This window comes from Balaenoptera physalus, assembly GCF_965194825.1.
Source record: "Balaenoptera physalus genome assembly, chromosome: 2".
Taxonomy (NCBI): domain Eukaryota; kingdom Metazoa; phylum Chordata; class Mammalia; order Artiodactyla; family Balaenopteridae; genus Balaenoptera; species Balaenoptera physalus.
Window position 1 is genome coordinate 8,471,101 of NC_138883.1, and position 536,960 is coordinate 9,008,060.

Genomic DNA, 536,960 nt, shown 5'->3' on the forward strand with positions numbered 1-536,960 from the left:
CTGTGGGTGGGTCAGTCTCCCCCACCAGGGGGGGGGGGTTCCTGGAGGGCGGAGCCCTAGCTCACTCATCCCTGGGTCCCCACGGCCTGGCACATGGCAGGCACTCAGGAGACGAGTGTAGGTGGACTCTCGTGGGGTTAAAGGAATATGAGGGCTCCCTGGGAAGGCGGCGCCAAGGGAAGGTGACACTCCGCCGGTTGCATGGCCAAGCATTCGCCTCTCCGTTTCCTGGTCCATAAAGGGGCGTCGTGGGAAACCTCACAGAGCTGTTGGAGGGTCTGCATGCCTGACAACTAACACTCAGTGCGTAGGGCTGTTACCACGGCAGCCACCAAACCCACCAGCGCCACTGCTGCTGTTACGACCTCTTCCATCAGCACCACTATTACTGCGGGTACCATTACTACCGCTGCTGCTGAGTACTGTTACTACTGCTGCTGCTGCTGCTGAGTACTGTTACTACCGCTGCTGCTGTCACTGCAACTGCTGCTACCAATGGTCCCACCACAAGTACCATGAGCAGGACCCTACTACCACTGCCGTCACTGTTACTGTAACTACTGCTGTTACCACTATCACTGCTGCTACAACCATTACGCCACGACCAGCGCTACTACCCTCTCTCTGACTACCTCTAGTCATCGCGGGTTGTGTTGCTGCTACTGCCACTACTATTACTACGGCTGCCACCCCTGCCTCTACCAACACCGCTGTTCCCACTGTGGCTTCTGCTGCTGCAGCCACTACTGTTACCAACCAGGGTTCTTGGCCTCCTTAATCAATAAAAATTGATGAGAGGCCAGACAAGAAATTCAGTCAAGGCTTTATTGGGGCCCCTGCTGCAGCACATGGGAGTGAAAACAAGTAACAGGTGCCCTTGTTTATTTGCTGAACGAGTGGTGAGCTGATTCCTTAAATGGGGTGAGGGTAGGGGTGTGTCCAGGGGCAGCCAGAGGGGTGGCTTGGGTGGTCTGCCCACCCCCTTGGTGGTGCCGTGTGCAGGGATCACGTGCAGGACCCTGATTTTGCTCCCAGCTCCTCAGAAGTGGCAGTTGGGTCTTTGGTCTTTTTGTATCTTGTTGTTCATAAATTTGCCCCAGCTGTGCATGCACACAGTTATTTCTAGTCCCTTAGAGTTTCTTTGTATTCTGTTGCTCAAGGAGGAGACGTCTGTCCAGGTGCAAGCACTGCAGCAAAGTGTCCCAGGTCTCAGGTCCCAGCCTGTCTCACTACCACCCCCAGTACCGCCACAGCTATGACCATAAACGCTCCCAGCTGCTACTGCCGCTATCACTGCTGCTACGATCGCAAGCAGCACCACCACTAAGAACACCCCTGCTGCTGCTGCTGCTACAACCGCCACTGCTCCGCCACCACCACCACGATGACCTCTGCTGCCGTTATTGTCACTGGCTGCAGATTCCTCCCCTGCCAGGACCGCGGCTACTGCTAGCAGAGGAAGAACAAAGAATATGTATAAAATCACCAAAGAAGGTGTACAAAGGGCAAACCCAGAAAAAAACAGTCATTCTGGCTAACGATCAGATCACTCTAAAGGACCCTTGAGATATCACGTTATGGCAATTAATTAGGGGAAAATATGTTAAACGGTCCTATGCAAGGCAAGTGAGATTGAGCTGAAAGCCTGCTTCCGTAGTACAGGTTTATGATGGACTGCTTTAGAATGGCAAATGGCGATAACTATCAAAAGCCTGAAAAATGCCTTTGAATCCTAATCCCCACTTCTGGGACTAATTCAAGAGATGAGGAGGAGAGAGGGAGAATCTATTACCTGAAACTTGATCAGTATCAATGACAACGGAGGGGAGAAAACCCAAGGGTTTGACTCTCGGGGAACAATGACCTCAATTGGTATATTTCCACTTGTGGAATATTACACAGCTTTGAACCATGATGGTAATAAATGGTTTGTTCCACCAGGAAAGATGTTTACGATGTATTGTTAAGAGGAAAAGATTAACACATAAAATAGTATGTACACTGTGTTTAGAGTATTGTAAAAAAAATATGTATGCTCTTAGACAAGTATTAGAATAAAACATAAAAAACAAAAATAATTATTGGAAGATTTGGATATTCAGACTTAAGGGATTTTTCACAATTTTCCTTACTATTGCTGTCATATTGTTTTTTCAATACAAATGAAAATAAAAAGAACTGTACAAACAATCTAGTGATAGGGGTATTTTTTTCCCTTCGAGTATAACATAGATGTGTCTACTTAAAAGACTTCTCTTTTAAAACCTCATTTCATACCACAACAAAGAGTGCCCAACTTTTAGTTCATTTCAAATCAGTTTCTAGTAATAAATTTACTCCCATTCACCACGTGTATAATTTGTACACTTTAGGAGATTTGGTGATTATACAGGAATTCAGAATTTTTAATAATTTCCTGAAGGGTTTTTGAAGCAGACAATGAGCTTTCCCTATTTCCTAAACAATCTGAATGATGGAAAATATCCAAAATAGCTACGCCTGAGTCTTTATTTCTTCCGTCTATTTTTCACGTACATTTTTGCTGTCGTGGTTGTCCCTGCACTTCTGCAAAGAGGAATTCTCCTTTTGAAGACAAGAAATTATAGTCATCTTATCCCTAATGCACTGCTAGATAAGAAAAGAACTTATTATCCTCCAAGAATCTGTACACAAAGCCTTCATCCCAGCAGGCAGACTCAATCTCCTTGGGACGGGTAAGCATAAAATCTGACCCAGAGATTTCAGAGCTATGGGAAATGGGTATTTATGTCAGCACTAGCACTAACAACTGTTTTGATTCATTCGATAGAGACCTGGAAAAAAGAAGATAGGGCTGGAAAGAGCCTTTCAGATCATCCCATTCAGCCACGTCATTTCACAGATGGGGAAATTGAGGTCCACCAGGATGCTGCAACTTCCCAAGTCCACGCTGCCACTTAGTGGCTGAGCAGGGACCCCAGCTGCTCCGCAAACCTATTTTGAACCTCTTTAAGATGATCACATTTTCCTACCCCCGAAATGAGACAAGTCTCCTGATGAAGGGGCCTCCCTAGTTTCTGAGTTTGTTTGTAAAATAGAGACCTGACCACAGAACCATTCTGTGTGAAAAACTTTGGGAAGCAAAAGACAGCATAGCTGTCTAATTGTGCCAGATTGCTTTTAGAGAAAAAAAAAATCTCATTTAGTTATACATTTAGCCAATGATGATAAAACAGAATGACATAAAACAAAAACAAAATTCATCTTTCCCTCCCTACCCCGAAAAAGAATCTCTTGTGTTTGTTTATATCCTGCGCTTTTGGAAGTTGATTTAAAACAGTTAACAATGAAAGACATAGTCACCAAGTTGGAGAGTAGAAATTCATAATTTAAAATCAGCCCAAGGTTGATGGTAAGCCGCATTCCCCCAGCCCTCCTCTCCCTCTAGCTCCAAAGCAGAAGAGATTGGGAACAGGCTCTCGGGCTACATACGCTCGGATAGAAGCTTTGTGAATGGCCGGCCACAGGGTGGGGACCATGCTGGACCTGTGTCCTGCTTTTGCTCCATGGTGACACGGTGAACAGTGCCACCCAGAGATGGACGGTTGTTCATGAGCCACTGCTGGGCAGAGGGAGCGGCATTCCCGTCCTGTTAACCCCACCCAGGTGAGACCCAGCCCAGGACCAGTCAGCTCTCTCTCTCCCTGGAGGAGGAAGGAGATGCTTTCAAGGAAGGGGCACTCCCACATCAATCCTCCCCCAAAGGGCTGAGGTGTGGGATGGGGCTTCCCAGATCTTCCCTGGCAAAGTGGAAGGATGGCATCGCTTCCTGTCTCATGGACCAGATTGGGAACTTGGGAGCCCTCTTGCAAGAGAGAAAAAAATGCAAAGAATCAGTGAATCCATGATTTAACTGTTTGAGGTCCTGGAAATCTGGGATGTGGGAGCCCCAAGGCTACTAGGCTACCTTTGCCCCAACACCCAGCTCACCACCACCCCCCCACACACACTCTCACACTCGGGATTTTGAGTTCTCACTGAGGATACCATTGCCATGGACCATGCACTGCCCATCAATGGGCTTTGCTATCTGATTGTTGCAATGAGACTACAGCAAGCTGTGATGGGGATGGTCACTCCCATTTCACAAAAGAGGAAAGTACAGCTCAGAGAGGCCCTGGAGCCCTGCCAGGGTCTCATGGCTGGATGCTTGCAAAGGTGATATTTCTTGAAAGGCTGGTAGTGAGATTTGGTCGCTTTCTAACACTCATGATCTTTCCTGACCCTGTTTCTTCATGAACCTCGAGCTATTGACCAGGAACTTGGACAAGAACTCAGACCATCCAGAGACCAGGGAGGGCCGACAGCCCTGGAATACAGAGCACGCTGAGGTGGGAGGAAAATGCACTCAGAGACTGTCTATACCAGGTCTCCCATGAGGCTCAGGGCGGGGAGAGACCCAGAGTCACCTAACATCACTTTCTGCTCTCCTGGCAGGATTTGTAAACTGGTGGAAGCCTGTGGGTTGAACACACGGATGTGGATTGAATGCCTCTGCCCTCATCTTAGTTTGGGCTTCTCTAAAGCAGAGCCTGAGACAAGGATTTGGGTACTAGTAGTTTATCTGGGAGGTGATCCCAGGAAGCACATGTGGGAAAAAGGAATGGAGGCTGGACAAGAAGAGAGCCTACAAAGTGTGGCTCCGGGGGGCCCTGGGAGAGCCTGTATAGATCACACCCCAGTACGGTGCCCCCAGAACTGAGGGAGCCAGGGCATTTATCCACCATTTATGCCCTTCCTCCTTGGCTAAGAATTAATCTCAGGCCATTAGCTCCCTGATTGTTCTGCTACCCTGTGGGCCAGAGAATCACTTCAGGAGGAAGGAGACAGAGCAAGCCTTCAGCGTGGCAGTGGACGTGGGCCTCCAACACCTCCCCGTGCCATCCCAACCCACAACACAAGCCTAGCAGCTCTGCCTGCTCTGGCGAAGCCTTCCTGCCCCTGGCCTCATGGGCACCATTAGCAGGGGTGAGGAGAGGGCCCCAGGAAGTCTGCCAGCTCCTGGCAAGACCCCCAGCCCCCTACACTACCACCACCACCACTCAGAGCCTCACCATTATCATGTGCCTTGAGGTCCTGGGGACAAATAATGCAATGCCTCTTCCTTGGGTCACATCAGCCCACCCCAAGGCAGCCGAGGTCCCCACGTCACCTCTTATCCCCTTGTGGTCCAGGGCAGCAACCCACAGGCCCTATTCCTCCCCCCCAACACTTCCCATTTCCCTTCCCTGGCTCTGTCTACCCCCCAACTCTCTGTCCCCCATCTCTGCTTTGTCTTCACAGCATGTAGTACCATCTGACATACAATGTAGTTTCCTTGTTTGTCTCTACCCGTCAAGAGCAGAAGTTTCAGGAGGGCAGATCTTCTTGTCTGCTTCTTCACTGCCCTAACCCTGGCACTTGGGACGATGCTGGGCATGAAGTCAGCAATCAAGAAATGTTTAATCTGGAGAGTGACCACTAATGAGCACAGGGTTTCTTCTGGGATGATGAAAATGTTTTAAAACTGTGGTGATGTTTGCACATGTCTGTTAATATACCAGAAGCCATGGAATTGTATACTTTAAATGGGTGAATTGTATGGTATGTGGAGTCTATCTCAACAAAGCTGACATTAAAAAAGAAAAAAAGGACCATTAGGGAATCCAGAAAAAGAAGTATTTAATCCATGTTGAATGACCACAGCGACCAGCTTAGGAATCAAAACTACTTTCTCAGAGGTTGAGAGGGCCAGAAATATAGAAATGCCACAATGGCCACAACGTGTGTGATACATATCAAATGTGTACGTTCACTAAACGAACACTTTCAACACCACAAAACGTAGCACAATTCACTGTGCTAATCGCAAGACAATAACCACATTCATTTTAATGAATTCTTACTGCCCAGCCTGCACCCCTGGAATGGGACCTCCTTAGGACACGCAGGTGAAAGTTGTACAACAAGAGTCTTGTCTGGCCCTTCAGTGCATCCCTGCAACTGAGTCTGCAACCTCATCGGGGGAGCCACCCAAAGGCCAAATTCAAGGCCTGTTGTTAATAAGAGCACCCCACCTCCTTCCTCCATATGTCCTGCTTTCCGCGGAGGCTCCACCAGGCCACCACCCCCCTTGGCCGCCCATCCCTCGTGGGCAGGAGGCCACAGCCCTCCCCACCCCCTGCCGGCAGCAGCACGCCATCCATCCCTCCTTTCCTGCTCCTGCTTGATTTTCCCCAGTAGCACGTGCTACCATCTACCTCACTCTATATTTGGTTTTCTTAGTTGCTTATTTCTGTAACAAACTACAAGCTAAACAAGGGCAGGGATTTCTGCCCACTTTTCCCACTGCTAGTTCCCTAGCACTTAGCACTGTACCTGGCACGTAGTAAGCACTCCATAAATTGCTCCTCCTGTGAGGCACCAAACAACCTACCCGGGAGCTGGGGGTAGTTGGCCCAACATGGGCCATTTCTCAGCTGGCTCCAGGGACTGGCTCCCAGGCCCCTGCCCTCTGCTGGGTCAGTGGCCCAGAGCTCGGTCTCCCACCCTCTCTGCCTAGGCTGACAGAAGCAGTGAGCATTTCCACAGACATCGCCCTCAGACCAGTCCTGACAGGCAGATTCCGTTAATTAGGGCACCCTAGCCAATGACCTATGGCATGAATATATTAGGCGAATGTCCTGGGGGGGTGATGTTTTCTGGATTTTAAACAGGTCCCTCATTAACGCCCTGCCAGGTCTCCTGCTGAAACAGCACCAGGCTCGTCTCAGGGGAAGGCAGGTGCTCACCAGGGAAAGAGACAATGCTCTGAGCCATCTGGGCTGAAAACTAACCTCTGCTGTATTCTCGTAGGGGACCTTGACTCCAGCCAGGTCATCAGGACACACCTCAGTTTCCTCGCCCAAACATAGAGAAGGCCATTTCCCAATTCCAGGAAATATGAGAAGGATATAACACATGACACTCTGCAAAGGGATCCGCCTGCCTGAGTGACCTGGAAGGGACGGATCACCTGGGGCTACTTCTTGGATGATGATGATGATGAAAAGTTTTAATGAGCATCTATTTATTTACTCTGTGCTACTTTGCTGGGTGTTTTCACAAAACTCGTCTCATTTAAACATCTCTGTCAATCAGGAAACAGGCATTATGATCCCATTTCACAGATGAAGAGCCATGTCCTCAGGAAGATCGAGTGAGTGGTCCTGGAGAAGTCAAGCTGGGGAACTGGAGGTGAATCTTTGGAGCGGACCCTGAGTCAGAGCCTGGTGTCTGAGGCTGTCTCAGGCTGTCTCAGGCTCCAGGAGGGTAAAGTTTCTCTCTTGGGAATGGTCAGGGCTTGGTCCTTCCATGGCATAGCATGACCCCAAGGTCACATGGCCTCACTGGCCTGCTCCATGACACACAAGAGGTCTTCCCAGCCTTGCCCACCCTTCTGGTCCCCAAGCCCAAGCAGCCTCGGAGCACTCTGTAAGCCCCGCTGACTGAGAGGCAGGCTGGAAGAGTCCAGGTCAACACAATGGGGACCTCAGACTGAATCAAGAAGAGCATCTCGGGTGTGACAGCTGAGCCTCAGAAAAAGGGTCAGGTTCTGGGTCCTCACATGATAACAGGCTCAGATATTTCCCAAATGGGTTCCTTAGAAAGCTGACCACACCAGACGCTCTTTGGTGATTGGAGAGGAGTGTCTCAGCCAGGCTCACAGCACACACGGACAGATGCAAGAGACCTCCTATAGGACCCAAGCATCACCCGAAGTTGTCAGCCATGGGACACTTTTCACCTGCTTCCCACCTTCCAGAAATGCTGACCTACATCAGTTTCCCACCTCAAACAAAGCACGAAGGAAACCCTGTTGCCCTTGGTTAGTCCACTGGGATTTTGAGTCTGCACTAAGGTATTCACGGAGTAGGAAAAGGAAAAGAGACTTGTGTTTGCTGAAGTCCCATCACTGTCAGGTACCAGGCGAGGCTCCTTTGTCTATGATACCATTTAATCTTTATAAATGATTAAAAAGCCGTGTAAAAGTGGTCATTGACTGTGCTTGCCCAGCATCTATTCCCCAGCCTTCTGGAAATGGCACCTCAATGTTCTTTTCTCGGCACCCGCCCCCTCCAACTCTTTTTCTGATAACAGTTTTGTTGAAACAGGATCACATACGGCACAACTGACCCTTTTAAGCTGTACAATTCAGCAGTTTTTAGTGTATTCTCAGATGTGTGCAATCATCATCACAGTCAATTTTAAACATTTTCATTACCTCAAAAATAAACCCTGTAGACTTTAGGGTCACCCCTCATTCCCCTATCCCCCTAAATCTAAGCAACTGCTAATCTACTTCCTGCCTCTATAGATCTGTCTATTGTGTGCAGTTTATATAAATGGTGTCATACAATATAGGGTCTTACATGGCTGGCTTCTGTCATTCAACATAATGTTTTCAAGACCCATCCACACAATAGCACGTATCAGTGCTTCATTCCTGTTTATGGATGAGTAATATTCCTTCACACAGGTATACCACATTCTGTTTATCCGTTCGCCTATTGATGAGCATTTGGGTTGTTTCCCCCTTTTGGTTATTATGAATAACGCTGCTGTGAAGATTTGTGTACAAGTTTTTACGTGGACGTGTTTTTGTTTCTCTTGGGTGTGTATCCCTAGGAGTGGAATTGTTGGATCATATCATAACTCTTTGTTTAACCATTTGAGAAACTGCCAGACTGTTTTCCAAAGTGGCTGCACTATCTTACATCCCCACCAGCTAGGTATGAAACTTCTGATCTGTCCCTACCATCACTGACACTTGTCATTGCCTGGCCCTCTCTAACTGGTAACCCACATGGGGCTTCACAGCTGTGCAGAGACCTTGGCGTGGGCACCTCCCACCCTACATGTACCCATGTGTCGCTTAGGCATTTCGTGCCATGGAAAGTAGTGGCATTTACGCTGATGAGCAATCCAGTGTAACAACAGGTTATTGTTGATTCTTTTCAGGTTGTGTAAGTGTTATGGGGGAGAAATTCTGAGTTGGTAGACACTGAGGGACATATACTGTGCAGGAAGAGAAAGCCCTCTTCTGAGTTTGAGCTCCTCTTGCCCTGTAGGCTGGGTGACATACTCCCAGCTCGGAGCCACAGCTTCCGCACCTGTGAAACCAGGTCACATTCTCACAGGGCTTTAGTGGGCAGAGCCTGAGAGACGACACTTGTAACATCAGTTGTTCAGACTGACCTCAAACAAACCCCGCCCAACATTTGGGTCTTTCCAGCTGGGCTTCTGGGTGCTTCCCAGTTCTGCCTCCTGGCACCCAACACACGGAGTTCCATCTCTTTTCAGGCTGCATCAACAATGCTTCTGTCTTTTTGCTCAGATGGGTGGGCTTGGTTATAACAACTAACGTGTTACTCAACACTCCTTATCTGCCCAGCTCTGCCCTGGAGTTTCGCACATGCAACCCCTAATCCTCCCAGCAGCCCTGAGACAGTGGATTTAGCATCTCTAGGTTACGGATGCAGATGTGAAACTCAGACGGTTGAAGGCTGGTACGGGGCTCACAGCCAGGAAGGGGCAGACGGGACTAGGAAACCAAGTCTGGCTGTACCACACGGCTGTCCTCATGGCCACACCCAACCTGCCTCCTCTCTCCTCCTTTCCTCACCTCCTCTCCAGCCCTCCCTCTTCATGGCTGGGCAAAGGATGGTCCAAGGACTAATAAGTCTGTCCCAGGCACCTTGCACAGAGGAGGAGATGGCTTTACTGAGCAGATTCTTCCCAAGGAATCAGGCAGGGAGCACCTTTTCTTTCCCGGCTCCTGGTGAGCCACCATCACCACCACCCCTCAAAGCCCACCTGGCCCGGATGTTAACAGTATCCCTGGTATCATGACAACAAGAGGATGTCAGTTTTCAGCTGCAATGGACTCCTTTTCGGCTCTGCACTAAGAGTCCATTAAGGATGCCCTCGCCTCTAAACTGTGGGGTCCCCAGGTTAAATTCTTTGTAAGCAGATGTTTATTTTTAGAGAGCCGCTGTATGGGCTATTATTGAATGCTTAAGCAGTTCCTGAAGACGAGGGTCACCAAAGGCTTCTGCTGTAGAAAAACCTCCACATAATACCGCCTGCTGAACAACACTGCTAAGGGAGAAAGAGGGGGAGAAAAAGGAGTCTTTTATTTAAAGAAGGAGGAATTTGATGAGGGGGAAAAACCTCTGAAAGCATTTCTGTTGAAAGAGGCAGACTTGTATGTTTCCATTCAGCGTGGAAATGGATTCAATAAAGTTTATTTTTCAGGGTATTTTGAATGACAATGACAACACCCGTCAGGGCGCAGAAGATGGGCTGTGACCAAGAGACACCTGCAGGCCTTGAACACAGAGCCTCGTACAAGGCTGGAGGTTAATGTGAGCTCCCCTTGCTATATTTTGTTTCTATCTCATGCATTTAGCCTGGGAAAGATGAAAGACCTTGGCTCTCAGACAGCTTGTGAGAGCTGAAAGGGAAGCTGTGGGGTTTCCTCCTGGTCTAGAGAGGGGAGGGTCTATGAGATGCTGTTAAGGGCAATAATGGCTTTCGGTCCCTACACAATGGTGCTGAGTCCAGTCTTGAGAACAACAATTTAAGAAGGATGATGATAAAGCCAGCATTTCCCCAGCTGCCAGTTCCCGTGAAAAGCGTGTTCTATGTCTTAGTACAATCAATCCTCAGAACGACAGAGGAAGTGGGTATTATTACTCCCCATTTATAACAGAAACTAACTCAGAGTGGTTAAGTTACTTGCCTGAGGTAGAGACTGTTGTGTGTTCATCAAAACTCATTTCTTTTTCTTCAGGGACATGCAGGTAGACCAGATATTCCCACTTCCCAGATCCGAGTGACAGAGTGATTTGAGTTCTGGCCAAGGGAATGCAGGCAGAAGGGTGGGCCCCACTTCCAAGCCTGGCCCGTGCCACCCTCCCATGAGCTCCTGCAAGCTCTTTCGCCACCCACTGGCTGAACGGAGAGAGCCCTACGAGGATGTAGAGACAAAGACGGAAGGGCACCATTGAGCACAGGTCAGGCTACCCAGCCAGGAACACCTGCACTAGACTGTGGTGTGAGTGAGGGATGAACATGCTAGGGTTGGACCCCTGATGACTCTGAGTTCATCTACAATGGCAGCTACTTTGGGAGAGGCAGCATGCAATTCTACTGTCACATGACCCTAAGGAAACCTGGAGACGTGTCGTCACACTCCCTTAATCAGCCCACACTGCGATGGGCAATCAATCAGTGTTTCATTACTCCCCACTCCGTGCCAGGCTCTGCCAGCCACTGGGGTCACAGACAAGTGACAGGGTCCATGTCCTCACTCCAGCCCTTAGCAAGATGCCATTTTCGTCTTTCCCTTGACCAGTATTTTGGAGCACACCTGTGAACCAAGAAGTGTGGTGCTAAGCACAAGGGACAGGAAATGGAAATGTAGCCCCAACTCTCAAGGGGCTCATGGACCAGTGGGAACATCCCAGGGGGTATCCCAGGGCCACTGAGAATGAAGTCATTAGTCGCCTGGCTATGGGAATTTAGAGAAAGGCTGTCACAGGAGGTGGAGGTTGAGCTGGGGCTTGAAGGGTGAGGGAGAGCCAAGTGGTCAAGCAGGGTGAGGGGAGTCGGGAAGAGGGGCCAGCATGAGCAAAGACACAGCATCATGAGAAAGAAAGTCGTGACGGAGGGGATCCGAGGTCTTTGATGTGACCGGAGCCTGAAGTGCAAGGCAAGAGTCCCCTCCATACCAGCATCTCCTTGTTTCAGGCTCTCATCACCATGGCAATGGCCTCCTGCCTCCAGCCGTCATCCTGCCTGAACTCCACATGGGCTCTCCAGGGTGATGGCTGAACTTAGAGTGGTCCACGAGGGCCCTCTGATTCCGGCCCCTGCTGACTCCTCTAGTCGTATCTCCTGCCACTCCCTGCCCTGAACTTGCTGTTTCAGCAACTCTGAGCCACTCCTTGCTGCTTGATGCTTCCGTGTCTTTGTTCACACTGTCCCCTCTGCCTGGAATGGCCTCCCTGACCCAGACTCGTCCACCTCCGCCATGGTACTCACCTCCTACAGGAATGTCCTTACCTGACCACCCCGCGCCTACAGCAGTGGGGTCCAGTGTTCCTCTGTGTCCCCAGCACACCCTCTATCATCACCCTTGACCACACGAAATGGATTTACCTGTTCATTGGCTGTGTCCCGCTCTTTGCCTCCGCACTGTGCTGTGCCTGGCACACAGCTGATGCTCCGTACGTTTGTTGAGCTGATCAGACGGAGGACAACCTGGTCCGTCAGACTAAAGCCCAATCACACCAATGGCTTTCGGTCACCTGGATTCAGTGATGGTCAACCCAGACGTAAATAAAACGGGAGTTGGCTCTGCTTGGTGTAAGACCGATAGTTTTTTCTCCTTTAGACCACTCTGCCTTTGTGACTTGGGTTAGGTTCCCCGGAAGCAGACTTTGCAATGCAGATTCTTCTGAAATAATCCATTAAGAGGTGTTCCCAGAAGAAACATGTAAGGGAGCAGGCAAGTCGGGCAGGGAGGGAAGAGAGCCACCCAAGGGACTGGTATTCAGCAAAGTCCCACAGATGGCAACTTTGGGAAATCCGTGGGTAAGGACACACCTCAGAGTGGTCCAATCAGGGGCCAGGACGTAGAGGTACTCTTACCTGGATTCCCAACACTTCTGGCCCTCCGTGTACATGAGCTAAGTGAATTTCAACTGCCTGAAGGCGGTGCTCCAGCAGAAGGTCCATTGCTGGCTCTTGGAAGGTAGAAGCAGTGGGTGTGAAGTGGGTCCAGGTGGGGTACTGGCAGCTGCTGCTACACTCTCCTGTCTCGCTTTTCCCATTTGGACAAGATAATCCCCTGGGTCTCTTCTAACTAACTTCTTCTGGCTCTGTGACCTCAAGACAATATTCCAGTCCCCAGCAAACTGTCACCAGAGGCTCAGAAAGACACTGCAGCCAGCCAGAAGCGATGATGAGCCTCTCGTCAGCATTCAGGAGTCTGACGAGGGGTGCAGAGCGCAGGTGGTGCCCTCACAGGAGTCCTCTCAATGGAGCTTCACCAATATGGCACCATGAGCAGCCAAGAAACCCTGCCATCTGTTCTGGCTCTCCTGGCACAGTCCTGCCAACTCTAGCCATCAAATTCCCATGGAATTTGTCATGGGACAAATTCCAGCTTGCAACTCTCAGCTCAGGCTTCCTTGGGCTTTCACCAAGGCTCATAGATGGAGGAGACATGATGGGAGTTTCATAGCAGGAAATGCTCAAGAGTTATGGCTGTATATGCCCATCCGGTGCAACAAGCCCAAGGAGAGTGGATGGCATGGTACCTGAAAACAAGAGGGCTTTGGGCATCAGAAGGACTGGATTTGTATTCTGGCTTTACCTTTATCAGCTGTATGACCTTGGGTAAGGGACAGACCTTTCTGAGTCTTGTTTTCCCCATGCCAAACCATACAGAATCTTCAGGCTGTTGTGAGAGTTACACTGGATGTCATATGTAAAGTGCTCTGCACATAGTAGGTGCTTCAAAAACATGGCTGTCTTTTTGCTCCTTCACTTTATCCACTTATCCTCATGCCCATTGTCTTTCTTAGGACAAGCGTTCAAGAAATATTGGTTGAAAGAATATGTGAATGGATGTTTGGATGAATGGGTGGGTGGATAGATGGATGTTTGGATGGATGCATGGGTGGATGTTTCAGTGCATGAATGACAGATGAATGGATGAACTGGTAGGTGGAAGAGTCTGGTTTTTGAAGTTGTGTAGACCTAGGTTCTAATCCCATTCTGCTGTGTAAAAGTCTTCAGGTTACTTTACCTTGCCAAACCTCATCTTGAAGATGAGGGGGGGTGGTCATAATTCCTATTTTCCAGAATTGCTGAGAAGAAAAAACCCAGGAATCTGTATACAATACACCAGCCTAAGTAAATGGCACATGGGGTTGCTCAACAGATATTATTTCACGTGGGGATGGATGACTGGCCCCAGTTCTTCACCCCTCCCTGCATTCACATCCTTGCTATGGCCTTGTCATGGACAGAGTGTTTCCTCCACCCATTGACTTTGGGCTGGGCCGTGTGACTTTTTCTTGGCCTGTGGCATGTGGGCAGGAGTGAGTTAGCCAGTTCCAAACCTAAGCCTTAAGAGACCATGCTGTCTTGTGCTTCTGCCATTGCCATAAGAAGGCCTTCCCCTGGGTAGCTGCTGCCCCTTCTGCCAAAGCCCCAAAATTAACACATATGGAGCAGAACCACCCCACCAACCATGGCCAGACCCACAGTGAAACACAGCTGCCCGGCTGAGCCCAACCAACTTGCAGATTTGTGAGAATAAGAGATGTTTAAAACCATTGAGTTTAGGGGTGGTTTGTTATGTGGCATTTGGTAGCAACAGCTGACCAGTACATGTTCCAATCTGTGGGGCTCCCTAGGTTCCCTTCCACTAACTTATACACCCAGAACTAGACCCCTTCTCTCCCAAAAAGGATCCAGCTTGCTTCCCCTATCCCACCACCATCTGTAACTCACCTCCTCCATTGACAAGTTTTTCTCCAAACGTCTACATCCTGCAAACATCAGTGGAGTCCCCCTCTCTTGAAGCAGCACATTAACAGAAAGGCTTTCACAGGCAAGAGAAAGAAACAGAGGCCAAGGTCTGCTTCCCAGCCTCTAAAAAGAATCTTTTGTTGGTGATAATGCCTTCAGCAAGGGCGCTCACATTCTTTGACCAACCACTCAGCATAAGTTAGGGAAAGAGGTATACGTTTCACTGAAGCTGCCCACTTCAGTTTCCTCTTTGTCAAAAAAAAAAAAAAAAAAAAATTAAAAGCACTTCACGTGTACATTTAAGTACATCATTACTTTCTGGGTGCTTTATCATCATTACGGAGTAATGTTGTTACCCACAGAATCACAGGAAGACCTTGACTCCCAGTGAATCACACTGCCTTCTGCTTTGGGGCTACTCCACCCAGCACATCGCACGCTTTGTTCTGCCTGTGCTACTGATGCCTCCTGTGAATGAGTAGAAGAAGCTCTCCAAGTAAATAGACACACTTTCTGTTTCCATTCAAGGCTTTGAGCCATTCTTTAACCTCAGATGATGCCGGATAAATGGTCTTTGCTTAGGAGGTCTGCAACGGCTCAAAGGGCAGAATTTTCCTTGGGGACCTCCATTTATCTCAGTAGATAGTGGGGACAATACAAAGAGAAGGGAGCTGGTGCTGGACAGACCTGAGGTGCTTCAGGGTTCTGCTGGGTTGGGTGTGTGGAAATTGGATGGTGAGTGTGAAGTTATCGGAACTTAATTGAAGTCTCTAATCCCTAAGGCACTTATGGCTCACAAAGTTACCCAGTCCCTCCCGGGTGAGAATAAGTGGAAAGTGCCTGAGAGCCCTGCTCTTGTTCTGGAATGTAGTCTCACTCAGTGCTCCCATGGATTCCATCTTGTCCTCCCATCGCTCAAGCCTCTCACTGATGAACGAACCACAGGTCCTTTATGCTTTATCACTTGCAGAGCAGCCCTCCCCCCTATCGTATCTTCACTTAACCTCAGTGCCAAGGAGGAGGGCAGCAGAGCATGGAAGGAAACTGAGGCCCAAAAGCTTCATCCTCTAAAGGCGCACAGAGCTGGTACCTGCAGAGCCGGGCTGGGGCCCTAACCCAGGACACTTTCTGTTACAAGCCAGAAATCCCCCAAAATGGATTTGTCGGCTCCTTGAACAAAATGGAGAATGCACCCAGGAATCATTCATTCATTCACCAAATATTTATTGAGTGCCTACTATGTGTCAGGAACTACTGACACTAGGTGCTAAACAATGGCCCTTCCAAGGCTTGCAAATTATAGGTCTGAAAATCAGAAAGGAAATTTTCGACTTGGTTGTGTGATCTTGTCTCAAATCATACTGATGTGAGAGAGGCATTCTAGAGCCTCCCAAAATGCGTGGAGTTGGGGAGCAGAGGTGGGTCTCACATCCTATGAGCCACTGGGGGGCAGAGGCGAGGCTTATTTGTGTCCAGATGTCCAGTGCCCAACATGTGCCTGCCCACAGGAGGCCTCAGAAGGTGTTAGGAATGATCCAGACGCCTTTGCTTTATCCACCATTGTCCCCTGGCCCACCTCCACCTGGGGGGCCTCCCAGATGGCTCCTGACCGTCCTTCCCCCTCGGGGCTCTCCCCCTCCCGTCTCTCCCCCATGCTCCTGCCGGCCCGACCACACATCACTTCGTCTGCATCAACCTGCCAAAGGCTCCCAGGGCCCCTCAGGACAAAGTCAAAACCATTCAACAGGACCTGTACGGCCATCCTTGGTGACACGACCCTTGTCTGTTTCTCCAGCCTTCTCTCTCACCACCATGTGCCTGTGACAACATCACACACACAGAGAGATAGAAACACACAGAGATATACACACACCACACACACACACCCCACAGAGACAATACACATACAAACCCACACACACACACACCACACATCACACATACACACACACATGCACATACCCACAGACACACAAACACATCACACAAACAGCATGCACACACCACACACACAACCCTGCTATTTCTCGCCCTCACACTCTGCTGTCATTCCCCTTCCCCAGGGCACCTTTCCTGAGCAAACCTCCCCTAAGCTCCCTCCTACGTGTGCCCGGAACGCTCCCCAGGAGTCGGGCTCCTGCTCTGAGCATCCTACAGGCATCGTCTCCCCTGACTCTCACTCCAGCCCTGTGAGGAGGAGATTCTGGCTCTTCCCATTTTGCAGAGAGGGAAACTGAGACTCTGTGCAGCTGTGCGATGCGACCAAGGCCACAGTGACAGAGTGGGGCACCAGGAGCCCCCAGGCCTGCGTAGCTCCCCAGCTCAGCCACGGGAAGGTGCAATTCGCCCCATTTTGCAGACGTCAAACCCGTGGCTGTGGAAGTTCAGTTCTTGCCTGAGGTGGCCCAGCCCCCAGGGATCTGTGAGAACGCTCCTGGCTCCTGGCTCCCTGGGGTCTCCAGGGCTCCCTTCCAGCACCCGTCCCTCCCCTAGACTGGGCGCTGTGGGAGGACAGCCATGGTGTCTTACTTGTTTTTTCGCCCCAGCACCTGGTACAGGACCAGCCCGGAGCAGGTGCCCCAGCAAATGGGAAATGAATAAACACCCGAGCCAGTCCAATGTCAAGAGACGGTCACGCTGTCGTGGTTGGCAGGCTGCATCCACGCGTCTGAGGGGCAGAGGAAGAGAGATTAGGGGTCCCCTGCCCTTGGGAACCAGCCCTCTCCCTCCTGGAAAAGCATAGGACTTAAAAGGCTCCGGCTTCTGTCCCGGCTCTGTCCTGATGAGACACGCGATGCTGCAGAGAAACTCTCCCTGCTTCCCCAGCCCCGATGACCCAGACGGTAACTCTGCCGGCCTTCGCCCGGAGCCTCCCCTCTCCTGCCCCGCCAGGACCCCCGAAGGCTGTGCAAGTGCAGAGGACAATACCAAGGACCTGGACTTGCATCCCCGAGGCGAGGGCGGTGTGCTTGGGGCAGGGGCCTGTCTCACGTGAGTTTGCATCAGCGAGAGTCTTTTGGGGCCGAGAAGGACAGGGGTTGCCGGGGAGGCTGCTGCAGGGGTCCGTGCGGGGGCCGATGAAGCCCTGCTGGGCACAGCCTGTGGGCTCTTTGGATGCAGACGTGACAGCCCTGCTAACCTGATGACCACAGAGCCGCGGAAGAGACGATTCAAAGCTGCCTCCCAGGTTTCTGCTCCCAGTGGACGGCGACACAGCTCACCACGTTGATGGGACCAGAACAGTGTGAGGTTATAGTGGTGACTTCTGCCTGGCACCCATTACGTCAGACAGTTGCAGGGGCACAGAGTTTGTTTAGGGGCAGCCGTGGGCTGGAAATACACTTTGGGGTCGTTGATGTACAGTGATACAGAGAGACTTCACAGAGAGCATGGGGCCAGGGTGGAGTCTGGGACCCAGGAAATGCCATCTCTCAGGACATTGGGAAGACGTAGAGAAGGAGCAGTCAGAGGGGAAACCCTGAAGAGATCACTGTCATTAAAGCCAAAGAAGGGAAGAATTCAGAAGGAGGTGGATTCAGGGCCCCAGGGCCCGGGGGGGCCAAGACGAGAACTGGCTTCAGCAACTGCAGGTGTAACGAGGACAGGGCGGGCTCCTCGCGCAAGCGCACCGTGGCTCTGCTGCTGTCGTCACCTCCTCGTTACATGCTACCCGCCAGGGATGCTTGGCCTGAACCTGACACATTCCCGGGGCTTTCCTGCTCCTTCCTGGGCAGCACTCTGTCCTAAGATCGCTCGGAAGTCACAAAGACAGTCTCGGTGGTCACAACGTCCAGAACAGGAAGGTGATGAGACCCCTTGCTCGATTTCAGCTCTGCCCGCCTCCCTCTCTGAGTGCGGGTACCCACGCTGGTGCCCTACGGTGGGAGGGGCACGGCAGACGCCCTGCTCCCCCGTGCCTCCCCTCTTCCACACAGCCCAACCTCCGAAGGCATAGCCTCTGCCCAAAGCCTTCCCTGTTCCACATCCTGACTCTTCTTTTCATGTTCTTGACCTGCCTGAGGAGCCTCGAAACCATAGAACTGCACTTCACTTTGAGCTCACGTAGGTGACAGTGCTGGCCCCTCGTGGGAAACTGAGGCAGGAAAGCAGACAGGCTGGGTTTGCTCAAGGTGACGGGGGAACAGAAGCAGTGTTCCCCCCCATGCTGGGAAGCTGCTAAGGTACACGTGCGAGGGAGGGCCAGCTTCTGCAGAGTCGCGTGGGGTGACACCACTGCAGACCTTCAGGCTTCTCTGCGCTCCGACGTGCTATTTACAAAGATGTCCTCAAGACTCAAGGAGACGACAGATCCATGGATAAAGAAGGTGTGGTACATATATACAATGGAATATTGCTCAGCCATAAAAAAAGAATGAAATATTGCCATTTGCAGCAACACGGATGGACCCAGAGATTATCATATTGTTCTAAGTGAAGTAAGTCAGACAAGAAAGACAAACATATGATATCATTTGTATGTGGACTCTAAAAAAAATGATACAAAGGAACTTATTTACAAAGCAGAAACAGACTCACAGACATAGAAAACAAACTTATGGTTACCAAAGGGGAAAGGAGAGGGAGGGATAAATTAGGAATTTAGCACCCAAATATAGACACTACCATATATAAAATAGATAAATAAAAAAGACCTACTGTATAGCATAAGACCTACTGTATAGCATAAGAAACTATATTCAGTATTTTGTACTAACCTATAAGGGAAAAGAATCTGAAAAAGAATACATATATATATATATATCTGAATCACTCCTGTACACCTGAAACTACACAACATTGTAAATCAAATATACTTCAATTAAATAAATAAATAAGATTCAAGGAGAAAGAAACTTGGTTGTTTCTAAGAATGGGAAACCAAAGGCAATTAAAAAAGAGAGGGGGGGAAAACACATCCAATGTCATTAGACTTCCTCAGAAGCATTTCTCACACTGACAAAAGAGAAAGAGTGGGCTCTCGCTATTTTCCAGAGGGACCATCTATGTGCCCGTGAAGATAGAAGTCATAAAAGAGACCAGGGAGACGCAATAACTGGATATTTCAGTGCACGGGAGACTTGTTCTTTGGGGGAAGGGAAAACCACAGTGGAACACTTTAGACGGCCCACTTAATTTTGAAAGAAAAGGAAAATTATTTTGTGATTTCAATGGCAGCCCGCTCACAGGGCTCTACCACCGCCTCGGCAAGGAAATCAGTTGCCATGGCAACTTCAGGTTGCATCATTAAGAATTTTTTAAATGTTGAGAGTTGGGAGGCAGGGCTTTAAACCTTGGAGGAAGAAGAAGAGAAGGCGAGAGAGAGAGAAGTAAGGCTTGAGAAGTGAAAGAAGTAACGCAGGGGTGAGCAAAGTCTTGGCAAAAGGGAAGAAATTCAGGAGCTCCCTTCTCTTCAAGAAGGTGTTTTTATTGTCTCTCCCAGAATCATGAAAGGAAGCAGCATCTTGCCCCCTCTTGGTTTCTCTTTCCTTCATGTCTTAATTTGATAATTTTTTCTCTTGTCCATTAAAAGGGAAAAATGTAGGAAAATGAAGATGATTTCAAGAAACAACCTTCATTCGTTTTATATTGTTTTGTTTAAGGACTGAATGGATCATTCTATTTCAAGTTCTTTTCCCACTGTTCTTAAGTGGTTTGGTCCTGAACTTGCCCAGCTGACAAAATATAAAAATAAAACTTTGTACTCTGTGTACAACTTCTTAAATTTATCCTCCAGCTCTTCATTTGTATGGAAAACAATAATGGGATGTTATTAGATACAATTGTATTTATGTCCGAAGTAACATTTTTATTCAAAGAACCATGGATGAGAAACGATATCATTGCTCCATCACTGTGATCTGATTTCTTCTTTAGAAATATGGGTTTTGTTTTCTTTTTACCTGTGTCTTCATACGGAAGGAAGAGAGGGAAATTCAGGTGATCACCCAGGTCACTGGTTATCTGGGAAAGATCTGGAAATAGTCCACTTTCAGCTTTGAAATATCTTGATGGCTACCTGGGTCATCAGTTCCGTTTTGCACCCCTCCTTGTATTGGTCACCAGCCGTCTATTTTTCTTTATGATGTGGGGCTCCCTTGAAATCCTCACCTGCACCTGACACAGGGTCTCCTCTTTGAAAGAGGGCTCACCCCACACACTGAGGTTCCGAAGGGTGAGGGTTTCTGCTTATCCCGTGGAAAGGCAAGTGTGCCAGTGAACGCGGCTGTGTGTTGTGATGGCAAAGGGACTTGGGAACTGAGTTTCTGCAAAGGAATGGCTCCGCCTTGGGACAGCAGTTCTCAAGTTTGAGAAGCCCCAGGCTGGAGGGGGGCTGACTGGGTCCTGGCTTCAGCTCTACTTCCACTGGAGGAGAGAACACAGTGCCACCTTTTGTGGCCTTGAACAAATCCTCCAAACATTCTCCAAGCCTGTTTCTTCATGTGGAAATTGAGAACAGTAATAATAGCCGCCGCTTACCTTGAACAGTTGGCGGGAGCATACTGTGAGGTGAGATGCAGGGAAACCCCTGCGTAGACAACAAGGGGTTACATGGGCATCAGGCACCATCCTAAGGGAGAGTAGCTCCAGGCTCCTTCCTTGCCCAAGATTATGCTGGTCATTCTCAGGACCCACCTCCTGCCTGGCCCTCAGGACCTTTGAGGCCACTCTCTCAACTCAGGGTTGACTAAAGACAGACAAGAAGGAAACAGCCTAATACTATGGTAGCCACGCTGCCCAAAGCGGGATCTACTCTGTGGAAGCAGCAACCCCAAGATGCCAGCTTCCTCACTCAGACGGGTGACAGACGAGTGAGCCAGTGGGACCGGGGTCCTGGGCAGGGTGTATGAGTCTCCCACTGCTCCCATCACTGACCCTCAAGGCTGGCCTTGCTCTGCCTCCAACTCGCCTCTTCTACTGCCCAGCCCAGGGCCCCCCAGCTCCTCTCAGGGACCACTCCCCTCCAACGTGAGAATGCCTCCGGGCCCAGGCAACGCTTTTTTCCCTATTGTGCAAGTGACGATGCGATAACAGGGCTCTGGCCCTGGCCCTGTGTGCTTGGGTAGACCCAATTCTCTAATATTCATATGTTTTTCTTTCTTTCATGCATCCACCCATTAGTCAACAATCATTTCTGTAACACCTTTGCTAGTCATTTGGCTGAACCAGGGGATCAGCACGTTATAGCCACGGACCATATCCAGCTTGAGACTTATTTTTGTAAGTAAAGTTTTATTAGAACACAGTCATGCCCATTTGTTAACACATCGGCCATGGCTACTCTCACAATACGAAGGCAGAATTGGCAGTTGTAACAGAGATCATACAGTCCATAAAGCCTAAAACGTTGATGATTTGGCCCTTTACAGAAAAGGTTTTGCCGATCTTGGGCTGGACGCTTCGTAGGGTGGGGAGGGCCCCCATAGCAGAAGCAGGAGGGTCAAGTTGAGGTCCTACCCACCAGAGGAGCTTACAGCCCAGTGGAGGAAATAAGTTGTGTGAGCTGTTATTCTATTACAGGGCAGGTTGTCCTGAGAGACGGTCAGAGGAAGTAGTCAGGGCACCCAAAGGCAAGAGGTCCCTGCCTGCAGGAGGACTCAGGAAGGTGTCTGAGGCTGGGCCCTTCAAGGTGGGTTGGGCTTGGCCATGTGCATATGAGGAGATGCAGAAAGAACAGCCACAGGGTGAAGGATGCAGGGGCAGAGGACCAGGGCAATGCACCCGGGAAACAGGAAGCGCCGAGGCCAGGTATGAAGGCAACATGGGTGGTTAAGACCATCAGGAGACATGGCTGAGCTTCCCTGGTGGCGCAGTGGTTGAGAATCTGCCTGCCAATGCAGGGGACACGGGTTCGAGCCCTGGTCTGGGAAGATCCCACATGCCGCGGAGCAACTAGGCCCGTGAGCCACAACTACTGCGCCTGCGCGTCTGGAGCCTGTGCTCCGCAACAAGAGAGGCCGCGATAGTGAGAGGCCCGCACACCGCGATGAAGAGTGACCCCCGCTTGCCGCAACTAGATAAAGCCCTCGCACAGAAACGAAGACCCAACACAGCCATAAATAAATAAATAAATAAAATAAATAAAATTAAAAATTAATTTTAAAAGTTAATGGAACATTAGTTTAAAAAAAAAAAAAAAAAGAGACATGGCTGGAAAGAGAGGTTTGGGCAGGATCCTGGAGGATCTGGAATACCAGGATGAGGAGTTTGGAGTTTCTCCTCTAGACACAGAAAAGTTTTTGAGCTGAGTAATGAATAGGGAAGCCGTGCTTTGGGACCATTAAAAAGGCAGCCAGGTGTAGTATAGACTAAAGATTGATATTTCCAAGAGAAATTAAGCCTGCAGATTTATTCTCCCTAACCTAGTCAAATGAAGTAATGTATAAGAAAGATTTTGTAAGCTCTGAAATGTATGGGATTATTATGATTATTTATTATAACAATAATGCTAACCCAGGTAAGATTTAGACCTTTCTGCTCAGATTCATTTCCACGTTTCAATCACTTGAATTCCCCATCCTGGGTTGTATTTTGACTTCCCCAGACTGTAAGCATAGCCCACATAATATTGGGTGTGATACGATTAAGTAGTAATGGCTGAGCGTTCGTATCCAGGGGAGTTATTTCTGGTGTGACACAGAACATGGCATGGCATTGGAATGTCACACAACAGGACATGGAACTGAACCCAGGATGGAACACTTCCCACCAATGGGACCTGGACACATTCTTCCCATGATCTTGGCCCGGACCAGTGCTGGCTCTGCCATAATAAGATAATCTCCAAAGGGCTAAATCACAGAGATAAAGAGCCCAGCATCACGCAGCTCCAGCCGGCATGAGGAGGAAAGGAACTGATGAAGGCTGGGAATGCAAGGTCTCATCACCTGGGAATGGGAGGTCTCATCACCTGAGGGGGAGCAAGGGGCCAAGAGGAATGAATCCACTGAAATCAAGAACCAACATTTCATGTCACTGCTAAAAAGATGTGGCTGGAACTTTGTCTTAAAAATGGAAACTAAAAATCATAAAATCAAGTTTATTTTTCCTAATAGTTAAAAAAAATTTAGGTTCTAATGGCAGCTATTCATCAATCTTTAGAATAAATAAGCAGTACGTTGGTGAGGGGCATGATTTTTCCAACGAAATTGTAAGACAACAGGTTACAATGTCCTTCGCTTTAGGTTGGACTTCCCAATGAAATAATAAACAAGTCCTTTTTTTTTTTTTAATTCAAGGGTTTCATCAATTTTCCCAAAGGCTTTTCTTTATTCGTTGATGTGAAATCATCCAGAGCATCTCTCCCATCATCAGCCACGATGATAATCCAGCGCTCACGCTTCTAAAACTGCCAGGTCTTCTTTGCCGGTGGCTTTTGCAAATCCTTCAAGCAATTCTCCAATTCACTTGCAGTGACTTCAAGAAATCCCAACCCTCTTGCAAGATTAACAACTTCACTTTGCAATTGGTTTGCCACCGTGTTCATCCCCAAATCAACAGACAGAAAAGACGTGGATGTGGTGGGCAGAAGAGAGGGCAGCGTTGAGACAGAATGGTGACACCCTCTGGGGTGGTGACCACAAAGTCTGGGGCCTCTACAAACTCAATTGGGCAGCAGAATTATTCACCATCTTTGTTCATGGCCCTGGTCAGCTCATTGTAAGTTCCCAGGGCTGGTTGCACTCAGAACCTTCTCTATAGTCTTCAGACACCTGGCTCCCGCTGCCCAGTCTCTGAGAATGACTCACCCACTACTCTTCAGGAAAAATGGAGGCCTTGGGGAGGAACATCCTTCACTTCTCAACCCCACACCTACAGGCTCAGGTGTGTCAGCCATAGCTCTCACCCATTTTCCCTTAGCCCATAGACAAAGACTCCTTCTGCATGAACTTGACCTCTCCACGTCTTCTGCATTCAACCCCCTTCCCACTGGTGTCTGGAAGTGACACGTCATTTGCTCACAGACCTTCCTTCCCTCCCTGCACTTGCCCTGGCTTCCTTGTGAGTGGAACCGACTCTCCATCCCACCGGCTGTGGGCTTGACCACGTGACTAACTATAACCAAGGACAGAGTTGACAGTTCCCAGTGGAGACTTCAAGGGGCATTGCAGATCCTGATGCCCTTGTGCTGCCACCACTTGCAATGAAAAAGCAATGTCCCAGGTGGTCATTGCATCCTCAGTCTGGGTCCTGGGATGAGAAACCCATGGAGCAGGTCTGGATGGAAGCCCAGGCAAGCCCACTTGAGCCATAGACCCACAAGGGGTAAGGAAATATTTATTTAGGAAACCACTAAGATTTGGGGGTTGTTTGCTGCATCATTATTGCTACGAAACCTAATACAGTCTCATCTTCCCCACAACCTAGGAGCATAGATAAACATGTATAACTTTGTCTGAACAAAATTCTATGGTAGGGCTTCGCTGGTGGCACAGTGGTTGAGAATCTGCCTGCTAAGGCAGGGGACACGGGTTCGAGCCCTGGTCTGGGAAGATCCCACATGCCACGGAGCAACTGGGCCCGTGAGCCACAACTGCTGAGCCTGCGCGTCTGGAGCCTGTGCCCCACAACAAGAGGGGCCGTGACAGTGAGAGGCCCGTGCACCGCGATGAAGAGTGGACCCCGCACCACGATGAAGAGTGGCCCCTGCTTGCCGCAACTAGAGAAAGCCCTCACATAAAACAAAGACCCAACACAGCTAAGAAAATAAATAAATAAATAAAGTAGTTTTTAATTTAAAAAAAAAAAATTCTATGGTATACAAGTGGAGGGATGGGGGTGCAGTTGATTCTGCCAGAGAACAGGAAGGGAGATCAAGGTGAGTTTGGGGTGTTTTGGAGGAAGGTTGTTTGCTTTTTATTCTCTGCACCAAGAAGCTTGATGGTGGTGAGTGTGGATCCTGTAGCTCATTTGCCCACCCTGGGATCCCAGCTCTGTTACCTTGGGCACATTGTTCAAACTTTCTGCAGATCCATGAAACTGACATGAAACTGTCTATGAGATTGAAATGCTGATCATAATGGCACCTCCTCCCAAGCTCATGGGAAGACTGAACTGAGTGAATACATGACACGTAGAGTTGGGCCTGGCACAGAGTCAATCGAGGTGATCTCTGTTCTTGTGTGACTCTCTTTTCCCACCGGCTATGAGCTCAAGGCTGTATCACAACCACCTCTGTGGCCCCGTGGCCTAAACACACAGCCTGCTGTGTGGTAGGTGCTTCCTGATGGCTCTTGAGGTACATGCAGCCCATGTACCATTTCCAGATTCCCGAAAGCCTAACACAAGCAAAAATCCTGTGCCACTTGGAGAGGCCTGCAGGGACTCACAACTCACAGACTTCCCCAGCTTCGTTCTCTGGAAGTAACCCCTCCATCTCCTCCCGTCTCTGCCATGTCCTTGTCATCTCAGCAGGCAACTCTAGCCTGGATGTCAGCTCTGCATCCCCTCAGGCCCTCAAAGCCAGTGGGGTATGAAGTGGGGCAGTATATGTGAAACCCACGTCCAGCCCCCATCACCATTTGGATGCCAGGGGGGCTGGAAAATGCCATCCTGGCTGGACAGCCACACCCAGGCATTACCAAAGGGCAGCATGAGCTTTTGGTGAGTAGCTGGCTATTTATGCCTCAGCCGGTGATGAGAAAGGAGAGTGGCATTTCTTATACATCTGAGCTAATGGCCTGAGCTTCATGCCAGCTACACAATTGTAACAAATGTATTTCCCTGGCCACACCTTCCTGGGCTACGTGGAAGCCCTAAACCGAAGATAATTTGTGTTCTGCTTGTGGCCGAACGCAGGTTTCCGGGAGCACTGCATCCCCATTGGTACACTGTCCCTCCTCAAAGTGGGAAGGTGTGTCTCAACTCTCTATATTTCCAGCTCAGGACCCCACTTTTCAGGTCCCTGTGGGTTTGCCTTGGCCACGCCCAACCCACCCAGGGGCATTGCACCACCTCAGCCACCCAGAGAATCCACGGCCCCTGTCTGGGCCCCTGGGGTGACCTAGAGGGTCAGCCCTTATGGCAGAATGGTCTTCCTTACCTGCTACACACCTGGACCATTTTCACTGCTGCAGGTGTCCACACGGGGGCTCAGCTCATTCTCTCTGGGCCTCTTCTCCCAGCTGGAGCCCAGGTGAGGTGTAAGGATCTCCTCCCTGGAGTCTGTCCAGGGGCTGGGTGTCTGCATCTCACACAGGGTCAGCCCCTCTTTATTCCCCTCCTCCATCCAGATCTTCCCAGTTCTGACAGCATTTCATCCTCTCACAGGAGCTGCACATCCTGTGAGATGTGGGAAGAGGGGTTTGCTACCCGAAAATGCCATTGAGGAAATATGGCCACCGTTGCATGTTTTCGAAAACCGTCAGCCACGCGGCAGGAATATGTGAAAATTATGGGCAGACATGGGTTTTTAATTTTGTGGGGGAAAAAAAAGATCAGGAAGGAGGGTGTCCGCGAGGGAAATGGGGGAAGAAATGATCAATAGTGTCACATTCATGGCACTGTTCCTCTTTTAGAGCATTGGTGACATCCTTGGTAGACCCCGAAAGGAAAATGAAATACACACGGTATGATTCTAAACCAGGGTTTCTCAACCTCAGCGTTATTAACATTTGGGGCTGTGTAATGCTTTGTGGTGGGGGCCCTCCTGTGCCCTGTAGGGTCCTGAACAGCGTCCTGGCCTCCACCCACTGGAGGCAGGACACGCCCTCCCCCCACAAGTTACGACATTCAAAATGGATTCAGACATTGCCAAATGTCTCCTGGAGCACAGAATCACCCCCAGCTGAGAAGCCCTACTCTCAAACAGCCAGACAAACTTTCTGAAGGAACAGACACAAACTCACAACTTAAGACAGCACCGTCCAATCAAAATATAATGTGAGCCACAAATACAAGGCACAGATGTAATTTTATATTCTCTGGTAGTGACATTTTAAAAAGTAAAAAGCAACAGGTGATATTAGTTTCAATCATATATTTTATTAAACCCGTTATATCCAAAATATTATTTCCACATGAAATCAATATTTAAAAATTACTAATGTGATATTTCACACTCTTTTTATTTTTATACTATGTCTTGGAGAGCCAGTGTGTATTTAACACTTTACAGAGCATCTCATTTTGGACTAGCCACATTTCAAGTGCTCTGTAGCCACACAAGGCTGGGAGCCACTGTTTGGCCAGTGCAGGTTGGGGGGTCATGCATGGCTTTATGATGAAACCATAGACATCGGAATCAAGCAAGCAGTTAGCCTCACGTTCCAGCCCACTGGCTAGGTGACTCTGAGCAAATGATTCTTTCTGAGCCTTGATTTGCGTATCTGTAAAATGGGGCAGTGATGCCTCTTTGGGTGTTAGTCCCCTGCCTCTGAGGTGCAGTTCCCTCCAGAGGAGTGGGTGGGCACGCCCCAAGGTGGCCATCACAGGACATCCGTAGTGGTCCCACTGACCTGCTTCCCTCTCCATCCCTGGAACCAGCACATCCCTAAAGGTCTCAGCCCCACCTGATCTCCTCTGCCAGGCAGCAAGTTTCATCGATGGCATGCCTTTCCCCCCTTTATTTGTTAATAAGAGTGCTTTTTCTAGAATGCGACCCAATGTGGGGAGTGGGGAGTAATAACATGTGTTTGGCGTCTCCAATATTAATAGCACCGAGTGTCACATGCCATGACAGTGATGAAAGTGGGTATGGATGTGGGGCCCCCTCTTTTCTGGGAGGCAGTGCTCCCCCTTGCAAACAGAAAATAAACACAGCCCTGCTGGAGCACAAATGCCAATAACTGTGAAATTTTGATTAAATAATAGATATGTGTTCAGAAGCACTCCTCTATAGTGTGTGATTAAGAAAGATAACCAGACATTCTTACAGCCCTAATGATAATAATTACCGCAACACATAAAGTGCAGAATATGACACCAGAAAGGCCATTATTAACCTTTCCCAGGGTTATTTTTTGGGGTGTATTTTTGACACCGTGGACACCGGCATTCAGAAACTAAATAAAACTATAGCTGAGGCAATTACCCTCAGCTACTGCCCTGATCTATCATGGGATCGGTGGGGGGGGGGGGGTGAGAAGGCGAGAGAAAGAAAGAGACAGTGTGCAGGGGGGCATAAAAAGTCTTTTATACAAAACAGATGCTTGTTTAATATCTAACATCTGGCCAGTCTTATAAAGATTTGTATTAACATTTCTGCAACTGTCAGTAATTCAGAAAACTGACAGAGCTTCCCTGTTTAAATTTTTGCTATAAATAACAACCTTAGACCCAGGCTTTTTTTTTTTTTTTTCTGCTTGCATGCAATTTTTGGTTCCTGACATATGATACCCAACTGCTCAGCACTCCCTGTCCTGCCCTGAGGAGGCAGAGGGGGTGGTGCCTGCTCTGGAACCTGACTTCTTTGCACATCCTCAAGAGCTGCCCCAAAGCTGCCCACCCCTGGGATGACTGACCTCAATGCCACTCAGCTTCCTTCTCCTCTATCCCAAGTGCATCAGTTAGCATTTGCTGCATAACAAACATCCCCAAATGGAGTGGAGTCAAATAGTGACCGTTTCTTTTACTTGTGATTCCATAGGTAGGCAATTTTGGCTGGGCTCCCCAGGGTGGTTCTTCTGGCCCCAGTTGGACTCACTTGTGCATTTGTAGAGTTGACTGAAAAAAATGCACAATCTAAAAGCTGAGAATTATGTTTCATTCAGCAGACTTTTTAAGCAATTAAGCCCAGAAGACAACCTCTCAGATAGCTCTGAGGGACTGCTCCAAAGACGTAAGGAAGGAGCCAGGGTATATAGGAGTTTTTGCAACAAAAACCAGGTAGTCGGGACATCAAAATATTAAGAAGCCATTGACTGAAACCGACCCCCTTGGCCAGTCACAATAATAACCACTTGCATGAGTTGTCTCACAACAAGAGGTCCTGATAAGGAACATGGTGCTGTCACCAAAAACTAAGGAACATGGTGCTGTCACCAAAAACTAACTGGGAGAATTCGGGAGGGGCCAAAAGGAAGGAGGAGATGCCAACCCATAATATGTCCTGCCAACCTCCCAGAAACCCTCACACTGGAATCCATCTTGGCTGAAAGATGCAAGTGCCACCAGAAAGGACCCTGAGTCAGACCAAATATGGGCACAAGCAAGATGATTGGCCAGAGACAACCTGGAAAGCTAACCTCATTACCATAAAGCCTGAGACTGTAGGCCATGTGGCAGAGCAGTTCTTCTGGGTTCCCTTACCCTGCTGCTCTCTGCTGGGGTGCCCCTTCCCAATAAAGTCTTTTGCTCTGTCAGTACATGTGTCTCCTTGGACAATTCATTTCCAAGTGTTAGACAAGAGCCCACTCTCAGACCCTGGAAGGGATTCCCCTTCCAGTAACAAAAAGTTTACATTAATTAAAGAAAATAACACTTTCTGTGTATGGGAAGATGCAAGAGTCTGGGTTCACTGAAATCATTCCTTTGATATGCACCGTAGCTATCTAGAGCCAGTATCCGGCTTTTTTCCATCTTGAATCCTCTCAGGGTGTGCAGTCTGGGCAGCTGCACTGGCTGAGGGCTTGATGGCCGCAACATCCTTTGTTTACTCGTGTGGCAGGCGACATTCTTTGTCCACAGCAGTCAGCCTCCAGGTTGGCTAGGGGCTGACGGGCCTGAGCTGGTCTCTGCTGGGATGGCTCATTTCTGCCCCCTGTGCTCTCCCATCCTCGAGCAGACCAGCCAGGGAGCACTCACCCAACAGAGGCAGGGACCCGAGAGAGCACGTGGCAGCATGCAACATCTCTGGAGGCATAGGTTCAGACACAATCTCATCATTTCTGCTCGATTCTGTTGCTCAAAGCAAGTCACAAGACCACATTCATGGGGTCAAGAAATGGGCTCCACTAAATGAAAAGATTGCAAAGTCAGATAGCAAGGATGAGGGTTGAGGAACGTTGTGGCCCTTTTTGCAAATAAGATTCCACCCCAGGCACAGCTTCTCAGCTATTAACCGATGATAATAGTCAGAGATGGAAGGTGTTATCGTTTTAATGTATACACTTTACAGTTAAGGAACTGAAGGAGGCTAAGTGATTTGCCCCTGGCTGCTTAGCTACTAAAAGATGCCAGGAATCAACAGCAAAGGATAAGATGCTGGAGAAGGTAATCAGCAGGAAAACCTTTCCAAGTGGGCCGTATAAAAACTCTGGACAATGAAGTTCACCACCAGCTGTAGCTGCTGGCCATGTCCGGGGCGGGCTTTCTGGCTGATGAAGTAGGCAGCCTCATGTGAGAGCGATTTGAACAGCATCAGAAGATGGACTTACTGTTTCACTAATTTTCTTCTTCTGCCATCTCATTCAATAGAGGAGTGAGGCAGCTTCCAAAAATATACACAAATGTTAAAGGACAAAGAATAAATAAGAGAGTGTGAGGCACTCATCCCTGAAGGACCAAGCTGAAGAGTAAATGCTTTGGGAGGAAGGAGAACCCACTAACATCTCAGCTGGACTAAGTTTAGTACAGTAGTTCTCACCCAAGGACCAAAGAGTCCCCTACAGCAGGCATTTGAAAATGGTGTGAGGTCACTGTTGGTGGTTGCAATTATGGAGGTGGGAGAAAACTACTGGCACTTAGCAGGTGGGCTTTGATACCAAACGTGATGCAGTCCCACCTGATGAAGAATAGTTCCAACAAAAACTTCCATAGCAACCTCGTTTATCTGGGCCTGGCCTGCGAGAGTCTCTAAAAAAATGAGACATAAGACCAGCAAACTCTGATGGAACAGTGGTGCATATATTTGTACACCACTGCGTGGTGTACAAAGTTACACGTGTATTTTGTCATTTAATCCTCACAATAACCTTGTGAGTTACAGTAGATCTAATAACATCTCCCCGTTTTACTGACAAGGAAACTGAGACTCAGGGGTGTTCACTGACTTGCTGAGATTTGTCAGTTCAGGTCCTTCAAGAAGCAGATGTCTGGAAAGATGAAGGGGATGGGGAGGAGGAGTGGGGGGAGAGAGCTCTCAGACTGATATGCAGGTCTGACATCTGGGAAAGGAGAGAGGGAAGGAAGGGAGGAGGAGGAGAGGCGGAGCCTAGACCACAGGGCGGCTCTGAGCCTCAGCCAGGCTGATAGGGAGCCCCAGAGCACAGACTGCCTCTAAGAGGTGTGCTGGTCAGTCGGGCAGCAGTGGTCCAGCTCCACTGCCCCAATGAGCTCAATCACTGGCTGGGAACAGCCAGGGCAGGACATGCCTGAAGGTGCAGCAGCCAAGGGCTGTCTGCCAACTACCCTGCCTGCTGCGGGTTCTCTGGAAAGGAGCCCTGGGCAGGACACCACATCACAATAAGAAGTAGTGGAGTCAGGACTCAAGTCCCACCAGGCATCTGACTCAAATGCAGATAAGGAAGAACAAAGGGGAAGATGAGGGGCATGAGGGACTGGAGGGGGGCGGGGGGCAGCCCAGGTGGGGTCTGATGAAATCCTTTAGTGGACAAAACGAAAAGCCAAAGGCGATGGGGACTCTGGAATCAAATACCAACTGCTAGGACCTCTCCGTTGGCTCAGACTCATCTTAATAAACCAACCAAAGCTGGAGCACACTGAAAAGTTTGGACAAGTTGCTGGACTCTGTGTTCATGTGATAGCCTGATGAGAAGGTCCAATTAGCCAAAGGTTTTGCAAATGCAAAAGCCACAGGAGGAAAGGAGGAGATGAGGAAACAAACAAACAAAAGAAGAGCTTGGGGGTTCAGAGTGTCTGTCTGCCTTCCATCGTGGCATTTTCTGGTGACTTTCTCTGTGAAGAGCCTCCAGCTGGAGTCTTGCAGCTGAGGGCCACGTCCCACAGGCACCCTGGTGTCTGAGATGCTATAACCAGGTGCTGGGGTCACAGGGGCAGGAAGTCAGTGATGCAGAACCCCTGAGTCACCCCTGAACCAGAGACACGATTAAATCAGAAGCTTTAGGGGACCTCGGGCATCACCAGTGCAGCTCCTCCACCTCCATTTTCACAGGAGGAAGCTGAGGGCCAGTGAGGAGGAGGGACTTCCTCTAGGGACTTTCTCAACCTGGGCATCACTGATATCTGGGTCCGGATAAGTCTTTGGCAAGACGGGATTAGGGGTGGGGGCGGCGGTCTGTCCTGTGCATTGTAGGACGTTTAGCAGCACCCCTGACCTCCACCTACCAGATGCCAGGAACATCACCCCAGTCATGACAACCGAAAGTGTCTCCTGACGTTGTCAATTGTCCCCTGGGGGCCAAAATTGTCCCTGTTCAAGAATCTCTAATCTAGGTCAAACATCCAACTAGTGACAGAGAGGGACCAGGTCTCCTGCCTCACAAGCCACAGCCCATGATCTCCAGCATGACAGCAGTCCCGGATGGGACAGGGCAGCTTTTGCCCTTTGACATCAGGGATTTGAGAAGGAAAATAGGGACAACGTTGAACTTCACTGAAATGCCCTGGCCACAGCAGACTGGCAGATGGAAATCTAATGCTTGACCAGTGTACAATCGGAAAGAACTGCCCTTTTTCCTTTTTCAGTAGATTGATTCTTTTCATTATGAATCATATCCACAGCACCAAAGAAATTGGAAACAGAAAATGAATCAGATGACAGGACTCCACTGTCTACATTTCCAAATCTCTTTGATTTGAGAGCTACTCAGGATGCCTCCAGGTCATCGGGTTACAGGGAAGTGAGTTGGGGAAATAACCCTGTGGAAATGGGTTCACTCCCTCCAGGTTCACTGAGCTGTTCGAAGCGTGCTCTCTGGCCTGCAAACATATAGACTTTTGAGGTAGAATACTGCAGGGCTCGACTATTCTGGCCTGATGGGGCTCCCCTGTGCTGGCATCAATTGACAGTGCCTCCTATTTGCATATCACGGATTCCCTTTCAAAGTGCCTTCTCTACTGTTTTCCTTTTTCTTATCACTGTAACCTGTAAAGTTGCCTTGAGGCCTGTTATTTCCCCTGTTCTTTAGGTGCCGAAATGGAAGCTCAGACACTTAGAGATCAAACAGGATGAACCCTCAGGCCTTCTGGATGCTAGGCGGTGAGGCCAGTTGGGAGGGATACTTACTGGCCAAGTTCCCTTTCTGAATCTCAGTTTACTTGTCAATAAAGTGGGGAGGATAAGGGTGTAACCCTAATCCTAACCCTAACCCTAGAGATATTTAGAGGATGAATAGCTGCAGAACTTGCTGGAGTGCTAGATGTGAGGGTGGCGGATCAGGGAGCTAAGTGGGACTCCGAGTGTCAGGCTTGGGCTCCTGGGGGATGAGAAGGTGGAGAACGGGGCAGAGTTTGGGAGTGACGGTTGGTGCAGAATGAGTACGGGTGAGTTTATGGACCTTCTGGGAGAAATGTTTAGCAGGTCGCTGGCTGCACGGGTTTGAAGCTCAGGAAAGGAGCCTGAATGAGAGGCATGTATTGAAGAATCCTGGGGCACATCCCAGGTGAGCCCATTGGATCTGCGCTCATGACTCCAACTGCCGTCGAAGAAGGAAGCTGTGTGAGAACAAGATGGACAGGACCCAGAGGCCACTCGGGCTCCAGCGCTTTAAAAGGCATGGCTCTGGCTGGGACTTCATGGCCCAAATGTGCAGAGAAAGGGCTCTTGGACCTCACTGGAGGTGGAAAATGGTCACTGAGACTGAGCTGGGCCACGTCTGTCTCCCAGGCAGCCAGCCTTCTGGGGAATGAAATCACAGGGATTTGGGTCAAGCTCTGAAAAACATTTCCGTCTGGGACAATTTCTCTGACCTGGGCCTATTTTTAGAAATTCTTTTTAATGAACAGCATGCAAAACTATAGATTCAGCAGAGTCTATTCCCCTCGGGCTTCCTCTGCAACACATTTTAAATGGACTTACTGATAGAAAGCAGCTATATAATCTCACCAGGGCCATTTGAAACACTCTCATGCTGTGCTTTCAGTGACCACTAGTTGCTCCTGAATAATAGTCGTAATAATAACGGCCCCTCACATGCCTAGAGCACTTTACAGTTTGCAGAATGCCTTTGCCCCGTTGACTCACTTGATCCTCACAACAGCACAGCGAGGTAGGATTATTTTCCCATTGTATAGACAAGCAAACGGAGGCTAAGCAAGACAGATCAGTGCACCCAAGACCACACGTAGGAAGACACAGAAATGAAGGGAAAGCTGGACTAGACACACACAGACAGAACCAGGGTGGCTCTGGGAATGCAGGTAGCAAGGGTGGTCCAGCGTCCTTCAGAAGGTAATTTCTGGGATGAACCAGCACCACCCTTTTTTTTTATACTTGCCTGTCTTGCACAAGAATTTCAGGAGAGAATCTGATTGGTTGAGCCCGGGTCACATGTCCATTGGCACTTTGACTGACAGGACCTCCCAGAATGCACACAAAGCAGAAGAGGTAGCACCCCATAAGGCAGTGGGGTGCATTAGTAGAAGAAGGAGGAATAGCCCCAGGAAGCAAAATAAGCATCCAATACTCACTTCATTTTTGAGTTATATGTGAGTCAGATTTCTAATGAATGGAATCCTGCGTCTTCCTTCCTCTGATTTCCATTCTCTTTCTAGCACTACTTTCACTTCATCTCTGAAGGCCTCTGTAATGCCACCAAACATTCTGGCTGCAAATGGCTGTGACTTTGGACCAGTCCTGCCTTCCTCTGGGAGCCAATTTCCTCATCTATCCCACGAGGGCATACCCTGTGTCTGCAAATGCCAGGAAGCCCGGAGTCCTGGGGACCAAAGGCAGGGACCCAAGTTCAAAAGGATAGTAACAAATAGATTTCAGGAATCGTGGCAGTGCCCCTCACGCCGAAATGACAACAAGCCCAGCACCTGGTTCCCCAGTAGCATCAGGGCAACTGACTGGCCGGGCTGAAGAGTGTTCTCCCCCCGTCTTGAAGGCTCGCAATCCTTCAGGCCCTTCTGCTGTCTGCTTCTCTCTGGCTTCCTCCTGCCGGGTCTAAGCTCTCTGCTCTTCCCTTCTTTCTTCACTTGACACATTCCCATCCACCCTTCCAGCTCCAGCTCCAATGCCACCCTCTTCCCTGACCATCCGCCCCAGCCAGAATGAAATCTCCTTCCTCTGGGCTCCCTCTGACTTGGTGCCTCCTTTCAGCCTTCACCCTGTTGTATTCATGCTTTTACCAGACTGTGCGCATCACACTGGCAGGGCGTGCATCTTACTGTGTCTCTATTCTCAGCAGCCAGCATCGCACCCAGCTCGAGGCAGGTGATGAGTGATGGCTTTTGGGATAACGAGTGAATGACTGATTGGATGGATGGATGGATGGATGGATGGATGGATGGATGGATGGATGAAATGGATGGAATATTTTCCAAAAGTTATGTGGATAGTTGACAAGGGAACTGGCTCTAAATCCATCTTCCCATTCTGAAACAAGGCATTCCCAAATAAATTATTTCATTTCCCCCCAATCCATAGATGTGGCGACACTGCCTTTGCTCATTTGGATTAAACTCCGGTTCCACTGGACCTGCACCTCCCAGAGCTACTGCTTCATCAGTTCAGTCACTCGGCAACCACACTCTGTCCAGGCACTGTGCCGAAAGCAGACAGTCTGGTAGCCATCCTCTGCACATGCACCCCAGCAGCTTCTGTTCACCCCACCAGTGGGAGGCATGGCCATCCTCAGAGAGAGAAAGCAGGTGAGGACAGTGGAGAGAGTTTGGAAGAGGCTCTGTGGGAAATGGGAGAGGGTACTGGCCAGGAATCTTGGAGGGCTCCTGAGCAGCTTGGGGGACCCGTGAGTCTGCAAAGCAGCAGCTGAAAGGGAGAAGTAGATTCCTGGGAAGATCAGCCCAGAGTGGAAGCCGCCAAATGGAACCATGGTCCTCTGGATGACATGAAGTGCGGACAAACCCAACAGGAAGAGGCTATCACCACAGGCCTCAGGTTTGAAGTGGGTAGCAATTCCAAGCTTCAGGTATCATCAGACATCAGCAATAACCAGCAGGGACATAATTTTTAAAACATTTTTTTATGTAGTAGAGAGGGTTTGAAGCAGGGAGGAAATATCCCACAAATGACCCACCATTTCACTGAAGAAAGATCTGTTTGCCGTAACTTGTCCTTGGAGCAGAAATGGGGGGTGTATATTCAATGAAAATTTCTTCTCTCTTGTCTATCTCAAATAGATGTCAAACATGTCCAGATGTTCATTTATCTGTGTTTATGTGTGCTTTTATAAAGAGTTAGCTAGCTGCCTTCCTAACTTTGAGCAAAGATGTAAAAGACTGTCGAGATACACACTGGTATGACTTTCTTTATGCTTTTTAACACATTCCTTACATTTGTAGGACAATGGAATTTCTTCCAGGTGAATTGTGGCTCTGTCACCAACCCATGTAATTTCCCCAGACCTCAGTTTCCATTTCTGTAAAACAAGAGGCTTAGAGCCAACACCTAAGTGTCTCTGAACCCTAATGCACCACAAGACTTTGACACCAATGGGAAAGACAAGTCCTCCCAGGGGTATAATGCTCCCAAATCAAATCAAAATATAAATCACCCACCCTGTTATGGGTCTCATACACAGTTTCTTTTAATAAAACATGCAAATATTTTGCAGTAAACTGATTTCCCAGTTTCATTCTCTTATCTCCATATTTATTATTCATGATTCTTCCATCCCTTACTTGAAACATAAGGGGAAATAAGTCTGGAATGTAGCTTTCACTGCTTTTTTACAGTTATTACTAGCACAATGTTATACTCCCAGGAATCAAAAGTATACATGTCAATATTACTTCCAGTCTCAACCCAAGCTAGGAACAAAATGCAAGAAGGTTTTCCTTGATCTAAATCCATGCACCTGAACTTCCTGGCAAACTTTAATAAAAGTATGACTTTGTTGAGGAAAATGGGGATCGTTTAAGCCATGACTGCCCAGATGCAGTTGTCTCACTTGTTCAAAGTGAAAACATTGTGTCTCGGTCAAGAATTTGGTGAAAGAGAAACATCTAGAAAAATTATTTCTCGACTAGAGAGTTTTTTAAAAAAGAGTGTTTGAAGGATATTCACTGTGTGCCAGATACAAAGCCTAAAGGGTCCAGTGCCAGGACAATATCCCATTGACAGAGTGAAGTCCAAAGCAGGAACCTCAACCGTGAGTCACACCCCTTGAGGAGCACAATCTCTAGCAACTCTTGAGAAAACCAATGATCCTTCCTCTCCTTTTCTCTGACACTCTGAGACGCCAGGAGCCTTCCTTCTCCCACCCAAGCCAGTTCCATCTCAGCCACCACGACTCCCAGGGTGAACAATGCCCACCCACCACCGTTCTTCTTGTGGGCTTCAGCCCTGGTGTGGTCAGTCTGTCCTGATGCCCCCACTGCAGCGAGTTCCAGGGACTCCAGGGATGATTGGGGGGCGGGGGGTGGGGTGGGGAATGGGGCCACAAGTTGGCAGTAGCACGCAAAGAGCTTTATTTGGGTGTCACTTTGACAGGTTTGCAGGCAAGAAGTCCCCTATAGCACGACCCTGTCCAGAAGCAACGGCAGAAGGGGAGGAATGCAAAGGAACTCCTGGATACAGGGGGATTGGAGAGGGGGCTTACATGTACTGCTGGGTCAGGAGCTTCCAAGGGCAGCATGGGCTTGGGGTCTTTATAGCCATAGGATTTCTATTCTCTATGGCTAACAGATTTGGGCACAGTTTCTCAGGGTATGTAGAGCAAGCAGGTCCTAATTGGCTAAAAATCTGCTCGTTTGGACTGTATTTAAAACAATAGGATGTGTAAACATTTGAATTTGGGGCAGGTGGGCTGTTGAGCTAACAGGTCCTGGCCTGTGGCCTCACCCACAATGAGCAGTTGGTGCTGGCTGTTGGCTGGGGTGTCTCAGTTTTCCTCAACGTGGCATCTCATCTTCCAGGAGGCTGGACTGGGCTTCCTTGTATGTTAACAGAAATATTAGCTCAAATGTGCGAGCCCATATTGCCTCTGCTTGCATCATGTTAGTTGATGTTTCACTGGCCAAAGGGCGTCCTATAGCCTAGACCAGAGTCCATGTCAGAGGGGACCACACAAAGACATGGATCCTTGGAGATGCAACTCATTTGGGACAATTACTGTCACAATCTATCAAAACTCCAAAGCTGCAGCCCCAAGGAAGGTTTTTTTTTTTATATGGTGTCCACCTTCTTGTCTATTGGAAGAAACCATTTCCAGTCCAGACTCCAATCAGGAAGTTGCTCTTTCTGATAAACAAAGTTTCCCCCAAAGCAAATCCTGATAAAAGAACTCTGGTGCAGATAGTTTACTACTTGGGAAGTTATCTGAGAAGCACAATAAGGGAGTAGGGAAGGGGGAAACCCAGTGCTAGGGAGTGGCTAGTAGGGGCTTAATCCTGCTGGGGACCTCGGAGAAACCAGCTGGGCAGGCATCAAAGATGGGGAACCCAGAGCATCTTATCACCTCTGGTTGAGGAGGCGTGGCAACTTCTGAGATGATGGAAAAACCAGAGGCAGAGAAAAGGAGAGACTCAGGCACTTGAGGTAGAAAGCTGTCAGCGAAAAGCATTGTACCCACCACCAAAATGCAGGTACAATGCACCCAGCACCCACAGACAGACCCTAGAAGCCAAGAGAAGGAGGGAAGAGGACCAAGGTACAGAAAATCCACATCTCGTAATGCATAACCATCATCATGCTTTCTCCTGAGCAGAGTGGAGAGGACAAACCGCCTCCAGGATCACCAGTGAGAAAGGATTAGTACTGAGAGTAAAATGACAGGAATCCCATGTGTAGAGACACAGGTATGTTTACAAATAGAAATAAGGATCTAACTCCAAAAAGTGGTCTCCTTTCTGGTATTTTTATTTTGGAACAAAAACTGCTTGGAATCCAGAAAGGTCTCACCTACTTCTTTGCAAGAACGGAAGTTGTTATCAGAATTCCATGGAGTAGCTCTGGTTGGTTGTGGATAATTATGCTTAAGTTAACTGTATAGTTAACTACATGTACCTTATTTCATTGATTCTAAAAGCACGTTTTTCACATTTCCAGAATCGGGATACAATCTATAATTATAACTTGCAGAATTTTTTTCTTCCATGGTGGTATCTAAAATAATAGTGCACCTTATATTGGATAATGTCTTAGATGTGGTGAACTGTGGAAGTTCTCATTTCAGAGCATAAGTTCAACCAGGTTGGAATAATCCTTTCATTGACTAAAGTCCCAAATGAAAGAACTCCTCCGAACCACAGTTACAGAGAGATGGCTAAACCCCCCTGCCTTTTCCAGTCAAGAGTCTGAGGCTCCAAGGAGACACATAGAGCAGGTCTGCAGCCCTCCTGACAGAACACTGCTTTCAAAGCACCTACTCCTGCTACACGGGCTGTGTTTTATTATTCAAGACTTTAACTTTTGAAAGAATTTTCACATCTATCAGGAAGAGCAAATGCTAAGAAATCTACAAAGAACGCAGAAACTATGACAGGTTTCTGAGCAGGGGAACTAGATTAAGATTTGGTTGAGCACCACACAACAGGAGGCCCGGAACAGTCCAGATTAAACAAGTCAGAGGTTCATTTCTCTCACGTGAAAGAAGAGAGGAGGGAGGCAACTCGGCTGGTATAGTAGTGCCATGGTTACCAGGGATCCAGGCTCCTTCTATTTTTCCTACTCTACCTCCAAGCACATTATTTCCATCCTCAGGGTTACCTCATGGCGCAAGATGGCTGCTGGCTCTTCAACCATCTCATCAACGTAGGCTGGAGGAGAGGAGCAAGGCAGAAGGGCAAACAGGACTCTGTCGCCACCGCATTTTTTTTCTTTTAATACATTTATTTATTTATTTACTTTTGGCTGCGTTGGGTCTTCGTTGCTGCGTGCAGGCTTTCTCTCTAGTTGCGGCGAGCGGGGGCTACTCTTCATTGCGGTACGCAGGCTTCTCATTGTGGTGGCTTCTCTTGTTGTGGAGCACGGGCTCTAGGTGTGTGGACTTCAGTAGTTGTGGCTTGCAGGCTCTAGAGCGCAGGCTCAGTAGTTGTGGTGCACGGGCTTCACTGCTCCGCGGCATGTGGGATCTTCCCGAACCAGGGCTCGAACCTGTGTTCCCTGCATTAGCAGGTGGATTCTTAACCACTGCACCACCAGGGAAGTCTGCCACCTCCTTTTAGGAACACTCCGCCTAGCAACTTCCCCATGCGTCATCTCACTGGCCAGAACCTAGTCCCATGACCACCTCTAGCTGCAAGGGAGGTAGGGAAGGGTTGCCTCCAGGATGCAGAGGTCATATTTGTAAGGAAGAACTGGGGAGCAGCTGGGAGGTAGGCAGCCAGCAATCCCTGCTGCAGGAAGATTTCCACAGGCTGCATGAGGAAGTGGGGTAAGGAGTTATACCCTCATGGAAGACGTCAGAAAACTGCAGAAGGAAACTTAGTACAGTATCCCTTGTCGTGAAGCCCATCAAGAGCTGTGTTTGGGAGAACTGGATGAGGAGGGCTAGAGGGCAGGGCTCCAGCCTTGACTCTGACACAGACTCACACTTGGGAGCCATGCAAGCTGCTCAGCACCTGTTGTGGATCGGATAGGTTCTTCCAAGGCTGCAGAGGGAGGGAACATGGTCCCCGTGGGAAAGTACAAGGCTGTCGGACAGCCTCTTTGCTTTCGTTCCCACCTGACTCCAGACCTGTCGCTCCCATTAGCACACTCCAGGCTGCAGGGGACCAGTGGGCCTGGTTATTAATGTACTTTCCAGGCGGGAGGTCCAGAGTGGGCCTTTGTCATGGTCGCTAGTAGTCTCTGCATCCCACCAGCTCCGCAGGAATCCGGGCCAGGGTGAAGTGTTCCTAAAAGAGGAAAATTACCCAGAAAGCGTCTCCCAAAGAAAAGTCAGCTCTGAAAAAGTTTGTCCGTGTTGCAAAGCGTTATCTTTAAGTCCTCCAGCTAAGCTAAAAGCCTATCCCACCCCTCCCTGGGATTTCTGGTGAATTAATAATGCCACTGATGAATATTCAAAAGTAGGCAGCTATTGTGCCTCCAAGCACATAATTAATTATTCATTACACATTTTTATTCACTGAATTAAAAAACACAGGGTGCTCTGGGAAATGAAGTGTACTTCACTGCAGGGGCATGAAATTCCACACTGCCCCTTTAAGGACTGTTACTCTCTATTTGTGGTTGCCAAGCAACATAAATGCTGGGCAATTAGATCATGGGTTGTCCCTGAAGACTGATGGGATAATAAGCAGTAGTTAAGTATTAAGCTGACCCAGTGAAGGTCCCATATGAATAAACCTGGGTAGGACCACAGCTGGTGTCTTTTAAATGAAACTTTTACATTAACACCGTACAAAAGGTGATTCTGTTCTAGGAGCACGCGTCGGCAAAACTTGCTCATCTGCAAACCCTCACAGGTTCGATATGTCATGCCTCTGACATCGCTGCACTTGCCAAGTTGTACAGGGAGTGCGCTGTCCGCTCCCAAACCGCAGCGGCTTACCTCCGTCAGGATTCAGCCTCAGCCTCCCAAAGAAAGAAAATGAACCAGCTGGGGAACTTCCAAGTAGGAGAGCTGAGTTTCTCTACTAGACTGAAGTTGGAGCAAAGGCCACCCTGGCAGGAAGGCCCAGTGATGGAGAGCGAAAACTCCTCCCTTGTTCACGGCCACTCACTCCTTCCTGGATTCCAGCCCCAGGTGGACCTTCCTGCCCTCGACTCCAAGGGCCAAGTCCTGATTAGTCCAGGGCTGGTCTCTGCATCTATGCACTGTCTCTCTCTTAGATGCCACATCCCTCAGGGATCAAATTCAGGTCCTGGTCATGTCTGTTTCTTCAGAGGCGCTTACAAATGATTATTAAATAAATATTAAGGGTTTGGGGCACCTTCTTTATAAGTCATGCTGTTTGGTTGTAAGGTAAACTTGGACTAATGATCACAGTTAGTTGTTAGTTTATAAATCTACTGACACTCTTCTTCAATGCCCCTGAGTGCAGCCAGCAGGGATGCCATATACAGTTGTATAAGATGTGCACTGCACAAAGGGCACGTAGCCAAAGGGGTGAGTGGAGCCTGAAATGTGGCCTGTGGTCCAATTGCTAAGTCATACACCTGTCCAGAATTTTTCTAATTCTCACAAAGGCACTGAATGAGCTGACAGCAGCCCTGGCTGTAGTCGGAATGTGGTTAGCCGGAGGGGAGAGCTGGCTCTGAGGAAGCAGAGCCAGTGGTCCTTAGAAGGAGGAAGCAGCCAACCAATCTGGGCAGGCAGAGGCTGGAGCCCAGAAGGTTACAGGTATCACCAGTGAGGTTCAAGAGAGAAAGCCCTCGGGCAGAGCTTGCTTTCTGTCCTTGCACAGCCCCCATGTATGGCTTTAGACATAGGCAGAGGCCCACAGGTTATCTTCACTGTTGACTCAGGGACAAGGAAAGGAAGTATGGGGTGTGAGCAGTGAGAACTGGCAAGATAGAAACCAGGACGTTTTTATTTGTGTGCATCTCAAAGCAACTTTATGGGGTGTGTATTTATGCCCATTTGCAGATGGGAAGACTGAGGTTTAAAGGGTTTAAACAACCTGCCACTGTCACAGAACCAGAAACAAAAGAGGGTCTTGACCCAAACAGGCCAACTCTAGAGCCTGTGCTCTTAACCAGGGCTTATATGCAAACTAGCTAACAACCAGTAGGATATCAGAGCAGATACCAGCCTTACGGATAGAGCTGGGTCCTAGGGGCCCCTGCCAGCCACAGCCTCTCAGCTGCTGGATTACTGGGTGCTCAGGGCAGTGGAGCGGGGAGGAGGGGGGGAGGTGGGAGGGATGGCAGCAGAGATCAAGCAGCAGCTGTTTACCACTGGAATGCAAACTTCCAGTGTTCTAACAACTCGTGCAGCCGTGCAGATACCTACCTGCCAAGTGTCAGCCTGCTTTGAACAATTTCATTTTACTGCCTCAAAGCTTCCCATGAGTCTAAAGAGAGGCATAGGGGTTAGCCTGAAGCTGAGTCCTGAGCCGGGATCAGAGTCTGTGCTCAGGAAGTAAAGATGAGACACCAGGAGACACAGGGCTGGAACCCTTCCAGCAGCCAGCTTTTCAAGCCCTGGGCTGGGGCCTTCCTGCTCAGACAGAGAACTGAGAAACTCACTGCTAAAGAACAGAAAACAAGACTGACGGTGGAGATTCTAAGTCCTGGATCTGGCAGAGCCACTGACCAAGCATCCCTGAACACATGTCCCATCTCCCCGCTGGTAAAATAAAGGCTTTGGGCTAGAAACTCTTGTAGGAGCATTCCAACAATAGCGTTTTATGATTCCATGTTTCTAACAAACATACACACTATTGAAGGAAAAGGAAAAATAAAAACATCCGCACTTTTTGCCATTGAGGTTTTGTGTTGTTATTTTTTTCCAAGCTCAGAATGTCCTATGATCCCCACTGGTGACAGGAGATGACGGTTTTATTGTAGTTGTAGATCATTAATTTTGTAGACAAAAATGTGAAAACACAGCTTATCTCTGTCTGCAGACACTTTGCTATGCCAGAGCATGAAACCGTTCTCAGTTGAAGATAAAGAACTGCTGTCTAGAGTTTTGTGATATGAAGCAGAGAAGACAGTTCCCCCCAAAGCTAAGTGGGCTCCATGTTAGACATGAGAGATAGGCTGCAGCAGTCTTCGGGAAAGAACTGAAGTTTATCGGGGAAGGAACAGAGGGTGGGGGCTGGAGAAGCTGGGAAAGGCCAGAAGAACAACCCATTCAGCTACGCTTTCACCATAACCCACCCCTCCTGCCCTGCTTCTGTGTAGACTCTCTCAGAGCCACTGTTGGGGCACTAATTATCACCAAGACTTTCTTCTTTCCTATGTGCTTTTCTTGAGAGCAAGAACTTTATCTTAGTTGTTTTTGTTCTCTGAGAAGTTAACACAGTGCCTTGGACAGAATGAACACTTAATAAACGTTTGATAAATAAAAGGATGGATGGATGGATGGGTGGATGGATGGATGGATGGATGGGTGAGTAACCCAGGGATTCTCAGTGTCTTCTCTCTCCATTCTCAAAGGGGCAGAATTTGCAAATTTAAGAACTTACTAGGTTTGTTCTTGCAAATGTCCTCCAGGTCTTCCCATGACTGCATCTTTAACTCTGAGCCCTTAAAAGTCAGTGCTAGGGGCTTCCCTGGTGGCGCAGTGGTTGAGAATCTGCCTGCCAATGCAGGGGACACGGGTTCGAGCCCTGGTCTGGGAGGATCCCACATGCCGCGGAGCAGCTAGGCCCGTGAGCCACAACTACTGAGCCTGAGCGTCTGGAGCCTGTGCTCCACAACAAGAGAGGCCGCGATAGTGAGAGGCCCGCGCATCGCGATGAAGAGTGGCCCCCACTTGCCGCAACTAGAGAAAGCCCTCGCACAGAAACGAAGACCCAACACGGCCAAAAATAAATATAAAAAATAAATTAACTATTAAAAAAAAAAAAAAGTCAGTGCTAGCAGGACATTCTGGTATAGCAGAGCAAAGAGCAATGATAAAACTGAACAAAATTTCCAAAAAAAAAAAACATTTTAGAGATCTAGAAATCAACCAAAGCTACACATCAAACTGAGAAGTGGTTATTCATGAAAAACTACAGTAAGTCCCCTACATACGAACCTTCAAGTTGCAAACTTTCCAAGATGCGAACCTGGTCTTCAGCAACTTAGTGACACTCAGCGAGAAGCTGGAGCTAGATCTGCAAGAGGACGACTTCATTGAACACCTTGCTGTGCAACACGAAGAGCTTACTAATGAAGACCTGATGGAATTGGAGGCCCAGAGAAAGGCCGAAGAGAGACAAGAGGAAGAAGAAGTAACTGAAGAACCAAAGAGACGCAGGAAATGGCAAGGGGGTTATCTTTATTTGAGGAGACACTGTTTTTGAGGCACAGGACCCGAACATAGAACAGTACACGAAGGTTGCAGCAGCCGTTCAGAATGCAATCCAGTGCTACCAAGTCATCTGTGACAAGAAAAAAGAACTACTACCCAGACATCACTGGATCATTTTTTCAAGGGAGTAGATAGAACTGAATCCAGCAAGGAACCAGAACCTGTGCCGTCAACATCAGGCATGAGTGAAATTGCAGCTTGCCTTCCTTCTCCTATTGCTGAAGATCCTTCAACTCTACCATCTCTCACCTCCTCTCCCTCTTCCAGTCAGTAACTCTTCTTGCCTGTTCACTCGATGCCAGCCCCCTTATGCCAGCTGTTGTGCTGTACTACTGTACTTTTCAAGGTACTGTACTGTAAGATTAAAAATGTTTAGTTTTTCTGTTTGCTTGTTTTTATGTATTATTTGTGTGAAAAGTGTTATAAACTTATTACAGTACAGTACTGTATAGCCGATTGTGTTAGTTGGGTACCTTTGTTGGACTAACTTTGTAGGACTTATGAACAAATTGGATTTACGAACGCACTCTTGGAATGGAACTCATTCATATGTAAGGGACTTACTGTACTGCACGTCAGATAAGAACAATGGAAGTATCTAGCATCCTTGCCTGGGGCTGCTCCTTTCCCTCATTCCAGATCCTTCTCCCAAAGTGGGGTAAGCCATGAAAGCCAGTAGCTTTGATGGCAGAAGGAGTAGCTTGATTTGGAGTGGAGCACTGGAAACCCCAACCCAGGGGCACAGTCAGTAAGAGTAGCAATTTCAGTGGCAAGTGAGCAGAGAAGACCAACAATTCAGCTAGATTGAGGTTGTGGTTCTCACTGGGGCAAGTACAGTACAGACCAGCAGACTGGCCAGAAATTTAACAGGGAGATGTGGGAAAAGATACAAGGATAGGAAGCCTTGACAAGCTCTTGACATATCGATGTAGGAGAGACTGGAGAGGACCCAAGCTACGCAGATATCCCAGGCAGATTATAAGCCGGTGCACATGTTCTGAGAAGATACGAAAGGAAAAGGGAGCAGACTAAAAAGTACTTGAACTTTGAAGGTACTCCTTTTCTTATATAAACCAATCCATCAGGGGAGGGTTGAAGCCTTACCTGCTCAGAATGTTTGAGCACAACTTCTAACAAATCATTGATTAACTAGTAGGCTATACAGATACAGGGATAAGTTTCTAGGCATCCAGGCTTTAAAAGAAGGGGGTGGGAGAGGGAATATTTTTTTGAAAAAACTAAGCAGAGACATCTGCAGCTGCACTCTGAGGGAAAATAGATTCCAGAGGTTTAGTTCAGGCAAGTTATTAAACAACCATCAAACAGCCATAACAACCACCATTGGAGGGTGAGGGAGGATCAGAATCCAGAGTGGCTACACTATGTAATCTTAAATTATTCAGTTTTCAACAAGAAGTTATAAGATCTGTAAAGAAACAGGAAAGTGTGAGTGAACCACGCTAAGGAAAGGGGGTAAAAAAGCAGTCAGTAGAAATTTTGTCTAAGGGATCCCTGATGTTGAAGTTAGCAGACAAAAATATCGAAGCAGATGTTATAAACGTGTTCAAAAAACTAAAGAGAACCATCTTTTAAAAATTAAAGAGAAAAACAAATATTGTATATTAATGCATATATGTGGAATCTAGAAAAACGGTACAGATGAACTGGTTTGCAAGGCAGAAATAGAGACACAGATGTAGAGAACAAACATATGGACACCAAGGGGGAAAAGGGGGGGGGGGTGGGATGAATAGGGAGATTGGGATTGACATATATGCACTAATATGTATAAAATAGATAACTAATGAGAACCTGCTGTATAGCACAGGGAACTCCACTTTGCTGTATAGTAGAAACTAATACAACATTTTACAACAACTATACTCCAATAAAAAAGATTTAAATTAAAAGAAAGTATAAAAAATTAAAGAAAATATAACAATGACTCAACAAATAGAGAATATCAACAAAGATAGAAATTATTTTTTAAAACAACAAATGAAACCTTTGGAGGTGAACTCTCCAACTAACCAAAATGAAAAATTCATAAGAAGGACTCAGCACCAGATTTGATATGGGGATAAGAAAGAATCAACAAACTTGAAGATAGACCAATAGAAATCATCTAATCTGAAGAAAAAGGGGGGAAAAAAGAATGAATAATAATGATATTATCTTGGAGACATGTGGAACAACATAAAAAATATCAATATATGTATAATGGGAATCCCAGAAGGAGAAGAAAGAGAGATGGGGGCTGGGGATGGTAATAAAAAAAATAATGCCCCAAATGTTTCAATTCTGATGAAAAATGACATATTCTAGAAGCTCAATGAATCACAAGTAGAATAAACACAAAGAGATCCACCCTAAGCACATCATAGTCAAATTGTTGAGTAAAAAAGAGAAAATCTTGAAAGTAGCAAGAGAAAAATGACTCATCACAAGTAGAGAAACAGCAATATAATTAATGGTAGGCTTTTCATCAGAAACAATGGAAACCAGAAGGCAGTGGAGTGACATATTCAATATCCTGAAGGAAAAAAATATCAATGGAGAATTCTATATCCACTAAAACTATACTTCAAAACCCAAAAGTAATATGGAGACATTTTCAAACAAACAATGACTCAGATAATTTGTTGCTAGCAGACCTGCCTTAAAAGAAACACAAAAGGGAATTATTTATGCTGAAAGGAAATAACATCAGACAGTTACTTGAATCAAAGAAATGAAAAGCACCAGAAAAGGTAAATATATGGATAATATAACATGTTGCATTTTTAAAATCTTTTCCTAAATTCTTTAAAAGACATAAGATTGCAGAAAACAGTAATTATAACACTGTGATGTTGGGCTTATAACATGCAAAGACAACACACACACTTAAGTTCTAGACAGCTGTTGCACAACAATGTGAATCTACTTAACACCACTGAACTATACACTTAAAAATGATTAAGATGATAAATTTTATATTATTTTTTACCACAATTAAATATTTTAAACATTTATTGAAAGGATAGATAATTCAATAATAGTTGTAGACTTTAATACCCCACTCTCAATAGCATAACTAGACAAATCACCAAGAATACAGAAAATAACACTGTCAACCAATATGACCTAACCAGTATCTATAGACTACTCACCCAATGACAGCAGAATATGCATTCATCTCAAGAACACATGGAATATTTTCAAGAATAGATCATGTTCTATGTCATAAAGCAAGTCTCAATAAATTTAAGAGAATTGAAATCATACAAAGTATGCTCTGCAACCACAATGGAATTAAATTAAAATCAAAAACAGAAAGAAATTTAGGAAATCCCTGAATATTTGGAAATTAAACAGCATAATTCTAATTAACCCATAGGTCAAAGAAAAGAAATCAGAGGACAAATTAGGAAACATTTTAACTGGAGGAAAATAAAACATCAAAATTTATAGGATGCAACTAAAGCAGTGGTTAGAGGGAAGATATAGCTTTACATATTTATCTTAAAAAAGAAGAAAAGTCTCAAATTAATAACTTAAGCTGGGGGCTTCCCTGGTGGCGCAGTGGTTAGGAATCTGCCTGCCAATGCAGGGGACACGGGTTCGTGCCCCGGTCCGGGAAGATCCCACATGCCACGGAGTGGCTAGGCCCGTGAGCCACAACTACTGAGCCTGCGTGTCTGGAGCCTGTGCTCCGCAATGGGAGAGGCTGCGGCAGTGGGAGGCCCACGCACCATGATGAAGAGTGGCCCCCACTCGCCACAACTGGAGAAAGCCCTTGCACAGAAACGAAGACCCAACACAGCCAAAAATAAATAAATAAAATAAAATAATAAAAAAATAATAATAATAACTTAAGCTGGGACTTCCCTGGTGGCACAGTGGTTAAGAATCCACCTGCCAATGCAGGGGACGGGAGTCTGAGCCCTGGTCCAGGAAGATCCCACATGCTGCGGAGCAACTAAGCCCGTGCGCCACAACTACTGAGCCTGTGCTCTAGAGTCCACAAGCCACAACTACTGAGCCTGCATGCCACAACTAGTGAAGCCCACGTGCCTAGAGCCCGTGCTCCGCAACAAGAGAAGCCACTGCAATGAGAGGCCTACACACCTCAACGAAGAGCAGCCCCTCCTCACCACAACTAGAAAAAGCCTGCGTGCAGCAACGAAGACCTAATGCAGCCAAATATAAATAAATACATAAATTTATTTTTTTTAATTATTTTAAAAAATAACTTGTTTCCTCTTTAAGAAACTAAAAAACAAAGAGAAAACCAAACCCAAAGCAAATGAAAGGAAGTAAATAATAAAGATAGAATGGAAGCCAATGAAATATAAAACAAAAACAATAGAAAAAACTCAATGAAACCAAAAGTTCATTCTTTCAGAAGATCAACAAAGTTGACAAACCTTTAGCTAGGCTAATCAAGAAGAAAAAAGACACAAATGATCAAGAACAAGAATAAAAAAGGGAAAATCACTACCAACCAGAAGTTAAAAAGGGATACTATGAACAATTTTATGTCAATAAAATAGACAAGTGAAACAAATAAATTCCTAGAAAGGCACAAATTACCTGAACTGACTCAAAAAGACAGAAAATTTGAATAAACCTATAATTCGTTTTAAATTTTTAATTAATAATTTTTAAATCTTCCCGCAAAGAAAAATCCACTCTTCAGCGATGAATTCTATCAAATATTTAAAGAAGAAATAAAACCATCCCTTTACCAACTTCCAGAAAACTAATTCGATTAAACAGTATTACCTTGATACCAAAGTCAGACAAGACATCACAAGAAAAGTAGATCAACATACTTCATGAACATAGATGTTAAAATTTTAACAAAATATTAGCAAACAAAATTCAACAATATATTGGGTTGGCCAAAAAGTTCCTTCCATTTTTAAGTAAAAATAAAAGACACATTTTTCATTTTCACCAAGAACTTTATTGAACAACGTATTCACCCTTTTGTTTCACTACTTTCTGCCATTTTCCAGGCAACTTCATAATTCCATCTTCCCAAAACTTTTTATCTTTTTGAGCAAAGAACCATTCCAGATGTCATTTACAGTCTTCCAGGGAACTGAAATTTTTCCCATTAAGAGAATTTTGTAAAGGTCTAAATAAATGGAAATCCAAAGGTACAATGTCTGGTGAATATGGCAGATGAATCAGAACTTCCCACCCAAGGTGTAACAGTTTTTGCCTGGTCATCAAAGAAACGTATAGTCTTGCATTATCCTGATGGAAGGTTATGCGTTTTCTGTTGACTAATTCTGGACGCTTTTTGTTGAGTGCTGCTTTCAGCTGGTCTAATTGGGAGCAGTACTTGGAATTAATCGTTTGGTTTTCTGGAAGGAGCTCATAATAGAGGACTCCCTTCCAATACCACCATATACACATCACCTGCTTTGGATGAAGACCAGACTTTGGTGTGGTTGGTGGTGGTTCATTTCACTTGCCCCACGATCCCTTCCATTCCACATTATTGTACAGTATCCACTTTTCATCACCCATCACAATTTGTTTTAAAAACGGAATGTTTTCATTATGCTTAAGTAAGGAATCTTATGTCGAAGTACAATCAAGAAGGTTTTTTTCACTTAACTTATGTGGAACCCAAACACCAAAGTGATTAACATAACCAAGCTGGTGCAAATGATTTTCAATGCTTGATTTGGATATTTTGAGTATGTCAGCTATCTCCCGCATGGTATAATGTGATTGTTCTCAATTAATGTCTCGATTTGATTGCTATCAACTTCAACTGGTCTACTCAACTGTGGAACATCATTCAGCATGAAACTCCGCAAACCACTTGTGACACATTCCCTCAGTCACAGCGCCTTCTCCACACACTGCACAAATCTCTTTTTTGCATTTCAGTTGCCTGTTTACCTTTCTTGAAACAATAAAGCATGATATGCTGAAAATGTTCCTTTTTTCTTCCATCTTCAATATTAAAATGGCTACACAAAAATTCACCAATTTTGATGTTTTTTTTAAAATGCACGCTGATATGACAGCTGTCACAATACAGTCTAACAAAATTGTTTTGAATGAAGTTAAAAACAACTAAGCGTTACTAGAGGCATCTTACAGAAAAGACCGAATGAATTTTTTGGCCAACCCAATATAAAAATGGATTATTCATCATGACCAAGTAGGACTTGTCCCAGAAGTGCAAGGTTGGTTTAACCTCTGAAAAATCAATCAATGTAATACACTATATTAATAGAACAAAGAACAAAACCCATCTGAAGATACAGAAAACAATATGTGACAAAATATAACAAGCATGATAAAAACTCTCTACATAGTAGGAATAGAAGGGAAATTCCTCAACCTGATAAACAGCATCTACAGAAAACCTATTTCTAGTATCCTATATAATGGTGAAAGAATGCACACTTGCCCCCTAAAATTGGGAACAAGGTAGGATGTCCATTCTCACCTCTTCTGTTCAATATTCTACTGGCAGTTCTAGCCAGTACAATCATGCAAGGAAAATAAATAAAAGGCATCCACACTGGAAGGGAAATAAAACTGTCTTTATTCACTAATAGCATAATTCTTTGTAGAAAAGCTTAAGGAACACACACACACGCAAACACACACACACACACACACACAGCTGCTAGAACTAATAAGTGGGCCCAGCAAGGTCACAAGATATAAGATTAATATAAAAAAACAAATTGTACTTCTATATTCTAACCACATACAATCTGAAAATGAAAAAGAAATCCCATTCACAATAATATCTGAACGAATAAAATATTTAGGACTAAATTTAACAAAAGAAATTCAAGTTTTGGACACTGAAACTATAAAACACTTGTTAGATAACTTGAAGAAAATTTAAATCAATGGAGAGACAGTCCATGCCCATAGATTGGAGACTCAATATCATTAGGATAATAATTCTACCCTAATTGATCTATACATTTAACAAAATCCCTATCAAAAACACAGTAGGCTTTTTTTGTCAAAGCTGATTGGCTGATCCTAAAATTCATATGGAGATGCAAATGACCCAGAATAGCCAAAACAATTTTTAAAAAGAAAAAAGTGGAAGAACTTACACTACTTGACTTTAAAACTTACTACAAAGCTATTCTAATCAAGATAATGTGCTCCTGCAATGTTCATTGCAGCACTATTTACAATAGCCAGGACATGGAAGCAACTTAAGTGTCCATCGACAGATGAATGGATAAAGAAGATGTGGCACATATATACAATGGAATATTACTCAGTCATAAAAAGAAACGAAACTGAATTATTTGTAGTGAGGTGGATGGACCTAGAGTCTGTCATACAGAATGAAGTAAGTCAGAAAGAGAAAAACAGATACCGCATGCTAACACATATATATGGAATCTAAAAAAAAAAGGTTCTGAAGAACCTAGGGGCAGGACAGGAATAAAGATGCAGACGTAGAGAATGGACTTGAGGACACGGGGAGGGGGAAGGGTAAGCTGGGACGAAGTGAGAGAGTAGCATGGACATATATACACTGCCAAATGTAAAATAGATAGCTAGTGGGAAGCAGCCGCATAGCACAGGGAGACCAGCTCGGTGTTTTGTGACCACATAGAGGGGTGGGATAGGGAGGGTGGGAGGGAGACACAAGAGGGAGGGGATATGGGGATATATGTGTACATATAGCTGATTCACTTCGTTATACAGCAGAAACTAACACAACAATGCAAAGCAATTATACTCCAATAAAGATGTTAAAAAATAAAAAATGATAATGTGGTCCTGGCGTAAGGATAGGATCAATAAAACAGAACTGAGAGTTCAGATTATAAAACTATTACATTTATAATCAACTGATTTTCAACAAAGGTGCCAAAGCAGGTTAATGGGGAAAGAATCATGTTTTCAACAAGTAGTACTGTGACAATCAAATACCCATATGCAAAAGGCTGAATTTAGACCCTTATCTCACACCATACACAAAAAATCAAAGGTAACTAAAACTGTAAAACTTTTACCAGAAAACTTAGCAAAACACTTTGAATCTTGGGTTAGGCAAAGAGTTCTTAGATAATGACACCAAAAGCACACACCATATAAGAAAAAAGTGATAAATTGAGCTGCATCAAAATGAAAAGCTTTTGTGCTTCAAAAGACACCCTTAAGAAACTGAAAAGAGAAGACATATACTGGGAGAAAATATTTGCCAATCATATATTTGATAAGAGATCTGTATCCAGAGTACGTAAAGAACTCTTACAACTCAATAATTAGAAGACAAAAACCCCAGTTTAAAAATAGACAAAATTGACTAGACATCACCAAAGAAAATATACAAATGGCTAATAAGCGCAGGAAAAATGTCAACATCAAAAAAAAAAATGTCAACATCATTAGTCATTAGGGAAATGCAAATCAAAACCACAATGAGATACCATTATACACCCACTAGAATGGCTATAATCAAAAAGACAATGACAAGTTTGGCAAGAATGTGACACACTGGAACCCTCATACATTGCTGGTGGGCATGTAAAATGGGGAAGCCATCTTGAAAAGCAGTGTGGCAGTTTCTTCAAAAGCTAAACATAAACTTACCATACAACCCAGCAATCTCATTCTTAGGTACCTATTCAAGAGAAGTGAAAACATTTGTCCACACAAAGACGTGTATGTGAATGCTCACAGCAACATCGTTCATAATAGCCCCCAAACGCGAAACAACCCGAATGTCCATCAATTGGTGAATGGATGAACCAAGTGTATATCCTTACGATGGAATTGTATTCGGCAATGGAAAGGAAGGAACTACTCAGACACCTTGGAAGAACCTCCAAAACACCACACAAAGTGACAGAAGCCAGAAGCAAAAGACTACATATTTTACAATTTCATTTACATGAAAAGTCCCAAAAAGGCAAATTTATAGAAACAGAAAGCAGATCGGTGGTTATCATGGGCTGGGGGTGGGAACAGAGACTGGCCAAAGATGGTGGAATTACCAGGGTGATGAAATGGTTCTAAAACTGGATTAAGGTGATGATTGTACAACTCTCTATATTTAGTAAACATCATTGAATTGTAGACTTAAATAAGCAAGTTTTATGGTATTTAAAGCTGTAAAAAAAAAAAAAAAAAAATGTCAATGTCCTGGCAGAGGGTTGGATTGGATACAGCTCACCTTCAGCCCAACCCCTTGTCAACTTGATTCCTCAGCTTCTACAAGACCAACATACTAGACCGTGCAGGCAAGTGCCCAATTTCTTTACTGAAAGGTTAGGGTAAGGGCAGTTTCGGAAGGGGAATTACAAGGCTAAAGGAGAAAGGTTAAGGTTTAAAGATTTTGAAACTTCCTTCGATCTCACAAGAGATCACAGCCACATCTTCTGGGCAACCCCCTGCTCCCAAGCGCTGTTCCTCCCTGAGCCCTCCCTGCGTCCTTCAGCAGCTGCCAGGCCTCATCCTAAGGGGGTTATTCCAGCTCTGGGTGGGACCAAGTCTCTGGGCTCATAGGTGAGGCTCATGCACCTTCCAACTCTTGGTGCCTTTAATCTCTCATGAGAGCTGGGGCTTGCAACTTTCTTTACCAGCTGACCATTTTAGGAACCCCAGTTCCCGGAGGGGATTTCTCTCGGAGACAGGCAGAGATACCACAGGTATCCAGTCCTTCTGTTTGAGGCACCAACTGGCTCCCAGAGTCTTTGGACCACCCCCCAACCCCCACACAGACTGAGAAGACGTTTATTTCTTTCCCACTCTTCCTGGGGACCTGCGGGTCTCACCACCTTGATTACAACCAGCCAGCATACACCAGCAGGAGGTTGACAGAAGCGCATGCATCCGGGGCTGGAGTCCAAGGGTGCTCGATCGAGGAGGCCAGAGAATAAGGCTGGAAAGGGGAGATTGTCATGTTGGGTGCATTTTCGCAGAATACAGGATTTAACCTCCTTACCAGAACACCACATGATGGTACAAACTTGCTACTGCAGATGGCTCCAGAAGTGTGGGAAAAAACCAATGCCCACACTGAAGTTGAAATGCCAGGATTGCCACAGCAGGCAGTACAAGAAGGGATTGAAAGGCTCAGAGATGTCTGTTGGATTGGATGCACTATGTAAGGTCAGAAGACACACAGGTGATTAGGTTACATAGGAAGCCCTGGAAGATAAGTCATTTATCAAGGCCATGGGCTAGTGAGAGGAGCGCCAGCATCATTATGAAGTTCCTTGGGCATCCCCCCGCCTGTAGGCCAGGGCTGATGCTAGAAGATGCGTTTACAGCACTTGTTTCCCTGCTGGCAATGGCGACGCGAGCCATCAGAAGCCAGGGTGATGCAGCTGTGATAAACAACAGGGTGGGAGTGGCAGCCAAGGGGCTCAGAAGGGGTTGGGGTGCAAGCTGAAACGGGTGCGTCGTCATGACAGCCCCACTCAGCGGTGGCCTCAAATATCAGTGATGAGGGAAAACCCTCCCAACGGGCAGGACTCGAGTGGTGCCTCTGGTCACTCACTTTTGCGACCTAAGGTTAGGATATATAGTCTCAGGTCAATGGCAAAGACCTTGGCAGGCTGTTGAGGGACTTGTAAAGAGGAAGACTGGAAGATCTGGGACAAGGAAGTCTGCGAAAGAAACATGTAGATGAGTAGATGGGAGTGGACACAGGAGGTGAAGCTCTTTTTATCACATGGCCCACCACCAAAGAAGCACTAAACGACCCAATGGCTTGGTCAGCTGACATCAGCAAGACTCCTCATCAGCTCCCTCAGTGCCGACATGAGGGACACACGAGCCGACAGGCCATGGGGGCCATGCATGGTCCCAAAAGCATGGATCTCCACTCACCAAGGCTGATCTAGCTACTGCCACCACTGCCCAGGCCTGGGAAGGGCATGGTGACTAAGAGTCTAACCCCTCAGGGATGAGGGTCCTACAGCCAGATAAGTCCTTGAGACCAACAAAGGGGCTGGCTGGAGGGGCAGGGAATCTAAAGTAGACAGTAGAGGAAGGAGATGCGATTATGCGTATGAGCTGGTGGCCCTGAGACCAGCTGTAGGATCAGGTTCAGTAGCTCCACGAAACTTTCTCTTCCAAGTTTCCAGCAGGAAGAAAGTGCCCCCTGGGTCCTAGAGGAACAGCTCCCAGAACATCTATGAAGACGTAGATGCAGAGGTGCCAGGGGTGGACAGAGGTGGACACTGTGGTGCACCACCCACGTTCCTCAACAAGGGGGCTTCTGTCCCGGCTTCCGGGAGCCCTGGTGGCAGTCAACCTGCAGCTCTCGCTGTGGGAGTCCCCTAAGCCAAGGTCACATGCTTTCCCGGGCGCCCCTCGTGCCATGACCGCTCCCTGCAGGAGTCCAAAAGGCTAGCTGTCTCAGCCCAGCTCAGGTCGACATCGAAGGCCACTCTAGTTCCAAAGCTCACCGTGGAGCCCACCCAGGCCGTCCTCGCACCCACACCTTGGCTCCTCCCTCTGCCCAGTCCTGCTTCCATCCCCTTCCATAGGTTTCCATTCCTTTATACATAAAGGTATTTCAATGCAGTCGTTAATCACATGCCCAAACATTGTTTTATAACTACATATAATAATATAATTCTCCTTCCACTTCAAAACCCACATTTCCGTCCAAAGGTCACAGCTTTACCCATCTCCATGCCCACACCAACCAGTTCCCCCGGCAAAACTTTCTAGGTCGGGACTTCCCTGGTGGCGCAGTGGTTAAGAATCTGCCTGCCAGTGCAGGGAACATGGGTTCAAGCCCTGGTCCGGGAAGATCCCACATGCTGAGGAGCAATGAAGCCCGTGCATCACAACTACTGAGCCTCTGCTCTAGAGCCTGCGAGCCACAACTACTGAGCCCGCATGCCACAATTACTGAAGACTACGCCCCTGCTCCGCAACAAGAGAAGCCACCACAATGAGAAGCCCGTGCACCGCAACGAAGAGTAGCCCCTGCTCACCGCAACTAGAGAAAGCCCACGCACAGCAACAAAGACCCAATGCAACCAAAAATAAATTTTAAAAATAAATAAATTTATTTTTTAAAAAAACCTTTCTACGTCTTGGCAATTTACAACAAGATGGCTGCCATTTTTGTGAGCAACGCTTTGTACCAGGCATTTCTCACGCATCCTCTCATTTGATCCTTAGCGCGGCTATGAGGTCATTTCTATGTCTTTTCCATTTCTGATGAGGGAACCGGAGCTCAGAAGGTTCCGTTGCTCACTCAAGGTCACATCTCTAGTGAGCGGTAGGACCAGTCTGATTCCCGAGCCACTGCATGCCCACACCACTTTTCCAGTTACCACACAAAAGGAGAAGACTTGCTCGGTGCTCCCAGAGGACAGGAGGAGGACCAGTGGGTGGACATTTTGCAGGAAGGCATATCTCAGGTAAGGAAAATGAGGAATGCTAGCAAGGGAATATTCAAAAGAGGGATGGGCTTTTTTGAGACGTAGTGAGAGCCCTATCTCTGGGGATATCCAAGCTTCTACCAGGACTAAGAGAAATGTTAATTTGGGCAATCAGAAAGGCCCCAGCCAACTCTCAGAAGAACGGATTCTCTGATTCCATAAATGACACGCATCTCCCAGCACTGAGCTGACTCGAAGTTACCAACTGACAGTGATTTGAGGATCAGCACAGTCTTGACCAGCACAGAAGTCCTTCAGCTGGAGTGAGGCCTGCCCTGGCCTGTGGAGCACTGCCAACCGCTGGGGGTGACTCTCACTGCCCCAAAAGGACGCTCAACTGAATGACGGCTGGAGGTCCCTCCATGATCCCGGTACCCTTGACTGCATCCCACCAGGTGTTTAATGGATGCTCTAGATATGCGTGGTGATGAATGCCAATCAGCCTCAGAGGGCAAACCTTATGAAGATGCAGATGGAGATACACAAACTACAGCTCCTACACTCTCGTGATCTCTTCCCATTCCTAAAACGTGTGTCTTGAAGCCTTGTGTGTGTGTTACCTGCATTTGCATCAGCCTCAGATTCTGAGCGTGACTCCTTCCTCCGATATCCTCCTTGGTAACCCCTTGGCTTTGGGATTCCCAGACTGGAGGGTAGCATTCTTCCTCTGATGCAGTGACCTCTTTATCAGCACCCACCCCAGCCAGCAAGTCTGGACGTCAGAGAAATTCATAGTAGTTCATCATCGAGAAAAGTGCAACCCTCACCTCAGTTCACCTATCCTTCAGTCACCGCTTTAGATCCAATTGAAGCTGAAGGAATATCAGCTATCCAACAACAAACGGGATTCTTTGAGGTTTAATATTCTTACCTGGAACTCATTCATTCATTTAACAGATATGTATTGAGCCAGGGCCTATAATAGGCTTGTGTTAGTCCATTCAGGCTGCTATAACAAAATACCAGAGACTGGGGGGCTTAGAAACAACAAAGATTTATTTCTCCCAGTTCTGGATGCAGGAAGTCCAGGATCATGGCACCAGCATGGTCAGGTTTTGCTGAAGAGACCCAGTGCCTTCTCCCCATATTCTCACATAGGGGAAGGGACTAGTGATCTCTCTGGGCCTTCTTTTATAAGGGCACTAATCCCATGATGGGGCTCCACCCTCATGAACTAAGCACCTTCTAAAAGCCCCACCTCCCAATACCATACCATCCAGGGTTAGAATTTCAACAAGTGAATCTGGGAGGGACAAAAACATTCAGATCAGAGCAAGGCTCTAAGGCAGGCAAGTGTTTTCTGTTAAAGACCAGACAGTAAATATTTTAGGCTCTGCAAGCTAGCCAGTCTCTGTCACAACTACTCGACTCTGGTGGTGTAGTGCAAAAGCGGCCACAGACAATGTGGAAACAGACCGGCATGGCTACAGCCCAATAAAACTTTATTTACAAAAACACACAGCAGGCCAGCTTGGCCCACAGGCCTTAGTTTGCCAACCCCTGCTCTAAGAATACAAAGAAGAATAGATGTTTCTACATGTGTGTAGGAGGAGGTGGGGTTTCTTCAAGTCTTCTGAAATTTTGTGAAACTAGAAAAACAAACCTTGATCTCAACTCACTTTGACATGCCACAGCAAACCAAGGCAAGCAGTGAAGGACTTCTGACCCCCAGCTCTTGACAGCACCAAAGAGCCCTGGGACAGGACACCTGGGTTTGCGTCTCACCAGTGCATACACCACTTCCAGGATCCTTGGTTTCCTCTTCAATAAGTTGAGAATATTGATGCTTATATGAATCAAGGGATTATGATGAGGATCAGATGAGATAATAAATGGGAAAGTGCTCCAAAAATTATGAAAAGCTATGGAAATAGAAGATATTTTCAATATTATCTCCCAACCTGATGCAAAGGTTGAGATTTGGTCCCAGTCCTGCCACTGATTAGCGGTGACTCTCCAGGAAGGTCACCTCTCCTCTCTCCACCTTGGTTTCCTCATCACTGAGATGCTCAAAGGGTATGACTGAAGTGTTTTGTTGAAAATGTGTGTTTTTATCTTGTCTTAATGTCATTATTAAATAATAATTATTATTATCGTCATTTATACCATTATCATCATCTTTGTTTTTATCTGGGAGCTCGTTAGATATTTTTGTTGCCATGGCGTATATTTGGCTGCCAAAGCCACTTTCCCCCTTTCACTTTGAAATAGGCCCTCGTTATTGCTCCAGCCCAGAACGAGGACCCTCCCCTAGGCCCCCAATAGGTCATTTGCTCACCTCTGTCACAGTTCTGAAAACTATGTGCAGTAATTGTCTGTCTGTCCCTCTGTCTGTCTATCTCTTCACTGGACCGTGAGCAACTTGCTAGGAGGCAGGGAACCACGTCTAATTCATCTCGCATCCCAGCACCTGCCACAGTGTCTTGTGCCTGGTAAGCTCTGCTGGGTTCATCTTACAAGAATCTTTGGATCTGCCCAGCCATGATTTTTGGCTCAATGTTGCTGCTGACCCTCCAGGAAGATGGTCTGGCACCAACTGCCTGCTTGAGGGCCACAGAGAGGAAATGCCCACCTTCCTTGCCAGTCTCATGGCAGGACCAGGTTGCCAAGGTGTGTCTCCTGCTTGCCTACCTAGCCCCTGTGTGGCCTGACCCAGTTCTCCACATCACCCTCAAGAGCAACAGTGCCTCACCTCCATCCTCCTGCAGCATCCCCTCACCTCTCTCTCCTGAGCTCCTCTGTTCCTGCTGATGCACCTGGAGGCTCCCTCAGGGCCCACAGGTCCGCAGGCTTCAGGCTCATGCTGTGACGGCTGCTGCTGCCCTCATGACGTGGCTCTTCCCCAGCGGCTGCTGGAGGCACCGGGCAGTGCTTCCTGTAAGAGAGGAAGGTGGATCATCTGGGAGGCAAAACAGCACCATTGGGAAAGCAGAGTCAGCGACAAGGTCCTCTCCTTCCCCGGGACAAACGTTCAAGGTTGCAGTAGTTCACAGGCCTCGAGAAGTCATCCTGCAAAGACAAGCCACCAGCTGTACGTGGTTGAAGCTCAGTGCCTTCGTCCCTTCGGGTGGCTATAAGAGGGCACCACAGACCAGTGGCTTATAAACAACAGAAATTTATTTCTTATAGTTCCGGAGGCTGGAGGTCTGAGATCAGGGTGCCAGCGTGGTCAGGTTCTGCCCTCTTCTGGGTGGCTGTTTTCTCTTTGTATTCTCGTATGGAAGAGAGGGTGAGGGAGCGCTGTGGGGGGGTCTCTTTTATAAGGGCACTAATCCCACTCATGTGGGCTCCACCTTCATGACCTAATCATCTCCCAAAGGCCCCACCTCCTAATAACCATCACACTGGGGACTAGGATTTCAACATATGAATTTTGGAGAGACACATTCTGACCATAATACTTGGGAACACACTCTCATATTTTCTCTCCCCAGTCCTTCCCTCTTGCTCCCCTGGCTTTTCACTCCCCAGTAAAGTGTGAGCATCCAAGCTTTTGCCTCCACTTGATTTTCTAGGCAACCTGGGCTGAGACATGAGCGCCCAGGAAATGCACACTTTGGTCATCACCATCTGCTCTCCCAGTCCTGGCATCTTTACCCTTCCTGAGCCAGCCGAGACCCCATGGTGCCCACCTGAGCTACATTTATCCTCGGACTGCAGAACTGCAGCCCTGGATTCATTCCTTTCTTCTCCCAGAAGAGGCTGGCTGTGCAGATTTCTACCCCTCTGCTTCTCCATTTATAGTGGAACTGGAACCATAAACCAATGGTTATGAATATTTGTTTTTTTTTAATTAATTAATTAATTTATTTATTTTTGCCTGTGTTGGGTCTTCGTTTCTGTGCGAGGGCTTTCTCTAGTTGCGGCAAGTGGGGGCCACTCTTCATCGTGGTGCGCGGGCCTCTCACTATCGCGGCCTCTCTTGTTGCGGAGCACAGGCTCCAGACGCGCAGGCTCAGTAGTTGTGGCTCACGGGCCCAGTTGCTCCGTGGCATGTGGGATCTTCCCAGACCAGGGCTCGAACCCGTGTCCCCTGCATTAGCAGACAGATTCTCAACCACTGCGCCACCAGGGAAGCCCATGAACATTGGTTTTAAAATATGTCCACACATTCTTTGACAAGCCTCCCCTCAAAACATAAAGCCGAATTCTCTCTCCCCTTGAATGTGTGCTAGACTTAGTAACCTGCTTTAATACATAAATGTGATAGAAGTAACAGTATACTGACTTCCAAAACTAGGTCTTCAAAGGCACTGCAGCTTTCTCCTCTCTGTCTCACCTGCTCTGGGAGAAGCCAGCTGCCACATCATGAGGATGCTCAAGCAGTCCTCTGGAGAGGCCCACATGTCAGAGAACTGAGCCTCCAGCCTCCAGTCATGTGAATGAGCTGTCTCAGAAGCAGATTCTCCAGCCCCAGTCAGGCCTTAAGATGAATGCAGCCCCCCACCCAACATCTTGACTGCAATCTTATGAGATGTCCTGAGCCAGAACCTCCCAGCTAAGCCACCCATGGATTCCTGACCCTCAGAAACCATGCAAGATAATAAACGATTATTATTTTAAGCCTGTAAGTTTCAGAGTAGTTTGTTACACCAAAATAGATAATGAATATGACTTGCAACCCCACCCTATCCTTTTACTGTCTTAGGGGCTCCCTTCCCATCCCCCTCAGCCAAGCCTCTACCTCCTCAAGCACGCACCCACATCCACCCTTCCATTCTCAGTGAAGAAACTTGTCTCCCACTTTATGGGGTGGGGGAGGGGATGAGGCAGTCAGATGGGACCTTGGCCAAGTGGCCCCACACCCTCCCTCATGGTGCTGACCTTTGCCCATCTCAACTGCCTCCCTTCCAGTGAGGTTTTCCCACACACCTTCTCAAGACCAGCCCCTTCTCTGGGCTCCTGATTCCCAATAATTCTTTCTCATTCCTGGGACTTCCACCATGCCTTCTCCACAGAATGAAACCAAGTCTCTCCTTCTGTAAGACCCTTGACCGCAGGCCACATCCTACCCCCATTCTCTCTCCTTTCATCCCTAAGCACCTTGGAAGGGTGGGCACGCTTGCCGTGCTCTCATCCATTCCTCAACCACAGAGGGGTGGCCTCTGAACCCCTGCTTCTCCCAAGCTCCTCTCGCCCCGATCACCAGTTACCCTCCAGCTGACAAACCCAGGGACACCTCCCAATCATGCTCTTGTGGGCTGCTCTGGAGCACTTGACTCTGTTGGCCACTCCCTCCACCCCCACTTCCTTGTCTCCAGGACGTGCTCCCTCCCAACTCCCCTGGCCAGCCCCCCTCTACCTCTTCTCTAGATCCACTTCCTCTGCCCCAGCTCAGAACAGGTGTTCTCCAGAGCCCCACCTTCAGCCCACTGCCCCGCTTACTCTTCCCAGTCACCTGAAGGGGTGTCCTGTCTCGTTCCCATGGTGACAAACCCCATCCTTTGCTGATGACTCTCAAATCTATGCCTGTCCTCCAAGTGTCAATCTGTATCCAGCTGTCTGCCGAGCGTCCCAAAAGTCCCTCAACATCACCATGTCTAGAAAACATGATGCTGCATGCTGCCCTTTTTTCCTCTCTATCCCAGTTGATGGCACTTCCACTGCTCAGCCCAAACCCAAGACCTGGGAGTCACCTGGAAGTCCCTCCCCCACTTCCAAACACTCAGCGGTCCTACCGACTCTTCTCTCCACAAAATTCTTAAACCTGCCCCCTTTGTTCTACATGATGACTCACTGCCCTGGGGTGGAACCTGTCATCTCTGACCTGGATCCTTGCTGCAGGCTCCTCACTGGTATCTCCTAGATCTGCAGCTCTACGGGGCAGAGACCAACGGCTCCACACTGCAGCCACGGGGAACTTCCCTTGTCAACCCAATCATCTTCCACTCTTATCAGTCCCAGACTCAGACTAGCTAGCTCCAAGCATCTTCTATTTTCCCACACACACCCCACACAGTTTGACCTCCAGGCCTTTGCCTGTGCTGGTCCTCCTTCCTCTTATGGCTTTTCTACCATCCTTCACCTAACTCTTTGTCATCTTCCAAAACTCAGACATCGTCTCCTCTAGAAAGCCTTCTCCAAGCACCTGTTGGCTATGTCCTACACCGCCTTGACTTGAGACCCTGGGCAAATGGGGGAGACACCCATCTCACAGGACTGACTGAGTAACACCAGGGTACTTGTCACAGGGCTGGCCTGAAGTCAACCTCCACAGCCGGAATCCTCCCCTGCCCTGTCCCAGCCCTCATGGCCCTGGGCTGCTTCCTTGTCAAACCAGGAGCTCCCATTGTCCAGCGCCGGAGCCTGCGCAGTGCCTGACACAGAGGACGGGCTGAGAAAACGTCTGCTGAACTGAGGGAAGAGTTGAGGAATGAAAGAAAAGGCAGGAAGCACCCGTCGGCTGACGGGGGGCTGTGGGGTGACCGTCCATGCGCTGGGCCCCGCCTGCTCTGTCACCAGTTACCTGGTGGCCTTGGTCAGATGACTCCAACTCTCTTAAGGTTCTCTTGTCTTTAAAACGGGGGTATTAATAATAGTGCCACCTCCACGGGTAGGCTGTGCCCAGTGGGGCGCCAGGGCCCGGGGTCAGTCAGCGTGAACCCGGGGCAGGTGGGCCACAGACCACCCTGTCCGTCCCCTGGCCCACTTCCTCCCGATGCTACAGGAGCCCGGGGGCACACATATGTGCTGCACACTTGTTTCCTTGGAAAGCAGGCATCGTTTTGTCCTGGCTGTTGCCCGTGGGTCCTTGTGGACACCCTGCCAGGCTGGGGGAGGCATGTTGGCGGGAGCTGGTGCGGGGTCCTCGCCACCCACCTGCCTGCACCAGGGGTGTCTGGCCCGCGCCCACCCGGCTGCCTCCCCTCTCCCCTCCCCTCCATTCCTCTTTCTTTTACCCTTCTCTCTTTCCTCTTTCCTCTTCTTTCTCCTCTCCCCCCTGCCCCTTTCTGCATCCTCTCCTCTCTGACATGTCTCTTGGTCTCTCCTCTGCCTTGTTTCTGTTTTTCTTTTCTCTCTCCTTCTCTCTTGTTTCTTTTCTCTTCTTTCTCTCTCCTCTGTGGCCGTCTCTTATTCATCAGACACCCACCTTTCTTGACTCTCTGTCATGCGCAAAGAATTTTTCCCCTGCTGCCTCCAGGCAAAGTCGATGCAGAAGAATGAATTTTTCATTTGTTTTCCCCTTATTCTGCTCCTGTACCTAAGAAAGTGGAACTCAGGTCCCTCTGTTTGTGACTAGAGATATGGGACACCTTGATCTCTGAGTTTTGTTTTGTCATTTCCCATAAAAGCAAACCCCACTCAGAAAGCCAGGCGCCAGGCCCAAGGCATCAGAGTGGCAAGCCTGTCAGCACACCAGGTGGCCTCTGCCCTGTTGGTGGTCAGGGATATTGGGGGGCCCCTTTGGCTTCAGTCCCTAGCAGGAGGGTGGGAACCTGTTAGAAAGCTTTCTCCAAGTTTCCAAGGATGCAGGTGATGGAAGTTATGTTTCTAGCCAAGGGCGTGCACACGCACACACACACACACACACACACACACACACACACACACACACACACACACACTGAAGGGAGATCTGTGCAGGATTCACCTGCCTCCCTGAAAAATTTATTGAATATTTACTTGATCAGGGTCTTGAGTCATTGGAGCCAATGTGATGAGAAGGACCAGGGAAAACAGACTTCCCCCAATGAGTTTTCCTTCCTCGCTCTAGTTTCAAAAGAGAAACTGAGTCAGGATCGGCTCACTTGGATTTGTTTTCTGTTTGCCGTGAAGATGTCGTGTCCCTCCCTGCTCCTCACTTCCCGTAATGCGACCGGCTTCAGTGAGACTGGATCAACCATCCAAGGGTCAGATGGGAGCACCACGGGGATACTCAGTGCCACCCTGAAAAAAAGCGAGGATTGTCTTTCTCACACCCCAACTCCACTTCATCCTCCAGGTCTCAGCTGCTGTGGCATCTCCAATAAGAAGTCGTGCTTACCGCTCTACCCAAACAATCCAGAGTTTTCCGTGTTAGTCTCTAGCACAGTCTCCGATTTGTTTCTTTCTTACACCTCCATCGACTGGACTTGTTTGGCTTGTGTATTATTTACTGATGGCCAGTCTCCCCCCATACAATGCAAGCTCCATTAGGACATAGAACTTGCTGCTGGCTCAGCGCCTGGCACATGGTAGGTGGTCGGTTAGTATCTGTTGAATGAATGAATGGATGGATGGATGAATGAATGAATGAATGGGATCATCTTATCCATGCTCCTGATGTCATCAATGATGAAACTGAGGCCCCAGGGGAAAAAGCAATTTGCCCAAGAATGCACAGCCAGTGGGGCTCCAACCACTCCCAGCGCCCTCCCCCGACCCCAGTCTCCCTTTCTAGGTTGGTCTCCCCTTAACCAAGGTCCTTCCACAGGAACTTCATACCCACCCACCTGCCATCCTCTTAAGCCAGGCCCATATTTCCTTTGGAGTAATAATTAAAATAACATATTCACCAGCTGGTTTTTTTTCCCCTAGATTTAATCTGCTCAGGCTCTGATTTGCATATTAAAAGCACTAATTAGCCCCTCCGAGTGCTTGAGCACGGAGAGTGCGGGAACTGGTCACGTCGTCCCTGAAGACTCATCCCCGGTGCTGTGGGCTGGGATTCTGACGCGGCCGAGCCCTGGGCAGGGAGGAGCCTTTGTGTCCCCGCGTTTGGGGACTGGAGTGCTGCCCGGCTTCATCCTGTGCCTCTTCTTCCCTTTGAAGTGTCGTGTTTGGTCTGTTAGCTAGTCTGTGAGTTTCTGCTGTAGCACCTTTGGAATGTGCGTTCGGGCCGCTCCCGGCCACACCAGGTGAGGCTCAGGGCCCCCGGAAGGCGGGCGGCCTTGGAGCAGTGGTCCCCCAGGGTGAGCCCCAAGTCCATCACGGCGGGCTGTCCTCCTTCCAAGCTTTCTGCCACTGCCTCCCAGTGAGGGTAAGAAGGGGCAATTCCAGCACACCGGGACCTTTAAATTATTCCTTTATTGGAACATACAAAGGAATGGCTAACTGCTGTTGTTATTATTTCCTTAAAAATAAAATCGGGGCGATGTGTGTGAGGGGAGCACGAAGGGGGCTGTCCACAAAAGCTGTCAGCCCATGAAGTGGGATTCTGAGTGTACCTCCAGCAGACTGCAGGCCCAGAGGTAGCATTCAGTGGCCCCCCAAAGACGGCTCCGAGTCTGCCCCGCTCCCCCTGGGCTGAGATGTTAGATGAGGACCCGCCTGCTCCGCGCACGGTTCAGGGAAGGAAACCGAGGCCTCAGGAGCCGACAGAGGCCAGCCAGGGACCTGGCTGGGGAGCCGGTCCCTGAATCTCAGAAATCCCAGCCTGGCACGCCACATGCTGCGCCCCCAGACCCTGGGTTTTCACAGCAAACAGCCCCTCCCGGGAAGGCCCGGGAGCCTGCGTGAGCTGGGCCGCCGCAGAGAGAGCCAGATGGCGGCTGTGTGAGCACCAGGGGGCAGGCCAAAAACCGTAAAAGGGAAGAACTCGTTGGCAAGAGAGTTTCTTTCGTTCCCTCCCCCAGCTCGGCTCGGGGTGGGTTCCAGCTCCGAGGGATTCAGGGGAGAGTGGGTGGCCGGGCCCAGCTCTGATCAGAGCACACGGCCCGCAGGAGGCAGGCCCAGAGCCAGGCCGACCTCCCAGGCTGCCTCAAGGCCACTGTCTGCGGGTCCCCCCCTCCCCTCCCTTCCCCGTTGCACCCAGAGCCAGAACACCGGCACCTCTTCCGGGCCATCTTGAGACACACAGCCCTCCCCGGTCCATTCCTGTACTTGCTCCAGATTTGCTGGTTGGGCATCTCGCCTGCACCAGACAGCAGGATGGATGGAAGATTGAGAAGGCGTCTGGGAGGGTGAGACATGTGGCCTTGACTCTCTCTGCAGCCAGATCAGTTGCCCGGAGGAAGCAGCCTAACTAGAGACACTGGCTTGGCTTTGAAAGGAAAGCGTCAGAAGCACGGGGAGGAAGCTTCAAAGTCAAGAGTGTATCTTACAGTCAACACAAAGACCCTGTGGAAGGGAAAGGGAGGAGACAGCATTCGCAATGCTCTGTGGACAGAAGACTATCCCTTAAGAATCCCTCTTGACTTTGGTGGGAGGAATCACCAGAAACTTAAGGAAACTTGGAGTCAACTGAAAAGTTTTGTATCTTTCAATCCAGACAAGAATTACGGGGATGAGAAAGGGCCAGCAAACCACGGCAGCCTGAGGTTTATGGGGCAGAAAAACAGGGGAGCTGGAGTCATCCGAACCAGCCGGGCCTGCATGGAGGCCACAGAGGGCTGGACCCTGGGGAGACGGGGCCAGGGTCGGATGGCCTGAAAGAGAGGTGACCATGCTGGGCCACTGGGGCCACCAAGGTGGTGGAGAAGTTCCCCGAGGTCTCAGGATGGAAGGCTGCAGGGAGGAGTAGGGGGTGTAAAAGGAAGGGGAAAGGATGCCCAGCAGGTGAAAGAATTTGGGGTTCTCTTTGGGCCTCATAGAGCACAGGCTTGGCTCGGGAAAGTTGTCAGATATTTCCAGCCTTCAATAACGAGGTACACAGGGCAGTGGGAGGAACTGTCACCCCTGCAGGCAGGAGCACAAGTCCATCTAGAATGCCAAGTAGAAGGCAGAGTGGAGGAGGGGCTTTGCAGGACCCCCTCAGGGGCTGGAGAGCTGGTCCCGGAGACCACACACAGCCCACCGGGACAACAGGCAGGGGGCCGGCGACCTGATTTAGCCCGGCCGAGTGGTCCGCGGGCATCCTGTTCCCAAGGAGAAGTGGAAACCCCTCCCTCCATCCAGGATCTGTGTGTCAGGAAAACAGAAGGCACAGGAGAAAGTGCCCCTCAGAAAAGGTGATGGAGTGAGTGAAGACTAACATTGAATGAAGAGGACATTCAATGCTGGTCCAAGTCTGGAAACTCTGGGATCACAACTTAGAAAGTCCTAAATTCCACCACGTGTTCTGGAGGCTATTTTCCAGGAATGGTGGGCTTTCCCTCAGGGAATAGAATCTTTCCAATGGGGGAGCAGGGAACCCAAGTCAACTGGTTGCTGAGAAATTCCCCCCAGTCGCATTGCAGGCCCACAGACGGGCAATCCCGGCGACTGGCATAGAAGCTGATGGCACAGAGCTTGCTCACGTCTGTGTCCTCTGAGCATGGTTGTCTCCTCCCAGGTGCACCAGCTGGGAAAAGCTACTCTCTGTGACCGAAGATCTAGACTGCCACCCAAAAGAGGGTCACTATGGGGCTCTGAGGGCACTGCTTTGACTTGAGGAACGTGGTCAGCAGGGGCCGTCAGAGGTGGTCAGCTGCTTCTGCTGCGGGCTCCTCTGGGCTCTCGGATCTGGTTGTTAATTAATCAGTGCACAGCTGGAGGGTGCCCTGAAGAGGCCTGAAGGCCCAGGAACTGTACAGAGGTGGAGTGTCAGGTATTGTCTTCCCCTTGGACTTGCAGTTGGAGAAAGCTGAGTTGAGGAAGGAGATTCACCCCTCATTTGACCCTGGGGAGGTGGATGGGGTGATGGTGGGGTTTCATCAGTTGGGATAGAAACAAGGGGACCCAGGCTCAAACAGATGCCCAGACGAGCACATTTTAGCAAGAACTGGGTAAAACATGAAGACAGTGTGGACAGGAGAGAGACTTTGTATGTGTATCATGATTTTAATTTCTCCAAAATGATCTTAAAAAACAAGAGACTACTAAACTTGTCTAACTTTTAAACAGAAGAGAGTTTTAAATACACACTACTATGTGTAAAATAGATAACCAACAAGGTCCTCCTGTATAGCACAGGGAACTATATTCACTATTATGTAATAACCTATAAGGGAAAAGAATCTGAAAAAGAATATATATATATATATATATATATATATATATATATATATATATATGTATAACTGAATCGCTGTGCTGCACACTTGAAACTTATGTGATAATGTAAATCAACTATACTTCAATTAAAATTTTTTTAAATAAATAAATTAAAATTAAAGATTTTTAAAAAGAGGGTTTCAAGTGCCATATTTGCAAGTCGGGCTGCTATCTTGGTGTTCCGTGCTGTGAATTGTGCTTTGTTTGGACCCTCCTATTGGAGCGGTGATGACATCATTGCCTGCTGTAGGTGATGTGACCGTGTCTGGTGGGGTTGTCTGGAGATGACACTGGACAGAGCTGAGGTGGGAGGCAGACTTGGGGGGTGGTCTGAGCTGGTGTCTCGCGTGGCCATGGATCAATGTGTGATGGACACAGCCGGGTGTGTTTCAGGAGCTTCTGGGGCAGCTCATGAAAGTCCCTGAGAGGCTGAATTTCACATCTAACTTGGAGCCAGGAGGGTTTTAAGGGGCTACAGGAAAGTTAGAAATTGACCTTCCAAGACGCATCTTCTCTGAGATTCCCCTAATTTCTCCCCCACGAGGTGCCTAGTCGCACTCCTGGCTGACCGTGTGCCCAGCACATGCAGGGAGCATTGGTCCTTCCAGGGGAGTGCTATCAGGCCTCATAGGCTCATTCTCAGAAGGGCTAAAGAACTCTCTGGAGAAGAAAGACTTAGAAATACATGGAACAGAGCCACACTCATGACAACCCTCCCCCATCAGGCCTCTCCTCGCCTCGGTGGGTTGGGAGGGATGATGGGCTATAAAAACTGCTCTGCCTTTTTCATCCTCTTCCCTGTTGGATGGTTGGTCTGTGGAGAGGCTGTCGGGCTGACAGCTGTTCTCACTAAGAAGGGACCTTGGCCCTAAGGGGAAGCTGGGACAGTAAAGAGAGGAGGAATCAAGTTGCTGGTGGCTTGGGGGGTGGGGGGCCAAGCAGGTGACTTGCTCAAGGTCACACGAGTTGATGCAGCCCCGCTTCCATCAAAAGGTAGTCTGTTGGTCAAAGCAAGTCACAAGGCCAACCAAGATACAAGAGGCGGGGGGACTGCAAACTAGCGCGGCTGTGTTTTCGCACCCACCACATACACACTCCACAGCACAGCGATTCCATTTCTCAGTGTACACCCTCAAGAGACTCTTAGGCAAACTGATAGGTACAAGAATGTTCATTACAGCATCGTTTGTTATGGCTAAATTGAAAATGAAAACGCTAATCACTGGGAGAATCTAGAGAAGAAAAAATGGCATGTTCATGCATTGGGAAACTATACAGCAATTTACAAGATGAACTAAGTCTCTATTTACAACCGGGATGAATCAAAGGGTATGTGGATTGGGAAAAAAACAACTTGCAGAACTGAATGTATAGTATAATACAATTTTAAGGAAATATTTTAAATACAAAAACAATACCATATAATATTTATATACAATGCATACGTTTATGTAGATATAGCATGAAAGGATGTGCATTAATTAGAGGAGATTTGGCGGCTACGGGGAGTAGAATGGGTGTGGAGGCGGGACCCTGACTGGGCCCGTGACGTTGCTGCATCTCTAACTGAGGAGGAGAAGGAGTAAGTAGACGGGTCCAGTTTATACACTTGGCATCCAGCACTGAGCAATTTCAGACTAAAACTATACTCTTGGCAAGAGGGAGCCATGAAGGAGGAAGATAAAGGGGGAAGCGGGCTAAGGGGGATCTGTAGAAAGTTGAAGAAAGGTTAGCATCATGCATTGAGGTAGGACCGCCTTGCATGGGAACACCCCTGCACACAGAACATGAAGACTCAGCTCTTTGCTTTATCTTTCACTTGTTATCCTTTTCTGTTCATTCTTGCAATGTACACTCTTTGTCAGAAAGGCCACAGGCCATTGCTATGGTCTAGATAAAGTTGGCATTGGTCATCCGTTATGGGCAAAGCAGCTAATACTGTTATCCACATGGGTGGCTATGGTTCAGTGGATCAACATGTGTTCATTGACTCCTCCAGTGAACATTTCTTGAGTACCTTTTATGTGTCTGGTGCTATACAAGGCACTAGGGACACACCAGCGACCCAACAACCATGGCTCCTGCCACCACGGATCTTACAATGGAACATTCTCACTCAGTGAGAAGTTGCTCTTGACATTCCTGATTGTCCCCTGAATTATCCACTCTGCTGTGGTCTTATGGCTTCTTCCATCTTCCCCTCCTGAATAGAATAAATACCCCCAGGCCCTGGACTCCCCACTGCCAGCCGTCCTCACCTCCCCCAAGGCGGGCTCTGGAGTGCTCAGTGCTTCGGTCTTGGCTCCAGACACAGCTGTGATCGGTGGTCCTAAGTGGCAGTGCATTGGTAACCAGAGGTGCCCTGCAGCCCCACCCACAGCGCTCACAGCCAGGTCTCCAGGGACCGCTTACAGCAACCCAAGGCTGCGGTTCAGGGCCCGCCCATCCCCGTCCCCCACCTGACACTCTGCTCATCTGTCCTGAGTCACCGTCACTCACACCTGCTCTTCTCGCAGCTCTCTGGCTACACCTCCTCGGGTCTGTGCAGGTTCCTCTTCCCACTTCTCAGCTGCTTCCTTCCCCCGTCACTGACTTCCCATCTCAATTCTCAGCCAGTCGCTGGGCGTTCTTGCCCGCGCTCCTCCACGGCCGCAGCTGATGACCCACATAATTCCAACCAGGTACCCCTGCAGGTCCAGACCCGTGCAGCCGATGGCAATTTTCCACCTGGATGTCCCACAGGCACCCCTGCAGCCTCTGCATGCCCATAGGTGAACTCTTCTCTCTCCCAAATGCCTGCTCCGCCCTTGCCTGTGTGCCTACCATCCACCACCCAAAACGGAAGAGTGGAGTCATCCTGGACTCCCTCCTTCTGGTGCCTCACATGGAAAGAGCGGCCGGATCCTGATCATTCAACTTCTTAAACAACTTTCTCATACGTCACCTCCTCTCCGCCTCTTCTTCTCAAGCTCAAGCCTCCTCATCTCTTATCTGGACCATTGGGGTTTTATCCATGTGGTTTCCTGGGCCCAGGTGCCCACACTGTGGCTGATGACCTATTGTATTTCTCCCATCAAGCGCGGACCATTCCACCGACATCGACTCAGGGTCTGACGCATCTGCCCTGTGCTGGGTGCTGGGGAACTGTTATGAACAAACACGATTCTTCTTTCAAGAAGCTCAATGCCTGGGGTTTCCCTGGTGGCGCAGTGGTTGAGAGTCTGCCTGCCAATGCAGGGGACACGGGTTCCTGCTCTGGTCTGGGAAGATCCCACATGCCACGGAGCAACTGGGCCCGTGAGCCACAACTACTGAGCCTGCGTGTCTGGAGCCTGTGCTCCGCAACAAGAGAGGCCGCGATAGTGAGAGGCCCGCGCACCACGATGAAGAGTGGCCCCCACTTGCCGCAACTAGAGAAAGCCCTCGCACAGAAACGAAGATCCAACACAGCCATAAATTAATTAATTAATTAATTAATTAAAAACAAAAAAGCTCAATGTCTCATGGTAACAGCAGGGAAAGGATGAAGTACCATATAAATTACAAACTATGGGAGACAGCAAATGACACAGTGGGAGCGCCTGGGGCCCCTTGACGGGGTCTTGGGGACCTTGTGAGACTTTTTGGAGGGACTGATAGCTGAGATGAGTGAGGCCCTTCTCCTTGTCACAGGCTGAAGTCCAAACTCTGCCGTAGGTCTGTAAGACCCTTTGTGAGCTGGTCCCTGGCTCCCACAGCCTCATTCTCACCACCCCCCCCCACACACACACGCACACACACACACACACGCACACACACGCACGCACACGCGCACACACACACACACACACACACGCGTCAAACATGCCCAGCCACCACGTGGCAGCGGGTGGGGTCCGTCTCCCTGTCATCTGGCCCCAGTACAACATCTTGCATCAAGGATCGTGTCAATTTGTGAGCTTGCAAATCGGCACTTAGCTCACATGCCAAAGTCCACAGTCCTAAGTTTCGGTGGCAGAAAGACATTGCTGAAAATAATTGTGCCTGGCAGCACTGGGCCGGTTCCAGGAGCCGGCCGGGGCTCCAGCGCACTCGGAATCTTTGGTTGCTCTATGCAATAGCCAGATGCCTCCATATCCTGCCCAATTAATCTGGGATGAGTTGGACCGTGATAACGGACACTCACAACAAACTGCTTCTGAAAGAAGGACCCCGAAGCCGTTTCCCGGCCCCTGCCCCTCTTCCCGCCTCTCCCCCTTCCATCGCTCACCCGAGGGCCCTGCTGCTGCCAGCCCCCCACAGGTAGATGGGACCAGGCTGTGGCAGAAAGCGACAGCCGCACTGGCGAGCTGGCAGCAGAGACCCCTGCACTGCCAGCCATTAGCCACTGACTCCGCTCCCGCTGGCTCCAGCAGGCGGTGATTACAATTCCTGCTCGCTGCCTCTCCCGGGAAGGAGTCCATGCGCTGATTCCTTTCCTGGAAGTGGCTCTGGCCCATTTCATGTGGTTGAAACTCCGAAGGCATTTCTGAGGCCTGGCTTCTGCTGGCAGGGACCTGTTTCCCCATCTTGGCGCTCCCCAAAGAACCAGAAAGATGAGGCCAAAAAGGGAAAAAATCCACACCTGAGTACCTGTCTGGTGCTCTCCCTAGAGTTCCCTCCAGGCAACCTTCTGAGAAGGGCTCTGTCCTTCTTCACTCCTGTTAACATGCAAAACGGAAGCTCAGAGAGGGTGAGGACAGTGTGGAAGGCAGCCCAGCTGGCGGGTGAGCTCAGGCGAGGGCTCCTGACTCCATCATCCCTCTGCCCACCCCCTTCTACCATGGGTGGGGCAGGGCCCCGCAGACCAGACATCTCTGGCCATCTAGGTCTACACCGACAGCAGTGTTCAGAGGCCCATTCCTCCTTCCTCTCCTTCCCCCTTTTCTTGCCCCATTCCTCCCAAGATCTCAAGGGTCCCCTTCCACACCATCCCAGTTCCCACCTCCCTCTCCCCCTCCATTTCTGGCTATTCGTGGAGCTCAGAGAGCTCCTGACTCCAGAAAGGGCATCCAGGCCTGGGTGTTGGCTGGAAACATCCCAGAGCTTGCCACAGAGTCATCCTTAAGAAATAAATAGGGCTTCCCTGGTAGCGCAGCGGTTGAGAATCTGCCTGCCAATGCAGGGGACACAGGTTCGAGCCCTGGTCTGGGAAGATCCCACATGCCGCGGAGCAGCTAGGTCCGTGAGCCACAACTACTGAGCCTGCGCGTCTGGAGCCTGTGCTCCGCAACAAGAGAGGCCGCGATAGTGAGAGGCCTGCGCACCGTTATGAAGAGTGGCCCCCGCTCGCCGCAACTGGAGAAAGCCCTCGCACAGAAACGAAGACCCAACACAGCCATAAATAAATAAATAAATAAACAAACAAACAAACAAACAGAAATAAATGACCCACGAGACCGTTCACGTTGTGTTCCTCCCGGGAACTCGGAAACTTCCGTGAGCTCTCAGCCTGGCGAGCTGGCTTGAGGTGGGCTTTGGGGGAGCAGGTTGTTCTTTTTCTTCTTTATTTTTTCTTTTCCCTCCACCCTCTACACGCAGAGTAAGCCGCCAAGTGTCTGCACCCGGCGTCGCCTCCTCTACGCCTGCCGGACGCTTGAAGTTGCAACCTCGGTCCCCACTTCCTCTTTCCAGCACCTTCTCCCATCGCTATGTCACCCCACCCTGCACCCATCCCATGCACCCACCCCCGCCTCCATCACTTCCGAGAGACAGAACCTGTCTTCTGGGTCCCACCTTGACCAAGAGAGATACCCAATTTTCTTCTCCCACCAGCACCCAAAGTTCTGTTATTTTCCAGACTGTGCATGGAGCTGGGAACAGGAGATGTGCAGGAAAGGAGGTAGAGGAGGAAGGGAATCGGATACTGACTCGTCCCTCAAGACAACCAGCGTCAAAGTCAAGCACGGTTTCAAAGTGGGGATTGACTCTATCAGCTGGGCTTCTGGCGGCCCCGTCAGCCATCCAGGACCTGGAGGGGCTGGCCCGTTTCAGGCCGTTCTGGCACGAGGTCTCTCCACTCACGCAGAAAGTCACTCCGACAATTAAGCTCGGGTCCCTTTGTTCCCTCCCCTTCCTCTCTCTCTCTCTCCCTCCCTCTCTCTCCTTCCCGCGAATGCCATGTCCCACTGTGCGGGGCACCGCAGGCACCCTCCCCGTCAGGCCGTTTCGCAGTGGTACTGCGGAGCCGTGGAGAGGAGCTAATTGGATTTGTTGTCACCTCCTGAAGCTGCCAGGAGCTCACGTCTGCTCTGGTTACAGATGAAGACATCACGGTGACAGGCTCAGAGACGGCTCAGCTGGTATCCCAAGGCCACTAATAGAGCCATGTTGATTTAATGTCCGAGTGGAGAGGTGCAGACAAGCTGTTCAAGTTTTCCCTTCCAAACAAAGCAGGGATATACCATCCGTCATCTGTGGCTCAGTAAATAAGCATCCATGTGCCTCCAGGAGCTCTTAACCATCGCCACAAAAGAATGGCAAACTATTTTAAACGGGGCGACGGGACTTTGAAACCAAGCAGCCCTCTGGTTTATGCTGCCCTCAGGGAGCCCGGCTGATTCCACCAAACATAAATTTTACTTAACTATGTGATTATGAATGAATCCTATTAGCCTTAAAATCGCCCGCTCGGTAAAGGCGTGCCCCGGTGTCTGTGGTCTCCGGTGTGTGCGGGGGCAGGTGGAGAGGCGCCGGTGAAGATGAGGAGACCTATTTGTTTTCAGTGAAGTCATCTGTCTGTTCAGTAGAGTAAGCATCTACTATGTGCTGGGCACTGGGGTGGGTGGGTGGGGGAATGGGATACAGTACCCGCACTGGGAGGGGTAGATGGACACATCGACAGGCACCCACAGCCCAGAGCAGTAGGTGTGTGGAGACAATAAAAGCAGGGGGGCAAGGAGAGGACTGAAGGGGAAACGCCGTTCCCTCTGAGTGTCTGGAATCAGCTCCCAGGAGAAGAGGCGTTGAAGCCCAGGGTCCACTTTCAGAGGAGGTGGTGGGCAGGGAGATTCACCACAACTCTCTTCATTCTGGGCAGCTGGGGTCTATAACAGGGATACCTGGGGTAACCATTCCCCTCTGTCGTCAGGCTGGTCCAGGGGACCAGGGATGGGCAGTCATTTTCTCCAGCCCTCTGGTCACCCATGGTCCCCCTGGGCCTGCAGGTGGATGGGGCCCACAGAGTGAGGAATGAGGGGTGATGTGGCACCCGAGGTCTGAGAATTGTGGGAGGTGGGGGGTCTGTGAGTGGGCGGTTCTTGGAGCTCAGACAGTCCACCCAGCACATCAGCCCCGATCATGGGCTGGGGCCGGTCCCCTGCCTTCCCGTAGCTTCTGAGCAGCCTCATGACACCCCTCCAAGGAGTTCTCCCAGGCCGGGCACATGCCAGGCTACTGACCACCCATGGACCATTCTCAGTTATGGGGCCCAAGCAGGAGGGTCTTGAAAATGTTTAAGTCAGAGTGAATGATGGCCAGCTGGACATCACCCTCGGGCCCAGGCATCCGAATGTCCAGCCCCGAGCCACTCTCCCTGTCTCTGCCCCACGCTCTCTAGGCCTTCACTCCAGGGACCCACCTGCCACTCCCTTCTTCAGCCCTGATCCCTAATGGCCCAACGGAGACAGGGTTAGAAGGGGTCCCACAACTCAACAGAAGGGAGCCCTCAGGGCCACTCCAAACTGGAGAACCATCCAAAGCCCATCATGGGAAGGGATCTACCCCAAACCAAGGAAGCAAACCCTGGCAGAGGACCTTTACATAATCGTAGACCATGGAGCACAGCGCCCCCGTCTTGACAAAGACCTCCCACTCCCTCAGCTGAATCGTCCCCCACTCCCAACCATCCCGAAGTTATAGAAAAGTGGACAGAAATCCACACACCCTCAGACTGCAGCTTGAAAGAGAAACTGATCTCAAATATGCTGGGAAAGGAGCCAGGGCGTCGTCACCCACGCACCCACAGGTGTTTCCCCAAGGGCATTCCAACGCAGCACACGAGGTCTGGGCAGAGCTGCCCCAGTGGAGGAAATCTGACAATATTAACATGGCACCCATGCAGCAATCCTCAGGGGAAAGTGATCGAAAAGGAGAGAGAGACAGAAAAACAAAGATCCTGGCCTACAAGGAAACATAATTCTGGGAAGAGAAGGAGGTTCCTCATTATTGAACAACTAATGAGCATGATAACTCAATAAAACAAAAAGCACAGGAGAAAGAAGCACGGTGGAAGCATCAGTGGCAGGGAGTGAATTCATTTAAATATAGAACTAAAATTCAACAGCTGTGGTTTTAGAAGAGACTTAGTATCATGAAATAGCAGAACTAGGGACTAGGGATGGAGGAGGTGTGGTGGGCAGCCTCAGAGCTGAGAGGCCAGTGGATGGTGGCTGAAACGGAAGCATAGAGGGCCTTGCCATTAAGCAAGAGAAGTGAAACACGTGCATTTATTCTGGTTTCAGGAACCTCACCTAAATGATGGTAGCAGAACAAAACAGCTAAAAACACATAAGAACAAAGAAAGCAGGGATGACTCCCCAGCCGATGAGAGAGGCCAACAAAATTTTGGAAGATGGACAGTTGACGGATCCGTGGCAATTGACTTAGCACACTAGAGAACTAAAATTTAATTGATTTCAAGGGGTGGGGAGGAGGGTGGGCAACAAGAAGTAAGCAAGGTCCCTCAAAGAAGCCCAGCCAGACCCAGGAGCCAGAAGGACCAAGGACGAACTGAAGGCTGGAGGCTAAGATGGGTCTAAAGACAGAGGACGGGTGGAAAGTCAGAGTGAGGACAGCAAGCCCACCAGCCGTCCCCGTCACCTGGGCCTGAGGGGTTTCCCGGGATGTAGGACTTAGGGTGTCAAAACCAAGATGGTCCCAGGCAAGCCAGCTGTCCTTCCCCACCCCCATCCTGTGCCCCTATGAAATTGCCCCTCCTACCGCCAGGAGAAGACTGGAATGAAGTTTACTTTGTGGTAAAAATGAACAAGGTTGTGGCTCAGCAACCTCAGGCACAGTGAACACCCTACTGAAAACAGGGGGTTAAGAGAAGGCTTGCCTGGAGAATATGACGGGACACTTGGCGCCCTGTCCTCACTCGGTTCAGACCCTTGGCAGCCGGGTTTGTGTCCCAGCCTGTCCTCCACACACAGCCCCAGCCCCAGCAGGAGATTTGGAGATTCCCCTTTGAGGACAGCGTCCAAGAGGGAAAATCTACAGATACTGACAGTTGGGAACCTGCCAAAAAAATGACCAGATCGTCACCCGGTCATCTTCTATGAGAAACGTCAGCCCACAGGCCCTGCCCCTGCACCCAGAGCTTCCGCTCAGCTTTTTAGCGCCTCACTCTTAACTACGGACGGACAGCCAAGGATCACCACACACGATCACCAGAACTGGAGAAAAGCCTTTAATACAAAAGTCAGAAAAAGAAAAAAAATTATAAGGAAACAGCAACAGAAATCATAAAAAATACCACATCTGATAAATAAGACTGGATGCGAACGAAACAATAACAAAAGGAACAACCAGAGGGAAAGAAAAGGACCTCAGAAATTAAAAACATGGCTGAAAAGCAGAAACTAACACACCATTGTAAAGCAATTATACTCCAATAAAGATGTTTAAAATTTTTTTAAATTAAAAAATAATAATAATAAATAAAAATTTGAAAAAAGAAAATCAACTATACTTTAAGATGAAATAAAAATTAAATTAAAAAAATAAATAAATAAAAACATGGCTGAAGAAATTTTAACTTCGATAGACAGTTCAGAGGGCAAAGTTGAGAAAACCTCCTCAAAAACAGAAGCAAGACAGGGAACAATATTCAATATCCTGTGATAAACCCATAATGGAAAAGAATATGAAAAAGAATATATATGTATAACTGAGTCACTTTGCTATCAGCAGAAATTAATCACAACATTGTGAATCAACTATCCTTCAATAAAATAAAATAAAATAAACATAAGCAAGAAAAGCAAAGAGATGCAGTCACAGCACAAATTCAACATGCCAAAATGGTAACAGTAGCTATCTGTTACTCTCTTCTTTGTCATTTTGTGTGTTTTCCAAATTTCCCACAATAGACACTTACCAGTTTTAAAGTCAGAAAAAAATATATATAAAAAGACATAGTCAAAACCCTGTGACCGTACAATAGGCAGCATGCCGGGGGCTTGGGGCAGGGGTGCTGGGCTGGGCTGGGAAGGGAGGCTCCCCTCATTCTTCACGGGCACCCAGATCCCTGGGCAGCCGGGGAGGGGTTCCAGAGCCCTCCCAGCCAGGCGCCCAGCGGCTCAGGGCCTGGCAGGACTGGGCCTGCAGGAGGCTGGGGAGGGGGGCGGCCGGTTGGACAGGCACGGAAAGGAGAGAAGGAGCTGGGATTTAGATGAGATGGGTCATTTAGCTCCACGTCCGCAAAGGACCAAACAAGGGGAGTGCCAAAGAAACACCCGGGAGCCGCCGAAGTGGGGAAAACTAGGTAGCGGTCCCTCCGTGTAAACGAGGAGGGCTGTAGCATCTCTCCCCTTCGCTCACCAAGACCTCAGCCCGTGCTTTCACTCAGCAAAGCTGAAGCAAGCACCTTCTCTGGGCCAGGCCCTAGCTAACACCAGACATACACTCATGGACAAGGCTGGGCCCCCAAAGCAGACACATGGGTCAGAACTCGTTCTAAGGTCCCTGGTGGTCTGACTCCACAGGGACAGCGGGGTGGGGGAGGTCCACGGTGGGGGTGGGGCAGGCCCACGGTGGGAGAGGAGGGGCCTCCAGGTCCTCGAATAATCCCTTTAGGTGAGAAAGTATTTTGGAAAAGAGCACAAAGGTAGAGGACAGCGATGGCGGTGGTGATTGCGAGTCACGGTGCCTGTGAGGAGGAGGATGCAGTGACCTTCCCCCGCACCCACACCGGTCACACGTCATCGCCTCCACGCTCCCCAGGGGGAAACTGAGGCTCAGAGAATCAGGCAAGTCGCCCTGGGCCGCCCAGCTGCAGAATGCAGACTCCGCCCCCCACCCCACCCTGGGCGGCCTCATTCCACCTGCCAGGCTTCACGCCTCCCCGACATGCTGCCCAGAGAACCTTACAAGTTACCGACAGAGGCAACGTGGCGGGGACAGCAGAGGTCAGTCTAGGGACACATGCCCCTCTCGGCCTCTGCTCTGCACATCCCCCTCCAAGAAAGGCTGTGGACACGACATTTCAGGCTGGCCCTGGAAGGGCACGAGGCAGTTGGGTCATTGTATCCAATGTGGCTTCTGAAGTAGGACTGAGCGAGGGGCGGGGGAGGAGAAAGAGGGATCTCATTTTTAGTTCAGAGGAGGCTTTGCCCAGCACGGGGACGGGTATGTGGGCCACCTTCTGGGGGCCCTCCCAGGATCATTGGCACCTGTGGAGGCACTGACCCCACCATTGCTGGTTTCAAGGCCTCAATAAGGGAGTGGAAACATCCATCCGTCCGTCCACCCTGCACAGGGGCATCGACCACCTCTCAGAGTCACCTGCGCCAGGTGTGAGGACAGAGGTGGACACCACGGCACTGGCCCCTGCCCCACGGAGATGACCTACGAGGGGGACAGGGCCTGAAATGAATCGTTGCTCCTGTGATAAGGGCTTTAAAGGACAAACACAAAAGAATTCTGGTCTGCCGGTGTTAGGGAAGGATGCCCAGAGGAAGTGATGATGACAGCGAACTCACAGAATAGGCAGTGTAAGAACAGCCAGGAGGGGTGGGCAAAGAGGGGAGGCTGTTCCAGGCAGAGGGAAGGGGACATGCTAAGGTCCTGGGGTGGAGAGAGGAGCTGGGGAAGAAGGAAAGGAGCTGAGCAGGCGTGTGGATCACACCCGAATCGGGCCGTAACTTCCTCCAAAGCTTAACTAACCACTGAGGGAGGACAGCAGGGAACGAACACAGAAGCCGAGAGGCAGGAATCGGGTCCACCTGACACAGCGCAGGGTCCTGACCCCGGGAGAGCCAGCTACCCTGCCCCCTGCCCCCCAGCAGCCTCGCCTGGGTGGTATTCCAGAGTCCTAACTGGCCTCACACCCGGGCTGCAAGGCTCCGTGTCCCCAGGGAGCTGACAGCCTGTGGGAGGTGGGAGCCACCGCCGGGGGCCTCACTGTCAGAGGGCAGTGCTGTGACAGCCGGGCACGGAGAGCCGCTGGGGAGCAGACAGCACCTGGCCCAGCCCGGAGGGTCGAGGCTCCCTGGAGGAGGGCATGCTGAGCAGAGTCTTTGGAAAGGGCTGATCATGAGCAATAAAGAAGAAGGTTCGGAGCAGCCTTATGGAAACAGAGCAGCCTGGACCTCAGAGGCTGCTTACAGCAGAACTGTCCGTTCATCCGACAAATATTTATCGTGTTGCTACTACGTGCCAAACGCCAATTTAAATGTTGGGGAATGCATGTCCATAGGCAGTTGAATGGATAAAGAAGATGTGGTATATGTATATATACAATGGAATACTACTCAGCCATAAAAAGGAATGAAATAATGCCATTTGCAGCAACATGGAGGGACCTAGAGATGATCATACTAAGTGAAGCAAGTCAGGCAGAGAAAGACAAATATCATAAGATATCGCTTACATGTGGAATCTAAAAAAATGGTACAAATGAACTTGTTTACGAAAGAGACATAGACTCACAGACATAGAAAACAAACTTACAGTTACCAAAGGGGAAGGGGGGGTGATAAATTAGGAGTTTGGGATTAACAGACACACATTACTATATATAAAATAGGTAACCAACAAGGACCTACTATATAGCACAAGGAACTATACTCAATATTTTGTAATAACCTATAAGGGAAAAGAATCTGAAAAGGAATATATATATATAATATATATATATAGCTGAATCACTTTACTGTACACTTGAAACTAACACAACATTGCAAATCAACTATACTTCAATTAAAAAAATGTTGGGGAGACATGGTATGTTACGGTTCTCCAGAGAAGTAGAACCAATAGGAGTTAGAAAGATATAGCTATAGATACAGGTATAGATATATAAGATATAAGGAATTGGCTCATGTGATTATGAAGGCTAACGAGTCCCATGATCTGTCATCTGCAGCAGGAAACCCAGGAAAGCCAGTGGTGTAATTCCTAGAACCAGGGGGCGGATGGTATAAGTCCCAGTTGACGGAAGGAGAAGACAGATGTCCCAGCTTCTCAGGCAGAGAGAGTGAATTCCCCCTTCCTGCATGGTATCTATGTAGTAGATACAAGCACTATGGAGAACAGTGTGGAATTCTTTAGTCAAAAGTCTAAAAATAGAACTACCATGTACGACCCAGCAATCCCACTCCTGGGCATAAACCCAGAGAAAACCATAATTCAAAAAGGTACATGCACCCCAATGTTCATTGCAGCACTATTTACAAGAGCCAGGACATGGAAACAACCTAAACATCCATCAACAGAGGAATGGATAAAGAAGATGTGGTACATATATACAATGGAATATTACTCAGCCGTAAAAAGGAACGAAATTGTGCCATTTGCAGAGACATGGATGGACCTGGAGACTGTCATACAGAGTGAAGTAAGTCAGAAAGAGAACAACAAATATCATGTAATATCACTTATATGTGGAATCTTGAAAAATGGTACAGATGAACTTATCTGCAAAGCAGAAACGGAGACACAGATGTAGAGAACAAACATATGGATACCAAGGTGGGGAAGGGGGTTGGGATGAATTGGGAGATTGGGATTGACATATATACACTACTATGTATAAAATAGATAACTAATGAGAACAGACTGTATAGCACAGGGAACTCTATTCAGTGCTGTGTTGACCTAAATGGGAAGGAAATCTAAAAAAGAGGGGATATATGTATACGTGTAACTGATTCACTTTGCTGTACAGCAGAAACTAACACTGCATTATAAAGCAACTATACTCCAATAAAAATTAATTTTAAAAAAAACAGCCATGGTCATTTCTTTTTCTCATGAATATGCAATTTCATGAGAAAAAGGCTTGTCCTTGCCCCACGTGGTGTCAGCTGGGGCAGCTGGACAGGGGCGCTAAAGAGTTCCCTTCCAAGATGTCTCACTCACGTGTTGGCTACAGTTCTGGGCCACAGGTCTGAGTTCCTTTCCACGTGGGCCTTTCCAGAGGCTGCTCAGGCTTTCTCCCAGCGTGGTGGCTGGGCTCCAAGGATGAATGTCCCACGAAAATCGGGCTGCATCACCTGTGACACGATCTGCCCTCAGAAAGAGTGTCTTTTCCACCATAGTCCAAAGTTCTCCCAAATTTAAGAAGAGGGGAAAAAGACCCCACCTCTCAATGAGAGGAGTGTCAGGGCAGCACCATAAGAAGAACATGGGGGATGGGATTCGGGGTCGTGGTCAGCTTGGGAAAATCCTCACCATGGCGAGGAGTTTGGGTTTCACCGAACACGTGACAGCACAGTGTGGGTGGGCGACGTGACGTGATTACAGCTGGAGAGGATCACGTGGGCGGCTGAGTGGAGAGTGGGCTGGAGGGGCTGAGCGGAAGCAGTTCAGGGGTTATAGCCGTAGTCCAGCTGGGGCCCGATGGCGGATTTGTCCCCAGGCAAGCAAAGGAAGGGGGTTTGGTGTACAGGCACACACAGTGACTGCGCTCCGTGACAGGTCACCGTGGGCCACGTGTGGCCTGCTTGGGGTCTAGACTGCGGCAGTGGGGACCTGCTGAGGGATTTTAAGCAAGGAAGTAATACGACCGGGACTGTGGGCTTTTTTTTTTTTAATAAACTTATTTATTTATTTATTTATTTATTATTTATTATTTATTTTGGCTGCATTGGGTCTTCATTGCTGCGCACGGGCTTTCTCTAGTTGTGGCAAGTGAGGGCTACTCTTCATTGCAGTGCACGGGCTTCTCACTGCAGTGGCTTCTCTTGTTGCGGAGCACGGGCTCTAGGTGCGCGGGCTTCAGTAGTTGCGGCACGTGGGCTCAGTAGTTGTGGCTCGCGGGCTCTAGAGCACAGGCTCAGTAGTAGTGGTGCACAGGCTTAGTTGCTCTGCGGCTTGAGGGATCTTCCCGGACCAGGGCTCGAACCCATGTCCCCTGCACTGGCAGGCAGATTCTTAACCACTGCGCCACCAGGGAAGTCCCCAGAACTGTGTTTTAAAGGGAGCCCTTGGAGAATACTGGATCTGGGCCAACACTCAGTCTGGCTTGTGTAGAAATGGCCTAGAGAACCAGGTTCTGAGCCGCCTCATTCAGCAGCCTCAGTAAACTCACCAAATGCCGATGGGCCACCTCTGTTTCAAGTCCTAAGTCCGTCCTGGGGACTTTCTCTATGAATTCACAGAGCTTTTAGATTTTATCACCTTCTTGCCTCTCTGGGACACGTCTGCTGCTTCTGCCTGCCCAGCATCCATTCCCTCTTTGTATCAGTCAGCCTTTACCGAGAGGTGCTGTAGTAACAAATGATCCCCAGATCTCAGGGACTTACAATGGCAAACGTTTATTTCTCCCCTGCATTTCACGTAGGCTTCAGGTTGACGGCAGCTCTGTTCTGGCGTCTTCTTTAGTTTTGGATCCAGCCTCTGTGTGTGACAGCACCTCCTAGAGGCAGAGGGAGAAGATGAAGGGGGCTGGTGGAAACCTTAATGTTAAATCTCTTAAAGCTTCCACTCAGACATGGCACACATCACATCTGCTTGCATGCCATTGAGCAGAGCAAGTCCCTCGCCAAGCTCAAGGTCAGTGGGGAGGCGAGGTACAGTGCCAGCCAGGTGGCTTGGGAGGGAGCGGGTGTATAATCCTCTGATAGGAAAGGAGAATGAAGACAATCTACCACCCACCCCATCTGGTAGCCCCTTTGCCATAGATGTTGGTTCAAAGATGGGCACATGGCCCAAGCCAGGCTGAGTCAACAGGATTCATTTCCAAGCCTTTCACTGAGGCTGAAGGGAAAGGGAAGCATTTATTCCCACTGGCACTTCTGAGAAGGCAGATGTGAGCCTGGAGCTTCCCACAGCCAGCCTGGTGCTACGTGGGGACAGCCTGCCTGAGGATGGAGCCCTCCAGGAGACAGCAGGGGCAAGGCCAAGTCCCAGAAACATCACTTGGGCCCCTGAAGACAGTTGTGGAGGAGGCTACCCTTGGTCGGTTTGGTCACAAGAATCTGCCCAAGCCGTTTGAGCTGGGTTTCTGTCGCTTGCCACCACGAGTCCTGACAAATATGACAACCGAATCAGACCCTCTCTGACCATCACAGCTGAACTTCCTTGAAGGTGTGCTTTGCTTTTTTAACTAGACATAAAGTCCTTAAGGAGAGAAACCCATAGCACATATTTTCAATCACCCTGAGTATCTAATACACCTCTAAATACACACTTGGGGGAGAAGCATTTATGGAGCATTTACTCTGTGCCAGGCATTGTGCTAGGTGCTTTTACATGTCATATATCATCCGAACTTTTGAGGAACCCCATCAGGTAAATATTACTGTCAAGATTCAAAATGATTAAACTCTCTGTCCAAGTTGCAACCAAGTCAGTAACAGAGCCGGAGCTGGAGCCCACATTTGCCCCTGCTGTTGGCAGGTTTGTCTCCCAGAGCTTCCAGACCACCTCCCAGGGCTCCAACTCCGGGTTCTGACAGCCATTAAAGTGGATGTGTCACTCCTTTCAAGCCAACCTGCTTGTGACCAGATGCAGTGAGATGGCCAGCCAGGGCCAGGTCTGGACTCTATGGACAGCAGGGGAGCCTCTTTGCCTTGGCTCAAAACCCCAGGGCTCCCACGCTGATGTCCAGCCCGGCCTTGCCCCTGACCACAGCCCAGTGGACCTGAAAACAGGCACCGAAGGCCATATCCACTCAATTCAACCACCTCCAAAACCAGCCTATCTCTGGGCCAGCCTTTCGCATCTCCTCCCGTAGGCCTTGCAGGCCAAACACCACCTGCCAAAATTCCAAGCATGTGCCATGACCCCAGCTGAGCCCAAGCTGCCCCAAGCCCTCTGCCTTCCTCGAATTCCTTGTCCCCAGCACCCAGGCCTCCTACCCTGAGATTATTAAATATAACCCCCATTTGCAGGAAATATGCAAAAACTGTTTATCTTTGGAAACTAAAATATATGAAACTGAGTCATCAGGCAAATTATATGCATCAGTAAGTGATAAATGTTCAGGGCCAGCAATCCTGAAATAGCGCATGAAAGCCTTTTTCTACTCCTCTTTCTGCCTACGGAGCACTTTCGAGCAAAGTTCATCGCTGGCGGTACAAAGTCAAGCCCCATGGAGCCTCTCCCGTCGGTCCTGCCCGCTCAGAGGGTGCTGGGGGCCCCCAGGGCAGGGAAACACCACGGGCCACTGTCACGGCCCCTCTCTCCGCTCCAGGGCAAGAATGTTGCGACATCTCTTCACTCCAGATACAACCCCAAGACCCCCAGGGTTTGGCAGCTTGGAGCTAAAAGGAAGTCCAGTAAACGTTCCTTTCCCGAACATTCTCTCAATACGACAGCCACCAATGGCAACTCCTCAGCCAGGACAGCCAGAGAAGGGCCCTGGCAAAGCGGGAAGTCACAGCACCCCAGTGCTCCTCTTCACGAGGCCCTCAGAGGGACCACAGCTCCTGGCAGCTCCCCCCTCTCGTATGAGGTCCCTGGTCTTCCTCATCCCCTCCCCCAGCGACACGCACACCCACTGCCTCCGTCCCCTCCCCCCAACACCTCCTGACCACGTGGGGCCCCTGCAGGTAGAACATGAAGCTCTGGGCCGCAATGGACTGGACGGCAGGAGATCCAAATTCTAGTCCTGCTCTCCCCCAACTCACCGCGTGATCTTAGACCTTCTCTGGGCCTGTTTCTACATCTGTAATCCAAGAGTCTCTGGTCTAAAGCCCCTGTTGGCCCATCATTGATTTTCTCATTCTAAGCAACTGCTTGGCATAATCCAGCCACTACAGGCGCTCATGCATTCACTCAACAAACACCAGTGGAGCACCACCTGTTTGCCAGGCACTGTGCTAGGCCTTGGGGCGCTGGAGCAATGGAGACAAGGTCCCTCCCAGGAGCTGCTGGCAGTCTGGGTCTTGAAGTGCTCCCTGGGTAAGATGCCTGCTGAACCCGGAATCAACACGCTGCCCTTTGTCCCGTGCTGGGTCTCAGCTCCATCCCATAACCTTTATGTGCCGGCCTTCTGTGTGGAGAGGTAGTAATTTCAGTTGAGCACCGTGGTTAAAAGCTCCAGCAGGGAGTTCCCTGTTAGTCTAGTGGCTAGGATTCTGGGCTTTCAGTGCAGTGGCCCGGATTCAATCCCTGGTCTGGGAACTGAGATCCCAAAAGCTGCGCAGCCAAGAAAAAAAAAAGCTCCAGCAGAAATGAGTTCCAATTCAGATGCTCCCACTTACGTTTTTTCACTTCGGTTTTTTAGCCTAAAATGTGAATGATATGGAACAATCTTACGGGGCACCTCGGGGATTCCAGGAGATTGAGAGCAGTAGTTGGCACAGAGTAAGCAGCTGTCATTACTAAACGGAGTCCCCCTGCGCACACCAGCGCCGGCCACGCTGAACTCCTGAAGCCGCACGATGCATGGCTTCCTCCAGCTCAGGTGTGGCTTCAATTTCACTCTCTGCTGTCAGGGCCCAGGATGACCTCTGCTGTCCTCTGCTGTCCTCCATCCCTCTCTCCTGGTTTGGGTTCTGGCTGTACCACCATGGAGCGGTCTGTCCTTGGCTTGTCATCCTCAGCTGAAATGTGGAGCTGATGCCACACCTCCCCTGCTCAGGGCCGCCGTGGGGACCAAATGTGACAGCATCCATGGAACCTGTCATTCCTGTGAAGGTTTCGTGTCTCAGAGTTAGTCTCCCATAAAAGCAGAAAGTCACTCTTCCTGTGCAGGATCCACTGGGAGGCTTTGGGCTGCAAGTAATGGAAACACGGACTCAAAGAAGTTTAAACAATAAAGAGGTTCATTGCGCCACATACAAAGGGCCCTGAGGTGGCACCAACTTCAGATGTGGAAAGTCAGTTGCCCAGCTTCATTGTCAAGGGGAGTGGGAACCTCATACCAATCACAACTCACAAAGCCAAGGCCAGGTGGAGGAGGATGGGCCCTGAAGAAATCAGACCCCAGCCACAGGGACGGAGGAATGGATTCAGAGCAAGCACAAGAGTGTCTGCCACACCTGCTCACACGGGAGCTTTGAGTGTGAATGCTTTCGTCTACGTGCAAAGCATTCTTAGCATTTCCTAATGAAATTGAGAAAATGAGTATCAAGAATTGGTAAAGCCTTGATTGGGAAAGATGCACAATCCTGTCCTTGGTGATTTCCTCCCGAGAGCCACGGGCTCACACAACTCAGGATGAAGCAGCCTTGGGTGGGTTTACTGGCCGCTACGCCACGTCTCCAGTAGAACTCTTGGTCGGCAGGTTGTTGTTCTGGCAAATATGCCTCAGCTTTATGAATCTTCCTCCTCCAGCCCGGGCATTACAACTCACCGGGAAAGGGCAGGGAGCCGAGGAGGGAGGGCACCGGGGAAGGCAAGTTCTGGTCCCGCCAGGCCGTTCAGGACCCTCCCCACCCTCCTCACTCCTGACCTGCTTCTGCTCTGATCTATCCCCAGCAACCCACTCTTGGCCCCTTGCCCTGACTGCGGTCCACGCTCTGGTCCCTCTAAGAATGGCACTTGCACAGGCCTCACTGGAATTACAGCCTCCGCTAGAGGGACTGGTTCCGCGTGGCCGGGCTCCCAGGACCGCACTGCCTAGGCAGGTACAGGTCCTGCCTTGGCCTCAGGAAACCCAACCAGCCCCCGCCCCTGCCTCGCCCCCATTAACCAGGGCAGTCCTGGTGCCACTGCCACGGGCCCCAGCAACCTCCAGCGAAGACCCCAGTTCTGCAACCAGCACCCAGCAAACACTCTGGGAGGCTCTAGGGCTAGCACCCAGCAAGGGCCTGGTGCGTGTTGGTTGTCATGGTGACAGAAGCAGCAGTACCCCCCGAGGGCAAATGGGGACCACAGTCCAGGTGTGCTCCTAAAAGGACCAGCTCAGGCATCAGTCCCGGAGGTGAACGAGAGGCTGGAAGTGAGGCCGAGTCAGGAGCGAGGGGTGAGGCTGGTGCGGGGAGGCCGGGTCCCCGGGCTGTCTTGGCCTCAGACCGTCAGATGACATAAGAGCCCTATACGTGACTGCACATTCCAGCGCTGCAGTAGCCACATTGCGGCCGGCTGGCACTCTGTGGTCCCCTCTCCTCCAGAAGTAGCCCCCGAAGCAGGGGCTAACCCCGCGTGGCCACGTCTCTGGTGCCCACCCCACCCCCAAGCGGCTGGGCCAGAGTCTGCGCCCCAGGATTTGGAAACTGAGCCATGACTGTGTGAAGACGTGGGGCGGGGGCACTGTAGTGAGCCCAGTAAGGGCCAGCTCAGGTGATGGCCACCACCTCCTGCTGGCCAGGTCCCCGGGCCGCCCAGCTTCCCGTCCTTCCTGAGCCAGCGCCTCCTGCGATTCCGCAGAGCTCCCCCTTCCCGCAGTAAATTGTTTTCTTGGATAAGACAGTGAGAGCACGTGGCTGTTGGTTTTGCCCCTGAAGAATCTGAACGAATACAGTGGCCTCACCCACATCCTCCCTCTACAGGCGTGGAAACTGAGGCCCCGGAGGTCACGTGACTTGCCGAGGTGGCCCGGGGAGTGAACGGTGGGGCTGGGAGAAGCCAGGCTGCTTGGCATCACCCCTCACTCCAGAACATTCCGTAACACATGGGACTTGGCACCTTACCTCAGCCCCCTTGGCCCTGGCTTCAGATGGGCCCTCACTCCAGGCCCACTGACGCTGCTGAAGGAAGGTCCTGGTCTGGCTCAGAGCCAAGCCGTGAGAGGAGACGGAAGAAGAAACTCCCCATCACCCCCCCGGCCCCTCCCCACAAGCCTGCCCAAGAGCGCTGGCTTTCAGAGCTGTTGCGGAAAGGCCCTCCACCTGCCAACACACCTCCAGCTCTGACAACTTCCTGAGGATGAGAAAAGTTGCAACACTCCCCAGAGAAAGAATCTGTGCAGAGGCAAAGGGGGGAATAAATGGTTGTGGTGTGTTTACTGCTCCCTTAGCTGGAAGGAGTGATTCCGCTCTCGGTAGTGCATAAACTCTTGGCAAAGTTGGGTTTTCCATGGTTTGCTGAACTCCTGAACACAGATGTCCCATTTGTGTTTCATTAGTACATCCGCCGCTCTGCGGCTTTCGACCTCTGCACCAGGCAATAATTACCTGGCTCAGGCCCATCCCTTCACCAGCTGGCTGGGGACTTGCTCTGCCCGACCAGGGCTGTGTCTGCTGTCAGCCCTTTCCAGGCAACTGGACAGCGCCGTCAAGGGGATGTCTCAGCTGAGCCCGCGCTAGCATGGGGTGGGGGAGGTCCGTAGACTTGAGCAGACACCTCCAGAGGGAAAAGAGCCTTCCAGAGTCCAGCCACCCTTGGGGAGGCTGGAGGAGGGAGGCAGGGAGGGCGAGAAGGGGAAGGAGGAAGGGAGGAGGGGGGGGAAGAAGGCTAGATGGGGAGGAGAAAGGAGAGGGAGGGGAGGTGGGTGGGGACCAGGCCCTGGCGTGGGAAGCCTCATCCCTGAGCTGCGCGCACTCGGGCGGATCTGGCAGGGCCCAGCCTGGATCCCAGCTTCACATCGTCTGGCTCCAGCCAATGGGCTCGGGCGGTCTCTCAGTCCCAGGGCAGTGGACACGCAGGGGAGCTCCTGGCAGGGTGTCAGCTGGATTTCAAGAGCAGCCCTGGCAAAATGCAGGGCTTTCACCCAGAGCTGACAAACCTGAGTGTGGGTGAAAGGGATCAGGGCGGCCCACCCCCTCCCCACACGCGTCCCTGCCCAGGCTGCACTCCTGGGGCTTACAGACAGCCAGTGGGGAGGAGTCCCAGAAGGAAGGAGTCGGGTCTGGACCCTGAGGCACAAGCATGCAGTGGTCCCCAGGCCCCAGCTTGCTGCCTGTGAAATTCTGAAATTCAGCCCCCCTCCCTTGTCTAGAACCCTTCCATGGCCCTGAGCCCAAACTGGAGTTTCCAACTTTGTGAGAAGCCCCCCAAAACCTCCATCTGCCCCTGGTATAAATTTTCAACTTCACCTTTTCATTTATCCGCACCGAGGTTTGGGATCTGGACATTCAAATCAAGAGTAAGTCTAACATAGAGAACAGACCTGTGGTTGCCAAGGGGGGGGGGAGGGGAGGGATGGAGTGGGAGTTTGGGATTAGCAGATGCAAACTATTATACAGAGAATGGATAAACAACAAGGTCCTACTGTATAGAACAGAGAACTATATTCAGTATCCTGTGATAAAACCATGATGGAAAAGAAATGAAATGAAAAAAAAGTGTCTATATGTATAACTGAATCATTTTGCTGTGCAGCACAAATTAACACAACAACATAAGTTAACTATACTTCAATAAAATAACTTTTTCTTTTAAGAAACAAAGAGTAAGTCTAAGATGGGACCGGAGGGACTCAGTCAGAAAGCTATCACCTTTTGGATGGAGGACCCTGCAGGGAAGGGTGGGAAGTGAAACCAGAAGGGAGGGCCAGCATTCATTAAGTGCCTACTGCATGCACCATGCCAGGCACTACGAATCATGAACTCATTTAATCTTCCCAACAACCTGAGAGAAAGCTGTTCTCCCACCTGGTCGATGAGAAGACCGTGCCTCAGAGAAGAAAGTTGTCCCCATAGTGGAGGTGGAATTCAAACTCAGGTACGGGGCAGCGTGGGCTCAAAGTGGCACCGGACCTGGGGGAAGGCAGAGTGAATGTTTACCATTTTGTGAAACTGCTGTTGTCAGTGATCCTGAAACATTTCTCAAGTGACTAGCGCTTGCAGAAATCAACTGCACAGTACCTTTCCTTACAAACTTACAACCTATAAAATGTGTCTTCAGTTAGACTGCTGGGGTTTGTTTGGGTTTGTTTTAGTGAATGTATAGAAGTGTATTTATAACCACAAATTCATGGTTGCACTTGTCATCTTGCTGGCCTTAATACAAATTTCCCCGTAAGTTCTTATCCACAAACCTTCCCTCCAGGAGACTTTCAAGCACAAAAAGCATCACCACCAAGGATAGGAGAGAAAAGCACTGACACAGCTAAAGATGACAAAGTTCATCTTTTGGCGCCAATCCCCGTGTAAGTTAGCCTGGACATCCTGAGTTAGGAGGGGGTTAGAGGGGCCTCTGGGCTTGGCAGCTGGGGTCCGTTAGCAATGCCTACCCGGGACATGGGAAGAGAGAGAGGCAGCTTTCCTGGCAGGTATTAATCCCTGGAAAAGCAGAGACGAACCGAAATGATGGCCCTCCAGCTGCAAAACTGAGCACTAGTTTGGGGGCTACGACAGACTCAAACGCCCTCAGCTGTAGAGAAGCTGGGCTCCTCCCACCCCAAAGAGCCCCTGCGATCGGAGGTGCCCTGTTAGCTGGGGAGGCCCCGGCCATAGACGAGCAATGACCAGGGCAGGTTAAGGCAAAGGGGTCAGCCTTGGACAGCCAGGGAGCTGGCATCACCTCTGTGACTGGAGGTCAGCCAGCCCAGCTGCCCTAGGCGAGCGAGCTCAGCCCCAAGCCCTGGCTGAGGAAGACCCACGTCCACCTCTGTCTCCAGCTGCCCAGTCTGAGGGTCATCTCACACGGGCCGCCTTTGCTCGTCTGGCGTCCATCAGTGCTTCCCCTGAATCTCCACGAGAAAACGCTCACGAGAGGCCTCTGTGTGTGCGAGAGATTCACCCGGAGTCAGGGGGCTGCAGGGCGTCCCATAGCAGCAAGGAAACAGCTAGAGGTCCTTTGGTGGCCCCACCGTGTGCTCACCGCCCCACCGTCCTCCCAGGGCTGGATCAGCGTGAGGCAAGCCAGGCACTCACCTTGGGTGCAGAGTTTAAGAGGGCGCCAGAAATCAAGATAAATAATATTTTAATGCAAAGAGTAATGGGAAAGAGTCCGTGATGAATAAAACATCAACATTTTAAACAGAGACAGGATCTTTCTTAATGATTTTTCCTTTTGCCTCTGTCTCTAACACGACTCTTCACAGTTGAAGCTGTATTTAAAATGTTGATATTTTGTTCATTGTGGGTTTTTTTTTTTTTTCCAGTAATTTTGAGTTTTTTAATGTGGCATTAAGACACTATTTTTCTCGATTACTGAGGTTTGGGGCGCCCCCTTCCTTCTGCCCCCCCGGGGCCAGGGCCTCTCCTGCCCTGGTCCCCCAGCTCCCTGCAAGTTTCTCCTTCCCAGCTTATTTGCCCCTCTGCCTCTGCTCCCCGCCTCGAAGGAACACTGACAATTTCTTCCTTTCATTTTGTTAGGGCCACTCAATTCTTTCCACCTCTATCCCCAAACTCAGCCCTCCATCTCCCAAGACCTGAAACTTTGAAATTACTCTTAGCAAAGGACCGCCGATTCAGACAGAGGGGCAGAGAGCAATATGCAAGGATGGGGATAAATACAAGAGAGGATTTTCTGCAGACGTGAGGGCCCCTCACTCACACAGAGGGCTGTTCCCCCTAGTTATTCTAATGGCGGGAGAGCCCCGCGGAAGCCAGGAGGAGGCTGCAAAGGCAGGTGATTTGGGTAAGCTGTCCTAAGAATTGTGAGGATAAAAATCAGTGGCCACACAACATTGTTAATCAACTATACTCCATTATAAAATAAAAATCAAAAAAAGAAAATATCAGTGGCCACTAGGGTAGAAAAGATGTGGAGTCCGGTTTGCATGACTATTGTGTGCGCTGGGAAGGGGAGGTCTTTTTTTTTTTTTAACATCTTTATTGGAGTATAATTGCTCTACAATGCTGGGTTAGTTTCTGCTGTACAACAAAGTGAATCAGCTCTATGTATACATACATCCCCATATCCCCTCCCTCTTGAGCCTCCCTCCCACCCTCCCCATCCCAGCCCTCTAGATCGTCACAAAGCATCGAGCTGATCGGGGAGGCCCGTCCTCTCTCAAGCACCCGACATTCAGCAGCTCTCTTTGGCATCTGAGGGGGTGCACATACCCTCTGGGCAGGACACTGCAGAGTCCAAGGCTGGTTTGGAGGAGAAGGGGGATGATTAACCCATTCTTACCTCTCCCTCTGATGCTCGGAGAGTCCCCCATGGCTCCCACAGCCCCTCTGTTCTTCCTGCTCCATCCTCAGTGTCTGGGGCAGCCGAGAACACTAAGGAAGGGTCCCCGTGCCCACACTTCTGCAACTTGGGCTGCAGAGACCAAGGGAAATCAGGAGGCCCCATCTGGAACGGGGAGGGTGCAAGCTGGGCCAGGAATGGTACAAAGGCCTGCTTGGGCCTGAAGAAGAACCACTGGGACCAAAGCCTCAACAGAGTCAGGCCAGTGTCCTGGCAGGCATCGCGCACCAGTGCACCTGGCAAGCAGAAGTAGAGACGGTGAACACACCGCATGTACTAGGCACACAGATGTCTCAGCCTGGGGCATCACCAGTCCTAGTTTGTAGCGGAGGGAGCTGAATGCAATGTGGCCAGAGGAACCCAGGCTCAAGAAGCACCCTGGGGACTTCCCTGGTGGCGCAGTGGTTAAGAATCTGTCTGCCAATGCAGGGGACACAAGTTAGAGCCCTAGTCCGGGAAGATCCCACATGCCGCAGAGCAACTAAGCCTGTGCGCCACAACTACTGAGCCTGCGCTCTAGAGCCCGCGAGCCACAACTAATGAGCCCACGTGCCACAACTACTGAAGCCCGTGCGCCTAGAGCCAGTGCTCTGCAAAAAGTGAAACCACTGCAACGAGAAGCCCGTGCACCACAACAAAGAGTAGCCCCCAGCTCACCGCAACTGGAGAAAGCCCACACACAGCAACAAAGACCCAACGCAGCCAAAAATAAATAAATAAATAATAAAATAAATTTATTAAAAAAAAAAAAAGAAGCACCCCGGCCAGCTACCCAGGGAGCGGGACAAGAAGCTGGGACGGGGGCGGGGGGGGGGGGTCCAAGTGTGCTGCGCATGCGCAGACCGTACTCCAGCGAGGTGGGCGAGCAGGAGGTCAGAAGAGCCCCGAGGAGAGAGGGAGGAGGGAGGAGGGAGGAGGGAGGCCATGCTCTGGGAAGAAAGGAGGGGGGCTTCTCTAGTGCTTGGGAAAGGGCTTCACAGACTGCAGGGCTGGGGTGGTGTCTCGTCCCTGCTACTTACTAGCTGTGTGACCTTGGCCAAGTCACTCTACCTGCTTGCCCCTGTTTCCTCATCTGCAAAATGAAGACTGTGGTGCTGCCCACCTCAGGTTGTGGTGACCATTCATGGCTCAAACTGTAAAGTGCTTAGGACAGTGGCTGGCACACTGTGAGGGCTCTATGTGCTGACTGTATTTAGTAGCATTATGGACACATACCAAAGGCTATTTTTATTATATTTAATTCATATTATGCATTGTTGTTTAAGCCACCCAGTCTGTGGTACTTTGTTATAGCAGCTCAAAGTAACTAAGACACACGTCTTCCAAGTCCATGCCTGATTTTTATATTCCAGTAGTCAAAGAACCACTCCTGAAGAAGAGCTAATGGAGAGACAGAAGAGCAAGTGCCAAGCAACATTTTCTAGGAACATGTGAGTTCCTAGATCCGCTTCTGATCCAAATTAGTTAATATGCCTCAACAAAGGGGCTTCCCCAGCGGTCCAGTGGTTAAGACTCCACCTTCCAATGCAGGGGGCACGGGTTCGATCCCTGGTCAGGGAGCTAAGTTCCCATATGCCGCTGGGAGTGGCCAAAAATTAAAAAAAAAAAAAATTCCCCAACAAAGACAAGCAGGGGCAGGGTTGAGTGGCCAGGAGGATGTCACATAGACCCTAAGATGGAAAATGTAGGCCAAGTGAGTTTTATCTGTTGCTTTGCTGTGTGGGTTTCCTGAGCCAGATATTTTTAAGCACACTTGGCCTCTGTTTTCCCATCTGTAAAATAGGATAATACAGATAGCTTGCCCTTGTCTGTATGAAAGCTCAAAGCTTCTGCAAATTGTGGTGATGTCCTCAGAGTGTGTGGCAAGGGGACACTCCAGTGTGTCACTTTATCACTATTAAGCACCACTGATGAAACAAGAAGCCAGTGCTAAGAGCTCACAGGTCTAAATGCCTGAGCTTTTTAATCTCCCTCTTTCCAGAAACCCTTATCTTGGGCAAAGGAAAGAGTATTGAAGATTGGAAAGCAATGAAGACCAGGTCCCCTTAGTCCTAGGGGCAGAGACCAGCTCAGAGGGGTGGGGGGCAGGACGTGTTCATATGCAGTATTCCTCTGGGAAGTTTTCTGACTTAGAGAACGATGTCACTAACCCAGGACCAAGAGTCTTGGAAACATCACCCAGAAACAGGAACACAGCAAGAAAATGGGGTTACCGAAGTAAAAGATGCTGAGCACAGAGAGGGGTGGGGAGAGGGGCAAATATCAAGTCCAGAGGAAGAAAGGCCACCTCTCACCTTGGAGGGTCCTGTATTCTGCAACCAGCCTGAGCCTCTGTCTTCATGACAGACACACTGGAGTGTGAGATGGCTGGTGGCCCAGACAGCCCAGCACTGAGGACAGAGGCTCTGCCCCTTCCCAGCTGGGCCCTTTGGCGGCTCCCCCTCCCTGAGCTGGGTCTTCTCTTCATTATTCAGAATGGGATTAATGCAGCCCATCTTCTAGCACTGTTGGAAGGGTTAAGGAAATGTACATGAACTGCTAGGAATTTTCAGAAACCAAATAATGTGCCCCAGGTTACACGGTGTAACCTGGGGTAGGACCAAAACCCCGGCTTCCCTGTTCCCAGCCCCGTGTCTGTCCACTAGGCCACACTGCTCTTTGTGGTCTGACACCCTGTCACTTCTTTAATCCACTAGGGCAGAAGTCACAGACTGGTGGTCCAAGAGACAGTTCGTCGTTATAGCAGTTAAATTCTTTTTATTTTGTTACTGGCTTTAAGATTTATTTTTATTAATTTATTTTTCTGGCCGCATCGCACGGCATGTGGCATATTAGTTCCCTGACCAGGGATTGAACCCACGTCCCTTGCAGTGGAAGCGCAGAATCTTGACCACTGCACCGCTAAGGAAGTCCCCGTTTTTTTAAAAAATAGGAAATTTCACATAAAAACATGGATTTCCACTTTCCCTTGAGAAATCATTAGCTGTACAAATGCTGGGCCTGGTTCCTGCATGGTGACAATGGACCAGCCCTGAGAGGTAGCTGTCCCCCCAGGGCAGGTTATGGGCCCTGTTTTGCCACGCCCCACCTCCCAACAAATACCAGACTGCTTCTTCCATTTCCTCTCCCTTCTGGTCCCTTGAGCATCAGGGCACAGGAACACGTAGGCTTTTGGAGGGAAAGCCCCTTGCTGCCTAGAGGAAGACCTCGCAACACCACAGCCGATGAAAATTGAAAAGCATCCCTTAAAACACGTCCGCAGTGATTAGCAGGCTGGAGACATGATTTATGAAGAAGGATGAACACAGGAAATGTGCCGAGCTTGGCCAAACAGTGACGTGGGCAGAGATGCTCCGATCACGGGCCTCAGGAAGGAGCTGAGTCGTTAGGGGAGACTGAGGGGGCAACTCAGGGAAGCAGAAACTGAGCCATGGAAATTTTCAGCTGAATTATCAGGAAACTACCCCTAGAATCGTGAAAGCCTGGGCAGAGGGAGGAGTCGATGTGGAGAGGGAAGGGAAATGCCTTTCCTGTCTCTGGCTTCAAAGGAAGACACCAGATAATTCAACGGCCACAGAGGAAGCAGCTCTCCTGCAGAGAAGCTCTGTGGACTGCAGGAAGTGGCCCCAGGAAGGGTGATCAGCCTTCAGTCTTAGCACCCAAAGAAAGTGGCACTGCAGCCTGGCCTGCCTCAGCATCAGGGATCGCTATCAAAGTCTGGCCATGGGATCCTGGTTTTGGAAGACTAGTCTGTAGGAGCTTTAGTCAAGACTCTTCAGGTGCAACAAAGACCCAATTCAAACTGGTTTATGTGCAAAGGAAAAGTGTCGCCTTCTGTAAATGATAATTTCAGAGGTAGCACTGCTTCAGGAATGGCTGAATCCAGGGCTTCAACTGATATCATCAGGACCTGGTCTCTCTCCATCTTCTAACTCTGCTTTCTTCTACGTTGGCTTCATTCTCAGGCAGATTCTCCCCCATGGCGGTGAGTTGGGGACCACCAGCTCCTGGCTCACACCCTGGAGACCTCAGGGAAAAGAAAGCACACCTCTTTCCCATGAATTCCAGCAGACATCCCCAGATCAACTCTTATGGAACCAATTTTGGATCACGTGCCCATCCCCATTGTCACCAACCAGATTGATCTAGGGGTGTGAGGCGGTGATTGGCCATCCAGCACTCTGGGCCCACCCATGGCACTGGGGTTGGAGTGGGGTTGACACTCTGGGATCTGGAGAGACCAGCACTGAGTCTGGCCCAGGTCTCACAGTGGACCCTGCGTGCCCCGCCAGCCAATGAGGCTGGGACAGTCAACATCCTGGTCACTTGGTAAGAGCTGCCTTGGGGTCTGGGTGAAGCTGCAGCTCGAAAAACTCAGTGCCCACAGCCTACAGTGGTCTGGAGAAGGTGGGGTGCAGGGGCCCCAGGAGATCTACGTCCAGAAGGGCGAGAGGGCACATCCAGGCACCTAGAGTGCCCCCTGCCCCACCCCAGAGAGCTCTCAGTCTCAGCCTCAGAAAGGATGAGCCCCCTTCCCCTGCCCAAGGACTGGCTTGGGCACTGGCATGCGGTTCTAGCCAGGAAGGTGAGGGCAGCTGGATGGGGGAACCGGCCTGGGCTTCCGGAAAAGGTTGTCCTTGCTGATTTAAAAAAAAAAAAGATTTGATACAATGGTCCCTTTTCCACCTTTGGACTTCATCACTCTTCATCATGTCTGGATGGCACGGCTGGACCTGGGCAGCCGACGTGCCCCATGAGGGGAGGCAGCCTGAGGTTGAGCTGTGGTGCTGAGGGTGCCCGGGGAGGGGAGTCGTTGAATTAGCAAACCTGGAGCTGCCGCCTCCAGAAGTCCTGCCACGTGACACAGAGAGCGTCCTCGCTTTTGAAACTCACTGAGCTGGGCTTTCTGATACCTGCAGCTGCAAGCAGCCCACCTAGACAAGGACTAAAGGATGGCAGCCCTACTCAGAGCAGGCAGGGACGCGGCATGCTGAGTGCCCGGGGCCTGGCAGTAGCTGGGGGCCCAGGCCTCGCCGTGCACCCCTCAGTTTCAGCTGCAACAAACTACTTTTTCCATCACTTCTAGGCCCCAAAGGGAAAATTTTTTTCCTAAGTAACGTTCTTACTCTGGTTTAAATAAGCCTCCCTCGAAAAGGGAACCCTTCCACACTGTTGCTGGGAATGCAAATTGGTGCGGCTACTATGGAGAACAGTACGGAGGTTCCTTAAAAATCTAAAAATAGAGTTACCATCTGATCCAGCAATCCCACTCCTGGGTATATATCTGGAGAAAAACATGGTTCAAAAGGATGCATGCACCCCAATGTTCACTGCAGCACTATTTACAATAGCCAAGAAGCTATCTGTTGATGGGCATTTAGGAAGCAACCTAAATGCCCATCGACAGATGAATGGATAAAGAAGATGTGGTACATATATACAATGGACAATCACTCAGTCATTAAAAAGAATGAAATAATGCCATATGCAGCAACATGGATGGACCTGGAGATTATCATACTAAGTGAAGTAAGTCAGACAGAAAAAGACGAATACCACACGATATCACTTATATGTGGAATCTTAAAAAAAAATGATACAAATGAACTTATTTACAAAATAGAAACAGACTCACAGCCTTCGAAAACAAACTTCTGGTTACCAAAGGGGAAAGGTGGGGGGAAGGATAAATTGGGGGTTTGGGATTAACAGATACACACTACTGTATTTAAAATAGATAACCAACAAGGACCTACTGCATAGCACAGGGAACTCTGCTCAGTATTCTGTAATAACCTAAATGGGAAAAGAATTTGAAAAACAATAGATATATGTATAACTGAATCACTTTGCTGTACACCTGAAACTAACACAACATTGTAAATCAACTCTACTCCAATATAAAATAAAAAGTTAAAAAAAAAAAAAGCTACCCTTAAACAAGCCAGGGCCGTGTTCTTTGTACACGGTCAAAATAGAAAACCCCCCACCTCATTGTCCATCAGTGAGGGTAATTAAATTCACTGAACTACAGCCATGTGATGGCTGTGTGTGCAGCCGCTAGATTGATGCAGACACAAGAGATGCTTTGTATATACCATTAAAAGGGAGAAAAAATACACAAAACCATAGGTACGGTATGCTCCCAATGTCATATGTATATATTGATTCACAGTTTTTTAATATATACACACAGAGGAAAAAAAGACTGGAAGAAATACAACAATGTTTAGCCCTGGGTGGTGGAATTTGGGGGAATACTTATTTTCAACTTTATATTTCTACATAGCTTCAAATTTTCTACAATGAGCCTATATTAGGATGGTAACCTGAAAACTACAGTGAATATTAAAATAAAGCACTTGACAGCACTAGAGAACGTGCCGGAAGGAGAGACAAGAAGTCTTTGCATGTTTTCTGCAACAAGGTCCAGGGCTCCAAGCACGCACAGAGGCCACGTCAGGCCAGAGCTGACCGATCGTGCATCCCGGCAAGCACAAGGCTCACCCTGCCGATTATAAGGAAGAAAAAAGTCACAGGCTGAGATTCCTGGGCCCAGGAAGCCCCCCGAAGTGTGCAGAAGTAGCCTTCCCTCCCTCTGCGTCCAGTCACCTCCATCAAATCCACCTCCCACCAGATCTTGGGAGTTTCCTCCCCAAGACAAAGAGGCAGCCAAGCCCCCCGGAAGAGCGCTGTTATTGAAGCCAACCCCACACAGGCGACTCCCTGAGAGCCCCTCAGACTCAGGGAGTTTGGCACGTGGGAGGTTAATTCTCTTATCAAAACTGTACAAAATCCTAATTTTGCAGAGTGGCAATTTGGGGGGAAAAAAAACCCAGCAATGGGAAAATGTTGGTTATGCAGCACTAGACATTCAGTTCTCAGGGGATCAATTATAAAAACACTCATTCAGCTATTTCTATTCAAATGAACACCTGAAGAGGAGGCCTCAATGGTTTTAAAAGTGTGTGGATATTACTGGATAAATGTTAGTCCAATAAAAGAGATCATCATCCGCTATTTGTGTACATTTAAGTTGACACCAAAAAGATCTTTGTGGAGGATCGCTGCGGCTGCTTCTTTTCCTGCATGCATCTTTTAATCTCCTACTCCCTTAACACTTTAGGGACTGAAGAAAACAGACCAAATGCGGCTGGGTCATGGGTTTGGGTTTTTTTTTTTCCTCCTTCTTCTTCCCCCAAGATTAAAGGGACCAGGGTGCTGGGACGGCCATACCTGAAGTGGGGAGCCGAGGTCCGTCACACTGATGAATATGTAATGTCCTGCTCGGAGGCACAGTCACCATCTCTAATAAGAATTCACGAGTCTGTGTTTGAAAACAGACATTTGCATTTGCCCTGCGGTCACAGTACACGGACCATTCTTACTCAAAAATTTATTTTTCTTCTTTTTTTAAGGCCTGGAAATATTCCTTGCCCTCACTCCCCACCGACACACGCGTCCTTCGTTCTGGGTTCCCTTTAAACAGAAATTAAGAGAAGGGAGCCCAGAGACCCCGCAGCCCCTTCCCCTGAAGCTGCCGGACCTGGGGAGGACCCCAGCTTCCAGGGAGGGACTGCCTAGAGCCTGATTCCAGCAGATATACATACATTTTTCACGTCCAGCAGGTTTCTCAGGCCGGAATGAAATGCAGAATTAAAAGGAAGGGGAGCAAAACAAATGGGGAGGGATTTGGGGGTTCAACCACACCCCGTATGAGAAGTCAGGGTGGGATTCTCTGGCCGCGCCTGGGTACCCGACCGTGGCCGGTGGTGGCTGGTATTTCTCAGCCAGTGCAGCACAGGATTACCAGGGCGCCGTGGTTTCTGAGTTAAAAGTCCCTGGAAAAACAGGACCCAGCGGGTTGTTTCTGAAAACCGGACTTTTAAAAGGGGGTCTTTTTCATCCTGATCCATTAACTTGTTGGCAGTATCTGACAGGGGGCGGATGCCACCGCTTGGGGACAAGGAGCCAAGTCTGAACACCCCGTCGCTACCTGGGTCTCCCCTCCCTTGCTGCTTCCTCGGCGAAAGGAAAGGCGCTTGGCCTCCAAGGCGACCCCGGCCCCGTCCGCGCCGGTCGCGTGGCTGCGACCCCCGAGGCGACCCCGACCATCCGCTCTGACCGCATGGACGCGGCAGCGTGCGGCCTCCCGCAGACCCAGCGCTGGTCCCGCCCGAGACCCCCTGTCGAATCAGCGTCCCGGCCGGTGCTCGGCGGACCCCCACCGCGCCCCACTCTTTCCTGCGATGTCGGCCGAGGTCAAGGGCTGGGCCCACGAACACCGAGTTTTGCGCCTTCCTCCTCACTGCGGGCGCTCGGAGCCGTGGGCTCGCCGTGTGAGCGCGGCGCCTCCGCGGGGCCCGGCCTGTGCGGGATCGGTCCTGTCTCCGCTTCACCCGGGGCGCGGCCGGGGACAGGGCGGCGGGGGAGGATGGGCGCCGCGCGGTTCTGGGCCGAGCCCGCTGGCCGGAGAGGGCAGGTTCCTTTGTGGGCCGGCCTGGGGCCCGCGAGCCGAGCCCCCATTTCAGGGCTAACAGTGACACCTGCAGTTTAACCCGCCACATGTCACGCCGCGGGACAGCCGCCGGGGAGGGACTGGGCCTCCGGGCTCCACCCCACCGCCCACCTGGGGCCAAAGGGGCCAGGGTGGCCAGGGGTCCCCAGGGAGGGGGCCAGGCAACTCAGCCCTCTGGGCCTGATGAAGGATCCAGAGAGGCGGGGGACCCACCTGCTGCCCCCGGTCTGCAGCTGGGAGCCTCCAGAACCAAGGACCTGGGTGGGCTGCTCTCCCCCTGACCAGGGCTCCATGGAGCAGCCCTCCGGCCACCAACTTGGGCCAGACAAGTCCAGGGTCCTTGCTGGGAGGAGGTGGGGCTGTGCAGCACTTCCTCACCCGCTCCCTGGTCCTCTCTGACCCCACTCAGCGAGGGAGACGACCAAGTCCAATGCCCTCGTTTTACAGATGAGACAGGACCACAGAGCGGCAGCAGCTTGATCACGGTCACCCAGGACTGCCACGGGCCCCTTTCTGGCATGGCCATCATGGGAAAATGCAACTCAACTTTTCCATAGACGGTCCCCTCTCCGCCACAATCCACCCTCTGCGCTCACACCCGCGCGCGCGCGCGCACGCGCACACACACACACACACACACACACACACACACACACACACACACACACACACACACACACACACACACACACACACGGTGTGAGGGCAGCAGGTCAAAGCTGAGCTCTTCTCTGAATTCAGTGCCGGGTCCTGAGGCTGGTTTCAACAGCACTCGGCCTGCTTCCTCCCATTAGCTAGTTCACAAAAGTCTGAGAGCCAGGACTCAGGGAGGTGGGAATGAAAATGAACCGACAAGAAGATTTCTTTATAACTTTTCTCAATATTCTGCTGATTGCTAGCTCAGTAGCAGATGTGGTACGCCTAATGATGCATAGACAAGAAGCAGCCCCTAATCCCTAAATGAACTTCTCTCTAAATATATACAGGGGAAGCTATATAAACTCCACTGAGCCCCTCTGCTGTCCCTTCCGGCTACCCGAATTGAGTGACAGGAGGGAGTGGGCGCCTAGGAGAGAGCTGGCAGGGGCACAAGGAGGGCAGGGAGGAGAGGGTGGCCACCCACCACGCACACCGCCTCCGTCACGTGACCAAGCTGGCCTGGGCAGACAGGCAGCCCGACTTCCTCTCCACTCCCGCAGCGGGACCTGAGGGGCTTCCTCTCCAGGAGCCTACAGTGCAAACCCTGCACCAGCCAGCACTCTCTCCATGTAGGTGCTTCCCATTAAAGGTACCGAAACAATCCCCTCAGGTTGGCTTTTCTTCCCAGTCTTGGTCTCTGCAAAATACTTCTGTGGCAAAAATCAGCAAGGTTTTCAAACTGCATTTTTGATAAAGGAGGTTAAAAGGGCATCCGCCCTGGGCCTTCTGTGCTGTGTGCAGGCTCTGGGCCGGGGCCAAGGAGGGCCCAGGGGCCAGTGGGGACAGATATGAGTCCCAAGTGCAGGTGTGCGCCAGAGGCAGACCACTGGGCTCTAGGAACACAGACCGGATGGGCTCTGCATCCTCCTCTCTGCCCCGGGCCCTGCAGTAGTGCCAGGGAGAGGGCAGAAGAAACAGCCAGTGCAAAGGCTCCAAGGCAAGAGAAGGCCTGGCCTGGTTCAGAGCTGGCAGGTAAGTCTGGAGGCTGGAGGGCGGGGGTGACAGGGACCCTGGGAGCAGCCGGGGTAGGGCCTCCAATGCCAGGAAAGGAGCTTGATCTTTATCCTGCAGGAGGTGAAGGGGACCCTCGGTTCCCTCAGGTTGCTGCTGACAAATAAAGGCTCTTGCTGCCATGCTGAGTGGGTGGGCAGGAGGGTGGGTTCCAGTTCAAGACTCAAGTCCCAGAGATCTCAAGAGCCCAGTCAAGCCACTTCAAATAGCTGTTTAGCCCAGATGGCCTGCTCATCTGGAAGGAAACCCAAAGAAGCACAAAGACACACAGTGGAACAGAGAGTGAAATCACCCTCCGCCCAGCCCCTAGCCAAAGGAGAGCTTATGCATATGCAATGTGGGCCCACTCGGAAAGCTTTCCATTAGCCGCGTGGAGAAGCCGAGGCCGGGCCAGGGAATCTATATTTCACCTTACGTTGCACACAGCTGGGTTCAGACTGGCACCAGTGCTAATATGCAAAAAAGGCAGTATCTGTATTCATCAGGACTCTCCCTGAGAAGCCAGGAGGGGCTGGGCTTCTCTTGCAGAGCCAGCAAACAAAGAGAGGTGGGTGGGGCATGCCAGGGGGTGTCAGGCTGGCAGGCTAGAGCCAGAAGGGTCAGAGGCCACTGGAACGGCAGGAGAGACCAAGTCTTTGTCAAATCACAGATTTCCGGGGGGAAAAACATTCTTGATCAGACTGGAGACTTAGAACCCAAAGGAGCTTGGAGCTGGAAGCACCTCCAGGAACCCCCTATCAATTGGCCTCATTTTATTGATGGAAAAATTGAGGCCCAGAGAGAAGAAATAATTTTCTCAGAGACACACAGCCAGTTGTGATTTTTCTTTTTTTGGTTAATATGCAAATACAGTTGTGTTTAATTTTTGTTCATATAGATAAAGAAGATCCAGGAGATCCTTCGAAGGTCAGTCCTATCCGGGCCATGCTAATATTCTGCTAAGCACAGTGCGGAGAAAGAAAAAGCTGAAGGCATGATCCTTGCCTTCAAGATGCGTACATACTGTTGAGAATAAAAAGCCAAGCTCTGCTTCCCTGGTGGCGCAGGGGTTGAGAATCTGCCTGCCAATGCAGGGGACACGGGTTCGAGCCCTGGTCTGGGAAGATCCCACATGCCGCGGAGCAGCTGGGCCCGTGAGCCACAACTACTGAGCCTGCGCTCTAGAGCCTGTGCTCCGCAACAAGAGAGGCCGCGATAGTGAGAGGCCCGCGCACAGCGATGAAGAGTGGCCCCCGCTCGCCGCAACTGGAGAAAGCCCTCACACAGAAACGAAGACCCAACACAGCCATAAATTAAAATAAAGAAAGAAAGAAAAATTAAAAAAAAAAAAAAAAAGCCCAGCTCCTATGCAGAACACTTAGCAAACAAGAGAAAGCAAGCTGTAGTAAGAACTTAACGTATGGGGCTGTCTGCGGCCTCGGAAAAAGTCGTACGAGGTACACGTAGGTACACGTGAGGACGGTCTATGGACCACCAGCCTGCTCGCAGGAGTCCCCTGGGTCGGCATCACATCAGAGGGTGCGGTTCGAACGTATCCTCCAACTTGTACGTTTTTTTCACTTCACTCTGAGCCCAGTCACTCTGACTCCCCTTCCCAAAACCCCTTCTTTAGGGTTTTCTGGGAGAAATGTAAAAACCTCACCAGTCTCTGTAGAGGGAGGGAGAGAATGCGTCTCAGTTTGGATTTCTTGATAAAATATTAATTCTCTGTGGTGTTAATCTTCAAAGTCAGATTCAAATTGCACACCTTCCAGGAATCCTTCCTTAACTCCACACCTCTCAGCATTTATATATGTATTTACAAGAAAGATTAAGTCAGGCACAGTCTCGTGACTTGACATTTTTCAGTGTATATCGGGTTGATCCAGTAGAACTGAAATGTCTTCCAAGAGTAAAACCTTGTCTTTCATTGTCATACCTTCTTGATCTCAAGGAGTTGAATGGGAGAGGAATAAGGTAAGATAAAGGTATGTCCCTCAAAACACTAAGAAAAGATGCAGCCCCAATGGTTCAAAGTGTGCATTTCTTAAAAAGTCAACTGAGGCTAAAAGGCAGCCTTCCTTCCCTCCCCCGGCACAATTAGCAAATCGATTAGCAAAACAGCTGTCTATGCCAGACTTAGGCATCTTACAAGCTGGACACCTCTTATCTGAACTAGTTTCCTAATCTGTAAAATGCAGTTAACAGGGCCTACTTCACCAGCTCTTTGTGAGGAGTACAGGGGATCAGGTAGGTGACATTTAACCAGGGATACATGAAGCCTGCTGAACTTAAAGGCATCTAGGATAATCTGGTTCGAGCTGTGAAAACAGATATACAAGCATATCCACGAATTCGCACCCACGAATGATCCGTGAGGTAGCCACGAAGAGCCTTGCTAGGCCCCTGAAGAGGCAGGGCGCAGCCTCGGTGATGGGTGTGTGACCTTCTTCCCAGAGCTCGGAAGCCTTTTCTGCTCACTGCTTGGTTCAGAGATTCAGGGCTGAGTTCCAGAGGAACAGAGTGTCAGCTAGCCAGACGACCAGATAAATAGGCTTTCACTTGTAGCCTAGATCGCCTGCCCTCCTTCCTGAGTCTTCCCTTTTTCATGCCAACTCTTTTTGTGATGATGGCAGGAATTCCTCTAAAATCAGCCCGTGCTCCTCGGAAGGACAGACAGTTAAGGCTGAATGTGAATCCGGCCTTGCTCTCTCTTGAATGCTCTTAGCATCCATTTAAAGCAATGGGAATTAGGGCAGTGATATCATATTCATTTTTTTATTACAATGACTCATAAGCCTAGATTGGGGTTTTTGGAAATCACTTAAGTTACAGCTTGGGTTCCTTTACCAGCACTGGTCCAAGCTATGCTACATTTTCTCTGGCCATCCTCAGGAATCTGCTTAGCCCCTGTCATTTTACTCTGCAAAATCCACCCTAGCCAGGGAGGTGATGACCTGGAAGACTATGGGTAACCAGCAATTAGTCCTAATCCAAGGAAAGGGTTTGACAGTGACCCCTGAGATCTATAAGGACCTTCTAGTTCCAACCACATCCCCATTAGCTGGGCTCCCTGTCATGGTTTACTCAGTAAATGACAACAAGATTTGTCATGTCAGAGTCTCTTCCCAGTAAGGGGGAGAGACCCCAGGCAGAAACAGCTCCTGCCTTGAGGAACCCCCTTGGCCATCAGGGTCCTCTCTTCAGGGTCTGTCTGCTCAGGGCTGGACAGAGGGTTTGAATTCCCACGTGACTGCTTTCTGGCTGGTGCCCTTGAACAAGTCACTGAACTTCTCTGAATTCTTAGGTTCCAGGCAACAACACTACTCCCACAGGGCTGTTTTGAGAACTGAGTGAGAGATGCCGAGAGCGCCAGACGGGACCTGGTACACAGTCAGGGGCCCCTGTCCTCCAATCCATCGCCCTAAACGCTCCTGTCATAGCGATTGGCTCCATCATCTAGAAGCTGTGGGACCCTGGACAAGTAGGTAACTGCTCTGGGCCTCAGTTTCATCATCTATAAAATGGGAACCATAACATTTCTCTGCTTAAAGGATCGTTGATTCAATGAGATAATCCATGTAGGGCATTTAGCATAGCATCTAGTACATCAAGTCTTAATAAATGTTAGCTGGTGTACGCTCCCTCACCCCACCCCCGGGACATCGGAGCTCCTCGGAGCAGGAATTGGTCAGTCCTTCATTCCCTGAACTTATACTGGCAAGCATCTACCACACGTCGTGGGCTGTGGCTCTAGGCGTGTATCAAGACACGGCCCCAGCTTTCAAAGAGCTTGGTTCCCAGGTCGGGTGAAAAGGCAATAAGGCAGATGCTAAGAGATGCAGCCACAGAGTGCTTCAGGAGTGGAGGGGTCTAACCCAGCCTGAGGGATCCAAAGACTTCTCAGAGAAGATGGTATCTAAGCCACAACCTGCAGGAGTGAAAGCCAGCCAAGCCCAAAGGGGATGGAGAGTGGCCGGTCAGGAGGGGGCCTGCTCTACCGCCCTCATCTGACCCACCCAGAGCTCGCGCCAGCACCTGGGGCTTGGGAAGTGCTGACGGAGGGATGCCCCAGCCTGCTGCACAGGCGATGCCCTCCTCTCATGTGGCTCACGGCCTCTCTCCCCGAGGAGGTGCTGCTCCAGGTCTCCAGGGAAGGGACGTCGCTCCCTCCCATGTGGGAGCCAGCTGCAGAGCACCACCGGCGTGAGGGAACGGCAGGGCGGCGCGAGGAGCAAGTGGGTAGCTGTGGACCTGCAACACTGGGTGTGCCAGGCCGGGCTGCTCCAGAAAAGCCCCCCAGACCCCTGGGGAGCTGCTCACACACCCAGGTCCTCAGGTCCCCAGTCAGACATGCGGGTCGGGGCCTCAAGCTGTGCTGCAGAGTGGCTTGGGTTTTGGAACCAAGGTTCAGGGCGAGGCTGTCCAGGGGTCAAGGAGCAGGGGCCGTGAGGTGTGGGTCACGCCTCGGGCCACACGCCCCTGGCCTCTTTCTAGCAAAGGTTCCCAAGATCTGTCCTCATTTCTCCTCTCCCTGCCTCCCCCTCAGCGCCCCCCACCCTCAGATCTCCCCTCCCAGCTGAGAGATGTTTATTGCTGGCTACGTACCCTCCCCTGCAGCCTTCAGTGGAGGCTGTAATTAGTAGCAGCAGACAACCAGCCACGTCAGGAGGACGGCACTGCCCCAAATCCTGTTGGGCTGTCTTCTCCAGTGTCTCCCACTTGGGTCACAAGGTGCCTTGGGACTGGGGTGCCCTTTGGTCAAACTGTAGCATCTCCCGTCCGTGGTGAGAGCAATGCCTCCCACCTCCCCTCCACGACTTGGGGGCACTGACAGCGATCCAGCCTTGCCCTCTGACTGCTGGGCGGATGGGCGCTGGAGCCCTGAGGTCAGCCGGCAGCGCAGCAGGAAGGAGGGAGCAGCGAGCCCGGGCCGCATGCCGCCGTGGGCTGTGGCCGGGAGGTGGCAGTGAGGCAAGTAGGGGTGGCTGCGTTATCAACGAACATACGCAGAGCTGTTTCTAGCCTTAATGAAGACTCACAGATATTCGGCTTAGCAAAGCTGAGCTCCCCCCGTGACGGATGTCAGGGACTACAAGGCCTTCTGGGGGAGGACCCTGCAGAGACGTGGGCCCCTGTCTTACTAGGTCCCGTCACGGCACCCACACAAGTGTCGGAAGGGAAAGGGCACACCGCTCACGGCCTCGGCTGGCCTCGGTGACGCACCTCAAGCCCCGTGAACTTGTTTCAGGGACCACAGCAGCCATGAGAGACGTGCTGGGTCACAGCACGACACAGACCTGGGTGTCGTAGCCAAGTGGCCAAGGCAAGGGGCAGGGTGGCCGCGCTGGAGGGGGTGACCCAGCGCACGGAACCAATCAGTGTCCAGCTGCAGGTGCCGTGCCTCCGTGCTGAGCCCCAGCGCATGGAACAAACCACGCTCTCAGTCAGGACCACGGGATTTGGAAGATCTCCTTCATGGGGTTGGGAGGATCGTTATGAGGTGAGGTCCACATAGCACCTACTGCAAGCCTGGCACTCAGAAAGGTTGGTGTCATTCCATCTTACAGGGCAGGGTGGTCTGTCCCCAAACCCCTAGATCAGGGAGGAAGAGAGGGCAGGGGAAACCTGAGAGTACTAAGTAGCTGTCACAGACTATGGGTGAACAAGAGCAAGATGAAGGGCTCCCACCTGGATCTGGAATGAAACGAGGAGCAAGGGCAAGGGCATGGCAGTGAGAGGGTCCGAGACGACCCAGTGCGGGCTGGGCACTGGCACAGGACGGCTTCTCCTGGCCTCCCGCTGACCCTAAGCACAACGCGAGCACAGAGCGAGTGGTCTGGAAGCAGGGTCTGGGGCAAGGCTGAGGGGGGCTGAACCCCCCGCCTTTTTCACTCGGTTTGTGCTCCACGCATCCCCCGCCCCACCCATCCCCACTGTAACCCACGAAGAGCTTGGACCACGTCATGGTCACGTTCACAATAGAGGTGCGACATCTCTTTCTGGTTACCCTACCACGACTGCTTCCCAGCCACGCCACACACTAACCCTGCCGTGCCTTCCCGTCTGTGCCTCCGCCTGGAATGCTGTCCCCTGCCCCTGCCAACTCCTTCGGGTCCTGTTATCACACCGTGACACATCTGGGCACTTCTCTCTCTCCGCCCCAGCTCCTGTGCATCCAACTTCACAAACTCTGGCACCTTCCTGTTCCACTGACGTCACCAAACTCCTTGCTGCTTCAGGAAAGTGCTGCCCCCTCTCACTGTGCACCTGGCTGCTGCCGCCTCGCTGGAAGCTTGTCTGCTATGGAAGAGAGCTCCTGCCCTTTTGGAGGCACGGGGTTCTTTTTCTTCAGAGCCTTCTAGTGATCTGCAATTCATTTGTTTTGTGGGCCATCCTTACTCCCTGTGAACTATAAGCTTTCCTAAGGACAGCGGCTATTGCCAGTTGCATTGACCGTGGACACCCAGGGCCTCTACACAACTGCTGAAGGAATGAGCCAGTGTCTCAAAACAGAAAGGGACTGGGCTTTAGAAACAGACAGGTTCAACCCATTACTGACTCCACTGCTTGTTAACTACCACACAGAGTTGTCACTGCGGCTGAGGGTGGTGACACCGAGTGCCCAGCACAATGCTAACACTCACTCTCAGCTCCCGTGCCCTGCTTGCCTGATTCGCTCTCACTGCGACAGCACCTGGCCGGCAGGATCAGAGACCATTTGCGAAGTGAATGAACACTCTGAGGCAGAACTGTAACCGTGAGAATTACACTACTGCGCCATAAAAGCAAGAGCGGGGTGGGATCGGGGGAAAAGACCCGGCTAAATTAAGACTTTCTGAACTTGTTTGTTCTAACCATCTGATGGTGTGTTCATTTCAACATAAAGCCAATCATCACAGCAAACCACCAGAATTCTACCCTCTCCCTAAGAATTCCAGGGAGGACTTCCCTGGTGGCGCAGTGGTTAAGAATCCGCCTGCCAATGCAGGGGACATGGGTTCGAGCCCTGGTCTGCGAAGACCCCACATGCCGTGGAGCAACTAAGCCCGTGCGCCACAACTACCGAGCCTGCGCTCTAGAGCCGGCGAGCCACAACTACTGAGCCCACGTGCCACAACTACTGAGCCCGTGTGCCTACAGCCTGTGCTCCACAAGAGAAGCCACCGCAATGAGAAGCCCGCACACCGCAACAAAGAGTAGCCCCCACTCGCTGCGACTAGAGAAAGCCTGCACGCAGCAACGAAGACCCAACGCAGCCAAACATACATACATACATAAATTTATTTTAAAAAAAAGAATTTCAGGAAGTCTTTGACCACCACACAGCCTGTTCCCCTCTCATCTACCCCTCCTGGGTCCAGACACCACCACGTTTCTCCAAGGCCACACTCCAAAGGGTGGTTCATTAGGACACAAGATATTCTTGGGTTCTTCACTACACCTACTCAACAGCCACGACAATTTGTAGGGAAAATGCTTACGATATAAAATTGCTTAGCTAGTATCATGTTAAAAAAAAAAAAAAAGGGCATGAGAGACAAAGAACATACATGAAGAGATCTTAAAAACTAACTTTAAGAGGCAGGATTATGGATAATTTTTATTTTCTTCTTTATAGTTTTGTGCATTTTTCAAGTATTACAGTGAATATGTATTCCTATTATAACCAGAAAAAAAATCAACAAATTCTAGATAGCATCAAATGTGCCTAAAATCAATTCACCTAATAACGAATTTGCCAAATGACATATTCACCCACAATCCACACTGTAAATAATACGTATGACAGTCATGGCATTTTATATACAATATAACGGACAAAGCCCTCCCTACAAAATATGTTTTCAGATACCAATTTGTATTTTTACCTCTTTTTTTTAACATTAAGTATGGTTTTTATTTAATTCCTCTAAGGGCACGTCTGCCTTATTTTTATGTTTTTAATAACAACTTATCAAATGAGTATCTTCAGACATGATACAGTAGTTACAGTACCTCCTGAGCAAGCTCTAAGGTCACTATTGATGTTTTTATTCTACTCTGGAGCAGTTTAAACATTTTTAGCACTTCTTCTAGGTACTATTCTCTCTTAATTGGCTAAAAAAGAAAAATATTTATAAGAAATCATCTTAATATGGAAAATTAACATTTTTTTAAAAAAAATCCTAATTTTAGACAAACCAATTGTTAAGAGAATTGGGTGTGAATGGATTAGTTCACCCAAACTAGCCAGAGCCTGAACCTCCCCAGCACTAATAAACACACATTCATTTCCTCTAGAGTCTTTGAAGTTCATCCCCCACTGCAGCCTGTCTTTACATCGCCTGTCTTTGCAGACTTCCATCCCTCTCACCTTCAGTAGGCCAGCTGTAAGGGCATCCAAATAGCAGAAATGCATTTGAGCTGTTCTGAAACTAGAAGCCCATGCAAAAAAAGAGCTAATAACCCTGGCCTTCCCCAATGATATCCAAAGAAATACACTAAAAAGCAACATTGTCGAGTGGGAAAACACGAGGTCATGTTTAATTCTAAGGATTTAATTAAGGATGACACGAGGTCATCCTTAATTCTAAGGATTAAGTCCTTAGAATAAAGCAGGTTCGAATCCCAACTGACTGACCGCAGGCAAGGTGTTTCACAAACTAAGCCCGTTCTCCTCATCTGTAAGTGGTGGCGCCATTTGCTATGTCAGGAACAACCTCATAGGTCTAACAATTAGACCTACTGCTTGACAGCATTTACTGTCAGAAATTTTTCCCAGGTCCATTCGCTGTGTTTGAACCCTCAGCCAGGAGCAGGCAGGCATGCTCTGTGTCCTCTGAAGCTGTGCACTGCATTTCTCTTGGCACTAAGGCAGAGGAAAGTTTTCCGATGAAGAGGCCAATCTGCCCCCACCCCACATAAATCTAAAAAAAGAAAAAGGGCTTTACCTGACTCAACTTTTTTCTCCCTACTTTGGTCCTGCCCAAATTTCACATCAGGAAAACAGCTTTGGGAATTAGGAGGGGTGGTTTTCCAGATATTCCTTTGTCTACAATTGGCCTTTGTGCCTGCCCTCTAACAAATTCAAATTAGGTTTAACAAAGCACTTAAAAATCTGTGATTCTCTAAACATGTTATTTACTTGTTAATCCACATTGAATTCCAAAAAGAAATAAAAGACATAAAGAGTTATGTTTTACTCAGAAACTGAAAGGAAAGCTTTAAACAACTTGCACAGGGTCACCAGGCTCTGGTGGACAGGATAGGATTAGTACTTCCTGAAGGCCTGGGTTTTTTGTTAACTGGTGACAGTATTTGGCTGAAATAATTATTTACAAACAAAATCCAGCATCACGTTGATCTGACACAAAGTTTAAACTTTAATAGAATCTCAAATATTCAACCTCTTTCCAATGTTAGATTCCCTAAATCCTACCTTGGATCAAAGCTCAAATTGCCAGAGACCATTTTGGCTAACCCAACGAAGAACTAAAATTGTCAAAACTTTAAGGCCAGTGAGTGTTCCAGGGTGAAAGTCTCATATTAAAGAAAGTACAGATTGGTCAGAATCTGCTTCTAAAGGTAACGGTAAGATTACTGAAGATCAAGGAAATGACTATGAGCCCAATCTAAAATTTTAAATACTGCCCAGCAATGGAAATGATGAAATATGGCCTCCTCCATCAACAGAAATGGATAAGCCTGTCACAGATACAATGAACTAGAAGTCTCATTAGGTTCCTTCTAATTTTGAGATTTTATGAACATGTTTTTTAAAAATTTTAAGCCTTATGATAGATACACATACACATACTTCCAATCCAACCATGTTTGCAGAGGCAAAGACCATACTTGCAAAATTAACTTTTTCAAAAATTTTCATTGTCAAGAAACTAAAGTGTCCACATTTGGGTCATTTATTTAACAAGACAAAGGCCACACTAATACAGTAGTTTCCTTAAAAGAGAAAGCTGTCCAAGATAGTCTCATATTCAAGAAAAATAAAGTAGAAAACATGTAACCTAGAATGGTTTAAAAATATCATAGGCAGAATCTCTATCTTTAAAGCAGTGTTTATTAGAGAGTGCCAAAAATTCTTGTGGACTATCAGGGAGACCACACAAAACAGAGAACAGCTTAAACGAATGCCAGTCACCCAAGCTTACTAGCAGTGATAGATGTAAAATATATACAATGATAATCATTATGACCAAGATACGTAACACCCCATAACCAATACTTATTGCAGCCAATGCTTATTTTCGAGGCCGTCAGACTTGACTCCCCTAAAACTCTAAGGAGACTGCTCAACTCAGGCTTTCTAAAAGAACTGTAATATTTTCTAAATAAAACTTAACTTTACTAAACCAAATCGGAATGAATTATGAGTGCTTTTAAGAATCTGCAAAAATAATTATTTTACAGTTGGGAAATGTGTCATACTCGCAAATGTATTTGTCCTGAGCATTCCACAAACCAGATAGAAATGGAAATGGGAGACCAAGCTTAAACTACAGAGCCGCAGCAGCCTAGCAGTGCACTAGCGCTCCTCCTAACAGTCCTGGCACAGGGTCCAGGCATGGCCGGCTCTCTGCTGGGGGCAGCTTTCTCGGCTGTGAAGGCAGATCGTGCCCTCTGTCACTCACGGGGAGCAGTTCTGCCCAACTGTCTCCTTTCCACAACTTTATCATCAATCTCTTTATTAACAGCTCTGCTGCAGTCAGAAAACGCAAACAAGGAGCAATTTTCATGCCAGACTTCTGGAAAGCGCACAGCGCCAGGTCCCACACAGTGTGAAAGCGTGTAGGGGTTGTTCTGCCGAGGGAGAGACAGCCTCCACGAGGAACAAGCACAAGGCTGGGACATTTTACATTCTTATACTAAAACGCATCTACCCACTTTCTTACGCCTAAAATCTGAAAAGAACCCAAATATTCACACGTGTGTGGGCGTGGCGATTGAAGAGGGGCACAGCAGTGGCACAAGATCATTTTACTCTCCAGAGATGACTGTATTATTTTGCATTTCCATAAAATGTATCATATCCCCTGAAAATATCTTTAAGGACTATATGACATTAGAAAACATACAAGGCTGAGATAAATGTCTGCAATGACCTGAAACCCATAAAACTGAAATTTTTGAATTATTCAAAATACATATTTTCGGATTGATATCTGTTGGTCAAAAAATAGCATCTTACAAATTAACGAAAGGAAATGCTTCTAAAAAGCTTGCAAAGAATTTGTAAGAGGGCTTAAATATTTTTTTAATTGGGTCATAATCACATGACTAATATGAAATTTAAAACATCCAAGTGAAGTAAAAACTGAGTATACTGTCTAGATAGTTCCAAATACTGAGATGCATGGTACTTAGAGTGATACTTTATCATTGTAACTGTTAATTACATTACACTCAGCCCAAGACTTAAACCCACCATAGGGCAGAATTTACCTTTAATGGGTTTCCCTTTAATCTGTTTTGTATTTCAATCTATTGATGCGATTGTTTCAAAATTATTCCGTATCTATAAGTAAAACAAATTTTTATGTTTTTAAAGATTCTGATACTACACAACTGAATTTACACTGTTCTGAATAATGCATTTTGCTGTAGTGTGTCTTAGGTAAGCTGTCTTAGAGCTGCGATGTCTGTGCTCAGACGGAAAAGGACCTGCTAAGACCGCAGTGGTACTGTTAAGTTGAAGGCCAGGGTGAATCAGCTCTGGGGCTTCTAGACCTCAGTTTATTCTACAATGTGAAACAAAACCAACACACCCTTAGGCTTTCCCTGGTCAATGCTGGGACCCATAAGATGGACTGTGGAGGGGTTAGCATAAATCCATTCTCCCCACTAAAAAACAAAAACAACACAAAAACAAAAACTCTAAGCTGGGTGGCAAGGAGGAGACTATTTTTGATTAAAGGCATTATCCTGTACCTTAGAAATATCATAGCAAAAAATATAAAGCTTTGATTGGAGCACACACACAGACTGTTCTGTTCTTCATTTCACCTACTAGTGAAATTTAAAGATACCCAAAACAGGAAAAAAGTGTCTTATTTACATTATGTTAAAGTATGAATATTTTCAGCATTAACATTTTAAATATTAGGTGGTTAAACTCTATAAATTCTAAACAATACTGTGCCCTTTGTAGATATGATTTTTAGCAATCTGAAAACGTGAAGTATTTGAAAAGATGGTAACTGGAGAATAAAGTACAATTACAGTCACAACCCTTCACGAAACGAATGTGAGCTTTCTGAAATGTGAACTTTAGCACAGCCTCAAGTCTACCCTTTCAAGGAAAGTCCTGTGAATTGTAGGGGGGGGGGGGGGATGAGGAAAGGAACAATGCACTTAAAGTTCCATACCTTTCAACAAATACGTGTATGGTTTGATCAGCTGCAATGATGTTCCCAGAACATTAAGACAAAAGCATGTCTCTAAGGAGAAAAAGCAGAAGTTTAAATGACTTCCCAAGTATATGAAATCACTTCTAGAATTAAGTACATACAATCACTACCAAAATACATGGCTCAGAAATATTGATGCCATCTTTCTTGGTGCCAATAAAGCTATATAAAATGTCACAAGAATTTTTAAACTGATGAGTACGGAGAAAGGATGAATAAACTGATTCTACAAATGAGAAACGGATATCACACAGAATTAAACAGACCACTTCTCTCTATATGACTGAAGGTCGTGTTTATTATAGAACACGTTTAATATTTCACTTGCCAAGTTGAGGTCTGCATTGAGACAGCATCCATTTGTGATTTTGGTTTGAAGAAAAGCTAACAGAAGAGAAACAGAGTGGAGAATTTTAAAAAAAAAGCAAAACATACAATACAGGCTAAAAGGCAACTAATTTTCCTTGTACTATTCTTTTATTAGAATTAAAATAGGCAAAAGTATAACCAAAGGATTGTTCAATGCCTTTTTAGGTAAACAGTTTATCTTTTTGTTTAAATGCACTGAAGTGCACTAACAGTTAATATTTCCAGGGCTTGGTCTACAAGTTTGTGTGTATTAATGATTTATCTTTTCGTTTATCAATTACTACTTGGAGCTGCTGATCATTTATTGCCACCTTGAGTGCAGCCAGAATTAATACTACGCAGAGCTCTAGAACACTTTTCTGTGTGGAGAAAAAAAGAGGTGTTAATTAGAAAAATACAAACTTTATTCCAGAATATACCCAAAGCCACAAAACACAACTTTCAATTATCATTTTACTAATTCAGCAAGATCCATGAAATGCCAAAAGTCTATGTGGGTGATAAAACTCAGAAAGTTGTGATATTCATTCCCATGTTTAGGTGTCTGTCAAAGTAGAGGAAGTATGGCAAGCTCTATTCTGTAGGTGTTAACAATGGCGTCAAGGGTAATTTTTACAATATTTTCCCTTTTACTGAATAGTCCCAAAAGTTAAATGTTATTTTAATAAAAGGTTATTCTACATTGCAGTCATATATTTTTACATATAGTAAAGGTATTAGAATTTGGAATTTCAGGAATGAAAATATGCAGAATTGCACATCCCTTGAAATAACCTAACATAAGGAGGTCCATCCCTCCATTCAAAGCATTTAAGATAACCATACTCAAAAGCTGGCCATCACATGCATACAGAGCAGTTCATTCCTAACCCATAGTTAAGTATGTTGACCATTTAAGGGTTTAAGAAATGTAGAATCTGATTTGAGTTTAGTAAAATGAGAAACATAGGATCCTAAATTCACTGAAAAACAACACTGCCACCTGCTGACATTGGAGATACAGCACCAACTGCTTTGAAAACCACCAGCTCTGTAAAGGAAGCACATCAACAGTACACTGTCTACATGCGTGGAATAAATACAAAGAAAAGATACACTGTCTATATAAACAGAATAAATATTTTGGAGGGTGGGTCAGTTAAAAGTTAATTATTAAGTACTACATTCATGTTTTCCTCCCTAATGATCAATTATATGAAAAACAAATACCTGATTATGTGAGATATCAATTAACACTAGGCTGTTGCTAACAGCACAATTAACCAGATATAGATCTCTTCTAAATGTAACCAAAGTAAACTCTTTCGCAAATCTTCACTTAGAGCTATAACTTACAAGTAGAAATAATATCACTGAAAAAAACAAAAACAGTCAAAAGAAACCAGCCAACTGTGGGATTGTGCTGTTTTTTTTTTTTTATTGTGTTTTCAATGGAGAAATACATCATCTGTTTACAAAATAGCTCTTGAAAAATACAAGGAGTACAGATACTATAAAACAAAGCAAACTCCAGTCATGAGACACTACGTACATCATGCGAAAGCAACAGTCTGATCTCCAAGTTATGAAAACTAGAATTAAAAAGTCACTACACAGAAAAGGTCCAAGTTCCCAGCTTGGCAAAACTTGGGTGCAGTTACATGAAACATTTAATAAACTGAATTCTTTTTCCCCAATGTGTAAACAAAATGACAAGACTAAATCTGTGCCTGGCAATTTCAATCTAACTCTGAAGCTACACAGAACACACAGACACCTTGTAGACTTCACCTGTTAGTCTGACCATCTTTTCTTCTTAGGTGGTAGGAGGAAGGGCAAGGTGACTGTGCAGAGCAAAGATGTGGGAAGTAGAAATACTGTATACTAGACATTACAAAGGATGGTGAAAAGAAAGCCTCAATTAATGCATAGCCTAAGCGGGAAAAGACTACACTCCAACTTCGGAAAATTAATTTAGAAGGATAGGGGAAGAGTTTAAGTAATTGCAGTTTAACATGAAAAATGCACGTGTGATAGAATGGAGCACAATGGAGGATTCATAAAACATGCTTATCAGAAAAATCTGTTAGGTTTGCTTTGTCCAGATTAAGAAAGAATAACTAAGCTTATCAACATCTGGCATCCCTCATATTCTGTAAAGATGAATGCTCTGCTGCTTAATTATGTGGAATTATTTATTGATAGGATAAAACAAAACGAAAAAAGGAGTAGAGAGCTGACTAGATGTCAAGTGCTTGCTAGAAATGATTTTTAAATGTTTCTACATGTAAAATTTACTGACAAATTTTGGTCAACCATTTAAAAATAAAAATTCGTTTAAAATTCTTGGAGAAAATGCCTTTTTGCCCACATGTTTAAAATTGAAAATCAACTTTACTATAGACAGGAGTTCTGTGGAGTGTACAAAATTCCTCATATTTAGAGATCGAATGGCCGTCCAAGATAGATATCATGTTTCACAGGCATTATTTTTAGTCACCCTAAAATTTCAGCCATGGGACCAAAATTTAGTGTTCTGTGCCATGTGGCCACAGGGTCACTGGTTTCACACCATGGCTTAAGAAAATACTGGCATTTTGTTTTTTATGAAAGAAGTCCTACCTTATGCATACAAGCAAAAAGGGGAAAAGAAAAAGAACGGGGAGGGAGCGAAACCTTTGTTTCAAAGACAAGATATTGAAGGCAAAAGAATATGGAGCTTTAACAAGCTCAAAGAAAAATATTCGTTGGCTGATCACTGATTTGTATGCACTCTAAACAATTCTATAAATAAAACCAATATAGCATTTCTTAATCATGACCCCATCAAAATGAAGTATCTCCTAATTATTCTTTCAATGTCAAATATATACCCTAGAGTTGACATTTCATTTTTAAAGGTTACAGCTACCTCATAAGGACTGAACTAGATGTACTCTTATCCTTTCTCTGAAGTATAACAGTACACCACTGCACAATGGCATCCAATTTGAAGACTAATGGTAAAGGAAATTCTTCAGGAAAAAATGAAAATCCATCAAGCTGAAAATCTAAAATTAGTTCTACTTTCTAATTAAAAAAAAAATACATAAAAGTGCATCATCAGAATAAGGAATTCTTATGCCAGTTTGTATTGCAAATTTTCCAAACAATGCAGCAAACATAAACCCAGTCCAGATGTCAATTATGAATACAAATATAGCTTGAGGTTTTTTTTTTTTTTTTTAAAGGCAGTAATTTTTTGAAATAGTTAATGCAACTGTTGCTAACACAATAATAATAGTACTCCTGGCTTCACATACTAACCTGGACTTCCGATCAAGTGCTGATTAGCCCAGTAAGGGAGGTCACAAAAAAAACCTAAATCCATTTTCAGTCATGTCTAGTCTTGTACCCTCCATTCTCCTTTCTTAGCATTTGAAGACAACAGGTTGAGTTGGCAGATATTGTTTATGGACCCCTGAGGTTGTTTTTACCGATTCAATCTCAGTTTTATTGAATTCTTGATAACAGGAATAGGATTTGCAGGGAGAGCAGGGATATCAGAAAGGTCTGTACTGGATGTTTTCTGAGAATAAAAGCAAAGAACACAACATTGTTCAAAGTACTATAACTTGACAATGAGATTTACTTGCCACTGCTTTACTTCCTAAGAAATGGATAAGACCTTATCATACTATTAAAAATTTAAAGAAAAACACTCTAAAATGTTTTCAAAATGGAGTGTAAATAAACATGCCTATTACTATGAAACTGTTTGTTCTAACACTCATAGAAATTTTCAAATAAGTAGCAATACTTTAGTAATATTTTAGCAAATATACAAGAACGAATTTCAAATACAGCTTTAATAAACACACTCCCCCAACAACCACCTATAACAGACTTATTAAGTTCATGCTAAGTTATGTTCACTTGTAATAACACTAACAGCTGCAATATTAACTGGCACTGGAGCACCCCCATGTGGGAGAATACTTAAAGTTCACCTTACACCCAGGAGCAGCAGTAGCAGTTAACAGTAGTGAATGTATTATTTTCTGACCCTGTCAATTAAAAATTAAATCTACACAACTGAGCAATAATTTGATTATTCAAAGTTTAGGGAGGTTTTATTATGTTAAAAACAATTAAATCACAAAGCTTTCTTTAACATCCAAAACCATAGAGATGGCATTTTTTAAGTGTTTTATTATGGAAAATTCCAAACATACACAAAAATAGAGCATTATATAACAAATGCCTATGTATTCGTTATCCAACTTCATCAACTGTCAAATCAAAGCCAATCCACAGTCCTCCCACCTTCATTCCCAGATTATTCTGAAGCAAATCCCAGAGATCCTATCATTTCATCTGTAAATATTTCAAGTTTATCTCAAAACAAGGATTCATTGTTAGACACAGTCACAATATTATAATCACCTCCCCAGAAATAAATATGCCCCTTATATCACCAAATATAGGGATGTATTTTTTTAAAACTTTTTAAATCAATATAATCATTCCTTTTATATTATATAACTGGGTGATTTTTGTCTCAATGGCTCTAGGGATCTTTTCATTAGAAAGAAAATTCTAATTCCTTATAAAAATATCTAAAAGGCAAACACCCACGGGTACAAATCATGATAGCGATGAAGTCAATAAGACAAACTATGAAAATAGTTCCCTAGAGATTAATGTGGCAAACCAAAAGGCATGCAATTACAACCCCAGAACTCCAGTTTGACAAACAAGTTTGTCCATGTATCAGTATCAAGCACAACACTTCCTAATGTTGTTGGGAGTTACTCCGCCCCACAAAATTTTTATTAGATAAAGGCTATGAAAATAAAAGACATTTCAGAAAGTAGTCATAATATTTATATCACTAGGGACTATGAATGTTAACAGCCAGCAAAAACACGTTGTAAAACGATCACATTAAAATGACTCTGAACCACAAAGCAGCACAGTACCACTGTATCATCAGTTCAGCAGCATCGCTGGGCAGCAGCTGTCATCTCAGTTATTTTGTAGAGGTCAACCAGTTTAATGTCTACTTAAAGAAAATATTTACTTTATGTCAGAGTTTGACCAGACTCTGGAGTATATTCAATTTGAAAGGATTCAAGAAGAAAACAATCATTTCACAAACAAAATGAAGGTTCACAGATCAATGAAAAGAGTCCAGGTGCCTACTGTATGCAAGGGACTGTCACAAGTAGAATTTCTAGGACGAATGAAAAAATAATTTTAAAGAACTATGGATTACACTAAATTAATAATTGAAAATCGGACATGAAAAGTGAGGCAGAAGAAGCACATTTTGAAAATTAAAAGGTATTTTTTAAAAAATCCATGAAGAATGGTTTTAAGTTCTAATTTAAATTTCACTCTCTGACCTATAAACAAAACCTCTACGTGAAGACTACACATTGTGCAGTGAGGATTTAAGTGATTTGCGATATCAAATAATATGTAAGGGGATGAGTTAGCATCTTGACAGTGCAAAAGAATGGCTCCATCATATCCAGTGCTCCGCCTTTGAATACAATAAACACATTTGCAGGCTAGCAATTAACTTTCACAAAGATAACTTTATTAAACTTCGTATATGCTCATTTTCATTCATTATACAACACTAATCTTAACAACATTTATAAAATTCTCCTTGCTTTTTGCACTTAGTACCTGAGAGGCCAACAGAGAAGCCGCTGTCTGAATGGTTTCTGATTGAGTTGTACTTGTCTCTGTATCAAGTTGTTCCTGTGAGACAAAGAGGACGGGGGAGGAAAGAGACTTAAAAAAGGATAAAAGAACATAACTGGGTTTGGTGGCTAATAAAAAAGACAAATTGGAAGACAGGAGGGATCAAGAGAAAGACGTGACTACATTACAAAATCATCTATCATCATCAAAGGGTTAATCATCAAAAAAAGCCTCGTAGGTTACTTAACCATTTCAGATACACATAAATTTCTATTTGCCTGCTTAAACCTTATAAGGCATGGTCAAAATATCTCATGACTTTCCAACCAACTCCAACTTGGACGTTGTAAACAAGCACTAATTAAAGACACGTACATGCATATTATAAAACGTTGCCCAGACAATAATTAGCAGAATATAAACCCAAGCTCAGCTTTAGCTATGTGAAAAAAATAAAACCCATTCAGTATTATTAAACAAAATTACCCAGAAGCACAAAAACTGCTCCCAGGCCTTTAATTAAAAGTAGAAAATGTCTCTAAAACATTTCTCCTTCCTTTTGGTTTCTCTTCCCCTTCTCAATAACCAGTGCACTGATTCTACTCTAAGAATCATCAGAAAATACAGGGTAAACTGTTGTCATTCCACTGCTCTAACCTTTTTTAAAGCAGTGCCCAAAAATAATACAGATACACACACACAAATGAAAATAAACATACAAAAATTTGAATTTCTATAAAACTATATAATAATAAAACAATGAAATACCAAATTTCTCCTATGAAATTGAAAAGGGTAAACAGTGTACTAGAAATGGAAGACTGCAGTCTCTCTGAAGCACAACTTAGCAATACATATTAAGTTTTAAAAGCATCTATTTGTACCAGTAATTCCTCTTTCATTAATTTATCCTAATAAAATAAACATAAACGGATGGCAGGTATTTAGCTACAGCCAACATTACAGTAGAAAAGGGCAACTTCCTTTTTTAACAGAAACAATTGCTAACAATAGGGAACTGGTTGAATAAAATATGGTAACAGCCTTAAGACAGCATTCTATGCAGCTATTAGTAATATTGGTCGATTATGCAATGGCATGAACAGTTTTTCTTGGTTTACAGAGTGAATAAAGATTTGAAAGCAAAACGCACTGGTATATGCACACACAAAATCTATAAAGACACCAGAAGAATACTTGCTAAAATATCTATCATGGAAATCAGGATAATTTGGGGAAAGGAGGAAGATTTCCAATTTTTCTACAACAAGGAGAAAAAAGTTAAAAGTCTTCAGTACATTTCAGTTTCTGAAAAAATGATATTCAAAGTCTAATACTTTGGCTAAACCAATCTTTCCCATCCCATTTACCTTGATTCAAGCCCCTTGCGCCACAGCTTCTAGCCAGAACTGTGTGCCAAAAACTGGTTCTCTAAACATACCACACTCTCACCCCAATAGTGAGATAAACTTCTCATCTTGTCCTACCCCAAATCCTATGTCTTCCTTCTATGAAGCCTTTGCTAATTCTGCAGTCTTGCCTCTCGCCACCCCCACCATCTTCAATTACTTCTTCTCTGATAACGTAACTAGCCACGTCCACCTCTTCTCTTCTCTACTTAAATGTAAGTTCCATTAAAAACAGGAGCATCTCACTCATCACTCTACTCCATTTAGTATCCACCAGATAACCCCGCATCTAGTAGGACCTCATACACTTGAGGAATTAAATTTCAGTGCTATAAATTAACATTAAAAAGGGACAAACACTTCTCTAAAAAGAGTACTGAAAACCTAAAACCTATAAGAACGAAATACAGTGCAACATTATAAAGACATTTCTATCACATCTTCTGTACTCTTAATTGCGTACGTATTCCGAGGCTAAATTAGTATACCTTTGTTTCTGTTTTATCATGTCCACTCAAAGCAAGACAGTTAGCATCTTCACTTGTTTCATCCTGTTTTTAAAAAAAAAAGCTTTATTCTCTAAAATGAAAATTTAGATTATTTGCCAATCAATGCTTTAATTTATAAAAATTTTTTAAGTATAAAAATAATTAACCTGTAAGATCGATCAAGTATGTCCTTAAAATAGGTTACTGGTTCACTTAAAATTTTTTTTTCATGTTAACCAATTTGGCTTCAGTTTCTACCAAAATTTTAAAAAAGAACACGAGGAAAACTGTTATTGTTGATCATCACCACCTGAAGTATATTCCCCAAACCACTAAGTTCATAAAATATTTTTTGTAAGGAAGAGAAAAAAAAGAGTTCCTTGATCAAACAGCTTAGGAACTTGGAATAGTATCACCCCCTTTCTGGGAGATGCACACACATCAGCACATAAAAGGTTCTGAGAAGTTTTAGAAAGAATCTTCTCTGTAACTTTCCTGAACTTGACCACAGAATCCCCCTGGCTTAGTAAGTCTTATTAACATCCTGAAGGAGGTCTGAAAAATGTTCTCCTCAGGTCTTATTTTTTTGATTTATTATAATGCTATTTAAAACAAACAACATATTTTTTTGGTAAAGAGGGGAAATGGGAAACCAAAAATGGTTATACTTTCCCATTCCTGCAGTGACTTGCAATAAACATCACTTTCTTAAGAAAAACAATTTTGGCACTAACTTCTCTGCTCTCTTTACTAGGCAGAACTAAAATTTAATTTTAAATGTGGCTTTAAAACAAGACATAGAAACCACGGCTAACCTACAGAGTAGAAAAGATTTAACACCAATATCAACCAATTCCCATAAGAACTTTATTTGTATCCTGCAAACATACAAACTTAAAAAATAGTAACGTAAGTTACAACTGGGCAAATTTCAATACCAACTGGATATGTGACACTATGGAATCATTATTAATATCGGTGCATATACTGATCGGTGTATATATACACCGATCAGTATATGTACCGATATATATACCACACACAAATATATATGGTGATAATATACTGTAGATGTGTTTTTGAAATATTTATGGTTGAAATGACATGCCTGGGATTTGCTTCATAACAATGGGAAAGGGAGTAGATTTATAGATGAAAGAAGACTGGCCTTGAGTTGTTAACCATTAAAGCTAAGTGATGTAAATGTAACTTGTTCATTACAATTTTGTACATGTTTGAAATATGCCATAATTTTAAATATATATATACATATAGCATCATTTAGCCATATAATTCAGGTGACAAGGCAAACTTTTTTTCTATTTTTATTTTACATTTCTACCATCTATATGTATTTGAAAAGCTTTAGTATGTGATAAAAATTAAGTAGAACTAAAGTACCTGACAATACCTGAAACTCTCCTATCTATATACATGTTAGTATATTATTAATTGAGTAGGACCAGTGTTTCTTTCTGGTTTACTAACATTTCTAATACCAAGTACTCATTAACAGAGAATGAATGACCCAGTAGGAGACCTTCAAAATCAGAATATTTGTAATAATCTTCAACTTTAGCACCATGAGATTTAGGCCTGGGTTCTAATCCTGGCTCTGACTTTAATTAGCTTTATAAACAGGAAAGCTATTGAACCTCAAGTTCTTCTGGGAAAGGAGGAGATTAGTCTATGAGATAACCTAAAATCCTAAGATCCCTTCCATATCTTAAAATTCTATTTTTGTTAGTCAACTCCATGGAGCTGCCATAAGCAGGACTCAAACTGTGAGAAAATACATAGCACAGAAAATTACTGGGGGCAGGGGGCGGGGAGTGATGAACCTATATTTTTAAAGATACTTAAGAAACATGAATCAAGGATCTTAATTTACTTACAGATCTGAACAAATAAAAACTATTTAAAAAAAAATATCAATGACATAATCAGGGACATTTGAGCCCTGACTAGATATTTGATATTAATGAATTGTTCATTTTTTTAGGTGGGTTTACTTTGTTTATACTTTTCTCTTTGTAATTATTATCTTTTAGATACATGATTTTAAAAATACTAAGGAAATGATGTGACTGAAGTCTCGATTTTGCATCTAAATAATGCAAGTACAGGGGAAATGGAAAGGAAAAATAATTAAGGGTATAGTGGCTGAATTCACTATACCTGAAATTGCATGATGGGTACATGGGTACATGAAATGATTCTCTTGTGCATATTTAAATTTTTCTGTACTAAGTTAAAAAATCCTATATTCCTATTGCCTCTCTAAACTAGACATGAAAAATGAGTGTTTTCTACCAAGGTAAGTGCAAACGAAATTACAAGCATTGTACTGATATACATTTTGGAACTCTCACAGGGTAAGGAATGAAGCCATTAACATTAAGGAAACAGAATGACAGGTAGCTAGAGTTATGCTTACATATACCTTACTAAGGCAAAAAGAAATGTGAATTCTGAAATGCTCTGACAACTCCCAAAAAATATCAATAAACAGAAAGTGGCATTAGACCAAAACTACATTCTTAGGTTGCTGTACAACACAATCATGCAGAACGGGGGCTTTTAATAAAAGATTACTAGGCCTGGAGAGTCTGATTCAGTGTATCTGGAGGAGGCCCTAAAATCTGTATTTAAAAAAAACAAAACAAAACAACAAACCCTGAAAAACTAATTCTGATGTACAATTGAGGTTGAAAATCACTGCCTTAAGAGATAATTACAGAGACAAATGTATTTCAGAATACATGGTGTAAGATATGATATACTATGCCCATTTTTCATTCTCACTTAGCAACATCAGAGTGACAAAATTCATTAAATTATTCATGTTTAGTTAACAGTGACTGTTTCCAAAAAAATCTAAAACAAAAGGATTCAGAATAAGCTAGGAGTAATACTTATAAAGACAATAATCTTTCACTATTAAAAATCAAAACACTGCATAAGATACCTAGTTTTTTCCACCATTCTAAAGAAACTTTCATGTAATGTATAAGTTCCTAAATAAAAAATTATCAACCAAAAATCACAACAAAATTGGTGTTTTTTGGGCTAACATCTCTTGGACAATGGTGAAAGTTTAATTAATAGAAAAACACAATGAGAGTGACTCCAGGGAACAATGAAAGTGTGTTATAAGGCTACTTCTATTTTAAGACAAACATCAAAATCAGTGTACACTTTTAATGGTTTTCCTAAAACTATCTGAAACTTAGACAAGGTAAACCAGCCACTATAAAAAGTGGAAGTATTGTTAGAAAATTTCCTGAAGGGTTGGAGGATATAATCATTCAAGGTACCAAAACTAATCTGACTTCGCAGCTTATGGTCAGTCATTCAATAAGAATTCCCTGAGAACCTCTCATATTCAGTGACCCCGTAATACCAAGTACAGTGTAGAAGCTCCAAAACTCCACCTGGATCAAAGAAGCAAAAAACTCTGTCCAAAGGCGCCACCAAAGAATTGGTACACATGAAAGATACAGTTATGAGAGAATAATAAATTAAGATGAGATGTAAATCCATGCTAAGTTGTGTTACAGCCTAGACATGCTATAGAAATTTAAACAAGAAACACAGCTTTATGAAAGAGTTAGACACTGAAAAGAGTAGGAAAGGGTGAAAAGAACTATGGTACTAAAGCACTACCTAAAAATAATCTAAAAGCTTTCCTCCATGCTGCCTCTCAACTTGGGCTCACAAAGGTTTTCTTCCACTGGATTTTAAATCAGGTAAGGTGGTATTCCCATGGCTAACTAATATATAGATACCTCTTCTGTTTTGGTTTTCTTGGGACTCTCCTCTTTATGAGGTGAGGATGTCCTCTTGACTCCTACTATAGGATTAGGTGTCTTTGTTGCTGCATTTCCTGAAGGTCTTGGTGGTGGGTTTACCAGACGTGTTGAAGAAACAACTCTGGAGACCGTAGGCTTTGGTGGTGATGAAATGGCTGGTTGTGTGGCAGTTTGAGGAATGCTTTCACTCGATGTACCTAAGTAGTAAGTACATAAATACATAAAAGTTAAATCATATCAACATCAAGTTACAAGTAAAGCTTTTTTATTTTATTCATAAGTTTACAGGTAAATCATAACATGGTATTAAAAAACTGAATTCAAGCTACTTAACAAAGCCATCTTTCAAAATGAAGGCTACAACCAAACATAATGCAAGTATTTTCAAATCTGTCAATCTCCTTACCCCCTGAGCTTTCACTGGAATTTACTTGTGGCACAGAAACTTCAGTAGCCTGTATGTTGGTCACAGATGCTGCTGTTACAGCTGGAGCAGGACTGTTTCTGCTAAAAATGGGGAAAAAATTAAAAAGTGAAAAAAGCAAAGAGAGATGTATAAAATTCAATAATAAAATGTAGTATGTGCAGAAGTTATTCTCTAAAGTAAAAGATTCTTTAGTTTTACTTCTCATACGTATATATACATCAGTAACTAACTTTATTTCATAAAATATAATCAACAATCAAAAGCACAGAAACATTCTAAAGCAGTGCTAGTCAACAGAACTTCCTATAACTAAGACCTATATCTACGCTACCCAATATGGTGGCCACTATACAGATGTAGCTACTCTACACTTGAAACAGAACTAGTGGGAAATGGAATGTTTAATTTCATTTAATATTAATTAAGTTTAAACTGCCGCATGTGGCTAATGACTAACATATTTGACAGAACAGCTAAAAAAATCTGTTCTTATTTGACTTGGGGTAACTGACTTAAATGATTTGGGATATAAGAAAATATGATCAAAAGCTGTAAAGAAGAAAATGGTCTGAGAATCAGAAATAAGTTTCTGCATACAAAACGTAAAGGTTCATGAAACCCTAAAAGCCCATCCAGTGGCCCAGATAAACAACAAAGGATCTCAAAACCCAAGCCCTCCTTCAATGTTCTGGATCCCACTCACTCCTGCCATCTCAGGAAACTCAAATCACCCCTCCTTCACTGTCCTATCTATTCAACTTTTCTGTCGCAAATAAATCCTATACATTAGCGTTGAAATAATCTCATTTTTATTATCTCCTGAAAGAAAACAGCGAAAAGTCCTCTGTGGTTATTCAGTCTCCTTCAACTACAGCTTATTCAACTCCAACTGTTGAATGATGATGCCATGAAAAGGTGGGCAAAACTAGAGGACTTAGATTTTTGGTGCATACATGACATTCACAAAGCTCCACAGAGCTTTGGAGCTCACTGGTATATGGAAGTAAATGAGGTCATGAGAGTGGGTGATACCACACCCCCAAGAATACAAAGAAGGCATAAAGGACTGACGAGAGAGCCCTGAAAGGCACAAACATCTAACAATTAAACAGAAAAGATGAACTGGTCAGAGAACAACCACAGATTCAGGAGAAAACCTGAAATAGCAAAGCAGCTAGTACATAATAAATACTCAGTATTTGTTGAGCAAATACACATCTATTTTACATTCATGTGCACAAACTCAAAAGTACAGAAAGGCTTTTATACAACTCCCAAAATTCTTATTAAAATTTTTGCTTCTTCACTCAAAAAAAGATGATGAAACCATTAAAAATAAAAATCTGGAAGTTAATGCTGTACAAATGAAGAATTGTTTTAAAATTACAAGATTTAGGGGCCACGTTGATGCCTAAAGTCTTCAGGTTATGTATGACTGGTCTAAAAACACATCACACATTCAAAGCCCAAGAGAAGAAAACTAAATCCATCATCTACTGCACCTCGGCACGTTCTATTTCATACGAATCCAAAGATTCATCCCAACCTTCATCTTTGCCATTGGTTACACTTTAACAATCTAATTTTTAAAACTGCTTTTTTCAAAACATTAAAATATAACATGCATTCATAAAAGTGTTCATGGTTTAAGTATCAACTCATTGAACAAAGGGATGGGCATAACCCTCACAATTTAAAATAATAGCAGTACCCCCAGAATCTATAATAAACAGCTCCCTTTGAAAATACAGTAGTATATCCATTAAAAAATAAATCTACAATGATAACACTATAAAGATTTATGGAAGTTAAAGATAAACATGGCTTTTTGTGTTTTAATTTTTGCCAACATAGCCATGTTTTTCTTTCGAAATAAAAATGTTTAGCTGCTTTAAATGTTCCTAAAAAGACACTTAATTCTTCAAAAGAAATTTCCCCTAAAACCAGCACACATAAATCTCACCTTCTTTAGAAGATCCCTACTATTTTTCATAGATATTTTTCCCCTGCTACACAGGTAATAAGCATCTCCAGGACAGAAAGGTGATCTTGTCCCTCTTGTCTGGTTCTCCTTAGCACACCCTACAGCTCACCACAGGCAGTAGGTATTTGAGCATAGGGAACTGGAGGGGTTACTGACACAGCCACTCGGCTTCCGTCCCCTTGCTCCTTACCCCTGAGAGCTGCCGGAACTGTGCAGCGGGCTGGTCTTCGCAGCACCGGTCGGCGAAGGCACAGACATGCTGTTATCACTGTCCATAGACAGGTCGAGGCTGCTGTCATTCAGAGGGGTCAACCGGACACCTTCTGTTGAATGCTGCAAGTAATAACATGTTTAATCAAATATACCTTTATTTTATCTAGACCTTTTAAACATAAACATCTTTTACCTAACTGATAAATGATTTCTACTAAAAAGCACAAATCAATATGTTTATGATAATCAGAAGTGTCATGCTGACTATAACAGGTAAAGAGTTGGGACACACATACTTCCTGCCTTCTAAGGATGCTCAACTTAACTACAGTTCTTCAGCGGGAGAAAAAGCGAGAAAAAAATGCTATAATAAACCTACACACTGAATGTAAGATACACTGCAAATTAAAAAGCACTTTAATATGAAAACACATGTATCTTAAATCAGAGGACTATTAATACATACACACACTCACATATATATTAGAAAAAAAGTCAATGGTAAAACACGATAGTAACAATGGTATCATGGTATCTCTGGCCAGTCGGATTAGAAGTAATTTTTTGTTTATAGATTTCAAATTGTTTTACAATGAAGATAAAAATGTATAATTTCTAAAAAAAATTATCATGTAGGTACGATTTAGTGCCACTCCTAGCTATTTGTATGAGTCTCTCAAAAGCAAGCGATTTCCAGTGCTCTATCTGCAACTTAGGATTTTAACATGGTACATTTAATAGTGTTAACTATCCTGTTAGAATAAAAGCAAAAATAATTTCCTGAAAACTAAACTTAATGACCAAATATAAATCCTAATGTTGGTCCTGCTTCTTAAAAACCAAAGCACTCAAAAACAGCTATACAGTGCAGGAAAAACCAAAAGCTAAAAAACTATAAATGGTGCTATGGGATAAAAGTTGATTTCTAAATTGACCAAAGTTTCCGTTTTTGCAATCAATGCTATTATAACATCAAATTGATTTCTTCACCTTTTTTTTTTCAGAACACTTTTAGTTTCAAGTGTTTGCTTACCTACAAAACATTTTAATGGAAATAATTTGCATTATTAATAAAATCCCATACCCCGTATGTGTGTGTGTGTGCATGTGTACACCCACACTCCAATTCCCCAAATGACAAGATAATCTAAATCTCTGAGTTAGCACTACAGAGGCACCACCTGTGTACATAAATCAATATTAATCAAATGGGGAAGATGAGATTTGGGAGAAGGGAGAGGAGAGAAAGGAATGCCTTTTGCCTATGAAGTCAGCTGTAAAACCAGTTTTCTTAATATTGTAAAATAAGCATCTTTCCTATGCAAAAATGCTACCAATCTCACTCTCCACCAGACAAAAATTTGTTCAGTAAGTAAATTATACTCCATTTCACACAGTTACCTGCCTGACCAGGTGATCAAAACATAACCTGTGAAGTAACAGGCCACTGTTGGGGATGATCAGTGAACATGAAGGTTTTAACTGGTTGGTCTGAACACATAACCATCAAGCTGCTTTGCTTTGCCTCTGTGTCTATATCAAGTTTGGCACAAGAGACTTCAATGCCACAAAATCATAAATATTCTATCAAAACTTTCTAATAAAAGACAAATAAAGACAGAACATACTACAGAGAAATAAACACACATTCTTTGCATGCAGACTTAGGTCCAATTCACATCTCATAGTACATGACCCTGGGCAAGTGTTTGAATCACACTGTTTCTTCTATAACAGAGACAATACCTACAGGTTGCTGTATCATTAAATATAGAATACACATCTTCTATACTGGTACAGTGCTTTGCAAATAGCAGTTAATAAAAGGAAACTATAAATAAGAGTGCAAAGAAAAGATCCATGGATCTAGATTCCTAGACACTTGTTTTCTTGTAAAAACAAGAAAGTGCTACTTTACTAGGGGAAACTTGGAAATAATCTAAATGACAGCAAATAGAGGACAGATGTAATCATACTGTAGCCATACAAAGAAATACTAAGCAGCCATTTAGTATCTGTAATATAATATAACTTGGATAAATGGTCACAATATCGAAAGCACCCAAAAAAGCAGGTCACAAAATGGTAGGTATCATTAAAAACCTCTTAAAAATACACATCTGTGGTTACATCTATGCACTGAAAAGTCTGTATAGAAGTAAACTAAAATGTTAAGAGTAGCAATTACTGGGTAGTGAGATTATAGTTAAACTCTATTTGATACATACAATTTTCGGACTAATCAATAATTTCTGATCACTAATGATACTTTTTATAATCTAGAAGATTATATCTAGATAGATACTACCTTAAGTAATAGAATAAAAATTAAATTTACTTGAACTATACACTAGTTGTTCCAAATATCAATACTGCCATGTAAACAGGAGTTTTAAAAGGTAATCTGAATCAAAGGTTCAGGAAAACCTAATTACTTCATTTATAAATATTTCTATTTCACTAAAATGGCTAAGTTAAAGAACATAATCTAATTATGCACATTCACTTCTAAAAACACATAAAATGTTTACGTATTTTTGTATGTAGTAAATATATATGTAAGTACAGTTGTTTAAACCCATTAATAATGCAACACCAAGGGACAATCAGAAGACAAATATTTGACCTGACATTTTATTTTAAAAATAAAATTACTGGGACTTCCCTGGTGGCGCAGTGGTTAAGAATCCACCTGCCAATGCGGGAGACACAGGTTCAAGCCCTGGTCCGGGAAGATCCCACATGCCGTGAAGCAACTAAGCCCGTGCGCCACAACTACTGAGCCTGCGTTCTAGAGTCCGCGAGTCACAAGTTCTGAGCCCACGTGCCACAACTACTGAAGCCCACGAGCCTAGAGCCCATGCTCCACAACAAAGAGAAGCCACCACAATAAGAAGCCTGCGCACTGCAATGAAAAGTAGTCGCTGCTTGCCGCAACTAGAGAAAGCCCGTGCGCAGCAACGAAGACCCAGAACAGCCAATAAATAAATAAATAAATAGATAGATAGATTTATTTATTTAAAAAATAAAATAAAAAATAAAAACTTTAAAAAAAATAAATAAAATTACTTAACAAAAGTTTATGTTAAGTTTATGACAAAAAATAGATTGCTCAATAGAAGTGTCACATTTTTGTCACTTTCTAGATTATGTGATAACTCATGAAACCATTAGGTTGAGAAGAGAATAACAAGTTAATCTGTATAAAGGCTTTAATGTAATATGTTACTTTAAAAAATGAAATATGCTTTTAAAAATTGGATTTTACACATTAAAAACAAGTACCTCTACCCCCATGTTATGAATAATGATGATGGTGATAATAACAAAAACAAATCTGAGCATTTAGTTTGTGCCAGGCACCCGTCTAAACTACCTCTTACTGGCACTGGCTCACTTTATCCTCACAAAATACATAACGAGGTAGGTAAAATTAGAGTTGTGATTTTAAGGCAAATCAAGAACATGATATTTGTAATACAACTCGCCCAAGTCTCACAGCTAGGATGCGATGGAACCTGAACCTGAACCAGGTAGTCTACTGCAAAATCCTTGCCCTTGATTTAGCTACTTTTGTATCATAATATATTTTATGTTTTAAGAAACAAAACATTATGAAGTTATATTAACTTCATTCCTATCTTTCCAATCCCAGCCCCAGATAATGAACCATCATCACAGAATGCAGCAGTTCTCATGCTCTCATGCATACTTGTATTTCATATTCTATCTTAAAAAATATATTGTAAACTTTATATAAAAGTATCAAATGATATATATTTATCTGTACTTTTTAACCCAATACATTCATATATGTATCTCTAACTCATGCATTTTCACTGCTCTAAGTATTCCATTTTAAGAATAAGCCACTTTTTTGGGTTCAAGCCCTGGTCCGGGAAGATCCCACATGCCACGGAGCGACTAAGCCCATGTGCCACAACTACCGAGCCTGCACTCTAGAGCCCGTGAGCCACAACTCCTGAAGCCCGGGCACCTAGAGCCCGTGCTCTGCAACAAGAGAAGCCACAGCAATGAGAAGCCCGTGCACCGCAACAAAGAGTAGGCCCTGCTCACCACAACTAGAGAAAGCCCGCGCAGAGCAACAAAGACCCAATGCAGCCAAAAATAAATAAATAAAATAAATAATTTTTTTAAAGTTATAAAAAATAAAGAATAAGCCACTTTTGAAACCACTTAAAGTAAAAATATAATGGTTATTTCTGTACTAAAATTTCAATAAAATTTCAAATTTACAAGTCCAAATAAGAAAATCATGGCTAATAAGTTATACAACAGGAAGCAACAACACCAGAACAACATACTTCAGGTTACCACTGTCAGTGATCTTATATCCAATAACTTTTAATTTTTAAATAATATACGTGTATAATCCTTATGAAAATAAAATGATTTTCATTTAAAAAGTCACACAACTTACTTGATCCACATATTACCTAATTTAAATTTCTTTACCTTTAAAAGGAAAGGGAATTACATACTGATGTGGGCTATTAAATGGATACCAATAAGAAATATTGAAGAGAATATAAATAGATATAAAATAAGGATATGAAGCATCGCCACTAATCTGAAGTCTGAAGGAAGTGTGTGCAAGAAACCTGATTAGGAGCAAGGTTTCACATAATGGAATTTCTCCATGTAATAGGTTTTCAAAATGCTGTGATCTATTTCAAATATGACTTATTAACTGAGCCTAAATTCTGAAATATTGATAGGTTGGATACATAAAACATTATGTTAGTAATGCTTTTTTAAGTACTTTCTAAATTTACCTTTTTCTTTTTCTGAAGCACATGATTAGGCAGTAGTTGATGGAGTTGCTTTCTTCTTACATGCATTGCAGCAATTTTCATGTCCACCTCAAACATCTTGCTGTTTATTGCTTGCCTATAAACTATACAATTAGGAAATTGTTACAAGAAATAGAAACATTTTCATAAAGGCAGTTAAACTCACCCAGGAGAAGCTATTCTAAAATAGGGATCCGTTTTCCATCAGTATTGCCTATCTATAAAATTATCAGGTCAAAACCTATCTCACAAGTGCCTTTTACCACACGGTGTACATAACGAATAAAAACACATAGTATATTAATTCTTCCAGTGTAAAAGCTCTTAAAGTAATAAAAGAGTTAACTCCTTAAGAAATGACAGAACTGGAGAAAAGGGGTTTCTTAATTCATACTTATTTATGCTACCAGTATAATTTAAAATTCTAGCCCAGGTATGTAACAACCACAGCAAAACAACAAAGTGGAAAATTTCATTCACTCAGTCATACAACTATTTACTGGGCACCTATACTGTATATCACATGTTCTAGACATGGGGGATATAGTGGGAACTATATATAACCAAGAACTTCAGAGTCCACATTCTAGTGGAGAAACACGACAGAAAAAAAGGTAAAATCTATTTCATACCAGATCAGGGATAAGAGCTATGGAGAAAAACTTGAGTAGGGAAGATGACAGGAAGCTCAGCCTGGAAACTGAGATTACGTTTGAGTGAAGACTCAAATGGACGTGAGTAAATAAACTGCGAGTACCTGGTGGAATCTGCTCTAGGAAGAGCAAACATCAAGGACAAAAGGCCCTGAGCATGCCTGGGATGTTTGAGGAGTAACAAAAAGGCCATGGGGAGAAGGGAAAGTAGAGGATCCATAATCCCTTATCTGCAACTGTAAAATCCCAAAAGCTCCCCAAAATAGAAGTTTTTCCTAAGACTGGCACCAAACCTCAACTGGCAACAAACCCTGATTTGAACTATTTGTAGCTATTTAATCTCTCTACCTATACCTTATAGAAATATCTTACAGAAATGTTACTGCCTTTGACTACCAAATGTCGCTCCAGACCCTACTGGGAATATTATTTACTAACTTTGTTACCTTACTGGTCTCAAGACATATGAATAAAGGATTCCGAACTTATTAGTTTTATATATGTCTACATATTTCTTATTATCAATATAAGAAATGAGGTCAGAGACATAATAAGAAGACTAGATCACATAAAGGCTTGCAAACCACAGTAAAGATCTGGACTGATTCAGGGTGAGATGGGTAGCCATTATAGGTTTTAAGCAGGTGAGACATGATTTGGCTTAATGTCGTTTTGGATGCTGACTAAGAACAGCTGAAGGCAGAACAAGAAAACTACAGAAATGGCAGTAATCCAAAAGACCAGTGATAAGTGGCTTGGACTACGGGTAATAGCAGTATAAACAGCAATTAGTAGCAGAAATCTCAACATACTCTGAAAGTAGGGACAGGAGGATTTTTTAATAGATTAATACCAAGTATGGGGATTCAAGGAAGATTGCAAGATTTCTAGCTTCAGCAACTACAAGGACACAGCTGCCACTGCCTGAGATCAAAAAGATTTGAAGAGAAGCTAGAGGAGACTGGGAGTAAGAATTTTGAGTTTTCAACATGTTAAATATGTTTTATTAGAAAATCCCACAAAGTATTCCATTAAAATGTTTCAAGATACAGGACAACTAAATATTTCCTTCCCAAAATACCTGAAAGTTGCTTTAAAATCTTGATGGTTCATTAGTACAATCTTTGATAAGCAGTTCAATTAGGTATAATGTCCAAAACAAATTTTCTAGTCCAAGTATCTCTACATCATTTGTTAGTTCATAAATAGTTTAAGTTGACATCAGAATTTTTACTTTGGAAAAAACCACTACTCTGGTGTTCAGCAAGTGGAGTTTCCACACTCCAAATCACATCCTAAAACATCTGTTTAAGTGCTTTTGTTGTCGTAATGATTAAAGGCTACGACTTGATAGGGACACTAAATACCCTTCAACGTGGACAGTTCTTCACAAAGCACTGTACCACGTCCTCCTTACATTCCTAAAGATGAAAAACCTACTTTATCAATTATTTGAATAAGAACTCAACTCAATTTTACATAAAAACAAAGTATTTTTAAGCTGAATTTTCTAGGAAAATTCATGTCACCAATGGCAATGCTGCTGATGGTCTCTGAATCACAACAGGTAACACCTGTATCACAGGAATGCAGATACCACACTGCTAATGATTCTACATATAGCTGCAATTACCTACTTAGGTATGTCTTCTAGTCACTGTACCTAAGCATTTACATACTGAAATACATATTCTTTTCCTTTTATTTCTCCTTTACATTTAGTGTATGATACTGACATTTTAAAAAAAATGTACCGATTTTTGTCTCTCCTTCTCCAAGGAGGTAAAAAACTTTTACTGTTACATCTGAACGTCCTTAGGTGAAGAATCCTTATTGTGGACAGGTGAGGAAGACACACACTAAAATTTTTTTAAATGGAAAGGAGAGACGTATGAAAGAAAAAAGAATCAGTCCCTAAAGAAGATGCACATTCATCATTGTCACTAAGTACACTCACCATTCCCTTGAAACTCTGCGTATCTACATAGAGTCTTAGCTTCTGTCAACTATATCCACCATCTGGTCTTTAGTTAAACCATACTACCTTGTATCTCAGGGTACAGGTCAATCCAAAATGAAGCTCTCATCATTGTATTTCCCACCCATGAATTAACATTTGAGTCTATAAATGACATAGAGGAAAAATTTCCTCATGTCACCAAAAGTTTAGCTTCATAAATTTCTAAAGTTCAAGATTATTAAGGCAATCAGACACAGATTCAGTCTTTTAAGACAATCAAATATTCAGGTGGTTTCTAATTTCATAAGTAATCGTGGGCAAATTAAATTTAAAGTGGTTCAATCATTTAACTTTAGGTCTACCATAAGAGAAAAAAAATCATTTATATATTAGACATGACTGAAACTAATAACTAATCCAAAAATATTAAGGTTATTTTGATGATCATTGTAAAATATTCCCAAGTAATTTTAACAGTTATTGCAAATTCCACTATGGTACACATGAAGACAAATTCAAATATGCAAGTACATGTTTTGATTATCTAAGTTGAGATATACCTGTATCTGTGAAAGACTGAATATCGTAGGTGAGATCAACACTGAGATTTTCAGAGTTTTCTGTTTTTTTAAACACTAACCCAATCACCCACATCGTGCGAAATTCTTCCCTGTAAAATAAGAAGCGTATTACTATAGTTTATCAGGATTTCATGAAAACAGTTATCAATGTGGTTGACAACCTGAGATACATGGAAATACTCAGAATACAAATATATAAGCAAACTAAGTAAAGTTCTAAACCAAACTGCATCAAAACTCAAATTCCTCCTCCATACCTGTCCTCTATATTCTTATTGCTATATAAAAAACCGGAGTCCTAGGACAAATATACTCTTCATTATCTATGTACTGACAGCCAATGTTCTTAATGATAATCCTAAGTACCAAAGGCACTGCAAACAAAGAAAAATTATGTTCATACTTATGAATGATGTGTTTTAGAAAAATTTGAAACAAAGAAAAATAGTGTAGATATAAAAATTTAACTAGACCTTAACATACATTCCTTAAACTTTTAAACTCAAATGAAAAGGCCACATGAACAGAAATATGACCGCAGCATAATAATAATGGGTGATTCAGCTGCTTTTCAACATTTAATGATATACCTACTGAATGGATCAGTCTTTAAATAATTAAGATCGCAGCAACAAAAAAATTTATAAAAAGCTCAAATGCCAACTCTTTTACATGAATGCAAAAGGAAATAATCTGTAGAATTAGAGTAACAGCTATTCTATTACAGCACAATCGTAAATGATCCATTCACTAATATTTTTCAATCTTTAATGCTACTGCATTTTTTGAAAAAGCTCACTATTAAAACTCCCCTCACCCTCTAAATACAACAAAGTGGTTACAGGCAAAGTAGAATTTCATATAGGTAATAACACAGCAACAATCAAACCAGAAATTGACCTACAAAAAGATCCTTAAAAGAATAAGGCAAGGCAGCTTTTAATAACATATCTTCTCAATGTTCCAGAACCTATCACAAATCAAATTTTTGCAAGGTCATATCAAAGCATGTTTTCTTTTTCAGAAAATTAAGATAAAAAGCAAAGATCAATGTTTGATACAGCATCCTGAAAACCACTCTACAAAAAAGGGGAGGTGTGTTAAGAAATGCTGAAGTGCAGACCTACAGAATCTGAACTCATATTAGTTAATAGGCACCTCATCATTACAACTTATTTCAGGGGTGACTTTTTGCAAAAAAAACAGTGCTCCTCTTCAGTGTTTCTGATCAGGAAACCCTAAACCATAAATTTCAAATTGGTCTGACCCATATGTAATCAACAGAATAGTAACTTGAGTTATTAAAAATTGCCTATAAAACTTCCATGAGCAAAAGTTGAAAAGGGGATGGGGAAACTGGATTAAATTAGAGGACTGCTTACTTGTCAGGATTTTCTTTGGGTGCTGGAAATGACTGGGGATTCACATGAGCCAGTGTAATAAATTCATTCTTCTCCAAACTTCCAACCAGGATTCGGATTTTTGATTCCACCAAGCCCACCCTGAACAAATGTCACTCATTATTAATGAAAATTCTGGTTAATTTTAAAAATAAAATAAAATGCACAAAATCAAGTATGTTTGTGTAAAGCTGTAATATGAAGATCATAAAACACACATATGAGGGCAGTTCAACTGTCTAAACTCCCATAGATAAAACTAAAGCCTTATGTTCTACCCCAAAAATGAAGTGAAAACTGCAGGAAGAAGAGAATCAAGCCACATTTCAAACCAGGAAGGTTACAAAAGACAGCCCCCACAAATATTTAAAGAAAAAAAATCAGTAAACTAAAACAAAGCACTTTAAATATACAGTTAAGAAATAATACATGAATCTCTATCAGGCAAATTAAAAAAATTGTACATATGGATCTCCAAATTCCTATACTTCCATTACAAGTAGTAAAGCTCCATTTATGAACAAAACCAAACTTGATGTTTTAAGGACTTCCACCTCCTACTGTGTTCTGTGGCTATCTGATTCATTTTGAAGTTTTGTTTTTGTTGTTGTTTTTTGTTTTGTAAAATCTAATCTTATACTCACCATTCTAGGCGTTGTTTTTCAGTTGGTGCACTTGCTAGAAGTACAATATAATGCCTTTGAAGATAAAGACAACATGCTATTTATTTCATTTAAGTGCTTTGTGCTGGATATTAACACCATAATGTAATAAGCTTTTTGACAGTTACAGATCAATTTAGCAAGAGAGAAATGCAATCTCAGTTTGCACATAAAATCATAAATGCTAAATTCCACAAGTTTCTAACTACTGGCAAGTTTAATTCTTCTGAAAAAGATAGTTATTTTATGAATAATTACCCAAAAAGCAGCTTAATTCAAAAACGATGACTAAATATCAACTGATAATTTGGTTCAATGATTCTGGTGGAGTGCTTTTTCTATGAAGAGCTACCTCACTAAAATATAACCTATTAAAGCAAAATTGCTTTGATGGAAATAAAGCGCCAAGGCTTTAGCCACAAAAACAGGATCACTAAATATACATACATCAATAACTTCAAAAATAGTATCAATAAAAAAAAAAATAGTATCAAATACATCATGCTTTTTAATTCAAAGGTAGCAAAAATTAAACTGAATACTTAAGTTAGGCCTCATGATTTTTTTCAAGCAACAGTATGAATTTCTATAACAAAGATGCAGACTTCATTAATGTGAGAGCAACGAAGAGATGTGATTTCTATACGGAATCCAATTCCATTCAAATTAGAGCAAAAGCAAGTTTTCATTTCAGAAAAACACCATCATGACCGACTATCTATTTTAAATCTTTTTAAAACAAACTATTTACAACTAAAGAATAATTTCGTAAGACTAAAAAAAGTCCAATCCAACATACTTTTATACAAAATCCATTTTAGAGGTAACAGAAATCAAACTTCTCACCAGAAACTTTACCTCAAAAAGCAAACTGATAGTAGGTGGAAAAGTCAGAATTATGACTAAGAATTTTAAATTAACTTCAAGTATTTATAAACTTAAGATAACAGAGGTAATATACATAAATATGAAAACACGTAGACAGAAAAGTAAATGTGCAGTCCAAATCCATACAGACCAATACTTCGTTTCCTTTACATTTAATTTGTTCAGCAATTATTTAGAGCAAACCAAATATACAGAACAAACACAGCCCAAATAAATAAAAGTTAATAAAAGCACTAAAAGCTCATGCATTTTACATATACAGAAAACCATCCTGGGGCCCTAAACTCTCTTATAAATCAAACAAAATCCTAATAAGCTCAGTAACCTGATTTCCAATTCCCTGGGAGTTTGAAAATGGACAACAGATTTTAAAAAAGGGGGGGCCGGAGAGGGGATGGAGAAAAAACTCTGACTAAAGTATAACAACTTATAACAGGATAAGACAAAGTATAAAAAGCAGGCATGCACACAAAAACTCAAAACAGCAAAGCTGTCTGGGTTCACCTAATATAAGGACAAAACTCAAGTCTCTAAATCACTCTTTTACCACACTACTGAAATGGATACTCTTAACGACCACCTGAGTCTTGAACAAAAACTTAAATGATATATAATGTTCTCTATTTATGCAAAATATAAAATCCATTTGAACATAATCTTGTTGGTAATTCAAAGTTTAAAGTTTTAAAGCTTAGAGAGTTCAACTTTGGTTCTTACTGAAATCCAGTGGAAAGGGGGGGTCTACTCTGCACATCATTTATGATAAAGGCGCCTGTTTAAATAAAGCTCAAAGTTTTAAACAGCTTAGCAAGTATGTATGCGAAGTCAAATGTCCTTCACTCAGCCAAATTTAAGCAAATGTGAAATGAGAGAGACAAAATACAGTCATCATGCTTAATAGGAATAACCTGTCATTAATTCTTAAGTTACCTATCAGAGCACAGAGACCAAGCAGAAATAGGTCTAAATTTAGACTATTTTGTTGCTGCTCCAAAAAACACCATCCCCTACTTTACAGTGCCACTATCATGCTTCAGGTACTCAAATGCCTTCATGAAACACTGAAGCCAATGCAATAATGATTAACTTTACCCCAAATTTAAAGATTATCAGTTTCCAATAAAAAAAATTTAACTATAAAAATGTACCACAGTTGAATTAAAACCTCTTTAAAAGCTTCCAAAAACACTTAATTTAGTTGCTATTATTACCTCACAACTGTTTACTCCAAAAAAGTATTTTGTCAGTAGGTTTCCTGGCCATTTCATCACATTAATATTTTTCCCTGTGTAGGTAACAGCTCAGATATGTGCACCGAAAATCTAATTATCTCTTAGACAAAAATCCTTGCAATTCCATCTTCAAGTAACTCAGGTCCAAGAATTACAGTTCACTATTTTTAAAGTCTTTAAAACATTGAGGCTAAATTATTCTATACATACATACTCCTTGAAATTATAAATTATTAATCCTATTCCTGAGAACATTTGGCTTTTTTCCTCGTTTCCTAAGGAAATGGAACATCTGAAATAAGTATTCACATTTCCTATGTCAATAATGGTTTATTTTACTGCTGGTTACTTATGTGAGCTTGAATATATTAAAGGTAAAACATGAAAAATATTTTCTTAGAACTATAAAATTTCACCAGGCAGTGTTCTCCCTTTTTCACAAGAACACTGATATCTTCTGAAACATGGTCTGCTTTCTAAGACAACTGAAATTTCCTTCATGGTTTCTTCCCTTCCAAGAAAGGCAGGCAGGTATACTATATGACTTAAAATTTTTCACATAACAAACACAATACTTTCAGGATATACTTGAAATAAGCTTAACCAACTTTGACTTAAGGCAAAACTAAGGATTTCAGTTCAGTTGTACAGCTAATCTTTGGGGTAATTCATACAATATGTTAAAAGAAAAATTCAAATCTGGGAATACCTCAGAGTCTAATGATAGCAATTACTAATTCTTTAACAGGAAAAATTTCTGAAAAAAGTTAAAAACATAAGTAGAATTTGGTATAGGTAAAATTAGCTCACTGTTGTCATGTTTTCAAATCTTTTTTCGCAGGAGTCACAGCCGAAATTTAAATTTTCCTGATATAATTTCCTCTATTTGTTGCTACATCCTCATATCTAATTATGTTTAAAGTTGTTTTTAATAACCTAAAATAATTTGATTGTTTCAAGAGAATTCAGTAAAGACAGTAATCTATAAATCTTTTAATCAGTCAACTGAAGACCTTATATGTACTATTTGGCATAGACTGAAGGACAGCCTAAAAGTTTTAAAAGAAAGAGTTAAGCAAGCTTTAAAAAAAAAAAAAAAAAACCTTCAAAGTTCTAGTAATACAAATTTATTCAAATAGATGACATTATCAAGGTTTCTTCAATTTCAACACTAATCTTTCTTAAAGTGAAAGAAACCACTTAAGTGGGTACTTAGAAGAACTTCATTCTACCCACCTCTTACTCCTACAAGAAAGTGAGACAGGAAAAATTATCTAGCTTCATCTTGGATTCTCAGGGATTTAGAGATGCTGGCACTTTTCTACGAGACCAATTTCTTTATTCTCCTTACAAGTAATCATGTACTCTTTCATGATGTAGTTTTTAAAGCATCAGAATATATATTTATTAGTTTAAATGTTCAAAGGTACTTCCTCAACAGTGGTTAAAATAAAAAACAATGGAAAATTATCTGCCAAATGGAAAAGCACAACTTATGGGGAATAAGTAATAAACAAGAACATTCAATGTTATGCTATTTAAATTTTTACTGACAATGCAGTGCTCCCAGAACACAACAATTAAGCTGGCTCCATTATTGCTTTTTCATGCAAAAGATACAGAAACAAAACACAGAGACATCATGAAGGTCATCATTCTTGTTTTTAATTGGGGAAATAGCATAGAGCAATCTTGCTTAGATTATTACAAAACACAATCCAACACAAGATCAAATGGTCAGGAAAATTTCAAGCATTAAAGAAAAAAAATTTTTTTAAGTGGGACTTTGGCAAGTTTTCAGCTCAGGGCAAATAAAAGTGCAAGTCCATTTTTTTTAAAGTAAGATTTATTATAACTTACAGTTTTCATCAAAACCAACACAATCAGGCTATTAACCTGTACTACGGTATTAAACCATTATATTAAAACCGTTAGTAAAAAATATTACACCCACTGAGATTCCATGAAAATTATCTGTAGAAATATTTGAAGGGGCTTTATTAACATTAGGGGGAAATGGTAGGCCAATCATGTGCTATAACTACTGAAAACATTTTACTGACTACATACACTGACATTTTATTAGCTTTGCCTATGTTATAGAGAATCTTAATGATAAATAAGTTTCCAGAACTGGCTGAAAATAGTTACTTAATAGAGACTATTAACTACAGATTTTAACAGTTCACTCCTTTGCCAAGGTATACAGATTTAGAGTTTTGGTGATGACTAACAAGCCTTCAGAACTGATGTTGCTACAAGTGTAGAAATTCGGTTACATTAGGCAGCAAAACTGTATGGACTACACTTTACCTTGATAAAGAAATAATAAAGGGTTTACTAAAAACAGTACGCCCTTTGTGACAGGAAGAAAACTTGTATAGAAGATGTTTAAAGGAAAATTCAAGACTACATTAGTCTAGCAAAAAGAGATGTCACGTATGCTACCATTAAACCATTACTTAAGAGAGCAACATGTCCGACATGCCTTAAAATACATACTTGTACTTTTGAAAGAAGTTTGGAGCTTCAAAAAGTTTGGACCACTCTGCCTTACTCAGCAAAATTTCATCTGTGATAGCAAGACCTAAATTAAAAACATATTAAAATGTTTGCATGCTTCAGTCTAAGAATCTAGAATTTTAAAGATCTTAAATATACCACATGCATTCACTATAATCCTAAAATCATAATTTTAACATAGCAAGTTTAGTCTATGACTCTAGAGCATACAGATTCTTACATACACTCTTTTCAAAAAAGCTGGAGGGTTCCTTTCAGATCCAGGTTTCTGGCAAATTGCCATTACTCTAAAATGCCATGCTCATAGAATGACTCTCTCCTAAAACTGAAGCACTGAAGTTACCCGAGAAAGAAAAATTTCCCATAAGCTTTGCTTCCTGCCTTTCTAAAAAACAAGTTTCCCATAAAAGGATAGCAACATCTTCCCATGAAGAGCCCCTTTAGACTACAGAAAAGAACTTTACACTTCTGAGTTTGACGCTGGCAGTCATACAGCTGATTCTATTTCCTTGACTTGTGTCAAATTAAACAATCCAGTTCTAGCTACTTCCCCTAAAGACCATTTAGCAATAGCTACTCCTTCAAATTAGCAGTACTACTGGGATTCAGAAGTTTAGAGGTTATTCCAAAACAGTGGGCAGTTTGGCCAAACTCCTGCTCAAAGCTCTTTCCAAGTATACTGCCTGCTAAAAGCCTCTCATATCACCCAGTAGAGAGAAACTATGATATCATTTAAAATTTCACATGGCAATAGTATGGAACTAAACCATAAAGGCCCAGCTAAAGATACAATTTTAAATTTTGGTTAATCTTCCAATATATAATCAAAAATAAATTGCTTAAAAGAAATTAAACTGAGTTTTTCAAGTTAATTCTCAAATATAATCTGTAATCAATAAATAAACACCAAAATCCACTTCGGTGAATGCTTTCTCCAATTTAATTGAATACCCGACTACGGGGTGTACAATGGTATGTAAATCCTTCGTGTATAAAGGAGAGCATAAGGATGAACACTTACCTTGTTTAAACTCCTCAACCATGACCATCCGTGTTGAAACGGACACATTGTACGTGGAGTTCTGTTGTGGGTATGCTGGTGTAATTATAGGCATAAGATGGTACCTATCACTGGGGTTTACCTACATACAACAACAGCCAATCAGTTTCTTCAAGTACATATGCAACAGATACTTGGACTTTTTACCCCTTGTTAAACTGAACCAATGATTAAATTTTATTTCATTTCATAGCTGGAGTTGAGAAAGAAAAACCATGTAAAGAGACACTGTTTTAAAGGAATTCTTTACAGAATCTGCGATTTGGTCTAATGTTTTGTTTCAATCATTTGGGCATGACTGTTTTGGCGATCTTACTAGAAATGGTGTGCCTGTCAAGCAAAAAAAGTTCTAGTTGGGCATCTACTGATGTTTAGTTTTTCTTTTTTCTACAACAAAAATAGGGATGTACACACAATTACACTTTTGAGAAATGTCATAGCATGTTCTATGTAAAACGAATTTTAAACTTAGTTTTTAATATACCCTTAATTTATCAGGAGTAGAAGCTTATTAACACATGGTAAAACTACTTTATCCATGTTGGTATCATTTTAAGAGATAATGAAATGATTTAATAACTATTAATTTTAATCTGTATACTAATGATAAAAGTGGCATATTTCCACAGAAGAAATTGTAAATTCACATTCCTCCAAAATTAAATGTCTTGAGGTTCGGAAAACTTAAAAATTCACAGCTTGATGTCATTAACAAAGCTTAAAACTGACAATATTTTTGATGTTGTAATAAAATAGCAAATTAATGTAGAAAAATAGAATTTTATAAACCTAGAAAGCCTTATTCAAACCTAAATTTCTTTTATCAGTTAATAAAGTGCATGTTAAACATTTAAACTGAGTAAGCAGTAAAGGTCGTAACTTCCAAAGAAGCAGAATGGAAGCTCCTCTTCAGCCCAACCATGCTTTTGTAATCTGAATTATCCAAACCAATTTTTACAATTACATCATAGTAATTAAAGTGATATTGCTCAGAAGTTATCTGCCACGGTTAAACATTAAGCAACAGTTTTCCTACAATAACCCAATTTTAACAGAATATTTAGATCAAACAAAAAAAAATACAGGGATTTTTAGTATCCTTTTATTTTTTCTTTTAAGCACAAATGCCCACACAACTTTGACTTACAAGGTAGTTCTATATAGAATAAATTAAAATGTTAGTGTTCTTGATATTATAAACTATGTACAATTAAATGTAGTTTACAGGGTACATAATTATGCTTCTCACATCAGAGGAAAATTATAGTTGAGATTAAAAAGAAAGTGTAATACGAACATGTCCACTCATACGTAACAGGATGGGAAGTCTCCCTGAAGTTTATGCAGATGATTTTTACTTGTTATTGCACAGTGTGAATTTGTAGGGGAAAAAATAATACACTAACCCTTGGGTCCCATACAGGCAAATTAAGATTGCATTCTTCAGGCTGTTTCAATAGGACTGGATTTGGCCATTCCCTGTTTAAAAAGATTGTAGCACTTGATAAGACTATTGGATATTACCATCTACACGTATTTTGTTAAACATACAGCATTTGTGAATGTGATCCTTCTTCATTCATTTTGCACTCTTGGTATATATAATCTTTTATTCCTTTATTCCTTTCTGTCGACGTTAGACTACTTGAATTACATTTCCTCTATGAAAGTAACTTAAACCATTTGGTAGCTTTCTCAGACTGAAGTCATATATCTTCTCTGCCTTGCAGAGAAGAACTGATATATCGCACTATTCAAATTTAAAAGTACTATTCCGAGACATCTGATGTGTTCACCTCAAACTTGAACAGGATAAAATCTCCCTTGAAAAGACAAAGATCCTGTCTTTAATTCATTATAGGCAAATGAGTATGAATAATTATAAAAATTGATTAGGAAAATTTTTCTCTATCTCATGACAAAGGTTATTAACGTGAATATGTGTAATGATGTGAACACACTGTTTTCAAGATATGTTTTGTGAGTTAGCTACTTCAGTCCTTTATAGAAGAGATTAAAAACTGGAAAACATTTGCCATCTTTGGTATCAAGGTTAGCTTCTTAAAAATATTATTTGCCATGTATGTGTAGCATTAAGAGAAATTCTGACATTTTTCTCATCAAACCTGGTTATATATAATTAAGTGCTATCAAATCCATAATTACAGAATGTGTATTGAAAAGTGTGGCACAGTTCTAAATTATAAATTGTCTCCAAGAACTCTAATTTTTATAAAATAACTAAAACTCTTTTTTCAGAGGGAGGAGGTACAGAGGTTGGCACACATAGGGAAGACAAATCTTTCCGATCAAGCTGATTAAAAACCAAGAACTCTAACCTTTTGGGCCAAAGCAACTAATGTGAAATAGCAATCGTTTATCTTACTTAAAAGAAATAATGGTTGACAAATGTGACCAGGCTGAAATGAAGGAGAGCATTAAAAAAAAATCTCTCCTGGGTTAATGACTAATCTCAAAGGGATGCTCAATTGCTTTTCAAGCACTTACAGTTATCCTTAAAAGCTTTATATACATTTACATCCGTAACATTCTACCAAAGATAAATGGGCAGCTGAAAGCAAAAAACAACCACAGGAAACTAATGGCCTATAGATCTAGAAGAATTCAAAGAGTAAATTAAAAGAGGTGGTATATATAAGTTTTATCCAAAGTAACTGATATCCACACCTATCAACTCATTGGATTTTAGCAGACATTATAGCTAAAATTCAGTTTATTTAGAGAGTAAGTTTACGCATGGAAGTACAAACAGCACCTGCCTTGCTATCCTGGGAAAGCTAGGGAAAAGGAATGGAATTTAGGTTTGCCATTTTATACACAACATGATCTCCCCAAGGCTACCTATACTGCTACATCATGAACTAAAATTTGAATCTGAGACCAGCTGCAGAAATGTCATAGAAATAAGACTAAACTTCAGTGTCTACAATCAATTTTATTTTAATATAATCTAAACACATACCATTTAGAAAATACCAAGAAAAATTTATGTACAAGAGTTGATGCTATTGCATTTGGATAAAGCTGGCAAGTTCTTGCTACTAGCATAGCCCAGGAAACACCACCGAGGAAACCTAATATATTGGAATAGATGTTGTGGCCTGTTGATAAGGGAAAAGCAAAAAGAAAAGTTAGTGTTGAACAAAAGCTTAAACATTTTTAATAAGCTAGCCAACAAATTCTGAACTCACGTTTGGCCCACAGTTTGATAGCTCTCAGGGTTAACCTGAAGTTGTCAATGTTTGGTACTAGATGTAAAATTTCATCGGTCACCCTGCAACCTGATTAACAGGAGTAAAAAAAAAAAAAAAAAAAAAACAGAACATTAAATCATCAAAAGTTTAATGATAATATTTCTTTTAAATTTTGAGACTAACATCAAATTAAATAAAAATTTACTTTGTAAAATCAGTAATGTTAATAAACAGGCAAATAAAAAATATAAAACTTTTATCTCCTATCACAAACACTACCCTAAAACCAAATAATCTGAACTGTAATCTGCTTTATTTCCAACTTTCAACCCATAATTAAAATGTCTTCCAGTTCAGAGATAGTGAATAGGGCTTGATCCATTTAAGTTTCCAAGAATTGTTCTTCAAGAGCATATTAACAAAACAATGCTAAAATAAGTACTCAAATGTAACCCTTTTAAAAGCACAACAGTTGAAAATGTTACAAAGGTTATCAGGATCAAAATTAATAAGAGTGACCAGGTGAAACCTGAACCACAAGCAATAGAGTACAAACATCAGACAGTATTTAAACATCCCAGGAAGAAATAATAATGCAAGATGCCAATGATGTAACAAATTACTAAATGCTCCACTGCAGTCTAACTATTAAGTAAAAAGTTCATTTTATTTGACTCACTATGGATAAACAATACGGCCATTAAAAGCTTCATTATGAAGCTTGAGTTAAAAACTATTTCAAATTTGACCAAAACTGCTACTATGCAAAAGGAAGTAAGTTTTTACATACCGTTAAGACTTCTTATGCATCTTATATCTAAATTTTTAAGCAGACTGTCATCTCTTAAGTCCAAGTCTTCTGGAATAGTCTGCAGTGCTAATCTTGCAAACAAAATATCAATCTAAAACAAAAACAAAACAAAACATTCCATGTCTGCCTATTTTTAAGGCATTTCTTTAAAAAAGAAAGCACTTAATACTCCTTAAAACCAGGATCTTCTCATCAACTGTTAACATGACAACCCCTCCAAAAGTTCAAACAAAATTCTTACCACAGGTATTTTAACCAGATGTTAAAACATGGTAATACTAAACAGAACTTGTATAAATAGCTACTTGTCATTTTAATCATACTAAGTTTAATTTACTAAGTTTGCTAAATGCAGATATACTGGATTACTTAAAACTGTTTAGTTCTCCACCTATATGAACTGTGAATTAATTATATCCTAAAAGGTGCCCAAATATAAGGCCAATATGGCTATATGTAGCCCAAATACACCTGTCAGTAAAAAGGGAACTTCTTATATTTAAGAACTTATGTATCTATAATATTCCAGTCTGTTTCTCCAACTTAGCTTTGACTAAATAAAAACAAAACAAAAACTGGCTAATTTTGAAGACTCATAGAATGCAACTGACAAAATTGTTTTCTTCCTTTTTTTCAAGCAAAGGTTGGGGGCAAAAGAAATTTGGCACAGATTTGGTAATTATTCCTCAGGGTATGATTTCATGGTTCCAAACTTTGAATGCTGCTAGAGAAACAAGCCTTTTATAAGATCACTTTAAAAATCAGTATTTTATATTTGCAAACGAAGCAACTGACAAAGGATTAATAAAATATAAATAAAATATACAAGCTGCTCATGCAGCTCAATACCAAAAAAACTGTACAGCTACATGTAAAAGAATGAAATTAGAACACTCCCTAACACCATACACAAAAATAAACTCAAAGTGGATTAAAGACCTAAATGTAAGGCCAGAAACTATCAAACTCTTAGAGGAAAACATAGGCAGAACACTCTATGACATAAATCACAGCAAGATCCTTTTTGACGCACCTCCTAGAGAAATGGAAATAAAAACAAAAATAAACAAATGGGACCTAATGAGACATAAAAGCTTTTGCACAGCAAAGGAAACCATAAACAAGACGAAAAGACAACCCTCAGAATGGGAGAAAATATTTGCAAATGAAGCAACTGACAAAGGATTAATCTCCAGAATATACAAAGCAGCTCATGCAGCTCAATATCAAAAAAACAAACAACCCAATCCAAAAATGGGCAGAAGACCTAAACAGACATTTCTCCAAAGAAGATATACAGATCACTAATCATTAGAGAAATGCAAATCAAAACTACAATGAGAAATCACCTCACACTGGTCAGAATAGCCATCATCAAAAAATCTACAAACAATAAATGCTGGAGAGGGTGTGGAGAAAAGGGAACCCTCTTGCACTGTTGGTGGCAATGTAAATTGATACAGCCACAATGGAGAACAGTATGCAGGTTCCTTAAAAAACTAAAAATAGAACTACCAGACGACCCAGCAATCCCATTACTGGGCATATACCCTGAGAAAACCATAATTCAAAAAGAGTCATGTACCACAATGTTCCCTGCAGCACTATTTACAATAGCCAGGACATGGAAGCAACCTAAGTGTCCATCAACGGATGAATGGATAAAGAAGATATGGCACATATGTACAATGGAATATTACTCAGCCATAAAAAGAAATGAAATTGAGTTATTTGTAGCAAGGTGGATGGACCTAGAGTCTGTCATACAGAGTGAAGTAAGTCAGAAAAACACCATATGCTAACACATATATATGGAAAAAAACAAAAAGGTTCTGAAGAACCTAGGGGCAGGACAGGAACAAAGACACAGACGTAGAGAATGGACTTGAGGACACCTGGAGGGAGAAGGGTAAGCTGAGACGAAGTGAGAGAGTGTCATGGACATATGTACACTACCAAATGTAAAACAGGTATCTAGTGGGAAGGAGCCGCATAGCACAGGGAGATCAGCTGGGTGCTTTGTGACCACCTAGAGGGGTGGGGTAGGGAGGGTGGGAGGGAGACACAAGAGGGAGGAGATACCGGGATATATGTATATGTATAGCTGATTCACTGTGTTATACAGCAGAAACTAACACACCATTGTAAAGCAATTATACTCCAATAAAGATGTTAAAAAAAAGATCAGTATTTTAAGAGCTTGCTGTGAAAAATCATTTAAACATGCACCTACGAGATAGGAAAAAACTATACATTTACTCAAATAAGTACCTGTGGTATAGCCTAAATTTTCCAATGATACACATTCCAAAATCCAGTATCTCCCCTAATTTAGACAGAAATAAAGACTATATGCTCACAGTAAAAAAAAAAAAAAAAAAAAGGTAACTCAAAAAGCAACTCAGTAATAACAAGCACATTAAATATTTCTAGTAACCATTTGACTTTTATCTCCATCTTGAAAAGTTTACACAATTGAGTTGGTTCTCCACCCCAAAAAATCTCCCCTTTGTTGGTAATGTTCTTTTTGGGAAAACAAGGCATCACCTACATTATGGTTGTTTTATATTTATTTAAACACTGAGTAAATCAAAGCTGACTGAACTTGATAATCCTTTACTAAATCTAACATCTTATGTCTACTTATTAAGATTAGTCATATTTCATAGAAGATAGAGTTGGGCACCTTATGCAGCAATTATAGAAACCACTTTTTTTTACAGAACAATGAAGTATTATTCTTCCATTTCTGAAATTTTATAACCGCCATTATTACTATGAGTGACTTTCCAGTACCAGTATGTATGGCAGAAGTAACATAAATAACTAAAGTTGCTTCAGGGTCAGCTTTGTTGCAACTACTTTCATTACACACATTGAAAACATCAAAGAGAACTGCACATCATCTCAAGAATCTGAGCTCAGAGCTTCCCTGGTGGCACAGTGGTTAAGAATCTGCCTGCCAATGCAGGGGACACGGGTTCAAGCCCTCGTCCGGGAAGATCCCACACGCCGTGGAGCAACTAAGCCCATGCGCCACAACTACTGAGCCCGTGTGCTGCAACTACTGAGCCCATATGCCACAACTACTGAAGCCTGCATGCCTGGAGCCCGTGCTCTGCAACAAAAGAAGCCACCGCACCGCAACGAAGAGTAGCCCCTGCTCGCCACAACGAGAGAAAGACCGCACGCAGCAACAAAGACCCAATGCAGCCAAAAATAAAAACAAACAAATAAATAAATAAATTTATTAAAAAAAAGAATCTGAGCTCATATATCCTTCCCTATCAGAAAATATTTCAGCATACATGATATCAGGTCACAATTTTCTCTCAACTCTTAAATATTTAATTTAAATGAAGCCAAAGTTCTACTTGCAAAAATATAGTTATATTACCTTAATGAGACTAAAAGCATATAAAACCTGCATATGGAAAAACTATCAATTAAACTGTTCTGTAGCAGCCATTTCACAGTCAGTACATTTCTGTCTATATTTTAACTCCTGGTTTCACTAGGCTCTTTTTTAAAAGAGACTACAAAGAGTAGGCTGTCACTTCCATTTCAAAAGAAACTTAATTCGTATTAATATCATACCAACTCACCAATTATAAACCTTTGAAATAAATCAAGTTTTTAACCTACACCTATCAAAATAACACACAGTAAGAACTGTTTATTTGAACCTTACCTCTATCCCATCAAAACACAGTTTGATAACTGGTACAAATGCCTCTTCAACAGCCTGTGGGAAAATTTAAAAATCAGTGTCTCTGAAACTATACATTAGGGCTACACTAGCTTTAGTGCTCTTAAATGAATGCGGTACTGACATTGTTTAAACATAATTTACCACAACACCTGACAGAGACTAGGTTCTCAGTAAACAGCTTTAAGACTCGAGAATCCTAAGTCACACAAGCCTAGGTTCAAATTCTTGATCTCTGCCACTCGGATATGTGATGGTGGCCAAGTTGCTTAATATTTATTTTGTTTGCCTCATTTCCTACTCTGTACATGAGATTACAGATTTATGATTTTAGACTACTGTAAAGAATAAAACGCAAGCATACACATTAAGCTTAAAAGGGTCTGGCAAATTGCAAGAGTTCAATAAATTAATGGCTATACCATAAAACTCACTCAATTGACTAAACTGATTTTTATAACTCCTCCCCTTTCACTCTGAACATTTACGCACTCTTAAGTCTTTTACTTCTTCCTGTAATTTCAACTTATCATAGAACGAGGTGAAAAAGTCACTTCGATCAACATGTCTTGGTGCAACACACAACGCATCAATATCGGCACCTAAAAAAAAAATTAAGCCCATCAACCACTGGTTACTATTACAAGAAAATTATTTTGCATCGTATCATGGCAGTATTTGATGTTGAAAACCTGTTAACGTTACACTGATGAGCCTCTAAAAATGCACCCCTCTCCTTAAAAAAAAAATTACCAGTCAGTATAAGAAAAACATGACCCTAATTGATGGGAAATATTTTTTCCTGCAGCATTTTCTATTTGTAGTGGCCCAGGTGAACTGGGAGTCAAAGAAAGGTGACTCAGATAGGAACTCTTATGGTAAGAGAGGCAATTATGCAAGAGTACACCCAACATCTTGGTGTCGTTAGTCATAGCCACGTTCATTAGTGAAACAAAAAAATACAGTTATCATCTATACATTGTGACTGGTGTTTCCAGGCTCCTACCTGCACCTAAATGGGACCTATGCACTTCAAGAAGGACCAATGGCAAGGATCCAGAGGCAGACCATGGTAAGAACAGTTGTTATTAATTTAGTGCTTGATAGGAGGCCAGCACTGAGTACATAGGGAGAGCACAAAAAAGATGATTAAAATCAATAACTGGGATCATAAAAGGAAGAGATCAATATGGAATCTGGTCAACATAATCATTTTCTTAAAAGACTCAATACCTGAGGCACTAACTCTGAAGGCTATTTATCTGGCATATTCATGAAGGGGGAGAAGGGCATACAGTTCACAGGACACATCAAAAGCAAATGTACTACTTCCGGCACAGAGTAGTGGGAGATGGGGACAAGGAATAATGCCACAACAGAGAGAACCCGAGACCGGCAGATACTTTTAACAGAGGCTAGTGGCTAATGGTTGAAGAGTACAGCCTCGGACTGCCAGAGTTAGAATCCTAGCTCTGCCAGGAGACGGCTGGGAGCAACTGTTCAAGCTGTATTGCCTTTTTAAGTCTCAGACTCCTATTTGTTACATAAGAATAAATAAGATTATGAAGACCAAAAGCTTACTAACTATGCTCAGTAAAAAAGAAAGAGTTCAATAATGTTCTCTGCCATGATAACATTCTTACTGTATATTTATTTACACAAGGGAAAAGAACTACAAATGTAACTAAGAAAGTATTATTAGTGATTGTTACTGTGTTGCAGATACACGTTTTTTGGTTTGTTTTTTCCTTAACTATATTTCACGACTATAATACAGATTTTTTTCAAGCTTTAATTCATTTTTCTTCTGATTTCCAGAAGAAGATATCATTATTTTAATATTATTTTCTTATGATATTCTTCAGGTAGAGGAAATGATATACAGAGCAGCACTGTCCAAAGTAACTCCCCCATGGGAAAAGTGTACTTCATGCGCACTTTCCAGTATGGTAGCCACTAACCATATGTGATTATTTAACAATGAAAATGTGGCTACTACTACTGAGAAACTGAATTTTTTATTTTCCTTAATACTGCATTGGAGGGTACAGGTATGAAAGGTATCATTTTACATCTTTCTTCTTACCAAATTTAGGCTCCCTGAAGTACTCTCTTCCATGCAAACCTAAGCTGTATAATACACTGCAAGTAACTGAGATGGATGTGTCATTATAATTTTTTAAAAATTAAAAAGTATTCCTTCTCAAGATAATTAAAACAATATTTACCTTTTGTATGTACTCCTAATCTATAAGATCCAAATGTAAATATTTTTCCACCAACATTTTCAATTACAGATTGTGGAAGATTCTGTTGAAGCAAACAAAAAATAGTTATTTTGCCAGTGGAGCACAAAGGTAACTATTTCAAATAACACTGTACATTTAAACAAAAAAAAACCAAACCCAGGTAAGATTTCTATGCAAATTTATATAGAGGGTAAACAAACTATAAGCTCTACAAAATACCAGGTCTTCACAGATCAACCTAACTTGAAATTTAAGCAATTTTCAACTTTCAATTAGTGTTAGAATTTTGCCACATTTTTGGAAACTGCTATAAAGACTGTGGTAGAGGAGATCATGTGATTCCACAGAAGCAATGTTAGAATCAGGAATTTTATTCATGATAAGGTGCTGCATAAATCATGAATGTTAGAATATAACAAAAACACATTCTGATTGCTTAAAAGATCGTATTCAATGATTATACCAAGTATGCCACAGTACATTAGACTATAATTTTACTGCATCAAAAGTGACTTTAAGGCCAATAAGGCTACGTTTAATAGTTTAATAGGCTTTAGTGGGATGATTTTGAGCAGAACTAAACTTATTTATGATTTCTTAGAGTAGAAACACCAGGAATGAGGAGAAAGGAAAGCACTTAAAAATCATCTTCCTGGGGGCTTCCCTGGTGGCGCAGTGGTTGAGAATCTGCCTGCCAATGCAGGGGACACGGGTTCGAGCCCTGGTCTGGGAAGATCCCACATGCCGCGGAGCAGCTGGGCCCGTGAGCCACAACTACTGAGCCTGCGCGTCCGGAGCCTGTGCCCCGCAACAAGAGAGGCCGTGATAGTGAGAGGCCCGCGCACCGCAATGAAGAGTGGCCCCCGCTCGCCGCAACTGGAGAAAGCCCTCCAACAGAAACGGAGACCCAACACAGCCAAAAATAAACAAATAAGTAAATAAAATTTTAAAAAAAAATCATCTTCCTGACCCTGGTACGACTATAAAGTACTATGGAGAATACTTAACCGCCCTTGGTGTTAAGGATAATGCCTGTCCACAAAAAAAAAAAAAAAAACAACCAAATCTTAATGTGTGCTAGATCAATGTTTCTCTTTACTTTCTAATTCCTCAGTAAAGTCTTACTCAGTAGGAGAACATAAAAGAGACCACTCTTCCCCACCACCCTCCCAAAGTGACATAAATTGTTACTTCATACTCCAACAACCCTAAAAATAAATTGTAAAAGGCTCAGGGGATTCCCTTGTTTTTTAAGGGCACACTTAATCATTACTTATAGAAAACAGGCAATCTAAATGTGTAGTATTACATTTTTTAAAAGTAGACACCACCATCTCTTCCTATGTTTAGATATTTTAAAAACCACTTGTACAGTTGGCTTGGTTATTTAAATTAAGCCAGCAAGATGTGTGCAGAAATATGCCTACAAAGGAAGGTAGAAAGAAACTACCTGAGAACAACGTCCTGTGGACACCTCTAGTAAAACACAAACCTCTCGGATAGGCACCCTCCAGGAGAAGTGTCCAATGCAGTAGGCACTAGCTATGTTTCACTTTCACCTGAAATGCAGCTAGGGTGGCTGAGGAGTAGAATGTTTAATTCTAGTTAATTTAAACTGAAATAGCCAAGTGTGGCTGGTGGCTACTGTATTAGACATTAGTATGTTTATAGCTATTACAGTTGTAACCCAGAAATTAAGATTTCTTAATTAACATCACAGAAGAACTTTTCAATTGCAAATCTTTTTTAAGTCTCAGGATATTAGATGGCAAACAAATCAAACAACTTAAGTAAAATTCATATTTTATATAAATGTTCCCCAAAATATTAAAAATTAATTGTAACTATACATCAAAAACCAGTGGTTCTCGGGACTTCCCTGGTGGTCCAGTGGTTAAGATTCCATGCTTCCACTGTAGTGGGCGCAGGTTCAATCCCTGGTCAGGGAACTTAAGATCCCACAAGCCGCACGGCGTGGCCAGAAATTAAAGAACTACGTGGTCCCAAAATATCAACAGTGCCACCAAAAAAAAAATCAGTGGTTTGCTACTGACTTAACTGGAGATATTTTTGGTTGTCACAATCTGGGGAGAGCAGACAGGCAGCATCTAGTTGGAAAGGTGCTGCTTAACATCTTCCAGGACAGTCCCTAAAAAAGAAATATGTGAGGAATTCCCTGGTGGTCCAGTGGTTAGGACTCCACACTTTCACTGCCGAGGACGTGGGTTCAATTCCCTGGTCGGGGAACTTAAGATCCCACAAGCCGCGCGCCGTGGCCAGAAATGAAAGAACTACGTGGTCCCAAAATATCAATAGTGTCAACATCAAGACATCCTGTATCAGGTCTTAAAACCAAGCAGCTGAGGAAGAAATTCTCCCTAGAAAAACATATACAAAAGATCAAACTTGTAAAGCCTAACCCCTAAAGTCCCATTCTCTAACCAATTTACTACCTACTGAGTTAGGCTACAGAGAAAAGGACACAGGCAAATTTGATTAGGAATGAGCATTAATTTCATTAATCCAAACAATTTTTCTTACCCTCAAGAAAACCAGCAGGAAGAAGTGTATCAAGAGTTACCAGTTAGGGCTTCCCTGGTGGCACAGAGGTTAAGAATCCTCTTGACAATGCAGGGGACACGGGTTCGAGCCCTGGTCCGGGAAGATTCCACATGCCGCGGAGCAACTAAGCCCGTGCGCCACAACTACTGAGCCTGCGCTCTAGAGTCCGCAAGCCACAACTGCTGAAGCCTGCACGTCTAGAGCCCGTGCTCCACAACGAGAGAAGCCGCCGCAATGAGAAGCCCACGCACCGCAACGAAGAGCAGCCCCCGCTCGCCACAACTACAGAAAACCCACACACAGCAACGAAGACCCAACACAGCCAATTAATTAATTAATTAATTTTTAAAAATAGAATTACCGGTTAAAGAAACTAACTAGGCACTCAATTACTGAAACAAAACTATCAATGAGATAGTACTCTTGTTTCACATTAAATAAATCTAAGTTCTGGCCTTACAACAGTTTTCAACTTAAATGTCTAAGAAAAAGCCATTAAAAACAAAGCTGTGTTTCCTATACAAGATTAAAGAATCACTAAGTTCAATAAATGAGTAAAAATACTTAAACCTGGACATCCTTTGCTCAGCTCAAAAAGAAATTCTTTTCAAAATATCATTTTTATCAAAACTCTATCAATGACAAACATGTAGTATACATGGAGTCCCCAGTTTAGAATATTCTGGTTGCTAAAGTTTTAATCAGTTGCTTTGAAATATATATATACACTGCTTTAAGAAAACAATATTATAAATTTGACTAAAGCCAGAAGACTTTAACTTACTTTTCTTCTACCTTGATATCTTCTCTCAGGTTTTCTTCTACCTTTGGTTCTCTTACCATCAATTTTTCAGCTGTACTACAGACTAAATACGCATTTTGTACTACCCTGGAAAAATGACCACTAGTTACAGAGTTTTTTAAAACTGGCTTCTAAACACAACTTTACGAATACATTTCCAGAGAACAAACATATGGACACCAAGGGGAGAAAGTGGCTGGGGCGGGGGGGTGGTGGGGGGGAGCGGTGAATTGGGAAATTGGGATTGACATACATACACTAATAAGTATAAAATACATAACTAATAAGAACCTCCTATATAAAAAAATAAATAAAATAAAATTTAAAAAAAACACAAAAAACTACATTTCCTTTACCAGAAGCCTATTCATGGATTCAACAGTTGTATGATTTTCTTTTAAAAAGTTATTAGAGGGCTTCCCTGGTGGTGCAGCGGTTGAGAATCCGCCTGCCAATGTAGGGGACATGGGTTCGAGCCCTGGTCTGGGAAGATCCCACGTGCCGCGGAGCAACTGGGCCCGTGAGCCACAACTACTGAGCCTGCGCATCTGGAGGTTGTGCTCCACAACAAGAGAGGCCGCGATAGTGAGAGGCCCGCGCACCGCGATGAAGAGTGGCCCCCGCTCGCCGCAACTAGAGAAAGCCCTCGCACAAAAACGAAGACCCAACACAGCCAAAAATAAATTAATTAATTAAAAAAAAAAAGTTATTAGAAACTCAAAGAACGTTATTATAAAAAACTAAATAGATAATTCAGTTTGAGTCTAACATCTGAAGGCCTAAAAAATGCTCATTGTTGCAGAATTCCTTAAAAGGTAATGAGATTCTCAAATACTTAATAAACATGTTTAATACATTTTTTTTCCCTAAGTGAAGCAAATGTTTTACTGAAATCAGTTGTCAAACCACAATTTATCCAAATGACAATGTTACATTGTTCTTAAAAGAGTGGGCACAAATATGGCACAGACACAATCCAGCATCTATCAAAACACCATCTGTAAAGAACCTGACTTATTTCGTGCTGTGTGTGAATGTGGTCCAGAATATAAGGTAGACTCAAAACCAGTCAACTTTTTTCTTGATAACATGAAAAACATTTCACTACTTTGCCTCAAAATTAAGCACACTCATCTGTCTGTAACAACCGTGTTTAATACATTTTTAAAGCACCTTTTGAGGGAAACATTATTTCTGTGAAGCGTGTAAGTAATTACTGAGCTTTGAAGTGTTACAACCAAAAGTATTTATAAAATCACTGAATTCAGTTCAGTTTTTCCTGCTTTCAAAATAGCTAGGTACCGGGACTTTCCTGGTGGTCCAGTGGTTAAGACTCTGCCCAATGCAGAGGACTCGAGTTTGATCCCTGGCTGGGGGACTAAGATCCCACATGCTGCGCAGCGTGGCCAAAAAACCCCCAAAAAAACCCCCAAAAAAGCTAGATACCAAATACAAATTCTGCTGTCAACAGTCTAAAACACATTCCACATTCAAGACTCTAAATAGCTATATAAAACAATTGCTGCGTTCAGCTGGCAAATTACTTCCTATACAATTAAGTCACCTTACCTTGATTTCACTGATTTCTCGTATCCACTCTTTTACCAGGTTATTTAATTTTCCCAAAATTAAAATCCTGTTGATAGAGCAAATATCAATCAAGTATCAAGTTGTTTGTTATTCTAGATCACTACTAATTAAAATGAAAAAGCTTTCAATAGATGGCTTCCTAAATTTTAACCAGTTTTTAAGTTATCAGAAAGAAAGTTTATAGTAGTTAGCTATATGTAGGCACTGTTACACTGGGTGAGGCAGTCCTCTAGCTGAGCAAGGCATTCCCCTTTCTCCTGACAATGCTATAGTACTATACTAATCAAAAGTATCACAAATCAAAATTAAGGGAACAGAACTTTATATAGACAAAAAGTTTTTTCTACGTATCACTTGTTTGAAACAGACATATATTGGGGAGAATAATTCTAACTTGCTGAGTTCCTCAAAATTAGTTTATTATGTTAATAAAAAATGACAACTTAAAAAAAGATATACATATACACTAATATGTATAAAATGAATAACTAATAACCTGCTGTATAAAAAAATAAATAAAATTCAAAAAAAAAAAAGATATATACACACACACACACCCCACACACACTGACCTGCGCTGCAGTTCCTCTTCCTCTTCAAAAACGCCAAAAGGCTTCAGAGTCTCAATTAGTTTCTGGGTAAGCAGGCAGTCAGTCTCCTTGGGGGCTGCTAAGCTGATGGGAGAGGTAATGCCATAGTGCTTCTGTGGCGGCTGTGTTTGCTGTGATCCCTGCGTTGTAACTGGACTGCAAACAGAACTGGATAAAATTACTGTCAAAAAATTTCTACAAATTAAAACTAATCAGCATGACTAGAAAAAAATGCTTTAGTAAAATGCATTTCTAAACATAGTTGGTTCCCTGCCATACCCCAAAAAACTTTCAATACATTTTGTTTGCTTTAAAACAAAAACTAACACAAAAACTAAGTGATGAAAACATTAGTTCTCCTCCCACTCCAAGGATTTTAACTGTGTCACTATCTAAATATCTAAATAAACTATAAATAAGAATCCAGATCAGGGACTTCCCTGGTGGTGAGGTGGTTAAGAATCCGCCTACCAATGCAGGGGACACAGGCTCGAGCCCTGGTCCGGAAAGATTCCACATGCTGAGAAGCAATTAAGGCCGTGCGCCACAACTACTGAAGCCCACGTGCCTAGAGCCTGTGCTCTGCAACAAGGGAAGCCACGGCAATGAGAAGCCCATGCACTGCAACGAAGAGTAGCCCCCGCTCGCCACAACGAGAGAAAACCCACGTGCAGCAACAAAGACCCAATGCAGACCAAAAAAAAAAAATCCAGATGAAAAAAGAATCCAGATAAAATAAATTGCTAGAGAAAATGCAATCTAGGACATAGTGGACTTCTGAGAAATTTTACTTACTCCTTATTTCTTGAAAAGGAGCCAAAATCTATCAAATTGTTACTTCTAAAGAGATGAGGATAGATATAAAAACACTATTCTACCAATACAACAGACTCCCCAAATGGAATTTCACATCTGACTTGCAATGAATAAAACTCATAGATAACGAGGCAAATAACATAAACATAACTTGGAGGGGAAGAACTATATTCACACTAAGCTTGTTACAGAATTTTTGGTAAGAGATTTACACTTCAACAATGACTAGTCAAAAGTTTTTCCGTTTTAAGAGCAATTCCAGATTTTTACAACCAATAGGGTTTTAATATAACTGGTGAAAAGGTATGGCACGCTCTAAAGAAAGGCTTTAGGAAATTAATCGGACTCAATTATTTTTTGGTGAAACCAATTCTTGTTTTTTTCCCTCCCTTTTTAAATCGATGGACAGGGACTCTAAAGATAAGCAGCACAATCATTAACTAGAAACTAGCTGGTCAAATAACATGCAGAACCAGGTAAGGACTAAGGAAGACGCTAACATCTGAATCAGTTATCTGCCCCAAATTCTGTTCCTTAAGAAATAATTTATACACACACACACCTACTTTTTTTCAAGTTCTAAATATATATATATACTTTTAATTAAAGTACAATAATCTACTAAAGCAATAAGATGCCAGAATCCTATGGCAGGTAAGTCCCATTATGAATTTACTACCTATCCCTGGGTTCTGGTTTATCCTATGACTGCAGGACTATGTTTTATATTTTGTCTTCTGATATCAACAGAAAACCTAAGAATGCCAGGAAGCCCACAGTGTTTGTTACTAATTAGTCACTAGGCTGTATAGCATTTAATCAATGCTTCCTAAACTAGTTATACATTGTCTCAATTTTAATTCAGATTTTATAGTAACATTTGCTGAATAAATACGAGTCAGATTTATTATCTGACAGCAATTAACTTACGTCTCATCACTTCCTCCTACTACTTTAAATTGCACAGCTATACACGGCTATGATGTTAATTCAGAGCTGCGGATCCACGTGAGCACCAAGCAACCTCAAAAGACTAAATATCTTAATGTTCTATTTTTCAAATTTATGTAGCATCTCCCATGATGAGAATATACAAATTAACATTAAGTGTAAATGCATTCATAACATCTTGGTTAATACATATTTTCGTCAATCAGCAAATAGTTATCATCAGGTTCCACAAAGCTGACACCAAAAAGGTTGCCCTCAAAACTGCCTAACCATTTCTTCACATCATGCTCTAATAGACTCCAGATTCCAGATAAATTATGTATTAAGTTTAAAAAAATACACTTAACACATATCTTAGTATAATTATATTTTCTTGCATTGTTCATTGCTTCTTATGAGTTTCTCCAAGTAAACTATAGCCCTTCATGACCACCCCAGGATTATGAATACTTTTTATAAATGATTTTAACATAAGTAGAGCCAGATATGAAAACAAGTGTAAAATCCTTTCTAGCTAGACTTGGTTCATGCAAGGAGAGCTTTCAAGTGTAAACTGAATTCATATTTTCCTACCTTAAAATAATAAACCTCTATTGGATTGTTTCGTTTTGAGCAAACATCTGCATTCTTTTCCTTTCTGAAGGGGCTAAATTCATTACCAGTTGAGTTTGGATGATCACCAAAATGAGTGCCCATTCTCTGTGGGGTTAAGCTTTCTTGCAGATTCCCATTTTTTCTTTCTCAAATATTCAGGTTCTACATTGTCATACAAAAATCAATGCTTGGAAAGACCCTTGTCTACTTCAACTGTATTACCAGAATACTGGATATAGACTCAGATTTTTCTTTTTCTTTTTTAAATCAATTTATTTATTTATTTTTGGCTGCACTGGGTCTTTGTTGCTGTGCGTGGGCTTTCTCTAGCTGCGGTAAGCAGGGTCTACTCTTCGTTGTGGTGCACGGGTTTCTCATTGTGGTGGTTTCTCTTGTTGCAGAGCACGGGCTCTAGGCGCACGGGCTTCAGTAGTTGTGGCACAAGGGCTCAGTAGTTGTGGCTCACGGGCTCTAGAGCACAGGCTCAGTAGTGGTGGCGCACGGGCTTAGTTGTTCCACGGCATGTGGGATCTTCCCAGACCAGGGCTCGAACCTGCGTCCCCTGCCCTGGCAAGCGGATTCTTAACCACTGTGCCACCAGGGAAGTCCTAGACTCAGATTTCTAAATTCACACCAAGTTTGTCTACTTTAATTTGAAAAAAAAAAAAAAAAATTTGATGTCTACGTTAGTTTCCACATGAACATTTTGATGGGGAAACAAATCATACTCCGGTTGTAAATGTTTATTTATTCAAAATGTAGTCACATCATATAAAACCACATTTACTTGTCCCATCTAATTCAAAAAAGAACATTATAGGGGGACATTCCTGGTGGTCCAGTGGTTGAGAATCTGTCTTGCAATGCAGGGGACGCCAGTTCGATCCCTGGTGGGGGAACTAAAATCCCACATGCCTCAGGGCAACTAAGCCTGCACACCGCAACTACTGAGCCCACGTGCCACAACTAATAAGCCCACATGCCACAACTACAGAGAAGCCCATGAGCTGCAAGGAAAGATCCCGCCTGCCGCAACTAAAAAAAAAAAAAGAGAGAGAGAGAGAACATATGTATCACATATCTCTGTATGTATACATATCTAAAACAAGTTACATATAGAACATATACTAATTCAAAAACACATATGAAAAGAAATATAAGTAAATCACAATCAAATAAAAGAAACAAATACATGTTTTGAAAGGTACAAGATACCTGTGTCTCCAATAGAAATGGCTTAATCTTACGCTAAGTGGCTAGAATAGGAATTCTAGGCTGCCAGATGCTCTGAATGTCCAAAATGTAGAAATATTAGCTATGATTGAGCTTTAAATGGAAGAAGTCAAAATTTTCCATTTAATTTTTAATATTAGAAATTAAGTAGAGTGATAAAACAAGTTAAGGATCTTTTTGCTGCTGTTCTGTTTCTAACAAAACAAATATACACACTCCAATATTGGGTAATGTGAAGGATTCTGCTTTACAGACTTCCTCCTGGAACTATACACCAGACAGCTAGCTATCAATCCCAAGAATGCAAAGCTCTCCCTCAAATTCTTGAACACATGAGACACCTGCCCATGCCCGTCACTTTCTAGAGACATTTTTACCAGTATTTAGTTTTCTTCAGACATTATTTTAAAAATAACTTCTACAATTATATAAAACAATGAGAAAAAAAAAAACTAGATACAGAGCCACAGTATTTGTGATCCACTGAAATTTCTTTCTGGTTTTCAATTTAAATATCAAGAACAGTTGTGCTTTTCCTGAGTAACTGGCTCATTTTCATCTCATGAACATAGCTGTACTTACCTTTAGGCTACTGCCTGAATTCTTAGAGCAAAACTGGTGGCCATCCAGCAAGTTCTCTACAAAAATCCAAAAATCACTGTACTTCTGTAAGAACTGTTTTAGTACCCTAATTTCTTGCTGTTTTATATCTCTATCCTTATTCTCCCTTGTCATCCACCTTTAATGCAAATACCGTGCTACTTTTAAAATGTGACTAAAGCATTCTTAAAAGTCTCAATCCTTTCTGGGTCAGAGCAAGATATAAATACCTATACATACAGTACATATACGAATCTTGCCCCCCTCCAAAATTATAAAAGACAGCCAAACACTCCTCCCCCCACCCCACTTTTTTGGGAGTCAGGAGGGAGAAACAAAGAGGGCACAATATTAAATATTTTCAGAATTCTTCTCTCTCTTAGAACATAGGGCATTTTCTTTATAATATTTAAAATAATTTTCATCAAGGCAAAGCTTACCCAGGACATATACCCACCTTCCCTTTTTTATTATTATTATTTTTAATTTCAACAACATTCTATATAACAATTCCATTCCAACTACACTTGTTCTGCCTCTTGGCATCTTGGTCCCACTCTTTCTACTCCCCTGCTATGCCAGACTACCATTCACAGTGCTACCGAGTGTTACCTTCCTAACACACAGCTTCCTTAAAAACCCACATGACTTCTGGTAATGGCATTCAAAACTCTGTCCACAAAAACTGCTCTCAACCCGGAAGCAATCTGAAAAGAGACAAAGCAGGTCTGATTTCATTTCTACTAGTTATACCACTCTGGTTTCACTTCTGCCACTAGTTATGTGATTCTTGTTAAGTTGTAACTCTATGGATTTACCTTAGAATTTATTATATCTCTTCTCTACTTTGGATGGCAAACTAGAAATTTAAATACTATAACATGTTTATGACATGAAAGTCCAGTTTCCAAACACGGAAAGTTTTTAAACCAATACTCAAAAGAAAGGTCGGTCCATCCTTTCCTCATGCTAGGCTGTCTAAGACCTAACTCTACTTAGGATAAATATTTAGGTACTTAGAAATGGCAACATTTTTGTGAAATTGGCATATGACTGTAGGCTGCTTATTTCGGCCAGATACTTGTTTCAAAAGTTTAGGCATCCAGTTTAACCAATACATGTGCTCTGAAATATCAAGAACCACTTTGATTACAGTAACTATAAAGCTAACTCAAATAGTGCAAGTTCCTATGATTTGTAAACTATAGTTTAGTAGCCATACATTCAAATAGTCAAAGTATGATCAATCTTTGGGTATATCATATTGACGACCACTTCAAGTCAGTGAGGAAAGTTAAGGAATACTCAAATGAAAGACCTATATTAGTACCTGTTTTCACTAAGTGAATGAAATCCAAAGAGGATTTTCACTTTTACAAAAAAAAGGCAAAAAGCAAAAACACTCTTCGTTTGTTTTGCAAGCGGTTTCAGAGGCAGCGTGCGCCCCGAGTAGCAAGAGCGACGCTAACAAGCTTCCTCCCCAGGACATACGTATACTCAGCATCAAGCTACCATAGCCTGGAACTGTGTCTGTGAGCAGCAATGCTTTATCTCAATTTATTCTATGCATCTGTTAGCAAGATGTGCATAAGGTAGTTGCTTCTTCATTTCACGCCATTTTGGCTTACAAAAGCTTTCACAGGACCTCTCTACTTTTGGATAGGGAGGGAAACCTGTATTCTTAATATGTTCTTAAATCAACTTTTAAAAGTTTCACTGCAAATCAAGGAAGCACATTAAGACGATCACTTTTTCTGTCAGACTGGAGAAAAACAAAGCTGATGTACATCTGGTAAAGAATGAAAGACTTACTATAAACCTCCAACGCTGGCAATGGTGTAAGAAAATGAGCACTCTTATCCATCACAAAGGGTGTGAACATGGTATGTCATTTTAAAAAGCAATCTGGCAATATTCATCAAATTTTTTTTAAAGCTTATGTCTAGCAACTTCACCTCTAGCAATCTATCTTACAGAAATACTAGGACACAAGGACTCAAACTGAAGGCCCTGATGTTGGAAGACATATCCTCTTTAATTTTTAGACACATTTTTAGTATATTAAATGTGTACATTAAAGCACAAATTTCTACTGCTCCTGGGGTACGAATACAATGGCTTAGAAGACAGGCCAAATACGGGCCCAAAATCCTGTACAGCAACAATAAGCTTGAAATGAGCAATGTCTACCCCAGCATTATCCTTTATAGAGGGAGCATGCTTGGTATTTGTAAATAAATACCTCTCTTGACCCTACAGATTCTGGAAATTTGACCCTTCTTATAGGAATAATACAAAAGATACCCAAGGTTGTTCACTGGAGCACTGTATACAATGCACCAACAAACCGGAAACCACCTAAATATCCATTAATATAATATAGGACTGGCGAATTACAGTACATTCTTACAACTTAATACTATGCTATATAAAAAGAATGAGGTGGTTATCACATGTAGTAGCATGGAAACATGCCCACAATATGTCAGGTGAAAAAAGTTGTAGAATATAATTATGATAATAGCTAGTATTTATTGAAACCGCAACATATTCCAGTTAGTGTGGCAAGCACTTTACATTATTCCCGACTATTCCAACGACTCTATTCACTGGGTCAGGATATGATCTCAGGCATCTGACTATAATCATAAGCCTCTATACATCTTTCACAACATACAGTCTTGTACCTTTAAAAATTATTTGTGTATTATGTCTATACATGCATAGAAACACACCAAGCAGAATTGATTGGTGGAAGAATTTCATCTTCTAGGATTTTGTTTCCATTAAAGTACTTTTGCTAAAGTACTTTTAAAGATAAATATTAATGAAGTCATACAAAAGTTGAAAATCATCTAATTCTACTATTCACCATTAAGTTTGTGATAGTAAAGAGGCTAAAACCACCCCCTAAAACCATTCTCCAACAGCAAGGGGCAGCAAACAAATGTTCAATTTAAATCAATAATTACCTTTTTGATTATTAGCTTTGTAGTTTATGCTAATCAAAATGTTATTTTAAAGAACTGAAATAAAAACCTTAAAATGGATTTTTCAGTGTAACACTTTGTGATTAGAAAATTAAATACAAAGCAAATCATGATTTACAGCTCTAGAAAACTAGTAAAGCACCAAAGCTATCTATCAAACTTCATCAATCCAATTTTCCTAAAAGCATCTTTTCCTCATTTAAGTTATTTTTCCCAGAAAGTATATTATTAGGCTGAAATTTACTGAACTAGGATCCTAAATATGTATGAAAGACAATGTTAAAATCAGGACTACAAAGATAGTCTCTATCCTCAGTGACAATCTCAAATTTGGTCTGGGATTCAAATCTTTAAACAACAGATGAGTGCAAAGTAAAAGCTTAAAATAAACATTACAGAAACAAAGAATCAAGGATATACCAAAGGAAAAGGTTAAGGAGGTATGCACTCATATATGACTTGGAGAAGGGGAAAAGAGCAGTCTCGGCAGATGACTAACACACAAAGGAAAGGACAACAAATCACCAATGGTGTTTTCTGAAATAGTTAATATTTAACGACTTTCATCCCAATTTAAACAAAGCTCATGCTACTGATGAATCTCTGACTCCTCACATTGGGCATATGGAATTGGTGGCACGTAGTACTAAAAGGGTCAATTGCCTCAAAATGTATAGATCCTAGCCAACAGAAAACACTGTCATTTCTTGCTAGTTTTAGTCAGTGAAGTTAAAAACTGAAAGCTTAACTTACTTGATATTCTTCTTTAGAAGTAATCAGATAAATCACAGTTACACTTAATGGGTACATCCCAGGTGGTCCAGTAGTTAAGAATCCGTCTTGCAACGCAGGGGATGCCGGTTCAATCCCTGGTCGGGGAACTAAGAACCCACATGCCACAGAGCAGCTAAGCCCGCGTGCCGCAACTACTGAGCCTGCGCACCGCAACTACTGAGCCCGCATGCCACAACTACAGAGCCCACGTGCCACAACTAGAGAGGAGCCTGTGCACCGCAACAAAGAGACGGCGCACAGCAACAAAAGATCCCACATGCCACAACTAAGACCCAACATAGCCAAAAAATAAATAAATAAATATTTTTTTAAAAACCACTTAACGTATAACCACAGTATGCAATTTGATGTTTAAAGGCCTTGACCTTAAACGTAATGTGCCCATTCAAATTAAGCAGGAAAAAAGGACATTGAACAGAATAGGAATATGGGATCTCTCTGAAGTATCTGAATACGCATTAAATATTAATTCTTAGCAGAAATAATACAATCTCCTCTTTCACAAGAAGTTTAACACATATTTAAATTTTACCTGTAGCTTAAAAGTCAAGCATATAGTCAAGACAACGTATTTGCTCACTAAGACATTATTCTAAGGATGGCTAATTCACCCGCCACCCTATGTACTAAACATAGTTAGAACCTAACTATAGTCTTAAAATATGTATTCCAGGTGGATCATCCAGCTAATATTCAGCAAGCAGCAGCAGAGGCTAAAATATAGATGAAGCAATAGTCTACGCTCAAGGGGAATAAATTATGATGAATCCCAACGCCAAACTTTGGAAATAAAAGGTTGATTATACAGAGAAAGGGTACTTGTTACTGAATTGTAACAATGGCCAGGTTATTTTTCCTTCTTTCCTAAGGGCACTTCCAACTGTCCCTCTGCCCTCTCTCCAAGAGGGGCTAGAAGTAAAAAAACAAAAAAAACCACAAAAAACAGCCAAACCACAGCATTCCTGCATCAGTATTTGTCAAGCACAATTTGAAAATGAAAGAAATGTAACTAGAGAATCTAAAAAGTATAAAAATGTATCAGAAAATAGTCAAAAATATATTAAATCATAGTATTATACACAGGAAATGCAATTTAGATGTTTCTGATAACCAAAATGACAGGAACACTATTCTTAAATAAAAACTTATTTAAAACTATAAAGACTACTGTAAAATGCAAGAAGCTGGTTTCTGAACGAAATATAGAGGGAACAGAAATGTGAGAAAATTCTGTGACAGAAGAGAAATTAAAATATCAAATTTAAACTCCTACATTTTTTTCTTCTGCAAATCCTTAAATTTTCAAATGAGAATGCTATAAAATTCTGCAGACCTGCAATCCAACGACTAAAAAACAACTATCTTCCACACAACTTGATCTTGAAAATTAAGTATACTTAAGACATACAGACTCCCATCGAGCTGATGAAACATAGTTCCCAGCAAGATACACAGAAAATGGTACAGTACTAGAATGAGAATGAAACATGGAACCAGAGTTGAATTTGGCTGCAATCTACAACTTAGCACCCTTAAGACCCTAGAGGAGTGACGACTTTGAGCCTCACTTTACAAGAACTAATATCTCCTGCAATGGTGCTGTTTTATAAATCATAAACTCAGATTGTACAATTATTTAAAAGCTGCTGAATAATCAGAACGATGAACATACCAAGTAAAAGACATGCCTCTTCCACCAACCAAAAATGAAAAATAGCTGGGACTCCAACTGGCCTCATTTTGCCTTAGAGTAGCTTTCATAAACCTGCCTAGATGCAACTCAAGGAGAAATTTAATTGTAATGTTAACTTGAAGTAGCTTAGTTACCAAGGAATGGAATATTCTGATGAATCAAAACATTTTAAAAGTTGTATGTTTTCAAGCCAGAAGGCTTTGGGGGGTTGAGGGAGGGGGTGTCAGGGAGTGGGAACTGACTTACAAATTTACTCACATCCAATTATCTTCCCTCCCAACTTCTCCATCAAAAAGCATGAACCGACAACATGCTTAAAGTAAAATACCACATTTCACAACCATAACTAACATTTATTAAGCAGCAAGCAATTCATTACAAAATCTCTACATCTTAAAATCTGAGACTCAAAATCTCTCAGAAGTTACCTTTCAAAGGTTATCTAATACACTGTTTTTCATTGACAGCAAAAACTGTCTTTAAATCATGTGCGTGTCCATTCCTCCAGACCATTCAAAAACCACCAGAGATGCCGCACAGACACCACCACTGGAAACAGCGCAGCTTGGGACAGCTGTCAGCTGTTTCTATACATCAGTTTCTCGAACTTTTGGGTCTTAGGACCCTTTCACAACTCTTAAAATTTATTGAGGACTCCAATTACCTTTTGTTTATATGGATTATGTCTGGCATTATTTACTACATTAGAAATTACAACAGGGAATTTTTGTATAGTAACAAGAAATCTATTACATGTTAACATAAATGACTTTTTAAAAAATAACTGTTTTCCAAAACAAAAAACTTAGTGAGAAGAACAGCACTATTTTACATTTTTGCAAATCTCTAACTCTGGCTTAATCAAAAATAGCTGGTTCCCATATCTGCTTCTGCATGCAATCCCTTTTGATAAGTTGTTTTGGTAGATGCACAGGAATAAAACCTGGCATTACACCATTATAACTAGAAAAGAGTATTTTAATAGCCTTTTCAAATAACTGTGGATATTCTTCTTTGATATTACACCAAAATGCCACAAGTGGTAATTTCTTAGAGATTAGTTACAGTATGAAAGCAGAAACCACAGCAATAAACCCTTTGTACTCTTGCATTAAAATCGACTGGTCCACCTTGCACTTTAAATGTACCTTTACCCATGCATGATTTTATTACATCATGATTGGTGGTTTGGAAGATGTGGGTTCACTTAAGATATGCATATCTTCCAAATGTTGGCACATTATTATACAATATCAAAAAAAAGTTCACTAATATCACCATCAATCACATCAGAAACATTTTTAATTACTGGGAGGCTGTCAAGCTCACAATGACAGAAACAAGCATTCTAAAATTCTAATTTTTGCTTGAAAGCTCAAATTTTATCACTGGCCACAAACACTGTCAGTTGTTCTCCTTAAAGAGACAGGCTCCATTTTTCAAGTAAATGCTAAGTAGTCAAGTATGAACATCATAATTCATCAATTGTTCTTTCAGGTAAAAACAGAGCTCAATGAGAAAAGCACTAGCTTAGCTCACAAATCAATCATACATGTGCTCTTCGCAAAACAACCATCCTACTTTTTAGCATACAGCTTTATGTGTACTTCCCATTTTATCACAACATATTCAAAAAACTCAAGGGTGAAGACTTAATAAAATTAACATTTTTTTACTGCTTCATCAAGGACTTTTTTTTCAAACTGTGTGTGTTTGTGTGCATGTGTGTAGTGAAGTAATACAATGATAACTAGTAGAATACAGTGCCTCTGCCTTGATTCTTCCTAAAGCATCATTACCCACCACTGCTTTTGCACCACTGGTGCAAATGTCAAGACTAAAAAAGACATAACACCTCAATATTATGAAAAGTTTGGATTTTATGTACTCCCTAAAAGGTTCTCAAGGACCCCCAACATCGAGGCTTCTACAAATCACTCTGAGAACCACTGCTACACGATATTACTACCCACCAAAAGGTCCCAGTTCTACCTCTTATCACTCACTACATTAAACTACTCCAATTCCCTCTTTTTTTGTGACAACCCCAAAAATATGGAAGAAAAGCTATTGTCTCCCCCAAGTCTTGCTAAATACCTCTTCCAATAACATTCACCAAATGTGGCATGAATGCTAAGTCACTGATAATGTCTACTCCCCTTGAAGTCTTTTTATTACCAGTGTGATAGCTAGAACTGAGCTGATGCAAATAATGATCTGACCAGCACAGAGAAAGGCAGAAATTGGAATATAGTTCTCATACAGGTATTATACGCCGTATTAATGCAGTGGTTCTCAACAAGATTTTGGCCCCCAAGGTACATCTGGCAATATCTGGACACATTTTTGGTTGTCATTACCAGGACATGGGGGGTGGGACTCCCGCAATCTAGTAGATAGAAGTCAGGCATGCTGTTAAACACCCTGCAATACACAGGACAGAATTATCAGCCTAAAATGTGAATAGTACCACCATGAGAAATCTGGTATTAATGGATCCTAAGACTATCAAAAATTTTGGAAGCTTAATCACCATGGCTCTTAAACCATACCAGCTTTTCAAAATTATATATGCAATTACATATGCTTTTGGACAATATATGGAGACCTGCTCACAATGTTTTCTAACGACGTAACTTCAGTAATCTGTTTTGATTTCATCCATTCTGACAATTTACCTATACCTTAACCCCCCCACCCACACACAAAGACTTAACAGACACACCAAACAGGAAAGTGGAAGTCAAACACAATACAGTCTGGAAATCACAATTCAAAACATCAAAGAAATAAAATTAATGACACCAGAACATGAAAAACAAAGAAAGCAAACTAATGAGAAAAAAGGCCTACCTACTTAACTAGGCAGTCTATGGTCTTTTAGTTTACTTTAAAAGTACTATAGTACACATAGGGTTAACAATAAGAGAAAAGCTAATGAAAAACTGGCCATACTGTTCACATTTCAAGAAACACACTAGAAAGACAATATCCATGTGTGAGAATCTGCTGCCTTCACTTTGTCTTCCATTTTAAACATTTGCACTAACTTCCAAAGAATTTGAAGCACTTAGGTCTTTAAAGGAAAGGTATACCTCCTTTCCTCAAAGCATGTCGGGAAAAAGTAGGTATAAAAGAACTTTTAATTTCTAAAAAGACACAAATTAAGTTATTTCTTAATTAAAGCCCTTTAAGGCATACATTTCCTATTACTGATCAATTTTTAATACTGACATGATTATCAGAAAGAGAAGTCCTTTTTCCAAAACAGCAATAAAATGCGAGCTAACACAAAGAAGTCACATGGCATTACTGCAAACATTTAGGTTTACTTTAATTGCTGCTGAATTGAAAAATGCCACAAAAATCTTGCTTAGACTCGGTTCTCCTAGTAACCCTTTTTATTGTTCCATAAAAGGATGATTCAATTAACAGGGACCTTGCACCTTATAAGATTTTAGGTCTGCTATATTTAATTAAAATTAACAAATATCCTCATTACAGAAATAGTATGTTGACAGGCCTCTTAACAAAATGACTAGAGTGGATGAGAAGGAAGGAGCATGAAATTCCTTTTTAACATATCGTGTGAAATGGGACAGATATCTTTAAAGCCTGTTTCAAAGTTAGAGCCTCACCTGTAAAGAGAGACATACACACACATATACACATACATAAATAAAACTGTAAAACTGTAATCAGTGATATTTGCAGAAAAGAAGTTGTTTTTACTTAAAAAAAATAAAATAAGCGTGAGGTGCTACGTTAGGTGTCTAGAAACCCCAACATCTTTATTCTGCGTTTAAGTAAAACTTCAAGGGTCAATTACATGCTTCGGGGCTACAAAGAGAACTCGGCCCCCCATCTCTTACCCTTGAATCTTCAAAAAATGGAAGAAATGCAGTCTCACGATTTAGGCCTCTACTCTGCTGTATACACGCAGAAAAAAAGGCTGTAATCTTTCGATCAACAATGAGTTCTCAAATTACATCCCATTCTTTGAGAGACAGAGAAAAGAAGAAGAAAACTTCTTTTAAAATCCCAACATGGGAAAGAAAGTATAAGATGTAGGCCTAGTGAGATTAGTAGGCATAGATGGACTGCAGTAAAAAAAGTCTACCATCAGAAGAACAGAAAGTATCACTGCAGATGGAGAGACGGAAGCAAGGTGAAATCCGGCGACCCTATCGAAACAAAACCGGGAGAGCGACACGTAACGCAACGCCTTTCGACGGGGGGCACCCGGGAAAGTGCCCCTCTCCTGGCAGCCGAAAGGCTGGAGGGAACGGAGGCGGGGGGAGGGGATGTTCAAACAGCTGGGCTCGACGCTCAAAACTGGGCTTTTAACTCGTGCTCAGGCAAGCTGAGACGCGGAAGTGGGTTAACACTGGCGCACGAAGTGGGCATCTCGGAAACGGGAGGGAGAGCTAGGCCGGGAACACAAGCAGCGAAACGAGCCCGAGAGGCACCGGGGGGCGAGCCCGAACCCCGTGTGCAGACCCCGCGAGAAGCAGGGCCTTCCTCCCCGGCAGCTGAGCACCGGGGTTCCCCCTCCCCTTTCTCTTATCGGACGAGGCGGAGGAGCGGGAGCAGTAGAGTTAGAGGATCCTCCGGCCATTCCGGAAGGGAAAGGCCCCCGGCCCGCCAGCGGCCGAAGCCAGGAAGGGGTGGGAGGAAGCGGGAACCGAACACAAGGGGAAGTGCGGCGGCGAGTGGGAGAGGAAACAGGAAGAGCCCCAGTCCCGCCCGCCTCCCCCTCGGGGCGAGGGCCCGGCTCGCGCGCCCCCCTCCCCCCTCCCCCGACGCCCCCAAAGCCCCGCCGGCGTGCGAGAGAAAACAGAATACAAATCACTTACAACGGCATCGTCTCCTGCGCCGGCACCGCCCAGTCACTTCCCCCCCGCAACCGCCGCCGCTGCCGCCCTGGGCATGATCCACTGAGGCGGGAGGGAGGGGGGGGGCCTGCCTCAGCCCTGGGTCCAACCCCACTCCCGCACCCGCTCCCGCCGCTTTAAGCGCTTCTCCTCCTTCTCCTTCGTCCTAACATGGCGCCCGAGCGCTACCACAGCAACGTTCTAGAACCGCTGACGCCGCTACACACGCTGTGCGTGCGCCTGCGCAGCAGCCGCCCGGCCCGCCGCGAAGCCTCACGGGAAGGGTAGTTCGTGCTTCGGCTTGCGCTCCGGCGGCTTCCGCCCTAGTTGTGTCCAGCTTCCGCGGCACGTGTCGGGCGTATGGGTGGGAGCCGTTTGGGAGGCTCTGGGCTCGGGGGTGTCCCTCCTGCCGGGCAGCTCTCGTCGCCGATGGGGGCGATGCAGCCTGGACGGCGCGAGGAAGGCCCCGGAGAGGCGCCGCTTCCGGTGCATTTTGAGGTCCCGCCGTTCTCTCCGCCCGAGGTCGCGGCGGCTGCGCTTCCCCTCGGACCGCGTCGGTGGAGGCGCTTGGAGGGGACCGAGGCGCCCACGCGTGCCCCGGGTGCCAGCCGAGCGCTGGGCTCAGCATGGGCACACTGGGTTGTAACAGGTTACTCAACCTCTTATTTTTTGCAAAGTGAGAGTAATGCCTGCTTCCTAGGGTAGTGGCGCCTATTTAATGTGATAATACAAGAAGGGTGCTTGGCACCGCCGGGGACAGAGGGCGCAGAGACGTCGCTAGGACTCCCGCCTTACCCTCTAGACTCGGTCCCCGCGGCGCCGAGCTTTGGAGTTGTTCTGTCCACTAAGGTGGACGCAGGCGCTCAGGAAATATCTGTTGAATGAATAAATTTGCTGGATAGGACTGTGATGACAGCAGATTCGGGAACAGGAGCTAAATTTATTTCTAACAGCTGGTGCACTGGAACTCACTATAAAGCTGTCATTCAGTAGAAACGTAGGTGGCAGTAAGCCTTGGGATGTTAGCAAAGGCCGTTTCGCCCATAGTTTCCCTGAGGCTGTGTTTTGCAACCCCTTCACTCCCTGGGGTGGGACTTGGGAGTTACCTGCACACCTCCAGCAAAAGTTTAGTAAAGAATGCCTGAGACTGACTTGACTCTCATATTCTTTCCCTCTTCGAATTTAGAACGTGTTCCAAAGTGTCACACAGAAGATTAATGGAGGGGAAGGGGGGCATCAAATATGGGAAAGTTAAAGTTCTAAATTATTTAAATATGCACTTGTAAATCCTCAGGAAATTTGACAAAAGATTTCCATTTTTTCACAGAACGTCTAGTGGGACTAGCGTTCTAGGACTAATGAGCGGCTCAGTGGGAAAAGCACAGGATCCAAACCCCATTTGTCACATGCGGCTTGCCGCCACTTGAAATGAGGCTAGTTCATTTAAGATGTAAGTACAAATCACACGCAGATCTTACTATGAACAAAAGAAAGAAATACCTCACTGACAATTTTTTTATATTGTGTTTTGGATATAGTGCATTAAAGAAACTATGAAAATTTCAACTGTTTCTTTTTACTTTTTAAAATGTGGCTGCTAGAAGAATTTAAATTATGTATGTGGCCATCATTTCTGTGGAACAGCAATGATCTGGAGACAGACTTGTATTTGATTTTCTTTTTTTATTTATTTACTTATTTATTTATTTTGACTGTGTTGGGTCTTCGTTTCTGTGCGAGGGCTTTCTCCAGTTGCGGAGAGCGGGGGCCCCTCTTCATCGCGGTGCGCGGGCCTCTCACTGTCGCGGCCTCTCCCGTTGCGAAGCACAGGCTACAGATGCGCAGGCTCAGTAGTTGTGGCTCACGGGCCTAGCCGCTCCACAGCATGTGGGATCTTCCCAGACCAGGGCTCGAACCCGTGTCCCCTGCATTTGGCAGGCGGATTCTTAACCACTGCGCCACCAGGGAAGCCCTTGATTTTCAATTCTACTTATTCCCTTACCCTCTTGTGGCTTTAGTTGGGGACCCAGTAATAGGCCTGTCAAAATTTTTGAAAATCTGAGATCCAGTGGAATCAATAAAATATTAAAGCTATGGTCTTAAAAATTGCTCATAAAGATAGGCACTGATGATTGTCAAATACTAACACTGTCCCACTTACCTTCTGGGGGATGGGAGCAGATAAACACTTGAAGAGGTAAGGGAATTATAGATTGTGATAAGAACCATGAATAAAATAAATCGGATTATAAAATTATGGGGCAGTTCAACTTTAGATAGGGTGGTCAAACTAGGCCTCTCAGAGGAGCTGATCTTTGACCTGAGACCTGAAGCCTTTCTGAGAGATTTGGATTTTATCTTTTTGTGAATGGGGAAGACATTGGAAGTTTTAAAAGAGGAAGGAGATTACATTGATATTTGTGGGAAGATAAAAGGGTAGGGAATCAATTTGAACTTCCCAGATGGGAACTTCCCTGGTGGCGCAGTGGTTAAGATCCACCTGCCAATGCAGGGGACACAGGTTCGAGCCCTGGTGCAGGAAGATCCCACATGCCGTGGAGCAACTATAACTGCACGCCACAACTACTGAAGCCGGCGCGCTCTAGAGCCCGTGCTCCGCAACAAGAGAAGCCACTGCACTGAGAAGCCCACGCGCCGCAACGAAGAGTAGCCCCCGCTCGCCACAACTAGAGAAACCCCACATGCAGCAACGAAGACCCAACGCAGCCAAAAATAAATAAAATAAAAGATAAAAACATTTTTTTTAAAAATGCTGCAAACTGCCAGACGTTTTGAAGTTGGAGGAAAGATGAGGTGGCTCTTGCCATATTCAGGTAAGAGATGATGAAGCTTGGGGGCTTCCCTGGTGGCACAGTGGTTGAGAATCTGCCTGCCAATGCAGGGGACACGGGTTCGAACCCTGGTCTGGGAAGATCCCACATGCCACGGAGCAGCTGGGCCCGTGAGCCACAATTACTGAGCCTGCGCGTCTGGAGCCTGTGCTCCGCGACAAGAGAGGCCGCGATAGTGAGAGGCCCGCGCACCGCGATGAAGAGTGGTCCCCGCTTGCCACAACTAGAGAAAGCCCTCGCACAGAAACGAAGACCCAACACAGCCATAAACAAATAAAATAAAAATAAATAAAAATTAAAGAAATAAAAAAATTTAAAAAAAAATTTAGTCCATAACAGTGATCATCTCAGATTGTTAATGCCTGGAAGGTAAGGATGCCTATTCAATCATATCAGTTATCTCTTGTTGTGTTAACAATTTGCCACAAGCTTTAAACCAGTTAAACAGCGCACGTTTATTATCCAACAGTTTCTGTGAATCAGGAATTTGGTCATGGCTTAGCTGGGTCCCCTGCTTCAGGGTCTGTCAACAAGGCCACATTCATGGTCAGACAGGACTAGGGTGTCATCTGAAGGCTCAAGTGGGAAGGATCCACTTCCACACTCGTGTTGGTTGGCAGCATTCAGTCCTTTGAAGCTACTGGATTGAAAGCATCAGTGTCTTGCTGGCTGTTTGCTGAGGCCCCTCTCAGTCCCTGTCCGTGTGGACCTCTCCCACAGGGCAGCTTGCTCTGTTAAAGAATGTAAGCCCAGTAGGAAATACAGTTGGCTGGCGTGATCTCATTCACAATCCTGTCTAAGCTAAGCTTCGCTGTATTCCATTGGATGGACGCAAATCACAGGGTCCACCTACACTCAGAGGGAAGGGATTACACACAGGCATGAACACCAGCAGGCAGAGAGCACTGGGGGATGTCTTGCCTGCCACATCAACTAAACTGACTTTGTGCCACTCCCAGATACACTCTAAATAAAGAATTTGAATGGCGTTTTGATTAACTTCCTTTTTTTTTTTTTTAATATAAAGGACTCCAAAAAAATTTTTATGGGTATTCAGATGGTATTTTTCTTTCCTGAACTGGATCTAAGGAACTCTATGAACAAATCCATATTTTAAGGAAGAGTTTCTGGGTTTGTTTTTTTTTAACTTTAAGGAAACATAGTATACTTTAGTATTTTTTAAGGTAGAGTACCAACTCCTTTCTAAAAGGTTATTAAAGTACGACTTTTACAGTAAAGTGTACAAATACTAAGGCATCTGTGCTTGTTCCCCATCTCTGTAGCACTCCCTACTGAGTGGAATGAAATTTTATCCACGTACACGCCAATGTAATTATCACTTAAATCAAGATGTAGAAAATGTCCAGTCTCCCAGCAGGCTTCCTCCCAGCGGATAACCCTCTATTGCCACCAACACCACCATTACCTGGTAATCACTGTTCTGACTAGTCCACTATGGACTAGTTATATCTGTTTTTCAACTTCAAATACAGTATTTACCCTTGTATCTAACTTCTTTCACTCAACATTTCATCTGTAAGATTCTCTATGTTGTCGGAGGTAAGAGTCACTCTTTTTCATTTCAATGTGGTACTCTATACTACGACGATATATCTTTCTCCTATTGTAGATACCACAGCATATCTTTCTCCTATTCATGGACATTTTGGTTGTTTCTAGTTTGGGGCTTTTGTGAGTAATGTTGCTCTGAACGTTCTTGTGCATGTCTTTTTGAAGATATAAGCAGTCTTGGGTATATACCCAGGAATGGAATTGCTGGGTCATGTGTATACCTATATTTGACTTTATTAAGTCCTCCCAAATGGTTTTCAAAGTGAGAGCACCAATCTATATTCCACTCGATAGGTGGGTTCCAGTTGCTCCACATCCTCATCAACACTTGGTATTATCAGTTCATTTAATTTTGGCCCAAGGGTAGTATCATAACGGAATCTTGTTGTAGTTTTCATTTGTATTTCTCTGATGATTAATGACTTTCAGCCTTTTTCAATATGCTGATTGGTCATTTAGATATCCCCTTTTATGGAGTGGTTACTCAAGTCTTCTGCCTACCTTTAAACTGAGTTTTCAGTCTAATTGACTTGTAGGAGTTTTTAACATATTCTGAGTACAAGACCTCTGTCATTTGTATGTATTGCAAATATCTTCCCCATTCTGAGGCTTGTCTTTTCCCTCTTAATGTTGTCTTGAGAAATCTTTGCCCACTCCAGGGTTACGGAGAATTCCTCTTATGTTTTGTTCTATTCTAGAAGCTTTATTATTCTGACTTTCACATTTTGGTCTAAGATCCATCTCAAAGTAATTTTGTATATACTGTGAGGTAGAGGTCAAGGTGTTTTTTTGGGGGGAGGGGTTGTTTGTTTATTTGTTTTTAATATATAGATCTCCTAATGACCTGCAGAATTTATTGAAAAGACCATACTTTCCCCATTGAATTGCAATAGGGCCTTTGTTGTAAATCAAGTGACTGTAAATATGTGGATCTGTTTCTGGACTCCTTATTCTGTTCCATTGATTTATGTGTCTGTCTTAATTACTGTAGCTTTATAATAAATCTTAATATTTAGAGTGAAGTCTTCCAGGTTTGCTGTTCCTCAAAACTGTCTAGACTATTCTATATTCTAGGTCCTTTGCATTACCATATATATTTCAGAAACTGATGATCAATTTCTACCAAAAAGAGAGAGAGAGGGAGGGAGGGAGGGAGGAAGGAAGGAAGGAAGAAACACACTGGGATTTTGATTGGGACTGCATTGACTCTACAGATCATTTTGGAGAAAAATTGAAGTATTAAAAATATTGAGCTTTACAAGCCATTAACAGTATATCTCGGGACTTCCCTGATGGTCCAGTGGTTAAGAATCCGCCTTCCAATGCAGGGGACGCAGGTTCGATCCCTGGTCAGGGAACTAAGATCCCACATGCTGTGGGGCAACTAAGGCCCAGCACCACAACTACTGAGCCCGTGCATTCTGGAGCCCATGCACCACAACTAGAGAGAAGCCCATGTACTGCAACAAAAGACACCGCATGCCACAACGAAGATCCCGCGTGCTGCAATTAAGACCTGACGCAGCCACGTAAATAAATAAATAGTTAAAAAAACAGTGTATCACTCCATTTATTTCATTTTTAATTACTATCAGTGGTGTTTTTAAATTTTCAATGTAGAGGACTTATACATCTTTCTTAGCTTGTCCCTAGCTATGTTATTGTAAATTATACCAGCTCTTTATAAGTAATATAGGAATATGCTTATCCAAAATGTAGGTGTATATAATAATGTCTATCAAAATTACAGGTATATAGGACCTACTGTACAGCACAGGGAATTATACTCAGTATTCTGTAATAACCTATAGGGAAAAGAATATGAAAAAAAATAGATATATATGTATGTATAACTGAATCACTTTACACCCGAAACTAACACAACATTGTAAATAAACTATACTTCAATTAAAAAAAAATTACAGGTATATACAGAGGAGGCTTAGCAGTGACAGGCTGGCCTACTCAGATTTGGGGGGGGCGGGATTTGACTTCAGAGAGCCTAATTATAAAATGACACAATGGATCAAACCAGAAATACGAAAAGTCACCTTAAAGAAAGTAAACGCCTCCTAACCTACAAAGACCTGGGAGAGTGAATATATTAATATATCTGAAACAAGAACGTGTCAAGGGGAGTCACAGGGGTAAAAATCATCGCTGCCCGTCCAAACGATGTCTGGGAAAGCGCATCTTGTCGGCAGGGACTAGAGCAGCTTGGCCGGCACGGCAGGGATGGCTCTATCAAGCCAGCCAGCACTCATGCCTTGTCTTGGTTTTGCATCCACCAAGCACTTCTGATCATTTGGCTTCTCCTATAACCGCTTCCAAGAAGAGAATGTACTGCTAAAGTGGGTGCCAGTCTCAGCTCACTCAACTATATTTCTCATTGTAAATAAATTGGTACTCTGTCTTCTCTGCTGGTCTCTCAGGAGATTTGTTAAGACATGTCAGCATCTCAGGGTCCTATCTATCCTTAAACGCTACTGAGATCACTCTTCTAAACTTGCATGGCTGAGGGCCAGACTCCATAGCGAATTCACCAAAATTGATGCCACTTAGTGAAGCATCTTGGTGACCCTCAGAGTTACTTAAGTGTTCTGTCACAGCCATATAGAAATGTAAATAGACTACGGACTTTGTTGAATAACTAGAGATTTGATTTAGTTATAAAAAACATAGCTGTGTAGCAAAATTTCAGCTAAACAGCTTCATACACTGATATTTATTGTACCTCTACCATGTGCTATGCAATTTTTTAGTCTGTAGAGAGACAGAAAAACAAAACAAAATCCCTGCCTCCATGGAGGTTACATTTTAGTGAGGTATAGAGACAATAAGTACATGGGCATATAAAATGATGTCAAGTGTCAGCAGAGAAAAGGAACAGCGTGGAATGTCATTGGGAGGACAATCTAGGGGGCCTCTCTGAGGAGGTGATATTTGAGCTGAGCTGCGGATGAAGTGAGGGTGAGCCACGTGGATATGTGGGAGCCAAGTTTTCCAGGCCAAGGCCCCAACACAGAGTACACTTGGCAATGAGGGTTTTAGTGAGAGGGCAGTGAGGTCACGAGGGGTCAGACTGTATCAGGCCTCGAAGGCCCAGGTCAGGAGTTTGCCTCCCCGTCCGTGTGAGATCGGAACGCACTGGGGGGCTTTAAGCAGATCTGACTTGTGTTTTAACAAGATTCCCCTGTTGGGATGTTGACAGAAGTCACGGAAAGGAGCAGGCCAGGACAGTAATGTTGGAGGGGTAGGAAGCAGACAGACTTCGGATATGTTTTGAAAGTTGGGCCAATATGATGCACTGATGCATGGAATATGGGGTAAGAGAATAAGAAAAGAACGAGGCATGCCTCCACAGTTTAGGGCCTGAGCGGCTGGAAGGATGGAGTTGCCGATACCTGAGATTGGAAACCGGGGGAGCAGCAGGTGAGGGGAAGGGCGTCACTGGTAACCGGGCTGTAAAGAGGACCGCAATTTTGGGCCCGTGGTTGGAGGAGGATGTGGAGGTCTAGGCGGGTTTTTTCATTCGAATTGGGTTTTTGTCTTGTCTTGTTTTGATGTATGGGAGTTAGGAGAATAAGTTTGAAGCTGAGGGTGATGATCCAGAGGAGAGGGAAAAATCAAGCTGTGAGAGAGAAGGGATGATTATAGGAGCAGAATCGGATTACGTGAGAAGAGATGGGATTCAGGGCACAGGTTGATCTTAGGTGGGAGCACAGACAGTTCTCAGCAGCAGAAGGGAAGGCAGAGGTAGGTTTGCAGTGGGAGGATGTAGAAGTTCTCTTTTGATTGCATGGGTTTTCTCAGTGAACTAAGAAGCCAGGTCACGAGATGTAACCATCCTGAAGGCATGAAAATGTAACTATCATAAAGACCAGTGATTTCAAACTGTCGAAAACGTATTCTCTTTAGTTACTTAGTGTTTTCGATTAAAATAAGGATCAAAAATAGTGCAGTGAAGTAAAAGAAAAATAGGTAAATTGGACTTCATCAAAATTAAAAGTTTTTGTGCATTAAAGGGCATTATCAAGGGAGTGAAAAGACAAGCCACAGAATGGGGGAAAATATTTGCCAATCACATATCTGATAAGGGTCTTCTATCCAGAATATATAAAGAACTTTTACAATTCAGTAACAAAAAGACAACCCAAATAAAAAGTGAACAAAGGACTCGGATATAGATTTCTCCAAAGAAGATATACAAATGGCCAGCAAGCACATGAAAAGATGCTTAGTTACAATGTGATACTACTACACACCCACGAGTCTGGTAGTTCCCCATACAGAATTACCGTATGACAATATTTCCACTCCTGGGTTTCTACCGAAAATTGACAACAGGTGTTCAAACAGGAAGTTGTACTCAAATGTTCATAGCCGCTCTATTCACAAGAGCCAAAAGGTGGAAAGAACTTAACTGTCCATCAACACATGAATGATTAAACAAAATATGGTCTATCTATACAGTGGAATATTTTTCAGCCATAAAAAGGAATGAAGTATTGATACATGCTACAACATGAATGAATTTTGAAAACATGGTAAGTGAAAGAAGCTAGACACAAAAGGCCACATATTGCATGATTCCATTTATATAAAATATCCAGAATAGACAAATCCATAGAGACAGGAAGCAGATTAGTGTTTGCTAGGAGCTTGAGGGGAGGGGATAATGGGGAGTGACTGATGAATGGGTACAGGGCTTCCAAGTGGGGTGATGGAAAAGTTCTGGAGCTAGATTGTGGTGATGAGTGGACAGTATCATGAATGTACTTAGTGCCACAAATTGTACACTTTAACATGGTTGCAATGGTAAATTTGTGTTTTATGTATTTTGCCACACAAAAAAGTAGTGCAGTTATATTCAGATTTCATTATTTAAAGAAATGAAATATATATGCCATTAAGATAAACCTAAACTGATTTCTCATCCATTGTAATTCTGGGAATTATAGGATTTTTAGAGCTGAAAAGGCCATAGGGATTGATTGTTTATGCCTATATGGTAAAGTTAGTTTGTTAAAAATATTTAGCAACTTTCTAATTATCAAAGATATTAAAATTTATTCATCTTGTTACATGAATTTTTCTACCAAGAGGTTTAGAATTCTCTCTGACTCATAGGTTGGGTGCTGACCTTGAACTCAAAAAGCAACCTTGCAGAAACCAAACATGTCTGACTTACTGTGACTCAAAAAGCATAAACTGTTCTAATTTATTTCCATTTCTAACACCAATGGTACTGGGGACATAACAAATCACATAAATTCATTAGCTTACATGTTAGAATAATATATAGTCTGATTTTCTTCATGCTATAAATTAAATTACTATAAACATTAGTGTACAGAATACTCAGACTAAGAATGAAATATTAAATCAATATTTATCCCATGAGCTATGCACAGATACTTTAACAATTTACCTCTCAAAATATGGTTTTAATGAAGTAGTGACCCATTGCCATAGAGCTTTTTATAATAAATCTACTTAATTAAATATTTGTTTGCAGGGAGAAAAAAAGAATTTCCCCAAAACTAGAAAAGCATTTTTTAAAGCAATTTTTCAAATTACAATGTTAAAGTCATCTCCAGCTCTGTAAAAGTATATGACATGAGATCTTTAAAATTTCACTGCATTTCAGGATTGTTCTTGAAAAGATACTCTGCCTGTAATTGAGAAAAAAGAAGAAAAAGTCAACAATTTAGAATGTACTATTAATTTAGAATTTAGAATTAATAGTACATTAATTTGTACTGTTAATGTTTACAATTTAAAAATGAAAGTGCAGAAATTTTTTGCTTTCAAATGAGTAACAAAAATCTTATTATAAACTGTGATGAAGGTATTAGAGGCTATTTCCCAAATAACCAGACACACAATTTCTCTGTCTCAACTGGCTTTTCATTTAGATTTGGGCATATTTTATTTTCAAATTGATATTTTTAAAAAGCCTTAAATCTCTTACCAGAAAATCAACAGGATCATCGGGTCTGATCTTACAACACTCATTCAGACCTTGCATAAGGGTTGGCATAACGTGGGTCATTAAATAGTTTCTCAAGGGAAGAGACTGGGCCTCCAGTAATTCTTTTTCTTCTCTTTTAACTTCCTCTAGTCGTTTACTCTACAAATAGAAAATTCGGGGATGCAGTAAATAGACGGAAAAAGAAGAATGGTTTCATACGACTCACCCCAGAGTGCACTAGAAGTAGATACTGCTATAAATGTTCATCATGTTATGATAAAGATGGCATTTCCAGTTGACAGGGAAAAGATGTAAATGGTGTTTTAACAACTGCCTAGTCATATAGAAAATAATAAACTGGACCCCTACCTCACTTCTTTTTTTTTTTTCCAGCATGATTTATCTTTATTAATCACCCCTTTTGTTCACTTTCTTAATTACTCAGGCAATCCAAATCCCTCTAGGACAGGCAAAAAGATGATGATGATGATAATGATGATGATGATGGTGATGATGGTGATAATGATGATGATGATTCTACCTCACTTCTTAAACCGAAATAATTTCTAGCTGCCCAGATGAAGCAAAGTGAGAGAAAGAGAGAAAGAAAGAAAGGGAGGAAGGAAGAAAGAAAGAAGAAAGGAAAGAAGGAAGGGAGAAAGAAAGAAAGAAGGAAAGAAAGAGGAAGGAAGGATCACAGAATCATAGAAGTGCTAATAGGGACTTCCCTGGTGGTCCAGTGGTTAAGAATCCACCTGCCAATGCAGGGGACATGGGTTCGAGCCCTGGTCGGGGAAGATCCGACATGCCGCGGGGCAACTAAGCCTGCACGCCACAACTACTGAAGCCCGCACGCTCTAGAGCCTGTGCTCTGCAACAAGAGAGAAGCCACCGCAATGAGAGGCCCGCGCACCGCAGTGAGGAGTAGCCCCCACTCACTGCAACTAGAGAAAGCCTGCACGCAGCAACGAAGACTCAATGCAGCCAAAAAAAAGAAAAAAAAGTGCTAATAGAAAGTCTCGAAGGTATTGATCTGGTGGGCTTGTGTTATGCTCAGCATACAGCCCCCCTCTCTCAGGACTAATAATTCCAGATTTCCTTTGAGAAATCTCCCTTCTCAGTCTAGTGGATTGGGTGGGACTTAAGCCCATCAGTCCAGCCCACTCCTGGCCATGGACATTAGTTAAATGTGCAGCCAAAAGACAATAAACAAGATAAAGATATAAAATACATACTGCCTTAGGTAGAATAAATGCAAAGAGGGAAATTTATTGTTTTTGTTTTTGTTTTTTTTTGGCATGCAGGATCTTAGTTCCCCCACTAGGGACTGAACCTGTGTCCCCTGCAGGGGGAAGCGAGGAGCCTTAACCACTGGGCCTCCAGGGAAGTCCCAAGAGGGAAATTTAAAAGTATAGAAAGGGATAGGACGTGCTATGCAGTGGGGCAGGTGTTGAAATTTTAAATATGGTGTCCAGGAAAGGCCTCATTAGAAAGATGACTTTTAGCAATGACTTGAAGCAAGGGAAGAAGTTAATCGCACAGATGGCACGTTGTTTAAATGCACGGAGATATTAGAGACAGCCAGGTCACAGAGGACCTTGGGGACCACAATAAGGAGTTTGGACTTTCATCTAACAGTGATGAACCGCCTGTGAAGAGTTTAAACAGAGAATGGACGTGGTGAATCGGTATTTTTTTTTTTTTTTTTGGCCCTGCCAAGCAGCACGTGGGATCTTCCCTGCCAGGGATGGAACCTGTGCCCCCTGCATTGGGAGCACGGAGTCTTTTTTTTTTTTTTTTTTTTTGGCTGTGTTGGGTCTTCGTTTCTGTGCGAGGGCTTTTTCTAGTTGCGGCGAGTGGGGGCCACTCTTCATCGCGGTGCGCGGGCCTCTCACTATCGCGGCCTCTCTTGTTGCGGAGCACAGGCTCCAGACGCGCAGGCTCAGTAGTTGTGGCTCACGGGCCTAGTTGCTCCGTGGCATGTGAGATCTTCCCAGACCAGGGCTCGAACCCGTGTCCCCTGCATTGGCAGGCAGATTCTCAACCACTGTGCCACCAGGGAAGCCCGGGAGCACGGAGTCTTAACCACTGGACTGCCAGGGAAGTCTGGATCTGTATTTTATTTTTTGTTTTTTTAAATAAATTTATTTATTTATTTATTTTTGGCTGCGTTCGGTCTTTGTTGCTGCGCCGGGCTTTCTCTAGCTGCGGCGAGCGGGGGCTACTCTTTGTTGCAGTGTGCCATTTTCTCATTGCAGTGGCTTCTCTTGTTGTGGAGCATGGGCTCTAGGCCACGGGTTTCAGTAGTTGTGGCACGCAGGCTCAGTAGTTGTGGTGCACGGGCTTAGTTGCTCCGCGGCATGTGGGATCTTCCCGGACCAGGGCTCAAATCCGTGTCCCCTGCATTGGCAGGTGGATTCTTGACCACCGCGCCACCAGGGAAGCTTGGATCTGTATTTTAGAAGGATCACCTGGCAGCAGCAGGGGAACAGATTGGAGATGGAGCAGGTTGAGCTGGGGAGACCAGCCAGAAGGCACCACATAATTCTGGCACCCTGGTCAGGAGAAGGGAGCCCTGCAGGTGGATGTGAGTGCTGTTTTAGGAGACAGAATAGATAAGACTCAGTGATTTGGAGAAGAAGGGTAGAATGAGGCTGACCACCCAAGTTGGATGGGTAAATGGAGGAAAACCAAATGAAATCACCAGGTTGACAGGCAGCAAAATGGCACACTTTTACAGCGATGTGTATTGTTAATGCTGTGTCAATGTCTAGTTGTTATTATCGTTATTATTTACACTAAGCAAAAGACCGGGGCATCTTTTAAAAAATGGTACATATGAAAGAAATTTAAAAAAAAAAAGAAAAAAGAAAAAAATGGTACATATGACTAAACAAACAAAAACAAAAACAACAAAAAATTGTTTGGGGTTTTTCCATGACATTTCTCTGTTAGCCGGATGGGAAGTGCGAGAGGCCTGAATGGTTTTGCCAGTCCCCATCCCCCATCCCCCATCCTCCATTCCCCATCCCCATCCCCCATCCCCCACCCACTCCCCCGCCCCTACGCATGCGCACACACTCACCCACTCCTCCCAGCGAGCGATCTTCTCTGCGGTCTCCGCAGCCTCCTTGTGCTGTCGCTCTGCCTCCTCCATGGCCTCCTTGGCCAGCTGTTCCTCGGCAGCCCTCCGCTCCTCTTCTGCCTTTTCTTCATCCGTTAAACCATAATTGCGAGGCTCCCCAATCTCTCTGATGAGCTGTCTGATAGCAAGTCTGTTCTGAGCGTCTTCGAGTCTTCCTACATCTTTAAAAACCACAAGAGAGGGAGAGAGCAATACAGACTTTTATAATCTGGTCCTGGGGCTTCCCTGGGGGCGCAGCGGTTAAGAATCCACCTGCCAGTGCAGGGGACACGGGTTCGAGCCCTGATCCGGAAAGATCCCACATGCCGCGGAGCAACTAAGCCCGTGCGCCACAACTACTTAGCCCACGTGCTGCAACCACTGAAGCCCACGTGCCTAGAGCCTGTGCTCTGCAACAAGAGAAGCCACCAATGAGAAGCCCACGCACCGCAACTAGAGAAAGCCTGCGTGCAGCAAGGAAGACCCAATGCAGCCAAAAATAAATTTAAAAAAAATATATGATCTGGTCCTGGCTGCAATCTATTCTGAGTCCATTTTTGGGAAAATTCTATTACTGTAATCTTGTGATGGTAGATTGTGTAAATTACCATATGAGGGTTTCCTTTTCTAGTTACCAGCACAGTTTAGAATTTCTGGTCTCACTGGCAAATATCAGACTGGTCTCTGGGAGTCACGGGGAGCAAGACTGTGGCTCAGGTCTGAGCTGTGACAGTCGCCGCTGATTTGAGTGGATGGAGGGGGGTGTGGACCTCCTCAAAAGGAATGAGTTCTCCACCCTGGGAAGCATTCAAGCAGAAACTGGGGCACTTCACTTGGGGGTTTCCACAGAAGGAAGTCCTGTACTTGGAGGCTGGGCTGGGTGACTTCCAGGTTTCTTTTGTTTTCTGTTTCTGAGAATCAATGATTCTGGGATACTTTTTTTTTTTTAATTTATTTTGGCCACGTTGGGTCTTCATTGCTGCACACGGGCTTTCTCTAGTTGCAGCGAGCTGGGGCTACTCTTCGTTGCGGTGCGTGGGCTTCTCATTGCGGTAGCTTCTCTTGTTGCAGAGCACGGGCTCTAGGTGCGAGGGCTTCAGTAGTTGTGGCCCGTGGGCTCAGTAGTTGTGGTGCACGGGCTTAGTTGCTCCGCGGCATGTGGGATCTTCCTGGACCAAGGATCGAACACGTGTTCCCTGCATTGGCAGGCGGATTCTTAACCACTGCACCGCCAGGGAAGTCCTGATTCTGGGATTATTATTTTATTTTATCATTTTATTTTATTTTATTTTAATTTTTTGGCCGCACCACACGGCATGCGGGATCTTAGTTCCCGGACCAGACCAGGGATCGAACCCGTGCCCCCTGCAGTGGAAGCACGGAGTCTTAACCACTGGATCGCCAGGCAAATCCCTAGGATACATTTCCAGTTCATAAAAAATTAACTGTTTCAGTTAGCCTACTTGAATAGAAAAGAGTCCAAACTCCAGAATACGTGGCTAATGTTAATATCAAGACCAAAAGAAGGAGAAGGAAGAGGAGGGGGAGGAGGGAGAGAAGGAGGAGGAGGAGGAGAGAGAGGAGGAGGGGGAAAAGGAGGGGGAGGGCAGGGGAGGAGAGGAGGAGCTCTAAGCCTCCCAGTACTCCAGGAGCCAGATGCTGTCTCAGCTGGTTCTGGGGGATGAAGAGAGGCCTCGGGAGGTCCCAAAGGTCAGCCTGGCTGCTAAGCTTCCACCAGGCTAGCGGTTTCTCACCAAACCCAGAGGAAGAAGAGGTGTCAAGACCCAGAAAATCAGAAAGGAAGTTCAGGGGTTCATCAAGCCAAGGGGAGGAGAAACAGCTACAACAGATCAGATTTGGAGGCAGGGACAGTGATGATGGCGGTGAGGCTGATGGGAGATCGTACTCACTGGGTGCTTGCTGGATGCTCAGCTCTGAGTGTTTACAGGAAACAGGAGGAATGCGATGAAGAGCTATTTGATTTCTGAGTAGCTAAGGGGCAAGCTGGCTGGTCTGAAGGCCAGGAGGGGCTCTGTGAAGAGCACCAGTGCCCTGCAATGCCATGGGGACAGAACGCTGCCCCCAAGGACACTGGGGAAATGGACCAAAGCAGCTGGCAGCAAACCACATATCTTTGAAGTGCCCTTTAAAAAATGCCAATTTGGTAAAAAATTAAAATTAAAATTAAAAATTAAAAAATAAAAATAGGGCTTCCCTGGTGGCGCAGTGGTCGAGAATCTGCCTGCCGATGCAGGGGACACGGGTTCGAGCCCTGGTCTGGGAAGATCCCACATGCCGCGGAGCAACTAGGCGCGTGCGCCACAGCTACTGAGCCTGGCGCGTCTGGAGCCTGTGCTCCGCAACAAGAGAGGCCGCGACAGTGAGTGGCCCCCACTTGCTGCAACTAGAGAAAGCCCTCGCACATAAATGAAGACCCAACACAGCCAAAAATAAATAAATAAATAAATAAATTTTTAAAAAATAAAAATAAAATTAAATAAAAAATGCCAATTTGGTATTCAACTTCATAATATATCCGCATGTTTTCATATGACAATAACACCCGCCACACCACCAAATCCTCAAGTAGACAACTCCTCTGTCTTATCCTGTGACTTCCCAGGCCCCGGGCGCACGGTTATACTGACCCACCCTCCCCCAGCCCTCTGAAAGCGTGCACCCAGTTGGCCAGGGGTCCTGACCCCGGGCAGCGTTGCTCCACTTGCAGGTTATCCTTGAGTTTATTTCGTACCAATGTGTATCGGATGGATTTCAAGTTCGTCAAAGTAGTTGAGGACAGTCTCATCTTCAGTGTTGACGTCCCGGTAGTTGCTCAGAGCCCGGAGGAACTGGCCCTGGCTGTAGTGGGTCCCCGCCACGATGCTCTCAGGGAGATTCATCACCCGCTCCTTGAGGAACTCATCTGAGGCATCCAGCGAACAAACGAATTCTGGAGAGAAGAAGCTCGTGAGTTAACACAGTGACTGCGGAGCTTGCAAGCAGGTGCTGGTGGACGGGCCACTGCTAGACCGAATGTCTGGTTACCAGGGGGGATCTCCTGTCACGGCAAAGGGCCTGACAAGTTGGCCTTCTTGCTGCCTCTCACGGAGGACAGATGCATGCCAATCACCCATGCTTCCAGAGACCACACTATGAAGCCCAATCAGTGGGCATTTTGTGAGATCTATTATTTTTCTTTCCCTTCCTTCCTCCCTTCCTTTCTGCTTTCCTTCCTTCATTCTTTTTTTTTTAATAAAAACAGCAGAAATCGTAAATGCAAATCTCTAATAACCCTATGATACCTGTCATCACCTTGCCACTTTTCCAGTACAATATCACAGGCTCTCAAAGAGACTCAAGGCTATGAGGGAAATGCTTTCATGGCTGATTCGCCAACTTAATAAAAATAGAGACTCCCCTGGGATTTTAATTTTCCATGAGTTGAACTCTTCCCTCACTTCATGCCATGGGCTATGAAACATCAATGTTCAGTAAAACATGGCCAATGCTTATCGAATATTTGATACACGGATCATATTAATGACAGTGATCATTTCACCCACCTGCGATTTTCTTTTAAACTGTAAAAGCAGCTGTTTCTCCAGCGCCTAGTACAAATTCAGTGGATATTTGTGGAGTGAATGAATGAATGAGTGAATAATTAAAGTGTAGATCTGTGTAATAAGCATTCTAGGCGAGTTACTGTTCTCAGCTGTTCTCAAGAAGACCAGAGTACCCTGGTGCCCAGATCAGTAGCCAGATGTATCGAAAATAACTTGCTGCCTATAAGAGCCTGGCAAAGATTGGGACTGATTTAATTTTTATTCTAAAATTGTATTGGTTTGCCACATAAAAATGCCATTCTCACTTAACTGCATTCTAATAAGCTTTCTTGAGTGGGTGAGAAAAATAAGTGTATCAGGTAGAGTCCATAGTGGGGTGCTGACCAGGGGGCGTGGAACACGTGTGAACTTCATCTGCTTCGTGTGAAAGCAAATAGTGAAAACAAAGGCTGAGGACAGAGCTTACGGAATAAGATCCTATAAACTCATAATCATTGTCTGATATTACCACTCTTCTGACCTTAGTTTCAATGCTCATCTTTCACCATTTGATTTGCACGAGTAGCTATATTTTTCAAAAGGAAGGAGACACCTGGAGCCCCACATGCTGGTACAGTACTTAAATTGAAATTATGTCAATAAATTCACCAGAAATTGAATCTATTTAAGCTCTATGATCTCAGACATGTAGATCAAAACTTAATAATTCTGTTCATAATCTAAGAATTTCATGATGTAATACTGTATCTTTTTTTCCAGTGATTGGGGGATGGAAGATTCTAGTTAATAAAATATTGCAAATAGTAAGTGATATACTTGGCTTCTAATTTTCAGAGTTTTAATATGATGAAATATATTTCCCACTAGATGATATATTTTTTATAAATTTATTTATTTATTTATTTTTGGCTGTGTTGGGTCTTCGTTTCTGTGCGAGGGCTTTCTCCAGTTGCGGCAAGCGGGGGCCACTCTTCATCGCGGTGCGCGGGCCTCTCACTATCGCGGCCTCTCTTGTTGCAGAGCACAGGCTCCAGACACGCAGGCTCAGTAGTCGTGGCTCACGGGCCCAGCTGCTCCGCGGCATGTGGGATCTTCCCAGACCAGGGCTCGAGCCCGTGTCCCCTGCATTAGCAGGCAGACTCTCAACCACTGCGCCACCAGGGAAGCCCTAGATGATATATTTTTTTAAAGTCCTTTCTCTGTTGTGATTCAGAGAGAACTTCAAGATTTTGCAGTATCTTAAGATAATTATTCAGGACATCTACTGTCCTTGAACTGGCTGACTGTAGGTAATAAGGAATAGATTTCTGCTTGATGAGATTGTATACAACAAAGAGGTCTATCTGGAGCCATGTGAAAAATCTATGTCTTAACAAATTTTTCCATATTCATCACGTAGGTATAGCTTTAAACTTGTCTCCTTCAACTAACAGATCTGAAAAGAATCAAAATGGATATACGCTAACCGTGATAAAATGCAATGATTTATCAATGAGAGATAATACCACCTAGGACTGAATTACTGTACAATCAAATGTTTCATCATTCAAATCAAGCACTGATGCTGATATTAAGCATGCTTATTATTTTCTGTATCTTATGATGTTTTTGCTTACAGACCTAGGGAGAGAATGCCCCTCCCAGGGCTACTTCTGAAGATAGTAAACAATTCACTTGGAGTGAGAGCACGCCTCACATATGCAAGCCAACCACGCCCTTTATATAACTCAGATAACAAGCCAATATCTCTCCTGCCTTAAATCATCCCAGGGCCAGGACCAGGCAACTAGAGACCAAAGCCCACTGCAACTACCCACACTAGTCAATCCTCTAAAAAAGCTGTTTACTCTGCCCTGCTTTGCCTTTCCCATGGAAACCCCAAGAAAGGCTGTGTCCTAGACTTTCCCCTGCCTCCTGACCAAGCCTGGTGCTTCCCCATGTGGCCCTGCATGGTTGCCACACTTCCTTTTCTGGGGAAATGTGAGTAATAAATTCTTCTTTCAATGGCATTAGCCTCACGTGTCTCAGTCACTGCCACAAACTAAAATCCCGCAGCACAAATGAGACAATGATCTGATTTCTTTCAGGAAGATAGAAAATAATGACAATTTCTAGAAAGAGGCTAATTGAAAAGAACAGACTAAACATTCCGAAGAGATAACATCTTAGACATGTTTGGTATCCGACAAAGAGAGGGCAGCCCAGTAGATCAGGACTAAGAATAATGCATTATTTTACCTCTTGTGTTTCCATTTTCTTATCTTAGGGAGAGGTTTCATTAATTCTGGTTTTTGGAGGCAGTGGCATGAGATTACCTGAGTTTGAATCCAAGCCCTGCCATTTACCAGCGAAGTGGACTTTGATTAGTCTCTGGGCTTCAGGCTCTGGATCAAGTAAACATGGGAGGAATTCCTACCTCACAGGCTCGTGGAAAGGCTCAATAAGCTCCCATCTTGTGTGGTGCCTGGTGCGTGACAGATGTTGGGTTGGGGTGAATTTTATCCAGCTGCCTCAGGGGCAACAGGAGGATTTACCATGGGGTTTGCAATGAATGACTATCGCCCAGAAGTGATCAACTCTCATAAACTGGACAGACCTGGTTATTTAGACTAATCAACTTTACTTTTTAACTTTTTCTCTGAGGCAAATACATAAATTAATAGGAAATCTAAGACAGCCCATTCCTCTGACATTTCATGTTCCTGCCTCAGGCAAACAGTAAATATCCATCCTTGAGGATGACTGCTCTCTGATGGTCTCTGCTTCCAGAAGCTTCATCACAAGCTGTGCCTGGACCAGGAGCAGGAGAGGATTACAGCTGCGAACCGACTCTCCCGGGGACTTTGACACAGTGAGCAAGCAGGCCCTTCCGAGTCACAACCCTGGGCTAAGTTCCTGAAAATAGCTGTTCTTGTATTTACCATATGACCAAAACTTGATTAAACCTCATGCAAACTGATAAAAAAAGAAAAAATACCTTTAAAGTTCATGGCAAAGTCACAAGAAATGCCTGCTAAGTACTCAGCAAATCCTTTTTTGTGGAATAAGTTGTTTATATTTCTCTTTCAAGGGTATGTTTTGAAAGCTCTGTGTAAATATGTAATAGGATAAACTTGCTGTGGAGTTAGGGAACCGAGCAGCTTTTTCCTGCCCAGTCTCAATTCTGGATTCTGAATGTCCTCCGGAAAAGATTATGGCATGGCTAGCACCTGAAGCAGAACAGAAAGGAGGGGCAGTGATCTAGTCCCTGGGGGTCTTGCCAACTGACTCAGAAGCCAGGACACTGTACAGCACAGGGAATAGAGCCAATATTTTATAATAACTACAAATGGAGTATAATCTTTAAAAATTGTGAATTACTATGTTGTACACCTGAAACTTACATAATATTGTAAATTAACTATACCTTAATTTTTTAAAAATACAGAAAAAAAAAAAGAAGTCAGGGCACCAACAGATTAGCACCAACAGCTAATCTTTTGCTCTCTTACAGGAAGGAACAGCAGAAATGAATGCTCTCAAAGGGACTTCTGTCCATTTCAGAATTTTAATATCCCTGATATTTACCCCCAGTGAATTCTTTAGTTTGGAAGTTTGATTTTAAGTGTATCATTTTACTTTTTCCCTAAAACAAACAAACAAAGCTACTTTATTCACATCAAAAAGATTGTTCTGGTACAAAAGAGATATCAAATGGCATTCCTTTAAATATGACCTTGGAGAAGTATTTTAAACTTACCAGGTATGATTAATTTATCAAAGGGAAACATTTTGCCTCTGGCTTCTTCCTCTTCCTCTTCCTCTTCTTCTGGTAAAACAAAATATACATCGTCAAGTTTATTACATATTATTACTAAGGATAGTGCAAAAAAATTTAAATATTTTGGGACTTCCCTGGTGGTCTAGTGGGTAAGACTCCGCACTCCCAATGCAGGGGGCCTGGGTCAATCTCTGGTTGGAGAATTAGATCCTGCATGCATGCCGCAACTAAAAAGTCCGCATGCTGCAACTAAGAACCGGCCCAGCCAATAAATAAATAAATAAATAAATAAATAAATAAATAAATAAAATTATTTTAAAAATAATTAAATATTTTAACTAGTAGTCACTAATGAAAACTAGCCATAACTAGGAAAGCCTGCATTTTAGATATAGTCGCTCCGATTTTTTTTTAATTGTGACTATTATTACTCTGAACAATAAAGCTGCAACGTATTTGAATGTAAACATTCAAAATAAAGGTAACACCCACACTTACGGTTGAACAGGTCTTTGGCTTGATCATAGGTCTTTGGGAATCCATCCAAAATGTAACCTTGATTCTTGCAAGGCATGGATTTTAGCTTTTCTTTTATAAATCTAATTATATATTCATCTCCTAGTCGACCTAATAAAAAGAAAAAAAAAATTACTGTGCAGTCACATTCTACATAACGAAATTGAGTGATTTGTAGTGAAGTGGATGGCCCTAGAGTCTGTCATACAAAGTGAAGTAAGTCAGAAAGAGAAAAACAAATACCGTATGCTAACACAAATATATGGAATCTAAAAAAAAAAAAAAATGGTCATGAAGAACCTAGGGGCAAGACGGGAATAAAGATGCAGACCTACTAGAGAATGGACTTGAGGATACGGGGAGGGGGAAGGGTAAGCAGGGACAAAATGAGAGAGTGGCATGGACATATATACACTACCAAACGTGAAACAGATAGCTAGTGGGAAGCAGCTGCATAGCACAGGGAGATCAGCTCGGTGCTTTGTGACCACCTAGAGGGGTGGGATAGGGAGGGTGGGAGGGAGGGAGATGCAAGAGGGAAGGGCTATGGGGATATATGTATATGTATAGCTGATTCACTTTGTTATAAAGCAGAAACTAACACACCATTGTAAAGCAATTATACTCCAATAAAGATGTTAAAAAAAATTTAAAAAGTAAAGTGATCTCAAAAATTCTTGTGTAATCAAAATTACTATTGAAAATCTCTTATTTTTGCATTAAAGTGAAAAATATGTGGTTTTGTATTTTGAACACAACACATGAACTCTCATGACCAATAAAGTAGGAGAACCCAGTGAGCTTGTCTGCAAGAAAGAACAGAATCGGATGTTTATGTCTGCACTTCCAGAATGTCCTTCCGTGGTCACAACTTTTGGTTGAAGTTGAATGAGGAGTAATTGGAGGAATCCAGAGTGTTCTCACTTGCCAGCAGGATTTACTCAATTCTGTTTTGATATATGCTTCTATAACCTTAATACGTGATAATAAATGCTTCTGTTGTGAGAATTCAGTGGGATAGTATTCATGCATGCTGATGCCACACGATCTTTTTTTTTTTTTTATTTTACCTTTCTTTTTTTTTTTTTGGCTGTACCGCACGGCTTGTGGGATCTTAGTTCCCCGACCAGGGATCAAACCATGGCCCTCGGGTAGTGAAACCCCAGAGTCCTAATCACTGGACCGTCAGGGAATTCCCTACACACACTTTATTAATAGTAGGTGCCCAATAAATATTTGCGGCATTTGAATAAGAATCAACCTTGATCTTGACCCTTAAAGGCACTGTTCTCTTTAAGGCTGCAGAAAGGAGCGTGGCCCCCTCTTCCCTGTCTTTTCCAGTGGGCATTTCAGACCTTCGTCCCACTGGACAGTTCCCTCTCCAGCCATGAACACAGGGTTCCTGCAGTTGCTTGGGCCGGGGCTGAGGATTTAGGAGTTTGTTCTAAAACTATCACAGTGTTTCCAAGACAATATGATGTAACTCCTCCAAAATATTCATCTATCATGTAACTGTTGAACAGCTATCATTTCTAAGGCACAGCCCTGCCCTTACATGGCTTAATGTATACATTACAGTAATGCAAGCTTGATGAATTTGAGAAATTGATCTCCAAAGCTCTTTCTAGGGTAGCACTATACTTTCAGTTTATCAGTGGGTCTACAATATAAAATAATTTGGGGTCTCTTTTTATTACTCTCTTAATGACAGTAAAATGATCTAATTAAAACACCTCTCCTTCTACCTTTCATTGCCACACGAATCATTAGGCAGTAACTGATTCAGAAAATAATTGTGTCTTTCAGAAATTTAAACATTATGGCAGAGACAAAAAAAATAATCAAAGGTGTTATTTAACATAATGAAATTCCTCAAAATGATTTGACGTTACTTCTCAATAAGGTTCAAGATGCTGTAAAGAAATAAAGTCACATTCTTTTTTTTTTTTTTTTTTTTCCGCCACGCAGTGCATGCGAGATCTTAGTTCCCCGACCAGGAATCAAACCCATGCCCCCTGCAGTGGAAGCACGGAGTCCTAACCACTGGACCTCCAGGGAAGTCCCTAAAGCCACATTTTAAAAATGTCAAGGGGGGACTTCCCTGGTGGTCCAGTGGTTAAGAATCTGGCTTCCAATGCAGGGGATGCAGGTTCAATCCCTGGTCTGGGAACTAAGCTCCCACATACCATGGGGCAACTGAGCCCGTGCCCCACAACTAGAGAGCCTGTGTGCTGCAACTACCGAGCCCATGTGCCACAACTACTGAGCCCTACTGAGGGACCCACTGATATCCAAAGACAATTTTTATTTAAACATTCTATTTTCAATTGTCAAAGGCTTCGTTGGTAAGGAAAGGCACATACTCGGAAATCTAGCTTCAGCCCCCTCCAAGGCATCATTTGGTTTATTTCAGACAGTGAGCTTTGCCATTCATTTCCGTTTGTTTTAGAAATAAGTGTTCATTATGCCAGAAGGGAGCTTGAGCAGCAGTTTATGATAATTATGGAATGTGAGTACACAAAGGGCCCAGCCCAGGTGCCTTTTTCTAGAGAACCATGACCTCCTGGAGATACACTCATGGTCTTGGACAGCGTTGAGCATCTTGGAAGGGGATGGTCAATTCTGTTTTAAAGTGAATGAGCACAGCCCTGGATGTGGATGTGGATGGCCTTTAAAACACCACACTGCTTCTTCCTCTTTTTTTTAAATTTTAAGTCTGCCTTTCAAATAACAGTAATATTTAAAATGCTAATATTAACGCATATTCATAATTACTAAAACTCGGTTTAAAAACAGATAGCTGGGGCTTCCCTGGTGGCGCAGTGGTTAAGAGTCTGCCTGCCAATGCAGGGGACATGGGTTCGAGCCCTGGTCTGGGAAGATCCCACATGCCGCGGAGCAACTGGGCCTGTGAGCCACAACTACTGAGGCTGCGCGTCTGGAGCCTGTGCTCCGCAACGAGAGGCCGCGACAGTGAGAGGCCCGCGCACTGCGATGAAGAGTGGCCCCGCTTGCCGCAACTGGAGAAAGCCCTCGCACAGAAACGAAGACCCAACACAGCCAAAAATAAATAAATAAATAAATTTATTAAAAAAAAAAATTAAGACCTTCTCATCAAAAGATAAAAACAGCAAAACGAAAAAGCAAGACAAAAAGTAGAAGATTCTTATAATACATATATCCAACAAAGGATTTATATTCAGAACATACAAAGGATTTCTTCAAATCAATAATAAAAAGGCAGATAACCTCTTAAAACAAACAAACAAACAAACAAAAACAGATAGCTGCAACCAAGGTTTTTAAAATAACCCATACACTGTAGAGATACTACACTATCAACAGAAAAGTTGATACGTTTACATACATACCCCTCCCCAACTTTTTATTTTCAAACTCACAGAAAAGTTGAAAGACTAGTTCAATGATCACCTGGAATCCCACCTACCAGTGGGATTCTGTGCATTCTAGTGCATTCGCCGAGTCCCTATTTTGGCTGAACGGTCAGGGGCCGACGGGAGTGGAATCATGAATAGAAAAGGATACGGAGGTGCCTCACTGTGGGATCGTGAGATCTGTCTTGCTGGAATCCTTAGAATCACATGATAACACATTGGTTCACGTGAGGGAGAAGTGCGCTAACCTCTGCATCCCCATTCTGTGAAATTTCTACATAGGTTAATGCCACGGGTTCACAGGTGTTATTTTGTTTAAACATGACCTGGGTCCGTGTTCTAGTTTCAGGTAAATATGAATAGGAAGGAGTTTTGGACAAACTTGGAGAAGAAAGTACTTTCCTAAGGTTAAAGGGGCCTGACTGCAGTATCGCCGTCTTGTAGGAAGTGGGTGGGAGGGCGTACTGACAGCGGGCAGGCTTGCCTCCCTCCCCGTTTGCCTCTGAAGACACAGGCTGCTGACCCAGTTTGGCCTCTCTTGCATCTGTGGGAAGAACAGAATCTGCTGCCAAGGACAGGCCCTTCTTGAACTTGGGTGATGCAGTGGCTGCTCTCGGCCATAAATCTTGTTCTGTGTGGTCACCTCCCTGGACGTGAAAAGAGCCCAGTCAGTACTTCACGTCATCCTGTTACACCAAGTCCTTGGATAAGACTTTTGGGTCCTTGCAGAGACCAGTTATATGTTCCTGTCAGTAAATGTTTCTGGCCCTACACCTGTGTTTGTTTCTGGCCCTACACCCCAGGCTTACAGCGTATGTACACATGGCCGTGTTCACCTGTGGATTCCTAAAACTCCCACTCCCCTGCCCTTTCATGTGGCCTTGCCAGACTTCCTTCCACAGGCGTCCTCACAATGGAATGTCTTATTTTGTTTTTTTCCCCTCTCCCAAAAGCTAGGAGCCAGGACGCTATTAAACTCTAAAACCAATATAGTGATTCCCCAATGTCACAGGCGAGGCAGGGGCAGTGTCATATCTCAAAGTGTTGATCTGCGTTTTCTGCATACCTTTTCCTCTGGGCAATTGCTCTGGGATTCCAAATTCCATCTCCACCTAGCCCAGCCCACACCAGAGCAGAAACCCAGACTCAGAAGATGAGCTGATTTAAGTGGATGCTCAGTGTATGCAGACAAAGACATTTTCTCCACCCCATAAACTAGACTGGAGTGGCCTGGGGGAAGGAGAGGAAGAGGGGTAAACAGGACTTCAGTGGAGGGTGTGAAGGGATTACTCCTGACAAAGAGCAGCTGGGAAGACCACCGCCTGGAGGGACAAAGGGTGGGGTGCCAGAAGACCTGAGACGGGGAGGGTGGTCCAGAGCGGGGCCCCAGGGGAATGCAGTGGGCGGTCCTCAGGGGGGAGGGCCAGTTTATACCTCTGTCCTTCTTCCCTGACCCCGACTGGCCCCAGCCCAACCCTGGAGGATCAGACAGCCCCAGCAAGATGGGAGAAGTAAGTAAGAGTCAGGAAACCAAACGTGCTTGATAGGATGGGGGGGGAAATTCTCCATTGAGTAAGAGTCTAAACTTGCTTGTACGTTGGACTGGTTTATAGCCAATGCCAGTATTACCAGTTTGATGGAGGTTCTCAACTATCTAGGTGTAAAAATGAAGTGGTCTTATTTTTCTCATAACTGCTGCTGACTGCTTTCCTGCTGGGTGGCAAGCTCCCTTAAAGACATCTCAGTTCAAAACTTAGTTTGTGATTATTTGATTGGAATGGACTTCTGAAAGCATGAATAAACAGAGAGCCCACTTACTTATTATCTAAGAGCTGCAGTGGGACCAGCCTGAAATTCCATCCAAGGGTGGGGAAAGAATGAGTCCAGAGTTTGAGTTTAAAGGGACACCTTACTGGGATGCATGTGTTCAACAAACTGGTTAAAATTACCCTGTGGGCAAGAATATTTTTCTATTTATTTGTATTTCTTCCTGAATGAATGAATTACTGGTCCAAGTTATTCATCCATTTTTTTTTTCTCTTCAGGATTTAATGATTTTCTAATTAGTTTGCCTGAGCGTTTTATGCATGAAGGCTATTAACTCTTTGTCATATTGGTGGCAAATACTTTTTCCTGATTTGCCCTTTGCCTTTTATTTTTTTATTTTTTATTTATTTTTATTTTTATTTTTTAAATTTATTTATTTATTTTTGGCTGCGTTGGGTCTTCGTTGCTGTGCACGGGCTTTCTCTAGTGGCAGCAAGCGGGGCTACTCTTTGTTGCGGTGCGCGGGCTTCTCATTGCAGTGGCTTCTCTTGTTGCGGAGCACAGGCTCTAGGCGCGCCGGCTTCAGCAGTTGTGGCACTAGGGCTCAGCAGTTGTGGCTCACGGGCTCTAGAGCGCAGGCTCAGTAGTTGTGGCACACGGGCTTAGTTGCTCCGCGGCATGTGGGATCTTCCCGGGCCAGGGCTCGAACCCGTGTCCCCTGCATTGTCAGGCAGATTCTTAACCACTGCACCACCAGGGAAGCCCTGCCCTTTACCTTTTAATTAATGTTTTTTGATGCTTTATAAATATTTATGACTACACATTTGATTTTTTTAAAACGTAGGTAATTCTTTCCCATCTTATAACCAATAGTCAACAAAATGTTAATGGGGATGTTTTTCCCCCGGGGTTGAGATAGTGAATGACTTTGTGTGTGTGGTTGTTATAATTTCTGTACTTTACTTTTTTTTTTTTAATTAATTAATTAATTTATTTATTTATGGCTGTGTTGGGTCTTCGTTTCTGTGCGAGGGCTTTCTCCAGTTGCGGCGAGCGGGGGCCACTCTTCATCGTGGTGCGTGGGCCTCTCACTATCGCGGCCTCTCGTTGAGGAGCACAGGCTCCAGACGCGCAGGCTCAGTAGTTGTGGCTCACGGGCTTAGTTGCTCCGTGACATGTGGGATCTTCCCGGACCAGGGCTCGAACCCGTGTCCCCTGCATTGGCAGGCAGACTCCCAACCACTGCGCCACCAGGGAAGCCCTGTACTTTACTTTTAATAGCAAACAAGTAGTTTTTTATAACAAGGAGATAAATCCCACCGTTACAGAAGCAGCGCGGCCGTGTGCTGCGCGGTTACCTGCATCCTGCTCCGCGCTTTCCTTGATGCCATCCAAGAGTTCCTGAGCATCCTCTACGTTCTCCTCCTCTTCCTCCTCTTCACCTTCTTCTTCTCCTCCTTCCCCTACATCCTTAGGTGTAATGATCGCCTCCTACACACCACAGGGATATTCAAATCAGATGATGCCCTGCATTGATTGGCTGCTCATAAATCATCTGGCGAGTGATCCTGGAAAAGGCTGGTACCCAAACAGGGGAGATGCTCAAGGACAGCTGTGCAAAAGTGGTCAGGATGCGTCTATCTACGAAGACAGATAAGAGCCTCGTGGGTTTTCTTACTCTGTTTTAGGAGAATAATCTATTCCTGTGCTAATGCCAGAACTACTTAAGAATCAACACTTTTCTAGGAATTCCCTGGCGGTCCAGTGGTTAGGACTCCAAGCTTCCACTGCAGGGGGCCCAGGTTGGATCCCTGGTTGGGGAACTAATCCTAATCCTGCAAGCTGCGTGACGCAGCCAAAAAACAAACAAACAAACCAAAAAGAATCAACACTTCTCCAGGTATCAGGTTGGATCTTACTTGGGGGACACACATTTTGTAGCAATCAAGACTTTTAATAATCACTTTTGGAAATGTACCTCAGTACCTACCATTCCCAATAAAATGATGAAAAGCAGCTATTTGGGGAGAAGGAGGGACAGCAGAGCACAGAGGATTTTCAGGGCAGTGAAAACTACTCTGTATGATCCTGTAATTGTGGACACATTTCACGATACATTTGTCCAAACCCATAGAATGTACAACGGCAAGAGGGAGCCGTAATGTCAACTACGGACTTTAGGTGATATGATATGTGAATATAAGTTCATCGATGTAACACATGTGCCACTCTGGTGGGGTTTAATGATAATGGGGGAGGCTGCCCGTGCAAGGGGTAGGGGATGTAGGGGAAATCTCTGTACCTTCCTCTCAACTTTGCTGTGAACCTAAGACTGCACTAAGAAAATAGTCTTTTTTTTTTTAAGCTATTGATAAACGGTCTGATAATACCCTGAGAAACATACATCAAGAGTAAAAAAACCTGGGTATATATCCGAAAAAAACAAAAACACTAATTCAAAAAGATATGTGCACCCCAAATTTCATAGCAGCATTATTTACAGTAGCCAAAATATGGAAGCAGACTGTCCATCAACAGATAAATGGATAAACAAGATATGGTGTGTGTATATATATATATATATATACACACACATACACATACATACAATGGAATACTACTCAGCCATAAAAAAGAATGAAATGTTGCCATTTGCAGCAACATGGATGGACATGGAGGGCATTATGCTAAGTGAAATAAGTCAGACAGAGAAAGACAAATACTGTATGACATCACTTATATGTGGAATCTAAAAACTACAGCTAGTGTATATAACAAAAAGGAAGAAGACTCACAGATGTAGAGAACAAACTAGTGGTTACTGGTGAGGAGAGGGAAGGGGCAATGGGCTAGGTAGGGGGCAGGGGATTAAGAGGTACAAACTATTAGGTATAAAATAAACTACAATAAGGATATATTGTACAACATGGGGAATGTAGACAATGCGTTTTAATAACTATAAACGGAGCATAAGCTTTAAAAATTGTGAATCACTACACTGTACACCTGTAAGTTATATAATATTGTACATTAACTATACTTCAGTTTAAAAAAAAAAGAATTAAAAAAAAAATGAAAATGTTCCAGTCAATAGAGAGAATGCAAGATATATTTTGAGCAACAGCTGGAGAAAGGCTAAATTTTAAGGGCGACCCATGAAAGACGCTTCCAGAGGAAAAGCCATGTGGGTTTCTGTGTTTTCATAATGGAGTCAACAACAAAATCCAATTAAAATAACAAATCTCTTTGTAGGATGCCATGGAAAATTAGTGATTTCTTAATTATGACTAAGACAAAGCATTTTTAAAATATAAAAATTCCCAGTAAAGTAGTTAAAAGTGTTACCAGTTTTGCTATGGCTTCGGAAATGACATCCTTCAATTTAATGTGATGCAGTTTGTAGTATTTGGACAACACTTCAGCGATGCTGGATTTTCCCACAGCAGGAGGACCAAGAATGCAAATTTTGATGGGCTAAAAGAGGAGAATAAGCATCATACAGGGAGCTCTGAACCATCTGTAGCTAGACAGTGTTCTTTATTTCAAGGGTCGGCCCTTTTAAGTCTCGGGATCCTGCAGGCTGACTCTCACTCCTCCATCAAGACCCCAGAGTCACTTCCTCCTGGTGTTTAATGAGCATCCACTACGTGCCCTGAGCTGGGCACGGGGCACACGACACTCAGCAGGATGTGAACCAAGTACTCAAGCATCACATGCTACCAGTTTCACCTTTGTGGAGCTACTCCTGTAAAGGCAGCAGAGAAATAGAATTTCTGGTCCACTATGCAGGGTGCTTAATTTATTGCCTGATGAACATTGTTTCTGGACTAAACCTGGTCTTTAATTAAACTTTTCTTTTTAAAAACAGTTAATTAAAAAAAATAATAAAAATAAATGAAAACAGTTAATTTATCCTAGTTTTTAAAAATACACCCATTTTTTTAAATTTTATTTTTTATTAGTTATTTATCTTATACATATTAGTGTATATATGTCAATTCCAATCTCCCAATGCATCCCACCACCACCACCCCACCCCACCCCTGAACCCCCCGCTTTCCTGCCCTTGGTGTCCATACGTCTGTTCTCTACATCTGAAAAATACACTCATTTTTTAAAAAAGTTTCTAGAAGCTCATCACATTCATAACTGGTGAGCAAATGTTTATTTCTAATAGAAATAAAAACATCGGTGACAAATAGTCATTTCTTTCAAAATGGTCCAAACTGTTGTGAAACTAAAGCCTGGTATTTTGCAAGGCAAATTTTTAAAATTTTAAATTAAAAAAAATGTTTTTTTAAATCATGCCATTGAAAAGCATTTCCATGGGCAGAGTGTCCATGTGCTTAAAGACTACATAATTTCATGCACAGAGTTGGTTGTCGTTATTATTACTACTATCATTATTATTACTACTACTACTATTGTTATTACTACTATTTGTCAGATGAGGAAGCCGAGGCTGTGAAGGGAGTGAGCAGGGCTACTGCAGTGGTGCTGGGTAGGGCGTGGTGGACGTGAATGACCCTGTCTGCTTAGGGACAGGCTCTCTCAGGGTGATGGCAATGACCAAGATGGCGGGCAGTGGAGGGTGCCAGCGGTCAGGAGAGCATCTCTGGAGCTGAGTCTTGATGGACAGGGCTGGGCTCCGAGGTAGGCATGGTGCAGTCACCAAGGCCTGAGGTCCGGCTGTCAACTGGGCAGGTTCATGTGCCTTGTTTCATCCACACACCAAGGGCGGATCTGTCTCCAGGGGTAAGCTCACCTCATCCGGGTACAAAACCAGAATGGTAGTTTATTCAGTTATAATGAGAAGTAGGGTTGCCACTGAACTCAGAACGCTCCAAGTGCACGTGTTTGGCACATTTACCCCTCAAGGCAGACACGTTTAGAAAGTAGCTTGATGAGCTTTGATCAGACCAAGGAGAGTTGGATGACTGGACTTTTGAATGGTATTAGGTCAAGGTGATTGGATGCACCTGTCTGCACGGGGATGACTTTGGCTTGCTAAAGGAACTGGAGTTGTGGAGGCCCTTGGCTTGAGGCTCCATCTTGCTGGATGTCGCTGGTGTGGCACTGTCTACATTGTCCTTGGTCGTGTTTCCTGTTCTATGCTGCCAAGCTGACCAATGTCCCCAGGGATGGATAGACTCAGTTTAATTTTTAGATATGCTTACTCCTTCTATCATGTCCTGTCCAGTTTTGCTAATCAGGAACCTTATGGTCTCTTTAAGGTGTCTTGTCCCGTCTCTGCTCTGACTGGGTGTTGTTTTACGTTGACCCACAAATGACAGTACTAGTCTAACCTCTCAGGTTGCTCTGTGCCTCGGGACAGTCTCCAAGTAGAGCCATCGTGGGTGTCTCAGATGCTTAAAAGGATCATTGTTTTTTTTTTTTTAATTTTTAAAAAAACTTTTTGGCCGTGCCACACAGCATATGGGATCTTAGTTCTCCAGCCAGGGATCAAACCGGCGCCCCCTGCAGTGGAAGCACTGGAAGTGCAGAGTCTTAACCACTGAACCACCAGGGAAGTCTCGGATCATTGTTTCTTTTGCAAAGTGGTACATCCTTTTTTTTTTTTTTAATTACTTACTTAAAAAATTTTTTTAATTTTTTTCTTTCTAGTTTTTAAAGCGGCACATCTTTTACTGATTCTCAACAAGGCATGCTTTTCAGGAGAATATGGTTCTTAGGATACAATGGCAACTCTACTTGCTTTTATGCAGTATTTCCATGCACGATGGCAATTCAACTCTGATGGCACCTGTTACTCATAGACTATAGTTTTCAAAATGCCTTCTCATGTCATATTTACTCTCATCTTTGGAATGCCTCCCTGGGATAAATCCAAAGATCTGGGCAAGCGCTGCATTTACCTGATTTCAGAGAGGGGTGTGTGGAGGCTGCATAGTAAGGCCATTCTAGCTAAGTTGGCATCTTAGCTAATCTGAATCCCTGACTAGCTGTGTGACCTTGAAGAAATTGCTCCATCTTCTGAGCCTTGGTTTCCTCGTCTATAATATGTAGATACGAATATCTGTGAAAAGTTGTGGTGATTAAAATGACTGGCAAATCCCCTGGCCAACAAGAAAAGATCAAAGTAATCATCAGACGTCCCCAACCTCTTACCTACCCTTTCCCAGATGTATACCCGGGGTGAAACAGGCAGACCAGTAAGGTACCAGACATTTTCCCTTATAGGGACAACTCCGTGACAATCAGTCTGGGGCTTACTGTCATGTTCAATTTGTGTCAAGCATAACAATCATCTCTGTCTACTTAAAAATTTTTAATATTCAGTTGGCAAGTATCAATAGAGTATAGAGGTAGATTTTTTTGGCCTGGGCAATAGGTTAAATTTGAAAAAGAACTTGAGGGAATTCCCTGGTGGTCCAGTGGTTAGGACTCCACGCTTTCACTGCAGGGGACACGGGTTTGATCCCTGGTTGGGGAACTAGGATCCCGCAAGCTGCGTGGTGTGGCCAAAAAAAAAAAGATTGAAAAAGAACTTGAATTTAGAAATTCAGACATTTGAAAAAGTACTTTCATTGGTGTAATTACACCAGAAGTTTCATTTACTTTGCTTAAATCAGAAGCTTAAACAGGAAGTGGTTATAGTTACCAATAATCTTCTGCTTTGCTTGTACTCTTTGAGGATACTGTTGATATTTTCCACAAATCCTGCTTGGGCGAACCATCGAATGTTAAAATTTTCCTTCACAAAGAGTGTTTCCATTCTCAAATTGACCAGTAAATGGTCAATATCCTCTTGCTAAGAGATAAAGGAACATTAGAGATTTGTCCTTTTTTTTTTCCCACTTGAAAGTTATAACAAACCCAAATCACTGAAGTTACTCAAGAAAAAAATATGAACACGTTCACTAAACATGGCCGTCCACTAAGGCAGCTCTAAGTTTTGACAGAGCACCTGCCATGAGACTCTGTGACCCTAAACTTCCCCCACATCTGCTCTCTTGTGACGGGCAGCATCCTGGCTTGTACAGTGACACAAGCAACTCAAAGAGTAGGGAGATACTAGAAGCCCAAGTGGAAGGTTTCCTTCTTCCTTTTTTTAAATTTTTTTTTTACAAATTTTAATACTACCTATTTTTTGAGTAGTGCAAACACACGGTTCAAAATCCAAAAGAACAAAAAGTATAGGGGAAACTTATACACACTGCCATATATAAAATAGATAACCAACAAGGACCTACTGTATAGCACAGGGAACTCTACTCAGTATTTTGTAATAACCTATAAGGGAAAAGAATCTGGAAAAAATATATATATATGTATAACTGAATCACTTTGCTGTACACCTGAAACTAGCACAACATTGGAAATCAACTATATTTCAATTAAAAAAAAAGTAGAGGGGAAAGCACTCCCTTTGTTCCCCATCACCACCCACCCAGCTCTGCTCCGCAGAGGCAACCAATGATATCAGTTCTTTCAGAAACATGTTCCAATGCACTGTTTTGTTGCAATTTATTCCTAAAAATATTATATTCTAAAACAAGCTGGAAGAATGCACTGCATGACTAAAACTGTACTTTCGTTGCTGCTGTGATGGAATCAGAAATTCAGCCTCCTGTTTGAATTTTTGAAAGAGGCCAAAGAGAGCAACACGCAGGGTTTGTATAGCATTTTACACATCAGACAGCTTTCAAATACATTTTCTGACCACAACCTCTGAGGGTTTTTCAAAAAAAGAAAAAACAAAAAACAACAGGCTCACAGAGGTGAAGAGGAAGTTGCGATAGCTAAGACTCTCAGCGGTGCAGGAGCAGCTGAAATGAACTTGGAAGCCAGGTCTTCTGACTCCAAATCCCTCAAGAACCAACACCTTCAGGACAAGAGTAGAAAAAAGGAATCTCTTATATACTAACTGTTAAGTCCTTGGTTAGGAAAGCATTTTCTTTGGGTACTTTCTGGATTTTCCCAGGGCCAGTACTTTTACTGATGCACTGTTAGAGAAAAATAGAAATATTATTTGGTTGACCTGTAAGATTTCAATATAAAATTTCTCAAATGAATATAAACATAACTGAATACAAAAAAAAAAAAATTTGCAAAGCAACGGGGGAGATCCCTGAGGATATTCACTGGTTTATTTGTTCCACACGTAGTTAACGAGCACAGAGATGAATAAGGCCCGATCTCTGCCCTCAGGGAGCCCCCAGTCTGAAAAGGGAGAGACAGATGCTTGTGTGTATTGTCTGATGCTAGGTGTCTGGAAGAGAGGTGCTTGCCCATGGGGGAGGTGGGATGGAGCCAGGAGGGTGCAGAGGAAGATGTCTGAGCTGAATCTTAAAAATTAGTAGGGGTGGCCAAGGAAAGGGCGAGAGAAGGCCGCACTGGCTGGGCCAGCTGGGCCATAAGGTGACAGGTGGCTTTAGCCAGAGCAGCCCAGATAGGAAAGGGGGCCCTCAGAGACGCAGAGCTCCTGGAAGCCGCCAGTAGGTTTGGTGAACTTGACCATATGAGTACTTTGGGGAACAAGTCACGGATAGATTTTAGTATCGCGGTGTGTAATTTGTGTGTGTGTGTGAGCCCTACAGTGGACTTTTTTTGCTCCCCTCCATGCATATACTGGAGAAAAAAACATTGTGGTTGTAATTTCCCAATACATATACTGCAGATACAAATAGCAAGCTTGGGTTTAAGGATATTGTATTTTAGGAGTCCCCGGTCTTGTTAGCACTCCTGATTCCATAATTATAATACTTTGGCGGGGGTGGGGGGGAGGGTAAAATGATTTAAGAGATGCCATCCAATCTGGGAGGACATGGCTATACCTTGACAAAGTCTTCCAGCGTATGAACTGCCTCGTCCACAGCCACGAGGTAACGGAACTTTGGCAAGTGGTCTATGACGTTCTGTATCACTCTGCAGACCGCCAGGGGACATCAGCCCCAGAGGGAATAAAAAAAGGAGATGTAGTAAAGAGAATTCACTGGATGCCACCCCCATGGGCCAGATGCCAGGTTTGGTGATTTAGCAATTATCTTATTTTCCAACAAGGTCAGGGTTGGGATGATGGTCCCCACTCTACAGTGAAGGAAGCTGGTAAAGAGTTAAGTGACATTTCTCGGGCTGAAGAGCTAAGGGGAAGGTAGAAGGGCCGGGATTGGAAGTCAGGTCCACCTGGCTCCAGATTCGCCCCAAGTACAAGAGTAGCTGAGCCCCGACAGGACTTGCGTTGATGAAGTCCGCTTACCCAGAGGCTCATTAAAGTCCCAAAGCAATGCTTTGGGGAAGGTGTTTCACAAAGTAAAACACAGATTCACGGAAGCTGTGGCTCCTTAAGTCACATAGCACGGAGTGGCTTACATTTCCTACCCTGGATTATGAATGATGGACAACATGTCTGAGGGCTGAACTCCGTCAGGCCTGTGCTGTGGGCTTTCCAGGTGTTACCCCGTGGAATTCTCAGAACAACCCTATCAGGTAAGGCTATTATCATCCGCATCTCACAAATGAGAAAATCAGACCCAAAGGGATTAAGCAACTTTCCCAAATTCACACAGCTAGTGAGAGGCAGAACAGGGATTTGAATACAGATGAAAAAAATTCCAGAGAAACAATAGTGAATGGAAAACTGTCACCAGACTGTAGATTCTACCTCCATCTCAGCTTCCTTTTCAGTCAAACGAAAATAAAACAAACACCTGTCTAAATATCCATTGCATATTTGTTTTATATTAATCTCACAGAACATTTCCTCTTGTAGCTTCTTTCTTTGTTAAATATTTGACAATCTTCAAGAAACTTGTTGGGAAAAAATGCTACCGCAAGGGCCCCCGAGTCCTTGTGTAATGGGAATAATTTAATTAATTTAATAATGTAAGATTCTTTCACAACTTTAAAACCTGATAATGTAATCATGTAAAACCTCTGCAGGAAAAAAGGGTCCATGTCAGCCCTGCCGTGTCCAGTGTCAGTGTTGGCTGGAGCAGATCTAGGTTTTGTGTGGAGTCCGAAGCTTAGACAACTTAGGGAATCCCTCTTTGAGAACAATAATAAAAATGAAGTTTAGGGGCGTAGAAGGGACCCATGCAGGGGAGGGTCCTGAAGTTTAAGCTTCATTGTTTCCCAGTAAATCTGTAAATCCGCCTGGGATTGAGACTAATTTAATAGTGGCTGGTGGATGAGAGAAAGAGGTGGGGGGATCTAGAAACCAGAAAGAATCCCAGAGAGGTGCTGCTCCCTCCTGTGGGGTGAGCCGAGGAGTTGACAGAATAAAGCCCCTGGAACTCGAAATGTAGAAGCGATGAACTGCAAATAAAGCGAACCCTATCCTTGACTTAGTGTTTAAGTCAGTGTCTGCAAAGAAGGAGAAGGGGACCTGGGGATACTCTGTGAGTCTGAAAAACACGTGTTAACATCACTTAACAATTGCCAAAAAGAAAAAAGAAAAAAAGCTTCTGGTTTATAGTTCACAAATTTCTGGAATTTCAGTTGGTGGGCTGGACATATCAGTCTCATCTGGGACAAAGGGCCGGGTCCCCAGAATGCATATAAAGAGTTCTTTTCCCAAATTGGAAGACATGCTATTCTGCTGGTAAGGTTTCTAAAAGGTGAACTTGAACTTGCTCTCAGAAGTGTGGAGCTTTTAGCTGATGAACACTATTTCATCAGATGCAAAGTGGAGATGATAAAAGTACCTTCTGCTTGGGGTTGCTGGGACGAAGAAATACAATAATACACGTGGGGGTCTTAGCACTTGGTAAGAAACACACATGGTAGTCAACTAATTCTCGGGAAGTCATATATCTGGTAGAATACTTACCCTGCTAGATCAAGAACATGAATTGCTGGAATTACATTTGTTCCATCTCCAAAAACTGGTAATGCAGGGACCTCACCCGACCAAGCTAGCTAAAAGAAAGAAAAGCAAAAGCATATCTTCCCCAGTTATGTGAGCCTGACTATTACAGCTCACAGACAGAGCCATAGTCAGAGGCATCCAAAAAGATCTATCTATCCGATGAAATAATAGCCTCAAGATGTTTTGTAAATCAGTTCTGATGAGATTTAGTTGCTGATCAAATCCTATTAAGAGAAATAAAGTGCAACCTCAGGGCTGAAATACTTTTCAAGAAATCATAATCTCATCAGCTGTCTTTAGCGGTCATCTACATAGAAAGAAAATACTTTAGTATGCATGGTGTCTTTAATTCTCATAAAAGTGAGAATTAAAATTTAAAATTACCCCCACTGGCTGGGGGTAATTATCATCAGTTTGTAGATGAAATGCTTAGTGGATAAAGTATCCTCCAGGACATTACACTTCTGATGAGTCCCTTAGACTGGATTTGAACCCTGATCTTCAGAGTCCAAATCCTTGCCTTTTCCCTTCATTAAATATTTCAGTAAATAAATAGATAGTCTGGGTACTGTTTAACTGTCATGTACTAGATGATTTTATATTGCTTTTCAAGCGTGAAAGAGGTAGGGGTTGGGGCCACAGCAGACCACTGGATCTTGTAAGATATTTTGGACTTGGGGAAACCATTGAAGGGTTTTAAGCAGGGAAGTGACATCATTGGATTTGCTTTGGTTGCCTTGTGAAGGGATGATGGGAAGTAAGAGTTTAAATGAAGAGACGGAGGTCATGACAGGTGAGGACAAGAGAGGGTTTCTCCTAGCCTTTGGGTGGGGAGTTGGAGGTGTTGGGTTGGAGAGAAGGGAGATATTGGGGAGGTTGTCTCTAGCGGACTTGGGGATCTTGTGATGGATGAGAAAGAGGAAGGAGTTGGGTTCTGATTGGTGCAGCTGGGTGGAAGGTGGTCCAATTTTCTGAGGTGGGGCCCTGGAGGACCTGCAGGTATGGGGGTGATTGTCGATGTAGTTTGGATTTGTGAAACATCCAAGTTGAGGTGATGGATCTGCAGAGTGAGAACTAAGGAGAGAGAGTCCCGCTGGAGACTGACGTTTGAGAGTCATTGGCACCAGTCATGGACTTGAACAGCCCAACCCAGGGAAAGAGTGTAGATGGAGAAGACAAGAGGGTCCCCGGCAGAGGCCTGGAAGGCCAGCACCCGGTGGTCAGGTAGGTAAAAGCTAGCTGAGCATGGGCAGAGAGAAAGAGCTTTCTTTAGCTCATCCTCTTCAGCTGTCATATCTCTTGTATTAAAAAACCAACCAGTCAACACTTTCCTGACACTTCTTTTTCTAGCTCCTGCTTTCTTTTTCTGCCCCATTTTACAGTAAAATCTCTCAGAATGCTTCTCTATTCTCACCATCTCCACTTCCTCTCTTCGTGCTCCCTCTTGAACCTACTCATATCAGGCTTTTGTTCTACCCAATTCCAAAAATATCCAGGTCAATCCTCCAGTCTCATCTTACCTGATTATCTGCAGTGTGTGACATGGTTGGTCATTATTTCGTTTTAGAAACACTTCTTTCACGTGTCTTTTTCTACACTCCCCTCTTGGTTCACTGGGAACTCCTCCTCAGCTGCCTTTCCCGACTCCCTCCCATATCCTTGTAAATCTCCAAATATAGGAGTGTCCCAAGACTCAGCCCTGAGACCTCTTCTCTTCTCCATACTCATTCTCTAGGTGATGTCATCCAGTCTTATGGTTTTAAATTCCACCCATATGCTGATGGCTTCCAAGGTTATAACTCTAGTCCTGACTACCTCCATAATCTCCAAACACAACTCCCACCTTCCAGTGCAATGTCCAACTCCCTCCCTGCTGAGTATCGACACTTGGATGTCAGCCATCTCAAACTCAACGTGTCTAAGCTGAGCTCCTGAACTTCCCATTGATTGCATACCTCGCCCTAATCTGTCCCTTCCCGGTTTTCCCCATCTCAGTAAACAGCAACTCCCTACTTCCGGTTACTTGCACCAAAATCCTTAAAGTCATCTTTTACTTTCTTTCTGTCACCCTTACATCCAAGCTTTGAACCAATCCCATTGGCTTCATCTTCAAAACAACCCAAATCCCAACAATCTTCAGTATCTCCACCATTTCCACCCAGGTCTTAGGCACTACCCTGCTCTTGCCCCCCTACAGTACATTCTCAACTCACCAGAAGAACAGCGTTATCCTTGAAAACTTAAGACAGATTAGGCCACTTCTATGCTCAAAATAGTCTGTTTCCCAACCCACTCAGAATAAAAGCCCAAACCCTCACAATGGGCTACAAAGCTGGGATCCACCTGGCTCCTCCATCACCTCTTTGACTCCATCACCCACCATCCTCCAGCACTTTTAGCCACATTGGTCTTCTTGCTGCTCCTTAACCCAGCCAGCACGTTTCTGCCTTGGTTCTTTGCACTTGCAATGCCCACTGCCTTTCCCTAGGAAGCCACTTAGCTGGCTCCCCATTGCCTTTCACTGTCTGCTCAAATGTCACATCATTAGAAAGGCCCTCCTCACGTGAAAAGATGCTCAACTAATTACTAGAGAAATGCAAATCAAAACTACAGTGAGGGGCTTCCCTGGTGGCGCAGTGGTTAAGAATCCGCCTGCCAATGCAGGGGACACGGGTTCGAGCCCTGGTCCAGGAAGATCCCACATGCCACGGAGCAGCTGAGCCCGTGAGCCACAACTACTGAGCCTGCGCTCTAGAGCCCGTGAGCCACAAATACTGAGCCTGCGTGCCACAACTACTGAAGCCCGTGCACCTAGAGCCTGTGCTCCGCAACAAGAGAAGCCACTGCAATGAGAAGCCTGCGCACAGCAATGAAGAGTAGGCCCCGCTCACCGCAGCTAGAGAAAGCCACGCACAGCAACGAAGACCCAATGCAGCCAAAAATAAATAAATAAAATAAATTAAAAAAAAAAAAAAAAAAAAAAACTACAGTGAGGTACCACCTCACACTGGTCAGAATGGCCATCATTAAAAAGTCTACATATAACAAATTCTGGAGAGGGTGTGGAGAAAAGGGAACCCTCCTACACTGTTGGTGGGAATGTAAATTGGTGCAGCCACTATGGAAAACAGTATGGAGGTTCCTCAAAAAACTAAAAATAGAGTTGCCATATGATCCAGCAATCCTGGGCATATATCCAGACAAAACTATGACTCAAAAAGATACATGCACCCCTATGTTTATAGCAGCACTATTCACAATAGCCACGACGTGGAAACAACCTAAATGTCCATCGATAGATGAATGAATAAAGATGTGCGACATATATACAATGGAATACTACTCAGACATAAAAAAGAATGAAATAATGCCATTTGCAGCAACATGGATGGACCTAGAGATGATAATACTAAGTGAAGTAAGTTGGAAAGAGAAAGACAAATACCATATGATATCACTTATATGTGGAATCTAAAACATGACACAGATGAACTTATCTACGAAACAGAAACAGACTCACAGACATAGAGAACAGACTTGTGGTTGCCAAGGGAGAGGAGGGATGTGGGAGGGATGGAGTGGGAGTTTGGAATTAGCAGATGCAAACTATTATATACAGAATGGATAAACAACAAGGTCCTACCGTATAACACAGGAAACTAGATTCAATATCTGGTGATTAACCATAATGGAAAAGAATATGAAAAAGAATATCTATATATATACAAATATATATTTATATATATATCTGAATCACTGTGCTGTACAGCAGAAATTAACACAACATTGTAAATCAACTATACTACAGTAAAATAAATATAAAAATAAAATTTTAAAAAAAGGCCTGCCTCAACCATCATATAAAGACATAACCCCCCAACCCTAGCCCCACATGCTCTATCTACCTTTCTCTGCTTCATTGTTTTCCAGATTATTTTTCAACATCTGAAACACTCTGTTTACTGGCTAACTTGTTTATTATCTATCACTCTTCTTCTCCACCCACTAGAATGTTAGTTCCACAAGGGCAGGGACTTTATTGTGTTCCCAGTATCTACAATGGTTTCTGGTACATGGCAGGCACTGGATCAACATTTGTCTCATGAGTGAAAGGAGATCCATTTTTTTCTTTATTATTCTGAGAGTGGGAAATACAAGAAAAAAAGGTAGTTATGTTAGACATCCATATTTTCCTTAACTTTCTGCTATTAAACGGGCCTAGCCAGTATATAACCTTCAAATTGTGTAACCTTAATGTAAAACACTTAAAAAAAAAAAAAGTTATAGCCATGGAAAAGTCATACCTTAAAAAAAGCATGTAAGATGCCTCCTTCCATTCCATACTGAAGTCCAGCAGCAACTACGTAAGTGGCAAATTTTCTGACCTATTAGATAAAATGCAAGAAAAAAGCTAAATATATTATTATGAACTACATTGAATCAGATTATTTTTAGTGATTATTTTAAATGAGCACTTCAGTAAGTCTCATCACCTCTTTCAAGCTCCTAATGTACTGCTTAGGACAAAAAGAGTATCTCTTAAAAGGCGGGGAACTCAACCCCACTGACCACTATTAAAATTTAATTGGGACTCAATTAAATGAAAGCCAGAGTTTATTATTTGTGAAGGTTTACCACCTTTAAGTTCTATGCCGGGCACCTAAAGGCAAAGGAAGATATAAAAATCTGTCCTTCCATGATGGTCTTTAATTACCTAGTAGGGGAGGGGGACATATGTAGAACCAAGGAATTTGGTGATGGGCCTTAATATGAGGATTTTAATAGACATGGAGTTCCCTTCATCCAGGAGGAGTAATTTAGGTGCTGGGAGAATTTGCCTCAATACTCAACTATTTTTTACTGTCATCAAGGTACTAGCAGCTACACTGTGTAGAAACAGGCTTTTTGGCATGTTGAAAAGCTTAAGGCAGAGGTAATACTTAGGGATACCTGGGCACTGATTCTCTTCCTCTGATGCTCTCTACTCTCATAATCCAATAACCACGTGGCTTTGATGATGTTTAACTGAACAATCCAAAGAGACTCATGCAATGGCTGGTGCAATTTTTTCTGTATTGCTAATGTGAGGTCCAAGTATAAAAGGTGCAATGACCAACAAAGATCTGTTTAGGTTCCATTAAACATTTGACTCATGAGCCGCCCCACTTGAGATTTTTAATCTTTGGTTAATTACACTGGGGATTTAATCTAACCCGGGAGAGTGTGATTTGTGAGCATATGTGTACTCTGACCGGCCTCTTCTTGCTAATTCATCATCCAATTAGAACGCTGTAGTTGGTGTCAGAAGTAGAATTATCAATACAGACACCCTCCATCACCACTGTGATTCGATTTGGGAAGGTTGGATGTTGGTAAGTTGAAGAGACAATCATGAACTGAGGATGGAACCCAAGTAGAGACCAGAAAATCCCCCCTCACACACACCCTCATCACTGATATGAGAGAACTGGGGTCTCTGAGTGAGCTTTTTGAGGAGGAACCATATCACCATAGCTGACCTACATTCCTGTACATCTGGACGAGTGGTTAAGAGAGGCAAGGACAAGGTGACCCAGTCCCCTGGCTCTTCCTACCTGTCCTAGGGAAAGTGATGTGAAAATGCCCCAAAGGATTTAAAAAGCCTATGAACTTGCCTCAAAAACTAAACTGGTCCACCCTCTTGTGTTTATAATATAGCATGTAAATATAAATGTGATTACTGCACATGTGGTGACAGTTGATGAACACTGGACATCCAGCCCCAGGAGTGCAGAGACCACGTCTGTTTTGTTCATGGCTGTGAGGCCAGCTCTGAGCCACAGTGCCTGTTACATAGCAAGATCTTAACGGATATGAGTTAAATGATTCCTTCCAAGGTTCTACCTATTTGATGAAAAACACTAGGTTACAGAAGGGTTATTAAAGATGACCAAGTTGGCCAGATCAACCTTATCTTATTAATTGTTCAGAAAAGAGTGATTAGGAAAGCTTGGGATTAAAAAAATAATTTTTGAAATTAAATTTTGATCGTATAATTTAGAGCATGGGACATATTTAATGTTTTTATGATAAAAAAGATATTAAGATGACACTATTTCTCTAATTTATTTTATTTATTTATTTATTTATTTTGGCTGTGCCACACAGCTTGTGGGATCTTAGTTCCCAGACCAGGGATCGAACCCGTGGCCCCTGCAATGGAAGCGCAGAGTCCTAACCACTGGACTACCAGGGAATTCCCTATTTCTCCATTTTAGACTATCATTCACATCCATTATTTTTGAATGTGTGATCATGCCTTCTCAATCAGTGAATTTGAAATAAATGATCAAGAAATCATGAATTTCCTATTTGGGGCAATGTTCAAAGTTTAATAAAATAATATAGTTGTAGGATTTGGAGTTGGAAGAAATTTAGATTTTCTAGTCTAACCCCTTTATTTTACTTATTTAACTCCAAAAGTTGAATGACTTGGCTAAGGTGATAAGTTAACGGGTAGAAAAGGGACTAGAATGCCTAATCCCATGTTTTTTCCTTCAAATATTTTATATTCACAGTGTTTGTATTGCCAAGTAAAAAAAATTTTTTTAAATAAAATAAAAACATTTACTAGTAGGACAGAATTGAAGGACCAAGTTCCTACTGTAATATTGTCTGGGACCACTAGGTGTCACCTTAGAACTATCATTGCATATCACTACCGTAGGTCTTCCGATAATGGGAAAAATGCAGTGGATGGAACCTTTAGAGGTTTAGGCGTTTTGTATAAATTCTACCTAAGTTAAATGAGGATGATGATGATAGCACCTAATTCACAGAACTGTGAGGATTACATATGAGATATAGGAGGATTACATGAGGTACTGTAAGTAATACATCTGGCGCAGTGCCTGGTACATGGTAAGCAAGCCCTCAATAATTTTTTGTTGTTACTACTTATTCATCACCAGGGCATTCCTGTCATCTATTTTGATAAAAGATAAGAGAAATAAAACAATTTTATAATATATGGATTTAAAAATGATAACTTTTGCTGCAACAGAAGGCTAATAAGCTCTTCTTTTTGTTTACGTGAACTTCCCAGCTAGAGGTGTGTCAGTAATCAGTGACATGGACGTGTCACGATCAACTACTGAATGACGGAGTTTTGGAGTCAGGAAAAAATAAGAACAAAACCCACAGGCTTTGGTATCTGATGGATCCAGCTTTGAATCCCAGCTCCGCTCTTTCCCACAGTGTCTGCATTTGTGAAATGGGAATAATTATGTATGTACACGAGACAGTTGTTGTCAGGAGTAGATCAGACGAGGCTAAGAAGTGCTCAGCACACTGCTCAGCAAATCCTAGCTATGCGACCTTGAGCGAGTTCCTTAACCTCTGGAAGCTTCCGTCTCCTTGTTTGCAAGATGAGGTTTATTTTTATTTTTATTTATTTATTTTGGAAGGCAGCTATGCTCACCACTATACCACCAACGCTATTTATTTATTTTGGCTGCTCGGCTTGTGGGATTTTAGTTCCCTGACCAGGGATTGAACCCGGGCCCTCAGCAGTGAAAGCGCTGAGTCCTAATCACTGGACCAGCAGGGAATTCCCTGTAAGATGAGGTTTATATGCACTTTTCAGAGTTGCTGTAAGAAACTAATGAGATCGAGTCTGGAAAAAGGGAAAATGTGGTTCCCTCTTCCCCATTCCCACTCTGAGTTATTTGCCTCTTCTGGACCAAGGGACTCTTTGGACCTACAGACCCCTTAGGAGGTGAGGGCTTGAGCTCTGCTGGGGACTCCATACAAGGCTTCCATCTTAGGGGGCTGGAACAGAACGTGGGGCAGGACCTGGGACAGTGCCTCTTGGGGGAGCCTGAAGGTCGGAGCTCTGTGGGTGTAAGGACGTGGGAACTAAATACAGAGGTGGGGAGCGAGCTGACATGATACATGTAGAGTATGTGGAACAGTCCTGACCATGTGCATTGTAAGCTGCTTCCAAAAGAGCTTTTCTTACCCTAAAGGTTCTACTACTCGAGACTTACCTTTTTCCCAAACTTGAGAACCGTTTTTTCAGCATTTATGTGGTCCAGAAAATTAGGATGGTGCTTTCTTCTTCGATAATCCTCTTCAGTAAATGGAATCTCAGAATCATCCTATGAGAGAAAAAAGGCCAGGCTCCGTGTGTTAGAGCTACGGAAACTGCTAAGCCCGCAGATGCTAGGGACACTATGTTCCTTTAAGCTCAAATAAAGCATTCTAAAAACTACTGCTTATTTTTATAGTGATTTAATTCTCTTGAAAATGCTTTAGCTAGCCAGATTCTATCATTTAAACTTAATTTAAACAAAATAAAAAATTTAAATGTCTTCTTTTATTTTGTAGAGACAGTGACATGTTGTCACTGTGATTCCATAAAGGCATTAAAAAACCCATTTCTTAATAGTTCTTGCGATGTGTGTAGTTTCTTTTTTTTTTCAATGTGTCTTTTTAAAAAAATGTCTTTAGTTCTTTTATTTAGTTATTTATTTTTAATTAATTAATTAATTTCATTTATTTATTTTTGGCTGTGTTGGGTCTTCTGTGCTGCATGCGGGCTTTCTCTAGTTACGGAGAGCAGGGGCTACTCTTTGTTGTGGTGCACGGGCTTCTCATTGCGGTGGCTTCTCTTGTTGCGGAGCACGGGCTCTAGGCGCGCGGGCTTCAGTAGTTGTGGCACATAGGCTTAGCTGCTCCACGGCATGTGGGATCTTCCCGAACCAGGGTTCGATCCCGTGTCCCCTGCATTGGCAGGCGGATTCTTAAGCACTGTGCCACCAGGGAAGCCCTCATTTTTTAAAGCTAAATTGTGTGTGTTTTTTCTCTTTTCCACACTGCCTCTTTCCCTCAAATTCATCCCACGTTAATGAGAACATACCATGTGCAAGTTTCTGTCTCAGGCCTTAAAAACTGGCTTCATCGGATAAGATATCAGTTTGCCCTAAGAATCAGGAAAGAAAAAGAAAAATATTTCCCTATATTGAGCTGTTCAGCACTCAGTGTCTCCACAACTCACCCTGCTGTACACCCCTCCCATGGAGGGAGAATGAACTAAAAACTTCCAGGAGAATCAAAGGGAGAAACTGAGATCCATGATACAGAGTGATTTCCCCCAAATCCATCCAGATTTAGAGGTCCTATTTAGAGTAGGATTTCTAAAATATACAGTCCAATCAGGAGCCTTTCAATCACATCACATTGGTATAAGTTAAATAACCAGCCCAAAGCATCTGAGTCCAGGGCTTACACGAAATTAATCAGAGAGGCAGAAGAAACACAAGGTTGAGGATGCTGAGGTAGAACAATCATTGCAGATTTGAGAAATGGGAAGAAGGGTTGAAATGACTGGAGCCAAGCTGGGGATTGATAGAGGAGGAGGTAGGCAATGCCAGGGGACTTCCCTGGCGGTGCAGTGGTTAAGACTCCACGCTCCCAATGCAGGGGGCCTGGGTTTGATCCCTGGTCAGGGAACTAGATCCGTCATGCCACAACTAAAGATCCCACATGTCGTGACTATGACCCAGCACAGCCAAATAAAGAAATAAATATTTAAAATAAAAACCTTTTTTTTTTTTAAAAAAAAAAGGGTAGGCAATGCCAGGTTGCCAGGGTTTGTGGACCATGTGAAGGAGTTTAGATTCATTCTAGGGGCATAGAAGGGTCTTAAGCATTTTAAGCAGGACTATAACACAATCTGAATTATATTATATTTTATTTATTTATTTGGCTGCGTTGGGTCTTTCTCTAGTTGTGGTGAGCGGGGGCTACTCTTAGCTGCTGTGCGTGGGCTTCTCATTGTGGTGGCCTCTCCCGTTGTGGAGCACGGGCTCCTGGCATGCGGGCTTCAGCAGTTGCGGTGCGTGGGCTCAGTAGTTGCAGCACGCGGGCTCTAGGGAGTGCGGGCTTCAGTAGTTGTGGCGCACGGGCCTAGTCGCTCCGCGGCATGTGGGATCTTCCCGGACCAGGGAAAGAACCCGTGTCCCCTGAATTGGCAGGCAGACTCTTAACCACTGCGCCGCCAGGGAAGTCCCTGAATTATATTTTAACAAGATCACTTAAGCTGTTTGTTGGAGATTGGACTGGAAGGAGGCAATGGCTCATTTGAATTAATTAGGATTTTTTCCCCTGGAGCTGCGGATAGAGGCTTCCTTCCCTGGGTCTCGTGGGCAGCGTGGACACCTGAACAAATCAGGACTCGGATGGGAAGACAGGAGGGTGGTTGTTTGACCGGAAAACAGCAGCGTCTACCCCAATCTAGTATTCACTTTTCTCTTTTGAGTTGCATTACAAAGTCATGACTTTTCACAAGCTCAATGGATTTCAGTGAACCATAAAGTATCAGTCAGGGTCCTAGCATGAAAGAAATAGCACACTCACCGTGGGTAATTTGAGGAGGGTTTAATCACAGGACTATTTACAAAGATGTGGGCAGGTACAGGGAAATCACATTCCCTGGAGTCAGTAACAGGGCACTCTGTACCACTCGCAGGTCCCAGAGTACAGAGGGCGCAGTGATAATTAGGACCTGGAGGTGAGCAGGGTGGAGAGGGCTGCCTGGCAGGAGCTGTGACTTGGTTGAAAGGCTCAGCCGGCCAGTAGCAACTGGGCAGAAAGGAGCTGGAGGGATAATACCGTGACCTCACTCTTCTCATTTTCCCCATCCTTCACTGGCGTTTCCCACTGGCCAAACCCAATGGGAAGCAGAGGGCAAGTGTGCTTGCTGATCTAGACTGCGAGGTCAGGGCTGGGTGATCATCTCTGCCTCTAGAAGTGGGTACATGATCCCAGGTCTGGCCAATCAGAGCTCTACATTTCCCTGGTCACAGTGACCGGTTTAGGGTTTGACCTGTGACCTAAGACCTGGAAAAACAGCATATTCCAGTGCTGGGTTGGGACATGGTCAAAATGGAAAAGACAATCGAAGTTCTAGGGATATAAGCCTGGGAGCTCCTGGGGGCCAGAAGGAGGGGACAGCTTACCTGAGAATGAAGCCTACTCAGAGAGGAAAAGAAGCAGTTGAATAGAGAAAAAGAGTAGGTTAGTTCTGAGAACGCTTATTAAGCCTCTAGATCCAGCTGTGCCTGAAGTCCATTATTGGACTTACCAGTTATATGAGTCAATAAATTCCCATTTTGCTTAAGTCAGTACAAGTTAGTTTATAACTGAAGGAGTGATGACAATCAATCAGGCCAGCAAAATGATCAGCCAGTCAAATGACCAATGATTGTTTTGTAGCAGACACTTTACTAGACTCTTTGAGGGATAGAACTTCAACAGGAATAAAATGACTGGCCTGCTCCTTGAGATGATGGCAACCAAATGGAGTAGGTGAGAGAGCTTTATAAGAAAAGGACAGGAGGGCTTCCCTGGTGGCGCAGTGATTGAGAGTCTGCCTGCCAATGCAGGGGACACGGGTTCGAGCCCTGGTCTGGGAAGATCCCACATGCCGCGGAGCGACTAGGCCCGTGAGCCACAATTACTGAGCCTGCGCGTCTGGAGCCTGTGCTCCACAACAAGAGAGGCCGCGATAGTGAGAGGCCCACGCAGAGCGATGAAGAGTGGCCCCCGCTCGCCGCAACTAGAGAAAGCCCTCGCATGGAAACGAAGACCCAACACAGCCAAAAAATAAATAAATAAATAATAAATAAATAAACAAAAACAAAAAACACTAGTGCTTAGGAAATCTATAAAAAAAAAAATGACAGGAAACCTCTGGTCCCTGCCCTCAAAGACCTCCCAGTCCACTGAGGGAGAGATAATTAAACAAACAAATGGCCTTTGACGCAATAAGTATGATAAATCCCTAAATATCTCCTTGTCATAAATAATGTATTCCATTGAGTCTAACATGTGCGTTTTTGTTTCACATTTTAACATCTCTGAAATTAGAATGTGTCCTGTCGTCAATGGTTTATCACAATGTACTCGGCCAAGAAGCATCTGTGCTGTCCTCGTTGGAGCCTGGGTCACCTTCGGGTCACCTTGAGCACATACTGTCATCCTTAAACTGAGTTAGGTACTATGCACGTTGGTCTAATTGCCTTTTACGATGCCTTTAAAAAGATTATAGTGTGACTCAGCACTGAGATGAAAAGGTAGTTCAGAGGCACAGAGGCACTGGGGCAGAGAAGCAAATGGAAATCTGGTCTCAGGGGAGAAAATAAGCAATACTAGAAGAATGACTCTGAATCCGTATTTTTCGCAAAATAATAAGCATGAGCTTTATAGGAAACTACCTAGAGATAAATGACATGACTCAGGTTTTATACTAAGTTCTTGTGTGAAAACAGACAGAATGCAGGTGTGATTCAGAGAAACTGGATTCTGAGTTTGAAGAAGTTTGGGGAATACTATAACCACCGTATTTTGCTTATATTTTTCCTTTTAATGTATGCACAGGAATGTATATGACAAAGATATAGGTCTAAATAAGTCTAAAAGAGAGGGCTTTCAATACATTTAAAATAAAAAGTGATAAGCATTGTTATACTTGACTAGGCGGCATTTTCTTTTTTTTCCTAAGGGGCTTGTAAAACAATGTGGCCCCTTAGAATGGAGTGTTCTTTGAGCCTGTGAGCTCTGCAGAGTGCTTATTACAGGGTAGGGTTCAGGAGTGTAAGAATACACCATCCACTGTAGAAAGTTCTCGTGTGCAGGTTACAAGGAATCGGGGGTGAAATGTTGCATCAAAGAAAAGCCAGCACACTACTTACTGGGTCCAGGGGTTTGGACCGTGCCCAGGTCATCACCGTGGACACTAAAATAAACACCTTCCGCTTTTCGAAATGGCTGATTTCTTCATTCAGGGCTGTAGGGCCAAAAAAGCGGAGCAGTTACTTGGGTCCATTTAGAACGTGTTTTAAAATCGTGTGTACTTTTAATTACCAGCGGGACTTGAAGTGACTCCTCTTTCAAGGAGTGGCTTTACACCAGGGGGGCATCCCCTCTGATGCTTCACTGCCCCCTCCCCATCTTTGTCCCTGGCTGCCCCCCTCCAGCCGCCCGACCTCTTCTGAGCCCAGCTCAAATCTTCAGCCCCTTCCTATTTCCTGGCCTGCAGCGGTGTGCTTTCACTTTTTGGGAGGGCTCGTGATACTGATAATAGATGACACGGATGGGAACAGTTCATGGGCTTTATCAAATTCTCACCATCAGGGGATAGGTACTCTCATCTCTGTTTCTACCTTCTAAGGGAGCTGAGGCAGTTTGCCCAGGATCACGGAGTGAGGTGGTGGTATAGAGTCCGATCCAGGAAGCCTGGTTGCCCGGCCTGTGGTCTCCCCACTATGCAACCCCTCCAGCTGAATGGAGAATGGAGTGGGAGGCCCCAACTCAGAAAGCAAGGCCCTCTTTTTTTTTTTAAACCATTTTAAAAAATTGAAGTATAGCTAATTTACAATGTTGTGTTAGCTTCAGGTGTACAGAAAAGTGATTCATTTATATCTATCTATATCTATATCTAATGTATTCTTTTCCAGATTCTTTTCCATTATAGGTTATTACAAGACCTTGAATATAGTTCCCTGTGCCGTACAGTAAATCCTTGTTCTTTATCTAGTTTATATATAGTAGTGTATATATGTTAATCCCAAACTCCTAATTTATCTCCTTACCTTCCCCCCTCTGGTAACCATAAGTTTGTTTTCTATGTCTGTGAGCCTATTTCCAGTTTGTAAATAAGTTCATTTACATGATTTTTTTTCCATTCCACATGTAAGTGATATGTGATATTTGTCTTTCTCTGTCTGACTTACTTCACTTAGTATGATCATCTCTAGGTCCATCCATGTTGCTGCAAATGGCATGATTTCATTCTTTTTTATGGGCAAGGCCCTCTCATGATTTCACATAAAGCAGTGCTATTTAGCTTAAGCGCTTGCAGAAGGAAGTAATTCCCTCCCCCTCCACTGCCCCTGGCTGGGGGAGAGCAGCTTATGCATTGGGGGCTGTGGGCTGTGTGTGGAGGGAGGGCTTTGGTAACACCCCGATGCTTGATTACGAACCATCTGTAGAGATGGGAATTTAGAATAGTGGTGGCCTGGACCTGGGAGTGTTTGGTTTCCAAAGGGTTTGTCATTCCCCAGGAGGGCTCCCCACACATTTAAGCATTGAATCTCCTTGAATACTTTCTGGCATGTGATTCCACTAAAATATTTTTCATAATGTACAATTTTCCAGGAAAAAAAAAACAAGCTAAAGTGAGATATACTTAAATTGTCAGAGGATCTAAGCGACACAGTGGTCATGGTAAATTTTAGTCTCATGAGCTGATTTCTCGAACAACAAGGAAAACAATAAAATACTGATATCCTGAATCTAATAAACTCATGGATTCCAACCCTAAGGTGAGAAAGTATTATTGAATTAAGTCTAAGAACACCATGTCCACAGACCTACTAGAGAATGGACTTGAGGACACGGGGAGGGGGAAGGGTAAGCTGGGATGAAGTGAGAGAGTGGCATGGACATATATACACCACCAAATGTAAAATCGACAGCTAGTGGGAAGCAGCCGCATAGCACAGGGAGATCAGCTTGGTGCTTTGTGACCATCTAGAGGGGTGGGATAGGGAGAGTGGAGGGAGGGAGACTCAAGAAGGAAGAGATATGGGGATATGTGTATATGTATAGCTGGTTCACTTTGTTATAAAGCAGAAACTAACACACCTTTGTAAAGCAATTATACTCCAGTAAAGATTTAAAAAAAAAAAAGAACACTATGTCCACATATTAATCCCAATCAAATGTTAACTTTAGTTTCTATTTTTATTCTATTAACAAAAATCGCCTCTTCAATTTAATTTTGTTCTTTTACCCTTCCTGCTCTGCTGTGCCTCAGATTGGCCTATTTTGTGAATGCTTGGCACACTTAGAGGTCTTCTAACTGGGTTATCCTTTTTTATTTATGATCATTTTAATGGGTCTAAAATGATCTGCTTGTTCACTTTTGAACGAGCAGCACATTTTATCCATATATACAAATGTTTTCTTGCATTTCTTATACTTCATTTCTTTCTCCAATTTTGCCTTCCTTTGATAGTATCTGTGAAAGGCAAGGTAGAAGAATTCTTTTATATTAAAATATTTGAAAATAGTTCAATAAAACATCATTAAGAAGTAATACATATCCACTGTAAAAACAAAAACAGAAAACTCCCCGAATCTCAGGAAGTACATGAGGTAAAGTGATAAGGTTCCCTCTACTATTCTCTCTATACCCCCACCGAGTCCCCCATGACTGACCAAGGGCTATACTTTCTTACAGACACAAACACTTTGTATCTCAAAAAAGAGGTAACACATTAAAAATTTTTTCACCAAATAGAGAATAAAATTGTCTTAATTATTTAAAGCTCTTTATTAGAATGAAGAAGGAAGCAATATAGAACATACCCTACATGTTAAAGCTCATGAAAGGAAATGCAGTATCAAAGTTTGAGAACTGCTATGTTCCCTTGATGATTAGTGGGAGAGATCCTATTAGTTGCTGAAGCTCATCTGTCATAGCAGGAACTCAGTGGTTAATGTCTAAAGTTCATAATCAGAGGACATCAGTGCAGGCATTTTTGTGTATTAAAAGGAACAAGTGGGTTAAATGAGGTTCCTTTTGAACAGTAGAGATGGGATGGAAAAGAAATGCAGGGAGGGCTTCCCTGGTGGCACAGTGGTTGAGAATCTGCCTGCCAGTGCAGGGCACACGGGTTCGAGCCCTGGTCTGGGAAGATCCCGCATGCCGCGGAGCGACTGGGCCCGTGAGCCACAACTACTGAGCCTGCGCGTCTGGAGCCTGTGCTCCGCAACAAGAGAGGCCACGATAGTGAGAGGCCCGCGCACCGCGATGAAGAGTGGCCCCCGCTTGCCGCAACTAGAGAAAGCGCTCGCACAGAAACGAAGACCCAACACAGCCAAAAATAAATAATAAAAAAAAAAAAAAGAAATGCAGGGAATTGTTGCTTTTTATTCTAAATCCTACTGTGCTTTTTAACTTTCAAAACATGTCCAGGTTTTATTTCAGAAAAAAAATTAAAATGTAAAGAAAATTGTGAGTATACATTGTATAGAAAAAAATCAATTTCCAAAGACTGGCACAAAATAAGAACTCAATAAACATTAGGTCTGATTATTATTTTAGGTGGTGAAATTATCTTAGAAAGTGCAATTATACATCATCTGTAAATATTTGCAAAGGGATAAAAATGTGGAGAGTAGGCATTTAAAAAGCTCTGTTCCAAAAGATGACACATTATTCATGTTTTTGATTTGTCTCTTACTGAATGAAACTTAGGCCCACAGGGGTAAATGAGAAATCAAACATTCTAAGCTCCTGAGGATTCCAGCACATCCACAGAGAGTACTTTTTCATCATGATTTCTCTGAATATGGTACAGACATTACTGAGGCTTCATTCCATTTCTTTGAACATGAGCCAAAATATAGCTTTGCTATTGGTCTTATTCAGGGGTTGGCAATGTACTGCCTGTTTTTGTAAATAAAGTTTTATTGGAACCCAGCCCATTCATTTACATAATGTCTATAGTTGCATTCTTGCTACAACAGCAGAGGAGTTGGCTTGAAAAGCTAAACATATTTACTATCTGGCCTTTAACAGAAAAAGTTTGCTGACGCCTGAACTAATCTGCTAAAAACCAACATATTGAAGTGTGAAAAGTACTGCAAAGTAAGGTGCTTCTGTCTTTTTGGCTGTCCTCCTAGCCTGGAATGGTAATTCAAATAAGCTGATTTACTCTCTCCTTTGATCCGGACTTAATAAGGAGACGAATCACAAAGCACCAAATTGCTAAACATCATCTTGTCCCTTAGAGCTCATTACCTTTTTCAAAGCATTTAAAATATGAAGTGTTCTCTGCTACCCCTTCCTGACCCTTGCTATTGGGGAACACTTGTTGAACTGAATCAAATCCTCACAGTTAGAAATAATTCCTCTCCTCCTGGGGCTTCCCTGGTGGCGCAGTGGTTAAGAATCTGTCTGCCAATGCAGGGGACAGGGGTTCGAGCCCTGGTCCGGGAAGATCCCACATGCCGGGAGTAACTAAGCCCGTGCGCCACAACTACTGAGCCTGCGCTCTAGAGCCCGTGAGCCACAACTACTGAGCCTTCACGCCTAAAGCCCGTGCTCCGCAACAAGAGAAGCCACCCAATGAGAAGCCCGCGCACCGCAAGGAAGAGCAGCCCCCGCTTGCTGCAACTAGAGAAAACCCACACCCAGCAACAAAGACCTGACGCAGCCAAAAATAAAAAAATAAAAAAGAAATAATTCCTCTCCTCCTAAAGTCACATCCATCTTGTGATACCTTTTGTGTCAACATGCCATTCTCTGTCCTGCATGAAAGTTTCTCCCGAGTCCTTTAGCTCTCTTGTGGGCCTACAAGAGCCTTGAGGGTATCACTTTTTTAAAAATTTGTCTTTGTATCTTCCCAATACGTTCAACCCCACCTCCTTAAGCCATGCCTGTGGAATGAATAAAGGTTGAATTTTGAAAGTTAATGTTTCATTTCTTTTAATGATTAAAAATATTCTTTTCTTCAGACACATAAGTCAGTGGAACAGAACAGAGAGCCCAGAAATAAACCCATGCACTGATGGTCAGTTAATCTACGACAAAGGAGGCAAGAAAAGACAGTCTCTTCAATAAACGGTGCTGGGAAAACTGGAAAGCTACATGTAAAAGAATGAAATTAGAACATTCTCTGACATCATATACAAAAATAAACTCAAAATGGATTAAAGACCTAAATGTAAGACCAGAAACCATAAACCTCCTAGAGGAAGACATAGGCAGAACACTCTTTGACATAAATTGTAGCAATATTTTTTCGGATCTCTCTCCTAAAGCAAAGGAAATAAAAACAAAAATAAACAAATGGGACCTAATTAAATTTAAAAGCTCTTGCACAACAAAGGAAAACACTGACAAAATGAAAAGACAACCTACTGAATGGGAGAAAATATTTGCAAATGATATAAATAATAAGGGGTTAATATCCAACATATATAAACAGCTCATACAACCCAACATCAGAAAAACAAATGACCCAGATTAAAAGATGGGCAGAAGAACTGAGTAGACATCTTTCCAAAGAAGACATACAGATGGCCAACAGGCACATGAAAAGATGCTCAACATGGCTAATCATCAGGGAAAGGCAAATCAAAACCACAATGAGATACCACTTCACACCTGTCAGAATGGTCATCATCAAAAAGACAACAAATAACAAGTGTTGGCGAAGACGTGGAGAAAAGGGAACCCTCATGCACTGTTGGTGGGAATGTACATTGGTGCAGCCATTGTGGAAAACAGTATGGCGGTTTCTCAGAAAACCAAAAACAGAACTACCATATGACCCAGCAACTCCACTCTTGGGTCTATATCTAGAAAAACAAAAACACTAATTCCAAAAGATACATGTACCCCAATGTTCCTAGCAGCATTATTTATAATTGGCAAGATATGGAAGCAACCTAAGGTTCATCAACAGATGAATGGATACAGAAAAATTGGTGACTATATATACAATGGAATACTACTCAGCTATAAAAAAAGAATGAAATTTTGCCATTTGCAACAACATGGATGGACATATTATGCTAAGTAAAATAAGTCAGACAGAGAAGGACAAATACTGTATGATATTACTTATATGTGGAATCTAAAAAATACAACAAACTAGTGAATATGACAAAAAAGAAGCAGACTCACAGATATAGAGAACAACCTAGTGGTTACCAGTGGGGAGAGGGAAGGGGGGAGGGGCTTTATGGGGTAGAGGATTAAGAGGTACAAACTATTAGGTATAAAATAAGCTACAAGGATATGATGTACAACACAGGGAACAGGCAGTATTTTATAATAACTATAAACGGAGTATAACCTTTAAACATTTTGAATCACTGTATTGTACACCTATAACTTATAATATCGTACATTAACTATATTTCAATTTAAAAAATTCTATTCTTCAGAAGCTCCTGTTGCTAAATTAATTAAACAAGGAAGCCATTAGATTGAGGTGGTCCTAATAGCTTAGCAGCCTAAATAAGCAAACCCAAACCTAAGAAAAGCTAATCACAAACAGTCACCTAGGCTCTCCCAAATAAGGGAAACACTTAAGTTACAGCCAGTCAAATAACTGCTTTTCTCTATAAAAGTCTCGTCCCTAGCTGCTGTTGGTGGAGCTCCTAACCACTTCCAACATGAATCAGATTGTTTTGTTTTGTTTTGTGTTTTATCCGCGCCACGTGGCTTGCAGGGATCTTAGTTCCCGGACCACGGATAGAACCCAGGTCCTCCGCTGTGAAAAGCTCAGAGTCCTAACTACTGGACTGCCAGGGAATTCCCAATATGAATTGATTTTTGTTCACGTAAACTCTTCTTTTTTTATATATAATAAGAAACACTGTCAAATGCAGTAAACGTCAACTTTATTTTTATGTATTTATTTATTTGGGCCACCCTGCACATTATGTGGGATGTGGGATCTTATTTCCCCAACCAGGGATGGAACCCATGCCCCCTGCACTGGAGGCACAAAGTCCTAACCACTGGACAACCAGGGAAGTCCCTCACATAAACTCTTAAATATTTTCATATGCCTCCGTTTATCTTTTAATGCTATACACAGGCATATCCACTAGTCTGATTTCACTTCCTGTTTTAGGTGAATTTCAGATCAGTTCTTCCACGGTCCTAATTTGCCTAGTGTTCCTGAGATGACTCTTAGGTAAAGTAAAAAGTCCCGTCCCTGGAGATCAAGGGTGCATCTCACTGACCAGAGACTGCCCAGATGGCTTCCTCCACTTGCTGGGGGTTCTCAGTGATGTTATAAATGATAACATCACACTCCAGCAGGTGCATGAGAAGGTCTTCTCGAGAGACAGCCTGAAAAAGAAAGTTGACAGTCATTTGTCGCAAGAACCGAACAAAGTAACCTTAATATTTAGATGGGAATGACAATTTCCAAATGAGATATGTTGCCTGGATAGTCCCACAGGAAACATTCGCAGAAGGATTTTTTTATTTAAAATGAAATTTTGGCTCTCTTCTGTGTATAGTTTTCAAGTAACAAAGTTTATGAAAATAGCCGGGAACAGATGAATAAGAAAATTGCATAATGATCTTAGGTACTATTTCTGCATGCTGTTTCAACCCCGATTCAGGAGGAAAGAATTAGAACACACTGGAAGAAAATGTGTGAGGCATTTAAAACAATCTCAAGCTCTATGCAAGTTTCTTTGAGCAACTATAGACCATGAATCACTCAGAAGTGCTGATAAGTGATTAATGTGGATTACCTCAGAATCCTCAAAATGGAATTAATCTGGTCTCATTCGAGATGTAAGGTACCTTATTACAGTTGACAGCGGGGAGTATTTTAAAAAAACAGAAACTTTTAATGGTTAAAAATACCAAGTTCTTACATGAGATGAAAGTAACTTTGGTGATCATTGTGTCCAGAGGAAAACACGCAGACTTGGTAAATCATGATTGGACTGATTGAGGGTGAAACAGGCACGTTTTCAAGAGAATGGTCATCCTGACCAGATATTGAGTGACCATGACTGTGCGTTCATTTGTTCCCCCAATAAATATTTGTGGGCCCTGATTTTCACCCCGAGGACAAAGGCAAAATAAATAATGTATGATTGTTGATACTACAGAGTAGCGTGTGTGTGTGTGTGTGTGTGTGTTGTTGGCAAAATTTTAACAAATAACTAGGGTCTAATGTGGACGAGGGTGCAACTAAGCGCATATGAAGCCTTTGTACAAATTAGAAAAAGGAAACCTGCTCTTGGAAAAATTATAAGGCACCCAGTCTGGGACACACTGTAGCCAGCAGAACACATCACTTTTCAGCCCCTACTCATGCCCATAGCTGGGCATCCTTGTGCAGTGTGCAACCTGTACAGCCCTACATGGCAGCCCCCAATGTAGAAAGGGCTCTCATAGAAGTACATTTGAGGTTTGATGGACTAGGTGAAGTATGGGACTATGGCTCGTAGGAGGTGACATTTGAGCTGGGCTGAAAGGGTGAGTACAAGCTCACTCAGCAGAGCCTGGGAAGTTCACGGACTAGCAGGCCATTTGCTGAGCCAGGCAAAAGCACCTTTCACAACCTGGACCAGCCTAATGTTTTTCCATCCTCCACTCTCTCTCACCTTTCATGCCACTCTTGCTTCTTCCCCTTGGCTCCCCAGAACCCAAGCTCTAGCTATACCAATGGTTTCTATTCCAAAGCACACCATACACTTTCCCAGGTGCCCCCTTGTGTGTCATTTCCTTGTCCCTTTATCTGCTTGGAAAGCTCTATTCAGCCCTGGAGGTTCAGCCTCAGTCTCAGCATCACCAGTAGACCCCAAGCTCCCGAAGGAGGGCCAGCTGTGCAGAATCTCCGGCTCAGAGGAGCGTAGGGGGTCTTGCTCTGTGTGGCAGGGAGAAGTCTGAAGCTCCATTTGCCTGGCTCTAGAGATAAGACTGAGAATTCATAGTGCCCTTTCCAGAGTGCTCTGGACGCGGCTGTGCGCACACCTCTGTCATCATGTCACTGTCCTGCTCTGGAGCCACTAGTTTACACTGCAGAGTCCCTGCTAGGCTGTGAGCTCCGTGTTTATCTGTGGGTCTTTAAAGTGCTCAATACTCATTCACTGAATCAAATTCAGGTATAAAGAGTGATCAGTGATGGAGATCTGAAGCAACGCAAATAGCCAGGAGAATGGAAAGGAGGCATTCTTTCGAGAGCGATTAAAGACACAGGTTGAGGCGTCCCTTTCTTCAGCTGCCGCTAAGGTGCTCCATCCTTCTAAGGAAGCTAAGGCCGCGCTGGGGCGAGACCCTCACTTCATCTGTCCGGCAGCCCCCGCCTAGCACTGGCCCCGCACCATGGCCTCCGTCTCGGAGCTCCTCTGCATCTACTCGGCCCTCATCCTGCATGACAATGAGGTGACGGTCACAGAGGACAAGATCTGTGCTCTCATTAAAGCAGCCGGTGTAAATGTTGAACCTTTCTGGCCAGGATTGTTTGCAAAGGCTTTGGCCAAGGTCAACCCAGCGAGCCTCATCTGCAATGCAGGGGCTGGTGGAGCTGCCCCAGCAGGAGGTCCTGGCCCCTCCACCACTGCTGCCCCCGCTGAGGAGAAGAAAGTAGACGCAAAGAAAGAAGAATCTGAAGAGTCTGATGATGACAGGGACTTTGGTCTTTTTGACTAAACCTCTTTAGTAACATGTCCAATAAGAAGCTGAGCTCTTAACCACTGTAAAGCAATTATACTCCAATAAAGATGTTAAAAAAAAAAAAAAGTTGAGCTCTTTAATTTGAGGTCATCAAGGAGGCACTCTGTGCTCTGGAAAAAACTGGCAGAACAGGACTTCAGACAGACATTTTCAGGAGAAATTTTTATGAACCCAATATCTTGCGTCTTCTCATACCTAGAAAAGCACCGAAGTCATGACTGGAGAGATCTGCTCCTTGTGACTAGCACCGACCTTTTGCTGAGATGTGTACTTGATTGCACGTGGCCCCTTCACCAAAACCATATGCATACTGACTGCCCACACCCCAACCTCTTTGGAGCAGTTCCTCAGAGCTCTCTGAGAGGCTGTCTCCCAGGCTATAGTCCTCAGTAAACCCCAAATAAAACTGAACCCACAGCACTCGCAGTGTGTGTGTGTGTGTGTGTGTGTGTGTGTGTGTGTGTGTGTGTGTTTTCCAGTCTATAGTGGGAAGCCAAGAGCCCACAGCAATACCAGGCTTGCAGCTGTGACGGGGGCAAGTGCATGATGAATGGTATAAAGGACACTCTTGGTTGTCTACAAACATCCATCTCCTTTTCTTCTTTCCCAACAGACCCCAATTTTGTTCAGATACGCCTCTTCTCAGCCTGTGGGAAATTAACTCCACCTTCTAGCTTAAGGGATGGGCCTTACTGATCTCAGGGTAAGTGATTGGTTCAGGAATCAGCAAGTGACTCAACTCAAGACACTGAGATTCAAGGAGATACCTGTGGGGGTGCTGCTGGAATGTTCATCCTCCTTTTTCTGAGAACTTCTGGAAGTTCTCTTCATCAGAGTGTTGCTGCGTTTGTGTGCAAAGCCCTGGAATGTTGCCACCTTGCTGCCAACCTGAGGATAAAGTCACCCCCAGAGGAAGACAGAGCTCAGGAAAGGGCAGGAAAAGGAGCTGCAGCCCCTGGATCATGCCAGGCCTGAAGCAGGTGCTTCCTTGAGACCACCAGCCACATAAGCTGATGAATTCCTTGTTGATTACTGATTTGCATTGCCTTTTTTTTTTTTTTCTATTACTTGCAGCCCCAAACAGCCTAAGCTGATAACAGACAGCAAGGCCCTTAATACAAATTAGGGCAGAGTAGTTTTGTAGAGGAGCGTGAGACTTCATTCTGGATAAGTTGACATAGAAGTGCTGCAGGACATCTGGGGGAGCGGACTAGGAAGCAGTTGGATGTGCAGGTCGCTCAACAGGGCTGGAGAAGGATTTGAAAGGCATTGGCTTGTACAGGGGAGCTGAAGCTATAGGACTGAATAAGATTTAGAAAGGATGCCTATTAGGAGAAGGGAGGGAGCTCTGAGAAAAACTGCATTTAAAGGGAAGGAGTGGATGAGTAAGGGCAGTCTGCCGGCAGCGGCTGCTGGGAAGCGGGGAAGAGAGGCCCTTGGTAATGAGGGGCTGGCTGGTGACAGTGGCCAGGGCATCTCCTGTGAAGGGGTGGGGGCTGGAGAGTGCAGGAGTGAGGCCTGCAAAGGTGGCTGAGCCCTCTCTCAAGTTCAGTGGTGGCAGGGGCCAGGGGCAGAGAAAGAGGCAGGGAGGCCAAAGTAAGAGTGTATGTGTGTGTGTGTTTCCAGCAAGAAAGATGTGAGCATATGTAGAGGTGGAAAGAAAGAAGCCAGTGGCGAGTGAAGATCCAGAAGAGGGTAAAAGGGGGTAAGTGGTGAAGAAAGTTCCCAAAGATGGTAGGAGGGGACTCATTCATTCATTGACGAATACTTATTGAGGGCAAGTGCTGTCTGTCATCGTGCAAGGATACACATGAGAATAAATGGGGTGCTGTCTCTACTCTCAAGGAACAGATAGTAATAGTGTGACCCACAATAAACAGATAATAACAATGGAGTGAGAAAAGTGTTAGAATCTAGGCAGGTAGAGAGCTCAGAATCTAAACTGGGAGTGGGGAATCATGGAGGGCTTCCTGGAGGAGAAGACAACCCAAGTTAAATCATGAAGGCTGAATAGGGCTGGTTGGGGGAGGGAAGAGGGAAGGCTATTCCAGGGTACAGCATGTGCAAAGCTGTCTCCTAGGATCTAGAGAGCTGCAGGCAGGGTGACGGGAGGAATTAGGCTGGGAGGGTCACCCTTCTTGCAGGTATTTAAGTCCTTGGATGAGGACTGTGTAGAATTTGTCATGTGAAGGCAGCAGTATTTCTCAGTAAGACAGCGATATAATGGTGTTATCCTCGAGTGGCTTATTACCAAAGGAGATGTCTCTTTCACAGATTGCGCCGGCCATGGCCCAGAGCCATGTTGGGGTGATGCAGGGCAGAATACATTTTAAATACAGGGCAGAGAACTTTATGAGTCTGAAAGTCCAAATGAGATCCATACTTTCTAAGAATATCTCATTTAAGTCCTGTGCTGCAGGCAAGACTTGAAAGTGGAGAGACAAGGGTTGTTAATTTCCATCACGGGAGGAAGACCTGCCCTCACCTCTCTCCTCAACTTCCCCACCGTCTCACGTTGGCAGGAGAGAGGAGATGAGGAGCAAACACATTGGCAGGGCATCGGAGCAGGGGGTGGCCCTCCCCTTCGTCCCCTCTCAGCAGCCCCTCTGGACTTACATAGTAGGTCTCCACGGCAAAGCTGGGGCAGGGGGTTTCGAGCGTGGAAAGTGTGCCCACGATCTGGAACGTGCCTTCCTTCAGGTTGGCTGAGGAGGCTTCTGGCACCGCTGATTTATCTTCACCGTGCTCTTCCTCCTCTTCGGTAATTTCTTCAAGTGAAGCCCCGACGACAGAGTTAGAAAGAAACTGCAAGCAAACAGGAGTTTCCTGAATACTAAGAACAACGGAGAGTAAGGCCAGTCAATGAATGATGATTCTAAAACCACCTTTACTGAAGGCTTGCTATTGGTGCCACTCATGCTTTGTACACCAGTATCTCACTGAAATTGGTTTAATTCCCACAACGACACAGTGAAGTGTCTATTCACTATTATGACTCCCCATTTCATAGGCGAGGAACTCAGGCTCGGAGAGCTTAAAAGCTCGTTAAGGGTATTATCCTTCCCTAGCATCAGGCAGAGCTGGGCTAAATTCACGATGGTCGTTTTGTCTAACAGGTAGGTAGAAATGTAATGCGATCAGCTTAGGTAACTTAAATTTGCTAGCAGCCACATTAACAAAAGGAAAAAAAAACAGGTGAAGTTAACTTAGGTAAAGTTTAAATTTTTAAAAATTTAGGTAATGTTTTATTTAACTCAATATATCCAAAACATTATCAGTTTAACATGTCATCAATATAAACATTAGTGAGATATTATATATTGTTTTCTTTTCCCATAGTAAGTGTTCGAAATTTGATGTGCATTTTACACTTACAGTGTATCTCCATTTGGACTAGACACTTTTAAACGTTCCACAGCCACATGGGACCAGTGGCTATGAATAATGAAATAGAATGAGGTTGGCAAAGTTTCTTTTTTTTGTTTTACAGAAGCTGTCTTTGTGAGTTGTTTATGCAATGTTCATGGGTTTCATATATAAATAGAAATAATTTTAATTTATATATTAGACATATAATTTATAGTTTAAACATGTGTAAATAATCATGACGATATCACCCCTTGGGAGTAAAAACACAACAGAATGCCCCACACCCTTTATTTTGATTAAAAAAACAGTCCAAGTTAATAGACAAGGTGTCAGGTTCAATCTTTTATTGGGGGACTTCTCTGGTGGTGCAGTGCTTGAGAATCCACCTTCCAATGCAGGAGACACTGGTTCGAGCCCTGGTCCGGGAAGATCCCACATGCCGCGGAGCAACTAAGCCCGTGCGCCACAACTACTGAGCCTGCGCTCTAGAGCCCGTGAGCCACAACTACTGAAGCCCGTGTGCCTAGAGCCTGTGCTCCGCAACAACAGAAGCCACCGCAATGAGAAGCCCGCGCATTGCAACGAAGAGTAGCAGCCAAAAATAAATAAATTTATTTTTTTAAAAAAATCTCTTATTGGAATCTATTTTTCCCAAGTATGCCATATATATTTTCATTTACCTCTCAAACACACATATTCAATTTTATTATCCCATTTCACAGATGAGGAGATTGAGGCCCAGCAATAAGTAATTTGCCCAAGATCGCATAGGCAGGGAGGGGTGAAGTTGGACCTTCTGATAGGACACCCACGGCTGCACAGGTGCCCCGCCCTGACACACTACCCAGAGACAGGGGGGAGAAGGGGCTGTGGTGGCATTGCCCAGCTGGGCCTAAGGACAAGAGACATGGTTTCCACGTCTTTTTAGATGCTTTATATTTCTACTCCCATATTGCTTAGTGCAGACAATAGCAATTACTTGGAATTTGAGAAAGTCAAGCCCTGGTTTGTTAAGGAATAACTGGAAATTCTGTTACTGATAAGCTTTGGAAAAAATCTCTACCAACGAAAAGTTTTATTGTGAAAATATTATGTCGTAAAAAATAATCAGAGATCAAAAGGGGATAAAATAAAAAGTTAAATTCTCTTCCCTCCCTCCCTCCTAATTTCAATCATGTCACGTCCCTTTTTTAAGTACTCCAATGGCTATCAATGGATTTAGAACATAAACCAAATTCCTGACCAAAGCCCCACAAGATCTGGGCCTTTGGGCTTGACTCTGCTTTGTTAATTTATGCAATAAATATCGATAAACTGCTGACCACGTGAGAGGCGCTGTTTAGTTGCTGAGCTGGGCCACATTTTGACTTTCACGGGCCCTTTCCTCCAAAAGTATATTAAAAATGATATTTTATGACTGTATATCTGTAACGACACACTATCTTTGACTCTAAAATTTAATTTGCTTCCTTCCAATTTTAAGAGAAATTATAACATTTGTGTGGCCCCAAAGCCACATGGGTCCTAGACACGGTGCCTGCTGTGCCCTGGGGCCCCTGGTTCACTGCAGTCTCACCACTCTGTCCTCTGCAACCTTTGCCTTTGCCGTGCCCTCTGGGAACTATTTCCTCAGGCTGGACCCTCATCTTGTGTATGTCAGATTAAATGTCACCTTTCAAGAGAGCTCTTTCATGCAACTCTATGTAAAGCAGCTGAGCTCTCCCCCCAATCCACCTCTTCTATTCTTTCCTTCAGAGTGCTTATCACCTATTGAAATATCTTGTTTATTCTAGTAATTATTTATTGTCTGTCTCCTTCCAGAGGGGCAGGGTCTTCAAGGGTCAAAACCTTTTTTGGCCTTATTTACTGTGCCAGCCTTTTAGTAGGAGCTCATGAATGAGTGACTCCCATCCTCCAGAGGTGATAACGGTTAAGTGTCTTGTGTATCCTTTGAGACATTTTCTGTATTTAGGTTGTCTATCTATCTATCTATCTATCTATCCATCTATCTATCTATCTATCTTCTCTATATTTGTATCTATCTTTTTGAAAGACACAAAGAAGTTCATACTACTCCTGTCTTTTTAATGCTTTGTTATTGCATTTAGTTTTGGACTTCTTTTTCCGTCAGTTGCCTGATTCAGACGAGTTGGCGGGAATGGAAAGAGAACCCGGTTAGGAGGTCGGAGACGTGGCCCTATGTCCAGGTCCTGACCCCCAACTCGCTAAGTGATCTTGGGCAAGCCCCTTTCTGCCTCGAAGCCTCAGTTTCCTCTTATTAACAGGGGAGGAACCCCGGCTGGAACGGAGATCTCCAAACACCTGGGCTTCTAGGTGGGGCGCTAGTCTAGCCTGGGTGCAGACTGGGGAGCAGGGGGCATTGGTCGTGCCCAGGACGAGGGAGGGTCCCTTAGGGGAGGCCCTGATAGCGCCCGGTGGTGCAGGTCCTCGCTGGGTTCGGGGGCGGGGGCGGGGGACTGGGAGTTGGGGGCTGGGGTTCTGCTGTGACCCACCGCCGCTCACCTTCCCGATGTTTCTGCTGCTGTATGAGTCCAGCAGGTTTATAAACACCCTCTGGATCCGGATAACTTTCTCCGTCCGGGCAGCAACTTCCTCTTCTTCAGCCATGGTGGGAGCCTCGCTGGTTGCTAAGGAGAAAGCGTCCCTTTGGTTGCCAAGGAGATGGGCCCGCGGCCCTCCGGGGTTGGGGCTAGGGCGCGGGGCGGGGCGGGGCCTCCGGTTTCCTGCGCCAGGAGGGCTCTCCCTGCCCAGGGCGCCAGGCAGGCCTGCGTCCCCGCGCGAGCCCCACTCTCCCCCGCTTCACGCCGGGGGCCCTCGGGCAGGGCGCGCCCTCCGTCCCTTTCCTCTCTGGGACACGTCCCAGTGTCCACCTGACACGGAGCACTAAAAATACTGATGAATCTGATGAAAAGGTAAAACCCGCAAGCCTAGGCTTCCCCTGAAATGTTGGAGTGAATTAACGTGCCCCTGTGGGGCGGTCTGACCAGGAGGGCGTGACATAATCTTCTACTGCAAAGAAGGGCTGTTGCCATGGAGTTTCGGGGTCATGGTGTGGTCCACTGTGCTGCCAGTGGCTGCTTGGTCCACTGGGCTCAACTGGTTTAGCAGTTCCGGGGCTGGGGTGGGAGCGGCTAGCAGCCATTTGTGCTGGGGATTCACCCCCATTCACAAAGGGATAGAATTTGGACCTTGCCCTTTCCAAATCAGGTTAGACACGCAGCTGCCGAGATAAACCGACGAATTAAAAGATGCCATTCGATTTGTCTTATCACAGAACCACAAAGGTCATGGTGGACTATATATATATATCCTGTTATCTTAGAATAGTAAATATTTTTGTGCTTTAAACATTAACTTGTTGAATGTAAATATTTAACACATGGATTGACTGTGTACCTTTTTTTTTTTTTCTTTTAAAGCCTGATTGCCTCAGAAATTGGAGATGGCCAGGGAGCTCCAGACAGCCTGAAGGTTCTGTCTGGGCACTCAGGCATTTGGGAGACTTAGCTTTGACTTCCAGCTCTGCAGCCATTTGTGGGAGACTGGGGCCAAACTTTTAACCTTACCCAAGCTATTAAATTGGCTGTAAAACAGGGGTGAAACCACCAACCTAACAGGGCGGTCAGGATTAAACAAGATATATGAAAGCACCTTCTGAAGTGGTCTCCAAAAGTGAAATTGCTTTTTTTCTGCAACGCTAAAGCACACTTCTACAAATGGGAGTTTTTCATTCCTGTTTTCGTCCCCACGCCCCACTCCCTTTCGTTTTATACATATGTCTCACTGAAACTTCTGTTTTGATAAAGTAACACTTTGAAATTTTGCAGACTTAATTTGGAAACAGCTTGCTCACAGCAACATTCTTTTTTTTTATTTTTTAAAAAATTTATTTATTTATTTATTTATGGCTGTGTTGGGTCTTCGTTTCTGTGCGAGGGCTTTCTCTAGTTGCGGCAAGCGGGGGCCACTCCTCATCGCGGTGCGCGGGCCTCTCACTATCGCGGCCTCTCTTGTTGCTGAGCACAGGTTCCAGACGCGCAAGCTCAGTAATTGTGGCTCACGGGCCCAGCTGCTCCGCGGCATGTGGGATCCTCCCAGTCCAGGGCTCGAACCCGTGTCCCCTGCATTGGCAGGCAGACTCTCAACCCCTGCGCCACCAGGGAAGCCCAACATTCTTTTAATATCAACAAGAAAGTGCTGTCAATTTAAATGTAAAAATACTCATGTAAGACCAGTACAAAACTTGATGGAATAAATACTCTTCAGCATTCTTTCAAAAGGTCTCTTAGATCAAATATTCTAGAGTTCCAGATTTTCAGTTTGACCCTATTGACATGCAGTTAAGCAGGTAAGTACTTTTATTCAACCGGTCATGCTACTGTAACTCATTTTTGTTTCATTCTTGTTTACATTACTGATAACATGTAAATGAGCTAGTTACAAGGGGATGGCTTCCAGAGAATTTTATATCATATTGGTAGGTTAGGAAAGGAGATTCATATTGATCAATTCTATTATGCCAACTAAGGGATCTTTCTTCTCCTGTTATTCCTTTCCTCTTTCACAATTTTTTTTATATTTTAGTTTTTATTGAAGTATAATTGATTTACAATGCTTTGTTAGTTTCAGGTGTACAGCAGAGTGATTCAGTTACATATATGTTATTACGAGATATTGAGTATAGTTCCCTGTTCCTCTTTCAAAATCAGCTTTCATGTGACCACAAAGTTCAGGGGATGCTTTTATTGACACATATGGGGATGGTTGGTGGAGTCAGAAGACTTGGGTTCTGACCGTACCCTCCTGCTCACAGGTGGGCTGCTGAGCAAGTGCCACAACCTGTCCAAGTCTCAGCTGGACATGGCACACACAGAATGAAGGGGCAGAAGGCAGAGTTCTTAAGCCAACGTGGCACATATCAGAATCTGTTTTCCTACCCTGTTCCCCCTAACAATCAAACCACACATTTCGTGTTTTTGAACACTGGCGAAGAGAATAGTGCAGTGTTGTGATGGGAGAAGCGAGTGAATGCTCAGTACCCCAGCAGCTGCTGATTAGCTGTGTGGGATGTGTAATGATTGATGCTGGACCTGGAGGAACGGTGGGAAGAGCGTCATCGTGGGAAACGAGGTGCGCATTCTCCTCATAATCATACTGCCGCTTCAGGGATGCTGGGAGCAGGCAGAGCTGAGCACAGATCCGTGCTTTTGCTAGAAAGGGATGTTCTTCAGCTGGTTTGAACACCGACAGCTATTGCATTTCCCTTCTCTAATTAGTACATAAAAGCTAATGTAGAAAATAGGAAAAAGAAAATGAAAATTACCTATCTTACCACCTAGTGATGACTACTATATTAACATTGTAGGATATTTTATTTCATTTTTCCTTCTGTTACATAGAAGATTATTTTTCAAGATGTAGTTTTAAATCCCTTTTTTCCTGTAGTATAATTTTCTCCAATTTTAATGGCTGCATATTTTTCCATCAAGAGGATCTGGCATAACTTAACCACTTTTTAGAGCCTTTTCAATTTTTCATTAGCAAAAATGACATCCTTGTTGTATATCTTCTGCTGAATCATGTCGCTATGCTAGATTTCTAGGCTATTACCAGCACAGAAGTTATAAGCTTTGTAAAGGCTTTATTACCACTATTTTCCAGAAAGGTTTCACCAATATATCTTCCAATAGAGTGTAACTATGCCTCTCACTAAATCTTTATTGATATCATTATATTTAAGTAAGAGAAAACTATTAAATTATTAGGTAAAATGGCTCAACATAGCTAAGCCTATTTTCCTTTCGTGAATTACTGGTCTGGTTGAACATCCTTCAAGTGGTTACTGGACATTTGTATATTTTTCTCAGTTGATCATATTATTTGCCCCTTATTCTCATTTTTTTCTTACTGACTTATAAGAGCTACTTACTTGGAGGTTCTTTTTTTCTTTTCTTTTGGAAGTGAAATCAAGGCTTAATTTATCTGGTTAAATTCTTTTAAAAATCTAGGTAAAATGAAGGTTTTAATATCTAGTGGAGGTTTTGATATGTGTAGTTTTATTAATGTCTTCTCTCTCTGTTGCTCTTTCATAGTAATAAAAAGAGCAAATCACTTCACACCGAAATGGAACAATACAGAATTCAAAAATGGAAACGGAATCTCTCGGAATCAAACATTTATCACAAAATGAACGCTTTCAATTTTTAAACATACAATCACTTTTCTTCATACTTAACTCAAAATTAGTAAACAGAATTTTATTCAGACTTTACAAATATCCTTTACATTTAGCCTGAGATTAAGCATGAGAAAGTTCAACCTGAAGTTAGACTTCATTACCCAAACACTTCAGCATCTGAAAATAAAGCTGAGGATGAATGTTCATTTATCAAACATAATTTAAGCATTCCAATAAACTCTGACAATGAATAGTGACCCAAACCAAACTTTAACTTGCTCTGGTCTACATGATCTTCAGAGCCTAAAAGTACCTATTATTTAATAATGATTTTAAAAAGTCTTCAAATGACAAATTATGAAGGTGTGTCCAGATGTGGAATTTTAGTTCAACATTTCTATAGCTGCTGCTTTACACTAGTATTAAAAAAACAACTCCCCAATCCTTATTATTCAACATGTACTTGAAAACATGTAGCAGCATGGTATAGTTTATTTTTATAAATATTAGTACCTGTAATAAAATATAAAATACAGTCTCCATTTTTCAAATATTAAGTCTCTGAATGCTTCATTCATCCTTTGGTTTCAAACCCATACGATGCACTCATGTGACATTGCAGATTTAGCACTGAGACAGAACACTGTACATCTGTTGGGGAAGGAGGGGTGCTGTGGGAATACCAAAGCGCTACATCATAGAAAGGAAACGTTGAAGCAAAAATACTTTCTGAATATATACTGTACATTATGTAAACAAACATTCATAATAAGAATCAACACAGGCCAAAATACTGTTTTCTAGGAAATCAGAGTCTTTTTTCTTTTAAATCACACACACTGAAGATGCTTTTTGTTAGGAAAAGAATGGAGCCTGTTCCTGTATTTGCTTATGTGCTTAAATATCTTGGAAACAAGTAATTGTTGCATTCATTTGCTAACGGTTTGTCCTCTTACTTGGCTGGCTGTTGCAAACAGGAATACAGTACTATTTCAGTACCTGTTCTTCACGTAATACTAGCTACGTAATATAGAATTAACTCATCTTTATCAGTCCATATTAATAATATAAATAGATTACATGAAGCAGTGAATTTCAAAATTTGTGCAGGGGAAACTAGTTGATAATTTGTTTCCAATAAGGCTAGTAGCAAAAATAATTACTACAAAGTCAGTCCAAGCTAGTAGCAAACCCCTGATTTAGCAAGCTGAATCAAAGTTTGAAGTTAGTTTATTTCCTATATTACTGTGCAAATCTAGAATTTCCTATGTAAGAGACAGTGCTGGCAGCATCAAAGTCCTGCAATAAGAGAATGAAATACTGATTAGGTTTTCAGAATGCCAGAGATACTATATGAAGAAATTTGAATGTCTTAATGATGGTGTCACAGCAATGGCCTCAGGATTTCCTTAATGAATCACAAACTAAGAAAGACGATTCATTAGTCAATAAAGTTCTCAATCAAAAGCCTAAATGTGAAGCAAACAATGATAAAGACACAAAATCAAAGATGCATTTTCCACTATGACCATCTGGAAGAATTTCAAGCTTTAGGTCAACATTGTGTACCAGCAGCGGCCTCTCTAACAGGAAAAAACTGAGTCATGACTGTCCATCCCTCTTCAAAGCTTCCAGTCTTTGAAGGAGCGCATTTCCAAATGCTTCCCGGTAGGCAGGGCTGAGTGTATCCAGCAAGGAGTAGACTGTTTCATGGTAGGGAGTCTGTAAGTGATCGCCCACCTGGTCGAAAGCGTAACCTACCACCTACAAGAGAAATGCAGTAGTGAATAAAGAATCAGATTTCATCTTGGTACAGAAAGCAAAAAACCCCCAAGTTTTTACATGGGTCATTCTCTGACATTATGTGTTTCTCCATCAATAGTCAGAATACACATATTTTTAATACAACCTGTAATATTTAAGCAATTCATAACGTACAGGAACACCACCAGCAAAATGCTCTCATTATAATTTTTTTCTCAAAATTTAAAAGGTCTGATTTACCTACTCTTGATCCTAAAGGAATGTAAAATACAGAAAGAATTTAAAAAGCTATACAAAAATAGTATTTCATTTTCACGGTCTAAAACATACTTCTATTTATTTTGGGTTTTTTTTGGCTGCATCACACGGCATATGGGATCTTAGTTCCCCGACCAGGGAACGAACCCGTGCCCCCTGCATTGGAAGCACGGAGTCTTAACCACTGGACTGCCAGGGAAGTCCCCATGCTTCTATTTAATTCCACATATATTGAGGGTCTTTTTATAAAGGTACTATAATAAATAATTACATTTATTATTACTATAGTATTATTAGTCCATATTTTTATCATAATTTATGTGTTTGGACTTTGTATAAAGAATTCTAAAATTTATTTATAGTTTTAATTCTGCTTTATAATTAGTTATCTGAAATGCCACTTTCATTACTAATACATTACTTATCTGCTCAACTCTGTGAGATAAAAGCGAATGTTATTCTGTGTGCTTCTCTGTGTGTTTTTTCCCCTTAAACACAGCTAAAGCTTTTTTCTCCAACAAGATTATAAGACCTATATCATGGTTCACCAGCACAATGTAGGGCAAAATCAACTTAGGTTTTGCTGACTTCATTAAAGCTTGTGAATTCCGCATATGAACCCCACATTTTATGACATCTATTCAAGCCATAGGAGATGCAAGTTTATGCTAGAAACAGAAGCAGAGTTGTTGTTATTGCACCACTTCGGGACCATGCTCTGTCCCAGCACTTTCTACAACATATTACAATTGTGTTTGCCCCTCTCTTATCACCACTAGCCTGTGGTCTACCTGGGGACAGGGATCATGTCTTATTCGCATGGTTTGATTTCTAATTCCTGACACAGGATAGTTACTCAATAAATGTCAACTGAATCAGACTGAAAAAATAAATATTTGAGTACTTACATGCCAGGTTTTATAACTGATCCAGATCTTTCTGCAAACTTCATTCACATAACCATCCCCCAAATCCTTTTCAATTTTTTTTTTTAAATCTCCAACTTATAGATAAAGAAGTAGGGACTCAGGTTGACCGACTCACCCAAGGTCACTCAAATTCACCTGTAAGACTTCTGACTCTCATTAGAACCTTTCCTACCTCATCAGAATTAAACAGTGTCAGACAGAAGTAATTTACCTGGGGTCATTTATCTCTACTTCCGACTTGCCTATTTCTATTTAAGATCCACTTCTAAAGATGACAAGTTTTTGGTACAAATTTAGGAAGGGAGCACGAAGATTAGTTAATTCCGGGACTACTCCCAAAGCCAAGCCTCAGCTGTTGGGGAACTAAGGGTAGTGACGATGCTGGCCTTGCAATCGGCTTCAATGTAAGTGATCCTCTATCATCCTCTATCAAGGGATACACAGAACACACGATTCACATACACCTTAGGTAAATTGAATCTAGTGAAATAAAGAGATGTTCATGTGCTTGTTTAATGTATCACATGACATTTTTACTTGCTTAAACCATATGCTCTACTTTATGATACTGCATATCTTTGGGAGAACGATCCTTAACAGATATAGAAACAGAAAAGTCAGAGATTTTTGACCACGATAGAAGGTTATTTATTTATTTTGGCTGTGCTGCACGGCCTGCGGGATCTTAATTCCCCGACCGGGGGTTGAACCTGGGCCCTTGGCAGTGAAAGTGCGGAGTTCTAACCACTGGACCTCCAGGGAATTCCCTCAAGTATGTTGTTTCAATAGAAGAGACATTTATAAGAGGTGGGAAAATATTCAACACAATGACTGCAAAACTCATCCAATGCAGAGAATGCATAATTCTGGTAAACATATTTAGTTAGAGATAAGAAATAAGTTAATCTGGGGGGTGACGGTTACTACAAAATACTCTGCAAATCAAATCTGTTTTTTCTTTTTCAAAAAATCCAATTTTCCCACATTGGCTGAAAGACTTTAGTATTAATAAAAATTCCTAGGGAAAAAAGCTTTCCTTAAAAAAACTTAGAAGCTACTGAGTGTCAAGTTCTCATCTAACACTCTTTCCCACTCCCTGACTCCAGACCCTTTTTGATTAAGTGGTAAAGATGTAATTTTTTTTTTTTTTTCCTAAAGAGAAAATGACTTACCCTGAGCCCGGCTTCAGTGAGCTCCAGGCAGTATCTATTCCTTTCTCTTGTTTCCACATTGATATAGGCCACATCGTCTGCACAGTGCAGGGTTTTTGAGACAAACATGGTGTTAACAGCAAAGAGAACATCATTTACAACTGCTTCAGCTTCCAGCCTCATGTCTTTCATATCAGTTCCTTCAAAGCCATTAAGCTCTGCATCTTCTTCAAATGCTGACACACTGCTCAGCTCCATGGGATTACAGTCTGTTTCCATTCTGCAAAAATCTGGATATAAAACTGGCTTATAGAAAGACACTCCACATACTAATGTTTGATTAAAAGCAGTTATGCCTTACAACTGCTACTTATTGGAAAACATTACTGAGTTAACAACTTTTAGGGAAAATATTGCCTAAAACCATTTTCAGTAGTTTTTCACAGCAAAATTACAGACACCTATAGATTAAAAAAAAAACAAAACACAACTCTGTTCTCCACTTCTCCCCAAAAGGTTAATCCCCATATTGGTACGAATTCAGAATATCAGTTTTTAGCTTTTTCAAACAATGCCAATGTAAAAATCCTAGTACCTACTTCTTTTTAAATGTATTATTATTTTTCTAGGATAGATATTTAGAACTGGAATTGCTGAGTCAAAGTATATACTCATTTTAACTTTTAATAGATACTGCTGATTCACCCTTCAAAAAAGGCTGTACTGACTGATGCTCCACCAACAGAATATAAAGGACTGTGCTCTTTTTCACCACACCCTTTCCAACCCTTTTTAACATTTGCCAACTTGAGAGGAAAAGAATGATGTCTCATTGTTTGAATATGTATATCCTTGATTAAACAACCTTTGGGTACTTATAGGATATTTTTAGTTCCAAGGTCATACAGCTATTAAAAAAAAAACAGAAATAAAAATGAACTAAGGTTGTCTAAAATCAAAGTTTAAGTCTTTACCTACTAAGGTACACCCTCAATAGTTCCTTTTACGACTTCTCGATTTGGGGTTTTGCCTAAGAAGCAATCTTCCCCATTCCACGATTACATTTTAAAATGCTCTAAATTATCTTTTGAATTCTCATTCTCTATCTCTATTTTTAACTCTTTGATCCGTCTGGAATTTATTCTGTGTAGCTTTACTTTCCAAGTGGATAGCCTATTGTCCCAACACCACTTACTGAATAACTCTTTTTACTATTTACTTGAACTGGCTCACATATTATACTTTGAAAAATATTATTTCTCATGCTAACTTGATTCAATATTACTGCCAGTCTGCTATGTAGTTCTTGCTTCTCTTCTGTGACTGGGGGAGCAGTTGAGTATTGTTAAAAATTCGAAATGTATGGATGAGAAAAGTTAATAAATGTGAGATTGCTTTGGAATGTAAAAACAGCTTTTCAGAATAAGATATACTTTCTTTTTACCTGTAGGCTTTAAAAGTAAATTAAGATTTCATTTCTCTGATATGGATTAAGCATCCACTGTCCTAAATGTAGGACGACTGTTCAACTCGTTATAAACATTTATTTGTACTGTTTGTCTATTACCTTACAAATTTCATCCCTTTTTCTAAAGTTACCAACTTGTGCCCTATCTGTGTGATGTTCAAAATCCTTTAAATTAGTGGTTCTCAATCGTGGCCACAAACCCCATCTGAGAAACTGAATCAAAACCTCTGGGAGATTTTTCTGGGTATTTTTTCAGAGTTTCTGGGTGATTCTACTGTATCGCCAATGATCTGAATTATTAGCAAAAATCTTAAGGGGCTAGAGTTCCTATAGCTGCAAGTCATTTGCACACTATAAAAGTCAAAACTATTTGCTGAAGGCAATTTATGGTAAACTATGTAAAGCTCTTTCAAAAAACTACATAGCAAACTGGTACAAATAATATAATCCTCCAATCCTGTTTCAACTAATGATACGTTTTAAGGGTCCTTTATCTTGTCTCCCACAGCACTTTACAGGATTAGTCACTCACTACTAACAATACAAGTTAATTATAAATTTATCAATTATTGCTGGAGGAATTTGTCAGGTAACTGAAATCTAATGTTGACTTAGTATATTTGAAAGTGAAAATATTTGATTTTCTAAAAATTTCTACCTTCTCTAGAAATAATCATTATATTCCTTAATATTATACTTTGTTTTATGTATGAGAAATGAGACCACTTTATTTTTTTACAATGTCAGTTTTGAAGATTTTGAAATGTGGCTGTGTACCATAAATCTCTTAACATCCTGAATGCCAAACATCTTTATTTTCCTCAAGTAATCAAGTACCTTAACTACAGATGACAGAAATAATAACTGTTACATGAAAAAGATGTTTATATGAGAAAGCTTGACAGGAGTCAAGCTTTTAAAGAAAGAGCCTAATTCATTGCAACTAGGACCATAGTGATATGATAAGCCAAAGAATCCGATACTAGAATGTAAGAAATCCTCACAGGTCAGTAAAGCAGGTCATCACACTGTGTGTAGTAGTCAGCACCAAGGGGCAAAAAAAGAGAAAGACACCTTTCCTGAGACTGTGAACTTTCAGGAGATTTTTCTCTGAAATGCTTCTGAATGATGCATTAAATAGCAGACACATCCAGAACCTCTGATGATACATAAGAAGTGATAGATTTTAGAACTGAAGCATTACACAAGTTCACATTTTAAGCTATCATTATTTTAAGGTATTATTACAGTTATCTTTTGTTGGTTATGACAAGCTCTTGATTACTTATCAATATCCTTTCCCCTTCCTAACAGCACCCAGATTTTCCAAGAGGAATCATAATACCTCCCCTTCCCCTATTTTTTTTTTTTTTTAAGTTTTTGGCCACACCCCACGGCATGTGGGATCTTAGTTCCCCAACCAGGGATTGAACCCACGCCTCCTGCATTGGAAGGCAGAGTCTTAACCACTGGACCGCCGGGGAAGCCCCCCTTCCCCTACTGAGTAAAGTAACCAAGCAATTTGCGTGAGATTGACCCCAATCCCAGTTGAAGGCTGTCCTGAACTTATCAATACACCAAATTCTTCCTAGTCACTTTATTTTTAAAAAATATTTATTTATTTTCTTTATTTTTGTTTTGCTGCGTCAGGTTTTAGTTGCAGCCCCCGTGGTCTTCATTGAGGCATGCGGGATCTTCTGTTGCAGCACGGGCTTCTCTCTAGTTGTGGCATGCTGGTTTTCTCTTTCTAGTGGTGGCGCGCAGGCTCCAGGGCGCATGGGCTCTGTAGTTGTGGTGCACGGGCTCTCTCATTGAGGCACGCAAGCTCAGTAGTTGTGGCGTGCGGGCTTAGTTGCCCCATGGCATGTGAGATCTCAGTTCCCTGACCAAGGATCGAACCTATGTCCCCAGCACTGGAAGGCGGATTCTTTACCACTGGACCACCAGGGCAGTCCCTTTTCTAGTCACTTTAATGCAGAATAGTTTACAGCACACAGCCCCGGCTGTTCCTGGTAGCCATCCCAAGATGAGGGAAACTCAAGGATGATGCTGACAATGGGAAAAGAACAGAGCCAAGAGATTCACGGAGAAATGAAGCCCAAGTCCTGACAGCTGCCCAACCTTTGCACTTTTCAGTTATTGCAGCCAATACATTCATTATTTTACTGGCAACTGAAAGCATACTGAATTAGCAGTCTACCCAAAATAAAAAGCACTCATTAATCTAGCTCTTCAACAGCTTTATAGAAGAGGTTTAAAAAAAATGGAACCATGATGATATTTTTGTGCCTGTCAATGTGGAAAGTGCTTAATAAAAGCTTTGTAGAATATGAGTATCAACATGTGTATTAACTTCCTATTGCTGCTGTAACAAATTACCACAAACTTAGTGGCTTAAACAACACGAATTAATTTTCTTACAATTCTGGACGTGAGAAATCTAAAATCAAGGTGTTAGCAAGGCTGCATTCCTTTTGGAGGCTTCAGGGGAGAATCTGTTTCCTTGCCTCTCTAGCTTCTAGAAGTCTCCCACATTCCTTGGCTCATGGTCCCTTCTTCCTCCACCTTCAAAGCATATCACTTCAATCTCTGGTTCTGTAGTCACATTATCTCCTTCTTCTGACTCTTGGCACCTGTGCTCCCTTTTATAAGGACCTTTGTGATTGATTATATTGGGCCCACTTGAACATTCCAGGATAATTTCCCCATCCAAGGTCCTTAACTTGAACAAACCTGCAAAGTTCCTTTTGCCATATAAGGTACTGATAATATATTCACAGTTTCTGGGGATTAGGACATGGACATCTTTGTGGGGGGGGGTCATTATTCTGTCTACCAGTGTCCATATCCTATCAGCAGGGAAAGGAGTATAAAGGTAGTCAAAGAGACTTCATTTTCTGACTTTCCTTTTTGGAACAGTCATCATTTACTTTTAAAAGAAGGTCCAGTGTACTTGTCAAGCTCACTGCCTTCTTTGGAAAGGTTCCTTAGTCATAGGTTTCATGATTTGTATTCTGTAACTCCAGCACCGTGATACAGCAAAATGAAGTGGGTTTGGGTGTTTTAATTAAAGGCACCATTTCGAGGCTGGCAAGGGGTTTATGAATTGTCTTGAATCAAGAGCTCTGTCCAACTACCCGATTCTGGATGGTGACTGGCTCATCCAATCAGACCCTCTTTTGAGGAGTATGAACATAGAGCCAAAAAACATGAATTCAGTGTGTGATGAAAGGAGCTACAGAAGCAAAGCAGGGAGCAACTGGGTAGCCTTACCAATGGGGCACTAGAGAAGTGGTTTCTCCACTTTGATTATTCATCCCAATAACTAAAAATATTTTGAGCAGATACCTCATCATATGTATATTTATTTACATATAATATCACAATTAGCATGTCAAAACACATAAATATGAATTTAAAGAGGAGAAGGTAAAATATGAAATATAAGCTTATTTTCTTCTTACTTCTCAATGGATTATCTTGTGTACCCAACTGTAGAAGCCTGCACCACTGCGGACGGGGACATATACGTCCATGTTGGTGAAGGGACAACTACTAAAATTACTAATGAAACATTAGCGATGCTGTCAGGTTACCAGAATAGGTGACTCATCAATGTGATTCCTGTAAAAATCCCTGGATTCCTTTTCTGTAGGCAAAACAACTTATCATTGTATGAGAAATTCTAGACCAGTAGAACTCTGTGCAATGATGGAAATGTTCTTTATCTATGCTGTCCAATACAGTAGCTACTAGGCACATGTGGCTATTAAGCACCTGAAGTTTCGCTAGAGTGACTGAGGAACCAAATTTCAAATTTTATTTAATTTTCATTCATTTAAATTTAAAAAGCTAGTGGCGGGCTTCCCTGGTGGCGCAGTGGTTGAGAGTCTGCCTGCCAATGCAGGAGACACGGGTTCGAGCCTTGGTCTGGGAGGATTCCACATGCCGCGGAGCAAATAGGCCTGTGAGCCACAATTACTGAGCCTGCGCGTCTGGAGCCTGTGCTCCGCAACAAGAGAGGCCGCGATAGCGAGAGGCCCGCGCACCGCGATGAAGAGTGGCCCCCACTTGCCGCAATTAGAGAAAGCCCTCGCACAGAAACGAAGACCCAACACAGCCATAAATAAATAAACAAATAAAAAAAAAAAAAAAAAAAAAAAATTAAAAAGCTAGTGGCTACTGTATCACATAGCACAGGACTAGACCTTTGTGAATACTTGTGGATAATATAATGAACTGAGTTTATATTATTGTTGAAAAAAATCAATAGATATAAAGGTACTAAATTCAGCTTATTTTATATAAGTACCAAGATTTGGAAATAGGTATGTTAGAAAATCTATTTTTAATCTTAGCTAATCTATGGAGGGAAATTAACTGTCAGTGTTTCATTGGTAAAAACCAATGAATTACTTCTATTTTCTAATCTTTTCAATTTAGAATCTAAGTTTATATATCCAGCACTTTTCTAAGCATTAGAATACTAATTAAATATGTTTACTGGTAGTTTACAGCCTAATTTGGGAAATAAGACAGGCACATGAAATACGTACACAAATATTAATGCCATGCACATGCATCATAATTATAACATAAAAAATGTATAATTAGAGAAAACAATATGTCTTGGTCCTACTACAAACTTACCACTAAACTTGTATAAACTTGGGCTGGCCATGTAACCTCACTGGTTTTCTCACTTACAGAATAAGGGGGAATGAACGGGAAATTCTTTACTGTTCTTGAGAGCTGACATTCCATGATTTACAACATAATTGTTAGTTACTATGGGGGGCTTGACTCATGGAACAGGTCAGTCAAAACTGGGCTTGAATGAGCACAGATGAAAAGTTATGGATAAGCAGAGAAGAGAGTTGTGAAGGATTCTTCAGAGGGAACAATGCATAAACAAGGTCCAGGGTGTGGCAGGAATTGTAAGGAAACTAGACTAGGTAGTCTACTACAAGGAAAATGCTAAGAGAATAATAGATAGGAATGGCCCAATGTGACAAGGTGCTAATACCTAGACAACAGAATTTGATTTTGATACAACAGGCTGTTTTAAGCTCTTGAGAATGGGAAGAGCAATGTCTTTATATTTAAAGTAGGTTCCTTGTAGGCAGTATATAGTTTGGTCCTGCTTTTTCATTTAATCTGATAATCTCTACCTTTTAATTGGAGTGTTTACACCATTTACATTTAATATGATTACTATGATTGATATGGTTACTATCTTGCTGTTTGTTTTCTATTTGTCCCATCTGTACTTTATTCCCTTTTCCTTACTTTTCTGCCTACTTTTGGACTGACCACTTTTTAGGATTCTTTTTTACATCCTTTGGTGGCTTACTGACTCTTCGTTGAATGTTTTTGGTGGTTGCTTTAGAGTTTATAATATACATCTTTAATTTATCACACTTTCAAGTGTTCTTATACCACTTCATGCATAATATAAGAACCTTACAAGAGTATATTATACAGTCTTTGTGCTATTTTTTTTTTTGCAATGTTTTTATTATTTATTTATTTATTTATTTATGGCTGTGTTGGGTTTTCGTTTCTGTGCGAGGGCTTTCTCTAGTTGCGGCAAGTGGGGGCCACTCTTCATCGCGGTGCGCGAGCCTCTCACTATCCCGGCCTCTCTTGTTGCAGAGCACAGGCTCCAGACGCGCAGGCTCAGTAATTGTGGCTCACGGGCCTAGTTGCTCCGCGGCATGTGGGATCCTCCCAGACCAGGGCTCGAACCCATGTCCCCTGCATTGGCACGCAGAGTCTCAACCACTGCGCCACCAGGGAAGCCCTGTGCTATTTTTGTCATACATTTTACTTCTACATATGTTAGAAACTTCATAATACATGTTATTTTTGCTTTACTATTGTTTTTAACAGTGTTTTGTTTGTTTGTTTTTTGGCCACACGTCATGGCTTGTGGGATCTCAGTTCCCTGACCAGGGATTGAACCCAGGCCACAACAGTGAAAGCCCGGAATCGTAACCACTAGGCCACCAGGGAATTCCCATTATTTTTGCTTTAAATAGCCAGTTACTTTTCAAAGAGTTAGGTAATAAGAAAAATGCATTTTATATTTAACCATATGGTAACTATTTCTGATGCTCATTGCTTTGTGTTGATCTACATCTGCATCTATGATCTGTATTATTTTTCTTCTGCCTGATGATTTCCTTAAACATTTCCTGTAGTGTAGGTCTGCTGTTGATGAATTCTTTCAGCTTTTCTATGTCTGAACAAGTCTTCCTATCACTTTCATTTTTTTTTTTTATAAACTTATTTTATTTATTTATTTTTGGCTGCACTGGGTCTTCGTTGCTGTGCACAGGCTTTCTCTAGTGGCGGCGAGCAGGGGCTACTCTTCATTGCAGTGCACGGGCTTCTCGTTGCAGTGGCTTCTCTTGTTGCAGAGCACAGGCTCTAGGCGCATGGGCTTCAGTAGTTGTAGCACGCAGGCTCAGCAGTTGTGGCTCGTGGGCTCTAGAGTGCAGGCTCAGCAGTTGTGGCACATGGGCTTAGCTGCTCCGCGGCATGTGGGATCTTCCTGGACCAGGGCTCAAATCCGTGTCTCCTGCATTGGCAGGCAGATTCTTAACCACTGCACCATCAGAGAAGCCCCACTTTCATTTTTAAAAGATATTTTTGCTGGGTATAGAATCCTAGGCTGACTTTTTTTCTTTCAAGAAAAAATGTTTCCTTCAAGAAAAAAATCAAAGATGTTTCTCTACCATCATCTTATTCGCACTGTTTCCCATGAGAAGTCTGATGTCATTTGGTATCTTTGTTCCTCTTGGTGTAGTTTTTCTTCATGTTTCTTTTGCTTGGAGTTCATTGAGCCTCTTGCACCTGTGGGTTCATACATTTTAGCAAATTTGGAGAAATTTTGGCCATTATTTCTTCTAACATTTGTCTCTCCTCTCTTTGGGGAGTCCAGTTTCATGAATATTAGTCCAAGTGAAGTTGTCCTACCCCTATGCTCATTTTTTCACTCTTTCCCTCTTTGTGTTTCACTTTGAATAGTTTCTATTGCTATTTAAAGTTCTTTTCTAATCTTTTCTTTGCTGTATCTAACCTCTTATACTTGGGTTCTTTTTTTTTTTACTTGGGTTCTTTTTTAAAAAACGTATTTTTCATGTCTCTACTTCATTTGCTCAATCTTTTCTCTAATTTTATTTGAACATATGGAATAATTATAATAAATGTATTAATGTCACTGTTATTTCTGGGTTAGTTTCAATTGATAGATTTCTCTAATCGTTATGGGTTGCATCCTGCTTCTTTGCATGCCTAATATTTTTTGATTGGATGCCAGACTGCGTGGATTTTACCTTGCATGGTGCTTGATATTTTTATATTCCTATAAATATTATTGAGTATTGCCCTGGGATGTAGTTATCTGGGAAAAGCTTGATCCTTTCAGGTCTTACTTTTAGGCTTTTTAAGGCAGTATCAAAACTGATTTAGTCTCTGGTTAATTTTTTTCCCAACTACAGAGGCAAAACCTTTCTGAGCACTCTACTGGATGGCCTATGAACTATGAGATTTTTCATTCTGGGTGAGAGGAACTGGAACTATCACTGGTCCTGTTTGAGCTCTGAAAATTCCTCTAATTCTTTTGGGTAGTCTCTTCCCCAGCCCTGGGGAGTTTCCTCACAACTATGTGTTGATCAGTATTGAGCTGCAGACTGGAGGGGGATCCTCTGTATATATATCCATGGCTCTAAGAAGCTCTCTACCTTCTAGTACTCTGTCCTAGCTGCCTTGGCCTTCCTGGAATCCTAGCTTCATAGCCTCAATTCAGGTAGACTGCCAGTTCTACCTGGGTTTCTCCTCCCAAGGCCATACCTAGAAATTTTCTCCAGGCAATAATCTGGGGCAACAGTTTGCATCTTGTCTCTCAGGGATCACTGTCCTTCACTACCTAATGTCCAAAGTCTTAAAACCATTGTTTCATGTATTTTTGCCCACTTTTTTTGTTGTTTCAGGTGGAAGGGTAAATCTGGTCCCTGTTACTCTATCTTAGCCAGAAGTGGAAAGCTTATTAACCAGTTTTCAGCTAATTTTGGAATCTTATTTCATCAGTTTTTCTTTCATTGATTTTGGTCTCTTCCATATTACTTTGAATCAACTTCACCATCTTGCTGGTTCTTTCATTAATGAGTTAAATACATTTTTGACACATGCTTACTATATGTTTGTATTAAGACTCATGTTTTTAACTTAAAAAATTATATTTTGACACTACTTTCAGACTTTTAATCCTTCCAAATTCAGTTCGGACACATCTGTTTCAGGATTCTGTATCTGATCTCAAGGTAGAGTTAATCACTATATCCTCCTTCCTTAGAATTTGTTTTGATACTTCTGTACTTATCATACCTCACTGCAAATGAAGGTCCGTGGTGTCCATATTACCAGCACAGTGTCTGGCATAAAGCAGGTCTTCACTGAATACTTTCTGAGCGAATAAACCAAAGGAAAAATACTAACTTTCTGCTTCTCAAGCTGTAGTACTCAGCTCTGTGACATGGGGCATACAAAGCTACAGGATAAACATGATAGACACTCCTGGAAAATACACATCACTGCTAGAGTAACAATATTATGAGGTATGATGCAAAATTACGTACAATTTTAAAGCAAATGGCAGCCTCAAGCCATGTCTTCTTTAGGTTATGTTTCCCCACCCCTAGCGTTTCCTTTGCCTCTGACCGAAATATATGAGTGAAAAATAAGTAAGAGAAGGACTGCTTTAACTCAAGGAATTAACTAAAAAAGCTGAAAATTCCAGGCACTGGGTCTGGGGGTATAAAGTTAATAGGCAGAGGTTGGAGCTGGTGAAAGAGTGGAATGTTAGTACTGGGTTGGACCTTCTCTAAGTCTTTATAGCTCTTCCCACTTCAGTTACAATAATGCTCTTTATTAAAAGTTAAGGTAGGGCTTCCCTGGTGGCGCAGTGGTTGAGAATCTGCCTGCCAATGCAGGGGACACGGGTTCGAGCCCTGGTCTGGGAAGATCCCACATGCCGCAGAGCAGCTAGGCCCCTGAGCCACAATTACTGAACCTGTGCGTCTGGAGCCTGTACTCCGCGACAAGAGAGGCCGCGACAGTGAGAGGCCCGCACACCGTGATGAAGAGTGGCCCCCACTTGCCACAACTGGAGAAAGCCCTTGCACAGAAACGAAGACCCAACACAGCCATAAATAAAATAAATAAATAAATAAAAATTTAAAAAAATATATTAAAAAAACAATTAAGGTAATTATTGATAACTCTTACTTCTGTTGGTATAATTTGGGGGCTGCGTTAGTGTTTTTGGCGGATTCGTGAAACCAGTTATCAAGATATTGATTACTAAGTCCTTCATTCTCTATTTCTTAATTTTTTATATTCTAATTTTCTATGGCAGAAAAATGTATTATGTTTGTAATAAGACAAAAAACTTTAAAAAATGTGATGTATTAGAAAGTATGAGGTGTAGGAAGCGGAAACATTTTTCTTCGTAGAGAAGCCAGACTACTTAGTTTTGTTTTTTTTTTTTTTGGCTGCGTTGGGTCTTCGTTGCTGCGCGCGGGCCTTCTCTAGTTGTGGCGAGCAGGGGCTACTCTTTGTTGCAGTGTGCGGGCTTCTTGTTGCAGTGGCTTCTCTTGTTGTGGAGCATGGGCTCTAGGCACGCGGGCTTCAGTAGTTGTGGGGCGTGGGCTCAGTAATTGTGGCACGTGGGCTCTAGGGTGCATGGGCTTCAGTAGTTGTGGCACGCAGGCTCAGCAGTTGTGGCGCACAGGCTTAGTCACTCCTCGGCATGTGGAATCGTCCCAGACTAGGGATCAAACCCGTGTCCCCTGCACTGGCAGGCAGATTCTTAACCACTGTGCCACCAGGGAAGTCCTAAGATAAGTTAGGACTTATCTTAGGACTTAGGTAAGTTAGGACTTAGGTAAGTTAGGACTTACCTAAGATAAGTTAGGACCTAAGTTAAAGTAACTGGCAGCTTCAGTTTCAAATGAAATGAGAGCTTTGAATTTATCTGTATTTCAAACTACTGTTTTGAAAGTGAAGATGAATAAAGTTGATTAATTCGCAACATTTAGAATTCAGGCAAAGCTAAAGCTAGTTTAAACTTTATTTTCTGTAACACATAACGTTTAATGTTTTCAATAGCTCTGAGATGCTTATTTTGAAATTAAAAATTTTAAATCAGAATCATTTGCAGCATTACAAACATACATTATTTGTAATTCAAATAAAAATGGCCTATCTTTCCATTTATACACTGATTTATAAAATTACTCTGCACCCCACTTTCAACAAAGACACATACACAACCTAGTAATAACAAATCAATGGGCTTCCCTGGTGGCACAGTGGTTAAGAATCTGCCTGCCAATGCAGGGGACATGGGTTCAAGCCCTGGCCCGGGAAGATCCCGCATGCCGTGGAGCAACTAAGCCCATGTGCCACAACTACTGAGCCTGCGCTCTAGAGCCCACGCGCCACAGCTACTGAAGCCTACGTGCCTAGAGCCCGTGCTCCGCAACAAGAGAAGCCACGACAATGAGGAGTCCACGCACCGCAACGAAGAGTAGCCCCCGCTCACAACTAGAGAAAGCCCGCGCACAGCAACGAAGACCCAACGCAGCCAAAAATAAAAACAAACAAATAAATAAATAAATTTATAAACAAAACAAAACAAAAAAAACAAATCAAGCCACCGGAATTGTATTATGCTTCAGCTGATTAAAGAGGAAGGTGACGGTGAAGAAATATATAAAGTTCAGTTGAGAAGTCTTTTTTTTTTTTTTTAAGATTTAATTGGCTTTATTAGGCAGTTCATGAATCAGGCAGAATCCCATCTGGCAACTAGAAGGGTACTCCTGGAGAAGTCTTTTAAACTGTAAAAAATAGGCAAGAACCCTACAACCCTGTAAACAACCTTTCCTTTGAAACCAGAAATTGTAAATGAGACTCTAAGACTAAAAAACTGAATGCTTAAGAACCAAAACCAAAATAACTCCAGGAATTAGTTTTTTGTTTCTATATAACCCACTAGATTATATAGAGGATTTGGTATTATATTTAATATAAGGTACATTCTAACCAACATAAAACAAATCAATATCTAAAGAGATATGAAATAGAAAACCTCTTTGTTTTCCATTTAAACTCTAAATTGGCTCTCTACCAGACTCTGAGCAATATTCTGTTGCCAGCACCTTCAAAAATTGGAATACCTTACGGGTGCTTTTAGTTATTCTGGTAGATTGCATCACCTTGCAAAAAGTTTCCAAATGATTCCTTATAACATCATCCATAAATTATTTAGGAACCGCTCTTACTTCATCTGTTGGTATAATTTTTGGACTGTGTTAGTGGTTTGGGGAGAATTCATGAAACTAGTTGTCAAGATATTGTTCACTAAATTCTTTATTCTCTACTTCTTAATTTAGTAGACTTTGTTTTGTTTCATCACAAATTTACAGCATCAAAGAGCTAGCAAAAGACTAGATTTGTCCTCGATGACAAAAGAACGGGCGTAGAAAGACATACGACTGTCTGCGTGTCTACAGCATGGCAAAAGAACAGAGCCAGAATGATTTCAAGAGCAGTATACAGATGTCAAAATTACATTTTGAAAGAAAGTTCGATTTTTCAGTTGCCATTACAACAATCAGCTGAGGGCTAGAATGTAATATCTTGATGATTACAGCTGACCCTTGAACAACACAGGTTTGAACTGCACAGGTCCACTTATGCATAGATTTTTTTCAATAGTAAACACTACAGTATTACGCTATCCATGTTGATTGAATTGGCGGATGTGGAACTGCGTATATGCAGGGCTGACTATAAGTTATACGTGGATTTTCAGTTTTGGGGGGGTTGGTGTCCTTAACCTCAGCGTTGTTCAAGGGTCAACTGTACTTTTATTTGTATCATACATCGCAGTCTGGAAAATCCTCTCAACATGAACAAGAAGTGGCCATATGGTGTGATGGTTAAAGGGCTCTTTTGAACAGACTGATCGGGGCTAGAATCTCAGCTCTGCCACTTACTCTGCGACTTGGGGCAAGATATCTTAATCCCTCTAGTCACACATTCCGCCTCCCTAAAATGAAGCTAACAAAAGCATCTACCTTAAAGGGATCCCGAGAGAACTAAATGAGTGAATATACGGAAAACGCTTAGCATGGTGCTGGACACGCAATAAGCTCAAGAAATACTATCTGTTAATTGTTAAAAATAGTATTTAAATATCTTTAAAGAAGAAAGACTAACCTCTGACCTAAGCCCTTTGACTCCAAGTTCCGTGCTCTTCACAGTATGTGCAGTGGCTGCAGCTGCGGCCTTTCACGGCTCTGAGAAGCACGCGATGCAGGAACACTACTATCTTATTCCTGTTACCTCAGGCTCAAGTCTTAAAAGGACAACGTCTCAGCTTTTCTTTTATTTCACATGTTAACATGGATTTCTTTCATGGATGATTTTTTGACATGACCCATTCAGCCTCTGGTATATAGCCTCTAACCTGTCATTTCAAATCCTTTCCTAGAATTTTTCAGAAGTTGACAATGTTTGGTTGGTAATTACCTTCATCGTCCTCCCTTAATTAATGTTAGCTGTTAACATTTTGTGATAGTACTTTGTCTTTGATAAAACCCAGAACGCTGTTAGGATGACTCTGTACCCTATTTGAGCTGAGGTATAATAATGACAGATCCCAAACCTTAACAATTTATGCTGAATTTCTCCTAGAAAGCAAAAAATGTACCCGGCAACACACTTAAGACTGTGAAGGGAGCATGTTTGTTTTTACAAAATCTTCTAATTTTTATTTCCCTTTTCTGATATTTGAAATTTCGCACATTCTATGGACAGTGTGGACGTAATTCTATATTCCAAAAGAAATCACTTACTTAACATTTCAACTTGAAAAAAAATCAACTGTACTCATTCATCAAAAGTCTGGTTCAAACCTCCCAAGGTCTAGTCCAATTCCCTGCCAGATTGGATCCCAGTTTCATACCACTTTGTTTACACTCCTTTTATGGTAAGCATTATAATTATTCATAAACATGGCTTATTATCTTCCAAATATATCCAGAATCCAACTGCTTTTTCCCATCTTCACTTCCATCACTCTAGTCGAAGCCACTGTCATCTCTGCCTGTATTCCTGCAGTATCTTTCTAACTGGGCTTGCTTTTTCACCTTTGGTCCTCTCACCTCCTCAAAAGTCTATTCTCAACACAGCAGTTAGCATGGTCCTGCAAAAATTTTGGCCAGATTATGGCACTGCTTTCCTCAAACCCATTCACCGACTGAATAAAAAGGCAAAGTCTACAAGGCCCTATATGACCCCTCCCCCCGCAAACCCCCAGCTTCTCCTCTTTCCTTCACTCCCTCGTGACCTTCCTTGAACTCGCTAAGCATGCTCTTGCATTCTGCTGTTCCCCCTGCCTGGAAAACTCCTGCAGGTATTCACTTGCCTTGCTCCCCAGCTTTCCCTAAGTCTCTGCTAAAATGTCACCTATTAAACAAGAGAGGCCTTCCTTCACCCCCTACATAAAAGTGGCAAATCTCTCTGCTCTCCATTCCCTTTGCATTATTTTTTTCTACAGCACTTTTCACCACATGGCATATGACGTGTTTGATTACTGTTTGTTTCCCCTCCCTTCAATAAAATGTAAGCACTCCATGAGGGCAGGGACTTAATCTGGTCACTGCTGTATCCCCAGTACCTAGAACAATCCCTGGCACATAGCAGGCAATCAGTAAATATTTACTGAATAAAGGAGTGACCCCTTCACTACAGAACATAAGCTCCTTGAATTCCTCTTTACCTTTTTCACATCTCCAACTGTGGAGACTTTCATTCAAAGGACCCTTAACAAACATTTAAACATGAATGAAGAGCAAGGGAACTGAAGTTACCAAGAATGCTTGGGACAAGTCTACAAAGAATGAGGGGTAGGGGCTTCCCTGGTGGCGCAGTGGTTGAGAATCTGCCTGCCAATGCAGGGGACATGGGTTCGAGCCCTGGTCTGGGAAGATCCCACATGCCACGGAGCGACTAGGCCCGTGAGCCACAACTACTGAGCCTGCGCGTCTGGAGCCTGTGCTCCGCAACAAGAGAGGCCGCGATAGTGAGAGGCCCGCGCACCGAGATGCAGAGTGGCCCCCACTCGCCGCAATTAGAGAAAGCCCTCGCACAGAAACGAAGACCCAACACAGCCAAAAAATAAATAAGTTAAAAAAAAAAAAAAAAGCAACAATCCCAGCACCTACATACAGTGGAAAGCACCCTGGTTCCAAAACGAAAAGGTGACTGTGGAAAGGAGAACCAGAGCTTTCTCCATCTGCCAACACTTGTGGGCTGTGTTAGTATTTCTAAGGCACTGGTGAAAGTTATCAGCATACAAACAAAATCTTCTTAACCCAGTCGCCTTAATTCACTATCTTTTTTCTTTCGACAGTTTAATTTATTAACTAACCATGAACCTTTTTACCCACAGATAGGATAAATCAACAAAGTGTTGGCAAATTTAAAATCATTTACTAAATCTTACTGAACGGGGCCTTGAGGCAAACATCCCCACTTTTAAGCTCTCTTCTGATGAGGTGACAGACTCAATTATTTGGTAGAAATACCAAATAAGTTAAGCAAAACCGGACGGCTAATAAAATTTACAACTTTAATTAAACTTTGTACACTCCGAATACTAGAACTGCTTAGTGACAAACTCCACAAGACTTTCCAGTAAGCTTATCACAGTCTGTTTCCTCTGACAGGTTACAAGACAAACACCCAGTCTGCTTGAGTTTTAAAAGGGTATTTCCTTTGCTCCCCCGGAATAACCAAGAAAGACAGGAGTCCAACTGGTAAAGCGAAAGGTGGGTTTAATTCACTATTCTTGATTAAACTGGATGTATCGGGACTCCGCTGGTTCCCTACGGATATCGTTTAAGTTTCCTAACAATATTTGGAGATAAGATATTACGTGCTCACAGTTGGCGAAGACTCCGAGAGGGCAGCGGCCGCTTCGAGGGGTTCGGCTAATGAGCGCCAGGGGCGGGATTCTTGGACCCAGGACCCTTGGCTTCCGGGCCACGGAACACACGCACGCAGGCCTCCTCGGGGGTGGACCAAGTTAAGAGCCGGCTCCGCCTCTGCAGGAGTTGCCTCCTAAAAGGCAGAAACACGGCTGCGCAGATTCCCAGAACCGCACAAGTACTTTGCCCAGGTTTCCGCGGGGTCGCAAGGTTCTGGTATCGATCAGAGAGAGCAGTTCTGCCCACAAATGCCTAGAAAGCTCAAGTGTCTTGGTCGCTGGCGCAGCACACGCAGGATGAATGAAGCGCTTTGGAAACTGCAAGCCTCTAGACAGTAGCGAAGCTGAAGCTCCAGAAAACAATACCTGAATGAGGCGGGCGACGAATAACTTGCTGACTATGGGCACCGGCCAATACGGGGGGTGGGCGTGGGGGGGGCAGGGATGGTCGAGAGGGGCTGCAGCCCTCCCCGTAGAGCCGGCGGCGTCCGAGCGCCCGTTTCCGGGGTCGGGGTCTAAGCTGCCCGGGACGGGCCAGGCCGGATCCGCCCCCAGACCCCTCCCCCTCTCAGCCCGGGCACCGGGCCGCTTCTGCCGTCGCCCCTCATGGCCCGGCCTGCAGAGCCACGTCCGGCTCAGAGGGCCCCCGGCTCACCCTCGAAAACCCCTCGGCCCCCGGCCGGCCTCCCGCCGCCGGCCCCGCGACTGCTCACCTGCACACACCACTCGTCCTGCTCTCACTCCCTCCCCAGGCTTCTGGAAGCGACCTGCGGCACCGCCCCCTCTCCTCCCCGCCCTCGCCCCGCCCCCTCGGAGCCGGAACTGCCCCCTTCCGGGCCCTTTTCCCCGCCTCCTTCGGCCCCGCAGTGTGGCGTCACTTCCGCCTTGCCCGGCTGCGCGCTGGAGTCCGGGTCTCGCGGACGCGCCGGTAGCGTCCCGCAATCGGGAGCGCGCCCCGTGGATGACAACAAATTCGTCGCGCAGCGGCGGTGGAGGTGTCCGCCTCAGCCCCGGCCTCAGGCCCTGCCGTCTCCCCGCGTGATCTCTTGCATCCTCTCTCTGGGCCGACTAGGACCCCCTCGGAAGCCCCCGGGCTTGGGGTGACGGGGACTCCTCCGCGCCTTGTCCCCGCCAGGCCTAGCGCGAGCGGCGCGGCACAGGTGATGGGGTCTCCCTGAGGGATTCCCGGCGCCGAGCGGGCATGGAGGGGCCTCCCCGGGCTTAGGCTTCGCCGCGGCCTGGGCTCGCCGGCCGGGACCTGAGACGCCGCCGCAGCCACAGCAGCGGCCTGGAGCCGGAGCCTGGGCCCCCAGGCCGGAGCCGTCCGCAGCCCCCGCCGGCCCAGCTGCCAGCCCTCGTCATGCCTTGGCCGTTTTCGGAGTCCATCAAGAAGAGGGCCTGTCGGTACCTCCTGCAGAGGTACCTGGGCCACTTTCTGCAGGAGAAGCTGAGCCTGGAGCAGCTCAGTCTGGACCTGTACCAGGGCACCGGCTCCCTCGCCCAAGTTCCCTTGGACAAATGGGTAAGAGCTGCCGGCGGCCAGCCGGGCGGGACTCAGTCTTCTCTTTAGCGCGATTCGAACGAGTGTCATCCAAGATTGGTGACTTTCAGTCCCTCCCTGGGGATTGTTTGGCTCCAGGTGGGGCAGGACTCCGAGAAATGTGTTCAAGTGTCTTGTAATCTGTTTCTAGCAAGTTTGCGCTCCCAAATCACGTGTTCCAGAAACTTAACAGAGGTAATGGAGTCTACCCTGTGGGAATCAGCGGAGTCACTGGTTTGGGGGAGGGGTTGTCTGTGAATCTGGCTGAAAGGGGTCCATGGAAGGAGGTGATCAGTGCTGCCCCTTTGGGGAAGGAGGGGTCGCGGGGTTCTGTGCAGACAAGTCGTATTTCATGGGATGACACTCCGGAAAGATTAAGGATGAGGAGGACCTTTGGGGATGTCAGAATGCCTAGGTATTCATTTATTTACTTGGGGTTGGTTACTTGCACACCGCGGCCTCCGTACAGCGTTTGACATCTGGAAGAAAGTTAGGTGAAGGCCTCCTGTGCCGGTTTGCCTGCTTTTGCTTGATACTGTTTGTAGAAGGCCAGGCGGTGAATGGTGGTGTGGCTCTAATAGTGCTGCTTGGTTGTGCCTGTTTGCTTCACGTGACAGATCGTAACAGCGGGTGTTGCAAAAGCGCTGAAGCTGCAGTGTTCAGACATTTAAAAACTTGTTTTCCGCTTGTCATCCAGAGGTTGTGAGTTGACTCGTCTTAACAGGTGCTTCATGTATAGTTGAACCTGCATCTGTATGTTTTCAGTGCATAGTGTTTTACTTCATGTGTATTCAGCCTCGAGTTTGGCAAGAATGGAGTGGCTCTCCCACTTCCCCCAACTCTTTATTTGTTCCACTAGAGTTTGCGGCTTACAGTTTGTGTTGGTTGTACCATTCTAAAGTATTAATATTCTGAAAGCATTCCAACACGGTTTACATTTAGGAAATCATCAGTATAGGTAACTTTCCTGTGGGAGCTGGGCAAAACAAAAGGAAACATATTTTTTTCTTGATTTAAGCTGTGTAAAAAGCTTGTGTTTTTTTTTGTTTTTCTTTTATGTAAAAGTATTTTAACGGAGTAGTGACTTCTTTAGCCGTAGAAACCTGAAAAACTCAAATTATGGTGACACCTTACTATGATCATTAAATTAATTTGTACTGGTATAAATAAACATGTAATTTTATCAGCAAGTGGATGACCTAAACTAGGGAGAGTACACAGGATAGTGGGAAAAGCCTTGGCTTGAGTAGCAGAAGGACCTAGTCCCAACCCAGGCTAGCCCATGCTGCCACAGTTAGCCAAGTGACATTGGACATAGTAATTCACCCGAGTTCAGTAAACATTAATGGAGTATCCACTCCATGCCAGGCACTGTGTCAGGGTACTGCATTGCTGTAATTCTTACCAAAAGATAAGGATTCTGATGGGTATTTTAAAATTCATTGACCCGTAAGTCTATCCTTTTGGTACAGTTATGAATAGACTGTCTCGAAGGAGGAGGGTTGGATATTTATTAACAGTCTTTTTTGGGTTGAATGACTTGGCTGCATTATTCTTTTTTAATTATTATTTATTTATTGAAGTGCAGTTGATTTACAATGTTGTGCATATGCATTATTCTTTTTTTTAAAAAAATTATTTATTTATTTTTGGCTGCGTTGGGTCTTTGTTGCTGAGCGCGGGCTTTCTCTAGTTGTGGCGAGCGGGGGCTACTCTTTGTTGTGGTGCGTGAGCTTTTCATTGCGGTGGCTTCTCTTGTTGCAGAGCATGGGCACGCGGGCTCAGTAGTTGTGGCGCACGGGCTTAGTTGCTGCGCGGCATGTGGGATCTTCCCGGACCAGGGCTCGAACCCGTGTCCCCTGCATTGGCAGGCGGATTCTTAACCACTGTGCCACCAGGGAAGCCCCTGCATTATTCTTTAATGACTTTTCACATTAACCCTATAAGGTGGGTATTATTATTTCTATTTTACAGATGGAGTTAAATAATTTGCCTCAAGTCACACAGCTAGCAAGTAGTATAGTGAGGATTCAAGTCTAACTCCTAAGCCTATTATTTCTTTATTAATCACATGGCTTCAAGCCAAGGAAAGAGCAGTTAATGTAACTGAGCATTTGTTTATTTCAGGCACTGTACTAGGCACTGTCATTTACGAGGTTTTATTTAATCTTCATGGGAAATCAGAGGTGGTAATATTTGAATTTTACAGTTTGACTTCAGGATCACTGGAAAAGTAACTTACGGTTGGACTTAACTGAAGGTTATGTTTTGTTCTGCTTCTTGAAGGTGAGGGATATGCCCAGCCAAAATGATAATGTCAAATAAAGTATCCAGTAAACATTGTCTGTTGCTGGTTTCTTTATTTCATTATAGTGTGCTGTGTTTATGACTAAGATAAATCTTGGTGTGACGTTTAGATACAACTATTTAAACTTACGATTGCAAATTCAGTTACTTTTGACATTTGATTTGAAGGACTTTCATGACAGAAAAAAAGATACCTCGCAAAGATTCATAGATCCAAACAGGAGAATCCTATTATTGACAACATTCCTAATGTTTCAATTCTCAGTCATCAGTTATGCACAGGATTGTGTTGAAATTGCCTGTGAGATTCCCTTCTTCCTTGATCTCAGTCAGTTATTCTTGCTAATTAATTAGGAGATGTTGCATTTTTATATATATATATATATATATATATATATAATTAACTTTAAAACTCCTTTTTAAAAACTTTTTTAAGAAGACTAAATTTACTGAGATAATTTTTCATGTTTTCAAACCTTTGTAACCTGTGTAGATAACGACTTAAAAAAAATAGTGTTTTTAATAGACACTTTTTCAGCAACAAAATCATGTAACAGTGGAAACATTTCCAAATATAATTTTTCAAAATGTCCTCTCCATAGTACAAAAATCCTTTGAAAAGCAGCTACTTTTCTCACTCATTAATAAAGTGGTATCTTTACTTTGAAAAGACAGATTAAGTGTGTTTTGTGTTTTGGAGTATACCTGCTGGGTAGCATGTACTACTGATAACCATTTGTCATCACATAAAAGGTAGGCATGTTTAAAATTCTAATCTTTGTGAAGAAGAAAATTGCTTATTATCTTTAAATTCAACTCCTAAATGTTTGGTCATAAGAAAACCCAGGAAATCAGAAAGTTACTGTCATTTTCTGTCTCTCACAAAGATTCTACTGTTTAAAAGTCTGTTTTTCTTATGTAGACTGTATGCTCAAGTGTCAGTGCACTGAAATGGAACAGCCAACCAAAGGTACCACTCTTCACCCTTCCCACTGTGGAACTGCTAGTCTTCTCTTTGTTCCAGTCTGATGTATGGCCTGAGCGAGAGTGCAAATGCCCATTTGTACATTAAGTATAGTACAACTTTTAAATCTGTTTTATCTTTATTTGAATTCTTATGCCTGGTCTTAAACTAATAAGGATGTATTCTTTTCCTAGTTAGTCTTACGGTATCAAAAAGAAAGCGTATAACTTAATGTTTGCTTTTCTTCATCCTGCCAAGCACACCTTGAATTCCTAGTAGCGCTCATCATTGTACTAGGTAGGCACTGTGGAAGACAAAGAACAATAATCAGCATTTATAGAGAGTTTCCTTGGTACCAGGAACCATGTTGGTAGCTTTACACGTTATTTCGTTTACACTCACAATAACCTTAAACTGGTAGTATCACTATTTTATGGATGAGGAAATTGTGACTCAAGTTGAAAACTTGTCCAAAGCCACCCAGCTAGTAAGTGACCGAGCTACTGTGTTTTAAAGGACTATGTTTTAGAAGACTGTTCTTCAAACATGTTTGCCCAGTTTTCTTTAAAAAATTTTTGAAACACTAACATATTCCTTGTACATTTTAAAATTTTTTCATTATAAGTTTAAATAGTTGTAACGATAATGTAAATACTGATATAATAAAAATATAGTTTTTTTACCCAGTAAGATCTAAATACCTGCCATTATATATTTAAACATGCTTGAACAAGGTCACCATTAATAGTTGGAAATTTAACGTTGTATGTTTTCCCATTGAACTCATATGTCCATCCAACTTCCTCTGCAAAATTTTATTGTAATTTGTATATTTTATGCTTACATCTTTTATTGATCATGCTGTCATTTCTCTATAATAAAAACATGTAACTAAATTGAAATCGATCATACTAAAAATTTTTGTCACAATTCAACTTTCTTTTGCATTAAGTGAATATTTTCTAGTGTAACATTTTAATTTCCATAATGATTTCTTCACTCTTTATTCTTTTTTTTGAGTTTTTTAGTGGTTGCTCTAGGGCTTACCATATTGATCTTATCAGTGTCTCCATATAATCATTGGGTTTTAAGTGAGTTTTTCCCCTGGATTGTTTTGTTATTACAATTTTAAGGGCAGTTGATCAAAACAATATAAGTATATTATACATTTGAATAACTAAACATAAAAACTTATTGGAAATATATTTTTTGATGTTATGGGTGTGTTTCCCCCTCTTCCCTGATTTGTTCATGTATCCATAGATGAATATACTTACAACTAGAATTTGATAGGGTTCAGCATAAATTTCACTCTAAATTTTTAAAATAGTTATAAGCTTGAGAAACACTGATGTCCTAAATAAGTAGATGAGAATTATAGGGATTTTGTAGTAGCAGTATCACTTAGTTCTTTGAATTTCTTTGAATGGCAATGCCAAAAATATGTATAAGGTGGGGAAAGACCAGAAAACTTATTGCTGGTCCTGCCTGAAGATTTTTATATCCTAGGCAGTGCATAAGGGAGGGTTCAGGAAGGGAAAAAGATATGCCTTTTTTGGCTCAGTGGGAGAAGGGAGACTGTACAAGGGAATATGGGAAAAGAGACCCAACATAATGCCAGTGCTTTAAGTACCCTTCTCAGGAAGGTCCATTTTAGGAAAGAATATATTTGGAGATTGGGGATCTGGAATTTTATACCTTAAAACCATCCATGCCCATGTACTCTTTAGGAAGTCTGTAGGATCACACAAACACCATTGTGAAGAAAGCCTATTAAAATAGTAACTTCCAGTGACTTCCCTGGTGGTCCAGCGGTTAAGACTCTGCGCTTCCACTGCAGGGGGCACGGGTCCCTGGTCTGGGAACTAAGATCCTGCATGCTGTGGTGCAGCCAAAAAAAAAAAAAAAATCAAAGTAGTAACCTCCAGTGGTAGAACGTGAGCCAGTCTAGATCTCAATGTTCAGCGTTAGGTTTGTAGACAAAGAATTACAACACTACCCTTATGCAACATAGCACATTACGTGTAGGCTGGCATTTAATAAATTTTTGTTATTTTAATTTAAAAAGTATATTGTCTGTCAAAAAAACCCATTTAATTATTCTACTAACTATTTACATCCGTCTTCCTTTTGTTGTAGTTAAAACTTCACTGAAATTGCTGTCAATGGGATCACCTATACCCTAAATGTCACTAAATTCAGTGGACATTTAAAAATCTTTGACTTCTTGTTAGTTCTTGTTGCACTGGACCACCCTTTATGTTGTCTTTCCACAATTTTCTGGGACAAGAGGCTCTCTTGATTTTCTTTCTACTTCTCTGTTTGCTTTTTTTTTTTTTTTTACAGTTTACTTTTCAGGTTCCTCTTTCTTAACTTGTTTCTTAAATGTTGGTGTTTATCAGGATTCTGTCCTAGGCCTCTTGTCTTTTTACTCTACATTAGTTCCCAAAGGCTGTCTCTCCTCACCCCTGTGGCTTCATTTACCCTCTGTGTTTATAAAGCCCTTCTGTATTATAAGCCCAGATGGCTCTCCTGAGCTCTAGACCTCCTAGCCATCTCTACCTTGATGTCTGCTCAGATATACTCTTTGGAACTGAATTCTTCATCTTCCCCTTCCCCTGTCTCAGTAGATGGCACCCCTATCTAAGCCGTTGCCCAGGCCAGCAACCTGTGAGTCATTCTTCATTCCTTCTTGTCTTTACCCCTCATGATGCCAATTAATTCTACTTCCTAATATATTTCAAAAAATCCATCTTCCTCTAACTTTCCTCATTGTCACTATCCTTGCCAAACCAAACTTTAGTTTCTCTTACTTATAACGTCCTTTCTGCTTGAGTTTCACTTTCCTCCAATACATGCTGTACGTGACAACAGGAGTGGCTCACTAAAAGTTCTTTCCTCATCATGGCGCCCTTGCTTAAAGTCTTTCACTGGCTTCACATTGCCCTTGAGATAAATTTCAGACTCTTTAACATTAATTACAAGGCTTTTTGGATCCCATTCACCCTTATCTATGTAGCCTTATCACTAGTCATCACCCTGGCAGGCTACACGAAAGCCTAAAGCAGCTTTTTCCACACCTGCCCCCCACCCCGCCCAAAACTCTTGTATCTCAAATATGTGTGCTTGTACACTCTGACCTCTGCCTTCTTTGAATCCTACATGCTATTGTCTCTGTCCGGACCACTGTGTCCGATTAACTCCTCAGCCTTCTGGTCTCAGCTTTAAATAGCACTTCCTCAGGTGGCCTGCCATGTATCTCTAGCTTAGGTTCTTTTACACGTTCAAATAGTACAGTGTATTTCCTCTGTCATGCAACTTATCACACTTTAGTTAAATGTGTCTTTTGTGGTAAGCTGTTTTGTCAGCTTAGTGAGGACCAGGAATCATCCTTATCTTGGTCTCTGCTTTTTTTATCCTTAGTGCCTGACACATGTATGAACTTATTTAGCATCTCTGAATAAGTTAACAATTTTAAGTTCTTGTTCTTGTGATTTCAAAATGCACTTTTTTTTTTCTCTTTAGTGTCTCAATGAGATCCTGGAGTCAGCAGATGCGCCTTTAGAAGTCACTGAGGGATTCATACAGTCAATTTCTCTGTCTGTTCCCTGGGGCTCCTTGCTGCAGGATAATTGTGCACTGGAAATGAAAGGGTTAGAACTGGTCTTCCGACCTAGACCTCGCCTAGGTAGGTGTATATTATGTGTTTCTGTTTGTTTCTATTTTTAATTTTCAGAGATTGGGAAAGTAACCTAATTGCGTTAAATTCAGTATTAATTTTGCATTGTATTTGTGAGATTTTCAGTAGATAAAATATTAGGGCGTGGTCCATGTGGGGGGCGTGTGATTGTATCTTCAGAGTTATTTCTGACTCTATTTACCTACAGGAACTTTAGCATATAGATGATTGGTTTAATTGTTACCAATTTTCTAAAGTGACTTATGCTTTTTTTTTTTTACTTGAAGTATAGTTGATTTACAATGCTTCAGGTGTACAGCAAAGTGATTGTTATACATATTTATATGTTTATATGTATATATATTATGGTTCAAATTATTTTCCATTATCAATTATTACACAATACTGAATAAAAAGTGACTTATGTTTTAAAGATTCAAAGTACTGTGCCAGAAAGCAAGGAAGTGCTCAAAGATTGATGGAGAAATGTTAAAAGGACACAGGATTGGGCTTGAAGGGGCTCCCGTTGGCCAAATCTGGAAAACTTGGGCATCAAAAAGGATAATGACAATAATGGATTATAACACAGTAAATTAAAAAAACCCCTAAGTCCATGTCAATACAAATAAGTAAATAAGTATGTAAGGGGGGCAAGGAGAAGGGAAAGCTCTTCATTGCTACTACTTATAAACATAAAAAAATGATAGGGCTTCCCCGGTGGCGCAGTGGTTGAGAATCCGCCTGCCAATACAGGGGACACGGGTTTGAGCCCTGGTCTGGGAAGATCCCACATGCCACGGAGCAACTAGACCTGTGAGCCACAACTACTGAGCCTGTGCTCTAGAGCCTGTGAGCCACAACTACTGAGCCTGCGTGTCTGGAGCCTGTGCTCCGCAACAAGAGAGGCCGCGATAGTGAGAGGCCCGCGCGCCGCGATGAAGAGTGGCCCCCGCTTGCCGCAACTAGAGAAAGCCCTCGCACAGAAACGAAGACCCAACACAGCCAAAAATAAATAATAAATAAATAATAAATAAATTTAAAAAAAATGATAGAATATCCCCATGTTTTCAGCCACCATAGTAAAAATTAATGGTATCAAGATCATCAATGAACGCTGATACCATCCGGTGAAGGGTTGTTGAAAAACTGGGTATTTAGACAGTATCAGAATATCTCCCACTGTTTACATATTATTTGCAGAGGGAAAAAGTTTCTTTTACAGTGCAGAAAATTGACAATCACCACTGTAACTGAGTGATCAAGCTTAACCTCATCAATAATGGGTTAAACTGACATCATGTGTGTCCTGACTGAGGGACTGAGAAAGACGTGATCACTTATGTATTATTCCTGCTAAAAGTGCTTAATCTGAATCAAATCACGAGGAAGCAGTCAGACAAATCCAAAATAAGGGAAATTCTATAAACTAACTGGTTGGTACTGTTAAAAAAATGTCGGTGTCATGAAAGACAATGAAGGTAGAGGAACTGTTCAGATCAAAGGGGACTAAAGACACGAATAACTAATTGCACTACATAATTCTCTTTCTCTTTCTTTCTTTCCTATGAAGAGTGTTACTGAGGCAGCTGGGGAAATTTGGGTATTGAATGTATGTAAGATATTGTGTCAGTGTTACGTTGCTTGGGTGTGTTAATGGTATTGAGCTTTTGCAGGAGACTGGTCCTGTTCTTAGGAGTTACATGCTGAAGTCATTAGGAGTGAGTGTTATGATGTCTGCAGTTTACCTTCAGATAGTTCAGTGGAAGTTTGAGAGTGTGTATGTAATCTTTTTTTTTTTTCCTGGCTGCACTGGGTCTTTGTTGCGGTGTGTGGGCTCTTCGTTGCGGCGTGCGGACTTCTCTAGGTGTGGCGTGCGGGCTCCAGAGCACGCGGGCTCAGTAGTTGCGGCGTACGGACTCTCTAGGTGTGGCACGTGGGCTTAGTTGCCCCGCAGCATGTGGGATCTTAGTTCCCCGACCAGGGATTGAGCCCACGTCCCCTGCATTGGAAGGCGGATTCTTAACCACTGGACCACCAGGGAAGTCTCAGTGTGTGTGTAATCTTGATGAATCTAGGTGTAGGGTATGCAGATGTTCATTGTACACCTCTTTCTTAGGATTGAAAATTTTCAGAAGAAAACTTTGGGAAGGAAAAGATTTAAAGTAGTAGCAAGTCATTGTTTACAAGTATATGCGTGTGGTAGCTTTAATTACACATATGATTTTTTCTGATTTGTCAAACATGTATACTGTGCTTCTTGCATGCCAGATACTGTTCTGGGTGGTTTACAAGTACTATCCTCACAGTAGCTCTTTGACATAGATACTTTTAATTATCTCCATTTTGCTGAATAGGAAATTGAAGCGTAAATACTAGGTTTAATAACTTATCCAAGGTTATAGCTAATTAAATGGAAAAGATGGAATCTGGACCTAGGCAGTCTAGTTCTGGAGCCCCTATTCTTAACCACTGTGCTATGTTGTGTCTTGGATTGTCTACTGCAGAGAGTGTGTGTTTATGTATAAGCTAGTAAAGTCATGATGGTGAATCATCTTAAATTATGAACTTAAATTCTTTCAGTGACAAGTGATGTTTGTAAAGATATATTTGAAGAATTATAATCCCAAGTGCTGCCTGAAACACCAGCGTTTTAAGTTATGCTTAGTAAAATTTAGTATTTGTATTTTTAAAATTGGTAATCTATGCATGGACATTCTTAATAATCTGGTATTTAATTAACAAGAATATTTTATATTTTAACCAAGCTGAGTAGATGTAGTAATACTTTACTAAGGAAAGTCAAATATTTTACCCTTATTTTAAAAATATTTCATTAAAAGGACTTTTAATTTTAGAAGACAATAGTTCTAGTCATCTCTGTCAGTTTGTTTTGAGTAACATAAGGAAGTGTGGTGGAATTCTCTCATAAGGGAGGATCTGGAAAGGACTTCTCACAGTTCGTGTGTTCCTTCTCCAAGGATGCTCTTCTGTTTTATCTACATTTATAGTAACCTTCTAAAGCCTAGGTCAACTGCTATCTCTACTTTCCTGTGAATTCCCTCAGCTAGAAGATTTAGTCTCTTCTCTTAGCTATCATAATATTTTCTGTTGACACTCAGTAGTTGGCTGTTAATTCTTCTTAATTTTATCTCATTTCTTCTACTATTTTGTAGTCTTTTTGAGGGCAGAATTAATAATTATTTTATTTTTCTTTCTTTTATAGAAGGGTCAGCTAACTATGGCCTGCACACCAAATCTGGTCTGTCATCTATTTTTGTAAATAAATTTTTATTGGAACATCACCATATATACATATTCATTCATTCATTCATTCATTCTCTCTGGCTGCTTTTGTACTAGAGTGAGAGAGTTGAGTAGTTGTGATGGAGACCATATGGCCCACAAAGCCTAAAATATTTACTGTCTGATCCTTTGCAGGAATTTTGTTGACCCCTGCTCTACAGTATTTTGAACAATACCACTCATATAAAATATCCATTAAATACTTGAATGAATATGTGAATTAATATTTGTCAGATATATATCATGTAATGAGAACATGTGTCTCTGGACTTTTTTCTGTGATTTTTTTTTTTTCCTTCTCAGTTATTATAAGGTGATGTTTAAATCTAAGGAGTAATTTCTAGACTATTGTATCCCTGGGTGACACCATGATGCTGAATATCTCTTGGAGGATTAGGAATTTATCTGTTTGAAATGTGTGATTTTAAGAAATGGCTTTGTTGTAACTGTGAGAAGTTATTTAGGATTAATCTATATTTTCTGCAGCAACTGGTTCTGAGCCTATGTATTGGTCAAGTTTCATGACCAGCAGTATGCAATTGGCAAAAGAATGTCTTAGCCAGAAACTAACAGATGAACAAGGAGAAGGATCCCAGCCTTTTGAAGGACTTGAAAAGTTTGCTGAAACCATTGAAACAGGTTTGGCATTATTGAGTATTTTCAAAAATTTTAGATTTTACTTAGTAGTAAGCCTTGTATAAGAAAAACTCGTTTGAGTGATTTTAAAAGAATTGTTATTCTTACTTCAGAACTTTAGAACTGAGGTTATTTTAAAAATTGTACAGTAAATCCCCCACATACAAACCTTCAAGTTGCGAACTTGCAAAGATGTGAACGTGCGTTCACATGTCCAATCACGTGTTAGTTCACATGTCTGGTGTACATTGTCACGTGTGTGCATCCTCTTCAAGTGGTTGTGCTTTTGTGTACTTTACTGCACAGTACTATATCGAGTACAGTAATACAGTATCTTTATTTCAAGCCCAGGATGTCTGGCAGCAAGCATAAAAACAGCAGTGCTGTAGCTGGTACTACTACCAGCCCCTGTACGCCAGCTGCTGTGCTGGGCTACTGTACTTTTCAACGTACTGTACTGTAAGGTTAAAAATGTCTTATTTTTTATGTTTTTTTTTATGTATTATTTGTGCGAAAAGTATTATAAACCTATTACAGTACAGTACTATATAGCCGATTGTGTTAGTTGGGTACCTAGGCTAACTTTGTTGGACTTACGAAAAAAATTGGACTCGCTCTCGGAACGGAACTCGTTCATATGTAGGGGACTTACTGTATTCAATTAAATTTCATGTTCTTTTTTACCCTAGTTTCTCCTCTGTTTATTTTATTATGCTTGCATAATGAAGGGATTAGAATTCAACAGATAGTGTTAGTCATTGCCCCAGGTTGAGATGTAACATGGGTAAGTGCTCAGCAAGGCAGAATATTTATTACAAAGCTCAAGATTTGGGGGTTTTTTTAAGGAAAGAAATTCAACTTTTATTTTGTAAGTTCTTATTAAACTAATTTAGTATTTATTCCTTTCATTAGAAGTTTTTATTTAGTATACACATGGTCTCATGTTGACGGTTACCTGTTTACTCTAGTACTAAGAAGAGTAAAAGTCACTTTTATAGACACTGTCTTGAGAATTGAACATGTGCCAGAAAATTCCAAAACTGGAACTGCACTTGAAATTCGAATAGAAAGGTAAGACTTCTTATATCTGAAAGTAAATTACCCTGTTCTTTCCTTTGTAAATAATAAAATCTGACTCTCATTAGATTTCAGGATGCTTTTGGAGTTTAGAGGTGCTTGTATTAAGTTAATATATTACATTATTTCTGAGTAAAGTGCTTGTCTCTAAGTTATGTTCTAATCCCATTATTGAAAACTGAAAGTACCAGTTGGGGTATAATTATATATAATATAATGCTCTGAATATTTGATTTCACAAAGCAAGTAATTCTCTTTTAGTTAATATCAAATCAAAATAATGACTATTTGAGTGGTACTAAATTTAAGGTACTCCTGTTGGAGAGTTTCAGTTTTTTCATATGAACAATGTACTATTTAGATGTATCTCATTAATGTGATAGGCTTTCTTGCTTTGCTTTATTTGGTCTATGTGCTGCTTTAGGCTAAGACTGTTGTTTTCTTTGAAGATTCTGTGAGGGTATTTTAAGGTCAATATGTACAATAGTGATTTACTTAAAAAGATATAAACACATCACTTTTCGTTTTCTGTGTTTGTCCACTTGGGGCGCCTATAAATAGCTCTAAAACAGGGATTGATTTACATACCCACTACTGAGTGTTGTTTTGAGGTAGTAACTCTTCACCTGTGTCTTAATGCCACATGAGCTGCCAGCAGAGATAAGCAGAAAGAAGTATGTACACCGAGCACCAAAGGCACTTTGTATGTGGATCTGTTGGGGGCCTTTATTGAGCTCTGGTTTCTGTCTTTCACAAAACATAGCTATTAGTGAAACAGTTACTGTTAACAGATCTTTGAAATTAGGTTGCATTACCTTAAAATGGTATATTTAAAAAGTTTCTAAAGTCTCATGCATTTAGCACAACAATATTTTATTTAAGCTGAAGATGAGTCGTAAGGACTCATAGAATAGTTACAGGAATTCAAGAAATGTCACGTCAGACTTGTGACTTGGAGCCAAATGCTGTCTCACTGTTAACCAAGAGATGTTTGTGAGGGAGCACAGGAGTTGTTTTCCTTGAAGCTAACTTTAGGAAGTTATTAATTTTTTCCCCCAAATTTAGGAGCCTGAAACGTTACCTTCTTGGGCTTAATGTCTCTTCATGAAAATACTTACTGTAGTAAAGCATGGTAATGCTGACCCACCTTTTAGGTATATTCTAAGAAGAGCTAACACTTGAAAAATTCCTTTAACTTCAACAGCTATGTGCATTTCTTATAATTGCAAGTAGGTTTTCCTAGGAGTTTTATGCAAATGCTCTTTTTGTTTTTAACTTTCAGGACCATGTACTGTGATGAAACTGCTGACGAGTCCTCAGGAATTAATGTACATCAGCCCACAGCTTTTGCTCACAAGTTACTTCAGCTCTCTGGAGTGTCTCTCTTCTGGGATGAGTTTTCTGCATCAGCAAAATCTTCCCCAGTTTGTTCAACTGCACCAGCGGTAAGGAAAACAAAACAAAAAACCAAAAAACCAAGATCATAGATTTTTGAAAGATTTACATGAGAGTTATTAAAATTTCCTAGGGTATGTAATATGTACTAATAGGTTTCCATCTGATGTGAGAGTTAACATAAATATTCAGTAATGGGGGCATATATTTTGGAGATTTAAGAATACTCACATTTATAATTAATGCCATTTCTGCCAGTTTGCTATGTATTAACTTGATAGAGAAACACTGGATTCTATGTCTTAGAGGGAAATGATATATTAACATCTAATACCCTTTTTACAGTAAAAACAGGAAATCAAGTAATGTTCACATTTACCTTACATGCTGAATGTATTGCTGAAGATGTATCTTACAAGTCATATCTTAAAGAAGTTTTATAATTAAGGAACTCTTTGTTAATCCCTTCTAAGAGTGGAGAGTCCTTTTATAAATTAATCACTCCATAATTTATCTTTTACTTTATTTCACAAATCTTATTTTCTTAATTATAGAATGTTTATTAAATTTTCTTATTATGGAACTTGAACAGAGACTGTGCTTTATTCATAAAGTCCTTTTCCATGATTTGCCTTTATTAAGGTACTGTGCTGTTTCACGGTAGCTCTGCAATACTGGTTTATCCATTGTCAGTCACATCATACAGTTTTCATGTCAAATACTTCATTCTTCTTAAACTGACAATTGTATTTTGCATTTCAATTTATTTACATTAAGGTATTTTAAAGAATTGCTTTTCTTCTTATTGCCTTACTGTAGGAAGCTGAGCCAAAGCTATCCCCTAGCTGGAGTCCCAGAATTGTTTATGAGCCACACCCACAACTAACTAGGAGTTTGCCAGAGGCAGCACCCTCTGACCCCGTGCAGATTGGAGGGCTCGTCGGTAGCTTGGGGTTGAGTCTCACATTGAAACAGAATGAGGTACTTCCTGGAGCTAAGGTAAGTATTTGTTTTATTTTCTGTAGATAAAAACAGAATAAAGCCACAGGCATCCTTTACTGTATGCGGGGACCCACTGATTGGTTGCTGTAAATTACCCTGTGACGAGGGGGCCACGGTCTTGGAGTCAGCATTTTTACTCTCAGCTGGTGCTTCTGTCTGTAGGTGACAGAGTTCGGGTGAAGACGGGCCTTCTGCCCATCTGGTGCAGCTCAGGATTTGAAGCTGTCTCCTACGCTTACTTTCGTCCACTTTCAGAAACATTCATTAGTTCAGATAACTAGGAATGTCTTAAAGAATCTCTATTGTCATCAAATGATAAAGTTAAAGGAAGGAGAGATTGGGAAAGCAAGTTGACTGAAGGGGATGTTTAATTACGTGTATGTAAAACTATCCACCTATGTGTATTTTGAATGGAATGTCCGTTTTTATAATATTTATGAAAAGAGATTGATTTTTTTCATGATGTCTTATAGCTTTTTGAAGACAGTGTAAAGACAACTGTACTCATTTCTTAGGGAACAATATTGAACAGCCTGGAGAATCAGGCTGAATACAGCCTTGCATGTATTTAGTCAGTTAACAATGTGTCTGTCAGGTATTATTTTCAGACTCTGAAAACTAATCTTTCATATAATCTGTGTAAAATGTAGTTTGAGAAGATATCAGGGTTTATTCATTTGTATATTCACTTATCTAACTAGCTCTAGACATTTGAGTGACTACTGTATGCCAGACCCCATACAAGTTCTTGGGACAGATGCGGAGATGAACGGAATGCAATCTTTGTCTTAATAAAAGATGAAATAAGGGCATAGACATGGCTGTGGGAATGTGGAAGAGGGAGCCACGGAGTACATGTGAACATACATAGAAAGGTTTTAAGTTCAGCATATAATCAGAAAGAGATCTTCCCACTGTCCCCAGCCTCAACTCCTTGTTGATTTATGGCCTGGGATGTCAGCAGTCAGTAAGGAGCCCCATGAAACCAGCACTCCACGGGTCAGCTTAGCTTAAAATCCTGGCTCTGGGTCTGTTAGATGGCCTTGCGCAAATCACTTAATCTTTGTGAACTGTTTTCTCATCTGTAAGACAGGAACAGTACTAAGAATTAGAGGAAATAAAAGCATCTAGCACAGTGCCCCAGTACTCAAAAAACAAAGTTGGTAATAATGATTATTATTGTTATTGGAGAATGTATTATTTTATTAGTTAGATCATGGAAATTTCTCAGAGTCACTATGTAATTTATTTTATTTTTTGTTCTTACAATCAGAAGAAATTTGTTTTTCGCCTGGGAAGGGTGCCATTTCCCAAATATAAGTGTTTTCTTAATTGAATTATTTTAAAATTGTAAAATGGCATAAAGATAATAGAAGTCCGTGTTAACATTAGAAATAAGAGGAGGTGAATGAAAAGTAAGGCGAGCATATTCAACTTTCCAGAATGTGATGTAGAGAACAGGGTAATTGCTTTTGTCAGAGTATACTCCAAAAGAATCAGGGTGAGAGTGGAATCGGGCTTTTATTTCTAGAAGGAAAAATGGACAGGGAGTTGGAAAAGAGAAGGGAATTCCACACGAGCACCCTTTCTGCTGTGGCTCCGTGCCCAGTGGAGAGTGGGCTTTGTGGGGCACAGAGGGCATTCACAGGGACACACTGTTGATAGAGAAGGTCCTTGCATGTTCTACAAAGGAGTGTGATTTGTGGGCAAACTTACGAAAGCCAACTTTATTTGCTCTTGGTTTGAATCAAGCTTTAAAAATTATGATTTGAGTCTTTTGAAATCATGATGGGAATGATTACTCGGTTACTGCTATAGATAGTCCTTCTTGGAGACTGTATCTTAAGGCCTCCTCAAATACCTTAAATACTCAGAAAACTCAGAGAGACACAAAGTATGACATTGGACTTGCCAACATGGAATTTCTCAGGAGGATTTTCCCTCTTAAAACAACAGTTGTTGGCCTTATATCTTTTCATTTAGGTAGTGTGGATTAGTAGAGAGAATCTTAGGTAAAGGAATCCAAGGCTAAATGATCAGTATTCCTCTTAGTGCATTAAAATATACTGGGATTTGTCATGATGAGTTTATAGAGTATTCATCCTGAGTAGTTTTCTTTCTTGCTTTCTTTCTTTTTTTTTTCAAGTTGGATATTGATGGACAGATAGACTCTATACATCTATTCCTGTCGCCAAGGCAGGTGCACTTGCTTTTGGATATGTTAGCAGCTATTGCTGGACCAGGCAAGTATAATTCTGTTATTATTTCTAATTCTTTAAAACTTTTTAGCTAAAATATATAGCATACAAATAGGAAATTGTATTATTATATAGGAAATGTGTGAACTTAAAGCTGTATTGTAGGGACTTTCCTGGTGGCACAGTGGTTAAGAGTCCACCTGCCAATGCAGGGGACACGGGTTCGATCCCTGGTCTGGGAAGATCCCACAAGCACGGAGCAACTAAGCCTGTGCACCGCAACTGCTGAGCCTGCGTGCTGCAACTACTGAAGCCCACGCACTCTAGGGCCTGCATGCTGAAACTACTGAGCCCGTGTGCTGCAACTATTGAAGCCCACATGCCTGGAGCCCGTGCTCCGCAACAAAAGAAGCCACCGCAATGAGAAGCCCATGCACTGCAATGAAGAGTAGCCCCTGCTCGCTGCAACTAGAGAAAGCCCGTGCACGGCAACGAAGACCCAATGCAGCCAAAAAAAAAAAAAAAAAAGCTGTATTGTATTGTAAATAAGAATCCTCAATAGTTAAATTTGATCGCATCTTTCAAATTGTATTATCATGGCACAAATTGGAGTTCAGATTGTTTGTATCACATACATAACATTTTCAGAACTGACTGGCTTACTTCCTTGGTTGGGGGTAGTACTTCATACAGCTGAGAAGGTGTAATTCTTAAACACATTAAATAGCACGCACTTAAAATTTTTAATGACTTATCTATCAGAGATCAGATCTTCTGATTCCTAGCTAGCTGCTTAGAGCTATTGCTTAGATCTCCAGTTAATATTAAACAGTGGTGGTTTTGCACTGACTGTGGTACTAAGTTGCCATTGATATTGGATAAGTGGGTTGGGAGAGAAATGATTAATTAACTCCAAATTTAATTACTGTTTTGCTTTCCTTTTGTATACTTGTAGAAAATTCAAGCAAAATCGGGTTAGCTAATAAAGACAGAAAAAATCGACCCATGCAGCAAGAAGATGAATATCGAATTCAAATGGAATTAAACCGGTATTATTTGAGGAAGGATTCCCTCTCTGCGGGTGTATCCTCAGAGCAAAGCTTTTATGAGACAGAAGCGGCTCGTACACCTTCTAGCCGGGGTAAGCAACTCAAAAAGTTGACTTCAGAATCATACATTCTCATCATAGAGCAAGGTAAACTTAATTTTGGCTGCTGTAAAATGGAGTTCAGCAATGAAAAGACTGAAGATCCAAGAAGGTTTAAATTTATCAGTCGATCTAAGCACAGCCTTACAGTGATGCGCTGGCACACACGTGCTGCAGTGTCCCTTTTGATTGTATAGTTTTGTTTTGTAAATCATGATTTATTCTAAGGAAAGTCAATTAAAAATGTGGATTTACACAGAAGATAAATTGGGGGTAATTATTCATTTTGTCAAATTCTTATGTGCTCTCATAATAACTTACAGTAGTTTTCTTTACATAGGAACCTTTGTCCATTAATCTTTCTATCAATTAAATGTAAATATAATCTTTACCCGGTTTACTTTGCATTTCAGAATGTGTAAGCACTAACTAATACCATGAATAATAAGAATCAATTTAAGTATGGAATGTTGAACTAAATAAAAAATTAAAGCCTACTCAAGAAATTCTGGCCATAAGAAACTTCATTTGCATGAGGGTAAAACAGTCTCTTGAAAGAAGTAAAACATAAATAGAATTCTAAATAAAATATTCAACTCTTTTTTTTTTTTTTTAAAGAAATAGCTGTATCCATATGAAACCAGAGATTGTAAGATATTTATACTATTTAAAAATCTGGATTATTTTAATATCATATGACAGTTAATGACATTACATTATACCGTGTAATGCAGCTTATCATATATTTTTTTAAAAAGTTCACCAGTGGGCTAGCTTAACCTTTTGTTAATCTATATTCAGTTGAGTTTTTACTATGACATTAATATCTTGGTTCCAAAGAAATTACCCCATTTGAAGTAACATAAAATTTAGGACATCACTATATCTCAGATAACCTGAGGGAAGAATATGATATTAATATATATGAACTTATTTAAAGATGTGAATTGGAATTATAATAAAACTGACAAAGTTTAATTCTGTCTAGAAGAAGAAGTTTTTTTCTCCATGGCTGATATGGACATGTCCCATAGCCTCTCTTCTCTTCCACCTCTTGGGGAACCCCCAAATATGGACCTTGAGTTATCATTAACTAGTACATATACAAACACCCCAGCAGGATCTCCGTTAAGTACTACTGTGGTAAAGTATTAATTAATTTTTGTTCTATTCTTGAAAAGTTGCTTCTAAAATTTTGCACTTTATTCATGTGCTTTAAAATAATTATTTTATAGCTTCAGCCAACTTGGGGAGATTTCCTTGATCATCATAAAGAACAGCCAGTAAGAGGGTCAGCATTACCATCCAACCTAGTTCACCCAACATCTTTACAGAAGACTGGTAAGTAAAAAAAAAGACATTTGTTGATAGTTTCCCCTGGAATTTTTAAAAACTTAAAAATTAAAAAAAAAATTGTTTTTAAAAAATGCCATTCTATTGATTCTTTTCTTTTTCATAAAATTTTCTTTGGTCTAGGCTATTTAACAAAATTTAGAAACAAAATGAAACATTGTTGAACAATTCACTATGAAGTGTTTCAGAATAGGTGCCTATTTATTGTATTCTTTGTGTATTTAAATACTTAAATATTTTTAGTAAAAAGTACACAGTAAGTTTCATATTATTATTGCAGTTTAGGGGTCTCAGTCAACTATCTGATTTTTGTTTCACGTTTACACTTTCCTTGAAAGAGAACCTCAGGTTTCTTTTCTGCAGAATTTAATTGAAATAGACACAGACTTAAAGGAAAATTTGAAGAGCAGCTTTTGGTTAATCTCTGACTTTTTCCAATACAGTTTTATTAATGCAAAAGTTTGTTCGTATGTTTCCTATTGTAACAATTTTTTTTTTGTACTTCAAGTATCAAGGATCTTGGATGTAAAATGCAGAAAGATTAGTTTATTTTACTTGTTTAATATCACTCAAAATGTGTGATCACATGTTTTTTGAGACTAAAACCTCAGGTTTAGTTTTAAAATTAACACACGAGTAAATGTTTTATAATTTTGATATAATGGATTGTTTTAAGTATTAACTTTTTTATGAATATAATTTTAACACATGTATTTCAGCTCTCCCCTGTAGATCTGTTTCAGTGGATGAATCCAGGCCTGAATTTATTTTTAGACTAGCTGTGGGAACGTTTTCAATCTCTGTGCTTCACATCGATCCTTTATCTCCACCTGAAACGTCACTGAACCTTAATCCATTGACACCTATGGCGATAGCTTTCTTTACTTGTATAGAAAAGATTGATCCAGCAAGATTTTCAACAGAAGATTTTAAGTCTTTCCGAGCAGTATTTGCAGAAGCTTGCTCACATGATCACCTTAGGTAAACTCTTATATTTATTAATGATCCTTGAAAAGGAACCAAGTGTGGACTTTTCATTTATCTGCAATACCTACCTATCTCCATTTGTTTTTCCAATTCACATTTTAAATATTTGTAAATGAGTAGAGTGAGTGTGGTTTTCTTGAAGTGCTGCAAAGATGTTTACCATAGAATCTCTCATTCAGGTTATTTGGCATGTGAAACATTCAGATATAAGATCTATATAATTTGGAGTTGTCTAAATTATCTTTTCTTTAGTTCCCTGCCCTGCGCTTGTCAAGTTTCTTTGCCCACATTTTGCCTTCATTCCCCACTGACACCATTATGATCATAAAAATAGTTCTTAACTGTCACAGGTTTAGTAGAGATGGCAGTGGTGGTGAGTGTAGAATGGGCTAATGCAAAGGGACTTGAAAGTGATTCATATGCCGCTGGCCATGGGGTGGGAAATGATACCAAGGCTCATCCTGAGCGTGGACGCTACATTTTCAATTTCTGCTTAAAAAAAAAAAAAAAAATCAAAGCTGTTCAAATAGCCACTGATCTTTTTATGGGTTAAGTCGTAATAGATGAGGAGATAATTAAGTTTATAAGTACATATAATATTGTTAATATGCAAATACTATTTATTTTAACATGAGAGTGACCTATAAATTGTCCATTCATATGTTATTTTATGTAATGGCTTAGGCACATATATTACTATTTTTAGAAAACGCCTTGGGCTTTCATTTTAACTTTTTTGAAGTATTAAAATTAATATACAAAGTAGTTTTTACATCTAGCAACAGAAACTCTACAGGTTAGGACCATAATATTTAAAATAAAACTGCAAAAACATTTTTTCTTCCTATTTTTGATAAGGTTTCAAATATCTGCCAGTAGGAAATATAATAAATGCAACAAAAACTAGAGGTAGACCTTCATTTGAGTTCCATTGACTAAAGTTTTAAAAATATTGCATGATCCTTCTAGATAAGTTTAAGAAACTATGTACATATATTTTACAGATTTGAAAGATTTTATCCACTGCAGTGTAAATTTTAAAATGTAGAAGAGGGAAGGGCAGTGTTGGGAAATATGTCCTGGGTGATTTCTTATCAGCAGATCTGATTTCTTTATCTTATGTCAGGGAATGGGGAATTTGAAGCAGTCTTTCTGGTTAATATCCTTAAGAATATTAGTTATTACTAACAATTTGAGCTTGTCAGAACAGGTAGGTATTAACAGTTGTGTACTATTCTTTGACACATTGTTTAATCTAGCAGTATATGGATACTCTTAAATGATACATTTTTTTATAACAGATTTATAGGTACTGGCATCAAAGTATCCTATGAACAAAGACAAAGATCAGCTTCTAGATATTTCAGTACTGATATGTCCATAGGGCAAATGGAACTTTTGGAATGCCTGTTTCCGACTGATTTTCATTCTGTTCCTCCTCACTATACAGAGGTAAATGCTGATACTTTTCCTTTAGGATTAGTCTTTAAATGTCTTGCTTGTTAAGAATTGTGTGAACAACAATGATTTTCTTTAAAAAGGCATAGGAAGTTGTATAGGAAGAAGTTTTTTGTGGTGTTTGCATTTATATTTTGTTGAAACAGATTTTTTAAAAATATATTTATTTATTTATTTGGTTGCAGCAGGTTTTAGTTGTGGCAGGCGGGCTCCTTAGTTGCGGCTCCAGGGCTCCTTAGTTGCGGCACGTGGCTTCCTTAGTTGCGACAGGCGGGCTTCTTAGTTGTGGCATGCGAACTCTTAGTTGCAGCATGCATGTGGGATCTAGTTCCCTGACCAGGGATGGAACCTGGGCCCCCTGCATTGGGAGCACAGAGTCTTACCCGCTGCGCCACCAGGGAAGTCCTGAAACAGACTTTTAAGTGTGGCCTTTAAGGCCATTATAAGAGTGTGTTACATTTTTAGAGTTGACTTGTTTTAGAGTCAGACAGGTTATGGGACAAATGACTTAATTTCACTCATTTTCCAAGCACTCTTAATTTCAGAATTCTATTATTCAACAAATAGTTATTGAATGCCTACTATGTGCTAAGCACTGTTCAAGATAAGTGAAATGTCTTGTGCTCATTTATAGTTAATCTGATTTTTTTCCTATCCTAACAGCATGTCCTAGAGAAACTTTTAAAAGCTATCAAAATGACATTTTTATTGCTGTTACTTTGCCCTTGTGACTTATTTTATTTTCAAAGTGCTTTATTTGAATCCTCACATACATTTTGCAGTTGTGCTACTAAGTATTTCAGAAGTTAACTAATTTGTCTAAAAGTCACATTGCTAGTAAGTGACAAAACTAAAGCTTAAACCAGCCTTTCTGACTTCAAAAAGCTCTTTCCACTATTATATTAGCTCCTCTATTAATTCATGTGATTAATTATAGCTTAATATTGTACATTTCATTTATCTTCATCTTTGTTTTTAAGCTTTTAATGTTCCATTCCAAAGAACAAACTGATTCTCACCCCCCTGTGTGTCTTCAGCTTCATTATAAGCATTCTGAGAATAAAGGACCCCAGGTAAGAGATCTGTTTGTGTGATTAGCACCTGTAAATTTTCATTTGATGTATATTTTATCACAATCACAAGGTTTTAATTTAATTTTATAGACTCGTTACTGATCATATTAATGCTTTCTTTTTCTTTTTTTTTTTTTTTTTAGGGTAGTCAGGCAAGACTTAGTTCTGTTCCTCAGAAGGCAGAATTACAAGTTAAGTTAAATCCAGTGTTTTGTGAGCTGGATATCAGTATTGTGGACAGGTTAAATTCTTTGCTTCAACCACAGAAGCTCACTACAGTAGAGATGATGGCATCACACATGTATACTTCATATAATAAGCATATTAGTCTGGTAAGTATTTAAAAAGTTGCAAAAACACATCATGATCATAGCTAGCTAATAGGCTTATTGGGATGATTTCTGAGCTTAAGTATTCTTAATAGGTTAAATAGCATATGTTATTAAAACGGCATTATTTGTAATAATGAAAAAAGGAGGCATCTTTAATGTCTAGATAGTAGACTAGCTAAATAAGTTGTGCTAATGTACTGAGTGCAATTTTATGCTGCCACTTTAAATGATGGCTATAAAGAGGGTACAGCAACATGAAAAAGGCTCATGAAGAAGTATGAAGTGAAAAAGTAGAATATATTATTCCACATAAACTTTTATTACAACTGTGTAAATAAAATTGTATAGAAAAAGACTGGATGGAAATATACCATTTGGTAGCATTGATTACGTTAGAGTAGTAAAATTAGATTTCCTTTTCTGTGTTTATCTGAATTTTATAAACTGTGACTATAATATCTCGATAAAACTTTATTCACACGTATAATGAACTAGTTGAATCTCCTGTAAAATGCAGCCCATATAATGTAGAATATACTCTTGAAATTGGGAACATAGTTTATCATATTGTGTAATGGAGCATCACATTGTATCACTTTTACTTAGATCTGGTGCCTGGAGTCTTTTCTAAGCTAATCAAGTAAGTCAGGTTTGTAAGGTGTCTGTTAGGAATTTTAGGATTAGGCAGACAGAGACAACTTTGTCTAAAAAGAAAAGGGAAAAGATATTTTTCTGCATATTTGCCTCTCCCTTAATTAGTGGTGAGTATTCATATTAAATCAAGATTCTTTAATTTTTATTGTCAACAATTGCTATTTTAAGTTCTGTGGGGCAAGTGTTTATATTTGCTGTTAGTCATAGATGTACTGGGATGATGATTTTATCTCTTGAGCAATTTTTGCTGAGAGTGGGGGTTAGTATTAGAAAGTCAAATAAGGGAGAGAAAAAATAGGATCCAAGTCTTAGCATAAAAACGGAACTTTCTAATCTAGGTGGTTAGAGACTGATCCGTGAAACTGAGGATTGTTACCACCTACACTGTACTCTGGACTAAAGCTTCATAAGTTTTAATTCATTTTAGAGAAAAAATAGAAATAGACTTTTATCTGAAGGGCATGTTCTTTGACCCTTTTATTATAATGTGGCTTTAAGTAAATGGTGCATACGTGTTTTGGTTTCTAGGAGTCATTTGATGGCATCATACCCTTGGGTTGGATGGGAGCTCGGAGTGAGCCATTTAGGGAATATTTATTTAGAACCTGTGATGTGCCAGGCCTGGGCTTAGCCCTGGAAATACAAAGATGAGTCAGGGATGGGCCTTTGCATTTGGTATAATTCATCGGATTTCACACTGAAGTCTTTAAAGTAGCATATTGGTGGATAAATCCTTCAAATTGAATGCTGGGTACTATAGTGATTTTTACCCATATTGAGTTTGTTGATAAGCTAATTTACACATTATTCTTTAGAGTCTGTTGTAAGATACATATACATCTATAGCACCTGTGTCTTCACTTTGGTTCAGTTTTTATTTTAATTAATTTTTTTATGTGAGGATTTAACTTTTGCCAGTAGTTTTGACTTTTGTCAGTAGCTGTTGCATTATAAAATTTCATTACACTAAATTAATATGATAGTAGTTAATATGAATTGTGTGTTAATACATTATCCTGAATGAGGAAATAGTGATTATGTATATTGTAATGTTGAATACTAGTGTCATTTATGTTTATTTGCTTAATTTAACATTTTGGCATATTTTTGATGTTTTGTGTTTTAGCACAAAGCTTTCACTGAAGTATTTCTAGATGATTCACATAATCCTGCAAATTGTCGGATATCAGTACAAGTTGCCACGCCAGTATTAAACCTTTCTGTTCGCTTCCCAATACCTGATCTTCGATCAGATCAAGAGAGAGGACCATGGTTTAAGAAGTCACTTCAGAAGGAGATTCTTCATTTAGCATTCACAGATCTAGAGTTTAAGACTGAATTCCCAGGAGGATCAACCCCTGAACAAGTTAAATTGGAACTTACCTTTAGAGAACTAGTTGGTAAGATTGACCATGCCTGTAAAAGAGCCAGACTAGAAACTAACAACTGCTACTGAAACTTACGTTAAGAAAAGTATATGACAGCCCCCCAATACAATAAAATTAAAGAACATATGTTAGAAAGCAGGTTTAACAGCTTCTTTCTAATATTGTATACAAACGTGATATCTGTCAGTTTTTGAAAAGAAACTACAATGCACGATGATTTATTCACTTTGAGAATATAGTGCTTTAGCCTACATTTTAATACCACCTACTACTTGTTGTAGGGCTAATAGTAGCCAAAATTTATTGAGTGCCACTCTATGTTTGCCGTGTGCTGAGCACTTCACACACATTATCTTGTTTCCTTTAATCATCATAGTTACGGTAGGCTTATTATTTCCAATTATTTTTATCATTTATAAGGGAGGAATCTGTCGACTTCTGAAGAGGTACCTCCCAAGGTCAATGTAGTAGTAAATGGCGGAATCAAGATTCAAACCCAAGTCTGACACTAGAGCTTGAGCTTTCAGCCATCGTACTAATAGTGACTTTTCCTTGTAAATCTGTTTTAAGTTCCCCTCTCCTCCTCTTTCTGCTCGCCTCCTTCTCTGTAGGCTGCAGTTTTCCTTCCCTTGTTTTCTCCGAGTTTTACGTATCATTAGAGATATTTAAAATTGACTTGCCAGTTATGATTTCATGAAAAGGCCTTTAGGGGTGATCTGGAATCTTCCCTTATCTCTAGTGATAAGAAACTCATTATTCTGGTGGAAAGTCATTCTTTGTAAAATAGAATGAAAAAACATATATGGGGTTATTGTGAAGTAACTCTTACAGTGCTTGGTACAATATAGACATTTAAGAAATGTAGTTATTTCTTAAAATAACTACATTAAAAAAAAATCTGTTCCTAGACTAACTGCATAAACTTTTATGAAGAATAATCACTAAGTGGCACTCAGTAAGTGGTAACTACTATATTTAATATGTTATGCTTATTTATTTATTTATTTTTTTGGCCGTGCCACGCGGGATCTTAGTTCCCTGACCAGGGATTGAACCTTGCCCCCTGCATTGGGAGCACAGAGTCTTAACCACTGGACCGCCAGGGAAGTCCCTTATATTTAATATGTTATGATTATGCACCTTACACGTTAAACATTCATATTTAAGAATTTGCGTTTGAGCAGAAAACAGCATCTTTAATTTATCTGCTCATCCTGTCTCCCCACATGTACACGTGCAGCAGGAATAAATGAATAAATGTTGTAGAACTTAACACTGCATTATGTCCCTGATTTAGAGGATCTTTGCTCCTCGAAGGAGGAAAGTATCTTTTCTCTTAGTATTTGAGAAGAAATGCATCTCCATGAATCCGTCTTGTTTTATTAGGGTCATTCCAGGAGGATAAAGGAGAACCATCCATTAGTTTTTTCCACGTGACTAGTGGAGGAGATGGAGATACAGCGTCCTCGGACGACTTTGACTGGCCGCGGTGAGTAAGCAAATGGACATGATACATACATTTAATGAGACTTTCCTTTCAGAAACAAGTTGCTGTAGCTTTTGTGACTGACATTTTGGCTATTAAATTTAAGCTAAAAATATCCAGCCTTGATGAGAAAACCCCGAGGAAGATGGAAAAATTAAATAAAAAAATATGTACTACTTTATCAAAGGTGCCTATGAGATACTGACAGAGATGGACATATAAAATGTGTTCTTTGGCCTCAAGTTACTTAGCCTAATTAGATGGACAAAAGAATCATACCCATTCTAAAAATAGTTCATTTGTGAAAAGGACTTTGGTAGAAGAGGTATCATACAGCACCATTTGGTTAATTATCAGATGAATTTTATAGCCAGTGATTATTTTAGGAAAGTATTTTCAAATCTGGGGAGCTTTTACAGAACACTGATTCTTGCGCCCCATGTTGAGATTCTGAGATAGAACCTGGGCATCAGTATAGTTTAAAAATACACCAGGTGATATGTTCATAGCAGCACTATTCACAATAGCCAAGACATGGAAACAACCTCAATGTACATTGACAGATGAATGGATAAAGAAGATGTGGTGCATATATACAATGGAATACTACCCAGCCATAAAAAAGAACGAAATAGTGCCATTTGTAGCAACATGGATGGACCTAGAGATGATCATACTAAGTGAAGTAAGTCAGAAAGAGAAGGACATAACATATGATATCATTTATATGTGGACTCTAAAATATGACACAAATGAACTTAACTAAGAAACAGAAACAGACTCACAGACATAGAGAACAGACTTGTGGTTGATAAGCGGGAGGTGGGATCGGGGAGGGATGGAATGGGAGTTTGGGATTAGCAGATGCAAACTATTATATATTGAATGAATAAGCAACAAGGTCCTACTGTATAGCACAGGGAACTATATTCAATATCCTGTGATAAACCATAGTGGAAAAGAATATGAACAAGAATATATATATACATATATATGTATAACTGAATCACTTTGCTGTAAATTAACACAACATTGTAAATCAACTATGCTGCAATTAAAAAAATGAAACTACAGTAGGTGATACCAATGTGCAGTTGGATTTAGAGAACCACTGCTTCAGGATTTCTTAGGCAGGAGAAATCATTCTTTAAATTAGCCTGATAGTGGGCTTGGATTACATTTTTTTTTTCTTTTTTTAAAAATTTATTTATGTGTTTTTTGGCTGCGTTGGGTTTTCGTTGCTGCGTGCGGGCTTTCTCTAGCTGCGGCGAGTGAGGGCTACTCTTTGTTGCGGTGCACAGGCTTCTCATTGCAGTGGCTTCTCTTGTGGAGCACGGGCTGTAGGTGCGTGGGCTTCAGTAGTTGTGGCATGTGGGCTCAGTAGTTGTGGCTCACAGGCTCCAGAGCACAGGCTCAGTAGTTGCGGCACACGGGCTTAGTTGCTCCACGGCATGTGGGATCTTCCCAGACCAGGGCTCTAAACCCGTGTCCCCTGCATTGTCAGACAAATTCTTAACCACTGCGCCACCAGGGAAGTCCCTTGGATTACATTTAAAAGAACTTAGTTCACCCAAAATAATGATCCTTTATTATATTGAAAACTGAGTACATGAAGCCTCTCTTAAGAATTAAAGTGATCTTTCTTGTGCCACTTTTCTACCTGCCTTCTTTTACACCCCCGTACCCTGTGTGTCAGACCTATCAGACTCCTAGGACAGGCATTGTCAGTGCACAGCTGATCATGAGCAGGAGTTTTCATCATAAGAAACGAATCTATTTCAATTAGGTAATTTGAAAGCACAGTTTACATTAGGATATCTGTAAATTAGGAAACAGTTGTTTTAGTTTATAACTAGAACCAACTGGCAATACCTTCTTAGGAAAAAAAAAGCTATTACAGATGCAACACAGCTGTTTTGTTTGAGCGTGCCATGCCTCATCATGATGGCAGGCTGGTGGGATAAAAAGGAGACTACAAAGCCTTGTGCTAGTGACATGCTGCAGAGAATTAGGAAAGGACTGGCATTACTCTGGGGCAGAAGCTAATGTCATCAAAGGCTGTTAGCTCTTGATATTTTGGGTTTGTAGCTACAAAACACCACCAATAACACAAGCCTTTTATTATTGAAATTCCTAAAGGAAAAGATTACTTTGTTGTTGCAGTTCTGAAAATATTCTGTAATCAAACTCTCCTTCTTCCATTTGAACAATTTATATAACATGAGGTTTCTCAGGTATGCAAGTATTCCATAATAGCCGAACAGCTGGAATGTAGAAGGATTTGGTTTAATGATAATAAATAGAATTCTTAGGTAAAATTTGCTAGCTGTTAATGACATTAAAAAAAAATTTTTGTTTAACTGATGTATAGTTGATTTACAGTACTGTGTTAGTCTCTGGTGTATGGCAAAGTGATTCAGAGAGAGATATATATATATGTATGTGTGTATATATATATATAATTACACACACACACACACAGAGACACATATTCTTTATCATGTTCTTTTCCATTATGGTTTATTACAGGCTATTGAATATAGTTGCCTTTGCTATACAGTAGGATCTTGTTGTTTATCTACTTTATATATAGTAGTGTGTATCTGCTACTCCTCATTTCTCTCTCCCCCACCACCTTACCCCTTTGGTAACCATAAATTTGTTTTCTATGTCTGTGAGTCTGTTTCTGTTTTGTAAATAAGTTTGGTAATGAAATTTTAAAATGACCCTTTTGTTCTCAAAAGATCAGATTTTCTAGTTATCCAAGTATAAAATGTTAATGTCCTTCTTTTATTTGCTTGTTTCATCAATTCCATGCTTTTAAATTTACAGCATGCTCAGGAGCAGGTTGCGTTAGATATAATTAGACTTTGTAGAGAAGTTGACGCCTATCAGTAATGACTTAATCAGTGGGCTTTGTATTAGTTTGTATACAAGTTAGTTTTGCAGTTTACACTTAGATCTTGATTTTTAAAATTGTCTTTGCTATCAGAATTGTACTGAAAGTAAACCCACCAGCCATGCATTCCATTTTGGAGAGAATAGCAGCTGAGGAAGCAGAAGAGAGTGATGGCCACTATCAGGAAGAAGAGGAAGGAGGCGCTCATTCCCTGAAAGACGTTTGTGATCTGAGAAGACCAGCCCCGTCTCCCTTCTCTTCTCGTAGAGTAATGTTTGAAAATGAACAGGTAAAATAAAAGTGTGAGCAAGCAACAAAGGAATTACCCTCTATCAGATAGCTTTTAATGCTTTATCTTTAAAAAAATACTTAGTATACTGTTTTTTGCCATATTTTTAGCTCCAAGATTGAATAATATCTATTTTTTTCCCTTGGTTAAAAGTTGCATGCTTATTTATTTGCCTACATACAAGTCGTATGGGTCGGATAAGAAGATGCTACTACTATTTTAAATATAAAATGATTATTTGATGCTTTTTTTTTTTTCTTTTTTTTTGCACTAAACTGTTATGTTTTAGATGGTGATGCCAGGAGACCCTGTAGAAATGACAGAGTTTCAAGATAAAGCAATCAGCAATTCTCACTATGTGCTGGAACTTACATTACCCAATGTTCATATAACACTGCCTAATAAAAGCTTTTATGAGAAGCTTTATAATAGGTGAGTTTAAACCCATTTAGTTGAATCTTTGGGATCGAACTTTCCTGTCTAACTGCCTCTCTACCATCCTACCTCCTTGTTTTCCCTCTTCCCCCTTTTCTTTCCTTGTTTTAATATTATCAACTATTTCAGTGTACTTTGTATGGTGTTGATTATAGAACTATTACCGTTATGATGAGCTATTGTCATAGCAGAGTTTCCTAACCAGTGTGTCTGGTAACTGGGTTTCTTGTGTGTGAGATGTATTCTCTCCATCCTAGGTTGGCTGGTTGCCCTCTGTCACCTTACCACAGAGTACTGAGAAAATATCTCTTTGTGTATAATGACATGAAAAGAGGTGGGATATACTTGTATAGAGGGCCAAAAGATACTGGTGTAAAGTCAGAGTCCTAGAGTCTTTGTACAAGGAACATCCTTTCTCAGAGTCTAAAAAAAAGCACCTTGTTAGAATCAGAAACTCTAACTTATAAACTTGTCTATAAAAACTTAAATTTATTACATTTAAATACCCTTAAACGTATATACCAAGCAAATATGTTGAAATAAATGGCATTCTAGAGTAGAAAGCTCATAGACTCTGAAGATCTTGGACGATTTACCTAGTCCCCATGAGCTCTATTTCCTCACATATAAATTGGAGATGATACTTGTACAGGCCTCAGTGGGTTGTTTGGAGCATTAAATGATATAACATTTGGGAAAGTTCTGAGAACAGTGCCTGGCGAATAGTAAGTAAGAATGTTATCATTCCCACCCACTCTGGCATAGCTGAAAGGTGGTCATGTGGGTTTCTGGAAAAAGACACGTCCTTAGTGTCTGTCATCGCTAGCTTCCCACATGTAAACAAGTCATCCAAATTTTTGTTAATCTTCAGAAACTGCAGACCGTTGTTTCTGCTGTAGATTTACTTGGTACCAAATAGGATTTGGATTTATACAGGATCTGACGTTTGGAAACCACTGATCTCTAGACTACTGTCCTTATTTTATAGTTGAGGTATCTCCCAAGAGCTAACGAATGTGCAAGGCTAAGATTGAGCAAAATGAAACAACTAGTTCAAGGTCCATCCCAGAGGTCAGAAGGGCTTCATCCATTTCTTTGTCCTTCTGCATTGATTGAACAGGTGGCTATTGGTTAGATTGCAGCATCAGAATAGTAAAACATACCTTAAACATTCCATTTATGAATATATGTTCATTTACCACTTCTTTTTAAAATATAGGACAGGGCCTTTTTTTTTTTTTTTTTTTTTTAGGGCAGGGCCTTTTTTTGATTACAAGCCACTGGTTAGAATTTTTGCTTAATGTATACCCAGAAGGCTTTGTCTACGATTCTCAGTTTCAGTTTCTTTGAAGTGGAGTGAAAAAATAGTTTCAAAACAGTCTGAGTGCAGAATCCTTTCAGGTTTTTAAGATTTTTTTCTCACTTCAGTCTATATACTTAAAAGTCATCAGTTAGCACAAGATTGAATTAAACTATGCTTACAATAACATAACAGCTGAGATGAGCAGATTTGGGGCCAAGCACGATTTACCCGTGGTGACTATGCAAAACGTATAATTCAGCTGGTGGGAGCAGAAGTTCTCAGGTGGGCTAGGGAGTTGTCTGCCAGCAGCAAGCAGGTAGCGTGTGGGGGACGTCAGTCAGTATGGCGGGCGGGTAGCTTAAGTCAGGGACCTGGAGAGCATCTGCGCATCTGGGGAGCTGGTTCAGGGGGTGTTGCCCATGAGAGTTTCTGTTCTCTCTCACCTGCCCACTTCTCTGTCTCTCAGGCCCCTAGACTTATATAAATACTGCAGTGTTCCCCGCTGTGGATCATATACATCATATATCTAAGTTAGCATGTGAATTCTTTGTTCTCTGTTTGGCTTTGTCTATATATACATTTTTTTTCTTTTAATTTTCAGACATTCTAAAACTTATAGGTAAGTTGCAAGTACAGTACAAAGAGCGTTTTTTCCCTGAACCATTTGAGAGTAAGTTGCTGACTTGATGTCCCTTCAGCCTTGAGCAGTTGAATGTGTATTTCTCACAAACAGGGACATTCTTCTACATGACCATAATTCAGCCATTAAAACGAAAAAATTAATATTATACATTAGCATCTAATCGTCAGACCCCATTCATGTTTTGCTAAATGTCTTAATAATGCCCTTTATTATACATAAAATTTAAAAGTATCTTTCTGAGCAGGAATTATAACCAATTCTGCCTTTACTTCATACATTTGAAATATTGGTTTATTCCTTCATCAGCTGGGTCTTTTCAGAAAGATAGTCTCAGGTACAGGTAGATTTTTTTTCTATGTCAAAAATCCTTTAGAATAGAATATAAAAAATATTCTACCTGGTTTTATTAAATCAGATATTTTTGAGCTTCTATAATGTTTCAAGCTCATCGCCACGGAATCATGGTGATGTGTCCTTAAACATCTTAAGTGGTTTTTTTTTCTTGATATTAGAAACATCATTCAGTGTTTTATAGTATTATGGTATCAAGACTGTGTTCAGACCAAAATGTAAATAAGGAAAAATAGTAAAATCATATGAAACATATTTTCAGGTCATATACCATGAACTCCAGGTTTTATTTAAAGTAATAGTTTCTCTTTAACCTGTGAAGATAAGAGAATGGTTGTAGGGAATAAGGTAAAGAAAAATTTCCTGAGAAAATTCTTCATTTTATACTTTCACTATTTATTCATGTAGGAATTTAGACTAAGATCTGGATTTAGACTCTTGTTTCTTTTTCTTCAATAAATTTATTTATTTATTTTTGGCTGTGTTGGGTCTCCATTGCTGCGTGCGGGCTTTTTCTAGTTGCGGCGAGCGGGGGCTACTCTTCATTGCGGAGCACGGGCTTCTTATTGCAGTGGCTTCTCTTGTTGCAGAGCACGGGCTCTAGGCACGCGGGCTCAGTAGTTGTGGCTCGCGGGCTTAGTTGCTCTGCGGCATGTGGGATCTTCCCAGACCAGAGCTTGAACTTGTCCCCTGCATTGGCAGGTGGATTCTTAACCACTGCGCCACCAGGGAAGCCCTAGACTCTTGTTTCTTTGTTCTGTGAGTGACACGCCCAGGGGGCAGCGAGCCAAGTGAGTACCACACAGCTCTGGGCATCGCTGTCAGTGTGTCTGAGGCGAGACACACTTCTGCCCTGTGTCCCTGGTATTCTTCATCCAGTGATGCTTCCAGAAAGAGACCTTTTGGGTGGGGATTACAGTCTACTGAGAGTGACAGTACTCAGTCCTCGTTTATACTTTCTAGGGCCTCAGAAGCTCAGGAATTGGCCCAGGAAGTTCCTAGACAAGTGGCTTCTCACAGGAAGGGCCCAGGGCTACATCATCGCTTGGCACCTTGATTGGTATTCACACTAGGCTTTATGACGAGTCTGTGCTTTTGGCAGTCCTTCCATGTGAGTCATCCACTGGTCCTTTCTTCAAACCTTCAGTGCCTGCCGTGTGACAGCCACTGTGCTAGGCACATACAAAGATGACTAAGACACAAGTCTTAGTCTAGGAAAGGGAAACAAGAAAATGGAGTAGAGTGTTACAGGTGCAGTGATTGCATTATGCACGTGAAGGATATGCTATGGGTCCAAGCCTAACAAAAATCTTTGTAGAGAACATTGTAAAGTCTCAGTTTTCATGACAACATAGAGGTGAGTGGTGGGGGTGGAGGTATCTGAGAAGTGACAAATATTTCTTTGAAAAAATAGGATGCGGTGGTAGCCTAGCTTGACATGTATCACCCCAGTAGTCACCAGTGCTGACTTGGCTGTTCGTCTGTTCCGTTAGTTAGAAGGGTTTCCTCTCTTTATTCCCTGTTCTGTATGCTTCTTCATCTCATGCAAACTTCCCAGCGAAGCTGTGCTTTCTGTGGAAGAAAGAAAAAGCAGATATCCCTAGAGAAAGTGAGTAATGGAAGAGAACTGAATTGGGAGCTGGACGTAATCTGGGCTCTGGTTCCACTTCTCCCACTAATTAGCTGTGTGACCTTGGGCGGGTCACTTAACCTTTATGACGCAGTTTCTTCAAGTGTAAAGGGAGAATAATAATTCTGCCTTGGCCGCCCCAGAGGATTGAGGGGAGTCAAATGAGACAGTGCCTAATCTGTTATAGTTTATAGAGTGTTCTCATATACGTGAACAGTCCTTTTGTTCTTTATGGGTTTCATTTTTAATAAACCTCCTCCTTTAAGTGCATTTAGATGTATGTAATTTGATGCATATAACACTGGTGAAACTGGGAGGATATCTAATTAGATATCTAATTGTCCAGATTCCTTTCTCACTGCCCTGACAGCCATAGCAGTTATTTTTCCATTGAAAAGAAATTCCATTTCACCATTTGGAAAATTTATTATTCATGTGACTTCTTAAAGGGATATTCTTTAGTTTGCCTTCGGTTGAAGTAGGAGTTATGTATTTATTTGTCAACTTTTGTCTTTATAGGATCTTTAACGATTTGCTGCTATGGGAACCAACAGCTCCTTCACCAGTAGAGACATTGGAAAATATTTCATATGGTGTTGGGCTTTCAGTAGCCAGTCAGCTGATTAATACCTTCAACAAAGATGGTCTTAGTCCGCTTAAATCTGCAGTTCCCTGTGGTAATATGTTTTAAATTTCTTCTGAATTAAAATGCCTGGCTTATCAATAAACAAAGTAGTAACTTTTTAAATTGATGGATTTAAAAATGTGTCTTTGGCATTTTCCACTTATAACTATTTTATAATATCTTTTAGTAATTTACAGTATTTCCCCACTTCTAGCTATTTATTAAGAATGTTATTAATTGTTATTTTTATAGTGATAGTATATTCATTTTCTGAAGTTCAGTGGTAAAGAGAAAGACAGTACATTTTTATTGTCATTACCAGATTCTTTGTAAAAATAAACAGGTTGTAAAATAAGCAAATATTCTTGTGATAAAGTTCAAGTTTGAATGCTGTTTTGTGTTAATAAGCTGTTAGAACAGCTGTAATTGTGCAATTTATTTCTCATAGATGAGGAAAGTGGATCTGAGGAAGAGACTTTGCAGTATTTTTCCACTGTTGATCCCAATTATCGTTCTCGTAGGAAGAAAAAACTAGACTCTCAGAATAAGAACTCGCAGAGTTTTCTGTCAGTTCTTCTGTGCATTAATCATGGATTAATGGCAGTGTTTACAGATGTAAAGGTAAGGATTTACAAATCCAAAGTGATTTTTCAAGTGCATCTTATTATAACTCTAGCATGATATACTCATTCAATAATTGAGGTAGTTCGAGGTTGTTTCAATGACTGATGAAGGTCAGTTTTCTGAGGCACACCACGATGACAGCAGCTTTGGAAATTTAGCTTTCGTGGCAGATCAAAAGACAAACATTATATGGACCTTCTTTTGGAGAACGTGCTGGTCCCACTCCTGAGGTGGTAACAGTAATTTATCTATTCTAAAGGGTGATGAAGTACCGAGGTTCACTTGGTAGAAGAGGCCCGGCCTAGTGTTTAATTATTCAGTTTTTAATACCACCATGTTGGCTGGTTCAAGAATCAGACCACTTTGCTGCAGTGTGGGAGATCCTCCTAACCTGAATCAAGGAGGAGCATCTCAAGGGTCCTTCTTACTTTTCTGCATTTAATTAATGACGTCTCTGTTTTTTCTGATCTTATTAGCAAGATAATGGAGATCTGCTGGAAAACAAGCATGGTGAATTCTGGTTAGAATTCAACAATGGTTCGTTATTTTGTGTGACAAAATATGAAGGTTTTGATGACAAGCACTATATCTGCCTTCATTGTAGCAGTTTCAGTCTCTATCACAAAGGTAGGACAAATGTTAAATATGTGTGTTTTGTTCACTTCTGGTTAGACGTGTTTAAATTTTGCTTGATAAAGAAAGTCTACTGAGAACAGAACTCTTAACATTAGAAATTATTTTCTGTAGGGTGTTCTGATTCCACTGGCAAAGTAATAATTATTGTAAATTAGAAGTTGACTTTATGTTCTTTTTTTGAAACAACTTATATTGTGATATAATTCACATACCATGTAATTTACCCGTTTAAAATATACATTTCAGTGGTTTTTAGTATTCCATAGAGTTGTGTAACCATCATCATAGTCAACTTTAGAGCATTTTCATCAACCCGCCAGAAGAAGTCTGCACCTTTGAGCTACAAACCCCCAGTCCTGCAGTCCCCTCTAGCCTCAAGAAACCACTGATTTACTCTCCATCTCTATGGATTTGCATATTCTGGCTGTTTCATATAAATGGTATCATACAATAGAAGGTCTTTTGTGATTGGCATCCTGACATGATGTTTTCAAGGTTAATCCAAATGTGTCAGTGTTTTATTCCTTTTTATTGCCAAGGAATATCCCATTTTATGGATATACCATATCTAATTATACATTGATCAGTTGATGGGACTTTACATTCTTTATTTTCTCTTAAGTGGTATTTCCTTTTGGTAACAAATACAGAATTTGCTCTTCTTTGAGCACATTCCTTGTGTTACTTTGTGAATAGAAATGAGATACTTGCACATTCTTAATGTTTATTAGATTTTCCTATTTAAATTTAACTTTTCTAGCATTTCAGATCTCAAATTTTTTTTTCTAACTTGGATAGTCACTTATACCAACATTACTAGAGGAGAATGAATTATTAATGTCAAGCTGGTTCTTGGTCATTTTGCCTCCAGGGTTATGTTATATTCAATGGAAGTACATGGGTTTTTGTTTTGAGTTACAGAAGCTCGTGAATTAATTTCAGATAATCATTTTGTTATCTTGTCACCTCATTGTGGATATAGGCATAGTGGATGGAGCAACTCCTTCTGCAGAAACACGACTGCCCAGTTCAACCCGACCGCATTGGTTAGAACCTACTATTTATTCCTCTGAAGAAGATGGCCTCAGTCGAGCTTCTTCAGATGGTGTTGGAGGAGACACTTTGAATATGCTCTCTGTTGCAGTTAAAATATTGTCTGATAAATCAGAGTCCAATACAAAGGTGTGTGTTTTGTACTTTTATACCATTAAGTACTTGCTGCTGATTTGATTACTAGTTAATAAAAATGATGGCATAAATGCAACACATTTATTTTCTTCGAAAAACTTTTCAAGTTTTGAACCAGAGGGTTATGCAGGTGATAAATGTAATGCTTCGTGTTACTCTGTAGGAATTTCTCATTGCTGTGGGACTGAAAGGAGCCACTCTCCAGCATAGAATGCTTCCTTCCGGGCTTAGCTGGCATGAGCAGGTAAGAGAGCTGTGATGTATATGTATTGATTTATTTTTTACTTTATGTTGATATATAATACACATCCTGAAAAGTTCACAAATCATAAATATTCAGTGCTCATCGAATTTTCATGAAATAAATACTCCTATATAAATACCACCTCTTATGTTAGGAAATAGAACATTATCGCCACCCCAGAATGTAATTGATTTTTTACCTTAAAGTTTGGTCCTTAAACATCTCAAAGACAAAGTTATGTTTTGTCATTAAAGGGAAGGGACCTATAGAGTGCCTGGCATAGAGGAGAATAAATGAGTGTTGACTTGCACTTATAACTGTATATTCTTTAAGTGCCATAATTTCAGAATTATCCCCTAGGCCAACAGTATACACTGAGGCATTTATAAGGAATTCTGTAATTAATTTCCAGTGTAATAACTGTATTTGGTTAATTACATTTTTTCAAAGGAAACTTTGGGTAAGAAGTTAACTCTCCTTTATATGAGAATGAAAACTAGCACACTATGATTCGTGTTCATTTTCCTTACAAAGAGAAACCTTTTCTTTGTGCTTGGAAAATAATAAATTATTTTAAACTTGAATGCTTTCAGAAACATTCTGAAACATAAAATATATAGAGAGAGAGAATAAATAGAGCAGGGGTAGAGAGATGGTTAGTCAACTGGCTGGCTGTAAGAGAGAGATTTAGCCTGACTTTTTTATTTAGATAGAAATATAGAGTAGATGTTGGTGAGAAGGACTGGTTTTCAGACTGATCTGGGTATAAATTAAGGAACAGGAACTTCTCCCAACAATGGGTTTTATAGAAAACCAGATGGAGAGTTTTAAACGGTCTTTGGCAAAATTTGTTTTTTTCAAAAGAATAATTCCAAGCAAAGTAATGTTGAAAGTATATTATACATACTTGGTTAGTTTCATAGGATATGATTTTTCCAAGATCTCTGTAGCATTGCAATTGTTCGATGGGCCTCTTCATTTCAAATTCTAGTTTGGCAAATACTTTTTGAAATGAATTCCTTCAAATGATGATTTTCTTTTAACATTATGATTTTCCACCAAATGGTTGTTTTTTTTGTGAGCTGTTTAATTTCATGTTGGTATTAAGGATATCATATCAAAAAATTTTTTTTCTAAAACAGGGCATTTTATATTTTTGTGATTATAGATTTTATACTTCTTGAATATTGCTGATGAACCTGTTCTGGGATACAGTCCTCCCACTTCATTTACGACCTTTCATGTTCATCTCTGGAGCTGTGCACTTGATTATAGGTTAGTTCATAAATGGAGCAAAACAAAGTTTTAGTCTTTAAAATTGTTGTGAGAAACATATGTAATTCAGTAGAGTTAAGGTTCAAAACGCTCTTTAAAGGGAGTTTCTCTTTTTGCAGCAGACTAATGTTCTCTTGTTTCTTTGTGGTAATAGGCCTCTTTATTTGCCAATCCGATCTCTTCTAACTGTTGAAACATTCAGCGTTTCAAGTAGTGTTGCCTTGGATAAATCATCTTCTACTCTCAGGTACCGTGTAAACCTCGCTGTCTACTAAATGCAGCTGTTCAGAACATACTGGCAGAGCTTTATCTCAACCCTTTGATTAAAGTCTCAATCTTTGTTAAAAGCAACATTCGTTTACTATTAGTCATGTTCCTTTATCCAAGTTTTCAGTTTTTCTTTCTCAGATGATTCGTCCCACCTCTTCAGTTCATTACTGTATTTCATTTTTAGGGAGAAAATTAATTCTTGAGATTGTTGGTTAACTTTTTAAAACATTTATATGTAAACTTCCCGTAATACCTGATACACTTTATTTTCCTAATTTAAACCTTATGAATTTGGGCATCTGTTAAAATTGCTGAAAATTTAAAATTGATTTAAGCAGATGATTTAATCTCATTTATGCCATTTAAATGTTTCTAGTACTCATAAACAGTGAGTTTTAAAGAAATGTTAGGGACTTCCCTGGTGGTCCAGTGGTTAAGAATCTGCCTTCCAATGCAGGGGACATGGGTTCGATCCCTGGTCGGGGAACTAGGATCCCACATGCTGCAGGGCAACTAAGCCCCCACCACAGCTAGAGAGCCCACGTGCTCTGGAGCCTGCGCACCACAACTAGAGAGAAGCCCGCACACCGCAACCAAAGACCCCGCATTTTGCAGATCCCATGTGCCGCGACTAAGACGCAACACAGCCAAGATAGATAAAAAAATAAAGAAATATTAAAAAAATAAAGAAATGTTAGGCGACATTTGTAAGTTAGAAACTGCATATGACTTTGATCATATTTATATCAGAAAGAATGGTACAGCTAAGTATACAGTGATCATGCAGCCATATATTCAAGGTTAGTTTTTTTTTTGTTTTTTTTTTTTAATTATTAGCACCTTTAATTATTATTTATTTATTTATTTTGGCTGTGTTGGGTCTTCGTTTCTGTACGAGGGCTTCCTCTAGTTGCGGCAAGCAGGGGCCACTCTTCATCGCGGTGCGCGGGCCTCTCACTGTCGTGGCCTCTCTTGTTGCGGAGCACAGGCTCCAGACGCGCAGGCTCAGTAGTTGTGGCTCACAGGCCCAGTTGCTCCACGGCATGTGGGATCCTCCCAGACCAGGGCTCGAACCCGTGTCCCCTGCATTGGCAGGCAGATTCTCAACCACTGCGCCACCAGGGAAGCCCCTAAGGTTAGTTTTTTAGATCTTGATTTTATCTTTTTTTGGCCCAGAATAATCTTGGATGAAGCTGCTTTACACCTGTCTGACAAGTGTAATACTGTCACTATAAATCTGAATAGAGGTAAGAGTTAAAAAACAAAATCTGGGATAGATGAATCCTCTTTTATTTTTTGCATCTGAATAGTTTTAAGCATTTTAACTCTAGAATAATGCCAGTGAACTAAGGATCTTGTCAATCTGAATATTGTAATACCAGTTTGTAATATCAATAACATTGGTGAAATGCATCAAATTATATATACTCTTGTTTATTTAATAGAAGGCAGATTTTGTTTCTAACTAAAAATAAAGTGAACTGTAGGATTTTTGTAGGATGAAACTATGTTTCCATTACATTATAAGTATTTGTAGTGCTGCCTGCCATGAATTTTAAAGAAACGCTAGTTTTATTAGGTGTTTGTTGGATAAGCATTTTTTGAAAGTTATACTCAGATATTTTATTAATTACTTAAAAAAATTTTAGATTATGTTCGTGTGATGGATATGGGGCTTTTGGAATTAACCATAACTGCAGTGAAGTCTGATTCTGATGGAGAGCAAGTAAGTTATTAAAATAAATGGATACTTTTATTTAAGTCCTTTGTTTTATAGAAGAGACTAAAAACAACCTGAACTTACTGTAAAATTATTTTTCCACTTACCTAATTTTAGTCAGAAATAGATAAAATATTTTAAAGTTAAGATTGAGTTATTATAAATGCATGTTTCCTATGGCAAGACAAATTATCATATTACATTTTATTTAATGTAAACCTATGCAAACATTTTTTTCTCTTGTTTTGGTAGACATTTTTATCCTTTTTTCCGTGTCCTGTCCAGACTGAGCCACACTTTGAATTACACTGTTCGAGTGACGTTGTCCATGTTAGAACGTGCTCGGACTCTTGTGCTGCATTAATGAATCTCATTCAGTACATTGCAAGCTACGGGGACTTACATGCGGCTAACAAGGCGGACGTGAAGCCCGGAGCCCCACAAAGAAAGATGAAGGTACAGCTGCCAGCCTCATTCATTAGAACTCACTCACCCCCACCTCATTCCAGACATGCGAGTGAGCTGTACATCGGCGAGGTCTTCTTGACAGTTATAGGGTAGAAAGGAAACTTTGAATAATCATCTATCTATTCTTACTTTCAGGGTGATGGGGTCTAGAAAGGTGATTCCACGGGCCTTTTTGGAAAACCATTCTACTGTTTGATGCTCTGTTTCAGAACATTAATCTTCTCAACCAACATACATTTTCCCAGACTTAAGTTATTTTCATATGTCCTCAGGGAAGAAAGAAAACATTTATCATGTGAGAGTCTGTCATATGCAAGTTGTATGTAAAAATGCTATGAGAAGGTAGATGGCAGGAATTAGTATTATTACCAGAAGACTTATTTATATGATATTATCTTTCATATTTGTTATCTACAGTTCTATCCAGTTTTCAGTATACTTTCTCATACGTGATTTCCTCTTACCCAGTGCAGTTGAGAGGTTAAAGATTATCATCTCTGTTTAGTAGATGAATAAGTTAAGACCCAGAGAATTTAGGTAATTTGCCCTAATTAGTAGCAGACACAGCAACAATACGCAGATATTTGGATTCCCAGTTCATTGCTTTCTTATGCCCCCAGCTGTCACCTCTCTGCCCTCTCATATGTCCAGATAGAACAATGTCCAGTTTGTTTAGCATTTACTGTTTTTCAGTCTTTTTATTCTTCTTCATGGCCTCTTCTGTGAACAGAATTCTCAGTCCCCTTAGGTCAATAGATCCTTCAGTAAGGGTCTGACAGGCCTTGCATTATCTTTCGTTCACGCTGATCTTACACCTCATTTGTGTTATGCTTCTGTTTTTGTTTCCTTGCTCCTGCTGTATTCTCCCTGATACAAAAGTGATTTATGATACTCTGTCTCTACTGTTTCTTCTCTTTTGTTCTCCAGTTTATTAAAAGTTATTTTAAATTATCCCTTTCAAATGAGATCTTTCCATTTTAGAGTCATGCTGACATTTTAAAAGCATGGTTTGGATTTAATGAATCCACGATTCACTAACAAAAATGGTTAAGCATCAGTGTTGGAATTGAACTCCACAAATCACCTTTTAGTAGATTTCCCCTCTCATGTATACCCCCTACTGTCTTTAGGTGTCTATTTGTTCCAAGAAATGAGGCTCTACCTACAGTGGCTTTGTCTCAGAGGGTGAAGGTCATGGCAGCCATCATGTTTGAGCAGATCAGACTCTCTACAGAGAGACCCCCCCTCTCCCCCAGCTTCACTGCAATGTTTTCCACCTTCCATCTCTTCGAATGTATTCAAGATTCAGTTCACTGTGCCGGCTTTGAGATGATAACACATTTATTTCTATTTGCCAGTAGTTGTTGGGGTGAAAATGCTGATACTAAAGACTTAAAATGAAAATGTAACACCTGCTGAGAGAATATAGAAAAATGATGTGTTCCTGTTTTTGGTGTTTTTGTGAAATGTAGTATATTTCTAGGACAAAATAAACGTTGAGTAATTTGCTTTTTAGAGCATTTTCAAGTTGATTTTAATTAGGGTTTTTGGCTGTAGGTAGATTCCGCTGGTCGGTCATCCTCACGTGGTCCAGTACTTCCTGAAGCAGATCAACAAATACTACGAGATTTGATGAGTGACGCTATGGAGGAAATTGACACGCAAGAGGCTGCTGCGTCTGTAAAACCACAGTCTAATGGTGAGACAGACCAGGACTTCTTCCTGGGAGCTGTGATGCTGTAGTTGAGGCTGCCATTGTTTGTGTTCTTACAAGTCCTCAATAAGTAGCTCACTAGAGAAAAGACAGGTCTGAGTGTTGGTGGATATCTATTAGTCAGTCAGCTTGTGTTTACTGAATGTTTAGTAGATAAATAATACCGGCCAGAGTGTTGCGGGGGGGGTGACAGATAAAGTGGAAGACAAGGCTTATGTTCCCTGGTAGCTCATGGTCTAGTGCAGCAAACTGGCACTGAACCAGACTGAGGCTAGTGCTTAGAACCATCGAGAGGTGATGTAAGAAAACACTTCAGAATGTAGTGTGCACTCTAGTCACTGGTTGGAAAGGATCTGGAATCCCTTCATTAGACTTCAGTGAAGATGAGATGAGTTGGCTTTTAAAAAGTGTGTAGGACCTAGGCTTGTAGAGGGGAGAGAGAAGATAATCTTGGCATGGTCACTAACATCAGCAGAGGCCCAGAGGCGTGTATGAGCCTTAATGATCTAGTAACTCAGGCTATTAATACTGGAACAAAAGTTCCCTTCTTGTCGAAAAGAATTAGGCAGTAATGTTAGATAAGCAGGGAGGAACCAGACAGTTAGAGAGCTTTAAAGCCAAGTGGAAGCATCTAAATACTTTGAAGTATCTATCTAAAAACATTTTTTTTTTCTAATTGGCTGAACATAGCTATTTCTATATGTTGTGAGATCTTAATTTTTAAAAATTATTTCATAGTGTTATAGAAGTTTAGCATTCAGTGTTGCTTTCATTCTAATTTAGAATAAATTAGAGCTAAGGAAGCAAATGGGAACTTTTAGCTCCCTATGTACTAACATTATTTGTAATAAATGTTAGCAGCTAACCTCCTCATGTGGGAAAGAATGTTTAATGAATATTTACTGAGCAGCTTCCACACACAAGACCCTGTACTGGACACGGAGCACTTACAAGGATGGGTGGGCTCAAAGTGCTGCCGTAGGAGAATTTAAAGTCTAGTCTGTGAGCTTTCCGAGGCTAAGATGTCGCCGTACTCATCTTAGTGTTCTTAGTTCATATCACAGGGTTTGGTTTGAATGAATGAATGGAGAAAGAATTAGTGAGTCTATGGAATTCCCTGGCAGTCCAGTGGTTAGGACTCCATGCTCCCACTGCAGGGGGCATGGGTTTGATTCCCTGGTCGGGGGAACTAAGATCCCACATACTATGCAGTGTGGCCACAAAAAAAAAAAAAAAAAAAAAAAAGAAAAGAAAAGAATTAGTGAATCTAATATATAATATAAATGTATAAAAAATATATGTTCACATACAGATTTTTACACACATGCAGCCTTTTGTGAACTTCATATTTTGAAAGCTACCTGAGAACAGGTGTCCCATTTGGGTATCCAGCTCCCCCGAGGAGTCTTTTTATTGCTTGGAATCATTCCCTGGCCTAAGACATGCTTGGCAACTGTTTCCCCCACCCCTTCCCTGAGCAGAGACTTCCTATAGTTTTAGGTGAGACGCTGCTAGATGTAACTGTTTCCCCTCCCCTTGCTATATTGTCCAAGGAGTTTCTTCCAGAACTCCACCTACAGCACATAATTGTCAATATGAAATTCTGGCTAAAATGGAACTCCAGTCCACACTAACTAGCTGCTGTTGAATTCCTGAACTTCTCTGACACTAAATAACTAAGAGGAGACTGTCTGTAACTTTATGAGTCCATCATTTACTGTTTCTTAGAAAACTTCATACTTACTAGTCTTTTTATTAGTAGTCAGAAGGTTATTGTAAGAAATAAGCGAGATACTGTTTTATAAAAATTTTTGGCTGCGTTGGGTCTTCGTTGCTGCGTGCAGGCTTTCTCTGGTTGCGGTGAGCGGAGGCTACTCTTTGCTGCGGTGCACGGGCTTCTCATTGCAGTGGCTTCTTTTATTGTGGAGCACGGGCTCTAGGTGCGTGGACTTCCTTGGTTGCAGCACATGGGCTCAGTAGTTGCGGCACGTGGGCCCTAGTGCGCACGGGCTTCAGTAGTTGCAGTGCAGGGACTCAGTAGTTGTGGTGCACGGGCTTAGTTGCTCCATGCCATGTGGGATCTTCCCAGACCACGGATTGAACCTGTGTCCCCTGCCTTGGTAGGCGGATTTTTACCACTGCGCCACAAGGGAAGTCCTAAAATGCTTAATAAATGTTATTGTTGTTGATGTTTAAAATATGCCAAAATTGAATGTTGTAATCTTTTCACCTAGGTGTTTTGGATGAAAAATCTCAAATTCAGGAGCCATGTTGTTCAGACCTCTTCCTGTTTCCTGATGAGAGTGGAAACGTGTCCCAGGAGCCGGGGCCCACTTACACCTCATTCACACACCACTTGATGAGCGATGCGGTGACAGGCGTGCCCACAGAAAACGACGACTTTTGCATTCTTTTTGCACCAAGAGCAACCATTCAGGTAGTAAATTGATGATATAATTAATGTCTTAAAATAATGTTATAAATTGAATTAACCAAAGGGCACCTGAAAAGATTCTTTAGGTTTTGTTAACTCTTTACAGTTCAGAATTACTTCCTTTTGTAATTTACTCTTGAGACTTTGTAAATATTTGTTATACTTTACTCTTTTTATGAACATCTCTCAGAGACTCTCTACTTGCAAAGTCCCCTGCATTGTTTATTGAACTGCAGAGGAAGTACGTAGTAAGATACCTCTTCAGGGTTGTGAAATTAAATGGCAGAAAGGAGTTCTGTACAGAGTTGTTAACACAAGAATTGGGAACAATAAGATGTGATTTGTGATTTGTGGAGTGATTCACATAGAAGAGAGAGTTCATTTTATTGTTAATAAAGCAGAGTATCTTATGTGATGATCATCGTCAGTATTTATTATTCCACTTTATATATTGAAATTATTAGAAAGAATGCAGAATCAAGAAATCCCCTTGAGATGCGCACCATAATCATTGGTTTCTACTTAAATAAGAGAGTATGTGTTACCTGTTCCTTTGTCTTAGGAGAAGGAAGAAGAACCAGTTGTAAAAATAATGGTTGATGATGCGATTGTGATAAGAGATAATTATTTTAGTCTGCCTGTTAAGAAGACAGATACGAGCAAAGCCCCGTTACACTTTCCTATTCCTGTAATTCGGTACCTGGTTAAAGAAGTCTCTCTTGTTTGGCATCTTTTTGGAGGAAAAGATTTTGGAACAGCCCCTCCTGCTTCTCCAGCTAAAAGTTATATGTAAGTTAATTTCTACATAAGTTTATTTGGCAGACCAATATACTTTCTTTGTTGCGGCACATGGGCTTCTCTAGTTGTGGCACGTGGGCTCAGTAGTTGTGGCGCGAGGGCTTGGTTGCCCCGCAGCATGTGGGATCTTAGTTCCCCGACCAGGGATTGAACCCGCGTCCCCTGCATTGGAAGGCGGATTCTTAACCACTGGACCACCAGGCCAATATATTCTTTTCACTAAAAATACAAAGAATTTATCCTTTTAAGAATTATTAAGTAATATTAAAAACTGTAATTTAAATGTTACTTTTTTAATGTTAAAGTTTTGCATTTGAAAACTTGTTTGCATTCTTTGTATTTTTTTCCTAAAATACGATGACTTAAGCCATTTCCATTCAGCAAAATTTTTCGGGTACCTACCATGTGCCAGAGCCTGTGTTAGAGGCACATTCATTAAAATGAATACGACCCAGACCCTGTCCTAAGTTCAGAAGGGAGAGAGAGTCACGTGAGCCAGTGAGGGCGACGAAGTGAAGTGTGTGCGTCAGGAGGTGGGGACCACGCGTGCCCCTGATTCTCTAGCACCCAGTGGGGTGCCCAGCACAGAGTGGACACTGCTGAAGTACTTGTTAGTGAGAGCGTTATTCCGTGGTTCTAGAAGGGAACTGGATGGAAAGTCGAGGCAGAGACTAAGGGCAGAGACTCTCAGTGGGGTGGGGAGGGTCAGGAGAGGCTTCACGGGGTGGGAGCCTTTGGCACAGCATTGTAATGACTTTTTCTATTTAAAAATGCTTTTAAAAAAACTTACAACTTTACTATAATTCTTTTCCGTGTTAATTGGAATTTCTAGGACTTGTCTTCTGACTCTCAGGGGTTTCTGAAGTAATAAGGAACTTACAGGGAGGTCTCATTTCTAAGTTTATCTTGTGATATGCACACCAGCATCATAGTTAACGTTTTCTGTAGTTTTAAATATTTAGCCAGTAGATGATTGCTGTAACGGCAGTAATAACATTTATGTTCTCAATGTCTCCAAGGGATAAAAGATGCGGTTTTGACTTATAGCAATACAGTTTGTGGCAGTGTTTTGCTAGTTCTGTAATCTTATTTTCTTTCTCCATCCTGTTATTTTTTCTAGTGTCATTCCTTGCCTTTCTTCGACTATTCCTTTAACAAAAGGTTTTATTTTTCATTTATAGTAGTCCCCACAGCTCACCTTCTCACACACCTGCAAGACATGGACGTAATGTGGTATGTGGGGGAAAAGGAAGAAACCATGACCTTTTAATGGAAATACAGTTAAGCAAGGTAATGTGACATTTTGAAAGGAAAACTCCACCGAAGTGGGAGCATTAGTGGGCGTTCTTTGGTTACTCCTTGTCCCCTCCCCCAGGTGGTCTTGGGGCATAAGTGGAAAAGTGCAGGGGTCTTGTATAAAAACTCTTGCCTCTTTTTCTTTCTCAAATATTCTGAGAAAATTCAGGGTTTTTGTTTTTGTTTTCCCAGGCTACCCCTAGAGCAGTGTCTCTCAGAGTTGAACAAGCATCAGAATCCCCTTGAGGGCTTGTTAAAACACAGGTTGCTGGGCCCCAGAGTTTTTGATTCAGTGGGTCTGAGGTAGGGCCCATGAATTTGCATTTTTAATGAGTTCCCAGGTGATTGTGATACCACTTTACCCAGGACCGCGCTTGGGGAACCACTGCACTGGAGTATGTCTCTGGGAAGGCCTGCCATTGGATAGCACGCAGGTCTCAGGTCCTTTGTGAGCATCTAGAGACCAGCAGGCCAGGCTGCCAGTGCCACTGATGCAGTTAATTCTGTCAGCTTGTCTGGGATTGTGCCAAGGGTTGAATATTAGGGTGCTTAGCATAGAAATAGTGTAGTGATGACAGCTCCATATACTTAATTGTATCCTTGCGCCCTTTTGGAACTTGAACCTTGCCTCCAAGCAGTTTCATAGGTATGCAAGATAATAATTTTATGACTTATGCCTGTTGAGCGTTTTGCTTGAAAAGGATAGGGATTTTACCAAAGTCAAATAAGAAATGTCAGTCAGGCTTTTCCTTGTATGGTCCTGTACACGTGGATTAATAAATAAATACGTGAACAAACGTAGGAATGTTATGCTGTTCTCTGAAAGTGGAATCAAAAGCTGAGAATTCAAAGAAAATGAGTGATGTTTTACATTTTAAAGAGAAAATCTGATTTAAATAAAATGTAGAGGTTGTTCTGTGTTCTTTCTCTTCTGTAAAGGTGAAGTTTCAGCATGAGGTTTACCCCCCATGCAAACCAGAATGCGAGTCTAGCCTCCTGGAGCACCCGGTCTCCCGGCAGGTGTTCATCGTGCAGGATCTTGAAATTCGAGATCGTCTGGCAACATCACAAATGAATAAGTTTTTGTACCTGTATTGCAGTAAAGAAATGCCTCGAAAAGCTCATTCCAACATGGTAAGATTTAAAACTTCATATATTTTGTTGTTGTATTAATTTCAGAAAAGTATTTTTATTTTATCTAACTGCAGAAGATTTATTTTAGATTAGGGAAAATTATGGGATTTTTTTTCCTCATTTTTATATGAAAATCCCTTTTAAATACGCGGCTTAAAGTTTTGTTTTAAAAATTATCTTGCATGTTGTTTCTATAATTGCCAATATATCAATACCTGAGGAAAACCAGAAGTCCATAGTGATCTACACAAAACACTTACACAAGGAATTCCCTGGCGGTCCAGTGGTTAGGACTCTCACTGCCGAGGGCCCTGGTTCGATCCCTGGTCGGGGAGCTAAGATCCCACAAGCCACATGGCATGGTCAAAAAAACAAAACACTTAACACAAAATATTGAAACGAAATTGTTGGCAGTATTCCACATTTCTAACTTTTAAATGTTATTAGAATAGAAATGTTTAGCTCAGGACTTCCAGAAGAAAACGTCATAGAAGTTGTCTTTGGAATATGGGTCTATGGATTAGCTTCTGGGGCTTAGCAGACTTCTTTGAGAGTGCGAGTACAACATTATCATTTGCGTTTTTTCCTCTAAAGAGAATTCATATCTTTCATCAGATTCTTGAAAGAGTGTGTGACCCAAAAAAGTTAGATTCAGGATTCTAAGGAAAGAGGGTAAACAGTTCCACTTTTTGTTCTGATATAGGGACTAGATATAGGATTTTTTTTCCTCGTTTTTGCTTTTCTTTTTTTAATGAAAACAATGTCATATTATCACTAGGGAAAAAATGTGTTTGTCTGTCTCATCTTGTAGCTGACAGTGAAAGCATTACATGTGCGCCCGGAGTCTGGCAGGTCACCACAGGAATGCTGCCTCAGAGTGTCACTAATGCCACTTCGCCTCAATATTGACCAGGTTTGTATTACAAGCATAATGCATGGAATTATGATTAAATATATATCCCGCATTCAGGATGAGAGATTTAATTTAGTAGAATTATGTTTATTATGATTTAACTTTTATGGAAGTTGCATAATTAAAACAGACTTTTGCTGGTAAAGAATAGGGCAAATTCATTAGCTGTTTGGAATCTGAATTATTAGTGAATAAACGTTATTAGATTTTGTCCTCCAGTTTCCTACTCACTGTCTACGTGACATAGTGCTTAATACCTGCTTCTCACGTTCTCTGATCTTTACATACATACTCCTAATGCAGATATACGGGTATTTTCAGAGGATGAAAAGACTTCTCGATACATGCTATTGAAAGATATAGGGGATTGTAATCACAGCATCTGGAAGAGAATTCCTTCTGCCCTGGGCACAATGACAGATTAGTAAATTGGCCCTTGAACAGGTCACAAACAAAGCAGAGATTTATGGAAAGAGGTAAAGAAGTCCACTTTCCTATATTCTAGCAAGCACCCCATCAAATGATCCTGGGTTTTGCCTTCCCAGAGAGCTGTTCAAAGCATAGTTGGTGTTTTACAAGCTTTGTTCGGTGTATGAAGATGTGATACTTGGTAGTGGTGCACTGTAGTGAAGAGTGTGGGTTTAGAGTCAGACCTGGGCTTAAATCTAATTTCTCTTTTACTAACTGTGTGGCTTTTGGTAGGTGACTTAATTTCCCCAAGCCTCAGTTTCTTCACTGATAAAATGGAAAAAGTAATAGTACATGTAGCGTCATTTTGTTAAAAATGAGGATTAAAGGAGACTGGTGTATGTAAAACATTTAGCTTGGTGCCTGGCACACACTGTTAATGATCAGAAGTGTTAGCTGTTATTATTAACTGAAGGATATAACAACTGCAGAAAATAAATGGAGATTTTATAATAATCTGCTTTTGAAATAACAAAACCCTCCCCTTATACCTTATATATTGGTGTGAGCTCAGATTTGGAAGTAGAGTATATGTGGGGTGGTATTATTTGTTTGATTAAATAACATTGAATAATGTCGATTCATTATTTAAATAAGTAATAGATGTATCAGGAATAATCTAAAGTAATATTTATATTATAAACAAAATATAGGCATATCTCAGAGAAAATGTATTGTGAAGCACAGAAGTTTAGCACAACTTTATGTTAATATTTGTAGCTTCTGAGCTGGGTCAGTCTTGCCAGTGAGTATTTTAAATTTATGTTTTCTCATTATGAGAAGAATATCTTTTGAAACCCATATTTTAATTTAATTTATCCGTATTGACCTAGTAGGAATATGATGAAGTATTTATGGGAAATTTGATCTGTGAAAATCACCAGTGTGAGCAAGAATTTGAGTGAGATTTATCTTTATGGCATGACTTTACCAGACTTAGCAAGCCCAGTTTTCTTTAATAGACCTTTTCTTTAATGTTGAGCTTAATTTCTTCTGTAGAACTATAAAGCAATATGATTTTAAAATGGAGAAATATTAACCTTAGCAAAAACAATCACGGAAATAAATGTTATGACTAAACTGAGGAGGAATGGGAAATAATTCCCCAAGATATGGGATCGAGGGAAACAAAGCCATGCTACAAATATATATGCCTTAACTAGGAATATTATGATACAAAAGAGTCCTTTATAGTTTGTGTCTTCTAAGATTGACATACCATACCAAATGGTCATCTGAATAGAAAGCCAAATATTTGTGTTCTTTAGTTTTTCTTTTGAAAACATATCAGTTGATGAATGAGAATGCTTTGAGTAATATTTTTCTTACCAAGCATATCTCTGACTTCATCTTCACTGGATCATAGACAGTAAGTATGAAAGCAACGTGTAGTTTTTTCTTGTTTCTAAGAAGCTAGCTGCATTGCTGTTGAAACTCGGTGCAGTTGCTTGCGAAGCGCAGCGTACCTGTAGGGCAGGCAGGACACTAGGCAGATCGAGTGATTGCCATGTAGGGAGCTAAGTAGATGATGGAGGTTGTGTAACTAGGCGATTTGAGATCCGAAATCTGAAGGGGCCGGATTTCCTGGTCTGGTGTTCATTTTAGTATTGAACTGCCTGGAAATCTGTGTAGGGAAGATATGTTAATTCCAAATCATTTGCTGAATGCCAGCCTTGTCCCAGGTCTGAAGTAGGATGCTGGGAATACAAAGAAGAAACATCCCATCCTCAGAGATCTCTGTTTAGTGGGGAGACAAAAAGACAAATGACTTTAACACCCAGGGATGAAGATAGGCATAAAGATGTGTCCCACCAGGAGAGGGCTCCTAAGCCGGGCTGGGAGTTTGGAAGATGAGGGGTGAGCAGTAAAGGCTTTCTGGAGGAGGTGACAATCAAGCTGGGTCTTAAGGAATGTAAAATTATGAATTTTTATAAAGGCGTTGAGAGCCTAATTCAGGTTGTGAGATGCAGTGTTGGGGGACAGGTGCTTGGCTGCGGCTGGAAATGATGAAGCAGTGCCAGTTGGCATGTTTGTGATTTTTTTTCAGCATCACCTGAGCATGACATTGAAAGCATTTCTTTCAACACCTTAAGTCATATCGCACCGTTAATATCCTTTACCATAGGACCTTAAAGCTAGAAATAACTGTTTTAGAGTGAAGGTTTAACATAAATAATAAACCATATTTTTTAAAGTTTAAAACTTGATTTTATTGAAGTATTATTTGCATATAATAAAATGCAGAGATTTTAGGTGTACAGTTTGAGCTTGACAAATATTTCTTGTTTTGGCTCTTAATGAATAAAGCTGTTATGAAATTTGTGTACAAGTCTTTTATGGACATAAGTTTTCAGTTTTCTTGGGTAATTATAAACCGCATGTCTGGGTCATAGAGTGGATGTGTGTTTACCATCATAAGAAGCTGCCGAATAGTTTTCCACAGTGGTTGTACCACTGTAGGTTCCCATCAGTAACAGATGAGAGCAGCAGCTGCTTCACACTCTGACCAAACTTGGTGTTGTCTTTTTAACTTTAGCTGTCTTACTTGGTGTTCATTTTGGTTTTAATTTGGATTTCCCTGATGACTAATGATGCTGAGCATCTTTTCGTGAGCTTATTTGACATTTGTATATCTTCTTTTTTGAAGTGTCTGTGTCTTTCTAGTTTTTTTTTTTTTAAGTGATTTTTTTAAATTTTATTTTTTATCTGTTTATCTTTGGCTCTGTTGGGTCTTCGTTGCTGCGTGTGGGCTTTCTAGTTGCGGCGAGCGGGGGCTACTCTTTGTTGCCGTGTGCGGGCTTCTCATTGCGGTGGCTTCTCTTGTTGCGGAGCACGGGCTCTAGGCACACGGGCTTCAGCATTTGTGGCTTGCGGGCTCTAGAGTGCAGGCTTAGTAGTTGTGGCGTACCGGCTTAGTTGCTCCGCAGCACGCGGGATCTTCCCGGACCAGGGATCAACTCGTGTCCCCTGCATTGGCAGGCAGATTCTGAACCACTGCACCACCAGGGAAGTCCCTGTGTCTTTCTAGTTTTAGAGTTAGGTTGTTTGTCTCATTGAGTTGTAAAGAGTTCAGCATAAATACCAAAATCAAAAATTTGGAGAACATTTTGAAAAGCTGATGATTAGTATCCCTTTGTCTGTTTGTAGTAAAAATGTGTAAAAACCACTGTCTCTTTAGTCTTCCCTTTTTTGTTTTTGTTTTTTAAATAAGAGCACATTTATACCTGGAATTTTCTCTTTGTTTTTTTTTGGAGGCAAAACATTCATAGCATTAAAATATCGCCATCTGGTGGCCAAAGGATAACATTTTATATACTATTAACTGTCAACGTGTAATATTTGATATATGTAAATATACACATATATAGTGATTTATAATAAATGTATGTAGTGTAAATAATATATAAATATATACATAAATACGTATGTGTAAAGCATAGTAATATAATGAACGGTTCATGAACTTACTCCCCAGCTGCAGAACCAGAATATTTCTAATACTGTTGAAACCGCCTGTTTGTTCTTCAGTCCTAGCCCTCAGTCTCCCATATGCCATGTTATCTAGAAAAATACCTTTCTAACTTCCATCATTTATACTTCTGACGAGTGTGATCAGTACTAGATCGGATCCTTTGGAATTGCCAGTCAGGCACTTGGTGTGCTACCACTTATTGTGACCCTGTATTTCACTTTCACATTGCGGTTTGGTACAATATTAATGTTTTATATTAATTTAAGTTTTTTAAAATGGGAGGGAAGAGTAAGAAAGAACAGGCTCAGGTATTTAATTTTCATATTCTCCAAAATGGATTTGTCAGTCTCAGTAAGGCTTAATGAAGCTGCTAATAATGGGCAAATGTGGCTTGCATACACATCACCAAGAACGGTCCATACCATAGAATTTCAGAAAAGACCACACTGACTGGGTGATTTTATTTATTTTCAGTTTTTTATTTTGAATATCATGTCTAATGAAGAAAATGTTTAAGGCACTATAACATAGTGGTAAAAGCAGAAATAAGACATTAAGAACTTTTAAGGCACATCTGAGTATCCAGTACATGCTAGCTGCTGTTATTGTTTAGTAATATCACCGCTACAAATTCAGAGTGAGAACTAATGCCAAAAGAATGAGACTACTATATTTCTAAGAAAACCAAAATGTACTTTGATTTAGAAATAGCAGTTTAATTTCTAACTTATCTGGCTTAATTTCTGCATCTATAAATTAATTTTCTCAGAGTTGTGAGAATTAGCAAGGAAGTGTGTGTGTGTGTGTGTGTGTGTGTGTGTGTGTGTATGTGTGAGAGAGAGGGAGAGATTGAGAATAGGAACAATGCTTGACACAGAGTAGGGACTGAATAAATTATAGCTGTATATGAACAATGAGTGAAATATAAGACTTCAAGACACTTTGTTTCATAGTTTTAGAACCCTTTTAGTTATAATTACATCTCTCAATTTTAGGATGCCTTGTTCTTCCTGAAGGATTTCTTCACAAGTGTTTCTACAGAAGTAGAGCTTCTCATGGCTCCAGATCCAGAAGGTATTAAATATGTAGAGTTTGAAAAAGTCTATAACAAGTACTTGGATTGATTTTGATTGTTATGAGGCCTTTTTGAGAATGTACTTACAAATCTTTATTCTCATTTATATAAATGTGTTCTGTGCTCATTTTTGTTAAGTTGTACAAATGTAGTTTATGTAAAAGTACAGGAGTCCCCCCTTATCCTCCGGAAGTACCTTCCAAGACCCCCAGTGGCTGCCTGAAACTGCAGATAGTACCAAACCCTAAATATACTAAGTTTTTTCTTTCTATACGTACATGCCTATGATAAAGTTTAATTTATAAAATAGGCGCAGTAAGAGATTAACAACAGTAACTAGTAATAAAATAAAACAATTATAACAATATACTGTAATAAAAGTTAGGTGAGCATGATCTTTCTCTCTCTCAAAATATCTTGTACAAATTTAATGCCTTTTGCATCTTAACTAAGCACGTATCATGCACTGTGGCTGTAACCTTTGAGGTACGACAGCAAAATGAGCGCGAATTTCTTTTTCCTTCATCACAATTTTACAGATTTGTTCTTACTGTAGATCTTAGCGGCCTGAGCATACAATTTTTTTTTTTCCTTATTAAGTCAAGAGCTTTCACCTTTTCACTTAGAGGAAGCATGCTGCGGCTTCTCTTTGGTGTATCCGAATTGCCAACATCGCTGTTCTTGTACTTTGGGGCCATTATTAATAAAATAAGGGTTACTTAACACAAACACTGCAATACCCGAACAGTCGACCTGATAACTGAGATGGCCATTCAGTGACTCACTGGTGGGATATGCTGGACAAAGGGATGATTCACATTCCGGTGGGATAGAGTATGACGATGCAAGATTTCATCATGCTACTCAGAATGGTGTGCAGTTTAAAACTTAGGAATTGTTTATTTCTGGAATTTTCCATTTCATATTTTTGGACTGCAGTTGATCTTGGAAAGTGAAACTGAAGATAAGAAGGGACTACTGTAATAATTTAAAAGGTGAAAGATTTCTCTAGCAGTAGTTGTATTTATTAAATGAAATGTAGCAAAACAAGTTAAGTGTAGATTGATTTAAATTGTTGCTTTAAAGAAGTATACCTCATTTTTCAAATGTGCACTTTCAGTTAAAAAGTCTCCTGGAGCTGATGTCACCTGCAGTTTGCCAAGGCATTTAAGCACCTCAAAGGAGCCAAATCTAGTTATTTCTTTCCCTGGGCCAAAGCAGCCTTCCCCAAATGGCAGTGCCAATTCAGTGCAAGTGGTCAATGGGGAAGAAGAGAAGGACTTCTCTGCTGAAGAAGCGTCGTTTAGTGATCAGCCTGTGTTTTTTAGGTAAATCATTTAATTTTGATAACAAATGAAGTTATTTTAGAGTATGAAGGTTGTTGTATAATGTGTTTGTGTGCCAGAAATCATGAGGTCGCATCAGCGTTTCTGTATGCTGGCAAATACTCACCCAGTGTATTTATTTATATGTGGGCCCCACCTACTCGCACCTCTCATTTCCAGGGTTACTCTCATAACCCTGGCTCAGGATTCATCCTCCGATTGATTGTGTAGCAGGAATTTCTCTTCCCTTTAGATTCTTCCTTCTTTTTTCCTCCACCTGTCCCTCGCTTTCCAGTCACTTATTATGGCCTGTTTGTGTGTCCTTGAACGTGATGCTGTCCTTTTCCCTCACACACCTCACCTTCAGCATTCCTCCCTTTTCCCTTATGGGGATTTTCTGTCTGCTTTCTCTGCCCTTCTCTGTCACTGTTGTGTCCTTCCTGACCCGCCGCTAACTGGCTGGGTTGGAATCATCAGGAAACCCATGTCCCTGTTGACTACAGCCAAAAACTAGCTGGTTGTACATTGGAGTTTATCTTCGTTTCCAGATGCATTCATTCTTCCCATCTTCTTTCTTTCCCAGCCCTTGATGGTAGGGATGGAGCCTTGGCTCTATTGGAAGGAGAGAGGTTGAAGATCGAAACCACCTGTGTTGTGAGGGACAGTTAGCTCCTTTCCCTGGTTTTCTATAGTCCTCTCTTGTTGACATCAGTGGTCCCCAAGTTCTGTCTTTCTAAGTTCTGAGTTTAGAATATGGCCCAAAGTAGGCAGTATAACTGTTTTAATGTGTTTTCATGTTTTAAATATCTTATATATTGATGAAAATAGTTAGAAAATAGAATGTGAGAATTGGTAAGATCCTGGGAGAGAGGATCTCTGGTGGTTCTAAACTTTTCTACCATAAAAGAAGAATCTCTTTTATTATTTTCCTACATTTCTTTTTTTATTTAAAATTTTTTTTCTACCAAAAGCATTGTGTATCTTAAGTAATAATTTGAATTCTCATTTCATATAAGCTGCCAATTTGGTTTTTGTGAACACTGGATAATCAGTATAAAAGAAATTGAATTGTTATAATTCTGGCCTGAGCACAGAAATTTGACACTTTTTAGTCAGACTGTGTGTGTAACCTCACTTACGTAGGTAAATATTTGTTTTTTTCCATTTAGACTACTTAAAATAGCTTGTGGATTTCTGTTTCTACTCTCAAAAGCTCCTAGTGTATCTAGGACCCTGGGGTGGTACTTGGTGATATAGTTCAAATTACTCACTTTACAGATGAAGAAGTTAATGCACAGAGAGGAGAGATGACTTGCTCAAGGCCACACAGTTAGTTAGTGGCCAAGCCAGGACTAGAACAGAGGTCTTCTGAATCCCAAATCCAGTGTTTTCCAAGTAATGGCATAATAGTCCCCTCTCCTGCAGACATTTATTCATCCCACAGATATTTATTGAACATTTATTATAAATGTGTCAGATTTTGTTCTAGGTGAACAAAGTAGAGAAAAATCCCTATTTAATTGAGCTTATAGATAATAAAAATATATGATTTGGCCTACTACGTACATGCCATGGAGGAAAGAGTGAGAATGGAGGAGGCAGGCGTACATGCCATGGAGGAAAGAGTGAGAATGGAGGAGGCAGGTGTCGAGGGGCTGTCGCCCAGAGAGCCCAGTGCAGATGAGTGTTTGGAAGATGAGGGATGACTTGGGATCCCAGACTTCTTGTACTGATTGATATAAATACAGCATTTCCATTTTACTGTAGGTTAAATGGACTTTTGTAGGATGACTTGGGATGACTTAGTATATAACCACCACCATTAATTCTGTAGTAAAAATGTGTTTCAGCTTCCAATTTACAGTCCAACTTTTGGAAGACAACTGCTTTTGTTTGATGTGTACCATCAATGTATAATTATAATTTCATTCAAAATTCCCAATATTTGTGTGTCAGTATCCTATTTGCAAGCGTTAATTTCATGACTGTCCACTAAAATTCACCAATGTAGATGGCATTTAAAAATTTACTGATGAAGACATTTAGGCTCAGAGAGTTTAAGTTACTTGCCTCGACTGCATCCCATGTAACTGATAAAACTAGGGTTCATGTCTAGGTCTTCTGGATCTTTCTGCTTTATCACAGAGCTAAAATGAATACCTTAGCCCTTTTTTACTTTTTGTTAATGATTATGTTATTTGACTTAATCTTGAAAGTTGTTTTTATTAGTTCGTTCTCTGTATGAATTGAATATGTGCCAGAATAAATTTTCCTAAGATAAACATTGTTTAGTAAACCAGGAAAAGGTTTTTGTGAGAAATTTAATATATAATGAAATAAATAAGATTTATAAGATGATTAACATCTGTTTAGTTGTTACATTGCGTTAAGAAAAGGTAGAGCTAAAAGACATTCTCTTTTATTTAGGCGTTAATATATTCACATTATTTATTTTGTGGTTTTGTTTTTATTCTCCAATTGAACAAATACATTTATATCTAATTTCAGCTCTTAGTAATTTTGAACATAAATAACTCCCCTTCTTTCTTTATCTTCAGAGAATTTAGATTCACATCAGAAGTTCCTATTCGACTTGATTATCATGGCAAACACGTATCAATGGATCAGGTCTGGAAACTTTGCACAAATATACTCTACAAAATTATCTCATTTGTTTTTCTAGTGGACTCAATTTTTTTAACAACTTTTTTCCATTATAGCTTGTATATTTGAAATGCAGCGCAAGATTTTAAAATTTAATTCTGTTTTTAAAGTAAATTAAGTGTAATTTTACTTAAGAACCCATGAGTAAAATTTGATATAAATTGGGTCATGTAAAATACATGTACTTTTTTGCTGTTAAGTATTTTAGGTGTTTTACCTTTAATAGTGATTTTTTTTTTTTTTTTTTTAATTTTAAAGGGTACATTAGCTGGGATTTTGATTGGTCTGGCCCAGTTAAACTGCTCTGAACTAAAGCTGAAGAGGCTTTTCTATCGGCATGGGTAAGTTGATTTATTACATGAGACTTTAAGATGTAGTTACTAAAGTTAGTTTACAACAAACTAAAAATTGAGTTTTCTTAGCTAGCGTACCTAATTTAATTATTTTACAGTGTTGTTTGCAGAGAGCTCATTTTTAGAGGATTTTTACTGGCTAGGGGCTAATTTTTATTCTGAGAGAATAGAAGTAGTTTGAAGAGAGTAGTATTTTTCAAAAAACAGCTATAGTTAGGATTTTTTAAAATAATTTCCCAAAGTTTATAAATTAGCCTATTTAGTGAAAAGACTGGAAATTCACAAGGTAATGGTTCTTAGTAGCTAAGAACTGTCTGGCAATTTACAGACACTGAGTTAACCCTATACCAGAGCTTTAGATGTTGAAGAAGTTAGAACAGTGGAAAAGCACACTTATATATACTACCTAAGCCTTATATAGAAATTATTAGCATTACAGTTGGGTTAAATGTATGTGTATACATAGATGTATGTATATACTTAAATTGAAAATCTGTAAAATTTTGCCTTTACAATTTGTACATTTTCTTTTTTGTCTTTTTTTTTAATAAACTTATTTATTTATCTATTTATTTATTTTTGGCTGCGTTGGGTCTTTGTTGCTGCACACGGGCTTTCTTTAGCTGTGGTGTGCGGGGGCTACTCTTTGTTGTGGTGCGCGGGCTTCTCATTGCGGTGGCTTCTCTTGTTGAGGAGCACGGGCTCTAGGCGCACGGGCTTCAGTAGTTGTGACTCACGGGCTCTAGAGCGGAGGGTCAGTAGTTGTGGCGTGTGGGCTTCATTGCTCCGCGGCATGTGGGATCTTCCCGGACCAGGGCTGGAACCCGTGACCCTTGCATTGGCAGGCGGATTCTTAACCACTGTGCCACCAGGGAAGCCCTCTTTTTTTGTCTTAAGTAAAAAAAAATCCCCAAACTTGTCTAAACCTATAAATTTCATTTTCCTTCCTATATACTTACAGTCATTTACTCTAGTTTGCTAGGTGTTGACAAATTATTCTCATATGCAATCACTGAATGGCTTACTGACATTAAGAAGAACCAGCTGCCAGGAATTCTGGGAGGCGTTGGGCCTATGCATTCACTAGTGCAATTAGGTGAGTGTTCTTTTTTAATTAGAAGATAATTTATTTTGCCTGATCAGTGATTCTTAACTCTTTTGGGGTTATGGATGCCTTTGAGAATCTACGTGAGGATCATCTTTCTAGAAAAACCTACATGTTAGTCGTACAAAATTTTGCCTCCCATTTTAGGAGTTAAAAACCCGAGGGTTGGAATGATAGCAGAGATCTAAGCTCCAGCACGCCTCTTGATTTCTGTGTGTTGGCTGCTGTTCTAGTGCAAGGCCTGAAGGACTTGGTCTGGTTGCCAGTTGAGCAGTACCGGAAGGGCGGCCGCATCGTCAGAGGGTTTCAGAGAGGCGCTGCCTCCTTTGGCACCTCGACAGCGATGGCTGCTCTAGAACTCACGAACAGAATGGTTCAAACCATACAGGTATCTTTTCAAAGACCGGCTTGATCTATACAACGAGGAAGGGCTGTTGTAAGCAGTTCGGTTATTCTGTTCTCAGAATGTGCTGTGAAAGTATATAAAAGAGTGAGAATATTTTATTTGCAATGATTTCATATCATTAACTTTTTTTTTTTGATTAGCTGTCCAGTGTTAAATAAGTAGTTAAATAATAAAGCAGTGGACTACAGTGTCAAATTTGTTTGCCTCTTTCAGGTAAATTGTAACTATAAGTTAGCCAAGGATTTATTTCACCACATTTATATGAAAAGATCATAGCTGAATGTAAAGCAGGCATTAGAGATCTGATAGTAGCCGTATTAAGCTTTGTTATGTTAAGTATTAAGCTCAGTTTGGCTGTATCCAGTTGTTCACAGACCGTGCATTCTTGGCTAACCTGGTAACACGGAGAGCGTTCTCAGAAGGCAGAGGAGGGGCCGAAAAATTCAGCTCAATCCAGATATGAGTTATTAATGTACACTTTAACGTTCTTGTTATAAAAGTGATACGTTCTTGCTGTAAAGCATTCACGTGCTGCAGAAGAGCTGGTCTGAGGGTGCCTGCCTCCCTCTGCTCTTCCCCTCGCCCCGTACGAAGTGCACTGTTGGAGCTGAACCCTCCAGACTTTCTTCCGATGCACTTTTTTGTTTTCTGATTCACTTTTCACTCTCTGATAAAATGATCCAGGCGGCGGCAGAGACTGCTTATGACATGGTGTCTCCTGGTACCCTTTCTATCGAACCCAAGAAGATCAAAAGGTTCCCTCATCACCGCTTAGCCCACCAGCCAGTGGACCTGAGGGAAGGTGTGGCCAAGGCCTACAGCGTCGTTAAGGAGGTGAGTGGGCACCCGAGGGGACAGGCCAGAAGCAGTTTGCGTGCTTTCCTGACGTTCATTTAAAGAGCATCGGCGCTTGGGCTTTGTTCCAAAGAAACCCCTGGGGTGGATTTGGGACTGTTCTGTCGCTGGTGAGTGCAGATATCTGCGTGAGGTAAGAGAGGAGGCTGTGTCCTGACCTGCAGGCTCACGAGAAGAGTAACGATCTAGTGGGAAGACTGATCTCTTTACATACAGAAGCAAACAAGGAGTAGTAGAAACACGCCATGGACTCACCAGTGGACTTAACATATGTTTATATTTTGCTGTATTTTCCGCAGATTTGTTTAAAAAATAAAATTTTTCGGGTTAATCACAAATGCTGACCCCATTCCCATGCCTTCACTGTCCTGAAGATGGTACATATTTTTTCTGTGCATGTTTTTTATAGTTTCATATAAGTATGTATTCATAAGCAAATACTTAATTGCTTATATTTTAAAAGTTAACATAAATGGTATCATCTGTACCATTCTGTAACTTTTGTCTTTCAAAATATATCCATGTTGATATATGTAGATCTAATTTAAACTTTTATAGTATTTCTCTGTATGAATATAGCATAATTTATTTATCTTCCTATTGGTAGACAGTTTCCTTTTTTAAAAAATTAATTAATTTATTTATTGTTGGCTGCGTTGGGTCTTCGTTGCTACGTGCGGGCTTTCTCTAGTTGCGGCGAGTGGAGGCTACTCTTCGTTGCGGTGCGCGGGCTTCTCACTGCAGTGGCTTCTCTTGTTGCAGAGCACGGGATTCTAGGTGTGCGGGCTTCAGTAGTTAAGGCGTGTGGGCTCAGTAGTTGCGGCGCACAGGCTTAGTTGCTCCATGACATGTGGGATCTTCCCGGACCAGGGATCGAACCCATGTCCCCTGCATTGGCAGGCGGATTCTTAACCACTGCGCCACCAGGGAAGTCCCAGGTTCCATTTTTTTCCCTGAAATACAGCTATTGGAATGTTCATGTAAGTGCCCCTTTGTTTGTATATGCAAGAAGTTGTTAAGGGTGGAATTGGTGATTTGTAACTATTTCAATCTTGACACTTACTAAGCATTAACAAGTTGTAATTTAGTTGCACCAGTGAATCCTGGTTCTTTATGGGTGTTGACAGGAGCATTCCTTGTCTTTTTTTTTTCTTTTTTTTTCTTATTCAAACAGAAAGTCACAAAAATTATAATCATCCTCATCAGTTCACTCAGTCCCATGTAATTAATTTGTTTTCCATCTTGATCTTTTGTTAGCACTTTTGTGAATTCATCAGTTTTCCATTAGAGTTCTGAAAATGCTTATTCACTCAGTTCAGCAGTATAGTCAGTTACCAGAAACCTGTACTTGTCAGAGTCTTTTCCATGAATTCCTGAAGATGAAACCCTTTTATAGGAACATTTTTGCAAAAGCATCAGAGTACACCCAGAACTGTCTGTAAATGACAAAAGACTTAAAAATGACCACGGTTAAAGATTTGATGAAAGTTCATAATACTGCAATTGACAAGGAAATTTAGTTATTTCTGAGTTATACATTTTAAAATAATAACTAGAATTATGACTTATAACATTATACCAGAACATATAAGATTTTTAGCAATTTCATGTAATGTCTGAAACATTTATATTAACATATTTCCATACAAATAACCCAAAGAAAGTTTAGTATTAGTTTTTTTTCCTTTTTTTGGCATTCCTTGTCTTAATCTTTTTTTTTTTTTTTTGACATAGGTCATGAAGTTTGAGGTCATTTTACTTACGATTTGTGTATTAAGATTTCATTAATGATCTTTTTCCCTGTCATATTCTGACAGGCAGAAGTGTGTTAGGACAGTCTTTTACGTGACAAAAGAAGCCCACGTGGTCCCAAATGGTGGGAAGAAGACTGAAGTGAGGCCCCTAAGAAATATGTTAGTGGATAAATAAAGGCAAGACCACGGATCACCTCTCTTAAAAAGAGATTTAGTCGGGAGAATAAAGAGAGATAATTACCAGTCAGACCTATTCCTATAGATGTCAGGATTGGGCCAGAAATCAGCAGACATGTTAGAAATCAGGTTTGTAAAAATGATCCTGGGCTTCAAGGTGTAGCAGGGCCAGTTTGAAGCAGGATATAATAGCACTTGGGTACATAGCACTTTGCAGTTCACAAAATGCTTCCCTAATTTAATCTATGCTCATTTAAATAAAAGTATTTGTGTGCTTACTCTGTGCCAAGAGTATAGTAACCCTTAAAAGATAGGTGGTTTTCCTGACTTAGAGATGAGGAAACGGGGTCAGCAAGAATGGCTTCCCCACTGTACCGTGGTGAGATGGTAGTGGAGCCTGGATCGGAGCCCAGGTATTTGGGTCTAATGTTTAGTTCTCTAAAACCATCTGTGTGAAGAAGGGAGGAAGGAAGGTGAGCATGATTTGATGCGGTAGGTGTGCTTGATTAGACGGAGTCTGAATTCTGTATTAGAAAACTTTTAAAATAGACGTTCCTAAGTGGTGATAAATACTATCTCTTTTCCTATTATATGTTGGTAACTCAAAGATCAAGAGGAAACATCCCATGTGCTTCACAAGATCAGGGGTTGGCAAATGATAGGTCTCAGGTCAGATCTGGGCCATGCCTGTTTTTATATGGGCCTTCTAGTAAGAATGATTTTTACAGTCTTAAAAGGATTGTAAAAAGAAGAAAACAAGAAGGAAGAAGAAGAATATATGACAGAGACTGTGTGGCCCGCAAATACTTACCACCTGGCCCTTTGCAGGGACAGTTTGCCGAGCCCCGCTCTGCATGATCAGGTCTCATGGTGGTTGGGGAGCAGTGGTGAGGGAAGTAGTAGTTTATCTAGGAGCTATTCAGTGAGCACTTAGTACCTGCTGAGTTGTACCGGGCTCTTTAGGTGCATTATTTCATTTAACTCTAACAATCCCTACAGCATTTTCATTCCCCTCTTAAAGCACTTGTGTAAGGTCACACAGCTAAGTGATGGAGCTGAGGTTTGAATTTGCTTGGTGGTGTTAGTCGTCACATTATGATACACTAATACCTATTGTTTGTGGGTTAGGGAGGGGAGCTGGGAGCAGGCAGGAGGAGGATATGGGCAAATGTATAAATTGTAAGCATCTTCTTCATTGTAGTGACGGTTTTACTTATCGGCTGTTATTCTGTAGATAGTTTTAAAAATAGCACTTACATTTTTTTTTTAGTTCTTCTGTAACCCCCTCCCCGCCACGGTATTACATGTTTTTTGCCTGCTGTGCTGTGTAAAAATGATACTCCTATCAGGTTGTCAAAGTGAGGGCTAGACTTTGGACTAGAACAAAGCTCCTTGATTTCCCTGGAGAGCCCAGAGTTCCTCTACGTCGTGCCCGTCACTGAAATGGTCACAGTGGAATAGTGCCTCGTGGCCCCTAAGGGATTTTGAATTAGACAAATGGTGGAGATTTGAAAGTCATGTGTGACATTTTACCACTCTGGCTTGACCTACTCATTTACATATTCAGCTCTAAAGCTCAGCAATCATGATTATTTTATTGTTACACAGTTATAAGAAAGATGAAAAATGCTACAGAAGCTTTGTTTCTAATTATTAAACATGTTCATGCTTTATGTTCTCAGAATTTTCTCTGTTTAATCCAGTAAAATGTTCTATGTAGCCTTTTATCTTAATTGAATGTTCCACAGTTACCTCTTCTAGTACATAGCCAGTAATTTAAAACAAATTAAATTATTTTCTGGAGCTTAGTCAAATTAGGTTTTTTTGTTACAGTTGAATCGAAGGAGCTATCACCATATTCATTTAGTGATTATATTTATTCAAGAAGCTTTGTTTGCTAAGTTTGATTTAACTAGAGTGATGACTAGTGCCAGAAAAGCTGCTCTTGGATTATTAACTATTTCTGTAAGCTTCCCCATGTGAAATTGTAGTTTACAATTGTAGTTTACACAACTGTCACAACAAAATGCTAAATCATAATAATTGCATCTTACGTTCCCTTATAATTAGAATTGTCATAAAAATAATTATCCTGGCTTATCTCAAAAGTACAGGTTCTGTTTTGTTTTGGTTTTTGTCTAGTTACAAACCTGCTGTTGATTAACTCTACTAAAGTGTGTATTATGAGATAATTTAGAGAGTTTTCTGACCAGTGATTTACTCCCCTTCTCTCCCCTCCCCCCTTTCAGGGAATTGCAGACACGGCTCAGACCATTTACGAAACCGCAGCCCGGGAACACGAGAGCAGGGGGGTGACTGGCGCCGTGGGTGAAGTCCTGCGCCAGATCCCTCCAGCCGTGGTGAAACCTCTGATCGTTGCCACAGAAGCAACATCAAACGTCTTAGGTGGCATGAGAAACCAAATTAGACCAGACGTTCGGCAAGACGAGTCACAGAAATGGCGCCATGGAGAAGACTGACATTTCAGACGTGATTCTTTATGAAGATAATGAGGGTGGAAATAAGGAACAGAGTATCCCACTGGCAGCTGTAGAGGGAACTCGTTTAATTTTATTGTGCTCATCTCAGGAACAAAACCATTTCTTAGTGACATAATTTAGTATCAAAACAACATGCAACCAAAACCTTTTGACATTTTAGGGCTAGTTTGGTACTTGCCTGTAGAATAGAAATGTTTGGTGGCTGGTGTCAAAAGTCCGTAAAGCATTTGCTGCCCAGTTAGTGGAATGCTTGCTTTTATTAAAATGGCTGTAATTTTCCTGGTTGCAGACAGTGTCAGTGGGAACCTCCTTTACAGTACAGGGTGCTCAGGAACGTTTGCGCACCTTGAGAGCACTATTTATGTTGCTCTAAGGAGTTGGTTTTTCTCCAGGTTTGAAGAGAATCACAGCTTCGAAACTCTCATTGAAAATGAGAGACAGAAGCCACAGGGAAAGTAAAACAAATAGGATTTTCAATATAAATACCCGTGAGGAAAAAATAACCTAGTCTGTTGGGTTTAGTGTTCCCGCACTCGAGAACAACATCGTTTCCATTTGCTCAGAAGAGCCTTCTGCGGGAGTCTGAGAGCGTGAATGTCGCAGACTTGTTCTGTTGTGTTGCACTTTATTGTGTGCGTGTGTCTGTGTGTGTGTGTTTAGATTAATCCAAGTCATGTGCTGTATTCTACGTGTAATTTATAGAGTTACACAAATTATAAAGAGGGGTAAGTCTGAAGGTTTTTGGCAAAGGAAGGTAACTCAAATGTAATAACTTTCATTCATTCTAAGTGTTAACGAAAATGTGCATTCTGTAATGAACTGGGGCCCATCTAATTGTTTATATATTCAATTTTAAGCAGGTATAGTGCAAGGTTATTAGGAATGTGTGGAAAGGGAGATTGAAAGTGGTTTTCACTCTTTTGAAATTAACCAAAAATCCTCCAAATATGCCCTAGTCAGCTATTTCGAAGTACCATTTTTACTTGGTTAACAATGTACATTTTGATAATCTGTCAGGAATGAATAAAGTATTTTTATTTAAAGGTAAAATTGTTTTATGCTTCCATGAATATTTTGCTTCTCTTAGAGCATATTCATAGATGCAATACTAGAATTTATTCCAAGATCCTTGGGAACAGTTTCTCAAAATTGATTTTGGTTAATATCAAGTAAATCATTACCTAGGAGTGAGAGGGAAATTGTTCTCAAGAACTCAGCCTCTAATTTTAGATTAACCTAGCAGAAAGAAAAAAGAGGACTTTGTATTCATCCACTGTTTAAAGTTGCATGATGTACATTCTCATTTTCTAGAGTCGGGGGATGTCATCGCGGCGAATTTGGATTTCAGAACTGCTTTCACTTTGGGGTTTGGAAAATGACGTTGAATCAATTTCATTCTCTAAACTTTCTAAACAAGAAAGCAAATGTAAACCAAAAATCTGAACGTTTAAAATTTATAAAATTATGTTAAAATAACATTTAGTTTAATTTTGTTTTCTATTTACTGCTGAAAAACTTAAAAGGATAGTGCTCAGAAAACCCCCTGTTTAAGCATCACAGGACCGTTTATTACTTGGCCCCCATTAGATGGAGTCCACCTAGAACGTGGTCCTGAGTAAACACTAGCCATGGTTGTTTATTGCACGAAGCTTCAGCCTGCTTCCGGGGTGCTTTCCAGGCACCCTCGCGTTGACACCAGTATTTTCCTTATAAGGGAACGTGCTGTGTGTGATATCTCTGATGACTAATCAGACTGGAAAACACTTGCTCAAACTTAAAACTATAAAATCTCTTTATTAAATATATTTTCCATACTATATCTAATTGAACTTAAATAATTAGTATAGGGAGAAATAATCATCCTCTTCTTTGTACTCTGAGTTGCAAATGGACCTGTTTTTTTGACAAATAGGGTTTATAAGTCCCATTTAAACATATGTCATTATAGTGTAATTTCCATGGCTCTCTGTTCTGCCCTCCTGCACCTGCTTTTAATAGAATCCATGTTTGGGAACAGAAACCTTGTGTCTCAGAAAGATTCAGCGTCAAGGGTCTAGTCATTGTCAGTTTAACCAGGATGCTCTTTACTTGAGATGTTTACATAGAGGTCCTTTCTATATCTGAATACTTAGGCATTGTTAAATATCCTTAATTTTTTCAGTAGTGTCTTTTCGAACTTTTACGTCACCACGACGCAGTAAAGTGTTGGCAGGATCCTCGTGTTGCCAGATCTGTGACTTACCAAGTGGATGCCTTTGCCAAGACATTGAGTTTCTTTGAGCTTCTGTGTCCCTCTCTGTAAACGAAGGGGTTTCTTACGACAAAGCCCAACAGAGATTTTCGGATGAGTAGAGCGTGCGTGTGTATGCATGTGAATGATGGCGTGGGAGGTGGCACTCCGTTGAGTGCCCCAGGCCTCTGACACCTGGGACAGGTGGTGGTGTCGAACGACAGCACTGGCCGCATCACACCCACAGTAGCCAGGGCTCCTTCAGAGCGCTGATCTCTTAGACTAACGTGTCTTTGAACGGCCATGGTGCCTTCAAGGCTGACTTCTGAATGGAGTAAACTGAGCATGTCCACGTATTGCTGCATTGAGCCCACGTACGGTTCTCCCCGAGGGGTCCAGGTCAGGAGCTTGATCAGGATACGTTTGTGAGTTTCAGAACCTCACAGTGTTGCAGGAACACGTTAAGACCACTTTACGTTATAAAGGCAGCAGAGGCCATGGTGACATCTTCTCTTGATTAGGATCCCCCAGTTTCCCTTCCTGTCTGTCCATCACAGATTGCTATTATTTATGAGTAGAATGTCTGCTCAGCATTTGCCTTTTAGGACAGATAGGATGCAATGTTTTTTTCTAGATATCATAGCGAAGACTTTCATTTTAGTAAAGCTTGGGTCCAATTTGGATTCCCACTTAAGCACATATATTTAACATCCATATTTTTATATTGCAGAACTCACTTTAAGAAGAAAAAAAAAAAATCTTCCCAAATAGCAATGTGCCTAAAATGGGAAAAAGACTAAAAACCAGTATTTCCTGCGTCCTGCTATGCGTCACTTCCATCTCCTTTAAAAACTGTGTTTTGTAGGTTTGATGCCTTTGTTCAGTTCCCAAACAGTCCAAACAACTACGTCTGCTCCTCGGGGGCCGCTCGCCACCCTCGGGGACCGTTGATTCAGGTTCTGTGCACCGTGTGTGCTCTCACCAGAGATGAGAGACAGAGGGCGGAGGCGAAGTTAAGCAGCTTTAAACGAGGAATCCACACTTGCACTGAGTAGTTTTAGGATTAACAATTAATTATCTTACCATTAATTTGGATCTTGTATACGTAAAAAGCTGCATGACTCAGCTTAAGAGAAATCATTTACCTTTGCCCCGCCTCAGTTTTCTCACACCTGAATGGGGTGTAAATGAACCCCTCAGCCTTGTGGCAGTGTGGCAGGGCTAGTGGCCCGTGGTGAGCAGTCAGTTCCCTGTTTCCCTTCATATCCTCTTGACCTACTTAAGACACGAGAGAAAATGTCTATAAAGCTCTTTAAGCGTCGTGAAAGTAAGGGCCTGTGCATCTAGATGCAAAGCGATACTTTGCATCTGCAAATGCATCAACTGGACATACCCGTTGGTACTAAATTGAATAACTCAAATATTAATATAAATTTGTGAGTCTTAGGTTAAAAAGGAAGGTTATTTGGGTAGTGTATAGATAATGAAGGAAAGAAAAATATTTTTCCATTACCAAGAAATCTTATTTCTGTGTCCTGGAGGGTATAGTCAGTCTTTTCATTGAGAATAACTGAGTGCTTTAATGCCAATTTATTTTTATCTCAAAAGTTTCAGGATCATGCTAGGCCCTGCTCCCTGTAGTAGACTTTACATGCACAGTTGCAAGTCAGCTAGTTTTAATCAGAAGTATTTTCCTTTCATTGTAGTGTCTGCAAATCAGAGATAGAGAAGGCATTCTAACACACCATGATCGGCTTCTTTGGGGATGAGAAACTTGAGTTTCAACAATTCATATTTTGAAATGTCAGCAATTTTTAAAAACAGAGGTGTTAGACGTTTTTGCTTCCTGTAACCAGTGTTGGCCCCTTGGTTTCAAGCATGTTGCTTCATAAAAAGCACCAGATGGCTATCTGATGTATTTCAAGAGATTGTAGATGTGATGTTGGCTGACTCAGTGACATCTCTGATGCTCTGGGGGTGTTGAGATAGCAGCCCCTCCTTTAAGAAACATGTTTACTTTGCTGTTTCACATGTATTTTGTGTATATGAAATGGCAGCTTCCAATTTCTAGTTGGATTTGTCTTACATTGTTTGTGTAACTTGCCAGTCACACAGGACTGTTTGCTTTTTCATTGCGAAATTTGGTAGGGACGCCAATTCAGCTCTTATGTTAATCCATCCTGATTTATTTTAGACATTGAATTGATCTCACCAGAAGTAAAAAGCATATGTTGTATATGTTGACTGTCATTGCTAAGTTTCCTAATTGAGGTAATTATGGATATGAATACTTTAAGAATACTGATGCTATATGAGTATTTTTGTGGAAATGTCAACTTGTTAGTGTGACTAAAGTATTATGAATTTAAGAATATTCTTGAAGAAAATTAAAATATTTACTCTTTGGAGTTTGCTTTAAACACTATTGTCTTTCACCAAGAAATGTTCCCTGTATAAAAAGCCTGTATAAAATAGTTTTTGAGGCAGAGGGTAGGTCTGTGTCAGATCCTGTTATTGGGAAATGGTGTTCCTATGATCCTGTACTGATAAGTACTTCTAATAGCAAATCTAGTAGCTACCTGCTGCTGATTTCTTGAGATATATAGGGCATATAATGTTAGAATTCGCCACTCCTTCCCCTTTTGGGATATCAATCACTGCATTAGTTATCTTATCTCCACAATGTAGACTTGCCGCAAACACATCTTATTAGTTTTGGTCTTAGGGACCTAGATAAATACTTGGAAAACCTGTTCTTTTTTGGAGGAATATTATTATTTATAAAAGGAATATTTAAAAGAACTATTTATTCTTAAAGACAGTACTGTAAAAGAAGTTTTGATGTGACAGATGTCATTATATGACCATCCACTTTGAGCAATCATGGAAAAATCGTAAGTCACAACACACTTCACACATGACTCTCGTGAGCGAGGGAAGGGAACCTTTGTGAGGCGCTTGCTGTGAGCCAGGTTCTTTACGTAACCTCAACAGCCCCTCTGAGAGGTGCTTATAATAGTCCCTCCTCTCCAGGGGAGGAGACCGAGCTTCAAAGAGGTCAGGGAAGTTGCTTAAGGTCACATGGTTTGACTCCCAAAGCCTGTGCTCATTCTAGGACTTTATTTAAGAGGAACTTGTACAGTTGTCTATAAATTAGTGAAAACTCTTCAGTAATTAGGAAAGCAAGAAAGGAATTTTGCTAGAAAATGGAGATTAAAGGCTCTTAGAGTACTTGAGTCAGACAGACTCGCTTGTCTTGCGTCTCCACCCCTCTCCCCTCTCCTGGCTGGGCTCCAGCCACAGTCCTTAAGTCTGGGAGTAGGGCTAAATTACATTCTCTCCACTTTAGAAATCTTGCCCTTGAGGCTGGATACGTTTTTGCTGTGCGGCTGTCCTGTGCATTGTAGGGTGTTTAGCGGCATCCTTGGCCTTACCCAATGCATGCAAGTAGCACCCCATCCCCACTTGTGCAAACCAAAAATGTCTTCAGACATGGTCAAATGTCCCCTGAGTGGCAAATGTCCCCTGGGTGGCAAAAGCCCCCTGGTGCAAACCACTGGGCCAAAAGCTCCCCTGGTGAAAATCATGTGCAGCCTGGAGCGAGCACAGTGCCAAAGAGCCTCCCCACATTCCTTTCTGGAATATTCTGCCTGGTTCCTCCTTATCTCAGCTTAAAGATCACCCTTCTCAGACAGGCCCAGCCACCCTCACCTCTTTATTACCTCATTATTCATTACAGCAAACACTCCTCTCAACAACCTTTGTGGCATTTCTCTCATTTTAAATTCAACGTTTGTTAAGTATTTACTGTGTGATTACTACTTTGTTCAAACCTCAACAACACGGCATTCACATTCCGTATCGGCCAGGGTCCTGGAGGAAGCAGAGGGCCACTGGGGCGACTGCAGGAGTTGTAAGGAAGGGACTTCCTTTAGCATAGGTGGGCAGGGGCAAGGGAGATCCACTGGCACCTTGGGAGCCGACTTTCTCCTGCTCTCCTTGGACGCAGGAACATGAGGCCACTGCTCCTTCCCCGTCCCATCTGTCAGGAGACTGAAGCAGTGCTAAGCCTCATCACAGGCCTGAGGGGACAAAGGGAGAGAGTGATTCACAGAACCTGTAGCTGAAGGAGAGGGCTGCCTGATGGCAGCTGTGGCCTTCGGTGGAGCCAAGTAGCCAGAGGGGCCCAGACCACTAAATCCCCACCCTCGGGCTCCTGCTTTCCCATCTCCTGCTGGAGCCTCCCATAGGTTGAGCCTAACTTACTGCAGTATCTCAGGCTCAGCCTCCCCGGCAGAGAGCAGGGGAGAGGGGGGGGAGAGTGGATCTGGAGGGGCCCATGAAAGCTGTCCAGCACTCAGACATGATTTGTGTTTGTACTATTATCTTCATTCTGCAGATGACAACACTGAGGCTTAGGATAAGTGACCTTAGGAAAAGCCACACAATGTACTAGTTAAGGAACACTAGTCACTGATGACAGATAACCCCCCGAATCCCAGCAGTTTAACAAAAAAATTATTTCTCATTTACATCAAGTCCAGTCAGTGCTCCTGAATATCCGGCAGCTCTCCCCTAAGTGGTGCTGGAAGATCCCAGGCCCCTTCCATCTTGTGGCTCTGCCTCCCCATCCAGAATCTGCCTCACAGGAAAGAGGACAGCCTAGTGCTGGAGACTTTTGCCCACATTCTATTGGTCAGAATCCTGTCACGTGATCACACTTAGCTTCAAGGGAAGCTGGGTAATGTAGTCTTGCTGTGTGCCTAGGCAGGAAGGAAATGGGGGTTGGTGGGCACGTAGCCAGACTCTTGTCGACTGGAAAAAAAAATACACAACCTCAACGTTGAGAATTACGTTTTATTTGGCAGTCTTTCTGAGGACTTTAAGCCCAGAAGACAGCCTCTCAGTTAGCTCTGAGGGACTGCTCTGAAGAGGTAAGGGAGGAGCCAGGATACATAGGAGTTCTTGCAACGAAGACCAGGTAGTTGGACTTCAAAAGATTACCGTTAATTAAAGTAAATCAGGTATCTCAAGTTAAGGACTTTAGCACTTTTCTGTGTATGGGAAGATGCAAGAGTCTGGGCTCCTTGAAAGCATTCCTTTGATGTGCACCTTAGCTATCTGGGGCCAGTATCCCGTGGTTTCCCATCCTGATTCCCCTCAGGGTACAGCACTGGGGGCAGCTGCCATGGCTGAGGGGGTGGCAGCGAGGTCATTTGTCTCCATCCTGGGTTCCCTCAGGGCTCACCATCAGGGCAGCTGTAGTGGCTTGATGGCTGCAACATCCTTTGTTTACTAATGTGGCAGGCAACATTTTCCACTCACACTCTGCTACGTGCAGAGATGTTAATCCAAGAATGTCTTGACTCCAGACCCAAGCTCTTAGCACAGACTCTGTTGGAATTACAATCAGTTACACTCCAGGGTAATTTGATACAACCAAAGTTTGGATATTATTTTTTCCTCCTTGTTTGTTTACATTCCTGAAAGCAGTTCCTCCTGTAGCAAACACATTAAATTCAGCAAACATTGCTGAGTAAGGAGGCAGGAGAGTATAATGTAGCGGTTCTCAAAATGTGTCCCTGTATGGCAATCAGCTGAGGAGCTTTTAAAAATTCCAGAACCCATGCCACACCCGAGACCAATTAAATCACAATATAATGTATTAAATGTACTTTTTGAAGGTGTACTTTTGAAGCTCCCTAGGTGACTAATTGCGGACAAGTTGGGGAACCGCTGGTATAGTGGCTAAGAATATATATTTTTGAGTCAGACTGCCTGGGTGTGAACCCAGGCTGCATTACTTGTTAGCTGTGTGGCCTTGGGGAAGTTGCTTAACTTTTCTGTGCTTCAGTTTCCTCCTCTATAAAATGGAGCTAATAATTGTTGTTATGAGGGTTGTTATGGGGATTACATGAGTTAATCAGAACAGTGTCTGACACAGAGTAAGTACCATCTAAGTAGATGTTAGATTTTGTTACTGTTTCCCGAATGCCTACTATGAGCAATGCCCTGGGCCAGAGATGAAAGATATGGTCCTCGATTTGGGGGAACTCAGAACCCGGAGGGAATACATCAAACTCTAATATAAAACAGCTTAGACACAGCTAATCATTCCAGCCATTTGTTCCTTATAAATGGAAATCAATTTGTTTTGCTTCTGAGAAATTGAATGGCGTTTTACGAAGCCGAGGAAAGCAGCAGAAGCCGCTCAGAGCAGTTTTAGAATTGGAATTCCTGGCTTTGAAGACACCACCTGGTCTCCTCTTTCACTGCCATCCAGACATCTGCTTCCCTGGCGTTAAACACAAATCCGGGGCAGCCTTGGGAAAGCTGGGGGAGCCGCTTCCCTTTTTAGCCTGATGTTCAGGATTGACTGGTTACAGGGAAATTTGAGTTGAAGGGGACATCTTGGGTAGCATCTGGAAATAAAAGTCAAGGAGGGTGCTGGAGGCAAAGTCTTTTGGGTTTTGGGTTTGCTGAGAAAAATGAGCATTAGCACAGCCTTACAGTAGGAATTTCTAAGGCTGTCAGAAGAGGGTAAAACATTCTTTTAAATTGAGATTTCACTGAGGTATAAAGGAAAACACGACTGCTCGTTGCCAAGTACTACCGTTGCTTCCAAAACCTAATGTGAGCATTTGTCAGCCCAGATGTGGCCCATTTATTTTTAGAGTGATGGAGACCTCAAGGCTACAACTCAAAAAACACTTAACATTTAGTAAAAGTTAAGCACAATACCGCCCCGCCCCAAATATGCTATTTAAAAATCAATATCAATATCCTAGCTCTATAGTTAGAAATCCTCTTTTCATTTACGATAAGCACTTCTAAGGCCAGATAAATACCTCCCTTTCTTCTCCATTTCAGTTTAAACTGAAGTTTCACTTACTTCCCCTCACCCCACCCCCATTTTCTTTAAAATATTATTTTCTTCAAAACTCTCCTTAATCCTTCATACCAGATTTCATTTTGAAAGCCATCTTCTGAGTCTTTATGTCTTATTTGCTGAGCTGGGGTTTCAGCCGACTCTCTACCCCAAGGATTGACCTTGAGCAAGTCACTTAACTTGGCTGCACCTCAGTTTCTCAGTGGTTTTGATCCCAATCAGGGTTCTTGGCCTTCCCCAATCAACAGAAATTGACTAGACGCCAGACAAGCAATTGGGCAAGGCTTATTGGGGCCCCTATGGTCACAGGAGGGATTGAGAACTAGTAACAGGTTCCCTTGTTTGCTCCCTGAGCGGGGGCAAGCTGATTCCTTATGTGGGGTGAGGGTAGGGTTGTGTCCAAGGGTCAGGCTAGAGGGTGGCTTAGGTGGGTTGCCCACCCCTTTGGTGGTGTTGAGTGCAGGGGGCATGCACAGTACCCTGATTTTGCTCCCAGTTCTTCAGAAGTGGCAGTTGGGTTTTTTTGGTCTTTTTTTATATCTTTTGTCCAGAATTTGCCCCAACTGTGCATACCCGCAGTTATTTTTTAGTCTCTTACAGATTCTTTGTATTTTGTAGCTCGAGGAGATGTTTGTCCAGGTGCAAGCATTGCAGCACTGCAGCAAAGGGTCCCAGGTTCCAGCCTTGAGGCAGGAGATAGATGGGCCCCTGGGGCAAACAGTTTGAGTTTGGTCCTGTGGACCATACTCCGAGACAAGAATAACAGGACAATTGAGAGAGGAGGCTGGGCCCTGCCCAGAAGATAGAAGATAAGAGACCACATATTTCTCATTCTCAAAGTCAGGAGACCTCCCCAACTACACATGCACAGAAAGGCTCCTTGGAGGTCAAAAGGGAAGTGATACTAAGTGGCTAAATCTACCCATAGTCCTCTTCGGTAGAATCCATCTTGGCTAAGAGATGCACATGCACACGTGGGAAGATGTTGAGATACACCAAATATGGACTTTTTGAACCAGGCCAATCAAAATGATTGGCCAAAGGAAACCCGGAAGAAATGCCCCATAAAAGTGATTCAAACTGCCACGAGGGCACGACTCTCTCTTGGAGCCTGCCTGTGTGTCTATCCACATGTACTGTACTTTTTTTTCCCTAATAAATAATTTACTTGTTTCACTACTTTCCTTCTTTGTGGGAATTCTTTTTCTGCAAAGCCGTAGGGCCAGGGCCTTCTCACTGACCACTGGTCTAGTGGCTGGGATACGGTGCTCTCACTGCCGCGACCCGACCTCAAGCACTGGCTGGGAACCAAGACCCTGCTTCAAGCCACTGCTGGCCGAGGCCACCCAAGGTCAGCCTGTCTCAGTTTATCTGTTCGATGGATCGCTACGAGGGGAAACACTGAATCAATGACATGTGACACCCATTTAAAATTTGAGTGGCTCTTGCCAATTGCCCTCTTACAGAAGTTGTACCTACTGACCTACCCACCAACAGGGCTCAAGAGCGTTTGTTGCCTTTTCACGTTTCCATGTTTTGTTAAGCTTTGTAACCTATCTGTTGTAACCCATTCAAGGACGTGCTTTGAAAATGTGTGCAGAAACGTTTCTGGGGAAAGAGCACTCCTCCTTCGAGGCCAGCAGGGGGCGCCCGCTCCCCTCCTAAGTGGGAACTTTGGTTTCCAGCATTTGCCCCCTACAAAGGCTCTGCAGCCCATCTGAGCCTCCGCAAATTCTGACCCCGCACACGGTGGGAAGGTTTTGGAAAAATCCTAACTATCCCTACCCTTTCACAAGGCTAGTCTGTGGCAGCGTCCTCTCGGTCAAGGAAATGGCTTAAATTTAAAATAAAAATGTCATTTGATTTCACAATTAATTTCTCCCTGTAAATACTGGGTTGAGGGGTAAAGCAGACCCAGCCCCTCTCTCAGTCCCAGAGGCTTGTGAAAGTTGCCCTGGTGCAGTTTTCACAACAGGTTGATAAGGGAATATTTGGGGCCTGAGACAACAGAAATGTGCTTTATATTCAGATAAAGATTTTTGTTGTGTTTTCCCAGCAGGGGGTATGTAAAGGTGAGTCTGAAACAGAAGCCTATTTAAGCTTCTCTGCTAATTCATTCCTCTACTGGGAATGCAGCCCCAGCCCTGAATCCTGCCACTCAGGGCTGGGACTAGGGTGAGGCGGCTGAGGCCCTCGCCTTGGGCACAAAGTTTAAGGAAGGGGGGGTGAGTCCAGGAGCACAGCAGTCATCAAGATAATAATTCAATGCAATGTCTTTCAAAACTCAAAATGAGTGCAAAACACCCATGATGAACAGAAGAGTGACATTTTAAATAAAGACAGGATGACCTGTGCACCTCCATGCTCATCTCAGTGGCCTCCCTCTCAGCCAGGTCTGCTGGATCCTGTCTTTCCTTAAAAATGTGATATTTTGCTCATTATGACTGAATCACATTCTTCCCTTTGCTCCCTCTTTCCCAGTCTTACCCGCTCCCTCCACCCCCATCACAAGGTTGGCCATAGTATGATGCGGGGAAAATAACATTGGGAGAAGCCACAGGGAGTAGGTGAGAGGTATTTATTGTTAAACACTGGGAACGATGCCCAAATCAATGATGGCTAGTTGCTATAAACGGATGTCACTGTTTGGACTGGAGGAGAGCTTCTGCTGTGACGATATTAGCAAACATTTGTTGCATGTACAATGCTGAGTGATTCTCTATGTTTGGCTATTTAATCATTCCAACTGTTGTTTGTGCAGTACCCACTCCGCAACCCCCCCATCTCCAAGCGTGCTGGCCTCCAAGCCTCCCTTTGCTCACACTTTCCTAGTGCCATAGCTTCTCCCCTTCCCTTTGTTAAGTTCAGTCCTTCAAGGGCTGAAATTCTACCGCCTCCAAGAAGTCCCCCCAGATCACTAGCCTTTCCTAGAGGTCTTTGTTGAGTAACTGGATCAGATCAGCCAAAATGTGGTTCTCAGCTGGGGATGGGGGATGATTTTGCTGCCAGAGGACATTTGGTCGTATCTGGAGACATTTTGGTTGTCACACTGGGGGAGGGCGGATGCTCCTGGCATCTAGCGGGTAGAGTCCTGAGACGCTGCTAAACATCCTACAATGCCCAGGCCAGCCCTCACAGCAAAGAGCTATCTGGGCCCAAAGGTCCTTAGTGCCAAGAACCCTGCATCAACCTTGCTAAGGTATTTTGTGAAAACTCTCAAGAATCAGATTTGCATTTCACCAACAGGCTTTCATGTTTTTATGCAAGATGTTTGGAACTTGAGTCCCGTGGAGTAAGGGATGGGCAAGGTAATAGGAGCTGGGGCTGGAGGACACTCCTGTTTTCCTGCCTCAGTTCTGAACTAAAGGAGGCAACAGGAGTCAGCAGATGGGGCCGCCATGTTATCTTTGTTACTGAGAAGAACTTGGCTGGGCAGTGTCACTCAGGCGTGTGGCAACAATGGGCTTCTTAGTTCTGAATCCCAGAATCAGGCTGACTTACCCACACGGGCCCAGACAGCGCTGCCAGCTTCCCGCCTCTGAGGAAGAACCTCGTGGCTGAGAGAAGCCCGGGGTCTGCAGACAGCACTTCCCAAAGAGCTAGTACAGAGGAGGGAACTCCGCTTTGTAGGTTCAGTTCTTTTTTTTTTTTTTTTTGAAACTGATCAATCAGATAAATCACTTTTCTTCCTTGGAGAGGAGTAAGAGGTGGGCAAGAGGCCCAGAGTTTAGGGAGCAGTCCCTCCTCATTGAAACCTGGTGAATCAGTGAGGATGAGCTAGGTTCTCCTGCGGTCAAAAACATCCCCCAACTCTGTAGCTTAAGAGCAACAAAGGTTGGTTTCTCACTCATGCTGCATGTTTCACACAGGGGTCCTGCTCTTCTAGTCCTTCAGGGGTCCAGGCTGATGGGCTCTACATCTTAATGACACCACTGTCTTGACACAAGTCCCCAGGGTTTGCTATGGCAGAGGAAAGGAGGGCACGGAGAACTGTGCTCTTAAATGCTCCTGCCTAGAAGTGACACATGGGTGCCCTCACATTGGCCAAAGAAGTGCGAAGGCCACTCTTAGCCTCAACAGGGTGAGGAAGTTCAATCCTCCCACTGCCCAGAAGGACAGGGAACTAGAATCGTTAGAGAGCAGCAGTCATGTCTCACACAGAAGAGCGAGGAAGGGTTTCCTACCCCTCCCACTGCCTCCATCAACACTGGGCAAAGGCACTTCCATTGGAAAGACAAGGTTATCTCAGGAAGTGTTTTCCAGGGAGCCACTCGACAGAGCTGGAGGGCTAGACATGGCAGGAGAAGAGCTGGCCCTGATCCCAGACCCCACATGGCTGGTGTCACCATGGGACGGGCAAAGCATTCTGGGCCTCAGTTTTTCCGTCAGTAAATTGAACAGGCTGCACTGGCTGATCTCTTCCACATCCTGTGAACTCTCTGAAGGTACGAAAAGTCTTATTTACTCTGCACCCCTATGCCTCGCACAACACCCGGCCTGGATTGAGTACTCGACACGTGTAGTCAAAGCACTGAATGAATTAGCTGCTCTGGTTCCATCTGAGTTTGGGAAGGTCACGGTTGGGGAGCTCCCCAGCCCACCATCATTACGCCTATCCCATCGTGGTTTTTAACTCTATCCGAGGTCAGCTCTGTGCCTACTGCACCCCCCTGCTCAACCCCCAGAAGCAGAGCCGCTAGCTGACTGGCTGCTTATCACAGGTGGGTGGGTGAACCCAGCCAAGACCAGTGGAAGAACCACCCAGCTGAACCCAGCCCAAGTGGTCAACTACGGAACTGTGAGCTAAGGTGCTTGTTTTAAATCATTCAGTTTGGGGGTGTTTGTTATGCAGCAATAGATGACCGATACGCTCTTCAGGCCATCGTCCATGTTCTAGTGAAGTGATCTCTCTGAAACGCAGGCCTGAATATGACACTCCCCTGCTCAGAGTCTCCATTGACTGGCATGGCCTTCTGATACTTTTCTGTCTCCCGAAACTCCTGGAAAGTAAGCCTGGCCTCCTGCTCACTGCCTTAAGTCCGACCCCAGACACAGGGAGCTCTGCCACCATCAAGGCAACTCAAATGGTGGCATCCCTGGCACTCAGGTCTCTCCTCTGAACTCCCAGCCTCGTGGGCATCCCTGGTCTGGACAGAGCCCTGCCCCAGGAGTCCAGCTCACTGGGTAACCTTGGGTAATTCTCCACCCATCTCCGGGCCTTGGTGTCCTTGTCTGTGAAATGGAGGGGCTGAGCTTGATGCTATTTTCTTTTTAAAACTTGTTGTTAGATTCATAGATCCCTCGTACTCTTTACTCAGTATCCCTCAGTGGTAACATCTTACCTCAGTATGGTGCAGTATCACAGCCAGGAAGCTGACGTTGATATAATTGTTCCGCTTTTATTCAGATGGCACCAGTTTGACATGCACTCATTGTGATGATATTTAAAGCCCCTTCTAGGTCACAGGAGGGAGCTTCCCACCTGTTCCTCATCAAACCTGTGACTCACCTCCAGAGAACAAGAAACTGCCCGTGTCCCCTGTGACACCTGGGAGTCTCCCCAGGCTGGCATTTAGGGGGGCTTAGCGCTGCTCAGTGCCCGTGATGGATGGGATGGTGGATGCGGCGGGGGAGGGAGGCCAGCAGCCGTGGACCCACATGACAGGCCCAAAGCTGGAAGCGGATGGGAGAAGAAACTCCATGTCTGTACTCGGCCCTTCAGAGAGAGAGAGAGAGTGGGAGCTGGGGCGCTGGAGCTGGGGATGCTAGGAGACCCTTTGCTAACCCGCCATGCCAGGTGTTAGTTAGCCCTACAAGGTGAGGCCTGGGCCTGGACCCAGGTGTGAAATATTCCAGGCAGGCACGTCAACTCATGGGAACTCAAAAATATTAATGTCTCCCTCAGCATTGATCCTTTTAACCAAGGCAGGAATTTCCTCATCTGCAAATGAATAATTGACCTTCCCAGTAGAAGAACAACAGAATCCTAATTGTGGGGTTTGCCAATTTCTGTCCTGCTGTAGGACCGTACTCTGTGCTTTGGTAAACGTGACGGGCATTCCATAAGTCAGGTGTTTGCTTATCAGAGCCCGTGTTGACACTCTACTGTTGAACTTCAGGCCAATGAGCAATGTTCTGATTTCTCAGGCCAGCACACTCTTCTAGAACGTGGGATTGTTCTTTGCAAGCCCTATAAGGATTGTTGTAAGCTACAGCTTTAAAGCAGGGGCTGAGAAAGAAGGAAAGAGGGCATATTGGGGTCACTGCACAAGAGACTGGATGTTATTTTCTCTTTCCAGCTCTCTCTTCTTGCCTGATACTTCTGCCTATTCTGGCCACTTTGCTACGGGGCTTTGCTCACTGGATTCCTGTGCAGGGGCTCAGAAATTGCATTGCGTTGGAGGCAAGCAAGCCGAGTGAGTCCAGCCTCCACCCCTGGGGAAGAGGCCTGTTCTGTCAGCAGGGGCGCTGCTACTCAGCTCCGAAGAACTGGTGCCCTGGGGAAGCCCCAGGAGGTCAGCTCCAAGAGGACCAGGGATGCTCCTCTGTCTTGTTTCCTGCTTAGGTTCCCTACTTAAGTGCCTGGCAAAAGCAGATGCTCAATAAATATCAGATGAATGAAAGAGTGCAGATTCAGCATTGCAAGAGCTTCCAAATGTTCAAGAGAAGCCCCAAAGATGGAGTTTTTGTATGGAATTTAAATATTTGTTAAACACCATGTGGTCCAGATTAGATACGAGTGGAGGCGGGATCCTGCTTGGTGACCTAAATCCAGGCCACCTGAGCCTCTCTCTGCTCTCCAGGAAACCTACAGGGGCTGGGGCACTGATCAAAGTGTTGTCCCTGATAGCTTATGAGGGCCTGGTGGCCCAGCCCCTGCCAGCTTCTCCATCACCAGGCTCCAGCAACACTGGCGTCCTTTCCATTTCTGGAATGAATCTGGCTCTTTGCTGCTACCCCATAAGGACCAGTCCTCCCTGTGCAGCGGGAGAGGCTGCCCCTCCCCCCTCCCACACTGTCCCATGGAGACTGGCCTTGGCACCTGGCTCACTGGCCTCTCCTCCCCAGGTCCTTCCATCGTCTTGCCTGCCTGATAACCCATCCCTCACCTCTCTAGTCTTTGACTGTCTTGTCCCTTTATTCCAACCACCCAATGCCATGGCCGCCCTTGGTCCTTGTCATCTCCTGGGATGGCCCCACCTTTGGAAGGTTCTGTGCAAACATTCTGACTCTGTGGCCACAGCCTCCTATTTTTCTTGCCCTCTCATCTAGGGACGCCTGCTACCCCTGTTCTTTAACCATATCAACATCACTCTGCTTCCCTCATCTCCTATGTTCATTTTCTTCCCCAATTTAGCCATTTCCCATAGTATAACCAGAATCCCCAACACCCCTGAACGCTGGCTGCCCATCTGACGAATCCCCAACTCTGGAGCAATCCACTGTCTGCCGTTCTCGGGCCCGCTGAGCTTGGCTACAGTAATTCACATAAGAAATGCATGCCTCCTGGCTCCAGCAAGGCCCTCAAAGCCCGTGGAACACCTTCAGGCTTCGCTCCCTGCCCTTGACCATCATAGATCCTCCCAACACCTGTGCCCCCCTCAAACCTCAAATCCTTCCAGGGCTGCCTCACCCTTCCTTCCTTCCTTCCTTCCTTCATCCTCCTCCTTAACCTGTGAACCATCCTGTCTCCGGATCTGATTAGTTTCTTTTCTCTGGAACACTCCTTTCCCCCATTTTGCTTGTCCTTTGGGACTCAGCTTTTATGTCACTTCCTCCGGGAAACCCTCTCAAGCCGTCCCCTCCCAGCTCCCCAGGCTGGACCCCCTTCTCTCTGCTCTCAGAGCACCTGCTCTCACCTGACGGTGGATCATCCTACACCGTGACACTGTCCTAATTATCGTCTCTGTCGCCACAGCCTCCTGGAAGACGGACTTTCTCAGGTTCACCGCTGGGACCCTCGCAGCAAGAAAGGCACTGAAGCATTAAGTGTTCAGTAGATATCCTTTCACCTGCAGCCCACGCTTTCTACCTGTGTGTGCGGTTCTGCCTCTACCAGCCCTTTCTCCCTCTCTCCATGTACCAGATTCTACCCCCGTCAAGCTCAGTTCACAGTTCACACCCTTCACAGCCTCCTTTCTGATAACCCTGCAAGGAGATCATCCCCTTTCCCTCTGAATGCTCCAGGTACTGGGTCTGTGTCACGCGCATGCGATTTCTCATTGACTTTTTTTTATACTATAATTATTTCGAACTACGCAAGTTCCTTGTGGATAGGCTCTCTAGCTATGTCATCTCTCTATTCCTAGCAGTTAACCTAGAACATTTTGGATGGACAGGCAAGTGGAAATGTAACAAGAGATGCTTACTGGAAACGTGTTTCCTACCGCTGTGACAAATTAACCATAAACTTGGTGACTTAAAAACAACACAGATTTATTATCCTCTGGTTCTGGAGACCAGGCATCCAAAATGTCACTGGGCTGAAATCAAGATGTCAGCAGGGCTGGTTCCAGAAGGAGGCTCCAGGGTGAATCCATTTCTTTGCCATTTCACGTCTCGACAGGGCACCTGCAATTCTTGGCCTGTGGCCCCCTTCTTTGTATCCCTCCAGCCTTCTCTGTCTCTGACACTTCTGCCTCCTCTTTATAAAGACCCTTGTGATGACATTGGGTCACCCAGATAACCCAGGATAATTTCCCATCTCAAGATCCTTCACTTAATTACATCTGCAAAGTCCCCATTACCCTATAGACATTTACAGGTTCCAGGGACTAGGTCCTGGTGATCTTGGGGGACCATCACTCAGCTTATTACAGTAGTATTTATTACGTCAGTAATAGTTGATGAGGAAGCCACACTTCTTGGCTCCCTGCTGTTTTTTTTAAAAAATAAATTTATTTATTTTATTTATTTGTTTTTGGCTGTGTTGGGTCTTTGTTGCTGCGTGCAGGCTTTCTCTAGTTGCGGCGAGCGGGGCTACTCTTTGTTGCAGTGCGCGGGCTTCTCATTGTGGTGGCTTCTCTTGTTGCGGAGCGTGGGCTCTAGGTGCGTGGGCTTCAGTAGTTGTGGTGCGCGGGCTTAGTAGTTGTGGCTTGTGGGCTCAGTAGTTGTGGCTCTCTGGCTCCAGAGCGCAGGCTCAGTAGTTGTGGCGCATGGGCTTAGGTGCATGTGGCATGTGGGATCTTCCCAGACCAGGGATCGAACCCGTGTCCCCTGCATTGGCAGGTGGATTCTAAACCACTGTGCTACCAGGGAAGTCCCTCCCTGCTGTTTTAATTCCGCCAGAAAAGTTGGAGGATTTCTTTTCTATGGGACGTGGATATTGGAGTCAATCGTCTAGGGATGCATCGTTTATAAAGTTCCCAGACCTTGGTCCTGAAAAGCCGGCCCAAAAAGACATAAATCACTGGATTCAGGCAGCTGTTGATGAAAGCAAAGAAGTTGGCCCATTGCAGGCCCAGGTCGGTGAAATTCTCCCAGAAGCAGCCTCTGACAGCCCACACCTGGAACAGGAATTCCAGGAAGGCAAAGAAGTGGTAGGGGGTCCAGCAGAGCAGGAAGGCCGCCACGAGCATGAGTATCAGGGCCGTGGTCTTGCCATCCGTGGGCCCCCCGCACCTTGTCTTGCTGACCTTTTCCCGCCCGCGCAGGGCTGCCAGGATGTGATAGTTGAAGAAGACAATCGCAACCAGTGGGAGGAGAAACCCCAGCACGTTCAACTCCACCATCCTTGCAAAGGGCCAGGCCTCGTTGGGGTACAGCAGCACACAGGCGGAGATATTCAGTTCCGGGACAGCTTTGACGGAGCGCAGCAGGAACGTGGGGATACTTAGGAGGCCCCCCACGGCCCAGATGAGCACGCAGGTGGCCTGAGCCCACCGCCGTCGCCGCCGCCTCCAGCTGGCCATGGGGTGCACCAGCACGCAGTAGCGGTCCTGGCTGATGGCCACCACCAGGAAGATACTGATGAAGAGATTGGCCTTGATGACGCCGTTGACCACGCGGCAGAGGGGGGCTCCGAAAGGCCAGTTGAATTCCTTCCAGATGTTCTCTGCCCAGAAGGGCAAGCCCAAGACGAACACCAGGTCGGAAGCCGCCAGGTTGGCCAGGTAGATTTCTGCCGCGTTCAGACGCCGTCGGGCCAAGAGAAAGACGGACAGCACAAAGAGGTTTCCCAGCAGCCCGCAGAAGCAGATGGTGATGATAAATGTGGGTAAGACGCTATGCAGCAGGTCCCAGGCTTCCTGAGCGCTGTCACAGGACGTGGCATTTGGAGGCGGGAGCTGGCTCTGGTTGGAGGACAGGAGCTCCAGGAGGGTCCGGGAGGCCATCCACGGTGACCTGCAATGAACGTCACAGAACATCACACGGGAGGCGGCCGATTCCAGCCCACGGCCCATCCAGCCTGTTCCCAGTTTTGGAAAATAAAGTTTTATTGGCACACAGCTGCATCCACTTATTTACCTTTTGTGTTACAACAGCAGAGTTGAGTGGTTGCAACAGTGGCCCTTTGGCCCGCAAAACTGAAAATATTTACCACCTATTCCCTTAGATGAAAATTTTGCCGACCCCGGGTATAAAGGAAAGGACCAGGGCTTTGAAACCCGAGTTCAAATCTTGATGTAACTACTTGGTGTGGGCCACTTAGACCCACTGACTTTTATTTTCCTTTTTGAACATTGGATCTAATCGTATCCCTCTTGTGGGATTGTGGCAAGGACTGACGAGTGTATCTGTGGAGAGCTTGGCCTGGTCGCCTGGCTTAGAGGAAACACTCAGTGGAAGGGGAAGACGAGTGTTATTTACAACCATACCATTATTATTAGCAGTGTTTCATTAAACAAAGCACTGGCACAAAGTAGGTGCTCATGTTTGATTTAATGAGCACCTACTTTGTGCCAGTACTTTGCCAGGTGCTGGAGATACAGGGAACAGGGCCCAGCCCCCTGAAGGTGCTCACCATCTAGAGGGAGGCAGACATGGAGACAGTGGTCGATGACCGAAGATGGAATGAAGCAAGGAAGAAGCCCGGCCCTCAGGGATGCTGACCCACTGGGACTGGGGCCAGCAGGGCAGAGGAGGTGAGGGCAGTAGTAGAAGGTGTGGGGTTTCTGGGGCTCCACACCTAAAAATCCTCCTCCCACCTGGATGAGTTAATATACGCAAAGCGCTTCAAATGGCTCCTGGCTCTTTGTAGTCTCTCGCTACCCGTTAACTACCGTTATCATCATCGTTATCCTTAGTGATGCCCAAGAGTCCTTCCCTTCAACTGGGCAAAACTCATAGTATCCAACACAAGATATTGCGTAAGAGAGCTGATCTCGGGAAAGTCTATTTGGCTCTGCAGTCTTAGGCAATCACTTTGTGTCTCTGAGCCCGACTTTCCTCATCTGAGGAGGACGTGATGACCTTCTCACTGTGACACTGTAACCTACACACTGTGCCATTCACATCGGGTAAAATCCATGGGTCCCTCCATTCGTTCATCCACTGGACGAGTATGTACTGAGCACACACTATGTGCTAGGCACTGTTCTAGGTATTTGGGACATAGCCGTGAATCAAACAGGCAAAACGCCCTGCCCTCAAGGTGCTTCTAGCCTTGTGGGAGGAGAGAGGCAATGACAATAAGTACACGGAATAAACCTGTTAGCCGGGGAGGGGCAGCCGTGGAAGCAGTGAGCTGTGACCAGGCTCTAGATAGAGTCTGAAGGTAGAACCACCATGATTTGCAATCGGATATGGGTTATGACAAAAGAGGAATTGCATGATGCTTAGATTTTTGGCCTGAGCACCTGGAAATAGGAAGTTGCAGTCAACTGAACTGGAGATGACGGAGTGAAGAGGGAGCAGGTTTTTTGGCGGGGAAGATTGGGGGTTCACGTCTGGACATGTGGAGGCTGAGCTGTCGCTTGGACATCAGGTGGGGATACTGGGGCAGTTGGCTACCCAACACTGGTGTTGAGAGACCACGTCTGAGATGGTGATACATCACTGGGAGTTGTAATCACACGGATGGTATTTGGCATTTAAAGTCACAGGACTGGATGAAATCACCAAGGGAGAGTGTAGGCAGAGAAGAGAATCAGCTGCTGGGCTGCCAGTTGACAGGTCAGCAGAGGACATGGGAAATGATGGGTTAGGAGGCTATGACGTATCTGTGGCTTATAGGGTTCTGACCCAGAGCATATGGAAGAGAAAGGACACTCTTCTTTTGCCATTGATTTCAGGGCATAAATCCACCATGAAGTATTTATTTTGTTATTTGGCAATACTTTTCAATTTTGCAATGAGTCCTTCTGGCAACAATGAGCAAAAAAAGAACGTTTAATGAAAATTTAAGTCCTGAACTTCTGTCTCTCAGGGAAGTCAATGATGAACGTGTAACTTGCACAAAATGTTTATTGATGTTTATATCGTGATGGGGGCTGTAGCGCTTTCCCTGACCACAAGGAAACCTAACACAAAGCTGCTACTTCAGAAGTTGGTATTTTTCAAGGATCAGCCCTAAGACGTTGATTTCACTCATATTACTGCAGAAGATGCTGTGACTTTTCACTTAGAGCAAACGACTGTTCTTAAAGTTAATTCAGCTCACTTTTAGTGTCAGGTTATCTTGTGCACACACAAAAATGGAAGTGATGGCTGATTAATGTGACAGCTCTGCAAGAAATCCACGGACAGTGAAATGGTGCCAGTTTGATACCAGTATCCTCAGAGTCTTCAAATAGAAAAATCAGTCAATTCCAATCATGATTCAATTTTTTTATCCAGTTCATGGAATCAAAGCAAAACTTTTGAAAGTTCACTCTGGCAAAACGAAACAATGGACATTTTGTGAATGCTATTCTAAACTCATTGTTCACATTGGAGAGAAAGTTGTATTTTTCTGATGATCACACACATTTTGGTGGGGCCCAGTGTCACGCTAACAACAATATTCTTGCTAAAATAAGAGACCGATGAAGCAGAAATGTACTTTGAACAGGTCATGGTGCACACACAATTTGTAATTGCATATAAATGAGTTTCAATATTTTACCAATTGATACGGAGGTTATATTTGACAAGATTTACAAAATTCTAAAACATAAGATTTGTAGTTCAGAATTACTGAACTACAAACTTTGTGATGAAGTTGATGAGGAATTTTTTTTTGGCCGTGCTGTGAGGCTTGTGAAATCTTAGTTCCCCAACCAGGTATCAAACCCATGCCCTCGGCAGTTAAAGCACAAGAGTCCTACACACTGGACCGCCAGGGAATTCCCTTGATGAGGAATTAAAACAACTTTAGCATGCATTTTCTTTCTCTGCTGCCCATCGTAAATCAATTTTAGAGGACACTAAGTGCCCTAAAATGTTATTCAACTATTTGTTACAGCAGAGTTGAGAATTTTTGTTGAATTTTGTTCCAAATCAATGAGGAATCTTCGAACAAGTATTCAATGAATGGAGCACCAAAACATCAGCTTTTAGAGCTTTTAGCAGATTGTAGTTATTGAAAACAAAACTTTTATGCAGAAAATAATTGAAATTTATAGCTAAAAAACAAGGGAGAAAATGATCAGACTAAGCGATGAGAGGTCAAATGGTGCACAAGATTTAATTTTTGAATTTTATAATGAGCTTTGGAATGTCTCAATTTGTGGGAAGCATCTTTTCAATTGGAGAAGTTCATATTTTGTACAAAATTGAGATGAAATTGGGACAGCCCCTGATCTGCAGCATCTAAATTTGACAAAGCATTCAAAACTTATAAATAGCTACAACTTATCTGAAGAGTTTAATGTGGTGAAAATATTTGTTGAAGGAACTCAAACTAAGGCAAAAAGACAGCACCTGTGAAAATATCTGGGCTGAAATATTTGCATAATTCCATATGCAAAGAATTAGACTTGAGAATAGCCTCTGCTTGGCAGAATTTGCTCAGAGTTTATCAGATACCTCAACACCTGCAGAGAGAACATTTTCTTCATTAAATATTTTCTGGTCCAAGAGAAGAGTCAATTGAAGTTGCTAATTTAAATTTATTAACCATAAAATTTGAAGGAAAAAAATTCAGGCAATTATATGGAACCATTAAAAATAATAAGACCATATTGAGAGAAAAATACATTCTCTGGAAAATGCCAAAGACATATGAGAGTCAGGTACAAGCTCAAGAAGCTAATTGTAGCACTTGCATATGTACCCAAACTAATTATTTTGCTTATGTTATTTTTCAATGTTCAGTTAATTAACATAAAGAAAATCTTTCATTTTGCTTTAATATATGTAGATGGATGAATATATTTAGATTTTTTTGGAAAAAATATTTTTGACTAGAACTACTTTATAACTCCATCAATATAATATAACCAATTTGTTGGGGTGTGTGTGTATACACATAAATATATACAGTTAAATATATAATTATTTTGAAAATAGCTTTTAATTAGAACTACTTTTATAACTCCATGAATATAATATAACCAATTCATTGGTGTGTGTGTGTGTATATATATATACATACATGTATATATAATTAAATATACATATTTTTTGAAAATAGCTTTTGATTAGAACTACTTTATAACTCCATCAATATAATATAATCAGTTTTAAGTGTTTTGTAGTAATTTGCTTTGGCAGGCACAGGAAAGCAATACACCCAGCAAACCTGATTTCTCAGATACCTGGTGGCCCTCCATGCCCCGCCCCTGGCAGCCCCCTTGTACTACACACACGTGTGGGAGCTGCTTCTTAAGACTGCCGTTGGGCCTCATGCCATTCCTTCCTGTGTGCTTCTCTGCACGTGCTGAGGAAGCTCTATGTGCCACGGAAAACGCGAGCATCTTCCTCTCAGCCCCAGTCTCCCACCGACGCTGGGGCTGCAGAGTAAGCCCCCGATGCCAGATCTGACCCTTCACTGTCAGCCACACCTGTGATCTGTGGGCTGTGCTGGGCTTTAGGTAACCTGATCCTGACAACATGCCCGGGAGGAGGGATGGCTGTCTTGTGCCCATTGTACAGATGGGCAAACGGAGGTGAAGAGAGGTGAAGTGATTTGCCTACATTCATACGGTGATAGGAGCCAGTCTGTTTATACACGGCTCTTCTTCCAGGCCCAGCTCAGGGTCAGGCCTCTTTTACCCAGTGTGCTGTGACCATAAAGAGAATGGGTCTGGTGTTAGGGAGCCTGGGCTTGGGTCCTGGGGTCACCAAACTGTGATTCTGGGCAAGTCAGATAACTTCTCTGAGCCTCAGTTTGTTCGTCTGTAGAATGGGAATAACGGCAGTTATTACAAAGAGTCATGGTGAAGCTTGAAGGAGATTATACCTGTAGAATCCCCTTGTAGGTTGCAAAGCAACAAATATGAGGCTCGAATATGATAACCACCACCACAATAATAATGGTGATAACTACGGTAGTAATAATGTGACGATAAAGTGTCCTGGTCCCTCCGAGTGTAAGCAACCTCTCCTTCATGTGGGCTACCCTGGTGTCAGAACACGACGTTGGAAAGTACCAAGAGACCCCTTTTCTGCTCTTCCTGAGCTGTGGAACAGTTCAGGGGTTACTTGGCACCTAGCACACTAGGAAAATAAGGAACTAAATTTCCGGAAAGCTGAGTTCCAGGAGGGCCTGGCTTCTTGGCAGTGGGATTCTCATTCATCTCCAGCCTTGGAGCTTTCACCACCACGATGTTTAAGAAGAAGCTGGAAGGAGGGAAGCGGTTCGTTGTGGACACTGAGAGACCCCGGATGTGGTCTGCTTTGCTTTCCTCCCTTTCCTCCTTCAGGTCACCCTGAACGTGTGGGACAGGGGTCGAGTCCCCTCTGAAGTGTGGGTGGCTGGGCCGGAAAGGGTGGCTTTGGGAGGCAGTGGAGGGGGCCTGGCTCCTGTGTGCTCCTGAGGGACCACAGGTCAGCAAGAGGCAGGGGCTGCCCGGGCACCGCCAGACCAAAACACGGGCTGTACCCCAGAGCCGTGCAGTCGGCAGAATGATGGTCCCCAAAGATGTCCACGTCCTAGTCCCTGGAACCTGCAAATATGTTCCCTTACATGGTAAAGGGGATTTTACAGATGGGGTCGAGGTAAGAATCTTGAGATGGGGAGATGATGCTGGATTATGGAGGTGGGCTTGACGTCATCACAAATGAAAGTGATTTCATTTATAAGTAAAAGAGGGAGGTAGGGGGTGGTCAAAGGCAGGAAGAGAGTAGAAGATGCTATGCCATTGGCTTGGAAGATGGAGAAGGGGCCATGAGCTAAGGAACACAGGCAGCCTCTAGAAGCCAGAAAAAGCAAGGAACGGCTTCTCCCTTTGAGCCTCCAGAAGGAGCACAGCCCTGGGCGACACCTTGACTTTAGCCCAGTGAGGCTGATTTTGAACTTCTGACCTCCAGGACTATAAGATAACACATCTGTGTTGTTTGAGGCCACTAGATTTGTGCTAATTTGTTACAACAGCAACTGGACACGAATACATGGGTCAAGGCTTCACCCTGCCCAGGAAACCAGGAACTGTCACCTATGCCACCAGCAGAAACCTCTTACTTCAGCTCGAATCTGATTGGTTCAGCAGACACTGCCCTCCATCCCATGGGACCCGGCTGGGTCTGTGACCACGGCATGTGTTTGCTCAAGCCGAGCCTATTTTCAGGAGGTTGTCTTTACCAGCTGCTGCCTGTGTTTATGTAAAGTTGGCCAGAGAGGAGAAACCTTTCTTTGTTGGTTCCGAGTCTTAGCTCTGATATTTGCCTGGCCCATAGTACGTGGTCAAAAACCAGCAGCTATTGATATTATTAGTCATATTTGATCTTATCTGAAAAAGTCAAGAGTGACATTGGGCGAGTCTACTAGAGATGATCGATTCTGTAATTTCTATGTGATATTTTCTGAGCTCTGCACATTAAAACATCGGTGCATGCTACTTCCTCAACAAATTAGCCTTCTTCAAATTAATTCCAATTTCAACAGTGAGCTGATGATAAAGGCATTTGAAATACAGGCATAGATATTAAAGGATGTCAACCCAATCACATCATAAGATACTGTTTTCAATCCACAGATAACCCAACCAGTTATTGGCGTTATGAAATTTTGTAAGCGATCCTGGGGAGACCAGTTTGATTTTTATAAATCGGAATTCGTAGACTGTAAGTGGTCGGAGCCCACACGGAGCTCTGATGACTGCATTCAGCCTCTACATGTTTCATGTGACCTTGATGGAAAGAGCTGCCGGAAGTACTCTCCTGTTCCAAGCATCCTCCCTCCTCCTCTTCTGGAAAAGCAGCTAAAACCCAAAGGAGGCATGGAATACAGTCTCTTAAATTGATTCAGAATTATGGTTTTTTAAAAAACATACAACAGAAAGCTGAAAACTCTGCCAATATTAGTTGTAAAGGGAAAAATTTTTCCCCTGAGATATGCATCTTCTCTTATATTTTACTCTTATAAGAGAGAAAAAAAAGATGGTCATTCACTTACTCAGACAAAATGAAAGAGGTCACAACTTCAGCTGGGCTTTCTGATGGTGAGAGCTGCCTTTGGAGGTATCTTCTGCTCTGGGAAGCCCTGTGGAAGTGTGGTGGCCTTAAATTACAGAACCCCTACTCCAGTGATGTCATCGGCTGGACTGCTGAAAAAGTGAGTCTTTCAGACAGAGGAAACAAGCTGGAATTTTGGAAGAAAAACAACTTTGCACTTTGGAGCTGGCAAGCGATTACTCAACGACCATCTCCATCTTTAATTTGGTAACATCTGGGAAGGTCCCGCGATCCTGCCCAAGAATGATACAGTGACCAACATGCCCTTAAAACACATTTTGGCATCGTTGAGTCCCCACAAGTCTGAGTGATGATTTTACCCATTCGCACTGGAGACCTGAATGCTTGGGGTTCTGCAGCAGCTTTCGTGGGAGTTGACTTGAATGTCCACTTTTGAGTTTTGGTCATGAAGGGTACATAGCCAAGAATCCATCACTGTGGACCCCATTAAACAAACAGTGAACCACAAAAAGCTTGACTCATGCAATATGCAGAGCTGAGTAAGGTCAGATGCACTTTTCCCTCATCTTCCCTGGCAGTTCTGAAGTCTGTTTTTGATGTAAGTCTGCGGATATCAGCTTGAACCACTCAGGACCTAGTGTTCAGACAGTCTGACATTTCTGGCTTTCTTTGAGAGTCAGACCTCAAGAGCCTTTGACCGAATGCCGCCTACTTTCTATCTTAGCTCCTAAAAATGAAGATGTCCTAATCTCCCTCCCTAAGTGCAGGAGAATGCTTCCACACCAGGGCTTGATTCCAGCTTCTGGAAAGTGACGCCAAAATCTCAGGCCTCAGTCCTCCTTACACCCTAGTACTGCCTCTTGGACGCTCTGCTTGTATTTCTTGATGTCACCTTGAGCCTGGCGTGTCTGGAGCAGAAAATGTCCCCTTTGTCCTCAGAATCTGGCCTCCTCACCGTGTTTCCCTTTTCTATTACTAACACCTCACTGGAGACAAACTGCACTTTTGAATTTCCCAGCAGTTTTCTCCCATTGTTGGACATCTTAAAATTGTGGAAGCAGGTTGAAAAGAAAAAGGACACTCCAAGAATCAGATGTGCATTTTAGGGAGGAAGCTGGAATTTATCTTTGGGGAAGGGCCCTTCGTATCAGGAGAGATCTGGGACTTTTTCAGTCATGCAGATGTTAGGTGAGTGCCTGCCATCATTTTGGGGTAGATTTTAACTAGAGAAAGTTCTCCAAATCCCAGTCATCAGTCCTTCCTAATTAGTAATGTAGATCAGAGTCTCACCAGCCAGACCCGCCTTTGCAGAAGGTGGTTGGCTTTTCTCCCTTTGATGTGAGTTTAGACAGGATTGTTTCTGAGAAGTATCTGCTCTCAGGAGATGTCTGCCGGCTCCAACACAGGTTTACCCACAGGATATCATGACACCAGTCCTGCCGGGAGGTGAGGTGCGCAGGCCTGACCTTGGCTTTGCCTCACGTGGAGGACAGACTGTGAGAAGTGGCCTGTGCGTGGCAGGGCCACGTGGCCAGGACTGTCAGTATGCCACATGCCACTAGTGAGGGCTGAGTAAGTGGCACTGTGGCAGCCCTGCCAAGGCCTTGGGGAGCCCCACCCTGTGGTGGGATGGAAAGTTCTCTGAAGAAAACGGATGCTCCCACTGTTGCTTTCTGGGATGGGAAAAGGGAAGTGGGCCTTGGTCCAGGGAGGAGAGGGTCTCCTTCTGCCTCTGGGGCTGTGGGGTGTGGGAGCCTGAATTCTGGGGTCTGAGGGCAGGCTGAGGGAACCCCACGTGTAGGAAGGGACCACAGATCCCTGGAACGTGGCGAAGATGGGAGGAGGCTGAGAGTGACATGGCGAAGGCCTGGTGTGAGCTGTACTGGGTGGAAGTCCCCTGGGCACTGGGACCCTTGTGGGAGGGTGGGCATAGGTATTCATAAAAGCAATAGACAGAAGTCACAAATATTAGTTGACATGGCTGAAATGAAGACATCTTCATAGATACCCAAGAAAAGTATAGTAACCCATCCCTAAGAGGTCGTAAAAGTAATGTTCATCCACGTTTACTAAATAATTAGGCCCCGTTTTGTGAACCAGAGAAATCACAATTCTCCGATCATTATACCGGAAGAAGAAGAATGCTTCCGAATTCCTGTAATCTGTATTCTGATTGAGGATCATACAGTGGATTGTGAAATGCTTTGTTCACTTTGTTCATTAAGTATGTGAACTTAATATATGTTAGTTAATAAAACTGATTTTTAATGTGTTAAAAATTATTTTAGCAGATTTAAAATGATTATTTTAACCAATTTAAAATGATTACAGCAGAGACCGTTATAAGGCACAAAGAGGTGGCTGCTGGAAGACCCAGAAACAGAGGACAGCCTGGCCAGCGGGGTGGGACAGACCAGCCCTCCTTGAAATTGTCCTCAGTGTTAACGCAGCGGGACCCCAGGCAGGTACGGGTGGGCTCGGACTATGCTCGATGCAGATTCAAGGAAAGGGTGCGCTGGAGTTGGAGGAACTTGGGGACGCAGAGGTTATGTCCCCACTCTGACAGTCAGGATCACTTTCCAGCTCTCCAGCCGCTAAGCACTGGAGTCACTTGGTCTCTTCTCCTTTCTAGTCACATCCAGCAGCTTCTTCAAGGTCAAAGACTCTGGTATATTTCATCCAGCGCAACTCTATGAATGACGTCTATGCGCCTAGCGTCTTGTGCGGGGGTGTGGGTGAGGGTCCTACTCAGTCCGTAAAATAGCTGGCATCTCTCTTACAATCTCCACTGCAGTTAAGGAAAGAAAACTCCCGCGGGGCGACTTCCCACCAGGATGAAAGGCAGCATTCTTGTTTCAGTCTAGCAAGTGCTCTCCCCCTCTGCCCAAGCCTTCCTTCCCATCTTGGTTTTAGACGCTCATGCAACAAATACGTCTGCAACAAAGAACCCCAAACCAATCTCCTTGCTTTCTGATTTTTTTCCCTTCAGTTTATCCTTGGGCTAGATGAATATTCCGGAAGGACCTGGATTTTGTCACTTCAACGGCCCCGCCCCCTGGAATTCACAGACTCCTTGGCGGTCCTGCTGTATCACCCAGAGCCACCTCTACCTGGTCCTTCCATTCTGGCTGAGAGGGAAGGCCCACGGGCCTAATGCATCTGGACTCACCGACCTGTGAGCGTTCGCTAGAAATCACCATCCCAATCCTCTCTTTCTCCTTCATGTCCATCCGTCATTCAAATCCCACTGTAAGCTCTGCTCCTTTGTAAGCACAGGTCTGAGCGTTTTTCTTCCTGTTCTGCAAACATGTGGGGAGCAGCTCCATGGGGCCAGGGGTGAACTGGGGGCCGGGGGCAGAGAGGACGGCTCAGCGTCCGTGCTGGGCCGCTCACGCTCGGGTGGGTGAGGCAGGTGAGCAAGCAGACACCTGCAGCCACGTGTGGCAAAAGCCACGGCAGAAGAGCACCACACAGGTGCAGCACGAAGGGGGCAGGGCGGGGCAGGGCTGGAGTAACGGGTCATGATGTCAGGGGGATAAAAATAAACTCCTCCACGCAGGTTTAACAAAGCGCGAAGACCCAGAAATCAACAGGGAGACAGCTGCCAACTGGAGTGTGTCCTGGGCATTCAGGCGGCGCAGGCGCTGCCCTGGCCTGAGTTCATGGCCATTTAGAAGCCAAGGGTTCTTGGTGCCTGTCACTCTGCAGAGACAACTCCGCTGGGACAGGGGTTCCATGGACCACGAAAGTTTAAGAAAGTCCACAGAAAACTCTCCATCCCCACGCTGGCCTTGCTCTGGGAGACCAGGTTTTCTCAGCTGGGCAGTGGGCTCGCTAGAAACCTCCACTTAGGGAAGCTGGGAGGACCCCATGAGCTAACACAGCCTGCAGCCTGGCACATGCTGGCACTCAGGACATCCCCCCAGGGGCAACGCTCAGAAGGGGTCTGCCAGAGGATGATCAGCTATGTTCCTCGGTGTTCTACAGCCCAAGTCAGACCATGGCAGCCCTGTCTCGGGCCCAGGAGGACACTAAGATTTGACAGTGGCCCTCAAGGTCACAGTGCTCCACCCCCTGATGCATTTCTGAGCGCCCCTCTCACTCTCTCCGTCTGTTCCCCCGCCTCCTCGCTCTCTTTTGAACAAGCCGTGTTGTCTCCTACCCCAGGGCCTTTGCACTGGCCATTCTCTCTGCCTGGAGCGCCCTTCCCATAGGGACCTGCACGCTCACTCCCCCAGGTCCTTGTGGTCTCCACATATCCCCCCCTTATCAGAGAGCCCTCCCCTGAAATAGCCTTTCCTCCGCTTGCCCAGCTTCACTGTTTGATACAGCCGTTATCGTCACCTGGATACATTCATCCGTTTATCTTTTACTTCCTGTCTCTCCCAGCAGAATGTGAGCTGCACCAGGGAAAGGGTTTATCTCTTTTGATTAGAGTCATTTTCCTAGCTCCTACAACAGGGCTCACATGCTTCATAAATATTTGCTGAAAGACTTCATAACTCCATTTATTTATATACAAGAGTATCAACAGCTTGTCTCTATCAACAGGCATGTCCCAAACCCCTTGTGGGTGCCAGGTCCTGTGTGGGCACTGGAGGGACAAAGGTGAATGCTGTCCCCTTGAGCAGCTCTTGGTCTGGCTGAGGACAAAGACAGGCAGACATCCAGTGACTATACTTTGTAGAATGCAAAGTGGCAATGAAGTGCCAAGGTTCTGTCTGAGTGTCAAGACTGAAAGGATTTAATTCTGCTCAAGGCAGAGTTGGGAAAAATGCATGGCGGAAGGATATTTGAGTGGGGTTTTGAGAGACGAATAGGAGTTTGGAAGGCAGGCAAGCTGAGAAAAACATTGTAGATGGAAGGACCCGCATGCATACCATAAACACACATGTGCACAGATGTGTTTGTGGAAGACTCACTTGGAACTTGGAGTCAGAAAGCCCAGGTTCTAGCCGTTCCCCCACCCCACCCCATTTAGTCATTCCTTATGTGAGATCACATAGCTCCTACCCTGGGGCAGGCCCTGTGCAGGTGTGCCCCCAAAGGCTCTTGGTTTGGTGCAGGAAAGGGAATTAAACAGTTTCAGATCTGAGAGAGTGGGTACAGAGGGGGAGGCCGTCCACCTGCAATACTCCTGGAAGGGAGCTGGGTGACCCACACAATCCTGGGAATGCTCTGACCCTCGGTTTCTTTATCTGAGATCATGTCCTACTTTGAGAGCAGTTCTGAAGATCATACACATGCGTGGAAACTGTCAATATCACTTTATACAGATGTTCACAGGGTAAGATGAATGTTTACATATTGATGTAGCTTTTCCCAGTTTTATGACTTTTCTCTGTGTAACCTGGGAGAAAGTACCCATTTTCTAGTCAGCCTAGATGCCTAATTGGCCCACATGTACCGCAAAAAATGGGACCATGAAGTAAAATTCCTCTTCCTTTGAAACCAGTAGTTCTCATATGATGTATTTAATGGAGATGGAATTGATGCTGTGAGCATTTGTCTTTAGCGTAGATCATGTTGGCCCCCATGATGGGGGATGCCTCTTTGAGCTGCATACTCTGGGTACAGGGGAACTGAATGTGGAAGATAACTTTCACCTTTCCTGTAAGACTCAGGGTCACCCTTGACACACAAGCAAACGGAGAAAACCACCTGTGATTGTAATTGTGGTGAGTTCTATGAAGAAACAGCTCAGGATGCAGTGTTCCACAAAACAGACAGGGTGTCAGGATTTGTACTGAGGGAGGTCAGGGAGGCAGAGGGGAAACTGGGAGTAAGAGGAGAAATCCATTGCAGAGTCGGAGGAGCTTAGTGCGGGCAGAGGGAACAGCATAAACAAGGGCCCTGAGGTTGTGACAGCTTGATCTGCTTGAGGAACTGAAGAAACGAACACAGAAGGTCGAAGGGCTGGAGAGGAGGTGGACGCTGGGCAGGGCCAGACCAGACGGAGCCTGGGACAGCGGCTGATAGAGTTTGGAGTTTCCCAGGTCCCGTGGCATTGCAGGGTGCAGGAGGTCCAAGGGATCAGGACCTGTGAGAGTAAAAGGAAGGAAGGATTGGGCACAGGGAGAACTGAGCTGCAGCGTAGTCTTAAGAGAAGCCTCCGAAGACCTGTGAAAATTCCTGGATGGGATGACCCTTCAAAGCTGTCTGGGTTGGGGCAAGAGGGCTGGGCTTCCTTCCTTCTCTCAGCCACTGGATGGAGAGACGGCATGACCTTGGGTGAAGCAGCGCTTAAGGTAAGCACTGTCTGCCGGCAGCGTCCCTCGCAGCTGGGGTAGCAGGTCCCTCATCCCTTAAGGAGTGTCTGGATGGCACATCGACCAGAAATAGGAAGCCACCAAAGGGCTTTAAACATTTAGAAAGGTCACCCTAGCTCTTGTGTGGCAAATGGGCTGGAAGGGTTCGAGACTGGGAGAGGAGCCAGAGGTGGGGATGGATCTAAGATGCTGTTTGGAGGTAGGACCAGGAGTGCCTGGTGGTGCCTGGGGAAGAGGGAAGCGTCAAAGGTTTTTCTAGGGGTAACTGGGTGGTACCATTTACCGAGATGGGGCAGATGAAGGGAGGAATATGCTTCTTAAAAAGAGAATCAAAAAGGCTGGTTTTGGCCTTAAGTTGGAGATGCATGTGAAATACCTAAATGGCTTTCCAGTAGGCATTTGGATCAGAGAAGATTTTTCAGAAGAGAGTTGTTGGCATAGATGTGTATCAGTCAGGGCTCTCCAGAGAAGCAGAACCAATAGGATCTATCTATCATCCATCTATCTATCTATCTATCATCTATCTATCTATCATCTATCTATCATCTATCTATCCATCATCTATCTATCTATCTATCTATCTATCTATCTATCTATCTATCTATCTATCTATCTATCTATCTACCTACCTATCTTATCTATCTATCTATCTATCTATCTATCTATCTATCTATCTATCTATCTATCTATCATCTATCATATCTATCATCTATCTATCATATCTATCTATCTATCATCTATCATATCTATCTATCTATCTATCTATGCATTTATTTCAAGGAATTGGCTCACATCATTGTAGGGGTTGACAAGTCCAAAATCTGTAGGTCAGGTCAGCAGGCTGGAAACTCAAGCAGGAGTTGAAGCTCCAGTCTTGGGGCAGAATTTCTTCTTTTTCAAGAAACCACAGTTTGGGCTTCTGAGGCCTTCCCACTGCTTGGAGGAGGCCCACCCACATGATCGAGGATGATCTCTTTTACTTAAAGTCCATCGATTGGAGATGTTTACCACATCCACAGAATACCTTCACAGCAGCACCTAGATTTGTGTTTGATTAAATAACGGGGTGCTGGAGCCCAGGCACGTTGACACATAAGACTAAGCATCACAGATGACATTTAGAGTCATGACCCTGGCTGGGATTAGTTAGGTGGGCCATGTAGAGACATGAGAAGAGGGCTTAGGATTGAAGCCTGAGGAATTCCAACATTTAAACTTCACGTGGAGAAGGAGACACTGGGCAAGCGGAGTAGGAAGGAGTCGGCAGTGAAGACCGGGTTCTGTGCCCATCAAGTCCGGGAGCCCATGGGTTAGACAAAGCCCTGCATTTGACAAAGCAGAGTGGACTGGCCTCTTGCCTGTAGGTCTTCCCAGGGCCTTTAATATGCATCTATGCAGCCCCACAAGAAAGACGTAGTAGTTGCATTTCTCAGACTCTTTTGAACAATCAGGAGCCAGACTCTTCTGTTGTTGTTTTTGTTTTTGTTTCTTGAGAAACTTTCGGAAACTCTGCAGAAGGTTAATAATGGCATCAAAAGAGCTTAAACATTGGAAGGGGAGCCCTGCAGCTCTAGAAGAAAATGAAGTCAGGACTGAGTGGAAGAGAAAGAATTTGGGCAACTAATGGAGTGGGGAGGGGTTGCCAAATGAGAGGTTCTCTTCTTCCCGCTGGAGACCGAGGTGGAGGGGTCGGACTAGCCCAGAAGGCCATTCAGCTGTCAAGCTGTCGGGGGTCTCACTGCTTTGTCTTCCTCAAGGGGACTGGTACTTTGTGAAAGAATCTGATTCCAAAGCAAGACCCTGGTCCTTGAGGTCTGATGCGGAAGTCAGGGTGGGCGGGTCTGGCTGAGGAACCACGTCACGGGGGTTTAAATCCCAGCTCCATCACGGTTCAGCTGGGTGAACTTGGGCCATTTTTTATACCATCTCCCGGGGCCTCAGTCTCTTCATTATATATTTTTTTTCTGGATTTTTGAAACCATTTTAAAAAATTGAAGTATAGTTAAATTACAATGTTGTGTTAGTTTCAGGTATCCAGCAAAGTGATTCAGTTATACACATAAATATGTCTATTCTTTTTCAGATTCTGTTCCCTTATAGGTTATTACAAAATATTGAATATAGTACCCTGTGCTACACAGTAGGTCCTTGTTTTTTATCTATTTTGTATACAGTAGTGTGTATATGTAATCCCAAACTCCTAATTTATCTCTCCCCCGGCCCTCCATGGAAACCCAGTCTCTTAATCTGTGAAGTGGACCTCTTCTCCGAGTTTGGGGATCAGGTGAGATGGCGATGTAGCTGGCCCTTGGTCAGCAGCCGGCGGGAGCTCTTCTGGTTTCATCACTTGGCCGTTGCACAAGGCGGTGGTAGTGTGAGCGCAGCAGGGTTACGTAAGCTGTTCTCTGCCTTGGCCAGGACTGGGGAGAGGAATAGGCAGACGTACTTGACTGCCCTGAGTGGGCCGTGCGGTGACTCAGCGCGGATGGGGGCGTCCAGAGGAGCCTCAGAGCTCCGTCCTGGGCCATTTTTCAAGGTTGTTTATAAACAATGTCCCACCAAAGTGGGCTTGGTGGTGGAGCTGTCAGGAAGCTGGGAGCTGGGCCCTGTGGCCTCTTCTTAACCTGGTCTGAGACTCCTGGAATCGGCCTGCCTTTGGGGGAAGGAGAGAAACAGGGCAGCCCCGGCCCTGGGTCAGTAGAGACGGTGTGTCAAGGCCTGTGGTGCACACACTCTGGGGGCCTGGGCAGCCCCCAACACGCTATGTTACCTTGCGAGAGGCCTCAGTATCTTCCCTGTGAAGAAATCTCTAAAATTCTATAAGATGGTGTATCCCATTCTTTCTTAGGACACCTTCCATCACCAACTAGCATCTCTAAACCCCAGGAGACCTGAAGAAGGTGTCTGGTTCCCTCCTCCATTGTCGGGGGAAGCAGTGCTTGTGGACTGGGGCGGGCACCTCGTGGGTGACACGCACTCAGAATCGTTAAAACATCTGTATTCGTCTCCTAGAGCGGCCGGATCAAAGTACCACAGACAGGGTGGCTTAAAGGAACAGAAATGTACTCTCTTACTGTGCAGGGGGCCAGAAGTTCAAAAGCAAGGTGTGTGCAGGGCTGGTTCCTCTTGGAGGCTCTGAGTGGGAATCTGTCCCCTGCCTGGCTGTGGGCGGCAATCCTGGGCATCCTTTAGCTTGTAGAAGCATCACTACAATCTCTGCCTCCGCCTTCTTGGGGCCTTGTCTCTGTGTCTTTGTGCATCCTCTTCTCTTCTTATCAAGATCCCCGTCACTGGATTTAGGGCCCATCTTTATCCAGTATGACCTCATCTTAATTACTTCTGCAAAGGTCCTATTCCCAAGTTAGGTCATATTCTGAAGTTCCAAGTGGATGTGAATTTGGGGAGGGAGGGGACACTATTCAACTCATGAGAACACCTTTATCTCACTTAATCTTCACAACGCCTGGATCCTCATTTTATAGGCAACCCCCCTGCCACCCAGAAACTCAGAGAAGTTAACTGATCTTGTCCAAATTCCCACAGCCAGGAAGCGGCAGGGCTGTGAACCAGGGACCTGGCTCCAAGTCCAGGGCAGTCCCTGCCATGTTGGTGCCACCCATTACAGTTTACAAAGCCCCCTTTCCAGAGTCATTAGCTCTGTGTGACACAGGTATACTTATTGTATTATCTGCCCATTTCACAGATGAGGAAACCGAGGCCAAAGGCCGGTGTGGGGGAAATGAGTCAAATGGTTTGTAAAGATCAGACGGTGAGTAGGTGGCATGGCAGGGACTCAAGGCCTGGACTCCACAGTTCTTCCCCTCCAATTCAATATTATATCTCCGTGTAGGTCAGGTGAAAGAAGCCAGACACAAAAGACACATATTGTGTGATCCCACCTCTATGAAATGTCCAGAATAGGCAGATCTAGAGACAGAGGGAAAATTAGTGGCTACCAGAGGCTATAAGGAGGAAATGACTGCTAATGGGTGTGGAGGGATGAAGGCATTCTGGAATTCGGGGGCAGTGATGGTTGCACAACCCTGTGAATACACTAAAAGCCACAGGAATGAGCAAGGCACAGAACTCCTATCTCAGTAAAGCCGCTCTAATAAAGATCTCACTGTAAGCCACCTGCCGCTGGGGAGGTGGTTCTTCAGGGAGCAAGAACTCACAAGCCCCAGAAGATGCAAAGTCTGTCCATCAGGGCAGAAACAGCCCAAGCCGAGGCCGGATGCTCTTCATGCAAGAAGGCACCTTGGGAGCTTCTTCTGTGATAATTTGCATCCCCCTGTTAAGGCACAAACACACAGAAAGCAGGTGGGCTTCTGACCACACTCCTGAAGAACCGTATGGCCTTAGCAGGTTATTTCCCTCTCTGGGCCTAAGTTTCCACATCCCGAACTGGCAATGATACAGGCACCTCCCTACCTGAGTGGTCGTGAGGGTCAATCCTAAAAAGAGCTCAGCAATGGATAAACAACAAGGTCCCATTGTATAGCACAGGGAACTATAGTCAATATCCTGTAATTAACCATAAAGGAAAAGAAAATAACTAAACAAGAGCTCAGCAGAGTGAGAGATATTTTCATGGAGCCCCTTTGACCTCAGCCAAAAAAACCCCACAAACAAACCATTAAACTTTCAGCCACGGCTATTGCCAAATCGTGACCTCCTTGCTCAACCCTGACCCCAACATTCTCAGGGGGTTTGGCCAGAGGTCAGGGCTGTGTGGGGCTCTGCAGCGGGCCCGGGGATTGAGCAGCTAGGAGGTATGGCGTGCGCTGTGCGGGTCACAGTTGGAGACTGCACCTTTGAATCATAAGTGGCTGCATCATCGGCGGAAGCCTGCATCACCAGCACTAGTTCCCGTTGGGGCACCTGGTGCACAGTTGGCACTTCTGCACTGGGCCCTCACCCGCTCTGGCCAGGACACACTCAGGAGCTGGGCCCATCGCTTGGCTCTGAGTCCACCAGAGGCCCCTCTGGGCTTCTCCCCATCTCACCAGCTCGCTGGGGCCAAGGAGGGTCAGGAGTTGAGGGCCGCTCATGTTGCCTGGCCGGGGTGGGAGGGAGGTAGGAGGGAGGTGAGAGGGAGGCCTTCCCAGCCTGTTTACACCTGCTGAGAGCCCTGCTCAGACTCCTCCAGATTGCAGAACTTCCTTGAGTCACGCCCCATCCGTGAGCAAAGTCCCTCGGATGAGTTAGCTCCCTTGTGCACTTGTGGGCAACTTTCTTCAAGCTCAAGGCCTTGGTGGGGTGCAGGCTGGATGGGAAGGGTGGGGACTGGACAGAGAACTGAATATCTACCAGGCACCTGGGTCCAATACGGCTGGAGGGTAGGGAATGGGCCAGGAACTGGAGAGAGGGAAAGAGACAAGGCAGGGGCCAGCTCATGAAGGGTCTTGCGAGCCACCTTATGGAAGTGGAGCTTTATCCCAAGAGTGGTGGGACACTACTGAAAGGTCTCCTGTTAGAGAGGGCCGTCATCACCCCCACCATCATCTTCATGACAGCCATCGCCATCATCACCACCATCATAACCATCACAGCCGTCATCATCACCATCATCATCACCATCACCAACATCATCACCATCATCATCACCATCACCAACATCATCACCATCACCATCACCAACATCATCACCATCACCAACATCATCACCATCACCAACATCATCACCATCATGCAGCTCATGCATGTTGAGTGCCAACTCTGTACCAAGCTAAACACTTTCATACACGAATTCTGCTAACAGTTCTATGATGTGAATGCCATTACTATCCTCATTTTACAGATGAGGAAATGTAGACTCAGAAAGGATAACTGAGATGCCCAAGACCACACAGCAAATGAGTCTGAGCCAGAAGCAGAACTGGAATCCAGGTCTGCCTGATCCCAAAGCCTTGGCTCTTAAACACTGTTCTTTACATGTTCTTTACATGTATAGCTTCCCTATCATCGTCTTTGCCTTCTTAAAAGATGTCATTGGCTGCAGAGTGGAGAATATGAATTGGGAGATGGTGGTAGTTAATATCAGAGATGGGGAGACCAATAAGAGATGATGGTTAGACATAGAAAGAAGCAGATAGATCCAGGAAACACTTAGGTGGAGTGTAAAAGAGGTGCTGATTCACTAGGTGTAAGGAATAACAGAGAGGGTTATTCCTCTTTACCATGAGCCCCAGGTTTCTAGCATGGATTGATGGATGCAGAGACAGAGCAGTGTCATTTCTGTAGACACAGAAAGCAAGTTTTTTTTAAATGAATGAGTGAATGAATACATGAATAATGAAGGGACCTCAAAATGGAGTGGGTAATGAGTTCCCTGTCACTGGTAGTATGCAAGCAGTAGTTAGATAACTGTTTGATCTAGACCTTGTCCAATGGAAGGCACCTAATAGATATATAGCACATGCACGGATGATTGAATTACAATCATCCCTATGATTCCAGGGCCTCATGGGCCTCATGCACACCTGATGGGTGCTTGGTAATGAGTCAGCAATGTAGGAATATGAGATGGGAGAAAATATTCAAACCCTGTTGAAATTTCTTAGATTTGTACTTGAGTATATTTTAGAGTGTACATTTTAATACATGTAAATAAGTGTACGTATTGGGTACATATAATCAAAATTTTTTTACTTATATAGATACGCAATTACAATAGCTTGGACACCACTGATTTATAGGACAGAAGCCCTAAAGTAGGTTGAGTGGAAATAAATGGAACCCCCAGTCCAAAGACTTCTAACCGCCACGGCAGTGTCTGTGACAAGACTCAGGTTTTCAGCAGTTGTAACAAATGAAAGAACTACGCAAGAATGCCTCATCCCTTTATTATGCTGGACAAAAACACACGTTTATGCCGTTCATCCATTTCTCCTTGTTTGTGAAATGCTCCCTCTTTACAATGTAGTAGCTCTTTGGACCTTTCACAGGACAGATGTTCTTTATCATGGTACCAACACAACCCACGGGGCAGCTCCCTTCCCACAGACCGATTGCTCCTTAGCCCACGGGTGGACCCTAAATGGCCATTAGGAGCCCAGGGCTGTGATGCGGCTCTGCTCATAGGAGACCTTTAGACCATACACACCCACTGATGAATGAGTGGTACACATTCCAAAGCCCAGACTCCTTTTGTGTTACCCCACTCACAATATACACATGGTTTAACTTCATTCTAATACTAAATGGTTCCTACTTCGTTCTAATGCTAAATGGTTCTTGTTTCTTATTTCCTCTGTTTTCTTTCTCCAGCTAGACGTGTGTATGTTTATTTGGGCAGAGGGGTATGCGTGGCAGAAAACAAAGGCTGGGATGGGGAAGAAATCTTCTGTGACTCTTTTTCTTTTAAAAGCCAGAGCTGGATTGGGCAGTATTTATGGGCTCTTTGCCATCTAAATCCTCCGGTCCCCCAGGTTCTATCCTCCCCAGGGAGAGCCCGCTAACAAATCACCCATTTACTGATCGAGTGAGTGCTTCCAGGGCGCTGCCTGCATTACACGTCCCGAAGTCCATTGCTACTGAGCGTCCCTCCCTGCCTTGACTCTGAGGGCTTGATGTCGGCGCCTGGGTGGTGCGTTCTCCGTTATCTCCACGTGGGCCGGCCACAGAAGGCAGATTATAAAACGTGTAGAAAGAGAAGAAACGAATTCCCCCTGGAGGACCTCGGGCTTGGGGCTAGGGCTGTCTCTTAAGCCTCTGGCCAAGGATGCTGGTCCAGCTTCCTCCTGTCTGACACCTGGTACCGGCTTTCCGCCCCGCCCATCACTGCCCACCCCGCCCCTCGGCACAACGACCCGCCCCTGCCCCGCCCACAGGAGGCGGAGCCGCGGACCCCTCTGCAGATGCTTCTTTGGGCAAATGATCTGCCAGAGCCTGGTTGGGGAGGGCGTTCTCCCACCTCCACTGAAGGGGTGACCTTCCCTGAAAATGCTTGTGTGTGCGCGCGCGCTCGCGTGTGTGTGTGTGTGTGTGTGTGTGTGTGTGTGTGTGCACGTTGATGGGAAGGACAGGTGGTGGAAGGGAGCTAACATATTGAGCACCACCATTAGCTACCGATTCTCCTCTACGGACCTTTTGCTGAACCTGTGTTTTTCTCCTTATAATAAATTTATTCCTGTTCTGTGGGCGTAATAATGCCTCACATTTACATAGCACCTTTCATTTGTCAAAGTACTTTTATGCCTGTTAGCTCCTTTAATCCCCCAACAGCCTCGTGTTACAGAGGAGGAAACCGAGGCAGGGACACAGCTACGTGCAACTAGTTATAGGCTGAGCTGGGGCGGCCTCTCCTCACCCCTCTGCTCTGCCCCGCCCACAGTGCCTTGCTTGACCGTGTCTAGAACAGCCTTCTGGTGGCTGCAGGTGCTGACTTATCCCCACGTGAGTCTGCGAGTTCCTTCAAGACCGAGACTGTACTTTCTTTTTCTTCTCTTACCCACAGTGCTCAAGGCTGCATATACAGCAAGTGCTGGATAAGTGCTTATTGGGTTCTTCTTTGGCACAGACCATTTGTCTTTCCATGAGGGGAATGAAAGAATCCTGGTCTCCGGGTTCACACCATGGATCTCTCAGAGTTTAACCTTCATTAACCTGAGAAATCATCCTCCAGGGTCCTAGCTGAGTGGATTAAAGAAACCCAAGGCAAAACTTCAGCTGAGCCCTGCGCGGGCACTCAGCAGCTGCACCAAAGCTGGGTGGCATTTCTGGAGATCTGAGCTGTCATGCTGGGGCAAGGTGGGACACCACATGGGAGGGAAGCTCGATCACTCCTGTCCCTGCCCCCAGGCTCCCTCCACTCCTGGGAAGCAGCAGACTGGTCTAGGGGTGGCAGCAAATAAGAACAATAATACTCTTGTGTTTCTGGAGCCCTTGGCTGTGTACCAGATCACTGCAACCTCACAGCCTTGTTATCTGCAACTTGAGCCGGGCAGGAATTTACTGGAGACACCGACTCACTGCCCGAGGTCACACTTGGGATTCCTTCCATTCCTCCTGGGGCACATCCTGAGAACCACTGTCCAACAGTCGTCACCCACGTTAGTAGCCCTGGTGACATCTGCTCACTGGCTGGTTCCCACCCACTACGACAGTTTGTGAATCTGGCGTTCCACTGAGATGGAGGTCCGCAGCGTGCCCATGGAGTTCTCCATCTGGCTGGGCTCCGAACCGCAGCCCGCCTGCCGGCACAGCCGCCCGTACACCTCCCGCGACTTCTTGCGGAAGCTCTTGCCCACGATCACGTACACCAGCGGGTTGAGGCAGCTGTTGCTATAGGCCACGTAGGACGCGATCTGCGTGAAGACGTCGATCACGTGCTCGTCCCAGCAGCCGGAGAGGACGTCGAGGCGCTGCAGCGTGTCCAGGAAGGTGCTGATCTGGAAGGGCAGCCAGCAGACGACGAACAGTAGCAGCACGGCCAGGACCAGCACGGTGGCTTTCCTCTCCGTCTGGATCTCCTTGAACTTCTGCATCTCGTTGTTGCGCAGCATGCGCAGGATCTGCACGGTGCAGAAGGTGATGACGCCGAGGGGCAGCAGGAAGCCCACGGAGTTCAGGAGGGTGTTGGTGAAGACCTCCCAGCTGCGGGACGGGTAGATGATGATGCAGGCGGTGACGTTGTGGCCCTCGGCCCCGTACTCCCGCATGGTCCGGAACACCAGCATGGGCAAGCTCAGGAGCAGCGTGCAGCCCCAGATCACCAGGCTGTAGAGTCTGGCCCAGCGCACGCTGCGCATCCGGCCCATGGACATGGTCTTCACCAGGGCCAGGTAGCGGTCGATGCTGACCAGCATGAGGAAGCTGATGCTGCTGTAGAGATTCATGTAGAGCGCGGCGTTCACCACGCGGCAGAGGACCTCCCCAAAGAGCCAGTCGAAGTTGTTGGCGATGGTGATGGCCCAGAAGGGCAGCCCGCAGGCCAAGAGCAGGTCGGCCGCGGCCAGATTGCCCAGGTAGACCTCCGCCACCGTGCAGCGGCTCTTGTGCAAGCAGAAGACGCTGAGGACGAAGACGTTCTCGAGAGCTGCCAGTATGAAGAGGACCCAGAGGAGCGGGGACTGGGTGGTGTTCAGCCAGCTCCACCAGTCGGAGTGGACGCAGCCGCTGCTCTGCGGAGGGGTCCCGGCGAGAGCAGGCTCAGGGACCTGCGAGGTGATGTTGAACATTTTGGCGCTGCAAGAAAGTGGAAAAGAGGCAGTTACACCTCAGGGTCACAAGAGGAAGGAGAAACGACTGATGCAGAAGGAGAGGGGGATGCTTCCAGAAGGCAAAGTCAGGGGTGAAACTCAGGCCCTTTCTGCGCGGTGTTCAGAGGCACTTCAGGCACACCTGTGTGCCCAGGGTCTTAGAAAGGCGCCTCTGCTCCTTGGACGTAAACTGAGAGCTCCTGTTCTTCGCCTGGAGGCGAATGTGTACTTGACCAGCATCCGTCACCCAGACTAACAAGCGTGAGTGTTAGACCCTGGACCTCCTCGAAGCTTCCATGATGGTAGGATACACAGCACATTCCTTCCTTATCACAGGTCCCCCCCCCCCCCCACAAGGGCACTGGTCTCTTTCAGCCTCTTGTGGCCTGGCCATGGGTGAGCAGTTTATTAGAAGAGAAAGGTGATATCATGTCAGACAGGGAGAGTCCAACCTGGCTCGGAGACCACGGTCCATCTGCCCACTCCCTGTCTCCTTCTGGCAGAGGGCAGCATCATGCTTCCGTAACTTCCATCAGTGTAGCATTGATGATGAGCAGAGGTTGCTTGATAAAAAGGAAGGGGAAGGGGCTTTGGAGCCAGACAGTCCTCTGGGTTCAGTCCTGGCTCATTCATTAGCTGTGTGACCTTGGGTAAGTTAATTAACCTCTCTGAACCTTAATGTTCTACCTTGTAAAATGGGAATAACAAAATCTTCTCAGGGTTGTGGTGGGGACCTGAGACAAGGTGCAGAAAGCCCCAAGCACTGCACTTGATTCAATAAACATGAATAATTACCTGTTTTTTGTGAACTTATTAAAATAACCAATGTCAAACTCCAGCACCACTGTTGGCAGATTCTTGCTCTTATATTGGGGATTTCATCATTAACCCACTGGCTCCTCTTTCACTCTGAGACTCAGACCAGCAGTGAGACTCAGACCAGGGGGCCGTTCACTTTCTGGAAGTTCCTCTCCAACTTCAGCAAAGAGGCATAGGGTTTTGATAGACATTGGCTCCAACCCTAGCTGTGTTGTCTTGGGTAAATTGCTTGACCTTTCTGATCTTCCACCTTATTGTCGTAGAGTCTTGCTCTCTCCCTGGCTTGCCTTGCGTGGCTCTTGCAAGGTTTAAGTCAAAGAGTAGGTATGAAGACACGTTGGAAAACTAAAAGCACAATGCAAAGGGCAGGACTAATTGGGCACTTTCCTAGTGCTCCGTGGGGTGGAGGAAGGAAGGTGGAGGTGGAGGGGCTCTTCCTGGGCAATTGATTGTTGGGTAGGCTCGTGGGGGAGGAGCTGAGCAATAGATTATGGGAAAGAATCTGCTGATTGTCTCTGGGATTTCCCAGAAAAAGTCCTGGAGCAGCTGGCTGGCTTTGAGGGGCTGGACTGGGGACCTGTGATGAACTCATTCATTGATGCAATTTATCTTTAAATGTTTCTTGAGCATCTCCTCTGTGCTGAGCTCCACCTTGGCTCTAGGGACCCAGAGGGGAACACCACACGTCTCCTGCCCTGCCCGAGCTCCCAACACCCGCGACCCAGTGTGCGCGATGAGTGCCGAGGGGTGGGAGGAGGGGCAAGGGACACAGATGTGGTGGGAGGAGGCTGGAGGTAACTCTGGAGCTGGGCCTCAGAGGATGAAGAGCATGTCAACAGGGACCAAGAAGGAGGGAGGGCAGATCAGGCCGAAGGAGCAGCTTGAGCAGAGGCACAGAAGTGGGGAAGCCGCCCGTGTGTTCTGGCAGGTGGACGAGGTGTTGGCTGGGAGGTGGTAAGTGGGGGGGGAGTTGAATAAGGGGATAAGGACAGTCTTCAGTGGGCGCTGAGAAAGTGAGGCTTTGTCCCTATTGGAAATACGCTCTGGAAAGGCCCTCCTAGTGGAGGGTGGTTTTAATATGTCCACAATTCTTCGATACTCCTCCTTTCAAAGGGTGGAGTCTAATTCCTCTTCCAGTGGATGTGGCCAGACTCAGTGACTTGCTTCCCACCCGTGGCGGCAGTGACAGTGTGTGACATCCAAGACTAAGGCATAAGAGGCTTTGCAGCTTCCTCCTTGGCCTCTTGGGTTGCTTACTCAAGGGGAGGCTAGCCGCCACGTTGTGAGGACGCTCAAGCAGCCACATGGAGAGGCTCCATGGAGAGGAACCGACTTGCCACCTTGGACGTGGATCCTCTGGCCCCAGTGAAGCCTTCGGTTAGATTCTGTTCCCTCAGCCTGTGAGTCTTCCAGCTGAGGCCCCAGACATCACAGAACAGAGACAAGCCATCGCCACTGGACCCTAAATTCCTGACCTATGGAAACTGGCAGGCTTCTCTGCAGAACCTCTGAAGGTAAGACCTCCCCTGCACGGTCCCCTTGGTCCAGCCTTTGGCCCGATTTCTGCAGGTACAAAAAACTTGTTTCCTTAGTGCCCCAGACCTGGGGCGCTGTCTCTCATGGTCCAGCTCTCTAGACACTCAAGTGTCACACCACATGCTGCTTGTTAATTTCCCCTGCAAGGTAGTCCCTAGCCAACGGGATGGCACCTGGCCCATACCTGGCTCTGAGAAGCCACAGGATCGTTAGAAGGTGGCCTGGGGAGTGCTTGACTGGGAGTTATAGGGCCCGTGTTCCATGGCCCCAGCTGAGATGGCCATCTGGTCATGTCCACAGTAGGTCACACCTGACACAGGACCTAGAGGCCAGGCTGGGCCCAGCTCCCCTTTGTCTTCCTAACACTGCCCCCCTCAGGACTGACCCTCCCTTTCCTCTGCTTCCACTCGGGATCAATTCCCCCCACATTCTCTCTTTAGAGTGTTCAGACCTTCCCCAGTGGTCAACCGTGTGCTGGAGACGTCCCGTCTCCATTGGAGACATGGCACATCTCTGTCTGATTTCTTGTGTTGACTTCAGAATTTCAATCTCTTTCTTTCCGCGTTCACCTGGGGTCCTTCGCACGTGACCACCTGTAAAGTGTGCTTCTCCTCTTGCACACCCCTCCCTCAAAGAGAGCAATCCACTCCCTCTGCCCCCGACAGGCCTTTGGGGATTGGGACACCAGCCTCACCAGCCCTTGAGGACTTTTGTCTTTGGGTTTAACATTGCCTGTTGCTTCACGTGTTGTCCCGGAGAGGAGGGGCGTGCTCTCCCAGGTGTTCTCCAGCTTGTCCCCTCCCCTCTGCCCCATAAAGAGTAAATCGAGGAATCCCTTTGACTCACCTGAAAGAGGCAGTGGTGGGCACGGCGTCCTCATGAACAGACTGGATCATTGATCTCTTCCAGGCAGAGAACACTTGGACTCAGAGGGGGACGTGAGTAACGGCCGGCCCAGGCTGACTGGAGGAGAAAAGACAGTTAGGTGGTGGGACTGGGGACCATAAAACACACGCATTCTCCACTAGGGAAGAGAAATGGAGGCCTTCACTTAACAGGTATTTATTAAGCGTCCATCACACACTGGGTGCCAGGACGTAATGTGAGAACAGGCGCAGCGTCTGTCCTCCGGGGGCTTATGGTCTCATGGAGAAGCCAGACATGACTCAGTCACTAAGTTACTGAAAAGTGACATAAATGCTGTGAAATAAAATGCAAGGTCCCATGACAGTGTGGAATATGGGGTTCTAAACCAGTCATGGGCAGGGGCTGAGTGGACATTTATTAGGAGACCCGAGGGTGAGCAGCAGTAAGCTGGGTGAAAGGATGGTGGTGGAGGATGTCTGGGCAGAAGGAACAGCAGGTGCAAAGGCCCTGGGGCAGGAAGGCGCTGGGTGCGGATGTGCGTTAGGCCCTGGTGGCTGGATTGTGAGGGGGCCAGGGGCAGTTCCTGCCCGTTTTTCTAGGCACGGGATGATGGAGACTGTAGAGGATCGATTCCAGAGGTGTTTAGGGAGGAACACTGACATGTCTGGAGCAAAATTGGACATGGAGAGCTTGGAGATGAGGGTAAGGAAGGGATCAAGGATGCTGTCACCCCCGTCCCGGTGCTGCCGTCTCCTATGAAGGGGATGAACGGGAAGGGCTAACTTGGAGATACAGGATCATGTGTTTAGACTTGAACCTGTTAAGTTTGAAGTGCTTAGAGACTTGCACGTGGGTCTGGAGCTCAGGGGAGGGGGCTGGGCTGGAGGACAGGCTCGCCCTGATGCAATGGAGATGAATTAGACACAGGATCTCCAGGGCCTTCGAGCCTAATAGACAAATACAGAGGAGTGTTTCCAGTCCACAGCTGTGGTCAGTGCTGCAACGTGCTCTCAAGTTCTGAGCCGGGTCCTCACCTGAGCCCCGGGGAAAAGCGATGGCCTCTCTGCCCCGTGGGGCTTGCACTGACGCAACCTCCCTCTCCCTCTTCAAGTTCAACTGCACTCTCATCCAGGGAGGTAGGCATTGGCTGTACGCTTGCCTTGCAGAGGAAGAAACGAGGTGCAAAGAGGTGGGGTGACTTATCCAAGTGCCATTGCTGGCAAGAGGTGGAGGTGGGACTTCAACCCTCCTGGTGCCAGACCTGGAGCTCGGACCAGTATCCCACGTGACCTCTGGCTGCTGTCTGGGAAGGGTGTGAAAAGCTGGGCGCTTGCATGCGTGTGTGTGTGCGTGTGTGCGTGTGTTTAGCCGCGGATCTGCCCTGCCCTAGGTTTCAGCAGCTTCTCAGCTAGCGGAGTCTGTGCAGACCCTGTGCACCCGGCTTCCAGAAGCCCAGCTCTCCCAATGCAGCTGTGGGAGGTGGAGATCAGTTAGCAGACAATTCTGGAAATTTGAACACATTAGGAAAAAAAAAAAAAGACTGGGTTGGTAAGCAGGAAATAAAGCCAAAGATCTTCAGCTAACACCCAGAAAAGGTTTCCCCAAACCCCCAAGCTGAGCTGAGGTCAGGATTTAGAACTTGCAAGAGATGCAATGCACAGCAAGTCCTTTTGATTTTTCGAGGGAGGGGGGTTAGGGGAAGGGAAGAAAGACCTAGTAGCATGCTTTTCCTGAGGGCCTCTGCTGGGCCCATGGAAAGAAAATTCAGCTGGGGGTCAGAGGTCATGTGTTCAGATCATTCATTCCTCAAGAGCAATTATTGAGTGTTTTTCTGGTGCTGGAGATTTGGTGGGGAAGAGTGAAGCCGAGCTTCCCCTGCCCCCATGGGGCTCTCTGTCCAGCCGAGGGACCTCAGCCTGCCTGCTGAGGTCACCATTTCCACTAAGACAGTGACAGGCGCATAGCTAAGCCAGGGTCTCCCAGCTCGGTCACCCTGGGGAGGTGGCAGCCGTCCCTCACTGCCCTCTGTTATGGGGCCGCACGGTCAGGTGTCCCCAGATCTGGCAGGATCAGCCCAGCTGGACCCTAATTGTTTGCTAACGACTGTCAACATTGCTCTCCTGTTCAGAACAACGTTGAGGGCTTTTCTCTTTCCGATGTCCGGAGAGCAGGCGGTCTGGGGACCAGGGGGAAGGTAGGAGTCTGAGGCGACTCTAGTTCCTCTGCATCTGCTCTGGATGCTCCAGGTGTGGGGGCGTGCATCGCCCCCTGCTTCTCCCCAGCCCTGTCCCGGGGGCGCGGGGACCACTCCCTGGGGCTGAGACGGCTGCCATCCGGCTTCCCATGGGGGCGCCAGCAGGGGGCTGAGGGAAGGAGGAGGATGAAGATGTGGTGCCGGCTCCCAGCTCCCTCCTCTGGGGGCCTCCAGGGGCTGGCTGGGCCTGGCCCGACTCGCACGCAGCTCCTATCGGGGCCCTTTCCAACTCGCCGTCCAGGGATTCTGGTACGTGTCACCTCCCCCTGCTGCTCAGGCCTCAGGCCCGGAGGGAGGGGGGAGCGGGCCGTCTGCCGAGGCCTCTGCTGCTCCAGCTCTGAGGCCCGGGCAGGGTGCCCACGTGCTGTCTACACGCAGTAAAGAGACCCTCTGGTAAAATTCCCTTCCGCTAACCAGTATGAGCTGGTTTAAATGTGCCCTCTCTTTCCTACTGGACCCCGACTCGTATATCTTGGGATTATAAACTCAGATGGCAGAGAACTATTTACGGGACTGCTGGGGGGAGGGCGCGGGCGTGGTGTGGCGGGCACATCCCGCTGCGGGTGGTGGTGATCAGATGTGCGGTACTCTGGGTGTCATTGGAGGGAGTCCCTTCCGCCCCCGGGGCCTCGGTGTCCTCATCGACACAACTGGGGGTGGGAGCGGGGGTGGGGCGGGGGGTGGACCCGTGCCCCCTCCCCCCCACTCCGATCCTCCTGTCTGGGTCGGGGTTCTGGGCCAATGACTCCGCAGCTGGGCTTTCCCCTTGTTTTCCAAACTGATGCTTTAGAAGAAACATCCAACATTCTCCCTCAGAAACTGGTCCAAGAAGACTTACTTTAGAAGTATTTCCTTTGGTTGAATCACATAAACACTGGCTCTTGGTGCTGCGGAGAGTATTTCCATTTTAGTCTCAGAGGGAGTCTACTCTGGTTCCCCAAGAATCCATGTCTGAGGGCTCTGCGGCCGTGGCCACCCCAGGACACACAGCGTCACTTTCTCAAGGGCCAGGATTTGCCTTGTATGGAGCCCCTGATACTCGTAGCCAACTCGTGCCCCGTGTTTTGTGGCGGCGTGTGGGAGATAGGAGGTGTTTCCCAAAGCGAGGGTTGTGGGCTGGATGGTAAATAACCTCGAATTGTTGAGCCACTCCTCTGGGTTAGCCCTGGAGAAAGTGTCCTCAGCACCTCTCTGGTGTTTATAACCCACCTTTCAACAAAGACAGCAGGCCTGGTGCCTGGGCTGGCCCCCAAATCTAAGCCAGACTTTAACCAGATTGTTTATGGTCCATTGTATTTATTTTTACAGGCTTTGTTTTGGTGACAAATGGTACTCATTTTCCATTTAAGTTGGTGATATGGAGTTACCAGTTCAGAAGTGAGTCGCTATTAAAGAAGTAAAGACCTGGAATTGGGTCCCCCTCTATCGGGTCATTATTTAACCTCGTGGTGCCTCGTTTTTCTCAACTGTAAAATGGGGGTTAGTATAAAAAGAGCCCTCACTACCTAGGGCGCTGTGAGGAGTAGATGAGTGAATACACGTCCAATGCACGAAGCACGTGGTGAACGTGTCCAGGATGGGCGCTGCTTCACCCCCGCTCCTCAGGGGGGCCCGGCTGCTGCAGGAGCCCCCCCACGTGGCCTGCTCTCCCACCCACAGCCCAGCTGCGGTTTGCAGACACAGTTCCACAGCTGGATGGAGAGACGAGCGTGTCGCTGGGACATCACCAGCCTGCTGATCCAGGGGAACCCTTGAGACCGCACAGTTCTCTCCTGTCGGGAGGGCGGTCCCCTTTTGCCTTTTGCATTCCCCTCTCACAGTGATAGCCTTGTGTGTGTGTCTGTGTGTGGATGCATGTGTGCTCCGGTCCCGTTATATTAAATACACCTGCTTTGCTCGTCTTTCCACCCTCTGCCGTGCCTGCTGCTGTGTTTTGCACATCAGTCTCTTGGAAAACATTTACTCCATAAGTATGTAAAATCTCTCAGACCACCCAGCAAACTGGAGTCAAGGCCAGAGCCAGAAAGAACCAAGGTCTCCCGAATCTCAGCTCAGAGCCCTTTCCCGGACTTCTCCCCGGAATAAATGTTTTCCTCTAAAATCTGCTTTATGTGATCGCTGAGTAAGGACGCTGTCTGTAGGGAGAAGTGCGGCCTGAGTACAGTTTCCAAGGGGCTTTTTCTCCTTTTCCCTGAGAAAAGGTCAGAGCTGTCTGTGGGGGAAGGACGGGGTTCTGGGAATTCATCCTCGGTTCCAGGAAACACCTAAAGAGCTGAATCAGAAGATCCCTTCAATCTTAGACGCCCATGTGTGCCCTTCTTGCGTTTGGACACTTTGTGGGCCTGGAATGTTTTGGAAACACTTACGGGGGTGGAGGTGGGGTGGCGGGAAGCGGGGGGAGCCGTGAGAAGCGGAGCCCCTCTCCCCACCTGCTTTCTGCAGCCGAGGACGGGCCGTGCCTCCCTGACTGCTCAGCCTCGCAGACCCCGGGGCTCCTGCTGGTCTTCGTCTGTTTCCTGTTTCTTACTGTTTAGCTTGTTCTATTCAGCACATCCTGTTTTCCTCACCTCGGGCTCTGTAGTTTTAAAGAATGAGCAACTTTGTCTGATATCCTAATACCAATCCTTCCCCTTAAAAAAAATAACATCTACCTTTTTATTTATTTATTTATTTATTATTTTTGGCTGTGTTGGGTCTTCGTTTCTAACATCTCCCTTTTTGTCTTAAAAGATAATATGACCACAGTAAAGAGCCTTTAAAAATACTAGAATCTTGGGTCTTCCCTGGTGGTGCAGTGGATAAGACTCCACGTTCCCAGTGCAGGGGCCCTGGGTTTGATCCCTGGTCAGGGAACTAGATCCCACATGCTGCAACTAAGAGTTCGCGTGCCACAACTAAGGAGCCTGCCTGCTGCAACTAAGATCCCGTGCGGCCAAATAAATATTTAAAGAAAAGAAAAATACTAGACTCTCTCAGCGTTCTATCCCCAAACAGCTCTTTTTATATCCACACTCAACCAGCTTTTCATCTCCTGTGGTTTTACATAGAATATCGCATCAAGGGGATTTTCCCATGTTGTTCCATTGTCGTCATAAGGATGCCTTTAAAAGAATGCATTGTATTGGTTTATTGTGGTTTATGAAACCATTCCTCGATTCCGATCCCTTCGTATGTAATGTATTTCCATGGGTCTCGATCAGGATGATCCCAAGGATATTTCTTACGTTCCCACCACCTCTGCCTTTGCTGGGGTTGCCCCTTCTGCCTGAGTGCCCTTCTCGGCCCTCTGCCTGAAGGTGAGACCAGCTGAGCCACCAACCGTTCCACGGAAACTCCTCCTTAAGTGCCCTGCGATGGTTGGCTTTATGTGTCAACAGGTCTAGGCTACAGCCCCCAGTTATTCAATCTAATACTGGTCTAGGTGTTGCTGTAAAGGCATTTTGTAGATGTTATTGAAGTCCCTCATCAGACTTGAAGTAGGGGAGATTATCCTCCAGTATCTGGGTGGGCCTGACTTACTCAGTTGAAAGGCCTTAAGAGCGGAACTGAGGTTTCCCAGAAGAAGAAATTCCACTTGGGAACAGCAACTTCAGTGCATGTCCAAGAGTTCTGGCCTGCCCCTCCTGATCACCTTACCGATGGATTCTGGACCTGCCTAGCCAGCCCTGCAATTAAGTAATCCTATTCCTCGCAATAAATCCGTTAATACATTTCTCCCACTGGCTCTTTTTCTCTGTTGAACGTCCTTGAGCAGTGGAGTTCTCTTCCTTCTCTTCCCCCTCCTCCTTCTCCATGACATTCATTTAGAGCAGATCTATCAGAGATGCTTATGCTGCTGCTTCTTTTCTCTGTTCAGTGCCCGATGCCTATTAGGTACTCAATACATGATCATTGACTGACCTGATAGAGGGCAGGGCTAGCCTTACTTTTCTTTTTCTCCCCAGCAGACACATCTGCAGGGTAGAGGCAAAGGGAAATGGAAGAACTTACTGTGTGCCCTGCCTGCTACATCCTCAAGACTGTACTGTGTGGTTGATACATCATTATTCTCATATACCAGACAAGAAGGCAGAGGTTTAGCTAAGTAACCTGAGATAGTTCAAGCTCACAAAGCTAGCCAGAGGCAGGGCCAGGATTCAAACCCAGGTCTGCCTGAATCCAAACCCCAAGGCATTTTTCTTGCATCAGAAAGCCTCTCCCCCTTGTCCAAGTTCCTGGTGCAAGGCCCCCCCCCACCCCCGGAATAGTTGAGGGATTAAGTGGGCTTGCAGGCTTGGCTGTCCCTGGCCTGGAGGGGGCACTGTGACTTCATTCCTCAAGGGAAGAAGTTTTGTGCAGGCAGCTGCAGGCGGGCAGCTCAGACGAGGGCTCAGCTGGCCGTGTGGAGGTGGCAGGGGGATTCGCACAGGGCTAGAAATTGGCAGCCCGTGGGACTCGGTCCCTGGGATCTTTTGGTAATGTGGGTTTTGGAGGCAGGAAAGCTCAGTGTCTGAATCTCGCCAGTCACTTGTGGTTTGGACCTTGATTGGCACTGCAGAGGGCAAGTCACAGTGTGTGTGTGTGTGTGTGTGTAAGAGCATGGGTTGGGTGCCTCGAGATGTTCCTAAGGGGTTGGAAAGACAAGGGACCTGGGGTTTCATGACTGAGATACAACCAGCTCAGAATCCCAATTTCAACACTTACTAGCTGTGTATAACCTTGGACAAGCAGCCCAACCCCTCAGGGCCTCAGCTTCTTCATCTGTCAAATGGGAAGCTAAGAGCACCCACTTTGTGGGGCTGCCGTGAGGATAGGGAGGTTAATAAATATAAATGCTTAGAACAAAGCCTGACACGCTTTAAATGCTCTATACATGTCAGGGTTTCCTTCCTCTCTGCTCTGCATTAGGTTTCTGCAAACAATTTTATTGGAAAAAAGAGTTCTACTTAAAAAGAAAATGTTCAGTCTGCCTCCAACCCCTCATGACAAAGGGGGAAACTGAGGCTCAGAGTGGTGAGGAGATGCCTAAAGCCACACAGCGAGTAAATGCCAGCCTGCAGAAAGAGCCACGGCCTGGCCTGTCTCCTCCTGGAGTGACCTTTTAGGGGTCTCTTCCAGGCCAGAGGTGACCAGGGGTTGGGACACACTCACAGGTCTGGGGCCACTGGGGACAGAGCCCAAGTGGCCGTCTTAATGGAAGCATGGGTTCCTATACCCAGCATATTCCTCCTTCCTTCTCCTGCTCTGGAAACCCTTCCTGGGTTAACATGGCAGGGTCCTGGAATATTAGGGTGGGAAGGGCTCTTGGACACTATTTCATCAGGCCCCTGTTATATAAGTGGACACGGAGGCCCAGAGATGGTGGACATTATCCCAGGACACACAGCAAGTTAGTGGCAGAGCTCAACCTTGAACCCAGGTCCTGGAATTATGGTATCTAAGCCCCCTGTGTTTTGTTTGTTTGTTTGTTTTTGTGTTTTGTTTTGTTTTGTTTTTATCATCCTACAGCTGCTCCCATCCCATGTAGAAGACAGGGCTGTGTGCTAATGTCTGATTGTGAACATGTTCAAAAACCCAAACTCATACCCACAGCCCATGCAAAGGGATGGTGAGGGCACACACCAAAACGTTACGAGCTGCTGCCTTTGTGTGATTAGTAAGATGTCCTTCTGGGAGAAAATATGTACAAAACAATGTGACCGACAGGGCTTAATCTCCAAAATATATAAACAGCTCATACAACTCAATAACAAAAAACAAACAACTCAATCAAAAAATGGGCGGAAGACCTAAATAGACATTTCTCTAAAGAAGACCTACAGATGGTCAATAGGCACATGAAAAGATGCTCAACATCACTCATCATTAGAGAAATGCAAATCAAAACTACAATGAGGTATCACCTCACACAGTCAGAATGACCGTCATCAAAAAGACTACACATAATACACGCTGGAGAAGATGTGGAGAAAAGGGAACCCTCCTACACCGTTGGTGGGAATGTAAGTTGGTGCAGCCACTATGGACGACAGTATGGAGGTTCCTTAAAAAACTAAAAGTAGAGTTACCATATGATCCAGCAATCCCACTTCTGGGCACATATCCGGAGAAAATTCTAATCCAGAAAGATCCATGCACCCCAATGTTCATAGCAGCACTATTTGCAATAGCCAAGACATGGAAGCAACCTAAATGACCATCGACAGATGAATGGATAAAGAAGATGTGGTATATATATACAATGGAATATTAGCCACCAAAAAGAATGAAATAATGCCATTTGCAGCAAAATGGACGGACCTAGAGATGATCATACTAAGTGAAGTCAGAGAAAGACAAATATCATACGATATCACCTTTATGTGGAATCTAAAAAATTATACAAATGAACTTATTTACAAAACAGAAACAGATTCACAGACATAGAAAACAAACTCATGGTTACCAAAGGGGAAGTGGGAGAGGGATAAATTAGGAGTTTGGGATTAACAGATACACACTACTATATATAAAATAGATAAACAAAGTCCTGTTGTATAGCACAGATATTCAATATCTTATAATAAACTATAATGGAAAATAATCTGAAAAAGAATATACATACATATATATATATATATATATATATATATATATATATATATATATATAACTGAATCACTTTGTTGTACACCAGAAACTAGCACAATATTGTAAATCAACTATACTCCAATTAAAAATGTTTTTAAAGAATGATGTTCTCTTCCCACTTTCCTGTATGTTCTGGGGTTTCTGTTACAAACATGTAAATAATTTATAATGTGCAAACAATAAATGCTGGAGAGGGTGTGGAGAAAAGGGAACACTCTTGCACTGTTGGTGGGAATGTAAATTGATACAGCCACTATGGAGAACAGTATGGAGGTTTCTTAAAACACTAAAAATAGAATTACCATATGACCCAGCAATCCCACTACTGGGCATATACCCTGAGAAAACCATAATTCAAAAAGTCATGTACCAAAATGTTCATTACAGCTCTATTTACAATAGCCAGGACATGGAAGCAACCTAAGTGTCCATCATCGGATGAATGGATAAAGAAGATGTGGCACACATATACAATGGCATATTACTCAGCCATAAAAAGAAACGAAATTGAGTTATTTGTAGTGAGGTGGATGGAGTTAGAGTCTGTCATACAGAGTGAAGTATGTCAGAAAGAGAAAAACAAATACAGTATGCTAACACATATATATGGAATTTAAGGAAAAAAAAAAAAGGTCATGAAGAACCTAGTGATAAGATGGGAATAAAGACACAGACCTACTAGAGAATGGACTTGAGGATATGGGGGTGGGGAAGGGTAAGCTGTGACAAAGTGAGAGAGTGGCATGGACATATATACACTACCAAACGTAAAATAGATAGCTAGTGGGAAGCAGCCGCATAGCACAGGGAGATCAGCTCGGTGCTTTGTGACCACCTAGAGGGGTGGGATAGGGAGGGTGGGAGGGAGACGCAAGAGGGAAGAGATATGGGAACATATGTATATGTATAAGTGATTCACTTTGTTATAAAGCAGAAACTAACACACCATTGTAAAGCAATTATACTCCAATAAAGATGTTAAAAAAAATTTATAATGGGAAGAAATAGAAATCTTTGCAAGAGGGTGAAGCAAAAACCATGTAGGGTCCAGTGGGAGTGTGTTTTCCAGAAAAGCCTTTGCTCAGGAACGGCTCGGACTTGGTGAGCTGAAGAGCTCATTTCCCTGTAGACGCTCCAGATCCTTGAATGTTCTGGTGGCCCCGGGGGTGGCCCTGACCCTGCTGGGGCAGGAGGAGAGGGCGGCTGACCTGGGGCTTCGGCCACATGCAAGTGTGTGCCATGACCTGTCTTCCCATCCAGCCCGGTTTATAAAACATGGGGGAGGAGAACACCGTGGAGACTCTGAGCCAACTACAGAGAAAAAACCCCTTCGTGGCATGAGGGGATTTGGGTCCTGTCTAAGATGCATGCAAAAGGAGTGGTGAACACCAGATTTGAGGCAGGTGGAGTTTTATCCCTTCCTGCACAGGGTCCCCACAAGATGCCCTTGGCTCCTAAGGGACCGGTACCTGTTCAATTCCCGGGAGTGGCCTTCCTGCCCATTCACTCATTCATTCATTCAGTCAACAAACTTCTATTCCCCATGTGTTTGCCATGCTCGGTGTGAGATATCATGGGAAGGGCACAGGCACAGTGGGCAGGACAAAAAGAATTTGGACATCAAGACACAACCTAGTGCCATCCTTCAAGGACCATCTCAAATGTCACCTCCTTTGAGAAGCCTTCCTTGACCTCTCAGCCAGCAGAGATCTCTCCCTTGTCTGAGACTCTATAGCAAAGAAATGGAAGGGTGCAAGCCTCTGTGTATCAGAGCCCTGGGTTCTAGTCATGCCTCCATCACTGACTGCCAGATGTGACCTTGGATAAATGCTTTGACAACGCTGGGACTTCATTTCCTCATTGAGAGAATGAGAGATTGTACTAGGTGGTTCTGGAGACCTTTGTAGAACCATGTCCCTAGAGGGGAAATGAGCTGCTGTGGGGAAGCAGTGAGCTCCCCATTCTAAGAAGCATGCAAGCAGAGGCAATAGGGTCAGCACACTGAATCTTCAGGGTTCATCTCCTCATTCGTTGGCATCCAAAAACTGTTATGGAGATGGGCGGAATGAGCCAGTCTTAGTAAGTTCACCTTCACTGGGCGTGGTGAAACAGAGGTGTCTTCCTGCCTCCCTGTCTGGTTCCCTGAAGCCTCCAAGGATCCCAGGTCCTGGGTACTGGCCCCGCCCTGTCAGGCCTGCCCAAGTCAAAGCCACAGTCAAGTCAACTACAGTGAGGTACCACCTCACTCTGGTCAGAATGGCCATCATTAAGAAGTCTACAGATAACAAATGCTGGAGAGGGTGTGCAGAAAAGGGAACCCTCCTACACTGTTGGGGGGAATGTAAGTTGGTGCAGCCACTATGGAAAACAGTATGGAGGTTCCTCAAAAAACTAAAAATAGAATTACCATATGATCCAACAATCCCACTCCTGGGCATATATCTGGACAAAACTGTAATTCAAAAAGATACATACACCCCTGTTTATAGCAGTACTATTTCAATAGCCAAGACATGGAAACAACCTAAAAGTCTGTGGACAGATGAATGGATATAGAGATGTGGTACATACATACAACGGAGTATTACTCAGCCATAAAAAAGGAACAAAATAATGCCATTTGCAGCAACGTGGATGGACCTAGAGATTATCACAGTAAGTGAAGTAAGTCAGAAAAAGAAAAACAAATACCATATGATATCGCTTATATGTGGACTCTAAAATATGACACAAATGAACTTATCTATGAAACAGAAACCGAGTCACAGACATAGAGAACAGACTTGTGGTTGCCAAGGGGGAGGGGGGTGGGAGATGGAGTGGGAGTTTGGGATTAGCAGATGCAAGCTGGTATATATAGAATGGATAAACAACAAGGTCCTACTGAATAGTCAGGGAACTATACTCAATATCCTGTGATAAATGGAACAGAATGTGAAAAAGAATGGATATAGATGTATAACTGAATCACTTTGCTGTACAGCAGAAATTAACACAGCATTGTAAATCAACTATACTTCAAAAAAAAAACCTTGCCCTAGCCACATGACTGCTGCCCTCTGCCCAATTCCACTGAGGGAGGCTGATCTCCTTGGAATCCAGGGAGTCAACCTTCAGAATTCCAGAGCTCTGGGCTCTGTCAGTGTGATACGTTTTTTAGAAAAGAGTGGGAGAGGTGCATATTTCTTACAGTTGATCTGCAGAGCTTGGAATCCCCCAAGAACGGAGAAGCAGAGAGGAAGGGAAACGTTGGGCCCATGTCCCCAGCTCAGGCACTCACATCATGCCTGGACGCAAGAGCCAGGCAAGCCTGGGACGTGTCTTGGTTTTTGTCTGGCTGGATGACCTGGGGCAGCCGACGTAGCCTCTTGGTAAAATGGGCATAGCTTCCCCTGAAAAGGGTGTTGTGAAGACTGGCAGCAATGTGTAAAGTGCCTGCAACTTTGTTTGCATGTTTCTAAGTACATTACAGAGTAACCTCTGCATGTAGGAACTATTATTATTATCATCCCTATTTTACAGATGGGCAAACTGAGGCACAGCCTGCATGATGGAGCTGGGATTTTAAACCCAGGTGGTCTAGGCCAGACCCCCAGATTTGATTTTTGATTTTGTTTTTTAGCTTATTATTATGGAAGTTTTGAATATGCACACAAGTAGATAGACTAGCATCATGAAACTCCATGTACCTACCACCCAGCTTCAACAACTGCCAAGTCACGGTCAATCTTGTTTCTTCTATACCAAACCCCACCCCAGCTCTTCTGTATGATTTGAAGCAAATCTCACACGCCTATCATTAACCTGTAAATCTTTCAGGGTGCATCTCTAAAAGATAAGGACTCTTTTTTTCAAAAAGCATAATCGCATACCCCTTATTCCATCTAAAAGAAATCAACAATAAATCCTTACCAGCATCAACTATCCAGGCAACTATTCTAATTTCCAGTTGTCTTACTCTGATTGCCAAGCAGTATTCTAAGTGCTTCCCATGAATTAATTCAGGTGATCCACACCTCTCTTAAATGGAGGTACTATCTTTATCCCCATTTTATAGATGAGAAAACAGAGGCATAGAGAGGTGAAGTGACTTGTCTAGAGTCACACAGCTAGTAACTGGTGGAGCTGGGATTTGACACTGGAACCTCAGGACACTGTGTCTATGGTGTGAGGACAGTGGTAAACGAGAGCTGGCACCTGCCCTCAGGGGTCTCCCAGGTGACAGGGAGTATGCCCAAGGGTGGGAGCGCAGGAGGATTCCTGGGGAAGATTTGGACCCTGCCCAAGAGCACCAGGTGATCTCAGCTGTGCAGCGCTCCTGTACAGCTCTGTTTCCTTGGCTTCTCTGCTAGGACGCCTGACACAGCCAAAGCGTGACGTTGTTGATGGGTGACTGGCACCATCGCTCTGGCTGGGATGAGGGGGCCGCCTAAATCTGGGGGCAGGGAGTCAGAGGCTGTGGCAGCCAGGTGGGAGAGGAGATGGTGCCTGAGATGGAGGGGGGATGGAGGGAGGGAGGAAGGCAAGGAGGGAGGGGGAGAGGAAGGGATGGGAAGAGGGAGGAGGGAAGAGAGGGAGGGAAGGGGAGATCCAGGGAGAGAGGATGTGGGAGGGAGGATGGAGGGAGAGGGGGATGGAGGGAGTGGGGGATGGAGAGGGGAAGATGCAGGAAGGGTGAGAGAGAGGGAGGGGGAGGTGTAGGAGGAGGAAATGGAAGAAGGGGGATGGATTCCAGAGAAGGTGAAGCATCAGTAGCCTTGAAAAGGGTGGGGAGAGGGAGGGCAGAACAGTGGAGGGAAGCGATCTGGGTCTGGGGTTGGTACCTCCACCTGCAGCATCTCAGGTGACCCCCAACTCCTCAGAAGGCAGACAGAAAGACCTTAACTGTTTCTCTCAACACCAAGCCTCTGCTTCTCTTGAGAAGCAAAGGTCTGTCAGCTTCCTTTCTCCTTCATTTCTGCCTTTTGTAGTTGACGTACAGCACCCTGGGACTATTTGTCCTGGCGTGGAAAGCTTGTCCCCGAGAGCCACATTCATGCCTCCTTCACCACTGTTGAGGCCCTGGCACGGGTGGACTCCTGGTAAACATTTTTTCCATAAACACTCTGGCGTTCCCTCGGACTAGCCCAGGACCAGCACTCACAGGAAGAAGCTCCTGCTGCCCTGCCGTGTGCCCTTGGGGACCTCTGGGCAAGGGTGGGCTTCTTCGGGCCGACTGAGAGGAGACAGAGGCAGTGGTGTGCTGGCACATGTTACCAACTGGATCTCGGGGGGGGGAAAAAGCGCTAACTGGTAGCATCTGCAAATTTCCGTGTTGTAAATATTCCCACCGTGGCTGATTTCAAGCCCAGTTGAGCTCATGAAATTCCCGACAATGTGACAGTTGATTCCCGCCTTGCCCTGCCCAGGGCCCCAGCAACCACGTCTCAGGACCTTGCCTCCCTGCCCACCTACCCCGCTGCACAGGGCAGGAGCCCTTCCAACTCCTAGTCATCCTTCAGATCTAGCTGAACATCACCTCCTCCGGGAGGTCTTCCTGGACTCTGAGTGTCTCTGCACAGAGGCCCTTAGCTTCTGTGCTCTCATGGCTCTCAGTACATTTATGTAAATAGCTTGTTTAATTGGTTCTCTCCCCACCAGGCTGGGAGCCCTCTGACTGCAATAAATGTCTCAGTCTTCCCTCCACTGTATCCTCATCTCCTAGCGCTGGGCCTGGCCAAGGGCAGGTGCCTCAGGAAGTAGTGTGGAAAGGATGAATACTGATGATGATGATGTTGACAGCAACGCATATAGCATCTTCTATATGCCAGTTCTGTTCAGAGCACATAACAAACATCAACTCACTCAGTCCTTACAACAACTCTAGACAGGCATTGCTAACCCCATTTTACAGATGTGGAAACTGAGCCTCGCAAAATTCAGCGGCAGAGCCCGGCCTGGGAAACTGTGCAGAAGCGCCTCCCTCAGTCCTGTAAGAAAGGCGGGCTCGCAGCCTTGTCCTCATCTTAATAAACAACAAAACAGGCTCCGACTCCCGCGACGGGCTTGTCCAAGTTTAGGTAAAGGGCCTTGGCCAAGGTCATCGGCTATTAAGTGGGTGGGAATGGGGTAGGATTCGAACTCAGGGGTTGCAGATTCAAAAGTGCTTTGTAAACTGCCAAGTACCCCAGATGTGTTAGGGCCATGGAATTTTCGAGCTGGAAGAATCTCGCCATTTAGAGGTTTTTTTAGTCCAACCCTATATTAACCGTGAGGAAACTAAAGCTCTAAGAGGGAGGTGACCTGTCCCTGGTCGTGCATGAGTGCCCCGACCCTACCCCTCTGCATACAACCCCATGATGCCGGTAACTCAGTGGCAGTGTGCACTGCACTTTACAGTTTATGACAGGGACGTTTGCACCCTGATCAGCGGTTCTTTCCCTGATCCTCACATAACTGTCCTGCGAGGGGATGTGACGCCTATTTTATAGGCAAGGCAGCAGAGGCTCAGCAAAGTGATGTATCCAAGGTCACAGACTCCTAGGTGGGGACCCAGGTGACAACTCCCAGAGCCACCAGAGAGACGACAAGAACCAAAGAATAGCCAAGTTGATTGTGGTCGAGTGCATCAGGCAGACCCTGCTCATGAACCCCTCCTGACCCCCGTCCCCCAGCTATGGGGCTGTCTCCTCAGGGCTCCCAAATGTCAGCCTGGGGCCAGGCAGTGGGAAGGCTGCGAGGTGACAGTTAGAGCTGGCTTGACCCCCAGCTCCTCACTTCCCTCTGAACCTCGGGGATAGTAGTAGCGTGTCCCCCTCCGTGTTGTCTGGGGCTGAAATGAGCTGGTGCTGTCAGATGCTGAGCCCCGGGGCTGGCGCGGAGCTGGGGTCCCCCCACGGTAGCTGCCATCAGAGTTGCTTTTGCCATTGTTAGTATTTCTGTTATTAGACCTACCCTGGGCCGCTGACTCAGCACGTGCCTTTGAGCAGGTGGCTTTCCCTCTCTGGGCCTCAGTTTCCTCATCTGTAGGGCAAGCAGGGGGGTGATTACACAGATTATTTTGTAAGATCTTTCCCACTGTGACAGTCTGTGATTAGCAGCTTTCTAAATCTGTTCATTCTGGTGCTGGTGTGGGTCTCCCCACTGTAGTGACTTCCTCTTAATACATATTCCAGACATTGGTGTTCCCACATGCACACACACACACACACGCAATTTTCTTTCTCTTTGCACGCATCCGGACTGCCACATTGTCAATTGCTCAAGCACAAGACAGTCTTTGCTTCTCTGAATCCGCAGTCCTGGCAACGTAACTGCTTGTTGAATGTTTGATGAATTACATTGCTATTAGCAGTAGTGAGTTCCCTGTCATTGGAAGTATTCAAGTAAAGTCTGGGCAGTGTTTTTGGTGTATTTGGACCACGATTCCTTAAATTCTATGGATTTAGCCCTAGGACTACATATGGCTGTCCCATCCAATGCATGGCTCCCCTGCCCCTCGGCCTTTCTGGTTTGAGACACATATATTAAATTTGTATGCTATGAAGGTACTGGAATTGCCCATTGTATGTCAGTAGATTCACAGGCCCTATCTCTCTTAATTCTCCAAGAACACCATAGGAAGTTTACAGTGGATAAGATACCATCTGATTTCAGGGAGAAAAATAAACTTCAGCGAGGTCACTAACCCCCAAAAGTCCACCCAGCTGTGAAGCAGGGTTTGGCCTCAGACCACCCAACATCTGCACTTATTCTACCCCGCACTAGGCTGCCTTCTCCTTGTGCGAGGGGGAGAGAAGCAGTGGCGGGGTGTGGAGGGTGCTATTATCTCTATTATGTAACCCTGCAGAGGAACCCTGGCTTGCAGCTCAGCTAGCACAAGGGGTTGTGTGTCCTGGCCCGTGACTCTGAGACCTCCCCAGACCCTGCCTGTGGGTGCAGGGCCCCAGGGTTTATCATTTCAGTGCTAAAGCAGCGGAACATTCCAACTTTTTGAGCCGGGATGGAGGAGCATTTCTGACACCACGAGCTTGCCTAGTCCCCGTGTACTTCACAGTTTGGGAAGCAGCAGGAAGAGCCTGGGGGATGACGTCCCCGGCCTACGGGGAGACTGTGCCAGACGGAAGCCACACCCAAGCAGCTCACCTTCCCACACACCCAGCTTGAAGCCAGCCCAGGGGACACAGGGGCAACAGTTCTGTGCCTCTGCTCACTGCCAGGTCCCTGAAACTCTCGGAGCCTCAGTTTCCTTATCTGTGGAATGGGATTGTTCACTCGTAGGCACTCAGTGAAGGATCACTCTTAGTAGAAGTTTGCATCTGGTGAGATGCCAAGTCCACTGCCTCCAGCCCCTGGCTGCCTGGACCCGATTCCTCAGGAACCCTCAGAGCCAAGACCACATTAAAACAATCTGGTTTGCAAATGTTTAATGGGCCAGTCACACACTGAGGGGGGAGGCAGGCAGACGACAGCTTCGATGGTCTTCTCCGAATAGGGTCAGGCAGAGAGGGTTGACTGGCTCTCAAACCTGTCTCCAGAACATTTGATTTTGGGATAATTCAATGAAGCAAATCAAGAACCTAAAAAAATACCCTTTACTTTTTGCTTGGTATTTCTGAAAACAATCAAAAGGACAGGGAAAGCCTCCTGTCCTTAGATTAGGGAAATAAGAAACAACCAAAACTTTTCGGACCAGGGGACTGATTAAATATTATACGTGAAAAATGACGCTCCAAAGAGTTCACAAAAAGAGAGCGAATACTTCTGATATCAGGCCAGGTGGGAAAAAAAGCTGGGCACTAAATCATATGTATAACACAGCAGGAAAAAATCTGGAAGACAAAATACCAAATTATTACTAGTGGTGGTTGCCTTTGACCAATGGGATCCTGTGCTGCTTTTGTGTTTTCTTTATTCTTTGTAGTAGCCTTCACATTTTCTATGAAGAACATTGATTGCTTTTGGAATGAAACTATTTAAATAAGCCAAGTGTTCTCTCCTATTTTTTTGAAAATAGAGAATGAATGATGGGTTAGCTTGTGTCAGAAAGATAATCAGCCAGCTCATGCTCAAAGAAAAGGCCTTGCTTACTTAAAAACTGGTAAATCAATGCGTAATCATGTTTTCATATAAAATGAAATGCTGAGTGTCTTTATGAGTTGTTTCTTCAATGATTTCCTGTCTTACCCAACCACCAGTCCTGAGCATGAGACAGGCTGGGACTTGGGACCCTTTGCTGCAGTCCTGCAGTGCTTGCACCTGGACAAACGTCTCCTCCATCTACAAATTACAAAGAAATGATAAGGGACTAAAAATAAAACTGTGTGCAGGTGCAGCTGGGGCAAATTACAGACAAAAAGATACAAAAAGACCAAAAAAACCCCAACTGCCACTTCTGAAGAGCTGGGCGCAAAAACAGGGTGTCGCCAGCAAAAGCAGGGCACTGTGCATGCCCCCTGCACTCAACCCCACCAGAGGGGTGGGCAAAACACCTAAGCCGCCCCTCTGGCTGGATCCCTGGACACACCCCTACCCTCACCCCATAAAAGGGACAAGCTCACCCCTCCTGGGAGTGGGGGGCAAACAAGGGAAACTGTTACTTGTTTTCATCCACCCCCTCCCACCCGCTGCAGCAGGGGCCCCAATAAGTCTTGCCTGAATTTCTTGTCTGGCCTCTAGTCAATTTCTATTGCTTGGGGAAGGCCAAGAACCCTGGTCAGTATCAAGCAGGTGGAGTCAGTGGGCTTCTAAGAACCCAAGAAAGAGCACCGTGGTGGGGAGCTGCTGAGGGAGACTCTGGGAAGGTGGGATTTCCTGCTGGACTCAAAAGCCACTTCTTGTCACAGGATTCAGCCTGATTTTTTACATTTGGGGTCCCAGTGAACCAAAAATCCTTCCCCAGCCTCTGTTCTTCACTTTGACTCATGTCTCTGTCACCTGGGTTTCGTCTCTGAGGGAGTTTTTTCACGATGGTTGCAAGGATGGCATGTTCTCTGAGCCCTTTCACATTCAGCATGTCTTTCTGCAGCCTTCACTCACGGAGGACCATTCGCTGTCACAGCCTGCTTCTCTCCTGAGTCTGGAGACGCTCCTCTGTTGGATTTGGTGTATTTGCTGCTGTGGAAAACCTGAAGCCAGCCTGATTTCCCTTCCTTTGTGTGTTGCCCGCTGCTTCCCCCACCCCGTTCCCCCGCCTCTGGGATATCTGGCTGCCCGTCTTCACCACCCTCTCAGGTCATCCTCAGTCAGGCCAGCGCTGGCCCTTGAGGCAAACCTGCAGCAAAACGAGAAAGGCTGGGAGGTAGCATCACTCTGGAGGCACCCAGATGCCAGCTCTGCCATTTACCAACAGTGTGACCGAGCCAGAGGCCGCCTGGCTGGGCCTGGGTCCCCCCACTTGCAGGACTAGAGACATTATCTCCTGCCTGCGGGTTGTGGTGATGACCCAGCGGGATCAGCCCCGGCCATCAGGGTCTCATTAGCCCTCGGCTCCCTTTTCTGTTGCCTCCACGGCACCCCAGATCCAGGCGTGTTCTGTGCGGTGACCGGCCCGGGGGGCCCACCTCCACCCCCTCAGCCACGGCCACCACGGTCCACACACGCTCTTGGAAGAAATTCCCCAGGCCACCTGAAAGTCCCCGTGGCTGTGACTTATTTTTGCAGTAAACACACGTGTACACCGCTGGGGACGTGCAAGGCGGCCCAGTCCGGGCAGTCTGCGCCCGGCTGGGGCTTCGGGATGATGCCGCAGAGCGGGAAGGCCCGGGCTCCCCCCGGCATCTCAAGCCCTGGCCCCTCTTTCGCTTCCCCACCTGCTCTCTCCCCGGCAGTGGCAGGGCTGGTCTCCTCGCCGTCCCGGCCTGCGCGCACCTCCTGAAGCCCATCCTGACATCTTTGCCCATCCAGGGAGCCACGGCGTCCTCGTGGGGGAACCAGACCAGGTCCCGATCCTAGCGCCGCCTCTGACGGGCTCTGTCACCTCTAGAGAGCGTTGCGTCCGCGCTTGGGGGGAAGCGTCCCCGCTTAGCAGCTTTAGCAGAGTTCTGCGGGCAAAGGTGCCCAGGGTAGGGCCGAGATACACACTCTTGGGGCCCTGGGTGGGCTCCTGCCTGGTCTGTCCCACCGCATGTCCTTCCCCATTTAGACCTGCCCTCCACCTTAAAGGTCTAGGACCCTCCTGGGAGAGAACTTGAACCCTGCCCACAACGACAATTCAGAGAGCATAGATGTCACAAGATGGTTATGGGGACATGCAGGCAGCAGAGAAGTAGTGGTGTGTGTCTGTGTGTGTACATGTGTGTATGTGTGTGCAGTGTAGTGTGTGTGTGGTGTATTTATTTGTGTGTGTATGTGTGTGTTGTGTGTGTGTGCGTGTGTGTGTGTGTGGTGTGGCGTATTTGTGTGTACGTGTGTGTACATGTGTGTACATGTGTGTATGTCTGTGCTGTCTCTGTTATGTGTGTGTGGTGTGGCGTATTTGTGTGTACGTGTGTGTACATGTGTGTATGTGTCTGTGCTGTCTCTGTTGTGTGTGTGTTTATGTGTGTGTGTGTGTGTGTGAGCGTGTGGTGTGTGCAGTGTGTGTGTGTGTGTGTGTGTGTGTGTGATGTGTGAGTGTGTGTGGCAGGCTGGCACACAAAGGCCCAGGAAGGGGAAGGTGGAGATCCTGCCATTTGGCTCTGGATGCAGGAGGCTCAGGACCAGCAGGGGACGTGACCGTCCCGGGTCCTCTGGGCTGGCCCCTGGGGTCACATGAGCGGGGTGCTGAGTCCAAGTGTCCCAGGCCCTCGCCTGTCTCTCCCACAGGCTCCGCACTCCTCGTGGGCAGGAGCCTTCAAGCCGGGAGCCCAGAGGGTCTCTCCCGAGCGGTTCAGAAAGGAGGGAATGAGCGGGCCCTGCGCGGTGTGGGCACTTTCACACACGGTCCTGCTGTGTCGGCTGCACAAAGGTTGTGGATGGCGGTCTTGATGCCCTGATGCAGGCGGGAAGGGAGGGTCTCAGGCCGGTCAGCGACCTGCCCTGTGTCACTCAGCAGGCAGTTGTCCAAGCCCCGATCAGAACGCTGGGCTGTTGCACAGCGAGGCCGGGGCCCTCCACCACGGCCTCTGCCCAGGCGCTGGAGCTGGCTGGAGGCCGCCTTCGGAGAAGCTGGCACTCAGGGTCCAAAAGAAGGGACTTTGCAGCGTGATGCAGGCCTACCAGTGGCTGCCACGGGACTCCTGGGGTCGGACCCCATTCCCTTGGGGGAGGCACCCGGGCTCAGAGCCGCTGGGCTCAGAAGTCTCATCTGTGCCCCAGAGCCTTTAGGACATGGGGACACGGCAAGACCCACAGAAAGGAAGCCTGGGAACCTGCCACCTGACTGTTAGTCTGCAGTGACAAAGAGGCCTCCTTGGAACACCTGTTCTCTCCAGGAGGCCAGAGGCCACACTCAGGAATGTCAGTGCTCACTGGCCCTGGCGTCTGATGGCCAGATGCCCTTCCTGTTGTCACTGCAGAGTCCGACCTCCCAGGAGGCCGGCTGAACCTACCAGGGTACAGGCCCTAACAGCCAGGAGGGCGCTGCAGGTCCCCTGGGGACCAGGCTGGGGATGAACAGAAGGGTAAGATGAGGCCCTGGCCTCAGCCTGGCTAGTGCTGTCACTGGGGGGGCCAAAGGCAGTTGCGGGGCACCAAGGAGGGACCTAGCTTCTGGGAAGGGGTGTAGAAGGCTTCCGGGAAGGAGGGACCCCTTCATCTCAAAGGTTGAGTAGGAGAAGAAGCTTGAGGAAGGTGTGGAAAAGCATCAGAGGCATGGGAACAGCATGAACGAAGGCTCAGAGGCATTGGAGAGCATCGTGTGCTTAGGATCCTGGATAGTTCAGATTTTCCTCAGTTTCACACCAACTTTTTCCTCCTCTCTGTTTGGAAGAGTCAAGCCCTCCAATATGGTCTCAACTCCACAGTTGGGTGTTCCTGCTTTAGGCCTGGGAAGTGCTCCATCTCTAAGGCACTCTGCAGCACCATCACAGGCCCATTTTAGAGTTCAGCCCCCAGAGGCTGGTGTGGGGAGGGGGCTGCCTTTGCCCTCCCTTATGTGGGGCTGTTTGGGGGAGAGGCTGCCCTTGTAAATCTGCTCTGAAAGTTCTTTCTCCCAGTCGTAACCAGCTCAGTTCTGCCTCAGTGGCCTTCACCAGTCCCGCACCTCTCAATGTGCCAAGCAGGGCCTCAAATTCAAATGCCCACAGGGGCCCATTAAAGTGGGGTGCTGGAGGTGAGAGCAGATGCTGGCGCTGGGGGAAGGATGGGCACTCGGAGGGCCAAGGTCTGACCTAAACAGTTGTGTGTGGCCAGGTGGGGCGTTAAATTTCAGCCTTGCCAGAGCCGTCTGCATTCCTAGAGAAGCTGGGAAGCTGAATTTTTATGTGAAATATCCCACTTTAAAAATATTGACTCTTTTAAAAAATGCTGGTGGCTAAATACTTAGCACATCTGTGAGCCTGTTGGTTCGTGGGCTCTGATGGAGGCTTAGGTATAAAAGGTTGAAGCAGAGATGATGGGATCCCAGGCCCAGGTCATGGCGGGGGGCAGGGCTTTGAGCTCTGCTCTCCTACCTTCAGGGACATGGGACCCTCCCAGGGAACAGGAGGCCAGTATGGAAAGAAGGCCTTCATGGGGCCAACAGAAACCCCCAACCAGGCAGATCCTCCTTCCCACAGCCTGGAAGGGCTGGGATGCTGGGCCCCAGCTTTGCTGCAGGCCACTCTTGACCACAAATAAAGTGGTTGCTTATCACTCCCTGTCTCGGCAGCTTATTCTAATTCTCCGCATAGCGCAGACCACTTCCTAATGTTTCCTTCCCCTTCCCTACTTTCAAAGAGCCAGCTTTTGGTTTTTCCTTAGATGGAATACTGATATTAACGTTTTTTTCCTTTCTAATTAATCATTTTGTTTTGTCATCATTATTCTTTCTTCTACTTCTTTTTCTTTCTTTCTTTTGTTCTTTCTTCTACTTTTTTTGTCCATCCATCTTCTTGAACTGAACATTTTATTCATTTACTTGCAATCTCTATAAACAATAATATAATAATCATCATAATAATTATTATTATTAACATGAGTTCGACTATGAGTATGGCTTTGTCTGTATCCCATAAATTTGGTTAACAGTGTTCTTGTAACTGATCTTGTCTCAGAGATCTGTAATTTCAGTTTTGATGATCTCTGATGGGAGAGTTCTGAGGAAGAGCATTTTCTAAAATTTACAAGTGATTTGTGATGTTTAGTTTCTATATTTGATGTTAATTTCTACAGTATGGTCAAGTAATGCAGCCAGTAAGAGTTTTATATCTGGGACTATATTAAGGTTTTCTTTAGGGCCTAGAACATAATCAATTTCTATAAATATTCCTTGGAATGTATTTCCTTTGTTGAATACAAAGTAAGATAATTTATCATAGTTTATAATAATTATATGTTACAAATATAACATACTATAATTATATATATATATATATATATATATATATATATATATATATATATACTCTTCAATTCTTCTAATGGTTATCTTTAAAATTTTAACAAACATATGAAAACTTGTATCCATCTATTAGCATCAAGAGTAGAAAAATAACTGTTCTTCCAGCTAAGATAAAATCTTTAGTGTAAATCAACTATACTTCAATTTAAAAAAAATCTTTAGCACACTTTTCCTCCTCCCTTCTTTTTCTCTTCTCACTTTTCAGATTTAGCTGAAATAATAAGAAATTTTTGTTCCAGATTATTTCCTAATTTTTATGTCTGTTTTAAGCATCCTGCATAAACAGTTACAAAGCTTCACGATCACAGTACAACCAATTTGTTAGCCATAGTTTAGAACTGAACTGGTTTAACTGATGAGCTAATTTTCCCTATGACTTGTCTTTCCTTTTCTTGAATTGTTTGATGGGATTAATTCCCCATTTGGCTGGAAGGTGCAATCTCAGAGGCTCTGGAAGGACCAGAAAGCCTGCCTACTGCAGTCAGGGTGTCACCCCTGCTGTATAGGTATTCATAGTAGGTGCCATGCGCTGGGCTGGGTTCAGTTTTTTCCCTGGAAGGGCTTTCAGTTGGGTGGGAGAGGCAGGACACCGCTTGATGCTTCCTGAGGCCCAAATCCACCTGCAGGGGAGCTAGGCTGGGAGCTGTCTGAGGCCCCGAGTTCTCAGGGACAGTGTGTCTGTCGGTTCTTGAAATGACATGGGAGGGGGCGGTGATACAGCTCTGGGTACCAGGGTTTGGGGGCCCTGAATTTCGGCCATGGGGATTAAGAGGAAGGATCTGGGGATGGTGGCTTTGGGGTCTAGGGCAGGGACAGGGCCTGAGTTCCTTTCGAATTTGCTCCCCCCAGAAAGCCATTTGCTGAGGCAGTGTGTGTCCATAGCTGGTCTTCCCGGTCAGGCCACACCCCCTTGGAATATGGTCACTTGGGGACCCAAAAGAAAGAAGAGGGAACACGATGTCACAGGTACACATCAGCACAGTAACAGCCACAGAAGCGCTGGGCTTGCCCAAGTGCCTGGCACTCTACAGTTTACAACACCTCAAGAGGTGTCTGGCACAGGAGCTGCTGATTTCGTGAGGCTCAGAGAAGCAAAGTGACCTCGCTGAGCTGGCTCAGCCAGCTAGCGAGTTTGGATCGGGGTCTGGAAGCCAGTTCTCTGCGCCCGCCTTCCCAGAGCTCCACTGGCCAGAGAAATCAGAGGGGCCCAGAGGCGCTGGGGAGTGTGGGCTGGAAACCTGAAGTTTGAGCCCTCAAGGGAAAAGTTACAGGGCTCCCACAGATGTGCTGCCTAGGAATGTGAGTGTGGGCATGCTGGGGCACCCTGTTCCCTGGGAACCCACAAGCTGCAGTGACCCCACTGCAAGGCAGACAGCACCTCTGGTAGTCCCATGTCCTTGCTGCCGTCCCTCTGCTAAGTGGGCACCTGCAGTAAGCCTGGCCCCTGTTTGCACTGCACTAGCACCATCTGAGATAAACCTCTCCATGCTCCTATAAATAGGAATGACTATCCCCATCGTACAGTTGAAAAAACTGAGGCTCAGAGAGCTTCTCCAGCAGTAAACGGTCAGAATTTGAACGCAGAGCCTGTGCTTGTTCCACCCTGCTTTGCGCTGTGATGATTTTTTTTGGAGGGGGTTCACATTTTTCTAGCCTATAGAAGCCTACAGATTCCAGAGTCAAAGGAATACTTTACTTCTTGGGTTTGTTCTGGAAAGTACATTTTGATTGAGGAGTTGTGGAAGTTTTGCTCAGGCAGGACCCATAGGATGAGAATTATACAGTCCAGCTCCAAGAGAGAGAAAGTGGCCCAGTGCTCAGTGGGAGAGGGATCTAGCTTCAGTCTAAGGAAGGACTTTTTAACAGTACAACCCTCTCGAGATGGAGCAGCTGCCTTGTACAGTAGCGACCTCCCCGTTCCTGGAAGCATGTGCACAAAGAAGTCAGGGGATTCCTGGGCCGGGTGGGTGTTGGAAGGGAGGTACTCAGTCTTAATATCAAGTCTTAGGAAGTTCTCATCATTTGATCCATGGCTCTGGGATACCCTAAGTGCCTTCTGAATCCTCAACACAAAGTCCTGCACGGTGTGCTTTAAAAAAAAATTAGACTTTATTTTTAAAGCAGTTTCAGGTTCACAGAAAAATTGAGCAGAAAATACAGAGAGTTCCCACATACCTCCTACCCAACACGTGCACAATCTTCCCCACTTATCAACATCCTGCACCAGAGTGCTGTGTTCTTACAATCAATGAACCTACACTGACATATCATATCGCCAAAGTTCATGGTTTACATTAGGGTTCACTCTTGGTGTTGTACATTCTATGGGTTTGGACAAATGTATAATGACATGTATCCACCATTACAGCTTCATGCAGAGTAGTTTCACTGCCCTAAAAATCTTCTGTGCTCCGTGTGTTCATTCCTCCCTCCCCCCAACGTTGGCAACCACTGATTTTTTCACTGTCTCCATAGTTCTGCCTTTTCCAGAATGTCATATAATAGGAATCCTACAGTATGTAGCCTTTTCAGATTGGCTTCTTTCACTTAGTAATATGCTCTGTGTGCTTTTAGTGCCTGCCAAGGGACCCGTATTCACTTATTCATCCATCCACCCTTCCATCCATCCATCCATCCATCCATCCATCCATCCATCCATCCATCTATCCATCCATCCATCCATCCACCTATCCATCCATCCATCTACCCATCCAGCCATCCACCCACCCACCTACCATTCAGTCATTCAGCAAATACTGACCAGTGCCCACTTTATGGTAGGCACGGTTCTCAGTGCAGGCGAGCCAGCTGTGAATGGATGGACATGATCCCTACTTTCATTTTGAAAACCAGAATCCCCTGGTGGGTCTGCAGGGCAATCTCCAGTGCCCTCTCTGACCCCAAGGCTGCACAGGTCAGAAAGGCAGCCATTAGTGTTACCCTCGGATCCACTCTGAACTTTTTATCCAGACACGGTCACTGTGTTAGCAGAGACCACATGGCATGGCTCTTTCCCCTGCTTGGTGCCGTTGGCCAGCATCTCTCCAGTTCGGTCTAATCCCATGTCCTTAGTCTCACCATTCGTCAGTCATCGGAACCTTCCCCTGCTTATAAGTGACAGACCTGAGTCCCAAAGAGGTCAAGGCCTTTCCCGGACCCTGACCAGAGGGCTTTGCTCAGTTACGTCCTGGCTCGGAGGCTCAGTTTCCTCATCTGCTCTGTGATGGCCTCGGAGCGCATGACTGCAGGGGTTTTGTAGTTCCCGGCAGAGCTGGGATGAGACCCTGGGCTCCTGCCTATGCGGCCAGCACGGGAGCCTGCGTTTGCAGTGTTCTCCAAAACCCCTTCTCCTGGCTCTTCCCCACCCCCTGTTTGACTCCAGGAGAAAAGCAGTGAACTCTTCCTTCAAGCTTGTGGGGCTCCTATTGTGGAATGTCCTCTTCACCCCGACTGCTGCCAGGGCCCAGAAGGACACAGAACAGTTTTCCTCCAGATAGGGAGGGTGGACGGTGTCCTGTGGGGTCGCTCACCCTGCCCCCAGCCACCCCCTGAGAGAAGGAATAAGAGGTGGGTTGGCCCTGGGGCCCCCATGGCCCACTCCTGGGCCAGAGCTCCCACTTCCTGTGGACTGATGGGAGCCCCAGGCAGCCTGACTCAAGGAGGCACATTCTAACCTGCCTGGGAGAGCAGCTCCCACCTCCCTCCCCGACGCAGCCCCGGGAAACTACCTGCCCTCGGCAGCTCTGATAACGGCTATGATTTATTGAGCACCTACTGCATACGCGACACTTCACTTCATCAGCCCATTTCTGTCTTTGCCCCCCATCCTGCCAGGTCAGCTTTCTGGCTCAGGAAACTGGGAAAAAAACGGACTCAAAAACATTACCCAGGGGATGAGAGCAGAGCTTGGTGCCAACCCAGGGCTGGATGCAAAGCCCACGCTCTGAACAAACAAACTGTTTTATCAGCCAGGACCAGACGAGAGGGATGCAAAGCTTATCTGAGTTATCACCACAACCGCCCCAATGCACATCAGCCATCGTTCACAAACCCCCTTCCGTCTGTGGTCTGATTAACTCCAGCCGCCCCAGGAAGCAGGCGAGCAGGGTACTTTGCAGACGAGAAACTGAGGCTCAGAGAGGTTAAGTAACTTGTCCAGGGTCACACAGGGCCAATGAGTGGTAGGGCTATGAGTGAAAAGCCAGATTCTTGAGTCTAAACCTCACACCTTCCCTGCTTCACCACCCTCTCTGCTTTAGTACAGGAATCCACCCAAAGTCTATAAAAGTCAGGTCACTAAATGGCTCACATAAATATACACCTGCCTGTCTGTCTCCTCCATTCAGGGAGAAGACAAACCTAGAACAAACAAGAATGTTTCTCTTGCTGGGAGCCCTTCTTGTTACCTGTAGGGAAGGAAGGGAACTTTCCCAAACTCCCTAGGACCTGAGGAAAACTTCTCACCCAGCCTGGGAATCAGCCCCCATGTCACCCATCTGCCCGCCCTCCCTCTGTGCTTGGTCTGCCTGTCCTTCCCCGAGAAGGTGAGGCGGCTGGACCAGCCCCTGCCCGGCACCCACCTTGTCCGGAGCACAAACGCGGGCACTTCGTAGCTCCCTGGTCCAGCGGGGCTGCCCGAAGGCCCCAGTCCTCCGAGGAACCTCCGGAGCTGAGCTGGAGTGGCAGCGGGAACATATCATCTTTCAAGGGCTGGGCTGTGATGTCATCACCCTCCTGGGCACTTCCTCCCTCCACCTCCAGCCTAGGCCAGAGCTCCGGCTCCTGCCCAGCGCCGGCCCCAGCCAGGCTGGCTACAGTTTCCAGAACCCAGACCTACAGAGGCCAGGTGGGTGGCTGCATCTGCCCAGGGCTCCTGCTGCCCTCTGAGCCTGGGGCGCTGGGCGAGCCGCGTGGATGATTTCCAGGTTAGTGCACGAAGTGTTCTCTTGTGTAGACAGGCTGCCCTTTAAAGGCTCGGATTGGCAGACGTGTTCTGGGCTCCAAGTCAGCCTGGATTTCAGCCCCAGCGCTGCCACTTTCCTGGAGGAAAACCTCGGGCAGGTGACTAAACCTCTCTGAACTCTGAAAGGCAGCTGATGGTGACAAATCTCAGAGAGGGGAGGGGTGAGGATTAGTAACAGTCCTGACATGTACATAACTTTTACTGTGGCAGGCGCTTTTTTAAAGCCCATAAATGCGTTAACTCAGCTAATCCTCCCAGGAACCCAGGCAGTCTGGCTCCAAAATCTGTTCTTAACCACTTTCCCATCCCTTTTCTCAACTAAATGAAATTTTGGTGTGAATATTGGATGCATAGCAGGTGACCCCTAAAATACTAGTTTTCTTCTTTCTGGTATTGAGCTAGGTAGCTGACACACTTCACAAGTGAATACATTTGTCTAATAGCACATTTATTGCTTATCATGATTTCTTTTCCCTATGAGGTTGTTTTGTGTCCGAGTTCAGGTGTAAACAGTGGGCATTTACACAGAAGGTAGAAACAAGGGTGGCCAGGGAGGCAGGGGAGTTCGGATTTTTTTTTATGCCATGTATACTTCCAAAGGGATGACGGCAGCAGAAACTCGGAAACATCTTCAGAGATAGAACACCTTTCCCTGTCCTGTTTTCTGGTGACACTTAAGGATTTGTGCCTCTGAGACTCAGCCATTTCTTTGGGGATGTTTGGCTGTGGTTTCCTCACACTTCAACACTGATTGGCTTTCTTGGCTTCGCTCTGGAGACTTACCGACAATCCACAGCACTTAACACTCCCAGAAGCTTAGAAGCTGGAAAGTATGGGGGCCTTCAAACAGTTTTGGAAAAAGTCTTAAAGCCTTTCCTTCAAAAGAGAGCTGATAATGTGGGTCCAGTGGGACTGCGGGAATAAACGGGAGGGTCACAACTGTCTCCCCTTCCCCTGCAACTTCTCTAAACCAAGTCTTCAAACCAGCGACTGAGTCCAGCTCCATTATTAGAGATACGGGGAAACTGAGTCCCAGAAGAGTTAATGGGGAGGCCTGGGATCTAGGCCTGACTTGGCTGTGAACTGGTTGCATAAACTTGAATGTGGTCCTTTCCCCGACCTGGTGTCTCAGTGACTCCTCTGCACAGTGGCTGGTTCTACGGTGCTGGGACTCCTTGATCTGAGATTTCTGACTTCCTAGATGGGAGCAGGGCTCTTTGGACAGGCTGCCTGGTGCCCACCAGCCCTATAACATGGACTGTGCTATATGCTTTTTCCAGGAGAGAGGATCTATAGTCTTCATCAAATTACTGAAAGGATCTTCTATGATCCAAAGCATCTTGCGTCCCTCAGATGTCAGAGAGAGACAGACACCTTGTGAGGTCCCTTCCAGCTCACATATTCTAGGGTTCTACATCTATGAGATGAAAAATCTTCAAAGATCTGAATCCAGTGCTGATGCTTCTGTAAATACTATTGACAGAGAGAGCTCCAAAGGGCATCGTCCATCTACACACTTCTCCATCCACCACTGTAATATAGTTTTTTTTGGGGGGGGTGGAGAAATGCTATCTTGACGCAGTTTTGAAGTCCTGGCTCGCGGTTGGTCAGTTCTTCTTGAACAGCTAAGTTCACACTCCCATCACTTCCCTTCTCAGGCTTTTTCACACTCTGGGCCACTATGCACCTGCCCTAATCATGCGGGGGCCAGGTACCAAACAACTATGGACAGCCCTTATATCCTGGAACTTACAAAATTATTCAAATTAGCCAATGCACAGGGAGCCTGAGAAAGCTGCCTAACCCATCCTGCTTGCTGTACATAAGCTCTCCCTGTAGCACCAGCTTGCTGTTACTCTGTCCCCACGTGCAACCCCTGTGTGGCCCTGCCTGGAAGACTTCTCTCCTTTGGGGAAGTAAGTAACAAAAAGTTCTGCCTTTCATCTATCTGAGTGCCATCGTGTCATGTCTCTCCAACAAAAGAATCTTTAAATCTTGAAAAATAATCACCCACTCTTCCATCCACCTACACTTGTATCTACCCATTCACCCATCCACCCACCTGCTCTCCCATCCTTCCATCCATCCATCCATCCATCCATCCATCCATCCATCCATCCATCCACTGATTTATCAGACATCCGCATAGGTAGTCTGTGCATTGTTAGGCAGAAGTGAATGAATCAATGCACCCATGTCTGGGAGGAGCCCACCACTGAGGCCAGGGAACCATTTCAAAAGGAATTTCTCACAAACTCAGTAACAACCCACACTCATTTATATCTGGATCGGCACGTATTTGTACTTCATTTTTGCTATGAGAAAATTTAGCTAAACCCTTCCTGCGAAATCTGACACCCCTGACTTATTCTACCCCTTTCCACTTATCCACTTGGCTGGGGTCACAAGGGGACTCAGCCTGAGGTCACAAGGGGGCGCAGCCCTGCCAGGACTCTGGCTCCAGCCGGCCCGGGGGTTTTCAGGGACACCTAGAGGGGGCACCGAGGTCCTCCTGCATAACCCTGACGGCCTCCGCGCTAAGCCAGGGCCCCTCTGTGGCTTGATAAGAACCGACCCCTGGCCTCTCCAGCTCAAGTCCAAACCTAAGCCTTAGCATCACGCAGTCATCTAAGTCTCCCAAATGTGGCAGATGGCAGCTGACTCATGCAGTGATTTGCACATGCAGTGATCTCTGTTTGGAGTGCCCTTCCTTTGGAAACTCCCGCCCTTCTTTTAGGGGCCGCTCACGGGCCTTTTCCTGACGTGCCTGGCGGAGGCTGCACCCCGCCTGCACTCAGCAGCCTGGCCGCCTCCCTCCACAGCGCCGAGTTTTCTTCCATGCCCCCCGGACATGAATCCCATGAGGCAGGGACTCCTGTCTTATTTATCACTGTCTGTTATCGTCCAGCACATAGCAGGGCCCCTGTGAACTCCTGCTGATGGAATGAAGACACAGGTCAGTCTACGGGCAAAAGCCCCCAGATCCAACCTCACTGGGGTGGAGAAAAGAGCCCATAAAACAGAACAGCAGGAAAGCAAGCTATGTATGCAAATATATGCACACGTGTTTGTTTATGTATGTCTGCCCCTTCACCCCAGTGTTCCAGAACATTCTCTCCAAATGTCTGTGTGTGAGGCTGAGGTCCTCAGTCCCCTCCCCAGGAAGGCCCTTTTCCATCCACCTCCAGAAGTGGGCTGCGCTTTTGTCCAGAACTCTATAGTCTTGACCAGAAAGCAACCCCTGTTCTCTGTCACTCGGCTGCCGCCCGGCATACCACAGGCAGACCAATCCTGAAAAACTGGGTGAGCACGGATTTTGATTCAGAGCGAAACATGCACAAAGCCTATAGTGTGGATTGGTTGGCACTGATGCCCACGCCCACGGACCCTGCAGAGCAAGTCCCAGCAGACGTGCAGCCCCCTCCGTTCTGCCTCTGTTCTCGCCCCCAACCCCCAGAGGCCCCCATAGCCCTGCAGGAAGCTTCGTCCTGGGCACAGCTGGCCCTCAGTCCCCAGCTCCGACCCCTGGGCTGTCCATTCCCCAGTGATAAGTTACTAGCTGTTTAAAGTCCTTCTGAGTAAAGGAAAATTAAAATTTTAATTTATTAGCATGCATTTTACCATTCACCTTTATATCGCTCAGCTTGAGGTGCAAATATCTGTGCGTTTAACTCATATGTGAAATCACCGAAATAGCACCATTTATATTTTGCAGTTTATACGTGCATATGTATTTTGTTCTTTCCAGAACAGTGGAAACATGGCAGAAAGCAAACTCATCTGCTTTTATTTAACTCCTTGATATGGATTTTTTTCCTCACAATTTCTGTCCGCTGGACTTTCCCACACCCCGTCCTCAGATTTAGGGCGTGAGGGAAATCCTTGCTATTTCTGGTGCAAAGACCTTCAGAGCTGAGATCAGAGAGGAACTTGAGGAAGGAGGTGGGGGCGAAGAGCACAGGGAGGCTAGTCTTTCCTCCGTCTGTCTGTCTGTCTCCCTGCTGCCCTGGGAGGTGGATGGGGGCCTCGTCCTGCTGGGCCGGCAGGTTGGCGGGAAGGAGGCCTCGGTTGCCAGTTGGCCTGGCCACACTGCTTCCTACCTCTGTCCTTGGCCTTGGGGCTGCCGCTGCTCTTATGTCCAGAGGTGATTCCTCACTTCCTGCCCGGGCGGCAGGCTGGGGGGCTGCCGAGTTTGGGAAATCCTAAGGGTGAGGAGCCCAGGCTGATTCCTGGCATCCCTCGCCCCTCTTCTCCAGGGACTGACCACTGAGCCAGGGTCCCCAGGGAGCCAGCTCTACCTGCAGGGTCCTCGTGCCTCCTCGTGCCTCCCGTGGAACCTGGGACCCCCAGGTCCGGCGCCCACCAGGCTCGGTGCCGAGGCCCCTCCTTTCCCCTTCCCACCCCCTCATCAGGAGACTGAAGCTCCGAGAGGGGATTTACTCTAGCGAGTGGCATCCTCGGATCTCCCTACTCTGGGTATTTCATAGAAGTGGAATCCTGTGACATGTGGCCTTTGGGGCCTGGCTTCTTACACTCAGTGTCATGTTTCCGAGGCTCAGCCACATGGCGGCACATAGCGGTCCTTCATTCCTCTTTGTGGCTCAGCAACGCTCCGTCATATGGCTGGACCACATCTCTTTGTCCCTTCCCCCATGGATGGACTTTGGGGCTGTTTCTACCTTTCAACCATCGTGAATAACGTTGCCAGGAACACTCAGGTAGAAGTGTTTGTTTGGGTTCCTGTTTTCCATCTTTGGGGCATGTACCCAGCTGGGCCATGTGGGAACTCTGTGCTTCACTTTTGGAGGAAGAGCCAGACTGTTTTCACGGCAGCCGCATCAAGAGGTGCCCCCGCCCCTTGCTGTTCCCCACACATAGGTTCAAACACCTAGCGCACTGATGCTGCTGGAGGGCTGCAGAGAAGGACACTGCCCTGGGGGGCATTCTGGAGCCGAGCAGAACCTTATGGGGCCTTTCCCAGACCGACCCCTCCCTGATATCCTCTGCTGTGTCTCCTCTCTGAAGTACCTGGATAACAGTATCTGATGCACATTTCCTGAGTTTTTCAGATGCTGAAACCACCACCAAATGGAAGAAATTAACTATTGGATAATCACGAGCATGCAGCCCCCAGACCTTCTGGCGCCTAAGGATTGATAAGGTTAATCCCTGTGACGCTGCTGTGTTATCTCACCATCAACCAATCAGAGAATTGTGCACAAGCTGATCACAGACTCTGGGATGCCCTGCCCTCGCCTGGCCTTTAAAAATGCTCTGCCCCTATGATATTGTATAGCACAGGGAACTCTGCTCAATATTATGAAATAACCTAAAAGGGAAAAGAATTTGAAAAAAGAATAGATATATATATATATATGTATAACTGAATCACTTTGCTGTACACCTGAAACTAACACATTGTTAATCAACTGTACTCCAATATAAAATAAAATTTTTTTTAAATTTAAAAAATAAAAAGCTGTAAATTGCTGCTCTCAAAAAAAAAAAAAATGCTTTGCTGAAACTTTTCAGGGAGTTTGGCGTTTTTGGGGGCATGAGCCACACGTCCTCTTTGTCTGACCCTGCAGTAAACCTTCCTCTGCTCCGGACTCTGACGTTTCGGTTTGTTTGGCCTCCCTGTGTATTGGGCACATGAACTTGCGTTCAGTAACAATTCGAGTTTCTACTGACTCAGTGGGCTAACCATTGATCACCATCAACATCAGCCTCCGTTTCACTTCATCCATTTGTTCCGTGTATTTTCAGTTCAAAGAGGTGCATTCCCATGTGCTATGCATCGGCGTCTTACAATGAAGCAGAAATGTTGAGTAACCTGCCCAAGGTCCCCCAGCTAGAGGGGGGCTGAGCTGGAGCAGGAACCCAGGCCTCCTCTGCACTGGAGCCTGCAGACGGGAGCCTCTGTTTCCCAGTGGATGGCCCCCGAGAGCCAGCCTTTCCCTGGAGCTCTCTGCTCCCCAACCCTCTCTGCCCCGGCTGGCACTGCAGTCAGATTCCGAATTCGCCCCAACTCTCCCTGGGAGAGAGAAACTTAGTACACAGCATTCTGGGCCACATTCCTCCTCCTGGGGGCCTCCAGCTGGGTGCCCTTCACTGTTGAGTAATTCCCCTTTAGCTCACCTTCGAGTCTGTTTTCCTAACTCAGCCCCAGGCAGCTCCCAGCCTCCACCCCCTGCCCTGGCTGCCGAGTCCCAGCCCCCCTCTGGAAAACACAATCAGCCAGGCTCCCAAGTGCCCAGCACCTTGCTCTAGCCAGGCCCCTCCAGGCAGGTGACAGGTGACATCTCCAGCCCACGCAGTCAGCTTCTAGGTGGGAACCCTGTCCCCAGTGAGGAAACAGGCTCCCAGAGGTCAACAGCCCGAGCCACCGCCAGCCCAGACCCAGCCACTCTCACTCAGGCCACGGCCGTTGGCCCTGGCCGGTTTCCCACTTCCTCTCCTACCCCTCCCACCCTTCCCTTTCACAGTTGCCAGAGGGATCTTTTTTTTTAATAGAAAACTTTAAAAAAATTGCATGGAGTCAAGTTCCCTCTTTGTGGTGTCCGGTTGGTTCTGTGAGTTTTGACAAAGGCAGAATCGTGTATCCACACCCTCGTGCCCCATAGAACAATTCAATCACCCTGCACATTGCCTGCAGGCTCCTTTGCCGTCAACCCTCCCCAGTGCCCTGCTCTCTGGCAGCTACTGATCTGTTTTCTATCCAGAGGGATTTTAAAGAAGGTAAAATCAGTCTCCGGCGGCGGCTTCCACTGCATCTAAAATAAAACACAGCTCCAGGCCTCTTGCTCACTCAGTGTATACCCTGCCACAGGACATTAGCATCGCCCGCTCCTGCCCGAGGAATGTTCTTCCCTCTTCTCCAAGGGCCAACTGCTCTCCTCCCCAAGTCACAGCCTTAGTGGTTCCTTCTCGGGGGGGAGGGTCTTCTCAGCCAGCCTGGCTAAGAAGGTACCCTCCTTCCCACCTGGGGCTCTTCTACAGAACACCCACAAGGTGCAAAGTTATATGTGTGTGCTCGTGTGTCTCCTTTGTCTGCCGTGAACTCATAGCTCCATGAGGGCAGAGCCGTGTCTACACTACCCGCCAATCCACAGGCAGGCAGGTCCTAGGTGCTCAGAAAACACTCATTGAACAGGTGAAGGGGGGCTGCTGATGGTAGTGAACCCAGTTTGTGTCTGACTCTCAATCTGTACCTTTTCCACTGTGCCTTGTGCGTCCCCAGAATTCTCACTCATCTGTCCATCTATCTATCCATCTGTCTGTCCATCAAACACTCACTGAGGTCAGCTCTGTCCCTTGTGCCAGCCCAGGGCTCCCAGAGCTGGTAAGGCTGGCCCCTGCTTTCCCATGGTCAAGATTAACAGCCGCCCATCCCCGCCGTGCCCTTCAGAGGTGGGAGAGGACTCCCCCACCCACTTCCTCACGTTGCCTCCTCCTCCCAGCCCTGTGGGGTGAATTATCAACAGAAGGGGAAGTGACCTGCCCAAGGAGAGCATGACCTGAAGATACCGCAGGGCACCCCAGCGCCCACGGAGCCACGTAGTGACCTCGGAGAAAGACAGGAGATGGGCAAGAGGATGTGTCCTCAGGTGGGCAGAGAGGGAGCCTGGATCCCGGAGGGTCCACAGGAGAAGGCGGGGAGGGAGGGGCACCTCAGAGCTGGGGGCTCCCTCAGTGCCCCGCGGGGAAACGGGTCCAGAGAGGATGCTTTAGTCATCCAGCCCATCCTTGAGGGTCCCTGTGTTTCTAGGGTGGGTCACAAAAGCAGATGTGTAGGAGACATAGGGGAGGGGTGGTCTGGGGCCCGGGGAGGAACCAGCCCTGACGATGTCAGGGGGACATGAGCAAGTCCATCCTGTTGTTTCTGCCCCATAAATAGGCACCACCTTCCAAAACACCTCTATGCCTCAAACACTGAGGGCGTGGAGGTGATGCCAGAAATAGGTCAGGGCCCCCCAAGCTGCAGAGACGGTGTGGGCGGTGACTGACTGCCCTTCTGGGAACCGAGCTCTGTTCTCTTCCCAGATCCGAGTGATTCAGAGAGTGAGAAGGTGACCTTTTCCTTTCCTGAGGGTTACGTTTTTAATTCCAGGGTTTATCTGAGTTTTTTGTTTGTTTGTTTGTTTGTTTGTTTTAGCAACCTAATGGAAGCCAAAGTGAACTATGTCAAATTATTGAGACTGACACAGTGCCTGGCCCAAGGGAAATGTGTGATAAACAGTTACTTATTGACTAAGCAGATGCCTTCTCCCCCCTCCCCTGTGCACACAGAGCACTTGAAGACCAACAATAGAAGGCTGGTCTTTGGCGCAGGTCTGTGCACCCAAGGCCATGAGTAGGTGGCCCAAGCCTGGCGGTGGGCGTGGGAGTGGGGACACTAGAGGCTGGGCTTGGAGGCTGTCCAGCCAGGAATGGTGCCCCAAAGCCACCTTGGAGCTTCGCCTGTGTAGACACTGTCGCTGCCCCTGTTGATGCGCCCAGGGCCTGGCACTGGACGCTGGTGCATCAGGGAGCTGGGGCAGCTGCCGCCACCCTCCTGGGGTGGGTTTCCAGGTCCTCTCTAGCTTCTGATTCAAAGGCCATTTGCGAACGTCCGATTGGGACTCATGGCCACGTGCCTGCACCCCAGTTGCAAGAAAGGCTGGGAAAGCATTTGCCATCCTCCAAAACTCATTGGGTGGGGAATCCCCCAAACTCAGCGAAGGTATTCCGAGAGGGAGGGAGGAATTCCAACAGGAATAAGCACGTTCACAACAGTCCCCTGTGGACGTTCCATGCTTAGGCCAATCCGTGTCTCATATTGCCACGCCTCTGGGCCTTTGCTGTGCTGCTCTGTGCACTCGGCCTGACATTCTACTGCACATCCCCCATCTTTGTGCATGACTATATATATTCCTCTTGCTCTGGCCCCCCCAGCCCTCCCAATATGATAATATAAAATATTTGGTTACATCGAGCATCAGTTTTCATGTTACCATGTCTCTGATATGAAATGTTGTTTCTGGGTAGATGTATAAGATCTCTGCTTATTCTTGTTCCTCTTTTTTTTTTTTTTTTATAGCATCCTGTTCTTGTTTAATGGATGCACTATTTCATCCTTATGAACATATAAATTATACTTAAAAAAATTTCTTCTATTTTCTGCACTGCTTATCCTTGGTCTCTTTTCTTCTTTGCTTTTAGCTTAGAGGGTCTCCTCAAAGGGCCAGTTCCCTTAGCTGTCTGTTTATGTTGAAGAGTGAGCTGTCCAGGGTTCTGCATACCTGGGCTGGCCTTGGTGCCAAGTGCACCTCATGGAGGAACAACCGAGCAGCAAGCAGGGTATGCTGTCAGGGAACCTCCAAATGTCAGTGCTGCAATGTTTCCTCTGCAGCCACTCAGCCTCCCAGAGAAGAACCTACCGATCCCCTGGCTTTTCCGAGGACAGGTTTGTGGGTGCCAGAGCTCAATGTGCTGATGTTTACAGCTCCCTAGGCTGTTCAGCTTCATGCCTCACCTTTACGCCTTTCAATCTGATTTTTCCAGAGGATAAACCTCATGTCCTGGGGCTAGAGGTGGCATGGGAAGGAAGAAGCTGATGCTGGTGTCAGACAGCGGACCAGGAACCCAAACATTTTGTAGAGAAACTTTCAGCCAATCTCCACTCCCCTTTTAGTCCAGAATCCAACACCCTCCTTTCGTGGTACCTGGTGCCTCAGACGGCGATCCCCTGTGGGTTCTGTGGTCAAGTGGTGTGTTTGTATGGACTCTCCCTCTTCGCGCCCTTAGGTGGAAACCATCCCCATTCTGCCAGATCCCTCTTCTGCTTTCAGCCCGCTAACAATGTCGTGACTCTCAGCTGCTAGGGCAGCTTCTGCTGTGTTTATGTTCTTATAGAGTATTACCATTTTTTGGTGATACCTCTATTAATATTTTAAAGGGGTTTTGGGGAGACGGAGGAGACCCATTAATGGTGAATGCGCCACTTTTAACCAAAATTGGCATTTTACTTTCTATGACCTCCCTTCTTCCCACAGGACGTGCATGACTTTCCCCACACCGCGACAATGCCCGTTGTCCCTCCCTGTACCCCTGTCCCTCACTGCCCTCCATCCCCTCTCTACTAAGCTTATACGGCCCTGATGCCACTGTCGACTGAGAATTGCCAACCCCAGCCGGGCCCCGAACAGCACCTAGAGTCGCCCATCGTTTCTCATCTACTGGTCCGTCTCTTTTCCTTCAAATTCCAAACTTTCCTCTTCCCCCAAGCAAATGACCCTCCTGCTACTTCACAGGGAAAACCAAAATCACTGGATGAGAGTTCCTCCTGTTCTCGTTACCACCATCCTCTCCAGCCTGGGTACCGTCTTCAGGGACACATTTGCCCCTCCCCAACCCAGTCTCCACCCAGTAGCCCAAGGGCCCCTCCAAGAACATACATCAGCGTCTGTCACTTAAAACCCTCACCGTTTCTCACTGTTCCTAGACTTGTCAACCTCCCCCTACGCACCTCTACTCTCCACTCAAGCTTCCTTTCAGTCCCAGAAAGAGCATGCACTCAATATTTTTACATTTGCTTTTCTCCAAGGGTGATATTAAAAATATTGAACAATGGCAATATGCTATAACAGGGTCCCAGAGGCCTCCTGCTCTACGAGGAGTTACCCCTTTAATGTCTGGATCGCGAGAAGGTATTAGTTCCCGGGGCTGCTGTACCAAAGCGCAACAAAGTGAGTGACTTAAGCAGCAGATATTTATTGTCTTGCATCTCTGGGGGCTGGAAGTCTGAGGTCAAGGTGTCGGCAGGACCGTGCTCCCTCTCAAGGTTCTAGGCGAGGATGTGTTCCAGGCCTCGCTCCCAGCTTCTTGGCTATGACAGCTTAACTCCAATCTTCACATGGCGTTCTCCTGATGTGCACGTCTGCGTCCAAATTTCTCCTTTTTATAAGGGCACGGTCATATTGGCTTAGGGACCCACCCTAATGACCTCATCTTAACTTGATCATCTGTAAAGACCCTATTTCCAAATAAAGTCACATTCGTAGGGACTGGGGTTAGGGCTTCAAAGATTTTTTGAGGGGGCACAATTCAATCCTTATGGGTTGACCAGAGTGTTAGGGGTGGGCATGTGGGAAAATATCTATTTAATAATGCATATGGAAGAATGTCAGTATTTTAATAACCAGGACATCCTGGCTGAATATTTACTCAGCCAGCCCTGGAACTCTCCCCATCACTTCCCATTCCCTTCATCTTCCAGCATCCTCAGCTTAACCATCCATGCCCCTGAGACCCTACCCTGGAAGCCCCAGCTGCAGGGGCTCGTAGCCGTGCCATGAGCACCACAGCACCCATGCCTCCCTGCCTTGACCGTGTCGGTTGAGAGGGATTATTTCCCTTCCCTGGGCACCTGGAACCCAGCAGGTGCTCCAGGGTTATTCGCATACATGTCTTTGTTCCCATGGAGTCCTGGGGGCAGCGGCCTCATCTCTTACACATCAGCCTCACCAGTGTGGTGGGCACTGGAGAAATGGTGGATGAATAAACAAATGCTTTCATGAATGGATTTTTAACCTGTCCACCAATATCAGGCTGTATCAACAACCTTGCTTTGTTTTACACTCTGATAGGTGACATGGAACTCACAGGCCAGCAGGTAAGAGACTTAAACAAACATTTGGGGAGGGGAGGTTTGCTGTGTAATATAAAATCTGACCTCCCATGCTCCATCGGGAGAAGGAAATAAGAGCTGCAGGTGGGGAAGGGCAGATCACAAAGGAAGGTCCCTAGGCAATCAGGGCTCTCTGAGAAAGGGGAGGAACGCTAAATCTATCGGGGCCGTCATTTCATGACGTAGGTAAGTCAAATCACTATTCTGTAGAGTGAAGTAAGTCAGACAGAGAAAGAGAAATACTGCATGATATCGCTTATATGCAGAATCTAAAAAGAAATGATACAAATGACCTTATTTACAAAACAGAAACAGACACAGATTTAGAGAATGAACTTACAGTTAAAGAGGAAGGGTGGGGAGAAGGGTTTGTCAGGGAGTTTGGGATCGACATGTACACACTGCTATATTTAAGATGGATAACCAACAAGGACCTACGGTATAGCACAGGGAACTCTGCTCAGTGCTATGTGGCAGCCTGGAGGGGAGGGGAGTCTGGGGGAGAATGGATACGTGTATATGAATGGCTGAGTCACTTTGCTGTGCGCCTGAAACTATCACAACATTGCTAATCGGCTATACTCCAATATAAAATAAAAAGTTAAAAAAAAATTCAAAAAAATCACTACGCTGTACACCTTAAACTTATACAGGGCTGTTTGCCACTTACATCTCAATAAAACTGGAGGAAAAAAACCCACATATTGCTGAAGCCCAGCCCCAGAATTTCTAATTTAGTAGGTGCGAGCTGGGGCCTGGGAAGCAGTGCGTCTAACAAATTCCCAGGTAATACTGATGCTGCTTGGCTTCAACTTGAGAATCACTGGTAGAGTCAACAACTTCAAGGTGAAGATGGTAACGCTAAAGCCCAGAAATGTGTCTTGCCCAGCAAAGTTGGCTAATGCCCAAGATGGACGTAAAACCAAGCTGTCACCTCCAAGTCAATATAACCCCTACAGCAGGCTGCCTTTGCGGCACTCCCTCAGGAGAGGGTGCCTGCTGACCTCGCAGTGATTCAAAGAACAACCACGGAAGGAAAGAATTAATACCTTGGTGGTGTTTCACCTGGCTCTTGTTTATATTGTATTTTAATGTCTGATTCCAGAATCAGCCATGTTCTTGATATCTGCACCAATCTTGCACCACCAAGCATTCTATTTTGTGTGTGGAGATCTGATCTGTTTATAAAAGCAACATTGCAATCACAGTATCATTTTAAAAAGGCAATTCTAAAACTTACTAATCTTCTCTTCCTAATAATAGAGGGTTCTCAGGACAAAGGTCTTCTGTTATAAGATCACTTTTCTCTGTAGTATCTCCCTGGTAGATAACTGATTGGGCAACTAACAAAAAACTTACTGTGGTCATTGAGAGTAAGGAATTCAAATAAGTACTGGGAGACAATTAAAAAAAAAAAAAAGAAAGGGACTTCCCTGGTGGCACAATGGGTAAGAATCCGCCTGCCAATGCAGGGGACACGGGTTTGAGCCCTGGTCCGGAAAGATCCCACATGCCTCAGGGCAACTAAGCCTGTGCGCCACAACTACTGAGCCTGCGCTCTAGAGCCCGCGAGTCACAACTATGGAGCCCGTGTGCCTCAACTACCGAAGCCCGCGCCCCTGGAGCCCGTGCTACAACAAAGAGAAGCCACCCCTCCTCATTGAGAAGCCCGAGCACCGCAACGAAGAGTAGCCCCCGCTCGCCACAACTAGAGAAAGCCCACGTGCAGCAACGAAGACCCAACGCAGCCTAAAATTAAAAATAAATAAATAAATTTATTTTTTAAAAATTAAAAAAAAAAAGAAAAGAGAGGAAGGCTGGGAGCCATGATGCACTGGCAGGGCCTCCGCACGAGGGGGTCCGGAGCAATGACGAGCTTGGAAGAAAGGCTCCACGCGGAGCACAGGGTTCCTCTTGGCTCCTTTGGAAGCTCAGCCAGGACTTTTCACTCCGTGTGGCTCAGAGGACTTGGTGTCTCCTTCCTCTGTTTGTCCTCTGCCCCCCTCTGTCTACACCCCTCATGTGTTTTCACCAGGAGTGACCCCAGGTAACAGGTGGGGTTGAGGCTGTCACCACGTGCCAGAGCTGTGGCCTTGGGGGTGGCCCGTTCAAATTGTCCCCTGTTCCGTGGTCAGGTCTTCTGGCCATTCAGGCTCAAGTGTCAACTCTCCAAGAGGCTCGCCTGACTGCACGATCTAAAGTAGCCTCCAGGGGGAGGGGCACGATGGTGTAGGGGATTAAGAGGTATAAACCGCTATGTATAAAATAAATAAGCTATAAGGATATATTGTACCACACAGGGAATATAGCCAACATGTTATAATAACTCTAAATGGAGTATAACTTTTAAAGATTGTGAATCACTATGTTGTACACCTGAAACTTACATAATATTGTAAATCAACTATACATCAGAAAAAGTAGTCTCTAACACGCACGCATGCATACACACCCAAGCCACACAAACCCAAGTACACACTGCACACACATCCCACCAACACACATACACTGACACACCACACACACACACACACACACACACCACACAAGGTGGTCCATTCTCGGCTCAGAAATTAAAACCTTAAATTGCAGATGGAGGCTTCACGAGGTTAAGCAACAGCCCCTCAGGTATGTGTGGATTTCTCGACTCCACCCTCAGGCACAGAGGGGCTGAGATCAGATGTCTGCGCTGCGGAGCTTCAGAGACCCTGGGCATCCACCCCATCAGCCCACAGGGTGCGAACCCAGGGTGCGGTTTGCCTGACCCCCGGCTCTCTGGCCCGGGGTCTGTCTCAGCAAACCCTTCTGAACTCCAGGTGCTGGCACCCAGTTCCCCGCAGTGCCGCGAAGACTGGTTGTGGACCCCGAGTGGTGGGCGTGCAGCCTGGGAGAGGGGCTGCCTGCTCCACGCTCTGGCTCTGCTGTGAATCCCAAGTGAGGCCCTTATCTTGCCCTGGCTGAGCTTCCTCATCTGTCAGATGCAGACAGAAAACGGCACCGAGCTGACGGGCTTGTGCGACGACTCAGTGGGCTATGCGTCCGTGGAAGACTGAGACACAGGCTCCTGGGCAGGGTGCTGTTTGGGAGCTGACCCCGTGGGCCAGAAGGAGGAGCTGGTGGACGGGTGCTAGGAAGGCGGGAGGCGATGCAAGGATGCTTTCCTGAATCGGCCACTGCTGTGGGTGCTGGGCCCTGCCACCTCGAGGACCTTCTAAGGTGGGTTGGATTGTATCTCAGAAATGCCTGCCCCGGGACAAGAGGGAAAGGCATTTCCCCAACTCGGGGAGGGTTTCCCAGTGAAGCACTGGTTCCCCCACGCCCTTGGGTGGTGCTTCCGGGAGTGCAGAGCGGGGTCGCCCGGGCAGCCCCTCCTATAGATCCGAGAAGCCCCAGGGCAGGAAGAGAGAGGCAAGGGTGCAACCAGAGGCTGGAGATGGTCGGCCTAGAAGGGCCGGTTAGCGGAGCCACTGCCGGCGCAGGGCTGAGGCTGTGAGGGCACCCAGGACACACGCTCCGCCCTCCCCGTCACCGTGCCATCACTGTGGCTCCGCCACTCTCTGTGCGAGAGAACCAGAGCTCCTGCTCCCAGCGCCTGTGTCTCACGGCTCTTGGTGCCTTGCGGCATCTGTGTGTCCCTTCTCTCTGTAGGTCTTTTGCCTTCCGCTTCTGCCAATAGCCAATAGCTGGTTTTTCTGAAACTCAAGTCCAAATTCTCAAGCCTGCATCCAATGGGTACAAGTGGTCCCGCCCCTTCTCAGGTGCCCTACAAGCCTGGGGCCAATCTGTCCATGAACCCCTGGGTCAGATGCCCTCCTCAGGCTTACGAAACCCATTTTGCCTCCCAACGAATCTGATATTAGGAAGCCATCAGTTCAGCCCTCTCGCCTCCCCTTTCCTGAGCCTAGGAGAGAAAGAGAGAAGGCCTTTGCTTGTCTGTTGTGGAGCTTGAGGCGTGCCAAACCTATGGGTGGTCTGACAACTGGGCCCATATCCCCAAAGGGTGATGTGGTAGACAGAATAATGGCTTCCTCAAAGATGTCCACGTCCTATGTTATGTCATGTGTCAAGGGAGAATTAACTTGCAGATGGAATAAGGTTGCCAATCAACTGACCTTAAAATAAAGAGATTAGCCTGGATTACCTGGCCCCAATGTAATCCTACGGGTCCTTAGATGTGGAAGAAGGAGGCAGAAGAGTCTGTGTCAGAAGCATGCAAAGTGGGAAGAACTCTACCACCACTGCTGGTTTTGAAGATGGAAGGGGCCACAAGCCAAGGAATGCAGGAGAATTCAAGGGAGTTAATATGGTGATCCAGGGAGATGGAGGGTAACGGGTCACCCTTCTGCCTTCTTCTTTCATGGGACTGAAGTGAGCCAAGCTTCTCCCCACGACTTGGCAAGGCTGGCTGCTGGGTGGTCCCAGCAGGTCAGGCGTTGAAGCCACCAGAGCAGCCTGCCCATCTGGCTCCTCCTACCCTGCCCATTAAGCTGGACAAACACAGATCCCTCTGCCCACAGGTTGGCAGCAGGAAGAGGGGCTGGCTGTTGGTGACGAGGTCTGATGCCCGCCACCATCTCCACAGCTGGGTGAGAGGGGTGGCACGGGGGGGCTGGTATCTTGCTGGCGGCCGGGCCCTGGGCGGGGGTGGAGGAGCTTAGGCACATCCCACCCCTGCTCTAAGCCGTTTTCCCTTCTCACCCAGGTTGTATCACTGGGCTGTGAAGATTGAATACACTGTGCTGTGGAAGCATTTTGTTGAGTTTGAATGCCCCGCAGGTGGCAAGGGCTCCCCACCAGGCCACAGTCTCTGAGCCCAGCTTCCCATCTGAAGAAGAAACCAGCAGGAGAGGTGACTGGGGCTCCGCTGACGTCTTGCCTCTGACTCACGCACACGCGAAACCCCCCACATGGCAGGGCAGCTGGAAAAACACTGAGTTGGAGGGTAGCGTGCGGACGGCCAGATGGTTTTCATCTTAGTGATGATGAAACTTGAGACACCAGGATGCGGATGGGGACCCGAGGCTCTGATGTGGTGAAACGTGATCCCTCCCGCCAGCTTCTCCACGCTCATCCTCCTGTGCTCTCTCTTTCTCTGTCTTTGAATCTGAGATATTCCTTTCAAGTTGATTTCACATTTGTTTTCTGTCTGTGCTTCTCACTCTCTCTTTCTGTGTCCTTTTCTTTTGCTTCTCATTTTCCCCTCACTGTTCTTAGAGGTTACCTTTTGGTATCCCCTGCAGTAGCATCAAGGCTCACCCTTCTTCTTTTTTTTTTTTTTTATAAATTTATTTATTTTATTTATTTATTTTTGGCTGTGTTGGGTCTTCATTGCTGCGCGTGGGCTTTCTCTAGTTGCAGCGAGCGGGGGCTACTCTTCATTGCGGTGCGCAGGCTTCTCATTGCGGTGGCTTCACTTGTTGTGGAGCACGGGCTCTAGGCGCATGGGCTTCAGTAGTTGTGGCACTTGGGCTCAGTAGTTGTGGCTCACAGGCTCTAGAGCGCAGGCTCAGTAGCTGTGGCGCACGAGCTTAGTTGCTCTGCGGCATGTGGGATCTTCCCGGACCAGGGCTGGAACCCATGTCCCCTGCATTGGCAGGCGGATTCTTAACCACTGCGCCACCAGGGAAGCCCTTTTTTGTTTTTTTTAATCTTTATTGTAGTACAGTTGATTTACAATGTTGTGTTAGTTTCAGGTGTACAGCAAAGTGAATCAGTTATACATATACATATATCCACTCTTTTTAAGATTCTTTTCCCATATAGGTCATTACAGAGTATTGAGTAGAGCTCCCTGTGCTATACAGTAGGTTCTTACTAGTTATCTATTTTATATATAGTAGTGTGTATAAGTCAATCCCAATCTCCCAATTTATCCTTCCCCCCCCACCTTACCCCCTGGTAACCATAAGTTTGTTTTCTACCTCAGTGAGTCTATTTCTGTTTTGTAAATAAGTTCATTTGTACCCTTTTTTAAGATTCCACATATAAGTGATATCATATGGCATTTGTCTTTGTCCATCTGGCCTACTTCACTCAGTATGACAATCTCTAGGTCCACCCATGTTGCTGCAAACAACATTATTTTGTTCTTTTTCATGGCTGAGTAATATTCCATTGTATATATGTACCACAGCTTCTTTATCCATTCCTAAGGCTCACACTTCTCAACCTTCATCATGCTGTAATGCAGTCTTGGGGATCTGTCCTTACCCTCCTGCCCCCCAGATCTCGTCAGTCCTGTGTATCACTCCCTCAGATCCCCTAATCCTGGCTGGGAAGTAATAGACAAATGTGTTAGTCCATTTACGATTCATGGGCACTTTATAGGAGTGTCTCCTGGGGTGACGTTGTTTCTACCTAAAGCCCGGGCTTCTATAGCACATGGCAAGTGACTTGGGCTGAGACCTGTTGATGAATAAGCTTTTCCTGGTTCCACATCACACTCATCAGGGATTTTCTCTTCTGGATCCTGAGACAAATGTCCTTTTGGATTGGTGGGAGTATTAGTGGAGTGAGTACAGAGCTGTTGCAGCAAAGAGCCCCTCATCCCCCAAGAGCGGCTACAGGCATAGACATCTATCTCTTGCACTCACATAACAGTTCTGAAGTGAGCTATCTGGGGAGGCTGTACTCCATGTGGTCATTCAGGGACCCAGGTTCCTACCATTTCTTACTCCATTATTCCCTAGGTCATAAAGTCATTTGCATGGTTGGAGCTGGGTCACTGCCACGTCTGGGTTCCCTCTTACAAGAAAGGAAATAGAATGTGGTAGAAGCACTCCCTGTGGCTTAAATTCTAGACCCCCAAATAGCGTATATCACGCCCATGACAGCCTGGGGAATACAGCCTAACCAGGCAGCTTGTGTCCAGCTACACATGTTCATTACTAAGAAATGAGGGGAATAGGTCCGGGTGGACAGCTAGTCATCTCCACCACATGGGACAACAGAAGAAGCTATTGCTCTGATTCTGTCCCCATCTCTGCCCTCTTTATTGAGATGGGGAGCTCAGGATTCCAGCTGTAGGCTAGTCCCATAAGTGGCCTCTTTGTATGAAGGACCCAGGAGCTTCTTGGGAAAATACGCATTCCAAGGGAAAAATCTGTTCTTGCTGGGTTCAAGGCAGAAATGGCCAAGATAGGGAGAGAAGCGATTCTGAGCAAGCCTGCTGGCACTCAGATACCGTTCTGGATCAACCCTGTGGACACATGCCTAAATCAGAGAGGAGGTGCAAGGAAGGTGAGTCAAAGCCAAAAGAAACCTCCTCAAACACAGGAGAAGGAGGCAACCTTTGGGGCAAATCCTCCCAGGGACAGCCTGGCTTTGCCTGCCCACCACTCAGGCCCACGTCTTCTGAAAACAGCCCCTTCACTCGGAGGCCCCCTTGGTCCCCACTGCATCAGTTTCATGGAGACTTTAAATCAAGTGGTGGGCGTGCGTTGGGCCGATCAGAGGCTCTTTTCCAGTAACTTGACCTCTGAGGAGATGGAGGTGAGGCTGGACCAGGGTCAGGGCTCTGTGGTCCAGAAGGGCACATGGGGACTCCTAGCCTGTTGGTGACGTTCTGTTCCTTAGCCTGGTGGTGGGTACATGGGAGGCCAGTTTATTACTATGTCCTTGTTCTTTTTTTTAATTTAAGTATAGTTGATTTACAATGTTGTATTAGTTTCAGGTGTACTGCAAAGTGATTCATATATATATATATATATATATATATATATATATGTATATATATATATTCTTTTTCAGATTTTTTGCCGTTATAGGCTATTACAAGATGTTTTTTTATTGGAGTATAATTGCTTTACCATGCTGTGTTAGTTTCTGCTGCATGGCCAAGTGAATCAGCCATATGTATACACACACCCCCTCCCTCTTGGACCTCCCTCCCCACCCCATCCCACCCAGCTGGGCCATCACAGAGCACCGAACTGAGTTGCCTGTGCTATACAGCAGGTTCCCACTAGCTATCTATTTCACACATGGTAGTGTATTTATGTCAAACCTAATCTCCCAGTTCATCCCACCCTCCCCTTCCCCACCCCGTGCCCACACGTCTGTTCTCTACGTCTGCCTTTCTATTCCTGCCCTGCAAATAGGTTCACCTGTGCCATTTTTCTAGATTCCACATATACGCATTAATATACGATATTTGTTTTTTTCTTTCTGACTTACTTCACTCTGTATGACAGACACTAGGTCCATCCACATCTCTACAAATGACCCAGTTTCGTTCCTTTTTATGGCTGAGCAATATTCCATTGTATATATGTACCACATCTTCTTTATCCATTCATCTGTTGATGAACATTTAGGTTGCTTCCATGTCCTGGTTATTGTAAATAGTGCTGAAATGAACGTTGGGGTACATGTGTCTTTTTGAATTGTGGTTTTCTCAGGGTATATGCCCAGTAGTGGGATTGCTGGGTCGTATGGTAGTTCTATTTTTAGTTTTTTAAGGAGCCTCCTTACTGTTCTCCATAGTGGCTGTATCAATTTACATTCCCACCAGCAGTACAGGAGGGTTCCCTTTTCTCCACACCTTCTCCAGCATTTACTGTTTGTAGATTTTCTGATGATGGCCATTCTGACTGGTGTGAGGTGAAACCTCATTGTCGTCTTGATTTGCATTTCTCTAATAATTAGTGCTGTTAAGCATCTTTCCTGTACCTCTTGGCCATCTGTATGTCTTCTTTGCTGAAATGTCTGTTTGGGTCTTCCGTCCATTTTTTGATTGGGTTGTTTGTTTCTTTGATACTGAGCTTCATGAGCTGTTTGTATATTTTGGAGATTAATCCTTTGTGTGTTGCTTCATTTGCAAATATTTTCTCCCATTCTGTGGGTTGTCTTTTCATCTTGTTTATGGTTTCCTTTACTGTGCAAAAGCTTTTAAGTTTAATTGGGTCCCATTCGCTTATTTTTGTTTTTATTTTCATTACTCTAGGAGGTGGGTCATAAAAGACCTTGCTGTGATTTATGTTATAGGGTGTTTTTTCTATGTTTTCCTCTAAGAGTTTTATAGTGTCTGGTCTTACATTTAAGTCTTTAATCCATTTTGAGTTTATTTTTGTGTGTGGTGCTAGGTAGCATTCTAATTTCATTCTTTTACATGTGGTTGTTCAATTTTCCCAGCACCGTTTATTGAAAAGACCGTCTTGTCTCCATTGTACATTCTTGTCTCCTTTGTCATAGTTTAGGTGACCATAAGGTTTATCTCTGGGCTTTCTATCCTGTACCATTGATCTATATTTCTGTTTTTGTGCCAGTACCATACTGTCTTGGTTACTGTAGCTTTGTAGTACAAGATATTGAGTACAGGTCCCTGTGCTATACAGTAGGTCCTTGTTGTTTATGTATATATAGTAATGGGTATCTGTTAATCCCAAACTCCTAATTTATGCCTCCCACCCATTACTATATTCTTGACTCCATACTGACATATTATGAACGTAATTTTTCCCCAGTTTTATTGAGAAATAATTGACATACATTACAGTATAATTTTAAGGCATAGAACATGCTGGTTTGATTTACATGTATTGTGGATGAATATAATCTTTTATATGTAGGCTATAATTCAGTAACAAAAATAAGGAAGTGGTGGCGGGTTGATCTGTCCTGCTTGCAGAACTCAGAAGAAACCCCGTGCTAGTGCCTGCTTCTGGATGTTTCTCCGTGTCCTTCTCAAGACCTGGCTGTCCAACTTCGGTGATTCTGGGAGATTTTTCCAGTTTCTCTGCCTCACCCTCATCATCTTCCTTGTCTCCTCCCTACATGTACCAGGACTGGTTTCTGCTGCTAATAACTGAAAACCCTTCCTGAAATAAAGGAAACATGATATGAATGTGTATGAGTATGTGTGAGTGTGTGTGAGTATGTGTGTGGGAGTGTGTAAGACCCACTGAGGAGAGCTGACTCAGCTTTTGCAATGACAGGTATTGGACAGAAGAAGGAAGTCTTGTTTTCTGTTTGTGGTCCCGGTTTTAACTTGTGGCTGGCATGGTGGGCGTGGCACTACCTGTGGCCTAAGGGTTATCGGGGTGGAAAGTGAGGGGCAGATTTCGCTCCCACGCACAGGAGACAGAAGTCTTGGCAGCAAGAAGCAGCAGTCGGGCCGAGATGCAAAAGAAAATCGACGACTGTGGGGCACACAGAGTTAGGGCTGAGGGGCCCCCACGGTCCTCTGATTCAGCTTCTCATTTTGCAGAGGAGGGACCTGGCCAGAGAGCTTCCGTAACTTGCCCTGGCTTGCACAGAGGATCTTGAATCTGAACTTGTCATGAGGCTGTCCCACTAGAAAGAAAAGATGGAAGCTGAGATAGGAATGCTCAGCTGTATGACATGGGTGGGAGGGGAAAAGCAGGGAGAGGCTGGGGCAGAGAGAATCAGCTACACGAGTGAAAAGTATCTTCGCTTGTTGCCGCATGCTTTAATTAATCAGTGTATGATCACAGATGGGGCAATAATGGAGAAATTTTTGAGTGTGCCTTTGCCACCCAGGCAAACAATATGGGACCAGGGATGAGAAAGCATGATTATTGTTGTAGCCAACCGGAAATACAATTTGGATTATAATAGATATTCATATATTCAGCCTTTGATTTCTTATTTATTTATTTTTAAATATTTATTTATTTATTTGGTGGCACTGGGTCTTAGTTGCGGCAGGCGGGCTCCTTAGTTGTGGCATGTGAACTCTTAGTTGTGGCATGCATGTGGGATCTAGGTTCCTGACTAGGGATGGAACCCAGGCCCCCTGCACGGAGAGCACGGATTCTTAACCACTGTGCCACCAGGGAAGTCCCTATTCAGCCTTTTAAATTGTATGTCAGACTCTGATGTGCCCAATCACTGGCATTGGGGACCCTGTGAGAGCAAAGCAGGCTCTGACGCTTCCTTGCTGGTGGACCTAGACTTTCGGGGAAGACAGATATTAAATATGCAATTTCACAAATGATTGATTAGGCACTTCGGTGCTACTTGACAGGAAATTGCTCCCGTGGAAGCGACACTTAAGCTCCTGCCAGAAGAAGGAAGGTTTAGCTGGGAAGCCTGGCAGGATAGGTTCCCAGGTGGTGGGAGCCGCATGTGCAAAGGCCCTGGGGCTTGGAGAGTGTGGCTTGTTGGCAGAGCTGAAGAAGGCATTTTGTGAGGAATTGAGAGAAGACGAGCTTGGCCGGAGTTTGGTGAGTGTGGCAGGGGCCGTGAGAGAGCTGAGTCTGGGGGGAGAAAAATGGAGAGGGGGAGAAAGACCTCGAAAGCCATGGAAAGGAGTTTGGACTTTGTCCTGGGGTCAAGGGAGGCCACTAGGGGGTTCAGCGTGTGTGAGTGTGTATGTGTGTGTGTGTGTGTGTGTGTGTGTGTGTGTGTGTTACGGTTTGATGCCGAAAGCTCAGCCAGCCTCTGGGCACCGGTGCCGAATGGAATCTTGGAGACAGAGTTTTGGGTGAAGTAGAAAAGAATAGCTTTATTGCTTTGCCAGGCAAAGGGGGATACAGCAGGCTCGTGTCCCTCAAAAACTATGTGTTCCAACCCGGGAGGAATTGGTGAGGAGTTTTATAGCAACAGTTCAAGGGTGGGGTTGCTGACCAGGTTAGGGTGTGTGCAGGGCCTGCACTCCTTTAACCTCATCTCAGGTGGTCTCCTAGTCTTGATGAGCTTCTCTGGTTGCTTTAATCTGGCCTCAGGTGGTTTCTTGGCTGCCCCTCCCTGGTCTCTGCATCCCCTCCCTTCCCCGAGTAGCAACTGTTTGAATTTGCCCTTTGGAACTCAGGGGAGGTCATGGAAGCTGAAGTCTGTCCCCTACAAACAAGAAATGGGGGACAGGAAGCCTTCCTTGCCCAGGAGCCCCAGAGGGTCCTGCTCGGTTTCAGGTTCTCCAGAGAAATGGAAACAATGGGATGCATATATACAGAGAAAAAGATTTATTTTAAGGAATTGATTCATGTGATTACAGAGGCCGGCAAGTCCAAAATCAACAAGGTCGGCCAGCAGGTTGGAGGCCCAGGACAGAGCTGTAGGTTTCGGATCGCCAGCCTCCATAATTGGGTAGGCCAATTCCTTAAAATAGATCTCTCTCTCTATATATATTCTATTGGTTTTGCTTCTCTGGAGAACCCTGACTAATCCAGATTTCTCCCCTTCCCCTCGGGACTGTCTCCTCCTCTTCTAAGGTCACTTGTGATGGCAGAGATGCCTGCAGGTCCCAGCTCCCCACCATACCCGTCACACCATTTTATCCCTAAGGTCCTGGGAGGTGGGCTTCAGGGAGACCAGGATCAAACTGCGGGCAGCAAAGTGATCAAAGGCACCAGCTGCCGGGTCTGAACGCGAGTTCCGGACCTCATGGGGGCACATTGCTAAACTGCTGGTGCCTCAGTTTCCTCTTCTGTAGGGAAGGGCTGATTCTGTTAGTATCTCTCTCATGGGTGGGGTGGAGGGTGGAATGGGTCTGCTCTCTGTTTCACTGAGGGAAATCTGGACGTCAGACGAGTGAGGACATTGCATGGCTTCTCTGCATGTTAGTGAAGCCTTCCTAACCCCCAGGGCCTCGGGTTGCTCATCTACCAGGCGGGTAGGACCAGGCCAGCTCGCCCGAAGGCTCGCCCTACACTGTTTGTCTTCCTGAGTGAAGGCAGAGACAGCTGGCTCTCCCTGGAGAAAATGCTGGGAAGACGGTCTCCCTGGGTCCTGGCAGAGCCGAGGAAGTTTTGGCTGTAAATAATCTCAAGAGGCCATGCTGGGCTTTTCTTCTGCAATCTCTAACCTCCCACAGATTGCCAAGAGGCTCTTTCCAGCAAAATGGAAAAATACTTCCGACTTCTTACAGACCCATGTGCCAAACCCAGCAGGCGCCAGCAACTGTGGGGCCTTCAGAGCCAAGGGCTGTAAACCTCTCTGCTCAGGGAAGGCTACCAAGATATCTGGGCCCTTCTTTAACTGGCTAAATAGACAAATGGACCTTGAACCTCAGAGCAGGCCCACCCTTCTCGGGTCAATTGATGGGAAAAACCCTCTGCTCTGAAACGTTAGGCAACGGAGTGAATCATGGGGGTGTGACCCAATGGGTTTATCCTGGATGTCACGGGACTAATGTTTGTGTACACATCCATTCACTACTCATCCATTTACAAATATTTTTTAAGCACTTAGTATGCTCTAAGTGCTGGGGATATTGCAGTGAAACAAACAGGCCAAGTCCCTGACCTCATGAAGTTTATATTCTAGAGGGAGGAGATTAAAATGAAATAAGCAAACAGATGGATAGACAAGATAATTCTAGATAGTAACTGATCATAAGAGTGTAATGAAAGAGTGAGAAATAGGGTGTGACTACAGGGAACTAGTAGTGATCAGGAGAAGTCTCTCCAAGAAGATGACATTGAAGCTGAGCATTGGATGGTGAGAAGGGAGCAAAGATGAGGTCAGGGAGGGGAGGTTTGCAGGCAAGGGGGAGAGCAAGTGAACAGACCAGAGACAGGAGACAACCTGGCTCATAACGAAAACCATACAGAAGGTCAGCACAGTGAGAGTACAGTGTACGAGGGTGGGTGCCAAAGGAGGTGATGCATAGCCAGCAGACTGTGGAGGAAGAGGAGGCTTGCATTAGCCAGGGTAAGTTAACACTAGCTGCAATAACAAATGACTCCCAGAGCTCAGAGGCTTGACGATGCAATAAAGGGCTGATTCTAGCTCACTTCTTAGCTCTGTGTGGGTGTAGGGGATTCTCTCTCCTTCACTCTTTGAGGAACCCAAGCTCCTGATGTCACGTGACTCTGTCTTCCCCCAGTGCCTAGTGTCTGGGAGCCTTCCATGGGATACACGCACCCAGCCGGTACCCAAGGGAAGAGAGAGGTGATGGGGAATTGTGTGGTAGTTTTTAGGAAGAGGCTTGGAAGGGGTATCGTTGACTCCTGCTCACATTTCATTGGTCAGAACTCAGATCCCTGATCTCTCCTAGATGCAAGGAAGTGGGGCTGGGAAATGTCCAGCCGTGCACCAGATGTATTGGTGAAAACCAGCCAGGTTTTTCCTCAGTACCAGAAAGGGTGGTGGGAGGGACTGGATCTTATAGGGCTTTGTAGATCACAGTCAGGAGTTGGTTTTATTCCAGGTGGGCTGGGAGGCTGATGGAAGGTTATAAAGGAAAATGCATCACCTGGTTTACATTTGTGTTTTGCCTCTGACACTAAGCTACTGTGTCATGTGTGCAAACATGAGCTATGCATCCTCCTGGCCTTCAGTTTTATCGTCTATAACATGGGGGAATTGGAATTCAGATTATTTTTAATACCCTTCTCCTCCACATCTCTTGTGGCATACATCATTTCCTCCCACATACCTACTCTATGGATTTTGGGGGACTTCAGGAAACTAAAACCATGTCTACCAATACTGAGGGGTGGAGCTCCTTCCAGGACAGTCCTGGAGTCCAGAATAGAAAGTGAACAGGATGGAAAGGCCACAGAAAACCTTTCCAGTCCTCTGGTGGCCAGCCCTGGTAGCTGAGCATGGCCCAATTCCTGGTCCTTCCCACCTTCCAAGTATTATACTGATACAGAATGTCCCTCACTGAGTTTCCTACCTCCTGGGTTATTGACAAACACACACAAGTTGAGTGAATTGTCTTCTTCCCAGAAGCCCCTTCCAATTCCTCTCCTGGACCCAATTCCCACACATCCCACCAGATTCCACTCAACACCTCCTTCTACTGCTAACTCCCGTCCACCGTGATTTCTCACTTCTCTGAAATCCAACACACTTAGGGTGTATGTTATCCAATTTAATCAGTGGCTTGTTCATTTATTTATTATTCTTTCATTTTTAAAGGCTCGTGTCTGTGGAGTGCTTTTTTTTTTTTTAACAATTTTTTTTAAATTAATTTATTTATTTTTGGCTGTGTTGGGTCTTCGGTTCAGTGTGAGGGCTTTCTCCAGTTGCGGCGAGAGGGGGCCACTCTTCATCGCGGTGCATGGGCTTCTCACTATCGCGGCCTCTCTTGTTGTGGAGCACAGGCTCCAGATGCGCAGGCTCAGTAGTTGTGGCTCACGGGCTTAGTTGCTCCGCAGCATGTGGGATCTGCCCAGACCAGGGCTCGAATCCGTGTCCCCTGCATTGGCAGGCAGACTCTCAACCACTGCGCCACCAGGGGAGCCCCTGTAGAGTGCTTTTTATGAGCTGTTGATTTCAATATTTTTTTTATAATTTTTTTTCTAAATTCATTTATTTGGTTTTTCTTTTCTTCTTTTGGCTGAGTTGGGTCTTCGTTGCTGCACATGGGCTTTCTCTGGTTGCAGTGAGCAGGGGCTACTCTTCATTGCGGTATGTGGGCTGCTCATTGTCGCGGCTTCTCTTGTTGTGGAGCATGGGCTCTATGCACGTGGGCTCAGCAGTTGTGGCTCATGGGCTCAGTAGTTGTGGCTCGTGGGCTCTAGAGTACAGGCTCAGTAGTTGTGGTGCACGGACTTAGTTGCTCTGCAACATATGAGATCTTCCTGGACCAGGGCTCAAACCCGTGTCCCCTGCATTGGCAGGCGGATTCTTAACCACTGTGCCACCAGGGAAGCCCTCAATATTTTATTTAAAAGCATAGCCTGCCTTATGAGGTAGGTAGCTATCACATTAGGCTAGGCTGCAGAAACAAATCAATCCTGATGCCTCAGTGGCTTAAGCAAAGGAGGTTTATTTCTTGTTCACATCACAGGCCAGTTGGGTCCTTTTCCAAGCTCTGACTTGGGGACCCAGACCTGTTTCGTCTTGTGGGTCCGCCGTCTGGTTGTTTCATGATCTCCTTGGTTCATCCAGTCAGTATGGGGGCCTGGGGCCTGGAGAGTAAGAAGAAAGAGAAAAGGCTTATTTGTGGGAGACCTTATGAGCTAGGCATGCAAGTGGCATACATCACTTCCTCCCACATCCCGTTGGCCAGAATATGGTCACGTGGTCTCATCCAGCTGCAAAGGAGGCTGGGAAACAGAGTTTAACAATATGTCTGCAAAGAGGTGAAAATTGATATCGGTGAACACTAGCAGTATCTGCCCCAGTAAGATTATTTTAGACATGAGAAAACAAGGACTCAAGTGAGGTGAAATGAATCACCCACAGTCACTGGGCTAGGAAGTGGGGTGCCGGGGAACCTGAGCTTAGATGTCAAAACACAGCAAAGTGTTCATAGTAACATGTTAACTGAAAATGGCAAGAAATAAAAAGTATGCAATTTGATCCCACTTATATTACATATTTACACACACACACACACACACGTCCACATATAGAAAACAGACTGGAAAAAAATACACCAAAGTATCATTGGGTTATATCTGGGTTATATTTAGTTGCTTGGACTATATATGTTTAAACTTTTCTTTATATATTTTACAAGAAAATAATTGCCATTACTTTTTAAAAGTAGTTGATTAATTTTTCTTAAATGTTCTATTTCCATAAAAGCATATCATAAGAACAAAAAAGTTGCACGTGACAATAGTATTCTTACTAGCAGTAGTAATTTCTTACATCTGTGATTCCAGCTCCTTATAGTTTTCAAAGTACTCTTGCATATTTCATTTGTTGTTTCGTTTATTCGCTCAGTGAGCTCCCACTCTCTTTCCACCAGGTCCTGGTGAGGCTCTGGATGGCACAGAAGGGACATAGACCCAGGAGTCATCAGTTGAGCCAGCACTCATGCAACTGATAAATACAGGAATAAAGTCACGAGTGGATTTAGCGACTGCCTGACAGGTGGGCCCCAGATCATACGGAAGCCTGCATGCTGCACCTTGGGGTTTGGTCAGTTTCCTGTTGGCAATGGGGGACCCAGAAGCAGGGATCTTGGGCCATCAACCTAGATTGCAGAGCTCACTGCTGTGAATACTGGTTGGGGCCGGGTGAACATGCAGCTGAAGCCCAGGGCATCCCAGGAGTCTGGGGATAAAGGTCTGATCTGAGACCAGACCCATGCCCAAGCCAGGGCTCTTTCTAGAGCATTTCTTAGCCATCAGATGGCTTGGTGGCTGAATGTTCCCTCTGTGCCTTCCTCAGACACTTAGAAGGACTCTGCCTGCACAGCTGAACCTAGAGCCCTGTGAGTCCTTATATGCGACTTTGAAGCTGGCCACAAACTCTGCAGGCAAACATATTGTTGGGATTTATTGTTTGTGTATCTAGAATCTGGGGAGCATAAACAAGGCCATGTCTGCCACCCACTCTTAGGAGTGGGTCAGGATGTCCTGTACCAAACCTGTCCGCCTGGGCTTTCTGTGATTGGGCGTGGTGCACGCACACAGACACACACACACACACACACCCCAAACACATACATACACACGCTCACTCACTCACTCACTTCTTCTCTGTATGATCAGATCCCTGCCCCAAATGCAGAGCTACCGTTTTTACCCTCTTCTCTGCATTTTTTTTTTATTCATTTTTGGCTGTGTTGGGTGTTCGTTTCTGTGCGAGGGCTTTCTCTAGTTGCGGCAAGCGGGGGCCACTCTTCATCGCGGTGCGCGGGCCTCTCACTATCACGGCCTCTCTTGTTGCGGAGCACAGGCTCCAGACGCGCAGGCTCAGCAGCTGTGGCACACGGGCTTAGTTGCTCCGCAGCATGTGGGATCCTCCCAGACCAGGGCTCGAACCCGTGTCCCCTGCATCGGCAGGCAGACTCTCAACCACTGCGCCACCAGGGAAGCCCTTCTCTGCGTTCTTGATGGCAGAGAGCCTTACATTTTTGCTGAAACCAATTTAGATGCGAGAAAAAAAAAAAGAACGTGGAAAAGATGACTGTATTTCCAAACTTTTTTTTTTTTGTAAGCAGTGGAGAATGTTTTTGAACAAAATCTTACATGGACAAAGTTGCTCAGGTTAAAGCCAGGTGGGGCCCAGGCCCTGGTCACTGGGCAGCAGCCCCCTCAGCCCGCAGTGTTGTCTGAGAAATCCTGGAAAAGCAGAGGCGAGAATGGCCAAGCGCTGACGAAGGTCAGGAGTGCCAGGCTCCAGTGCCCTGCAAGGCTGCTCCCTGAGACTCTTGGGGAGACCCCAGAAGGGATGCTCTGGGCCTGAAGATCTGCTCGGGTCCTGACTCTGCCCTGACCCTCTCCGGGCCTCAGCTTCCCATCTGAAAAAACTGGATTCTCACGTATGTAACGACGCCTGGGACCAAAGGATCCCTGCTCCCCGCCTTCCGCACTGCGAAGGTCGGTGGTATCTGAGTTGATTTCTAGCACCATGATTCCGTGGGGGAAGTGCATTGTGGATAAAATACAGAACTTGGAAAAAGTAAACCATATTTGGGAAAATTGAGGGACCTCCCAGAAGAACTGTTGAGGCTGCCCTTACTCATTGCCTTGTAATCCTTCCTTCAAAGCAAATTTAAGCCAATGTGTACTTTTTATCTTCAAAGCCATTTTGTAAACTTGGGACAGATCTTGGTAAGAAGGGAATTTTGAATTTGCAGGCAACCGTGTTAACTCTTTCAAATCCACGGTTGTCATTTTCAAAGATTCGGTGGCAATGTAGCCGAAGGGACCTTCCATTTTACAGATGGGAAAACTGAAGCCACAAAGGTAGGAGGATCAGGTTAGAGGACAAGCCAGTGGGGGGACCCAGTATTTCTGACTTTGTATCACTGCAGGTGGCTTAAGAGCAAGGTCTTCAAAGTAAAAACGACCCTGCACGGAATCCCAGCTCAGCCAACTAAAAGTCCTACGATGGTGGGCAAGTTACTTAAAATCACCGAACCTTAGTTTTCTCCTTTGGAAAATGGGGTAGTTCCTAGTTCACAAGGATAATGTTGGGATTAAATAAGATGGGTGTCAAATGCTTAGCCTAGTGCCAGGCATAAGGAAAGTGCTGGAAAAATGTTACTCCACTATTATTGCCCTTGTTTTCTGGGGAAGGAAACTGAAGCTCAGAAAGCTTCAGCCTCTGGCTGTGTGTGACTCCAGAGCCTGTGCCCCTAACCACCACACCACTCGGCTTGGGCAGAGGCAGAAAAGCCGTGAGCCTCAAATTCCTTTCAGTGAGAGCATTTTATGTCTTAGAAAGAAACTCCAGGGCTAAGCCTGCTTGGGATAGAAGCGGAGTCTTCAGGGATCTGTGTGAGGGCAGAAGCATCCTGCTTGCGACCGGGCAGAGAATGCTGGTGAGTCTGATGTGTGTAGGTGTTGAGAAGAAGGAGGTGAGATCGAGAGAGGAAGGGAAGAGCCCGAACCTGGGCAGAGGGAGATGAACCCCTTGACCACGCATGCCTTCAATTGCTAAACTCACAAAATGTGGCCCCAGAGGCATTCTTGGGCTTCACAAACAGAACCCTGAGGTCAGTAGCAAGCCAGCATCCAGGATGCAGAAGTGCAGAGCTGGAGACAAAAGCTCGAGGAAGCAGGTCTTGGAGAAGTCATGAAAATCACTTTGTGGGAGGCAGGTTGGTGTGTGGAGGGGAAGGACCCTCCGGAGACTCAGAGGCCCTAAATTAGGAGTTTGGATGAAATGTCTCCAAATCCCTGAGAGGCAAGGAGGCCCAGATGACCCTTAGGCTCTGTGTGTATAAGTCAGTTTAATTAGTTTTCCATGAACCTGGAGAAAGCCTGAGAATTTTGCTCTTTCCATCCAGACTCGTGCAAGCTCCCTTGGCTGCGTCCGGCATCCTAGCATCCTATCAGTTTGAGCTCTGAGTCCCAGGACCAATCCTGCCAAGCTTTAAACACCCCATCCGCTCGGCCTCTGGCAGAACCTGAGCCTCCTGGACCACCCAGGACCACCCACTTCCGACAGATGCTTTGAACATTCCTAATCTGACCCCGTCTCCCACCCTCCTCTCCCATCCACCCCTTCCTCTGAGCCCTCCAGAACTCAGAGTCAGTCCTGAGTTCTGCTAATTTCACCTCGTACTAATTCAAACCCAGGCTATCCGGGATACTGCTTCCCTTGCAGTCTTCTCCAGAGGCTGATATTTTTTCCACAATCTCAGGATCTGGGAATAGTAGTCAACGCTGCTGCTCTTCATTCCACTGCCAAGCTGTCTCCTCCCTCTTCAAAGCCCCCAGCTCCTTTGAAGTGCGTCGTCCGTCTTCATGACCCTTGCCCCTTCTCGTGGCTCTCTTTTCTTGACTTTCCCATCACCCCCCTTAGTCACCAGTAATGTTAGTACTGACTGACTACTCTTCCTCCATCACCATGCCCTTCACCGTTCTAGGCATGTGCACATCCTTCTGTCCTGGAAGATGGATTCTTGTTCAAATGATTTTTTGAAGAGTCTGGCCAAGAAAAGGGGAGTGAGGTTAGGGCAGGTGGAAAAGCTAAGCGATAAGGTAGACTCTGCTGGAGACCAGCTTTTTGCCCAACCCCACGGGGGGCTCTGGAGGATTAACAGTACCACAGAGCTCATTGCATCTCCAGGGAGCCACCGCTGTACCTGCCGCCTTGTCTGACGTTGGCTGAGATCTGCAGAGAGCAGGGAGCATGGCCTCCTGGAATCTGAGTAGCAGTCACAGCACCATCCAACCCCAAACAACCGCCTGATCTCAAAGCACAGCCAGTGATCTCTTCGGCCACCCATCTCAGCCATCCATTGGCAATCATTTAAAAAAATTTTTTTGGAGTAGAGTTGATTTACAATGTTGTGTTATTTTCTGTTGTACAGCAAAGTGAATCAGTTATACGTACACATATATCCACTTTTTTTAAGATTCTTTTCACATATAGAGTATTATATTTCCCGTTACAGAGTATTGAGAAGAGTTCCCTGTGCTGTACAGTAGGTCCTTATTAGTTATCTACTTTATATATAGTAGTATGTATATGTCAACCCCAATCTCCCAATTTATCCCTCCCCACATCCTGCTTTCCCCTCTGGTAACTGTAAGTTTTTCTACGTCACAATCTTTTTTTTTAAATTAATTTATTTTTTATTTATTTATTTTTGGCTGCATTGGGTCTTCGTTGTTGCGCGTGGGCTTTCTCTAGTTGCGGCGAGTGGGGGGCTACTCTCCTTTGCGGCGCATGTGCTTCTCATTGTGGTGGCTTCTCCTGTTGCGGAGCACAGGCTCTAGGCACGTGGGCTTCAGTAGTTGTGGCTCACGGGCTCTAGAGCCCAGACTCAGTAGTTGTGGCGCACGGGCTTAGTTGCTCCGAGGCATGTGGCATCTTCCTGGACCAGGGATCGAACCTGTGTCCCCTGCATTGGCAGGCAGATTCTTAACCACTGCCCCACCAGGGAAGTCCCTCTAGGTCTCAATCTTGATTTGAAGCTTCCCACTTTCTGACCACCAACGCCTATTCTTCCAATTCACTTCCCTCCAAAACTTCTCTTTTCCAACTATCTGCTCAACCCTCCGCCTGCACGTATAAGTTGATTATAGCCAGGAGAAATGAGGCAATGGAGCTGGCTGTTTATATGTCAGATTTAAAAGCACAGATCTCTAGAGGCAATGAACACGTTCAGTAAATCCATCTCTACTTTCCTAGAGATTCCACCTCCATTTCCCTAGTTTACCACTTCTTCCCTCTCTACATCTTCCACCTTGCTTTCTTCCCTTCCTCTTGGCTGATGACCTTGTCTCCTATTTTATAGAGACAGTCAATCTATTTAGATGGAGACATTCCATCACCAAGTCACAGCCTGTCAGCATCACTCTCCACATGCTCCGTAATGGAAGATATGTCTGTTTCCATCACTTGGCTCAGGATTTCTTTCCCTCTCACCCTCTCAAGGTCTTCCCTTCTGTAATTATCCTTTCTCTTTTCCCCATCACCAATGACACCCTTTCTGATGGGCTGCCCAAATATGTCCTAAGGGCAGCCTTTGAAACTCCTCTGACTGCACCTCCTCCTCCACACACCACCCCATTCTTCCACTTCCTTCCCAGCACCACAAAGATTTGTCTATTTTTACAACTTTATTTTATTGAAGTATAGATGATTTACAGTGTTGTGTTAATTTTTGCTGTACAGCAAAGTGATTCAGTTATACATATATATGTACATATATATATTCTTTTTCATGTTCTTTTCCATTATGGTTTATCACAGGATATTGAATATAGTTCCCTGTGCTATACAGTAGGACCTTGTTGTTTTTCCATTCTATATATAATAGCTTGCATCTGCTAATCCCAAACTCCCAATCCATTCCTCCCCCGTCCCCTTGGCAACCACAAGTCTGTTCTTTATGTCTGTTAGTCTGTTTCTGTCTCGTAGATAAGTGCATTTGTGTCATTTTTTTCTTAATTTTTATTTTATATTGGCGTATAGTTGATTTACAATGTTGTGTTAGTTTCAGGTGTACAGCAAAGTGATTCATCTATATATACATATTTCTATTCTTTGTCAAATTCTTTTCCCATTTAGGTTATTACAGAATATTGATTAGAGTTCCCTGTGCTATACAGTAGTTCCTGGTTGATTTATCTATTTTATATATAGTAGTGTTTATATGTGAATCCCAAACTCCTAATTTATCCCTCCCCACCTTTCCCCTTTGGTAACCATTAGTTTGTTTTCTAAGTCTGTGAGTCTGTTTCCGTCTTGTAAATAAGCTCATTTGTATCATTTTTTAGATTCCACATATAAGTGATACCATATGGTCTTTGTCTTTGTCTGACTTCATTTAGTATGATAATCTCTAGGTCCACCAACGTTGCTGCAAATGGCATTTTTCATTCTTTTTTATGGTCGAGTAGAGTAGTATTCCATTGTATATATGTACCACATCTTCTTCATCCATTCATCTGTCAATAGACACTTAGGTTGCTTCCATGAAGTGTTGACTTGTTATCTCCTCTTTCTCATCTTCTCCTCCAGCCTTTCTAAGCCAGCTCTTGTGCTCATGAATCCCCATGAGATGGCTCTAGATAACCAACGCCTTCCATCGTGCCAAAGCTCAGTTCTCCCTTGACCTCCTGCTGTCATTTGATGTAACTGGCCACGTCGTCTTCCTGAGACTCTCCCCTCCCTAGGCTCGCACCTTACAGGCTGATACCTTTCTGCTGCATCCTCCTCCTCACTAACCACCCCCCCAGTGCCAGAGTGCCCCAGGGCCAGCCCTCAGCCTTCCTCCTCTCTGTGCCCATACTCCATAGCCGAGTGCATGCAGCCCATGGCTTCAAATACCAGCATATGCTGACTCCAAAGTCCCCGTCTCCATCCCAGATGTCTCCAGACTCTTTCTCTCTCCATGCCAATTGACCCTCTCCACCCACATGAATAACGGACCCCTCTAACCTAACAGGACGAGATTGAACAGTTGGTTCTCACCCCTACTTCGCAGTCTGCCTCTTCTTGAATCTTCCCCAAGACAGGAAATTGCATCACTGGTTGCCTTGTGGCTAGGTCAGAAACCCAGAGGTTGCCCTTGATTCCTCTCTTTTCCTCAGACCCTTCTTCCAAACTGCCAGTTAGTTTTTCCTGGGAGCTCCAGCCCCGCCTCAGCCCCTCATTCCTCCACCTGAGCCCAGGTCACCGCCAGCTCTCACGTGGCCCCCAGAGAGCTCCTGATGGGCCTCCCTCCTTCACTCTCCCCAGGAGCTTAGTGATCGCATTAAGGCCAGATATTGACATTGAGGGTTACTGATGTCAGATCACGTCATGCCCTGTCTGATGCCCCTGCAGTGGCCTCCCATTACCCTTCAGATGGAAGCCAGATTCTTTATGGGGACGGCACCCCCTGCTCCCGCTGATGTCACGCCTTTGCCTTCTCCACACCGTCCCTCTAAGCTCCAGCCACCAGCCACGCAGACCTGCTTTCTGCCCCTCGTCCTGTGATGATCTCCAGGCCTCTCAGGATCATTTCACTCATCCTTCAGTTTGGAATGTTTTGCCTGAGATCTTCTTCAAAAGATTTTTTTTTTTAACTTTTATACAATTTTAAAAGATTACTTTCCACTTACAGTTATTACAAAATATTGGCTATATTCTCCATGTTGTACAATACATCCTTAAGCCTGTCTTACACCCAATAGTTTGTGCCTCCCACTTCCCTGCCCCTATAATGCCACCCCTCCCGCACTGGTAACCCCTAGTTTGTTCTCGGTATCTGTGAGTTTGCTTCCTTTTTTGTTATATAGTTTGTTGTATTTTTAGATTCCACATATAAGTGAGGGCATACAGTATTTGTCTTTCTCTGTCTGACTTATTTCACTTAGCATAATGCCCTACAAGTCCATCCATGTTGTTGCAAATGGCAACATTTCATTCTTTTTTATGTCTGAGTAATACTCCATTGTATCAATATATATGGACCACATCTTCGTTATCAATCATCTGCTGATGGACACTTAGGCTGCTTCCATATTTTGCCTGAGATCTCGGTGTTGCCTTCTCATCACTCAGAACTCAGAGGTCGCCTCTTCAGGGAGCCGCCCGGGCACCCTCTCCACCAGCCTCCATCTCGTCTCCTTCACAGGCTTCCTCAGTTCCTGACATCATCTCACTTACGCGTCTGCTTACATGTTACCACGTGGTCCCGCAAGAACGTGAGCTCCTTGAGGGCCGGGTTGCACTTGAATCACCCATGGCCTGTGGCCTTGTGTGTAGGAAGGTGTCTGCTCACAAGCTAGCTGCTCAAGATTCAGACCTGCAGGTGCCCAGAGCGATGACCAGCCCTGTGGGACGAGAGGAACAAGCCACGTTCAAGGGTTGGTGGCAGACGTGCCACAGATGTGCCTGCGGGGGTGGGCAGGCATGCTGGGGCAGAGCACACCTTGCCTGTGGCAGGGCTGGCCCAGGACCCCGAAGGACACAGAGGCTGACAAAGCATGGGGTGTGGGGGGCGGTTGCCAGAGGCCTCTCAGCTCTGCCAAGGTGATTTCCTTCAGGGCCACAGAAGAGGAGATGGCCACGCGGAGCAGGAGGAAACGCATCGTGTAAAACCCAGGCTCCTGCACCCACCCGAGGCTAAAGACACCCACTCAGCTTCACACTCAGGACTCCACCCAAAGACATTTCGGAAGAGGGACATTAGCACCTGGGAGGCACTAGCCAGCTAGTCCGTGGCTCTCCATCAGATGCAGCCACTGGGTTCAACGAACTGAACACTTTTGGACCTTACGGACCCCCACCCACAGTGTGTCTGCAGCTCAGCAGGGAACAAAATGGGGCTGGTTGGTTGAAGAGCTGGGCAGGAACCCAGCAGACCTGCCTCACAGTCGTGGCCCATCTGTACCTGGGGTTGGATCTCAGGCTCCCTGGGCCAGGCCCTCTGCCCTGGATAGGGCTCTCGGAGGGGCAGGGGCAGAAGTGACATGGGGACAGGCATGTAGGAAGGCACGGGAGACACTTCATCTGGGGTTGGATGGAGATTGGACCTTAGCTGAATCACTGAGCAAGATTTTGAACTTCTTTGAGCCTCAGTTTTATCATCTGTAGGATGGGCTCAGTCACTCTAGGATTGGCCAAAGGGCAGATGAAGCTTGGGCTTAAGACACCCACAGAGCTGGGCATCCAATCAAAGTGGATGGATGGTTTGATATTTCAAATATTGATGCACAGTGGTCAGCTCGTCAGCTTGATATTTCCTTGTGTTTATTTTAAAATAAAATAAAAGTTAACCTTCCGGTTAAATCATAGCACTTTACTTAACACATAATAGGTGCCCAATACACGTTGTTGTTTCCCTCTGTCCTGGCTTCTCAGAGGTGAAGTGGGAAGAGGCCACAGAAAGCTTTCACCAAATAGACCCTTTGGTGAGGGGTCCTCTGACACTTTTCTGGAGGACAAAAGCCACATCCTCTGTGTCCTGCATCCCTGGAAATCCCATGTATGGTTGTCGGTATGGAGTTCCAGCTCTGAAGAAAGTGCTTGCTCTGGGGATGGGGCCTCATTTCCGTTGTGATCTGGGCACTGAGTCAATGAGCAGATGACCGTGCACCCTGCCAGGTGTCAGCATCGAGGGCGGGACGTATGATGGGGCGATGGGGAGTCCTGGTGGGATGGGGCAAGTGCCACTTTAGATGAGGTGACATTTGAGGAGGGCCCCAAAGGACGGGAGGGAACAAGATGTCCAGGTCCCTGGGGGAGCAGCTTTGCAGAAGGAAGGGCAGTGTGAGGCCTTAGCATGGGCAGGGCCTAGGATGCCCAGAGCACACAGGGAGGGACCGAGCAGATCAAAGTGAGTAGGGAGAGCCAAGGTCGAGGAGATGGAGGGGTCTTGGAGGGTGGTGGAGCCAGGGAAGCTACTCACTTTGTCTTTTATTCTAGGTGGGATGGGAGGGGACCCCTGGAGCATTCTGAGCTGAGGAGAGACAGATCTAACTTAACCTCTCAACAGATGACTCTGGCTGCGGTGTTAATAATAGATGGGGGGGCAAGGGTGAATGACCAAGAACGGTTATGAGTGTTTTGCAACAATTCAGGGCAGAGATGGTGGTGGCTTGAGTTGGAGGCTCACCAGATCTATGTGGATTGCCCGCCATAATCAAAGGTAAGGTTGGCCAATATTCCCTGCTGACACCGTAGTGGAGCTAAGATAGCAGATATCTTCTGGGCACTGATGGAGGGCAGGTGTTTTTCGTGCCAGCTTACCTAATGAAACAACTAACATTTATTAAATATCTACTATGTACCTGCCAGGCACTGCCAGCCTGAATAGAACAGGGCTCAGAACCAGAGATGCTGGCAGGAGACTTCATTTCCCGCGTTATTGAGTGTCACTTACTAAGGAGATTCCAAGGGTCAGGGAGAAGCTAAGGACACGTGTGGCTAGTGCAGTTCAGCAGAACTGAGGTGACATGAAGCAGGCAGTGACTGAGGCTCCAGGATGAAGCAGCGCGGGCCTCCCACATGTCAGCAGCATTTAGTTCCCTCCCTTCCCCTCCCTGCAGGGATGGAGCTCTGTGCCAGGCCAGGCGAACAAAGTGGAACAGACTATAGACCTTGCCTGTCAAAGGATTCCAACCAGCCAGGGAGAGACACACACTTTCTGGAAAGTCTCTTTCGAGCACAGGTAATAGAAAATCCAACAGAAACAGACTCAAGTGAGAAGGAATTTCAGAGTCTTAACATAGCTGAAGAGTCCAGGAGTATGTCTAGCTTCAGGAGATGCTTAACCACGGCCCATAGGATATCACCAGCATGCCAGGACCCTGTGAAACAGGATGGGGAAGAATGGATCCCCAAGAGGTTATTACTGGAAGTAGAGAGATGGGTGCTGGGTAGCCACAAGCCGCCCAGGAGACTCTGCAACAGCCAGATGGGTGCCAAGCCAAACTATGAGATGTTATCTGAGAGGAACATTGAGGATGGAGAGGTTGATTCCAGCTGGGGTGATCAGCAAGTGGTCACAGGAAACGTGGTGAGCTGAGACTTAAAGGAGCATTTCCATAATGCCATCTGCAGCAACATGGATGGACCTAGAGATTATCATACTAAATGAAGTAAGTCAAAGAGAGAAAGACAAATTCCCTACAATATTGCTTACATGTGGAATCGAAAATATGACACAAATGAACTGTATCTAGGAAACAGAAATAGACTCACAGACATAGAGAACAGACCTGTGGTCGCCAAGGGGGAGGGGGAATGGAAGAGGGATGGATTGGGAGATGCAAACCATTATATACAGAATGGATAAACAACAAGGTCCTAGTGTATAACACAGGGAACTATGTCCAATATCCTGTGATAAACCATAGTGGAAACAAATATGAAAAAGGATGTATACATGTGTATAACTGAATCACCTTGCTGTACAGCAGAAATTAACACAATATTGTAAATCAACCATACTTCAATAAAATAAATTTAAAAAAAAATAAAGGAGCATTTCCAAGAGGTATAACATGCAGGAAGAAAGTCATCTGAGATGGGGGCATGGCATGAGCATCACGTGGGGGTAGACCTTCGGTGTGGAGAGTAGGAAAGTGAGTGGCCGGACCATCGGGAATTTAGGAGATAAGGGAAGAAGTGGGATGGGGCTGGATTGTAAAGGGCCCTTCATGTCAGCTTGAGGAATCTGGACTTCCTTGTCTAAGCAATGGAGAGGAATTAGAGGTTTGAGGGCAGGGAGGCAATGTGTTCTGTGCTTTAGAAAGATTGCTGGGTGGCAGCGCGCAGAGGGGAGGCTGGCAGAGGGCACAGTTAGAGGAGGTCACTGTGGGCCTGAACTAGGTAGAAATCTTGGCAAGGGGAAGGGAGGTGGGTTTGATGAAACAGACTTTAGACCAGATGCGATGGAGGGGCTGATTAAATGTGGGAGCTGTGTGGCAGGGAACTGATTGCATATCCAATATCCATTCTCTTCTTTCTTGCCAACAGAAGCTCAGTTTTGTTCAGGGCAGCAATGTACCTTGTGATTGCTCACCTTCCCAGGTGTCTGGCAGTGGGAGGTGCAAGGCAACTAGTTGTGTAACCCAGTTGTGCCAAAGCGACATAAACAGAAGTCTATCAGACAAAGCTATTGTTTCCCACATAAAAAGGAACAAACTCAGGTGACATGAGCCTTTGCCCTGCATCATCTTTGCCTTGACATGTCCTGCTTGGAATGTAGCTGCAATGCTTGGAGGTAGAGTAGCATTTTTGTGACCATGAGGATGAGAGCTTCCAGGTAAGGATGGTGGAGCAGAAAGCTACAAGGGATCTGGGTTCCAGATGACTTCCTTAAGCAGGTGCACCAACTCCAGACTGCCTGCCCCGAGATGTCATGTTACACTATACAAACAGACACCTTCTTAGTTAAGCCGCTGTCGTTTGAATTATGACACATACAGCTCAAGCCAATCTTAGGATATACAGTGGGCATGAAGGCAATGTTAGAAATGACTTTGGAAATTTGAAGAACAGGTGGAGATTGATGTCATTAGCTGAGATTGAGAACAGGTTTGGAAGGATCAGCGTGGCAGGAAAAGAGCCTGCCATCCAGAGTCAGACTGGCCTGAGGCCAAGTGGGAAATCCTTTAGCCTGCTCAGCCTCGACTTACCCATCTGTAAAATGGGATTTTAAAGTCTAATTTATCAAGAAGACCAGAGACAACAGATCCATCATGTAAAGCGTCTGATACCTGCTTTGGGTTCCCAGTAACTTATGGATTTGCTTCTGGAGTGTCAGGAAAGAGGAAACCAGCCTTGCTGGGGATTCAAAGTAGAGAAGTTAGTACAAGAAGGTCACTGAGAACTGTTGCCTCCTTTGTGTCCCAGCCCAAATGCCCTCAGCTTCCCAAGGGACAAGGACGCCCCCGAGCCAGTGGTGAGACCAGCAAGGGCTCCGGAAGGGTGAGCCAGCCGGGTGGGGGGCTCCTGACCCCACTCCTCTTCTCGTCCAGCACGAGTATATTGTGGGTGACGTACACACCAGACACAGAGATGACTAAATACGGGGTGGTCTGATGTTTGTGGGCTCATCCTTGTTGCTAAATTTCGTGCAGCCATATAAACTCCAAGGAACAAACAAACACAGTTGACCCGTAACGTGTTTATAATGGTTATTAAGAAGGGAGGGGACTTTTATTCAGGCACTCCAAATGGTGACTCAGCTCTCCTTCACCCCCTCCACACACAGACGGCTCACTGGAAACTGGAAGAATGTGGACAGCAAACACTTGGGAGCCAATATCTTGCCGGACCCTGATCTCAGGGACTCAGAAGATTCAACGGCTAGAAGGGGCATTGGCGGCATCGAGGCCACTGCCCATTGGAGCTTGAGTGCCTGCCCAGTTCTCTGCCAAGCTGGTGCTCAGCTGTGTCTCGATACCTCCAGAGATGGGGACCTCACTGCCCCCAGGATGCCCGCTTCATTAAGACTCTGAGAACTCTGGGGACAGGTGGCAGGTCTTATTTGACTTGCACTCTCAGAGCCTGGCGCAATGTCAGATTCCAGAAAGGTCCATCCTGTTCTCTCCATCCAGCACCAGTCTTGACTGAGCTTTGAGCTAAGTTCTGGGGGATCTGAGACACATAAACTCAGTCTCTGTGCTTGAGGATCCTAGAGTCCAGAGAGGGTGGAAGGAAGTAAACAGGTGAGGACAATACAGTGTGATGGGTGCCACAATGGGCTGGAGTAGGTATAAGGGTTGAGTGGGCACACGGAGGGGACGCTCATCAGGCACTGTGGGGGGTGTGTGTGTGGTATGGCCGGGGGGGGGGGCGGGAAGGCACGTAGGAATGAATGGTTGAAAGACCTCAGGTCAGTAGAGATTTCTCTGACTCATACCATCTACACCAGGTCCACTGGAGCCCCCAGTTCTCACCCTGGGGAAATCCAACTTTTCCCAATATTTCTTGGGGATTTAAGTTCCCACGGACACCTCTGGCCCCAAGCCCCTGATTCCACGGAATTCAGTTCAAGGCTCATCTCCCTGCCCCACATCCCACCTGTGTGTGTGGAAGGTGACTGAGACCCCGGCTCTTTGTTTCTGCAAATTAAACAAATGAGATAGAGCCAACAAGAAGCGTGCACGAGTGAGCATGCAGTGAAGACGCTCTGAAGGTCTGGGAGAAGCGGCGGGGAGTGCATCGCAGGCAGCGCACCTGGGAGCCCTTCCACCATCCTCACCTGGGTGCCCTCCCCGGCTGCACCGCCCCGAGCCCCAGCCTGCCACGGCTCGGCCCATCCACTCCTCCTCCTCACCCACCTCCCTGTCGGTCCCCAAATCCCATGTTTTCATTGTCCCCAAAGCAACCCAGCTCTCGGCAGCCTACGGTTACCTGTCCAAACCCACCCGTACTCAGCGGGACAAGAGCACCTCTCACAGAGCAGGGTCTTTCCCCTTTGGTAGCAAGACATTTGCAAATAGTCCTCGCGCCGGGGAGTCCTGGGTTCCTAGCAAACTCCAGTCTCCCCTGGGTCTTTGTTCTGCCCCTCAGGCTGTGAAGAACTGGTGTGTCCCCCCCTTTCCTGGGTGCAAGGCTGTGCCAGCACCTTGTCCTCGCTCTGTGCCGACCTGGAAAAGAAGTGACTGGCCAGCCTTCCACTTCCCATCATGGACCATGAGGGCATTTGTTCCAAGTTCGCGCTTTCTGATTTTCCTTGCCCTGCCCCACGACAGGCATCCAGGGTGCAAAGAGATTTGTCTGTGCTGCCACTGTGGTCAGGGGTTTTGAGCAATAATATTGTGGCAAGAGGTGGTGTGGAAAAAACTGTATGGTCAGAGGCCGTTTCTGGAGAAGCCCGGGGTTTGGGCTTTCATCTCCTTCCAGCTTCCTTATGACAGGCAGTTGCTCACAGCTGGGGACGGAAAGGAACTTGGAAGCTCTCAAGACTTCTGTCACCCTGGGAGTCTGCCCTTGGGTCCTCGCAGGGGCAGAGAAATGAATTAGTTTGTCCCTAACCCTTGTCACTCATGGTATGAACCCCTGCCTGCCCCCCAAGTTGTCCTGGCCTCTGAGTGTGGCTGTGGGCAGAGAAGAGGGGCTGATAGAGAGAGAAAAGGAAGCAGGTGGCTGGCTGGCACCTCCGCCCTCCCTTCTCGCTGTCCCTCCGGCTTTGAGGATGACCTGTCCCTTCTGCTTTTCCCCAGGATGGGGTGGTGATTGGAAGAGCTGGAATCAGCAATGTGGCAATTGGTCCTCCTTCCTTCCATGTTTCTGAAAGGACCAAAGGGCCCATGATTGCCCTCTGAATGGAGAAAGGGAACAGCAGGGGTCAGGACAGGTGGGCGGCCACCTGGGTTTCCTGCCAACTCCCCTTTCAGCTCTGAAACCGAGGATGTTGGCTCAGGCTGTATTGTGCGGGCTGTGACTGAGTTCGATGAGCCTCTTCAGCTAATTCCTTCCTTCCTTATTCCCATCTCACTAGGAAATCTCCTCCACAAACCCATGGGCTCCTCAGGGGCAAAGGCTTTGCTGGGTCACCTCTGTGTCCCCAGCATCCAGCCCTGGGCCAGCCCACGACGAATGCTTCAAAGATGCAGCTGCTGAGGCCGGGAGTTAGAACCTCAGCCTGCAGTCCTGGGGCCTCTGGGTGACCTTCGCATGTTAAAAACATCCTGGAGCCTCACCTGTAAACAGAAGATGAGAACATCCTCCCAGCAAGGCTGGTGGTTTAAGGACTAATGAATAAATGAGTGCGTTAGTTTTTTATTGCTGCGTAAGAAATTACCCCAAATTACCCCAAATTTTAAGCCAAAAGTGGCTTAAAACAAAACTTGCTTGTTATCTCACGGTTCTGAAAGTCAGAAGTCCAGGCAGGCCCACTGGGCTCTCTGCTTCCGTTCTCATAAGGCCAGAATCAAGGTGTCAGCCAGGCCAGGTTCTTATCTGGAGGCTCCAGGGAAGGATCTGCCTCCAAACGCATTCTTGCTGTTGGCTGAACCCAGTTCCTTGCAGCTGTAGGGCCAGGGTCCCCATGTTGGCTATGAGTCAGGGGCCATTCTTGGCTTCTAGAGGCCACCACATCCCTCAGCAAGTACCCCCTTCATCGTTAAAGAGCAAAGGTGTGTAGAATCCTTCTTGGGCTTCTAATATCTCTGACTTCTTCTTTTGCTTCCAACTGGAGAAAACTCTCTGCTTTTAAAGCCTCACCTGATTGGGTCAGTTCTCCACCAGATAACTTCTGCAAAGTCCCTTCACAGAAGTACCTGGGTTAGTGTTGATTGAATAACCCAGGGACGGGAATCTGGGGCCATCTCTAGAATCTTGCTAATGTCAAGTGCTTGGCAAAGTGGCTGGCACATAGTAGGAGCTCAACCTCATCAGGGAGCTGGATGATCCAGTGAGAGTGGCCCTGCCACCCACTGGGCTTGTGTAAATCACAGAGGTGCCCCTGGGGCATGACTCAGGGCACCGAGATTACTGGAAGATGAAAAGAACAGATCCCAAGTCTTTCCTGCCTGGATGAGGCAGCTTTTTTGTGACCATGAGGAAAAGACCAAGATCATTACAGAAACGAAGGCCCTGACATCACCTAGCCACTGAACCTGTAACAGCACCACTGAGAAATCACTAGGGGGTCGGGGGAGCAGGTTTAAACAGGGGGTGACCTGATCTACTAGAATCTCTAAAGGGATCAGTTGGCTGCTCTGTGGAGGATGGATTTTAGGGGACAAGAATGGAATCTGAGAGACCAAGTATGAAGATATTGCTTTAGGCCTGCTGACTTAAACCAGGGTGGGTGGCAGGGAGGTGAGTGAACTGGTGGATTCTAGATGCTCTGCAGAGGAACCGGAGAGACATGGGGAGACCTGTGGGAGGGAAGTTGAGGGGGGCAGAGTGTGGACCGGGTCCAGGTGGAGATGCCTCAGGAAGAGAGAGCAAAGGACTCCGGCAGCCAGACACAAGTGTAGGCCAGGTCTAAGGAGAAGAAGAGTGGGTAATACTCTCTCCACCCAGAAACAATTCCTGACAATATTTGGTTCACTTGCTTTTAGAATCAATTTCTAATGCACTGTTCTGTTCTGTATTCTTTGCCAGAGTTGTAATCATGTTATATATACAAGTGTGTGACTCTCTTTTCCCCCACTTAACATTATATCGTAAGTGTTTCTCTCAAGTTACTTCTTATAAGTGTCTTTTTTAAACAGTTGCATAATCTTCCACCAGGTAGATTTGCCATAGTTTATTTAGCTGATCCTTGTTATTAGAAATTAGCTTGTTTCCACATTTTCAGTGTCATAAATAATACTGTGATGACACGACTTTGTACGTAGCTGGTGGTTGACTTGGAGATGCAGGGCCCACTCATCTCACGCTTGGGATCTGCCGGGCTGAGCCTTGGCCAGGCATAAACAACCACAGATGTATTCTGTTTGGCCCATACAGTGTTGATCCGCTTTTTTTTTTTTTAATGGAGACTTCACATACAAATTCTATTTTACAGCTTCTTTTTAAAAATTTTTATACAGTTTTAGAGGTGACTTTCCATTTACAGTTATTACAAAATATAGGCTATATTCCCCATGTTGTACAATACATCCTGGAGCCTATCTTATACCGAGTAGTTTGTACCTCCCACCTCCCTCCCACTCCTATATTGCCCCTTCCCCTTCCCCACTGGTAACCATTAATTTGTTCTCTATATCTGTGAGTCTGCTTCTTTTTTATTATATTCACTAGTTTGTTATATTTTGTAGATTCCACATATAAGCAATTTCAGATAGTATTTATCTTTATCTGACTTATTTCACTCAGCATAATGCTCTCCAAGTCCATCTATGCTGCTGCAAATGGCAAAATTTCGTTCTATTTTAAGACTGAGTAGTATTCTGTTGTACATATATATACCATGGCTTCTTTATCCATTCATCCATTGATGGATGCTTCCATGTCTTGGCCATTGTAAATAATGTTTGCAGCTTCTTTTGAAGAGTCAGAAGATTAGGTGATCCTGGCCCACATTCCTGCATGTCACCCTCTGCTGAAGCCCTTTAGCTGGGGTAGGATGCTCTCTTTCATCCCAGTCTCCACTACTCTCCACTGTATCCTTCACATGGAGGCCATATGACAGTAGCCTTTACCACTGCACTTATGCTGATTTTTTTTCTTAACAAGAAGAGTGAGATATTTCTCACCTCTATATGTACGTCTTTCAAAAATGGGAAATATTGACTATAGTTCCCTGTGCTAAAAAGTAGCTCCTTGGGGCTTCCCTGGTGGCGCAGTGGTTGAGAGTCTGCCTGCCGATGCAGGGGACATGGGTTCGAGCCCTGGTCTGGGAGGATCCCACATGCCGCGGAGCAACTGGGCCCGTGAGCCACAACTACTGAGCCTGCACGTCTGGAGCCTGTGCCCCGCAACGAGAGAGGCCGCGATAGTGAGAGGCCCACGCACCGCGATGAAGAGTGGTCCCCGCTCGCCGCAACTGGAGAAAGCCCTCGCACAGAAACGAAGACCCAACACAGCCAAAAATAAATACATAAATAAATAAATTTATTAAAAAAAAAAAAAGTAGGTCATTGTTGGTTATCTATTTTATATACAGTAGTGTGTATATTTTAATCCCAAACTCCTATTTAATATCTTGTAATAACCTATAATGGAAGACAATGTAAAAAAAAGAACATATATATTTATATATATATGTATAACTGAATCTCTTTGCTGTACATCTGAAACTAACACAACATTGTAAATCAACTATATTTCAACAAATTTTTCTTTTTTTAAAGTGGGAAATAAAGGACAGACTGAGAGGGCTTTGGGTTTCATAAAACACAGGAGAGAAACTTCTTCTTGGTGGAATTAAAGAATATTCCTAATACTGAATATGCAAATCAAGTATATCTTTGTAGAAAAAAAGGCCATGAAAGAAGATATGTCATGGAAGTTTGAGACAAGAATGATAGGCTCCTATACCTGGGCCTGCTTCACCAGTTACAATTCTCTGCTAAGCTCCTGGTCAGTTTCTGTGTCCCACGCCTTCTATGGGGGGCTGTACCAGTCAGGAGGCTCTGGACAGCAAAGAAAAGACATCTGAGGCCAAAAGGCTTAAACGACGAGGAAATGTATGTCTCACGTCTAGGCAGGTGGGCTTCAGGCAAAGTTCTATCAATGTTTGATGCTCTCGTCAGGGACCCAGATTCTGTCCAGTCTCTTTACTCAGTCACCCTGAGGCTGGTCCATGGCCTGATTGCAATACGGTGGCCGGTGACAACAGTGCAATGTGCTTCCTTACACCCACCGGGAGAAGACAGGGAAACCCTTTTTTTTTCAGTTTACTGCAGCACTTTTATTTCCTCACAATGACGCATTGCTGGGGCCTGATGTTCTCACATGACAGTAGAAAACCAAAATCTGTTGTCATCTCTTAAAGAATTGAGAATTGCGTACAAAAACCTTACATAAATTAAAAGAATGAATAAATTTACAGTTGTAAATGCAAACTGTTTTCCAACTCAAGGCAAGTGACAACCCACGGTGCTCTGGCGGGCAAACTTCGGTAAGAAAGGAAAGCAGGTAGAACTTGTTGCTGATCTTGACCTTGTATTCAAGTTAACTCTTCCCTTGGTACATGTTTAATACCCTGTGCACATCTTTGATCGAAACCCCTATTTACATGCGGCTCCGTCACTTCGTGGCTGTGGTGAGAACACGTTTATGGAAGAGAAGTCCAATGGCTTGATGAGAATCTGGGAGACCACGAGTCTCTCGATCTGTGCAGGGTATTAACGTGTCAGGGCTGTATATTCCAGGATTTCTCTAGAGGCTGTCAGGAGTCCTGAACCAGTTGTCATTTCTCTCTTGCCGGTCTATGGGGTTGGGAAGGTCCGAGTCTTAGGACCTGCTTTCCTTTCAGACAGGGGACCTTTTAACCAACCTTCTGAATCTTTCCCTTCAGTCTGATCAGGCCAACTTAGGACACATGGCTGCCCCTGGACAGATAATAGGCATGGGGGTAGGAGTTGGGGGGCGGCAGTGCTGTGGACTGATGGGCTAGATTCATCACAGCTGTGGATAGATCTGGGGAGTCAACCTCAGGCCCACCACAAGCCCCTCCTTGAGCCCTCCTGACTCAGCTCATCCTCATTCTTGGCTGTGCTTTATATTTGCAAGGACTCAGACTCAGCCCTTCTTGAGTGAGGTCCCATATCAAACCCCAGCAGAAGCCAGTTGGCCCCACACCAGGCAATCAGTGTCCCCCCCTGTCGCCTATATCCCTCCTACTGGAGAGGAGACAGGCTGCTCCGTTCTCAACACCACCCTTCATTTCACTCTTCAGTTTGGGACTTCAGTGATTTCATAACAACTCCAGATTTCAAAGTCTAATTATTTTTTCTAGCCTCCATACCACCCCAGGAGACTGGATGATTGGGAGAGCACTGCAGTGGTTTGTGGAACAGAGACGTTTCAGTAAACAGGGGTAGAGGTTATTTTTCCCATCAGGCTCCTGATTTCCTCACTGCGCCTACCCTACATGCTAATACAACCTGTAATTACCAGCCAGGGTCTCCTCGGGGAACCAGCTGTGACGTGCTGCAGGAGCGCGGCTTCCCTTGTTTCCAGGTTCCATGCCTCGTGCAATTGATTTTGGGGGCTGGGGAGGTTTTCCAGCCAATGAACCTGTCACATAGCTCTCAGCTAATCTGACCCCGCATCCTGGGCCAGTGGCAGCTACAATCCAGGAAGCCCAAGCCCTTAAAGTGATTAAGTTTTGCAGCTGCCTTCCCGATGCTAGTGTAATTACGCCTCTGCTACCATTTCTCTGGACGGGAGATTAGTCTATGGGGATCTCTCTAAATGCACATTAGGCCCACAGCCAGGGCTGCATTCTCATCTGCATGTGGACCCCTTGCAAAGATACTCATTTACACTTAACAGAGGGTGAAATCACAGAACACCGGAAGGCGGGGGAAGGTGGTAACTGGGGGATATGCAAGTCGAATTCTTGTAGAATCTGCATTATGGTCACTTGGGGTGCTGGTCAAAAGGGACGATTCTTGGGCATCAATACCATATTCTCCCCAAAGACATGAGTCAGTGACCCAGAATCTCACCCTCAGTCTTTCCCCAGCCACACCCCTCCCACACACACAAGTGCTCTTATTTAGAGACGATAGGGTCACAATAGGAGTTTATGGCACAGTCATAAAAAGTCTGGGTCTCCACATCCCTATACTACTCTAGCCAGCTTGGGAACTGGGCACTTAATATGCTAATATTGCATCCGTATCCTTCTACTTATGGGGCTGCTTTGTAGAGTGGTACAGATGGTGCCCTGCCCAAGGGGGTCTAGTCAAAGGGGTGAGCGGACTTCTCTTTCTATTCCACAAGCCATGCCCTCTGGCCTGGGCCCACTGCTGGAAGAAGCTCTGTCTTTTTTTTTTTTTTTTTTTACAATGTGTGTTAGAGTCAAGTATACAGTAAAGAGATTCTGTTATACATATATATATATATTCTTTTTCAGATTCTTTTCCATTATAGGTTATTACAAGATATTGAAGACGGTTTCCTGTACTATACAGTAGGTCCTTGTTGTTGTTTATCTATTTTATATATATACATAGTAGTGTGTATCTATTAATCCCAAACTCCTAACTTATCCCTCCTCCTCTCCCCTTTCCCCTTTGGTAAACATAAATTTTCTATATCTGTGAGTCTGTTTTTATTTTGTAAATAAGTTCATTTGTATCATTTTTTATTAGTTTCCACATGAAAGTGATATCCTACCATATTTATCTTTCTCTGTCTGACTTACTTATCATGATAATCTCTAGGTCCACCTATGTTTACTGCAAATGGCATTATTTCATTCTTTTTATGGCTGAGTAATATTCCATTGTATATATATACCACATCTTCTTTATCCATTCATCTGTTGATGGACATTTAGGTTGCTTTCATGTCTTGGCTTGTAAGTAGTGCTGCAATGAACGTTGGGGTGCATGTATCTTTTTGAACTAGAGTTTTCATCTTTTCTGGATATATGCCCAGGAATGGGATTGCTGGATCATATGGTAACTCTATTTTTAGTTTTTTAAGAAACCTCTGTAATGTTCTGAATAGTGGCTGCGCCAATTTATATTCCCACCAATATTTGTAGGAGGGTTCCCTTTTCTCCACACCCTCTCCAGAGGCTCTGTCTTTTTTTTCATACTTCTTTTCTCCCCCTATTTTTACCATTCAATTCTTATATTCTATATTCAAATTTCTTTTTTATTTTTATATTGTTTAGGCACACTATGTATGTAGTTCTTTTTGAATTTAGATGAAATTTAGACAGTGAAGTGTGCAGATCTTAAATGTACAGTGTGATGGGTTTTGACAAATGTTAATGCCCATGGAGCCAACTCCCAATCAAGAAAATAAATATGTCCATTTCCACAGAAAATTCCCTTATGGCCCCTGCTAGTCAATGTCTACCTCGCAAAGGCGACCACTGTTTGGATTTATATCACCACAGAACACAATGGTTTGGCCTGTTCACAACTTCATATAAAAGGAATCCCATGTGGTCTTTTGTGTGTGGCTTCTTTTGTTCAGTATAATGTCTATGAGAATTGCACACATTGTTGTCTGTATTGGTGTCATTTTCTATTGCTGCGCTGCATTCCCTTGTAAGAATATTAGACTATTTATCCACTCACCTGTTGAGAGACAACTGATTTGTCAAAATTAAGTCTTTTGTCTTAATATGACAATTTACATTGTTTGATTCTCAAAGCATCAGCCAACTTTGCATTCCTGCAATGAAACCCATTTAGTCATGATGCATTATTCCTTATTTAGTACTGGATTTTGTATGATAGTATTTTGTTAAGATTTTTTGTGTTTATATTCATGAGGTGTATTTAATCTGTAATTTCTTTTTTATGTAATGTCTTTGTCAAGTTTTGGCTATAGGGTTATGCTGGCTGATTATTTCTGCAGAATAACCCTTCTTTCATCCCTGATATTAATAGTTTATTTATTTTTATTTTTTATTTTTTTAACATCTTTATTGGAGTAGAATTGCTTTACAGTGGTGTGTTAGTTTCTGCTTTATAACAAAGTGAATCAGTTATACATATGCATATGTCCCCATATCTCTTCCCTCTTGCATCTCCCTCCCTCCCACCCTCCCTATCCCACCCCTCTAGGTGGTCACAAAGCACTGAGCTGATCTCCCTGTGCTATGCAGCTGCTTCCCACTAGCTATCTATTTTACATTTAGTAGTGTATACATGTCCATGCCACTCTCTCACTTTGTCCCAACTTACCCTTCCCTACGCCCATATCCTCAAGCCCATTCTCTAGTAGGTCTGTGTCTTTATTTCTGCCTTGCCCCTAGGTTCTTCGTGACCGTTTTTTTTTTTTTTTTTTTTTTAGATTCCATATATATGTGTTAGCATACGAAATTTGTTTTTCTCTTTCTGACTTACTTCACTCTGTATGACAGATTCTAGGTCCATCCACCTCACTACAAATAACTCAATATCATTTCTTTTTATGGCTGAGTAATATTCCATTGTATATATGTGCCACATCTTCTTTATCCATTCATCTGTCACTGGACACTTAGGTTGCTTCCATGTCCTGGCTATTGTAAATAGAGCTGCCATGAACATTGTGGTACATGACTCTTTTTGAATTACGGTTTTCTCAGGGTATATGCCCAGTAGTGGGATTGCTGGGTCTTATGGTAGTTCTAATTTTAGTTTTTTAAGGAACCTCCATACTGTTCTCTATAGTGGCTGTATCAATTTACATTCCCACCAACAGTGCAAGAGGGTTCCCTTTTCTCCACACCCTCTCCAGCATTTATTGTTTGTAGATTTTTTTGATGATGGCTATTCTGACCGGTGTGAGATGATATCTCATTGTAGTTTTGACTTGCATTTCTCTAATGATTAATGATGTTGAGCAATCTTTCATGTGTTTGTTGACAATCTGTATATCTTCTTTGGAGAAATGTCTATTTAGGTTTTCTGCCCATTTTTGGATTGGGTTGTTTGTTTTTTTGGTATTGAGCTGCATGAGCTGTTTGTAAATTTTGGAGATAAATTCTTTGTCAGTTGCTTCATTTGCAAATATTTCTCCCATTATGAGGGTTGTCTTTTGGTCTTGTTTATGGTTTCCTTTGCTGTGCAAAAGCTTTTAAATTTCATTAGGTCCCATTTGTTTATTTTTGTTTTTATTTCCAAATAGTTTATATTTACTCTTTTTCTTTTCTTGATCAGTTTAGCTAGGTGTTTATCATTTTTTCTTTTATCTTTTCCAAGGACCAACTTTTGGATTTGCTAATTTTCTCTGCTGTGTGTCTGTTTCTATTTTAATTGTTTCTGCTTTTATCTTTATTACTTTCTTCCTTTTGCTTCCTTTTATTTTACTTTGCTCTTTTTTCTAATTTCTTACTATAGAAGTTTAGAATATTAATTTTTAGACCATTCTTTGTTTTTAATATAAGCACTTAAAGCTATAAATTTTCTCCCAAGTGCTGTATTAACCTCACTGCACACATTTTCTTCCCATTTAAAATATTTTCTAATTTGTGACTTCTTTTTGCCTATGTACTATTTAGACATTTTTTTGTTTAATGTCCAAATAGTTGTTGATTCTCTAGATATATTTTTATCATTGATTTCTAGTTTAATTTCATTTACTTCCACTCTTCATGATTTAAATCTTTATAAATTTATTAAGAGAGTTTATGACACGTCATCAGGTCCATTTTGGTAAATAGACATTTTGTGCCCAACCCCACCATCAGCACTGTTTCTTTCCTCCTCTCCTTTCAGGCCTTACCACCACTGCACCTCTCTCCTTTCCCCTACTCTGCTTTTCTCCTCTGAAGAGCAATATATTTATATTCCATCAGCTCATTGTTTCTTCCCTCCAGTCCCTAGAATGTAACCCCTGAGCCCTTGAAATAAAGGGATACTGTGCTACTGCTGAGTATAGTAATTGATAGTGTTGTTCAGATGATCTATGTCTCACCAAATTTTGTGTCAAGCTGTTTTTTTCGTTTTGTTTTGTTTTTTAAAATTTTTTTCACATCTCTATTGGAGTATAAATGCTTTACAATGTTGTGTTAGTTTCTGCTGTACAACAAAGTGAATCAGCTGTATGTATACATATATTCACATATCCCCTCCCTCTTGAGTCTCCCTCCCACCTTCCCTATCCCATCCTTCTAGGTGGTCACAAAGCACGGAGCTGATCTCCCTGCACTATGCAGCTGCTTCCCACTAGCTATCTATTTTACATCTGGTAGTGTATATATGTCAGTGCTACTCTCTCACTTCATCCCAGCTTACCCTTCCACCCCTGTGCCCTCAAGTCCATTCTCTATGTCTGAATCTTTATTCCTGCCCTGCCACTAGGTTCATCAGTACTGCTTTTTAAAATTCCATATATATGCGTTAGCAACGGTATTTGTTTTTCTCTTTCTGACTTAACTATTCTAGGTCCTTCCACCTCACTACAAATAACTCAATATCGTTTCTTTTTATGGCTGAGTAATATTCCATTGTATATATGTGCCACATCTTCTTTATCCATTCATCTGTCGATGGACACTTAGGTTGCTTCCATGTCCTGACTATTGTAAATAGTGCTGCAATGAACATTGTAGTACATGTCTCTTTTTGAACTATGGTTTTCTCAGGGTATATGCCCAGTAGTGGGATTGCTGGGTCATATGGTAGGTCTATTTTTAGTTTTTTAAGGAGCCTCCATACTGTTCTCCATAGTGGCTGTATCAATTTACATTCCCACCAACAGTGCAAGAGGGTTCCCTTTTCTCCACTCCCTCTCCAGCATTTATTGTTTGTAGATTTTTTGATGATGGTCATTCTGACCGGTGTGAGGTGATACCTCATTGTGGTTTTGATTTGCATTTCTCTAATGATTAGTGACGTTGAGCATCTTTTCATGTATTTGTTGCCCATCTGTAAGTCTTCTTTGGAGAAATGTTTATTTAGGCCTTCTGCCCATTTTTGGATTGGGTTGTTTGTTTTTTGATACTGAGCTGCATGAGCTGCTTGTATATTCTGGAGATTAATCCTTTGTCAGTTGCTTCATTTGCAAATATTTTCTCCCATTCTGAGGGTTGTCTTTTCATTTTGTTTATCAGTTGTTGAGGGAAAGTTATTGTAAGCAGCTCTTTGCAGGAAACCCTTTTTCTTGTCAATTTAAGCAAAGCTACACTGTAACTAACTTTTAAACTACATGCCTCTATGCTCTACTCATCTTGGGCCCTAACACACCTTTCAAATCTTTTTTTTTTCTTTTCTTCTTTTTTTAAATTTATTTTTTATTGAAGTATAGTTGAATTACAATATCATGTTAATTACTGCTGTACGGCAAAGCGACTCAGTTATACATATACATACATTCTTTTTCATATTCTTTTCCGTTATGGTTTATCACAGGATATTGAATATAGTTCCCTGTGCTATACAGTAGGACCTCGTTGTTTATACCTTTCAAATCTTTTGATCACACAGTACCTTGCCTAAGCTGTTGGTTCTTGCCATAGATCAAAGAAGTAGAAATGAAGAGCAAGTAATTAACAGATGACCAGCTCTCTTCCCTAGCTTCCCCTTCAGTAATCTCATGAACAAACTGTGTGAACAAGATAGCATCTAAAGAAGTCGACGAGTCTGCACACAGTGGGCGGATGGCTATGAGTCTCATCCCCATCTCAATGACATTACTTCCCCCATTCCTTTTAAAACTTTCATGGCCGAACAGAATCTTGGGAGTCGGTTTTCAGGGACACTGAGTCCACTTCTCCTGGCTTTCTGATTAAAAGCAGTGTTCTCTTTTCTACCAAAACCTGTCTCTCGAGTATTGATTTTCCAGTGGCGAGAAAAAGACCTAAGTTTGGTAACAGATTTTTAGCCTTTTTTAGATTACAGCCAGAGTTCCCTTCCCAAAACATGCTTTAAATCACAATACCCTTCTATTCAAAACGTGGCAAAGGGTGTCCAGTGTGTGCAGCTAGGCCAAACCCAATAGCGTGGCTTTCCGGGCCCTCCAGGCTCCATCCCTGCTTGCTTCTCCAGCCTCACCTTTCACCTCGCAGCGTGATCAGCGTGTTCATGAAGGGTCTTGTGCCATGAATGAACATGTGGAGGAGCATGGCGAGTGTCAGAGAGCAGAACTTACTCTCTCAGGCTTCCCTGGAGCGTGACAAGCCACACCCCAGCCATCCCAAGAGCTTCAGTTGTGTTGGCCCTTTGAAAGCACCTCACTGGAAGATGTGCCACATCTTCTTTATCCAGCAGGTAAAAACATGCTCCTGGTGTGTGTCAACCTTTGGTTTCTGGCTATTTGTCAAACTGAAATAGGCAGTGAAAAGGAAGCAATGTAACACCATGATATCACATAGAACATGGGCTACTCTCCAGTTTCTGAAGAGGAATTTGAGATTTTATTTCGACAAGTGATACAAGTTGCAGAACAGGTGAGTGGATACAGGAGAGGCCTCTTTGAAGACCAGTAAAGTGGCCATCAACAGTTAAGTAGAGTTGATTTCTTCTGGCATTGCCAAACTTTGGAGTTTCTCCTGTAGGGCCTCCAGACTCCAGCCCTTGGGCACTTGCTCCGGCAGCTCCTTCAGTGGAAGATGCCATGTCCCTTCTTCCTCATCTTTTGGAATTGAGCTCATCAGGCAAAGCCCTGCTTCAATGCTTCCTCCTCCATAAAGCCTTCCTTGATTTTCTTCTCAGAGTTGCTTCCCCTGCCCCATGAGAGTTTGCTCATATCCTATTTTAGTGTAAAGTAATGGAAGTAAACAGAGGCTCTGGAGACAGACTCAAGTTTGTGTCCTGGGTCTGCCACATGTTCGCTTTAAGATGCTGGCCCAATTACCTAACATTTCTAAGACTCTGTTTTCTCATCTGTAAAGTGAATAATTGGAACTTCCTCATAAGTTGTTGTAGGATTAAATGAGGTTATACCTGTAAAGTACCGCAGCACTAACATGTAGCAGGCACTCAACGGATGTGAGGTATGTTGATGATACAGTGACGACAATCTTGATTACTTGGTTGATTCTGTCTTGAATTACAGGTTCTTTTCACCTGTCTCCTCTATTGAACTATAACCTCCTAGAAGAAGGAAATTGTGTCTTGTTTTCTGTATCTCAAACATCTATTGTACCCCTAGACCCTAGTAAGCACTCAGCAAATGTTTTTCTTAAATGCAAAATGAGATGAAGCAGACCCTAAAACTGAAACACGAAAACGCATTTCTATCGCAATATTTGTAAAGGATCCACAATTTCTGGACTCAGCCAGAAGGGTAAGCATTCTATCAGAGAAACATTTTTGCAGATTTATTGAATGTGTTTGCTTCAGCTGCAGCATGCCAGGGGAAATGTGAGGTCAGATGTACTTCTGACTTGTATCTTGGAATTCTTGTTGGCATCTCGCCCTTGTTGAGTTCCTGTGGTTGTAGCTACAGGATGCAGGGTGGGGTCACCTGGGAGTTGTTAACCCTGTTTTGGAAGCTGGCACTGCCCTGCTTGTTAAACACTTCCCTCCTCCACACACTAGGTGATGGGCAGGGAAAGGACAGAGGGATGGTCCAAGGCCAGTCTCACACACCACCCATTAATGTATTGGTCCAGAGGGAACGGGCTGGCCTGTGTTTTCCCATTCTTGGCACACAGAAGTGTTTGTTCTGCCATGTCCAGGACAGCTGCAGGCCTCAAACAATGGTGAATGATTTATTTGGTAAAGTTTATTTGAGTTCCAAAGGGTTGCTAAGCATATTAAGTAGCTGTCCTCCCTTTTCAAACCCAACCAGTGGTTCCACATTTATCCAGGAGGAATTTCACTTCGTTTCCGTGAATTTTTCAAGGTGTGTTTTATCTCTCCCTTCAATCTACCTAGCCTTTGGAAAATGATCACTGTGCCTCTCAACCTTCTAGCCATGAGTGGGCAATGTTATGAACACCTTAAGAATTAAATTTTAAAATTCCATCGATTAAAGTATTTAAACATTAATCACAAATGAGTCCTAATCCATTCTGTAATAGAATCATAGTTCTTTTTGTTCTGACCCACCGTGGCGATGTCATGTCTAAATGTCTAAATTGGCAAGATGTCCCACCTAAATGTACTGCAGGGTGTGGGTTAATCTTTGGGGAGAAGTCTGTTACACCACAGTAGCAAAACATTGCTCCAAATCCCTGCGTAATACACCCCTTTTCTAGTCTGCACCAGGGCTCTAAAAGTAATCATGAACTAAACAAGTTCTTCCCTTGGAGGATGAGTCTGCAGTAGAAATCCAAACAAAGTCATGAAACACTTTTTTCCCCAGAATGAATCGGACACAGGCCAGGAGTTGGTAGATGCCCTGTCAAGCTATGGAATATATTTTGTATGGTTTTTTTTTAAACAAAATTACTTGTAATTTGTATGTTATTTCGTAGTGTTTTCCTTGCACTTACAAGATATTATGAGTGTTTTCTTATGTCATCAAATAGTTTCCTCCACCATCATTTTTAATGGTTGCAGAGTATTTCATTGAATGATTGGTCCATAGTTTATTTCCCTAAAATATTATTGTTGGATGCTTGGAATAATTATATCTTAAGATAATTTATTAATTCATTTGTCAAATATCCAGCAGGCATCAAACACATGCCAGGCCTTCTAGGGATAAATAAGACACAGTCCTGGTCCTTAAGAAGCTCCCATTCTGGGGGAAAGATCTTATGATAAACTGTGCTAGAGGAAGAATTCTACTCACAGAATAATGGACATGGCACAGGCCACAGGCCAGACTTCTCTAATGGGTGGGGACTGTCCCTAAAGCCTGCTATCCTCTCTCACTCCAAAGTGCTCGGGCCCTGAGTTGCACCTGTCAGAGGTGGGAGGCTTACCTTGGGCCAGGTGCCAGCAGTCTCCTCTCCTTTCCACCTTCTGCTAGGAGAATGGGTCTCAACCCTTCTGCATGCTAGTCTCAGCTGGTAGATTTTCTAAGATGCCAATGCCCAGGCTGAGCAATAATAACCAGGAATGGGGCTTGAGTGGTGGTGTGCTGATAGATATTGAACCGTCATCTCTCAAAAAAGTATGCATATTTATACATAAAGTATGCTTATTATAAATTTTACCAGTACAAAAGATGTTTAGGACACAACTTACAAATAACTTAAAATATGCAACACTCCTTCTTGTAAATTCCATAATAACGGTTGATTCTTACAGAAAGCTCTTGCCAAACCAGAGTCAACCTCTGGTTTGCGAATGACAAAGGAATATAGTTTTCCCTTGAACGTCGGTTTATATTTTCATTTATGTTAATGTAAGCAGCTTTTGGCAGGAAAGAGCTCTCTGCAGGAGGCACCCTTCTGTCTTAACCTTAAACCAGGCATCCCCATGCTCTACTCATCTCCAGCCCGAGCACACCCTTCAATTCTTTTAGCCACACAATACTTTGCCTAACTTGTCAGTTCTTTCCATAGATCAAAGAAGTAGAAATGAAGAATAAGTAATTAACTGAGGACCAGATATCTTTCCTAGCTTCCCCTTCAGTAATCTCACGAACAGACTGTGTGAACAAGACAGCATCTAAAGAAAGATCACAAGTCAACAAGCCCGCACATAAGCCTGTACACAGTGGGGGATGGCAACAGCTCTGGCCCCCCATCTCAATGATTAACTGAGATTGCTTCTCTTTTTCCCCTTAAAAACTGTCATGGCCGAGCAGACTCTTCAGAGGTGGTTGATCCATCATCTCCCCAGATTGCCAGCATTCTGATTAAAGGCACCTTTCCTTTGCTACCAACATTTGTGAGTACTGATTTTGTAGGTGGCAAGCAGCAACACCTAATTCATTCAATAACATTAATAAGTACGATGAAAGTGAACCAACAAAAAAGTGTGACATGAGCAACTTCTGCTGGATTGGATGATGGTTTTTGAATACTGGAAGAATATTTTCTCCCCTTTTTTGGGTACAATTCATAATATAACAGCTACAAAAAATGGTACTTTTTGTGGTTTAATCTGCAGTATTTTCATTTTCTCCATCAATTTCTTGAGTGTAGGCATTCAGTGTAAAAACAAATCAAGCACTGATTTGTAGTATTTGCTGATTCCTATGGTGTAGATTCTCCTGTGGCCAATTTCGAACCACTGATGTGACATCACTACATGCAGAGCTGGAAGGAGACGTGCAGCAATGCCTCATTATATAGAATTTCCACAGCAATGATAAAATAGACCGAAGGGCCTCAGAAACATAGGTAATAGTAAAATGTAGTAAAGTAATTAGGAAATCATGGCTTTTGAGTATTTTCTACCATTAAAAAATGTAATTTACTTAATTATAAGCTTATATAGCTTAATGTTTGATTATATCCTGCAACACTTGTGAAAATTTAATAACCAGCTGTTATAGGCCAGTAAAAGCTAGTTATCACGTACCACTGGGTGCAAGCCCAGGCAGAGGGATTTTTCCTAAGCTTCCCAAGTGATTTTGATATTTAGCCATTGTTGAAAACCACTACCCAGGGCAGATGTCTTCAAACTTTTTTGCTGGTTGTTGGGAAGGGGAAATTTTCCCCATTACCTCCCTTGAGTTCTTGTGGCTGGACTAATAATAAAATTGACAAGAGACAGATTAACAGGAGAAATAGAAATAAATTTTAATTTGTGCACGTGGAGGTCTCATAGAAATGGTACCTAAGAAGTGGCCAAAGCTTTTATACTTTTTTAGACAAAGAAACAATAAATTTGTGAGGAATTGACAAGACAAAGAAACTTAGGCTTTGGCTGCTTAATTAGTGATGAATCTAATCAGAGTTTAGGCTTGGGGGGAGTCAATGAAAGAAGTAACAAGGTTAGTTTATATGGGTTTCTCAGCTCCAAATCTCCTGCCTCTGGTGATAACGGTGTCCTTCTACTTCCAGATCCAGGAAGTGAACCTTTCACATGGGAGATTAATTCCCTGCTTTCAGGGAGACAGACAGGAGGGTCAGAGTGTCCCTCTTGTATCAGCTCTTTCTTAAGTAACTTTACTTCAAAATAGTCAATATGCCATTGAGGCATCCTTGGGGGTGGCCTGCCCTGGGTCCCCAATATTGTGAACTTCTTAAGGTAATTTTGAAAATGACCCCTCTGTGCATACTTAGGTTGACACCTAAAACTCATCATGAGATAGTCACAAAGTCTTATAATTTCCAAAATATTGTAAATATTGGTATTTTAAAAATAAAAATGATAGCTCTCCCTAAAAGTATCTCATGGGATCTAAAGGCCATAGCAATCTAATACTATGTAGGGGAGGTAAAAGAAATCTTTTTTCCTTCCATCTTCTAGGTTCTCAGCTGGGACTCTATAACAAAAGACAGATTAACAAAATAAAAACAAACAGAAATTTATTAGCATGTTTATCTCACCTCTGCATGAGACAAACTCAGGGATGGGTAACTCAAAGGCGTGATGAAAATGTGGGCTTATCTAGCATCTCCAACAAAGAACAATATGTTAGGAGATGACAACAGCTTCACAGCTGGAAAGACAGTGAGGGCAGACAGCAGAAGCAAGAAGAACTACAATCCTGCAGCCTGTGGAACAAAAACCACATTCACAGAAAGATAGACAAGATGAAAAGGCAGAGGGCTATGTACCAGATGAAGGAACAAGATTAAACCCCAGAAAAACAACTAAATGAAGTGGAGATAGGCAACCTTCCAGAAAAAGAATTCAGAATAATGATAGTGACGATGATCCAGGACCTCGGAAAAAGAATGGAGGCAAAGAACGAGAAGATTCAAGAAATGTTTAACAAAGATCTAGAAGAATTAAAGAGCAAACAAACAGAGATGAACAATACAATAACTGAAATGAAAACTATACTAGAAGGAATCAACAGAAGAATAACTGAGGCAAAAGAACAGATAAGTGGCCTGGAAGACAGAATGGTGGAATTCACTGCTGTGGAACAGAATAAAGAAAAAAGAATGAAAAGAAATGAAGACAGCCTAAGAGACCTCTGGGACAACATTAAACGCAACAACATTCGCATTATAGGGGTCCCAGAAGGAGAAGAGAGAGAGGACGGACCTGAGAAAATATTTGAAGAGATTATAGTAGAAAACTTCCCTAACATGGGAAAGGAAACAGCCACCCAAGTCCAGGAAGTGCAGAGAGTCCCATACAGGATAAACCCAAGGAGAAGCACACTGAGACACATAGTAATCAAATTGGCAAAAATTAAAGACAAAGAAAAATTATTGAAAGCAGCAAGGGAAAACGACAGATAACATACAAGGGAACTCCCATAAGGTTAACAGCTGATTTCTCAGCAGAAACTCTACAAGCCAGAAGGGAGTGACATGATATATTTAAAGTGATGAAAGGGAAGAACCTACAACCAAGATTACTCTACCCGGCAAGGACCTCATTCAGATTTGATGGAGAAATCAAAAGTTTTACAGACAAGCAAAAGATAAGAGAATTCAGCACCACCAAACGAGCTCTATAACAAACGCTAAAGGAACTTCTCTAAGTAGGAAACACAAGAGAAGAAAAGGACCTACAAAAACAAACCCATAACAATTAAGAAAATGGTCATAGGAACATACATATCGATAATTACCTAAAACGTGAATGGATTAAATGCTCCAACCAAAAGACACAGGCTCGGTGAACAGATACAAAAACCAGAGCCGTATATATGCTGTCTACAAGAGACCCACTTCAGACCTAGGGACACATACAGAATGAAAGTGAGGGGATGGAAAAAGATATTCCATGCAAATGGAAATCAAAAGAAAGCTGGAGTAACAATACTCATATCAGATAAAATAGACTTTAAAATAAAGAATGTTATAAGAGACAAGGAAGGACACTACATAATGATCAAGGGATCAATCCAAGAAGAAGATATAACAATTATAAATATATGTGCACCCAACAGAGGATCACCTCAATACATAAGGCAACTGCTAACAGCTATAAAAGAGGAAATCGACAGTAACACAATAATAGTGGGGGACTTTAACACCTCACTTACACCAATGGACAGATCATCCAAATAGAAAATTAATAAGGAAACACAAGCTTTAAATGACACAATAGACCAGATAGATTTCGTTAATATGTATAGGACATTCCATCCAAAAACAGCAGATTACACTTTCTTCTCAAGTGCTCATGGAACATTTTCCAGGATAGATCATATCTTGGGTCAAAAATCAAGGCTTGGTAAATTTAAGAAAATTGAAATCATATCAAGTATCTTTTCCGACCACAGTGCTATGAGACTAGATATCAATTACAGGAAAAAATCTGTAAAATATACAAACACATGGAGGCTAAACAATACATTACTAAATAACCAAGAGATCACTGAAGAAATCAAAGAGGAAATCAAAAAATACCTAGAGACAAACGACAATGAAAACACAATGATCCAAAACCTATGAGATGCAGCAAAAGCAGTTCTAAGAGGGAAGATAATAGCAATACAATCCTACCTCAAGAAACAACAAACATCTCAAATAAACAATCTAACCTTACACCTAAAAGAACTAGAGAAAGAAGAACAAACAAAACCCAAAGTTAGTAGAAGGAAAGAAATCATAAAGATCAGAGCAGAAATAAATGAAATAGAAACAAAGAAAACAATAGCAAAAACCAGTAAAAACTTAAAGCTGGTTCTTTGAGAAGATAAACCATTAGCCAGATTCATCAAGAAAAAGAGGGAGAGGACTCAAATCCTTAAAATTAGAAATGGAAAAGGAGAAATTACAACAGACACTGCAGAAATACAAAGCATCCTAAGAGACTACTACAAGCAACTTTATGTCAATAAAATGGACAACCTGGAAGAAATGGACAAATTCTTAGAAAGGTATAACCTTCCAAGACTGAACCAGGAAGAAACAGAAAATATGAACAGACCAATCACAAGTAATGAAATTGAAACTGTGATTTAAAATCTTCCAACAAACAAAAGTCCAGGACCAGATGGCTTCACAGGTGAATTCTATCAAACATTTAGAGAAGAGCTAACACTCATCCTTCTCAAACTCTTCCAAAAAATTGCAAACGAAGGAACACCCCCAAACTCATTCTATGAGGCCACCATCACCCTGATAGCAAAACCAGACAAAGATACTACAAAAAAAGAAAATTACAAACCAATATCACTCATGAATATAGATGCAAAAATCCACAACAAAATACTAGCAAAAAGAATCCAACAACAATTAAAAGGATCATACGCCATGATCAAGTGGGATTTATCCCAGGGATGCAAGGATTCTTCAATATGTGCAAATCAATCAATGTGATACACCATATCAACAAATTGAAGAAGAAAAACCATATGATTACCTCAATAGATGCAGAAAAAGTTTTGGCAAAATTCAACACCGATTTATGATAAAAATTCTCCAGAAAGTGGGCATAGAGGGAACCTACCTTAACATAATAAAGGCCATATACAACAAACCCACAGCAAACATCATTATCAATGGTGAAAAACTAAAAGCATTTCCTCTAAGATCAAGTACAAGACAAGGATGTCCACTCTCACCACTATTATTCAACATAGTTTTGGAAGTCCTAGCCACAGCAATCAGAGAAGAAAAAGAAATAAAAGGAATCCAAATTGGAAAAGAAGAAGTAAAACTGTCACTGTTTGCAGATGATACTATACATAGAGAATCCTAAAGATGCCACCAGAAAACTACTAGAGCTAATCAATGAATTTGGTAAAGTTGCAGGATACAAAATTAATGCCCAGAAATTTCTTGCATTCCTATACACTAATGATGAAAAATCTGAAAGAGAAATTAAGGAAACACTCCCATTTATCACTGCAACAAAAAGAATAAAATACCTAGGAATTAACCTACCTAAGGAGACAAAAGACCTATATGCAGAAAACTATAAGACACTGATGAAAGAAATTAAAAATGACACAAACAGATGGAGAGATATACCACGTTCTTGGATTGGAAGAATCAATATTGTGAAAATGACTCTACTACCCAAAGCAATCTACAGATTCAATGCAATCCCTATCAAATTACCAATGACATTTTTTACAGAACTAGAACAAAAAACCTTAAAATGTGTATGGAGACACAAAAGACCCTGAATAGCCAAAGCAGTCTTGAGGGGAAAAAACAAAGCTGGAGGAATCAGGCTCCCAGACTTCAGACTATACTACAAAGCTACAGTAATCAAGCCAATGTGGTACTGGCACAAAAACAGAAATATAGATCAATGGAACAGGATAGAAAGCCCAGAGATAAACCCACGCACCTATGGTCAACTAATCTATGACAAAGGAGGCAAGGATATACAACAGAGAAAAGACAGTCTCTTCAATAAGTGGTGATGGGAGAACTGGACAGCTACATGAAAAAGAATGAAATTAGAACACTCCCTAACACCATACACAAAAATAAACTCAAAATGGATTAGAGACCTAAATGTAAGACCGGGCACACTAAAACTCTTAGAGGAAAACATAGGAAGAACACTCTCTGACATAAGTCACAGCAAGATCTTTTTTGGTCCACCTCCTAGAGTAATGGAAATAAAAACAAAAATAAACAAATGGGACCTAATGAAACTTAAAAGTTTTTGCACAGCAAAGGAAACTACAAACAAGATGAAAAGACAGCTCTCAGAATGGGAGAAAACATTTGCAAACAAATCAAAGGACAATGGATTAATCTCCAAAATATATAAACAGCTCATGCAGCTCAATATTAAAAAAACAAACAACCCAATCCAAAAAATGGGCAGAAGACCTAGACATCTCTCCAAAGAAGATATACAGATGGCCAAGAAGCACATGAAAAGCTGCTCAACGTCACTAATTATTAGAGAAATGCAAATCAAAACTACAATGAGGTGTCACCTCACATCAGTTAGAATGGGCATCATCAGAAAACCTACAAATAACAAATGCTGGAGAGGGTGTGGAGAAAAGGGAACCCTCTTGCACTGTTGGTGGGAATGTAAATTGATACAGCCACTATGGAGAACAATATGGAGGTTCCTTAAAAAACTAAAAATAGAATTACCATATGACCCAGCAATCCCACTCCTGGGCATATACCCAGAGAAAAGCATAATTCAAAAAGACACATGCACCCCAACGTTCATTGCAGCACTATTTACAATAGCCAGGACATGGAAGCAACCTAAGTGTCCATCGACAGATGAATGGATAAAGAAGATGTGGTACATATAAACAATGGAATATTACTCAGACATAAAAAGGAACAAAATTGGGTCATTTGTAGAGATGTGGATGGATCTAGAGACTGTCATACAGAGTGAAGTAAGTCAGAAAGAGAAAAACAAATATCGTATATTAACGCATATATGTGGAACCTAGAAAAATGGTACAGATGAACCAGTTTGCAGGGCAGAAATTGAGACACAGATGTAGAGAACAAACATATGGACACCAAGAGGGGAAAGTGGCGGGAGGGTGGGGTGGTGGTGTGATGAATTGGGAGATTGGGACTGACATGTATACACTGATGTGTATAAAATGGATGACTAAGAAGAACCTGCTGTATAAAAAAATAAATAAAATAAAATTCAAAAAAAAAATAACTACATGTTTATTGGGGCTTAGGGACAAGGAATAATTGCAGAAAAAATCCCCATCGTGATTCTTGAGAGGGGAAATATTTTCTAATAGAAAAATTGGATGAGAAAATTCACATTTAAATAAAGGCTTTTTTGGTGTTTTTTATACTTGCAGTATTTTTTAAAAGCCAAAATAATTTATTAAAATATGCCTTTCTTTAAAAAAAGAAAAAGAACAATACATTGGTAGAGAAATGACTGGACAGGGGAAAGGTTTTAAGGTTCAAAGGGCAACAGACTGTGGGAAGATAAATATATGGGGGAAACTAACAGTGAAGTTTGTTAGTGGATTCCTGTGGTGACTTATCTGGGCTGATAAGAGCCTAGAGTTGCCTCCAGTAAAAGAAAATTTACACTCTGCCTTTGTGGGGGGGAATAGAGAGAGCTTTTTCCTATGTAAAAGAAGCATATTTTGGGGTGACGTACTCTGGTTTTCTTTGATACCTGTTATCAAGCACTTATATAAATACATAAACAATTCATTTTTTAAAGTTATACATTTGAGGGACTTCCCTGGTGGTCCAGTGGTTAAGAATCCGTCTTGCAATGCAGGGGGATGCCAGTTTGATCCCTAGTCGGGGAACTAAGATCACACAACCTGTGGGCCAACTAAGCCTGCACACCACAATTACTGAGCCCTTGTGCCACAACTAGAGAGCCCGCATGCTGCAGCTACAGAGCCCACATGCTCTGGAGCCCACACGCTACAACTAGAGAGAAGCCCACATGCCACAACTAGAGAGAAGCCCACACACTGCAATGAACAGCCTGTGTGTCACAACAAAAGATCCCGTGTGGGGCTTCCCTGGTGGCGCAGTGGTTAAGAATCCGCCTGCCAATGCAGGGGACATGGGTTCGAGCCCTGGTCCGGGAGGATCCCACCTGCCGCGGAGCGACTAAGCCCGTGTGCCACAACTACTGAGCCTGTGCTCTTGAGCCCGTGAACCACAACTACTGAAGCCCGTGTGCCACAACTACTGAAGCTTGTGTGCCTAGAGCCTGTGCTCCACAACAAGAGAAGCCACTGCGATGAAAAGCCCTCGCTCCACAACGAAGAGTAGCCCCCGCTCGCTGCAACTAGAGAAAGCCAGCGCACAGCAATGGAAGACCCAACACAGCCAATAAAATAAATAAATAAATAAATAAATAAAATAAATCTTAAAAAAAAAAAAGTGATCTGCTCTGAGAACAACGAAAAAAAAAAAGATCCCGTGTGGCGCAACTAAGACCCAACGCAGCCAATAAATAAATGAATAACTATTTTTTTAAGTTGTACATTTAATACTGTTCCTTTTTTCTTTGAACTCATATTTCCAGTCCACTCCTCTCCTCCCAATCTTGTCTCAATGTAAGAAATACATTCTTTCCCTGCCATGAAGATATGGATGTAAATAGAAATGCAGGTGACCATACTTCACTCTGAGCATGGGCATTATGTGTTAGAAAAAGCCTTCTGAATTATCATTATGATTATCACCAGTTCACAATTGATTCAGGAACAGAACATTTTGGCAAATTACATTAGTTATTAAACAAAAAAGTAAAATGTTATTGGAAATGCATCTCCATGTACAGAGATGTATAGAGATTTCTCTCTCTGTTAGTTCATGCTCGTGAGTGTTTATTATTATAAGAATGCAGCAGGGGCCAGCAGCAGTTCTATTTCTATTTTCCACTTTTATAGATGTAAGTTCTAAGAAGGCTTTCTCACATAAACAAGTAGGTGGGAATAGGAGAGGGTTTGCTTCAGACTTTACCCAGTTCTTTGAGTTGTTAAAGAGAAAAACCACAGGCCCCAAACGGCCACTTGGTCTAAAGCCCATGATACTGACGCTGAAAAGTCAACCTCTGTGCACCAGTGCAAAGCCAAATCTTGGAGACAAAGTTTCGGGTGAAGTAGAAAAGAATAGCTTTATTGCTTTGCAGGCAAAGGGAGACACAGTAGGCTCATATCCCTCAAAACTGTGTGTCCCAACCCAGGGGGATTTGGTGAGGAGTTTTATAGCAATGGTTCAAGGGTGGAGTTGCTGGTAAGGATCAGGGTGTGGGCAGGGCCTGCATTCCTTTAATCTGGCCTCAGGTGGTCTCCTGATGAGCTTCTCTGGTTCTCCAGGAATGAAGAATGCTTCATCAAGTAGTTAAAATCTTCCATTTGCTGGGGGGTTTTAGTTCTGTAGATGAGCTCAAAGATACTGTTATGTATATCCCTTGAGGCAGAACCAGGACCCTGCCCCAAGGCTGCACTATTGTTTCTTGACTGCTCCTCCCTTGTCTCTGCATAACCTCCCTTCCCTGACTAGCAACTGTTTGAACCTGCCCTTCGGAACTCAGGGAAGGTCAAGAGATGGGGGACACAGAAAGGCTTTTGTGTCCAGGAGCCCCATAGGGTCTGCTCAGTTTCAATACCAAACCCAGATTTAATACCTGACCTAATTGCAGTTTCAACCTTCCCCTAGAATGTAGTCTTAATTGGCCAGTCCGGAATTTTCTGGTCAGCTCTGATGAAATTATCTGTCACAGGAACCCTCTCTATCTCCCAAAGGAAGAAGAGGTAATCTGCATGGTAGACCCTCACCCTTCCCCCAAAAGAAGGTGACCAGGTCTGAGACAATTTTTTCTTTTGTTAATAACTTCTTTGCCCCGCCTATCTTCTGTACAAAACTTTCATTTTGTACAACTCCTGAAGCACCTCTCCGGTGGCTAGGTAGGATGTTCCCTGATTTGTGAATCATTGAATAAAGCCAAATAGAGCCAATTTACTTGGTTGAATTTTTGGTTTTTAACAGATTGTTTTCCAAGTTGTGTGCCAAAATTCCCATAATGATCTCTCATCAAAAATGATTTTTAATACTCTATCAGAACAATTAGGTCCATCTTCAATTTAGTTGGAAGAATGGAAACCCTCTGACTAACACAAAGGGTATTTAGGCATGGGTATTTCTAACTGCCCCTTTGTTTGGCATTCTGAGGTCTTTTACACCCCAAGTGTTGACTGAAAAAAAAATGCACAACCTAAAAGTTGAGCATTATGCTTTATTTGGCAGACAAATTTGAGGACATGAGCCCGGGACGCAGCCTCTCAGATAGCTCCGAGGGACTGCTCTGAAGAGGGCAGGGGGGAGCCAGGATATATAGGAGTTTTTGCAGCAAAGACCAGGCAGGCAGAACATCAAAAGATGACTGTTAATTAAAGAAAACCAGACATCTCAAGTTAAGGAATTTAGCGCTTTTCTTTGTATGGGAAGATGCAAGAGTCTGGGCTCACTGAAAGCATTCCTTTGAAATGCACCTCAGCTCTCTGGGGCCAGCATCCTGTGCTTTCTCATCCCAAGTCTCTGGTCAGGGTGCACCGCTGGAGAGTGGCTGCAGTGGCTGCTAGATGGGGGGCATCCTGTTTCCATCCTGAGTTTCCTCAGGGTTCACGGGGGTCGGGGGGCGGCTGTAAAGAGATGGCTTGATGGCTGCGACATCTTTGTTCATGGATATGGCAGGCGACAATTTTTCATTGACACGAGGAATTCACCAGAGAAAAGGGTGAGAGGTCTGCCTGCCCTCAGTGAGGTGGGAGAAGGCTGAAGGAGAGAGGAGGAAGCTGCCTGCCTCTTGGACTGCAGGCTGGCTTCTGGGGCAGATGGGCTTTAAGTAAGAGTCAACCAGAAATAGAGGATCTGGAGATTCATTCCCATAAATGACGCGTGTCTCAGTATCCTTTTGGTGAGTCTTCCTGTGCCCCGAGGGGCATGTGTAGCCCTGTTTGAAGACCATTGCTCTAGACTCTCCTAGAGAAACGAGGGGAGGCCCCCTGGAGCTCCCCAAACCCAGCCACAGCTGCGCCCTGTGGTGCCAAGGATCCAGTGGTGCCTGCAGCTGGGGAGGGGACGGGGTGGCTGATGTGGCAGCATCTCTGGGAGGACGTTAGAGCTACATCTGTGCCCCAGTGACCATGGCTTCCTGGACCATTTTCCGTGGAAGGCAAGAAAACTCTGCTTCTAGCAGGAGCCGGAGCCATCAGGTCCCTGCGCCTCAGTTTTCCAATTCGAAAATGGAATTTGCAACACCAGCTTCCCAGGGTTGTTGTGGGATGAAATGAGGCAAAGAATAACTAGTGCTTTGGAAGCATCAGGCATGAAAGAGCTCAGGGAAGCGGTTCTCCCCTGGACAGAGCCCAGGAGCAGTGAGGACCCAGGGTCAGTGGGGGAAGAGATTCCACAGTTGTAGGAACTTGCTCTGCACTCTTCAGAGAAATTACCCCAAACTTGAAAGTAAGGTAAGTTGTGGGGTTCGGCAGGTCTTTTCAACATCCTCCTGGGGTCTCGATTAATAGGCTCGCCCAAGAAGAGCATACCTGTCTTCGACTTGGCTAGCGCATGTACCGTTTGTGAAGTTACACACAGGTTTGTAGATTTCTGTCTGGCAGAAATGCCAATTTTTTGGGTTCAGTAGAAAAGACAACTCCAAAGATTATGCCTTTATTGACATGGATCAGTTTTGTATCTAGTCCAGCAATTTTATTCTTATTCTAACTTAAATATATATATTTATATATATAAATTTATATATATTTATATATTTAAATTATCCAGTCCCTCAAATGCTCCTTGAATCTGTTCTATTACTTTAGTGGTTTCCTCATTAATGAGTTGAATATTTCACATGTGTTCATTCTATATATTTTTTCATTCTACATGAGAATCATGTTTTAAACTTCTTAACAGTTATACTTAGTGCTCAGGACTGGTTATATATATATATCATTTATATATACAATTTCTTTGGATCTTGTTTAGTTCTCTTGATAATCTTGGAAATAGACATTATCTTCCCCATTCTACAGTTGAAGAAACGGAGGCTTGCAGAGGCAGAGGTGCTTGAACAAGTTGTCCCAGATGGTGAGAAGTAAAGGATGGATAGCGTGAGGGGGATGTGAAAACTAAACTTTTAAGGTCTTGGGGTCCTTTATTTACTTTTGGCTGAAAACAGGTGAATTTTTAATGCCAAACTCATGTCCCCCCCCCTCCCCCCACCATCCCCCCAGCCTGCCAGGCCCCAGGCTTTGTGAACTTGCCCTTCTCTGAGCTCCTCTGACTCTAGCTGTGGGATTAGTCCACCTACAGTCTTGCAAACTCTATTCCTCAGACCAGACCAGTGACGCAGTGGCCGCTGAGGATGGCTCGGAGGCTCCAGAGCCCCCTTGAGTCCAATTCCTAGGGGCTGAGCCTTTAGGTGCATCAAATTACCTAGGAGGAGGTGAGGACCCCCTCTAGGAGGTCCACCCCAATCCAGAATCCCCTCGTCTCCAACATCACAGGTGGCTGCCTGGCCTGGCAGGGAGGGCTCCCTAGCCCACCCCAGCCACTGCTCCCACTAGGGGGGCCCATCAGCCCTGGGGACCAGGGGCAACCAGAGCCCCTGATGGCACATGTGGCAGAAATCTCCCTTTCCAACCAGGGATCCAGGGGTGTGTGTGTGTCTATATGTGTGTGTGTGTGTGTGTGTGTGTGTGTGTGTGTGTGTGTGTTCATTTTTGACCAGGGATTAAGTAGAAACAAGTTGACAATCCACAGAATTTCCCTTCCCAACCCTCATTTTCCAGGTTTACTTTTAGACCATTTTCCTGGTTAGAGAAGACCCGAGAAGGATCCAGTAGTAGCTGAGAAAGAACATTCGGCATGTGGTCTCAGGACCGGTTAGGGTTTGAGAAGTAGAAAAGGTCTAATGCCTTAATCATGATGATGAGATGCTTTAACCAGCAAGATTACTTTGACTATGAAATTCATATCAAGAATAATTATAAAACTCTGATCCCTACAGAATAAATGTTATTAAATAATTAAAAAATTCTAAATGGGATTGTATGAAATTTTAGATCCTATCACCTGCTCTTTGCACTAAATAACAAAGTATAAATATCATTTCGTTTGATCACATTCCCTCATCTATTCATGCTGCATAACATTCCATTGTTTGGATGGTCCACAATTTATGTAATAAATCCCTATTGATGGGCATCAAGGTGGCTTCCAGCGCTTTCCCCTCACTCCTTCTGCCTCCTGACTGCCCCTGGGGCTTCCCCCCGTGGCCCTACATGGCAGGACATGCCCCTTCCTCTTGTAAGTAATAAACGCTTCTTTCAAGGCTGTTGTCTTACCGTACCTGATTAAAACAAAATCCTGGGTCCATTTTAAAACAACAAGGAGGCCACCTGGGCTCTGGTTAAGGACATGGGCTGCCCACCCTAGCTTTTCCTCCTGGGCCCTCTGTCCCACCCATTCCCAGACATCTTTCTCTGCTGGACTGTCCAGTCTCCTCCGCCTTGGCCTGGCCAATTCCCCCAAGTCTGTCAAAGTCTAGACTATGATGCTTTGGGCTACATTTGTTCAGTTTCCAAAACACAGCTTCCGGCTGCCCTGGGATGCCTTACCCTGTTGGTACTCACTTCCCATCTCTGAGAGCTTTACACAAAGACTCAGATACGGACAACAATGGCATTCCTCTCTAAGGCAGTAAGGAGCCTGAGTGGACCGCACCGTCCGGAAGGGGCAGAAGAGCCGAGTTCAGTTGCAAGGGAAGTTATCTTTCAGGAAGCTGACTTATTGCAAGGTTCCGTAGAGGTCTTCCTTCCAACAGAGATTTCAGATGTGGAGAACACCAGACAGTTCATGGTTTCCTAAATTAGAATGTCAAAGGGCTTCCATGAGGCTTTATTTTGAAATCAATAGCCTCTGTTTCCTTTTGAGAATTTCTTGAGAGAGATTCTTTTTTTTTTTTTTTAATTAATTTGGTTGTATTTCTTTTTCTTTTTTTTTTTTAATTTATTTATTTATGGCTGTGTTGGGTCTTCGTTTCTGTGCGAGGGCTTTCTCTAGTTGCGGCAAGTGGGGGCCACTCTTCATCGCGGTGCGCGGGCCTCTCACTATCGCGGCCTCTCTTGTTGCGGAGCACAGGCTCCAGACGCGCAGGCTCAGTAGTCGTGGCTCACGGACCCAGCCGCTCTGCGGCATGTGGGATCCTCCCAGACCAGGGCCCGAACCCGTGTCCCCTGCATTGGCAGGCAGATTCTCAACCACTGCACCGCCAGAGAAGCCCGAGAGAGATTCTTTTTGTGAAATCTAGAGGGGGAAAAAAAAGTGCCAGGAAAAAAATAGAAAATGGAAACTCAAGATGCAAAAGGATTCAGGGTTTTCCCTCAAGGAAAAAACCAGACGGTCCTCAAGTTGAGTTTCATGATCCCTTTGTTGAACTTCAAAAGGAGACGACATTCTTGCAGCTGCCAGGAAATCAGAAGAACCTGCCCATGCTGTGAGCAGTGGGGGACGTGTGCCAGGCTGGATTCCCACTCCCTGGCACCCTCTTCCCGAGACCTGCTCTGTGCCCCAGCTGGGACATTCGGTAATGTGACCCGAGGAAGGGCTGACATGGACTCTTCCACCTTGAATCAGGCAAAGCCTGCATTCCTTTCAGGTGTTCTTTCAGCAGCTCCTAGATGTTCATTTCCCTTGAAACTGGAAACAGATGCCACTGAGGCTGATCAGAGATTCAAAGAGCCTGCGTGCTGCGTAGGGGGCAGAGTAGATAAAGAGAAGAGAGGTGGGTTCAGTTCTCTAGCGCCTGCAGTGGGGTGACCTAGTGCACTCATCCCTGTGCAACACGGAGAGATTCGTGCGCATTAAGGAGCTAGAGTCAGAGGGGTTGAACAGTGAAAGAGCTGTTCCTGCCCCCCACGCTCACATCTCTGTGGATGTGATGGGTTAGAGGAGGGGACTCAAAGCCAACACGAAGCCCCATGAGCTTTGGACATTCTTCTGGACTTTGTATGTGTGCATTCTTGACTGCTTCATACTAGGGTGTTTAATAATGAATGGCCCCTCAACCTCCCACCGAGAAAGTTTTGGTGCTGGGGTTCTTGGTAGAACCCCAGCTGCTCCCAGTGAACCTGAGGCAGCTGGCGGTATAAGAGGAGCCAGTGGGGGGGGAGTGATAGCTAGGACATCAGAGGGCTTATCTCAAACCTGCTCTGAGAGGGGTCGAGGAATAGGTCTGTGCCTCCGAGGTGCACATACGCAAGCCCCGGGGCAGAGCTGCAGGGATGGACCAGGCTCAGGGGGAGGCAGATCCAGAGCCAGGTTGACAATAGGCTCCAAATGCCATGTGCGCGTCTGTAGACCAGGTGGCTCACATAGGAAGAGGCACAGTAGGAAAAACTAGAAAGGCGGAAACATTTAACAGGTCCAAAATGGGGTTGGGGACCATTCTATGTTCTTTCTGGAAGCTTCATATACTTGGAGAGGGGGAGCAGTGTGCTGGAGATGGCTCGTCCAGGCTCACAACACTGGTTATGCCTCTCTTCCCAACTCTGCGTTCAATAATGTCAGGTGGGCAGCTTGAAAGTGGCCATGGTGGGAATATTTACACCATGGCAATCAGCAATTGCTACAAACCAGGACCTCTTTTCTTCCCACAGAGGTGGCTGTTGAGCATTTACCAGCACACCACTGGCAACAGGTAAGGGTAGTGGGAAGGCATGTAGGAAAGAGGGAGACCCCTGAGATAACTAAAAACGAATTGTAACCCTGGCCTGAAAGAGAGATTACTGTCATTTGTAAATGCAGTATCAAATCGTGGGAAGAGTATGGGCTTATGAGTCAGACAGGTCTGCCTGGGTTTGGACCCAAGCTCTGCTACCTATCAGCTTGTATCCTTAGGTACATTGAGCTTCAACTTCATTTGTATGAAGAGGAGATGGCAGTGGTATCTGTCTCTTCAGGGGGTGCATCTGAAAGCAGCTCTTTTGCCCCTTTCCTGTTTGCCCCTTTCTATTCCCCTCTAACCGTAAAAGAACCTAATTATAGGAATGAGATCACTAGCCAATTTAACCTAACTCCTGACTTCTGTTCTCCTGAATGCACACCATGCCTTGTTTAACCTGTTGATTCTTTTCCTACGTAAAAAGAAGTAAGAATGAAGAATTAAGCAGTTAAAAAAAATGACTAGGTTTCTATCCCCAAGAGCCCCCTTAGCAATCCTGCAGGCAGATCATGCAGGCAAGATAACATCTGAAGAAAGAGTCAGCCAGTCTGCACACAATGGAGAAAGATATAAAACCTAACCTCCTTCCTTGATGATTCACTGAGATTCTTCCCCCTTTTTCACCTTTAAAAACTGTCATGGCTGAAGAGAATCTTCAGATTTGGTCTCTGGACACGAGTCCACCTTCTCCCCAGATTGTCAACTTTTCTGATAAAAGCATCTTTCCTTTCTACTGACACTTGGCTCTTGAGTTATTGGCTCTTGAGCAGTGAGCAGCCGAACCTGAGTTTGGTAACACATCTGGTGAGCCAGGTACTTTGTACACACTCTCTATAATTCTTGCAGTGCCTTTAATGAATGCAGAAAAGCATTTATTCACTTAGTTGGTAAGAGTTTCTTGGGTACCTGCTAGGTCCAGTGTGCTGGTAGTGTGATGTCTGATAGGCCAGCAGTGCACAGGAGGTGTAGACAGGCTGCCAGAGTGTGCAAGACAGAGCATGACTTTGTTGTATGATGTGAGACCCAGCCCTCAACATGGCCCTCAATGAGCCCCCCCACCGGGGTTCATACCCTTGTGTGGTTCTCTCCCACACTGACTCAGAGTTGTCCTGTGTGACCAATAGCAAGTGGCAGAAGTGATGGCAGGTCACTTCCGAGGTTAGGTTGTAGAAGCCCGTGGTCTCAGCCTGGGGCCCTCTCTCTCTTGAGTCTTTCACTTCGAGGGAAGCCAGCTGCCATGCTGTGAACAGCCCCGTGTCGAGGCCCATGTAGTGGGGTGCTGATGCATTTCTCCAACAACACGGGAGCTTGGAAATGGCTTCTCCAGCCCAGTCGAGCCTTCCAATGACTGAGGCCCCAGCTAATGGCCTGACTGCAGCCTCATAAGAGACCTTGAGCCAGAACCCCCCAGCTAAGCCTCCTGTAGATTCTGACTCTCGGAAACTATGTGAGACAATAAATATTTATTATTTTAAGCTGTTACACTTGGGGGTAATTTGTTATCTAGCGATAGATAACTAACACAGATAAGTCTAAAGATTTCTCACTAGAAAACGTCTATGTAATTTTATGGATGGGGAAAACATAAGTTGAAACATAGATATACAACCATAGAATGCTAGAGAGAGAAGAAGTCTTAGAAATCATCAATTCAACTGCATCATTTAAAAAGAGAAGTAAAAAGAATATTTGTTATTAACTAGACTTACAGCATCAAAAAAAATTGCACCCATAAGGCCATTCCCCCATCATGTCAACTGTTTTCATTTCTCCAGTCCCTTCCATGCTGGCTATAAGCTGAATAATTACTATCTTATTTATTATCCTGGTCTGTATGCAATTTGTGGCCAATTTCTTAAAAGTTGACATGGTTTCATTTACATGTTTTCATCTTTCTACAGAGATACCACATTGGTCATTTAAACTGTGTAGTATTCCATGGTAACAACGAGTCATGTTTGCCAGGTCTTATAGTAAATATTTTTGTTGTGTATTATAAATAACATTATGAGAAACACTGATATACATGATCTTTCCGTTTTCCCCCAGTTGTTTCCTTTGTATACGGTCTTGGGAAAGAATTAATGATATATTTTCTGGCTCCTGATATATGGAGAAGGGAGTGCCAGAAGAGGTACCTTAATTTTGTCCATCCTACACTCTGACATACTGGAGGTCCAGAGAGGGGTGCCCCCTCCAGATGTCTGACACATGATTGGCCTCTAGGAAAAACTCACCTTGACAGTGGGTGGAGGGCTGAGCCAGAGAAATAACAGCCACTATTTATTGACAACCTACTGTGTTCTAAGCATGTTACAGTCATGATTTCTTATCCCTACAGCAACTCTTATAAGTATTGTGTGTGTGTGTGTGAGATACATATATATGTGATACGTATGTGATACATATATCCTATTTTATAGATGGAGAAAGTAAGGCCAACCAACAAGGACCTACTGTACAGCACAGGGAACTCTGCTCAATATTCTGTAATAACCTAAATGGTAAAAGAATTTGACAAAGAATAGATATATGTATATGTATAACTGAATCACTTTGCTGTACACCTGAAACTAACACAGCACTGTAAATCAACTATACTCCAATATAAAATAAAAATTTTAAAAATATTTTAAAAATTAGAAATTAAAAAAAAAAGAAAGAAAAAGAAAAAAAGAAAGTGAAGCCACATAACTGGTAAGTGATCAAACCAGTAATTCAAACCCAGATCTACTGGACTCCAGTGTTCTTTTCACTACCTCGTCTTGAAATCAACTTTAATTGGTCATTGGTGTTATATTTTGTGACTACATTGACCCCTGACACCTTTCAGTTGCTACTACCTGGGGACACCCAGGTCACAGCATGTTACCCTTCCCAAGGACCACATCAGTTTCAGCATCAGTACTGATGCATGACTGCATCTATTGACTGCACACTCGTCTGCTCTAGGACCTACTAATTTCCTTCATTTTCTCTGTTTAAGGCAAAGCCCTCAAATTAAATTTGACATGAAGTGCTTTGCTCAAGGTCACCCAATGAGTTAGCTGTTCAATTCCGGCTCAGCCCCTCCCCCCATAAATTCCCTGTCCCTCCACCCGTCCCCGGCCATCCAGCCTACCATTTGCATTCCAAGGAGGGGTTGAAATTAACCTTTTCTCCACCCACAGTTCTCCAGGAAAACTGGTTGAGAATCAGTTTGTTGAAGAGTTTCCTCCTTTAGAAACCAAGCCAGAGTGTGACTAATTCCACTCATCCAGGCCTTTTCTGGGAGACAAAGACAGGGACATGGACTTCTGAGCCCCTCCGCAGGCCCCAGGAAACCTGGACAGCAGCCCTGCCAACCTTTGAAGTGTCGTTTCCTCAAAGCTGGGGCTCCAGGGCAGTGGTTCCAACTCCCACCTCTGGCGAATTGAATGCCTCCGTGGGAGAATGTCTCCCTATTTGGTGGTTGTTTTCCTACGCTCCGGGCTCGTTCCCAAAATAGGTGTTTTACTCACTGAGGGAAGGGCGTCTTCCGGAAAGGAGGAAGACATCCCGGGATGGAACTGGGGAAAGGGAAGGCAGAGGGACAATTAGACCTTTGGAGCTGGTCATTAAGGGAGGTGCTGTGGATTCGGAGCCTGTAATCAGATTTGGGGGAGGGGAGAGGAGGGGCCTGGAGGGCCATGACTAGTTCCGACAGAGTGGCTTGAAGTAGGTGCAGAGGTTTTGTTCTGTCATGAAGAGATCCTGCAATATTTCTTCTTCTTTTTTGAAATTAAGGTGAAATTCACAGTAATAGAAAATCACCCATTTAAAAGTGTACAGTATGGTGGCATTTAGTACCTTCACCCTGTTGTGCAACCATTATCCCTACCTAGCTCCAAAACATTTTCATCACCTCAAAAGAGAATCCTGTACCCATTGAGGAGCTATTCCACATTCCTCTCTCCCCCGAGCCCTTGGCATCCTTTAATATGCGTTCTGTGTCTATGGATTTACCCATTCTGGATATTTTCTGTAAATGGAATTCTATAATATTTGACCTTTTGTGTTTGACTTTACCTAGCATAATGTTTTCAAGGTTCATCCATGTTGCAGCATGTGTCAGTACTCCATTTAAAAAAAAAAAATCAAGATATAATTGACAGCCTCATTGCGGGGGGTGACCTGTGCAGTCCCATAGGGCCCTGCACTAGAAACAGCCTCACGTTGGTTTAACGCTCTGTGGTGGCTGTCTTGAACTTCTTAATAGTTTTATCTTTGAACTTGTGCTCTGTAAGTGAAGTCTGATAGGACCCTGGAGTGCGTGAGTAAAGGAGATACACACAGTAAGTGTGTCTGTAGTCAGATAGGATAGGGGGTCCCCGGAGAAAGAGCACCAGGCATGGCTTTCCTGACAGAAGAGAAGCCATTTTTCACCTAAGCCATTTCGTGATCTGAGCCTGGCCACAATGCTTGCCCTTGAACAGGTCTCAGTAATTAATGATCTTAAGGGAACAAAAGAATGCAGAAAGAAACAACTGTTATCAGACAAGAGGTGTAACGATAGCAAAGATACTATATCAGTTGTAAAGACTCCCAGTTCTGTTTCAATGGTAAAGATTAGCCTGAAACCTCAACCACCAGATCAAATGGAACCTAAGGGAGGATAAGGTTGACCTTTTCTGAACCTCACGACTTCAATCAACTACAGCTTGGACTCTGTCGACCACCCAAGCCCCTTCCTGAACATGCGTGTTCCCTTAGCTTAAAACTTCCCCGGACTTCCCTGGTGGTGCAGTGGTTAAGAATCCACCTACCAATGCGGGGGACACGGGTTTGAACCCTGGTCCGTGAAGATCCCACATGCCGCAGAGCAACAAAGCCCGTGCGCCACAACTACTGAGCCTGCACTCTAGAGCCTGTGAACCACAACTACTGAGCCTGCCTGCCACAACTACTGAAGCCCATGTGCCTAGAGCCCATGCTCCACCACAAGAGAAGCCACCGCAATGAGAAGCCCGCGCACCACAATGAAGAGTAGCCCCCGCTCGCTACAACTAGAAAAAGCCTGCATGCAGCAATGAAGACCCAACGCAGCCAAAACTAAATAAATGAATAAGTAAATTTATAAAAACAAAAACAAAACTTCCCCAGTTTTGTTGCTCAGGGGACACTGCTTTGGGAAAGATCCCCAGTGTTCTCGTTACTTGCTGAAAGTAATAAATCCTTCCTTCTCCCATGCTTTGGCTTGATTGTGTCTTTTGGCTCAACACCCACCAAGAGGCAAACCCAGTTTTCAGGTACCGGCTCCCTGTTCCTCGCATCCTATTCACACATAGTGTTCTTACACTCATGAACCATGATAAGCACGAGTTCAGAGAGCCTCAAAGTGAGTACAAGGTGAGTGTGTTACAGCTACAAGTGGACAAGAGGGTGCTCTGACACCCCCAAGAGGTCACACGTGGCTTTCTAATCAGAACTGGCTTCAAAAGCAGAGCGTAGGGGGATGGTGTTTTAAGAAAGAGGGACCAAGGAACCCTATCGTGTCCTTTCGTATTCATGTCATTCCCCTGTATTAGCCAATCAGTTAAGGTGAAAACAATGACAGAGAAGAAAAGGGAAGGATAGGGTACCTCATTGTTCCTTTTCCTTTCAGTCTTTCCTTACCCATCAGTGAGCTCAAAGTAAAGAGTGTAGGTAGAATGTGTGCATATCGAGAAATAAAGTGAATTGATCCCCAATGTAAGCTATGAACTTTAGTTAATAGCAGTGTATCAATATTGGCTCATCAGTTCTAACAAATATGAGACAGGGAAGGACGTTTGTACTATATTACAAATTAATCACTAAAGGGATGTTGCCTATAAGCTTAAATTATACATAATGGCCCTCTCTGGGCACCCTGTCTTCCAGGTAATGAGCATTAAGCTAAAATACCTTTGTTTAGCACACCATTGTAAAGCAATTATACTCCAATAAAGATGTTAAAAAAAAAATACCTTTGTTTAGCTCATGGGAAACATCCCAACCAGGCCCACCTGTGAATGACTGCAGGAAGGAAGAAATTAAGACATCCTTTCCAGAGGCTGACCAGAACCAGGAAATGTTTGACTTTACTCCCTCCCCTTTTAGTATAAAAGAAGCCTGAATTCTAACTCAGGCAAGACGGTTCTTTGGGACACAAGTCCACCTTCTCTTTGGTCTGCTGCCTTTCTGAATAAACTCGCTATTCCTTGCCCAACAACTTGTCTCTCGATTTATTGGCCTGTTGCTTATTAATTGACAAGCAGTATGAGCTTGGACTCAGTTACAAATGTACCACATAATGTAAGATGTTAATAATAGGAAAAACTGGGGAAGGGGGAGGAGTTTTATGGGAACTCTCTGTACTTTCTGCTCAATATTTTGTAAACCTAAAAGCTGTTCTAAATAATTAATCTATTAATAGAAAAAATAAATAAAGTGAATCACCAGAGGAAAAAAAAAAGAAATGAAGTGAAAACAATTAAGTTAATTTTGTGTAGTATTTCACCTGTTCTGGTAAAGAGAGAAGTACATATGCACCTACAAGCTATAAAATATGAATTGTGGCTTTTCAATGATTCCACATATGAGTTCAATGTTCTTATATTTGCATTTAAGACTGGAAATGCACAGTGTAGGTGGAGGAGACAAGATGGCAGAGTAGAAAGACTCGAGCTCACCTCCTCTCGCAAAAACACACTGTAAAACTGAACAAAACTCATGTCAGTAATTTAACATTTTAATTTTTCTTTACTTAGAAAAACATTAAATAGCAAGTAAAAACCACCATAACAAACCGAGACTGTGAAAGAAAGGAAAACTTTGTATTTCAGTATGTTACAAAGGCACTTTTCTGCTGGGTTTTTTTGGGGGGGGTGGAATAAGTTCCCACATTTTCATTTTGCACTAGATACTATAAATTATGTAGCCAATCCTGAGAACTGGCCTTGACTGAAGAGAGGTTGCTGGATTCTTTGGGCTCCAGATGACAGAACAGGGACCACTGTGCAGGGACAAAGGAGACAGATTTGGTGGAGATTCCAGAAGTCCTTTGAAGAGAAGAAGTGATTCACACTGGAATGAGTTTCCAGGACTTAAATAGTGAGGTCTCTGGTTCTGGAAGATTCCAAGCAGAAATTAGAAGACATCTATAGGGAATGTAGTAGAAGAGATTTCTGACAGGAGTGCAAGTGATCTCAGACACCTTCTTTAAGGCTAACAATTCTGTGACCTTTAGGACGTTTAGTTGGGAGAGGACAGACTCAACCGTCCCTTCTCTGAAACTTCTGTGTGACAGAATAGGAAACAGACAGTTGGTCTTTATCTCTGGTTCCTGACACTAAGCTTCTAAAACCTTTGTAATTTCCTGAGCGATAGGAGTGTCTTTTGTTATCCATGACCTTACCAGACTTTATGCTAACGAGGTGACCCTTGGTGGACACTTTGTAGCTGCAGCATGGGGCTGGCTGCCAGAGGAACTAACCATGTGATTAGAGGGTGGGACCTTTCAGCCTCACCCTTGGACCTCCTGGTAGGAGAGTGGCTGGGAATTGAATTCAGTCACCCATGGCCAATGATTTCATCAATCATGCCAACAAAATGGAATCCCCATAAAACCTTTAAATGATGGATTGAGGGGGGGAGCTTCTGAGTTGGGGAGCACATCCACATGCTGGGAGGGTGGTGTACCCCAAACTCCATGGGGATAGAAACTCCTGTGCCCAGGGTCCTTTTAGACCCTGCCCTACATACATCTTCATGTGGGTGTTCATTTGTACCCTTTATAATATCCTTTATAATAAACAAGTAATAGTAAGTAAAGTATTTTCTGAAGTTTTTGTGAGCTGTTTTAACAAACTGTCAAACCTCAAAGGGAGGGGAAGTTATGGGAACCCCTCAGTTTTGTAAGCAAGATGGACAGAAGTGCAGGTAACTTGTGACTGGCATCTGAAGTGGGGGCAGTCCTGTGGGACCGTGCTCTTAAACTGTGGGTCTGAGGCTGATTCTGAGTCACTGGTGTCAGAATGGAACTGAATCGTAGGACACCCAGTTGGTACCTGGAGAGGTGGAGGATTGGTTGGTGTGGGGAATAAAACCCACCCATTTGGTGTCGTAAGTATTGTAAATCAGTACAGCTTACCCAGGGATCAGATGATTCCAGAACTCAGGGCTTTCCGGATTTTTAGAAAGAAAACACTGTACGTAAAACATGCATTGTGTAACACCTTTAGGGGAGCTTGAGAAACCCCCTAAAATGAAACGCTTGTATTTCTGGAGCCAGCCATATGATGATGATAGATAAACCATGAAGAGACTCATGTCAGGATTTGGGAAAGTTGCTCCAGCAGGTCAGATTGTCCCTCAAAATATGGGACGTCTTTTGGAATTCAGGGCTTTTGGACTTGGGCATTGCAGGTACGGGACTGTGGATGTGTGTGCTCTCAGAATATTTCATTGACTTGAGAAACAAAACAAAACAAAAATGCCAAACAACATTTACACAGAGGCACCTGAGACATTCTTAAATTTCATGACTGGGAGAGAGAAACCAGCACCTGTCCAAAGGTTTAGACCTGACAAAAGTACCAGGCAGGGCCTCCACTGTGTGTTTGATCCTCAAGACAACCTGATGAGGGTGACCCATCACCATCCTCCCTTAGCAGATGAGAAAACTGAGGCCAGCATCTCATAGTTAGTACATGTTGGTGCCTGCATGGGACTCCAAATGCCAAACTCTTCCCATAGCCTCAAAAACTCCCAAGTGAATGCATGTCAGGCAGTGTTGTTATTCAGCCAGATGCCCCAGTGCAGCTGTGTTGAATGCAGAACTTCTTCCTTATAAGGTGACAATGAACAAAGGCCCTATATGTCCCACGGCCTCCTGCCTTATCCTGCTGCCCCAGCTCCTCCCCTGGAGGCCTTCAGACTGTGACAGTGCAGCAACCAAAGGGCAGAGTTTGGCTGGAGCAGGGGTCCTCTAGCATCCTACTCCAGTCCTAGAGGACAGACACTGTGCCCTATGGTAACTTCAGATTTGGCTAATCCCACCTCTTAGAGAAGTGCTAAGATCCTGATTATCCCAAGCCAGGGGCCCAGAGCCCCTGAGCATTATTGCTTTCTGCCAGGAAAAATGCTCCCCTCTCCAGAAGGGTTGGGAAACTGCACAACGCACCCTAGTTTAGTCCTCACTTGCCTGAACATCAAAATCATCTGGAGCTCTTTGAAAAAACACAGACTCTTGGACCCACCCTGAGCTACTACAGAATCAGAAGCTCCAAGGCAGCGGCCCAGGACCGTGTATCCTGCAAAAACTCTCAGGCAAGTCCCATGATTGGGCAAGTTTGGGGATCACTATGCCATTCCATTGATTTTGGTAAGAAGGATTGGCTCATTCAGATTTGGGGGTGCAACAGTAAATAACTCTAATTCTCACATGTAAACAACTTTATAGACAAAAGCTCCTGGCTCTAACGATTTCCACTTCTCTACAGGCACTTCCTCCCTTTGTGGATATATATGTTGTACATTTCCAGACTTCCGGTCCCGTCCCACTTCCTGCACTGGCCTGGGTGGCCACACGGCATTCAGTGGAATTCAATTGAATTCAACAATTCAATCTCTAATTGCTCTGCCTTTCCCTATCCCATTGTTGGGATCTCAGAAACAGTGGGCTCCCCTGCTGGCATTCAACTCCAAATGTCTATTTGTTGAGCTCAATTCCAAACTGTCTTGTTTCGGCAACGATCGGGGAAATTTTCCATGTGTTCTCTTGCCTGAATCTTGAGATTGCTACTCGGGAATGGGTAGCATAGTTACAGAGAGAAGGCTTTTTTCCCCCTCCTTCTCTCCTGACGCTGTGGCCACTCACAAACATTGTAGCCGCGTCCATGGACACGTGCTCCTGTATCCCAAACAGCTTTTGGTAAATAGACTGCTTGGGTTTTTATGTTCCTCTTTTTCTAAAGGATGAGGAAATGTGGGGCTAAATGGAATATTTTGGAGGAAAATTCTTAGCCCCTGATGTTGCCAAAGGAAGTGAAATTCTTTTCTGTTTAGGTCTCAGGAAATAATCTGTCACATTTGAAAGCATTTCAGAAATATTTACTGCACATAAACTTCCTGCTCTTTTCTCTTCCAATCTGTTGATTCCATAACATTACCGAAGGAGGGAATAATGGTTTCGACAGCATGAAATACTCTTAAGTTCCTTAAAATGACGGCCCACATTTTGTTGTGGAAAAGTTTGGAACTGGAGCCTGGCAGCTCTGTCACTTACTGGCTATGCGACCACAGAAAAGTTACTTAACTGTTCTGAAACTTGATTTTGTTATATAAAAAGGAGATAATAACTGTGGTAGATTAACAAGTGATCACAATCCTCCTCTCCCCAAATCTCACCCTTCGCAGTATGCTTTGCATGTCCTCGGATCAAGAAGTGGTATCTATTTCCCATCCCTCTGAATCTGGTTGGGCCTTTTAATTTGCTTTGGCCAAGAGAATGGTGGCTGCCAGTTCCAAGTCTAGGTTCAAGAAGGCTAGTACACTTCTGCTCCTTCACGGAACTCAGCTCAGCTGCCATGTGAGAAAATATAAGATATCCTACTGGAGAGTGAGAGGCATATGGAGCAGAAATAAGCCACACAGGTGGAGGCCATTCTAGATCAGCCAGCCTTCAGTCTACTCAGCCGCTGAGTACAGAGGCATGAGTGAACCTGATTTCTGCGGCGAGAGGACCTTGGTCCTCGACTTCTTTGAAGAAAGAATTCCACAAAGAGACCGAGATTGTAAAGCAGGCACAGCATTTATTAGAAGCTCAGTATATGTGGGAGAGCGCACAAAGAAGCAGTTTATTGAGGGAAGAAGCAAAAGTTACACACTTGGAGAAGAGTGTGGGCATCCTTGCTAGTGAGGAGTGTGCAATGGGGGCGGGCAGCATTTTGAATCTTTCCTGTGAGCACCTAAGCGAAACCCATGGCGGGGTGTGTGTGTCAAAACCTCAATGCTGATGATATTATAATGAGATGACAATGTGGCCAAGGTTACTAGAAGACAGCTTGAGACCTCCTCTGCATGGGTGTCAGGCTGGGAAGTCTCCTTGACCACAAGAATAAGGAGGCTGAGGTGAGCTGCTTTGTCTTTCAGCCAATTACAGTTAAGTCGCCTACATACAAACAAGTTCCATTCTGAGAGTGCATTTGTACCAGTTTGTTCGTAAGTCCAACATAGCCTAGGTACCCAACTAACACAGATGGCTACATAGTATGGTACTGTAATAGGTTTATAATACTTTTCACCCAAATAATACATAAAAAACAAACACAAAAATTAAAGAAAACATTCTTAATCTTACAGTAGTCCAGTACAACAGCTGGCATATGGGGGCTGGCATCGAGTGAACAGGCAAGAAGAGTTACTGACTGGAGGAGGGAGAGGAGGTGGGAGATGTTAGAGCTAAAGGATCATCAGCCAAAGGAGACAGAGGGCAAGCTTCAATTTCACTCACGCCTGATGTTGATGGCACAGGTTCTGGTTCCTTGCTGGAACCAGATGCACATTCACATCTTTGAAAGTTTGCAACTTGAAGGTTCATATTTAGGGGACTTAAATGTATCGGCAACCTGTGCATTTTTATTTGTTCATGTTCTAGGGTTTTCAAGGTCAGAGTTTCTTGCTCAGTGCTACAAAGTTTCTGTTTTTGATGCTATTCCCCCATGCATCATGGCCTCATTAAGTGTAAAACAAGGAGGTGGCTTTGCCTTGTGCCTAATGCCTATGCATGAGGAAGATGTCTTTGGACCTGGCCCTGTCTTTCCTGCCTCAAACCCAGTGGAGGCTAGAAGAATCTCCCAGATGAGCCCAGCCCAAACTATCTACCTGCAGAACAGTGAGCTAAGGAAGTGGTTATTTTTTTTAAAGCCATTAGTTTTGGGGTAGTTTTGTTATGTGGTAAGAGCTGATATAACACACTTACGTTTCAGTGCTGTTGTGTAAATAAAATTAGACACTATACATAAAACACTTGTGTCAATACACACTGAGGAGCAGAATTTGTTTGGATGGGCTGCTAATCCAGCTGGGTATAAATTTCATACCTCCTGGTTAGAATGTGTCAGCTTCAGTGTCCATAGCTTATATTTTTAAATAAATATATTTCCCTGAAAACGTCTGTCAACAATATAAATGTAATGGTTTCAAAAAGAACCCATAAAACTTAGCTATCATATTACTGCCTCTAACATCGGGTGAAGTTCAAATACCTTAGCAGGACTTATAGGACTTGCAAAATCCATCAAGGTCATGATGCTGCCTGTGGGTTTTTTTTTTTTTTTTCCTGCTTTGCTGCTGCTCTGTGTTATCTTCAGCAATTCATATACAGGCATACCTCTTTTTACTGTACTTTACTTTACTGTGCTTCACAGATACTGCATTTTTTCCAAATTGAAGTTTTGTGGCAACCCTGCATCGAGCAAGGCTATCGGTGCCGTTTTTCCAACAGCATTTGTTCTCATTCTTGAAATATTTCAAACTTTTTCATAATTATTACGTTTGTTATGGTGATCTGTGGTCAGTGATCTTTGATATTACCATTGCCAAAAGATTATGACTCTCTGAAGGTCAGATAATGGTTAGCATTTTTTAGCAATAAAGTATTTTTAAATTAAGGTATGTACATTTTTTAGACATAATACTATTGCACACTTAATAGACTTCACTGTAGTGTAAGGATAACTTTTATATGCCCTGGGAAACCAAAAAAATTCATGTGACTCACTTTTATTGTGACATTCACTTTATTGTGGTGGTCTGGAACTAAACTCACAATATCTCCAGGGTCTGCCTGTAAATGACATCCAAGACATTCATTATGGAAAGTGCCTACTAGTTTGGGACCTTAAGGAAACAAAAAACTCACGGATGAAATCAATTTTTAATCAACCTTATTGGGGTATAATTTACATACCACAAATACACAGTTGGATGAGTTTGATAATTGCATACACCGTACACCACGTCAGTCAGGATAACTGCATTTATAGCACCCCATAAGTTTTCCTTGTATCCCTTTCCAGTCATTCCACCCCATCAACCATTCCAGGCTCCCATGGATCTTATTTCCATCACTACAGATTAACTGTGCCTGTTTTTAGAACTTCTTAGGAAGGCAACCATTCAATATACACCTTTTCTTGACTTGCTGCTTTCCCTTAAGATAATGTTTTTGAGATTCGTCTATGCTGTGGTGTGTATCAGTAGTTCATTCCTTTTTATTTCTGAGTAGTATTCTATTATATGGCTATACTACAATTTGTTTATCCATTTATCTGTTGCTGGACATCTGTGCTGTTTCCACTTTTTTAATGAATATGTTATGAATGAAGCTGGTAGGAACATTTGTGTATAAGTATTTTTTTTGGTGTCTGTGTGCATATGTTTTCATCTTTCTTGGGTAAACACCTAAAAGTATAATTGCAGGATTATACGGTAAGTATATATTTATAAGAACTGTCAAATTGTTTTCCAAATGTTTATACTATTTTACACTCCACCAGTAGTGAATGAGAGTTCCAGTTGCTTCTTATCCTAACACTTGATATTATCAGTCTTTTAAATTTTAGCCATTCTATTAGGTGTGCAGTGGTATCTCATTGCAGTTTCAATTTGCACTTCCCTGATGACTAATTATGCTGAACATCTTCTCATGGACTTATTGGCCATTTATGTATTTTCTTTTTTGACATCTCTCTTCACATCTTTTGCCATCTCTCCGTTAAATTTTTTTTTTTTACTTTTTCAAAATTCTTTAATATGTTTATATTCACTTCTATGGAAAATATTATAGGAAAATTGCATAACAGGAATCCAGATTTTAAGAGAGTCTGTGAAACATGTAGGTTATGGAACATAACAATGACATGAGTCTGTGAGCCCACTACCCACCTCAGGAATAACAGTGTTAGCCATGAAAGTACATCACCTGTGTACTTTTTCCCTATCTACCCCCTCCCTCCCAGAGGTAACAAATATTCAAAGTTGAACTTATATCACTATTTTACCTTTTTAAAAATAGTTTTGTTGTGAATATGAATCTGTAAATGGTAATTGTTCAGTCCTATTTATTTTGAGGTTTATTAGAATGGCTGTACATCCTAGTTTTGTGACATACTTTTTTCGTTCAATGTTATACGCCTAACGTTGATCCACATTGATTTATATAGTTGTTCTTCATTCAGTTTCGTTGCTGTATAGCCTGCTTAAAGTGTATTCATTCATGGCTTTCTCCAGGTATTTGGGAATAAAGGAATAGAGGTGGGGAAAAAGGAAAATCAGATTTTGAGACAAAATTTTCAGAGAGCCAAACTTTGCAAATAGGGACTTGTGGCATAATTTGACCAAGTCATTGTTGTTTTCTTTCCTCTTTCCCTCCCGGTTTGCGTATTTCCTCGTCTGCTCCCAGGACATGATTTCAGAGGGTTGCTTGCTTACTGGACCTGAGTCTGCCCAGCCCGGCTCCCATTTCAGGAGGACCCAAGGGCAGAGCCCCTGGACGGCTCAGGGCAGGGCGCAGACCTCACAGAGCAGCGAAACTCCGCTGCTTTCTTTGGAAGTGGTTAGGAAGGGTCTTTTATTTTTGGCATTTTTGCTTCCTCTCTGCATCTTTGACCCATGCAGTGACCTCAGTGTCTCCTAACTGTGGAGTCACATGCCTTTCTCTACTTTGGAGTTTGAGCTTTATAAAGCCCCAACTCTTTGGCAATAGGTAACGTGTGGGCCTGATGTCAGCAGTGGGGACAAGTCTTTCCGCCACTCTCTATCCATCCACGTGAGTGCAGTGACTCCTGGGGTGCCCCAATTTGAGCCTCCCTAGAGGAACCCACAGCGCACATTGTCCTGAGACAGGCCCTGACCCGCTAATGACAGCCCTTACGTGGTGCTTTGGTTTACAAAGCCTCCCCAGACACACTCCCATATGATTCCTGCAGCAACCCTGCGGGCAGCCACTCCAAGTCCATCTGACACTGGGGACAGTCCACTGCCAGGTGGGACAATGGGGTGGGAAAAGTGTGGCCAGAGAAGACGCTGGCATTTATTTATTAAGACTCTTCTCTGGGCCTTGCCCGACACTGCGTGCTCTGTACACGCTTGACCCTTTAAACAAACTTGTGAGGCAAGTAGTATTTTCATGCTATTTTTTAAAAAAAGACAACTGTTATGTTCCTCCCTCCACCCCCCAAATTCATATGTTGAAGTCCTTACCCCCAGTGGATGGTATTAGGTGGTGGGGTCTTTGGGAGATAATTAAGTTTATATAAAATTAGGAGATTGAGGGCCCCATGATGGGATGAGTGTCCTCGTAGGAGAAAGATCAGAGCTCTCTCTCCAGCACGTGAGGACACAGCGACAAGGCAGCTCTCACGCAGACACTGGATCTGCTGGCGCCTTGGTCTTGGGTTTCCAGCCTCCAGAAATGTGAGAAGTAAATGTTGGCTTAGCTACCCAGTCTATGGGATCCTTGTTATTGATTCTGAATTGACTAGGATGATGACCAGGTTTACAGTGTAGAGCGACACAGCAACCAGGGGAGGAGCAGGAACTGAGACTCAGCCCTGGGTCTCAGGTTTAATGCTTTTGCCCATCGCTGACTACATTATGAGCAACCGATTACACCAAAACTTAGTACAGGCCTGCTTCAGGGTACTGTGGCTTTGGTTCCAGGCCGCCACAATAGAGCGAATACTGCAATAAAGCGAGTCAACGTGAATTTTTTTGTTTCCCGGTGCATATAAAAGTTACGTCTATGCTATACCGCAGTCTGTTATGTGTGCAACAGCATTAAGTCTAAAACAATGTACAGGGAGTTCCCTGGCAGTCCAGTGGTTAGGACTCTGCGCTCTCACTGCCGGGGCCCTGGCTTCAATCCCTGGTGGGGGAACTAAGATCCCACAAGCTGTGCGGCTCAGCCAAAAAAGAAGATAATAATAATAAAATAAAACAATGTACATACCCTAACTAAAAAAATACTTTCTTGCTGAAAAAAGCTAACCCTCATCTGAGCCTTCAACAACTCACAATCTTTTTTGTTGTAGAGGGTCTCGCCTCTATGTTGAAGGCTACTGACTGATCAGGGTGATGGGTGCTGAAGGCTGAGGTGGCCATGACAATTTCTTAAAATAAGACAGCACTGAAGTTTGCTGCATCCATTGACTCTTCCTTTCATGAATGATTTCTCTGTAGCTTGCAATGCTGTTTGACAGCATTTTGCCCAAAGTAGGACTTCGTTCAAAATTGGAGTCAATCCTCTCAAACCCTGTCACTGCTTTATCAAATATGTTGATGTCATATCCTAAATCCTTTGTTGTTGTTCCAACAATCTTCACAGATTCCATCTCAAGAAACCACTTTCTTTGCTCATCCATAAGAAGCAAGTCCTCATCCATTCAAGTTTTATCATGAGACTGTAGCAATTTAGTCACATCCTTAGGCTGCCCTTCTAAATTCTAGTTCTCCTGCTGTTTCCACCACATCTGCAGTGACTTCCTCCACTGAATTCTTGAACCCCTCCAAGTCATCCATGAAGGCTGGACTCAGCTTCTTCCACACTCCTGTTCATGTTGATATTTGGACCTCTTCCCATGAATCATGGATGTCCTTAATGGCATCTAGAATGGTGAATCCTTTCTGAAAGGTTTTCAATGGACTTTGCCCAGTTCCATCAGAGGAATCTCTATCTATGGCAGCTATAGCCTTATGAAATGTATTTCTTAAATAGTAAGACTTGAAAGTTGAAAGAACTCCTTGATCCATAGTCTGCAGGCATTGTGTTAACAGGCATAAAAACAACATTAATGTCACTGTATGTCTCCATCAGATGATGGGTGACCAGGTGCATTGTCAATGAGCAGTAATAGTTTGAAAAGAATCTTTTATTCTGAACAGTAGGTCTCAGCAGTGAGCTTAAAATAGTCAGTAAACCACGCTGTAAACAGATGTCATGTCATCCAGGGCTTGTCGTTCCATTTATAGAGCACAGGCAGGGTAGATTTAGCACAATTTTTAAGGGTACTAGGACTTTGGGAATGGTAAATGAGCATTGGCTTCAACTTAAAGTCACTAGCTGCATTAGTCTAATGAGACAGTCTGCCTGTCCTTAGAATCTCTGAAGCCAGGCATTGACTTCTCCTCTCTAGCTATGAAAGTCCTAGATGGCATCTTCTTCCAATATAAGGCATTTCATCTACATTGAAGATCTGTTGTTTAGTATAGCTGTTATGGAGTCCAAGCTCGCACTGCATTTAGGCCCCCTACAGGACAATGACGGAAGGGAAATTGCCCTGCCCTGGGAGTGGCTCCTGGCCCAAATTGGGTGCCCTGTTGGGTCTTAGATGGCGATACCAGACCAGGTCCCTGTGTCCCAGGAACTAACACAGGATTTTACAATGAGGGGGAGCCAGTACCACAGCTTCCTGAGCCCCAGTGTCGGGAACTGGGGCTGGATGGGAAAGAGAGGCAGTGGGAGGGGTGGGTATATTGGCATAACAGCTGGAGCAGCTGGGACAGCCAGCTTGGCCAGAGGTTGGAGCACCATATCCTAAACCTTGTTCCCTTTCCTTTCTTCCTGTATGACAGATTTTTCCCTTGGGTTTCTTTTACCATAAGGTGACAATTGTCTGACTTTTTCCCACCTGATATAAGAGCACAAATGCTTTCACATAGAGGATTTCATCATTCTTCCTCGTGTCTTCACAAAATAGCTGTAGAGCCATTAAAAGGCCACCGTGAAACCGTGAATAGCAATTGATCATCTCTAACCATTAGAAGGATGCCTTTTTGCCTTGGCATCAACCAACTGGGCTGAATTCTGGGATGGGGCTTTTGGTGATTTTAGGAACCAAGTGGAAACTTTCTCTTCTCCCTGTGAATGTCCCACTTTTGGATAAGAGCAAACAGATTTTTTGGTTCTTTTTCCTCAATTTGACATCAGTCCTACTGTACTGAGCCCTTCAGCTCCCAGATGTCAATTCCGTGCTCCATTTGCCAAGTGGCAGCCAGCGCTGCTTCAGGGAATTCTGAAGGGAAAAGTCTGAGGGAAAGTGGTCCCAGCAGCTGCCCGGGCCTTACCCCAAAATTCCCCCATCTGGGGCCCGCAGGCCACAAGCAGCAAGGCTCCCAGCTGGCTTCAGAAGATGGTAGACTCGTGTCCTGAGGAGCCATCTTCCTTTTTTTTTACTTTTGAATTTTAAGAATTCTTAGCATATTTTGGATAGAAATCCTTTGTCAGATATATGTACCGTGAATATTTTCTTGTGGTCTGTAGCTTGTTTTCTTACTTTCTTAATGATGTCTTTTGAATACGTTTTTTTAAATTTTTAAGACGTCCAGTTTTTAATGGCTAGTGCTTTTTGTGCCTTAAATCTTTGCCTACTACAAGGTCATAAATATTTTATCTTCTATTTTCTTCTGGAAATTTTATGGTTTTAGGTTTTAGGTGTATGATCCATTTCAAATAAATTTTATGTATGCTGTGAGGTAGAGGTTGAGGGTTTTTTTTTTAAAAATCTGAATATCTAGTTGTTTCAGCACCATCGCTTGAAAAGGTTATTCTTTCCCCATTGAATTGTATTGTTGAAAATCAATTGACTATATATATGTAGTTCTATTCTGGTTCACTACTGAATTAGTTTCCTGGGGCTGCTGCAATAAATTGTTATAAACTTGGTGGCTTCAAACAACAGAAACTTATTCTCTCACAGTTCTGGACACCAGAAGCCCGAGATCAAGTGCTGCAGAGCCAACCTCCTTACAAAGGCTCTAGGGGAGTGTTTTTCCTTGTGTCTTCTGGATCCTGGTGGCTCTTGGCTTATGGCAGCATCACTCCAACTTCTGTCTCCATCTTAAATGGCCTTCTCCCCTGTGTCTATGTGTCCTCTCTTCATCTTGTAAGGGCACCAGTCATTGAATTTAGGGCCCACCTTAATTCCAGGATGATCTCATCTCCAGACCCTTCAGTTAATTACATCATCAAAGACCCTATCTCCAAATAAAGTCACATTCTGAGGCTTCAGGTGGACACAAATTTTTGGAGGAAAGGGCACTATTCAACCCACTGCATTTATTTTACGTTTCACTGACCTACTTGTTTACACTTAATGTCAGTACTACACTATCATGATTACCTGTGGCTTTACAGTGTGTCTTGATATCAGGGAGTGCAAGCCCTCCAACTTTATTCTTTTTCAGGAATGTTTTGATTATCCTATATCCTTGACATTTCTATATAGATTTTAGACCAAGCTTGTCAGTTTCTCCAAAGAACCCTGTTGGAATATTCTTGACACTGAGTCAAATCTATAGATTAATTTTAGGGTAATGGACACATTAACAGTATTGTCTTCCAATCCATGGCCATGGTATATTTCTATCTTTTTTCTTTCTTTCTTTTTTTTTAGCAAAGTTTTCACCTTTCCATGTACATGTCTTGCACATATTTTGTTACATTTGTTCCTAAGTGTTTTTTGATGCTATTACTACATTACTAATAATGTTACTAATAATAACATTAATGTTATTATTAGTAATAACATTAATTAGTAATAACATTAGTTAATTAAGTTAATTAATCAGTTAATTAGTAATAACATTACTAATAATGTTTTAAAGTTTTATTTTCCAATTATTCAACACTAGTATATAGAAATGAAATTTATTTTTGTTTATTGGCTTTTTATTCTGTGACATTGCTAAATTTACATATTCTAGCAGACATTTTGTAGCGTTCTTAGGATCATTTACATAGAAAATAATGTCATTTGTGAAAAGAGACAATTTTAATTCTTCATTTTCAAGATTTATGCCTTTTATCTCTTTTGCTTGTCTCTTCACATTGGCTAGGACTGCCAGTAAAAAACTGAGTAGAAGTGAAGAGAATGGACACTTTTGCCTCATTCCAAATTTTAGGGGGAAAGCATTCCGTCTTTTACCAGAAATAAAATGCAATCTGTAGTCTTTTCTTGGTGACCCTTTATTAGGTTGAAGAACTAGGTTTCTGAGAGGTGTTTTTTGTTTTTTCCATTTTAAACCATGAATAAATGTTGAAATTTGTCAAATGCTTCTTCAGTATCTATTAAGATCACATGGTTTTTCTCCATTCTATTAATGTGAATTATTTTGATTGATTTTTAGAATAAGTTTAAGTTATAAATAAATTTGCATTACATGAAATTCACCCCTTTCAAGTGAATTTCACACAACTCAATGATTTTTAATAACTTTACTGAGTGGTGCAACCATCACCATAAATTACTTTTAGAACATCTTCATTCCCCTCATAAGATCTCTCATGCCCATTTTAGTCAATCCTTGACCTCCCTTCATTCCTGGGCAACTACTAATCTACTTTCTCTATACATACATTGGTCTTTTCTGGACCTTTCACATACAAGTGGAATCATCAACATGTGGTCTCTTGCATCTGGCTTCTTTCACTTAGCGTACTATTTTTTAGTTTTATCCATAATGTAGCATGTGTCAATAGTTTGTTCTTTAATTGGTAAATAATGTTCCACTGTGTGGATATACATATTTTGTCCATTCACTAGTAGATGGACCTCTGGGTTGTTTCCAGTTTTTTACTTTTATGAATAATGCTGCTGTGAACATTTATGTGCACATTTTTGTGTGAGCGTATTCATTTCCCTTGGATAGATACCTAGGAGTGGAATTGTTGGGCTACATGGCAGTACTATATTTAACTTTTTGAGAAACTGCCAAGCTGTTTCTCAAAGTGATTGCTTTGATGGATTTTTTTGACTATTAAATCAAACTTGACTTCCTAGGATATACCCTCCTTGGTCATGATGTAGTATATATATATATATTTTTACACATGTTGTTCATTTGATCAATCACTATTGTTTGGAGGATGGATTTTTGCATCTACATTCATGACGAATATTGATCTGTACTTTTCTTTTCTGGAAATGTCTTTGCTTGTTTTGAAATCAAGGTGATGCTAACCTCATAAAGCAAGTGAAGAAATGTTTCTTCTTCCCCTATTTTCTGAAAGAATTTGTGCAATACTGTTATTATTTCTTTTTAAAGTATTTAATAGAATTCACCATTGAAGCCAACTGAGATAGTGGTAGTGGGGCAGCGAGGGGCAAGCCACTGAGCCTTTGTCCTCCCTACCATCCTACCTCCTGTGGACCAAGAATGCCGCCTGCCACATCGGCAAACAGAGATGCGGCCTTCAAGCCATCAGCCACTGTAGCCACCCTCTATGGTGAGCCTGAAGGGACTCAGGATGGAAAAGAACAGGATACTGGCCCCAGATAGCTAAGGTGCATAGCAAAGGAATGATTTCAATGAGCCCAGACTCTTGCATATTCCCATACATAGAAAAGCACTAAATTCATTAACTTGAGATACCTGGGTTTTTTTTTAATTAACAGTAATCTTTTGAAGTTCCAATTACCTGATCTTTCTTGCAAAAACTCCTACCAATCCAGGCTCCTCCTTTGCCTCTTTGGAGCCGTCCCTCAGAGGTATCTGAGAGTCTGTCTCCGGGGCTTAGGTCTTCAGAAAAATCTGCCGAATAAAATGTAGCTCTCAACTTTCAGGTTGTGCATTTTTTTCAGTTGACACGCCTTAACCCCAAAAGTTCTGATACAGCTATAGTCACAGGCAATGGGCCATTTCTTCCCCTACCCCTTTTCTAAATTGAGCCCTCCTCATCTTCTCCCTCATCCCCTCACCCCCGACCCCGAAGCCTGGCTTTAATCTGTGAGTCTAGTTCTAGGCCTCTTCCTTGTTACACTGATTTCACTCAGTGCTCTGCATTTCTGTTCTCTTTCTAGTTCACAAAGATGCTTCCCTTGCTTTTGAGTCTCATTATGTTTTCTTTGGGTATCTCTTTCTTGTATTTTCTTTTCTTATTGCTACCCGTTTGGGAGTGGTGTTCAAGTATGAACTTCCCCATCTCCACCTGTGGCCCAATGCCTAACCTGACCCAGGTAGAATTCACTCTTCCCCTGGGCTTGTATGCTATATCCCCACCCTGACTTGGGCCCAAACCCAGGCCTTTTTCCCCTGGGGCAGTTAGTTAGAACATGAAATGGTGTTTGTTTGCACAGTCTGGCAAAATGCTAATTCAGGTCTGTGCTGCCCTTTTGTTTCCATGTGGGATGACTTCAGTCAGGTGAAATCAAAAAATGTTTATCGTAGGCTGCTATGTTTGGTTGGTAGGACTAAGGATAAAAACACAACAAAACATTCTTTTAAAGCATGTCAGACAGTTCCTAATAAGGAAAGGTAACAGTTACATGATTAATCTTCTCCAAATATAAGCAGCTCTTTGCAGGAAACTGCCCTCAGCAGAAAGCCCCTTTTCTTGTCACTTTAGCAAAGCTATATTGTAAGTAAATTTTAAACTAGTTACCCCCATGATCTACTCATCTCTGACCCAAGCACACCTTTCAAAGCTTTTAATCATAAAATACCTTGCCTACCTTTCCATGCTTTCTGTAGATCAAAGAAGTAGAAGTGAAGAATAAGTAATTAAGAGATGACCAGACCTCTTCCTTAGCTTCCCCTTCAGTAATCTCCCGAACAAACTGCGTGAACAAGATAACAACTAGAGGAAGATCATAGACAAGAAGTCAACGAGCCTGCACAAAAGCCTGAACGCAATGGGGGATGGTGACAACTCTGACCTTGTATCTCAATGATTAACTGAGATTGCTTCCCTTCTTCCCTTTAAAACTTTCATGCCCGGGCAGAATCTTCAGAGGTGGTTCTGGGGGGGATGTTGGATCCACCATCTCCCCAGATTGCCAGCATTCTGATTAAAGGTACCTTTCGTTTCTACCAATATCTGTGAGTGTTGCTTTTGTAAGTGGCAAGCAGCAGTACCCCAGTTGTTTGATCACACAAAAGGCACTTTGAAATCTTTGGCGGCCTCCAGAAAACCTACTGCGTCTTGGCACTTCACAATCTCCCTGCAACCTACTTGTCCAGACTTCTTTCTCTTTACTCTCTAATCTATCTACCCCTGTATCCTCCCAACATAGTCAATTCCTGCCTCTGCACCTTGGCTCAAATCTGTGAGATTTTTGCTTGTAGCTACAATGCAGGCTGTTGGATATTCTGGTCTGGGGCTTAGGGCAGTCATGTGAGCTGGGCACATGGATTTGGGATCTTCATCATAGAGATGTGTATAAGTTTGCTAGGGCTGCCATAACGGAATACCACAGACTGGGTGACTTAAACAACAGACATTTTTTTGCTCATAGTTCTGAAGGTTGGAAGTCTAAGATCAAGGTGCCTCTTGGTTAGTTTCCTCTGAGGCCTCTCTTCTTGGCTTGCAGAAGGCCACCCTCTTGCTGCTTCTTCACATGATCATCTCTCTGTGAACATACACTCTTGTGAAACCAAGCAGGACCCTGTGGGGCTCCTGGGCACAAAAGCCTTTCTGTGTCCCCCATTTCTTGTTTGTAGGGAATAGACCCCAGCCTCCATGACCTTCCCTGAGTTCCTAAGGGCAGGTTCAAACAGTTGTTGATCAGGGAAGGGAGGGGATGCAGAGACAGGGGAGGAGCCGCCAAGAAACAATAGTGCAGCCTTGGGGAAGGGTCCTGGCTCTGCCTCAAGGGATACACATAGCAATATCTTTGAGCTCATTACAAAATTAAAACCCCCAACGAATGGAAGATTTTAACTACTTGATGAAGCATTCTTCATTCCTCGAGAACCAGAGAAGCTCATCAGGAGACCACCTGAGACCAGATTAAAGGAGTGCAGACCCTGCACACACCCTGATCCTTATCAGAAACCCCACCCTTGAACCATTACTATTAAAACACCTCACCAAATTTCCCCAGGTTGGGACACATAATTTTGAGGGGCACGAGCCTGCTGTGTCCCCCTTTGCCTGGCAAAGCAATAAAGCTATTCTTTTCTACTTCACCCAAAACTCTGTCTCTGAGATTCGATTTGGCACTGGTGCACAGAGGCCGAGCTTTCGGCATCACTTGGTATCTCTCTCTCTGTCCTAATCTGCTCTTCCTATAAGGACACCAGTCATACTGGATTAGAGCCCACACATATTACCTCATTTTAACGTAATCAGTTCTTTAATGGTCCTGTCTCCAAATATAGTCACATTCTGCACTGGGGGGTTAGGGCTTCAACATGAATTTGGGGGGAACACAATTCAGTTCATAACAAGATAGTAGCTGAAGTCATGGGAATGATATTATTGAGGGAGAGAGTAAACATGTATGCAAACTCAATGGCCTAGAAATTAATGAACAAACTGGGCTGGCAGAAACCCAATAGCATCTCAAGTCATATTCTTTTAACACAGATATGCTTTATTTGACTATTCTCATTAAAAAAATAAAAAGTCATTTTCACAAGAAAATGTTCTCTTTACTAATTTTCTTAGTAAAGTAAAGTAAACCAGCTTCCCTTCTGGTATATCTTTTGGTTTACAACTTTTGATGGAGGCCTTGGCACAGAGAACAATTTCTCTATCATAAGGAAAACAGCACAGCAAGTAGAAGCCTCTGAGTCTCAATCTCAGCTTTGGGGATACGGGAGGGTGTGGCAGGGACATGGAGACCCAGGAGCACACACTGCTTCTAGGGTGTCGGCCACTAGTCAGATCCTGTAGACTGCCGCCCTGTGGAAGGGCTGACCCAGCACTGCTGGATTCCTGATTTTTCAAAAGAGTCTGGAAATATGCATTTTTAAAATGTGCACTACCCCCACATTAAAATATTGGCTCAACTGTTTAAAAAAACACTTAATTTTATTTTATTATTTTTATTTATTTATTTATTTATTTATTTATTTATTTATTTATTGGCCACGCCGTGTGGCATGTGAGATCTTAGTTCCCCAACCAGTGATTGAACCTGTGCCCCCTGCAGTGGAAGTGCAGAGTCTTAACTACTGGGCTGCCAGGGAAGTCCCCAAAAACACTTAATTTTAAATGAAATACGTCTTCAGGCTGTGTTCAGAGGGTGAGACACCTACGTCTAACCTTATATATAAAGTTAGGCCCTGAGACTCAGCTCAGAGCAATCCTGTCTTTTAAAGGTCAGCTGGAATTTTGCGACCTCTCACGACCTAGTTAAGAACCACCATTAGATGCTAATACCAACAGGTAAAAGGTTAATGAGGGATTTTATATGGGGAGACATAACCCCACTCAAATTATGCGTTCCTGGTGTGTGATGCAATAGGAAATACCCAGGACCACCTATGAATGCTTTCTGCCAAAATCATTCAACCTGAATATAATCAAGCATCCAGATTGGATTTCTGGCTCACAGGAAATCCAAAGGTTAGAGGAACCCATGAAAGGACTTTACAAGGAGGCAGGAAATTCTACTAGACAAATAGCCTGATTTTTCCAGAGGAAAAATGGGAGAAAGGGACTGTTACAGATTCAAAGAGGTTTAAGAGACATATCAACTAAATGCAATGACTATATTTGGATCCTGATTAGAACAAAATTGAGGCAGTTGGAGAAATTTGGCCCTTGAAGGAATTACTTTTATTTTTATTACATGTGATAATAATTTTGTAGTTATATACTTTTAAAGGCCTTATCTGTTGGTAATACAAACAAGTATTTATGGGTGAAATGATATGATATGGTGAAATATTTGCTTTAAAATATTCTGGGAAAAAGAAGAGAGGGTGAAATTAGATGAACAATGTGGGTAATTATTGAAGCCGGTGATGGATACATGGTTGGGGGGGGGGTGGTTCATTATATGATTCTCCCTACTTCTATGTTTATTTTGAAAATTCTATGATAAAAAGAACAAAGAATCCCAGTACAAAGCCCAGGTAAGCAGGGAGCCCTTGTGGACAGATGGGAGGGGCCCCGGGAAGACTGCCTGGCCTGTCTGCTCCCGTCTCTGGCATCTGTACAATACTGTGCTTTGACTCTACGCCTTGACATGCAGCTGTGGGCTGCCTTATTCTGTCTTTTCAATTTCTGTTTTCGCAAACTCATTGAGCCCGGCTATGTGGTAGGGCTGGGCAAGAACTGAGTCAGAAAGAAAAAAAAAAGATGTCATTGTAGGATTCTGCACCAATTCCAGTGTGTGGGTTTTTCCTCCTCACACCACCGAGCAAGTCTCCGACACCAGCTGGGTGTCCTACAGTTCAACTCAGTACTGACGTTGGAGATCGCATCAGATCCCAAAGGATAAGGGCTCAGTTCTACAATACTATCACACCCGCCCACCCCACCCCACCCCAAATTCATACACCACCTGCACGTCCAGGTTGCCATCTGTGCTTGTGGCCAACTGGCTGTAGATCAGAGGTCCTAACTGTTACTGAACCAAACTTAGGTCCACTCACTTGCCTGCTATGCAGCAAAGTCACTGTACTGACACTGGGTTGTGGTGAGGGAAAGTACGGCGTTTATTGCAGGGCCAAGCCAGCTAATGGGCAGCTAATGCTCCAAAGACCTGAACTCCCCCATGGCTTTCAGGGAAAAGCTTTTAAACGCACCATGTGGAGTGAGGGCTGCAGGGTGCATAACTTTCCTCTGATTGGTGGGAGAGTGAGGTAACAGCGTAGTGTTTCAGGAATCTTGATCATCAACCTTCTGGTTCCAACCAGTCTGGGGTCTGTGTGCTTGTGTTTGGCATGTAGTCACCATCGTCCACCTGGGTTGGTGCGGATGCCTTAGTTCCTGCAGAACAACTCAAAGATACACGTCAGATTGTTGAGGATATCCCTTGAGGAGGAGCTAGGAGTCTCTGTTTTATTTCCGAACTATTGTTTCTTTTTTTTTTAATATTTATTTATTTAATTTAATTTATTTATTTGGCTGGGCCAGGTTTTAGTTGTGACACGCGGGATCTTCGTTGCCACATGCGGGATCTTTTAGTTGCGGAATGTAGGATCTAGTTCCCTGACCAGGGATTGAACCCAGGTCCCCTGCATTGGGAGCGTGGAGTCTTAACCACTGGACCACCAGGGAAGTCCCTGAACTATTGTTTCTTGACCACTTTTCCTTTGTTTCTGCATGCCCTCACTTTCCTAATTAGTGACCGCTTGAGTCTTCTCTTTGGAACTCAGGGAAAGCCTAGGAGACTATAAATAAAGCCTTTTTCTACAAATAAGAGATGAGAGGGCATGGAGAGGACTTTGTACCCAGGAGGGCCCTGCAGGGTTTTGCATGGTTTTAGTGACATTCTTTAGTTAGCACACCTCATTAGTTTAAATTTTTATTTATTTATTTATTTATTTATTTATGGCTGTGTTGGGTCTTCGTTTCTGTGTGAGGGCTTTCTCCAGTTGCGGCAAGTGAGGGCCACTCTTCATCGCCGTGAGTGGGCGTCTCACTGTCGCGGCCTCTCTTGTTGCGGAGCACAGGCTCCAGACGCGCAGGCTCAGTAGTTGTGGCTCACGGGCCCAGTTGCTCCGCGGCATGTGGGATCCTCCCAGACCAGGGCTCGAACCCGTGTCCCCCGCATTGGCAGGCAGATTCTCAACCACTGCGCCACCAGGGAAGCCCCACCTCATTAGTTTAAAATGGAGGCCAAGCTGGTTTGGGGCTTATTTATCCCACAGCTGTAAAGACAAGCAGGAGATGACCATGCAGCACAGTCTGGCTTTTGACAGGAGAGGGAGTGACTTTCTTCCTAAACTGAGGAAGGGGAGCAGAATATGCCACCCCAAAAAATGCCATTTTGGCATATTGATTATTTTGAATTATAGGTACTTGAGAAACAGCCAGTACAAAAGGACACTCTGACCTTCCTTTGTGTCCCAAAAGCAGGAGATAAATCTTCCTTGTGAAGGTACCCTTCCTATAGCAGGAGGGTAGGAGGCAACCTTATCACCAGATACAGGGAATTTAGGGCCAAGAATGCTATATAAACAAAACTTGTCACTTATTTACCAGTTTACCACCCCAAGCCCAAACCCATCTGTCTTTTCAATTCATCACAAATTTATTGTTTCTGTGTCTAAAAGGTGTAAATCTTCTTGCTTTGGTCATTTCTTTGAGTCTCACATTTTTATGGGGCTCCTGTACATACAAAATTAAATTTGTTTTTCTCCTGTTAATCTGTCTTACATCAATTTAATTATTAGACCAGCCAAAGAAACTAGAAGGAAAATAGGGAAAATTTTCCACCCCTACACTAACATCCCTGCCAGGGAGTGATTTCTCTAAGATGTTCTTGAATTAATAATGGCAATGGGTCTCCTGAGAGAAAGGCAGTTGTTTTCTTAAAAGGGTATCCAATATACTTCTTGGGCACCCATGTGTATAATGCTGGGATGTGCCTGTATATTTCCAGTGTGATGGCCTCTGCTCTGTCTGAAGTGAAGGGAAAAGAGAAGTAAGACTTGTGCACTAGTTAGATAATTCCTAGTGCATAGTAGGCACTCAGTAAATATTTGTCAAATGGTTGGATGAATCGGCATTTAGGTATCACCTATGTGGTCCAATTTCAAAGATTTTGTGGAAGGTCCATTCCCCTCTCCCAAATTTTCCATTACCCTTACTGGGAAGCCTGGAATTCCTCCATGACTGCTTATAGCTTAAAATATTGCTCCTTTTCTCATGTTACTAGCACTCAGTGTGAAGGAAGGCTCTGGAGGACACGTAGTAGGAGTAATTTTTCTGTGTTTGTTGTATTTCTTGCTGTCTGTACTTGGAACTATGGAATCCTTCGGGGTCAGGGATGAGGAATTCCATCTTTGTGTCCACTGGGTCTTGCACTTGAAGGGTAGGAGAATATGCCACCCCAAAACATGCCTCTTTGACATAAGGGTTATTCTGAGAAACAGAAGATACAGGAGAAGCTCTGAAAACAGAATAGTGGTCACCCTTTTGTAAGGGACATTCACATTTAAAGGAAATCTCCATTTGTAAGCATGTCTCTCTCTCTGTACCAGACAAAGAAGGATGGCTTTAAATCTCTAGAAACTTTTATCAGTGGAGAAGGTTTGACTTCAATCTGCATGACAAACCTTACCCTTGTGCTTTTCCTGGTCACCTTCCATGACTGTCTCCACCCTACACCTTCCTTTGTCTTTTGCTGAAGATGATGGTATTAAACAGCTCGCTCAGGTCACCTTGGGAAATTACTTATTTTTCTCTGGATATCTCCCATGGACACATGAAATATACATGTTAATAAACGTCAGTTTATTTTTCTTTTATTCTTTTATTCATCTGTCTTTATTACAGGAGGTTCAGCCAAGAGCTCACAAGTGTAGAAGAAAAATGAATTTTTCAGTGCATAGTAGGCACTCAGGAAATGTCCTTTGAACAAATGAGAGAAAGCAGGCACTCTCATCTCTTTAGTGGTTAGTGCAGGGCTCGGTGCAGAGTAGGTGCTCAAGAAATGCTTATTCAGTGGAAGGCTGAAAGAATGATTTTTCAGGAACTCTGGAAATTGAGAAGCATTTGACTTGGAAAAGTACAGAGTTGGGCTGATAAAGAGGCTTTCAGATATCTTCCATCAGACCCATGGCTGAGGCACTTGCTTCCAAAATGTTAATTTTCCCTCTTTGCTCAGTGCCTCTCAGAGCAGATTAAGATGTTTACCAGCAAATTCCTGGAGGAATCCCACAGTCAGCACCTGGGAGCTTGGAAGAGAGCCCAGAAACTGTGAAGTTTTTGGCCAGGGGCAGCTGGAGGCCCCATGACTTTGGGGTTCTTCTCCCCCTGACACCAAGCAGGATCCTGTGGGGCCCTCCTGGCTGCAAAAGCCCCTCTGAGTTCCCCATTTCTTGTTTGTAGAAAAAGGCTTCAGTCTCCTAGGCCTTCCCTGAGTTCCAAAGAGCAGATTCAAGCTGTCACTAATTAGGGGAGTGAGGCAATGCAGAAACAAAGGAAAAGCAGTCAAGAAAAAACAGTTCAGCAATAAAACAGAGTCCTAGTTCTTCCTCAAGGGATATACTTAAAAATATGATGCATGTCTTTGAGTTGTTCTGCAGAAACTAAGGCCCCCAACCAGGTGGTAGATGGTGACTACATGCTGAACACAGCACACAGACCCCAGACAGGCTGGAACCAGAAGGTTGCTGATCAAGATTCCTGAAACATTACCCTGTTACCTCACTCCCCCACCAATCAGAGGAAAATCATGCACCCTGCAGCCCTCACCCCGAATTTTGCCTTTAAAAACTCTTCCCAGAAGACCACCAGGGTAGTTCAGGGTCTTTTGAGCATGAGCTGCCCATACTCCTTGCTGGGCCCTGCAATAAACGCTGTATTTTGCTTCAACACAATGCAGTGTCAGTACATTGGTGGGCGAGTGGACCCAAGTTCTGTTTGGTACCACCACCTTCTGCGTCCGTCAGGGGAGAAGAACACTAGATTCTGCTGAGCATTTACTACATAAGGATTATTACCTGCAGTATCTAATTTAATCCACATGTATGGGTGGAAAAATTTTCCCTTCCTCCCTTCTATGTTCTTTGGCTGCTCTAATAATTAAATTGATATAAGACAGATGAACAGGAGAAAAACACACAAAAGTTTAATAACAGGTATACCTCCTGTGTACCCAGGATGTATCCAGAAAAACTGAGTTAACTCTCCCATGTGGCCCAAGCCTTCACCTTAAATACCATCTTCAGCTAAAGACAAAAGAAGATGTCGGGGTGGGGAGTCAGTCATGGGAGGTGACCAGGAACACACAGTAAACAAGGGCAAGGTTGTGATGCAGATGAAGGTCATGGCCCTTTCCCTTGGTAAGAGTTTCTAGAGACTTAGAGTCATTCTGATTTTCCCGGTACAGAGAGGGAGACACCCTTACAAATGGAGATTTCCTTTATAAATGTCAATGTTTCTTACAAAATTGTAACTCCTTCAGAGCTTCTCCCAAGTCTGCTGCTTCTTTCCCTCTGGGTACATAGTGTTATCTTAGCTTAGGGGAGAAGGCTTTAAAAAATTTTTCCTAGCAGACTCTGAATATCAGCTTCTAATCTGGCCACCTTTTGACTTACAGAGCTACAAAAAAATTCTTTTAAATTTATACCTTGTCAGTTTTCAGTTGGGACAAAGAGTAAATATTTCAGACAGTATTAAACAAGTCCATGGACCAAAGAGGCATCCTCAAAGAGGGTGTAAAAGTTATTAGCTTCCCAAGATCCGGAGTCACCCTCAAAGATAGCTAAAAGAAAGAACCCACAGCCTGCCTGTCCCAGGAAGGCGGAAATCCAAGCCAAGCTCTTAGGACATAAAATGAGAAAAGCAAGAAGGCAATAGCTATCCCCAGGAGAGAATGGATCAGTAACCAATGGATCTGGATTTGGAAAGGAAGGGACAACGTGAAATTTTGTTTTCCTTTCCCGACTGGGCGCTACAGACAAAGATCTGGGAAAGTTGACTCTGGTTAGAATTCTCACCCTTAGCCAGGTTCTACCAGCTCTCCCCGGATCCCATCTGCCTGCTCTGAGTGAGGTTTAAAGTGGAGAACACAGTTTCAATAAATTTCAGAATTTGGCAAGATTTTTAAAAATTTTAATTTTGGTTTCCCCTTGGCTGCTTAAGGGAATATTGTACCAGTTTACTAGAAAATTCTTCAGAGTACAGTCAGCTCTGGGAGGGGCCCAAATGAAGGCCTTCCCTTAAAGGTAAACATGGTGTTGTCTGTAAGGTCATCAACTTGGTGGACGTTTGTTTATGGTCTTGTAGTCTCTAAACTTTCATTAATCTTTCGTAACAAACTTTTTAATGAAGCTATTTTGGAATTCTGAAGACTTTTGGAAGCTTCTGTATACCAATAAAATAGGTATTCCATTCTGTTTGTTTAATTTGGGAATTCTTACTTTTAAATGCACTTCTTATGACACAAATGAACTTATCTACAAAACAGAAACAAACTCACAGTCGTAGAGAACAGACCTGTGGTTGTCAAGGGGGGTGTGGGAGGGATGGAGTGGGAGTTTGGGATTAGCAGATGCAAACTATTATATATAGAATGGATAAACAACAAGGTTCTACTGTATAGCACAGGGAACTATATGCAATATCCTGTGATAAACCAGAACGGAAAAGAATATGAAAAAGAATGTGTGTGTGTGTGTGTGTATATATATATATATAGAGAGAGAGAGAGAGAACTGAATCACTTTGCTGTACAGTAGAAATTAACACAACATTGTAAATCAACTATACTTTAATGTAAGTATATATATATAAGTATATATATAAAATGTACCTCTTATGTGATCTTATCTAATTGGAACATTCCTTCTAATGGCCATTGTAATTCCAGGTTGTTTTTAGTAAGATTTGGCCATTTTTATAGATATTTACAGCTTCCAGGATTATAGTTCTTAGACATAAAATAGGAAGTGTGGGGGCTTCCCTGGTGGCGCAGTGGTTGAGAATCTGCCTGCCAATGCAGGGGACACGGGTTCGAGCCCTGGTCTGGGAAGATCCCACATGCCGCGGAGCAACTAGGCCCGTGAGCCACAGCTGCTGAGCCTGCGCGTCTGGAGCCCGTGCTCCGCAACAAGAGAGGCCGCGATAGTGAGAGGCCCGCGCACCGCGATGAAGAGTGGCCCCCGCTCGCCGCAACTGGAGAAAGCCCTCGCACAGAAACGAAGACCCAACACAGCCAAAAATAAATAAATTAATTAATTAATTAAAAAAAAAAAGTGTGCCAGAACTCTTATGTACTTGACTCTAGAAATTAAATATCTTATCTCTTTCAGTTAGACTTTATCTGCACAAAACAAAACAAACAAACATGTGCGCCCTAACCCCCAGCAGTGACCAATCACTGCGGCCTGGCCGAGAAAAAGGCCCTGTGCGGACCAGCCACAGTTCCCTAGTTCCCAGTGGAACCTGGGACGGGGGAAAGGATGGAACCGGGGGACCTCAAATGAGGCACCACAGCTACCACCGGAGGTGCCCAATGTAGTACCTGGGAACAGAACCAAAGCCTGAGGTTTCTAATCTAATGGGAAATTGTGGTCTGAACTAGCAACAGCCCCCAACGTGGAATGAGTGATTCCAGACAAATGGTGAGCCGGCTGGAAAGCCAGTTATATCAGGAGCTCGAGGCAAAGAGAGCAGAGCTCAGAACCAAGAGGAACTTACCTACAGCCCTCAGAAATGGTGAGAAATACAGTGAACTCAAAAAAGGCTTTGTGGGGCTTCCCTGGTGGTGCAGTGGTTGAGAATCTGCCTGCCGATGCAGGGGACACGGGTTCGAGCCCTGGTCTGGGAGGATCCCACCTGCGGCGGAGCAACTGGGCCCGTGAGCCGCAACTACTGAGCCTGCGCGTCTGGAGCCTGTGCTCCGCAACAAGAGAGGCCGCGATAGTGAGAGGCCCGCGCACCACGATGAAGAGTGGCCCCCGCTTGCCGCAACTAGAGAAAGCCCTCGCACAGAAACGAAGACCCAACACAGCCAAAAATAAATAAATTAATTAATTAAAAAAAAAAAAAAGGCTTTGTGGGTACCACGCCTGTGTTTCTCATTGTCCCTGAATGCCATCAGAAGTTTGCTTTGGACACCTCTATCACTGCCACCAATCTGTTAAAAAACAAAATTCAACTGAGTAAATTTTAAAGATCTAATTGGCTTTATTGAATGATTCATGATTCAGGCAGCATCCCGTCTAGAAAACAGAAGGGAGTTCCAAAGGGCTACAGAAAGGGAAAGGTTTTTAAAGGCAATACAAGGACGTCATAAACAAAGAAGATTATTTCGGGTTTGGGTAACCTACCCATGGGGGACGGATGGGGTCTATGTGGCAGATGACCTCATCTTCCTTTGGGAGATGGAAAGGATGACCTCATTGGTGCTGATCAGAAAATTCCACACTGACTGGTTAGGATTACATTCCTGGGGAGGGTTATTTATAACCGCAATAAGGTCAAGTATTAAGTCTTGGTTTTAGCACAAATGACTCTATCTTGGGCCTGTCACTTATTTTTTAACAGCTTGTTTAATCTACGCATTTTACAGTTGAGGAATTGTGGCTCAGAAAGGCTAAGTGACTTACCTAAATCATAGGTGGTGGGGCCTGAATTCAAACCCAGGTCTGCCTGCTTTTCCTCATTGCAAGCCCTAGGAAGGGCATGCATGGAGGTAGGTTCTAAATGGGAACACGGGGTCAGGTGACTCTGGAGGACCTTCCAGCATCCATCCCTCTCATCCAAAGTGTGCTAAGATGCTCCTGGAAGTCAGAGACAGAGTGGGGACTCTGGTATTTGCTCACCAGGTGTGTAATGTAGGGCGAGATGCTGAATTTTCTTAGCCTTATTTTTCCACCTGTTAACATGGGTCCCCACACGTTCCTCTGAGCGCTGCTGTGAAGGTGAAGGAGTAGGATGTGTGTGAAGCCCACACACATGGTCTGTGCCCTTGTGCAGGAGAGTTCCTTCAGGAGCCCCAGGGAGGGGCAGAGAGGCAAGCTCTGTGTCTGGACTGGGGGTGGGTAACCCTGGAATGCCCCTTCCCCTCCAGCCCTTCCCTCCAGGGTATATACCGTGGTTACACTGTGACTAATATGTGTTGGCTCTTCCTGTGGCCCAGAGCTTGCCCTGAGAGCTCGATGGGCATTAACCCATTTAATGCTGTCAGCAACCCCATGATGAAGGGCACTGTTATCTCTATCGTACAGGTGGGGAAACTGAGGGCTGGAGAGGTTGGGAGATGTGCCCAAAGGTACAGCTAAAAGCTGAGAGATGGGATGTGAGTTCAGGTGGTCTGGTGTCGGCATCACTGCCCTTGACCTTCATGCTCGGTGCCAGGGCTTGAGCCCTGTGGGGGACGGGGGAGTGTGGGAATGGGGGGAGCCTGTGCACTGCCAGGTGGAACTCTGTTCTTCCTTTATTCTCATTATCCTTGGAAAGTTCACAACAGATACTTACTAACAGCTGAGGTGCCTTCAGACCCATTTCTCTTCCTGAGATGTTCTCTTTCGACTCAGGACACACCTGTTGGGTTCAAGCAGTCATTGCCAAACCTGTGTCTTCCAAGCACAGAAACAATAAAAAAAAAGCAGAGAAAAAGGGGGGTTGGATTGGTTCTACACAGAAACATGGTGTCCTGGGGGACTTCACCTTGAAGTCTGTCTCACTGGGAAGGAGAGCAGAACAGGAAACTGCACGTGCCTCTGAGGAATTACAGAGGGGGTCTGGCCGTCAGCTCAAGGGGTGCTATATCTTAGAAGGGGGCAGAGAGTGTCTTAGCTCAGGCCACCGTCGTAGAAATGCCACAGACTGGGTGACTTACACAGCAGAAACGTATTCCTCACTGCTCTGGAGTCTGAGAAGTCTAAGACTAAAGTGTTAGCTCCGTGCCCTGTGAGGGCCCTCTTCCTGGCTTGCAGATGGTCACTTCTCACTGTGTCCTCATCTGGCGGAGAGAGAAAGGATGCTTTCTGGAGTCTCCTCTTACAGGGACACTAATCCTATCAGATCATGGCCCCACCCTTATGACTTCATTTCTCCTTAATTACTTCCTAACGCCAAATAGAGCCACACTGGGAGTTAGGGATTCACAATATGAATCTTGGGGGTGGGGGTCATAATTCAGCTCATAGCAGAAGAGAACTAGGAATGGTGGCATTTTAGACATCTGCAGGGGAGAATTTGTCAGTGGGGTAAAGGCTTCCTGGAGTCTCCTTCCTTACAGGGTTACTATCAGCAGATAATGAGAAAATATACCCGCAGTGCTTAGCACAGGGCCTGGCACACAGTAGTGGTTCCTATTATTAGGCAGGTGGAGTGGAGTCTATTTCCCAAGACTTTACATGGGTTGGTCTCGGGATTTGCTTTGACCAGTGGAAGGTGGTGGAAGTGACACTGTGAATTTCAGAGCCTCCAGGGGCATTGCAGATTTCACTGTGATTCTTTTGGACCTCTGACACCACCACATGAATAAGCCTGAGTTAGCCTGTTGGAGGATGAGAGCCAGGCCAAGGAGAAGAGAGTGTCACATTCTAGATACATGAGTTAGATTATTCTAGACTGTCTGGCTGCCCACTGACCACGAACTCATGGGTAAGCCCAGCAAACGTGAGCCTTGCTGGCCCAGATCAGAATCATCACTCAGCTGACCCACAGATTTGTGAGCCAAATAAAATGATTGTGCTTTTAAGCACGACATTTTGGAGTGTTTTTTTTTTTTTTAAACCCAATAAAACAAAAGCTAAGTAATAGCGCTGTTATCCCATCTGAGTGAAGTGTGCAGGTGTGTATTCTGTAAACAGCAATCAGGGCATTTGTCTTTATTGTCAAACTAGACAATGACATCTGAGCTGGCATTGAGGTGTGCAACTTGGGAATTGCTCTATCACCTTGTTTTCCTTTCCTTCAAATGTTTAATTATACAGATGTAAAAATTATGCAGACAATCCACACATAATTCTCTGTGTAAAAACTGGAATATTTGATTCAAGCCTGTAGGCTTTGACCACACCCTCCCTCTAGCCTTCTTTCCAGAGGCAACCATGGTTACTATCCTCTGTGCATTTACATTCATTACCATGGACCCAAGAAGGCTGAACTAATGCTGTTGTGTCACACTTATTTTTCTACAACTTGTTCTTTCACCCAATGATCATATCTTGGAGACTCTTCACTTCAGTGCAGCTAAATCCTCTTCCTCCTTTTAAACTGCTCTTCCTATATTATGGATCAATAGACATCGTTTCCAGTTTATAGCTACTTCAAACAATGCTATAATAAAGTCTTTGTACATATCTTCTGTGTGTAAGTGTAGAGATTTTTTCCAGAGTAGATATACCTTGAGGTGGAATTTCTGGGTGATAGGGCTGTACACATGTTTAAAAGTTTCATAGCTCTTTCAAATCTCACCTCAAAGGTGACTCTCTAATTATATTCACATCTCATTCTCCATTTACAATATATGATATTATCCCTAATCTTTGATTAGTCACCCTTTTGGCTCAAATCCGAGGCATGGGAGGAAGCCTTGGGGAACGATGGGGGAAATGGGCCTGCTAGCTCCCTGGTCTACCCAGTGGCAAAAGTGGACCAGTCTTGCTTTTCTCTTCTTCATCACACCCACGGCGAGGTGAGCTTCTTTCTTTGTGTGCTGCCCATCTCCCCGGCTAGGGCCCGGCGCACGGCGCATGCTCAGTAAGTCTTTGCGGACGGGACTCCCATGGCATCTTCATCCCGGCCTGAACTGCACCTGCTCAGGCTGCCTCCCACGTGCTCACATCTGCAAGGTGCGCCCCGCCGAGAGCTCCTGAGAGGAGTGTGCACACAGCCCTGGCATCGCACGGGAGAATGGGAAGAGGGACTTTGAAGCCCACGGTCACTGCCATGTACGCAAGGATGAATGTGTTTGCACAGGGTGGGGGAGCGGAAGGACAGCTTCAGCACTCAGGGGAGGGGACTCTGGGATGGCGGGGAGCTCATCCTCCTTTTGGAGGATCAAAGCTTTGTTCTGCCTTGTCCAGGTCTGGGCTGGGGACATCTCAGCTGTTCTGGTGTAGGTCCACACGTAGATGGGGCGTGATACAGTTTTGAGGACCAGATGATGTCTACCTGCCCTGAAACCAGGCAGCCTGTACTCCTGCGAGCGCTTGGTGAGTCCCACCTCTTCCACCTGTTCTTCAGCAGTTAGACTCACACAGCAACCCGGCCACTCTCCATCCACACCAGTTATACACGACGTAGCCTGTCTTCTGCCTGTAGTGTGTTTTCATGAATCGGTCATCTTGAGGGCTGTGAATCTGAAGGACATAGATCTCTTGGGGGTTCTTCTTCCTCTCCTTCCCTTTTCCCTCCTTCTCTCCTTCCTCCCTTCCTCCCTCCATCCTTCAAAAATTATTTATTGAATGCCAGCTGTATGTCAGATACTAGGGTGGGTACTGAGGATTCAGGTGGATAAAGCAGAAATCTAGTGGAGGAGACAAACATCGTATATAGTTGTGGTCCTCGGCCTGTGACAGAAAAGGCACAGGAGTGGTGACACCTACAAAGCAGGCCTGTTACAGACGAGGTGGTCAGGGTCCCTGAACAGGGCCAGCCGTGATACACCAGAAGGAAGAAGATTCTGGATAAAACCGGAAGGAAAAAGATTCTGGGCAGAGGGGCAGCGTGGGGAGGGCCTGAGGCCAGGCAGACCCTCTGCATTCACAGGACTCCCCACTGCCCCCAAACAAAGCCATCCTGCTGGAGGAGGGGTGGAGTCCTGTGGGAGCCACCCCGGGTGGTGGGGGGCTGTCTTGTTGCTGAGGGCTGAGTCGGGTGACCAGTTGTCCCATCCTTAAAACCACCCCGGAGACAGGTGCTTGTGTGAGTCTCCTCTGCTGCCTGTGACAGATGGCTACACGTTTAGTGGCTGAAAGCAACACAAATTTATTCTCTTACAGTTCTGGAACTAGAAGTCCAAAGCCAGTTCTGGCACTAAAAGTCCAAAGCCAGTCTCGCTGGGCTAAAGTCAAGGTGTTGGCAGGGCTGGTTCCTTCTGGAGGTTCCAAAGAAAAGTCCTTTTCTTTGCCTTTTTGAGCTTCTAGAGGCAGCCCACATTCCTTGGCTTGTCTCCCCTTCTTGGCATCCCTCCCTCCTCTTGCTTCCTTCTTCAAATCTCTTACTACTCACTCTGACCCTCTGCCTTCCTTTTATAAGGACCCCTGAGATTATATTAGGCACCCTGGATAATTCAGGATCATCTCCCATCCCAAGATCTTTAATTTAATCACATCTACACAAGGTAACATAGTCATAGGTTTGAGGGATTGGATGAGCACATCCCTGGGGGGTCTTTATTCAGCCTGTCATAGCACTACTCTTGTTGCCATTGACAGATGAGGACACTGAGGTTTGGACAATTTGTGTCTCTTGTTCAAGGTCAGGGCCAGGTTTGGAATCAAAATCCAGGCTGCCACCAAAGCTGCCACACTAGCTCATTATGAGAATTAGGAGGTGCCCTCTTCTCTGGGCAGATGTAGCCCATGCCAGGCACATGGCTTGGTGAGTGGCATGAGCTGGATTTTAACCCACCAGATGCCCCCTGGGTCAAATTCCTCAGTGTTATGATAACCTATCCAGCCTATGTGGCCACCAAGGCTGGCTCCATGTATGTCCCCTCTTAACCAAAGGGCTGATGGGTGGGCTATTGGGGGTAAAGATGGAGGAGCTGGGAGCAGATGGAGGTAGGTCTGCCTTCCCTGTGCCAGCTTGCACAGAACCGCCTCCTCCTAAGCTCTCAGTGTTACCAAACACAAGGTCGTGTGCCCGACACATAGTGAGGCCAAGCAAATGAAACACTGGAGTTTGGAGCAGAGAAAGGTTTATTTCAGGGCCATGCAATGAGAATGGGTGGCTCGTGCCCCCAAACCCCCGAACTCCCCGAAGGGTTTCAGCAAAGCATTTTTAAAGACCAGGTGAGGGAGGGGCGTGGTTTGTTGTTGCAAACTTCTTGGTGTCAGAATCCTTTGTTCTTGCAGCTGACCACGTAGATCAGGTCACAATGTTCCTGTAAACCTCCAACAAGACAAATGTTATTCTCTGTTCTGCAACTTTTTATCTCTATATGGATGGAAAAGTGTTATACCCTTAAAGGTCAATTAAAATAAAATAAAATTAAATTAAAAAATAGCACTTCCCTGTTCTCCTCTTCATGCTCTGTACGACAAACGGTCCAAAGAGCCAAGAAGACATGTCCATTTGGACCCCTCACCTTCGTTCCCCCTCCTAAACCACACTTCAGGCTCAAGACCCCAGGATTCTGTGCTTTCTGCTAGATCTGGGTGGTGAGTATTTCTAATAGCTGACTCCATAGATGTCTGCACACTTAGGCCCCAGGGTGGTGCCAAGGGCAACTGTTTGTGAGATGGAAAGAGGGGCATAGGATGGAACTCAGATGTGCAGGCTATGGGGGTGGCAGGAAACAGGCGCAGGCCCCAGACCAGAGCCCACTCTCCCTGGAGACCATGTTCCAGCACAGAGCCCCACAGGGTCTGTATTAGTCAGGGTTCTCCAGAGAAACAGAACCAAGGGTATACAGATAGATATAGAGAGAGAGATTTACTTTAAGGCATTGACTCATGCTATTGTGGGGCTTGGCGGGTCTAAAATCTGTAGGGCAGGTCAGCAAGTCTGTAAACTCGGACAGAGTTTCTAGGCTTCAGTCTTGAGGATTCCTTTCTCTTCTGGGAATAGTTTCTCTCAGTCTTTTCTCTTATGGCCTTCAACTGATTGGATGAGGCCCACCCACATTATGGAGAGCAATCTGCTCTCCTCAAAGTCTACTGATTTAAATGTTAATCACAGCTGCAAAACACCTGCACAGCCACATAGAGACTAGCATTTGACTAAACAACTGGGCCACTGTAGCCTACCCAGGTTGACATAGAAATCTAACCAATATAGAATCCAAGAAATCTATATCTGAATCCAGCTTGTTGTGAAGGTGTATTTGTCAAGAAAGGAGAATAGGAGATAGGAGAATATTTCAATCAGTAGCTGATTTAGAGCTTTTACACACATCTGGACACATGGTGTGTGGGCCTCTGTTTGTACAAGTGCTCTGGCCTGGCACAGGTTAAAGGCAGCCCACCTATGACTCCAGATTGTCTTATAGCAGCCAAAATCAGTCCCACCTGACTCACCTGGCTCCTGTAGGCACTGGGTTTGCAACGCTGGATTTAAAAAGCATCAGTTTATACACCAGAAACTAACACAACCTTGCAAATCAACTATACTTCAATTAAAAATAAATTTTAAAAGCCAAACAAACAAAGCATCAGTTTGGAAAGGGGTGAGGGGGGTGGAATTAGCAGCCTGCCTGTTCGTATCAGACTGGCTCTACTCCGTGAGGGCGTATGCTCTTCCATAAAAGCCCCTCCCACCTCCCTGTTGTGTTGGGTGTTTCAGCCAGGGAAGTGAGGTTGTTACAGTTCCATTTCCCCGGAATAGGATGCAGGAGTGTCCTAGGGACTTAATGAGATGATGTCAGGAGCGGGCCTTACGCATGGCGCGTCCTCCCAGACCTAGCCCGTAATACCACTTTGTGGGCTCACTGCTCAATATATCCACCCAGCCTCCCCTAAAAACCCGTTCTCTCCTGGTTGGAAGAGTGGAGGCAGGGCCTGTTCTGCCTTAAAATTCATTGGGAAGCACCTGTCTGGTTGGTTAGTGTGCTGGGTGGAGGCAAGAGAAAAGAAATTGCTCTGGGGGTGGGCAGGGGCCAAGTCCGGCCCACTGCCTGTTTTTTTTTTTTTTTTTTTTTTTTTTTTTTTTTTTTTTTTTTAAAAGACCGCATTATTAATTTTATTTATTTATTTATTTATTTTGGCTGTGTTGGGTCTTCGGTTCGTGCGAGGGCTTTCTCTAGTTACGGCAAGTGGGGGCCACTCTTCATCGCGGTGCGGGGACCGCTCTTCATCGCGGTGCGCGGGCCTTTCACTATCGCGGCCCCTCCCGTTGCGGGGCACAGGCTCCAGACGCGCAGGCTCAGCAGCCGTGGCTCACGGGCCCAGCCGCTCCGCGGCATGTGGGATCCTCCCAGACCAGGGCTCGAACCCGTGTCCCCTGCATTAGCAGGCAGATTCTCAACCACTGCGCCACCAGGGAAGCCCCCACTGCCTGTTTTTGTAAATAAAGTTTTATTGGGACCCAGCGTGCCCACTCACTTACATCTTGTTTAGAGCTGTTTAAGCACTACAAGAGCAGTTGAGCAGTTGTAGCAGAAACCACATGGCCAGGAAAGTTTAAAATGTTTACTATTTGGCCCTTTACAGAAAAGTTTGCCAACACTGCCCTAGAAGGTAAGACTGAGTGTTAGCTCTTCCTAAAGAGTAGATAGGGCCACCTGGCCAGCCAAACAGAAGTATAGTTGCTGTACAATATTATATAAGTTACAGGAATACAATATAGTGATTCACAACTTTTAAAGGTTATACTCCATTTATAGTTATTATAAAATATTGGTATGTTCCCTGTGTTGTACAATATATCCTTGTAGATTATTTTAAACTTAATAGTTTGTACCTCTTACTCCCCTACCCCTATATTGCCCCTTCTCCATCCCTCTCTCCACTGGTAACTAGTTTGTTCTCTATATTTATGAGTCTCTTTTTAGTTATATTCACTAATGTGTTGTATTTTTAAGATTCTACATCTAAGTGATATCACATAGTATTTGTCTTTCTCTGTCTCACTTATTTCACTTAACATAATGCCCTCCAAGTCCATCCATGTTGCTGCAAATGGCAAAATTTTATTCTTTTTTATGGCTGAGTAATATTCCATTGTCTATATGTACCACATCTTCTCTATCCATTCATCTGTTGTTGGGCACTTAGGTTGTTTCCATATCTTGGCTCTTCTAAGTAGTGCTGCTATGAATATTGAGGTTCATGCATCTTTTTGATTTAGAGTTTTCTCTGGATATGTGCCCAGGAGTGGGATTGCTGGATCATATAGTCACTCTATTTTTAGTTTTTTAAGGAACCTTCATACTGTTTTCCACAGTGGCTTCACCAACTTACGTTCCCACCAACAGTATATGAGGGTTCTCTTTTCTCAACTTCCTCACCAACATTTGTTATTTGTGTTCTTTTTGATGATAGCCATTCTGACAGGTATAAAGTAATATCTCATTATTTGTTTTTTTTTTAATTTTATTTTTGGCTGTGTTGGGTCTTCACTGCTGCACATGGGCTTTCACTAGTTGCAGCGAGCAGGGGTTACTCTTCATTGTGGTGCGTGGCTTCTTACTGCGGTGGCTTCTCTTGTTGTGGAGCATGGGGTCTAGGCGCACAGGCTTCAGTAGTTGCAGCATGCAGCCTCAGTAGTTGTGGCTCGCGGGCTCTAGAGTGCAGGCTCAGTAGTTGTGGCGCACGGGCTTAGTTGCTCTGTGGCATGTGGGATCTTCCCGGACCAGGGCTCGAACCCTGGGCAGGGGACCAGGGCATGTCCCCTGCACTGGCAGGCGGATTCTCAACCACTGCGCCACCAGGGCACCCCTCGTTATGGTTTTGATTTAGGGACGGGTCCTTTAAAATGTGGGCTCAGAGCTGGGTCCCCTCTCCCTGGGCCAGGGGGAGTGGGGCTGGCATGAACTGATAAGCTCCCACCTCCTTTAAGGCTGGCAGCCAACCTCAGCTCCCTCTACCTGCGGGCAGGCAGCAGCAGGCGAATCATTCCATTTTGTCAAGAAATTCAGATTTTCTATTGCTGTTGTCATTGGCAACTAATTAAAATGAACTTTACAGCATTGTGCACGCTGAAGGGGCTTCTGGATGAGCTGAGAACGTTTAGCTTATGGGACCCGAGTCCTTGATTTATGCATGTGATAACCTTGAAAATTCATTGAACTATACGCCTAGGACGTGTGCATTTTCTGTCTGTGTGTCATACTTCAATATAAAGCTTTATCAAAACAGAGCCATGCCCAGGCCCATCAGAAGAGGTCTGAGGGCTGGGTTCGGCCCAGGGCCCACCAGTTTGGACCCCAGCTTTAATGTCTGCTTGGCATTTGTTTCGGAGGTCAAGGTCTCGGCACACAAGGTTTTGATCAGTTTCCTCTGTGGTTTAGGGCTACTCCCTGTGGGAACATAATCTGCTGAAAGATACCGTCTCAGAGCTTCTGCCGGTTCTTCCTGTAGGCACATTTCTCACACAGGTCTTACCCGCTAAGTGGCAGATGTGGGCCTGGAACCCACCTGCCCAATTGGCCGTTTCCACCTGTTCACATCCCTGGAGCCACGCTGCCCCCTGCTGGTCCTGGCCTACTGTGCTTTTTTTTTCGGTCTGTATTTTCCTAGTCCCCGCGAGTCTTGGTGCCCTCTGGGGGCAAATTTGGAGAACAAATTAAATGCACTGGAGTTTTCCGGGCAAGGCGGGATTTTGAATGGGTTTCTCGGGGGTTGAAAAGTGAGTATTAACATACGTACAGACACGCACACATGCTCCTTTCCGGTAGGAGAGTCCCACAGGTGGGGAAGGGGGGAGATGTAGTCATGGCTCGTGCCAAATGTCCCCAGGGCCCTCCAGCAGAGCCTGATGCCCCAGTGGAGTTAACAAGGGTCACCACATATTCAGTCATGTGCCCACAGCTGACCTATCATTAGTCAAGCTGCACTTTCATTCTAATATTTGCCAAATAATTCTCCAGCTCTCCTTCCCCCTACCCCAGTCATAATAAAATAACCCTAAGGAAGGGGAAGTCTTGAGAGGACATAAAGAAATCTTTGTAAGTGGCTTTGTGCCAAACATCTTCCCAGCCCCCGCCCCCAAGTTAATGGAAACAAGTCTTTACTAAGTAATATTTAATATCAGAAAATCAAAACTCATAATAATTCTTTTTACAGCAAATATACCTTATCAGTGCTTTGGCCATCTTACGTCAAAGGCCCTCTGTCATAAAATATATGGTTTTAAATTTTACTCAAATTTATAATCCCTTGACTTCCCTTCCCATACACAACAAAAGAGTGTAATGTAATAAAATTAGCAAATTCTAAACTACATTGACAATTTATTATTTTTAGTTTGTGGTTTTGGGAAACAGCTCACGTACCTAGTATATGTTGACTTCTTGGCTTTTTAGTTGCAGCGTACAACACAACAAAATACGTGCTTGGTGAACTTTCATTCATGCCTACAAGATGGTAGCTAGAGATTCGGTTTCAGTACTGACGTTTGTCGCAAGCACCTTTCTGACTGGAGAGCGGTCACAGCTGTGTTTGGATCTTGTAGGAACTTCTCCATATTGATCACCTTCAGGGCTACTAGGGATGGACAGGTGATGGCTTCCATCCTAGGATCGACACTATTGACTCACAAAGCACGAAAAAGGCTGGACAAGGTTAAGGTGAGAGAGGGACCAAACTCAGGTTTGTGGCTCCTGATGGCCGTGTTGAACGATGACTCCAGGCTGCAGAGAGCTCCTTAAGGTCCTGAACATGACGCTGGAGGTCAGCCAGTGCCTGCAGATCCAAAGCAGCACATGCCACGGTGTGAGAGGAGACAGCACGCTGAAGCCTGGCTTAGGTAGGCTGATTGCTGGTGGCAACCTTGGGTAGCTAACCAATCAGTGGAGGAGGGGGCAGCTTGGGTTGTGGGGTCCAGGAGAACTGGATTTGAAGCCTACCCTGCCACTCACTGGCTGTGTGACATTGGACAAGTCACCTAACCTCTCTGAGCTTTAGCTTCCCCATCTGTAAAATGGAGATGAAGGTATCTAGCTCTCAGGGCAGTTGGGATGATTGCTTTAGATGTGTTCCTCAGAAACAAGCCTGAGACAAGGTTCATGTGCAAGTGATTTATTAAGGAAGTGCTTCTGGTGATATTGGGAGATATTGGGGAAGCAGAGGAGGCAGGGGCAGGAGCAAAGCAGGGGGAGCAGCTTTAGGAAAAGTCCTGCAGAAGGCAGCCTCAGCCTGATCCCGCAGGGAGCTCTGCAGTGTACATTGTATCCCTTGGAGGGCAAAGGAGGGGCACCTGTCGGTCACTGGTTAAGGGCCACCCCAGGGGTGGGAAGGGAGGAGCAAACCCAGGCATTTCTGGCTGTTCCTGCCACGTGGGCAAAGCTGCTGCTCCCACAGCCGGAGGGCAGTTCGCGGGTGTCAAAGCTGGAGGCAAAAGCACACTGCAGCTGTGGTGGGGCAAGCCGAGATGTGCAAGTCCCGGAAGGACTGCGGGCAGAGCTCTGGAGGGGCTGCGACCAGATCAAGTTAGAAAACATAAGTGAAAGAACTTTGTAAAATATAGAGTGCCATGCATGTGTTGGTTATATCAGGCTCCCCAAAGCAACAATAATTACACAGGTCTATATTGGGGCTGGGCCGTACCTGGGGCCGTCAGAGGCCAAAAAAAAAGGCCAAGAGCAGGGGCTATGTATCAAGCCAGAAAAGCTGAACCTGTGGTCAGACTCAGAGTACAAGATGCTGGGGGCAAGGGGCGCTGGAGTGGGAGCAGGAACAGACTGAGGTGGCAGCCAGGTAAAGAGCCCAGGTTGGTTGATGATGAATGAGACAGGGCCCCTGGAGCTCCCACTGGGTCAGTTCTCATAGGGGTTAATGTCAGAGTGCATTGAGGGCGTGTCAATCAAGGTTCTCTGTTACAAGGGGAAGAAACCCAACTCAAACTGGTTCAGACGTACAGAGAATTTATGAGTTCAGATAGCTGAGACTCCCATGAGTAGGCCTTCAGGTGTGGCTTGATCCAGGAGTCCAGTCAGACCCATCAAGAACCAATCTTTTTCGCTCCATCCCTGGGCTCTGCTTCCTCTGTGGCTCCATTCTTCGATGGTTCCTCTCTCACAGGGGCAAGATGGCAGTTGGCCACTGCAGGCTCACATCAGACAGAAAGCGTCTCTTCGAGGTGCTCCTGTACAATTCAGGGGATCATTCTGCCTGCATCCACTTGGTCATGTAATCAATCATCCCTGGCACCATCACTGGTGCCAGGGGGATGGGATATCACAGGTGGCTGGGCTAGGGCCACGTGCCTACCCTGCACATATCACTGTGACCACTGAGCCTGGGATGGACCGAGTACATAACTGAGGGGGTGGCTCGCCAGTAGAAGATGGGTGCTGTAGCAAAAGGCGGGACAATGTGTGCTGGGCAGTCCAAGACCAACACGCATCAGCCTCAGAGCCGGCAGTGAACCCTGACTGCTAGAGGTGCTGGATCCCAGGGGGCACCTGCAGGGGTGCCCTTTCCACTTAGGAAAAGGGACCAACAAGATAAAGGGCACCCCCTGGGCATGCCCCAAGGACAGAGCCCCCTGCTGGTGTCTCACCCACATGTAGATTCCTGCTGGGAATAAGATGCCTTCAGAGGCTTCATCTCAGGGGAGAGCTGGATCACGTCATGTGATCACCTCTGAGTGGGACTTCAAGACTAGACAGTGGGCCCCTCAGGAGCAGGAACCAGGCTGTATTCTTGTCTGTCCAGCTCAGAGTGGAAGCTCAGTGAATGCTTGTTGGTTGAATGAATGAATGAATGAATGATGCTATTTCCAAAGGCAGTTTTGGGACAAGACAACACTTTGTAAGAACCGGGTACAAAACTCCACGCTCCACCCAGCTCCTCGGGTGGCTGGATCATCTCTTGGAGCTGTCATCCTGGGCTTGGCCAGCACTGCCACCTCTCCCCTGGGAGCAGAAGTTTTGAGAACTGCAAAGGGCTCTCTTTGCACCTGCCAACTCCATCCAAACCCCGACTGTAAGACACCTGACCAACCCTAGCAGGCTTCTAGCAGCCTGAGGCTGTGTCCCCGGCATGACACAGCCCCCCTTAGAGTGAGTTCCTGTCTGGAAAATCTCCCGGCTGTCAGAAGAATTTACCATTTTTCTAGCTAACCCCTGACACAGGCCCCTGACCGCCTTTTCTTAGATTATTGACTAAGAAGCAGTTAACAATTGTGACTCCTCCCTCTGTCCCTTTGAGACATCTAGGGATCTCCTGCAACTCAGGAGGGTCTTTCTCAAGGACCTGAAAGCCATTGCTTTAAACTGTGATCCTCGGGAAGGAGGGGGCCTCTCTCTCCCAGTCTCCTGGGTGGTGGGGGAAAGACTGTATTTATAGAATTGGCAGCTAGCAGACACAGCTGGCCTCAGCGCATTTACACTGACCCATCCTTTGTGATTCTTCACTTCCCTGAGCTCCCCTCACTTTGCCCCTCGCCTCTCTTCCCTCCCTCATCCTCACTTTAGAAGCTGTCATCTCTGCACGAATCAGCTGTCTGTTGTTACTGAATAAGCTCTGTTCTCCCCGCTTCAACTCCTGCCTGCGCTGTCTTTGCCATTTTCCTGACAACCCTCTCCAAACACCGTGCCTCTTCATCCTAGCCCATCATGAGCTTTATTTTTTTTATTTTTAAATTTTTAAAATTAATTAATTAATTAATTTATTTATTTATTTATTTTTGGCTGTGTTGGGTCTTTGTTTCTGTGCGAGGGCTTTCTCTAGTTGCGGCAAGTGGGGGCCACTCTTCATCGCGGTGCGCGGACCTCTCACTATCGCGGCCTCTCTTGTTGCGGAGCACAGGCTCTAGAGCGCAGGCTCAGTAGTTGTGGCACATGGGCTTAGTTGCTCCGCGGCATGTGGGATCTTCCCAGACCAGGGCTCGAACCCGTGCCCCCTGCATTGTCAGGCAGATTCTCAACCACTGCCCCACCAGGGAAGCCCCATGAGCTTTATTTTTTTTCCCTTAACACTTAGCACCGTATGGTATTAAAAGGAAACTGTTCTTCTACTTACAATACTTCTGACACCAAAGATGAGGGGCCATTTTCCCCACACGAACCGACTCTTGGACACCTACTGGGTGTCCAGTCTTGTAATTTAATTCAATTCTGACACTCCCTACCTGGAGTTAGCGTCAGACGCCAGGCTTAATGGCTCAGTCCCAAAGACGGCCCCCACTGCAGACACCGGTCACAAGCACCGGGTCCCCAGGGTCCCTACACTTCTGTCTGACTGGCGCTATAAATTGGGGGTTCCCACCATCCCTTCCTCGGGTTTGATACTTTGCTAGAAGAGCTCACAGAATTCAGGGAAACACTTGATTTACATTTACCGGTTTATCGTATTATAAAGGATACAGATGAACAGCCGGATGAAGGGGAACATAGAGTTAAGACCTGGAAGGGTCCCGAGTACAGGAGCTTCTGTCCCGGTGGGGTCTTGGATGTGCTCCCCTCCTGGCACGTGGATGTGTGTATCACCCAGGAAGTTCTCCCGACCCCACAGTTTGGGGATGTTTATGGAGGCTTCATCGCAACGGCAGGATGGATAATCAGCCTGGTCTCAGCCCGCATACCTCCCCAGAGGATGGGGGATGCGGGCGGCTGAAAGTTGCAAGCTTCTGATCGTGACTTGGTCTTTCTGGTGACCAGCCCCCATCCAGGAGCCCACTAACAGTCACCTCATTAGAACGAAAGATGCTCCTGTCACCCAGGAAGTCCCAAGGGATTTAGGAGCTCCCTGTGAGGTGCTCTCATTGCTCAGCAAAGGACAAGGGTCTTAGGAATCCTGAGTCAGAGACCAGGGGCAGACACCAAATGTATATTGCCTTTTAAAAAAAAATACTTTATTGAGGTATGATTGATATGTAAAAAGCTGTACATCTTTTTCTTTTTTTAATTATTATTTATTTATCTATTTTGGCTGTGTTGGGTCTTCGTTTCTGTAGGAGGGCTTTCTCTAGTTGCGGCGAGCGGGGGGCCACTCTTCATCGCGGTGCGCGGACCTCTCACTATCGCGGCCTCTCTTGTTGCGGAGCACAGGCTCCAGACGCGCTGGCTCAGTAGTTGTGGCTCACGGGCTCAGTTGCTCCGCGGCATGTGGGATCTTCCCAGACCAGGGCTCGAACCCGTGTCCCCTGCATTAGCAGGCAGATTCTCAACCACTGTGCCACCAGGGAAGCCCTGTACATCTTTAAGGTACCAAACTCGATGAGTTTGGGGATAAGTATCACCATCCCCATCATTTAGGGAAACCATGACCACCATCAAGGCCGTAGACGAATCCATACCTCCCGAAGTTTCCTCCATTCCCCTTTATTATTATTCTTGTTGTTGTTGTTACTGTTAGAACAGTTAATGTAAGATCTACCCTGTTAGCAAATTGTAAGTATACAGTGCAGTATTGTCAGCACCAGACACTGTGATATAAATATTTCTTATGTCACAGCTATATTATTTAACTATTTCTTTATTTGCTTCTTATCTCCCATCACCATGAGAGGAACATAGTAGGTGCTCAATCATTAATTATTGAATGAACAAGTACATGAACTTCAGTTTTCCTTTCTAAAAACTGGAACCTCGGCCTCTGGCCTGGGCTGCCAGCCCGGTTAGGAGACCCTCCTCTGGCCGCCCCAGGCTTCCCACTGTCCACACTTACACACCGTTGTCTTCAGCTGATCCTTTGTATCCCCATCCTCCCAAGACAAAGAATAGGGGCCCTGCCTTGTTCCAGCCCAGACGGGTGGTGTGGCAGGGGCCAGGTAGGCGTTGGTTGGGAGGGGCCTGTCCAGAGGATAGAAGCTGGATTGGAAAGTGTTTTGCAAACCCTGAAGGCAGCATCTCCACCAGTGCTGGTTGCCGTGGTAGTTAATGTTATTCGTTTAGTTTGCAGAAATGGCCCTAGCAGCCTGGCTTGTATAAATATTAATCATGGGACCATTTCTGCTGCCCTAGTCAGGCCAGTGCCCTGCAGGACCCTGAACCAACAGGGGCCTGGCTGGGCCAAAGGGAAAGGCGCCCCCGGAGGGTGGGCTCTGGAGCTCTGTAAACAGGCTGGGCGCCCAGAATCACTAGGGGGCCCATCATCTTCCCTCTCCTCCCCTCCTTTTCCCCCATCCTCAAGGCTCAGACAGCTCCAGAGGTGATGCGGGGAGCGGTCATCCCACCAGGCACCAAAGTGCTGCTGCCCAGCTCCTCTCTTTATTCGCCCACTTGTGTGGAAGCACGACACTGTCCCCACTGAGCATTGTGGGGGACACAGGGGGAGCCCAAAGGAGCCTTTGCCCTCCCGGGCTGCACAGCTAATGGGGGAGGCATGCTTGTTCAGGAGACTGGGGCACGACCACCCCCCTCCAAAGCACACGGCTCTTGGACAAAAGTGAAGAGTTGTGGTTGTTTGAATGATTATTTGTTTTACGGGCCCAATGTTGCATCTGGATATTCTGCCCCAGGAAACCCATTTCAGACCATTAAAATATCAAAGATGATCGGTAGCAGGCAAATAGAATGTGAACGTATGTATTTACAAACCAAATTTGTAAAACCAACAATTTAGTATACGTGCTAGCAGGGAGGGGGGCAGTGGGGGCATTTTTTTGGTAAGGGCTTGTTTGGCTGCAGCCTCTTAAAATGGAAATATAGCAGCTTGGGCTGCAGCTGTCTCCTTCGCTTGAAAAATCTTGCCACCTGCTTCCTTTGTTATTTCCAAATGATGCTCATCAGTCTTGAGAACATAGTCTGTTGGGCTGTGTGACTACCTCTGCCATCTTCTCATGCTGTATCATGGGGAGGAAGACCCAAGGCTATTGGTCCAAGCTGGGGGCGGGGCAGGTGCCGGGAAGATGACCAGGGGGGCAGGTTTGAGAGGCAAAGTCAGGAGTCACTTCCTAGCTTCCTTGCTGCCTCCCTGTTCCAGACACTGTGCTCCTCCCTCTGAGGACCAGCCCTGCTTGGGTGCTGCTGATGGCAACCCACTACCTACCATGACCCTCACCCTGTCCTTCAGGGCCCTTTCAAGCTGGCTTGATCGGCTTAGCAGCCTTATCCCCATCACTGCCTTGACCTCCAGGCTCCAGCCTGGCTTCCCACCACCCAGCGCCCATGAACCCCTCTGCTGTGCACCTGCTTCTCCAGATTTTATGCAAGGTTGAATTTTGCCTCCTCCAGGCAGCCTTCCGTGATTTATTTAGCTTTACTTAGTGCCTCAGGAGCCCTGTGAAGCACTTACATTGTAGAAAACCTTCTTTGCCTTGGCTCACTCACCTGTGGGGCAGTTGGCAGGCTGTGGGCTTGTGACAGAGGGGCAGCCAGGACCTGGGCTCCCCTCCTCGGGCCGGCTAGCCTCGGCTCCACAGGGTTCCAAGGTCATCAACAGAGGAAGCTGCAAGCCCTCCCAACACCCAGGACTGGCCCATCGTCAGTCCTAGTAATCCCTCAGTGTGGACGCATGTTACAAAGCCAGTCCATAGAGCCAGATTCTGGGGAGACAGGCTCCCCCTCTGGATGACGGAGCTGCACAGTCACATTGGGAAAGGAGCTTGCATGTAAGCATGGGACTATTTTCTGGCCATTTCTGCATCTCCCACAGTCAACATGGACTTCCCTGAAGAGCAGCCTAGGGCAGCAAATTGCACGGTGTGGTGTGGAGTGAGTTAATCTGCCCCTTTCTTCCCCTGGCTGCACGGCTCAGAGCAGTGGCGGCCAGGGCTGACTTAGCGGGCAGGTAACCTGGGCAGTCACACGGGGCCCCGTGCTCAGAGGGCCACACACTTGGTTTAATGCCCTGTGGTCACCATCTTGAAATTCTTCATAATTCTGAACAAGAGCCCTGCATTTTCATTCTACAGTGGGACCTGCAAATTAGGTAGCTGGACCTGAGAGTGGCAGATGTCGATTATCTGCCCAGCCCAGAATGACCCTGCTCTAGGAGCCCCGAGTACCGGAATCTTCCTGCCTGATGGAACTAGAAGAGCTGGAACCAGTCCAAGCCTATAGCTGGGGGAGGGGAAAACCTTCGCAGCCCAAGGCTTCCTGGCCATACAAGCCTGGTACTCAACCCATGAATCTTCTGACTGGCCTGCCCCCTCCTGCACCTGCCCCATGGGTAGACCTCTCCTAACTTTTAGGATGACCAGGTTCTCAGTTGGGACCCAGAGCATTGGGTCCAAACTCCCATTAGCTGTTAACTATTCTATAAGCCACTGATCCGATCAATCCCTTGCTTCGCTGCGGTCCTGGCCATCATGGCGGGCCTCCTTTAGGGCCTGATATGGGCCCTTCGTAAGGGACCCTAGTGCAGAACCCAATACTCGGTCCCCTATTATTTCAGTATGTGATACCTGACAGTGACATTATTTGTGCCTCTCTCCCCCTCAGAAATGTGTTCCAGGGCTTCCCTGGTGGAGCAGTGGTTGAGAATCTGCCTGCTAATGCAGGGGACACGGGTTCGAGCCCTGGTCTGGGAAGATCCCACATGCCGCGGAGCAACTAAGCCCGTGCACCACAACTACTGAGCCTGCGCGTCTGGAGCCTGTGCTCCACAACAAGAGAGGCCGCGATAGTGAGAGGCCCGCACACCGCGATGGAGAGTGGCCCCCGCACCACGATGAAGAGTGGCCCCCGCTCGCCGCAACTAGAGAAAGCCCTCGCACGAAACGAAGACCCAACACAGCTAAAAATAAATAAATAAATAAATAAATAAATAAATAAATAAATAAATCGAGCAGCTATTAATTAAAAAAAAAAAAAAAATGCGTTCCAGGGCAGCATCCCTGCCCCCTGGCGCGGGGCCTCCAACGCAATCGATGCTCAGCAAACGCTGAGAGGCATTGTACAGCCTTCGGAATATGGACCCTGAGCCAGTTCTGGGCTCCAGTCCTGGTGCCGCACTCACCAGCCACACAGCCTTGGGCAGGAAACTGTCCCACGCCTCAGTTTCCTCATTTGTGAAAACAGGAAGGAGAGTATGGATGAAAAATACTGCCTGCTGTATCAGAAAACAAAGGGTATTGCAGCCATCAAGCCGGCAGCCCCTGCAGCTGCTCCCAGCCGCGCATCCCAAGGGGAATCATGATGGAAGAAAACCAAGATACTGACCCTAGATAGTTAAGGTGCATATCGGAGGGGTGACGTCAGTGAGACCGGACTCCTGCATCTTCCTATCCAGAGAAAAGCTCTACATTCATTAACTTGAGATGTCTGGTTTTCTCTAATTAACAGTAATCTTTTGATGTCCGACTACCTGTTTTTTGTTACAAAAACTCCTGTATATCCTGGCTTCTCCCTTATCTCTTTGGAGAAGTCCCTCAGAGCTATCTGAAAGGCTGTCTTCCAGGCTTGGGTCCTCAGTTTTGTCTGCCAAATAAAACAAAATTCGCAACTTTTAGGTTGTGCATTTTTTT

At 44.2% G+C, this 536,960-nt stretch overlaps 5 protein-coding genes, 4 long non-coding RNA genes and 1 pseudogene across 45 annotated transcripts; 6 read left to right on the forward strand and 4 right to left on the reverse strand.

The window, feature by feature from the left end:
* Positions 1-119,321: 119,321 nt before the first annotated feature.
* Positions 119,322-177,991, reverse strand: PAPOLA (poly(A) polymerase alpha). Of its 13 annotated transcripts, XM_082450738.1 has the most exons (23): positions 177,767-177,977; positions 167,415-167,470; positions 163,221-163,394; positions 162,628-162,694; positions 157,674-157,755; positions 155,938-156,047; positions 155,428-155,481; positions 151,716-151,827; positions 150,923-151,012; positions 150,694-150,832; positions 149,117-149,189; positions 147,672-147,792; positions 146,630-146,714; positions 141,990-142,043; positions 141,328-141,447; positions 139,925-140,034; positions 136,734-136,855; positions 131,915-132,057; positions 129,720-129,820; positions 129,290-129,510; positions 125,502-125,564; positions 123,587-123,661; positions 119,322-121,478 (listed from the first exon to the last, which is right to left on the reverse strand). In XM_082450738.1, the coding sequence occupies exons 10-23, from the start codon at positions 150,777-150,779 to the stop codon at positions 121,383-121,385; spliced, it is 1,470 nt and encodes a 489-aa protein (XP_082306864.1). In that variant the 5' UTR covers positions 150,780-150,832; positions 150,923-151,012; positions 151,716-151,827; positions 155,428-155,481; positions 155,938-156,047; positions 157,674-157,755; positions 162,628-162,694; positions 163,221-163,394; positions 167,415-167,470; positions 177,767-177,977; the 3' UTR covers positions 119,322-121,382. The 13 variants fall into 13 exon arrangements, with proteins under 13 accessions (XP_082306864.1, XP_082306866.1, XP_082306865.1 ...); XM_082450740.1 differs by lacking the exon at positions 167,415-167,470 and having other exon boundaries at positions 177,767-177,982; XM_082450739.1 differs by lacking the exon at positions 167,415-167,470 and having other exon boundaries at positions 129,720-129,817; positions 163,221-163,406; positions 177,767-177,974.
* A 106-nt stretch (positions 177,992-178,097) lies between these two features.
* LOC309655500 lies at positions 178,098-241,393 on the forward strand. Of its 6 annotated transcripts, none has more exons than XR_014260862.1 (3): positions 178,098-178,433; positions 179,112-179,234; positions 241,176-241,393. It is a non-coding gene; the product is annotated as an uncharacterized lncRNA (long non-coding RNA). The 6 variants fall into 6 exon arrangements; XR_014260863.1 differs by lacking the exon at positions 241,176-241,393 and adding an exon at positions 197,581-199,053; XR_014260864.1 differs by lacking the exon at positions 241,176-241,393 and adding an exon at positions 197,639-199,053.
* AK7 (adenylate kinase 7) lies at positions 183,761-243,486 on the reverse strand. 2 transcript variants are annotated; one of them, XM_082450748.1, is made up of 18 exons: positions 243,301-243,486; positions 240,025-240,213; positions 234,951-235,059; positions 227,873-227,967; positions 223,166-223,276; positions 219,443-219,523; positions 215,100-215,188; positions 213,106-213,196; positions 212,197-212,274; positions 210,930-211,079; positions 207,653-207,781; positions 205,666-205,798; positions 199,128-199,256; positions 198,609-198,674; positions 194,059-194,256; positions 191,268-191,488; positions 188,183-188,341; positions 183,761-187,883 (listed from the first exon to the last, which is right to left on the reverse strand). In XM_082450748.1, the coding sequence occupies exons 1-18, from the start codon at positions 243,403-243,405 to the stop codon at positions 187,845-187,847; spliced, it is 2,172 nt and encodes a 723-aa protein (XP_082306874.1). In that variant the 5' UTR covers positions 243,406-243,486; the 3' UTR covers positions 183,761-187,844. The 2 variants fall into 2 exon arrangements, with proteins under 2 accessions (XP_082306874.1, XP_082306873.1); XM_082450747.1 differs by having other exon boundaries at positions 198,609-198,677.
* On the forward strand, positions 235,093-238,014 carry LOC309655499 (large ribosomal subunit protein P1 pseudogene; annotated as a pseudogene). Its single transcript has one exon. The product of its transcript is annotated as a large ribosomal subunit protein P1 pseudogene (transcript).
* Positions 243,487-243,650: 164 nt separating the features above from the next.
* On the forward strand, positions 243,651-244,453 carry LOC309655502. Its single transcript, XR_014260869.1, has 2 exons — positions 243,651-243,710; positions 244,218-244,453. It is a non-coding gene; the product is annotated as an uncharacterized lncRNA (long non-coding RNA).
* A 2,505-nt stretch (positions 244,454-246,958) lies between these two features.
* GSKIP (GSK3B interacting protein) lies at positions 246,959-268,401 on the reverse strand. 5 transcript variants are annotated; one of them, XM_082450765.1, is made up of 4 exons: positions 268,321-268,401; positions 267,565-267,973; positions 251,100-251,368; positions 246,959-248,740 (listed from the first exon to the last, which is right to left on the reverse strand). In XM_082450765.1, the coding sequence occupies exons 3-4, from the start codon at positions 251,355-251,357 to the stop codon at positions 248,579-248,581; spliced, it is 420 nt and encodes a 139-aa protein (XP_082306891.1). In that variant the 5' UTR covers positions 251,358-251,368; positions 267,565-267,973; positions 268,321-268,401; the 3' UTR covers positions 246,959-248,578. The 5 variants fall into 5 exon arrangements, with proteins under 5 accessions (XP_082306891.1, XP_082306892.1, XP_082306894.1 ...); XM_082450766.1 differs by lacking the exon at positions 267,565-267,973 and having other exon boundaries at positions 268,321-268,392; XM_082450768.1 differs by lacking the exon at positions 267,565-267,973 and having other exon boundaries at positions 251,100-251,358; positions 268,321-268,342.
* On the forward strand, positions 256,731-263,358 carry LOC309655501. The gene is made up of 3 exons (XR_014260868.1): positions 256,731-261,492; positions 261,817-262,455; positions 262,534-263,358. It is a non-coding gene; the product is annotated as an uncharacterized lncRNA (long non-coding RNA).
* Positions 268,402-268,474: 73 nt separating the features above from the next.
* ATG2B (autophagy related 2B) lies at positions 268,475-339,268 on the forward strand. Of its 6 annotated transcripts, none has more exons than XM_082450710.1 (42): positions 268,475-269,129; positions 275,944-276,106; positions 279,887-280,039; positions 281,005-281,107; positions 282,396-282,558; positions 283,328-283,507; positions 285,657-285,753; positions 286,664-286,849; positions 287,844-287,998; positions 288,091-288,196; positions 288,928-289,189; positions 290,497-290,647; positions 291,634-291,726; positions 291,870-292,058; positions 293,839-294,112; positions 295,487-295,589; positions 298,579-298,774; positions 299,064-299,206; positions 303,656-303,813; positions 304,210-304,382; positions 304,862-305,012; positions 306,004-306,203; positions 306,373-306,453; positions 307,622-307,728; positions 307,883-307,975; positions 309,175-309,245; positions 309,648-309,724; positions 309,971-310,174; positions 311,744-311,885; positions 314,135-314,337; positions 314,897-315,123; positions 316,314-316,422; positions 317,368-317,562; positions 318,374-318,475; positions 323,411-323,489; positions 324,611-324,818; positions 327,374-327,443; positions 327,738-327,820; positions 328,807-328,928; positions 329,171-329,325; positions 330,028-330,177; positions 334,379-339,268. In XM_082450710.1, the coding sequence occupies exons 1-42, from the start codon at positions 268,968-268,970 to the stop codon at positions 334,607-334,609; spliced, it is 6,270 nt and encodes a 2,089-aa protein (XP_082306836.1). In that variant the 5' UTR covers positions 268,475-268,967; the 3' UTR covers positions 334,610-339,268. The 6 variants fall into 6 exon arrangements, 5 of the variants coding, with proteins under 5 accessions (XP_082306836.1, XP_082306838.1, XP_082306837.1 ...); XM_082450712.1 differs by having other exon boundaries at positions 310,004-310,174; XM_082450711.1 differs by having other exon boundaries at positions 287,847-287,998.
* Positions 339,269-340,839: 1,571 nt separating this feature from the next.
* Positions 340,840-414,700, reverse strand: LOC309655496 (B2 bradykinin receptor-like). Of its 8 annotated transcripts, none has more exons than XM_082450761.1 (5): positions 408,882-414,700; positions 396,735-396,803; positions 380,918-381,034; positions 361,226-361,373; positions 340,840-354,093 (listed from the first exon to the last, which is right to left on the reverse strand). In XM_082450761.1, exon 5 carries the CDS (start codon positions 354,081-354,083, stop codon positions 353,025-353,027), a length of 1,059 nt encoding a protein of 352 aa, XP_082306887.1. In that variant the 5' UTR covers positions 354,084-354,093; positions 361,226-361,373; positions 380,918-381,034; positions 396,735-396,803; positions 408,882-414,700; the 3' UTR covers positions 340,840-353,024. The 8 variants fall into 8 exon arrangements, with proteins under 8 accessions (XP_082306887.1, XP_082306888.1, XP_082306886.1 ...); XM_082450762.1 differs by having other exon boundaries at positions 361,222-361,373; XM_082450758.1 differs by lacking the exons at positions 340,840-354,093; positions 361,226-361,373 and adding an exon at positions 375,575-377,702 and having other exon boundaries at positions 380,918-381,030; positions 408,882-414,694.
* A 101,914-nt stretch (positions 414,701-516,614) lies between these two features.
* Positions 516,615-528,998, forward strand: LOC309654414. 2 transcript variants are annotated; one of them, XR_014260236.1, is made up of 3 exons: positions 516,615-520,573; positions 520,808-523,108; positions 527,126-528,998. It is a non-coding gene; the product is annotated as an uncharacterized lncRNA (long non-coding RNA). The 2 variants fall into 2 exon arrangements; XR_014260237.1 differs by lacking the exon at positions 527,126-528,998 and having other exon boundaries at positions 520,808-524,097.
* Positions 528,999-536,960: the final 7,962 nt, after the last annotated feature.

What these genes read in the sequence shown, in the direction of transcription:
- PAPOLA (XM_082450734.1), bottom strand. An exon ending in GAGAAATCAGTGAAATCAAG is followed by an intron (nt 157,756 to 162,627) that starts GTAAGGTGACTT and finishes TTGCTTCAACAG; the next exon opens with AATCTTCCACAATCTGTAAT. An exon ending in TGCTTCAGAAAAAGAAAAAG is followed by an intron (nt 132,058 to 136,733) that starts GTAAATTTAGAA and finishes TATTACTTGCAG; the next exon opens with CATTCAACAGAAGGTGTCCG.
- AK7 (XM_082450747.1), bottom strand. Translation starts at nt 243,405, where the DNA reads ATGGCTGAAGAAGAGGAAGTTGCTGCCCGGACGGAGAAAGTTATCCGG. An exon ending in CCGAAGCCATAGCAAAACTG is followed by an intron (nt 205,799 to 207,652) that starts GTAACACTTTTA and finishes TGTGGTGTGTAG; the next exon opens with GAGGCGATCATTACACCTAA. An exon ending in AATCCATCCGATACACATTG is followed by an intron (nt 191,489 to 194,058) that starts GTACGAAATAAA and finishes TGGTTTTTAAAG; the next exon opens with ATGTAGGAAGACTCGAAGAC.
- GSKIP (XM_082450765.1), bottom strand. Translation starts at nt 251,357, where the DNA reads ATGGAAACAGACTGTAATCCCATGGAGCTGAGCAGTGTGTCAGCATTT. An exon ending in TCACTGAAGCCGGGCTCAGG is followed by an intron (nt 248,741 to 251,099) that starts GTAAGTCATTTT and finishes TTTCTCTTGTAG; the next exon opens with GTGGTAGGTTACGCTTTCGA.
- ATG2B (XM_082450710.1), top strand. Translation starts at nt 268,968, where the DNA reads ATGCCTTGGCCGTTTTCGGAGTCCATCAAGAAGAGGGCCTGTCGGTAC. An exon ending in AGGTACTTCCTGGAGCTAAG is followed by an intron (nt 283,508 to 285,656) that starts GTAAGTATTTGT and finishes TTTTTTTTCAAG; the next exon opens with TTGGATATTGATGGACAGAT. An exon ending in TCTCCAGCTAAAAGTTATAT is followed by an intron (nt 315,124 to 316,313) that starts GTAAGTTAATTT and finishes TTTCATTTATAG; the next exon opens with TAGTCCCCACAGCTCACCTT.
- LOC309655496 (XM_082450759.1), bottom strand. Translation starts at nt 380,967, where the DNA reads ATGATCCAGTCTGTTCATGAGGACGCCGTGCCCACCACTGCCTCTTTC. An exon ending in CCCACCACTGCCTCTTTCAG is followed by an intron (nt 377,703 to 380,917) that starts GTGAGTCAAAGG and finishes ACTTTCTTGCAG; the next exon opens with CGCCAAAATGTTCAACATCA.